Below are 536,485 nucleotides of genomic sequence, written 5' to 3'. Positions count from 1 at the left end.
GAAGGCATCTCCTCTCACCTGAGTGAGGAGGAGGGAATCTCAAGGAAGGTGTGTCCTGGTGCAGGCCCCACCCCTGGGCCCCACCAGAGACCCCCACCGACCCCCAAGCACGTGCACGCGCTGGTGTGTCCCGAGCACCGGGAAGGACACGGCCCTCAGCATTACCACCACGGGGACGCCTGGCCTCGCCAGGCACCTGGCGTCTCCGCTCCCTCAGCCCGGTCACATACACTGAAAAGGCACGGGAGACGCTGTGAGGCCATGCGGTCCCTCCCTCAGGGGCACACCACGTCACACCGCCAGGCAGGCCGAGGTCACAGTGAGGGCCGGGGGGCCGGGCTCCCTTAACACAGCTGATGGCAAGCGTGTCCGCATGCCTAACCCAGGCTGCCTGGGCAGAGCCTCACAGAGATGAACGCATCAGCCAACCTGTCTCAGTGAAGTCCAGAAGGGTCTAACTCGCTAGACCTGAGGAGACGCCGATGGGAAAACTGCTATGCAGCGACCCCTCCGTCCCCACCCTGGGCTCAGGGGCGCCCAGGCTGGAATCCCAGTCCCTGCACCTGCTTGCTGTGGAGCTTTGGGCTAGTGAATGAGCCTCTATGCAGGATGAGGACAACCCCCCTCCTCAGAGGTGGCCGTGAGGGTTACGTGTGCTCACACAACAGCGGCGCACACAACTGAGCACAGGTGGCCCGTCCAGGGGACACCAAGTGCGGTGTGATCTCAATCAGGAGAGATGCATGGCAAAAGGCTGGCCCCACAAGGCAGGAAGCTATAAAGACCGCTGTGGCAAGGGGACTCATGCTGAAGCCCAAGCCTCCAGAGCCTCAGAGGCGAGTGTACTGGAGACAGGGCCTTCAAAGAGGGCGACAGAGTGAAAATGAGGCCCAAGGGTGGTGTCCTTACAAGAGGACATTTGGACACACGGAGGCACCAGGGACACTGGTGTGAAGCCAGGGTAAGGCAGCGTCTATAAGCCAAGAAGAGGCCTCCTCAATCCTGACCACAGCCTCCTGGACTGCGGGGAGACACATTCCTGCCACAGATAGCCTCCCAGCCTGTGGGGCTTGGTCTCAGCTAGGCCAGCAGGCTATGACAGACTAGAGGGAAGAAGGGCGCAAACGGGGTGCCTCCCCACACGGGGGTCCATCCCCCCATCCTCACCACCCAGCTCCCTCCTCAAGGTGCGCCCCATCCCACACATCTAGCCTAGGCTTCTTAAACACGAACACTCCCCGGATGAAAACCCTTCCGCTCCTTTCTGCAGGCTCTGCAAGGGGCAGCTGGGAACCCCGGGCCGTCACAGACCCTCAGGCCACACCCTGCCCAGCACCTGGCCTTCCCATCCAGGCCACGCCACGTCCCTCCTTCCTCTCCTCAGGCCTGTCCTCCGTGCCCCCAGGACACCTCCATCCACCTCGGCAGCACCCCCAGCAGATGGGCAGGCACTCAGCCGGTCACTCAAGGAATGATCCAAGAGGCTGGCACGACAGCAGGGGCCCGAAGCCAGGAGGCAATGGGGCTGCCCAGAGGACTCCAGTGAGCAGCCGGAGTGAGGCCGACAGCACAGGTGGAGGAGCCCCAGGCTGGCCCAAGAGAAAGGCCATGGCAGGAAAACTGCACCAGAAGGAGCAACAGAGCCAGCGGGCGGTCAGGGGGAGCTGGCGGAACGGTCGGACACGGAGGAAGGTTCCTCCTGCAGGGGCGGACCCAGGGCAGAGGAGGGAGGAGGAGCTGGTGAAGAACAGGGGCAGTGAACCCAGCAGGGGAGGCCCTCCCCACAGACCCAGCCCCCACACAGAGCCACACTCACCGATGAGCGTCTTCAGGCACTGGCCTGAGGCGGTGTCCCAGATGCGACTTCGAAGCAAAGAGAACAAAAAAGCGTAAGCAGACAAGTTATGATCTCACGCGGGCTGCTGGGAGTCAGATATAAATTTTAGGACTAGCACGCTTTTCCCTATCTTTTTTTAAAAGTTATGCTTCACCTGTTTAACAGTCATTCTCTTATATTCTAGGGACAAAGACTAAACACTGTCCATACAAACATCAACAGTCCACACATGCTACACACGTGCAGACCATGTGTGGGGTACCTCTGGATCTCTCCTACACAAGCCACAGTTGACCCCCAACACAGAGCGGGAAGCCTGTTGCTCTCTCCACTCTCCCTGGCCAAGGAGAGGGGCAGCAGCAGCCCAGTGCTTCTCGCAGGCTCTGCCCACGCTCATGCAAACACATGCAAGCAATGAGAGGGCTTCTTTCAAAACAAAAATTTAAGAGTATTGTAAGCAGTCTTCTGGACTATTCCCAGAAGGTACAAGCCAGGCATTTACATTGTTCCAATTTCAGGGTTTCTGTGATTTCTGCCAATACAGACGCATTCTGGAAGCAGAGCCCACTGTGTTAGCACCCACAATTCTACTGCACAGATGCCAGCAGCGGGGAACAGGCTCGGGTCACACGTGGACAAATCATTCCCCAAGCACGAGACCCCATGGCCGCCATGCACGGTCCCTCCCATCTCTCACCCATGGAGAAGCCGCCTCTGGGAGGGCCCCGAAGCTCTCTGCTCTGCACACCCACCTCCTGTTCTGCCCACACTTCAATAATCCAGGGACGAGACCACACTGGACCTCAGACACTTCACCCAGGGTTTTCAAACCCAGAAGCAGCAACTCTCCTCCCAACTCTGCATCTTCTCAATTCTCTCAGCAACAGCTCCATCCTGCTGCCCCATGGATCTCAAATTCATGTCCTCTAGCTCCGCAATCACTGCGGGAGGGCCTCTCCGGAGCCGCCTCATCTCCTAACCCTCAAGACCTAACCCCCGTGTGTCCTTTCAGTTCCATTTCTCATTTCCTGCATTGGTCCTGCTCCTTCTCACTAGCCGCATTCCTAAACATCTTAGCATTTTTGTCACTGTTAAAATGGAAACATTTTCCCCATCTTCTAACTGGCAATTCCTAGTATACAGAAAAAAGTCCATTTTCAAGCACTGATGGCACTAAACGCGAGATCACACCACGTAGCTAGCAGGGCAGGGGGTTCCAGGCCCAGACTCCAGAGCTGACACGGGTTCTGGTCCTGCACTGAGCAACTGAGAGACCGTGGTAACTGTCCCTGCCTGAAAAGCAAGGCTGACAGTACCCACGTCACAGGGTTAAATGGGTATTTGAAAAGCAGTGTTGGTGGCTTTTAAATATTTTAAAACATGCAAACATATCTACAAAGATGTGTATCTCTATTCAATTTTCATAGGACTATTTTTTCATTTTCTTACACTAACTAGAAACTCCCAACAATGCTGAGTAACATGGGAACCAAGCACACCTGTCCCACTTCTGATTTTCATAGAAAGAGTTTCAGCATGTCGCCACATGTGAAAATTATTAGTTACCAGTAAGTGGTCAACAATACTGCTCTATCTTGCTGAAGGGTTGGCTGCTGGATATTATCAATCAGGCGCCTTTTTGACCCCTACTAATTAATAACAGACAGAGACATTTAACGCCTTTAATCTGTTGGTAGAATTAGATAATAGGTTTCCTGATGTTTACGTTATAATCCTTTCATTATCCAATAATGAATGAATTCCTTGGCTATGGGAATTCCTTTCTGTGCACGGTAGGCTCAGGAGGCTGCTACTTCCTCTGGAATCCTGGCATCAACATTCACCAGTGAGTTGCCCTCTGTGGTCTTCCTCTGGGACCAGCAATCAAGGCTTAGGTAGCAAGCTCATGCTAAAACCAAAGACATGAACCAGGGAGCTCCCTCCCGCCTGTGGTCTCGAATCGTTGGGATAAGCTTCAAAGTTCACTATTGAACTGGATTCAGATACAAAGTCACAGGGGACATGTTCTTTTCAGGCCTTCAATCCCCTTTTCCAGCCTCTTCAGCGGTGACTGCTCCTTAAGGCACCATACCCAGGGCCCCTTTAGGAGCTGTGGCCGAGCTCGCTGCTGGAGCCGAGGCACTGCTCAGGCTGGACGGAGGCTTCTGACTCCCGCTTCCTCCCGCTGCGGTGCTTCCAACCACCTCCTAGTTCTCATCTTGCTTATTTTGCTTTTTCCATTATGGGACTTAAAAGGCTTTCATTACTAGCCTCATCAAAGAAGACATCTTATATCATCTATGTTCTCATTTGTTTCCCATTTCCCTCCTAATTTCCTTGGTATACTTTTTCTGATTTCTTTAGAAAGTTCTTAGAGCCAGGTCCATGAGTAATTCTGAGACTGTCCCGTGCTCACTTCCCTGTTGGTGACACACACACAGAGGGGCCGGGAGGGTGGCACCAGAGAGGCCCTGGCAGCTCCACGCTCGCCCATAGCTCACCCTGTGCACCCCTCCCCTCTGGCTGTTCCTGAAGTGTATCCTTTATAATAAGCTGGTAAATGGTCAAGTGTAAACGATGGCTTTAACCGTGGAGACTACTGGCCAATGTGGGGCTCCGGATGACCTCATTTTTGCCACAGCACATCCCAGTGACCTCAGCCCCAAACGCCATCACAGTGCTGCAACCGCAGCTTGAACCTTGCGAGGCGATGGCCCGGAAGTGTGTGCTGTGAAGCCCATGGGAGGCCGGTGGTTGGGTGCAACTCGACTACGACCCTCTCCCACCAGACCCGTCTTCTCAAGACCGATGGGGGGTCATGCATGGCGACTACAGACTGTGACCCCCTGGGGATCCCCACGCCAACAGTCACTGGGGAGTCAGACTGGGAAACAGATTTCGAGTGTGCGTGTCCACCTGAGGGTTCCCTGCAGGAAGTCCTAGTAAGATCTTCAATTCTGCCAGTGGCTGCCACCGTCCTCCTCCTCCCCAGTGACCAATCTGAACAGCTTATGATGTGTCCGCCCCACATCCAAAACACAACCCAAACACTCCACTCCCCCAACTCGCTCCCATCAGACATTTCGCTGAGTTAACCTCTACTTCTCCACTTCCCTTGTGTCTCCTGAGGAGTGCTGGACACAGATTACCAAGTCCAAGCACTACAAACACCTGCTGAGACCTAGGTGGGCTTTCTGCAGGAGACCCTGTCACTCTTCCTCCTGCCCTTCTCTATGCTGCCATCTGCTTGGGTTCACCTGCCCGGGATGGTGACGCATCCTCACAGGGCAAGACGGCATCACTCAGCATCCTCCCAGAGCAGCACAGCTTTCACCTCAAGGGGTCCAAACACCCATTTTCCACGAGCGTGTGAACAGCACACGTCAGCGTCTACACGGAGCTGAAGTCTGATGGAGGAGGCCCTCCCTGACCCACCCTAACAACAAGGACATCTTCCCAGGCATGCCGCCCCACCACCTGTGCTGCCAACCCCGAAACTGCACTGCCTATCTGCTAACATGTCTGCAGCGTGGCCAGAAGAGAAGCTTCGGAAATTAAGGACTTGGGTCTTTTGTCACTGCTGTACCCCCAGATGCAGGAACAGTGCAAGAGCTGGCCCTTAGTTAAGCACTCATCGCTTCATGAAGTAAAATGTTTTCACTTACCAGAGACCATCATAGCTACTTGAAACTATCAAGGATCCATCACGATTAAAATGAACCTAGGAATTAAGGAGAGGAAGAAGAGACAAAAACTTACTTTCAAGTCAGGGACACAACTGCTTCTTACCTGATCTCAAAAAAAAAAAAAAAAAAAAAAAAAGACTGAGTTATGTTTTTTTGTTTGTTTGTTTTCAGAAAGAGTCTCGCTCTGTCACCCAGGCTGGGGTGCGATCTCAGCTCACTGCAACCTCCACCTCCCAGGTTCAAGCAATTCTCGTGCCTCAGCCTCCCAAGTAACTGGGATTACAGGCATGCACCACCACGCCCAGCTAATTTTTATATATATATATTTTTAGGAGAGACGGGGTTTCACCATATTGGCCAGCCTGGTCTTGAACTCCTGACCGCAAGTGATCCACCCGCCTTGGCTTCCCAAACTGCGGGATTACAGGTGTGAGGCACCGCGCCCACCCTTTTTTTTTTCTTCATAAGAGAAACAGGGTCTCCCTATCTTGCCCAGGCTGGTCTCGAACTCCTGAGCTCACACGATCCTCCCACCTTGGTCTTCCGAAGTGCTGGGAGTACAGGCATGAGCCACTGCACCCAGCCAAGGATAAGCCTTCTCACAATCAAACAGCACCTTTGGAAACTATCTTGTCTCAGGCTATGGGTGCTGAAACATTTCCTGGGTGAAATCAAGCCACACAAGGAAGCCGTGGTTTAATGATTCGGGGATGGGACTGAGGTTGTCTGCTTCTACTGTCTAGTAGAAGCAGTTTCCCAGCCTTGGCACCACTGACATTTTAGACCAGACTCTTCCGGGGGGGACAGGGTGGTACTGCCCCTGTGCAGTGGCAACCTTGTCCTTTGCTCACTAGATGCCTATAGCTCTGACAACCAAAAATGTCTCCAGACATTGCCATGTGTCCCCAGAGGCAAATCCACATGCATCAAAGGCACCGGTGAGCTACTATGGCAGAGACTGCTAGGCCCCATCCCCAGGGCTTCTGATTTGACCAGTCCAGGAGGGGGAGTCCAAGAACATAAATTTCGAACAGGTCCCCGGGGCATGCTGCCTGCTGCTGCACGCCCAGAGAAGCACTAGGCTAGACTCTGCAAGAGCCTGCCAGCCACACGTGTAATTTTAATTGTTCTAGAAGCTACATTAGAAAAGCTTAAAAGACAAGTGAAATTACTTTGGTAACATGTAACCCAATGTATCTAAAATATTATTTCAACATAATCAACACAAAAAGTTATTACAAGACACTTTACTTTCTTTTTTTGTGCCAGGTCTCTGAAATCTGCAGGTACCTCACACAGCCCTGAGCTCTGGGCCATCATGCGGCTGGCAGCCTCTATGCTGGGCATGCTGGGTACTGCAGCCCTAGATGTTCTCCAGCAGACACAGAGGGGTGAGTACCTGTTTCTGCTCCAACAGGGTGCTCTCACCGTGCCAGCTGCTTCACTGCAACCATCTGGCCGGCAGCCTCTCAAAGTACTTTTCTAACTCACAGTGATCCATCTAACCACATTCATCCCTACCTTTAAATGTGCAAAACAGTCTCTTATTGAGACTATTACGATGGATGTAACAGTAACAAGACAAAACAAGTCCCCAAAACTCACAAGGCCAACTCCATGCTTTGCTTTGTTCAGCTTCTTAACCACATCCAAATACTACCCACTGGCAAACATGGCCTGGCTCTACCATTCCACCCACATTCAGGTGCAAGGGGCAATACAGCCCATCCACTGCACTCCAGCAGAAGGCTGCCAGAAAAGTTAACTTCGAGGAGGTAGATAAGGGAGGCCGGGCGCGGTGGCTTACGCCTGTAATCCCAGCATTTTAGGAAATCAAGGTGGGCGGATCACTTGAGGCCAGGAATTCGAGACCAGCCTGGCCAACATGGTGAAACCTTGTCTCTACAAAAAAATACAAAACTTAACCAGGCGTGGTGGCATGAACCTGTAGTCCCAGCTACTTGGGGGGCTGAGGCAGGAGAATCACTTTAACCCAGGAGGCGGAGGTTGCAGTGAGCCAAGATCGCGTCACTGTATTCCAGCTTGGGCAACAGAGTGAGACCCTGTCTCAAAAAAAAAAAAAGACCCAGCACTTCAGGAGGCCGAGGTGGGCGGATTATGAGGTCAGGAGATCGAGACCATCCCGGCTAACACGGTGAAACCCCATCTCTACTAAAAATATAAAAAAAAATTAGCCGGGCATGGTGGAGGGCGCCTGTAGTCCCAGCTACTCAGGAGGCTGAGGCAGGAGAATGGCGTGAACCCGGGAGGTGGAGCTTGCAGTGAGCTGAGATCACACCACTGCACTCCAGCCTGGGCAACAAAGTGAGACTCTGTCTCAAAATAAATAAATAAATAAATATTAAAAAACAAAAAAAAAAAAAAGAAAGAAAGAAACAGAGAAGGTAATCAGCCAGAACCCAGCAGGGGATGGCAAGGCCCCTAGCCAAGGAGCACTCCAAGTGCTCTGCGGAGTCGACTTGGGCAGACAAGCAGTAGCAGAAGCTCCAGGGCAGGAAAAACACAGGTCCCGGGTGCAAGGAGGGCGCGAGGGCTGTGGATGATGGGGGTCGGCAGCGGCCCTCAGCCGAGGAGCCCTAGCCAGAGAGGGCAAACCCTGGCCAGAGAGGGGACAGGGATGGGAGGCAGTGAGCAGGGGGCCACATGCCTCTAAGTCTCTAAAGCTCCAAAATGTACCTGTCAAAAAGCTAAACACATATCCTGACTACTGCATTTCCCCTCCAAAGCCATCCCGCACAAACGGCCACAGATGCAAACAGGATGCTCACTGCACTCCTTTTTGTCAAAGTGAGAATTACACATAAGCACTCACTGAGAGGCGACTGGCAGAGTCCTTGCTCACACAGCAGGCCCACACCAGCAATCCAAGGGCATAGATGTGCGCAGACATCAAAGGTGCCCCAGGCCAGGCGCAGCGGCTCACGCCTGTAATCCCAGCACTTTGGGAGGACCAGGCGGGCGGATCACTTGAGGTTAGGAGATTGAGACCAGCCTGGCCAACATGGTGAAACCCTGTCTCTACTAAAAATACAAAAATTAGCCAGTCGTGGTAGTGGGCACCTGTAATCCCAGGTACTTGGGAGGCTGAGGCAGGAGAACCCCTTGAACCCAGGAGGCAGAGCTTGCAGTGGGCCAAGATCGCACCACCGCACTCCAGCCTGGGCAACAGAGTGAGATTCTGTTTCAAAAAAAAAAAAAAAAAAAACAAAGCCCCACAAACCTCTCTGCAGTGGAGACAGCTACAGAGCAGCAGCTGTGGAGTGGAGACAGCTACGGAGCAGCAGCTGTGATGTGGTACCAGTTATTTAAAGGACAGGAGTGAGCTACCCTGGAAAATATGCACCTAAAAAAGCAAAGTAGAAGACCACAGAGGGACCGACTCCACCTCCTGGCAGCTGACCCCAGGGGTGGCTCAGGGAATTCATTTTCTACTTCCTACATTTGCTCACCTTTGTGGTTTTTTTAAGACATGGGGTCTCACTCTGTCACCCAGGCTGGAGTGCAGTGGTACCATCTTGCTCACTGCAGCCTCAAACTCCTGGGCCCAAGCAATCCTCCCACCGTCCTCCAAGTAGCTGGGACCACACGTGCGCATCACTACGCCCGGCTAATTTTTGCTTTTTGTATAGAGACAGGATCTCACTATGTTGTCCAGGATGGTCTCAAACTCCTAGTCTCATGGGATCCTCCTGCCTCAGCCACCCAAAGTGCTGGAATTACAGGTGGGAGACATGGCACCCAACCTGTTTTTGTGTTTTTTTATGAGCAAACGTGACTTTCGTAAGAAAAAAAGACTTTTAAAATCCTACCTATCAACCGCGAGTCCCACCTGCGCTATCTTTGGCCTCTAGGATGCTCACAGAATTCTTTCTTCCAACTCAAAGGCCACCAGCGAACCCCTTTCTCAGGTTACTTCACAAGCGTTCATTTGTCAGCCCCAGTCTGAAGGTCAGCTCTGCTGACTATGACCCAAGGTGTCCTGGAGGGCAGCGGACTGGCACCAAGGGGCTGGGCCCGCAAGCACACAGCCACAAGCACAGGGCCACATGGTGCCATCCCCACAGCAAACGGCCTCCCCGCAGCAGTGACACTGGGCCCGCGAGGGTCTTGTGGCCCAGCTATGTGCGGGGCTCAGACCCCGCAGCCCCGCCCAGGCCTGACACACTGTCCGTCCGGGCAGTATCAGGGCTTCGCCTGCCATCTCACTCGGGCAAAGCCTTCCAAGGGTAAAAATGCTTAAACCCATTCACCGCCAAGATGGCACAAAGTGAAAGGCACACGGGCAGGCAGCATGGGACAAATGCTGCATCCACCCTTCCTTCCGCTTCTCAACGAAGGGCAGGATTGGCCAAGAAACTACCTCATGCACTTTGTTAACAAAAGAACTTTCTGGCCACTTTGTGAAATGGAGCGGTTTATGATACTGTGTAGTTTAACTCTTGGCCATTTGTTCTTGATTTTTTTTTTTTTTTTAAAGACAGAGTTTTGGCCGGGCGCAGTGACTCACACTTGTAATCCCAGCATTTTGGGAGGCCAAGGCGGGAGGATCACGAGCTCAGGAGATCGAAACCACGGTGAAACCCCGTCTCTACTAAAAATACAAAAAATTAGCCAGGCATGGTGGTGGGCGCCTGTAGTCTCAACTACTCGGAGAGGCTGAGGCAGGAGAATGGCATGAACCCGGGAGGCGGAGCTTGCAGTGAGCCGAGATCGCAACACTGCACTCCAGCCTGGGCAACAGAGCGAGACTCAGTCTCAAAAAAAAAAAAAGACAGAGTTTCGCTCTCGTCACCCAGGCAGTGGTGCGATCTCGGCTCACTGCAACCTCCGCTTCCCAGGTTCAAGTGATTCTCTGGCCTCAGCCTCCCCAGGAGCTGGGATTCCAGGCACGCGCCACCACGTCCAGCTGATTTTTGTATTTTTAGTAGAGACGGGGTTTCACCATGTTGGCCAGGCTGGTCTCAAACTTCTGACCTCAAGTGATCCACCCGCCTCGGCCTCCCAAAGTGCTGGGATTGCAGGCGTGAGCCGCCACGCCCGGCCTCTCGGCCGTTTGGTTTGCACAGTGGCAACAGCAAAATGGCAGGACGTGTCCCTGTGCAAGGCCCGCTCTCCGGAGAGCTCCAGCCTCCAACACTTCCCACCAGGACTGGGCCATCCCCACCCAGCCCGCCCATCAAAGCTAACTCCACTCAAAACTCACACTTCACCTGTGCTCCCACCACTCCCAGTGCCCTTCCCAGCCTGGCCGCCCTTCCTGTCCCGTGCATCAGTTCAGGGTACACTACCTCCTGAACGCCTGTGGCCACTGCCCCCAAGTCTGCACAAACGGCCCCTTGGTGCTCATCACAGGGCACCCCACTGACACCTCACCACCCCCTCGCCATCCCTCCACTGCACACAGGACTCATTTCTCAAGTCCCAGCCTCCAACCTGATTGCTCTAGACTGTGGCATGACAGCAGGAATCAGCTAGGCACAGGCCATGGCCAGGCTTACGCCCCTCAGGGAGACAGCTGGCCACATCCGATGTCAGAGAAACGTAGTGCTGGACACCACCCCATCCGTGTCAGAGGGACTTACGGCCGAGACTGGATCCGAGTGAGCTGGCAAAGTCTTGAGGCACTTCCCTGTTTTCACATCCCATATCCTCACGCTTTCGTCAAACTGAACACAAAAGAGATGACAGTGATTTTACAGGAAGGAGAGGGGACAAACCTCCCCAGAACCTAAGACCTGCTATCAGCCCATCCTCCCCACAAACAGCACAGAAAGGACTCAGGGCCCACCTGCCTTCTCCACAGTGGCTACAAGCAAATTCAACAGCCTTCCCACATCCGACACCACCTCCCCCAGGGAAGACACCCCAGCCACACTTACGGATCCTGAGACAATAAGGTTGGACTGGGGATTGAAGTTGCAGCAAAAGACATAATTACTGTGTCCCTTCAGGGTTTTCAGACACTTGCCCTATAACAGAGTATTATTAGGATTATTCCAGTGCTTATTTCCCCAAACGTAAGAGTCAGGTCACATTCATCAATGTCTGACATCCCAAAGCATGCCTGATGCCCCGCCAGTGACTTGCTGTTCCCCGAAGTCAACTCGGCCTCCCCCACCCACCCCCGCCCCATGCCCCTGCAGCCAGTCTTCCCTGGAGAGGAGCGCTGAGTGTTGCTTACTGAGCAGTCAACTCAGTCCCCCGCACCTGCCCCGTGCCCTGCAGCCGGTCTCCCCTGGAGAGAAGCACTGAGTGTCACTTACCGAGCTCACGTCCCATATCTTCAAGGTTTTGTCATCTGAGGCAGAAACAAGAAGGTTAGAATCTGACGACCAGGCTACATCGGATATTCCCTTGGGGAGAAAAAACAGGGTCAGTAACTTGACAGGACAAAATAGGACCATCGGCAAAAGGTCAAAATCCCAAACATCCCCATTGCCCTCAGGAAATCTTCTCACTAGTGTTAACCTTACAAAAGACACACGGCCCAGGAGAAAAACAGCAGGCTTTCTGCAGCTCTGCCAGCCTCACAGACACTCCTCCATGGAAGTCAAATGTTATTTGGGTTAAAAGTTCAAGATGCAAATAACTATAAAAAAATTAAAAAACGGGGAAAACTTAAAACCTGAACCCACAGCTCTCGAAGCAGCCCTGACCCCTTGATCACTAGAGCCACCCTGTTCAACAGTCAACTTCACCGCACAGGGCTGAAACCTACCAGCTTGTGACCAGATATGGTTTTCTCAAATTTCCCATCATACGCGCCCCAAATTTTAATAAGTTTATCAGCAGCTGAAAGAAAACAAAAGGATCTGAGGCTAAGAGCAGGACACAATTGTCTAGTCATCCAGAGTCCAAAGTCTGAGCTTTTCCCACATGAGTCCCAGGTGATCAGCATGAACCACATGGCTCAGAACCCATTCAGCACGGCCACATGCCTGAGAGGACCAGTCCCCTTCCCCTCCCTCCCAGGGTCCACGGGCAATTTCTTTTCTTTCTTCTTCTTTTGTTTTTCTGAGACGGTGTCTGGCTCTGTCGCCCAGGCTGGAGTGCAGTGGCATGATCTCAGCTCACTGCAACTTCTGCCTCCCAGGTTCAAGCGATTCTCCTGCCTCAACCTCCTGAGTAGCTGGGACTACAGGCATGTGCCACCATGCCCGGCTAATCTTTTTTTGTATTTTTAATAGAGACAGGGTTTCACCATATTGGCCAGGCTGCTCTCGAACTCCTGACCTCGTGATCCGCCTGCCTCTGCCTCCCAAAGTGCTGAGATTACAGGCATGAGCCACCACGCCTGGCCCCCCACGGGCAATTTCAACCAGCACTGAGCTCACAGTTCCAGGAGGAGACACACCCGCCTGCTACGTGCCCCCCAGCGGCCTGCTACGTCTCCCCAGCGGTAGGTGAGGAAGCAAGCCATCCCCTCGCCAGCTTTTTGTCTGCAGCTCAGACCGCCTCTCCCAGCAGCTAAGGGCCTCAGTGCTACGTACATGAACTTGCCAGCCACTCTCCATTCGGGCTGAATTTCACGGAGGACACTGCTTTGGTGTGGCCAGCAAGGGTGAACTTTAGAGCATAGTTTGGCTTCACAGGTGTAGGCTGCAGGAAAGACCAGTTAGCAAAAAGTCACCACCACTGTACGTTCCACCCGTGACCAGTTTGGATTTTGACTCCCACCATTTAATTTCAGCTCAGATCTTTAGAGCTCCAAATCCACATGCCCAGTGCCTTCCACCAATCTCTATGTGGACAGTACCTTTCAAGTGGAACACATCTGAATCTGAGCCCACTACTTCCCCACAAGACCTCCTCTTCTGTAGTCTCCAAACTCAGCACCAACAGCACCAGCCGAGCCAGAAACGTGAGGCCCCCCTCAATCCACCTCATCCCCCCACCTCAATCCCACCTGTGATCCTGCTACAGCACAGGAGGCCCCCACCAGCTCTGGCCTTGGTCCAGCGCCCCACCCTCCGACCCCGAACACTGAAGCCCTGCTCCCTTTGCTAAAGGTCTACGGGAGGGCTTGCAGAACTGCCTGTGCGTCAGGATCGCAGCCAGGGTGGGGGCAACTATAAAGAGATGTTTTCTGGTTCCTACAGAGACTCTTACAATCAGAACCAAGAATCTGTATTTTTGATAAAAGGCTCTCTCCTCCAGGTGACAGATTTGGGATCCCTGACACAGCAGGCAACAAGCATTCGCCAGATATGCGGTCAGTAAATAAAAATTAGCAGTGACATTTAACTGAGTAGGGAAGACTAGGCTTATGAGCTTGAGATGTTTCCGAGACTCTCTAAGCGTATTTGCCCCCGGAAGGTGTCCAAGGGGCCCCTGGGCACGCACCTTGCTCTGAGTGGCGGATGACGAAGGGGTTGGCTGTGCTCTGGCGGCCTCGGTCTCGGGCTTCTTCTCCTCCGTCGCCATGGCTCTGACGCTGGCCGCACAGGAGACAAGGGTGGAGGGACCCGGTGACAGAGGCAGTCTGTTGAGCGAGATGCAGAACAGGGAGCCAAGAAACAAACTATATTTTAAAAAATTGATTTCCAAGAAAAAGGATGAAAAGAAAAACATTTGACTACCATATTGAGCCCTGTAGCAAACAAACCATTCCAAATTGAGGACCCTATTAATTCCCCTAAGTCCTTGCTAATACTTTCCAGCTGCTCCGCTGACACCCCTGCGCTCTCCCCTTTTGTCATCATAATGAAAGACCCCACCCTCAAGCGTGCTTCTTATTTTGTTATCCAGAAGTCTGTAAGAATGCAGCAGTTTGTGCAAACAAAATGCAGTTTTCTTCAAAGAGCCCTGGACACATTAAAAAAAGAACAGCAAAAGGTTTCCTGACAGAAAGCTAACACGCCAAATGACAGAAGACTGAGCTTCAGGGTGTAGAAATTTGGGATCACATCCAAATCCTAAAATGCACCCCAAGTGACGCAATCACGTTCACAGCCACGTTTGAAAACACAAGCACGGGCACCCAGTGGTCTACGCCTCATGGGGGGGCTCCAGTGCCTCCATGCACAGGCTGCTGGCCCGAGGCTGCCTTCCAGCATGCTAACAGCTCACAGGGCTCGCGCACTCAGTGAGGAGCCACAAAACACAGAGATGAGAGCAAGCCAGAGGCAGCTCTGCCTGCTGGAATTTCCACATCCTGCCTTCTGGAAAAGCAGCCTCAAGTACACCAACGATATTCTACGAGCAGGACTCACACTGCAGGGGAACGAAAAAAGACTGCAGTTCAATCGGTTTCACCTTGACAATGAAAATTATCCCAAATCTGTACAGTAAGCAGCTAGTTTCCTCTACCATGGGAATAGATTCATTACTTCAATACATCTCATAAAAGCACAACAGGTTACTTGGAAAGGAGGGACAGCATTTTTAAAAGGGAAAGCCACTGAGACATGCTTGCAAATACCACTGGCCATCGGAATCCCAGAAGCTAGCACTACCATCAATCTAATGAGTTTACACACTGTAAATTCTAGCTTGGAGCTTGGAACTGAAATCTTGCACAGGCTGATTGTAACACTAACGCGAAATGGAAGGCATTAAAAAGCATGTCTCAAAGTCTTCATCCAAGAGGAAGGCAGAGAAATTACAACACCCACTTTGCAGAGAACAGGTGTGGCCACCGCTCCATTTCACCTGCAGCAAAGATTCCCTGCGCAAAGATGGATCACGCTGCATCTAGGGCCGAGTACAGTACAAGAGAGGGGGAGAGGAGGGGCAGGCCCTGTAGCGCTGCCCAGGGGACAAAGTGCCAGTACAAAACCGGTCCTCGGTAAATGCCAGCTACGTGGTACTTGTCATTAGTGCAACCTAGCCATGCCAATTTAACCCAACTGCTGCATTTTCCTTGGCAGGCTGGACAAATACAGGGAGAGAGAGGAACTAAGGAAATCCAAGCAAAAAGCTGCAAAGTCCACTATAACAGTCCTAGCGTTAGACAGCCAGGCCAGGGCCAGAGCTGAGTGAACTGTGCCCATGCCCTACCCAAGCGAAACACCAGAGGAACAGAAGGCGAAATAGGCAGCTCAGAAGGCCGAGCAGCTCCTGTCAGCATCAACTCACCTGGGTGAGTCTAGACGCCTGGAAACACCCTCAGAGGAGGAACAACAGATAGGCGGTCTTACAAAAAAGGTGTCCAGCCCCTCCCAGCTCAAGCCCAACCTGCCCCAACCTTTGGGCTCAAAAAACATGAACATGTAAAAGAAACAAACAAAACAACCTTAACTTGACTTTTAAGAATATGATGGCTGGGCACAGTGGCTGACGCCTGTAATCTCAGCACTTTGGGAGGCTGAGGTGGGCAGATCACGAGGTCAGGAAGTTCAAGACCAGCCTGACCAGCATGGAGAAACCCCCTCCCTACTAAAAATACAGAAATTAGCCGGGTGTGGTGGTCGGTCCCTGTAATCCCAGCTACTCGGGAGGCTGAGGCAGGAGAATCACTTGAAACCAGAAGGCAGAACCAAGATTGCGCCACTGCACTCCAGCCTGGGCCAAACAGTGAAACTCCGTCGGGGGGTGGCGGGGAATGCAATTTCTTGACCCAACACACCCACCAAGTTTCTACGTCGGTGGGGTCTAGGCTTGGCGTGTTTTTTTTTTGTTTTTGTTTTTTTTTTGAGACACAGTCCAAAGAGTCCAGGTGCACGATCTGGGCTCACTACAACCTCCACCTTCCGGGTTCAAGTAATTCTTGCGCCTCAGCCTCCAGTTTAGCCGGGATTACAGGCGCGTACCACTACGCCCGGCCAATCTTTTGTATTTTTAGTAGAGACGGAGTTTCGCCATGTTGCCCAGGCTAGTCTCGAACTCCTGACCTCAGGCAATCCGCCCGCCTCAGCCTCCCAAAGTGCTAGGATTACAGGCGTGAGCCACCGCGCCGGGCCAAGGCTTGGCATTTTCATGAACACTCAGGTGTCTCTGTGGAACAATCCTTTTGAGAGAACAGGAAGGTTGGAGACTTGATCTTGAGGAAAGCGGGGGCCAAGGTTACGGGAACGGTGATGAATTGGCGGCCCCTAGACCAGATGCTGCCTGGCTCCTCCTAGCAGCCACTGCTTTTCATCCAGGTAAGCCTGACCACCTGAAGCCGAGCAACCAAACCTCAGTGTGCCCTCCTGGACTGCATGCCACAGGCCGATTCCTGAGTCCCTCAGTCCCTGAGGTGGAGCCCAGGAATCTGCCTGTGACATGCAGTCAGAAAAGCATACTGTGTGCAAAGACAGGAATTAATCTGCATCTTAAACACCAGCCGGGTGGCCGGCCCAACAGAGGTGGGGACCTGGCTCTCCCTATCTGAGATCCTGGACAGGCTCCCCGCCTGGGTCCTTCGCTTTCCTGTCTTCCCCACCGGCTAGGACAGCACCTGCCCAGGTCACAGATTAAACTAGCATTTGAGGAGATGGGTAAACGGACCGGGGTGAGTGGAAACTTGCAAGCGAGACAGCAGGGAGTGTCGTTAGCGATGTAACAGGCCGACCTCTGTTTGGTCCGGGAACGTAACCGCTCAAAATGGCTCTCGCAGACCGGCCAGGACAGGTCTGCGGCCCCGCGCGAGGAGGCACGGTGGGCCTACCGTTCAGGACCGAGGACCCGCACCCCAGGACCCCACCTAGCGAGCTGCAGCCTGGCTGCCTCGGGTTGGGGTGAGCGGCGGGAGCGGGCTGGGGGCGTTTCTACGAGGAGGGGAAGCGCACCTCGTCCAGGGACTGAGTGGCTTGGTGGGTCTGGGGTCCTTCCCTGAAGGGGCAGTGGAGGGAGAGGGGCGATGTGAGGCCGGGCACGCTGCCTGCGGGAAAGAGGACCCAGTGCCGGCGCTCTGGCCTTGTCAGCGGTCCGCCGGGGAGGCGGAGGTGGGGGCGCGAGTGGGGGCGGACCGGGTGGAGGGAACTGCGCGCGCGGCCGTCCACCGAGGGGCCGGGGCGGGGGTCCCGGGCGGGGCCGCTGCAGCGGGAGCAGCGCCCGGGGCTGGGCCTGGCCCGAGGCCCGGCGGGGAACACGTGCGGCGGCCGGGTGCGGTTTGGAAGCTTCTGGCGCCGCCCCGCTGCCCGCCTTGTGTTCCCCGGGCCGGGCGGCTGCCCGCTTACCTGCCGGGCCGCGGCGGCGGGGCCGGGCGCTCGGGGCGTCGCGTCGGCCGCCGCCTGGGCGGGAGCGCGGACTCAGCTCGACAAGGCGGCAGCTCGGGCGGGCGCCAGGCGGCGGGGGCGCAGTGCGCGTGCGCGAGGGGAGGGGGCGGTGTCCGGGGGGCGGGGCGAGCTCACAAAGCCGGCCTCTCGGAGGAGCGCTACGGGCAGCGACAGCGGCCAGAATGCCTCGGGCCGGCCCAACGCTTTAAAGGGACAGCACGGGGCGCGCGCTTCCCGCTTAAAAGCTTTAATCCCCGAATTTGACTGGTGCAGGCCCTTCTAATGCACTTCCTAAAAACTGAAGTATAATAATACATACAGGAAAGTGCTAGTGTGCCCTCGCGTTTCCACAGACAGCACGCCCTGTACACAGACACCAGCGGCCCTCCGGGACCTGCGCAGGTGGCGTCGCCCGGCGTTGTCTCCGGAGTCGATTCGGGCCGGGGCACCTCCCCGGGCGACCAGGCCCCTTCTTGATCATCGCTGGTACGGATGAGAGCGGCAGTGGGCATTTGGAAAGCACCTGGGGCCGCGCCCGGGCGCAGTGCCCCCATGTGGCCTCCCACCCCGGGCGGGCAGGACGATTCCTGCCCATCTGGAAGACCAGGAACCTGCGCGTTCACAGGGTTCGGAAGCCCGGGCTGCGCCTTCCCGCGGGGCCGGCTGCCGGGCTGGGGGCTCTTCCCGCCTCTGCATGCACAGAGCCCGCGGTGCACGAACCTGCTCCCCGCCAGCCCCGCGGACTGGCAGGGCCGCTCTGGAGTCACCCGCGCCCGCTCCGCAGTGCGCAAACTCACTTCGCAGCGGGCTCTCCCGGGGCCAGCCCTTCCCTCCTGGGCGGGCATTTTCACCTCCAGGTACAAGGGGGTGGTCCCCAGAGGAGGACTCAGGGGCTTAAGGAGAAGCTGAGGCCCGGTCCTCTGGCCTCAACGACTGCACATTCTCGCCGCCTGCTTCACTTCTTAGAGCCTTGGAGGTAGGCATGGCCTCCCTATCCCCTCAGCTAGGCCTGTGGGTAGAATAACATACAGTCCCTTATTCTCCAATTAAAAATGGGAACACAGAATATGACACAGGAACCCATGCAAACAAAGGGATAGAGCATTTGAAATAAAAATGCCAAGGAGGGTGAGGTGAGCGGTTGTCAGAGAGGTGGAACCGGAAGACTGGCAGTTGGTCTGGAGTCCCCTTCCCAGGAAGGACACAGAGAAGGCAAGGTCCCTGTCTGGTCCTTCAGGGCTCCATATGGATTTGTGTGCCCAAGAGGCCGGATCCCTTGGGCCAGGTGCCCTGGAGCATGGAGTGGTGACAGTCACAGGTTAGCAAACCCAGTTCGGATGAAGAAGCGCATCTTTATCTCCGTCCACCTGGCCGCCTGGGCCGGAATCCCGAGCCCGTGACACGCTGCTCTCCTTCCACCCCACCTCAGCTCTCAGATCGTCCACTTCTCTCCCTCCCCACCCCAGCCCTACCTCCCACCTGGGTCTTTTCTAAACCTCCAAACAGAGAAACTCCTAAAAATCCAGCTCTGATCTGTCACTCCCCAGTTTAAAACTCAGAACCAGCTTCCCACTGCCCTCAATTCCCTAATTCCCACTGCTCAATTCGGCTAAAGTGCTTACCAGACCCCGCCTCCTCTTCCAACCTAGCACCGGCTCCCAAACTGCAGTCCTGGTTCCAGCCCCAAAACAAAAATATTTCCAGCCCTTCAGCCCTCCAGGCAAAGCAAGATAAGGGGCGAGACCCCAGAACCCTCAGAACTCAAACCAAGTTCCCAGCTTCCACTTCCAGGTGAATTGGTCTCACCACCTCACCCCACCCCCAGGAGATAGAACCTTCTAGTAAAAATGAGAAAATCCGGCCGGGCGCGGCGGCTCACGCCTGTAATCCCAGCACTTTGGGAGGCTGAGGCGAGTGGATCACCTGAGGTCGGGATCACCTGAGGCTGAGGCTGAGGCAAGGAGAATCGCTGGAACCCAGGAAAGAGGTTGCAGTGAGCCGAGATCGCACCATTGCACTCCAGCCTGGGCAACAAGAGCAAAACTCCGTCTCAAAAAAATAAAAAAGATGTTCAGAGAAACAGTTCCATTTACTAAGTCACTGCTGGTGGCCAAAGCCTAGTTAATGTTCTGAAAATCTCCATCGTGTTTGTTCCTCTTCTGTGATTCTTATTTTCTCTTCTATTTTCACCTGCCATATTTTTTCCTGAGGCTGACAACTGTTTGGTAGGATATAAGAGGATTTAAAACTTAGTAAAGCAAATTACTTGCCTTTGTTAAATTCTCTTCCTTGCTGGCGTTATATGGTTTCAGAATTTTAGCTATGACTGCAGGCAGGGGTGGATTGCAAAAATTGCTGAATGGGGTTAGAGGATTTTCTCTTTTTTTTTTTTTTTTTTTTTTTTGAGACGGAGTTTGCTCTTGTTGCCCAGGCTGGAGTGCAATGGGGTGATCACCACAACCTTGGCCTCCCGAGTTCAAGCAAGTCTCCTGCCTCAGCCTCCCGAGTAGCTGGGATTACAGGCATGCGCCACCACGCCCAGCTAATTTTGTATTTTCAGTAGAGATGGGGTTTCACCATGTTGGTCAGGCTGGTCTCAAACTCCTAACCTCAGGTGATCCACCCGCCTTGGCCTCCAAAGTGCTGGGATTACAGGCGTGAGCCATCACGCCCAGCCTTCTCTAAACAATTTTTATAAATACAACATTTTGGCCAGGCACAGTGGCTCACGCCTGTAATCCCAGCACTTTGAGAAGCCAAGGTGGGCAGATCACAAGAACAAGAGATCAAAACCATCCTGGTCAACATAGCGAAACCCCATCTCTACTGAAAATACCAATTAGCCAGGCATGGTGATGGGTGCCTGTAGTCCCAGCTACTCGGGAGGCTGAGGCAGGAGAATCACTTGAACCCAGGAGGTGGAGGTTGCAGTGAGCTGAGATTGCACCACTGCACTCCAGCCTGGCAACAGAGCGAGACTCTGTCTCATAAATAAATAAATAAACAAACAAACAAACATTTCTAGAAGGTTTCTCCCCACCTGCACTCAAGGATCTCTGATCAGCCCAACAGTCCAGGCCTGCTGGCCACCCTCCCCGCTGGCCCAGGTCCCTCCACCAGTCTCTCCTCCCCAGGGCACCCCCAACCAGCCAGTGTCCACTTGGGCCTCCCTAAACGTGGCAAGTCTTCCGGCCCCCAGCTCCTCCACAGTGAAAACATCTTCCATTGTAATTCCTGGGTCAGTGTCCCCTGGGTCTGGCTGAGTTGAGTCTGACCCTCATCACAGCACTCTGGGCACTTGGCCCAGGAGGTTGGGGGTGACATGTAGCACTGAGGAGCACTTGTGCACCCAACACTGTATTCAGTTTGTCACATTTAGTACCTCCTTGCACCCTCCCAACAAGCCTGTGACGTGATGCCTTTATTATCTCCTTTTTACAATGAGGAAACCAAGGCTCAGAGAGGTTGAGAAGCTGCCCAAGGACCCACAGCTAGTGGGCATAACCAGGGAAGTGAGCCCTGACTCTAGGCAGGACAGCGCTTCCAGGGGTGGCCTCTTCAGAGACGGCACCTCTGGGATCAGGAGCAGGCAGCACGGCTCTGAGGTTGCAGCAGGGCTGAATGCAGAACACCAGCCTGTTTTAGGAACCGTGTCGTCACCTAGTAACTAGTATTTCCTCGGGGACAGTGGACTGCCGAACCCTGAGAGGGAGGGCCACTGGCAGCGATGGACGAATGGCCCGTGGCAGGAGTGCTGGTGTCCTCGAAGCAGGCAGCCCGGAAGCACTGGCCCCTTCATGGCCAGCCCAGAGCTTTGGGGGGCAGCGGATTCCGATGGCAGTTGATTCGGGAAGGTGGAGGAAGCCGAGGGACGGGGCAATGCCCAGGACCCAGGGTTTCCCGGAGCTGCTGACCAGATTTCCAGGCTTGTGGGCCACCTCAACCTGGCCACTGTGCAGGGAGCTGTTGCTGCTGCCTGGAGATCCTATGGCTCCCTGCCAGCCCAGGTCAGTGGGATTTTATGTTAAATTCCTTTTCCCCTGGTAACTATGCCAGGACAGCCAGTTGGGGGATTCATGTCACCATCCCCCATCCCCAGGATCTCCACAGGGGCCCATCAGGGCCCTGTGGGCCTTCACCTGACAGCTTTATGCTGATTGGCCACGCTCAACCCAGGTATCCAGAAAGCCACTTCCAGTCCTCACTATACCACTGTCCTTCTCTTCTTCCCCCGGCCTTAGCTCCCTGGTACAGAAAGAGCAGGGTAGACAGAGGAGCCCATCTTGTTGACACGGACTGTGTGGTTTCTTCCTTGTGTCAAATTCTCTCCTTCCACTCCGTTCTCCTTCCCACCAGCCTCGTTCTCCATTCATCACGTCCGCTCCCCTGGCCATCCTCTAAGGTGGCCCCTCTAGATTGCCCCTGTCTGCAGTGACAACACTCCACTTTGACTGGCACAGCCCCAGTTCCAGAACCGGAGTCCCTGCCCCTGGCAGCCCCTCAATCCCAAAGAAATCCGGATGGTTGATCGCCTGGGTTGTCCCTTCCTTAAGGCCCCTCCATCCTTGCCAGCATCCTGACCCTCACCAGGGGCCGCTCCCTTGTCCACCTCCCTCGCTACTGTGGGCTCATGAGAGAGGGACACCCTGTCCACCTCGGTGCCTGCCAGGAGGGACACACAGCAGGTGCTCAATAAAGACCCTCACAATGAATGAATGGTGGCATGTTCTCTTCCACTTCCTGTTGGGATTTAAACCTGTTAAACTTGCTTAAAAGTCCCTATGACTGTCTGCCTGCCCCACCTTCCACTCCACTCCAGGCCAGGGTGTCCCCGGGGACGGCCCCCCTCTTCCCCCAGGTGGTGCTGGGAGCTCAGCTGCGCGTGCCCAGAAGCCATGCAGGCACCAGTTTGGGTCAGGCCAAGCTGGGCGGATCTCCCAGCCAGAATTCCAGGAATGCGACCCTTGTTTCCAAAGCCAGGCTGCACCTGGCGCAGTCTGCAAATCCCCTCCCCACCTCGGGTTCTCGGTGGTGCTGGTGGCGGCAGCATAATCCCACTGGTTACAGAGGGTCCCGGCAAAGACCACTGTGAAAGATACAGCTCCTGGGACAGACCAGGTGGAAATCAGAGGCCCAAAGAGCCAAGGCGATTTTTCAAAGGCTTTAGTTTGTTTTGTTTAGTTTTGTTTGACAGGGCCGGGTGGGAGGAGTGTGGCTAGTGCAGTGGTGGTTTGTAGGAGTCATTTTTTAAGGGCTCTATATGCAGCTGCTAGTAGTACTCCACCCGTGCTTCCCCATCATACCAAACTATTTCCATCTGTCCGAGCTATTAAAAACCACCACAGCTGTTATTCCTGAGTGCCTACTGTGTGCCTGTCACCCACCTAAGGACTTCATTTATTTTTATTTATTTACTTATTTATTTATTTATTTATTTATTTATTTTTGAGACGGAGTCTGGCTCTGTCGCCCAGGCTGGAGTGCAGGGGCGCCATCTCGGCTCACTGCAAGCTCCACCTCCCAGGTTCACTCCATTCTCCTGCCTCAGCCTCCGGAGTAGCTGGGACTACAGGCGCGTGCCACCACACCCGGCTAATTTTTTGTAGTTTAGTAGAGACAGGGTTTCACTGTGTTAGCCAGGATGATCTCCATCTCCTGACCTCGTGATCCACCTGCCTCGGCCTCCCAAAGTGCTGGGATTACAGGCGTGAGCCACTGCGCCCAGCCTATTTTTATCTTTATTTTTATTTTTAAGACAGAGTCTCGCTTTGTTGCCCAGGCTGGAGTGCAGTGGTGTGATCTCAGCTCACTGTAACCTCCGCCTCCTGGGTTCACGTGATTCTCCTGCCTCAGCCTCCCGAGTAGCTGGGATTACAGGCCTGCACCACCTCCCCCGGCTAATTTTTGTATTTTTAGTAGAGACGGGGTTTCACCATGTTGTCCAGGCTGGTCTTGAACTCCTGACCTCAGGTGATCTCCCCACCTCGGCCTCCCAAAGTGCTGGGATTACAGGTGTGAGCCACCACGCCCGGCCCACCTAAGAACTTTAGATACCACCTCATTCAGTCCCAAACGTGGGAGCTATTCTGATCTTTACAGATGAGGAAAATGATTTAAAAGACCTCCACGCTCTGGTAGATGAGGAAAATGAGGGGCCCAGAGAGCCTCAGTGACCTGCCCAATGTCACACAGCCAAGTACATACAGGCTGGGGCTTGCCCCTGCTCTGCAGACCTCCGTAGGAGCCACGTGTTCCTGGAAGTCATACCGGCCCTAAGTGTGGACATCATCCCTGAGCGGCTGTCCCCACAGCAGCTCTGTGGTCCGCCCTCCACGCCGACACCCGCTCCCAGTTCCTTCCCTCCTGCGCCCCCAGCTGCACTTTAGCCCCGCTGCCCGTTCCCATTGTTTCTGGGATTTCACAGTGATGAAGTGTTTCTTTGGGATAAAATAGAAGCGCTCCCTGACTTGGTTAAGAGGCAGCACACTCTCCACGGGGATAAGTAACCTAAGGAAAGAGGTGACGTGGGATTAGGCGAGCGCGTACCAGCCTTGAGGGGGGCGGCCCTCGCCAGCCCGAGGCACTGAAGGCCGGGCCCTGGGGCGGTAGCTGAGGAAGAGAGGAAAAAGCCACAGACGCAGGGCCCGCCCCGCTGCATTTTCCACAGCTCGCGGAGAATTCCCTAGGCGGGGAGCAGCTGCCTGAAATAGGAAAGCTGACGCAGAGGAGAGGCTCGGGCTCAGGTGGAGGCCTTGGCCTGGTCTCTGGCTCCCAGCACCTCCCTTCCTTCCTGGCTCCCCCAAGGACCCTCGCGGCCCCTCCATCTGCCCACCCCTGCCCTATACCTCTGCGGTCTTTAACTCCCCACAAAACCAGCTAAGGCCTGAGCATCTCCACGAATGCGGCAGAAGAGGCTTCTCCAAGGCGGTCAGCCTGGGCCCTACTCCCAGCTGTCTTCCAGTGGCCAACAGAGCTTGGGGGACAGCCTTGGAGGCAGGGAGCAGCCACCCCACCACGCCTCCAGCGGCTAGAGGCAGGCAGGCAGGCACATGGGGCCGATCTCAGCACGGTGGGCTATGGGAAGGGTGGGCAGGCTCGAATTCGGGCAGAGGAGGTGCAGTCCATAGGACATGGCTGGTCCTGGATAGTTCTGACCTCAGACATTGAGTTCCTCATCTTGGGGTCTCATGTTAAAGCTGTCGGAAACCAGAGAGGCAGGGACTACCAGAGCGTGGAGGTCATTTGAATCACAACCGTGGTTTCTAAGACAGAAATAAAAGATGGACCCCAAGTGCCTGTGGGTTTGTTTATTGGAGATGAAGTCTCACTCTGTTGCCCAAGCTGGGGTGCAGTGGCACGGTCACACCTCACTGCAGCCTCGATCCCCCGGGGTGCAGGTGATCCTCCTGCCTCAGTCTCTCGACGAGCTGGAACTACAGGTGTGCACCACCATGCCCGGCTAACTTTTTAAATTTTTTGTAGAGATGGGGTTTTACTGTGTTGCCCAGGCTGGTCTCAAACTCCTGGCCTCAAGGTATCCTCCCACGTCAGCCTCCTAAAGTTCTGGGATTACAGCACTGGCCCCAGTGCCCATTTAGAATATACAACCCTTTGTGAGTTCCCTCCCAGGAATCTTTCCTTCAGAGACACCTGCAGAAGGGCCTGAGGCTGCCCCAGGATGTCCGTGGCAGCAGTATTTATAATGATGAACTCATTGGAGACAAATGTCCATCTGTAGAGGAATAGGTAAATACGCCATGGGACATCCGGATTCTGGAACAGTCCACGGCCGCCAAAAGGATAAGGTAGCTTGGGTAGTCCTGCCACAGAGCAACGGCAGCGACATGTTGTTAAGAGGGAGAAACAAGCAATGGGAGAAGGGGCACAGAATGACCAGTTTTGTAAAACAAAGCCAGATGCGGGGAGGAAGGTAGGCTTTGGAGGGTGCAGAAGAAATGGTTCCACAGGAGCCCACAAGGAATGAAAGTAGGAAGGACCAAGGCCAGGAGCGGTGGCTCACGCCTGTAATCCCAGCACTTTGGGAGGCCGAGGCAGGCGGAGCACCTGAGGTCAGGAGTTTGAGACCAGCCTGACCAACATGGTGAAACCCTGTCTCTACTAAAAATACAAAAAATAGCCGTGCGTGGTGGCAGGGGCCTGTACTCCCAACTACTCGGGAGGCTGAGGCATGAGAATTGTTTGAACCTGGGAGGCGGAGGTTGTAGTGAGCCGAGATCGTGCCACTGCATTGCAGCCTGGGCGACAGAGCGAGACTCTGTCTCACACACACACACACACAAAAGAAAGTGGGGGCGGGGGGGGGTCTCTCAGTTCTCCCTGGGGAGCACCGATGCTCTTCAGGCAGGTGTCCTGCCTTTGCGATGAAAGAAATAACAAGCCTCCTTCATTTTCCACAATAGAAGAGTGATACACAGGGCTGCTAGACCACTACAAATCTCTCCCATCAACCCAGTTCCCACCCCTCACCTCGTCACCCGCATCCCTGGAGTGGTGTTTATATAGGTACTGCCAGGTGTCGTGGGTCTGAAGCAGGCCCACCTGGTACCTGCCCTCAGGGAGGGCTCCATCTGGGGGAGCCGGACCCGCAGGCAACAGTTGCAGGATGCAGTGCCAGGTTCTGGAATGGAAGGCCATGCTGACGAGTTGGTGGAAAATCAAGGGACCCTTCCTGGGTGGTGTTCAACCAGAGGCGCCAGAAAAGCCAGGCTGCCCTGCAGGCACCACACAGGCCTCTGGGGTGAGGACGGGCTGTGTCAGCAAAGGCCAGGGCGTGGGGGCAGTGGGGTGAGGCTGGAGGCACAGGGGAGATCCAGCCAGAGAGGTGGGTATGCGTAGGGCTGACCCCCACCCCCACCCAGCATGCTACAGGGAAGGGTGGGCGAACGATGCAGACAAGGTGGGTGGGGGATGCTCACAGCCCTCCTTGACGTGAAGCCAGGAGACAGCTGAGCTGGCACAGAGACCAGCCACCCACACTGGGCCGACTTGGAGGCCTTTGCCTCGTGCCAAGCTGGGGAAGGTCAGGGAGGCCCAAGGATGAAAGAAACCATCCTGGCCAGGTGCAGTGGCTCACGCCTGTAATCCCAGCACTTTGGGAGGCCAAGGCGGGAGGATCACGAGGTCAGGAGATCGAGACCATCCTGGCTAACATGGTGAAACCTCATCTCTACTAAAAATACAAAAAATCAGCCGGGCGTGGTGGCAGGCACCTGAAGTCCCAGGTATTCGGGAGGCTGAGGCAAGAGAATGCGTGAACCCAGGAGGCGGAGCTTGCAGTGAGCCGAGATGGCGCCACTCCACTCCAGCCTGGGCGACAGAGCGAGACTCCGTCTCAAAAAAAATAAAAAAATAAAATAAAATAACATCATTTGGGGGTAGCAGTGTAGAAGGATGGACCCTAACTTGGACCCCAGTGCCCAAAGGCTGACCGGGTCTCGGAGGGGCCTGGACACACTTGTCTCTGCAGGCTCTGCCTTTCACCCCAAACGAGGCGGGTGGTGTGGGCAGGGTCCCGCCCTGCAGGGCTGTTTGTGAGAGGCAGAGACACTGTGAGCTTTAGGCCAGTCGGGTGAGAGCAGGACCTGCGGGAAGCGGTGAAGGGCAGCAGCAGAGGGAACCCTTGCAAAAGTCGCTGCAGACGGGCTGGGCCACGTTTCCGGGCTCCTCACTTAGGCAAAGTGCCTCTCAGACTTCAGGATGCAACAGAATGACCTGGGGAGCTGGTGGAATGCAGGTTCCCCGGCCCCCCGGTAGGTCTGGGGAGGAGCCCAGGAATCTGTAGTTCTTTTTTTTTGAGATGGAGTCTCACTCTGTCACCTCCTCTGGAGTGCAATGGCGTGATCTCGACTCACCGCAACCTCCACCTCCCAGGTTCAAGCAATTCTCCTGCCTCAGCCTCCGGACTAGCTGGGATTAGAGGCATGTGCCACCACGCCCAGCTAATTTTTGTATTTGTAGTAGAGGGGGGTTTCACCATGTTAGCCAAGATGGTCTCCATCTCTTGACCTCGTGATCCACCCACCCAAAGTGCTGGGATTACAAGCGGGAGCCACCACACCAGACCAGAATCTGTAGTTCTAAACAGCCACCTGTAAGCTCCTGGCCACACTTGGAGAAACTGCTCTGGGCCCAGCCCAATGTGACCTGGATGCAAGTCCATCCTCACAGCCTCCCCTCCCCTTCTCTGGCTCTCCCCTCGGCTCAAGTCTCAGCGCCTCCTTCCCAGCCTTTCCTTCCTCTGGCGCTGAGCCAGCCATGGTCCTGGGACTACACTGCCCGCACAGCCTCATCCCCTCCTCCAGCCTCGGCTCATCCCTCAAGGGCCTCAGTCTCTCCAGGGTCCCCAGATTCCCTTCCTGAGGGAGAATCTTGCAGTGTGGGATCCCACACAAGCCTGTGGAGGCCACCTATAGGCAGTGCCCTCCTCGCCAGCTATGTCTGTTGGGAGTGGGGAGTGTCCCGGCTCAGGGCTGCCACTTCAGCAGAGCCCGTGGTGGCCGAGAGGAGCTGAGAGCAGCTGCGATGTGACTGGCCACTTTGGCCTGCCTGGCACAGCATCCAGACAGTTCCAGCCATCGTGGGATGCTCCTCCAGCAACGCACCCAGAGACTACGTGTCTGTCCATCTGGGCGCTGCTAGCCTGGCTCTCTTGTCTCCTCTTTCTGTCCCGCAATCCCGGACCCTTCCCATTGGATGGTCTGTCTAGGGTGAGATCCCAGATCTGCCCCTTCTACAGCATGGGCCTCGTCCCCATCTCCTGTGTCCAGCCCTGCCACCTGCGCTGAGCTCTCAGCAGAGGGATCCTGACGAGAACATGGAGCCAGAGGTTTACGAGACTCTGAACTGCACAGGGGTTAAAAACATGTGTTTAGCTTAGAGTCAGACACACCTAGGCACCTCCCTACACCTCAGTTTCCTCTGCTGTAAAATGGGAAGCCCAACCCGTCTGGGGTTTTAAGGATTCTTATGCAATAAGGGGGCTAGACTCGGCAAGCCCTCAAAGGTACAGTTTTGTTTTTTTTTAGATGGAGTTTCCCTCTTGTTGCCCAGGCTGGAGTGCAGTGGTGCGGTTTTGGCTCACCGCAACCTCCGCCTCCTGGGTTCAAGCAATTCTCCTGCCTCAGCCTCCCGAGTAGCTGGGATTACAGGTGCCTGCCACGACGCCCAGCTAATTTTTTGTATTTTTAGTAGAGATGGGATTTCATCATGTTGGCCAGGCTGGTCTCGAACTCACCCCAGGTGACCCACCCACCTCGGCCTCCCAAAATGCTGGGATTACAGACGTGAGCCACCATTTCCCAGCCAAAGGTACAGTTTTTATTTATTTACTTTTTGAGACAAAGTTTCATTTCGTCATCCTGGCTAGAGTGTGGTGGTGTGATCATAGCTCACTGTAGCCTCAACCCCTCAGGCTCAAGCAATTCTCCTGCCTCAGCCTCCTGAGTAGCTGGAAGCACAGGTGCATGTCACCGCACCCAGCTAATTTTTTATTTTTAGTAGAGACAGGGCTCTCCCTATGTTGCCCGGTCTGGTCTTGAACTCTTGGACTCAAGCAATCCTCCCACCTCAGCATCCCAAGATGTCGCGATTACAGGTGTGAGCCAATGTGACCAGCCAGGTACAGTTCTTTTTTTTTTTTTTCCGAGATGGAGTCTTGCTCTGTCACCCAGACTGGAGTGTAGTGGCACAATCTCGGCTCACTGCAAGCTCCACCTCCTGGGTTCACGCCATTCTCCAGCCTCAGCCTCCCAAGTAGCTGGGACTACAGGCGCCCGCCACCATGCCCGGCTAATTTTTTGTATTTTTAGTAGAGATGGGGTTTCACCATGTTAGCCAGGATGGCCTCAATCTCCTGACCTCGTGATCCGCCTGCCTCAGCCTCCCAAAGTGCTGGGATTACAGGCGTGAGCCACTGCGCCTGGCCCAGGTACAGTTCTTTACAAAACATTTTTTTCTTAAATAAATAAATTGTAAACATTAAATTGGATGGGACTATCCATTTCTATGTCTTACACATGTGTAGATTTGTGGCCCACCACCATGACGAGGACTATAGGAGAGTTCAAACCTCCAACCCCTCCCGGCTGCCCCTTGGAAGTCAGACCACACCCCGTCCCCAACCCCTGGCTATCACTGATCCACGCTACCTCCCTCCAGTGTCGTTTTCTCCAGAATGACATACATGGAGTTACGCAATATGTAACCTTTTGAGACTGGCTTCCTTCGTTCAGCACAATGCCTTTGACATTCATCTTTCACGTTGCATGTTTCAGTTTGTTTGTTTTTTGTTGTTGTTGTTTGTTTGTTTTCTGTAGCCCAGGCTGGAGTGCAATGGTGCGATCTCAGCTCACTGCAACCTCTGCCTTCCGGGTTCAAGCGATTCTACTGCCTCAGCCTCCCGAGTAGCTGGGATTAGAGGCGCCCGCCACCACGCCTGGCTAATTTTCTTTCTTTCTTTCTTTCTTTCTTGAGACGGAGTTACACTCTTGTTGCCCAGGCTGGAGTGCAATGGCGCAATCTCAGCTCACCACAACCTCTGCCTCCCGGGTTCAAGCGATTCTCCTGCCTCAGCCTCCCGAGTAGCTGGGACTACAGGCGTGTGCCACCACGCCTGGCTAATTTTGTATTTTTAGTAGAGACGGGGTTTCTCCATGTTGGTCAGGCTGGTCTTGAACTCCCGACCTCAGGTGATCAGCCTGCCTCAGCCTCCCAAAGTGCTGAGATTACAGGTGTGAGCCACCGTGCCTGGCCTGTTTAACTTTTTAAGAGGCTGCAGAGCTGTTTGCCGAGTGGCGGTGCTGCTGCACGTCCCCAGCAGTGGGGGCGGGTTCTGCTGATCCGCACCCTCCCCAGCACGTGTTAGGTGTCCAGGTGTTCCTCCCACTCTAATAGGTGGGTAGCAGATTCTCATAGTGGGTTTTTCCCAACATTTTGTATTGTGGTAAAATACACATGAAATGTACCACCCTTCTCGCCAGTGTTAAGTGTGTGATTCAGTGACAGGAAGCACATCCACATTATTGTGCAACCGTCACCACTGTCCTTTTCTAGGACACTTTCATCATCCTAAACAGAAACTCTGTATACACTAAACGCTAACTTCCTATTTTCCCTTTCCCCCAGCCCCTGATCATCTCTATTACACTTTCTGTCTCTATGAATTTGCCTATTCTAAGTACTTTACGTAAGTGGAACCACACAATACTTGACTTTTTGTACCTGGCTGATTTCCCTTAGTATCATGTCTCCAAGGTTCATCTCTGTATCAGAATTGTAGCATGATTCATAATTTCATTCCTTTTGATGGCTGAATAATGCTGCAATGTATGTATATACCATTTTATTTTTATTTATTTATTTATTTATTTATTTTGAGACAGAGTCTCGCTCTGTCACCCAGGCTGGAGTGCAGTGGTGCCATCCCAGCTCACTGCAACCTCCACCTCCCAGGTTCAAGTGTTTCTCCAGCCTCACCCTCCCAAGTAGCTGGGACTATAGGCACACGCCACCATGCCCAGCTAATTTTTGTATTTTTAGTAGAGATAGGGTTTCATCATGTTGGCCAGGCTGGTCTCGAACTCCTGACCTCAAGTGATCTACCAGCTTCAGCCTCCCTAAGTGCTGGAAATACAGGTGTGAGCCACCACACCTGACCTATTTTTATTTTATTTATTATTTATTTTTTTTTTTTGAGATGGAGTCTCGCTCTGTTGCCCAGGCTGGAGTGCAGTGGCGCGATCTCTGCTCACTGCAACCTCTGCCTCCCAGGTTCATGCCATTCTCCTGCCTCAGCCTCCCGAGTAGCTGGGACTACAAGTGCCCACCACCACGCCCGGCTAATTTTTTTGCATTTTTTTAGTAGAGACAGACTTTCACCGTGTTAGCCAGGATGGTCTCAATCTCCTGACCTCATGATCTGCCCGCCTCGGCTTCCCAAAGTACTGAGATTATAGGCATGAACCACCGTGCCCAGCCTATTTTTATTTTTTTAATCTTTGTTCTGTTTTGTTTTGTTTTGAGACAGAGTCTCACTCTGTGGCCCAGACTGGAGTGCAGTGGCACCATCTCGGCCCACTGCAACCTCCCTCTCCTGGGTTCAAGCGATTCTCCTGCCTCAGCCTCCTGAGTAGCTGGGATTACAGGCATGTGCCACCACGCCCTGCTAATTTTTGTATTTTTTGCAGAGACGGGGTTTTACCATGTTGGCCAGGCTGGTCTCAAACTCACCCCAGGTGACCCACCCACCTCAGCCTCCCAAAATGCTGGGATTACGGGCATGGCCACGGCACCCAGCCTTCAGCATTTCTTTATTTTTTAATCCATTAATCTGTTGGTGGACAATTGGGTTATTTTCACCTTCCGGCTGTCGTGCATCATGCTGCTAACATAGCTGCTATAGTCCGGATGTTCGTTGTTGAAATTTGATCCCCAGTGTTGGAGGGGGACCTAGTGAGGGGCTTTTGGGTCATGGGGGCAGATTCCTCATGAATAGGCCTGCGCCCTCCCTCGGGGGTGAGTGAGTTCTTACTCTTTTGGTTCCTGTGAGAGCTGGATGTTAAGAGAACCCCTCCACCTTGCTTCTGCTTTCCCATGGGATCTCTGCACAGGCTGGCGCCCCTTCATCTCCGCCATAAGTGGACACCAGCTGAGGCCTTTACTAGGTGCAGATGCCCAATCTTGAACTTTCCAGCCATCAGAAGCATGAGCCAAATCAATCTTTTTTCTTTATAAGTGACCCAGTCTCAGGTACTCTGTTATTGCTACACAGATGGACTAAGACGATAACAGGCATCTGTTTGATCTCCTGCTTCCAGTTTTTTTGGGTATCTCATTGTGATTTTAATTTCCATTTCTCTCTTGACTCATGATATTGTCTTATTTCCACCTCTATATCTTCTTTGGTAAAGTGTCTGTTCAAACTTTTTTTTTTTTTTTTTTTAATTTTTTTGTGACGGACTCTCGCTGTCGCCCAGGCTGGAGTGCAGTGGCGTGATCTCAGCTCACTGCAACCTCCACATCCCTGGTTCTAGTGATTCTCATGCCTCAGCCTCCCTAGTAGCTGGGATTACAGGTGTGAGCCACCATACCTGGCTAATTTTTTTTTTTTTTTTTGAGATGGGAGTCTCGTTCTGTCGCCCAGGCTGCAGTGCACTGGGGCGATCTCGGCTTACTGCAACCTCCGCCTCCCGGTTCAAGCGATTGTCCTGCCTCAGCTTCCCGAGTAGCTGGGACTACAGGCGCCTGCCACCACACCTGGCTAATTTTTGTATTTTTAGTAGAGACTGGGTTTCACCGTGTTAGCCAGGATGGTCTCGATCTCCTGACCTTGTGATCCAACCTTGTGATCCACCCGCCTCGGCCTCCCAAAGTGCTGGGATTACAGGCGTGAGCCACCATGCCCGGCCACACTGGCTAATTTTTGTATTTGTATTTTTTTTTTTTTTTAGTAGAGATGAGGTTTCACCATGTTTGCCAGGCTGGTCTTGAGCTCCTGACCTCAGGTGATCCACCTGCCTCAGCCTTCCAAAGTGCTGGGTGAGCCACTGCACTCAGCCAAACTTTTGCTTAGTTTTTAATTGGCTTGTTTTCTTATTGTTTAGTAGTGAGAGTTATTTATATGTTGCAGATACAAGTTGTTTGTAGGAAATGAAATTTATAAACATTTTCTCCCAGTCCGTCTGTGTCTTGCCTTTTCATCCTATTAACAGTATTTTTTTTTTCTTTTTTGAGACGGAGTCTCCCTCTGTTGCCCAGGCTGGAGTGCAGTGGCCCAATCTTGGCTCACTCCAACCTCTGCCTCCCAGGTTCAAGCAATTCTCCTGCCTCAGCCTCTCAGGTAGCTGGGATTACAGGCGTGCACCACCACATCTGGCTAATTTTTGTATTTTTACTAGAGACAGGGTTTACCACGCTGGCCAGTCTGGTTTTGAACTCCTGACCTCAAGTCACCTGCCCACCTCAGCCTCCCAAAGTGCTAGGATTACAGGTATGAACCACTGCGCCCGGCCAACAGTATCTTTTATAGGGCAAAGCTTTTTACATTTTGATCAAGTCCAATTTATCAATTTTTCTTTCTTTTTTCTTTTTTTTGAGACGGAGTTTTGCTCTTGTTGCCCAGGCTGGAGTGCAATGGCACGGTCTCTGCTCACCGCAACCTCTGCCTCCCGGATTCAAGCGATTCTCCTGCCTCAGCCTCCCAAGTAGCCAGGATTACAGGCACGTGCCACCATGCCCAGCTAATTTTGTATTTTTAGTAGAGAGGGGTTTTTTTCACGTTGGTCAGGCTGGTCTCAAACTCCCGCCCTCAGGTGATCTGCCTGCCTTGGCCTCCCAAAGTGCTGGGATTACAGGCTGAGCCACTGCACGCGGCCAATTTTTTTTTTCTTTCATGGATTGTGTTTTTGGTATCACATCAAAGAACTCTGCCTAATCCATAGTCACAATAATTTTCTTTTGTGTTTTCTTGTAAAAATTCTAAGTTTTACCTCTTACATTTAGATCTATGATCCAATTTGAGTTAATTTTTGTATCAGGTATGAGACCATATTGATCTCTTTACCCTCTTGCCTTTATATTGTAATTGTCCTGTGTATTAGATCTAAATACATTAAAAAAATCCCACTACACAATGTAGTAGTATTTTTCTTTCAACCGTCATACACATTTTAAAGGACTTACACAGAAATAGTCTATTTACCTAGATATTTACAATTTCTTTTGCTCTTCCTTCATCCTTCCTGAAAAATATTTTTGCTGGATTGACCATTTCTGGGTTGAGAGTTCCTTTCTTTTTCAGGACTTTAAAAATATTGTTCTGCCAGGCATGGCAGCTCATGCCTGTAATCCCAGCACTTTGAGAGGCCAAGGCAGGAGGATCACTTGAGCCCAGGAGTTCAAGACAAGCCTGGGCAACATAGTAAAACCTCATCTCTTCAAACAAAATTAAAAATAAAAATTAAGGCAGCCGCCGCCGCCCGACCGCCGGGAGGATGGAGTTCAGCGGGCAGCGGAGCTGTCTCAGTCTTTGCCGCTGCGCCGGCGAGCGCCGCCCGGGAGGCAGCGGCTGGAGGAGCGGACGGGCCCCGCGGGGCCCGAGGGCAAGGAGCAGCCGCCTGCCTTGGCCTCCCAAAGTGCCGAGATTGCAGCCTCTGCCCGGCCGCCACCCCGTCTGGGAAGTGAGGAGTGTCTCTGCCTGGCCGCCCATCGTCTGGGATGTGAGGAGCCCCTCTGCCTGGCTGCCCAGTCTGGAAAGTGAGGAGCGTCTCCGCCCGGCCGCCATCCCATCTAGGCAGTGAGGAGCGCCTCTTCCCAGCCGCCATCACATCTAGGAAGTGAGGAGCGTCTCTGCCCGGCCGCCCATCGTCTGAGATGTGGGGAGCGCCTCTGCCCCGCCGCCCCATCTGGGATGTGAGGAGCGCCTCTGCCCAGCCGCGACCCCGTCTGGAAGATGAGGAGCGCCTCTGCCCGGCCGAGACCCCGTCTGAGAAGTGAGGAGACCCTCTGCCTGGCAACCACCCCGTCTGAGAAGTGAGGAGCCCCTCCGCCCGGCAGCTGCCCCGTCTGAGAAGTGAGGAGCCTCTCCGCCCGGCAGCCACCCCATCTGGGAAGTGAGGAGCGTCTCCGCCCGGCAGCCACCCCGTCCGGGAGGGAGGTGGGGGGGGGTCAGCCCCGGCCAGGCCAGCCGCCCCATCCGGGAGGGAGGTGGGGGGGTCAGCCCCCCGCCTGGCCAGCCGTGCCGTCCGGGAGGGAGGTGGGGGGGTCAGCCCCCCGCCCGGCCAGCCGCCCCTTCCGGGAGGTGAGGGGTGCCTCTGCCCGGCCGCCCCTACTGGGAAGTGAGGAGCCCCTCAGCCCGGCCAGCCACCCCGTCCGGGAGGGAGATGGGGGGGTCAGCCCCCCCACCCGGCCAGCCGCCCCGTCCGGGAGGGAGGTGGGGGGGTCAGCCCTCCGCCTGGCCAGCCGCCCCGTCTGGGAGGTGAGGGGCGCCTCTGCCCGGCCACCCCTACTGGGAAGTGAGGAGCCCCTCTGCCCGGCCAGCCGCCCCGTCCGGGAGGGAGGTGGGGGGGTCAGCCCCCCGCCCGGCCAGCCGCCCCGTCCGGGAGGGAGGTGGGGGGGTCAGCCCTCCGCCCGGCCAGCCGCCCCGTCTGGGAGGTGAGGGGCGCCTCTGCCCGGCCGCCCCTACTGGGAAGTGAGGAGCCCCTCTGCCCGGCCAGCCGCCCCGTCCGGGAGGGAGGTTGGGGGGTCAGCCCCCCGCCCGGCCAGCCGCCCTGTCCGGGAGGGAGGTGGGGGGGTCAGCCCTCCGCCCGGCCAGCCGCCCCGTCTGGGAGGTGAGGGGCGCCTCTGCCCGGCCGCCCCTACTGGGAAGTGAGGAGCCCCTCTGCCCGGCCAGCCGCCCCGTCCGGGAGGGAGGTGTGGGGGTCAGCCCCCCGCCCGGCCAGCCGCCCCGTCTGGGAGGGAGGTGGGGGTGTCGGCCCCCCGCCCGGCCAGCCGCCCCGTCCGGGAGGGAGGTGGGGGTGTCGGCCCCCCGCCCGGCCAGCCGCCCCTTCCGGGAGGTGAGGGGTGCCTCTGCCCGGCCGCCCCTACTGGGAAGTGAGGAGCCCCTCAGCCCGGCCAGCCACCCCGTCCGGGAGGGAGATGGGGGGGTCAGCCCCCCCACCCGGCCAGCCGCCCCGTCCGGGAGGGAGGTGGGGGGGTCAGCCCTCCGCCTGGCCAGCCGCCCCGTCTGGGAGGTGAGGGGCGCCTCTGCCCGGCCACCCCTACTGGGAAGTGAGGAGCCCCTCTGCCCGGCCAGCCGCCCCGTCCGGGAGGGAGGTGGGGGGGTCAGCCCCCCGCCCGGCCAGCCGCCCCGTCCGGGAGGGAGGTGGGGGGGTCAGCCCTCCGCCCGGCCAGCCGCCCCGTCTGGGAGGTGAGGGGCGCCTCTGCCCGGCCGCCCCTACTGGGAAGTGAGGAGCCCCTCTGCCCGGCCAGCCGCCCCGTCCGGGAGGGAGGTTGGGGGGTCAGCCCCCCGCCCGGCCAGCCGCCCTGTCCGGGAGGGAGGTGGGGGGGTCAGCCCTCCGCCCGGCCAGCCGCCCCGTCTGGGAGGTGAGGGGCGCCTCTGCCCGGCCGCCCCTACTGGGAAGTGAGGAGCCCCTCTGCCCGGCCAGCCGCCCCGTCCGGGAGGGAGGTGTGGGGGTCAGCCCCCCGCCCGGCCAGCCGCCCCGTCCGGGAGGGAGGTGGGGGTGTCGGCCCCCCGCCCGGCCAGCCGCCCCTTCCGGGAGGTGAGGGGTGCCTCTGCCCGGCCGCCCCTACTGGGAAGTGAGGAGCCCCTCAGCCCGGCCAGCCACCCCGTCCGGGAGGGAGATGGGGGGGTCAGCCCCCCCACCCGGCCAGCCGCCCCGTCCGGGAGGGAGGTGGGGGGGTCAGCCCTCCGCCTGGCCAGCCGCCCCGTCTGGGAGGTGAGGGGCGCCTCTGCCCGGCCACCCCTACTGGGAAGTGAGGAGCCCCTCTGCCCGGCCAGCCGCCCCGTCCGGGAGGGAGGTGGGGGGGTCAGCCCCCCGCCCGGCCAGCCGCCCCGTCCGGGAGGGAGGTGGGGGGGTCAGCCCTCCGCCCGGCCAGCCGCCCCGTCTGGGAGGTGAGGGGCGCCTCTGCCCGGCCGCCCCTACTGGGAAGTGAGGAGCCCCTCTGCCCGGCCAGCCGCCCCGTCCGGGAGGGAGGTTGGGGGGTCAGCCCCCCGCCCGGCCAGCCGCCCTGTCCGGGAGGGAGGTGGGGGGGTCAGCCCTCCGCCCGGCCAGCCGCCCCGTCTGGGAGGTGAGGGGCGCCTCTGCCCGGCCGCCCCTACTGGGAAGTGAGGAGCCCCTCTGCCCGGCCAGCCGCCCCGTCCGGGAGGGAGGTGTGGGGGTCAGCCCCCCGCCCGGCCAGCCGCCCCGTCTGGGAGGGAGGTGGGGGTGTCGGCCCCCCGCCCGGCCAGCCGCCCCGTCCGGGAGGGAGGTGGGGGTGTCGGCCCCCCGCCCGGCCAGCCGCCCCTTCCGGGAGGTGAGGGGTGCCTCTGCCCGGCCGCCCCTACTGGGAAGTGAGGAGCCCCTCAGCCCGGCCAGCCACCCCGTCCGGGAGGGAGATGGGGGGGTCAGCCCCCCCACCCGGCCAGCCGCCCCGTCCGGGAGGGAGGTGGGGGGGTCAGCCCTCCGCCTGGCCAGCCGCCCCGTCTGGGAGGTGAGGGGCGCCTCTGCCCGGCCACCCCTACTGGGAAGTGAGGAGCCCCTCTGCCCGGCCAGCCGCCCCGTCCGGGAGGGAGGTGGGGGGGTCAGCCCCCCGCCCGGCCAGCCGCCCCGTCCGGGAGGGAGGTGGGGGGGTCAGCCCTCCGCCCGGCCAGCCGCCCCGTCTGGGAGGTGAGGGGCACCTCTGCCCGGCCGCCCCTACTGGGAAGTGAGGAGCCCCTCTGCCCGGCCAGCCGCCCCGTCCGGGAGGGAGGTTGGGGGGTCAGCCCCCCGCCCGGCCAGCCGCCCTGTCCGGGAGGGAGGTGGGGGGGTCAGCCCTCCGCCCGGCCAGCCGCCCCGTCTGGGAGGTGAGGGGCGCCTCTGCCCGGCCGCCCCTACTGGGAAGTGAGGAGCCCCTCTGCCCGGCCAGCCGCCCCGTCCGGGAGGGAGGTGTGGGGGTCAGCCCCCCGCCCGGCCAGCCGCCCCGTCCGGGAGGGAGGTGGGGGTGTCGGCCCCCCGCCCGGCCAGCCGCCCCGTCCGGGAGGGAGGTGGGGGTGTCGGCCCCCCGCCCGGCCAGCCGCCCCGTCCGGGAGGTGAGGGGCGCCTCTGCCCGGCCGCCCCTACTGGGAAGTGAGGAGCCCCTCTGCCCAGCCACCACCCCGTCTGGGAGGTGTGCCCAACAGCTCATTGAGAACGGGCCAGGATGACAATGGCGGCTTTGTGGAATAGAAAGGCGGGAAAGGTGGGGAAAAGATTGAGAAATCGGATGGTTGCCGTGTCTGTGTAGAAAGAAGTAGACATGGGAGACTTTTCATTTTGTTCTGCACTAAGAAAAATTCCTCTGCCTTGGGATCCTGTTGATCTGTGACCTTACCCCCAACCCTGTGCTCTCTGAAACATGTGCTGTGTCCACTCAGGGTTAAATGGATTAAGGGCGGTGCAAGATGTGCTTTGTTAAACAGATGCTTGAAGGCAGCATGCTCGTTAAGAGTCATCACCACTCCCTAATCTCAAGTAATCAGGGACACAAACACTGCGGAAGGCCGCAGGGTCCTCTGCCTAGGAAAACCAGAGACCTTTGTTCACTTGTTTATCTGCTGACCTTCCCTCCACTATTGTCCCATGACCCTGCCAAATCCCCCTCTGTGAGAAACACCCAAGAATTATCAATAAAAAAATAAATTTAAAAATAAAAAATAAAAAAAAAATAAAAGGCAGATTTTACTGAATGTAAATTACATATTAATAAGCAACTGCCACAAAACCAACAAAACCCAGTTGCTTTGGTGTCGTAGCATGTGCAGCTCCATGACCCTTGAGGAGGCTCAGCACGCTTTTCAAAACATCCACGTGTGATTCCGACATTCTAGCATTTGTATTTAGAAAGGAAGTGAAGACTTTTCTGCATGTTGTTTTGTTAAAATGTTGAACTGAGGTTTGAGTATGTAAATATTATTTTTTCCTGTGTAAACACATCAGCCAAAAATATATTGACAAATACATATGTTCAAAAAAAAAATAAATAAAAAATAAAGTAGTTTCCAAAGGAAAAAATAAAAAAAATAAATAAAAATTAATCAGGTATGGCTAAGTAGCTGTTTTCCAAGATACTTGGGAGGCTGAAGTGGGAAGATCACTTGAGCCTGGAAGGTCGAAGTTGCAGTGACCCAGGATCAAGCAGCTGTACTCCAGCCTGGGCAACAGAGCCAGAGACCCTGTCTCAAAAAATTTAATAAGATAAAAATAAAAAGACCACACGCGGTGGCTCACGTCTGTAATCCCAACACTTTGGGAGGCCGACGTGGGCGGATCACGAGGTCAGGAGTTCGAGACCAGCCTGGCCAACGTGGTGAAACTCCATCTCTACTGAAAATACAAACATTAGCTAGGCATGGTGGCACGCGCCTGTAGTCCTGCTACTTGGGAGGCTGAGGCAGGAGAATCACTTGAAACCAGGAGGCAGAGGTTGCAGTGAGCCAAGATCACGCCACTATACTCCAGCCTGGCAACAGAGCGAGACTCCATCTCAAAAAAAAAAAAAAAAGATCAGGCACAGTGGCTCATGCCTGTAATCCCAGCACTTTGGGAGGCCAAGGTGGGCGGATCACCTGAGATCAGGAGTTTGAGACCAGCCTGGTCAACAAGGTAAAACCCCGTCTCCACTAAAAATACAAAAATTGGCCAGATGTGGTGGCGCACGCCTGTAGTCCCAGCTACTCAGGTAGCTGAGGCATGAGAATCACTTGAACTCGGAAGGTGGAGGTGGCAGTGAGCCAAGAATGTGCCACTGCACTCCAGCCTGGGCAACAAAACGAGACTCTGTCTCTAAATAAATAAATTAAATAAAAATAATTTTATTTGAAATGTTAGTTCCACTTTTGGCCGGGCGCGGTGGTTCACGCCTGTAATGCCAGCACTTTGGGAGGCCGAGGCGGGTGGATCACGAGGTCAGGAGATCGAGACCATCCTGGCTAACACAGTGAAACCCCGTCTCTACTAAAAATACAAAAAATTAGCCAGGTGAGGTGGCGGGTGCCTGTAGTCCCAGCTACTCGGGAGGCTGAGGCAGGAGAATGGCGTGAACCCGGGAGGCAGAGCTTGCAGTGAGCCGAGATGGCGCCACTGCACTCCAGCCTGGGCGACAGAGCGGGACCCCATCTCAAAAAAAAAAGAAAAAAGAAAGAAACGTTCCACTTTCTTCTGGCCTCTATGGTTTCTGATGAGATATCTGTTATCATTCAATATTTTTCAATATTTTTTGATAAGGGTTCTTTCTTTTTCACTGTTTTCAATTTTTTTTTTTCTGTAGCTGAGCATAGTGGCTCATGCCTGTAATCCCAGCATTTTGGAAGACTGAGGCAGGAAGATTGCCGGAGGCCAGGAATTTGAGACCAGCCTGGTCAACATAGTGAGACCTTGTCTCTAAAAGAAAAAAAAAAATTTTTTTTTCTTTGTCTTTAGTTTTTGGTAGTTTTTAAAAATTTCCATTTAATTTAATTTTTAGAGATAGGGTCTTACTGTGTCACCCAGGCTGGAGTGCAGTGGCGCGATCATAGCTCACTGCAATCTCAAACTCCTGGGCCCAAGCAATCCTCCCTCCCCAGCCTCCCCAGTAACTGGGACTATAGGCACGCACCACATACCAGGCTAATTTTTAAATTTTTTGTAGAGATTGGGTCTTGCTATGTTGCCCAGGCAGGTCTTGAACTCCTGACCTCAAGCCATCCTCCCACCTCAGCCTCTCAAAGTGCTGAGATTACAGGCATAGGCCACGTGCCCAGCCAGTTGTTTTTTTTTGTTTTGTTTTGTTTGTTTTGTTTTGAGACGGAGTTTCGCTCTTATTGCCCAGGCTGGATTGTGGTAGTGCAATCTAGCTCACTGCAACCTCCACCTCCTGGGTTCAAGCAATTCTCCTGCCTCAGCCTCCGAGTAGCTGAGATTACAGGCATGTGCCACCACACCCGGCTAATTTTTGTATTTTTATTTATTTATTTATTTATTTTTATTTTATTTATTTGTTTATTTTTTTGAGATGGAGTCTCACTCTGTCACCCAGGATCAAGTGCAGTGGAGCGATCTTCGCTCACGGCAACCTCTGCCTCCTGGGTTCAAACGATTCTCCTACCTCAGCCTCCCTGGCAGCTGGGATTACAGGCGCCCGCCACCAACCCTGGCTAATTTTATATTTTTAGTAGAGACAGGGTTTCACCATGTTAGCCAGGATGGTCTCAATCTCCTGACCTCGTGATCCGCCTGCCTCGGCCTCCCAAAGTGCTGGGATTACAGGCATGAACCACCATGCCTGGCTAATTTTTGTATTTTTAGTAGAGATGGGGTTTCTCCATGTTGGTCAGGCTGGTCTCGAACTCCTCACCTCAGGTGATCTGTCCCACCCCGGACTCCCAAAGTGCTAGGATTACAGGCATGAGCCACCGTGCTCAGCCCAGCCAGTTTTGGTAGTTTGACTAAGACATCAGACTAGAGTGCAGTGGCGTGATCTTGGCCCACTGCAACCTCCGCCTCCCAGGTTCAAGTGATTCTCCTGCCTCAGTCTCCTGAGTAGCTGGGATTGCAGGTGCACGCCACCACCCCTGGCTAATTTTGCATTTGTAGTAGAGACAAGGTTTCACCATTTTGGTCAGGCTGGTCTCGAACTCCTGACCTCTTGATCCGCCTGCCTCAGCCTTTCAAAGTGCTAGGATTACAGGCATGAGCCGCCACGCCCAGCTGGTGTGGGTTTTTTTTTGTTGTTTTTTTTAAAGTTTAACCTCATTATTTTAGTTTCCCTCAGTGTATTAGGGTTCTCCAAAGGGACAGAAATAATAGGATAGTTGAATGTATGAAGGGGAGTTGATTAGGAGAACTGACTCACACCATCACAAGTTGAAGTCCCACAATAGGCCATCTGCAAGCTGAGGAGTCAGGAAGCCAGTCCTGGCTGAGGTTTTGAGTCTCAAAACCTCAAAAGTAGGAAAGCCGACGGTGCAGCTTTCAGTCTGTGGCCAAAGGCCCGAGAGTCCCTGGCAAACCACTGGTGTAGATCCGAGAGTCCAAAAGCTGAAGAACTTGGAATCCAATGTTCGAGGGCAGGAAGCATCCAGCACAGGAGAAAGATGGAGGCCGGAAGACTCAGCAAGTCTGCTCTTCCCATGCCTTTTATGCTGACAGCGGATTGTTTGGTGCCCACCCAGATTGAGGGTGGGTCTGCCTCTCCCAGTCCGCTGACTCAAATGTGAATCTCCTCTGGCGGCACCCTCACAGACACTCCCAGGAACGATACTTTGCATCCTTCAATCCAATCAAGTTGAGGTTTAATATTCACCATCACAGTCAGCTTCTTGAATCTCTAGGTCAGTTTATGTCTTTTCCGCAGTTTGGGGAGTTTCCAGCCATGGTTTCTTTGTATGCATCTGAGCCCTGCCGTCTCTCCTCTCCTAGGACTATACCGTCATGAATGTTAGAGCTTTTGTTATTGTTCCACAGGCCCCTGAGGCTGTTATTTATTTATTTATTTTTCCAGTCTATTCTTTCTTTCTTTCTTTCTTTCTTTCTTTCTTTCTTTCTTTCTTTCTTTCTTTCTTTCTTTCTTTCTTTCTTTTTTTAGACAGTGTCTCGCTCTGTTGCCCAGGCTGGATTGCAGTGGCACCATCTTGGCTCACTGCAACCTCCACCTCCTGGGTTCATGCCATTCTTCTGCCTCAGCCTCCTGAGTAGCTGGGACTACAGGTGCCCGCCACCACGCCTGGCTAATTTTTTTTGTATTTTTAGTACAGACGGGGTTTCACCATGTTAGCCAGGATGGTCGTGATCTCCTGACCTCATGATCCACCTGCCTTGGCCTCCCAAAGTGCTGGGATTACAGGCGTGAGCCACCGCGCCCGGCTTTTCCCGTCTATTTTTTCCCTGTTCAAATTGGGTAATTTCTGTCTTTCTTTCTTTTTTTTTTTCCTTTTTGAGACAGAGTTTCACTCTTGTTGCCCAGGGTGGAGTGCGATGGCGTGATCTCAGCTTACCACAACATCCGCCTCCCAGGTTCAAGCAATTCTCCTGCCTCAGCCTCCCGACTAGCTGGGATTAGAGGTGTGTGCCACCACGCCCAGCTAATTTTTGTATTTTTAGTAGAGACGAAGTTTTGCCATGTTGCCCAGGCTGGTCTCGAACTCCTGAACCTCAGGTGATTTGCCCACCATGGTCTCCCAAAGTGCTGGCATTACAGGCGTGAGCCACTGTGCCCAGCCAAATTGGGTAATTTCTATTATTCTATCTTCCAGTTTACTATTCTTTCCTCTGTCCCCTCCATTCTGCTGCTGAGTCACCACCACTGAGCTTCAAATTTAGGTATTGTGTTTTTCTTTCTTTCTTTTTTTTTTTTTTTGAAAGGGAGTCTGTGTCAGCCAGGCTGGAGTGCAGTGGCGCGATCTCGGCTCACTGCAAGCTCCACCTCCCGGGTTCACGCCATTCTCCTGCCTCAGCCTCCCGAGTAGCTGGGACCACAGGCGCCCACCACCGCACCTGGCTAAATTTTTGTATTTTTAGTAGAGACGAGGTTTCACCGTGTTAGCCAGGATGGTCTCGATCTCCTGACCTTGTGATCCGCCCGCCTCAGCCTCCCAAAGTGCTGGGATTACAGGCGTGAGCCATAGCGCCTGGCCTTTTTTTTTTTTTTTTTTTTTTTTGAGATGGAGTCTTGCTCTATCGCCCAGGCTGGAGTGCAGTCATACAATCTTGGCTCACTGCAACCTCCTCCTCCCAGGTTCAAACGATTCTCTTGCCTCAGCCTCCCAAGTAGCTGGGATTACAGGCAAGCACCACCATGCTGGGCTAATTTTTGTACTTTTAGTGGAGACGGGGGTTCACCATGTTAGCCAGGATGGTCTCGATCTCCTGACCTCGTGATCCGCCCACTTTGGCCTCCCAAAGTGCTGGGATTACAGGCGTGAGCCACCACGCCCAGCCTTGGGGGAGCTTTTGTGTCTGTGCCCATTGCTCATGGCTGAGTTTCTGGCTTTTTCATCTGAGGCAGGAGGCAAAAACAAACAAATGAACCGCAGGGAGCTCACTGCCCTCTAGGACTCCTCGGGTAGTTTTCAGATGAAACTTGGACATTTTCGTTATTACTCTGTGAGGCTAGCTGTCTTCTCTCCGCCTGTCAGAGTCTTCTTGTGTTTGTTCTACATACAATGGTCAGTTTTTTAAGTTGTATTTAGCAGAAGAAATAGGGAGAAATGTGTCTCTAGTCCAGCTTCCCAGAAGTCATTTAAATTTGATAAACACCACCAAGTAGCCTTCCAAAAATGTTGCTGGTTCATCTTCCTTAAAATTTATTTTTCTTATTTATTTATTTATTTGAGACTGAGTCTAGCTCTGTCACTCAGGCTGGAGTGCAGTGGTGTGATCTCAGCTCACTGCAACCTCTGCCTCCCGGGTTCAAGCAATTCTCCTGCCTCAGCCTCCTGAGTAGCTGGGACTACAGGCACCCGTCACCATGCCCAGCTAACTTTTTTGTATCTTTAGTAGAGACGGGGTTTCACCATGTTGGCCAGGCTGGTCTCAAACTCTTGACCTCGGTGATCCACCTGTCTCGGCCTCCCAAAGTGCTGAGATTACAGGTATGAGCCGCCACGCCTGGGCTATGTTTCTTAATGCATAATAGATGTCCATATTTTCAGTGTCCGTATGATAATGTAACACATCCACATGTTGATATAAATTTATTATATGAATTTAATGTATTCATATATTGATTCATATCATGATATGACCACATTGATCATATCAGTGCAATTAAAATATCTATCACCTTAAATATTTGTATTTTATGCTAGAAAGATTTGAATTATTCTCTTTTAGCTATTTTGAAATATACAATAGATGATTGTAGACGATAGTCACCCTGCCGAACTCTCAAACACTGGGTCTTATTTCTTCTTATCAAACTGTATATTTGTATCCATTAATTAACCCCTCTCTATATCCCCCTCCTCCCTACCCTTCTTGGCTTCTGGTAACCACCAATCTACTGTCTGTCTTCATGTGACTCACCTTGTAGCTCCCACATAGGAGGGAGAACACGGGATGTTTGTCTTTCTGTGCTTGGCTTACTTCACCTAACATAAGGACTCCAGTTTCATCCATATTGCTGCAAACGATAGGACTGCATTCTTTTTATGGCTGAATAATATTCCATTGTGTAATATATACACATTTTCTTTTTTTTAATTGAGACGAAGTCTCGCTCTGTTGCCCAGGCTGGAGTGCACTGGCACGATCTCGGCTCACAGCAACCTCCACCTCCCGGGTTTAAGCGATTCTCCTGCTTCAGCCTCCCTAGTAGTAGCTGGGATTACAAGTGCACACCATCATGCCCTGATAATTTTTGTATTTTTAGTAGAGACGGGGTTTCACCAAGTTGGCTGGGCTTGTCTCAAACTCCTGACCTCAGGTGATCCGCCTGCCTCGGAAAGTGCTGGAATTACAGGTGTGAGCCACTGCGCCTGGCCTATATACACATTTTCTGTATTTGTTTATCCATTCACGGGCACTTAGGTTGGTTCCATATTTTGGCTCTTGTGACTAGTGCTGCACTAAACATGAGAGTACAGATATCCCTTTGATGAGCTGATTTGCCTTTCTTTTGGATATATACCCAGCAGTGGGATTGTGGGATCATATGGTAGTACATTTTTAGTTTTTTGAGGAACCTTTATACAGTTTTCTGTGGTGGCTGTGCAGGTTTACATACCCACCAAGAGTGTACGAGGAGGGTTCCCCTTTCTCTGCATCCTTGCCAGCATTTGTTCTTCCTTGTCTTTTTGGTAAAATCCATTTTAACTGGGGTGAGATGCTATCTCATTGTGGTTTTTATTTGCATTTCTCCCATGATTAGTGATATTGAGCATTTTTTTTTTATGTGCCTGTTGGCCATTTGTTTGTCTTTTTTAGAGAAATGTCTATTCAGATCCTTGCCCATTTTAAAATTGAATAATTTGTGTTTTTTTTCTATTGAGTTGTTTGAGCTCCTTATATATTCTGGCTAATAATCCCTTGTCTGATTGATAGTTTGCAAATGTTTTCTCCCATTCCGTAGGTTGCCTCTTTACTGTTGTTATTTCCTTTGCTGTGACAAGCTTTCTAGTTTGTCGTAGTCCCATTTGTCTATTTTAGCATTTGTTGCCTATGCTTTTGAGGTCTTACCCAAAAAATCTTTGCCCAGACTGATGTCTGGAAGCATTTTCCCAATGTTTTCTTCAAGTAGTTTCCTAGTTTCCGGTCTTACGTTTAAGTCTTTTTATTTTTATTTTTTTTTATTTTTTGAGGCAGAGTCTCGCTCTGTCTCCCAGGCTGGAGTGCAGTGGCACCATCTCGGCTCACTGCAAGCTCCGCCTCTCGGGTTCACGCCATTCTCCTGCCTCAGCCTCCCCAGTAGCTGGGACTACAGGTGCCCGCCACCACGCCCGGCTAATTTTTTTGTATTTTTAGTAGAGACAGGGTTTCACCATGTTCACCAGGATGGTCTTGATCTCCTGACCTCACAATCCGCCCGCCTCGGCCTCCCAACGTGCTGGGATTACAGGCGTGAGCCACCGCGCCCGGCCACATTTAAGTTTTTAATCTACTAGAGTTGATTTTTGTATATGGTGAGAGATGGGGTCTAGTTTCTTTTTTTTTTCACTGCATCCTCCGCCTCCCAGGTTCAAGTGATTCTCCTGCCTCAGCCTCCTGAGCAGCTGGGATTACAGGAATGTGCCACCACGCCAGGCTAATTTTGAATTTTTAGTAGAGACGGGGTTTCACCGTGTTGCCCAGGCTGATCTTGAACTCCTGACCTCAGGTGATCCGCCCGCCTCTGCCTCCCAAAGTGCTGAGATTACAGGTGTGAGCCACTGTACCCGGCTAGTTTCATTTTTTTGCATATGGTTATCCAGTTTTCTCAGCTCCATTTATTGAAGAGATTGTCCTTTCCCCATTGTATGTTCTTGGAACCTTTATTGAAAATGATTTGGCTGTAAATGTGTGGATTTATTTCTGGGTTGTCTGTTTTGTTCTGTTGGTCTATATGCCTGTTTTTATGCCAATACCCTGTTATTTTGGTTACTATAGCTTTGTAGTATGTTTTATTATTTTTTTCTTGAGACAGGGTCTTGCTCTCTTGCTGAGGTTGGAGTGCAATGGTGCAATCTCGGCTCATGGCAACCTCTACCTCCCGGATTCAAGCAATTCTCCTGCCTCAGCCTCCCCAGTAGTAGCTGGGATTACAAGTGCATACCACCACACCCAGCTAATTTTATGGTATTTTTAGTAGAGACGGGTTTTTGCCATGTTGGCCAAGTTGGTCTCAAACTCCTGACCTCAGGTGATCCACCCACCTCGGCCTCCCAAAGTGCTGGGATTACAGGCGTGAGCCACTGTGCCCGGCCACTTTGTAGTATGTTTTGAAGCCAGGTAGTGTGATGCCTCCAGCTTTGTTCTTTTTTTTTTTTTTTTTTTTTTGAGACGAAGTCTCACTGTGTCGCCCAGGCTGGAGTGCATTAGTGTCATCTTGGCTCACTGCAACCTCCGCCTCCCAGGTTCAAGCAATTCTCACGCCTCAACCTCCTGAGTAGCTGGGATTACAGGTGTGCGTCACCACACCCAGCTAATTTTTGTATTTTTAGTAGAGACAGGGTTTCTACTGTTGGCCAGGCTGGTCTCAAACTCCTGACCTCAGGTATTCTGCCTGCCTCGGCCTCCCAAAGTGCTGGGATTACAGGCGTGAGCCACCACACCCGGCCCAGCTTTGTTCTCTTTGCTCAGCATTGCTTTGGCTATTCAGGATCTTCTATGGTTTCATATGAATTTTAGAATTGTTTTTTCTATTTCTGGGAAGAATGTCATTGGTATTTGAAGGACTTCATTAAATCTGTACATTGCTCTGGGTAGAACTGTCATTTTAACAATATTAATTCTTCCAATCCATGAGCATGTGATATCTTCCCATTTTTGTGTGTGTCTGTCAATTTCTTTCATCCGCATTTTATAGTTTCCTTGTAGAGATCTTTCACTTCTTTGGTTTAATTTACTTCAAGGTATTATATGCTCTTTGTAGCTGGTGTAAATGAGATTGCTTTCTTGATTTCTTTTTCAGATTGTTTGCTGTTGATATATATAAATGCTACTGGGTTTTGTATGTTATTTTTATACCCTGCAACTTTACTAAATTGATTTCTCAACTTTACTAAATTGATTTCTCAGTACTAACAGTTTTTTTGGTGGAGTCTTTAGGTTCTTCTAAGTATAAGATCATGTAATCTGTAAATAAGGCTAATTTGACTTCTTCCTTTCCAATTCGGGTGCCTTTTATTTCGTTCTCTTGCCTCCTTGCTCTGGCCAGGACTTCCAGTTTTATGTTGTATAAAAGTGATGAGAGTGGGCCGGGTGCGGTGGCCCACGCCTGTAATCCACACACTTTGGGAGGCCGAGGTGGGTGGATCACGAAGTCAAGAGATCAAGACCATCCTGGCCAACATGGTGAAATTCCTGTCTCTAATAAAAATACAAAAAAGTTAGCTGGGCGTGGTGATGGGCACCTGTAGTCCCAGCTACTCAGGAGGCTGAGGCAGGAGAATCACTTGAACCTGGGAGGCAGAGGTTACAGTGAGCCAAGATTGCACCATTGCACTCCAGCCTGGGTGACAGAGTGAGACTCCATAAAAAAAAAAAAAAAAAAAAAAAAGACAAAGCTGGAGGCATTAGGTGAGTGGATAGATGGATGGATGGATGGTGGATGGATGGTGGATGGATGGAGGGATGGATGTATGGATGGAGGTGGATGGATGGCTGGATGGATGGTGGTGGATGGATGGATGGATGGTGGTGGATGGATGGATGGATGGTGTGGATGGATGGATGGATGGATGGATGGATGGATGGATGGATGAATGGATGTGGATGGATGGATGGATGGTGGTGAATGGATGCGTGGATGGATGGATAGTGATGGAGGGATGGATGGATGGATGGTGGATGGATGAATGGATGATGATGGATGGATGGATGGTGGATGGATGGTGGATGGATGGATGGATGGATGGATGGATGGAGGTGGATGGATGGCTGGATGGATGGTGGTGGATGGATGGATGGATGGTGGTGGATGGATGGATGGATGGTGTGGATGGATGGATGGATGGATGGATGGATGTGGATGGATGGATGGATGGTGGTGAATGGATGCGTGGATGGATGGATAGTGATGGATGGATGGATGGATGGTGGATAGATGAATGGATGATGATGGATGGATGGATGGATGGATGGTGGTGGATGGATGGATGGATGGTGGTGGATGGATGGATGGATGGATGGTGGATTGATGAATGGATGGTGGTGGATGGATGGATGGATGGATGGTGGATGGATGGATGAATGGATGGTGATGGATGGATGGATGGATGGATTGTGGTGGATGGATGGATGGATGGTGGATGGATGGATGGTGGATGGATGGATGGATAGTGGTGGATGGATGGATGGATAGTGGTGGATGGATGGATGGATGGATGGATGGTGGTGAATGGATGGATGGATGGTGATGGATGGATGGATGGATGCTCGATGGATGCTTGATGGATGGATAGATGGATGCTGGATGGATAGATGAATGGTGGTGGATGGATGGATGGATGTTGGATGGATGGATGGATGGATGGATGGATGGATGGATGGATGCCGAATGGATGGATAGATGGATGCTGGAAGGATGGATGGATGGTGGTGGAAGGATGGATGGATGCTGGATGAATGGACGGATGCTGGAAGGATGGATGCTGGATGGATGGATGCTGGATGGATGGATGGATGGTGGTGGATGGATGCTGGATGGATGGATAGATGGACGGACGGATGGTGAATGGATGGTTGGATGGTGAATGGATGGATGCTGGATGAATGTTGGATGGATGGATGGTAGATGGATGGATGCTGGATGGATGGTGGATGGATGGATGCTGGATGGTGGATGGATGGATGGTGGATGGATGGATGGATGGTGGTGGATGAATGGATGCTGGATGGATGGTGGATGGATGGATGCTGGATGGATGGATGGTGGATGGATGGATCAACAGGACATTAGGTGGCCAATATGCAGTCTGGGTGAGACTGATCCCAGATTCAACGTTGGTTGTAATATACATAGACACCGTGGTGACGTTTTATCCACGTGATCTTGTTTAATCCTCCAACAAGGTATCATCGCCATTTGAAAGAAGAGGAAACTGAGGGACAGAGAGATGTGGTGCTGAACTGGGATCCAAGTCCAGCCCCTCTGGTGTGGACTCAGAATGTCTCCATCAGCCAGGCACAGGGGCTCACACCTGTAATCCCAGCACTTTGGGAGGCCAAGGCAGGCGGATCACGAGGTCAGGAGATTGCGACCATCCTGGCTAACATGGTGAAACCCCGTCTCTACTAAAAAATACAAAAAAGATTAGCCGGGCATGGTGGCGGGCACCTGTAGTCCCAGCTACTTGGGAGGCTGAGGCAGGAGAATGGCCTGAACCCGGGAGGTGGAGCTTTCAGTGAGCCGAGATTGGGCCACTGCACTCCAGCCTGGGCGACAGAGCGAGACTCTGTCTCAAAAAAAAAAAAAAAAAGATGTCTTCATTGCTCTCTTCCCCTCAGCTGCCTAGCAGGGCCAGAGGAAGCTGTCAGAACCAACGTCAGAATATCCTGCTGATGGGTCAGAACCAATGTCAGAATATCCTGCTGATGGTCAGGGGTTTTCCTGTCTCAGAGAATTGTTGGATCTAGCACATTCCAAAATCTTCTCTCCAAGATGCAGACCTAGGCTGTGGTATATTCATGTATCCAACAAGCATTACTCGAGGGCTTGCTTTGTGCTATGCCCTGTGCCAAGTGGCAGGGATAAACTATGAGCAGTGGGACCAACTCGTTCTTTACCCTCATGCACTGAACAGCCCCACAGGTGACAGCGGGTCTAGGATCACCGTCTCCCCACCCCGGGTACACCCTGTCAAAAGTGGAAGGGGCAGAGCCAGTGACTTGTTGCTCACCAGATTCTTGGCCCCACGCTCAGCCCTTTGGTCCTAAAGATTCTGTAAGTAGCAACAAATACCAGAGGCGGGCAACTGGGAGGGAAAGCAACCTAGAGGGAAAGGAGTCCGGGGACCGAGGGATGTGAGCCCTGGCTACAACTCCAGGACAGGAGGGAGAGAATGCAACTCAGCCTGTCCCTCTGTGCATTTGTGGTATGCACTAACGCTGTCTGCACACATGCAGCTACCAACCAAGCCAGACTGGTGGGGTTCCTAAAGGTCCTGAGGCCCGCCCACAGCCCCCTTTGCCTCCATTTCCCCAGTTATCAATGAAGAAGTGCATACATTCCTCTCTTTCCCCTCCTTTCCCCATCTCCTTGGCTCGGTGAAGAGGGAGGCAGTACTCCTAATGTCTGAGGCTCTGCCATCCTCCACTCATTTCCAGGGTGTCAGCACCTTACCCAATGCCAATCCCAGGCTCCCTGTATGCCTTTCCTCCCCGGGCACCGAGGCCTGGCTGCCTGCCCACCTTGCACACATCACCAGCCTTCCTTGCGCATGGCTTTGCTGACCAGTCCCTGCTCCCTGCTCAGGCGCTAGAGATTGGCGATGTCTGCAGGCTGAGAGCTGCCTGGCAGGCAGGGAGACTGGTACATCTATCTGTCAGCTTTGCCATCCTGTACCTGGGCAATTCCCTATGACAGACTGCTGTACAGGGTCCCTCCACCTCAGTGTCCAGAGACGTCACCAGGCCAGAGCACACCCACTGAGCGCCTACTGTGTACCAGAGCCCGGGATGCCCCCACACCGGGTCTACTCCCGCTTCATCTTTAAGTCAAACCGCAAGGCAGGTTGTGCTGACCGCCCCCCTCTAAACACGAGCCAGGGTCAAATTTGGGATGAAGTGTGTAGAAAGTAAAAGTTCCTCTTCAAAGTTTCCCTTCTTGTTAAAAATAAATCATAAGGGTTAGAAATAATAGTTTCTTTTAAAGACTAGCTTTATGCTAGACATGCTCACAGGCATGTAATATATTCTATGTCCTTGTACTTTAACCAAGACATCTGTGCTGGACGTGATCACAGGCATGTCCCAGCTCACAGCCCATGCCCCTTCCTTATTTGGGAATGTTATTACTTTTCTAAGTCCTTTCGTAAGCAACTTCCTCTTTTCCTTTATCCTTCCATTACTTTTACCTATTTAGAAAATTTCTTTTTTTTTTTTTTTTGAGATGGAGTCTTGCTGTCTCCCAGGCTGGAGTGCAGTGGCACGATCTCGGCTCAGTGCAAGCTCCGCTTCCCGAGTTCACGCCATTCTCCTGACTCAGCCTCCTGAGTAGCTGGGACTACAGGCACCCGCCACCACACCCGGCTAATTTTTTGTATTTTTAGTAGAGACAGGGATTCACCATGTTAGCCAGGATGGTCTCGATCTCCTGACCTCGTGATACGCCCGCCTCGGCCTCCCAAAGTGCTGGGATTACAAGCGTGAGCCACCGCGCCTGGCCGAAAAGTTTTAAACTGTTAGCCAATCAGGTTTTAGTTTAGATTGTGCGGTCTGGCTCCTGCCAATGGAGACAGGACGCAGTAGCTGGGACAAACTGCGTGAGGAATAAAAATTGCTTCCCTCCTTTGTTCGGATGTGCTCTCGCCATTATTCCATCTGCGATGAGCACCCTTTCTGCAGAAAGTACAAAAGGCCTTGCTGAGAGGATTAAATTTATGTTCAAGTGCTATTTCTTTGCAGCACCGGGGAACAAGCATTTACATATAACAGTGTGTCTAGGGGCAGGGATGGCCTTTCTGTGAACTCCTGGTCAGTGCTGGTCCCTGTATCTAGGATGTTGTCCTCTCTGATTTCCAGTCTGGAATGCTGGACCCGGCCAGGGGGAGAGGGTCTTAGCCAAGGGCCCCCTGGCTCTGGGGTCCTGAACACGGCCTCTGTTTCTCCATCCACATGATGTGGAAATAGATGGCCTGGTCCCATTCTGGCCCCTGTGAAATGAGAGGAGGTTCTGGAAAGGTGCCTTATCTAGAGCCACGCAGTCACTGGGAGGATTGCAGCAGCAGCTCGCTCCAAAGATTTAGGGTAGAGCCCAGGCTTACCACTTCTGCCTGTCACAAAGGGCTCCAGGCTTTCCCCACTAGCCCCCTTGGTAGCCTCAGCAGGGTTCACCGCACACAGCTGCTGCTGTCATTATGACTTTAGGTCTCTCTGCACCACTCAGGTGCATGTTCTGCAAGGGCAGAGGTCTCATCTGCTATGTTCTGCAGAATCCCCTAAGCCCGGTACAACTCTGGGGACAGAGCACGGGCTTCATGGGCTGTTGTTTGAAGATATGGATGGAGGAAGGCTTTATGCACACTATGTTCCTGGCACTGTTACAGCAGTGGGTATGCAGCAGGTGCTTAACAGAGACTTGCCAGAAGACTAAATGAATCAGCTGGGGAGTCAGGCTGGTATCTTTTTTTTTTCTTTTTTAGACAGAGTGTGACTCTGCCTCCCGGGCTGGAGTGTGGAGTGCAGTGGCACAATCTTGGCTCACTGGAGCCCCTGTCTCCTGGGTTCAAGCGAATCTTGTGCCTCAGCCTTCTGAGTACCTGGGATTACAAGCACGTGCTCCAACACCTGGCTAATTCTTTGTATTTTTAGTACAGACAGGGTTTTGCCATGTTGGCCAGGCTGGTCTCAAACTCCGGGCCTCAAGTGATCCATCCACCTCTGCCTCCCAAAGTGCTGGGATTATAGGTGTAAGCCATTGCGCACGGTCAGAGTGACATCTTTTGTTTCAAGCCTGGAGCATTAAGTAATGACGGAAAGTAGGGAATTGCTCAAGAAACAAAAGGACGGGGCAGGTCACAGGGACACAGGGCCAACCTGGAAAGAGCACCCAGTGGCCAAAGCTGGGATGATTAGAACAACAAAATAAATAATGTAGCATTGGATTATGACCCAAAGTATGACATAAATATACATCAGTTCATAGTGATTGAATAAATGGTGGAGAGACAGATCTTCCTTAGAGAAGAATGGAAGAATCCCAAGTGACATGTAGTACTGTCCCCCTCCAGGAGGTGGAGCTAAAACCTTTGCCCTGTGAGAGTGCAATGTGCTTAGTGCCTCTCTTCTCTCTCCCAAAGAACAGAGTACCGAGTAGGGGAACAGCAACGTCACAGTGCAGGTGCCTGGTGGGCGTGACCCCGGGCGATGAGGTCTCATGGGCTGCATGGGTCCCTGCTGTGACGAACGTGAGCAGAAGGCACTTGGCTTCACGGTCTTCTCTCTAGACTGATCAGGAGCAAACCTCAGACAGCCCCAGATGGGGGTGCATTCTGCAGAATACCCCATCCGTGCTTCTCAAACCTGTCTCGGTCATAAACAGCAAGAAAAGATTGATAAACTGTCAGAGATGGGAGGGAACTCACACCTCAGTGCAAAGCAGTGCCCTAGGTTGGATTCCGAACAGAAAAAGGGCATTGGCAGGCAGACTGGTGAAATCCAAATGTAACCTGAGTTTAATTAATAGCAATGTACCAGCCGAGTGTGGTGCTGCACTCCTGTAATCCCAGTACTTTGGGAGGCTGAGGCAGGAGGATCACTTCAGGCCAGGAGTTCAAGGCTGCAGTGAGCTTTGATTGCACCACTGCATGCCAGCCTGGGTGGTAGAGTGAGACCCTGTCTAGAAAAAAAAATAGCAATATATCCATGTCAGTTTCTTTATTATTATTAAATATATGCTATTTCATATATACCTAATGTACTATTTAAGGAATAGTTTGGGGGTTTTTTTTGAGACAGAGTCTCGCTCTTGTCACCCAGGCTGGAATGCAATGGCATGATTTCAGCTCACTGTAACCTCCGCCTCCCAGGTTCAAGTGATTCTCCTGCCTCAGCCACCCGAGTAGCTGGGATTATAGGCATGTGCCACCATGCCCGACTAATTTTGTATTTTTAGTAGAGATGGGGGTTTCGCCATGTTGACCAAGCTGGTCTCAAACTCTTGACCTCAAGCGATCCACCCACCATGTCCTCCCAAAGTGTTGGGATTACAGGCGTGAGCCACCGCACCCGGCCATAATTAATACTTAAATATAGACTATTTAAAGCGCAGGCTGGGCACAGTGACTTACATCTGTAATCTTAGAGCTTTGGGAAGCTGAGACGGGAGGATTTCTTGAGCCCAGGAGTTTGAGGCTACAGTGAGCTATAATGGCACCGCTGCACTCCAGTCTGGGTAACAAAGTGCGACCCTGTTTGTAATCATAATAATAATGTGCACCATGTAACGTTGTGAAATGCTTACAACAGTCAAACAAATGAGCATGTCCATCGTCTCACATAGTTGCCCCCTCTGTGTGCGTGCTGAGAGCCCCTAAAATCTACTCTCAGTAAGTTTTCGGTATACAATACATTATTATTGATGACTATAGTCCTCACGCTGGACTTTAGATCTTTAGACTCATTCATCCTGTGTAACTTTAACTTTGTACCCTTTGGCCTCCATCTCAATCTCCACCACCTGCAAGCCCCTGTAACCACTGTTCTACTGTTTCTATGTATTTGACACCTTTTTTTTTTTTTTTTGAGATGGAGTCTCGCTCTGTTGCCCAGTCTAGAGTGCAGTGGCTCGATCTCGGCTCACTGCAACCACTGCCTCCCAGGTTCACCCCATCCTCCTGCCTCAGCCTCCCGAGTAGCTGGGACTACAGGCTCCCGCCACCATGCCCAGCTAATTTTTTTTTTTGAATTTTTAGTGGAGATGCCGTTTCACCTGTTAGCCAGGATGGTCTTGATCTCCTGATCTCGTGATCCGCCTGCCTCGGCCTCCCAAAATGCTGGGATTACAGGCGTGAACCACCGTGCCCGGCCGTATTTGACACTTTTAAAAAATATTTTGGCCAGGTGCTGTGGCTCATGCCTGTAATCCCAACACTTCGGAAGGCCGAGGCGGGTGGATCACTTGAGGTCAGGAGTTCAAGACCAGGCTGGCCAACGTGGTGAAACACTGTCTCTAGTAAAATACAAAAATTAGCCAGGCGTGGTGGCACGCACCTGTAATCCCAGCTACTCAAGAGGCTGAGGCAGGAGAGTCACTTGAACCCAGGAAGGGAGGTGGAGGTTGCAGTGAGCAAAGATACCACCACTGCACTGCACTCCAACCTGGGCAACAGAGTGAGGCTCCATCCCCACCCCCACCCGCAAAAAAAAATTTCATATATACATGAGATCATGCAGTACTTTTCCTTCTATGTTTGGCTTATTTCATTTAGCATAATGTCTTCAGGTTCATCTATGTTGTCGCATAGGCAGGATCTCCTTTTTTTTTGAGTCAGAGTTTCACTCTTGTTGCCCAGGCTAGAGTGCAATGGCATGATCTTGGCTCACTGCAGCCTCTGCCTCCTGGATTCAAGCGATTCTCCTGCCTCAGCCTCCTGAGTAGGTGGGATTACAGGCATCCGCAACCACGCCTGGCTAATTTTTTGTATTTTTAGTGGAGACAGGGTTTCTCCATGTTGGCCAGGCTGGTCTTGAACTCCTGGCCTCAGGTGATCTGCCCGCCTTGGCTTCCCAAAGTGCTGGGATTACAGGTGTGAGCCACCGTGCCCAGCCAGAATCTCCTTTTGAAGAGCTGGAAATATTCCATTGCATGTGTAGACCACAGTTTCCTTATCTAGGCCTCTGTCAGTGGACACTTAGGTGGATTCCATGCCTTGGCTATTGCGAATAGTGCCGCATTGAACATGGGAGTGCGGGTATCTCTATGAAGTGCTTATATTTCATCTCCTTTGGCTATATTCCCAGAAGAGAGATTGCTGGATCATATGGTGGTTCTACCTTTAGTTTTTTGAAGGGCCTCCATACTGTTTTCCATAATGATGGTACCGATCTACATACCCATCAACAGTGTACAAATGTACCTTTCACCACAGCCTTGCTCACATTTATCCCTTGTCTTTTGGTTACAGCCATCCTAACGTGTGAAGTGATATCTCATTGTGGTTTTAATTTGCTGCCATGGTCAGTTCGCACTGCTATTACAAAATATCTTAGACTGGGTACTTTATAAACAACAGAAACTGATTGCTCACAGTTCTGGAGGCTGGGTAGTCCAAGATCAAGGCACCAGCTAACTGAGGATCTGCTAAGTGTCCATTCCTCAGATGGCACCTTCTTTGTGCTCTCACATGGTGAAAGGGGTGAACAAGCTCTCTCATGCCTCTCTTACAAGGGCATTAATCCCCTTTAAGAGGGCAGAGTCCTTACGATCTGATCACCCCCAAAGGCCCTACTTTTTTTTTTGTATGGATGGACTCTCTCTCTGTCACCCAGGCTGGATTGCGATGGCACGATCTTGGCTCACTGCAACCTCCACCTCCCAGGCTCACGCAATTCTTCTTCTTCAGCCTCACAGGCAGCTGGGATTACAGGGGCGCACCACCACGCTTGGCTAATTTTTGTATTTTTAGTAGAGATGGGGTTTCAGCATATTGGCCAGGCTGGTCTCGAACTCCTGACTTCGTGACCTGCCCACCTTGGCCTCCCAAAGTGCTGGGAATACAGGCGTGAGCCACTGCACCCAGCCGGCCCCACTTCTTAATGCCATCGTCTTGGGGATTGGGTTTCAACCTATGAATTTTGGGGAAACACAAACATTCAGACCCTGGCGTTTGCATTTCTGCATTTCTGTCATCATTGGTGATGTTGGGCACCTTTTCATAGACCAGTTGGCCATTGTGTGTGTGTGTACACCTTTAGTCTTATTGTAACAAAGCAACTTGTACACATTTTCCTTTTTAATTTAGATATTGGGTCTCGCTTTGTCACCAAGGCTGGAGTGCAGTGGCACAATCATTGCTTACTGCAGCCTTGAGCTCCTGGGCTCAAGTGAACCTCCCAACCTCAGCCTCCTGAGTAGCTGGGACTACAGGCACATACCACCATACCTGGTTAGTTTTTTACATTTATTTTTTGCAGAGATGGGGTCTCACTATGTTGCCCAGGCTGGTCTCAAACTCCTAGACTCAAGCAATCCTCCTGCCTTGGCTTCCCAAAGTGCAGGGATAACAGGTGTGAGCCACCATGCCCAGCCTTTACAATAATTTTTTTAGAGGCAAGGTCTTGCTATATTGCCCAAACCAGTCTTGAATTCCTGGCCCCCTCAGTCTCCCAAGTAACTGGGATTACAGGTGTACACCACTGCACATTTAAAACTGAGCATTGGCCGGGCGCTGTGGCTCACGCCTGTAATCCCAGCACTTTGGGAGGCCAAGGCGGGCGGATCACGAGGTCAGGAGATCGAGACCATCCTGGCTAACGTGGTGAAACCCCGTCTCTACTAAAAATACAAAAAAATTTAGCCAGGCATGGTGGCAGGCGCCTGTAGTCCCAGCTACTCGGGAGGCTGAGGCAGGACAATAGCGTGAACAGTGAGCCGAGGTCGTGCCACTGCACTCCAGCCTGGGCGACAGTGCGAGACTCCGTCTCGAAAAAAAAAAAACCAACTGAGTATCACCTGTCCTTTCCAGTGAAACAGAAGGAAATTTTTAAAATAAACAGGAAGAAAATTACAATAGAAAATGTCAATTCCAAATAAGATCTTACCGGTTCTGCTGATTCTCCCATTGATTGGCAGGGCTCAAGTAATCATTAGGAGATAATTCATTTTTAAAGTATCATCTTAAACTGCAAGGATATCTGTTAAATGTCACAATTAAACATCCATTGGCAATTTTTGTCTTCTTTGAAAACTGTCTATGCAGGTTCTTTGCCCATTTTTAACTGGGATATTTGTGGGATTTTTTGCTATTGAGTTATATAAGTTCCTTATATATTTTGGATATTAATCCCTTATCAGGTGCATGGTTTGCAAATATTTTTTTCCCATTCCATTGGCTGCCTTTTCATTTTGTCCATTGTCACCTTTGCTGTGAGAAGCTTTTTAGTTTTACGTAGTCCTATTTGTTTATTCAATGCTTTTGTTGCCTGAGCTTTTGGTGTGATATCTAAAAAATCATTGCCAAAGCCAATGTCAAGGGGCCTTCCCCCTGTCTTCTTCTAGGGGATTTATGGTTTCAGGTCTTACATTTAGGTCTTTAATTCACTTTGACTTGATTTTTTGTATGGTGTAAGATAAGGGTTTAATTGCATTCTCTTGCGCATGGATATCCAGTCTTCCCAACATCATTTATTGAGGAGACTATACTTCCCCATTGTGTCCCTCATATGGCTTGGCTCTGTGTCCCCACCCAAATCCCATGTTAAATTATAATCCCCGGTGTTGGAGGTGGGGCCTGGTGGGAGGTGATTGGATCACGGGGGTGTTTCTAATGGTTGAGCACCATCCTCCCATTTTGCTGTCTTGTGATAGAGTTCTTACAAGATCTGGTTGTTTGAAAGTGTGTAGTGCGTCGCCCTTCACTCTCTCTTCCTGCTCCTGCCAGGTAAACGTGACTGCTTCTCCTTCACCTTCAGCCACGATTGTAAGTTTCCTGAGGTATTCCCAGAAGCAGAAGCCTGTACAGCCTGCAGAACAGTGAGCCGATTACACCTCTTTAGAAATTACCCAGTCTCAGGTTCTTGCACATGATAGCTGTGTATGAACAGACTAATACAGTCCTCTTGGCACTCTTATTGAAAATTAGTTGACTGTATCTGCTTGGGTTTATTTCTGGGCTGACTTTCCACTGGTCTATATGTCTGTTTTTATGCTAGTACCATCCCACTTTGTTCACTATAGCTTTACTATACAATATATAGTAAATACACTATAGTGTATATAGTATATATGGTATATAGTAAATAATAGTATATAGTATATAGTAAATACACTGCAGTATTTATATATACAGTATAGTATATATATACTATATATATATTCTCTCTATATATATATAACATATGTATATATATTTTTTAGACAGGGCCACTCTGTCACCCAGGCTGGAGTGCTATGGCACAATCATGGCTCGCTGCAGCCTCTGTGTCCCAGGCTAAAGCAGTCTTCCCGCCTCAGCCTCTCGAGTAGCAGAGACTGCTGCGGGGAAAAGCAAGAGAGATCAGATTGTTACTGTGTCTGTATAGAAAGAAGTAGACATAGGAGACTCCATTTTGTTCTGTACTAAGAAAAATTCTTCTGCCTTGGGATGCTGTTAATCTATAACCTTACCCCCAACCCCGTGCTCTCTGAAACATGTGCTGTGTCAAACTCAGGGTTAAATGGATTAAGGGCGGTGCAAGATGTGCTTTGTTAAACAGATGCTTGAAGGCAGCATGCTCCTTAAGAGTCATCACCACTCCCTAATCTCAAGTACCCAGGGACACAAAAACTGCGGAAGGCCGCAGGGACCTCTGCCTAGGAAAGCCAGGTATTGTCCAAGGTTTCTCCCCATGTGATAGTCTGAAATATGGCCTCGTGGGAAGGGAAAGACCTGACCGTCCCCCAGCCCGACACCCGTAAAGGGTCTGTGCTGAGGAGGATTAGTAAAAGAGGAAGGAATGCCTCTTGCAGTTGAGACAAGAGGAAGGCATCTGTCTCCTGCCCGTCCCTGGGCAATGGAATGTCTCGGTATAAAACCCGATTGTACGTTCCATCTACTGAGATAGGGAAAAACCGCCTTAGGGCTGGAGGTGGGACATGCGGGCAGCAATACTGCTTTGTAAAGCATTGAGATGTTTATGTGTATGCATATCTAAAAGCACAGCACTTAATCCTTTACCTTGTCTATGATGCAAAGATCTTTGTTCACGTGTTTGTCTGCTGACCCTCTCCCCACTATTGTCTTGTGACCCTGACACATCCCCCTCTCGGAGAAACACCCACGAATGATCAATAAATACTAAGGGAACTCAGAGGCTGGCGGGATCCTCCATATGCTGAACGCTGGTTCCCCGGGCCCCCTTATTTCTTTCTCTATACTTTGTCTCTGTGTCTTTTTCTTTTCCAAGTCTCTCGTTCCACCTAACGAGAAACACCCACAGGTGTGGAGGGGCAACCCACCCCTTCAACTACAGGCGTGTGTCACCACGCCTGGCTAATTTTTGTATTTTCTGTAGAGATGGGGTTTCACCATGTTGCCCACGCTGGTCTTGAGCTCCTGGGCTCAAGGCATCCACCTGCCTTGGCCTCCGAAAGTGCTGAGATTACAGGCATGAGCCACCACACCAAGCCTCAACATCCTTTCTTGATAAAAACTTTCAACAGTTTAGATATACAAGGAAATTCCCTCAATATAATAAAGGCCATTTATGAAAAGCCAACAGTTAAACCAAAACAGCTAACTTTCAGCTAAACTGAAAGCTTTTCCTTTAAAGTCAGGAACAAGACAGTATGCTCACTCTTGTCTCTTCTATTCAACGTAGCACTGGAAGTAATAGCAAGAGGAATCAGACAAGAAAAAATAAATAAAAGCAATCCCAATTGGAAAGGAAGAAGTAAAATTATCTCTGTTTGCTATGACATGATTCTATTTGTAGAAAACCCTGAAGACTCCACAAAACAATTGTTAGTTGAACTAACAAACAAACTCACAGGATACAAAATCAACATATAAAAATCAGTTCTGGCTGGGCACAGTGGCTCACACCTGTAATCCCAGCACTTTGGGAGGCTGAGGCAGGAGGATTGCTTGAGGCCAAGAGTTTCAGACCAAGTTGGGCTACACAGCAAGACCCTGTCTCTCTCTCTTAAAAAAAAAATCAGTTATATTTCTTTATATCAATAACAGGACAGCTGGAAAGGAAAGCAAGAAAACAATGCCATTTACAAAGGCATCCAAAATAATAAAGTACTTAGGAATCAATTTAACCAAGAAGATGAAAGACCTGTATACTGAAAACTGTAAAACATTGATGAGGCAGGGCACAGTGCCTAACACCTGTAATCCCAGCACTTTGGGAGGCTGAGGTGGGCAGATCACCTGAGGTCAGGAGTTTGAGACCAGCCTGGCCAACATGGTGAAACCCTATCTCTACTGAAAATACAAAAAATTAGCTGGGTGTGGTGGCAGACACCTGTAATCCCAGCTACTGGGGAGACTGAGGCAGGAGAATTGTTTGAACCCAGGAGGCAGAGGTTGCAGTGAGCTGAGATCCTACTACTGCACTCCAGCCTGGGCAACAAGAGTGAAACTGCATCTCAAAAAAAAAAAAAAAAAAAAGGTGATGAAAAAATTGAAGACATGAATGAATGGAAAGATAGCCTATGTTCATGGATTGGAAGAATTAATATTATTAAAATGCCCAATACTACCCAAAATGATCTACAGATTCGACACAATCCCTATCAAAATTCCAATGGCAGTTTTCACAGAAATAGAGAAAAACAATTCTAAAATTCACAGGGAGCCACGATAGTCTCTGAATAGCCAAAGCAACCTTGAGAAATTAAAAATAAAGCTGGAAGCATCACACTTCCTGCTCCAGCATTGGTTTCTTCGTTATGACAAGTGTGCCTTGGTGATGTAAGAAGTTAACAATGGGGGAACTGGGTTGGGGGGGCGGTCTGTAGGAACTTTCTGTACTGTCTTTGTAACTTTTCTACAAATGTAAAATCATTCTAGCTGGGCATGGTGGCTCACGCCTGTAATCCCAGCACTTTAGGAGGCTGAGGTGGGCAGATCATGAGGTCAGGAGATCGAGACCATCCTGGCTAACATGGTGAAACCCCGTCTCTACTAAAAATACAAAAAATTAGCTGGGCTTATTGGCAGGTGCCTGTAGTCCCAGATACTCAGGAGGCTGAGGCAGGAGAATGGCGTGAACCCGGGAGGCTGAGCTTGCAGTGAGCTGAGATCGTGCCACTGCACTCCAGCCTGGGCAACAAAGCGAGACTCCATCTCAAAAAAAGAAAAATCATTCTAAAATAAAACGTTTTTAAAAAGTGAGTAGAAACATGATCTTTGGCCAGGAGGGTGTCTTTTGGGGCCTTGGCTCATCACGGCCTAGTGACACTCTCGGGCAGGCATCCATCCTCCTTTCTTTGTCGGCTACAGCTGGTGTCACTACCCTGAACGGCCTTGGGCACAAGTGGGGCCCAAAAAGTCTGGGCACCTAGGAAGACAAGGAGGGCTGCAACTCCTTCTGCAATGTCACCTCAGCCTGGCAAAGCTCTAGGGGTCATCATGATTGTGTACAGTCTCCACTTTCTGACCCCCTTCTTAACCTGCCACTTCCTGGCCTCTGTGGACACCCTGGTGTATGCACAACCTTGTACATGTGGGCACAAGGCCAGGGAGCCGAGTGGTTATGCCCCCGGGCATTGGCACTAGACTGTGTCCAGTCCAGGCTCTGACACCTACCCATACATGTCTCTTCTAACCTGTGGTTTCCTCACATAAGGTGGGACAGGGACAGCAGCCACAATGTTGAATCCAAGGTAGTCCAGGGCTGGAGCAGAGAAGGGCTGTCTGGTTCTGGATGCGCTGTGCCCCATTTGCAGGTGAGAGCACGCAAAGAGGAATAGGAACAGACGCCCCAGGAACGAGAGGCAGCTGGCAGGACCCCGCCTCCTCTTTCACCTTCTGTCTCCTGACACCTACTTCCTGTTCTGTCCGAAGCCTCTTAGGAAGACAGGATCTTCATGCCTCTCTCTCTCTCTGTCTGCCTCTCTCTCTCTCTCTCTCTCTCTCTCACACACACACACACACACACACACACACACACACACACAGTCTCATTCGCATTCCCCGACTTATTTCAGAAAACCTTCACGTCAGCATGACTCTCCCCATCCCCAAAAATGCAGACACGCCCCACGGGAGTGCAAGGACATGAGCAACAATGTCTTTCCCTTCTTTTATTTCTTAAAATTTATTTATTTATTTATTTATTTTGAGATGGAGTCTCGCTCTTGTCGCCCAGGCTAGAGTGCAGTGACACGATCTTGGCTCACTGCAACCTCTGCCTCCCAGGTTCAAGCGATTCTCCTGCCTCAGCCTCCCGAATAGCTGGAACTACAGGCACCAACCACCACGCCCAGCTAATTTTTTTATTTTTGATAGAGACGGGTGTCACCATGTTGGCCAGGCTAGTCTCGAACTCCTGACCTTGTGATCCGCCTGTCTTGGCCTCCCAAAGTGCTGGGATTACAGGTGTGAGCACGGCGCCCAGCCATCTTTCCCTTCTTCTTCTTATTTTATTTTATTTCATTTTTTAGATGGAGTCTCACTCTGTCGCCCAGCCTAGAGTGCAGTGGCGCCATCTCGGCTCACTGCAAGCTCCACCTCCCGGGTTCACGCCATTTTCCTGCCTCAGCCTCCCAAGTAGCTGGGACTACAGGCGCCCGCCACCGCACCCAGATAATTTTTTGTATTTTTAGTAGAGACGGGGTTTCACCATGTTAGCCAAGATGGTCTCGATCTCCTGACCTTGTGATCTGCCCACCTCAGCCTCGCAAAGTGCTGGGATGACAGGCATGAGCCATTATGCCTGGCCGGGCCATCTTTCCCTTCTTTTTTTTTTTTTGAGACGGAGTCTCACTCTGTCGCCCAGGCTGGAGTACAGTGGCGCAATCTCGGCTCACTGCAAGCTCAGCCTTCCAGGTTCACACCATTCTCCTGCCTCAGCCTCCCGAGTAGCTGGGACTACAGTCACCTGTCACCATGCTTGGCTAATTTTTTGTATTTTTAGTAGAGACGGGGTTTCATCGTGTTAGCCAGGATGGTCTCGATCTCCTGACCTCGTGATCCGCCTGCCTCAGCCTCCCAAAGTGCTGGGATTACAGGTGTGAGCCACCGCACCCGGTCTATCCTTCCCTTCTTAACAGAAGGTATTGATGTACAATTTGGCCTAGATTTAAAGTACCGATTTGAAGAGCTTCAAGAGTCTCCTAAAATGAGCCCGTGTGCCAGTCCAGTGACCTCACCTGCTCCTCACGCTCCCCTTCGCTGCCTGGCAAGGGCCGTGCATGAAGCCTCTTGTGTTGAGCTCATCATCGGTGCCAAGCAGTGGGGACACACAGGGGGCTGAGATAGCTACAGAGCTGCAGCCCCGGGGCCAAGGCAAATGAGATGCGGTCAAAGCCTCGTGCCTGTGACCACACATACACAGTGGGGTGAGTCCTGCCATGGGCAGGGTGTGGCTGCGCATGTAAGAGCTCAAAAGGGTGGGGTGTTGCCAGGGCAGGCTTCCCTGAAGGGAGCCAGGGAGATTGAGCAGCAGAAGCCAGGAGGAGCAGGGCAGAAGAGAAGAGCATGTTCCAAGCAGAGAGAACAGGCTACACCAGAGCCCTGTGGCAGGACGGAGCTTGGCAAGTCTGAGGATCTGGGAGGGGCCAGAGCAGCCCAGACAGGGTGGGCAGGCCAGTGGGCAGACAGGAGCATGCGTGAACTGCAGGCCAGGCTGGGGACATTGTGCAGCTGTGGTACACTGTCAGCAGCAAGGACATGTCCCCTCCAGCTACTCTGTGGAAGCTCAGAGGCCACTGCAGGTACACAGGAAAAGAGGGAGTGGACACATTGGAGGGATATTTAGGAGGTAGAAACCACAGGACAGGGTGGCCAACTGGATGTGGGGAGTGGGGCTGGGGGAAGTCAAGGGTGACACTAGCTCCTAATGGGGCCTTTGAGGTCAGGGGGCTCATACCCAAGGCAGTGAGCCCCAGGGGTCTGTCCTTCACACACTGCCACTGCCGGGACTCCCTGGGCCATCAGGCCTGATGCCCACGGTCCTCCCGTGCCTCTGCTCGCCTCTCAGCACTGTGACCTGGGCGGCCCTGGCTGTGCTGCTCCACCTCGCCACATAGACACTATCTCCTTATCCCCTGGAATTCCTATACTGTGAGTTCCATTATAATCTCCACTTCACACAGGAGGAAACTGAGGCCCACAGAGGTGAAGTAACTTGCTGAAGGTCACACAACAAGGGGCAGAGTTAGAACTCAAGCCCCAATCTGTCGGACACCAACACTCATGCCCTTCACAGCTGCATGGGCAGCTGGCCCTCAGCACCTGCAGAGGACTGGTTCAAGGACCCTGTGGGTACCAAAATATGCAGAGGCTGCAGTCCCTGATGTCAAGTAGCATACTCTTTGCACAGAGCCTGTGCACATCCTTCCATATACTATTTTTTTTTTTTTGAGACGGGGTTTCGCTCTTGTTGCCCAGGCTGGAGTGCAATGGCACGATCTCAACTCACCACAACCTCTGCCTCCCGGGTTCAAGCGATTCTCCTGCCTCAGCCTCCTGAGTAGCTGGGATAACAGGCATGTGCCACCATGCCTGGCTAATTTTGTATTTTCAGTAGAGACGGAGTTTCTCCGTGTTGGTCAGGCTGGTCTCAAACTCCTGACCTCAGGTGAACTGCCCGCCTCGGCTTCCCAACATTCTGGGGTTACAGGTGTGAGCCACCACGCCCGGCCAGATACTTTTTAAAACATTTTGAGATGGGTTCTTGCTGTGTTGCCCAGGCTGGAGTGCAGTGGCGCAAACTTGGCTCACTGCAGCCTCAACCTCCTGGGCTCGAGCAATCCTCCCTTCTCAGCCTTCTGAGTAGCTGGGACCACAGGCATGTGCCACCATGCCCAGCTAATTTTGTTCATTTTTTTGTAGAGACAGGGTCTCTCCATGTTGGCCAGGCTGGCCTCAAACTCCTGGACTCAAGCGATCCTCCTGCCTGGGCCTCCCAAAGTGCTGGGGTTACAGACATGAGCCACTTTGCCCCACCATCTGGTTTAAATATACTTTAAATCATTTCTAGATTACTTAAAATAGCTAGTACAATGCCTATAACATCACTTTACTTGTGTGGATTCAATGTAGTACTCAGTGCACAAATTCAAGGTTTGTTCTTTGGAACTTTGTGGATTTGTTTTTTTTTTTAAGAGATGGGGATTTGTGGCCGGGTGCGGTGGCTCATATCTGTAATCCCAGCACTTTGGGAGGCCGAGGCGGGTGGATCACAAGGTCAGGAGATTGAGACCATCCTGGCTAACACGGTGAAACCCCATTTTTACTAAAAATACAAAAAATTAGCCGGGCGTAGTGGTGGGAGCCTGTAGTCCCAGCTACTTATGAGGCTGATGCAGGAGAATGGCGTGAACCCAGGAGGCGGAGCTTGCAGTGAGCCGAGATCGCACCACTGCACTCCAGCCTGGGCGACAGAGCGAGACTCCGTCTCAAAAAAAAAAACCCAAAAAAAACAAAAAAACAAAAAAAAAACAGATGGGGATTTGCTTTAAAGAGATGGTGTGGTGGCATGTGCCTGTAGTCCCAGCTATTTGGGGGGCTGAAGCAGGAAGATTGCTGGAGCCTGGGAGGGTGAGGCTGCAGTGAGCCATAATCACACCACTGCACTCCAAGCTGGGTGACAGAGAAGGACCCTAAAAAAAAGAAAGAAAGAAAGAGAGAGAGAAAGAAAAGCAAGCAAGCCCATGGGGAAGGAGCCAGGACCAGTTGGGCAGGGGTTTCTCCTCTTCTAAAGACAGAGGAGCAATAGCATCATGTTCAAGATAATGGCCTGCATTAGTCTGTTTTCTGCTGTATAACAGCATATCACAAACTGAATAATTTTAAGGAACAGAAATGTATTTGGCTCATGGTTCCAGAGGCTGCGAAGTCCAACAGCACGGCACAGGCACCTGGTAAGGGCCTTCTTGCTGCATTTATACCATGGTGGAAGGGCAAGTCAAGTACACAAGACAGAGAGAAATTGGGGGCCAAACTTATCCTTTTATCAGGAGCCCACTCTTGTGAAAACAAACCCATTCCAGTGATATTGGCATTAATCCATTCAAGAGGGTGGAAACTAATCACCTCCTAGAGGCCCCACCACTTAATACTGTTACAAGTTTCCAGCATGTGAACTTTTAGGGGACACTTTCAAGCTATAGCATGGCCCTCTGGCCCCATTCCAGCAGTATTAGGGGAGGAGAGAAGGATGGATCATTCCCAGAGATACAAACACCAAATCTACTCTTACCCTATTGGCCACTCCCAGCTGCAAGGGAGGCTGGAAAAGGTAGTCTTTATCTGGGCAGGCCTCACATCCAGTAGAAATCGGGGACTCGATGACTGAGAAAGGGGGTGCATGGGCATTTGGGGTCAACCTGAAGTCTCTACCTACCATATATGGTATCTGCAGTCCAAGCTCATCTGCAATTACCCACACGTCTTCTGATTTCCTCACTCATGATTCCTTCTCAGGGTTCAACATCTGTTTATTGAAGTGTCAATTCAAGTGGGCCTCAGAGTGAGGACAGTTTCTGCCAAGGGCTCTCATGGCAGTTTGAGAAAAAGTCTTTATTTTGCCCTTCCTCATGAACAATAGTGTCACTATTTAGAGGATTCTAGGTAGACAGTTATTTTCTCTCTGGCTTCCTTTTCTGCTATGGACAGCCTTGCTGCTATTCTATTGCCTTTTTTTTTTTTTTTTTTTTTTTTTGAGACGGAGCCTCACTCTGTCGCCCAGGCTGGAGTGCAGTGGCACAATCCTGGCTCACTGCAAGCTCTGCCTCCTGGGTTCACACCATTCACCTGCCTCAGCCTCCTGAGTAGCTGGGACTACGGGCACCCACCATCATGCCCAGCTAATTTTTTGTATTTTTAGTAGAGACGGGGTTTCACCATGTTAGCCAGGATGGTCTCAATCTCCTGAACTCGTGATCCCCCGACCTCGGCCTCCCAAAGTGCTGGGATTACAGGCGTGAGCCACCACGCCCGGCTCTATTGCCATTCTTTTGTAGGTGACACATTCTTTTCCGCTGGTTGTTCTCTCTGTGTTTTAACCTCTTTCCACCTCCCCACTGCTAACCTTTCCAGGGCCCCACTGTTTCTGAAGAGCCTTGGATTGGTGGTGTCTCCCAAGGGTGAAACCATCTCCTTCCCTTCTGCATTCTTCCAGACAACTAGCCATCAGAATGAGGGTGAGCCAGCGGCTTTTAAAAATTATCATTATTGGGCCGGGTGTAGCAGCTCACATCTGTAATCCCAGCACTTTGGGAAGCCAAAGCAGGAGGATCACTTGAGCCCAGGAGTTAGAGACCAGCCTGGGCAACATAGTGAGACCCTGTCTCTCAAAAAAAAAAAAAATTAATCAGGCATAGTGGTGGATGCCTGTGGTCCCAGCTACTCAGGAGGCTGAGGTTGGAAGATTGCTTGAGCCTGGGAAGTCGAGACTGTAGTGAGCCATGGTTGTGCCAGTGCACTTCAGCCTGGGTGACAGAGTGAGACTCTGTCTCTAAAAACAAAATAAATTTTAAAAATCTTACTATGGATGTAACATTCACATAACATAAAATTTGCCATTTTAACCATTTTAAAGTGTATAATTTAATGACTTCCAGCATATTTACAATGCTGAGCAATCATCACCTCTGCCTAATTCCAGCACATTTTCTTTACCCTAAACAGAAACCCAGTACCCATTAACACTCACTCCCATTTGTCTTCTCCCCAGCCCTTGGCAACCTCCCAGGCTCAAGCAATCTTCCCACCTCAGACTCCTGAGTAGCTGGGACCACAGGCATGGACCATCATGCCTGGCTAATTTTTTTTTTTTGATAAACAGCATCTCACTCTGTTGCCCAGGCTGGTCTGTAACTCCTGGGCTCAACTGATCCTCCTGCCTTGACCTCCCAAGATGCTGATATTACAGATGTGAGCCACCATTAATCCACCTTCTGTCTCTGTGGATTTGCCTCTTGTGGACATTTCATATAAATGGGATCATACAAGATGTGGTCTTTTGTTTCTGGCTTCTTTCATGTAGCCCCTAATATCTTCAAGATTCATCCATGTTGTAACATGTATCAGTACTTCATTCCTTTTTATGACTAATACTCTGTTGTATAAGGATATACTACATTTTCTTCATCCATTCATTGGCTGATAGACATTTGTTTTTTCTTGCCTTTTGACTATTATGAATAATGCTGCTATGAACAGTTCTTATTCTTACAAGTTTTTATTTGAGCACCCGTTTTCGGTTCTTTTGGGTGTATACCTAGGAATGGAATTGCTGGGTCATATGGTAATTCCATGTTTAACTTTTTCAGAAACTGCCAAGCTGTTTTCCACAGTGACTGTACCATTTTACATTTCCACTAGCAATACATGAGGGCTCTAATTATTTCGCATCCTTGCCAACATTTATTTTCCTTTTTACAAAAATTACAGCCATCCTGCTGGGTGTTAAGTGGAATCTCACTGTGGCTTTGATTTTGTACATCATTGATGACTCATGGTGTTGAGCATCTTTTCATGTGTTTTTTTGCTGTTGAGTTGTATAAATTCTTTATATATTATGGATACTATGCCATTATCAAATATATGATTTGTTGATGTTTTCTCCTATTCTTTGGGTTGTCTTTTCACTTTCTTGATATGATGCACAAAAGTTTTTAACTTTGATGAAGTTAAATGTATCCATTGTTTCTTTTGTTGCTTGAACTTTTACTTTAGTACCAAATAATCCATTGTCAAATCCAAGGTCTTGTAGATTTACCTCCATGTTTTCTTCCAAGAGTTTTATGGCTTCCACTCTTTTTTTTTATTTTATTTTTTTTGAGATGGAGTCTCGCTCTGTTGCCCAGGCTGGAGTGCAGTGGTGCAATCTGGGCTCACCACAACCTCCACCTCCCAGGTTCAAGCGATTCTCCTACCTCAGCCTCTCAAGTAGCTGAGATTCCAGGCATGTGCCACCACACCTGGCTAATTTTTTTATTTTTAGTAGAGATGGGGTTTCACCATATTGGCCAAGCTGGTCTTGAACTCCTGACCTCATGATCCACCTGCCTCAGCCTCCCAAAGTGCTAGGATTACAGGCGTGAGCCACCACGCCCAGCCTGGCTTTCACTCTTTTATTTTTATTTTTATTTTTTTGAGACAGAGTCTCGCTCTGTCGGCCAGGCTGGAGTGCAGTGGCATGATCTCGGCTCACTGCAAGCTCCGCTTCCCGGGTTCATGCCATTCTCCTGCCTCAGCCTCCCAAGTAACTGGGACTACAGGTGCCCACCACCATGCCAGGCTAATTTTTTTTTTGTTTGTATTTTTAGTAGAGACGGGGTTTCACCGTGTTAGCCAGGATGGTCTCGATCTCCTGACCTCGTGATCCGCCCACCTCGGCCTCCCAAAGTGCTGGGATTACAGGCTTGAGCCACCGCACCCGGCTGGCTTTCACTCTTATATGTAGGTCTTTGATCTATTTTGAGTTAATTTTTATATATGGTGTGAGATAAGGGTCCACATTCATTCTTTTTTAAAAAACTTTTTTTGATAGAGATGGGGAGTCTTACCATGTTGCCAAGGTTGTTCTCAAATTCCTGGACTCAAGCAATCCTTCCATCTCAGCCTCCCAAAGTGCTGAGCTTACAGGCATGAGCCACCTCACCTGGCCCAACTTCATTCTTTTTTTTTGAGACAGGGTCTCACTCTGTCATTCAGACTGGAGTGCAGTGGCACAATCTCGGCTCACCGCAACCTCTGTGTCTCAGGCTCTAAGCAATTCTCCTGTCTCAGCCTCCCCAGTAGCTGGGATTATAGGCATGCACCACCATGCCCAGCTAATTTCTGTATTTTTAGTAGAGACAGGGTTTCACCATGTTGGCCGAGCTGGTCTTGAACTCCAGACCTCAAATGATCCACCTGCCTCAGCCTCCCAAAGTGCTGGGATTACAGGTGTGCGCCACTGCACCCAGCTTCAACTTCATTTTTTGCATGTGAATATACAGTTATCATAGCACCATTTGTTGAAAAGACTATTTTTTCCCCATTAGATAGTCTTGGTGCCCTTGTCAAAAATCAATTGACCACAGATATATGGTTTATTTCTGGACTGTCAATTCTGTTCCATTGATCTATGTGTCTATGCTTGTGCCAGTACCACACTGTATTAGCCTATTCTCATGCAGGTAATAAAGACATACCTGAGACTGGGTAATTTATAAAGGAAAGAGGCTTAATGCACTCACAGTTCCACATGGCTGGGGAGGCCTCACAACCATGGTGGAAGGCAAAGGAAGAGCAACAGCACATCTTACGTGGCAGCAGGCAAGAGAGCATGTGCAGGGACTCCCTCTCTCCCTTCCTTCCTTCCTTCCATCTCTTTCTGTCACTCAGGCTGGAGCACAATGCTGCGATCAAGGCTCACTGCATCCTTGAACTGCTGGGCTCAAGTGATCCTCCCACCTCAGTCTCCCAAGTAGTTGGGACTACGGACGTGTCCTGTGACCAGTTAATTTTTAAACTTTTTTTGTAGAGACAGAGTCTAATTTATAGCCCAGCCTGGTCATGAACTCCTAGCCTTAGCACTTCCCCTGCCTCAACTTCCCAAAGTGCTGGGATTACATGTATGAGCCACTGGGCTCAGCCTAGGATTGGTTTCTTATGAGACCTATCTCCTTGGCTTGTAGACAGCCATCTTCTCCGTATGTCTTCACCTCTGTACTGTCTGTGTCTAGATATTTTTCTTCTTATAAGGACACATGTCATATTAGATTAGGGCCCACCTTAATGATCTTATTTTAACTTAATGACTTCTTTAGAGACACTATCTCCAAATACAGTCACATTCTGAGGTACTGAGGGTTAAGACTTCAACATATAAATTTTGGGGGCTGGCCAGGCACGGTGGCTTATGCCTGTAATCCCAGCACTTTGGGAGGCTGAGGTGGGTGGATCACTTGAGGTCAGGAGTTCAAGATGAGCCTGGCCAATATGGTGAAACCCCGTCTCTACTAAAAATACAAAAAGTAATCAGTTGTGTTGACTCATGCGTATAGTCCCAGATACTCAGGGGGCTGAGGCAGAAGAATTGTTGGGACGCAAGAGGCAGAGGTTGCAGTGAGACGAGATGTGCCACTGTACTCCAGCCTGGGTGACAAAGCAAGCATCTCAAAAAAACAAAAACAAAAACAAAACAAAACAAAACAACAACAACAACAAGAAAGTGGGGTGCTGGCTATGTGCAGTGGCTCATGCTTGTAATCCCAGTACTTTCAGAGGCCAAGGCAGGTGGATTGCTTGATCCTAGGAGTTGGAGACCATTCTGGGTAACATGGCAAAACCCATCTCTACAAAAAATACACACACAAAAATTAGCCAGGCATGGTGGTATGCACCTGTAGTCCCAGCTACTTGGGAGACTGAGGTGGGAGGATCACTTGAGCCTAGAAGAGGTTTCAGTGAGCCAAGATCCATCCAGTCTGGGCAACAAAGACTCTATCTGGAAAAAAAAAAGAAAAGAAAAGAAAAGAAAGGAAAAGAAGAGAAATGGAATGTTAAAGTCTCCAACTATTATTGTTGGACTAATGTTTCTCACTTCAATTCTGTTAGTTTTTGCTCATATGTGTTGCAGCTTTGTTGTTATGTGCATGGATGTTTATAATTGTTATATATTTTTAATTTATTGAGTATTTTAGTATTACATAATGTCTTTCTTTGTTTCTTATAAACATTTTTTCTTAAAGTCTATTTTGTCTGATATGAGTATAGCCAGGCCAGCTCTCTTTTAGTTACTGTTTACATAAAATATCATTTTTCGTACTTTTACTTTTAACCTATTTTATTTTTTGACTGTAAAGTGAATATCTTATATATAGACATCATATAGTTAGATCCTGGTTTTTAAAAAAAAAATCCATTCTGTCAGTCTCTGCCTTTTACTTGGAGAATTTAATTCATTTAGATTTAATATAATTATTTATGCAGAAGTATTTACTTCTGTTATTTTTCTATTTGTTTTCTAAATATCCCTTTTTTTAACACTCAAAATTGATTTATTTAAAGGTTTCACAATAGCTATGTCCAGGCATTTAGGCTTATGGGAAGTAAAATTAAAAGAGGATACTTTTTTCCCAAGGAGGATTTCTTTAAAACCAAGCACATTGCTAAATAGCAACATTATACTTGGTAAACAATAACTGGCAACAAAATAAGTTTAATATTCTACCCAAACCAGTCCCAGATACTGTTTAATAATAACCAAGATACAAACTAATTTTGTTGTAAGAAGCCTAGACCAATTTTATCAAACAAGTCCTTGATTAGACATCCGGTTTCATTTAACGTTTTGAAAGTTCATTTGACAGTCAGTCAAGTCCCTCATACAGACCAGTTCCTTGTGTTGCACAAGTGGCTTGAACATACCATGTTCTGTTATGAAGAAACTGAAGACCTAGTTTATCTGTCATTTCACTGACGGCCATATCATTTGGCAAATCCTGTTTGTTTGCAAAAAGCAGCAGTACTGCATCTCTCAAGTCATCTACCAGAAGCATTTTCTGCAGCTCATCTGCTACTTCCTGAATTCTTCCACGATCATTGCTATCTACCACAAAAATAAGACCCTGGGTATTCTGGAAGTAATGCTTCCAGAGAGGCCTAATTCTGTCTTGACCACCAACATCCCGTACTGTGAAACAAGTGTTCTTATACTCTACTGTTTCCACGTTAAAACCAGTGGTAGGAATGGTGGTGACTATCTCCCCTAACTTCAGTTTATACAGAATGGTCATCTTGCCAGCAGCATCCAATCCAAATAGCAAAATGTGCATTTACTTCTTGCCAAAGAAGCAGGAGAAGAGGGAGGAGATGGTGAGGCCCATGGTGGTAGTGCCACTTGCAATGAGCAGAAGCAGAAGCGGTTTGGGGCAGCCCCCTGCTTTCTCCTTACGTGCTCCAGGCAAACTGAACAAGAGAGAAGAGAAAGAGCGGAGGAAGAAAGAGGGAGGCAGGAACATCTCACTGGCCGCTGTGCTAATGAAGCTCCAGGACACGAATTCTCGGGGAGAGGACCTTCTGGGCCACTGGCAAGGCAGCTCCAGCTCTAGCCTTTAGGCTTCGGCTGCACCACGTCATGCGGCAGCCGCAGCAACTCCCAAATATCTTAACTTTTTTCATGCCCCTGTTCCTCCACTGCTTCTTTTTTTTTTTTTTTTTTTTTTTTGAGACAGGGGGTCTCACTCTGTCGCCCATGCAGGAGTGCAGTGGCATGATCTCCACTCACTGCAACCTCTGCCTCCCTGGTTCAAGTGATTCTCCTGCCTCAGCCTCCCAAGTTAGGAGGGATTACAGGTGCCTGCCACTACGCCTGGCTAATTTTTGTACTTTTAGTAGAGACAGGGTTTCACCATGTTGGCCAGGCTGGTCTCGAACTTCTAACCTCAGGTGATCCTCCCGCCTCAGCCTCCCAAAGTGCTGGGATTACAGGCATGAACCACCACACCTGCCCCCTCCACTGCTTCTTTTGCATTGGATACTTGGAGGTGTACCATTTTGATTTCCTTCTCTTTTAATATATATTTTGTTTTTTTAAAAATTATTTGCCCTAGGGATTACAATTAACATCTTAATTCATAACAGAATTCTGATTAATTTTAACAGTATTCAAAAACTTTGCTCATATATTGGCTCATCCCCCATCTTGTTCTGATTAAAAATTACATATATATATACATTGTGTGTGCATTGACATATATTTACAATTATGTAGTTATTTTTTTAAATCATTTGAAAGGGAAAGAAGAGTTACTAACCAAAAATGTATTATTAATGGTGACTTTTAAATTTGCATATGTAATTACCTTTACTGGTGTTATCTCTTTTTTTTTTTTTTTCTTTTTTGAGACGGAGTCTCACTTTGTCGCCCAGGCCGGAATGCAGTGTTGCGATCTTGGCTCACTACAACCTCCACCTCCTGGCTTCAAGCAATTATCCTGCCTCAGCCTCCTGAGTAGTTGGGATTACAGGTGCACACCACCATGCCCAGCTAATTTTTGTATTTTTAGTAGAGACGGAGTTTCACCGTGTTGGCCAGGCTGATCTCTAACTCTTGACCTTGTGATCTGCCCACCTTGGCCTCCCAAAGTGCTGGGATTACAGGCATGAGCCACTGCACCCAGCCTACTCTTTATCTCTTTACATGGATTCAAGTTACTGTTCAGTGTTCATTTATTCCAGCCTGACTGACTCCCTTTAGCATTTCTTAAATAGCAGGTCTACTAGAAGTAAACATCTTGGTTTTTGTTTATCTGGGAATGTCTTAATTTCTCCTTTTTTCTTGAGAAATAGATTTGCAAGATATACAATTTTGGGCTGACAAGTTTTTTCGTTTCTTTTAGCACTTTGCGTATATCATCCCACTACCTTTTGGCCTTTGTGATTTCTGATGAGAAGTCCACTGTTAACTGTATTGAGGATCCCTTGTACATGAGTTGCTTCTCTCCCTACTTTCAGGATTTTCTTGTCTTTTTTTTTTTTTTTTTTTTTTTTGAGACACAGTCTTATTCTGTTGCCCAGGCTGCTGGAGTGCAGTGGTGCAATCTTGGCTCACTGCAATGTCTGCCTCCTGGGTTCAAGCAATTCTCCTGCCTCAGCCTCCTGAGTAGCTGGGACTACAGGCACCTGCCACCACGCCTGGCTAATTTTTGTATTTTTAGTAGAGACAGGGTTTCACCATGCTGGTCAGGCTGATCTTGAAATCCTGACCTCAGGTGATCCACCCACCTCAGCCTCCCAAAGTCCTGGGATTACAGGTGTGAGCCACCATGCCCAGCCTTCTTCTTGTCTTTCAACTGTTTGATGATAATGTAGCTTGGTATGGATCTATTTGAGTTTATCTCACCTTGAAAAAACTTTTTTGAGTTTCTTGGATATGTAGATTCATATCTTTCACCAAAAATTTGGGAAATTTTTGGCCATTATTCACTGAAATAATCTTTCCTCCTTACTCTCTCTTTTTCCTCTGTGACTCCCATTGTACATATATTGGTATGCTTGATAGTGTCCCACAGTTTTAAGGCTTTGTTAATTTTTTTCTTTATTCTTTTTTCCTTTCTGTTGCTCCAATTGCGTAATTTCAATTGACTTATCTTTAGGTTTGCTGATTATTTTTTCTGTCTTCTCAAATATGCTATGAAATTTCTCTAGTAATTTTTTTTTTTTAATATTTGTTGATCATTCTTGGGTGTTTCTCGGAGCGGGGGATTTGGCAAGGTCATAGGACAATAGTGGAGGGAAGGTCAGCAGATAAACATGTGAACAAAGGTCTCTGGTTTTCCTAGGCAGAGGGCCCTGCCACCTTCCGCAGTGTTTGTGTCCCTGGGTACTTGAGATTAGGGAGTGGTGATGACTCTTAAGGAGCATGCTGCCTTCAAGCATCTGTTTAACAAAGCACACCTTGCACCGCCCTTAATCCATTTAACCCTTAGTGGACACAGCACATGTTTCAGAGAGCACAGGGTTGGGGGTAAGGTTATAAATTAACAGCATCCCAAGGCAGAAGAATTTTTCTTAGTACAGAACAAAATGGAGTCTCCTATGTCTACTTCTTTCTATACAGACACAGTAACAATCTGATCTCTCTTTCTTTTCCCCACATTTCCCTCTTTTCTATTCGACAAAACCGCCATCGTCATCATGGCCCGTTCTCAATGAGCTGTTCGGTACACCTCCCAGACGGGGTGGCGGCCGGGCAGAGGGGCTCCTCACTTCCCAGACGGGGCGGCCGGGCAGAGGCGCCCCCCACCTCCCAGACGGGGCGGCGGCCGGACGGGGGCTGTCCCCCACCTCCCAGACGGGGCGGCTGCCGGGCCGAGACGCTCCTCACTTCCCAGAAGGGGCGGCAGCCAGGCAGAGGGGCTCCTCACTTCTCAGACGGGGCGGCCGGTCTGAGATGCTCCTCACCTCCCAGACGGGGTGGCGGTGGGGCAGAGGCGCTCTTCACATCCCAGACAGGACAGTGGGGCAGAGACGCTCCCCACATCCCAGACGATGGGCGGCCAGGCAGAGACGCTCCTCACTTCCTAGACAGGATGGCGGCCGGGAAGAGGCGCTCCTCACTTCCCAGACTCGGTGGCCGGGCAGAGGGGCTCCTCACATCCCAGACGATGGGCGGCCAGGCAGAGACGCTCCTCACTTCCCAGACGGGGTGGCGGCCGGGCAGAGGCTGCAATCTTGCCACTTTGGGAGGCCAAGGCAGGCGGCTGGGAAGTGGAGGTTGTAGCGAGCCGAGATCAGGCCACTGCACTCCAGCCTGGGCAACATTGAGCACTGAGTGAGCAAGACTCCGTCTGCAATCCCCGCACCTCGGGAGGCCGAGGCAGGCAGATCACTCGCCGTCAGGAGCTGGAGACCAGCCCGGCCAACACAGCGAAACCCTGTCTCCACCAAAAAATGCAAAAACCAGTCAGGTGTGGCGGCACGCGCCTGCAATCCCAGGCACTGGGCAGGCTGAGGCAGGAGAATCAGGCAGGGAGGTTGCAGTGAGCCGAGATGGCAGCAGTACAGTCCAGCCTCGGCTGGGTATCAGAGGGAGACCGTGGAAAGGGAGAGGGAGAGGGAGAGAGGGAGAGAGGGAGAGAGAGGGAGAGAGGGAGAGAGGGAGAGCGAGAGGGAGACTCTAGTGAATTTTTAATTTCAGATGAGATTGGGTTCCTTCAGGGTGGTATGGCTGTAGATGGAATTTTTAATTTTAGTTATTGCTCTTTTCAACTCAATCTTTCTATTTGGTTCCTTTTTACAACTTCTCTTTATTTCTCTTTTCTACTTGGTGAGATATCATACTCATAGTTTCCTTTGGCTCTTTGTACATGGTTTTCTTTAGCTCTTGAGCATATTTAAGAGTTGATTTAAAGTCTTGGTGTAGTAAGTCCAATGCTTGGGCTTCCTAAGGATGAGCTCCTATTAATTCCTTTTTTTGTCCCTGTGTATGGGCCACACTTTCTTTGCTTCTTTGCATGCTTCGTAGCTTTTTTGTTGAAAACTGGACATTTCAAATATTATAATGCGGCAACTCTGGAAATCAGATCCTCCCTGTTGCCCAGGGATTGTTGCTGCCATCTAAGTGTAATTGCTGTTATTCATTTGGTGACTTTTCTGAACTTCTTATAACCATCCCTTTCCTGTTTCTCACCAGAATTTTCCAATTTTTATGCTTTTTGTCTCTGTTTCTCTAAGCTTCATTCTAGCTGATTTCCTCAGATCTATCTTTCAAGGAACTAACTCTTTCCTCAGTTTCGTCTAAGCTTGTTTTCTGAGATGGAGTCTTGCTCTGTCACCCAGGTTGGAGTGCAGTGGAACGATCTCAGCTCACTGCAACCTCCGCCTCCCGGGTTCAAGCAATTCCCCTGACTCAGCCTCCCGAGTAACTGGGATTACAGGTGCGCACCACCATGCTTGGCTAACCCTTTCCCTAAGATTTAAATTTCCATGTAGCCCATATTTTTTATTTTCCAAAGTTCTGGGATTATTTTCAAAACTTCCAGAAAATTTCATTAGTCTTTTTTTAAAAAGTTTATTTTATGTTTTTAATCCTTTTAAACACACTTATTTTATTGTCTTGGGGCTCCTTCTCTGTGGCTGGGGATATGAGGAGGGAACACAGAGAGGGCCATGGTGTCGCAGGACAGCAATGCAGAAAGCCTTCCTGTGGATGGCAAAGCCAAGATGGGCTGGCACATCATCTCGTAAACCATCAGCTTCAGGAATGCCAAGGACACCTACAAATTAAGCAAGGATCCCAAGAGATTTATAGGACCTTCCAGGCCAGCTCTGTCTCCATTACATCATGATGACTGATTTTTAAAACCAAACTCAATTTTGATTACCTAGTAATACCTGTCTGCCACAGAAAAGTGGAAAAAAACCAATGATCAAAAAGAAAAATAAAACTACCCACGATATTTATTACCCATATATAGCTGCCATGACCACATCAGCCCATCTCCCTGGCTCCCTTTCCTGCCTGCCTTTTCTCCCTAGCACTGAACACCATCAGGCACACCGTATGTTTTAGTAATTTATGATTGTCTGTCTGTCCCTAGGAGGGGGTCAGCTCCACAACAGCTAAGGCTTTGTCTTGTTCACTGCAGTGTCAGGAGGGGAGAGCATAAAAACTCCGTCAATACCTCTGGAGTGAATGAACGAATGAATGTTCTAGCTACGAGAGAGTATTCCTACCTCATTTATCCTCACGCCAATCCTATGAGGTAAGTGTTTTGTTTTGTTTTTTTGAGACCAAGTTTTGCTCTTGTTGCCCAGGCTGGAGTGCGATGGTGCAACCTCGGCTCACTGCAACCTCCGCCCCCCAGGTTCGAGCAATTCTCCTGCCTCAGCCTCCCGAGTAGCTGGGATTACATGCATGAGACACCATGCCCGGCTAATTTTCTATTTTTAGTAGAGACAGGGTTTCTCCAGGTTGGTCAGACTGGTCTCAAACTCCCGACCTCAGGTGATCCACCCACCTCGGCCTCCCAAAGTGCTGGGATTACAGACATGACCCACCGTGCCCGGCCTGTTTTTTTGTTTTGTTTTGTTTTTTGTTTTCTGAGACGTAGTCTTGCTCTGTCACCCAGGTTGGAGTGCAGTGGCGTGATCTTAGCTCACTGCAACCTCCACCTCCTGGGTTCAAGCAATTCTCCTGACTCAGCCTCCCGAGTAACTGGGATTATAGGTGTGTACCACCATGTCTGGCTAAATTTTGTATTTTTAGTAGATATGGGGTTTCACCATGTTGGCTAGGCTGGTCTCGAATTCCTGACCTTGTGATCTGTCTGCCTCAGCCTCCCAAAGAGCTGGGATTACAGGCGTGAGCCACTGCGCCCAGCAGAGGTAAGTATTTATTGTACCCATCTTACAGATGTGAAGACTAAGACTCAGTGGGGGTCACCTGTTCTGTCCTTTTTTTTCAGACAGGGGTTTCACTCTGCCGCCCATGCGTTGGAGTGCAGTGGCACAAACACAGTTCCCTGCAGCCTCAACCTCCTTGGGCTCCAGCGACTCTCCTGCCTCAGCCTCCTGTGTAGCTGGGACCACAGGTGTGCACCACCACACCCAGCTACATTTTTGATTTTTCGTAGATACTGGCACTCACTTTGTTGCCCAGATTGGCCTCCAACTACTGGGCTCAAGCGATCCCCCACCTCAGCCTCCCAAACTGTGGGACTGCAGGTGTGAGCCCCTGAGCCCGGCCCACCTGTCTTCTTGTCCTGCCTGCCTCCTTTTGACTGTCTTTCTGCAAGCACATTTATGCAGCTGCAGCACAGCTCTCTCTCCCTGTTCACCGGGGCTCCTAGGTTATACCAGAGACCTTTCCACTCTATGCCTTTAAGGATTTTGCTATGATTTTTGTGCAAACAATTTTCCATGTTGGGGACAGGAAGAACAGGAAAGTGAGAAGACTCAACTCCAAGTTCCCTCCTTTCCATGGGGCTCCTCACCCTTTTCTTTTTATTTTTTTGAGACAGAGTTTCGCTCTTGTTGCCCAGGCTGGAGTGCAATGGCACGATCTTGGCTCACCGCAACCTCTGCCTCCCGGGTTCAAGCAAATCTCCTGCCTCAGCCTCCTGAGTAGCTGGGATTACAGACATGAGCCACCACGCCTGGCTAATTTTGTATTTTTAGTAAAGACAGGGTTTCTCCATGTTGGTCAGGCTGGTCTCGAACTCCCAACCTCAGGTGATCCGCCCACCTTGGCCTCCCAAAGTGCTGGGATTACAGGTATGGACCACGGTGCCCGGCCTCCCACCCTTTTCTAAGAGAAGTTTAATGAACTTAGATCTGGGCATTTGCTTCCTCAAGTTAAATGCCTCACCTTCCCCTACCAAGGTGCAGTCTTCTGGAATATATTTTGTAAATGAAATATGAACCCACATTTGGGTTCATGGCTCAGGCTAGTAATTTAACCTAACTTTGCCTCCATTTTCACCTGTAAAGTAGACATAATCATCCCTACGTCATAGAACTGTTCCAGGATTCAGTAAAATGGTGTACATAAGGCTCTTGACACAGGGCCTGGCACATAGTAGGCACTAAATTATTGTATAATTAAAAACCTCTGCTCCTCCACCCTCCAGAGTTCTCTGTAGCCCAGCCTCTGCTTGGTGGAGACAGAAATTCATTTTCTTAAAAAGTTGTGCTGAGAGCTGGTCAGTCCTGGGGAAAGACACATGATAATGAAACTTTCAAGAAACTGATGTATAAACTTCAGTGCCATGATGTAACTGCTCTGCGCCTTAAGGCAGGATTCCCAACCCCTGGGCCTTGGACTGTTACTGGTCCGTGGCCTGTTAGGAACGGGGCCACACAGCAGGAGGTGAGTACTTGTGAGCCAGCATTCCCGCCTGCGCTCCGGCTCCTGTCAGATCAGCAGCTGCATCAGATTCTCACAGGAGCGCAAACCGTACTCTGAACTGCGCACGTGAGGGATCTAGGTTGTGAGCTCCTTATGAGAATCTAATGCCTGATGATCTGAGGCGGAACAGTTTCATGCCAAAACCATTATCTGCCCCCACTCATCCGTGGAAAAATTGTCTTCCATGAAACTGGTCCCTGTTGCCAAAAAGGCTGGGGACTGCTGCCTTAAGGGGCATTGTGGGTGAAGGAGGAGGAGGCAGCTGAGGCCCTGGCTCCTGTACTGGCTGGAGCCTGGCTCTGGGTCCTCCTTTAGATGTGAGCAGGTGGCTGCTTCACTGGTAGAGCTTGGGCTACACTGAGGTTTGCAGATGGAGGCTGGAGGGCAGGACAGAGGTGCAGAAGAGAACATTTATTCATTCAACAACTATGTATTGAGCACCCACTAGGTGCCAGATACTGTTGAAGGATGTTTAGGGATACCTCATGGACAAAGTGCTCTGCTCTCATGGAGCCGTGAGACAGCCCACAAGGAGGCTCAGGAAGTAAAACGTGAAGGTAGAGAGGTGAGTGATGGCCAAGGAGGCAAAGGCAGCAGCCTGCTCCTGATCACAGCCCCAACCTTTGCACATGCCCCCCTCCCTTACCAGAGCTGCGGGATCAGGTTCTATTTTTATCCTCCTGTGACAGGGGAGGAAACCTGGGTCGGGGAGATTAAGTGGCTTCACTTGGGAAATTCAGCAGTACCAGAGGTTAAAATTCCAAGAGCCTGAGCAGGAAGGGAGAGGATGATGGGCTGCTAGGGGCTGGAGGGGACTGCAGAGCCACCCCAAATCCCTTCTCAATGGCAGCCCTGCTGGCTTTCAGCTGTTTGCCACTGTGGCCCCTAAACTAGTCTTCAGAGATAGTAGCACAGGGGCTGAGATGCTCAAATGAGAGTTTCTGTCCTGTTCCCTTACAGATTCTGCTTCCTAGAGACTTCTCCAGCCTCGGGAAAGTTGGCTCCATGGAGCCATCCGGGCCACTCATGTGTGGGTGAGCAGCGGGAAGGGAAAGAAGGGGACCTTGGTGCTTCCATCAGAGCCAGTGCCCAGGGAGCGCCTGGGTTCCTGCCATACTCCTGGGGGTCACCTTAGGGCAGTGGGAGGCCCATAAGGGTTGGGGGCATTTGGTCAGCAGCCTCAGACACGCTGGCTGGTCAGGGCAGCCTGCTGTGTGCATGTACCTGGGTTCCTTGAGGTCAAGACCAGGCGGAAAGGCTTTTTGTTCTAGCCTTGGGAGGAGTGCAGTGGGGTCTGTGTAAGTGGTGAGGTGGCCATCCTGGTGGTCAGAGTGCTCAAGATACCCAAGGAGATGAGATGCAGACAGCAGGAATGGGTTGCAGCCTCCAAGGTGGCTAACACAGAAGCCTGTAGGTTGAGGAACTGCACCGGGGGTTTGGGGACACAACCAGGATGGTAGTTCTAAGGGAACTGCCTGCAGATCCTCACCTCTCATATTCCCCCTCCCCGACCTTCCTGCGCCTGAGGACTGCACTTTGTCCATTTTGCCAACTAGAAAGGCAAGGCTGGAACCTCGTCCTAGAGCCTTGCCCTGGAGTGTGAGAAGGTCCTGGGCTCCCAGCAGAAACAGAGGGACAGGATTGGGAAAGGTGTTGGCTTCCCCTGCAAACTCTTCCTAAGACCCCGGGGCTTTGGGTCTCAGCCGTCCTGCAAATTGGCTCTGTGACCTTGGGCAGGACCCTTTGCCTCACTGAGCCTGTTTCCTTACCTGTCAGCCTGGAACAGAACACCTGCCTTCTGGGTGAGCATGGGGATGAATTGTCTCTGTGCTGGCACTCACTTTGTGAATATTGCATAGATGTGTGCATTTCAGGCAGTGGAGCTGCTGCTCAACTTGGAACACACCTGGGGACCCCAGGGGCTTGGGGTGGGTGCAGCCCACACAAGGAAACTCGACCTTGCAGTTGGCAGGTTCAGCAGGCACCAAGGAACCTCGTTTTGTTTTTGACGTTTTTATTGGGGTCTAATGTACACAACGTGTAACCACCTTAAGTTACAGCTGGATTAAAATTGATTTATGTGGCCGGGTGCGTTGGCTCACGCTTGTAATCCCAGCACTTTGGGAGTCCGCGGTGGGCGGATCATCTCACGTCAGGAGTTTGAGAACAGCCCAGTCAACACGGTGAAACCCCATCTCTACTAAAAAATACAAAAATTAGCCGGGCGTGGTGGCGGGTGCCTGTAATCTCAGCTACTCGGGAGGCTGAGCCAGGAGAATGGCTTGAACCCGGGAGGCGGACGTTGCAGTGAGCCGAGATCGAGCCACTCACTACACTACAGCACTCCAGCCTGGGTGACAAGAGCGAAACTAACGTCTCAAAAAAAAAAAAAAAAAACAAAAACCAAAAAAACAACAAAACCCCCCCCCCCACAACTTGATTTATGTGTAAACCCGAGTCGTCATCACCCAAAACAAGATGCAAAACGTGTCCACGGGCTGAACCTTTCAAGATACAGAAAAAGGGCCAGGGGTGGCCCTCTCCCGGAATCTCAGGCTGGGAACCTGGTATCTAGTTCCCGCCCCTCACTGGGCAGATGGGGAAACCGGGGCTTGGGGCGAGAAGGTCCCCAGGCAGAGCTGGGAGCACCCCTAACTCTTCGCCAGCTCTGGGGACTTGGCGCCCTCTCCAGCAACAGCGAACTTGGGCGCCCGCGCCCCAGCAAGTCGGGTGGGGGAGATGGTGACACGGAGGGCGCGGCAGAGCGCGGCTCCTCCCCGGGCGGGGCCGACCTGCCCGCGCGCACCGACGCCCCGCCCCCCGCCCCGCGCGCGCGCTCCCGCCAGGCTAATTAGGCGCGCGGTTTGTTTACAAACACGGGCTCCCGGCAGGTGCGCGCCGCCCCGCCCGTGCGCGGCCGGGGTTCGAGGGTGGCTCCCGCGGGCCTCGGGGTGCCCGGACGGGGGCTGCGGTGCTGGCTGCGTGCCCGCTTCTTCCATGCCGTCCTGGGGCACCGGAAAATCCGCCGCCAGGCGCTGTCCCCGACACGGGGTGAGGAGAGCCGTGCGGGCCCGGGCGGGGAACGGCCCACGGGGTCCCAGCGTTGTTGCCCTGCCGGGCGGGCGCCGAGCCCCGCCCCCGCGCGCCCCCCGGGCCAGGCCCGCTCTCGGCCGGGTCGGCGGGGCGGGCGGGGGCCCCCGGGGCGGGGCGCGGCGCCGGCGGGGCCGGGACATGTAGTCCGCGCGCCCGCGGCCTCCCCTGGGCGGCCCCGGCGCGGGCCCGGCCGCGGACTACGACTCCCGCCAGGCGCCGCGGCGCAGCGCATGAGCCCTGCTCGGCTCCGGCGCGTCTATTATGCTGCCGGGGCCGGCGAGCCAAAGAGGAGCCGGCCGCGCGGGCCGGGAGGGGACGGCCGCCGGAGCCGCGAGGCCAAGTACGCCTTTCTCTTGCTTCCTTGCGCGCGCGGGGCGGCGGGCGGCGCGGGCGGCGGCGGGCCGGGCTGGGCCGGGGAGCGCGGCCCCGAGCGCCCCGCGCAGTCCGCCGGCGCGTCCGGGTGAACCGGGCGCCCGGGGCCGCCGCCGCCGCCGCCGCCTTTGTGCGCGGCCACGATGCAACAAAGCGCGGCGGCCGCCCGGGGTCGCGGCGGCGGTGGCGGCGGCGGTGGCGCGGGCTCCGCTCCCCTCCTCCCGCTCCCGCTTGGCCGCCTCCGTCCCGGACTCGGGGCGTCGCTGCGGCCGGGGCGCGCAGCCCGGAGTTGGCGCGGCCCGCGCGCCCCGCGCCAGCCCGGCCTCCGCGCGCCCTCCCTCACGGAAGGGATTTTTTTCCCCCTTTCCTCCGCCCGCCATCTTTCGAAGGGGGAACCCAGGGAGGACGCGGAGGGGGAAGGTGCGCGCGGCGGCCCCGGCCTGCGGCCGTGCGCTCCGCGGGGCCACTTTCCCCGCGCCTGTTCCGCCGGCCTCGCTCCCGAGCCGTTGCTGGGGCCCGCGCCTGGGGACCGTCGCCGCGCGCCGCGGCCGGGGCGGGGGGCAAGGCCGGGCTCGGCCCTGGGCTCTGCGCGGCCTCCTCCCAGAGTTACGGGCCCAGAGCTGACTTTGAGCCCCCCTGAGTTGCCGGATTATTGCACCCAAACCAGGGGGAGACCCAGTTCCCGTTTTGAAATCAGCCTGAAAATCGCTTAATCCGGGCGAGGGCGAGTTGGAGCGGGAGGGACGGGGGTGCTTCCCCTCCTTCCCACTTTTGGGGGGCGCCGGAGTGACAACGTGATACAAGCCCATCCGGGGAGAAATGCGCACCCCGAACCGTGTACACCCACATGGCCCTGGTGGGCTCTCTGTGAATAAAGCTGGGGCGTGCGGGAAGTCTTATTCCACCGGTTGCTCGTTCGGGGGCAGGGCCGGGATGGGGGCTTCGCGCGGCCTCCTTTCCCTGGAGGGCGAGAACTCGGCCCGCCGAGACCCACCGGGGGCAGGGACCCGGCGTCCATCGTGTGGGTTCCTCCGTTCGACCCAATCCTTGAGTGGTTGCGATCTTTAATTTTGGTTGAAAGCTTTCTGCTCAGAAATAGATACTGGGATTTCTCCCCCTTACATTAAACTTGGTCATTGTCTGCAAAAGTTAACCAGGAGGGGAGACTGTAGTGCATTGGTGGGCAGAGTAATTGGGCTGGAACTGCAAGAGGCAGCTTCGTGTGTCCCGTCCTCCCCCGCCCTACCCTGTGAGAAGGAACAGAAGAGGAAAAGAGTTTTCTTTTTACCCTGCTCTTTTGTAGGCTTTTCCCCTTACTCTTTTCTTTAAAATGGAGGGTTTTTTTTTTTTCCTGGGTCCATGTAGTATGCCTGGGGAGATCCTGGAATCTATGCAAAGTTGTATGGCATTTTTCTGGGGAAAGTAGTTTGTTACTGGCTTCCAACGGGGTCTAAGGAAGGTCTGAACCCCTGCAAGGGGCTGGCCTCGGGGGTTAGGGAGCCCTCCCTCCGGGTTCTTCCCTGGCAGCCCTGATGCAGCCTCTCATTTGCAAATAAAGGTCTGTGTTTGCCGTTTTCTCTGTTGAGGCCTTGATGGGTGCTGGTGGTTACTGATCATGAAAGATAAGGCACACGCTGTAACAGGACGGGCTGCAGGCGAGCGAGGGGCATTTCTTTCTGACCTTCCGGGTAGCCTCAGAGGCCCGGTGCCTCAGCAGGGCACCGGGTGCCTGGAAAGACTGTGGGAGCAGCTCCAGCCTGAGCCCTGCCGTTGGGACATCCGGGGAGGAGGGATTTCAAAAGCTTTCTCCGAGTGGGCAGTCACTCCATTTTTATTTTTGTTTTGTTTTTAGAAAGTAGAGTAATTACTTTCCTTTGACAACAGCTCGCGCCTGCTTCGGAAGTGAGTGAGCTTTGAATGAAGGACGGGACTTGCAAACAGTGCCTGCCCTACACTCCGAAGTAGTCATACCCAGAAAGTGAAAGTGGGGGTGTGCAGAGCGAAGCAGCCAGGCCTGCTGCAGCCGGTGCTACCTTCCTCTACCCTCTTCCTCCAGGCTCTGGAGATGCCAGCCGCGGGAGCCCTGTGCACCAGGCGGCAGTGATGGCCTTGTGCGATTCCTGGTGCCACCAGGAAGTGCCACCACTTTCCCTGAGGCATGGTGGCTCAGGGTTTCCCAAGTGGGGTGATTGGCACAAAACCAACAGCTATGCCCAGTTGTCGATGGGAAGAGCCATGTTTTGCTGTGGATACACACGGTACCGGGGCGGGGTATGGGGAACCGGGGCCTACTCTTCCCAGCGTTGCTGCCTGGGAGGTGGGGGCATGCCTGAAGTCGTGCTGCGGGTCTCTTGGTTTTCAAAGCAGTTAACGCAGTTGGTCAGAGGATCCTCCTCTTGCTTCCTTGACCGGTCATCAAAGTATAACTGACCTGACGGGGTTCCTGTCCTAGGCAGGTTCCTTTTTTTTTTTTTTTCTCTTCTCCTCTTGAGATGGAGTCTCGCATTGTTGCCCAGGCTGGAGTGCAGTGGCACGATCTCAGCCCACTGTAACCTCTACCTCCCGGGTTCTAGCAATTCTCCTGCTTCAGCCTCCCAAGTAGCTGGGATTACAGGCGTCCGCCACCACGCCCAGCTAATTTTTTGTATTTTTAGTAGAGACAGGGTTTCACTGTGTTGGACAGGCTGGTCTCGAACTCCTCACCTCGTGATCCACCTGCCTTGGCCTCCCAAAGTGCTGGGATTACAGGCATGAGCCACCGTGCCTAGCCAGCAGGTCCCTTATATCACGAAGCCAGTATCTGGTTGAAGCTAGAAGGTAACTGGATGAATCATGGTAGAATGCAAGGCTTCTTGCCGTAAAAGGTTTTGGAACTTGCGGGTCTGCCTTGGGCCTTCCCGACCCCTGTGGCTCCGCCCCCTTGTTGGAGCAGAAGAGATGCACAGGTAGCAAAGCATGATGGGGTGCCAGGTGCATTTGGGTCAGCGTTTGCCAAGAATGGCCTTGCTCCTGTGTTTTTGTTGGTACTGCCACCTTGTAGAGGTGCCCAGCTGGTGGCGGAGCATAGGGTTTTCTTTGCCTATTCTCCTTCCTGTGAAATCATGGGCACAGACATCATGGGCCCCTGTGCCCGGGCCTCCCTGCTCTGGTTCCTGGGCTCCTGCCATCTGAGAGGCTTGAGGGCTTGCTTATTTGTTTGTTTGTTTGTATTTTTAGTAGAGATGGCGTTTCACCATGTTGGCCAGGCTGGTCTCAAACTCTTGGCCGTGAGTGACCCACCCGTCTCTGCCTCCTGAAGTGCTGGGATTACAAGCGTGAGCCACCATGCTCGGCCAAGATGCTTGAGAGCTCATTTATTTATTTACTTATTTTGAGACAGAGTATCACTCTGTTGCCCAGGCTGGTGTGTAATGGCATGATTTCCCTTCACTGCAACCTCCACCTCCTGGGTTCAAGCAATTCTCCCTGGCTCAGCCTGCCAAGTAGCTGGGATTACAGGTGCCCGCCACCACGCCTGGCTATTTTTTTTAATTTTTTTTAATTTTTTAGTAAAGATGGGGTTTCGCCATGTTGGCCGGGCTGGTCTTGAACTCCTGACCTCAGGTGATCCACCCATCTCAGCCTCCCAAAGTGCTGAGATTACAGGTGTGAGCCACCATGCCTGACCGAGAGCTCTTTTAAAGAGAAAGTGTCACTTTGGGCCATTCACCTGTTGGTGGTTTAAATTGTAAGTCTTCTGGCCACTCCTGATTGAGCTCGCAGTGGAGCCAGGACCTGTGCGTGTGGCTGGAGGCTCGGACCCTGTTGTGTCCGTGCTGTTGGCTGTCTGCGTCTCGCACCAGTCTGTGGCTGTTCCCTGAGAGTCAGTTCGCAGGCTGCCTCCTCACAGGGCCTTCGGAGCCTGGTGTTGGGAAGATGGGGCGTGGAACATGCCCCCGCCCCCCTCCTTGCCGCAGGCCCCCAAGGTACTGAGTTCGTCAGAAGTTAATCCGGTATTGTGGGAGACAACTTTTCCAGCCACTTGGAAAAGTGTCCCGCTGAGGGTGCAGTGATGTTCAGGAGTCGCCGGCTGGATCTTTCTGAGTGTGGCTTGATAACCAGCTGCAGCATTTTGCAAAGCACCCAGTGGACTCGGGTGTGATCTGCAGAGGCGGCTGCTGGCCAGGCCTGGAGTCTGGGGCAGAGGGAGTGCCCTCAGTGCACCTGTGAGGACCTGGGACTAAGAGTCGGTACCTGGGAGCTGTGGGACTCTGGGGCGGGACGGCCTTAGCCTCCGTGTGAGCACTGACCGAGATGAGGCACAGATGCATCTGTGTGAGGTGCCCGGCCCCTGCAGGAGTGCTGAGTATTGTAGCTATAACCTGTCATGTGGCAGAAGGAAGAATCTACTATAAGCGGCTGAGAGGATGCCCTCCCTGTGCCATGCGTCACTGGAGCCTTGGCCTGACAATCCCACAAGGAGCAAAATGTGCAAAGGGGCAGCTGTGTGAGCCTGCGGGTCCAGGGTGCCACCCGCCCCCATCTGCCCACACCACAGGACAGAGCCCTGGGTATGCTGACCAGGCCCTCGCTGGTACCAGGGGCTGGGTAGGAGGCAAGGGTCAAGCACGGTGGCTCCGTGGGCTGTGGACTCACAGACAGATGTGCTGCATGCCCACGCTTTGCTCTTAGCTCTGCCTCCGGTCTGTCCCGGCAACAGGCCTGGGGGCGTCCTGCAGTCCTCGGCATTTGTGGTTGGGGGTGAGCAGAGAACATAGACGAAATAACCAAGGGGATGGTCTGAGAGCTGCGGCCCTGCTGGCCCCTTGTCCTGGCTCGGCATGGCTGAGTGGGACAGCAGTGAGGCCAGGCCTGTCTCCTGGGGCCGGGGTGTTTTGTGAGTTTGGTTCTTGTCAGGCCGGCTGAGAGGAGATGGAGCAGACAGATGGATGCTAGGTGGGCCTGCCGCAGCTTTGTTTTAGGAAGTGCGGAGCACCAGGGCCTGACCCTGAGGCTGTGTCCCTCTAAGAGCACGGTGTCTCCTTCCCTCTAAAGGGCCAGGTGCTGTCCTCACTCACTGCCCCTCTGAAGAGAGTCCCCTGCCTGAGTCGTGGCTCTCCTGCCCTTCCCAGACCCGTGGGAGACCCTGACTACGTGGCGGTGGCCTGGGGTTGGGAGGGCCTGACCAGTGTCTGTGGGGCCAACTTCCTCGTTCCCAGCATGTGTGGAGGGTCGGGCCTCCTCACGCGCCTCATGAGGGTCCCACGGGGGTAGAGCGTCCTTTGAGTCCTCTCTATTCGAGGAGTGGGTAGAGAGGCGGGTAGGGACGGAGCTTGGAAGAGGTGACGGGTTGTGGCCAGAAGGCTGTGGGGGCGTCATGGCAGGAAGGGAAACCTTCAGAGAGGCCGCTCACCCAGGGCCGTGGGGCCATGGAGAAGCACAGGCCCTGGGTTCAGAAAGCAGGAGGCATATGAGGTCTTAGGTCTAGAAGGCACTGGTGGGTGCAGAGTGGGGAGAACTGTGGGGTGCAGGGGACAGTCACGGGAGAGGCAGCGCTGGCAGCTGCACCTGCCCAGCGTGTCTGGGGCCATGCCCCAGGATAGCCCCACCAGTCTGCTGAAGCGCCCCGGGACAGGGCTGGGCCTGTAGAGCCGGGCCCTCCAGGCGGCCAGGCAGCTGCAGGAGAGCAGGTGCGCTGTGCATGGGGGGCTCACAGCACTGGGCAGATTCCCCTGGGGAGTAGGCGCCAGGGCTGGCCGTGCCTGCTTGGGTGGGGCCCACGATGCCCAGCTGCCCTCCCCAGGGCTCCTCCAGGGCTACAGGGGGCCCCCAACCCCCGACTTCTCCCCTGGCTCCATAGAAGGAAGCAGTTGGCTCCGTCTGTCACTGAAGGCAGCCCTGCCCTGACAGATCCAGTTTCCCGAGTCCTGGAGGGTGGCCGCTGGTCACCACGTGGGCTGGGGAGGCCCCTCTGGCCGCCTGGGGACAGGTGCTAGGTTGGCCGGGTTAGATGGGGCTGTGGGGGCAGCAGGCTGGGATCCCTTCTCACAGACTCAGCTCCCTCCTGCCACAGCCGATCACAGCACTGCTCCCAGCATTATCCCGAGAATTCTGGGGCTGTGGGGTGTTGGCGGTGAGTCTGGCATGGATGTCCAGCTTTGTTCAAGCTGGCTCTGGCCTTCTCTGCCTGGGCGACGTTGTGCCCCTTCACCTCTGAGCGTCCCCTCCACTTATGGAAGATGGGGCTCATCTGACCCCCACTGACGCAGGACAGAGTCCAGGAGACGGGCTGGAGTGCCCCAGTGGGGGCCATCCAGTCAGGGACACAGGTACAGAGGCCCAGAGCTATGGAAATTCCAGGGCTGGAGACCCATGGGGAATGGGGAGCCCCTGGGAAAGGCCTCCCCTAGCTTCCTCCAGCACCCCCACCCTTGGTTCCAGTGCTCCTGTCTCCCACCCTTTAGCTGGCAGGTCTGGTTGAGCCCCTGCAGAGCTATGTAGCCCTGCCCCTCCCTGCCACTGCTCCTCCAGACTCATGCTATAGCTGGAATGGCCTTGGTAAGCTGTCCTCCCAACCCTGCCTGTTTGCTGAAAGCTGGGACTCCCCATCCCTGGACCCCAAATAAGGACTTTTTGCTCTGGGCCCAGGCCAGGCTGGAGATGCCCCCATGGTCCAGCCGCTGCCCCTTGGCTGGTTTGCCCCAGGGTGTGGCATTGGAGGCAGCACCCCTCTGTCCTCCCTCTGTGGAGTGCCTGAAGGCTAGGCTGCTGTGCTGCCCAGGCGACATGCCTGCTCCTGCCCCTCTGGGTCTCTGCTCCCCAAGAGGGCCATGGAATGGCAGGAGGGGTCAGGGAGACTGCTACTGGCATTTCTGGGTGTTTTCTTTGGTGGCAACTGGACAGATTCCCATTCCCTCCCTGTTTGTCCACAGCCCTGAAACAGCCCTGGACTCAGCATCTTTTCTGATGAATTCTGGGCTGGGCCAGCCTAAAGGGGGCTGAATTTCTGCTTTTCATTCAGGTCCTCCTGTGCCCTATGGAGAGGAAGGCAGAGTCCAGGGACCTTGGGAAGGGTTCAGGGGGCCACCCACAGCTTCAGGGCCAGAGGTGGGCCTGCCTGGGGCCACACAGCAAGGGTGAGGATAGGTAGGATTCGGGCCACCTCACCAACATTCCTTCCATGTCCAGCACAGAGCCTCTCTTGGATGGGGCATGAGTGGGACCCAGGAAGGGGGCTAGTCAGTGTTAGGGGAGCCTGGCCACTGCCCTCTCCCCGCTGGCTACTTTGGAAATCTCCATGGCATTCCAGATCGTGTGTGTGTGTGTGTGTGTGTGTGTGTGTGTGTCAGGGTCTTGCTCTGACATCCAGGCTGGAGTGCAGCAGTGCGATCACAGCTGACTGTATCCTCAAACTCCCAGGCTCAAGTGATCCTCCCACCTCAGCCTCCTGAATAGCTGGGATTCTAGGTGCACCACCAGGCCTGGCTAATTTTTTTAAATTTTCGTAGAATCAGGGCCTTACTATGTTGCCCAGGCTGGTCTCGAACTCCTGGTTTCAGGGGATTCTCCTGCCCCTCCCAAGGTGCTGGGGTCACAGGCCTGAGTCACTGCGCATGGCCTGGGTCTTTCTTGAGGATTTCACCAGACCCACTCACTGCTGGGTTTTCGCTTGGCGTTCGAGGACTTTTGTGGTTTGTCTGAGTTTCCTCTCTGGGCAGTTTCGGATCCTCTTGTGTCTAAGGCAGGCTGCCTGCTCACTCCGACTTTTACCCGACTGGCAAGGGTGGCCTCTGCCTCTGTCTCTGCTGGGCCCGGCAGGCAGTGCCTGTGGGCTCTCTAGCATGGGCTTTGTGGGCAGCTGAGTGGGAGACCCGGGGAGGTGGACCCCAGGGAGGGTCTCTGAGCCTCCGCCCCCTCCTCTGGGAGACAGAGCTCCATCCCTGTCCTGCAGTGCCCAGGGGAGAGCAGCAGTGGCACATCTGGCTCCCCAGGCCTGTCCCCCAAGGACCCACCGCTTCCCTGCCATGGTCCCAGGGATGGAGTGCGTTTGCTGAGGACAAGGCTGCTGCTGCTGCTGCGACAGGCTGCTGATGGCCAGGCTGCCTTCCTGAGGGGGCCTTGCCCGCACAGCAAAGAGCCCCCTGGAGCGAGGTGGCTGCCAGCAGGCTGTGTGGGAGCCCCTTCACCACTGGAGGGCTGAGTGGTGAAATGAGTTCTTCCTGCACTGTACATGCTCACAGACCCTTCTCGGTTCACATTTTAGCAGACAGGCTTCCAGCCCCTCCAGTGTCCAGGGTCCCTGTGGTGTGGGGCCCCCCTGTTCCCCAAGAAAAGGAGCAAGGGTTTACCCCCAGGAGACCACACCCCCTTCTGCTGCACATTCCCGCAGGGCAGCTGCGAGGGGTGAAGGAGGGATTGCGGCACGAAGGTTTTGTGTGTCTCGTGTCTAGACTTTAAGGCACTGGGGTCTCTGGCACCGCTGCCTTCCTCCAGCCCGAGTCACTCCACCTGAGTCCATCTGCCCCACCCCTGCCCCACTTCCTCACAGGAGTCCCGTCGGCTTATTCCCCATCGCATGAAGGTGGAGAGTGGGTGCAAGGCAGAACCCTGGACCCCACAGTTGCTGTGAGGACGCAGGATGCAGAGTGTGTGTTGAGGAACGGGGTGCTGGGGGCCCGGGGAGAAGGGAGGTGCACCCTCTTCCCTCTGAGCAGCTTCCGCGGGCGGGGGCAGCTCTGGGCTGGCCCGTTTCTTCCAGACCCCACTCATTTTCACCCCCCACATTATCATGAAGCAGATTCCAGACACATTTCATTCATAGAACTTTCAGTCCAAATCTCTGAAAGATGAGGACTTTTGAAAGATTGTAACCACAACGCCACCATACCCCCAATACTAACTCTGGTTCCGGAAATACAGTCAGTGTTGAATCAGTGCCCCTTGGCTCCTCCAGCAGGCGCTGCCAGCACACCGGCCCAAGGCACAGCCTCCAGTGCCCAGCTTTGCTTCAGATCCAGTGCCACTGCCCCACCAGCTGTGGGGCCCAGGCCACCCCTTCCTGGACTATAAAATGGAGCCCTCTTCGGCCAGCCGCCCACCCTCCCTCTTGGTGACACAGTGGGCTGAGCGAGGGGATACTGGGTTTTTTCTTTTGCAGCAAAATCTGGCCCCCCTTTACAGCTGATACAAGGCTGTCTGTAGTTTGAACCTTTGTGTATCTCTGCAGAATACCGGGTTTGATTTGGGATGTCATCTCAGACCCTGGGGTAGGGGTGTGTGTAGGAGAGACACCTCTACCCCCCGGGAAAAGGCTTCCCTTGCTGGTTTGGCTTTCTGAAATCCAAAAAGTTGACAGTCACTACAGGAGTAGAGGCAGGTGACACGGAGTGGTCAGGCTCTGGCCTGGGGGGGACAGGGATGTAACAGGGGCTGGTCCCTGGTGTCCAGACGTGATCCTTCTGTTTACTTTGTTTCTGGGAGCTGGGAGAAGCGAAGGCCATGTTTGTTTTGGGCAGACATGTTCTGAATGTCCAACACTGCCAGCCACACTCCCAATGTTACCTCTGTTCGTCCACGTGGCACCCTGGAGTGATGCAAGGTCCTCCTCCCTTTGCTGCGGCCCCAGGGGACTTGGGATCTAGGGGCACCTCCTTTTCTCCCCAGCCAAGGGGGCCCATGGTCACACCCAGTTCTAGCCACTGGCTAGGACGTCCCGGCCCCCAGAATGTCCTTGCATGAGTGAAGCTGTGGCCTGCGGGAGGCATGACTCTCATGCCTGCGCATGGGCTGTGGTGGGAAGCACTCGGTAGACGACGGCCTTGCTAAGCTCTCAGCACAAACCATCTCTTCACAGCGAGGTCAGCTGGGGGTGGAGAGCCGGGCTGTGAATCCTGGTGTGCCGACACCGCGGGCGCTCCATGCCTCCCTCTCGCAGGGCCTCTGTGTCGGGTGTGCAGACCCCAGGGGGGCCCCTTACCGCCTTTCTGCATGGGCCTCTGTGTCTGGTGTGTGGACCCCGTGGGGGCCCTGCAATCAGCCCTTTCAGAGTCTCCACTGGACCTTGGGTTCTGGAGGGGCCTTGTGGCTGGCGGCTGGCCCTGCCCTGGGCTGCCTTTGTGTCCTTGCTGGCCGTTGAGGGTGGGGGAAGCAGGAGCGCCTCGTTCTTTAACTTCCCAGGGTCTTCTTGCTGTGTGGCCGCCTGCAGGTTGAGGAGCCTGGGACAGGAAGCCCAGGGTCTTGATCCTGGGCTGTGCCTCCACTGCCGACTGCTGAGTGCTTTGTGTCCCAAAGCCTTTGCGCTCAGGTGGCATTCCGGAGGTGAAGGAGGAAGGGGCCTCAGCTTAGTCGTCCGTACACGTGCGCAATTATTCTGACCTTGCAGGTTTGTTGTGGGGATTGTGGGGTCTCGGCATCGGTGAGCTGAAGGGCTCGTGGCCCTGGCCGACCACCTGTGCTGTTTGTGGTGTTTCTCCACTGTCTGCTCCCACCTCACCTCACCTCACCTCACCTGGCAGAGGAGCCACCGACGTCTGGGCCAGAGGGCTGAGGTGGGGTGAACATGGTGTGAAAGCACCACACTCTGCAACAGGGTGGCTGTCCTGCTTGTGCACCCTCTGGGGCACTCGCAGGCTGGGGTAGGGTGACCCCACCACCGTCCTTCTCTTGTTGGAACCTCCACGTTGATTTGGACCGTAGTCCATCACTGATTTTCAGCTGGCCTGGCCAGTGTCTGTTTCATTGTAATTTCTTTGTGGAAGCCTCAGTTGTCTTTCCCATCTCGGGATGTGGCCCCGAGCTCCCTGCACAGACGTGGAAGGTGCATGGGCTCTGGTCGGGAAGCTGTTTGCCTCATCTCATTTCCGTCGCCCTAGGGGAGGTCTTTCGAGTTGGTCTGCAGGTTGCCCTGGTTCTTTCCAGTGTCTGTGTGGGGCTCTCTTGCACAGACGCCTTCTGGTTTCTTCAGCTTCTCTGTCTGGACAGTTGAGACACTGAGGGTGGCAGAGCCAGGCCCTGGCTGTGGCTCTAGCCTGTCCACCCACTGTGCTTGGAGGGAAGGTGTCTGCAGACGGGACCAGCCCTCGGCCCCAGAGGGGATGACATGGTGTGAATGTGCTGTGGACGGGGACCTGAGGCACTGAGCCCGTCTCAGCCCTCCCTCCCCACTGGGACTCTGGGAACTGCACATTCTCCCACAGGGAGGGGTCACCCCGGGCTCTCACCTGACTGTCGCCTCCTGGTCTCCTCCTGCCCGGCGTGGTCCTTGCCAGGTGGTGGGTCCCAGTACCTGGTAGCGGAGGGGGCTTGAGGGGGATGCCACCCCTTTGCCCTCTGGCTGCCCTCCCTCCCTGCCCCTCCCACTGGCTGGTGCCAGGCTGCCTGGGGGCTCCGCTTCTATGCCAAGGGCTTCTGGGGGAGGCAGGGCCACTTATCATGGCATCGTGTTGTCCTCGAGTTTTTGCAAAATCTGAGTGTGTGGGGTGTAGGTGTCTCAGAGGGCAGGGTTTGTGTTCCAGGAGAGGAGAGGTGAGATCACCATGCCTCACCACCGAGGGTGGGGCAGTCGCCTGCCCGTGTGTGCCAGGGGCTTTTTATACTGCACCCCTCAGCCTTCCAGGTCTTGTTGGGGTTGGTGTGTTTCTGCCAGGTAGCGGAGCTGGAGGCAAACTGCACCCTCAGGGCCTGTAGTGACCACTGGCATTCAGTGAGCACATGCTGGCACCAGGTGCAGCCCCAGAGCTTTAACCACATTGGCCGGGATTTCCCTGGCAGCAGCAAGAGGGCTTCTGGGCTGGGCCTTGGACGGCTCTGCCGTGGCTCGTGGGCTGGTGCCAAGCAGAGCCTGGGGCGCCCCTCCTTCTGCCTTGCTCAAGCTCACAGTCCATGGCCGGGCGGGGCTGCCCTCCCCACCCAGGACGAGGCATGCACTCCGGTGTCCATGGCTGGAGCTGGGCTCCTTCTCAGTCTCCGGTTTGAAACAGTGGTCAGGTGGTTGGAAGTGGGTGGCTTAGAGGGCCTGATCTGGCCAGGCGTGGGATCCTGACGGCAGCATAAGCAGGCCCCCATGTTGAGCTGTGACCGTCCATCCTCATGCTTGGAGGAAGCTGGCCTGCAGCCTGGGAGCCTTCCTTTGTGCCCTGACCACCCCCACATCCCCAAAGGTCAGTTTCAGCCCCATTTCCTGGCTCTGGGCCTGTGCAGCAGCAGTGGATACTGGGAATGTCCCCACCTGACCGACACCTGGGAGCTGACATCTGGGCCCTGGGAGGCAGCAGCAGCACAGCCTGGGCCTTCTGTCAGGGTGCTGCCCGGCAGTCTCAGCGGAGCTGCGTGTGGTGCTTGGTGCCCATAACTGGCGTGAGCTCTCTCTGTGCCTGACTCCTCCACCCTCAGGAGCCTCGTGGGGAAGTGGAAGGACCAGGCCGTGTGGCTGGCCCCAGTGTCTGTGCTGCCTGGGGGCCCAGCAGGAAGGGTGTTCTGGGAGCTACCTGGAGGCCTTGGAAGGGCAGGAGCCTGCTGCTGTCCAGGCCTTGAGGGAGGGCCGCAAGTCACAGGAGACAGGACACAGGTCTCAGGACTCGGTCACCCCAGGCCCCACCAACCAGGGTGGGGCAGGACTCGCTTTCACTCTGAGTCACGTGGAGCCCCTGGGAGGTTTTGAGCAGACCGGTGACTTGATCCGACTTGGTTTTAACAGGATCACCCTGCGGTGCGGGCTAGGCGGTCCTTGCGGGGCAGAGCAGGGAGCCCTGCTGGGAGGGCTTCATGGAAATCCTTGCAAGTGGTGGTGGCGAGGGGCAGTGCTGCCACGCTTTGGCCTGGGGCTGCCCTCCGCACCAGGGTTGCAGCCTGGGGCTGTGAGCACCGGGTCGGTGAGGTGGAGAGGCACCCGCTCACCTCAGGAGGGCATAGAAGAGGGTGGGTGTGAGGGGCTTCCCTGGATGAGGCCCTGGCACAGGTGGGCGCCCCAGAGACGGGGCACGTTCTCTCGTGCTGGCATGCTTGGTGGGTGAGCTGTGTTGCGTGTAGTTTGAAGCCCTTTCCTCTCTGGGGTGGGGTGGGAGGAAGTGAGGTTACACGCAGGGTGCTGACGACATTGAGCATCCAGCTTGGGGAGGGGGTCCTGGTTTGCAGCATTTGCCCATGGCTGTGGTGTAACTGCCCACCGAGGCAGATTTCAGGGGACCAACCAGATGTCACCCAGCTCACAAACTTCCCCTAGTCTTGACTGTCTGCCCCGAGCGTCTACAAGTGGCCGGTTCTGGGGCCGGAGCCGGCTCCTCCCATGGCAGAGCTGCTGCCTGTGCTCCGAGGGGAGCCTCCAGCCGTGACCTGTCTAACTGTCAGTTACACGACTGCAGGAAAGGCCCAAGTGGCAGCAAGGTACGAGGCTGAAGTTGAAGTCCCAGGCGCTGGGTTAGAGCTCCTCGGGTCTGCCCCACACCTTTACAGGTAGACACGGGGCCACGCCGCAGGGCCCTGGCCATGGTTGGAGGCCTGCATGCGTTCTCCACTGTGCAGCGTTCCTATGGGCGTTCTCAACTGTCCGTGCCCTCCTGGGACACGCAGGGTGGCGGTGGCCTCCTCCTGCCAGCCCTGCCTGTGGCTAGCCAGTCGGGGCCAGGGAAGCCCCAGCATCTCGTGTGTGCAGAGCTCCCTGTGGTCAGCTGGGGTGTGGAGGTCGGCAGGGTCTGAGCCGCCGCTCCCGCCTCTCTGATTGGCCGAGAGCCAGGCCGGGTCACAACCACGCCGCCATCACAAACCTGGGCCCGTTCTCCTGGTTACGGTAGAACCTCACTGCTTGGCCTCGCTCAAGGGCACCACCTCCCCGCACCGTGTTTGGGTCTGCAAACGTCCGTGTTGTGCCGGCCCCACTTCCCCTGGCTGTGTTGGGCCCGCACCGTGGCTGTCCACGCATGGGTCACTCTTCAGTACATTGTTGTGGCCAAGCTGTCAGAGCCCAGTAGCAACGAGTCGACCCCACGAGTGGGTGGTTGGTGGGCAGAAGGCTGCCAGTGGCTGAGTCCCTTGGCACACCTGCCTCCCAGTGTGTTCCCCAAGCCCCCACCTGGGAGCAAGTGGCATGTGCCTGAGCTCCCTCCACCGCCCAGGCCTTCCCTCCCGTGCCTGAGAGCAGTGGTTGGAGAGTCGTTCTGAGCTGGTCGCGCTTCGCCTGAGCAGCTTTCCCGACAGCCTCTCACCTGGGTGGCTGGGCAATGGGGGTGAGTGAGTGGAGCAGGCCCTGCTGAGGCCCGACAGGTGCCCTCAGGAGCCCGCCGAGGCTGGGAGAGGTGGGGGTCCCCGGGGTGACTGGCCTTCCTCTCTGTTGTGCTTCCTCCTCTGCAGCTGTCGCCTGGTTGGGCCCGGAAATGGGACGTCGCGCTTTCTCAGGGAGCGTAGAAGCAGCCAGGGCCTCTCCAAGCCGCTGCTGTGACAGAAAGTGAGTGAGCTGCCGGAGGATGTCCACCGCCACGACAGTCGCCCCCGCGGGGATCCCGGCGACCCCGGGCCCTGTGAACCCACCCCCCCCGGAGGTCTCCAACCCCAGCAAGCCCGGCCGCAAGACCAACCAGCTGCAGTACATGCAGAATGTGGTGGTGAAGACGCTCTGGAAACACCAGTTCGCCTGGCCCTTCTACCAGCCCGTGGACGCAATCAAATTGAACCTGCCGGTGCGTAGCTGCTGCCTCCCCAAGAGCCACGTTCTGCTGCTGCCGTCCTCTGTCCCCCTCCTGCTGCCCCCATCCTGGAAAGACTGCCTCTGGCCTTGGGAATTTGCTGCTAAGCTGGGGACAGCCTGTGCCTCAGGAAGTCCACAGCACAGAGGCGCACAGGGGCCACATGGGCGTGGGAGAGTGGAGGGCGGCTGCCCCAGGTGCAGGAAATAGGGAGAAGCCACGCGTGTCCGGGAGGAAAGCGAGTGGGTGGTGATGGGGCTTAGGAGTCGAGGCTCACTGGGGCCTTCTTCTGCCTCACTGGCTCCTGCAGGATGGCCCATCTGCCAGCTTGGTGAGCCCACTTGGAGTTAGAGGCCGAGTGTATGTTGAGGCCTGCTTTCCAGGTGATGGTGCCCTCATCTGCATGCTCATTTTTGACCTGGGCCCAAATAGACAAACCCTGAGCATTGCAGAGGAATCCCTGGGCTGGCACTTGGTGGCCTGGGCTCTGGGCTCTGCTGGGCCCTGGTCACCTGCAGGTTTGGTCCCTGGAAGGTTTGGCCCCATCTCCAGTATGTAGACCTGTCCTGGGGTCTGCCCTAACTCCGTGGGCTCCTCTCTGCACATGCTTGGGGTCTGGAGAGAGGTTGGGCAGGAGTTTGGAGCTGGCCAAGTACTCACGTCACCATAGCCCACTGCCTTCAGAGACCAGAAAGTGCCTCTGGGCCAGCCCCAGTCCTCAGTCCACTTGGGAAGGTCGGGCTGTGTCCACTTGGGAATTGTGAAAATAATTATGTAGAATCTTCTGGTAATGCCTCTGAAAATCTCTTTCCTAGGATTATCATAAAATAATTAAAAACCCAATGGATATGGGGACTATTAAGAAGAGACTAGAAAATAATTATTATTGGAGTGCAAGCGAATGTATGCAGGACTTCAACACCATGTTTACAAATTGTTACATTTATAACAAGGTAAGAAGATGCGGGCCTGGCACGCCGCTTGCAGTAAGGATTGGGGCGCTGTGCAACGCAGTGGGCCTGGGCGCTTTGCAGCAGCTCTTGGGCAGGCCCAAAGCGCTTCACCTGGCTGGGTGCCGTGGCTCACACCTGTAATCCCAGCACTTTGGGAGGCCGAGGTCGGCGGATCACTTGAGCTCAGGAGTTCAAGACCAGCCTGTGCAACATGGTGAAACCCCGTCTCTACTAAAAATACAAAAAAATTAGCCAGGTGTGGTGGCAGGCACCTGTAATCCCAGCTACTCGGAAGGCTAAGGCAGGAGAATCACTTAAACCCGGGAGGTGGAGGTTGCAGTGAGCCGAGATCATGCCACTGCACTCCAGCCTGGGTGACAGAGCAAGACTCCATCTCAAAAAAAAAAAAAAAAAAACAAAAAAAACAACACACACACACACACACACACACACACACATATATTCATTTTGTTCTCTCCTGCGCTGCCAAATCTGTTAACAAATTTTAAATATTTTTTTGAGCTACAACTAATAATGTCCTTTGCAAGCACACAGCTCCTTTCCTGACACGTGACCTGGACTCTCTGTGTCTTCAGCCCACAGATGACATAGTGCTAATGGCCCAAGCTTTAGAGAAAATTTTTCTACAAAAAGTGGCCCAGATGCCCCAAGAGGAAGTTGAATTATTACCCCCTGCTCCAAAGGGCAAAGGTCGGAAGCCGGCTGCGGGAGCCCAGAGCGCAGGTAAAGGGAGCTGGGGCAGGCGAGGGGCTGGGCCTCTCTGCAGAGGCCCACGGGTGGATGGGCTGGGACGCGATCCTTTAGCCATCTGAGCTGTTTCCCATCTGTCGTGACGAGCTCGTGGGTGCCGGGTCTTGGATGAGTGTGGCCTGTGGGTGATGTTGGAGGGGCAGCTGGCCCGGGGATACGGAAGACATTAACGCCATAGCTGGCTGCCTTTGAGCCCACGCTGGGGAGGAGCTCATGGTCTAGGAGGATCACCTGTCCCTGCTCTCCACCTCCCAAATCCTGCTCCCCCTTCCAGCTCCAGCCCTGAGGTCACTTCTTCCACGACGCGTGGGGCCTGTTCCCCTCCTGGGGCTTTGTCTCTTTAGCACTCATTTGATTCTCTGTGACCTGAGAGTCACTATCACCTGCCTGGTTCCCTGGTCAAGTAAGACCGCGTCTTGCTGTCAGGGAGCATGGTGGTGATTAGTGTCGTGAGCCCCAGGATCCCACCTGGCCTGGGAACCCGGCATGCAGGTGTTGTCTGGGTGGAGAGGCTGACTGAGCGGGATGGCCAGGGCCACGGGCCGTCGCGTGTTGCAGATGGGAGAAGCTGGGGGCTTAAGTACGGCCACATCGTTGGTCACTCAGCTTGTTACTTAGGGAACCGAGTTCAGTACCAGCTTTCCATGACTCCAGGGTGGCCCTTGACTGCCAGGCCATGGGACTGCCTTGGCTTCCTCGTTCCGCCTCCTATGGTCTGTGGTGGGGGGCCTCCACTTCATGCAGGGAGCCCTCAGCCAAGATGAGCCAGACCAACCCTGCCCCCAAGATGCAGGATGGGGGGCATCTCAGCATGGAGGGTTCTTCTGGCCGGCGGTCTTGGCAGCACAGAGCTGGTACCCGTGTTCTGGCTGGAGGGGTGGCACTGGAAGCTTCTGGAAATACTAGTGGAGCCTGGTGTGTTGAACATCCCTTCCTTGTCTTGAAGGTACACAGCAAGTGGCGGCCGTGTCCTCTGTCTCCCCAGCGACCCCCTTTCAGAGCGTGCCCCCCACCGTCTCCCAGACGCCCGTCATCGCTGCCACCCCTGTACCAACCATCACTGCAAACGTCACGTCGGTCCCAGTCCCCCCAGCTGCCGCCCCACCTCCTCCTGCCACACCCATCGTCCCCGTGGTCCCTCCTACGCCGCCTGTCGTCAAGGTGAGCACCCTGAGTCCGGATGGGTGGGGCACCTGAGCCCGGCCAGGGTTCCTGAGGTCAGGGCAGGAGCAGCAGGCGGGGGGCCCCCACCTTTCCCTGAGTGCTGGCTCTTGGGAGTGTTTCTCTCTGCGCCCTGGGAGCTCAGGCCGTTGTTACTGACACAGATGAGGAGACCTAGGCCTGGGGAGCTGAAGGTCACACAGCTGGTAAGGGAGGGCCTGGCTGAACTTGAACCCCAGCTTCTCTGGCCAGAAGCCCTGGCCAAAGGCTTGGTCAAGGTGGGGAAGTTGTGGGAGAGAAGCCAGGGTGGGAGGGGTCCCGGTCCTCCCCTGCTCACACTCAGGAGAGTGGTGCCAGCTGTACCTACCTGGGTGCGTTGTGAGGTGCCAGCACCCAAGCTGGCCCCGCCTGTGGGCTCCACATGGGAGCATGGGGACCTGCCTGTCCTGCTCCCCACTTGGCTGGGAGCTTTTCTCAGTGGGCCCTGTTGGTCTTGGCAGGGAGTGGGTGCTCCCTGCAAGATTTGGGGCTGGCGAGGCCTGGTGAGTCTCCTGCTTTGGGCAGGGCCCGTGCCAGGCACTTATGTGTATTATCTTCTTCGATTTGATCCTCACAGCAACCCTCTGGGGCAGACAGTATTTCCCCCATCTTACAGATGAGGAAGCGGGCGCTCAGAGGGGTTAAATGGCTCGCCCAAGGTAAAATGCCACCTCCGTTGCTTCCCCTCCCCGTGGCCTTCACTGCCTGCACTTATGGGTGGCCCCTGGTCAAGCCGCCTCCCCCAGTGGGGGCTGTTTCTGGAGCATGTCCCATTTGCCACGGCCAGACGAGTCTGTCCCCGCTCCTATCCGCCCTGTGCGGCACGCGCCTGGCGCTTGGCAGCACGTGGGTGCCTGCCAAGTGTTTGTGGATAGCCGGCTCCGGCCCCTGCCAGTCTGAGGGCGGCGGCTTGGCTGGGCAGTGACTGTGGGTGGCTCTCTAGACGGCAGGTGCCGTGGGCTGGGAGCCGTGGCTCCCGCTGGCTCCTCTCCCGCTGGGCTAAGATTAGAAGCTGGCTGAGCTGGTCTCAGGGTGCACACTGAGCCCTGGCCCTGGAACGCTGAGGTGATGCCCATGGGTGCTGGGTGCTGAGGCCCTTGCAGGCTGCCCAGAGAGACCTGCACACCCCCAGGAGGCCTGGACGTTAAACATGCGCGTCTGCCTGGTGCCTGGCTCCGTCCCCAGGACACACCCACAGAAGGTTCTGTGGGTCATCTCCCTCCTCTCCTTGCTTGAAATGGCCTTCGGTGGCTCCCACTGCTGCTGGGATGGAGTCCAGACTTGCCCACTCAATCCCTGAGGTCCCTTGTTCCCAGAGCTGCTGTGGCTGCTTCATGCCTCCTGGTTGGGCTGCCCCTTGCCCTGTGTCTGGAATGCTCTCCTGCCTCCCTCTTGTCCCGCAAAACTTGTGTTTGTCCGCGGAGCCCCCGCTCTCAGGCCCTTGTCTGGAACTTTCCTGGAAGCAGGGAGTTCCTCCCAGGTCTCTGCAGCACCGAGGTCCCCGGGTCCTGGTCTGGGTGCTTGTTAGGTGTCTGGCGAATTGCATGCAGCACCTCACATGGCTTGGGGTGTGAGGTGCGAGCCCACCCGGGACCCCTGAGCCCTCGGGGCTAAGGGAGAGAGGTATCTCCCCTCGCCCAGGTGAGGGCGGGTTTCAGAGTTGATCCTGAGGGAGAGTCCCAGCCTCACCACTGCCAGCTGTGTGACCTTGGGCCAGTGACATGGCCCCTGAGCCTTGGTGTCCTCTCCTGTGGGGCCGTGCATGTGGCCGCTTAGCCCAGCGCCAGGCAGGCAGACAGTGCCCCAGAAACGCGGCTGCAGCGACATGCGTCTTCGGGGCCCCTGGTTTCCGGGGTTCACTGGTTATTTCACTGTCGCAGAAAAAGGGCGTGAAGCGGAAAGCAGACACAACCACTCCCACGACGTCGGCCATCACTGCCAGCCGGAGTGAGTCGCCCCCGCCGTTGTCAGACCCCAAGCAGGCCAAAGTGGTGGCCCGGCGGGAGAGTGGTGGCCGCCCCATCAAGCCTCCCAAGAAGGACCTGGAGGACGGCGAGGTGCCCCAGCACGCAGGCAAGAAGGGCAAGCTGTCGGAGCACCTACGCTACTGCGACAGCATCCTCAGGGAGATGCTATCCAAGAAGCACGCGGCCTACGCCTGGCCCTTCTACAAGCCAGTGGATGCCGAGGCCCTGGAGCTGCACGACTACCACGACATCATCAAGCACCCGATGGACCTCAGCACCGTGAAAGTACGTGGCCGCGCGGCAGGCCCTGCTCTGCCCATGTCCTGCGGCTCTGCCGTGGGTGCTGATGTCTTGTGCCGGCTGAGTGGGGGCTGTCGGGGAGCAGGGTCTCGCTTGCCGGAGAAGCGCACCCTCCAGGCTGGCCCCCGCAGCGCCGGCTGTGGCTGGCAAGGCTCAGCGAGGAAGGCGTGCTCTGCCTGTGGGTCCCGGAGTCTGTGGCTCTGTTGTTGTTTATTCCCATCGAACCCGTTTAGTGATTTCATTGATTTCATTCCTACCTCCCATTCTGTATCATCAGGTCAGGGGGTCCCTAGAGCTGGGCCACTCTCACAGTTGGCAAAGTTTTAAAGCTGCACTTTGCTTCCCTCAAGCCCCGGATACAGGCGCCTCACAGCAGACAGGAGTGAGGCGGCCAGTGGGGATGGCCTGGCTTCTGTCCCCTAAGTGCCTCCAAGCCCCACCCCCTCACAAGACGGAAGCGGGACCTGGGTGGGTGGCAGAGCTGAGACCGAGAGCCTGGCCTCCCCCATGCCAGTCTTCTCAAGGCGGCAGCCTCTGCCTGGGCTCTTGTGTGCCTCACAGCAGGTCAGAGTGAGTCTGGTCCCTATGGGGGGTGGTGGTGGGTGCGGCATTTGAGCTGCACCGCCCCAAGCCAGGGTGAGCTCCACCGGGTCTTCCCTGAGCACCTTTCCAGACTCCTGGCTGGCACCTGCCCTCCCTCTGGGAGAGCTCCAAGCCAGCTCCCAGGGACGTGCAGGCAGTTGGCAGAGGTGTGACCTGCCTCCTCCGCCAACTGCCGTGCGGCCCTGGGAAGAGCTGCTGGCAGCCCTGTTGGGCAGTTGTTTTCATCCTGGGAAGCCAGTCGCAGTCATTCTGCCTACCTGAGGCAGGATCTGCTGATGAAACCCTTTTCTTCCTTGATTGACTGGATCTCGGGCAGGACAGACCTGGCTGGCCCAGGCCCCAGAGCCCGGTGCACAGTCAGGTGAAAGTGACGAGCGGGGCCGCCTGGCTCCACTGCCGTGGGTGGGGAAGCTGAGGGCCAGAGCCACGCAGCCCAGAAGCTGCCAGGAGCCTCGGCTGCAGCCTCCAGGGCTGGGGTTTGTGTGTCTCTACCATAGCACAGTTAACAGGAATTTCTGGAACATCATGGGGGGTTCCAGTGTTTGGGCTGGACTCAAGCTCAGCTTAATTCCATTTTGGTCAAAGGGTCTGATTTGCCCTTGAAACCATAATAAAGAAGCTCTAGAAAAACAATTCACTTTAAAGTCATGATCTGCTTTGTTCGGAGCTTCCCACCTCTATCTGTCCTGGCATGGCATGGGGAGAAGCCAGGTGCAGTGGCAGCACTTGCTGCCCGCGACTGTGGCCCGGACGCTGCGGAAAAGGGGCAGTGAATCAGGGAGAGAGGCCTCAGGACCTCTAGATTATACAGATGGAGCTTTTGGGGATGGTTTATCCCGGCACATGCTAAAACGGAAAACTAGCTTTTCCCCCAACATCAGAGGCTTCCAGGTCCCACTGTGCCCCCGGGTTCTTTCTGCCAGCCCTTCCTTCTGGATGGGTCTCATGTCTGAGTGCATAGGGTACGGGCCCTGAGTTGGGGGCGCCCTCTGCGGGTTAGGACCCGGCCCCTCCATCTCACTGGCACCTGGACAAATGCAGCCTGGACCCCACAGAGCGGTCGGGGTAGATTTGCCTTGCCCTTGCGTGTGTCGTCCCTCGAGGTCCCCGACAAGGTGCCTCTCCTTGAAGCCATCCCAGGATGGGAAACTCACTCCCTCGGGCACAGCGTGACCTCTCTTTGCCCCAACTAGTGTGTTCCCAGTGGCCACCTTGAAGCGTCCCTCGACGATCCTGCCTCTGGCCACTCCCTGGCAGAGCCACCTGCACCTCCCAGCTCTGGGGACTGACTGTGTGCCCCTCCTTACCCCTGCCGCCTGGCACTGTCTACCCAGGCCTTGGCCTCAGTTCTCTGCTTGCCAGAGCCAGGTGGGACCTGCGGTGGGTTTTGCTGTAGGGTCTCTGTGTGGCCGAGTAAACGTGGGTGGGTGTCAGCCGACACGCCCCCGTTGCCTCCACCCCTGTGGGGTTCAGGAGCTGCCGCTGGACACAGCGTGGAGTCCCTTAGGTCCAGCTAGGCCCCTGGGATACCAGGGTGCTTCTGTAAGACGCAAGCTGGCTAACAGCTACTGGCTTCCTCGAGGGAAAAAATTACATTTCCTTGTGTAGACTGAGCAGGCCCCCTGTTGTTGGTGGAGTCTGACTTTGCTGCAGCCTCACGCCCCCTGGGGCTGCTGATGGCGTGGCGGCGTGTGAAGATTTACCCGCTTTGTGTGAAGGGAAGCTCTGGACAAGGAAGGGGCCAAGGGACGCCTACGGGAACCTGGGATTTCTTGTTGAGTGCATTTTTCTTCCAATCAGGAGATCTGTCTCTGGAGTCCCAGACCCTCCCTGCCAAGCCATCAAGTCACCCTCTCATGTCCTCACTTTGGGTTTCCTCGTACGAGGTCCCAGAGAGCTGGGGTGTCCTGCCGGCCAGGCCAGTAGGCACTGCCCTGGAGCTGGCAGTGGCTCCTGAGGCTCCAGAGTTCATCTCGTGGGGTGTGGCAGAGAGTCCTGATGCCACGGGCCACGCTCACTGGCCCCTGTCACTGTGTGTTGCAGAGGAAGATGGATGGCCGAGAGTACCCAGACGCACAGGGCTTTGCTGCTGATGTCCGGCTGATGTTCTCGAATTGCTACAAATACAATCCCCCAGACCACGAGGTTGTGGCCATGGCCCGGAAGCTCCAGGTAACCCGAGGCTGGGCACGGGTGGGGCTGCTCAGCTCAGTGCTGTGGGCATCCTGGCCTCAGTGTGGGGTAAGCGCCCAGGTGAATGTCCAGCCGAGGAAGGCCTTAGAGAGCCTCATTCCCTCAACACCTTTTTCCCGAGTGCCAACCAGGTCCCTGTCAGGCTCTGAGCTGGGTTCCAGGAGCTGCCACTGGGGCAGGGCAGCCAGCGAGCAGGTGGGACCACTGGGGCTCTGTGGGGGTGTCGCAGTAGTGAGTCTTTCCCTCCAGGGACTGGTGCGTGTACCAGGTGGGACGGCAGATGCTCTTTCTCTTGCGGCTTCCCTGACTGTAGTTTCCAGCAAGTCTTCTGTGGCAAGGAGAGGCTTGGACACTAGCCTGTCAGTGCAGCCGGTGGATGAATTAGGTGACAGTGGCTTGTGTAGCATTTTGCTTTTCTGACAACAGAAGTAAAAGGCGGATTGGAGAAAATGCAGGAAGCAGTGAGATGTCTTCAGGGAAAACAGGAGTGTCTTGGTCTAGCTCTCAGCGCAGGGACTTTGTGAACATGCACAAACCTCACAGAGATATTTGTGTGTGTGTGTGGACGTGTGTGCGTGTGTGTGCTCCTGCCTGCGTGTGCATTTTTCTGCCAAAGTCCAGGTCCCGCACACATATTTTGGTGTGGGTGGATGTGCCAGAATCTATTCTTACCTTCTCTAATTGTGATCGCAGGTGGTTTGCTTTTATAAATAACAGCACCACTGTTATAAATGTTAATCAAAGGACTTGATTTTTGGAGGAAAGGGGAGAATTATGGGTATGTGTTCTCTTCCAGCATGCTTTTCCTTTTCACGGGACCCAGAATGTCATGTTAAGATGTTCTCAGTCCTTGCATAGACTGTTTTGAAATCCCCGAGCAGCCCATGGTATTATTGTGGATGACACAGGACCCATAAAAGGGGCAGAGAGAGAAACTCGTTCCCCCTGTGGGTCCTGCTGCCTTTCCCACCCTCTCGCGCACAGGGCCTACCCAAGGTCCTCTCCCAGGCACTGCTGCCATTGCCACCCTCTCTGTGCACTGGGTCCTGTGGGTGATGATGGCAGGGTGGTCCTGGAGGTCCCACTACATCCAGAGGAAGCCGTCAGAACCCTGGTTTTATACTGAGACCTCGCTTACTGTGTCTTGAACCCAAAAGACCTTGCAAAGGCCAGTCCTCTGGAGCCTGGTAAATACTGGGTTGAGTTTAACGAGGGAGCTGAGCATAGAGGACGGAAACCCAGGCTTGCAGACCGAGCAGGGAAGCTGGCAGCTCTGCCCCTGCTCCTGAAACAGGTGCTGTTGGATAGACATGGTGCTCACGCCTGTAATTCCAGCACTTTGGGAGGCGGAGGTGGGAGGATCACTTGAGGCCAAGAGTTTGAGACGAGCTGTCTCTACAACAGATTTTAAAAACGAGTCAGGTGTGGTGGTGTGTCCCTGTAGTACCAGCTATTCAGGAAAGTGAGATGGGAGGATCACCTGAGCCCGGGCGTTGGAGACTGCAGTGAGCTGTGGTTGCACAGCACTCCAGCCTGGGCAACAGAGGAGACCCTGAGGCTGATGGATTTCCATGACTGAGCACTATTTAGCAATTGTGCAATTTTATCAGTTGAGCTGTGGGGTTAGAGCCCAACAGCAAAACGACCTGACCTGCATGGCCTTCAAGGCTGTCGGCCGAGCGGGGGCCTGGACCGCTGCTCTGTGGGTTGGGTTGCCTCTGGGGACATCTCCTGAGAGGAGAGCCTGGGATATGAGAGCCTGGGGTGGGCTTCTCCAGAGCTGGGTCCAGCCTGAACAGTGAAGGCATGTCACGTGAGCAGACGGTGTGGATTCAGGTTTCTGAGCTTGGCAAAAAGAAATCTCCCCTCATTTCCACATCACTGTGCCTCCCTGTCTTCAGTGAGCCTGGGCTGCCCCAGGGAGGGGGATGTTTGCTGAGAGGGGTGACGGAGGGCCTAGGTCCTGGTCCAAAGGCTTTCCAAAGTCAATTTTGATAGGAAGTCTGGGTGTGGTGGCTTACCCCTGTAATCTCAGCACTTTGGGAGGCCAGGGTGGGAGGATCACTTGAGCTCAGGGGTTCAAGACCAGCCTGGGCAACAGAGCAGGACCCTGTCCCTACAAAAAATAAAGTAGGCCGGGCGTGGTGGCTCACATCTATAATCCCAGCACTTTAGGAGGCCAAGGCAGGCAGATCACGAGGTCAGGAGTTCAAGAACAGCCTGGCCAACATGGTGAAACTTCGGCTCTACTAAAAATACAAAAAGTTAGCCGGGAGTAGTGGCGCATGCCTGTGATCCCAGCTACTCAGGAGGCTGAGGCAGGAGAATCACTTGAAATCAGGATGTGGAGGATGCAGTGAGCTGAGATCATGCCATTGCACTCCAGCCTGGGCAAAAGAGCAAGACTCTGTCTTGAGAGAAAAAGAAAATTAGTAAAAGTAAAACTTAAAAATGTGTGTGTGTGTGTGTGTGTGTGTGTATATTTGTGTATATATATGTGTGTGTGTATATATGTGTATATATGTGTATATATGTGTGTATATATATGTGTATATATGTGTATATATATGTGTGTGTATATGTGTGTGTGTGTATATATATGTGTGTGTGTGTGTGTGTGTGTGTATATATATTTGAGGCAGGGTCTCACTCTGTCACCCAGGCTGGAGTGCAGTGGCATGATTTCGGCTCACTGCAGCCTCGACCTCCTGGGTTCAAGCAATCCACCCATCGCAGCCTCCCGAGCAGCTAGGATCACAGACATGTGCTGCCATGACTGGCTAATTTTTATATTTTTTTGTAAATAAAGTATGGATAGGACTAGACTTTGGCCTTTTAAGCCAACTTTTGGAGTTCACCGTTCATGAGATGTGATGCTGCAGTCAGTTCCGGGGTGAAGAGATGGGAAGAGGTCAACACTCTTGGACTCCTGTGGCTGTGGAGGACCCTGTCCAAGCTCAAGGGAAGACACTGTTTCCCGTTTCACAGCAGAGGCAGCCCCAGGGAGCTTTGGGCCAGGAGGCTACAAGGATGCATGCATCTTCTAGAGAGGGCTCATGGAGTTGCTGAAGGGAGCTGTGGGCCAGCTCCTGTGTCCCCTCTTCCCAGGCCTGTCCGCAGGAATTGCCTGGGGAGGGAGGGTGGGCAAGCTGGAAGCAACCACAGCCCCCCAGGCAGGCGGGACCCTGTCTCCTCCTAGCCCCACCTTCGTAACAGCTGTGGGTGCTGCCTCAGGGGCACCTCAGAAACCCTGAGGGCCCACACCAAGGGGCAGCCCCATGGGCACCCATGTCTTCAGGGCAGCCTCTGTTCTGCCGCAGGACGTGTTTGAGATGAGGTTTGCCAAGATGCCAGATGAGCCCGTGGAGGCACCGGCGCTGCCTGCCCCCGCGGCCCCCATGGTGAGCAAGGGCGCTGAGAGCAGCCGTAGCAGTGAGGAGAGCTCTTCGGACTCAGGCAGCTCGGACTCGGAGGAGGAGCGGGCCACCAGGCTGGCGGAGCTGCAGGAGCAGGTGGGCACTGGCATGCTTGGGTGGGGTTCAGGGGCTGAGGCGGGATTGCTGGCACAGCAGCCCAAGGTCCGTCCCTTTGCATGGTTCCTTCCTCTGCCCCTGTCCCTCAGCAGCCGCGGTAGTGCTTCCCCGTAAAGACACTCGGAGTGCCCTCCCCAGGTCTGGGGTGGTGCGAGCCTAACCCACAGCACACGTGGGTGGCTGCGGGGACACGTGGCTGGGATGTTTCTGGAGACCTGGCGGGCCTCAGGTGGGAGCTCAGGGGTCATGTGTGGTTATGTGTGCCTTGCTCTGCTCCAGAAAGGCCTGTGAGGCACTTGCAGAGGCCACAGTAGTGCCTGGGCTCCAAGCAGTCACTTGCAGTGGGGTGGGGTGCAGGCTCCAGGGTCCTGAGGGCCCTGCCGTGCAGCTGCCCAGCCCCAGTCCCGCTGCCAGGCTGTGCTTCCTCCCCCTTCTCTGCTTTCCTCGTTTGCAGTATGGGACAAATGTCACCCACTCTGAGCTGTCTTGAGGTCAGATTGAGAAAGATGTGAATTGTTTCCCCAGACCTCTGGCAGCCAGCCAGATGCATGATTTCTGGGACCCCAGATTGGGAGAAAATAGAGCAGGGCTGTCGAGTCAGGAGGGGAACAGCATGAATCAGGGCTGCAAGGACAGCGATGGCCCTGCAGTCCCCAGAGTTGGGCTGGACATTTGATTTTGAAGTGGCAAGGACACACAGCAGGGAAGACGGCTGTGAGGTGGCAGCTCCTCCACCCGCCCTCTGTCTTCCTTGCACAGACCACCCAGAGGCAGGGACAGGCCGTGGACTCACATGGGCAGTGCCTCTCAAGGGGCCTCTCCCATGGAGGTGGCTGCAGTGGGGAGGGCGAGGCGCTTGGCACAATGCCAGCTGCAGGGAGGCCCTGGATTAATGCTGGTTGCTGGCAGTGGATTGTTTTAACCCCGGAGTCCTGCGTGTTATCAAATGGCTTCCCAGAAATCACTGATGAAAATCTCCTTTGTGTGGGCATTTAAACTTCTAGAGAGTCCTTCCTTATCTGAACAATGGTAATAATAAAAATGTTAGCTGCCCACCTAATGTAGATGACGGGTTGATGGGTGCAGCAAACTACCGTGGCACATGTATACCTATGTAACAAACCTGCACATTCTGCACATGTATCCCCGAACTTAAAGTATAATACATTTTTTTTAAAAAGTTAGCTGCCCTCACCGAGTCCCTGTTGTGCCACCCGCGCAGTGCTGAGCCTGTGGCCAGGCAGCTCTTCCCCACTGCAGGCGAAGAAGCCGAGGCGGAGAGGGCTCATGACTCACTGGGGGTCACGGGAGTGAGGGGCAGAGCAGGGCCCAGGTGCTCCTGGTTCACCTCCTCACCCAGCTGAGGCAGCTCCGACATCGCCCCAAGCCCCCTCCAATCCCAGGGCGCCACGCAGCCCCAGTGGTGTGGGCCGTGCCCAGCACCTGCTCAGCCGCCCGCTCTTTTCCAGCTGAAGGCCGTGCACGAGCAGCTGGCCGCCCTGTCTCAGGCCCCAGTAAACAAACCAAAGAAGAAGAAGGAGAAGAAGGAGAAGGAGAAGAAGAAGAAGGACAAGGAGAAGGAGAAGGAGAAGCACAAAGTGAAGGCCGAGGAAGAGAAGAAGGCCAAGGTGGCTCCGCCTGCCAAGCAGGCTCAGCAGAAGAAGGCTCCTGCCAAGAAGGCCAACAGCACGACCACGGCCGGCAGGTGGGCTCCAGACCTGCTCGGGCTCCAAGAGCCCAGCGCTCAGCACGCCATGGGGGCTCATGTAGCAGCAGTGCTGGGATTGGGGGCTTTGTGCCTTGGCCACCTGGAAACCAGGGTGATGGGGGCAGGGAGACAGAGGGCCTGATGAGACCTGTGCTGGGAAGTCCGGGGGCCCAGGTGATGCTGCTCAGTTGTCTGCGGGGCTGGCCTGGATTCTGGGCATTGAAGCGCTGGCACGGCCTGGTCTCCACATCATGAAGCTTTTGGGATGTTTCTCTGGTCTGGGCCAAGGATCTTGACTAGGGGGAGTTGAACGCCCCGTTTTGGACTTGCCCATAGGCAGGGGGCAGGGATGGTGGAATCGTGCACAGCTGCATTCAGCCTCCTTCGGGAGCCCCTGCTGTGGCTGGGCACCACCCTGAGGAGCGTCTGCTAGGGACATGCAGGAGCCACAAAGCAGTGTGAGCTAGTAGGGAAGGAGCTCAGGCCCGGGATGGGAGCTCTCCTGGCCAGGTGGAAGGGAGGCTTCCCAAGGGGGAGGCAACAGCTGTGTGGGAGCAAGCTTGGCAGCAGAGGGCCAGGGAGGGAGTTCCAAGAACAGGGAACAACGGGTACAAAGCCACAGAGGCCAGTAGGACGTGTTCCTTTTGGGAATGAGGGCAAAGTTGGCACCACTGAAAAAGAACAAGTTGGGAAAAAAGGTGAGTTGAGGCTGCTGAGATCAGCCGGCTTTGTTTGAGGTGTTCATGCTTCCTTTTCAAGCAAATGAAGGAGAGTTAGGATTTAAGCTCAACATGATCAGATCCTCGCCACTATGGAGAATAGCTTAGTGGAAATCAGGAATGGAAGAAAGGATACCCCTTTGGAGGTTATGGTGGTTGTGCAGGCAAAAGAAATTGGTGTGGCTCTGGAGATAGACTACTTTGGGAGGCGGCATGGCCAGGCCCTGGTGCTTGGAGGGAGGAGGGGAGGAGCATGGGGGTCCTGGGTTTGGGGTTAGACAGCTGGGTCAGCCATTAATGAAGACAGCGAGTGGAATGGTCGGGATAGGTCTTTCCTTCCCTTATTTTCTCCCTCCCTCCCTCTCTCCTTTTTGGAGGCAGATGCAGAAATCCATTTTTCTTATACAGGTTGAGTATCCTTTATCTAAAATAAGGATGTTTCCAAAATAAAAGGTGCTTCTGATTTTGGATTTTTTCAGATTTTGGAATATTTGCATTATACTCCCCATTGAGCATCTCAAATCTGAAGCATCTCAAAACTGAAGCATCTCAAATCTGAAAATCTGAAATGCTCCAGTGAGCATTTCCTTTGAGCGTCACGTTAAGACTCAGACAGTTTCAGATTTTGGAGCATTTTGGATTTTTGGATTTGGGATACCCAGCTTGTACTATCTTTGTCTGTTTTTAGTGTCAGTATAATGCTGGCCTCAAAAATGAGTTGCAGCCTGGTGTGGTGGCTCCCACCTGTAACCCCAGCACTTTGGGAGGGCCAGGCAGGAGGATCACTTGAGCTCAGGAGTTAGAATCCTACTGTGTTGCCCATAGTGGTCTCAATCTCTTTACAAAAAAAAGTGTTGGTTGGGATATAATATTTGAGTGATTAGAGGCAAGTAAAAAGTGATTTGAGGCCAGGTGCAGTGGCTCACACCTGTAATCCCAGAAATTTGGGCCAACATGGTGAAACCCTGTCTCTACTAAGAACAGAAAAAATTGGCCGGGCTTGGTGACGGGCGCCTGTAATCCCAGCTACTCAGGAGGCTGAGACAGGAGAATCTCTTGAACCCGGGAGGTAGAGGTTGCAGTGAGCCGAGATCACACCACTGCACTCCAGCCTGGGCGACAGAGCAAGACTTGGCCTCAGAGAAAAAAAGAAAAAAAAGATTTGAAAGGTGTTGCCCCTCTTCTGTTTTCTGGAGTAAATGTATAGAATTGATATTAATACTTAAATGTTTGGTAGGATTCACTAGCAGAACCATCTGGGCCTGGAGTTTTGATTGTTGGAAGGTTTTTAATCATGAATTCAATTATTTTAATAGGTATAGGCTTATTAGATTATCAGTTTCTTCTTGAGTGAGTTTTAGAGGTTTATGCCTAAGGCGTTAATCCATTCCACTCGGATTGTCAAACTTATGGACATAAGTCTATTGGTTAGTATTTCTCTATTAGCCTTTTATTGTCTGTAGGGCCTGTAGTGATGTGTCTTTTTCATTCCTGATATTGGTAATTTGTGTCTTTTTTTCTTGGTGAATCTGGATAGAGACATACCAATTTTATTGATCTTTCAAAGAAACATAATTAGATTTCATTGATGTTTTTAAAAAAAATTTTTACTTTTATTTATTTCTGATCTTTACTGTTTCCTTTGCTTAGTTTAGACTTGGCTTCTTTTTACTTTTTAAGGTAGAAGATTAGATTACCGACTTGAAACCTTTTTTTAATTTTTTATTTTTTAAATTTTTTTGAGAAGGAGTCTGGCTGTGTTGCCTAGGCTGGAGTGCAGTGGCACGATCTCGGCTCACTGCAACCTCCGCCTCCAGGGTTCAAGTGATTCTCCTGCCTCAGCATCCCTAGTAGCTGGCATTACAGGTGCCCGCCACCGTGCCTGGCTCATTTTTGTATTTTTAGTAGAGACAGGGTTTCACCATTTGGCCAGGCTAGTCTTGAACTCCTGACCTCAGGTGATCCACCTGCCTTGGCCTCCCAAAGTGCTGGGATTATAGGCGTGAGCCACCGCGCCCAGCCCTGCGTTGTCCTTTTTTCCTGAACATACTCCTTTTTCTGAAGTTTACTTTGTCTGAAATTAATATACCCACACCAGCTTTCTTTTGACTAGTGTTTGCATGGTATATTTTTTTCTCACTTTTTTCCTTTTAACCTACTTAGAACATTATATTTAAAGTGGCATTTGTGTAGACACTATGTAAGTGGGGTCTTCTTGTTTTTTTAATCCAACCTGAGCATCTCTTCCTTTTAGTTGGTGTGTTTAGACCATTTATATTTCTTTCTTTTTTTCTTTTTCTTGAGGCAGAGTCTCGATCTGTCGCCCAGGCTGGAGTGCAGGGACAAGATCTTGGCTCACTGCAGCCTCCGCCTCCCTGGTTCAAGCGATTCTCCTGCCTCAGCCTCCCGCATAGCTGGGACTACAGGTGCCCGCCACCACGCCCGGCTAATTTTTTGTATTTTTAGTAGTAGAGACGAGGTTTCACCGTGGTAGCCAGGATGGTCTCGACCTACTGACCTCGTGATCCACCCGCCTCGGCCTCCCAAAGTGCTGGGATTACAGGCGTGAGCCACCGCGCCCGGCCCTAGACCGTTTATATTTCACATAATTATTGATATAATTGGATTTCGGTCTCTCATTTTATTATTTTCTTTTTCCTCTGTGTTTTCTGTTCCTTTGTTCCCCCTTTTTTGCCTTCTTTTGGATTACCTGAATACAGAGATCATTTCTTGACCTGTGGAGTTTGAGACGCCTATGGGGTGTAGAGAGGAACGAACCTCTGTAATTGTTTCCTGGCCAAGGGCTGGAAACCCCGCAGCTGGGAGCGACTTTTCTAACCTTGGATTTTCTGCCTTGGGGCACCACTTTGGGAAGAAAGCTTGGTCCCAGAGAGCAGCCTGCTGTTGGGAGGAAGGGGTGTGTGCAGTGGGCTCCCACGGCAGGTAGACGGAGACTCAACACCACGTTGCTCTGTCTCCTGCCCCAGACAGCTGAAGAAAGGCGGCAAGCAGGCATCTGCCTCCTACGACTCAGAGGAAGAGGAGGAGGGCCTGCCCATGAGCTACGATGAAAAGCGCCAGCTTAGCCTGGACATCAACCGGCTGCCCGGGGAGAAGCTGGGCCGGGTAGTGCACATCATCCAATCTCGGGAGCCCTCGCTCAGGGACTCCAACCCCGACGAGATAGAAATTGACTTTGAGACTCTGAAACCCACCACTTTGCGGGAACTGGAGAGATATGTCAAGTCTTGTTTACAGAAAAAGCAAAGGAAACCGTTCTGTAAGTTGCCTGCGTGGAGCGTGGTGCTTGAAGTTCCTCTCCCCTCCTTGGCCTGCCCCTCCTGTCACTCCTCACGGACCCTGTGCGGCGAGCTTGGGCACAGGGCTGCCACGCTGTCTTGGCTCCTTCGTCCCACCACAGATGCCCTGAGGATATCTGTGCTCACCCAGGGCCAGTGGGCTTGGGGCTGAACCCAGGCCTGAGCCCCACCCAGCCAGAGCCCTCTTTCCCTGTTCTTGGGGACATGGGCAGCACTGCGTGCCTTGGCCTTAACCTTGTCCAAGGAGTGCGCGACTCTGGGGCTGGGCTCCGGCCCCAAACCCCATTCATTCAGGGCCCAGTTGGGGTCCTCACTGCATGCCTTCCTGAGGCTCCCCTCCATTTGGGGCCTTGGCTGCAGGTGACCTCTCATGGTCCCTTGCAGGGCAGACCAGCTTGTCTTATAACAAGGACACCCTCCCTTTGACTGGGGTCACAAGTCCAGAAGCCTCACAGGACGGACCCTGGGGCACCGGCCCAGGCTTCCCTGAAGTCAGTGGCAGGAACGAGTCACTGCTGGGGTCTGCAGGTCTGGCAGAGTAGGAGGGAGGGCAGACCCGAGGCAGCCCTTGTGGCAGCCCCCATAGGCTGTCAAGTGAGTGCAGGGCTCACTTGAACTTGCATGTGGCCTCTCGGGTGTGCATGGGCCTCACTTGCTCCTTTTCCTGGATGGAATGTCTGTGTGGTCATGGTGCGTCTGACCCACGGTAAGTCACCGGGTCAACTTGGAGGGAGCGACTCAGGAGTGTCAGGCAGTGGAGACCGGGCCTCCTGCTCGGGCAGATGGAGAGCAGCGGCCCTGGTGAGGCAGGTCCATGAATCAGAGGCTCTGCCCTGCACATGAGGGACGTTGGCCAAACCGCATCCTGTCCGTGCACCTGTTTGCGCCATAGGAATGGCCTCTGTCACCTTAGGATCCAGGCTTTGCTCACCCTGAGGGCTCAGCAGATGTGGGTGGTGGTGGGTCTGTCTCATCCCAGTCATTTCTGCCACTCGAAGCCCTGGTGACAGCTTTGCATCTGTCAGCTCCCAGACTCATGAAAGCTGGGCAGCTGGCATGGATGCCAGTGTGCAGGGCTGGGGCCTTGGCCACCTGGATGCAGCCCTGGCTCCTGCCCCATCGGTCTGCTCTGCAGTCTGAGTGCCCATTTGTTCCCCGACAGCAGCAAGCGGGAAGAAACAGGCAGCCAAGTCGAAAGAGGAGCTAGCTCAGGAAAAGAAGAAGGAGCTGGAAAAGCGTCTGCAGGATGTCAGCGGGCAGCTGAGCAGCAGCAAGAAGCCCGCCCGGAAAGGTACCGCTGGCGGCCGCTGTGCCACCCCTCTTTAGGGGGGTGGGGGGTGTCAGCAGTAGGGGTTTGAGCATCGAGCAGGCCCACGTCTGAGTGTGGCTTACCTCCTGATGAGCTCCATGTTCTTAGACGAGCTCTTGAGCTCCTGAAACCTCCATTTCCTGGTCTGTCACTGGGGGTCATACCCCAACCCTGCAGGGAGGTGTGCACATGTCAAGTGTGTGTGAACACAGCCCATTCCAGGGCACCACAGACAGAGGACCCCCCAGGAGAGGGCTCTTGTGGGGCTGGACTGGGCAGCCCAGCCAGTGAGCTGGGCTCACCGTGAGCTTTCTGACTGTTCCCTGGCAGTGGCATCAGTTCCATGGCAGGCCGAGGTAGCAGAGGCGGGAGGCCCAGCCCCATGCCCTGCGCTTTGCCAGGTCCTTTGCTCAGGGGAGCCAGCATTTGAGCCCTTGCCTCCTTTTTCTGGACCCTGTTAGAGCACACATCTCTTTTCCTGGCTTCCAGGACACACATATGGGGGGGACAGTAGGGTCCTATCTGGACTGGAGCATGTTCTAGCTGGGGGCCATGGCCTTGCGACATGGTTTGCCCAGTGTCGAGACAGGGCCCATGACCCTGCCCGCTGAAGGGGTCTGTCTCCTGTAGTCACTCTTTGGACGCCCCAGGCAGAGTAAGCGCTCCAGAAACGCCAGCAGCTGGTGTTCCTGTCGCTGCTGGTGGCCATGTGACTGGTGGATGTTTTTGATGGGCAGCCTTTCTCGCATCCATCATTTCCTGTTAGTAGTCTGCATTCATTTTTTTCCTGTCTCAAGTATATTCAGATAGTCTTGTTGACCTGATTAATTTCAATAAATACTTATTAAACGACTGGGTCAGGAAGTGGGTGGGTCGTGGCACCCAGTGTGATGGTGTCACGCTGGCATGGACGACATGCCGCCAAGCGGGTCAAGAAGCGGGTGTGCGAGCGCATCTCCCTGCCCATGTCTCCACAGAGAAGCCCGGCTCAGCACCCTCAGGGGGCCCGTCCAGGCTCAGCAGCAGCAGCTCCTCCGAGTCTGGGAGCAGCAGCTCCAGCGGGTCCAGCTCTGACAGCAGTGACTCAGAATGAACTGGCTTCGGACAGAACAGGACAGATGGATGTCGCACACGCCGAGACTCTGCCGTACCCCTCTGTGGTTCATATTACTACTTCTGTTCCATGGTGTGCAGGTCTGCTTCTTAATTCAGTGTTATGATATCTTCCAGTTTTTGCTTTCATAGGTCAGAGATCTATCTTGTGTGTGCGTTAGACTTGATGAGAAGGTGTGAACTCTGCAGAAAGTCTCTTCTTCATCACTGAATTCAGTCACTTGGAGATGACAACTTCAAATGCTAACCCGATGACCCCAGAAAACCGTGTGAGATTCGTACCGAAGAACCTTGTGGAATCCCTTTGCTTAGGCCCAACCTGGTCGATAGCTCGAGAAAGAATTTTTTCCAAGGAAATGTCTCGGATATGGGTACTGTATTTGAAAGCTGTTAGCTTTGTCAACACGCATTGTCCTTGTCATTTGGGCCCCGAGCTCTGACCCTCGTGTCTGACGCGGCCACCTCTTTCTGGAGGGGCTGAGGACAGATGTGCCTGCTTGTGGAGACCAGGCTGGGCCTAAGCGAAGGGTCATCGCAGCCCCAGCCCGGAGCGTGGAGCCCTTGGGGGGTGGTCGGGTGGGATGTGCGTTCTCCGCTCGTGGTGATGTCAGGAGCTCCTCGGAGGGAACAGAGCGGCTGTGTATGCAGCCTGCAGGTTTCCATACACTGAAGCTTTTACCTCAACTTTAAAAAAAAAAAAAGAAGAAAAGATTTAAAAAAAAAAAAAAAGGAGACTTTTTTTGTAAGGTTCGGCAATTTTCTACGGAAGTCCAGCCCGCTGTGAGTCCCCGCCTGGCTAGCGCTGCCCCTGCTGCTGCTGCCGCGCCACCCTTGGGAACCACTTCCCGAGCTTATGTGTATATAAATAGTTATTTATTAACATCATTGGTCATTTTTAAAAAAAAGAAAATAAGAAAAAACCGCAGAAGAAATGCATTCACACAGTCGCAGAGATGCAGGCCTTGCCAGTGGTGTGCCGGGCGCGGGTCCTGTCTGGCGGCGGCCTGTCGTCTCCAGGTGCTAACTCCTGCCACCGCGCGGTGCTCACCCACGTCTGTTCGCGCGCTCGCCCCTGGGTTTGTTGGGTTTTTTGGTTTTTTTCTTTGTGGTTTTTTTTTTTTTTTTTTTTTGTATGAAACTTGGAGGCTTACAGGTATAGACAGCTTTCAGCTACAGCACATTCTAATTTTTTATTTTGTTTAGTTCTTTTGTATTCACTTCTGGTCTCTTTAAGACTGTTTTAAAAGAAATCAATTTAGGGAACCCCAGTTATATAATATAAACTTTGTAATCTGAGAGAAAAAATGTATAGTAAATCTAAGTCTTGATTTTTAACTTTCTATTGTAAAAAATAATAATATACAGAGTTTAATAGAAGGTGATGTTTTGGTTTTGTTTTCCCAGAGGCTGCCATATGGTCTTTGAGTACGGGGATGTCCCAAACTGGCCCACCAATGAGCATGGCGGCTCCGGCCAGGAATGCCAGAGTTAGCCTCCCAGGCTTGCGGGTGGACATGCCTGCTCCCTGCCAGCCTCCAGTGGCCTGGCCAGGCCCTCCCGAGCCTGTCTGCCCTCCCCAGGGGTGGAGGAGTCTCTGGGCCCCAGGAGGATTCCCTCCCGGAGACTCGCACGGTGCTCCCTGCTCACGCGTTGTCACAGTTAGTCCGGAAATGACTGAAACCAGGCATTCTCCCGGACCTCAGCGTGGGGGAGCCTCCAGGCAGACGCTGGGTATGGAGCTGTGGTGTGGTCTGTCCTGTATGGTGGCCAGTGCTTTCTGCCAGCATTTCTGGATGGATATAGGGACTATCATTAGTATCCTAATACACGGTGATTTTAAAACAACCATAAAATTGATTCAGAGTCCACTGACCCTTACAGATGTAGGTATACCCTTACTGGAGAGGGAACTCTGATGAGGAGATGCTGGTAAATTATCATTTTTTAAATTGCTGGTGAGTCTGACACTTGGTGAGTTTTCAGCCAGTTTGTTAAACTTTTAATTAAGTTTTGTTTATAATAAAAATATAAATGGATTTGAAAGTTTCCATTTTTTAAAGTTACCCTCGTTTTCAAAGGTATTTTCTAAACAGATCTTTAATGGACTATTTAAACCGAATTTAAGGAATTCACACACGACAGTTGACAGGTCTTCACGCAGGCTGGTTGGTAACGTGCTGCCAGCACAGGGCTGGGTGATACGTACACCCTAAGCCGGGGGTGCCTGGGGCTGGGGGGCGCTCCTTGCAATGCCCCTCCAGCCACAGGGCAGTGAGGTGCTGCCTGTGTGAGCCGTCGGGGGAGCGGCCGGCTGTGGGGGCAGCGCAGCAGGAGCATCGTGGGGCCTTTCCTTCTCGGCTGGTTCTCTGTGACGGTGGCGTCGGCTCGCCTCTGCTCCTTTCATCTAGAAAGAAGCCACTGACCCTGACAGCCCACGGCGGGTACACTGAGCAGCTGCATTGGTGCTGTCACTTTTTTAAGGCTTTCTGTCCAGACTTCAACACTGGTTTCTTTTCAGAGTTTCGAAGGATTAATGACTTCCTCAGCGCCCTTGCTGGCGGGCTGAGGGTGACAGTCACGTCCGTTTCTTCTGTATTAGAAGGCTGCGGTGATTCAATTAGATTGTCCCACTGCTGAGACCTGTAGGGCAGCTTCTAACATGCTTTTTTCAAGGGGAGAGGAGTAGTGACAAGTCGTGTGTCGGAATTGGATTTGAGAACACTCTGAATGACCCCTGGAGGCCGAGGGGGCAGGCTTCGGGCGTGAACTGAACTCCAGACCCCTCTTTGTGTTGGGCAGTGTCATCTTGCTTACAAACTGTAAGACACATTTTTTTGTGTGTTTGTTTTTGTTGTTGTTCTTTTGCAGCACTCACGCCTCTGACAGTCTTTTGGGAAAGAGTAACACCCACATACAGAATTTGTCACATCCAGAGTAGCACTGTTCCTTAATACTGGCATAATGCTTCCAGGAAGTTTTTCTTTTTTATATTTAAAATGTTACTTTTCTGTATGATGTGCATGCAAGTTTACCGTAACTTTTCTTAAACTTTTTAGTGCCGTTTCTAGTATATTCCTGTAAATGTCAGTTACTGAAAATGAGTCCAATGTAAGTAGTTTAGCTTGTTTATTGCAATGCTGGCCTCAACACAACAGAATAAAAATGGTAGAAAGTACTCTTTGATGTTTCTGGTAATCATGGACCCTTCTCCTGGGGCATTTGTTTTGTTTTCATAATAAAAAGCAAAAAAAAAAAAAAAAAAAAAGACTGTTTTTTTTTTTTGCATTTTCCTGTGCTTTCTGTGGGGGCTCCCAGCCTCTCTCCTGGAGCCTGGAAATGTCTGGAAGCACCTGGTCTGGAACAGCCTTCACTGGTCCACAGCAAGGGTGCTGAGCTCCCCACACTTGACATCCTGTAACTCTTGGCAAAAACACCCAGAGCATCCAAAAGGGGCCCCAAAAAACCATTTAAAGGCAGGATGCAGTGGCTCGTGCCTGTGATCACAGCACTTTGGGAGGCTGAGGCAGGAGGATGGCCTGAGGCCAGGAGTTTGAGGCTGCAGTAAGCCATGATTGCATCACTGCACTCCAGCCTGGACAACATCTCTTAAAAAATAATAATAATCAAACCATTAAGTAGCTCTTGTCCTGAGCCCTGGCAGGATGAAGGGAGCATCATTTCTTGCCTCACTAGGAAGCCACAATCCCCTTTACTGACAGTTCATTGGTTCCCTGGAACAAGCTGCCCTCTTCGAGACAGCCAGGTTCTGTGCTCTTCTAGTCAACCTGGCCGCTTGTCCCCTCCCTCTGCACCTCAGTCTATCCTGAAGTGGCTTGTGATGCGCTCAGTCTAATGGAAATGCAAATAAAATCCCAAAAGCAGATTTTCATAGTGAGGTTTAACTGCCAGACTGGAGGCTGGCGTGCAGCGCGGCTCGCCGAAGAATGACAGCTCTGGAACTAGGCCTGGAAGAGACATGCCAGGGGAGAAGGTTCTGGCTGGGCCCACGTCTAGGCCTGAGGACCTGTCCAGCCCGACCCCAGATGGGGTCAGGGGGCACGGTGACACTCCTGGCCAGACTGTGACCCTTCTCATCCAGACCAGCCTCCTTGAGGACGGACATGGGGCCTTGTCCGCCCCAGGCAGATGGTGTCTTCCTGCAGCCTAAGCGGCTTAGTGCCAGCTCCTTGTGCGTGGCCCACACGCCCTGACCCCTGCAGAGACTGGCCCTTGAGCACACATCCTGCCAGCGTTGCAACGTGACCTCAGACCCCATTCTGCATGTCTGCGCTGCCTCCCATGCTTGGGGCCAACCCCGCCACAACCCGTCCTCAGGGGAGTCTGTGGTGCGGTGAGAAGGTGGCACACAGGCATTCCAGATTTGCCTCTGGAGTTTGCTTTCTTCCCAGGCAGGACTTAAACTGAAGAACTGAAAAGATGCAGACAAACCCTACCTAGCGGATGTGGAGTGCTTCCTTGGCGGGCCCGCCTTGCTGTGGGAGTGTCAGCCGGCGGGGCAGGTCCTCCAGCCCCATGCTCACTCCCTCTGCAGCTCCATGCGGCAATCCTGGAAGTCTGACTTCAAATCTCCCAGCTGCAGGCTGCAAACAAGCCAGGACTCTCGCAGAAGGGACTCGGGCTGTGCAGGAGGCTGCTGCCGACCAGGCCTCTGGCAGGACATTTGGGGAATGCACTTTGACCCAGCAGTTCCACTTCTAGGACGTTTGCGAATGAACTTGCACAGCTGCAAAGAGAAGCACGAACAGAGTACAGGCACATTCAGAACATGCTGTTTGCACAGATGACAACCTGGATGCTGTCACTGTGCCCGTCTGTGGGCTCACGGGAGAGCTGCGAGTCAGAGGTTAAAAGCATGAAGTGGGCCGGGTGCGGTGGCTCACGCCTGTAATCCCAGTACTTTGGGAGGCCGAGGTGGGCAGATCACCTGAGATTGGCAGTTCGAGACCAGCCTGGCCAACATGGTGAAACCTTGTCTCTATTAAAAATAGAAAAATTAGCCAGGCGTGGTGGCAGGCACCTGTAATTCCAGCTACTCAGGAGGCTGAGGCAGGAGAATCGCCTGAACCCAGGAGGCAGAGGTTGCAGTGAGCTGAGATTGTGCCATTGCACTCCAGCCTGGGCAACAGAGTGAGACTCTCTTAAAAAAAAAGAAAAGCATTAAGTGAATGCCCAGTCTGTACAGTTGAGCAAGAAAGAAAATGGCGGATACAAGAGGCATGGTGCAGGATGAGGCCGTCAGAATCACGTGACCGTGTGTGCATGCTGAGGAGCTGTGGGACGCATCCCCAGCTGCCGGCCGGGTTCTCCCCACGGAGAGCACTTGTGCTTTGCTTTATGCCTTTGTGTATTGCAGTCTTTAGCAATCAATTACATATTACTGCTATAAAAAATGGGAAGCCAAGTAGGATATTACGAACAAGGATAAAAATAAGTGTGAGGAAGGGGAGGAGTGTATTAAAGGATGTTTATTTAGAAAAGAAAAATTAGCTTTGACAAGAGACACCTGCACATTTGTGTAGCCAAGGAGATGTCAGTGAGAGCAGAAGGTGAATCCTTCATGGAGACTGAACACAGGTGGCCAGCTGTGGCAGCGACAGTGAACACATGTCAGTGTCGGCCTGGGGGCAGAGTGGTTGAATGCTTTAAGTCTGGTGGAGAGCCTGCCTTGCTCAGCCCTGTTACTACATGGAAGTCACTGTAGGCCACACATGTGCAACTTACAACTCTCGGGTTTCCTGAATGTGTTTTGGATGCACTGGCCAGTGGGCCGCAAATGCTTGGAAGCTACCATGATGCTTCACAGATGATGATCATTTTGGTAACTCAAAATATAAATGCGGGCTTGGTGCGGTGACCCATGCCTGTAATCCCAGCACTCTGGGAGGCTTGAGCCCAGGACTATAAGACCAGACCAGCCTGGGCAACATAGGGAAACCCTGTCTCTATATACAGTAGTTCGCCTGGAGCCACAGCTACCTGGGAGGCTGAGTTTGGGAGGATCACCTGAGCCCAGGAGATAGAGCCTACAGTGAGCTGTGATTGTGCCACTGTATTCCAGCCTGGGTAACAGAGTGAGACCCCGTCTCAAAAAAGCAAAATACAAAATGTAATGCGACAAAGCTCCTGGTGAGATGCTGCTGCTACTCCGCCATTTATGCTAAAAACAAAAAACTAAAACCTAAAAAACTTGAAAAGGTGGTTTGTAATGGGGATGGGAGGGTTACTCTTGGCCTGGTTTAAACCAAGCATCTAGCAGTGCCCGGGCCTATGCTGTCCCTAGCAGCACCTGGAGAATTCAAATGTCACAACAGCTGACCACGGAGGGGACTCTAGAGGGGAAGTGTCCTGTGCACCAGTCACACCGCGGCTGTGCTGAGGGGTTCGGGGGCCAATTCTGCGCTTCTTGGGTTCTTACACCACAGTTTGATCTTCACGTTCATTATTCAAAATCTTCCAGCAAGGATTGGAAATCAACAAGACAACTGAATGAAACTCAGGTCTGTTTTCCTCAAAGTGTGGTCCTGGGTTCAGGTGCTCACATCGGAATTACATAATTGTGCAAAACTTGGACTGCCCTGTGTCCCTAGAGACCTCGAGCTTGTTTTTGTCTCGGACCAAGATGGCCTCATTTCCATACTGTGAGTACCACATGCTTCGGCTCCTGCTCAGGTACGTCCCAGGTGGCACCGACTCCAACTTCTGCTGTTGCTGCTGCCAGATGAGCAAGGAGGTGTCCCTGTACCGGAGGCGGGCGTAGCCTTCAGACAAGGCCTTCTCTGCCAGGGGGACACGGCCACTCATCCCCTCCCCCGTCCCGCTGGACTCCTGGGAACCCTGCTGTTCTGAGACGGCCCACGCGCACTAAATTAACGGACAGCTTTCCCAGCTTTGGGGCTTAAGGATCCCTCGTTTAACTGAATGGTAGAAATTAGGAATTCCGCCCATTTGCAGGCAACGTCCTCAGGAGGGTTGTGTGGTGAGGAAATGAGGCGGCCTCACCATTCTGAAGACACCTGAGACCCATTCAGGGGACCGCACACAGGTCAGAGCGGCGCCCGGCCACAGCTCTTCCGGGTGCAGCTGTGTGGAATTGACAGGGACGAGGCGTCACACCCTGGGGGGTGATTCTGCCACCATGGCCTGGACCACTGAGCTTGAAGAGATGGATCCAGTGCCCTGAGGAAGGGACATGGTGGCCCCAGACGCAAGCTGGAAGGAGCTCCGGTGGCACGCCCCGCACGCATCTGTCCGGGCCAGCTTTCAGGGCAACGGCTGTTCTGACCCACCCTGGGGATCCAGCCCCAGCGTTTGTTCAGGTCTCGTCTCTCCCCAAAGGTGCTGCTGCAAAGGAACGAACGTGCTGTCAGGAGAGGGGAAGTCAAGCGCCCCGGCAGCGGCGGCAGTCTGCAGCGCAGCATCAAGTCTCTGGGGGTCAGCGGCCTAGATCGAGCTACTTACGTCCCGTGGGGCAGCCTGGGAGCTGGGTGGAGAGTGAGACGGGCGCCCAGTGCCAGCTTTTTCAGTCACTGGGAGGTGCTGGGGAGGCTGCTTGTTGGGGCTTCAGGGTCTCCATCTGTGAAACAGGAGCCAGCGGCGCTTGAAAGGGCGCGGGTTCCCGGAGACGCCGCCAGGCGTCAGCCCCGGGACCGGAAGGGGCCCCCAGGGCCGCCTTGCTGCTCCGAGCATCCAGCTCCCGTGAGGCCCCTGGACCCAAACAAAAACGATGTCAGGAGAAAACAAACAGGGAAGCATCGCAACCCACTCCCGAACGCCTTCCCAGCTGCGCAGCGTCAGGGACCTCCCCTCCTGGGATGCCTGCGCTAGGTCAGCCTCAGCTTCCCGGGCCCCCATCGCGCGTCCCCGCCACCTGCGCGCACCCTGGGGTCCCCGTCGCGTGGCCCGCGGCCCCCATCCCCGCGCCCCAGACCCCGCGCGCTCTGGGTCGCCCCATCCTCCAGCCCCCTATCGTCTGCCCGCATCCCCGGGTCCCCCACGTCGCCCGCCCCAGTCACCGCTCGTCGCGGGCCTCGGAGATGCGGGCAGCGGCGCGACGCACTGCGGGGCTCCCAGGGCGGGGCCGGCGGCCGCTGGGCCGTGTCTCCATGGCAGCGCCGCAGGCCTGGCGAGCCGAGCGCAGAGGCTGGGCAGGCGTGTGCGACGAGCCCAAGCCATCGATCGCTCCGCGAGGAGGGGCTGGGCCCGCCCCGAATAGGAACTGGAAGAGGAGGAGGAGGGGCTGGAGGAGGAGGGGCTGGAGGAGGAGGGGCTGGAGGAGGAGGAGGGAGGAGGAGGAGGAGCTGGGAGAGGAGGGGCTGGGAGAGGAGAAAGGGCTGGATGAGGAGGAGGGGCTGGAGGAGGAGGAGGGGCTGGGAGAGGAGGAGCTGAACGAGAAGGAGGAGCAGAAGGAGGAGTGGAGGAGAAGGAGGAGCAGGAGGAGGAGCTGGGGGAGGAGGAGGAGCTGAGAGAGGAGGAGGAGATGGAGGAGGAGGGGCTGGATGGTGAGGGGCTGGGAAAGGAGGAGGGGCTGGGAGCGGAGGTGGGAGGAGGGGCTGGCAGAGGAGAAGGGGCTGAGGAGGTACTGGAAAAGAAAGAGGAGCAGGAGCTGGAGGAAGACGTGGAGGAGGAGCTGGAGGAGGATGAAGAGAAGGAGTGGGACGCCCACAACCCTGTTAGTAAGACACTGCCGGACTGTATGGTCTTATCATCTTGGTTTTCGTATTTCTGCTTGTGTGGTTACTTTTGCCACTGCTGTTACTGCTTTTATTAGTATTCTTACTCTCAGTAATTGATACAATTATTTTTAATTAATTAAATGTCCGGGCTTACTATCTCAAAAATAGGTCTTGAATTTCTCCATCTCATCCAACCAAGCCAGGCCTCTATACTGCTCATTTGGACTCCTCAACAGCCCCATGAAAGCAAGGTCTATTTCCTTTTCTCACTCCACCTCCAATCATACTCCAATAGCACTCTTTTAGTATCTACCCTTTTCCCCTAATTTTATGGTTTTCTCCAATGCCAATTAAGAAAACTAGCATAATGGAACCTGGTGTGGTGGCTCACCTCTGAGTCCCACCTACTTGGGAGGCTGAGGCAGGAGGATCCCTTGAGCCAGGAGTTCGAGGCTGCAGTGAGCCATAATCATGCCACTGCACTTCAGCTGGGACGAAACAGCAAAACCCCATCTCTAAAAAAAAAGAAAATAAGCATAACAGACATCCAAGGAAGATGCTTAGTGTGAGCACTAAGCCCACAGCTGTGGAACGCACATTCTTTTTTTTTTTTTTTTTGAAAGGGAATCTCACTCTGTCACCCAGGGTGGAGTGTGGTGGCACGATCTCAGCTCACTGCAACCTCCGCCCCCCAGGTTCAAGCGATTCTCCTGCCTCAGCCTCCTGAGTAGCTGGGACTACAGGCGCCGGCAACCACGCCCAGCTAATTTTTGTATTTTTAGTAGAGACAGGGTTTCACCATATTGGCCAGGCTGGTCTCGAACTCCTGACCTTGTGATCCGCCTGCCTCGCACTTTCTTCACAAGTACCTACACAGGACGTTTAGCAAAACTGATCACATGCTGGACCATAAATCAGTTTCAACAAATTTGAAAACGTTTAAATCTTACATGATCTCCCAGTCTTCCGACCTGGGAAAAGACAGCAACCGAAGTTATACTGCTTTCAAGAGACACAAGAACAGGCCTGTATTCAAAGACCCATTTAACACTTTTACCTCTATCTGGCTGGGTGCGGTTTTCACGCCTGTAATCCCAGCACTTTGGGAGGCCTAGGCGGTCACATCACTTGAGGTCAGGAGTTCGAGACCAGCCTAGCCAACATGATGAAACCCTGTCTCTACCAAAAATATAAAAAATTAGCCCAGTGTGGTGGCAGGCGCCTGTAATCCCAGCTACTCAGGAGGCTGAGGCAGGAGAATCTCTTGAACCCAGGAGGCGGAGGTTGCAGTGAGCTGAGATTGCACCATTGCACTCCAGCTTGGGTGACAGAGTGAGACCCCATCTCAAAAAAAAAAAAAAAAAATTGCCTCTAAGCTAATATAATTTGTTCTATGCCTTGAACTAAATAATTTGAATATTTAGTTACCTGTAAGCTTCCTTTTCCTGTCGTTGTCAAAACCAAATAGGACTTATATTTCTGTTCGAAACATTTACTTATGTTTTGTTTTCCAGAGTCAAAAAGCTGTTTTTCCTTTTAAGCTATTTTATAGCTACAACAATTAAGTAAAAAATGAAGATTACCTCTCTTTTTCTACCTGATATCTCCAGAATCTGAAAATGATTTAAAATCCCATTGGCTCCAATCTGATTTGATATCAAACACCCTCCCTCTAGGCCCAGGGACAATTGCAGAAGAGGTAAACGCATGAGATTGTAAGGGCTGGTTTCGAGGGATAAAATTTGTTCAGACCCTCTGAATCAAAGATGGTTCACAAATACCTAAATAGCTGATAGCTCAATACATAAAACTTAGAGATAAGTCAATTTTGTAACCTCACGTTTTGGATTTTGGTTTTTGCCTCTTATGTTGCACAAAAGGTTGTTTTTTGTTGTTGTTGTTGTTTGTTTTATTTTGATTTTTTTGAGATGGAATCTCGCTCTGTCGCCCAGACCGGAGTACAATGGTGCAATCTCAGCTCACTGCAACCTCCGCCTCCCAGGTTCAAGTGATTCTCCTGCCTCAGCCTCCCGAGTAGCTAGGGTTACAGGCATGTGCCACCATGCCTGGCTCATTTTGTATTTTTAGTGGAGACAGGGTTTCACTATGTTGATCAGGCTGGTCTCAAACTCCTGACCTCGTGATCCACCCGCCTCAGACTCCCAAAGTGCTAGGATTACAGGCATAAGCCACCGCACCTGGCTGCACAAAAGGTTTTTAAGGGTGAATGAGTGCCTGCCCATCTCCTTTCCTATCTGTCCTAAAACATTTAATTAGCTGTCTTTCAGTCTTTTGGCTCTAAGTCTCTTGGCCATAGGGATCCCACCAAGGGACAAGATGGACCCAGTGCAGGTAGCACACAGCCCCAGCAACGATATAGGACAAAATAAAAGTTTGGTCATCAATGCCATCTCTGGCAAATCTTGGCCAAAAGAAGGGAATATAAACTAAAAATAAAATCCTAAACTCCTCACTGACTGAACGGATCCCCTCTTGGCCAAGGGGACCTCAGAAAAAACTTAAAACTGAGTTCCCAGCCACGATGGGATAGGAGAGCCCACTCATGTCGTTATAACTCCTCCCTTTGGTGACTTAGAGACAAGGCACTAGCATTTGCGTTAAAATATGTAAGACTGAAAACATAGAAGACTGAAAAACAGACTCTTTATGGCGATAACATACCAAATTATAAATAAGACCTGTGGCTGGGCATGGTGACTCACATCTGTAATCCCAGCACTTTGAGAGTCCAAGGCGGGCAGATCACTTGAGGCTGAGAGTTCGAGACCAGCCTGGCCAACATGGTGAACCCCCATCTCTACAAAAAATACAAAAATTAGCTGGACATAGTGGCGCATGCCTGTAATCCCAGCTACTTGGGAGGCTGAGGCAGGAAAACCACTTGAACCCAGGAGGTGGAGGTTGCAGTGAGCCAAGATGGCACAACTGCACTCCAGTCTGGGTGACAAAGTGAGACTCTGATTCCAAAAATAAATAAATTAATTAATTAATAAGATTTAGGGCCATGCCAGGCACAAGTTAAGTCCTACACCTCTACAATTAAAGAATAAACTCTATTCTCACTGCCACGAGGTTGTTCCTTTTCTCTAGCAGCTAAGTAAGTACTGACCTCAAGATAAACAATGTTAAAACGATTTGCAGCTCATCCAGCTCCAGATGCTAACTGACCCCATTCACCCACCATAACTAGCTTTCTCTTCTTTTGAAACAGCGTCTCACTCTGTCCTCCAGGCTAGAGTGCAGTGGTGCAATCCTGGCTGAGTGCAGCTTCAACCTCCCAGCCTCAAGCAATCCTCCCACCTCAGCCTCCCAAGTAGCTGGGCCTACAGGTGTGCACCACTAGGTGTACCAGTAGGTCCACCCGGGAGGTGGAGTTTGCACCCAGCTACTTTTTGTATTTTTGGTAGAGATGGGGTTTTGCCATGTTGCCTAGGCTGATCTCAAATTCCTGGGCTTAAACAATCCTCCCATCGTGGCCTCCCAAAGTGCTGGGACTACAGGTGTGAGCCACTATGCCCAGCCAACTACAGCTTTCATTGAACAAGAGACTGATTTCAGCAACTTTCTCCAGGTAAGACCACTGACTATGGATTGGTTCCGGCTGGTTCAGAGAGGCTGCATACTTGTGTGCTTTTGTGTCCTGGAAAGACCTTTTTACTATAAGGCCTAATTTTATTTTATGTATGTATATATTTTTATTTATTTGAGACGGAGTCTCCCACTATTGCCCAGGCTGGAGTGCTGTGGTGCCATCTCGGCTCACTGCAACCTCCGCCTCCTGGGTTCAAGTGATTCTCCTGCCTCAGCCTCCCAAGTAGCTAAGACTACAGGTGTGCACCACGGTGCCCAGCTAGTTTTTTTTTTATTTTTAGTAGAGACTGGGTTTCACCGTATTGGCCAGACCTCAGCCTCCCAAAGTGCTGGGATTACAGGCGCGAGCCACTGCACCCAGCCTATAAGGCCTAATTTTAGTACATTTTGATGCTAAGTCTCCACCCCAAGGTGAACATGAGTTGTATGTTACATGCATGTTTGTTCAGTATGCATGTTGTCAGGACCTTCATGAATATTCATAGCTCCTCCTATAACCTGTTGAATGTGTATGTTTAGCCAACCTGTTCAGCATGGAGCTCCTGCCCCAACCCCTCCTCCTTCAGAGGCACATTTTCCAGCCTGTGGGATGGCCACCTTGCTGGCTGTAACCCTTTATGAGAAAGAAAGTCACCCAGGCGCAGTGGCTCACACCTGTAGTCCCAGCAATTTGGGAGGCCAAGGCGGGCAGATCACTTAAACTCAGGAGTTCAAGACCAGCCTGGCCAACATGGCAAAACCCCATTTCTACAAAAAGTACCTGGGCATGGTGAAAGGCACCTATAGTCCCAGCTACCTGGGAGGCTGAGGCAGGAGGGTTGCTTGAGCCCAGGAGGCAGCGGTCGCAGCGAGTCATGATTGCATCACTGTACTCCAGCCTGGGCAACAGAGTATTTATGGATATTGTGGGGTTCTTTTTTCAATTAACAGTACAAATTCAGGAGAATCTCAGACAAATTATTAAAATTAATAAGACAGGGCTGGGCGAGGTGGCTCACACCTGTAATCCTAGCACTTTGGGAGGCTGAGGCGGGTGGATCACGAGGTCAGGAGTTGGAGACCAGCCTGGCCAACATAGTGAAACCCTGTCTCTACTAAAAATACAAAGAATTAACCAGGCGTAGTGGTGGGTGCCTGTAATCCCAGCTACTGGGGAGGCTGAGGCAGGAGAATCGCTTGAGCCCGGGAGGCGGAGGTTGCAGTGAGCTGAGATTGCGCCACTGCACTCCAGCCTGGGCAACAGAGACAGACTGCGTCTCAAAGGAAAAAAAAAAGTCTTTTTGTTCCTGTCTAGCTGCCCCACCCATTGTCTTCATGTTCCTGGAATATGTGTATAAAAAACAATGGATAGCCAATCAATAGCTTGTTATTTTAATGTAAATTTTTGGTAAACAATTCAGGAACTCCCCTTCTTTTCCTTTAAAAATCCTCTAGTAACCGCTACTAACTGGAGTGGATGTTCAGGGCAACTTGCATGCTCCGGGTTGCAGCCCTCAAGCTTGGCCCAAATAAACTCTCTACTTACATTAATTTTTCCTCAGCTTCTTCCTTTTAGGTTGCAAACCAAAAATAAAATCCTGGCCAGCCATGTTGGCTCATGCCTGTAATCCCAACATTTTGGGAGGCCAAGGCGGGTGGATTGCTTGAGCCCAGGAGTTCAAGATCAGCCTGGGCAGCATGGTAAAACCCCTTTTTAAATAAAAATACAAAAAATTAGCCAGGCATGATGGTGTGTACCTGAAGTCCCAGTTACTTGGGAGGCTAAAGTGGGAGCAATGCTTGAGCCCGAGAGGTCAAGGCTGCAGTGAGCTGTGGTTGCACCACTGTACTCCAGCCTTGGCGACAGAGTGAGACCCTATCTCAAAAAAGTTTTAAGGGCCAGGCACGGTGGCTCACGCCTGTAATCTCAGTACTTTGGGAGGCCAAGGTGGGCAGGTCACCTGAGGTCAGGAGTTTGAGACCAGCCTGACCAATATGATGAAACCCTGTCTCTACTAAAAATACAAAAATTAGCTGGGTGTGGTGGCGGGCACCTGTAATCCCAGCTACTTGGGAGGCTGGGACAGGAGAATTGCTTGAACCCGGGAGGTGGAGGTTGCAATGAGCCGAGATCACACCATTGCACTCCAGCCTGGGAGACGAGTGAAACTCCGTCTCAAAAAAAAAAAAAAAAAAAAGCTTTAAAAAAATAAATAAATAAATAAAAATCCTAAGCCCCTGGTGGACTGAACAGACCCCTTCTTGGCTAAGGGGACCCCAGAGAAACCTGAAAAACAGCATTCCTGGCCATGACAAGAAGGGAGGCTGGACATGTCTCGTTCTCCCCTCTCCCTTTTGGAGTTTAGGCACCACTGGCCAGCATCATTAAAATAGAGGTCGTGAGACTGACAAAACAGACTTTTTTTTTTTTTTTGAGACAGAGTCTCTGTTGCCAGGCTGGAGTGCAGTGGCGTGATCTCAGCTCACTGCAACCTCTGCCTCCTGGGTTCAAGCGATTCTTCTGCCTCAGCCTCCCGAGTAGCTGGGACTACAGGCGTGCGCCACCATGCCCAGATAATTTTTGTATTTTTACTAGAGATGGGGTTTCAACATGTTGGCCAGGATGGTCTCGATCTCTTGACCTCGTGATCCACCTGCCTTGGCCTCCCAAAGTACTGGGATTACAGGCGTGAGCCCCCGCGCCCTGCCAAAACAGACTCTTTATGGCAACAAGATACCAAATTCCAACCAGACCCTTGTATAGCACCACATGACAGATAGCAGACCCTGAAGGAAAGGAAAATATTTTACCTCAAAATATATTTCTTTATTTTTTTGAGATGGAGTCTCGCTCTGTCGCCCAGGCTGGAGTGCAGTGCCACGATCTTGGCTCACTGCAATCTCCACCACCAGGTTCAAGCAGTTCCCCTGCCTCAGCCTCCTGAGTAGCTGGGATTACAGGCGCCCGCCACCACGCCCAGCTAATTTTTGTATTTTTAGTACAGACGGGGTTTCACCATATTGGTCAGGCTGATCTCGAACTCCTGACTTCAGGTGATCCACTGGCTTCGGCCTCCCAAAGTGCTGGGGTTACAGACATGAGCCACCGTGCCCAGCCCCCAAATACATTTCTTTGACATATTTTGGAATGGCCCTGCAAAGCCGTCTTCTGTGGGGGAAATTTGCATCTGTAAAGAATCTCTATTAGGAGCCTGGCCTTTCCTTTCTAGGCGTTTCCCGGATTTAGGAGAAATTAAATGAGAGTCTAATACAGGTGGGTCTGATCTTTTTTTTTTTTTTTTTTTTGAGACAGAGTCTCTGTCGCCCAGGCTGGAGTGCAGTGACGTGATCTCTGCTCACTGCAAACTCTGCCTCCTGGGTTCACGCCATTCTCCTGCCTCAGCCTCCCAAGTAGCTGGGACTGCAGGCGCCCACCACCATGCCCGGCTAATTTTTTGTATTTTTAGTAGAGACGGGGTTTCACTGTGTTAGCCAGGATGGTCTCGATCTCCTGACTTTGTGATCTGCCCGCCTCGGCCTCCCAAAGTGCTGGGATTGCAGGCGTGAGCCACCACGCCCGGCCAGGGGGGTCCTATCTTGTGGAATCCCTAGGCCACGTTGGAAGAAGAAGAATTATCTTGGGCCATGCATAAAATACACTAACACTAACAATAGCTGATGAGCTTAAAAAAAATCACAAAAAAATCTCATTATATTTTAAGAAAATTTGTGAATTTGTGTTGGGCCACATTCAAAGCTGTGCTGGGCCTCTTGTGACCCATGGACCACAGGTTGGACAAGCTTGGTCTAACACCTTTAGGGTCTGAGAAGAGACATTCACCCTCTATTATCTCTAAGGCTGCTACTTGGAGGCTTCATCTACATAATAAGAACCTCGGTGTCCATAATCCCCTTATCTTAACTCAAGCATTTTTTTTTTTTTTTTTTTTTTGAGATAGAGTTTCACTCTGTTGCTCAGGCTGGAGTGCAGTAGCGTGATTTCGGCTCACTGCAACCTCTGCCTCCCGGGTTCAAGCTATTGTCCTGCCTCAGCCTCCCAAGTAGCTGGGATCACAGGCGTGTGCCACCATGCCCAGCATATTTTTGTATTTTTAGTAGAGATGGGGTTTCACCATGTTGGCAAGGCTGGTCTCGAACTCCTGACCTCAGGTGATCGCCCACCTCCACCTCACAAAGTGCTGGGATTATAGACTTGAGCCACCACACCCAGCCAACTCAAGCATTTCTTTCTACTGACTTCAAGTCTTTAGACAAAGCTTAACTCTTTCAACCAGTTGTCAATCAGAAATTCTTTGAATCTGCTTATGATCTGTAAGCCCCCCTCAGCTTCAAGACCTCCCACCTCTTTAGGCTGAACCAATGTAAACTTCCATGTATTGATTTATAATTTTACCTATATATCCTGTCTCTCTAAAATGTATAAAACCAAACTGTAACCCAACCACCTCGACTGCACTTTCTCCAGACCTCTTGAGACTGTTTTCTGGACCATGGTCACTCATTGGCTCAGAATAAACTTCTTTAAATATTTCACAGCTTTTTTTTTTTCCATCAACAAGGTTGACACAAGGTTGCTTGATGGAAAATTAATCTACAGAGTCAACTACTGTTCTAAATGACAGCAAAAAGCAGAAAACAAGTGTTTAAAAGATACCATTTACAGGCCAGGCGTGGTGGCTCACGCCTGTAATCCCAGTACTTTGGGAGGCCAAGGCAGGCAGATCACCTGAGGTCGGCAGTTTGAGACCAGCCTGACCAACATGGTGAAACCCTGTTTCTACTAAATATAAAAAGTTAGCTGGGCATGGTGGTGCATGCCTGTAATCGCTGCTGGTTGGGAGGCTGAGGCAGGAGAATCGCTTCAACCCAGGAGGTGGAGGTTGCAGTGAGCCGAGATTGCACCATTGCACTCCAGCCTGGGCAACAAGAGTGAAATTCTGTCTCAAAAAAAAAAAAGATACCATTTACAATAATTTCAAAATATATCAAATACCTGGAAATGGGGATGGATGCCCCATTCTCCACGATGTGGTTATTCCACATTGCCTGCGTCAAAACATCTCATATACCCCATAAGTATATGTATCTACTATGTACCCCCACAAATGAAAAATTAAAAAATACCTAGGAATATTCAGGACTTCACAAATACTTTATTTTATTTTACTATTATTATTTTTTTGAGACAGAGTTTTGCTCTTGTTGCCCAGGCTGGAGTGCAATGGTGCGATCTCGGCTCACTGCAACCTCCGCCTCCCAGGTTCAAGTGATTCTCCTGCGTCAGCCGCCTGAGTAGCTGGGATTACAGGCATGTGCCACCATGCCCGGCTAATTTTGGATTTTTAGTAGAGACGGGGTTTCTCCACGTTGGTCAGGCTGGTCTCAAACTCCCAACCTCAGGTGATCCGCCCACCTCAGCCTCCCAAAGTGCTGGGATTACAGGCATGAGCCACCGTGCCCGGCTGGCACAAAAACTTTAAATGGAGAAATTTTATGAATGGAAACCTCACTATTTAAATTTAAAAAAGATACCAACTATAGACATCTGACTAAAGTATGCACTTGAATTAATAATAATGTATCAATATTGGTTCATTAATTGTCACAGACCACACGAAAGTAAGACATCAACAATAGAGAAAATTGGTATTGGGCTTATATGGACGCCGTACCATGTTTGCAATTTTTCTGTAAAACAAACTCTTCTAAAATTTTTAAAGCTTATTAAAATATACCTTTTAAGAGTGAAAAGGAAAGCCACAGAACGTGAGAAGAAATTTGCAATACATATGATTGATATGGAACTTATATTAGTCAGAGTCTGTTTGGAAGAGAGAAACCACACCAATCATTTGAACTGGGAGAAATAAATACAAGGAATTGTTCGCTAAGTACAAAGTTGTTAAGTTCAGAAGAAAAAAAATAACTCTAAAATATCCTAAAGTAGCACCTGCAGGAAGCAACTACCACCACCCCTAGGGATAAGGAACAAAGGGAAGAGGTTGGAATGATGAAAACCTAGATGCTTAGAGGAGGGACCCATGAAGCTGCCAGAAGTGTCCAAACCAGAGTGACTCCATCTTGAATGAGAGAAAAATATAGTGAGACCTGCTGGGTCACATTCCCAGGAGGTGAAGCACTCTTATGGTTGAGGGAGCAAGTTAATGATGCTTACTAACTAAACAGACCCAGTACTTCTGGAAATGCCCTGATGTCCTGATATCTTAAGGAAAAAAACTTTCTTAATTTAAGAATAGGTTTTGGCTGGGCGCAGTGGCTCAGGCCTGTAATCCCAGCACTTTGGGAGGCCAAGACGTGGGCATCACCTGAATCCAGGAGGTTGAGACCAGCTTGGGCAACATGGTGCCATCTCTACCAAAAACCAAAATTAGCCAGGTGTTGTGGCACACACCTGTGGTCCCAGCTATTTGGGAGGCTGAGGTGGGAGGATCATTGAGCCTGGGAGTTTGAGGCTGCAGTGATCCATGATCGCGCCACTGCACTCCAGCTTGGGGGAGGGGAGTAAGACCGCCATCTTAATTGAAAAAAAAAAAGGAATAGCTAGATACAAACATACACATACTTAATAGGCAAGGGAATCTACGGAGTTGATACAAGCCTTGTTCCTGCAACCAGTCCCGAGGCCGCAGTGTTTCACAGTCCCGAGGCCGCAGTGTATCACAGTCCCGAGGCCACAGTGTATCACAGTCCCGAGGCCGCAGTGTATCACAGTCCCGAGGCCGCAGTGTTTCACAGTCCCGAGGCCGCAGTGTATCACAGTCCCGAGGCCGCAGTGTATCACAGTCCCGAGGCCGCAGTGTTTCACAGTCCCGAGGCCGCAGTGTATCACAGTCCCGAGGCCGCAGTGTTTCACAGTCCCGAGGCCGCAGTGTTTCACAGTCCCGAGGCCGCAGTGTATCGCAGTCCCGAGGCCGCAGTGTTTCGCAGTCCCGAGGCCGCAGTGTATCGCAGTCCCGAGGCCGCAGTGTTTCGCAGTCCCGAGGCCGCAGTGTATCGCAGTCCCGAGGCCGCAGTGTTTCGCAGTCCCGAGGCCGCAGTGTATCGCAGTCCCGAGGCCGCAGTGTATCGCAGTCCCGAGGCCGCAGTGTTTCACAGTCCCGAGGCCGCAGTGTTTCACTGTCCCGAGGCCGCAGTGTATCGCAGTCCCGAGGCCGCAGTGTATCGCAGTCCCGAGGCCGCAGTGTTTCACTGTCCCGAGGCCGCAGTGTATCACAGTCCCGAGGCCGCAGTGTATCACAGTCCCGAGGCCTCGGTGTTTCACAGTCCCGGGGCCGCGGTGTTTCACAGTCCCGGGGCCGCGGTGTATCACAGTCCCGGGGCCGCGGTGTATCACAGTCCCGGGGCCGCGGTGTATCACAGTCCCGGGGCCGCGGTGTTTCACAGTCCCGGGGCCGCGGTGTTTCACAGTCCCGGGGCCGCGGTGTTTCACAGTCCCGGGGCCGCGGTGTTTCACAGTCCCGGGGCCGCGGTGTATCACAGTCCCGGGGCCGCGGTGTATCACAGTCCCGGGGCCGCGGTGTTTCGCAGTCCCGGGGCCGCGGTGTTTCGCAGTCCCGGGGCCGCGGTGTATCGCAGTCCCGAGGCCGCGGTGTTTCGCAGTCCCGAGGCCGCAGTGTATCGCAGTCCCGAGGCCGCAGTGTATCGCAGTCCCGAGGCCGCAGTGTTTCACTGTCCCGAGGCCGCAGTGTATCACAGTCCCGAGGCCGCAGTGTATCACAGTCCCGAGGCCTCGGTGTTTCACAGTCCCGGGGCCGCGGTGTTTCACAGTCCCGGGGCCGCGGTGTATCACAGTCCCGGGGCCGCGGTGTTTCACAGTCCCGGGGCCGCGGTGTATCACAGTCCCGGGGCCGCGGTGTATCACAGTCCCGGGGCCGCGGTGTTTCACAGTCCCGGGGCCGCGGTGTATCACAGTCCCGGGGCCGCGGTGTTTCACAGTCCCGGGGCCGCGGTGTATCACAGTCCCGGGGCCGCGGTGTTTCACAGTCCCGGGGCCGCGGTGTATCGCAGTCCCGGGGCCGCGGTGTTTCGCAGTCCCGGGGCCGCGGTGTATCGCAGTCCCGGGGCCGCGGTGTTTCGCAGTCCCGGGGCCGCGGTGTATCGCAGTCCCGGGGCCGCGGTGTTTCGCAGTCCCGGGGCCGCGGTGTATCGCAGTCCCGGGGCCGCGGTGTATCGCAGTCCCGGGGCCGCGGTGTATCGCAGTCCCGGGGCCGCGGTGTATCGCAGTCCCGGGGCCGCGGTGTATCGCAGTCCCGGGGCCGCGGTGTATCGCAGTCCCGGGGCCGCGGTGTATCGCAGTCCCGGGGCCGCGGTGTTTCGCAGTCCCGGGGCCGCGGTGTATCGCAGTCCCGGGGCCGCGGTGTTTCGCAGTCCCGGGGCCGCGGTGTATCGCAGTCCCGGGGCCGCGGTGTATCGCAGTCCCGGGGCCGCGGTGTATCGCAGTCCCGGGGCCGCGGTGTTTCGCAGTCCCGGGGCCGCGGTGTATCGCAGTCCCGGGGCCGCGGTGTATCGCAGTCCCGGGGCCGCGGTGTATCGCAGTCCCGGGGCCGCGGTGTATCGCAGTCGCGGGGCCGCGGTGTATCGCAGTCGCGGGGCCGCGGTGTATCGCAGTCGCGGGGCCGCGGTGTATCGCAGTCCCGGGGCCGCGGTGTATCGCAGTCGCGAGGCCGCGGTGTTTCGCAGTCCCGAGGCCGCGGTGTATCGCAGTCCCGAGGCCGCGGTGTATCGCAGTCCCGAGGCCGCGGTGTTTCACTGTCCCGAGGCCGCGGTGTATCACAGTCCCGAGGCCGCGGTGTATCACAGTCCCGAGGCCTCGGTGTTTCACAGTCCCGAGGCCGCGGTGTATCACAGTCCCGAGGCCGCGGTGTTTCACAGTCCCGGGGCCGCGGTGTTTCACAGTCCCGGGGCCGCGGTGTTTCACAGTCCCGGGGCCGCGGTGTATCGCAGTCCCGGGGCCGCGGTGTATCGCAGTCCCGGGGCCGCGGTGTATCGCAGTCCCGGGGCCGCGGTGTATCGCAGTCCCGGGGCCGCGGTGTATCGCAGTCCCGGGGCCGCGGTGTATCGCAGTCCCGGGGCCGCGGTGTTTCGCAGTCCCGGGGCCGCGGTGTTTCGCAGTCCCGGGGCCGCGGTGTATCGCAGTCCCGGGGCCGCGGTGTTTCGCAGTCCCGGGGCCGCGGTGTATCGCAGTCCCGGGGCCGCGGTGTTTCGCAGTCCCGGGGCCGCGGTGTATCGCAGTCCCGGGGCCGCGGTGTTTCGCAGTCCCGGGGCCGCGGTGTATCGCAGTCCCGGGGCCGCGGTGTTTCGCAGTCCCGGGGCCGCGGTGTTTCGCTGTCCGGAGGCCGCGGTGTATCACAGTCCCGAGGCCACAGTGTATCCCGCAGTGGGCATTTCCAGGGTTCCTCCACCAGCCAGCAGCATCTCATCTGCTTGGGGTTCTTTAGCCAGCAGGCTGACTTATGCTTTCGCTCCCCAGGGGCATGAACCCGAGATTACCCTGCCCTTTATATGTTTATGTTCATGTTGCTATAGCTTTCTATTAGCCTCTACTGTTGGGTAGAAATACTAAAACGCACCTCAGAAAATCCCCTGGGCTCCCACATACACTGAGCCTCAGTGTAGAGCCATGACTCACTTTCTACTTGGCATTAGGCATCAATCATCCCAGCTGGTAAAGTCACGTGCTTCTTGGTTTTGTTTTGTTTTTGAGACAGGGTCTTGCTTTGATGCCCAGGCTGGAGTACAGTGGTTCAATCATGACTCACTGCAGCTTCCACCTCCTGGGTTCAGACGATCCTCCTGCCTCAGCCTCCCTAGTAGCTGGGACTGCAGGCATGCGCCACCATGCCCAGCTAATTTTGTATTTAATTTTGTTTTTGTAGATACAGGGTTTTTCCATGTTGCCCAGGCTGGTCTCGAACTCCTTGACTCAAGCAATCTTCCTGCCTTGGCCTCCCAAAGTGTTGGGATTATAGGCGTGAGCCACCGTGCCTGGCCCTGCTTCTCGGTGTTTTGATGCAGTGGAATGAGGACACCAAATTGCCAAGTGGTAGTCTCATTTTCCAAATCAGAGGAACCATCATTGAATTCCTTGGTCGAAACATTCCTTGCTTGAGAACCAAGACTTCTGAGCCATCAGAGCCCGCCACTGTGGGTGGGCAGGCTGCCAAGTTAAAGGCTTATCAGAAGTACCAGTCACAGGAGCCACTGCCCTTCTGAGCCCTGGTTCCTGGACACATGTCGTCCAGCTGCTGGGAAGACAGCGTGATCTGTTTGTCTCTGGTTCAAAGCATACACTTTAATCTGCAGATGAGGCCCTCGAACTTCCATGATGGCGTTTTTCCAGAGGTGCCGTCACTGTCCTCACTTGGTAACAGCACGCTAACCACGTGGCCTGTCCATTCCTTTTATCAGGCGGCACTTCGGGAAAGGGGCCTGTAGTCAGTCCGGTAACTTCTTTTGCTCAGGAGTGAGTTTCTTGCTTGGAAGCCATGTTGTGCGGGACACCATGGCAGCTGGCAAAGCATCTTGGCATGGATGACAGGGCTGGCAGAAGGACTGTGTGCAGGAAAAGCAACCGTGTCTATTCCAATGAGGCCGAGCCCCCTTCTCCTCCATGGGGAACGAAGTCCAATGGCATCAACCTGCTGCCACTTGGCTGGCTGCTTCCCCAGGTGATGGTGTCCTACTGGGAGCTCAGGGCCAGGTTCTTTTTTTTTTTTTTTAATCAGCAGGTCAGGTGCCCAGCAGTGGCAGTGCACAGGTCAGCTCTGGAGGGGGAGGTCCATGCTGCCGTCCATGCCCAGCCTCCACCCTTCCCCCACTCCACACTTGGAGCCCATCAAACATGCACGGGAGAGCTGGGAAAAGAGGCTGATGATGCCTGCAGAGGGGGCAGCTGTGGAGATCTGAGCACCGAGAGCCCCTCTGAAGCGAACAGACCTCAGAGACACCCGCCCGGCACAGCTATCCCCACAGCTGTCCATCTGGTACTTGGTCCCAGAACTCCCAGACACCTTGCTCCCAATCCATTCATTTCCAAGTCCTTAACCATCCTAACCATCCAGCCAGACATTCACAACTGCTCAGGAGTCAGTGTGGATGCATGTATGCAATACTATCCAGGGATTAGGAAGAAGTGAAGGGCTGGAACATGGCGGTAAACCTGAGAACAGTGTACACAAAGTACACGGATTATATGACTCCCTTTCTGTGAACTGTCTGGAGCAGGCACATTCGGAGAGACAGCCAGTGGATTTGCGGTTGCCAGAGGCTGGGGTTGGGTGGGGTGGGCTGGAGAGTCATGGCTAATAGGAACGGGGTTTCTTTTAGAGAGATGAAAATTTTCTAAACTTCAGTTGGGTGATGGTTGCACAGGTCTGTGAATATACTAGGAAGCTTTGAATTATACACTTTAAATAAAGGAATCTTATGGTATGTGAATTATATCTCAATAACGCAGTTTTTGGGGTTTTTTTTTTTTGTTTTGAGTTTCGCCTTTGTTGCCCAGGTTGGAGTGCAATGGTGCAATATCAGCTCACTGCAGCCTTCACCTCCCAGGTTCAAGCAATTCCCCTGCCTCAGCCTCCTGAGTAGCTGGGATTACAGGTGTGTGCCAGCACGCCCAGCAAATTTTTGTATTTTTAGTAGAGATTGGGTTTCACCATGTTGGCCAGGCTGGTCTTGAACTCCTGACCTCCCGTGACCCACCCACCTCGGCCTCCCAAAGTGCTGGGATTACAGGCATGAGCCACTGCGCGCCCAGCCAATAAAGCAGTTTTTAAAAAGTTAATCCTGACTTGCTCAAGGATATCAGCAAAAATTGTGGAGCAAGGAACTCCCAATTCTGCCCCTTCATAAAGGCAAATGAAAAAATCTGCAAAAATCATCACAGTAAAATTGTTTTGCAGCTCAGGAAATTCACAGGCAGCTTGCAGCCACCGAAGGAAGAGTGATTCAAAGAGAACGGCTGATGTTCATTAGGAACGGTGAACTTGGTGGCTTTTTCATTTATCCCAGTCACATACCCCACTTCCTACAAAGATTTTAAGAGAATTGGACTAGGATCAACACAGCTAGCTTGGCCCCGATGGGACAGAGAAGGTACAGAATGAAAAGAGACCTTTTGCCCCCAAGCTTCTAAGGCAGGAATGAAGTTAGGCTCAACAACAAACACAACACAGCCCTCCAATACCATTTGACACCCAACACAGACGCCATGTTGTGCGGGACACCATGTCGCAGTTACAGGAAGGAAAAAGAATTTGTGCCAAGAACCATGAGGAATCATTCCTGGGGGCTCCACGAAGGAAGTGGCAAAGTGCCCCACTGGCTTTGAGAAATGATGGACTTGGGGCTGCTATGTGCTCCCCAAAGACTGTGTTGCCGCTCTTCGAACTGGAGGGTCTACAGCAGCTTGTCCTGTGTCCACTGGGTGTGCAGTCATTGGGTGTGGGGCAGACAATCGGCCTCTTAGTCTTCCGTCCACATTGGAGAGGAACTGTAACAGGTAAGCTGCACCTGAGGCCTCTCATTTGCACCTGGACCTAATTATATCACAAGAGCAGGAGGCCAGGACAGACGTGGCTTTGCAGGGAGGGGTGGGTGTATTCTGCATGTGCAAGGAATATAAGTAATTCATGGCTAGAGGATGGACTGCTTTGGATTTAAACATGTCAAATGCCTTGACACTTCTCTCATCAAAATTGCAGCATAAGCCAAGGGCAGTATTGCACACCTGTAGTCCTGGCTACTCAAGAGGCTGAGGCAGGAGGACCACCTGGAGGGCAAGGCCTGGGGGGTCAAGGCTTCAGGGAGCTATGATGACACCACCGTACTCCAGCCTGGGGGACAGAGTGAGACCTTATCTCAAAACAAACAAACAAACAAAAAACAGGCTGGGTGCGGTGGCTTGGGAGGTCAAGGCGGGTGGATCACTGAGGTCAGGAGTTTGAGACCAGCCTGGTCAACACGGTGAAACCCCGCCTCTACTAAAATTACAAAAATTAGCCGGATGTGGTGGCGAACGCCTGTAGTCCCAGCTACTCAGGAGGCTGAGGCAGGAGAATTGCTTGAACCCGGGAGGCAGAGGTTGCAGTGAGCCAAGATTGCGCCACTACACTCCAGCCTGGGCGACAGAGCGAGACACTGTCTAAATAAATAAATAAATAAATAAATAAATAAAATTGCAGCCTAAGCCTTCTCCCCTTGAATGTGTGCTATTCTGAGTGACTCTTTTCTTTTTTTCTTTTCTTTTTTAGGGGACAGGGTCTCGTTCTGTCACCCAGACTGGAGTGCAGTGGTGCGATCACAGCTCACTGCAGCCTCAACCTCCTGGGCTCGAGTGAGCCTCCTGCTTCAGCCTCCCAAAGTGCTTGGGTAACAGGTGTGCACCCCTGCACCTGGCCCCTTAGTGAGTCCTTTCTAAGGAGTAGTATGTGGCAACAGCAACACCGCGTGGCTGGATGGTGGCCTCCATCTGGCTGTCTTGGCCTTGGGACGCTTGCAGGGGCTTCTCCTGGACTAGCTTGTGTTCCTTGTTGCTCTCTGCACTGCACGGCTCCTGCCCATTTCCAAGCCTGGGCTTGTGAGCTTCCTAGAGATACTGTGAGCTACTGATATTCTTTCCTGATCCGTTCGTGGGGTGTTGGATTCTCTGACTTACAGGTGAGAGCTCCGTATTGGCTTCCTGGGGCTACTGTAACAAATTTCACAAACTTGGTGACTTCCAATGACATATTTATTCTCTCGTTCTGGCAGTCAGAAGTCTGGAACTAAGAGGTCGGCAGGGCTCCCCCACTCCAGAGGCTCTGGGGGCATTTTGTTCCGTGCCTCTCTCCTGGCTTTGGGAGGCTGCCAGCAATGTTTGGCCTTCCTTGGCATCACTCCAGTCTCTGCCTCTGTGGTCACTGAGCATCCCCCTCTTCCGTCTGTCTCTCCTCTGTTTATCTCCAACAAGGCCACATCATTGCATTTAGGGACTGCTCAGATAATCTGGGATGATATCCGTAGTTAATTACATCTGCAAGGACCCTTTTTCCAAACAAGGTCACACGAACAGGTGTCAGGGATGTGATGTGGATGTATCTTTTGGGAGCCCACCATTCAACCCAGTGTAAACCCTAATGCAGAAATTGGTGCAGAAAAAAATGGGGAGAATCTGGGATTGGCTATCTGGCCAGGCTGTGGCAAAAAGCAATGAAGATACTGCTTGTCTTAGGGAACGGGACAAAGGGTTGTCCCCTGGGCGTCCCTGGGAGGAGGAGCCCAGTGAAAGTCTCTGGGGTTTCGGGGTGGTGCCCCCAAAAGAATTCAATGGCTATGTCTATGGTGTGGGATACGTTTAAAATAGCTCTTCAAGAATGAGAATAAGGCCAGGTGCCGTGGCTCATGCCTGTAATCCCAGCATTTTGGGAAGCTACGGTGAGCATATGGCTTGAGCCCAGAACTTCAAGACCAGCCTGGGAACATGGCAAAACCCTATCTTTACAAAAACCAAAAACCAAAACTGAAAACAAAACCGAAAAAAATAGCTGTGTGTGCCGGTAGTCCCAGCTACTAGGGAGGCTGAGGTAGGAGGATCACTTGAGCCCAGGAGGTCAAGGCTGCAGTGAGTTGTGATCATGCCACTGCACTCCAGCCTGAGCAACAGAGTGAGTGCCTGTCTTAAAAAAAAAAAAAAAAAAAAAAAAAAGAGGCCGGGCGTGGTGGCTCATGCCTGTAATCCCAGCACTTTGGGAGGCCGAGGTGCACGGATCACAAGGTCGGGAGATCGAGGCCAGCCTGGCCAACATGGTGAAACCCCATCTATACTAAAAATACAAAAATTAGCCAGGTGTGGTGATGGGTGCCTGTAATCCCAGCTACTCGGGAGGCTGAGGCAGGAGAATCGCTTGAACCCGGGAGGCGGAGGTTGCAATGAGCCGAGATCATGCTACTGCACTCCAGCTTGGGCAACAGAGCGAGACTCCGTCTCAAAAAAAAAAAAAAAAAGAAAAGAAAAAGAAAAGCTAAGATTCCTAAATTTTAGTTCAAAGAACAGACCAATAGCCCAAGGTGCCGTCTGACTGAAGCTGACCTGTGGCAGCGCATCCAGGAAGGGGCCCATACCAGCCTCTAACAGGCCCAGAGGTTTCTTTTTTCTTTTCTTTTTTTTGAGACAGAGTCTCACTCTGTTGCCTAAGCTAGAGTGCAGTGGTGCGATCTTGGCTCATGCAGCTTCTGCCTCCAGGTTCCAGTGATTCTCCTGCCTCAGCTTCCCAAGTAGCTGGGATTACAGCCTGACTATTTTTTTGCATTTTTAGTAGAGACGGGGTTTCACCATGTTGGCCAGGCTGGTCTCGAACTCCTGACCTCAGGTGATCCGCCTGTCTTGGCTCTCTAAAGTGCTGGGATTACAGGCATGAGCCACTACACCGGGCCAGGCCCAGAGGTTTCAGAGGGGTCACAAGGAGTATGACTTTCGGGTGTGTTGCCCTAGGTGTCCCCGACCTGAGTCTGTGGCCACACTGGGTCCCAGTCAGGGTCCTGCTGTTGACCAAAAATACTTGCTAAGCTTGTGAATCTGCCCTTCTCTGGAGCTCCTCAGCTTGGGCTGGGCCAGATCTCAGCTTTTTCTCCCCGACAGCCACCAGAGCTGAAAGCCTCTTTAGAGAAGCTGCCAAAGAGGTCCTCTGGCTTTCCTGCCTCACTGGAAAGGGTGATCAATGGCCCTCAGCTGCTCGCTGGCTTTCCTCAGCGCATTCAGGCCTCCCTGCAACAGCCATCCATGGCCACCCATCTAACGATGAGCCCCCAGCCGCTCAAAAGTCTGAGGCATCGCACCCACCAGTATGTTCCCTCCCATGGGCGTCTCATCCCAGCTCACCACTGGGGGAGGTTTTAGCGATTGCTCCCTTGTGCTAGGGACTCTCCGTGCCCACCTGCCCTCAGCAATGGGGTTCCTTAAGGTGAGCCAGCCCATAATAGCATGCAGGGGTTAGCGTCCTTGGGCTCCTCCAGGCACCAAGTGGTGGGAGCGGAGGGGAGGGGAGGGGGCAGGACGCCACTGGCTACTGGGGCATAGCAGGGTCCATTTCACCTGGAGAAGAGGCGGCAGGGCCAGGAAGCCAGCAGGTCCCTCCTGGGGCACGGCTGGCAGCACTGCTTGACCCTTTCGGGCCGTGGTAGCAGGAGGGCTGGGGACACAGCTGGGCATGGGTATGTGGGGATGGCGGCCATTGACAAAGGCCTGTTGCAAACGCAATGAGAACATCAGTGATCAGCACCTGGGCGCAGAGCTGGCCGGGTTCATGACACCCCGGGCTGCCAAGGCAGACAGATCATGAGGACCGTGATCTGCGATTTGGCCCTGGAGGGACAGAGAAGGGAAGCCGTGGGCTGGGGGAGGAGAAATAATAACGCAGTGCCTGGTGCAGCTCAAGTTAAATGTTCCACAGGAGGACACACCTGTGCTGGTGCACGTGCCTGTCACCGTGGGATGGCCCCATGTCCGGGTGGCAGTGGCGAGGGTGTGAGCAGGGGCCTCAGAGTGGCCACCTCCAGGCTCACATCTGAGGCAGCCAGGGCCTGGGAGGAGCCAGGCCAGCTGGGCCACACTCTGGGCCAAAGGTTCCCGGTGACAGACACAGAGGGGAGCTGTCCAGGCTGCACGTGACCTGCGGGGGCTGAGCATCCACTTCCCCACTGCCTGCCCTTTTTGTCGTGGGGCGCTGGGACCCTGGGTGGCCCCACTGGTGTTTGAGAGAAGCGGGTCCACCCTCTGCCGAGTAAGCCCATGGGAGCTTGGACCATTCAGGGAAGTGAAGATGGCTATGGGAGGGACTTCCTAGCGTCACGGCAGGCGAGCATGGAGCTCTGAGCTAGGACCCTGGAGGAGACTGCATGGGCCCTGAGCCAGGGGAGGGTCAGCTGTCCTCAGCGCTGGGCATGCGGCCATCTCAGCGCCCTGGGTACCTGCTGTGCCCATTTCACACAGAGGCCAGAGGCCAGAGTTTTGACTCGCCTGCCCAGGGCCTCAGAGTGACTGGGTGGAGCCCCTACTTGGGGAAGCCCCTGGCTCTCCTACAGACAGCCCCGAGCATGTGTGAGAGGCTGGGGAGGCCAGACCTTGGGGTTCTTCTCAAGGGGTTCCCAGTCTCAGGAGGCCATTCCTACCGGCCTCTCCCATCCTGGATGTGCCACAGTCACCACTGGGGTCTGAGATCAACATCTCCAGCCTGAGCCCACCCGTGGGCCCCACAGAAGCTGCAATCAGACCTTCACATTCTCCCACGGGATGGAGCCAAGAAATTCACCATGGCCCTAGCAGCAAAACCCACTTCTTTGGAGCCAGGATGAGCCTGGTGACCCTGGGAGAACACTTGCCTTGGAGACCTCTGATAGGTTCAGCACAGTTGCCACACAGCATCAACATGAAGCTTGGGGTGTGTGGTGGGATGGGAGGGGGCTCAGGGCATCTGCAGGTGTCTAACTCTGCTCAGAAACAACACAGCACCCTCTAGGACCCCTGGGACCTCCCTAGCAGACAAGAGGCCAGGGCAGCAGCCTCTGTTTCTCAGACACATCTGACACCTCCCTCCTGACACTGTGACAATCCTAGACTGGCTCTGCATCTCCCCAGGCCTTGCACAGGGTGGATGGATGGATGGATTGATGGATGGATGGATAAATGTACAGATGGATGGATGGATGGATGGATGGATGGATGGATAAATGTACGGATGGATGGATGGATGGATGGCTGGATACATGTACAGATGAATGGTGGATGGATGGTTGGGTAGGTGGATAGACACATGGGTGGATGGGTAGATGGGTGGATAAATGGGTGGATGAATGATGGATGGATGGATGAGTGGATGGGTAGAGGGTGGATGGATAGATGGAGGGCTGAGTGGATGGATGGGTGGGAGGATGGAATGGTGGATGGGTGGATGGGTGGATGGGTGGATGGATGGATGGATGGAGGGATGGGTGGATGGGTGGATGGGTGGATGGGTGCGTTGGTGGGTGGATGGGTGGATGGATGGGTGGATGGGTGGGTGGATGGGTGGGTGGATGGATGGGTGGATGGATGGGAGAATGAACTCATGCTGGTGTCTAACTCTCATCAGTTGTGCTCAGAAACAACACAGCACCCTCTGGGACCCCTGAGACCTCCCCAGGAGGCAAGGGGCCACGGTGGCAGCCTCTGTTGCCCAGAGACATGCTAGACCCTGTTCTGGGTGCTGGGAGGACAAAAAGGAGGTAAGCCCACAGGCCAAGCCCCCAGGCCAAGCCCCCAGGCCAAGCCCCCAGGAGCCCACCCCACACCCAGGCAGACATTGCAGGACCTCTAAGCAAGGTACAGAGGGCACTGGGGAGGCCAGGAGATGGTCCCTGAGGGAAGCGATGGCTGAGCTGGGTTTTAGGAGACATACACATTTCCTGGGGGACCAACCTCCCATGGGCCCACTGCTGGACAAAGCCAGACACAGCTTGGTGTGGAGAGAATTTCAAGAGCATGAGTATTGTAGGATTTGGGGTGGGTCTGGAGAGTGGCATAAATTAGACTGAGAGGGCTGTGAGGGGTGCAGAGGGCCTTGAGAATCATGCTTAGGAGGCTGGATGTGCTCAGAGGGTGGGGGACCCAAGACTGTTGTTTTGTTTTGAAATATAACAAACAGCTTTATTGAAATAGAAGTTGCATGCTGTACAATCCACCCACAATTCAGTGCACAATTCAGCGGTTCTTGGTATATTCACAGAGTTGTGCAGCCATCGCCACCATCAATTTTATAACATTTTCATCCCTCCCCAAACCCCTGTACCCATGAGCAGTCACTCCCCCTCCCCACCTCCTGGCACCTCGCAATCTACTTTCTGTTTCTCTGGATTTGCCTGTTCTGGACATTTCATAGAAATGGAATCATACAACGTGTAGCCTGTAGCCTTTGTGTCTGGCTTCTTTCACTGAACATAAAATTTCGAGCTGCATCCATGTTGTAGCATGGATCAGAAAACTTCATTCCTTTTTAAGGCTGAGTAATATTCCACCATATGTTTATCTGTGTTTTTTGTTTTTGTTTTCATTTCGCTCTTGTTGCCCAGGCTGGAGTGCAATGGCACGATCTCGGCTCACTGCAACCTCCGCCTCCCAGGTTCAAGCAATTCTTCTGCCTTAGCCTCCCAAGTAGCTAGGATTACAGGTGCCTGCCACCACACCTGGCTAGTTATCATTGGGTTTTTTTTGTGTGTATTTTTAGTAGAGATGGGGTTTTACCATGCTGGCCAGGCTGGTCTCGAACTCCTGACCTCAGGTGGTCCACCTGCTTCAGCCTCCCAAAGTGTTGGAATTACAGGTGAGAGCCACTGCATCCAGCCCCGTGTTTTGTTTTGTTGGACTTTTGGGTTGTTTCAGCATTTTGGCTGTTTTGAACAATGCCGCTATAAATATAGGTGTGTAGGGTTTTATGTAGACACAAAGGTGGGCTTTGAGCAACAGGGGGCACAATCAGATTTAAAGGGGTCATTCTTCCTGCAGGTGGGGATGGGGGTCAGATGGAGAAAAGAGCCCAGAAAGGCTTGGCCAACCCTTGGGGAAGTATCACCCACACTCTCTCCCCAGTTCCCAGCATATGCACATGCACACGTACACGTATGTGTGTACATCTGAGCAGTCTCCAAGGCCTGCTATTGTTGAGTGTCCCAGGGACAGGCAAAGCTGGCCCAGTTCTGAGCTGATGGAGGAGAAGAGTCTCTTTAGTAGCAATCCTTGCATTCTTGTATTGATATGGGGGGGTCAGCCTCAGCGCGGAACTCTTTACATCCCCGCTCTCCCAGAACCCCTATGGCCACGGGTGGGGCAGATCGCAATATGGCCACTCATGAGAGAGGAGACAGAAGCTCATGCTGGTGGGGCAGAACCAGGCTTCAGGCAGGTGGACCCAAGTCCAAGTTCAAGATATCAGTGGCCACCAGGCATGTGTGGCTTCTGAGCTCTTGAAATGAGGCTTGTCTGACTGAGGAACTGAATCTTTATCTAATTTGTTTTTTGTTTTTTGAGACAGGGCCTTGCTCTGTCTCCCAGGTGAAAGTGCAGTGGTGCAAACATTGCTTGCTGCAGCCTCGACCTCCCGGGCTCAAGCGATCCTCCCACCTCAGCCTCCTGAGTAGCTGGTACCACAGGTGTGTGCCACCATGCTTGGCTAATTAAAAAAAAAAATTGTAGAGATGGGGTCTCACTGTGTTGCCCATGCCGGTCTCAAACTCCTGGCCTCAAGCAATCCTCCTGCCTCGGCCTCCCGAAGTGCTGAGATTACAGGTGCGAGCCACTATGCCCGGCCTCTAATTTTAATTAATTTAAAAATTGATACTCAATTTCATTTTTGGCAAACTTCTAAGTTTACGGGAAACAATTTGGGTATGCAAATCTACTTTTTCAACTGTGAATTCTGTGAAACCTAAACACATATCAAATGCGTCTGATGAAAATTTAGGGTTCAAACTGAAGTCCGCTATCAGTGCAAACCACATGCTGGATTTTGAAACTTGGCGAGAAAAAAGAATGTCAAATGTCTCTCTAATAGATTTGTACATTGATTACATATTGAAATGATAATATTTCAAATATACTGGATCAAGTACAGTGTATTACTAAAGTTGATTCCACTTACTATTAATTATTTGTCAGCCATAAAAAGGAATGAAGCCCTTCCTGGTGCACGTTCATGGTGAATGGAACTTGGCATCATGCTGGAGGGAAGAAGTCAGGCACAAAAGGCCACACGTTGGCTGATTTCATTTAGATGAAGTGTCCGGAACAGGCAAATCCATAGAGACAGGAAGCAGCTTAGTGGTTGCCATGGCTGAGGATGGGCAGGGTTGAGGAGGGCAGCTAAGGGATACGGGGTCTCCTTTGGGGGTGGCAGAAATGTCCCAGAGTTGGAGTACGTGAGCTGTGGTCTGGCAGGGGTGCTGTCTAGCAGGGTAGGGGTGGGTATGTCTCCTTGGCAGTGCCCTTACTGCGCCTCAGGAGGTGCTGTGGCTAGAGGACAGCTGGAGGGGCCCAGGACAGGGTGGCATTGAATGCCATTAAGGGCATGGACAGGCTTAGAGCCCAGTGTCCCTTGGCCGTGTCTTCCTAGCACCAGGGTGTGCTGCCTCCCTTTCAGTAAGAGCCAAAGTTTCCAGAGTTCGGCAGGCTGAGTCTGCCAAGGACCACATTCAGGAGGCTCCCCAGCCTCCCCCTTGTATCGCATAACTCATAACCCATTCCCATAACTCACAGCTGGCCATGTGGGTCTTGGCTCATCCTCCTAGCTGGTCTGGGCCTCGCCTCCCTCTCCTGCTTTGGGTTGGCCTGCTGGGCTGTGATGAGAGGGCTCCTGCAGAGATCCCAAGTCCACCTCCACACGCTGCCCAGCCTCTGGCCTACACTTGCATGAAGTCCGTTCACATTCACGGAGGGAAGACTGTTTCCCCCTTCCTTAAAGCCTTGATTAGGTGACCCTGAACTCATGAGCTCAAAGACTCCAGGCAGTGCTCACAGAAAACTGCCCCGGTCTCCTAAATAGTCACTGGAAGGTGTCCAAACAATGGCCACTTGGCAGTGAGATTTCAGAGATTTCAGTTTAGGGTACGATCCATGGATTATGGCATTTGATTTAATTTTGAAAGTTGAACAAGAAGTAAAAAATCTATATTTTGCCCTTTCAAACAAAATGTAAAAGCCCCCACCCAATAATTCAGTCAGGCATACTCTGACTGCATGGTGGGCCAGATGGTCTTTTTCTACACCTATAATTTCCCAGGAAATTGTGACAGCTGAATTTGCATGATGTAGCTACAAATGGAATTTGCACAATGTGTGTGTTCATGTGGTTTGGACATGAGAATAATTCCTTTATCCCATCATGTTGGGAAGAGTCAAAACATTCACTTGCCCTTCCTCATGAACAAAGCCAGTGCTCAGTCAGTATTTTCTATGTGGAGGATGGAGGATGGGTGGAGGGATGTGAGGGATACACAGAGGGATGAATACAGGGATGAATGGAGGGATGGGTGGGGGAGGGGTGGAGAGATGAATTTAATGGATGGAGAGATGAATAGAGAGATGGATGGGTGGATGGATGGAGGGATGGGTGGATGGATGGAGGGATAGGTGGATGGATGGAGAGATGGGTGGAGGAATGGATGGGCGGAAGAATGGGTGGAGGGATAGATGGAGGGAGGGATGAATGTGGGGGTGGGTTGAGGGATGGATGGGGGAGTAATGGGTGAAGGGATGGGTTGAGGGATGGGAGAAGGAGGGAGGGACATAGGAGGGGTGAGTGGAAGAATGAATGGAAGGATGGGTGGAGGGATGGGTGGACGGAGGGATAGATGGAGGGAACAGTGGAGGAATGGATTGGTGGAAGGATGGAGGGATAGGTGGAAGGATGGGTGGAGGGATGGGTGGACGGAGGGATAGATGGAGGGAACAGTGGAGGAATGGATTGGTGGAAGGATGGAGGGATAGGTGGAAGGATGGGTGGAGGGATGGGTGGACGGAGGGATAGATGGAGGGAACAGTGGAGGAATGGATTGGTGGAAGGATGGAGGGATAGGTGGAAGGATGGGTGGAGGGATGGGTGGACGGAGGGATAGATGGAGGGAACAGTGGAGGAATGGATTGGTGGAAGGATGGAGGGATAGGTGGAAGGATGGGTGGAGGGATGGGTGGACGGAGGGATAGATGGAGGGAACAGTGGAGGAATGGATTGGTGGAAGGATGGAGGGATAGGTGGAAGGATGGGTAGAGGGATGGATGGAGGGAGGGATGGGTGGAAGAATGGATGGAAGGATGGGTTGAGGGATAGATGGGGAAGGATGGAAGGATGTAGGAGGGATGGGTGGAAGAGTGGATTCCAGGATGGGTGGAGGGATGGATAGAGGGAGGGATGGGTGGAGGAATGTGGGAGGGATGGATGGAGGGGTGAATGGAGGGAAGGACGGCGGGATGGGTGGAGCGATGAGTGGAGGGATAGGTGGAGGGATGGGTGGAGGGATGGGTGGAGGGATGTGGGATGGGTGGAGGGATGTGGGATGGGTAGAGGGAGGGATGAGTGGAGGGATGGCTGGAGGGATGTGGGATGGTTGGAAGGAGGGATGGGTGGAGGGATGTGGGATGGATGGAGGGAGAGATGGATGGATGGAGGGATGGATGGAAGGAGGGATGGGTGGAGGGATGGGTGGAGGGATGGGTGGAGGGATGGGTGGAGGGATGTGGGATGGATGGAGGGAGAGATGGATGGAGGGAGGGATGGATGGAGGGATGGAGGGAGGGATGGATGGAGGGAGGGATGGGTGGAGGGATGTGGGATGGATGGAGGGAGGGATGGGTGGAGGGATGTGGGATGGGTGGAGGAATGTGAGAGGGATGGATGGAGGGATGGGTGGAGGAATGTGGGAGGGATGGATGGAAGGAGGGATGGATGGAGGGATGAGTGGAGGAATGTGGCATGGATGGAAGGATGGGTTGAGAGACGGATGGATGGAAGAGTGGGTAGCAAGATATAGGAGGGATGGATGGAGGGGCAGGTGGAGGGATGATGGACAGACTCCAGCCTTGGGCGGAGCTCCTTTGAAGAAGCTTCAGTCTATCCCTGGGATGCTGGCTGTGGAATGAGGGTCCCCTGAGCCTTGGACCTTTTGATGAAAAGTACTGAGACCTTGCAGCAGGTCTTGGTGTTTTTTGGGGGAATACTGGACTGAGACAGTGCCCACTCTGGCTGTATGGAGGTTCTCTGGGAGGGCCTGTATGGAAAGAAACAGTCTTGAGTGAGAGGTAAACTCTCAAGCCCTTCCACTGTGGCATGTAACGCGCTAAGGGACACATGTATTCCTGTTCAGAAACCAGACCCTGGGGCTGCCCAGAGAATGAGGACACCAATTTGATGAGGGCAGCTCTGCAGAAACCCAGGGGAGGGGCGCTGGGCCGGTCGTGGACTCAGATTGTCCTGTGCCACTGCCCTTGAAATCATTATTTATCAGTAGAAAACAAAAGCAAACCTCTCAGCTGGAGGCATAGGAGAAGGTGGACCTGAGTTCGAATCTGAACTCTGCCAGTTGCATAACCTTGGCCAAGTCACTCAAGCTATGTGAGCCGACCTCATCTGTAGCACAGTACGATGACAGTCCTCGCCTCCTAGGGTGTGGGTGGTCCTGGCTCAGGGCCTGGGTGCAGGAAGGACGTGCTGAGTTGTAGGTGGAGCATCACTCGTGGTGTGAGTGACTGGGCAGAGAAGCCAGAGGGGAAGCCCAGCCATGCTGCCCACATAAGGGCAGCCACCTGTCTACCCACTCCTTCCTCCAAAGGTCTCCTCTCTGGGACCCCGAGGATCCAAGAGTCACCAGGTTTCCAGGACCTCCAGGATGCGTGGATATACTTCCAGCTGCCCTTCCCTCCTTTAAGTCAGTGTCGGACCCTTCGGCTCCCGTTTCTTAGCCTTGCTACTCCTGCCTGTACTAAGGGCTCATTTCGGTACCACAGTGGCGGGGCGGGGGGGTGTGCCTGTGGGCTCCAGGCACTGCGCTCTGTTGCTGACTCCGTATCCACGTGTTCTAGACATCAGATCATTTTCCCTCCCTCGTCACCTCCCCACCCACATCAGTGCATTAAGGGAAAGCAGAAAGTTCTAGGCGTGGAAAGCCCTTTCAGCAGCAGCCTCTATTTAGGGGTGCACACAGGTGTCAATAAGGCCTGGCGTTTGGACTTGGCTTTTTCCTGTGTTGCTGGGTGACCTTGGGCAGCTCACCAATGTGCTTGGTGAGCTGGTTTTTATGTTGGACCACTCAGTACAATAACAGTGACTAGAAGTGATGGAGTGGCTTGTGGTTTAAAGGAGGTGACCATCACCTAGGCCGGCCACTCAGACTCAAGACACAGGATTGGTTACTGCAACTATGAATGCTGTTAAAATATAACGGCTTGAAAGTGACAATGTGCGACGTAACTGCAATCTTACGTAGTGTAACGTTAATTCACATAGCGATAGTGTTAAAATATGCCACAAGTCAATAAATAAGATTATATTGCCTTTTATTTTTTATTTTTTTTGAGATGGGGTCTCACTTTGTCACCCAGGCTGGAGTGCAGTGGTACGATCTCGACTCGATGCAACCTCTGCCTCCTGGGCTCAAGTGATCCTCCCACCTCAGCCTCCCAAGTAGCTGGGACTATAGGCGTGCACCACCATGCCAGGCTAATTTTTGTATTTTGGTGGAGACAGCGTTTCACCTTGTTGCCTAGGCTGGTCTTGAACTCCTGGACTCAAGGGATCCACCCGCCTCAGCCTCCCAAAGTGCTGGGATTACAGGCATGAGCCACCACGTCCAGCCTCCGATTACATTGCCTTTTATAAGCTGTCTTTGGATCAGTTTAACGCATCTGTGGCTTCCATGAAAGAATATATTGGATTTAAAAATTACAATTACAGTGATTTGCTAGATTTTACCTCCAGTGAGGCGGGAGCCCCGAGGTGCCCATCCGCGCAGAAGAGAGACAGGGTGTCACTGAGGGCCGACTGGGTCCTTGCTGGCTGCGGAGGACAGGTGGAAGGGTGGAAGCGGGTCCAAGGAGAGGGGGCCTGGGGCTTGGTGGGGGTGGGCCAGGAGGGGGCAGATGCTGGACAGAACAGGAAGGTGGACTGCTGGGACTCGCTGCCCACATGGCTGCCGGGGAGAATGAGACAGGAGCTCAGGAGGACACTGCGGTTTATTGTTCAATGCCTGAGATCATGGCAACACTGAATTCCTTTGTGGTTTAAAAATCAACTCCTGTCCAAGCTCTCCATCCTCCATGTCACCCTCTCCTAGTCACTGCAACCATGATCAATCTCTGGTTGTCAACTCAAACCTCAGTTTCTCCTGGAAGCCTTGCTGCTCCCTCCCCGGGTGTGCCCTGCCTGGTGCCCTCCTCCGCCACCTGTGACCCTCCCCCATACTTGGGGTATGTGGCCCATGCTGGCACTTCTTGCTCCCTGGTTTAATCTGCTCGGCTGGACTGGCAGCTGCTCACTGGCAGTCTGTGTAAGCAGCTCCCCCTGGAGCCCATCTCCAAGGTGTGATGGGACTCTCGCCCCCTGGAGGTGTGCAGCAGGCAGTCCTGGCAGACAGCCCTGAGTCCAAGTGGACATGGATGGTGGTAGGATTTTCCCAAACAGCGTCCTCTCTATTAGTCTTCCTGGCATGTGCCTTGAGTCCACAGTCTCAACCTGTTCATCATTACACTCACACTAAAGGTTACAAAGGGAGCTCCTGCCCCATTTTCTTTACCTTTTATTTTATTTTTGAGACAGGGACCCACTGTGTTGCCCAGGCTGGTCTTGAACTCCTGGACTCAAGCCATCTGCCTGCCTGAGCCTCCCAAAGTGCTGGGACTACAGGCTTGAGCTGCTGTACCTGGCCCCACCAAACTTTTGTTCTTTGATTCACATCCATCCTGCCCTCAGAGCCTCCAAGGATTCTGGGAGGTGCACAGGGCCGGTGAATGTCCTATGCCGATCAGGACCTGGGAACCAGGGAGGCCTGAGTGGCTCAGGGCCACTGTGGTGAAGTCTGTGTCTCCTGAGTTGGGTCTTCTCAACGGTCAACCCCAGATTTTCTGTGCAGCCCCTCCTGGGTGCAGCCAGGTGCCCCGTGGTGACAGCACCACCAGGGGGCAGCAGGTACCCATGGCATTGTTGGCGGGCGGCTGCCTGGGTCCCAGACCTGGCTGGTCCTCTTGGCCAGAGCAGGCAGGCCCAGGACCGTGAGGACAGAGGCCCCCTTCTTGCTGAGGGAGCCACCTGGGGAAAGAGACATTTAGTGCATCAATGCGCCGGCGGTCCAGGCGAGGGGTTGGGAGAGTGGGTAGCTCTTCTTCCTCTCTGAGCCCTTTCTGTCCCAGCACAGTGGGAAGCCTCTGGGTAATTTATCCGTCCATTCTTCACAAGCAAGTCCAGTGGGAGCCGGGTCTCCCCGCTCTAGAGAGGAGGGGATGAGGCTTTGCAGGAGGAGGGATCAGTGTAGGCTCTCAGATGGGGCTGGAGGGCCCCGCTCAGGTTTCACTCCTGGCTTTCTGATTTCTTAGGGAGATGCTGATGGGTCCACCTGCTGCCCCATCTTGCTTCGGTGAGGAAAGCTCTCCCCCTTGCCCTAAAGGTGCCCACTGCTGCTTCCTCGGGGAAGGGCAAGAGACCTGAGCCCCCGCCTCACCAGCCACCTGGCCTGAGTTTACTGCTGCAGGGGCCAGCTCCTTCCTGACCTCTCTCTACGGGCCAGACCCTAAGCTGGGACCCCCTGCTTCCACCTCAGTGGAGAAGGGGTGAGTCTGACTCTGCAGAGACCAATTTCCAGGACAGGACCCCCATCGGAGGCCCTGGGCCCAGGGGACCCTCTCTGCGCTCGCATCCCCGTTCCGGCCCCTGCGCAGGGAAGCCACGGGGTAAGGGGTCCGGGGGCTGCAGTGCAGCCCCAGCTCATACAGGCCCAGGATTCCACCGGAGTCCAGGGTGGGAGCCCTCAGACACCGCACCCCAGCCTCCGGGCTGAGCCAGTCTCAGAGAAGGGCTTGGACTTGCCTGGTGTCCCCCAGTGAATCAGCAGTGAAAACCCGCGGTTCCCGGCAGCTGAGCCAGGATCCATATAATTTCAGTTGCAGAATCTGTTTGTCCTTGAAGCCCCTCCTACCGTCACACGTTGCCAGCTGGACAGACCGCGCCCCCACCACCCAGGGTGTGGCCTAGAAGGGAGATCAGGGCGGATCAGCACCGGGGCCGGCTGCGACCCTGGGCCGGAGAGCACCTTCCTGCCCTCACTCATGTCACGCATTCCGCCCTGGACGCCAGGAACTGCCCGCTGGGCAGCTGCGAGTGGCCAGGACTTTGGCCAAAAGCTGGGGAATCCTGGCCTTTATGCAGGGTCGGGGGTCTTCCTATGGGCCCCCGGCCAGGGCGGAGGACAGGAAGAGGGCTCTGGGAGTCCTGGGCCCGTGTGCCTTCAGCCTCAGCCTCGGGTATCCCGCCGGGGCGGCTTGATGGGCCAAGGGGGCTCAGTAAGCTTCGGCCCAGCCCGGTGCCCTCTCCCGAGTCTGTCGTTACCGAACGGCCATGCGAGGGCGCCCAGCGCGACAGGGACCACCTCCTGACCTCCACGGAGGACCAAAGGCACCCGGGGGGACGCCCGGCCATCACTCCACGGGCGAGGTCGCTCCCCCAGGGAGAAGGGCTCCCCAAAGTCCGAGCGCCCTTGGAGAAAGTCGGCCGGACCTGGGCCTGCGCCGCAACCCCCGCCCACCGCAACTTTCGCGGGCGGTAGCGGGGCAGGAAGTGGGGGGGCGGGGGCGGCGCTTGGGACACGGGGAGGTGCCAGGCGAGTGCTCCGGCCCCGCCCCTGCCCCGCCCGGCCGTGGCCGCGCCCCCTGCGCCCCCAGCGCCCCGGAGCCGTGGAGCCGCCGAGCCGCCGAGTCGTCGAGTCGCAGCGCCGGGCGTGGGGACTGCGGGTGGGGCGAACAAAGCGGCGGCGACGCGGGCGGCCCAGGCCCGGGACGCGCGGAGCGAGCGACCCCGCCGGGCCTTTGTCTCGGGCGGGGCAGGAGCCGCGGCGGCCGCGGGGCGCCCCGAGCGCAGAATGCGGCGCCCGGCGGCGCGGATTGGGGAGCGCTGCGGCGACTGGCTGCGTGGAGCCCGGCCCGGGGCCCGCAGGCACTTGCGTGTGTGAAGCGGGGAGATCCGGCGCGCTGCCCGTTGCCCGCCCCGCGGCCGCACGTGGGCGGGAGCGGCGGCCCGAGAGGAGCCCGAGGAGTAGGAGGAGGAAGAGGAGGGGACGCACGGCGGCGCAGCGGGGGACCTGGGGCAGCCCGCGCGAAGCCCCGCCCCGGCCCTGAGCCCCGCGCGCGCGCGGGCGGGATGCCCCGCGGCCGCTGCACTTTGGCTCGAGCACTGCCCTGAGCCGGTCGGGCCCGCGGGCGCCATGGAGCAGTGGCGGCAGTGCGGCCGCTGGCTCATCGATTGCAAGGTCCTGCCGCCCAACCACCGGGTGGTGTGGCCCTCGGCCGTGGTCTTCGACCTGGCGCAGGCGCTGCGCGACGGGGTCCTTCTGTGCCAGCTGCTGCACAACCTCTCCCCCGGCTCCATCGACCTCAAGGACATCAACTTCCGGCCGCAGATGTCCCAGGTGAGCGCCCGGCGGGCGGGAGGGCCCCGGGGAGGCGGCGTTCGCGCTGCCCGACGCGCGGACTGAACGCGGAGGTCGCAGCGGCGGCGGCCCAGGCGCCCTGGCTGGGGCGGCCGGGCTCCGGGACGCGGGCGGGCGGCTGGAGGGTGCGCCCCGGGCCTCCGAGACGCGACCTCAGGAGGCGCGAAGTTGGCCAAAGTCCCCTCAGCCTGGGTCGCGCCGCCGCCGCCCGCGGGCACTGCTCTGGTGCGCCGGTTCCGCGGTCTGCGCGGCCTGGGATGGGGGAGGCTCCGGCGCTGCGCTCGCTCTGCGGGGCCCTGCGAGTGGCCCCTCATTTCCCAGGGAGCCTGCCGAGCCGGGTGTGCGCGTCGTGGGTCGCATCCTTGGGCCTCGCGCCTCCTGGCCGGACGCCGGTGGAAGAGCGGGCGCGGTCGCTGCGCCGGCCCGGGGCGCGGCTGGAGGGCCCGGGAGGGGCGCGGGGCGGGAGCCCTCGGGGCCGGAGGGAGCTGGGTTGGCCCCGGGCACCGCCCCCTCGCCGGCCTCCGCCTCTTCCCGGACCCGGACCCGGGCCACTTGGCGCCAGTCCTGGCTCCCGGGTCGAGCCGCCTCGAGGATCCCCAGGGCCACTTGGCCCCAGTCCTGGCCCCCATCGCTTTCCCAACACCCCCACCCCTCCTTCGGGCGCTGAGTGTGGCCTTTGTCGCGGCGGAGGCACGCGTGCGGCCGCAGGGCCAGGCAGGAAAATGCCTGCCCAGCCGAACGAAGCTGCTTTTCTTGGCCTCTTAAGAGGGAACTTGGCTAAGACTTGAGAGAATCGAGGCTTCCGTCCTGTTCTCCGGGGGTCGCGGAATCCTTACCGGGAGCAGCTTAGAAGAGGTCGGGGGAGGCAGAGCGGGTGGCAGCCGGGTCCACCCAGCGCCGAGGAGGTGCGGTCTTCCAGCCAGCTCAGCAGCCCCTCACCGCGCGCAGTGGCAACTCCATGTGGAGAGGGACCATTCACCAGTGGGACTTAGGACGTGGTTCCTGGGAAGGAGGGAGAGTGAGTCACCAGCGATTCCAGGCTGGGCAGCGAGGCCTCTGCCCTTTGGCGGTGACTGCGTTTCCTAGGAGACCGGGCCTTTCTCTGCCGGGTTGGGGGGCGCTGACAAAGGCAAGCCCAGAGGGGAAGGGGCCGCCTTCCCACTGGGTAATGATTACCCAGCACTGCCTGGACCGGCTTAGCAGGAGCCCTCAGAGGCCTCCCTGGGAGCCAGCGCCTCTTCCCGCAGGATGTCAGTGGTCAGGTGCAGGTGGCGGGGGTGGCGGTCACTGCTGCAGAGGGCTTCCCCGGATCTGTTCTCAGAGCCCCACGGGGACTGGGAAGTCTGGACTCCATTTTATGGCTGGAGAAACTGAGGAGAAGGGTAGCTGTTGGGGAGCAGGGCTGGGCCTCGAACCAAGGTGGCTGCCTTTGATATGAGTTCCAGGGGCTGCCCAGGCTGACTTGCTCGGGCAGGATTCCCTGCTGCTTGCAGGCTGGGGCTCAGGGCAGAGGCAGGGCAGCTGGGTCCGCACAGAGGAGGCTTGGGAGGAGCCCAGCCTTGCCTGGTGGACTCGCTGGGTCCGGGGGCTGCCCCTCCCCAGCTGTGGTTTGGGAAGATGGGAAGAGGAGGGGGCCGTGGCTGTGGCAGGTGGCTTGGCTCAGCTCCTGCACTGGAAGTTCAAGCCAGAGACTTCCTGGGGTCTCTGGAGCCATTGGCCAGGCAGCAATACGAACCCTGACAGAGGCCCCTTGAGCCCTGCTGCTGGGGGGTGGACGGGTGTCTAGGGGTCCCGCTGCTGGGCCGGTAGAGGGGTGTTTAGGGGCCCTGCTGCCGGACTCGTGGAGGGCGTGTAGGGGCCTGGATGGTAGGAGGACCAGATGGGTGTGTGTCTGTGTGGCTCTCCGCTCTGATTGAATCCTGGCACTGTCCCCTCCCAGGTAGGCAACGACCTCCAGAGCCTCAGTTTCCCCATCTCTGTCATGAGAACAGTCATAGCAGTCCCCTCGTAGCCATGCTGTGAGGATTTGCTAAGGGCAGGCACAGAAGGCACACCCTTCGCACAGTGCCCAGGAAATGACCGTCACCTGGACTGTGGCACGTAGTGCCCTGTGTCGCTGAGGCTGATCTTGCCATCCACTCCTCTGTCCCGTGGAGGGTGGGCCACCTTTGTACGGCTGTTGCCTGCACGGGGACGGCTGCAGATGCTCCCTTAACCCTCACATTGGCTGTGACAGCCCCGCCTGTTCATTCAACGTGGAGAAACCACTTTACTGCATCTGGCTGCACACAGGGGTTGGGAGAAAGACTTCGTTTCTCTGTGTGGCTGGTGTTTGTTTTCTGGGAAACTCACTTTTTTTTTTCTTTTTGGAGATGGAGTCTTGCTCTGTCGCCCAGGCTGGAGTGCGGTGGCGCAATCTCAGCTCACTGCAACCTCCACCTCCTGGGTTCAGGCGATTCTGCTGCCTCAGCCTCCTGAGTAGCTGGGACTACCGGCACGCTCCACCACGCCCAGCTTTTTTTTTTTTTTTTTTTGAGATAGAGTCTCGCTCTATTGCCCAGGCTGGAGTGCGGTGGCACGGTCCCGGCTCACTGCAACCTCCACTTCCTGGGTTCAAGCAATTCTCCTGCCTCATCCTCCCGAGTAGCTGGGATTACAGGCGCCTGCCACCATGCCCGGCTAATTTTTTGTATTTTTTGTTTTTTTTTTTTTTTGAGATGGAGTTTTGCTCTTGTTGCCCAGGCTGGAGTGCAATGGCGCTATCTCAGCTCACCACAACATCCACCTCCCGGGTTCAAGCGATTCTCCTGCGTCAGCCTCCCAAGTCGGCTGGGATGACAGGCATGCGCCACCATGCCCAGCTAATTTTGTATTTTTAGTAGAGACGGGGTTTCTCTATGTTGGTCAGGCTGGTCTTGAACTCCTGACCTCAGGTGATCCACCCACCTCGGCCTCCCAAAGTGTTGGGATTGCAGGCGTGAGCCACTGCACCCAGCCTATATTTTTAGTAGAGACGGGGTTTTACCGTGTTGGCCAGGCTGGGCTCGAACTCCTGTCCTTGTGATCCACCCGCCTAGGCCTCCCTAAGTGTTGGGATTACAGGCTTGAGCCACCGTGCCTGGCCCACGCCCAGCTATTTTTTGTATTTTTAGTAGAGGCGGCGTTTCACTATGTTGGCCAGGCTGATCTCAAACTCCTGACCTTGTGATCTGCCCGCCTCGGCCTCCCAAAGTGGTGGGATTACAGGCGTGAGCCACAGTGCCCCACCCACACCCAGCTCTTTTTTGTATTTTTAGTAGAGACGGGGTTTCACTATGTTGGCCAGGGTGGTCTCGAACTCCTGACCTCATGATCTGCTCGCCTCAGCCTCCCAAAGTGCTGGGATTACAGACGTGAGCCCCCGCGTCCGGCTGAAACTCACGTTTCTTAAGGGGTGGGGATGGGAGAGGGAAGAAGTCATCTCCACCCTTGGTGGTTGGGTCATAGAAAAATCACATCTGCCCTTTCTTACCTGCCCTGCTGTGGCCTAAGCACAAGCCTAGGTGGGGGTTGCTGCCTGTGTTTAATAGGTGAGGCCGTCAAGGTTCCGGAGAGCTTGAGTGACTCCCCATCACCCCACCACTCCTGCCCAGAGGAGTAAGTGGCAAAACCAACATAGGGATTGCAGTCTCCCTCCCAGGACTGTTTAAATAAATGATGACTGCAGGCCTTCCTAAGCTGGCTTACTCTCTTGTGGACTTTCTGAGGGATGTCCCTGGCCTCATTCTTGGGTTTTGGGTTGTCACGGTGTGTGTCTCTTTTCATGGGGTGGCAGGGGTGGGGGGTGGGTGCCTGTGATCCCTGGCTGGTGAGTTGCAGGGCCCCTCGAGCGCACACGGCGGGGAGTTGCCCACCTCCCTGCCAGTCATGGCATATGAGGCCGTCTAGCCCGGAGGCCTCTATGATGTTCCCTCCTTCCAGAATTTCCCCTGGCTTCTCATGGTGACATCCTATTTTCAGAGGACTTGGAGCGCCCCTCCCACTTTGAGTTTAATCTGGGCTGGGTTATTTGCCCTAATGGAGCATCATAGCAACGTGCATTTATGCAGCACCTGCTGTGTGCAGAGCCGGGTGCTAGGAGGTGGTCACAGAGATCCCAGTTGCCCACCTGGTCATTTCTTCTGAAGCTGGCAGGATCTACTTTATTTTATTTTGTTTTTTATCTGAAGTGCCTGGAAGCCCCGTGGGTTTAATTAAACTAATTGGGTATGGCCACAATCTGCTGACCCTAACGAGAAATCGGGTGTGTCTGGAGCAGCTTCGGTTGGGAGGTCCCGAGGTTGCCTGTGCCAGCATCAGCAGTTTGCACCCTTAAGGTACCACCCGCCGCCCAGCCTCTGACTTGCCCACATCGTCCTGGTGGCCTCCTCCTCGTAAAACACATCAGGCAGCCATTGCTGGACACCACGCAAAGGCTTGGCCCTGGGCCTGCCAGAGTCTGTCCCCCACCTCCACCTCAACTCCCTGTGCTCCCTGCCTCTTCCCGGACACGCCAGCCTGGCGATGGTTTTGGCATCCCCCCCTCCGGGCCTTTTTGATGTGTGCCATCGTGAGCTGTGCCATTGCTGGAAGACCTTCTCTCCTTCTAGCCTGGTTCTTCCTGTAGGAGCTGGTATAGGGGCTCCCTCCCCTTGGCAGCCTCCTTGGGTTTCACCCTCTCCCCACCCTGTCCTCCACGCGCTTTGAACCTCGATCTCACTCCTCCACTGTTCCAGGTTTCTCTCTGGCCTCGTGTAATGAAACTCTTTGTTTCATCACACGATACCCTTGCTGCTCCTTCTGCAAAACTCAGCAGCTGGACAGCTGGAGAGTGTGAAGGATGATCCTAATGACAGACCCAGTGTGTCTGGAGCACCTTTGTGTGGCTGCCCCCCTTCCAGGTCTGAGCCCCTCCAAGGCAGGGCCACGGCTGGGCTTCCTCCTCTCTGGGTCCCTCAGAACCTTGTGCCTTCATTCGAGAAATAATAAATAAATAAATATATAATAAATAAATAATAATAAAATAAATAAATATAATAATAATAAAACCCTGCTGTGTGCCACGCAGGCTTTGTGCCTCCAAGGGGAGGGAGGAGAACAGGCCGGGGCTGTCCCTGCTCTCATGAGGCTTCTGGTCACGCAAGGACCCCAGTGGATGTTGATGAGGTGCTTGGTGACTGAAAAGCGACATGGAAGTGCCCGAAGGGCCCCTGGTGCCAGCAGAAGGGGCTGGGCTGGTGTAGCCGAGGTCCACAACACAGGGCTGCCGGGAGCAGAGGAGGGAATGCTGGTTGCAAAGAAGACAAGGGCGTCTTTTCTTTTTTTGGGGGGGATAGATTTTATTGTCTAAAAAAATTTGAAAATATCTCAGTCATTGGAAAAGTTATGAGTACAACACAGGTAACTTTTTCTTGAACCATTTGAGGGTAAGTATGGGGCATCAGTGCGTTTACTGCAAACAAGGGCATTCTCCTCTGTAACCACAGCACTGCTGTCTCCATCCAGCCAACAGCATCAATCCGTCTCCATCCAGCCAACAGCAGCAATCCGTGACCCGTCCACTTCTCCACAATTGTCCCAGCAAATGCCCTTCATAGCATAGAGCAGCCTCAGGACCCTGGGCTGCCTGTGGCTGTGTCCCCCTCTGTCAACCTGGGGCTGCTCCTCAGCCTTTCTTTGATGTTCATGACCTTGACTCTTTGGAAGGTTACAGCCTCCTTTGGTTACAGAATGCTCCCCCATCAGCAGCGTCAGGTCACGCAACTGTAGGGGTCTAGCTCCGCCTCCACGCTGCATCCTTCTTGCCTCCTAGCAGGTGGTCCAGGGCTTGGCTGTGCCCCATTGCTGGTGATGTTCTGTTTAGTTACTTGGTGAAGGTGGAGTTTGCTTGATTTCACTGTAAAGTTACTTGGTTTCCGTTTGCTGTTAACACGTACTTAAAGAAGATACTTTGAGTCAATATAAATATCTTGATATTTGCTTCTCCTTTTCTCCCTCCTTTCCTTCCTCTCTTGTCCTTCTCTGCTCATCTCTCTCAGTCTTTTCTTCCTTTTCTTCTCATCCATCTCTGCTTTTCTTTTCCCTCTCTCCCTCCCTCATTCTGTCCCTTGCTGCCATGTCTCCAGTTTGGATTATGGTTTCCTATTTTATTCCATGCATATAACCTGTTACCATCATTATTTATATTGATGCTCACATAGTCTCAGGTTTGACCAGTGGGAACTGTGTTACACCGGCTTGCTTCCCTGTGTCTTTTGATTCGTCCTCATCATTCTTCGAGCTGCAGAGGACATGTGAATACCGTGCCTGACTTTCTGGCTGGTAACCCAGGCTGGTCAACAAGATGTTCCAGGCTTACCTTGCATTTCCATTGTCCCAGCTTAAGAACCAGCTGTTTGTCCAAGGAGCTCTGGTTCCTTGGTAGTGGAGAGGGGTATTTAGAAGGCAAGATCAGGGCCGGGCGCGATGGCTCATGCCTGCAGTCCCAGCACTTTGGGAGGCCTAGGTGGGCAGATCATTTGAGGTCAGGAGTTTGAGACCAGTCTGGCCAATATGGCGAAACCTCGTCTCTACTAAAAATGCAAAAATTAGCCGGGGGTGGTGGCACACGCCTGTAGTTCCAGCTACTCGGGAGGCTGAGGTAGGAGAATCGCTTGAACCCGGAAGGCGGAGGTTGCAGTGAGCGGAGATTGTGCCACTGCACTCCAGCCTGGGTGACAGAGTGAGACTCCATCTCAGAAAAAACAAAAACAAAAACAAAACACACACACACACACACACACACACACACACACACACACACACACACAATAAGGCAAGATAGGATGAGGTGTGCTCAGTGCTGCTGGGGTGTTCCTGCTTCCAGGCACTCTCAGTGTTCACACCTGGGGAATTGGTGTATGTGTGTGTATGTATTTATTTATGTATGTGTCTCTGTATCCATATGTGTCTATACATGTTGACATGGGTATTTGTTTTCTGTCTATATCAGTGCTGCCAGATAGAAATATAATGTAAGCCACATCTGTATTTTCAGAATTTTGGTGGCTGCAATAAAAAAGCAAAAAGAAATAGGTAGCACTGATTATAATAATATATTTTACTTAACCTATGCTTTTTTTTTTTTTTGAGATAGGGCCTCCCTCTGTCCTTCAGGCTGGAATGCAGTGGCACAATCTTGGCTCACTACAACCTTTGCCTGCCCGGTTCAAGTAATTATCGCATCTCAGCCTCCTGAGTAGCTGGGACTATAGGCTTTTGCCACCACGCTTGGCTAATGTTTGTATTTTTAGGAGAGATAAGGCTTCGACACGTTGGCCATGCTGGTAGCCTATGCATTTTCAACAGGGGCATTACTGCTCTTGAGGGGGCAAAAATCAAATCTTTGGGGATGAAGAAATATTCTTATTATGAATTATTTTTAGAGACAGGGTCTCACTCTGTTGCCCAGACTGAAGAGCAGTGGTGTGATCATGGCTCACTGCAGCCTTAAACTCCTGGGCTCAAGGGATCCTTTCACTACAGCCTCCCAAGTAGCTGGGACTACAGGTGTGTGCCACCGCGCCCAGCTAATGTTTTAATTTCTTGTACAGATGAGAGCTTGCATGTTGCCCAGGCTGGTCTTGAACTCCTGGGCTCACGTGATCCTCATGTCTTGGCTTCCCAAAGTGTTGGGATTACAGGCATGAGCCACTGCAGTCAGAAGAAATCTTATTTTCACAAATAAACTACAGATGTGCATGCCACACAAAACACAGAGACAGACTAGGTACAGTGGCTCACGCCTGTAATCCCAGCACTTTGGGATGCTGAGGCAGGCAGATCACCTGAGGTCAGGATTTTGAGACCAGCTTGGCCAACATGGTGAAACCCCCGTATCTGCTAAAAATACAAAAAATTAGCTGGGTGTGGTGGTGCACACTTGTAATTCCAGCTACTTGGGAGGCTGAGGCAGGAGAATGGCTTGAACCCAGAAGGCAGAGGTTGCAGTGAGCTGAGATCACGCCATTGCACTCCAGCCTGGGTGGCAGAGTGAGACTCCATCTCAAAAGAAAAAACAAAAAACTCACAGAAACAGTGCACCTGCAGTATGAAAATTTCATGCAGGGAGGGAGATTAGGAAAAATATCTGAAAAGCCTCCTTGGAGGGACAGTAACGAAAATGAGGGTGAGAAACACTCATCTTGCGAGCACTGGCGTTCCTGCTGGGCAGGAGCCGGGGAGCGTGGGGTGGGGTGGGGTGGGGTGGGAGCCCTGGCTGTTAGTGACAGGGACTGACCGGGAGTGGGACTTGAGGGCTGTGTTGAGTGGGATTCCAGGCTCAGGCCTGGGGTCAGTAGGAAGGACCCGGGGCTGCAAGGACAGCATAGCCTGGCGTTGGCGAAGAGAGAGAGTTCTCTGCCGAGCGTTGTGATTGCAAAAATCCTGGCGTTGGTGTGGGGCAGGATGAGACCGGGAGGAATGCTGGGTGTGAGGTGTGGGGGCCGCCGTGAGAGTGACCCGTGTCTGCCTGCGGTTTGGGACTTGGAGATGGGTCGGGGCCCTGGCCTCAGGGCGGTGGACTCATGGAGGCAGGACCTTGGTGGGGGCCTGGCGTGGGTGAGCATCCGCCCCACCCCCTGTGCCTCTGTTGAGCCCTTTCTTGCTATGGGGCGCAGGTCATGAGGATGTCTCCTCCTGGAGGAAATCTTCCTTGTCTTCCTGGAAGGACGCTGGGCTCTGGCCTGGGTGGTGGGCAGCGTGATGCCCTCTTTTGAGGAGACTTGTAGGGACACATGTTTGTCCCTGTGTCCAGGCCATGTCTGTGGGCTGTGGCTTCCCAGTTTGAGGGGTGGGACTCCCAGGACAGGGACAGCGTTGGCAACCTGGTGGGGCCAGTGTGGAAGACCCTGGCTTTATGCAGATGCCCAGACCCGAGCCCCTAGCTGAGGCCCCAGCAGGTCTCCCTCCTGACTGCCCCTGAAGTCACTTCCTTCTCTGCCGGTGTCCCAGCCCGGCCACTGCCGTCTCTCTCCTAGAGCAGGTGGCGGCAGATGTTCCAGCGCAGGCCTGGATGGTAAATATTTTAGGTTTCTTGAGCCAGACGGTCTCTGTCACGACTACGCAACTCTCCCCTTGCAGCACGACAGCAGCCCTGGGTGGTCTGTAAACGGAGGAGCGTGGCAATGCTCCCATGAAATTTATTTTTGTAGAATGAAATTTGAAATGTGTTATCATTTTCACATATCATGAAATATTACTCTTACGCTTCCCCCACCACCCTGCTCAACCATTTAAAAACGTAAAAACCTTTCTTAGCTTGCAGGATGTACAAAACCAGGCGGCGGGCCCTATGAAACCAGGCAGTGGGGCCTCCAAAACCAGGCGGCGCGCCCTGCAAAACCAGGTGGTGGGCCCTGCAAAGCACAGCGGCCAGCCCTCCAAAACCAGGCGGCAGCCGGAGTCTGCCGCGCCCTCCTGCCCCGCCAGCCAGAGACTCCTGCGCCCTGTCCTAGGTCCCCTCTTGTGGCCTCCTGCCCCTCCAGCCAGTCTGCCGCGCCCCATCCTAGGCCCCCTCTTGGGGCCTCCTGCCCTGCCAGCCAGAGTCTGCCATGCCCCGTCCTAGGTCCCCTCTTGTGGCCTCCTGCCCTGCCAGCCTGGTTGGCCGTGCCCCGTCCCAGGTGCCCCTCTTGCGGCCTCCTGCCCCACAAGCCTAGTCTGCGGCCACGTGTGCTGCAGCCATGCACAGTTTGGTGCTCCTGCCCTGGAGGCACCCTCCTGCCGGCCGGCCGTCGCCCCTGCCGAGTCTCCCTGGCCTTCGGTGCCCCAGCCTCAGGCACACTGGCCACCTTCCTGTGCCTCCCAGTTCAGGGCCTTTCCCCTGCAGTTCCCTGGAGGGGAACCTTCTTGCCTGGCTCACTGCTGCCATCTGCTTAGAGGCCTGTCCTGGGAAGCCTTTCCTGCCCCCAGGCCTGCTCGAGTCCCCTGACAAGGGCTCTTGGTCCCCCGGGCTTTCCCCTTCCGGGTCGCACAGTTTGTTGCATTTACTGTTCCATTTGTATCTAAAGCCTTTGGCAGGGGCTGGTCCAACAGCAAGTGCTCAGTAAGAGCAAAGCTTTCTCCCAGGCCCTCTTCGTGCCAGGAAGCGGGCTGAGCGCCTCCATGACCCCCACCCCCGCCCTTGGGGCAGTCTAGAGGGGGCTTTGCTCTCAGCCCCATTTTCCTGACAGAGGCCGGGCTCCTCGTGTCTGGAATGACACTGCCAGAAAGAGATCCTTGGAAATGCTTGGAAACACGATGAGTGGCCCGCAGGGGCGGCAGTGGGGACCACACTCGCTTGGCCACACATAGCATCTTCTTGGTGGCCGTGTCCCTCGAGCTCAACCTCCTTGTCTGAAATGGGATGACGGTGGCCACCTTGCAGACTCTTGGAAAGATTTGGTGCAAAAAGTGTGTGTCTGGCGCCCAGCGCAGTTTCTACCCCACAGCAGGGCCCACTGAGCCTCAGGACTCGGCACCCTCACCCCGAGCCCGGCGGCTCACTCCCAGTGAAGGGCACCGGCCCTCACCCGCCGCCTGCCCTCCCTCAGCATCAGAGCAGAGTGCAGCGGGCGGCCTGAGGGAGTGGCTCTCTTCCTGAGACTGCCGCCTCACTACCCACCTCTCTTCCCCTCCCCTCTCGCCGCCAAGTGGAAGGTGAAGCCCTGGGCGCGCTGCTGGGCGCACCTGGACACTGCACGGGTATAGTGGGGGGTGTGGTCGTGGTCACTAGTGCCTGTCTGCAGAAGGAGGCATTCTGGGGCAAGCAGAATCAGGTGAGCCAGATGGTCCTACAACACCTAAGTCTGAGATGGGGAAGGGAGCTGTTAATACTCACATGAGGACCATGAGTGAGGAAAACCTGCTGGCAACACGGGACGCTGAAGAAGGGGCCTCACCCCGTCTCCTGCTTCTCCCCAGGGCCTCCTGGGTTTGACTGGGCGAAGATGGGGCACGTGCAGGCTTTGCTGTTGGCAGGGTCAACAGCAAGCTGTGCTAGTCCTCAGCAAATGAGGTATTTAGATCCCTGGGGGCAGGGTGATGGCGGAGAGCTTCCCGGAGGAGGTGGTACTTGAGATGCCCTGAAAAGTAGATGGCTTTTGGTAGCTAAGGGTTGGAGACAGGTGGTTGTTCTACAGAGAGGGCTCTGTGTGGCCACAGACTGGAGGCGCTGCCACAGTGCTTCATCCTGGATCATTGCTGGAAGGGGTGTTGCAGTTTTTGAAATCTGCGTTCCAGCAGCAGTTGGGGCAGAGGAAGCTGCATGCCACCAGCTCTGATGAGTAGAGACATAAGGCAGCGGCTGCCGCTCACTGCAGAGCTCGACCTGGCTGGCACTGGGCCACCTGCTTGGTGTTCTTCCCTCTGCCTTGCAGGGGATGGTGTTTCCCTGCAGCAGATGATGAGTCTGAGACCCAGGGAGATGCGTGATAGAAGGTTCCAGAGAGGTGGCCATGCCCCATGGCTGGTCGGGCAGCTGGGTGATGATCAGCCTCTGCGGTGTCAGGGTCGGGGGCAGCACCCCAGTGCCCTGGGGAAAGATCTTGTTGCCAGGGCCCCTCTGCCCTGACACATGCCCTTTCTCTATTCTGGGTGGGTTTGTTTCAGGACCGCCCAGCACTGGCACCTCCCCTGGTCCTTGGAAGACTCTGGGCAGCACCAGGTGGGGGCGGCTCTGCCCTGGTTAATGGATGAAGGAGGGACAGGTGACGGGCCAGTCTGAGGTCATGCAGCTGTGTGGGGGTTGAGGCCTCGTGCCAGCCCGTGCAGGTCTCTTGCCTCTGGAGCGCCATTCACTTCCCCCCTCCACCGGCAAAATGGCCCCTTGGGTTGGTGGGAGGTTGGGAGACAGAGAACCAGGTGCCTGAGTCCAGAGATGGCCCCAGGGCTGACCAGCTCTGCCCTCTGGCCACATGGCTTCCGGTCCTGGGCCTCCTGCTCCCGGGTGGCTGGTGGCCCAGCCTGTTCTCCACCCTACTCTGTGTGTCGCGCACTGGCTCGTGGCATTGAGCCGCAGAGGCAGAAACCCTGTGCTTGGTGTTGCTGGCTTTCTGGAGGGGGCACAGAATAAGGATGAATGGAGAGAGGAAGATGGCACTTTCAGATGAGAGAGAGAAGGCAGGCAGAAGGCAGGGCTGCCTTCAGGTGACGCCGGCAGGCTCCCTGATGAGGTGACAGGGCGGTGGGGTGCGCAGCTGGCGCCGCCTTCCCCTCACCACTAGCACCTGTGCTCCCCGAATGCCGTTTCAGCTGAGTGAGTTCAGCTGGGGCCTGTTGGGGAGCTCGGGGCCCTGGCAAAGTCAGCAGGCTGACAGCAGGAGGTCCTCGTGGGCCAGAGGTCAGTGGTGGGGCTCTGGGACATGGCCGGAGGCGGGGCCGGGCCCGGATTAGTGCCTGGCTGCCTGTCCTGCCGGCGGCCGTGGCTCCGGGCTCTGTGTCTCTGCTGCAGGAAGTCTTCATTTGCTTGTCCTCCCTCCCTGTCAACATCCTCTGTCCGAGTTCCGGACGGCTGCGGCGTCCGCTCCTTCCTGCTGCCCTGGGAGCCGAGCCGTCCTCATGCAGCCCCTGCCTGGGGACCCATCTCCTCTGGGCCTGGCTTCGTGTGTGGTTGGGCACTGAGCGGCCGACACATTCCTAGGGTGGAGACCGCACACACAGCGTTGAGCCTCTGACAGCCGCGTTCAGATCCTGGCTCAGCACCTCGTGGCAGACCCGTGGCGCCTCTCTGGACCCTGCATTCTCCGCTGTCAAAGGGGGTATTTTAGGAGCCCCTCCCAAGGGTTGGCCGAGGACCCGGCTGTCAGCCCGGTGCCTGGCAAGTGGGAAGTGCTCGGCGGACATGTCTCCCAGCCCCTGCAGGGTGGAGCCATGAGCTCGCCTCTCCGACACCACCACCCCTGGCACGAAAGCTCTTCCGAAGCCTCAGTGCCCCTCCCCATGTGCCCACTTGACGCGGCTGGGGTGGGCGCTCCGGGACCTGCAGACCTGCTCTCACACTGGGGTCAGGAGCTGGCTGGAGGAGACCCTAAACCCAGCGAACTCCCCTGCCCTGACCCCCTCAGCTCTGATGAGCCCCCTTCTTCACCGGGGCCAGCCCCAGGCTCAGGTGCCCGGTTTTTGGTCCCCTGAAGCTTCGTGTTCTGAAGGACTCTTTGCCTGGAGCTGGGGACGCTGTTTGGCTTCTGAATCCAAAAGATAAACAAGAATGACAAATACAGGACCGTGGAGGGGACAGGACTGGGCAGTGGGAGCTTGAACTTTGGGCCAGACTGAGCGGCTGCGCCCCTGAGTTAGGTCTCCTGCTGCCTGGCAGCTGCAGGTTTTGCAATCCTGATGCTGCTGGAAACAGTGTTTCTGTTTTGTGGGGTTCATCTGTCAGTCTTTACAGAGTTTGTGTAAGGATGAAGACAAATCATTCTCACAGACCTACTCCTTGTCCCCTAGGCCAGCTTGGCCCTGAAGTCATCAGTATTTCTGTTGGTTTGTTTTGTACTTTTGGGTTCAAAGGCAGCGCGAACACGCGGTATCTTTCCGTGACCCGCCAGGTGCTTGCGGGCTGTGGCCTTCCCAGGATTGGGGAGCCCGTCTCCAAGTTTCCTCAAGGCCTCCCAGCCCTGTGTTCTTTGAAATCTGCATAGGGGTGGGGAGGGGGTGCCTGCCTGTCTTCTGTTGTTAAGGACTTTAAAAAATGCTGTGTTGGCTGCCTCCAGGGTCATCCTTCCACAGGGGGATCCTTTCTGCAGTGGCTGGAGTAGGAGAGGGTCCCCCAGCCTGCAATGGAGGAGGTGGCAGTGAGATCCTCCTAGTGGACCCTGGGACCAGCATCCTCTGGCCGGCGGGCCAGGGAGGGCAGTTTCCCCAGCCCTGCCCAGCCCTGCCTGTCCTGGCCTCACCCTCGAACACCGTGTGCCTCCCCGCTCCTGGTCTTGAATGTGTGTCCAGTTTTCAGCCACATTTCTGGGATCATCACATTTGTCTCATACACGTAGGACATCTCCAGAGGCAGGGGGCGTGGGAGCTGCGTGCCCTAGGGCAGGTGGACGCATACACGTAGGACATCTCCAGAGGCAGGGGGCGTGGGAGCTGCGTGCCCCAGGGCAGGTGGACGCCCCATCCCCTTTGCCAGCTGAGGGGCAGAGGCCTGAGGTACTGAGCCACCTGGACTTGGCGTGGCCTTCCTGACTCAGGTGCTGCCCCCTTGACCTCGGCTGCTCCCCCGAGTTTTGAGGCCTATGTTTTGGTTTTTCTGCCTTGTTCTGTTCTCTGGCGTGTCTGTGGTTGGCGTCCGGCAGGGGCTGCAGGCTGCGTGTTGAGGGGCAGGCTCTGGACACTTGCCTGCAGCTCCAATGTCCCACCTCTGACTGTTGTCAGGAACCAGAGGTGCCAGGTGAGTGACAGCTGTCGTGGATGGGGATGGACCGCCTGTCATGTCATTTGCCTGGGTAAGTGACAGCTGTCATGCGTGGAGGGTGACTGGCCCCAGGGCCATTGCCACGTGTCCCCGGTGCACAAGGTGCCTAGACAATCCTTGTCTGGCAACATTCTGTGTCCCAGGCCCCCTGGGGTGGCGGAAGGTTCTAGTCCTTCATGCTCATGAGCGCCGCATCCTGAGACCCTCCTGCCCTCTGTGACTGGGCCATCTGTGCCTCCCTCCCCTAGGCCCCAGCTCATCTTTCTGCTGGGACGGGAGAGAGAAATGATCCCGCAGTCATTTTGGTGAAAGCCAAGACCCCCTTCAGATCTGAGCTGTTCCATCTACAGCTGCTGGGCTGCTCCTCAAATGGACACCAGGCACCCATTGGATGCCGGAGGTCCTCGTGGGATGCTGGGGGGGCCTCACTCTGCCTGAAGTCCCTCTTGGTTTTATTTGTTTTCATTCCAGAGCTGGAAGGAGGCAGGCTTGGGGCAGGGCGGCTGGGCGTGGCCTGGGCCTGGAGCTGGGCTCCGCAACTCCCAGCACCTCAGCCTCGCTGCGTGGTCGCTCCCCTCTGGCCGCAGTCCCTGGCTGTAGGAGAGGCACCCCCTTCAGCCTTGGGGTGTCCAGGCACAGGGCAGTGTGGTTAGGACCTAGGCTGGAGTCCTGGAGCTGCTCACACTGTGTGCTTTTGAGCTTGACCTTCCTGGAGCCTCAGTTTCCTTCTCTGTAGGATGGGGATAAAAGGAGTGGCTTCCTCAGTGGATGAATGGGGGATCCACACAGAGTCCGTCCATGCAGTAGAATATCTGTGGATGAACCTGGAAAATGGAATGCTAAGGCGGGGAAGCCAGGCCTGAAAGACAAGTCCCACGTGATTCTCTTAAAACGTCCAGAATAGCAGCTCCGTCGCAGGACAGAAAGCCAGATGCGTAGCTGCCGGGAGAAGGCGCTGGGGAGAGAGTTCTCAGGGGCTTGGGGGTCTGTTTGCCAGGCATGAAAAAGTTCCACAACTCCATAGTGCGGAAGGTTTGTGGCATTGTGTGTACTTTACCACAATTAAAATAAATAGCCTCTCCCTTGTGGGGAATGAAGGCCTCGTTTCATCAACTGCAACCCCGAGGCAGAGCCCATCTTCTTACTAGGGCTCCAATCTAGGGTCTCACTGTCTCCTCCTCCATCGAGGGTGAGGCCAGGAGAGGCAGGGCTGGGCGGGGCTGGGGGGACTGCCCCCCTGGACTGCTGGCCAGAGGATGCTGGTCCCAGAGTCCACTCAGGATCTCACTGTCGCCTCCTCCATCAGGGGTTGAGGGACCCCATCCTAACCTAGCTGCTGCAGAAAGGATCCCCTTGTGGGAGGATGACCCTAGAGGCGGCCAACATAGCATTTTTTTTTTTTGAAATGGAATCTCGCTCTGTCACCCAGTCTGGAGTGCAGTGGTGCGATCTCCGCTCACTGCAACCTCCGCCTCCTGGGTTCAAGCAATTCTCTGCCTCTGCCTCCCGAGTAGCTGGGATTACAGGTGCCCACCACCACGCCTGGCTAATTTTTGTATTTTCTTTTTTTTTTTAGTAGAGATGGGGTTTTACCATCTTGTCCAGGCTGGTCTTGAACTACTGACCTCGTGATCCACCCGCCTCAGCCTCCCAAAGTGCTGGGATTACAGGTGTGAGCCATGGCGCCTGGCCAACATAGCATTTTTAAAAGTCCCCTGACAAGAGAAGAAGTGTGGGAGGGTTGGAGGAGACCCGTCTGCCTTCCTGGGTCCCTCTCTCCTGACAAATATTGAAAGTTCTATTCTGTGACTGCATAGGTATAAAGGTGAACATACAGGTATGAGATATTTAAATATTCTCTTAGAGCTCAACACTCTCTTGGACCCAGGGCACTGTGCCTCTGTGTTCTTGGGTGAGCAGCCCCGTGTGGGCTTCCCTTGGCCATGCCAGGCAGGCTGGGGGCTCAGAGACTTTGGAGGGAGCTAGACTTTGTGTCCTTTGTCATTTCTCAGTTGTGTGATTTTGGCCACATCACTTCTGAGCCTCAGTTTCCTTATCTGTAAACTGGGGCTGTTGCTGCTGCTAATACTTTCCGCAATACATGTCGTGTTTTGAAAATTGAGGGGTTTGTGTGAGTGACAGTCTCTGCCCAGGGCTGGCAAGTTTTATTTAATCCTGTTTTGTAAGGCTCTGAGGCTGGGCCCCCCAGAAACAGACCCCAAGATGGGAGGTAAGCCAAGTGTGGGAGGCCAGGTAGGGAGGGAGAGAGGCAGATAACATTGACCCAGCAAGTTCCTGCTGTGGGTGACAGGCTTGGCCCACTGAGCACTGAGCGAGGATATGGGTTTGTGTCCAGCCCTCCTAGCTCCTGGTGGGGGAGGCCATGGACATGGCGGGGGTGCCGGGGCAGGCTGGGGTGCCTGCCTTTCCTAGTAAGGGGATGGGTTCTGCCTCGGGGTAGGAGTTGATGAAATGAGGCCTTCATTCCCTTCATTCTGTGAAACGGCCTGTTGGTGCTTTCACCTGCCTTGGTTGGCGTCAGCAGGAAAAGGCCGTAAAAAGGGCCTTGAGATGGACCACACTCGCTCTGGGCCATGACGCACGCTGGGTTCTGCCAGGGGCATGAATCACGTGGAAGGCCCTGCAGGAGGGTGGGTGAGGCCCGCTCCCCACGGTACCACAAGGTACAGACCTTGAGGGAAACTGTTGGCCTGAGAGATTGGAGGTTCTTGGAAGACTTCGGGGGCCAGTCAGAAAAGTGAGTGTCCTGTCTGGAAGTCCTGGAAGCAGAAGCCTTGTGTGCTGACCTGTCTGTCCATGGTGCAGTGCTGGGTGCAGGGCGTGACCTATCTGTCCGCGGCGCACTGCTGGGTGCAGGGCGCAGGGAGTGTGTGGATTTTCTGAGTGGGTGAATGGCACAGTGAGGAAGAGGACCACGTTAAGGGAGCTGTTTCCAAGTCCAGCTTGGAAACTGTAGCTTGCTCATGCCTTTGGGCAACTTGCTCCACCTTTCTGAGCCTCAGTTTACCCATTTCCACAGTAGGAAGGTGGTGCACTCCCCGTCCCCCGGGTGGATGTGGAGTGGTCACACCTGACACAGGGTGCAGGTGTGTGTTTGGCCCAGCGCAAAAGCAGGTAGCAAACGGAGACCACTGCTGATGTGACTGTGCTGCTTTGTGCCCTGGTCACCTCACCTGACGTCCACTCCCACCCGGCGAGTGGCTGCCTCAAGGGGAGGCTGGAGGTTGGAGGGGCACTGTGGGCCGTTCTGGGACCACCTCCCTGTCTAGGCCCTTGTGCAAGGGAGCTGGAGTTGTGGTGGGCCTGGGTATTCACTCACCCAGCAAGCGTTACTGACCGCTACCCCGTGCCTGGCTCCGGGCAGACAGGCAGCCCTGCTTGCGGCCCAGGAGGACACAGGCAGATACCACACAGGCAGTGTGGAGGGAGTGTGAGGAGACGCTGGGCCCTGCCAGGAATGTGGCAGCGGGTGGGTGGGGCAGGGTCTGGGGCTTCCTGGAGGAAGTGACCTTTTAGCTGAGCCCTGCGTGACAGTGCGCCAGGTGAGCGTGAAGGGAGCGTTCTGGAACAGGTTCACAACACCCCAGCCCCCACCTTCCTGGCCTGGTAATCTGGGGTCAGGACTCTGACCTGCTGGATCCTGCTTCCACGTCCTCATTTTCCTCCTGAATTGCCATGTTGTTTTTCTGCCCCGAGGTTCTTTCCCAGCAGTCAGCTGAGTGGGAATTTGATGCTTATCCCAAGGCCTGGGGGGGCCCTGCATTTTGTCTTCCTCTTTAGGGACACGCAGGTGTCCTTTCTCATGATGGGGGTGTTGATGGGTGGGTAGGCGTGGGTAGCCACACACTGGCAATGTCCCAGGGACAAAGGGCGAGGGCGTCACCCTTGTGCGGGGTATCTAGGGTTCCTCACCTGCCACCTTGATCACTGGAATTGGGAGGGAGAGTGTCGTGTTATTTTGAAGTCATCTTCCTTCTCTGTAGGGCGTGCGTGGGTTGGGCACTGTCAGCTCGTCTGCGCCAGCTTCTTTGGGTCTCCTTCCTCTCTGGGAGTGGTTTTCTGCACCGCTGCCCTTTGCAGATGGCCTTCCGGGGAGAGCCCACCTCCAGGGTCAGGACCAGAGGCCAGCGGCATAGGGATGCCGGGGTGACAGGATAACTCTCCAGTCCTGCCCGGGGGTCATGGGAGGGAGGCTGATGTTACCATACACCAGAAGAAGCCTGTTCTTTCCTGGTTGTGGGACTTTGGCACGTTTCTGAACTCCGAGTTTCGCGGTACAGCGCCAGTTTTTCCTGTGCAGAGTGGGTGTGAGGATGCAGGGGGTTGACGCTCTGGGCGGGCTGAGCGCTGGGCCAGGCGGGCCAGATGCCAGACAGATGGTGGCATTGAGGTCTCTTCAACTGTGTGCAGACAGGGGGGCTTGCAGATCCCCTGTGCCCATGGACCTTCCTTGGGCCCTCCGTGGCACTGGGTCTTCACTGCCCGCTGCCTTGGTACCAAGGCAGGGCTCCCTGGGGATTCCTTACCGTTCCCATCTCTCTCCAGGAGGGAGGCTGGTTGGTGTTCCAGGCAACGGCTTCCCCAGTGCCCTCCTCCTCCGCCTCCCACCCTTCCCTTAGCATCTTCAAAGTGGTGATGGGGAGCTTCTCCATGGACTTGTGAGACACCCCTCATCATGGGAGTAGCCAGTGCCTAACTCAGGTTAAGTGATGAAGGAAGATGGGTCCAGTGGGCACGTGAGATCTCGGGCCACCTGCATCATGCCTGGGCCTTGGTTGCCTCATCTGTAAAGTGGGGCCATCATTTCTGCCTGACGCCTCCAGGAGTGGGTGGGAGGAGGGCTTGGGCGGGTGTCTGCAGTCAGGTTCCCCTCGCTGGAGTGAGTGGCAAGAGCCTCCGCTGCCTTCGGATCTGCTTTGTGAGGACTCTTGCGGGAGGCCCTGCCGATGACTCTGACTGTCTGTGCTCCATGCTCTGGGTGACAAGTTCCCTCTTCTGTTTCTTAAGGAGATGTTTCTCAGGGGGGCTCAGGCTTGCAGGAGGCGGGCCGCCCCTCGGCTACATGTGTCTGCGGGAGCCAGCGGCAAAGAGTGTTTGCCTTTAATAATGACATGGGCTCTCCGCTGCTTTCTTTGGGTGAATCTCCATTTTTCTGCATTAGCTAATGACGCAGTGTGTTCCTGGAGCCTCCCCCACCCCTGCCCTGCCCCAGCATCGCAGCGCCTGGGCTGCAAGCCTGGAGATGTTCTTAGAGAAGGGTCGGACGGACGGGTGCCCAGCAATTCCTGACTGTTTAGTTAGCGGGAGCTGAGGGGCGTGCCCGCTGAGGACAGGTGCCTTATCTGGGAGTGAAAAACCACGTCAATAAATCCAGGCCATAAACCTCACCTTTCGAAGCAGTCATGTGTGTGTTTTATGGGTTGGCTGATCTGTGCGGCCCGAATTCTTGGCAGCATGAATTCTTGGGACTTTGGGGTGTGTGTGGGTGTGTGTGGCTATGGATGAATCAGAATGGCCTTTGGGGACAGGAATTGGGGCTTGGTCTGCATCCGCGCTGTGTGACCTGGGGCAGAAGACTTCCCTTCTGTGCCTATCTGCATCTCTGGTGAATCCGGGCCATGCCGTCCACTTCCTTGAGGTTGTTTTCTGCCCTTTGAAGTGACCAAGGGCTCGGGGATCTGCAGCCCCAGGGGCCTTTTTTGCCTGCAGAGGTCTGTGCACTCTACGGGGATGCTGTTGGACCAGGAGTTGCCCTTTCTGTTGGGGGAAGCCCTGGCCGCCTCCCCATTGTGATTCAGGACCCGGGTGGTGCAGGTGGCCCCAGGCTGTGGGTTTTGTTGACAGCTGGGGACCCGTGACTGGCTCAGCCCACACCCTGGACCAGCTCCTGGGGCCCCTGTCCTGCCCTGCTCCTTCCCACGCTGGCCTTGACCCTTCATGTCAGCAGCCTCCACATGCTGGCCATGGTTGTCCTTTGCAGTATGAAATGGGTGGCCTGGGCAGGAGGCCAGTGTCACAGTCACGACTCACCTCCCCAGTGGAGCAGCTCAGGCCCCCCAGCCTTTCTCTGGTGTTGCCGTCTGGTGGCCTGGGAGGGGTGGGCTGGCTCCTGGGCTGCCCCTCTGTGTGTGTGTGGGCCGTGGGCCTGGCCAGGACAGTTTCTAGGCTAGAGAGTCATTGGCGTAGAACATGTGGCCCCCTCCTGGGTTCCTGGGGCACAGTGGAGTCACCGGTCCCACGGTGCCTGCTTGCGGCTGCCCCTGGGCTGCCGTGGCGACCCAGATGGTGACGATCAGGATCAGTTAAACACCGAGGGGCCAAGTGGGTCTGACCCCCAGAGGGCTTTCCCTGCCCCCGACAGGCCTCACAGCAGCAGTTACGACTGTTCCATCTGCAAGCTTTGGAGACTGAGGGTCAGAGGGCACACGGACTCTGCCTGACTTCGTTGGGGGAAGCGATGGTGGGAGTGGAACCCGGGGCTTCCCGGTCCAGACCTTGGTGTCCCCACTCCCCGCAGGAGGCACCGCGGGCTCCTGAGATACTGTGACTTGCACCTGTAATATATATATATTTTTTATTTCAAAAAGGAAAAGATAGAATTTTCACACACCATTCCCTTCTCATGCAAATGAACCTTGGGAGAAATTGGCCTGTCATCTCTTTGGGTGTATTTTGTGGTAATTTAGCTGCTTAAACGAAACATCTGTTAACCAGGGAGAGCCAGGCTGTAGATTAAAGCAAGAGTACAGAAGCCGTTTGCATTTACTGTGATTGAGGAGTGGCCTGCTAGTTCAGGGCTGCCCTGCAGATGGACAGACGAGACCATTTGACACGAGAGGCTGTGGGGCAGGTGACAGGCCCGAGGCTTTCTGCTGCCTGCCCCTGGGGCCTGAGGAGAGGCAGCTTTCTTGTTGGTAGCTAGGCCAGAGGCTGGGGCTGGGCTTCGAAGTTGGAGGTGCTGGGCCAGCAAGGCTGGGCCCAGGGAAGGAGCCACCTCCATCTCTGCAGCCCCACATGTGTCTGTCAAAGGGACCAGGTACACCAACCACAGGGCTGTGGGTGCCGTGGACAGCCTCGTGATCGCCACTGCCACGCCTCTGTGGGCTCCTCTGTAGAACGGGCTGTGGGGGTGGTCAGGTGAGGTCTGGTGAGGTCCCGTGAGCCTCGGTGGCCTCGTGTGGGCCAAGGTCCCTGGCTCCCAGCAAGCACCGAACGTGGTGCCATCCCCCAGCCTCCGCTTGGGAAACTGCCTTTTTACGAGACTTGTATTTTCAAGACATGGCGGGCGGGGGTTTTCCTCACATCGCTTGCTGTGTGGGGTCATCGGGTGGGGCCCTTCCCCAGGCCTTCCTGTGCCCAGGGAGCTGAGGACCTGGCACTTGTGAGTGATTGGCCCTTGGGGCAAGGGAGAGATGGTTGAGACTCGGTCTCTCCTTCAAGGAGTCCTGCAGAGTCTGAGGGGAGCGGGAGGAGTGTGGCCATTGTGGGAGCTGTTGAGTGGGCAGGGAGGGTGGAGGACCAGGATGGCAGGAGCAGCGGGTGCTGAGGCCAGGGGGTGCAGACCACCCTGCACGTCTGGGGGGTGGCAGGAACTCTGAGTCACTGCCTTGAAGGCTGCAGGGAGGCAGGGCCGGCTTCATCCTGGGTGTGCCAGGGAACCCTGGGCAGGGTTGGTGCAGATGTGGCGTGCTCAGATTTGGCTTTGGAAAGCTCCACTGTGTCTGCACTACAGGGACACCTGGAGAGGGAGGCCTGGAGCCCCAGAGGCTGGGGCAGAGGCAGATGGGGGTGTCCAGGCTGGGGGGTGGGGAGAGAAGTGGGAATGGAGAGAGATGGACGGCCCCGCTGGAGCGCAGGAGGAGTGGGTGGGCTTGGGGTGGATTGGACTTGGGTGATGAAGAGGGTGCTCTGGGGTCAGGCTTGAGCAGTGCGATGGACAGTGGGGCTCATCTGGAGTTGGCCCTAGGGGTTCAAGTCCCCCACTGGCCAAGGTTGCAGGGATGTCTGGGTTCTCCCAGCAGCCTTCCTGGAATCCGCTCTGGTCAGGGTTGGGGTGTTTCAGCTCCACCCCTGAGGTTCCCTGGTTGGCCTCAGGCTTCTTGTCTCAGTGGTGCTGATGCTGGTTGGTGTCCAGGTTTGCTGGACTTGAAGGTGGGAGGTCAGTGGTCTTGGTGGGTCTGGCCCCAGCCTGGGAGTGACCAAACTTAGCAGCCTCTGGCACTGTCAGATCCCTGGAGAGAGACGTCTGATTGGCACAGACTGAATTCCAGATCCTCCCTCCTTCCCTGTTCGTTGTATTCTCTACCATGCCAGCAGCGCAGCCGTGAGAAGCCGCAGTTCATCCGGCAGGAGGGAAGCAGGTGCAGAGGCTCGTCCTCGCAGGCCCGGCGGGCACGGTGGAATCCAGCTCTCGTCCTCGCAGGCCCGGCGGGCACGGTGGAATCCAGCTCTCGGGGGAAGTGTGAATCCCGGCATGTGGGATTCATCTCAGGCAACTAGACGGCTTTCACCGACACCCGGCCAAACTGCCTCAAAACCCAAAACAGTTGTCTCTTATTTTTAAGTGGTTTTTGCCTGTGGAAAGAGTGGTTTTTCTTAGAAAAGGGCACTGCCTTAGATTGATTTTTGGGGGACTCACTTATTGCTATTGATCTGTTAAAGCTTTAATCGGGAAATAGCCTCGTGGTGGTTCTCAGTGAGGCACATTTGCTGCAACCGAGGGTGGCTGTGCTGTCGCGAGCCGCTGAGCCAGCCAGCCGGGGGTCTCGAGACACCCTCCAGATCTGAGCTGGGGACAGGGCCCTACCCCGGCAGGTCCCAGGAGTGAGCCCAGGGCTGACAGAGGACAGTGCCATGGTCTGAAGCTGCACGAGAGGCAGAGGCCGATGGTGGCTCTCTCTCCCGGCTACAAGGCTCTGTGATGGGTCAGTGTGTGGCTGGAGGATGTCCCCAGGCAGCCCCAGAGCCCGGGTCGTGTAGGCTCTAGAGGACCGGCAGCTCTGTCCAGGCCCCCGGGGATGGCCCCATGGGTAGGGACCCTGGGGACCATGGGACTGGCCCCGAGCGCGTTTCTCTTCCTCTTCATGTTGCCTGGTGCATGGGTGGTACCAGAGCTTTGACAACTGCATCTCTGAGCCTCTCTTGCCTTTTGGTGGTGTTTTTCCCCCCCACAACCTTTTCAAATGTATTATTTATTTATTTAATTGGTACATAATAATTGTACGTTGTTTATGGGGTATGTGTGACACTTTGATACACATATGCCATTGTTTATGGGGTATGTGTGACACTTTAATACACATATACCGTGTGTAATGATGAAATGAGGGTCATTAGGATGCCCATGATCCCAAACATGTGGCATTTCTTTGTGTTGGGAACATTTCACGTCCTCTCTTCTAGTTATTTTGAAATATGCAAGAAGTTATCGTTAACTGTAATCCTCCTGCCGTGCTTCTGAGCACTAGGACTCGTTCCTGTCTAATTGCATGTTTGCCCCCATTAACCAATCTCTCTTCACTTTCCTGTCGCCCCACCCAGTCTCTGATGTCCATCATTCCACTCTGTCCCTCCATGAGGTCAACTTTTTTAGCTTTAACATATGAGAGAGACATCATATGATATTTAGGTTTTTTTTTTTTTTTTTTTTTTTTGGTTATAGAGTCTTCCTCTGTTGCCCAGGCTGGAGTGCAGTGGTGTGATCTTGGCTCACTGCGACCTCCACCTCGTGGGTTCAAGCCATTCTCCTGCCTCAGCCTCCTGAGTAGCTGGTACTACAGGTGCACACCACCACATCCGGCTAATTTTTGTATTTTTAGTAGGAGATGGGGTTTCACCACGTTGGGCGGGCTGGTCTCAAACTCCTGGCCTCAAGTGATCCACCAGCCTAGGCCTCCTAAAGTGCTGGGATTATAGGTGTGAGCCACTGCACCCGGCCCATATGATATTTAGCTTTCTGTGTCTGGCTTTTTTCACTTAACAATGACCTCTAGTTCCATCCACATTGCTGCAATGACAGGATTTTATTCTTTTTCATGGCTGAATAGTATTCTATTGTGTATATATGTCACATTTTCTTTATCCATTCATTCACTGATATTTAGGTTGATTGTGAATAGTGCTACGGTAAAGGTGGGAGTGCAGATATATCTCAAACACTGATTTCCTTTCTTTTGTTTACATGCCTGGTGGTAGGATTGCTGGATCAGGCAGATCTCTTTTTAGTTTTTTGAGGACCCTCTGTACTGTTTCCTATAGTGGCTGTATTAGTCTACGTTCTGACCAGCAGTGTACTAGTGTTCCCCTTTCTCCACATCCTTGCCAGCATCTGTTGATTTCTTGTTGATAATAGCTATTATAACTGGGGTGAGATGGTATCTCGTTGTGGTTTTGGCTTGCATTCCTGTGATGATTAGTGATGTTGAGCATTTTTTCACATGCCCGTTGGCCATTTGTATGTCTTTTGAGAAATGTCTTAATAACAGATTATTTACCCGTTTAAAAATCAGATTATTATTATTATCATTACTATTTGCTTTTTTTTTTTTTTTTTGAGACAAAGTCTTGCTCAGTCACCTAGGCTGGAGTGCAGTGGTGCAATCTTGGCTTACTGCCACCTCTGCCTCCTGGGTTCAAGCAATTCTCCTGCCTCAGCCTCCCAAGTAGCTGGGATTGCAGGCGCCCGCCACCAAGCCCAACTGATTTTTTGTATTTTTAGTAGAGACAGGGTTTACGGTGTTGGCCAGGCTGGTCTCAAACTCTTGACCTCAAGTGATCTGCCCGCCACGGCCTCCCAGAGTGCTGGGATTACAGGCATGAGCCATCGTGCTCGGCCCTGCTATTAAGTTGACTTTTTTTTTTTAAAGTTTTAAATTTTTTATGTTTTTTGAGTCAGGATCTTGCTCTGTCACCTGGCTGGAGTGCAGTGGTGTGATCACAGCTCACTGCAGCCTCTACCTCCTAGGCTCAAGTGATTCACCTCAGCCCCCAAGTAGCTGGGACAATAGGTGCGTGCCACCACGCCTGGCTAATTTTTGTATGTTTTGTAGAGACGGGGTCTCGCCATATTGCACAGGCCAGTCTCGAACTCCTGGCCTCAAGCCATCTTCCCGCCTCGGCCTCTCAAAGTGTTGGGATTATAGGCATGAGCCACCTCGCTGGACCGAGTTCTTTATGTATTCTGGTTATTAAAAATCCCTTGTCGGATGAATAGTTTGCAGATTTGTTCCCCTATCCTGTAGGTTTTCTCTTCACTCTGTTGATTGTTTGCTTTGCTGTGTGGAGGCGTTTAGCTTGATGTAATCCCATTTGTCTATTTTTCGTTTTGTTCTGTCCGCTTTTGAGGTTTTACCCAAAAAATCTTTGCCCAGACCAATGTCCGGAAGCATTTCCCCAATGTTTTCTTTCAGTAGTTTTATGGTTTTGGGTCTTATGGGTAAGTCTTTAATCCCATTTGATTTGATTCTTGCATATGGGGAGACATGGAAGTCTAGTTTCATTTTTCTGCATATGGATATGCAGTTTACCTATCACCATTTATTAGAGATTGTTCTTTCCCCACTGAATGTTCTTGGTGCCTTTGTTGAAAATGAGTTGACTGTAAATGTGTGGATTCATTTCTGGGTTGTTTTATTCCATTGGTCTAGGTATGTGTTTTGTTTTTATGCCAGTATCATGCTGCTTTTGTTGCTGTAGCTTTGTAGTGTGTTTTGAAGTCAGGTAGTGTGATGCCTCCAGCTTTGTTGTTTTTGTTCAGGATTGCTTTGGCACTTCAGGGTCTTCTGTGTTTTCAATATGTATTTTGGGATTGTTTTTTCTATTTCTTTGAAGAATGTCATTGGTATTTTGATAGGAATTGCATTTAATCTATAGATATTTTGGTAGTGTGGTCATTTTCAAATTATTAATTCTTCGAATGCATGAACATGGGATGTCTTCCATTTTTGGTGACTGCTTGAATTTTTTTAATCAGTGTTTTACAGTTTCTCTTGTAGGGATCTTTCACCTCCTTGGTTAAATTTATTCCTAGAAATTTTAATTATTTTGTAGCTGTTATAAATGGTATTGCTTTCTTGACTTTTTTTTTTTTTTTTGACAGTCTCGCTCTGTCATCCAGGCTGGAGTGCAGTGGCATGATCTTGGCTCATTGCAACCTTCATCTCGTGGGTTCAAATGATTCTCCTGTCTCAGCCTCCCTAGTAGCTGGGACTATAGGTTCCCATCATCATGCCTGCCTAACTTTTGTTATTATTATTTTTTTTTTTTAGAGATGGGGTTTCACCATGTTGGCCAGGCTGGTCTCAAACTTCTGACCTCAGGTGATCTGCCCACCTTGGCCTCCCAATGTGCGGTGATTAGAGGCATGAGCCACTGTGCCTGGCCTTTCTTGATTTTTTTTTTATTCTGCTAGTCCATTGTTGGTGTATGGAAATGCTACTGTTTTCTATATGTTAATTTTGTATCCTGCAATGTTACTGAATTTGTTATCAGTTCTAGGTTTTTTTGGTGGAGCTTTTAGGGTTTTCTATATCTAAGATCATGTCTGCAAACAGGGACAGTTTGACTTCCTGCTTTCCAATTTGGAGGCCCTCTATTTCTTTCCTGTGTTTAATTGGTCTGGCTAGCACTTCTAGTACTACGTTGAATAAGAGTGGTGAAAGTGGGCACCCTTATTTTGTTCCAGTTCTTAGAGAAAAAGCTTTCAGGTTCTCCCCATTCAGTATAATGTTAGCTATGGGTTTCTCATGTATGACCTTTATTGTGTAGAGGAGTGCTCCTTCTGTACCTAGATTTTTGAGGGTTTTTATCCCAAAATGATATTGAATTTTATCAAATGCTTTTTCTGCATCTGTTGAGATGATCATATGGTTTTTGTTCTTCCTTCTGTTGATGTGATATATCATGTTTATTGATTTCTGTATGTTGAGCCATCCTTGCATTCCTGGGATAAATCCCATTTGATCATGGTAAGGGGTCTTTATATTGTGTTGTTGGATTTGGTTTGCTAGGATTTTGTGGATGATTTTTGCATCTATGTTCGTTAGGGTATTGGCCTATAATTTTTATGTTGTGCTAAAATGTATTTTTCATTATACATATATGACATCCATTATAAAAAGCATACGCATGCAAAATTATATATGTTATATACATAAATATGTGTATTATATATATTTATGCAAATGTAAATACATATATTTGTGTGTATATATTTGTACAAATGTAAATACATGTATTTGTGTGTGTGTGTATATACATATGTGTATATATATATATATCAGGGCTCACTGCAGCCTTGAACTCCCAGGCTCAAGCCATTTTCCTGCCTCAGCCTCCTTAGTAGCTGGGACTACAGGCGTGTGCCACTGCGCCTGGCCAATTTTTGTATGTTTTGTAGAGACAGGGTTTTGCCATGTTGCTCAGACTGGTCTTGAACTCCTGGGCTCACATAATCTGCACCTTGGACTCCCAAAGTGCTGGGACTACAGGCATGAGCCAACATACCTGGCCTATTCATTTATATATATGTATATATATGTATATATATATATATATATATATATATGAATGAATAATTTTTTTTAAAGTTTACTAGTCTTCTTATCACCTAGAGGAGAGCTATTTACATTTAATTGTGGTCACTCCTGTTTGATTTACAGAACTGGGCTGTGCTATACTTTCCATTTAGGACTCAGCTTTTCTCATATCCTTGCCTATCCTAAATGGTTTTCCATGTACTTTATTTCATTGATTCCAAGATGACATAGTTTTCCTTGCATGTTCTGACATCTCTGAAGCCAGAGTGGGTCATGGAAGCCTTGTAATCAGAGGCATAATTAGAGTTTCACAGGCATTTTTTCCCCTGGCGATACATAAAATCATGCCATGTTTCACGTGTGACAGTCCTTGGATGTGATACAACGTGGCGTTTTATATTCTTGTTTCAATGGCTTTCTGGTGCTTGGAAGTTCTGGAGTTGACCAGACCAAGCCCTTTTGATTGGATGCCCACAGCCCTGCTGTGTAGAAAGCCTACCTTGGTTACCCCCAACACAGGGATAGCCACCCTGAGAGCTGCCTGTCGGCACGACTGGACCCTGCTGGCCGACTTGGAGTGTGGAGCTCACGTGCAGGCTCTCTGTTGACACACACCCTTAGCGAGCCAGCTTATGAGGACAGGCTGCACCGTCTCTGCCCACCCTGGGTGCCCCCAGCCCTCCCTGCTTGATGGCCTCCGTGCCCTCTCTCCCTTGGTTCTGGTCAGTGGCGTTTCCTGGGTCTTCCTGACCGTGCTAGTAATCCTGGGCTGCTGACTCTGCTGAGGGCTCCGATCCCTGATTGACTGATCATTAATTGATACTTACTAGAGGAATACTGTCTTCACAGAGCCTCCTGGTGCTGGGTCCTGGGGAAGCTCTTGTAGCTTCGACCCCGAGTTCTGCCGGGCACCATCCCAGTTTCCGTGCAAAGGGCCTTTGCTCCAAGACATAATGACCACCTTTAATTAAGTTCTAAGATGCTTATTGGTAGAAATAATCAGTCCAAAATAAAAGTGACTGTTAATAAAGCTGTACCCAATCACATTATTGACTAAAGTGGATGAAAAGTCAAACCTCTTGGCGAAATTGAGATTTGCAAAATTTGCTCTGGAAAAAGAAGACTTTTAGCAGCCATGAAAGAACCTCAGGAGGGAGGAAGGTCAGAGGTCTGGGGAAAACCTAGGAATGGAGCCAAGCGCTCAATGTGGTTTTGAAGCAGAAAAGATACTCTTAATAACATAAAAGGGAAAGTTGAAACCTGCAAAATCAAACAATGATATCTCGAAAACCATTCAAGGAATTAATGCACTCGGTAGAGCTCAAATCAAATGGTGCTTTCAATTTCCTTAATGTTGATGAAATTATCACTAAAATGTTGGTGTTCACAGCCCCCCGAGTCCCAGCACCGGGAGCTTTGTGGGGGGTGGGGCGGGGAGGGGCTTCTGCTAACTGTGCTTGGAGAGCTGGAGCCAGGCCTGGGTGGGCGTCCCAGGGTACCCTGATCTGCAGGACCCCCGCAGCAGCCCAGGTGCCCTGGGCTGGGGGATGAGCAGCCCCTCAAGACCCAGGGGAGTAGGGAGGACCCAGCTCCTCCCACCAGCTCCTCTCTGCAGGGACACCCGCACCCCTCTGCCTCTGGATAGAAAGCCTACCTTGGTTACCCCAGCTGACAGGGGACTGCCACTTTGAGAGCTGCTTGTGGGCATGGCTGGACTCTGCTGGCCAACTTGAGTGTGGAGCTCAAGTCCAGGCCCTCCTAGAAGATGGGGCTTCCCTGCATCTCCCTCCTGCCTTCAGAAGACACTGGTCATTGAATCTGGGGTCCACCCTGATCCTGGGTGGCCTCATCTTGAGATCCTTACCTGTTACCCCTTCATCCCCCTCTGTGCCCAGGAGGGTCCCATAGAGGAGCTGGTGGGCAGGGTGGGGTTGGAACTCCTGTGGGGTTCTGTCTGCTCATTCCCTCCACCCCCAGTGCTGAGCCAGCTGGCTTTGCTATGTCAGTGCTAAGCCTCTGGCTTCCATGAGGCCATCAAGGTGGGGATGGTGGTGGCTGAGGACCATTCAGGAAGAGGGTCCCCAGCACCCGGCATGGGGGATGATGCTGGGTTCTGGCAGGGGCCACCGTGGGGTGAGGAGTCAGGGTGGGGGCACCCTCTGGGTGGATGAGGCTCACGGTGAGGGTCTCCCTGTTCCCAGCCTAGGCCTGCGTGGCCACCAGAACGAGGGGCCACTCTGCTCCTGTGGGCTCCCTGGTGTACATCATGCAAGCCCGGGTCTTCTCCCTGAGCCACTGGGCCGTGGTTGTGTCCTGTGTCTTTTCTGCAGCTGGCTTGGGAGTTCGCAGGCAAACCGGCTAGGGGTTTGCAATGGGAAGTAAAACTGGCTGAGGCTTATGCGTGCTCTGGGGACTGGAGCACCTGGGCTGGGCCTCCCAAACCAGCCCCGTGGGTCTTTGTGAGGTCAGAGGGCATTATAGACCCCAGAGAGGTGAAGCAGCTGTGTTCCTGTTGAGCGGGGGGTGGGAAAGGGCTCCCTCCATGCCTCTGACCTTGGGTCACTGAAACCCGACTGGGTTGGAGAAGGGGATTCCAGGGCCCTCTGGTCTGCAGCCCCAGATGCTGGTGTTCCCAACCTCCGTTCCCATCAGAAGCCTGACCAGTTTCTGGGTGCAAAACTGCACGTTGCTCATTCCACTGCCCATGGTGTCTTGGCCACAGGCCGAAGCTTCAGCCCTCATTGGCCGGCTTGAGTCCTGGCCGGGGGTCCCTGGGAGGTCTGCTCTGAGAGTGAGGAACCCTACTCTTAATGGACACTCCTCTGAGATCAAAAGGTTGACTATTCTGTTGGACTGCAGTGATTGTTTCTTGGGGACCGCTTGGTGAATGAAGCCGAGGTGGCCTTGGTCCGTGTTGGGCTAACTAAAAGCGCTCAGCAGCTCCCACCTGGAGAGCTTGGGGCCGCCCGTGATGTGTGCCGGGTGTGGGCCAGTGGAGGCCCCTGCTCCCTCACCTGCGCTCCCAGGCAGGCGTCGCATTGCAAGGCGGCAGACCTGTGGTCACCATTCCTCTCCAAGCACGCCCTCCTGCCTCTGTGCTCACCATCCTCCTGGGCTTCTCCAAGGCCGGCTCGAGCACCCTTCCCATGACGGCCTCCTGCCCCGTTGGCTCTGTCCCCGGGGAGCCTGGCACCAGCCAGTGTGGAGTAGGTGGTCCCTGAGCTTTACTTATGAGAGTTCTTCTTCCCTCAGGGAGGCTGCAGCTCCTCTCTGGGTTCGGGACTCCTGCGTTCCACAAAGGGTATTACAGAGTCAGGCAGACAAAGCGCCACATGCCGGGGCTGGGGGAGGAAAGAGCCTGGCCTGGATACTGGGCACCTCCCTTTTCTGTGCCAGTCAGCAGGGCGTTCACTGACTCCTAGTGAACAGGAAAAGAATGCACTTTACTTCCCGTTTTCTCCGCAGATAAGTCCTTGATCCCCTGGCTTGGGAAATAATTGGCGGCCGCTATTAAGCGGAGACATGATTTGGGGGAGAGGCTTTGAGGAGCCACTTTCATGACTCCTCCCATGCATGTGGGAGTCAGAGGCTCCCGTGGCCGGCACTCAGGGTCAGCCTGCAGGGAGTGAGGCTCCAGTGGGGTCCCCCAGCTCCCCTGGGCCTCTGTCCAGTGTGGAGACCTTGCCAGAGACCAAGGAGCAGGTGGCCAGTGCAGGCAGGAAGATTGAGAATTTAAACTGAGAGATGATGAAAACCCCCACAGATAAGAACTTTCTGGCCCAGCTTGGTCCCGGAGGGCGCCCTGACCTCACAGTGCACCTGCAGCGATGCCTTTGGGAACGCGTTGTCTTGCTGGGATCCGCTGGACTGTCGGCCCCAGCTTGGTTCATTTGCTGCTTTTTCACAGTTCTTTCTCCTGATAGAGAGTGGAACAATGAGCGGTAGCCCCGGGGCAGGGGCGATGGCAAAGAGGATGCCTCAGAGACGAGGGCCTGGCGGTTGTAAGGTTTGGGGGCACCCGTGTTCCCGGCTCTCACTGTGTGCTTTGTGGCTGCCACAGCAAATGACCACAAACTCAGGAGCTTTGGACAACAAACGTGCATTCTCCTCCAGTTCCGGAGGCCAGAGGTCCGAATTCTCAGGGACATCAGGGCTGCAGCCCCTCCCTCCAGAGGCACTAGGGGAGGGTCCCCCTGCCTCCCCCACCTCCTGCGGCTCTGGGCCCTCCTTGGCTGGCCAGCCTCTGCCTTCATCTTCTCAGGGCCTCATCCCTGTGCCTCTCTCCTCTTCTGTCTCTTAAGAGGATGCTGGTCATTGGATTCGGGGCCCACCCTAACCTGGGATGGCCTCTTCTTGAGGTCCTTACCTCAGTTACATCTGCAAAGACCGTTTTCCTAAATCAGGTCACGTTTGGAGGTTCTGGGAGTCAGGACAAGATAGGGGACGTGGTGCACAGTCCAGCCTCTGCACTGCTTACTCTTTCTTCCGTCCAGACGGTCACGGGGTGCTTGGTGCCTCTGTGCCCTGGGCTCCCTGGTAGGGAGGGGCAGGGGTCAGAGCCTGCCCTGAAAGCTCAGGCCTGCAGCAGAATGGGGTGTGAAAGGGGTGGTGAGAGGAACAGCTTGAGAGGTGGTCACCCTGGGAAGGAGCAGTCTGGCGCAGAGGGTGGGCAGGAGCTTGGGGAGGTCACCGTTGGGGAAGCCCGGAGCGGAGGCCTGAGTGAGGTGGGTCGGGGTGCAGGGCCTGGGTCTGTGCCTCCCAGCTGTGCCTCTCTTGTGGCTTCCGTGCAGCAGCTGCCCCAGGTGACAGCCAGGGGCTTGGCCCAGCAGGTTCTGAGCATCTCTCCTGCAGCCTGGGGTTGAGGACTGTTGGTGGCAGTGGGACCATCTCTAGTGCCTATGGATTTGCCATTTTCAGTAGCTGTCAGCATGGAGGAGAGCTCAGTCAGGAACCCCATCATCTGGGGCTGTCTCTGCTGCAAGCCCTGCCTGGGCCTGGGCCCCTGGGGCTGTGGCCGGTGCAGTGGCCTGTGCTGTTTCTCGGCACCTCTCACTTCCCTGGGAGGCCCCCACCGCCTCCTCCAAAAATAACACCTGGGGCGGGGCAGGGAGCACCTCGCAGGCCTGGCCTGGGAACCTCGGGTTGTGACTGTCTCTTCCTGTGGGCAGGGCCCAGGGCTTTCTTCCTGGTGCCTGGAGCCTGGCACAAAGTAGGACCAGACACAAGATTGAGGAATGAATGAATGAAGGATGAATGGATGAATGCAGGTGGTGATGGAGCTGTGCTCTGCAGCATCCTTGTTGGCTCCACTGAAGGGGTGGGTTGCCCCTCCACACCTGTGGGTGTTTCTCGTAAGGTGGAACGAGAGACTTGGAAAAGAAAAAGACACAGATACAAAGTATAGAGAAAGAAATAAGGGGGCCCGGGGAACCAGCGTTCAGCATATGGAGGATCCCGCCAGCCTCTGAGTTCCCTTTAGTATTTATTGGTCATTCGTGGGTGTTTCTCCGAGAGGGGGATGTGTCAGGGTCACAAGACAATAGTGGGGAGAGGGTCAGCAGACAAACACGTGAACAAAGATCTTTGCATCATAGACAAGGTAAAGGATTAAGTGCTGTGCTTTTAGATATGCATACACATAAACATCTCAATGCTTTACAAAGCAGTATTGCTGCCCGCAGGTCCCACCTCCAGCCCTAAGGCGGTTTTTCCCTATCTCAGTAGATGGAACGTACAATCCGGTTTTATACCGAGACATTCCATTGCCCAGGGACAGGCAGGAGACAGATGCCTTCCTCTTGTCTCAACTGCAAGAGGCATGCCTTCCTCTTTTACTAATCCTCCTCAGCACAGACCCTTTACGGGTGTCGGGCTGGGGGACGGTCAGGTCTTTCCCTTCCCACGAGGCCATATTTCAGACTATCACATGGGGAGAAACCTTGGACAATACCTGGCTTTCCTAGGCAGAGGTCCCTGCGGCCTTCCGCAGTGTTTGTGTCCCTGGGTACTTGAGATTAGGGAGTGGTGATGACTCTTAACGAGCATGCTGCCTTCAAGCATCTGTTTAACAAAGCACATCCTGCACCGCCCTTAATCCATTTAACCCTGAGTTTGACACAGCACATGTTTCAGAGAGCACGGGGTTGGGGGTAAGGTCACAGAATCTCAAGGCAGAAGAATTTTTCTTAGTACATAACAAAATGGAGTCTTCCATGTCTACTTCTTTCTACACAGATACAGTGACACTCTGATCTCTCTTGCTTTTCCCCACACTCCACCATTTTTACTTGGTGGAGCTCATCTTGGCCATAGGCTCTCGGGTTGTGACAGTCACTTGGAGTGGCCCAGGCAGGGTGTCCCGGCTGAGGTGGGGCCAGCTGTGACGGTGACAGCGGGTGCAGGGAACTCAACATTCCTCCATTTCCTGCTCTGCCCACGGGGATGACGTCCCTCTTGCCCTGGAAGGTACCAGGCCCGCATGTCCCTGGCCTCCCCTCCTCGCCCTGCCCTGCAGCCGGGGAGGCAGGGAGCTGGGACACCTGTGCTGTCAGCGAAGGGGCACCAGGACGCAATATGCCATATTATTCCCAGTAGTCAAATATGTAGAAAACACCACACACACATAAAAAACCCCTAAAAACCCAGAGTCAAGAGACGACAGAAAAACGCCCTCAGTGGTTAGTGGTGTTTTAGGATGGGAGTTCTTGTCGGTTTCATGTTATTCTACTTCCCTGCCCTCATCCAGGCAGGGTTATTTCTATACTGGGAGAAAAAAACAAACCCGTTTCATCCCAGGGAGCAGCGTCCTGGGCACACATCCTTCCCTGGTGAAATGAGACCGGACCTGCAGCAGCTGGTACAGGGGAGGCCCGTAACTGCCAGGCCGAGCCTCAGTTTCCCCACCTGGTAAAGCAGGGACGATCATCCTAACCGGGAGAGCACCAGAGGGTAGGCTTGCACAGAGTGAGGAACCAGAGAGACACTGGTGGCGTTGGAGAGAGTCCTGGGTACCCCGGGCAGGTGGGGAGCTGGGTGGGGAGCTGGGCAGGTGGGTGGGTGCTGCAGTCTGCCCTTTTTGTGACTGCAAACAGGTGCGCCCAGGACTGGAGTTCAGCTCCCTGCTGAAGTACCAGCTCTGGCCCAGCTTTCCTGCTTGAGGACGGCCGGGTTTCCTGCCTGGCCTGTCCCCCACAGAGGGCTCTGTCCCAGGCCCTGGCAGGGGCAGCCTCCCTCCCACTGGGCTCCCGCCTGGGTGGGGGCGGAAGGCGAGGCTGCAGCTGCAGCATTCCTGACCTTGGCTGGCCCAGCTGTTGGCCTGGCAGCAGGGAATCCCCCTCCCGCTCCCTCGCCCCCTGGTGCTCTGCCCACCAGCCGAGGGGCCTGGTGCTGGTTCGCCTGGAATTTCCAGAAAGTACAGCTTCTCAGTTGATCTTCGCATTTTCTGACTTCTCAGGAACTAACTGGCTGCGTGCTTTTTATACATTCCCAGGACTCCCTCCTCCCTAACCCAACCCAAAGCTGAGATAACTTTTTAAGAAATTCTAAAAGTAATGTCTACTCGTTGGAAAAAAAACAAAACGAAACAAAACAAAGCAAAAGAAGAAACAACTCAGAAAGGTAGAAAGACAGAGTACCCTAGACACCCTTTCCCCACCAGGCCCCCAGACCCGCTGGGCCCAACCCCACAGCTGAGAACCAGAGACCCTCCCCAGGGGCTTGGGCTGAGGGTCACAGGGTAGGGAGGGGCTGCAGGGCCCAGGGGAGGCTGGGTAGACGAGGGGATCATGGCACCTCTGGAGATCATCGAGTTCCTGACTTGCAGACCTGTTTTTAATTGTCAGAACCCCCTTCCCTCCCTCTCTCCCTGTGAACCAGTGAGGAAGCTCCCTCCTTCTCAGGAATCCAGGGAATTCATTCAGAGCCACTGGGTTGGGGAAACTGAGGCTCCAGGAGGGTCAGCGACTTGTCCAGCGTCACCTGGGAAGCTGTGCTTTGTGCCTCCTGGCCCCGTGGGCTCCAGGTCTTGACTCTGCGAGTAAGCAGGGAAGGAGCAGATGGGCAGTGAGGTGCTGGCTGCCCGTCTGAGAGCTCCCCGGAGCGGGGGCCTCCAGCAGGGGCCGTGCCTTTGTGCTGAGCGGAAGCGGCAGGAACTGAGCTTCACGGAGCAGCCTGAGCTGGAGGGTTTAGAGGGCTCCCCTCGGGCTGGGGGAGGCCAGAGCTGTGGGGAGGAGTGGGGAGGAGTAGGAGTGGGAGTGGAGTGCAAGTGGGGGGGTGGGGAGGAACGTGGGGGGGGCGTTGGGGGGAGTGGGAAGCAGCGTGGGGGGAGTGGGAAGCAGCGTGGGGGGAGTGTGGGGGAGTGGGGAGGAGCTTTGGGGGGAATGGGGAGCAGCATGGGGTGAGTGGGGATAGTTGGAGGAGCGTGGTGGGGAGGGGGGAGGAGTGGGGGTGTGGGGAGGATCATGGGGGGAGTGGGGAGAAAGGAGGTGGGGAGGACCGTGGGGAGTGGGGAGGAGCATGTGGGGAATGGGGAGGAGCTTGGGGGGCATTGGAGGGACTGAGGAGCATGGGGAGAGTTGGGGCAGCATGGCAGGGGGAGTGGGGAGTATGGGGAGAGTGGGGAGAAGCAGGGGGGTGGGGAGGAGTGTGGGGAGTGGGGAGGAGCGTGGGCGGGGAGTAAGGAGGAGTGTGGGGACCGTGCTTCCGACTCAGCTTCCGCAGCCAGGAGCCTCGCCTTGGCATCGGGTATGGGGCCACACTCCCTGGCTGGGCTTGTGGAGGGTGGCATGACTATGTTGCTCCCTGTGGGGTCCCCAGAATCTGGGTGATTGAAGGTTTAGGACCTGAAGGGGCAGGAGCTCCCCACAGGAAGCAGAGTCTGGCTGGAAATGGCCTGGTCAGGTTCTGCCCTTCCTGTACCCTTGGCCGAGCCTGGAGGCGACCTCACCGCTGCCTCCCATCTGCAGGGGTGCCCTAGTTTCTCATGGTGTGGGTGTCTGTGGGGTAGCCGGAGGAAGGAGTGTCTGCCTTCCTTTTTCCTCACCTCAGTGCACTTGCATTCATTGCACGCAAACAGCAGTATAATGAAAACGAAGTACATTTAAACAACAGGAAAAATCTGTTTACATCTTACCCTCCACCTGTTTGGAGTTCAGAATGATTTATCTCGGTCCTTGCCCTCCTGCAGATGTATTTTTGCTTAGCTTTATTTATCGTAATGCAGACACACACTGCACATACATACACTGGTACATACATCATGAGCATGCACACATACATGTGCACACACATGAACACATGCACGCCTGTACACCCCTAAGCACCTGCGCACCCCCACATGTATGTGCATGGGCACCCCACACGCATACACATGAGGACACACACATCACAGACCTTGCCCTGCTCGAGCATCAGCAGCATCCCCCGCCCGCCCCACAGGTGTGTGGCACATGTAAGTGCTTGGCTGCAGTGCCACAGCTCCCGCTCCCCCCAGCCTCCCATGGCTGGACCTGCGATGCCTTCTCCGGAAGCCTTCAGGCGTGCGTGGATTTCACTCAGATTCACTGCGCACTTGCGATGTGCTGCTGCGGCACTGAGTACTTTGGGTCCTTTCCAGCACCAGGCGAGAAAGCTCCTTGAAGTGCAGGCATCTCTCCTGTTGGGCGTCTCACGCGCACTTGCTCCTCCTTGTGCCTTGCCGCCCCATGGTGACAGAACTGATTTGGCAGCCTGGGCCATGCATGCAGGGCCGCAGGCCCTCAGCAGGTGCTGGTGGGCGGATGGACAGATGGGCAGATGGACAGAGGGACACCAGGCACATGCCGCTTCTCAGAAATCCCTGGAAATGACTGGGATGGTAACAGAACATCACAATTGACTCTTTCTTCTCGAAATGATGGGTGCTAACCACGGAGTGATTCCCCAGCAGCAGACAGGCGCAGTGCTTTCGGTGACGGTTTCGGCCGTGTTTGTTGCACGTTGAGAAGGGTGTTTTACATCCCATGGCGTGTATAGTGCTGGGATCTTAAGAATGTCACACATGTGCAGTGGGTTGTCCCACATGTGGAGCCACCTGCCTGTGCAAGGGGTGGTGGGAGGCGCTGCCTGTCAGGTGCTGGCTGTAGCCTCTGGCAAGCAGTGGGTTTTTCTGCAGAGGGAGGACACCTAGGGATGGAGGCCCACAGGTCTTGGTTTTGGGGTACTCGGGCCAGGTGCCTTCTTTGGAGACAGGGAGGCAGCTGTTGGACATGCAGGCCTGGGAGCCGGGGTCATGGGAGCTGGGTTTCCCAGGGTGGGTGTGGGGGACCTTCAGGATTTGAACCTGCATCTCCCTGCCGGAAAGGTGCCCCACCCTGTGCCTGAGCCCCCTGTCCCCACTCAAGGGTGTCTGAAGCTGGGCCCCATGGTGGTCAGAGGGAACTGGGTCTGAGGTTCCACACAAGTGCTTCCTGACTTCCCACCCTGCCAGGGTCCCTCTGGGGACTTTGCTTCCCAAAGAGCCCTGAATTGAGCCTGGGGGTCAAAACCACATTTTCAGAGGGCCCCAGTGTGCCAGGCCCAGGGTCCAGGGTCTCCCAGCTCCGAGCCGGGGTGCAGGGCATTGCAAAACCCATGCTGGCATGAACGGGAACAAAGGGTGGAAGAAACCAGGAGAACTCTTGCCTCAGTTTCTCATCCAAGCCCTATTCATTCCATTGTGTGCCCATTCATCCCAAAGCCATTCCAAGTGCCTGTTGTGGTGGGCTTGGGGGGCACAGCGCCAAGGGCACAGGACTGCCTGCCACCAGCTGGCCACCGGAGTTGCCCAACAAAGAACCACAGGCCAGCGCCTTCCAGCAGCAGCCCTGGAGGCCGCGAGCCTGAAACCAAGGTGTCAGCAGGGCTGTGCTCCCTCTGGAAGCTCTAGGTGTTGGCAGGGCTGTGCTGCCTCTGGAGGTTCTAGATGTTGGCAGGCTGTGCTCCCTCCAGGTTCTAGGTGTCAGTGGGGCCGTGCTCCCTCCAGGTTCTAGGTGTCCCGGGGGCCATGCTCCCTCCAGGTTCTAGGTGTCCCGGGGGCCATGCTCCCTCCAGGTTCTAGGTGTCCCGGGGGCCATGCTCCCTCCAGGTTCTAGGTGTCCCGGGGGCCATGCTCCCTCCAGGTTCTAGGTGTCAGTGGGGCCATGCTCCCTCCAGGTTCTAGGTGTCCCGGGGGCCATGCTCCCTCCAGGTTCTAGGTGTCAGTGGGGCTGTGCAACCTCTGCAGGCTCTAGGAGAGGCTCCATCCTGCCTTTTCAAGATTCTGGTGGCCCCAGGCACTCCTTGGCTTGTGGCTGCATCATGCCAATCTGTGCCTCTGTCGTCACACGGCCTCTTGTCTTCTGTCTTCTCTTCTAGGGACACTTGGATTTAGGGCCTACTGGGTAATCTGGGATTATCTTATCTCGAGAGCCTCAGGTTTGTTTTTTTTTTCCCCGAGACAGAGTCTTGCTCTTTTGCCCAGGCTGGAGTGCAATGGTGCGATCTCGGCTCCCTGCAACCTCCGCCTCCTGGGTTCAAGTAATTCTCCTGCCTCAGCCTCCCGAGTAGCTGGGATTACAGGTGCGTGCCACCATGCCTGGCTAATTTTTTGTATCTTTAGTAGAGATGGGGTTTCACCACGTTGGCCAGGCTGTTCTCGAACTCCTGACCTCATGATCTGCTTGCCTCGGCCTCCCAAAGTGCTGGGACTATAGACGTGAGCCACCGCACCCGGCCTTGAGAGCATCAATTTAATTTTACCTGCAAACACTGTTTTTCCAAGTAAGGTCACAAATAGGCTTCTCAGGGTCTGGATGCAGACCTGTCTCCTTGGGGCCCACCCATTCAACCCATTACACTTGCTGTTATGGACTGAATGTTTGTGTCTCCCCAAAATTCCTATGTTGAAACCCTACCCCAAAATGTGACGTTATTAGGAGCTGGGGCCTTTTGAGGTAATTGGGTTTAGATGAGGTCGTAAGAGCGGACCCTTCATGAATAGGATGGTCCCTTTTAAGAGTACCAAAAGGGACTGCTTCTCTCTACTCTCTGTGGATGTAAGGGTACATCTCTGCTGTGTAATGGTACAAGGAGAAGCCACTGGAACCTGACCACGCTGGCACTGGGCTTCCAGGCTCTGGAGCTACAAGAAAGAAGCCCCTGGGTTTACAAGCTTCCCGGGCTGTGGGATTTTGCTGTAGCATCCTGAGCAGCTGCCTAAGACTCCAAGCAGATAACTACGCTTCCTGAAGCCTCACTCTGCCCATCTGTAAAATGGGGAAACCGCCTCTGCTTTGAGGATCCTATTCCTGCAGCAGAGCCGAGCAGCCTAAAAGCCCTGTCCCCAGCACAAGGTGAGTGACCCACCCGTGGTCTGGTGTCAGCTGCTGTGGGTATGACTGCCACCCCTGCTTGACAGGTGAGGAAACTGAGGCTCTGAGAGGTGAAGGGCAGGTCCCGGGGGTCCAGGCTGAGAGGGGTTCTAGTCTAGCGCTCCCAGCTCCCACATATGGGCCTCACGAAGCACAGGGACTGCTGAGGAGGAGGTGCCACATTGGGTCCAGCTGGGGTTGCCTGGCGGGTGACGGCCACTCACCAGTGGGTGGGGCTTTGTAGGCACCTGCAGGAGAGGCTCCAGCAGGAGCTCCAAATGGGGACATGGCGGGCATGAGGGACACTTTTCAGGCTGAAAGCCCCACAGTCCCTGTTCTACTCCTGCTCTGACCCTGCTGGGTGCCAGCTCTTGTTCTCCAGCCCCCGTAGTTGCCCGTTTGGCAATTGACTAAGAAGAGTTTTTGACACTTTGCTGTCGCATGGCTGGCTTGTGGCCTTCTGCAGGGGAAGAGGCCGCCTCCCACCTTGCTGCCTCCATAGCCAAGGGCTGTGCCTGCCTTTGGTTTCTGATCATAGAAGGAGGCTCAGTTTTACCCCCCTGCTTGGGAAGCTCTCTAGTGCTGCGGTTGCATTTTTCCTTCAATATTTTTAGCCCAGCAGGAAGGGATAATAGCGAGAATCGTTCCTTCAGACTGGAGAGCGATCATCCGGTGTCTGCTGGCTGTGAAGGGATCCATTTGGCTTTCATTTTAGTGGGTGGTGGGGGAACGGGAAGAATCGCGCCCTCTGCTTGGGTCCGTCTGGAGTTGGATTGTCCAATTGCGCTGGAGATAGGGCGCTCCAGAGAGCGTGCGAATGCCCTCATGTTGACCTCGGAGGCCGCTTTCCGGAAGGGGGAAGAAATGGAGAAAATGAGGTGGCAGAGACAAGAGCCCGTTTCACAGATGGCTTGTGGGCTGCAGCAGAGAGGAGGGGCTGAGGTCCTATGAGAGCAACCCGGAGGGCCGAGGCGCAGGCGTGCGTCTGGGCTAATTGCTCAGAGCCAGGTGGCCAGAGAGTAGGATTTGAACCCTCCGGCACTCGGAAGCCGGCTCAGGGAAGATGGTTATAAAGAGAAATACTAGAAAAGCAATTTACTGCTAGCTTTATAGAAAACCTTTGGTTTGACCCTGACCTTGAAGTCCCGATTGTGTGGGCCACTCTTTATACCCCCCGCCTTGGCTTAAACCCACCGTCGGCAGCAGAGGTGGGTCCTTGGAGGGCTTCAGGGGAGCAGGCGTGGAAAGCTGAGACCTCTCTCAGCTGCTGGCTCTGAACACGCACGGCTGGGCGGCGGCCTAGCATGCAGTAGGTGCCTCTTATTCGGTGTCTGACTGTGGACTGGAGGCGGGTGCAGAGTTGAATAGGAGCCTCCCAGCTGCCCACCTGCTCCACTCAGACTTCCAAATGAGGCTTCTCCAGAATTGATTTTTCTTGCTGGGTTTCCTCTCGAGTGCTGCTGAGGAAGGACTTGACCGTCAGGATGGAGAGGGGCAATGCTGCAGCTTGGCCTGGCCCTGCCTGCCTGTGCCAGGGGTTGCTGGGCAGCCAGAGTGTCTCTCTTTTCTTGAGATCTTGACTTTTCAGCCTTTGAGAACCCACTCCTCATGGCTCAGGGGCTGTGGACAGACAGACCCTGGCAGCGGGTGGGAGCCCCAGCACTGGGGTTCCTGGACTTCACGGCTGCTGGTCCTTGCTGGTTCTCACCGGCTGGGCGCTTGAAGTTTGCAGCAGAGCTCGTTTGGAAATCAGGCTGCACAGGAGCAGACTGTGAGAAAAGCTGAGCGTGAAACCCCTAAACAGCAGGAGACGCCCGGGTCGGGGGCAGGTGTTCTGCCTCTCTGGGACCTCCTGGCCTTGAGCCACAAAGCAACCTTGCCCCATCCCTTTTTGGGGAAGATCCTGGGATTCTGGACCCAGGGCTGCCTGCGTGCTGCAGGTTGGAGTTTGGGGTCTGAGCTCTGGTAGCAGACATTTTGAATCCATGCCTCCGGGGCCCTGTTTTGGAGACAGCTGGCTGGGCCCTCTGAGTCTTCTGGCATCTTCTCTGGGAAGCCTGTTTCCCATCTCGCAGCAGCATTGCCTGGAGTGTGGTGAGCAGGTGACCCGCCATTCGAGGGGGCAGGTACAGAGGAGGAGAAAGGCCATTTCTTCCTTTCATGAGCTGGGCTTGGGTTGAAAGAGACAAGGTCAGGAAGTGGGGATAGGGAACAGTGTTCAGGCCACTGGAACAGCACAGTCAAAGGCTCAGAGCCCTAGCGGGTGCCACGTGTCAGCCACGTGTCTCCAGCATCCAGGGCCCCCAGCCCACCTTGAATGAACCAAAGCTGGAAAGCTGGGGGTGGGAGTGGCCAGGAGACCTTGTGGAAAGTGTTGGAAGGCACCGGAATTGGGTCAGGGCGTCCTCGGGGAAGGAGGGGAAGTGTGCAGAGACAGGGGTCCGGAAGCTTGCTAAGGGCAGGGACTTGCCTCTGTGGGTCTGACTTGGAGGGCTTCCTCTACCAGTGCCGAGGTGGTGTAGTGCGTTGTGAGTCGCGTTTTGGTAGTCATCCTGGGAGGTGCCCTGGGAAGCAGGAGGGCCCAGCGTAAGGGAGGAGCATGTTTCTCCCCAGGAGTGCTGGTGTCAGAGGGATGGAGAGGCACCCACCGACAGAGCCTGTGTGCAGCTAGCTCTGCCTTCACGCAAGCCAGCCGGGACCCTCCCTCCTCCCAGGTTGTCCGCAGATTAGGCTGCCTCTTGCCTATGCCGTGGGGCTCCCATGGGGACAGGACCAGACCACCTGGATTAGACCTGGGTCTTCCCCTCACTACCCTGATGAGCAGGGTGGTCCCTGAGCCGTTTCTCCACCTGTAGACCAGGGATACGTGACAGCTCGTTAGCAGGATGAAGCAGAGAGGAACGTCAAGGGCTTCGTGCTGCGCCAGGCACGGACTCAGCGGGCGCTGTTTGTTATGGGAGAAAGTGGAAGAGCCACCGGACGTTGTTTTAGCACATCGAGTGTTAGTGAGACTGAGAATGCTGGAAACCTTTACAGAATAGTGAAACGAGACACGCTGTTGTTGCAGCCCTTTCTGTCATTCCTGTGGACAAATGTAGCAGCCATGGCTCAAGCTGCTTGCTCTTGGTGGGGGGAGCTCCACTCCTGAGGGCACGCGGGCCGCCTGCCCTGCTGATCTGGCCTGCCCCTCTCTCTGCCAGTCGCCTGCCCCTGACCTGGGGGCAAGGCTGGCCCCCGAAGACCTTGATATGCACGAAGAAAACACCACCCCACTCCTCCAGATCACAGCAGGTAGAGCAGCTCCGCACCCCAGCTGGGCGAAGGGGGACACTCATGCGAGGCCATGCGCAAAGGCGGGTCAGGTTCATTACTCAGCCTGCTGGCCTGACGCCTTGGTCCTGGTGCGTGCGGAGCTGAGGAAATGGGCCCGAGCGAAGGAAGTTCAATTGTCCAGACAAAATCAACTCGTGACACTCCTCAATCAATCCCTGGCTGAGCTGTGCTTTCCCTGCCTGGAGCAGTGAATGAGCTGGAGTGGCCTCGGACATCTGCCTTGGGAGCCCCGCACTGCAGCCTCTCTTTAAGGGCTCAGTGCGGTCTGAGCATAGTGGCTCACACCTGTAATCCCAGCACTTTGGGAGGCCGAGGCAGGTGGATCACTTGAGGCCAGGAGTTTGAGACGAGCCTGGCCAACGTGGGGAAAGCCTGTCTCTACTAAAAATACAAAAATTAGCTCGTCATTGGTGGCACAGGCCTGTAGTCCCAGCTGCTCGGGAGGCTGAGGCGGGAGAATCGCTTGAACCTGGGAGGTGAAGGTTGCAGTGAGCCGAGATCACGCCACTGCACTCCAGCCTCGTTGATGCAGTGAGACTCTGTCTCACACACACACTCACAAAGGCCATAGCGCGGGGGCCCTGGTGATGGCCTGGGAAGCCTCTCAGTGTTCATGATGACTGTCAAGTTAGACCAGTTTGTTTTTTTTTTTTTGAGACGGAGTTTTGCTCTTGTTGCCCAGGCTGGAGTGCAATGGCATGATCTCGGCTCACTGCAACCTCCACCTCCCGAGTTCAATCGATTCTTCTGCCTCAGCCTCCTGAGTAGCTGGGATTACAGGCATGCGCCACCACGCCTGGCTAATTTTGTATTTTTAGTAGAGACGAGGTTTCACCATGTTGGTCAGGATAGTCTCAAACTCCTGACCTCAGGTGATCCACCCGCCTTGGCCTCCCAAAGGGCCAGGATTATAGGCGTCAGCCACCGCGCCCAACGACAGACCAGTTTTAAAGCAGATACGGGCCTCCCTGAGTCTCGGTCTCCTCATCTGTAAAATGGGTGATAAGGGACCACCCCCGCCCCCTGCTAGAGTGGTTATTGGATCTGACCAGCTAATGGGTCCCTGGTGGGGTGGTGTGTAGAGTTGTGCAGGTGACATTGATGTGTGCAGGAATAAGGGGTCGAGGCCAGACCCTACCTTTCACCTGCTTGCTTGTTTTCGGAAGAGATGCTTCTGGAAGCGAGGTTGCCACCTAAGCAGCAGTGGCTGTCCTTGGGGGCCCCTGACGTCTTGGAAGGCATCGTGGACTCTCTGCTGCTTGAGGAGAAAGCAGGGCCCTTTGAGAGGTGTCAGCAGTCAGAGGACACCTAAGAGTGCTTCCTAGACATTCATTCATTTGTTCATTCATTAATTCATTGGTTCATTTGTTCGTCTACCAGATACTGAGCCCGTGTGATGGGCTAGGCATTGTCCAGGGCATTTGGGACCCAGAGGGAGCAAACGGCGTCAGCTCCTGTCTCCGTGAGCACCTGGCCAGCCTGTCACCCAGGGTCACCTGTTTATCTACCTGATGGGCCCCAAATTTGATCCATTCCATCAAGCTGCATCTGTTGAATAGTAATCAAGCTATTTTAAGTGGTTTTTGGAATGAGCATGGCATAAATAAAACAGGAAATTAATTTGTTTTCCCATTTTTTTATTGATCAAAGACATCCTCAGCTGCCAGTCAGAGCTTCTGATCAGCACGACGCAGCATTGTGGCCCCAGGGAGTCAGCACCACTCCAGCTGGAAGCAGAGCAGCCAGGCGTGCAATCGGTCTCTGCTAAGCGCAGTGTTAGTGACACTTGTTGAAGTATTTCAAGAAAACGCACTATGTCTATCTATGTCTGTGGGTACTTCCTGGAGCCTTTGCCGCAGGGCGTGGAGGCTGCACATGGAGACCCCCAGCTTGCTCAGAAAGACCCAGAGGCTTGAAAAGAGAGTGCCTGTTCTCCTGAGGCCCAGAAGCTGTGGTGCCCTGTTGCTTTCAGGGCTGTGGTGCCCAGGTTCCCTTTTGCAGCAAGGAGCACATGGGGTGGGGGTCTTCACCTCCCAGTTGCTGGGCTGCTCTGGCCATGAGCAGAGAGCCTGAGGCCAGGCCCCAGAAGTCCCTTGTCGGCCTGTGTCCCTCCCCCAGTCCCTGGCAGCTGCCTTGAGGAGCTCTGCTGCGAACTAAAGGCCAGCGGGGTGGCGGGCTAACAGCTCCAGGGTGGGACCATGGTGATGAAGGGCCCAGGTTCTCGTGCACTGTGGCTGCTCCTCAGCTCCAGCTAACTGTGGCACCCCAACCCCCCTGCCAGCTCTCCCAGTGACCAATGTCTCAGGGGACTTCTGGACTTCCCCAGTGAGATGGCCTCAGTACAGTCTCTTTGAGTGAGAGTCCCAGCATCGTGGGAGTCAGAGGGCAGGGTTCTCCTTGCCCATTTTACAGATTGAGAAACTGAGGTACAGAGAAGCTGTGTGGCTGTTGAGTGGGAGCAGGCCTGGGTTGTCCCCACCTGGAGCACCTGCTGTGGGGTCTGCACTGGAATGTGGTTGTGTGCAAGAGGCCAGGGGGAGGTAGGACTGTGCAGGACAGGAGTCGGTGGTTCAGGGATGCCAGCCAGAGACCTGGGAGGAGCCCTGCCTGTTGGTGACGATCTACATGGATGGGGAAGGTTGGGCCAGGCGATCTGGAGACCCCAGCTTGGGGCTTTCCCTGCAGGACCCCACCCCCAGCTGAGTGCCACTCCTGGGACTGAGGACACCCGGGCCCCTGACCTTCCTGGTGGGGCAGCCAAAGGGACTTTCCCGGGCATGGGCCTGCCAGAGGCTGGGGGCATCCTGAGAGGAACCGGGCCTGGGTTCAGATCGCGGGTCACCTGCCTTCTGGGGCCTCCATTTCCACATCTGACGGAGCAAATGTGGATGTGAAAGTGCTAGTGGGCTGTGAAATGGCGCATGCGTGCTAGTTAGTTATTATGTGCCGATCAATCAGGTCAGCCCCCTCCTCTCTGGCCCCATTCCTAAGCCTTGGTTTCTGTGGGTGGGGCCTGCCCCTCAAGCCCAAAGGCCGGGCTCCTACACTCAGTGCCTCCCCATCTCCTCTGAACAGACTGAGTTTTTGTCAAAGTACTGTTGTCATTTTAAAAAAGAAAAAATAATGGGATTTCCCTGCCCAGAAACCCATAGACAGGATAGCTTAGAGGCCAGCAGTCTGGCCTTGGGGGTCAAACCATCCCAGATCCATTGTTAGCTCAGTTACATCCTTGCTAGTGACCTTGGGCAGGCCAGCTGACCTCCTGAAACCTCAGTTTCCTCATCTGTAAATTAGGAATTGCTGCAGTGACTCAAGGGAGCTCTTAGCCCAGTGCCTGGCCTTCTGGAAAACCTGGCGGCCGTGGAGCGCCTATAATCACTGTGAGTCAGCGCACCGAGACGCGTAGCCAGTCTTGGCCGGAAGGGCCTGGAGCTCTGTGCCAGAGCCTCACTGTGCACATGAGGAGACTTGCCCGAGCTCTCCTGGGAGGAGGGAGCAGCGAGGGTCACCTCCCATAAAGGTCAGCCCGGCCCCACGCTCCTCCTGCATGGTCCAGCTGGGGCCCAGGAGTCAGCCCCTGAGACAGTGTGGCACCTGCCTTGACGACGCAGGCCTTGTGCTGCCGTCCTTGGCGAGACAGGACTTTCTTGCATCCCCTTAGGCGGGGGCCTGCTGCCCTTTTGCATCCCGGCCACTCCATTTGCCCCTGAATCCTGGGCCTACCCATGAGCTCACTGCTTGGAGCTTGGTTGTCTGTCTGTGCAGTGGGCCAGTGCACACCTCACAGGCTCTGCAGGTGGTGAGTGAGTTGGCTGTTGTGCACGTCAGCATCCTCCCTGCCTGTGGTCATTGTCAGGCTCTGCTATTACTCCATCACCATTGCCCAGGGGTCGATGGCCAAGCCACCTGTGTTCAAACTGCAGCTCCCCAGCTGAGGCCTGCTGGCTATGTGACTCAGGCAAGTGGATTTGCCTCCCCCGGCTTAGTTTCCCCTTTTGTACCCCTCTCAGGTCATGCCGGCTAGATGCCAGCTCTGGAGGGCGAGGCAGGCCTGTCCTGTTTCCCACTCCAGCACTGCCGGTGACCCGTTGCCAGTAAGGGGCAGTGGAAGGGCCCACATAGGCTGAAGGGCGCCCCTGCTCTCGGTGGGCTGCCGTGGGTTCTGCAGGGCAGAGAGGCCTGTCCCTGCCATTGTGTCCCCATCACAATAGATTGTTTCAGAGACCCTAAAGAGACGTGACTGTCCTGTGAGCATGTGAGCTTGGCCGGTGAAGCTTGCCATCCAGGATGCCCTCGGGCCTCACCTGTGGCTCAGACCTGGGCTCCTGGCTCTGGGGTCTTGGCTCTCCGGCCCTGCGCCGCCTCTCCTGTCTGTGACACCCCGCCCTGGCGCCTTGCAAGAGCTGAAGGACAGTGCAGCTGAACCTGGGGAGGTGGGCGACTGGGCATGGAGCCTGTGTCACCACACTAATCCGATTTCAGCCTGATTAGATCTGCGGCTGCCGATGAATGGGCCGGAGAGAAAGGGGCTGACGTTTCCAGGGCACACTACACGCTGCCTCTCATTGCAGCGCCAGAGCCTGGACAAGGGATTCTTGGGGCCCAGGGGCGGGAGCCCTCCCTGCAGTCTGGGGCTGTGGGGAGCAGGAGGTGGGGTAGCCCATGCCCCCTCAGAGTGCCCTAAACAAACACAGTGGGGACCCCATAGCCGCCAGCCTGGGGGAGAGGGCACTCAGCCCTGGGACCCTTGTCACAGGGCTTGTTTTCTGGGGACAGACCCTTGCTGTGGCCACTCAGCTGGACTTAAAGTCCAGGATGCTGGGGGAAGCAGTGGCTGCCTTTGTGGGGGGTCCCGAAGGCCAGGTTGGATCAATGAGAGAGAAGAATGCCGCTTGCTCCTGCAGCCACAGGTGACAGCTGAAGCCAGCCTTCATAGCTTGGGCGTGGACAGGGGACTTTTCACCTGGCGCTGACCACCATCTGGGCCTCCCTTTGCCACTGTCCCTCGGCCTGTGTCCTCAGTGGGCCCCTGTGGCCATGATGCACCTGCAGCAACCTCAGCCTTGGGTCCGGTCCCTGCCAACCGTCAGGGTCTCTGTCTAGAACCTGGACCTTGAGGCTCTGATTGGCTCCAGAGCGACCACAGACCTTGCAAACCAGGCCACTGAGGAAAGGGGTACAGGGATGGCAGGAGGGACCTGGTGCCTGCCCACACGCCCGTCCTCTCAGAGGGCCTTTGCCCTGGCCGATGTCGACATGGCTTCATTCTTGGCGCTGCCGCCCTCTGGTCAGGTGCCCACGTCCTTAACTCTCTGTGCCTCAGTTTCCCTTTGTGGAAAATGGGATGAACTGTAGAAAGCACAGGAAATGCTCCCTGAAGGGAGGCCGGGCCGTGTGTGGCCTCCCTCGAGGTGGAGCCTGACGTGGCCCCCAGGCTTTGTCCCGGTCTCTGCCATCCCCGTCCGTGCAGTCCCTGTCCCTGCCATCTGCATCAGCCTGTGTGGCTCAGTTTTGCAGAGACCACCCTGGGTTGGGCCCAGAGCTGCACCAGGAGGACTTCTTAAAGGTTAGGGTGGCCAGAGTGGCCACGGGTGGGGCCGGGCCAGGCACAGCAGTTGCTGGGCCCATGGGAAAGGGGTGCGCTGGGCCCATCCTGTGCCCGAAAGGAAGCCTGGGCCTGGCCGGCTGTGATTATGGTTGGGATCTGTGTAATTAACTCTAAACTTGGGAGGCTGAGGAAGAATGAAAATAAATGCTTAGTGGAAATTACAGACAAGCCATATTCAAAAAATAGTCACGCCAGGCTGGAAGCTGCAGCACATGCAGCCGCGCAGATGAGCGAGAGGGCGTAGCCCCTGCCCCGGCTCAGGCCTGCTCCCAGCTCCAGTGTCTGGGGCTGTCCTAACCAAGCACCATCGACCGTGGTGGCTTTAAGCAGCAGAACCTTATTGTTCCCAGGGCTGCAGGCCAGCAGCCTGAATCAATTGTGTGTGGCAGCAACAGCTCCTTCGTGGGGCCACGGAGGAGAGCCCGTCCCACGCCCTCTCCCGCTTCTGGCAACGGTGGCCACCCTTGGAGTGGCTGGCCCACAGCTGTGTCACTCCCAGTTGCTAAGGAAAGGGGCCCATCTCACATGCACTCCTCGTGGGTCTGTGTCTCCATGTCTCTCTGTGTCTCTTCTAATTAATCTTTGTATTGTGGTAAAATACACATAACGTAAAACTCAGTGTCTTCTCCGGTTTTCCTCTAGAGCACCGTCCAGTAGGGTCAAGCACATTCACTTTGTTGGCAAGCACCATCACCACCATCCACAGAACTCTCTGGTCTTCCCAAGCAAGAGCTCTGTTCCCCACGAAACCACCCCATCGCTCAGCCCTTCGAGGGCGCCCACTATTCTCCTTTCTCTCTGTGGATCTGACGACTCCAGGGGCCTCATGAAAGTGGAATCACGGCCTGGCGTGGTGGCTCACGCCTGTAATCCCAGCACTTTGGGAGGCTGAGGCAGGCAGATCACCTGAGGTCAAGAGTTGGAGACCAGCCTGACCAACGTGGAGAAACCCCGTCTCTACTAAAAATACAAAAATTAGCTGGGCATGGTGGTGCGTGCCTGTAATCCCAGCTACTCGGGAGGCTCAGGCAGGAGAATTCGCTTGAACCTGGGAGGCAGAGGTTGTGGTGAGCCGAGATCACACCATTACACTCCAGCCTGGGAAACAAGGGCGAAATTCCGTCCCCCCCCCCCCCCAAAAAAAAGTGGACTCACACAGGATTTGTCCTTTCATGTCTGTATTCTTCAGAATTAACAGGTCGTGAAAAACAAAGATCATGGAGTGTTTTAGACTCACATTGTCTAAGCTAGCAGTTACTAGCCACATGTAGCTTTAAAATTTAACTTAAAATTAGCAATCTAGGTTTTCAGTAGCCACCTTTTTTTTTTCTTTTTTTTGAGACGGAGTCTCGCTCTGTCACCCAGGCTGGAGTGCAGTGGTGCGATCTCGGCTCACTGCAACCTCCGCTTCCTGAGTTCAAATGATTCTCTTGCCGCAGCCTCCCGAGTAGCTGGGACTACAGGTGTGCGCCACCACGCCCGGCTAATTTTTGTATTTTTAGTAGAGACAGGGTTTTACCATGTTGGCCAGGCTGGTCTTGAACTCCTGACCTCTAGTGATCTACCCGCCTCGGCCTCCTAAAGTGCTGGGATTACAGGCGTGAGCTGCTGCGCCCAGCCGGACTAGCCACATTTGAGTGTTTGGTGGGCACAGGTGTCTAGTGGCTGCCCTATTGGACGGTAGATGGATAGAACGTTCCTGTCATTCCAGAAAGTTCTGTTGGAGGACTGTACCAGATTAATGGAGACTGAAGAGGCATGGCAGCAGAAACTGTGTGTGATCCCATATTGGAACCTGGGCCAGTTTTTTTTTTTTTTTCTTTTAGCTATAAGGACATTTTGGTTGTCCTTTATATATTAGGGAAATGCAAGTAAGGTCTATAGATAAGATAACCGTGTGGTGTCCATGTTAATTTCCTGGTTTTGCTGTAGGTACTGTGATTATGGAAGAGGATGTCCTTGTTCTTAGGAATTACACACTCAGGTATTTAGGGATAAAGGAGTGTCATTACTGTAGTTAATCTCGAGTGTTCAGAAACACACACACACACACACACACACACACACACACACGCACGTGGACAGAGAGGGACTCTAGGATAAAACAGATGAGTCTGTTGTCTATGAACAGCAGCCGACCCCTGCCAGGATGGGAGGAGTGGCCTGAGGCAGAAGGGGCTGGGGTGAGCACTGCCTGCTGTGAGGCAGGGTGAGGGGTCAGCAGGGGCGTATGTCCTGGCTGGGGGACCCTCCGCTCCCAGGGCGTTCTCAGTGCTGCTTGGTTTACGCTCTTAGGCTCTGATTCTGACGTGCACTATGTCTAAGTCTGTCCATTTGTCTAAATTTCCAGTGAGCAGGGACAGGCTCTCTGAACTGCTCTTGGAGCTGGGCAGTTTGTCCATAGGGGACGGTTATTGATGAGGATGACAATCCTGGGCTCTTATTGGGCTGTGTGTGCCACACCCTCCCCTCGCGAATCCCCGTGCTGAGCTGGATTGGGGGGCTGATGGCTCCCACACCCCAGTGCCCACTCTGGTCATCAGGGCACATGATTAATCCCGTGAGGCAGGTGGCGGTAGAAAACCAGGCCTGGCATAACCACTCACCCTGGTCTCCCTGCTGGAGTCAGCAGACAGGATTCCAACCTGGGGCCCGAGTGATTCCAGAGCGTGCCCCCCGGGCCACCTCACCTGCTGCCTTATAAGTTTCCTTACCAAGCTGTTTCTCCACGAGGACTGGGCAGATGGCCGTTCCGCCCCAGCCAAGCCTTCCGCCCCTGTGGCACGTCAGGCGCAGTGAGGGCCGAGAGCTCACTGGTTGGCAGTGGGCAGAGAGGAGATGACCCATGCATTGATTTGGGAATTCTGGCTTTTGTGCTCCCTCCACCCTTCCACTGTAGTTGGCACCTGCCACTCTCTGGGTCCTCCGTGGCTTCTTGGGGGTGGCCCCTGGCTGTTGGCTTTGTCACCCGTGATTAGGAAGGATGTGTTGGTGTTGTCAGAAGCCTCGTGTATGTACGCACGCCTGTGCACGTGCCCACGTGAGCATGCGCCATCCATTCTTGTTGATTTAAGGCTTGCATATTCTGCCCCAGCTGTGACTGTCGGCCTCGACATGTGCTGGGTGCGCCTGGGAGAGCTGGGTTGGATGGTCATGGAGGGCCCAGGGTGCTGCCTTGCCGCCCTGACCTACGGTTACGGGGAGTGGCGTGTCTTCTGAATGCACAGGCCTTGGGGGTTTTGCAGCTATGTGATGAGAAGGCTGGGGGCGGTGGTGGCTACACCCTCGGATGTGGAGCTGGTCTGCCTGCTTCCACTTCCATCCAGGCCTGGCTTCTCACCCCCCAGCCTTGGGACGGGGGGTTTCGTCATCTCTCTGAGCCCATTTCCTCCTTGAGAAAACAGGAATGAGCTTGGATGTGCTGGCGCACGGAAGCCAGAGCTTGCTGCTGTTGCTGTTACGGTTTTTACAGAGCTTACAGTTTTAATAAGTTTTTCCTTGCCCTCCCTTTGTTTTTTCCCTTTAGTTTCTGTGTTTGAAGAACATACGCACCTTCCTGAAAGTCTGCCACGATAAATTTGGATTAAGGAACAGCGAGCTGTTTGACCCCTTTGACCTCTTCGATGTGCGAGACTTTGGAAAGGTGAGCAGTCACTCTCTCCAGCCTCGGTCGCTCAGCTGTGGTGGCCGATTTGCCGGCTCAGCGGCAGGTGGGCCAGATCCATGGAGCAGCCTGATTGGCTCCAACACAGAGCCAGTGGATTTCTGCACCCTCATGTCCGGGAGGTGCAGGCAGGTCCTGTTACAAACAGGAAGGTGTGAAAGCCAGATTTGTGTGTCGGGGCTGGGACAACGGGATGGCCCCTTTCTCTCTCCAGTCATGGTGAGGCCAGGCGTGACGAATTCAGGCGGGTGGGGGAAGAGCAGAGTGCAGACAACCCTGGCCCTGTGGTTCTAGCCAGGGGATGCTGAGCATTTACCTCCTGCCCTGAATCTTGATTCTTCCTCTGAGAATGGGTCGAAGTTAGTACCACCTCCTAAGGGGCTGGGGAGATGAGGAGGGGAAAGCGCCTACTGTGTGCTCTGTAAATGGATTATCTCGGTTACCCCGGGACAAGCAGAACTGTCTCTGACTCTGGGAAGGTATTGGGCAAAGAGGGGGTATTCTCCAGTGGTGACCCCGGGAAGTGTCTCTGTGTTCTCAGGAAGCCTCACATGGCACCAGTCCTGCATGCAGGAGCCGGGCTGGTGCACATGAGGGGACCCTGAGGCTGGCAGGTGCAAAGGCCCTGGGAGGCTGTAGTTCATTGGTGGCCTCCTGGTGAGCCTGGGTACAGAGGGACGCAGGGGCCACCTGCCTTCCAGAGCCCAGCAGCTCCACGGTTACTCTTTTTAAATGGATGGGATCAGGGTCTCAATAGCTTCCTGATGGATTCGGGGCTGGACGCCGGAGGTGCTGACGGTGGCCGAGGAGGCCCCAGGCCCCCGCCTGCTGTTGGGCTGCCTCTAGGAGACACTGCTTCCTGGACCACCGGGAGAATGGATTTCCACCTGCTGATGGGAAGTAACAAGATATTTACTGCCTGGTTTATTTGAGCATCATTATCAGGGACTTGGTATCTAAGGAAATGCTCTGTGAATACATGATTTGTGAGGCGCAGAGGGAATTTGGGTTTGCAGTGGCGCATGCTGAGAAGTCGGTTCTGAGAGGAGCGTGTGGAAGTGCTGCACGGCCTCAGGTCAGGACCTGGAACAAGGGCGATCCCGGAGCCACCAGGCTTGGCGCTTCCCTTCCTCGCTCCTGGAATTCTCCAGACGTGAGATCTGGGGACCTCTTCATGAGCCCATCTCTGTGTAATCATCGAATCCTTAGAAGTTTGTGTCCCTTAAATGACTCACTGAGCCCCCTCCCTGCAGCAGCGCACCTGCCTGGGAGTTTGATGCCCTGTTGAGGCCTGTGGGTCCTGCTGTCCAGGGGCTTGCCTGCTGGGCTGGAGTCAGGGAGGCTTGAATGGCCTGGGCCTGTTTCTTTCCTGTAAGTGGCTTCTCAATTCCTACAGATTTGTTTTGAAATGAGTTGGAACTCTCTCCTGTTCCTTCCCTGCAAGCAGCAGAGATGAATTTGCCTGCAGCACCCTGGGTAATGGAGAGGCTGATGGTTCTGGACTTAGTGAAGGTCCTTCAGAACACACACACACACACACACTCTCACACACACTCTCACACGCGCACACACACTCACACGCACACACTCTTGCACCCACCCCACACATGTTCACACTCACACTCAGACACACACAGCTCACATACACACACACACAGACATACAGTCTCACACACACACATTGACACAGACATCCATGGACACACCACACACAAACACACATACACACACTTGAACCCGTCTTCCATGTTCACACCCACACCCAGACATGCACAACTTAACACACACACATTCACAGACATACAGTCACCCATACACATTCACACAGACATCCATGGACAGCCCCCCAACACGGACATATCACACACATTCACACACACACAGTCTCACATGTACACACATACTTAGACACTCAACTGGTATTTATGATAACTGTAAAGAGAAAAATACAGGAAAACCCTGGCCAAACCTACTTCTTGGCCAACAGTTAAAATGCAGCGTATTCAGTATATAATTTCATTTTGCTTTTAATTTGCTATGGCGGAATGCAGTGATGTAAGACGTACATAAATTTGGATTAAACTCTCATTATTCAACTTACCAGCTGTGTGGCCAAGCAGTTTGCAAATGGGCAGCCCTTGTCATCGTCCATGGTTTCCAGTGAGGCGGCTGCGGCTCTGAGGGGCTGCAGAAGGGGCTTCTTGTCATGCTGGCCTCTGGTCTCCCCATGTCTCACCGTGGCGGTCAGTGGTGGTGCTGGCCAAGCTGTGGCATCTCTCATGGGGAGCTGGGAGTAGACGGCGGGTTTGGACCATGAGTCATGGTGTGGGGTGCTGGGAATGGAGGTGATGTCACCGTGCAGACCCCCGGGCTGAGCTGAGGAGACTGGATGAGGTCCACAGGAGGTGTTTGTGAAGTGCAGGTTGCTGCTCCTGCCGCCCCCCACCGGTCGCTTAAAACAAGTCCAGACTTCCACACACAGATGGCAGTGCCTACTGTTTTTCTCTCCACTATTTTATACATAAAGATGCAATGGCTGGGTCGGGCATGGTGGCTCACGCCTGTAACCTGAGCACTTTGGAAGGCTGAGGTGGGCGGATCATTTGAAGTTAGGAGTTCGAAACCAGTCTGGGCAACACGGTGAAACCCTGTCTCTAATAAAAATACAAAAAGCAGCTGGGTGTGCTGGTGGGCGTATGTAATCCCAGCTACTTGGGAGGCTGAGGCAGGAGAGTTGCTTGAGCCCAGGAGGTGAAGGTTGGAGTGAGCAGAGATCACGCCACTGCACTTTAGCCTGAGTGATAGAGTGAGACTCTGTCTTAAAAAAAAAAAAAAAAAAGACGCAATGGCTGCACCTTTGGGAGACAGAGCAGGTGGCTGAGCACATGGACTTGGACCCCGGCAGGCTGGCTTTGAGTCCCAGCCCTGCCATCCCAGGGTGCGGCCTCGCCCAAGTGACTCAGCTTCTCCAAGTCCCATTTGTAAAATGGCGGTGACACTCCCACCCTCAAAGTTCCCTTGAGCGGGTCAAGCCATGTGTGCAGGGTCTCAGCACCGCACGTGCCCCAGGGCCCCGCCACTCTGGGGCCTTGCTGCTTCTGGTCTCCGCATCTGAGCCATGCCCTTTGCCTCCTGGAGCCCGCGTGAATGTGGCCTGTGGTGTGTCAGGGACAGCTGGCTGGGGACCGGGCCCCCTGGGACCGTGTGCTGGGTGCTGGCACACTTGGGAGCAATGGAGCCGGAACCCGCACTTGCCCTTCAGCGTGGGCCTGGCCTCGGCCCCGCCAGCCCTGTCTCTGTGGCGGTGCTTGCTTCCTTCCCTGGATGTTTTTCCTACCGTGGTCAAGCTGTGGTCAGCACTTCCAAATGGAGTCTGGCCTGGGGCCAGCGGAGGCTGGGGAGCTGGGACGTTCACCACGGTCTGGAGCCTGACGGTTCTGCTCTGCCAGCGCCTCCTGGCTTCTCCGGGACAGGTGTTCTGGAAAAACAAAACACAAGCAAAAGCCCAGCTCCTCCCTGCGGCCTGGTCTGCCCAGGTGCTCAGACTCCTGGGGACCTCTTGCTGGGCCGGGGCGTATTTGTTGCAGTCCCTGCCGTGGACAGAGGGGAGGAAGGGTCAGAGCAGGGAGGGGACTTGCCGAGGCTGCTGGTCTCTGGCCTCCCGGACTCCCAGCTTGTTGACCACAAGGAGCCGGTGTGGAGGGCGGGGCTGATAGGCCTGGTTCCTTACTTGGCCATTCCATGCATCGGTCCCTCTGGCCACAGAGATGAAGAGCGAATGCCCCTTTCATTTTTTCGGGGCATTTACTGAGCGTTTCCTACACGTCCAGATTCATCTTTTGTCATTCATGAGCTCAGCCCAGTTGGGACGCCCTGGCCATTCCAAATGAGCTCGGCGGCCTCCAGCAACCTCAGACCATGAAGATATGGCTGCGTGCCCTCCCCCTGTTCCTCCCACCCTTGGCCTGCCCAGGACGGGGGTGGCAGCTGTTTCTCCCCAGAACACAAAGCTCTGCAGTCAGAACTGACTGTCGTCTGGGGTGGGTGGGGCTGGTCAGGGGTAACCGAGGGGGTGTGGGGCTGGGGACTCCAGGGCTACCAGGGGCAGAGCTGACTCTCTTACTCCTTGTCTGATCGGCTCCTACTTACATTCACAGCATTCAGGGCTGAAAGGAGCCTGACCGACTGGCCGGCGCATTAGTCAGGGCCCTCCAGAGACCAGAGAGACAGAAGCAGCCGGGTAGAGGCAGACAAGAGGGGCCGATTAGGAGCATCGGCTCTCGCGACTGTGGAGGTGGAGGGCCCCCAGCAGGCTTTCTGCGAGGTGGAGACCCAGGAACGGGGGTGACAGGGCTTGGCCCCAGTCCCAAAGCCTCAGAACCAGGGAAGCAATGGTGTGATCTTCAGTCTAAGGCCAAAGGCCTGAGAACCTGTGGGGCAAGTCTTGGAGACCAAAGGCTGGAGAGCCTGGAGTTCTGATGTCTGGGGGCAGGAGACCAAGAGTCCCAGCTCCAGGAGAGGGAGAGGGAATCACATTTTCTCTGGCTTTTTGTTCTGTCTGAGCTCCCAGCTGCTTGGATGGTGCCGCCCACAGGAAGGGCATCTCCTCACCTGCTCACAGGCCAGTCTCCTCTGGAAACACCCGCACAGCCACACCCAGAAACAATGCTTCCCCGGTTCTCCAGGTGTTCCTTCATCCAGTCAAGTTGACACCTAAAATTCACCATCACAGCTGGCTGGTGTCTCTGGCTGGTTTAGGAAATGCCGTTTCCCCTATTATTTAAGGAGGTCTGTGGTGTTTCAGATCTTGTCTGGGCTCTGGGTTTGTTGTCATTCATTTTCTAAACAGCTGCCTCCCGGCTCCCCAAGTCTCTCATGTTGTGGGAGTCATTCCTTGGGAAGACAAAAAGCATTCATTTATTCGTTCATTCACTCATCCATCCATTTATCCATCCATCCATCCATCTATCCATCATCCATCCATCCAGCCATTCATCCACTCACCATCCATCTATCCATCAATCATTCATCTGTCCATCCATCTACCCATCCACCCATCCGTCCATCCATCCATCCATCCATCTACCCACCCATTCACCCATCCTTCCATCCATTCATCCATCCATCCACCATCCATCCATCCATCCATCCATTCACCCATCATCCATCCATCCATCCACCCATCCATCCATCCATCATTCATCCATCCATCCATCCACCCATCCTTCCACCCATCCACCATCCATCCATCCATCCACTCATCCATTCATCCATCATTCATCCATCCACCATCCGTCCATCCATCCACCCATCCACCCATCCATTCATCCATCCACTCATCCATTCATCCACCATCCATCCATCCACCCACTCACCATCCATCCATCCATCCATCATTCATCTATCCATCCGTCCACCCATCCACCCATCCGTCCATTCATCCATCCATCCATCCACCCACTCATTTACTCGTCCTTCCACCCATCCATTTGTCCATCCATCCACCATCCATCCATCCATCCACCATCCATCCATCCATCCACTCATCCATTCGTCCATCATTCATCCATCCATTCACCATCCATCCATCCATCCATCCACTCATCCATTCATCCATCCACCCATCCATTCATCCATCCATCCACCATTCATCCACCCATTCATTAGTTCATTCATCCATCTATCATTCTGTTAAGCATATAATTTACCACGTATTTAGTAAGCACTTAGTATGCTGGAGTTAAAATGAGGAGACTCACGTAGTCTTTGCCCTCACAGGGACCCTCAGATTAGCTGCTGAGCAATTAATGGTAGGAGAGAGGAGTGAGAAAGTAAAAACTCTGGAGCTTTGGCCCCGAGGCCTGCTGGCTCTGGCCCACAATCAGCCTTGGACACTGGAGTCTTTCCTCTGTGATTTTATCATGGAAAGGATCATTCCACGTGTTAAAGGGACACTAACGTGAATGAGACTGTCTCCCTCTCCCAGGGATGGCCCCATGTGGAGGCTGGTTTGACCAGTGTTTTCCCTGCTCATGGCCCTCACTTGCTGCTTAAGGGCGGTCTCCGCCCACTGGCCCTTGGGTTTTTTCTTCTGCCTTCCCTTTGGGACAGGTGTAGAGGGTTTCCTTAACCCAGGAGGAGCATTGGGAGGGGACCCACCATGAGTCAGCCTGGTTCCCTCTGCTCCTGGCCCCTGCCACCTGGGGAGACCTGGGCAGCAGGCAGATGGACCCCTGGAAACCCTCCAGGTTTTGGAGCCCTGGGAAGCCTGCCAGGTGGTCCACTGCACCTGCCTTCTGGTGCCTCCTCTCATCCAGGCTCGGTGGAGCCAGGCGGGCCCTGGAGGAGGCAGGCGGGTGAGAGCAAAGCTTCCGTCAGACCTGGACGCGAGTTGGACTCTGTAGATACTTGGTCTCGTTGAGCCTTTGTTTCTGCAGGGATCAAATGAAGCTTGAGACTGTCCCCTTGGAGGTGTTGCTGTAAAGGACTCGGTGAAAAAATGAACGGCAGGTCCTAGTCATTTTTATTAGCATTTTCTTCCTCTTCACTCACCCCGCAAGTTCCAGTAGGAACTAAAGGATCCAGAAGGTTTATTCCGGAAGTGTTTCTCTTCTGGCTGCTTTCCTGGTATTTTTTTCAAAGGGTTGCATTAAAGAGATTAGGTTTTGGCTCAAATAAGTTGTGTCCGGCTTCCTGTGCTGCCCGGGGTGGGCGTGCTGGGGCCGAGTTATGGCCGAGCGTGAAGGGTGAGTCCGCAGCCCTTGCTGATGGGAGCCGTTGGCCCTGCTCCCCGCCACGGCCTGTAGATCCTTTCCTGTTTTCCTCTGTGCCCTGTGTCTGGGCGGTTTGTCCAGTTGCCCAGCTGGGAAGGAGTGTGGAGAAGCCCATGGGTCGCCAGCTCTGGCGGCTTCTTCCAGGGGCTGGTTTGCCCCAGCTTGGAATCCGGTCGGGCATTTGGAGGGAGGATTCTGGTGAGGCTGCGGGGTTTCTGTGGCTTGCTTCTGAGATTCTGGTCCCTGGACTCTGCAGATCATGATAGTTCCGACCGTAGGGACTCTGATCTCATTGCGAGCTGGGACTGAGCACAGGTCTGCGGGAGGGAAGGAAGGCACCCCGGCAGCGCACTGACTGTTTACCATGTGCCGTGGTGTCGCCTGTGTTATCCCCACCTAAGCAACTGGTGCACGGTAACATGGCTGTGAGTTTCTTGGGTCCTCAAACCCTCGCTGTCCTCCCTCCCCAGGTGCCTGGTCATGGCATTGTCATTGGGATCCGTCCAGCTCCTTCGCGGGGCCCTGGGCAGGTGGCTTTCCCTGAGCCTGATGTCCTCTCCTGTGACGTGAGGACAGTGGTCCCGCTTCCCCTGTTGATCAGAGCCTCCTGGGCACCGGGTCACAGGCAGCTCTTTGTTAGGGCTGGAGCGGGGTGAGCAGAGCGTGATGAGGATGCTGTTGCTCTCTCCCTTTGTGGGGATAGTTGCCATTGACAGTGTGCACTTGCACCCTAGGTCAGGGGACAAAGGGACAGACTCGTTCAGGAGGTGAGGGCTGCACTTCTGGGCAGAGGACAGGGAAGGCAGCTGGGCAGAAGGGAGGGAAGAAAGGAGGGGAGAAGGGAAGAGGGAAGGACGTGTTTCTCCTGAGCAGCACAGGGTGCTCCCTGCCTGCAGGAGGGGGGCCCCCTGGGCGCAGGTGCTTCTGGTTGTCAGAGGGAAAGCTCTGTCCTCCCTGGTCCCTGCCCCTTGCTCCCCCTCGCTGCTGTGGAGCTGCTTCAGCCCCTCCTGCTGCTGGGCTCTCTGGCTGCCCCCTGCCTGGAAGGTTCTCCCCAGAGCTGCTGGTGCCTTCCCGCTCTCCTGCAGGCCCTTACTCAGCTCTGGCCCAGCAGGGCCTGCCCTGATGGCACCTTGCCCTGTGCGGGGACAGGTTTCCGAGTGAAGTCTGATGCTGCTTCTCTGGTGTCCCAGCCCAGGCCACCCTGCCTGGCCCCAGGAACCCGCGGTGCTGGCTGGGCAGTGCACTTCACTCCAGCCTCACTCGGGGCGGAATGAACCTTCCCAGAGGAAATCGCTAGGCCGCTTCTCTTGCTCGAGTTAAAGAGCAGCGCGCACCTTCCAATAAACGGGCTTAATTCTCCTATTTATTATTCATTAAAGCATTTTGGGAGGCTCAGAGACTTCTGAGGCAGTTAAAACTGGCTCTCAGCACTGTCTGGGGGTGGCTCCATGGCTGCTTACAGATTCTGAAGTGCCAGCTGGCGACGCTGGACGCACACCACCGGTCACCTGAGTGCCGGCCTCTCCTGCTGCCCCTCCCTCCTCCACGGGAGTAATCACTTGTGGCTACTGGACCTTTATGTCCACGAGCACCTGCACCCTGCAGGGACCTTAAGAAGTGAGGAAGGAAACAGGCACAGAGAAGATGCATCTCACGTGTGCTCTGCGGTACAGTGGAGCTGGGGGCATCCTCAGGTCCTGCTGATGACAGGGGCCCCGTTTTTATCTGCTCGGCTGTGCCCTCTTCCCTCTGACTAGCAAGGCAGCTGTTGCACGCAGCACAGTTGTCTGTATGGAAGGCGCACGGAAGACGGCCAGGATGCCGGGAGGCAGAGAGGAGGCCGGGTGGCAGTGAAGAGGCCAAGAGGCAATGAGGATGCCGGAGGACAGTGAGGATGCTAGGAGCCAGTGTGGAGGCCAGGAGGCAGCAAGGAGGCAGGGAGGGTAGTGAAGAGGCCAGGAGGCAGCAAGGCTGCTGGGAGGCAGTGTGGATGCCAGGAGGGAGTGAGGAGGCCAGGAGGCAGGGTGGAGGCAGGGAGGGTAGTGAAGAGGCCGGGAGGCAGTGAGGATGCCGGGAGGCAGAGAGGAGGCCAGGAGGCAGAGTGGAGGCCGGTGGGGCTGTCTGGGGAGAGGAAGTAAAAGGCCTGACCCTGGAGGGGAGGGCGCTGACCAGCAGTCTATAGAGGATGCAGTGCAATGACCACCGGTGTCGGTGCTGACGGCGTCAGTGCAGGTACGGATGGTTCCCTTCAGCTGAGAATCTCAGACCACTCTGGGCCTTCTCAAGAGGCTGGGAGGAGGAAGGGAGGGCAGGGCCCTGCTGAATCGGAATAGCTCCACTTTTATCTGTTTTTTATGTGGCATTTTGCTGACATTTTGCTTAAAAAAAGGGTTCTGAAGAGGGTAAAAACATAGTTGGAAACCATTGATCCGTCACAGCTGAGGAAACCTGCCTCCTTTGAGTTGGGCCTGGGGACACTGGCGGTGGGGACAGGCCGCTGGGGGCACTGGCAGTGGGGACAGGCCACTGGGGTCGCTGGTGGTGGGGACAGGCCGCATCACTACGTCCAGGATGAGGGAGTCGGCTGTGCACCTGCTGCAGATGATGGACGGGCAGCTGTGGTCATCCCAGTCCCTCTGGCCCTGGGTTTGTCAGCAGCTGAGAGGCCCCTTGGCTTTTGCGTGCAGGCAGAGGGGCCCTTCCTCCTTGCTGGAGTAAGACCCCTCCCTCACCACTTCTATTCCTCTCCTCTTCTGCCTGGGACCCTTGTCTATCAGCCTTGGGTCCCCCTACCCCCGTGGAACCTCCTGGCATGTGCTGTCACTCTATCCACCTGAGCCAGGGCAGGCACCTCGAATCCATCCTGGCACCTCCCACCTGTCAGCACAGCACCCCAGCACCCTAGCACCTGGCAGTCACCAGGAGCTGGCACAATGGGGGACCCCAGTTTGTCACCCTGGACTTCCCATCTGCTCCCCGGTTGTTGCCACAACCCCTGCCATTGCCCCTTCCCCCACCACAAACCCACCCACCACTGTCCGGACTTGAACTTGAGGGCTCAGGTGGGAGACTGCTGGTGCTTCTGGGGCCAGGTGAGAGTGGACCCACGAAGACACCATTGAGGGCTGGGGACAGGTTGTGATGCCGAGGATCAGGCCGTCATCAGGACCCAGTTTGTCCCACAGGTTGCTTCAGGTCTCGCAGCTGTCATTTCCCCATCTGTAAAATGGGTCTAAAGATTTGCCTCCCCCATGCCGAGGGCTGTGGGCGGGAGATTCCAGATGGTGCCGCTGCCTGTTTTCATGGGCTGGGTCTCGTGAGGAAGCTCCTGGGAGTGGTGCTGTGATTGTACCAGCCGCGTTTGAGCACGTGGGTGATGACCCTGGCAGTGGGCAGGGGTGCATCTGATGGCCATTCCAGTGGCCTGGAGTGCCAGCCTCACCCGGCCAGTGTATCCTGCCCCACACCCACCATCCACCTGCCCTGCGTCTGGGGCTGGACAAGTGTATCCAGATGCCGTCTCAGCCATGTCATTGATTTCTCCATTTTACATCTGCGTTGATGAATGTGTCCCGCAGGCTCTGTCTGGCCAGGGGAGAACACAGCAGTAACCTTGGGGTATTGATCCAGCACCCCTTATCTCCACACCCAGGCCCCGAGGCTGCATGTGTTTGTTCATTTCCTCTTCGTATTTGTTCATTAATTTGCTGAGTGCAGAAGACTCTGTGCTCACCCGAGGCCTTTCTGCCAGTCGGTCTGATGACTCTGAGATGCTAATGCTGCGGTGAGTTCATTTGCACTCCCTGCCTTAATGCTGGCAGTGAGACGTGCTAGTCTTTGTAGCAGCATCCACTCCACACTAATTACTTATTAAAATGCAGTCGCTCCTCGCTGGGGTGGGGAGCTGCCTCAGGCTCCCGGCAGAGCCCGGCGCAGGGGCTGTTGGCAAAGGCCTTCAGAGTTTCTGCTTGAAAACATTTCCTCTTTTATCTGCTAGTTGTTGTCATTTCAGGACGTTATTCACCCACCCACTTTCAGATGAACTTGACAACCAGATATGCTGCACATGGGCACAGACACACACATGCACGCACACACACAGACATACACACATGCACGCACACACACACACACACACGGAGTCGGTAAGCCCATCGGATGCTGACCCGCCGTTTTATAACTGGGGATGGGAGAGGTTTTTCTCTGCTTTCCTTTCCAGGCGGGAGCCATGCCCGTCATTAACTTCACACTGGACAAGGGTGGAGGGTGGTTCAATTTTGGTAGCCGAGTCCCTACAGGTCTGATGAGCTGCGTGCCTGGAGGTCAGGCTCAGCCCACTGTGCTTCATGTGAGGTGGCTGAGCCTGGCGCGCCAGGCCAGGAAGCCTATGGGTCTTTGCCTCAACCCTGCTCACAGGATCCTAGGAGGCTGTGATTTCAAGACCTGAGTTCAAGCTCTGGGAGCGGCCTTGGCCCATGAGTGGATCCCTTGATCTCCATGCCAGTGGTGTGAGGTAGGGATTCTTGCTCCTGTGCCAGGAAATGTGGTGCCAGGTTGGGAACTTGTACCTGCTTGAGGGTCATTACTGTTGGCTTTTTATAGAAGGCTGAGGGGTGAAGGAATAGAAACCAGAGTGATAAACGCAGAGGGGAGGATCTGGGGGCCGCTTGGAGTGGGGCCAACTCCAGACAGAAAGGCAAGGGTGCAGGGGGTGAGTTGGGGTGCTGGGTGTGGGTGTGTGGCCAAGACCTCAAGAGCAGTGTTTCAGTGAATGCCAGGCCCCACGGGCCACCTAGCACATGGATATCCAGTTTTCCCAGCCCTATTTGTTGAAAAGACTGCCCCGTGGAATCGGGACAAGAGCCTCTGGGCTGAGCCTCTGCTGTGTTCTCTGACCGTGGGTGGCCTCCCATCTCTTCCCTGTGCCTACTACATCAGTGGAGGTAGGAGCCTAATTGAAGACTTGGTTAATCCTGATCGATTGGTAGTGGCTGACTGGAGGGCTCAGCTGAGAAGGGTCCCGAGGCTCAGCCATTGATTAGCGTTGTCTGCCGTGGGTGTGGTATGAGAGCATGGGTACATGTGCCAGGGGTTTCCCACTCCTGGGCTAGCTGGTCTCAGGTTTCGTGTCCCCAGAAAGAGGAGAGAGCACAATAGCTGAGGGGTGCTTTCCAGAAGCCTGCCTTGTTCTTGCCACCACTGGTAAGGTAGGTCCTGATAAGAGCATGTGTAGGGGGGGACTCAGCCTGAGTAAAGCAAGGACTGGATGCTGGGTGGGCACCTGCAGAAGTGCTGCGGGTGTCTGTGACAGGCTGCCCGGTGTTTGCAGAATTGCATTGATTTTTCTGAGATGGCTGAGGTTTGGGGAGTTGCTATAGTTGTGGCCAGGGCTGGTGCTGGGCCTCCCCATCCCTCCACAGTGGGGCTGTTGCCAGGAGGGTGGTCCTCTCTGCTTCTGTGTGCTCTGCTTAGCTCAGCTGGTGCCAGGACATGCAGCCTCAGATGATCGGAGCCTGGGAAGACAGGGAGCCAGGGGCCACTGCCTACTGTGCAGAGTGACAGGGACTTTGGTGGGCAGAGGTGTGTTAGACAGTTGAGCTAGTCAAGGAGGGCTTCCTGGAGGAGGTGCTGGGGTTCGAGATGTGAGCTGCAGTTCACCAGGTGAAGGTGGTGGTATGGGAGGTCTCAGGGGCAGCATGTGCAAAGGTCCAGAGGCTGGTGGCGGTGGCCTGGCCTGCTCAGGTTTAGAAGGGAGGTCTGCTTGGAGTAGGAGACTGGGAGGGGCAGGAGCTAGGGCAGTGCCAGAGAGCCCTACCAGAGAGATTTGGGGTGCTATCCTGGGGTTTTCAGAAGGGAGACCCACGATCTAAAGCTGCAAGCCAGGTTGTTGGAATTAGTAATAATAACTTAGCACCTGCTGGGCTGCCGGGGGCTGGCGCCCTGGGGAGTGATGCCCACCTGTTGTCTCCCTTCCCTCTTAGGACTTGGCTCTGGGAAGAGGGGCCTCTGGGTGGCAGTGGTGGCAGCAGCCCACGCTTCAGGACGCACTAGGAGCAGAGGAGGTGTGCTCAGGCCCTGCCATTGTTTCTCATTGTACGTGGACTGGTCACTGCTCTACTCCCTGGGCCTCAGTTTCCCCATCTGGGAATCAATCCATTTGGTTGGACTGGCTGGATGACCTCTTGGGTGGGTCTTTGTCACTTCTCTTTCCTGTGAGTCCCCACCCCGTTGGCTGAGAGCTTGCATTTTCTTAGCTGGTCCTGGTGCAACTGGTGCATGCTTTTTTTTTTTTTTTTTTTTTTTTTTTTGGTCCATGTCCACAGTTAATTAAGTTTTAAATGGTTAATTGTTTCTCCCCAGTGCCCCCAAGACATTAATTGTGTCTGTTGGAGCCTGACAATTTGATGTTTGCAGCAAAAAAGCCAAATGAGACCAAGAAGGAGAAAAGAAAAAAAAATACCAAAGTGTAAGTAATTAATTATAACGAAGTGTCATTTCTTGGCACCCTGGAAGACCTTTCTCCAGGAGTACTGGTTTTTTGAAGGTAGATAGGAGTGGGCGGCCAGCCTGGTACCAGGCATCAGCTGTGGGGTCAGGCCCTTAGGGCTGGGGAAGGCAGCGGCTCTGGAATGACAAAGTGTGTGGCTGTGAACTTGCTGGGCTTCCCAGATCCCCAGCAGCAAGGGCAGTGGCGAAACATGCAGATTCCTTGGCCACTCTGCCCCTGGGGACTTTGGGGCTGGAGCCCTGGGTGATCCTTTTGATTCTCAATCTTTAAAAAACATTACTGTGACCAGGTACAGTGGCTCATGCCTGTAATCCCAGCACTTTGGGAAGCCGAGGCAGGTGGATTGCCTGAGCTCAGGAGTTTAAGACCAGCTTGGACAACGTGGTGAAACCCCGTCTGTACTAAAAATACAAAAAATTAGCAGGATGTAGTGGCACCCACCTGTAATCCCAGCTACTTGGGAAGCTGAGGCAGAAGAATTGCTTGAGCCCGGGAGGCGGAGGTTGCAGTGTCCCAAGATTGTGCCACTGCACTCCAGTCTGGGCAACAGAGCGAGACCCTGTCTCCGGTGGGGGGAAGAAAAAATTATTGTGATAAAATAACATAAGAGTTACCATTTTAAAGTGTGCATTTCAGCAGCATCGAACAGATTCCCAGTGTTGTACAACCATCCCCTCTGTCTTGTTCTGGAATTTTTTCATCACCCTGAAACAAAATCCCATTTCCTCTTGCCCCATCCACCAGTTCCTGGTAACTACTAATGCATTTTCTGTTTCTGTGGATTTGCCTGTTCTGGACATTTCATATAAGTGGAATCCTACAATATGTGGCCTTTAGCGTCGGCTTCTTGCACTGAGCGTGAAGTTTCAGGTTTCACCTGCGCTGTGGAAGCCGCCAGTGGGTCATTCCTTTTTGTGACTGAATCATATTTTACTGTTTGGATCGACCACAGCTTGTCCATCTATGCACCTGTTGGTGGACACTGGGCTGTTTTCACCTTCGGCTCCTGTGAATATTCATGGTCATTTAGTCCTGAGCCCTCTGGCCCATAGGCCCCCTCCCTTCCAGGGCTCAGGAGACCATCACCATGAGGATCCCAGGAGCTGACATTGCCCCTTGGACCCTGAAGGCTGTTCCTCTTGAGGGAAGAGCTGGTGGTGACTGGCCTCCTAGTGGACGTGTTCTTGTCTGAGCTCAGGGGCAGGCCTGCTGCAGTGTAGGTGACTTAGTGTACAGATTGGAGCCGTGGATGAGGTGAGGCTGGGGGCTGTTGTGATTACTGCTATTGTTAACTGTAGCACAAATAATAAGGGCCAGGCGCTGTGGTGGCTCAAGCCTGTAATCCCGGCACTTTGGGAGGCCGAGGCCAGTGGATCACTTGAGGCCAGGAGTTCGAGACCAGCCTGGCCAATATGGCAAAACCCCATCTCTACTAAAAATACAAAAATTAGCTGGGTGTGGTGGTGCATAACTGTAGTCTACCCCAGCTACTCGGGAGGCTAAGGCAGGAGGATGGCTTGAACCCGGGAATTGGAGGTTGCGGTGAGCAGAGATATACCACTGCACTTCCAGCCCGGGCAACAGAGCGAGACTGTCTCAAAAAAATGAAAATAAAAATAAATAATGCCTTCAAGACCCTGCTTTGAATTCTTTTTTTAAAAATTATACTTTAAGTTTTAGGGTACATGTGCACAATCTGCAGGTTTGATACATAGGTATACATGTGCCTGTTGGTTTGCTACACCCATCAACTCATCATTTACATGAGATATTTCTCCTAATGCTCTCCCTCCCCTAGTCCCCCACCCCCCGACAGGCTGCAGTATGTGATGTTCCCTGCCCTGTGTCCAAGTGTTCTCATTGTTCAATTCCCACCTATGAGTGAGAACATGCAGTGTTTGGTTTTCTGTCTTTGTGATAGTTTGCTGAGAATGATGGTTTCCAGCTTCATCCATGTCCTTGCAAAGGACATGAACTCATCCTTTTTTATGGCTGCATAGTATTCCATGGTATATATGTGCCACATTTTCTTAATCCAGTCTATCATTGGTGGACATTTGGGTTGGTTCCAAGTCCTTGCTATTGTGAATAGTGCCGCAATAAATATACATGTGCATGTGTCTTTATAGTAGCATGATTTATAATCCTTTGAGTATATACCCAGTAATGGGATGGCTGGGTCAAATGGTATTTCTAGTTCTAGATCCTTGAGGAATCGCCACAGTCTTCCACAATGGTTGAACCAATTTACACTCCCACCAACAGTGTAAAAGCGTTCCTATTTCTCCACATCCTCTCCAGCATGTATTGTTTCCTGACTTTTTAATGATCACCATTCTAACTGGTGTGAGATGGTATCTCATTGTGGTTTTGATTTGCGTTTCTCTCGTGACCAGTGACGATGAGCATTTTCTCATGTGTCTGTTGGCTGCATTGCTTTGAATTCTTCTGGCTATATACCCAGAAGTGGAATTGGTGGATCATATCGCATAGTAGTTCTATGTCTAATTTTTTGAGGAAACTCCGTACTGTTCTCCCCAGTGGCGTCACCATTTTCCATGACCACCAGCTGTGAGCGGGGCTCCCATTTCTCCACATCTTCACCAACACGTGTCTTTTTGTTTGTTTGGTAATAGCCGTCCTCTGCCTAGGTCTGAAGCTCATTGTGGTTTTGCTTTGTATCCCCGAATGATTAGTGATGTTGAGCATGTTTTCATGTGCTTGTTGACCAGGTTTACATCATCTTTGGAGGAATATCTATTCAAGTCTTTTGCCCACTTTAAAATCAGATTTTGTTGTTGTTGAGTTGTAGGAGTTCTTTACATATTGTGGATATTAACCCCTTATGAGAGACATGGTTTGCAAATATTTGCTTCTATTCAGTAGATTGCCTTTCACCCTGTGGATAAGTTCTTTTGCTGGGCAGAAGTTTTAGAGTCTGATGTAGTCTCATTTGTCTGTTTTCGTTTTTGTTGCCGGTGCTGTGGGGTTATATCAATAAATGATTGCAAATCCAATGTCATGAAACTTTTCCCCTATGTTTTTGTCTAAGAGTTTTATAGTTTTAGCTCTTATGTTTAGGTCTTTGATCCATTTTGCCTTAATTTAATTTTTGTATATGGTGTAAGATAAGGATCCACCTGCATCCTCTTACATATAGCTGTCCAGTTTTCCCAGCACCATGTGTTGGAACGATGATTCTTTCCCACTGAATGGCCTTGGAATCTTTGTGAGAAGTCACTCAGCCACGTACCTGAGGACAAGTGTTTGGTTCATAATATACAGCCTGCGGGTTGGCAGCCAGAAGCCATCACCTGATGGGCAGGAAGGTAAATGCTCACAGATGACCAGGTCAGCTGCTCACTGTGAAGGGGCTGCCCCGCCAAGCCCAGCTCTTTTCTGCCCCGTGCCCCTACATTTAAATTGCCCCACTCTGGCATCATCATCACCAGGCCCCTTGGTCCACTGGGCACATCTGCTTCCCCGTGGGTGTCAAGCCCCTTCCTGGGTATGTGAAGCCCAGGCAGGTAGACGCTCTGGGGTCACGGCTATGACAGAGCCAGAGGGAGGACTTCTGCAGGGCAGGGTTCCTTCTCCTAGCCCAGCCAGGCATAGCAGGTGGGTGCTGCCCCACCACCTCCCAAGACTGGGCTGGAGAAGCTTCCCGCTGCCACCTGGCAAACAAAGCAGAGGGAGCCGGGTCCGGGTCCCCCTAACAGCGTGGGCTTGGGGTCCAGCAGGCGGGGCCCATCCCGTGCCTGCATGCATGGCGTCTGCACCAGCCAAACACACCTGTGCGTGCGCCATTAGCTGGCCCACTCGCCCTGCCGGTGCCGGGAAGCAAGCAGGCTGACTACTGCCCATCAACGGGATTAGAACCACCCTCGCTTCCAGTCCCATCACGATCAGAACCACACTCGCATCCAGCACAATTAGAACCACTGTGACGGTTCGTTTCCATGACGGATGGGGCTCTGCTGAAACTCAAGTTCATCCGCGGTTGATTTCTTATACTTGCTTAGGCTAGGGGTCCTTGTGTGTGGCCGAGCCCCTCCACACTGCAGAGGCTGCTGAGAGCACTTGGTCAGGGGAGCAGGGCCTGGGCCGTATCTGGGCTTATTGTAGGAGTTCTTTACATATTGTGGATATTAACCCCTTATGAGGGACATGGTTTAATCAAAGACTAATTATGAACTATATCCCCAATTAGAGTTTCTTTCCCCAGCCTGCAGGGAGAGGCACAGGGAGAGGCTGCAGGGAGAGGCACTGGGAAGCTGGGTTTCTTCGAGTGAGACACAACTTTCTTTCTTTTTTTATTACTGTTTTTGAAAAATAGAGATAGGGTCTTGCTGTGTTGCCCAGGCTGGTCTCCTGGCCCCAGTCAGTCCTCCCATCTCTGCCTCCTGAAGTGCTGAGATGACAGATGTGAGCCACCATACCTGGCCTGTGGACGTTCAGTGGTCTGAAGAAGAAGCCATTCATTCACTCATGTGTTCATTCATTCATTCAGCAAACATGGCGCTCCTGCCATGGCCAGGTGCAGGGGTGGAGTGGTAAGGGAGCAGAGCCCACACTCCGGCACGCACAGAGCTGTCATCTGGTGGGGACTCTCTGGTGTCTGAGACAGCAGGCGGAGGGAAGTGGGCTGACTCTGTATCCCCCGCCGTCTCCCCTCCAAGGACTCCTCTGAATAGCCTGCCTTCCCCTCTCAGGGCTGCACGGCTTCAGAGATTATGCATATTAAGCCAACGACATTTATTAAGTAATTGGTTTTCTCATTTTTTAATTAATCAAAGACTAATTATGAGCTATATCCCCAATTAGAGTTTCTGATCCCGCACGATAGCAGGGCCCCCCACGGAGGGCACTCAGGGCCAGCCAGGAAGCGGGTGGGCCGAGGGGTATGAGTTAGACTTTTGGGGATGTTCAGGGTGCTTGGAGACTCCTGGGACATGACCTTCAGGGACCTCAGTTGGGGCCCCTTTCACTAGTGGAGGTGCGGCCCCGTGTCGTCAGGCAGCCGCAGCAGCAGGCGGCCAGTATGTTGCCCAGCACTGGCCTGCTGTGGGGAGACAGTGACAGACAGCATCCCCCGCCTTGAGCCGAGCAGCTGAGCCAAGCCTCCTCTGTGTGACGGGGCCTAGGGGTGGGCGGGACCTGGTCCTGGATGGGTCTGTGGGGCGCTCAGAGGGAGGGACACCTGGGGAGGGGGCACCTCCCCTGCTGGTATCAGCGACGCTTTTCCATGTGGCCTCAGGGACCTCAGTGCTCAGGCCTCCCAGGCCAGCTGGGCAGGTGGAGGGGGCACTGGACACCTCTGCCTAATGACCATGGGCTTTCAGTGAGTGATCCAGTGGTGTGGTTCTGGGCCAGCCCAGCACCGCCTCTTCTATGAAGCCACCCTGGATTGCCCCAGCCTGCAGGGAGAGGCACAGGTGCTCACATGGCTGGCGAAAAGCGCCCTCAGCTGTCTTGCACTGCTGTGCAGTGGGGACACTGAGGCCTGGTGAGGGCCAGGGCTGCTTCGTGGCCCTTTGTGGACTGGAGGCAGAGCCCGGACTCTCTCTCCTGGCCCTTGGCCTCCATCTAGGCCTTTCTGGGGCTGACTAGAAGGAGGCTCTCAGCTCTGCCTTTGATGGCAGATCCCTCTACCTGCTGAGCTGTCTGCTGGCTGCATGTGCAGGAGTGAGTGAGGCCTGGTTCTCGGTGTGCGGTAAGAGGGAGTACCTGTCAGTTCCCCGTGCAGCTGGAGGATGGGGTCCACACTGGGGCCCACGCCCAGGCCTGTCTGGCCTCCTGGCACGTGGCTCAGCGCAGAGAACAGGTGCTGACTGATGCCTGGGGCCTGGCAGAGCAGGACTGGGCAACGTGGAAAGCAGCCTTGGGTCCGCCGCTGTATGTCCAGCAGAACTGACTCTGGGCTCCGCGGAGGACATGCGGTTGGGTGGTGGGTGAGGCAGGGGTGGCCGGGGCGGCAGGGACAGTCGGGGCAGCGGGGACCTTCCATCTTCCATGTCTCTGCCTCACGGATGCCAAGAATGCGCTGTTTGTGTTGCTCCCCTGAGACTGGCCACGTCCATCTGGCCCCACTCTCTGCGCTGTTTCCGGCTTACATTCCTCTCTGATCTGAGACTGAAATATTTGAGCTGGTGGCAAAAGTGGCTGAGCATCTTTTCTCTCCCAAGATGGGAGGAATGTTCAGGAAAAACCCGGTGTCCTGGTGGCTTCCCTTGCTGAGTGGGCAGCCCTTGACCCGTGGCTTAGAACAGCCTAGAAATTGCCAGCCGACCTGGCCCCGGGGGACAGTGAGTCCCTGGGCTGGGAGCCGGGACACCTGGGCTCCTGGAACCCCTCACCCAGGGCTGTCCAGTGAGGAGGCCCCACCCAGTGAAGCAGAGATTATGGTCTGCAGCTCCCAGGATCTGGTTTCAAAGCCCGGTGGGGCCCTAAGAGTCTCCAGCCTTTCTGAGCCTCTATTTTCCCACAAGTGCCAGCTTAGCAGGATTGCTGTGAAACTCAGGTGCCAGCCCCAGAGAAGCTTCCAGGACAGCAGGCAGTTGTGATTTTACCTTTCAGTGGTTGGGGAGTGTCAGAGGTGCCAGGGCACAGCAGTGAGGGGGTGCGTGGAGAGGCTGTGGGCAGAGCCAGGCCTGATGGAGAGGGCGGAGCTAGGTCAGTGAAGAAAGTGTGAGGATGGGATGTGGGGAAGTCTTTAAAAACATGGTGGCGGCCGGGGGTGGTAGCTCTCACCTGTAATCCCAGCACTTTGGGAGGCCGAGGTGGGAGGATCACAAGGTCAGGAGTTCGAGACCAGCCTGGACAACATGGTGAAACCCCGTCTCTACTAAAAATACAAAATTAGCCTGGTGTGGTGGTGCACGCCTGTAATCCCAGCTACTTGGGAGGCTGAGGTAGGGGAATCGCTTGAACCCAGGAGGCGGAGGTTGCAGTGAGCCGAGATCGCACCACTGCACTTCAGCCTGGGCGACAGAACAAGACTCTGTCTCAAAACAAACAAACAAACAAACAAACACACACACACACATGGCGGCTGCTTCTTGGGAGGCTTAGGAGCCCAGGGGTTGAGAATGGGACTTTTGGACTCAGATGGGCCTGGATTTGAGGTCTGCCTGTGTGTTTATTAAAGGCGCGACCTCGGGCATGCTACATGACTCTGTGGGCCTCAGCTTTCTTACCCACGAAATGGACATAACAGTATCAGCCACGTGGAGTTGTGAGGCAGGAACGAATGAGCTGCCGTGAAGGACTTGGCACTGTCCTGGCACTAGTTGGGGCTCAGAGATTCCAGGCTGACTCTTACAATGGGTGCCACCGAGAAGGAGTCTGCCGCCTTTCCAGGGCCCCTGGCCTGGGTTTCTGAGTGTTTCCTGGTGGTGGTGGTAGCCCGGGCTAGCAGCTGGGCCTGGGTCCGGACCAGCAGATGAAAGTGCGGGAAATGCAGACACAAGGCTCGGAGCCAGCGCCGCCTTCCTGCTCTCTGGTTCGCTTTTCTGCCGCCGCAGAGAGTGCGCTCCTTTGTTTAAAAATAGTTTCTAGCCGAGCTGGAGGCACCGAGTCCTCTTTAGCATTTCCGACGGTTTCCCTATTAATGTCACTGGAGGAAACCACCCTGAGATGCCTTTCAAGTGGAAAAGGAGAGCTGTCCTAATACTGTGGGCATATCATTAGGAAAAGCAAATTAAATCATGTTTAATGGTGTTAGAGTCTCAATCACTTTGGAAAATGGAGTTGGTGAAGCAGGGAAATGAGAAATTGCTGACCTCCTGTGGAAGGAGGTCAGTGAAGGAGAATCTGGGAGTTGTGCTCGTGGAAGTGGCGATGGGCCGGGGCTTAGGGGGCTGGGGATTCAGCCGGGAGGGTGGGGGGACCAGGGCGGGGGACCAGGGTCTCCAGGAGGCTGCGTCAGTTCTCTCTCCCACTGTCCTGGTCTCCCTCGGGAGGGTGTGGGTCCAGCTAGCCTTTTCTGTCCACAGGGTTCTCTCTCTGGGATCTGTTCGGTCCTGTCCTTGGGGGCCCAGCATAGGTCAGTGTCAGATGGGACCAGCTTAGTCCTTCAACTGGATGCCCGGCCTGGGCCAGTCGCTTTCCTCCCTAAGCCTTGGTTTCCCCGTCAATAAAGGGGAGGATGGCACTCTCTCAGGCAGGCTAGGACAGGGAGTGAGGCCCAGAGGGGGTAGGCAAAGTCCCAACTGCATGGCCTCTGTGGGATGGGCAGGGCCCCTCTGTGCTGTGTTGACATTTTCAGTGGCATAAGTTTTCCCTTTGGAGGTTATGCGTCTTTGTGACTTACTAGAAACGATAAACAAATAAAACCCTTCTAGCCAAAAAAAAAAAAAAAGAAAGAGTTTTCTGTTTTTCTCATGATGGGTTCCCAGCTCTCTGTTAAGTCAAAAAATATTCAGCTTGACATTCCACCATTAGAGAATCATTCCTTTGACTTGAGAGTTTGTCCCTGTCGGCGTAGGTAATCCATTGGGCTCCACCATTGCCTTTTGAGTGCTGAGTTTGTCACCTCCTCTCCTGAAAATGGGTTCACATCAGGAACAGGTAAAGAACTTGGCCCCTGGAAGAGGAGGACGGGGATAGGGCCCCTCAGGGAAGGGAGATGATTTAGTGAGCTCTAGGGCTAGGCTGTCATAGGCCTCTGGGTGGGGAGCAGGTCTGGGGCCTGCTGGGTGGGCTTTTGTGCAAAGAGATTTGCAGTAGAGAAAGAGGAAAACCCAGGGTGGGATGTACAGGGGACAGGACCCCGTGAGAGTGGCAACCTCGTCCTTATTAGTCCTTGCTGAGTGTTCCCAAAGCTCCGGGTTTCTTTGTATGTGTCTCATTTAATCCTCACATTTGATGGACGGGGACGCTGAGGCTTAGAGGGGGTTGGGTGAGTGGCCATGGGTCACACAGACAATGGCAGAGCCGGGACATTCTCTTCAACTCTGCCATGCCAGCATCTTCCTTCACACCCCTTGACCTAAACAGTCCCAACATCTGCATTCAGAAGGTACTTAATTAATGCTTTTTGCATGGCTGGAGGCATCCGGGGTGTCCTTTGCAGGGGAACCGACAAAGTTGTGCTGGTCCTGGAGGCCCAGCCGTGAGCCTCTAGCCAACTCTTTCTTCCAGCTCAGCTTCTGGGATCAATACACAGGCACTCCCGGCTCTTCTCTCTCCCTTTCTCTGTTCACCCCCTCCTTTCCCCTTCTCCATCCATATCACCAGTGAGACCCCCACTCACCCAGCCCCACATCCTCAAACTGCCCAGCTTCCCAGCAAGAGTCCCAGCACTTCCCAGGGTGGCAGAGAGCCAGGCTCTGGGATGGTGACGCCGACGCTTTTGTTAGTCCTGGGCCTGTGCGCCCGGGCCCTCGTTGGCACCCACCACCTTCCCTTTCTACAAAGAGGGCTTTATCCCGTGGAGAGAAACTTTCCAAGTGAATCACTGTCAGTTAGCATTCAGCGCAAGTCACAGGCTCCGCGGGCAATTCATCTTGCGCCTTTCTTCCTTCTTATCGAGTGGGACCAAGCCCAGCTCGGTGTTGCCTGTCCGCCTCCTCCATGGAGCCTTGGATAACCCCGCTGGCTAGGAGCAGAGAGGCGTGTTTGAGCAAAGCCCCTCCTTCCCTCCATTCTCCCTGGGGGAGCAGCCGTGGCCTGTGCCCGTTTCCTGCCAGGCTTCCTTCAGAAGGGAAGGTGCGTGTGTGCACGTGTGTATCTTGTGTGCATGTGCATTGTGTGTGAGTGTGCATGGGTGCCTTGTGTGCATTCCGTGCATGTGTGCACATGTATATCATGTGTGCATCGTGTGAGTGTGTATGTGTACGTGTGTGCATCGTGTGTACATGTACATCGTGTGCATGTGTGCATTGTGTGTGCACGTGTGCATCGTGTGTGAGTGTGCATGTGTGGGTCGCGTGTACATGTACATCGTGTGTGTGTGCGTTGTGTGTGCACGTGTGCGTGTGTGAGTGCATGTGTGCATCGTGTGTACATGTACATCGTGTGCGTGTGTGCATTGTGTGTATGTGTGCATCGTGTGTGTATGTGTGCGTTGTGTGTACATGTACATCGTGTGCGTCTGTGCATTGTGTGTGCACGTGTGCATTGTGTGTGTGTGCATGTGTGCGTCGTGTACATGTACATCGTGTGCGTGTGCACATGTGCATTATGTGTGCATTGTGTGGGAGTGTGTGTGTGTGCGCCTTGTCTTTGAGACTGGCACCAGTTTTTCTAGGGGTCTTCTCCATGGAGACAAGGGGCCCAGTGAGGGCTCCTGTTTTCAGGGTGCTTTGTAAAGTGGGCACAGCCCCTTGTCCGGCATTTTTTTCAGTAGAGACTTCCTCATTGCACCACCTGTGCTCCTTGGGAGAAAGTCAGCTGGCCGTTGGCAGGTGGAGTCTGTAGAACGCCAGATCGTGCTGAATCCCCTTGAAAATATCAGGTTGAGGGGTGTGGATGGTGGCTGCCGGGAATTCAAAAAGTGTAGTCGTGAAACCACGTGATCACAAGGAGGGCGGGACGGTGGTGTGGGGGCTGACTGTGGCTTCCAGCTGTGGATGTCCCCACTCTGCCCCACCATGGAGAATTCCCTGATGTCCCCAGAGCCAATGAGGACTAGAGTCAAGGCGTCAGAAAGTGGGTGTGAACTCCCTGAGCCAGGAAAAGGGGACACTAATGGAGAACAGGCCGGTGCTCTTCCGGCCAAGCGGCCTGTTTCAAAGCACTCCTTGGTGTTTTCAAGATTCCCAGACACAGCACCCGTGCTTCCCTGCTCCCTCCCAGGTCCTTCCCCCCGTGCGAGCTGTCCTGGGTTTGATGCCGCTTGGCCCAGCACTGGTGTGGCGCTGAGTGGACCGGTGACCTTGGTCACATTCACCTGTTCCAAAGTCCCAAACCTCCCTCTCCACTTTGTGGAGCTGTGGGACGGCAACAGAGATAGAGAAGTGAATGCCAACCTCTCCCCTCCCCTCCCCTTCTCCCTTCCCCTCTCCTCCTCCTCTCCCCTCCCGTCCCCTCCTCCCCTCCTCTCCTCTCCCCTCCCCTTCCCTCTCCTCCCCCTCCCGTGATCCCTCCCCTCTCCTTCCCCTCCCGCTTCCCTCCCCCATCCCTTGCTTCCTCCCCTCCCCCCTCCCCTGCTTCCTGCTTCCTCCCCTCCTCTCCCCCTCCTCTCTCTCTCTGGTGGTAGGAATACACACAGCAGAAATCCCATCCCTTGGCAGCCGTCACCCCCACCCCATCCCCACTGCCCTTGGTCACCAGAGTCACACGCTGCGCGCCCTTTGAGTCTGCATCTTCCCCTGAGTGTGGTGTCCTCCAGGCTCACTAAGTCAGCGCTTCGTTCCTTCTTCTGGCTGAAGAATATTCCACGGTCCAGGTAGACCACGTTTTGTTTATCCATCCGTCTGCTGATGAACATTTGGGGTGTCTACATTTCTTGGCCACTGTGAAGATCACTGCTGGGGACATTCGTGTCCCGGTGCATTTCTGAACACCTGTCTTCCCATCCTGTTGGGTACATACCCAGGAGCGGGATTGCTGGGCTTCACGGTAATTCTGTGTCTGGCCCAGTGAGTGCTGCCTTTTCTGATGTGTGCTTAGCCCGCTGTGAGACACATCTGTCTCGAAGCCCCAGGCAGCCCATGCTGGGTTTGGAGGCTGGCCTTTCTGACTGAGCTGGACTGTCCAGGGCACCTCCTGGGGCTTAGGGTCTCAGGGGTTTGCGGTGAGCATCGTCTTTGGTTGCTTGTTGGTTTACGTTTCAGGATAATGTTAAGTCATAGCCAGCGGCTCTTGGAGTGGGGACCAAACAGAAACCCCTTCGAAGAGCTCCAGGGAGGTGGGAGGCAGAGTCTGGGGGAGTGGCTGAGGACAGCCAGGCTGGCATTGCTGGGCCTCTGTCTGCTGCGGGCTCCACCTCCTGCTCCTCCTTTGCTCACCTGCTTCCCGAATATCCCACCATGGCTGCCCCCAATGGCAGTGTCAGCTCCCACGAGCGTACAGCCGGCCCCGAGGCTCACTGACCTGGGCGCGGTGCCCAAGGCCTGGCATCTGAGCATCTCCATGGGGTTGGGAGTTCTCAGTCGTGGCCCTGCTGTTTGCCCTGACTTTGCCCCCTCCCTGTAGGTCTTCAGAAAACTGGCAGGTTCCGTGATGAGTGTCGATTGTGCACCTACTGTGTGCGCGTCCGGTCCCCCGCCTCCTGGGACCATGTGCGCAGGCTCTGCCTTTGGTTTTTTACCAAGGGCAGATGGGGCAAAGGATCGGTCATTTCTGCACTTTTTGGAGAAACCGCCCTTGAAGATTCTGATTGGCATCCCTGGCATAGAAGCCTCCGGAGTGGGGCACCAGGAAGCGCGCACCACCCCTGACAAGGACTTTGGTTTCTTCTTCTCGCTGGTGTAGTGAGGTCCCTTCTGTGCTGACTGCCAGGTGGCTGGTGCCTGCGATCGTTCCCACCTTCCTGTCTTACCTTTCGTGTGTGTCTCCCGTTCTGTGTGGTGGCAACGCGTGTTTTTATCGTCCTTCTCATGGGGGCCGTGGCGCCAGCTATGAGCCGTTGTTTGGGAGCACAGGGGGTGTTCCAGCCCAGAGTCACCAAAACACTGGGCTCTGGGACATTGTCTCACCAGAGGTGGGTGTTGGGGGCGCCCCTCTCAGAGTGCCAGCTCCCTGGAGAGGAAGAGGGGGCAAAGGGCTCCACCCAAAGCTGACGTTTGTCTTGGAAGTGAGGTGAGGTTTGCACGGTCTGCGAACAGCCCTGGGTGTGCAGGGTCAGGCTGGGCCTTCAGAGGACAGTGCCTGCCTCCCAAACCCGGTTCCAAATGGCACTCCACCGCCCGTGGACTGTGCTGGCTGAAGTTGGATTTTCCTCCTTAAAGTCACCAGGATCAGGAGCCCTGATTCTGATGAATAGAAGCTATGTTTGGGACGAGTGGTCACTGGCTCACAGGACGACTCTGATTTTAGAGGGACGGAACGAGGACAGGACGATTGTGATTTTAGAGGGGCTGAACAAGTACTTATTAGCTTAGTGCAGAAATAAAAGAACACAACTATCCCCCCTAATAGTCAACCACCGGTGACTGCAGCCCCTGAGGATGGCTGCCTGACAGCTTGGGAGCGCCTCGGGAGTGCTGTGCACACGTGGAGAAGAGCATCACACGTGTAATTTGTGTTCCGCGATTGAAATGGGCAGAGAAGCAACACGTTAGGGTGCAGGAACCTCTCCCCGTGTGCCCCCACCCCCAGAATTTGGCTGCAGCTCCCATGCTCGGACCCAGCACCAGTGACATATGGGTGTTGATATACCCTGACATGTTGGGGTACAGATGGAAAAGCGCCACTGCGTCCTGGTTCCTTCATCTAGGCACACTGTCCTCCAGAAGCCTCCGGCTCGTTTGTGTGGCAGGACTGTGGGGATTTGGACGGACATAGCCTCGTGTTCAGCCCGGGTCTCATGTTCCCAGACCTGGAAGGCCTTCCCGCCTTCTTGGACCATCCTCCGGTGACGGTGTCCTGATGCCGTAGGTTTCTGGTTTGTCTGTTTTGTACTAAAACACTCCTGGTTGTCAGCCCTTCTCCCACGTGTGTTGGAGGCCGGGACTGTAGCCGCAGCTGATCTAAGTTCACCAGCGGGAGCTGGTGGCTGTCCTGAGCTCAGCTGACACCCCATCTTTGAAAATCAGCCATCTTTGGAGGGCAGGGAGGAGATCAGGAAAGATAGCTAATGGATGCCAGGCCTAATACCTAGGTGATGGGATGCTCTGTGCAGCAATCCAGCATGGCACACGTTTACCTATGGAACACACCTGCACATCCTGCACGTGTACCCCTGAACTTAAAAGTTGGAAATAAAAAAAAAGAAAATCTGACTTACTTTCTTGGCCTGGGCAATCCTGACCTGTGGGGCTCTGGGCCACGTGAGAGTGGGTTTGGAGGACATTCGGTGTGTGGTTGGTAACTGGCATCCCTGAGGCTCTTGCTGAAGGCCTGTGCTGACGAGCAGCCCTCCCCGCCCAGGCGGACCTTGTTTAATGCGCTTACTTTTGGACATGGCGTCTTTAGTGTGTGTGTGATGCAGAGGTCAGGAGGTTGATGGGGGAGCAGGAAAGACGAGTTACCTGATGCACAGCTAAAGTGCCTGCCACCCTGACTTAGGCCTCAGGAGTGACACTGGCCATACAGTGGGGGGTCACCAGTGGGCACTAGAAAACATTTTGGGGCCGGTGAATATGTTCACCGTCTTGACTGTGTTGACAGTGTCACGGGTGTGTACATATGTAAAAATAAGGACATGACACTCTCTGGAGGGTGTGCAGCTTATCGTCTGTGGATCATACCTCCATAGAGGTATGGTAAATTTAATACAGGTCTGGTAAATTCAATGCAGTTGAACGTCAAGGTCTTAGTCTCACCAGCCGCATTTCACGTGTGCAGGCTGTGTGTGGCTGGCGGCCCAGGCATCCGCAGCACAGACACGGCGTTTCTCTCTTCACAGAAAGTTCTCCCGGGCAGCACGCTCCAGGGCGAAGGGCTGGGGAACGGGTGTGTTCCTGGTGGGACTTGCTTAGTGAGTGAGGCAGGCTCTTTCCTTTTTAGTTTTTATTAAAAATGTGCTTCCGGTCCCCAGTGCACGCGTGAATACATTCCTTTCGGTAAATATGAAACTGTAGAGATCAGACCTGTGCTCCCAAGAAGGGGCGTGCCCGGCCCTGCTTCCTGCAGCCCATGTAGCCTGGCCAGGAGCTGGGGTGCTCAGGAGGCCACGGCGCTCCCAGCTGTAGCTTCATCTCTGGCTCTGTCCCATCACTGCCGTGACCCATAGACAAACACGGTGTGCTGGGATGGGCTTGCGGTCTGCGGGACTGTGTTAGACTCCCGTGCCCGCCTCTGTACCAGTGCAGACAACTCTGACTGCATTTCTGTCCCCAGTTTTCTTTTTCTTTTTCTTTTTTTTTTTTTTGAGACCGAGTCTCGCTCTGTCGCCCAGGCTGGGGTGCAGTGGTGCAATCTCGGCTCACTGCAAGCTCCACCTCCCGGGTTCACGCCATTCTCCTGCCTCAGCCTCCCGAGTAGCTGGGACTACAGGCGCCCGCCACCACGCTCGGCTAAGTTTTTGTAATTTTTTTTTTTTTTTTTTAGTAGAGTCGGGGTTTCACCGTGTTAGCCAGGATGGTCTTGATCTCCTGACCTCGTGATCCGCCGGCCTCAGCCTCCCAAAGTGCTGGGATTACAGGTGTGAGCCACCGCGCCCAGCCTTCTGTCCCTGATTTTCTAGCTGTGTGACTCTGGGGAAGTGACTCACTGAACCTTGGCACCTCATCTGTCAAATGGGCTTGGTGCCGGTTACATGAGAGAGCCCACCGCACGGTGCCCCCTTCAGTCCAGTGCCTCCATCTGGAAGGTCTGAACTCGCAGCTTGCGCCAGTTAGAGTAGGCTTGACTGCTTCTAACAAAAACCCCAGTACATCAGGAGCCGAAACTCACCAGGGTTTGTTCGTCTTGGAGGGTTGCAGGTAGGCAGTCTAGAATAGGGGTGACGGTGCCATAGTCTCAGGGACCCAGGTGCACCCAGCTTCTTGTTCTACCTCTTCCATCCTCATGGTCATGGTTCACAATGGCTGCAAGAGCTCCAGCCATCACTTCTTCATTCTAGGCAATAGAGAGGGCTGGGGTGGGGGAAGCTGATTCATTGAAGCCGACTTTTCAGAAGCTCCAGTCACTGTGTTAATTCCTCTTTATTGGCCAGATTCTAGTCACATGGCCTGGCATAGCTCGTGTGGCTCGTGGGGGGCTGTCTGATGGAGTGCTAGCATAGCTGGTAAGGATGCAGGGGAGGATGGAGGATGGGAGGCCCCCAGCCCTGCCCTTGCCCTGTGAGCAGCCAAGCGAAGGACAGAGAGTGAGTGGCAGGCTCATCCTTCTTGGCACACATAAAGAATCTGAAGTTAATGCATGTGTTTTGGGATGTAAGAGGGCATGTTAATCAATGGAAATATTAATACAATCCTCAGGCGCAGTTTCCAAATAGAGGAGAGGAGTCTCAGGGCAGAGTGTTTCTTCCGGCCTCACACACCGTGTGTCTGCCATCTTCTGTAAGGCTGTCTCCCCCTCTTTGCCCAGTCGGACCATCTAGTCTGCAAGCTCTGCGTTCATGTTGTCAGTGACAAGGAGGAAGAGATAGCCGCTGGCTATCTCTTGTGGATGGCACAGCCTTCCATCCTCGCGAACCTGCAGTGGGCACAGATTTGTGCTAGGCGCTGTTCTGAGCACTCTGTGTGGCTCATTGAGGTGGGGCCCATAGCTGGATGGTATTTAGCTCCAGGCTTTGTTTGCTGCAGTAGTTGACCTACCCTGATCCATTTTGCAGATGGAGAAACAGAGGCAGAGAGAGATTGTTAGTTGCTCCCACAGTTAGCAGTGCGAGAACTGAGTTTTGAACCTCCTGCTGAGCTCCAGGACTCAAACTCAGCTCTGTGAGTGGCTTCCAGGCCAGGGACTTGGGGGAGGCCGCTCACATCTTCACCCCCCTTCTGAGGAGGCAATGAGACCAAAACACCCAGCCCAACCTCCCCATGTCCAGATTTGTCTCCACCGGGAGACAGTTCTCGGAATGAGTCAATAACCATCTTCATCAAATGCTTCCTCTGCCAGGCTGGGCCAGCCAAATCCATCCTTCCTCGCGATTGCTAGGGGTGCCTGGAGTTGGGTCCCTACTTTGCAGTTTTGTAATTCAAAGTTAATTTCTTTTTGAGTTCGATGTTCTTACCGGATCAGGTTCATTCCCAATCATTCCTCGTGGGTCCCTGCCCCTTTTAGTGGAAGGTGTGAGTTCTGTGTGGAGATTCTGGGAGCGCAGCTGCCTGCATGCCCACTGGGCCCACAATGGCCTTGCCCTCACCAGATTGTGGGTGCCTGGGTCCCCACACATTTTCAGAACTGCAGGGGCTGCAAAACCAAACCAGGCAAGCGGTTGGAAGTCCGCTCCCGAGGGGGCCTGCTCCTGGCACCTGGTTTGTAGCTGCGTCTGCCTCAGAGGGGTGCAGCGCTGGCAAGGGCGTGGGGACGCCCTCCCAGCGGTTCCCATAGTGGAGGCGCAGACCCACTACAGCCTGCTGCCTTCCACTCCCTGAGTCTTCCTGGGCCGTTAGGTTCAAAGATTCCAGACTTCCAAGGAAGCTCTGGGCTTGGTGCAGGGTGCCTTTGTGTACCAGGTGGTGCTGTGGGGGCCTAGGATGGGCTGGGGGTGGACACCAGGTTGGGGTGGTCACTGCAGTTGGGGGGCGGGTCCTTGTCTGGCTTGGGGGCATCAGGGAAAGGTCTGAGAGGTGAGGGGAGATTTCCAGGGGAAGAGGGTGTGAGGTTGAGTGACCGAGGGCCCCCACTGGGGAAGGACAGGGTGCCCACTGGCCTCGCATGGGGGGTTTCAGCTTTGGGTGTGGCAATGCTGGGGAACGAAGTCTCAGTTTCTAGGGTGGCATTTTCCCTCTGTCTTTTCCTGCTGCGGGTCCAGGCTCACCCCATCTCCGCCCATCTCCTGGCCCCTTGGAGCTCATGCTTTAAGTGGCCGCAAGGACTATGGTGCCACTTCAAAGGGGAGGGCTACCCCTCACTTTAGCCTCCACCCAGTTCCACTCTTTGGGGGGCCAGTGAAGGAAGGGGGGCTTGGTGGGAGGGGTGCCCCCAGACCCTCCCTCCACTCTCTGGGGGAAGGCAGAGAAGGTAGGGGGCGTGGGGTGGGAGGGGCGCCTTCAGACCCTCCCTCCACTCTCTGGGGGAAGGCAGAGAAGGAAGGGGGGTGGGGTGGGAGGGGCGCCTTCAGACCCTCCACTCTCTGGGGGAGGGTGGTGAAGGAAGGGGGGCATGGTGGGAGGGGTGCCCCAGGCCCTCCCTCCACTCTCTGGGGGAGGGCGGTAAAGGAAAGGGGGTGGGGTGGGAGGGGCGCCCCCGGCTCTCCCCACTGTGCCGTCTGTGCCACTGCAGTTGGACTGCCAATGACTGGCATTCTCTTTGTTACTTTCAGCCTGGTTGTTTCAAAACTCATTAGGCTTGGCATTTCTTTACAAAGGCTGGCATGGCCCGAGCCGAGCGGAGAGTGGGAATTGATTTACGAGGATGGCGGTGGATCTAGGAAATGTCAGCGTCCCCTCCAGAGTCCATAAATCAGTTTTGATTCCAGCGAGGCCTTCTCCCATCCCCTAAAACATCTCCCAGGGGGCTTTCCAACGTGGTGGAGCTTAAAGTTAGTCAGCCGAGGAGCTAGTCTCCTGGGTTTGCTGAACCAGCTGGATTAAAGAGCTTTCTCCTGATTCTGTCTCCAGGCCACCAAGGTCAGCTGGGGCGTGGCTGTGAGGTTCCTTCTGTCTTTTGTATGAGGGACAAGTGCCAGCCAGGATCGGCCTGGGCTTGAACCGTGATGGGATGGAGTGACCGGCATCCGGGAGGGGCCTTGGGGAGCAGTGGCCTTCCTCTGGTGTGGCCTGAGGGCTCTGAGCTGGCCTGGTGGGCTTGTTGGCCTGGGCAGGGCAGGGCTTGCTGGGTTCGATGGTCTGTAGGGAGCGAGGATGAATTTGAGGTGCTGGGGCCGCATGTGTCTGTGTGCCCAGCGTGGGCTGGCACCGGCAGCCATCTCCCTGTCGTCACTGCTCTTGGCAACATGTTTGGGGCCTTGGCTGAAGGAGGTATGGACAAGAGAGTGTGGACACCAGAGGGCCACACCAGGTCCTTGTCCCTCCCCCCGCCGCCGGCCAGCCAGGCTGAGGCAGGCCTGAGGGGGCCGAGCAGCATAGCGGCCATCACTCACGGAGGGGCTCGCTGGGCCCAGTGGCAGGCCAGGGTCCCTGCTCCTGCAGGTCTCTATGTCTGTCTGTTGTGAAGGGATGGGACGGGGCGAGGGTCCCCAAAGTGTCTCAGCTGCAGTGACTTGAGTGGCCCCCGGTGTAGAGCCATGGGTCTCCGCACGTCAGAAGGGAGGGCTGAGGACCCAGAGCCTGGCTCCGCAGGGACCCCGCTGCCCCCAGCTCTCCAGGCGCCACTGGGTTTTGTGTCTGTGGTTCTGACTTGTGAGCTGTGCCAGGTTCTGCGGCGTGAGGTCATGGGTGACTTGGGGAGATGTGGATTCCAGTTTTGTGTGCAGAGGTCCAGGGTGTGGGGTCAGTCTCTTGGCCTCAGGGGTGCCTTGAGGCTCCGCCCAACCATGGTCTCATCAGTGTTTTCATGGACCTGGTTTCATTGCCGGCTGATCGGGCCCAGTGGCTCCCACGTCCTTGCAGGATTGAAGCTGGGGGTCCTGGCTGGCTCTCTGCAGCCTTCCTGCTTGGTGCAGTCTGAGCTGTCAGTGGGGCGAGTGGGCAGGGCGGGGGCGGCTCCCCGGAGGACTGTGATGGGCCTAGAACTTGCATTTGGAGCAGGAGGGGCAAATGACATGGCTCACATTGTCAACACCACGATTCCTCCCACACTGGGAGATGTGGCTGCGTTTAATAGAGGTCCCCTCGTGGAAAACAGCCCTGCGTTTCCATCACTGTCTTGGGCATTTTGACCCTGGCAGATAGTGCAGGCACACGGTGATGTGTGCAGGGATGTTTGAAGGTCCCCACAGAGCCCCAGGCCATGGAGGGGCCAGCACCTGTAGCTTTTGGGATCCACGCCACACTGGGGACTGCCGATACCTCCAGACTTACCGTCTGGAAGGTCTAAGGGTCAGGCAGTTTCCTTGTAGGAACCTCTTTCTTTTTTTGTATATTTTGAGACAGGGTCTCACTCTGTTGCCCAGGCTGGATTCAGTGGCGCGATCATGGCTCACTACAGCCTCTACCGCCCAGGCTCAAGAGATCCTCCTACCTCAGCCTCCCAAGTAGCTGGGATTACAGTTGTGTACCACCACGCCCGGCTAATTTCTGTATTTTTTTTTGTAGAGATGGGGTTTCGCCACGTTACCCAGGCTGGTCTTGAACTCTTGGGCTCAAGTGATCCTCCTGTCTCGGCCTCCCAAAGTGCTGGGATTACAGGCGTGTGAGTCACCTCGCCCAGCTATAGGAGCCTCATCTGTGCTGCAGCCCCAGTGATCCACTACAGAGGTGGCTACCCCCCAGGGCTGGTCTTCAGGCCCCATTGTCCATCAGCTCCCCAGATGTCACAGGGCCCTGAGGGTCTTCCAGGTCATTTCTGTGCTGCTTCAGTCTCCAGGCTGGCAGGAAGGAAGGGCAATGGCAGTCGGCAGGGCCTAGGCAGCTGGAGCTGGGGAGAAGGGATGGGCATGTTGGGCTCAGGATGGCATCATGTCCTTGGTAGGCCCCTCCCTGACCCAGAGCTGCTGTTCTTCTTCTTTTGTTTCTTTTTTTTTTTTTTTTTGAGACAGTTTCACTCTGTCACCCAGGCTGGAGTGCAGTGGCACAATCTTGGCTCACTGCAAGCTCTGCCTCCTGGGTTCACACCATTCTCCTGCCTCAGCCTCCCGAGTAGCTGGGACTACAGGTGCCCGCCACCACGCCCGGCTAATTTTTTGTATTTTTTTTTTTAGTAGAGATGGGGTTTCACCGTGTTGGCCAGGCTGGTCTCGAACTCCTGACCTCAGGTGATCCACCCGCCTTGGCCTTCCGAAGTGCTGGGATTACAGGCGTGAGCCACCGCGCCCGGCTGAGCCACTGTTCTGGCTGTGGTGCTGTGAAGTGTGGGCCAGGGCTTGGTGAGTGACTTTGCACAGGGCAGCTGCTCAGAGCCCCCCGCCCTGGGAGAAGCCTCCACGTGTGGTGCTGCCCGTGGCACTGCCCAAGCCACAAGATGCACCCTCTCCCTTCACCAGTGTCCCAAGCGCTCCCTGCATCCCCTCCCTGCCAGGGCCCCAAGTCTGACTGCCCAGTGCAGCAGTGCTGGTGCTGTGGCCCTGTATGGTGGACGAGGGCCAAAAACACCATCATTTACTCAGGCGAAAGAGTATTTTGTGCCTAGAGGCCCAGAGAGGGCTTCTGTTCACACCCCGGTACTCTGGGGCCTTCTTGGGGAGGTGAGCTTCACGGGGCCCTCAGCACTGACTCAGCAGCTTGGACAGTAGTGGTGCATTGAGAAGCTTGCGGGGAGGACGGAGCCCTGGCTGCACACCTGGCACCCGACGGCCCCGTGGCCGGTTGCTGTGTCCTGGGAGCAGCGGGCATGTCGTCCGACTCCACTGGGAGAGGGTGTGCTGCATGCCTGCATGCCTGTGCCCACGTGCCTGGTGCCCACGTTTGGGCTCGGCTGGACACGTGCTTTGTTGCAGGGGCTGCTTTCCTGCAAGTGCATTTGCCGTCCTGAGCCTGCTCACTCATCGAATTCCACGTGGTCGTCTGGGAGTGATTCCGGGTGCTTCCTGGTTTGAATTTCACGGGACCCTGGAGGACATGAACTCAGAAAGTGAGGCGTTGATGGTCGCTTTTATTGGTATATTAGATGCATTGAGGTTTTGAAAGGGAGGACTTGGGATTCTTCTGTGTCTTTTTAATGTCTTAGAGCGTCTAGAAATAGCATTTGCTCTTCAGTTCTCTAGAGGGGTCTCCCAGAAGAACAAAGCTGTGTGTGGCAGAGTGGTTCCCTTTAGAATGCGGAGCTCTGGGGGAGAGCCTGGCGCTTGGGCTGGAGCCGGCCCACCAGGACACGGGCTGGAGCCCCATTCGCTCATCTGTGATTTGGGGCACAGAATTTACCCGGATAGGAAGCAGCTCAAAATACAAGCTGGTTCCACCCCTTTCCCAGTAAGAGGATTTTAAGTTTCTTGGTCAACATGATTTTATAAGCTTTTAGGGATAGATGAAGTAGTTCAACATTTACTTAAATATTTAATTTGCTCAATCGTTTACATCTTTAAAAACATGAAAATAACATGTTCTTGTAAGTTGCCCTTTTTTACTCAGTGTGTGAAATGGGTTTCTTCAAACTCTTCCCCTGGCTTTCAAGCTCAGGGTCTCTGCCTCCCCGAGCCCTCTCCGGGTCTCAGTGTGGACCTGACGAAGTGGATTTTTCTGCCCTCCAGGGACCCCTTTTCCCTCGCCAGCATCCCCCTGTTGAGAATTTTTTCTGACGCTGTTTTTCAGTGACGCCCACGCTTGTGAGATCAGAGCCCTAGGAGCAGGGGTAGACCTTTGCTAAATTTCTTTATGGTTCAAAACCAGGTGAGCCTCTGTGAGCCACCGGACCCGAGGCTGGCTGAGGCCATGTCCGACTTTGTGTCCTGAGAACCCCAGAAAAGGCTTGTGTGCAGCCCCCACCCCCATATTTTCTAAGTGATACAAAACCTCTCCTGACTGGCAGGTGATGTGGCCGTCACATCTCCCGGGATTGTTGTTTCAGCCCCTGTCTTTTGAGCCTGATGTGGGGCTCCAGGGGATGGGGCAGACCTGGCACGCCCTCACAGAGGGAATCCCGGTGCAGGGTGGGCATGGGACCCTGAGCCGGGAGCACCACCCAGCGTGGGGTAGAGGAAGGGGCCCGAGGGACAGTGCAGCGGGGAGGGAAGGAGCCCTGTGAAACCACCGAAATGTACTGGAACCGAAATGAGGCTGGAAGTCTGAGATCAGGGTGGCGGCGGGGCTGGTGCCTTCTGGGGCACAGGGAGACTGTGTCCCGGGGCACTCTCCTGGGCTTGCAGACGGCGTCTTCTCTTTTTGTATTCTTGTCGTCTTTCCTCTGTGCCTATCTCTGTGTCCAAACTACCTCTTTTTTTTTTTTTTTTTTCCTGGGGCAGGGTTTCGCTCTTGTTGCCCAGGCTGGAGTGCAGTGGCCTGATCTTGGCTCACTACAACCTCTACTTCCCGGGTTCAAGTGATTCTCTTGCCTTAGCCTCCCTAGTAGCTGGGATTACAGGTGTGCATCACCACACCCAGCTAATTTTGTATTTTTAGTAGAGATGGGGTTTTACCACGTTGGCCAGGCTGGTCTTGAACTCCTGACCTCAAGTGATCCATCCACCTGTCTTGGCCTCCCAAAGTGCTGGGGTTACAGGCGTGAGCCATTGCGCCTGGCAAACTTCCTCTTTTTATAAGGACACGGGTCATATTGGATTAGGTCCCACCCCAGTGACAACATTTTAACTTGATTTCTCTTTGAAGTCTCTGTACAAGTAAGGTTAAATTCTGAGGTCCTGGGGATTAGCACCCCTATGTATCTTTTTTGAGGGGACACAGTTCAACCCGAAACACTCCCTCATTTTTCTTTTGAGCAGATGTGTGTCTTCCCCTGCACCAAATGTGGGAACCTGTCTGCAGCCTGCACCCCAGCACCCCTGGCCTCTGGATACCCTGGGGGGTTTGTGGGTGAACATTTTCTCTACTGGAGCTCTGGGAGAACAGAAACATCTCAATGTGGGAGTCTCCCCGCTTCCAGTGCTGGCCGCATTTCAGGCTCCGCAAATCTGGGGATGTGGTAGCCCCAAGGCCGCAGCCGTGTCTGCATGGAGGAGGTTTGGTCAAATTCAGAGGGCTCTGCCTTCGTGGGGCCAGGTGTCCTGTGTCCTGCAGCAGAGGCTTCTGACATGTCCCAGGCCCTGTGCATGTTGTGTGGATTGTCCTGCGTGGTCCTCACACGTCCGACGCAGATGCCCGTTCCTATCCCAGTGTATAGACAATGAAGTTGGGTCTCAGGGAGGCCAATTGCAGGGGGAGCTGATGGGCCTGGCCTTAAATTGGGTCTTCCTGGGTCCAAGTCTGTGATCTCCATGGTCCTGACGAAACTGTGTCACTTTTGGCCCAGAGAGGTGGGGGTGGGAGGTTCTGGTCTGACCTGTAGGACATGGAGGCTCGGAGCATCCACAGAGTCTCCTGACGTGCAGACCACTAAGGCAGGCAGAGATGTGTGGTAGGAGGAGGTGCATGGTAGGGACGTCGGCCCATCTCCTTTGGCCTCTGGAGCGCAGCTGTCCTCCCCACCCCCAGCCCCCTCCGATGGTGGTGGCACATTGCCACTGACCCCATCGGCCCGTCTCCTGGGAAAAGGTAGAATGTGGCAGTGGGCGCTGGGGTTCCAGAGTCAGGGACAGCAGGGCTGTCTGTGCTTACGGGAGGGCCTGGTGTCAGAACAGTGGGGGAAATAAATACCCCAGGAGGGATGGGCCCAGCCCAGTGCCTACAGACCTAGGTAGAGTCACCAGGCCGGGCCGGCAGGAGCCCCTCAGGGCAGCTCCGGGCCCTTGCTGGAGGGCAGGAGAGGCCCCTGCGGCTCAGGGCCAGCCTCCCCATGTGGGCTCTCTGGCAAGGTAGTTGGACTTTTTTATGTGGCACCCACGGAAGCTTCTAGGCCTCATGAGACCAGGCTCGAGGTGGTGCCATGGCTCTCCCGACAGGCTCCCCTGGTCAGAGCCACCACAGGCCATGCTGGATCCGGGGAGGACACAGACCCTGCCTCTTGATGGGAGGAGTCTCAGAGAGTGTGCAGCCATCTTTACTCTGCCTCAGGGTCCCTGTCACAAACGGGGAATAACCATGCCTCTTCTGAGGCTCGGGAGGAGACGATCTGAGGAGACCCGTGGGGAGTGGGTAGCCGGCCTGTTGAATGGCAAGCGCCCAATAAATGGTCGCCATTGTGACCACTGGGCCCCCGGAGTGGTGCTTTTACATGAAATGTTCCTAAAACTGGGCCATGGTTTTCAATATCAGTTGAGAGTGTTGGGGCTAAGGCCCTTGGCCCCCTTAAGGTTCACTGGAAAATCAGACAGGAGAGGCTGGGCACGGTGGCTCATGCCTATGATATCAGCACTTTGGGAGGCTGAGGCGGGCAGATCACCTGAGGTCAGGAGTTGGAGACCAGCCTGGCCAAAACGGTGAAACCCCGTCTCTACTAAAAATACAAAAATTAGCCGGGCGTGATGACACGCACCTGTAATCCCAGCTTCTCGGGGGAGCTGAGACAGGAGAATTGCACGAACCCGGGAGGCGGAGGTTGCAGTGAGTTGAGATCCTGCCACTGCACTCTAGCCTGGGCGACAGAGCAAGACCCTGTCTCAAAAATACATAAATAAATAAATAAATAAATAAATAAATAAATAAATAAATCAAGACAGGAGGTAGATTGATTAATTGGAGAAAAGGCAAGGCGATTGAACATTTATACAGGGGAACATTCTAAATAAAGTCCCAAAGATAGGGGAAATTGCTCATTTTTATGTGCAAGTTCCACAAAGCATGGGCAGGCAGATGAGCCTGGATTCTTACTGGCCTCTCTGAGCCGCGCCCCTTCCTTCTGGGTGTGGGGCAGGACCCTCTCTGGAATGGTGGGTCTTATGACCTACAGTCAAACAAGGTAGGTCAGGGAATTTCTTTATGGCCAGTTTTTATACAGATAGGGTGGAGGGACAGTTAGAGTATTATTTTTAGGTTTGATGACTGGCTTTAGGGGAAAGGGGTTCTGGTTTCTAAGACCTGCTTGGGGGAAGAGGCATTCTAGTTTCTATGGCCAGCTCCAGGGGAGAATGGAACTAGTGACAGGAGGGCCTTCATGTTGGAGTGTTTTCTGAGCCCCAGTATTACCAGGGGGCCTCAGGAGTGGCTTTTTTCATGAAATGTTCCTAAAATGGGTCCATGGTTTTACTTTTCTTTTCTTTCTTTCTTCTTTGGTTTTTTTGAGACAGGGTCTTACTCTGTCACCCAGGCTGGAGTGCAGTGGTGTAATCGTGGCTCATTGCAGCCTTGATCTGTGGGTTCCAGTGATCCTTCCTGCCTTCGCCTCCCGAGTAGCTGGGACCACAGGCATGTGCCACTATGCCCAGCTATTTTTATTTATTTATTTATTTATTTTTTTTGAGATGGAGTCTTGCTCTGTCGCCCAGGCTGGAGTGCAGTGGTGCAATCTCGGCTCACTGCAAGCTCCGCCTCCCGGGTTCACGCCATTCTCCTGCCTCAGCCTCCCAAGTAGCTGGGACTACGGGTGCCCGCCACCACGCCCAGTTAATTTTTTGTACTTTTAGTAGAGATGGGGTTTCACTGTGTTAGTCAGGATGGTCTCGACCTCCTGACCTCGTGATCCACCCGCCTCGGCCTCCCAAAGTGCTGGGATTACAGGCATGAGCCACCACGCCCGGCACACCCAGCTAATTTTTAAATTTTTGGTAGAGGCCAGGCATGGTGGCTCATGCATGTAATCCCAGCACTTTGGGAGGCCGAGGTGGGTGGATCGCCTGAGGTCAGGAGTTCGAGACCAGCCTAGTCAACGTGGTGAAACGCGGTCTCTACTACAAAAATTAGCTGGGTATGGTGGCAGGTGCCTGTAATCCCAGCTTCTTGCTACTTGGGAGGCTAAGGCATGAGAATCGCTTGAACCCAGGAGGCAGAGATTGCGGTGAGCTCAGATCGTGCTATAGGACTCCAGCCTGGGTGACAGAGCGAGACCCCATCTCATAAATAAATAAATAAAATATATTAAATTTTTGGTAGAGTTGGGGTCTCACTATGTTGCCAAGACTGGTCTCAAACTCCTGGGCTCGAGTGATCCACTCACCTCGGCCTCCCAAAGTGCTGGGGTTACAGGTATGAACCACTGCACCCGGCCTGAGGAGTCCCAGCTCCCCATGGGTCTCCTCAGGTCGTCTCCTCCTGGGCCTTGGAAGAGACATTGTTATTCCGCGTTTGTGATGGGGACCCTGAGGCAGACTAAAGATACCCACAAACTCTCTGTGATTCCTCTCATCAAGAGGAAGGGTCTGGGCCTGGCGCGGTGGCTCACGCCTGTAATCCCAGCACTTTGGGAGGCCGAGGCGGGCGGATCACGAGGTCAGGAGATCGAGACCATCCTGGCTAACGTGGTGAAACCCCATCGCCACTAAAAATACAAAAAATTAGCCGGGCGTGGTGGCGGGTGCCTGTAGTCCCAGCTATTGGGGAGGCTGAGGCAGGAGAATGGTGAGAACCCTGGAGGCGGAGCTTGCAGTGAGCCGAGATTGCGCCACTGAACTCCAGCCTGGGAGACAGCGAGACTCCGTCTCAAAAAAAAAAAAAAAAAAAAAAAAAGGCAGGGTCTGCATCCTCCCTGGATCCGACACGGCCTGTGGTGGCTCTGACCAGGGGAACCTGCCAGGAGAGCCACAGCACCAGCTCAGGCCTGGCCTCATGAGGCCTGGAAGCTTCCCCGGGCACCACATAAAAAGTCCAGCTACCTCGCCATTCAACTGATGATTTTAAATACCAGTTGAGGGGATTAAAAATGATCTTTTTATTTATTTTTTATTTTTTTGAGGCAGAGTCTCGCTGTGTCGCCCAGGCTGGAGTACAGTGGCACGATCTCGGCTCACTGCAATCTCTGCCTTCTGGGTTCAAGTGATTCTCCTGCCTCAGCCTCCTGAGTAGGTGGGATTACAGGCACCTGCCACCACGCCTGGCTGATTTTTGTATTTTTTTTTTAGTAGAGACAAGGTTTTGCCATGTTGGCCAGGCTGGTCTTGAACTCCTGATGTCAGGTGATCCGCCCACCTCAGCCTCCCAAAGTGCTGGGATTACAGGTGTGAACCACCACATCCGCCCTAAAAAGTCTCTTTCTGTTGAGGGTCTGGCGTTGTGGAGAAAGCGCTGGACTCAGCCTTGGAGCCCCTCTGGCCACCCTGTCGGCTGCCGGTGACACTAGATCAACCTGTGCCCGCCCGGCCTCAGTTTCCTTCTCTGTGCTTTGCAGCCCGGGGCAGGCCCATCTCCGAGGTCCCTCCCAGCCTCAGGGTACCCGGATGCAGTATGTTGGAAGAGCTTGGGATTTTCAAAGGGGGAAGTGATCGTGGCCTTCCCTGGTAGGAGGCTTTGCGTGGTCTGTCTGGGCAGAGTGTCCCTAAGCCCTGCTGGGCCCCTTCCAACCACCAGCAAGCCAGCTGCCTGTCTCTGCCTTCACAGGTTTTCTGAAGTTGGTGGGTGCTGGACGCTTCTGAAGAGGAGTTTTAATTGGCAGAGGCTGCTGTCTCCCTGGCAGGGAGACATTCTGGAGGCCTGGGGGCGGGTTGTTTTTTCTTCACTCCATTAATACCAGTGACCTTTTTGCCTCCAGCGTTAATTAAATACAGACATTTCAGGCATCTGCATGGTCATGGTCTGGCATTATCTTGACCTTAGGCGACTTGGAAATTCCATATTTGGCCTTCACTAAACGAGGCATAGAAGAGCAATCATGGACGATCTGGAAATGGAGGGCTTAGAGCCACACCTTTTGGCCACCCAGAGGGGGGCCTGTGTTGCTGCGGAGGTGGGGAGACAGCAGAGCTCTCTGGCTTGACCACCATGGATGAAGCTGGGCTCAGCTCTGGGCTGGGGGAGACAGGAAGGAGCTCACCCTCCTGGGACCCAGTTTCGTTCAAGGAGACACAGCCCAGCCATCTGGGTAACAGGTGATGAATGGGAGGTAGGGGTGGAAGATGTCTTGAGGGATGGGCCAGATGGTGGGTTACAGGGGGGCAGAGCAGGGCTGTGGGTGTGAGCCCAGATGTGAGGCTCCCTACCTGGGTGTGCCCTGTGCTGGGCTCCTGACCCAGTGAGAGGCTGAGGCTGGCACCCGCCTGGACGCCTCTGCCACTTGGGCGGAAGGAGGGGGACTTAGTCTCTTGCTGCTGCTCAAAGGAGCGGCTTTCTTCCCGAGTGTCAGCTCATTTTCCCGCGTCCTTCAGCAATAACCAGCATGTGCCGATAGGCTCCCGAGTCGCTTCCTAGTGCTGCGTTCTCACAAGCCCAACATCTGTTTCGGTTGGGATTTTTTTTTGAGATGGAGTCTCGCTCTGTCGCCCAGGCTGGAGTGCAGTGGCACGATGTCGGCTCACTGCAAGCTCCGCCTCCCGGGTTCACACCATTCTCCTGCCTCAGCCTCCCGAGTAGCTGGGACTACAGGCGCCCGCCACCACGCCGGGCTAATTTTTTGTATTTTTAGTAGAGACGGGGTTTCACCATGTTAGCCAGGATGGTCTTGATCTCCTGATCTCGTGATCCGCCCGCCTCGGCCTCCCAAAGTGCTAGGATTACAGGCGTGAGCCACTGTACCCGCCTGGTTGGATTTTTTTTTGAAGTTTCTTAAGCAAAAGACAAGAAAAGAAAATGTCATTTATATTAATATCAACTTTTCTTCGTAAACACAATTCTAGACACAGCTGGTAGAATTTCTGAAATCAAACCAGAATGGAATTACAGTGTTGCTTATGTGAATGAAGTGGCGCTCGGATCCAATGAAATGAGCAACTGCCCTCTGAGAGTGACCTGAACAACAGTTTGAAAGTTTCGCATAGTGGAGCCAATGACGAAAGTTGCCTAGATCTGACGCTGCGAGAGTGGCTGTCGTCCCCACGTTTCGACCTGCTCTAACGTTTATAAAGATTTTATTCTTTTTTATTTTATTTATTTATTTTTTTGAGACTGAGTCTCACTCTGTTGCCCAGGCTGGAGTGCAATGGCGCGATCTTGGCTCATTGCAACCTCTGCCTCCCGGGTTCAAGAGATTCTCCTGTCTCAGCCTCCTGAGTAGCTGGGATTACAGGCACCTGCCACCATGCCCATCTAATTTTTGTACTTTTAGTAGAGGCGGGGTTTCATTGTGTTGGCCAGGCTGGCGTGAACTCCTGACCTCAAGTGATCCGCATGCCTCGCGCTCCCAAAGTGCTGGGATTATAGGCGTAAGCCACTGCGCCCGACCTACTAACGTTAATAAAGATTTTAGTGTTATGCTCGTTAAGAGTCATCACCACTCCCTAATCTTAAGTACCCAGGGACACAAACACTGCGGAAGGCCGCAGGGTCCTCTGCCTAGGAAAACCAGAGACCTTTGTTCACTTGTTTATCTGCTGACCTTCCCTCCACTATTGTCCTATGACCCTGCCAAATCCCCCTCTGCGAGAAACACCCAAGAATGATCAATTAAAAAAAAAAAAAAAAAAAAAGATTTTAGTGTGGCTGCCAATTAAGAAGGCCGAGAACCAGACAACTCTGGCCTTACAAGACAGTTTTTTGCCAGTGTGTAGAAAGCTGATGTTCTTGCTCTTTTTAAAGTAGCAGCATTGTTGAGATGCAGTTGACACACCATGGGGTTCGCCCGTTTGAAGTGTGCAGTGCAGGGGTTTTCAGTGTATTCACAAGGCCATGTATCCACCACTAATTTTAAAACGCTTTCATTACCCCCAAAAAGAAACCCCAACCCATTAGCAGTAACTCCTCATCCCCCCCAAATTTCCCCAGCCCCTGGCAGCCACTAATTCAAATTGCTGTGGATTTGCCTGGTCTGGAAACTTCCTATAAATGGAATGTCACAATAGATTGTCCCTGTGCCTGGCTGGCACCCGCTGGCACGTTGCGGTGAGAATCAGAGCTTCTCTCCTTTTCACGTCGGCGTGATAGTCCATAGTGGCTCCACCGCAATTTGTTTGCCCATTCATCTGTTGACGGACATTTGAGTTGCTCATTTACATTTTTATTTTTTATTTTTGCAGGGTAATTATAGATGCGCACGGCAGAAAGAGTCATGTTACAGACAGGCTTGAAATGAATGGTGGCCTCCTGCCTCCCCGACCCCAGCCCCGCCAGGCCTCCCCCAGGAGCTGCACCTATAACTGTGTCTTTAATTCTCCTGCGGTCACCTTTGGAGCCCTCAGAGATCTCCATAGAGCCCAGCCCTTGATTCCCTGCTTTCAACACCTGTTGACTCTTTGCTGTAGGAGTTGAGCCCCTGTCCCCCTCCCCTGCCCCTTGTGCTGGTGTCATTCTCCTGCGGGCGGCCCTCGGTGCCTCGGCTTGGAGCTTGACTCCCTCTTTCTTGCCGCCCTCTCCCACACCATCTCCGGACGCCCCCCACGCGATCTTCAGAACATCAACCCCTGCCCTTCCTCCTGCCTCCCACGTCAACAGCGGTGACACCGATGGCCAGGGCTCTGTGTTCCGCCTGTGCTGTCTCCTGTCCTTTACCCCAGGGTCTAGGGCCGGTGAGGGCTAGCAGAGTGCTCAGCTCTGGACCCTGCCTAGGGTCATAGCGTCATGGCAGGCCCTGCTGGGGGACAGGCTGCTGTTTCACCTCAGGGGCCCCAAGTCTGGACTTCTTTCTCTGGGGGTCCAGGGTGGGCGCCAGGATCTGGAGCCTCTTGGGGTGCCCTGTGTTCTGGGGAGAGGCCCACAGCCTTCCTTAGATTCCTGGAGGGGTTTGTGGTCCCCTTGGGGTTAAGGATCTGCCTGAGACGGTGGGGAAAGGGCTGGCCCCTCCTCCTCCTGGGAGCCTGTGAACCCTGCTGGGCCCTCATGCCTCCCTGGACAGAGGGCAACTGTGGCAAAATTTCCCAACAGCCGCCTTGTGCAGGGTCACCCGGGGAGCTCTGGGGTTTCTGGGGGCCTCTCCTTTGGGCTCAGAGGGCGTAAAGGCGGTTTCCACCTTTATTGGGCCCTGTGATCCTTGTGGCTCCTGTGGCCACAGTGTTCCTGTTGGTTTTGTGGATGGATGCACCCAGCCGCCTCTCCTGTCACCAGCCTTTGTTGAAGGAGCTTAGGTCTCCTTCTTGGGTCAGTTGCACCAGGTCTGGGTCTGGCTGCAGCCGGTGCTGATGGCCGGCACCATCCCTGGCCAGGCCGGGCCCCGGCTCCCCCATCCTTGGGAAAGGGTGGAACCCTGTGTGTCCACGGTCCCTGGATCCCTCACAGTGCACTTTAGAGCGGACATGGTGGTGGCAGTGGGTACTGTGGCGGATCCAGCGAGGTGACCTCTAGGGTCTCACCCGTGCAGCTTCCCTGAATTCTGACGGGCAGTGGAGGCGGGGAGTGGGGGATGGATTCTCAGCCATGGGCTGTGGGGTGGATGTCATGCTGCTTGGCGGGGTGGCCTTGGGCCCGTTACTGTCTTCCTTCTCCCCGAGCCTCAGTTTCTGCAGATGTAAGGTGGAGATTACGACAGAACTTTCCAGAGGTCTGTGAGGATCCGTGAGGTCCAGTAAAGCATTCAACTGTGTGTGTGGTACACGTGGGCGCCCGACTCTCGCCGCTGCTGTGTGGGTCAGGTGCGGTGGGTTTCAGGGGCGGTAGTTGGACTCTGGCTTCTCTGCCACTTGCTGCGATGCTGGGCCTCGGTCATCGCGGCTGTGGGTGGAATCACCGTCCCGCCACCCTCCGAGGTTCAGGCAATGAAAGCTGCCGTGTGGCGACGGAGGAAGGCTTGGGCTCCTCCTGGCCTTGGCTGGGCTGGGTGCTCGCCCCTGTTCTGCAGGCACCGTTGACTTCCTGCAAACTCCGTTTCTTGAAGGTGACCTTTGGAGCTGGCCGGAGTGGGTGTCGGCCATCTTGGCTCCTTTGTCTAGATTTTGCTTTTATGAAGGCCGGGGAGGGAGGGCTCGCCCCTGGTAGGCGGCCGTGCGGGGCAGGTCCCTTGCCACCTGAGGACCCCAGAGTTGTCGCTAGGGCCTCCTCCTCCACGCTGCCCCACCGTGGCGCTGCCCGACTGTGGGACCGAGGACCAGCTGAGGCCCAGCTGCTGTTGCCGCCGCCTTCGCCACCCGAGCCTCCTTCCTTCTTTCCTCCCTCCCTTTCTCCTTCTTCCCTTCCTCTTCAGCCCTCTCCACCCTCCACCCTGCAGCTGTGGGGCCTTTGTGTGACCCCTCCACAGCCTGAAGGCACCTGGCTGTCAGACTCCCACCTTTAGAGGCCTGTGGATTTGGGAGGGTGGCAAGAGGAGTCTTCGCGGGAGGTGGGACTCAGGCTGTCTGGTAAGTGCCCAGATCGGACTCAGAGCCATAGATCTTGGACCGTGCTGTCCTCTGAGAGAAAGGGCAGCTGAGTCCGCCTTACTGCGTGTCTAAGGGCCAGGGCCCCTCACCGCCCAGCAAAACCTGCTCCTCACGACCAGGAAGATGGTGTTCCTGGTCTCACTTTGAAGTCTTTTTGTGAGACATCATCCTGATGATAATTCTGGGGGTGGGCTCGGGCAAGTTCCCCGTGGATGGAGACCGCTTGGCTCTTTCTTTCCCCCTTACAAGAACCTGGAATGCTTTTTATTGCCAAGGCTGGGCCAGGTCCGCTTTTCTCGTCTGCAATGGCCTCTGAGCTGAAGCCTGGCCCGGATTCGCCCCTCCTCTTGCATCTCTGGCCTGTGAGTCCTCTCCTCCCTCTAGCCCTGCAGCTCAGCCTGCCCTGCCCTCCTGAGCTCCTTGTGCCCCTGTGTCCCTGTTGGAGCCGAAGGACAGTTGTCTCTGCTGGACTCTGACGCCCGATTCAGGCACGGAGACCCAGGAGGGACGGCCAGGCGGGTTAGGTGCTCGGCTGCCCTTTGGCCGAGCCCTGCATGGGGCCCAGGGATTGATGCAGATTGATTTTTGCTGACCCCTGGGATGATCTTGGCCAAGTGACTTAATTCTGTCTCCTCCCCAGTGTGCTTATAGACAGAGGTGTGTGCACTGGTAAGGGTGCTCTAATGAGTGTCAGCTTTCACTCCCCACCTCCTCAGCCCCCACATTTCCAAAATAAACAGAGGCTTGTTTGTGTTCAAAGGACACTCCTGGCTCACAAAGCCCTGCAGCCCTGCGGAAGCACCAGGAGGCCTCACTTCCTAGCAGCACAGCCCCATGCAGCCAACCCGGGACACCTGTTCCCACTGGCACCTGAGCAGGCCCCTTGCTGATCCCCACCCCTCCCCTCATCTCCCCTTTATCCCCCTCTACCCCTCCCCTGCACCACTGGCCTCTGTTCCATCATCCCCCACCCCGCCCTTGGGTCCCTTCCACCCCGTACCCAATGCCCCCATCCCTCTCCTTCCCCCTCCTCCCCACACCCCACCTCTTTCATCCCTTTCGTCTCCCCACACCCCTGGCACCCCGTCCTTTGTCCCTCTCCTCCATCCCCTTTTCCTCTCTCCCTCTCTCTCCACCTCTCCCCCGAATGCCTTGGTCCACTCATCCACTACTTTTACCCCTCTCCTCCATTCTCACTCCACGCCCTCTATCCCCACCTCTCCCAACTCCATCCCCATGCCTCCCCTCCATCCCTCCTCTCCATCCCCTTCCATCCCTCTCCCTCCATCCCCCTCCATCCCTCTCCCTCCCTCCCCTCCATACCTCTCCTTCCATCCCTCTCCATCGCTCCCCCTCCCTGCCTCTCCTCCATGCCTCCTCTCCATCCCTCCCCTCCATCCCTCCCCCTTCATCCCTCCCCTTCCATTCCTCCTCTTCATCCCTCCCGCTTCCCCCTCCATCCCTCCCCCATCCCCCGCCCTCCCTCCCCTCCATCCCTCTCCTTCTTTCCCCTCCCTCCCTTCCCTCCTTCCCCTCCATCCCTTCCCTCCATACCTCGCCTTCCATCCCTCTCCATCCTTCCCCCTCCATGCCTCCCCTCCATCCTTCTCCTCTATCTGTCCCCCTTCATCCCTCCCCCTCCATCCCTCCTCTTCATCCCTCCTCTTCATCCCTCCCCTTCCGTCCCCCCTCCATCCCCCCTCCATCTCCCCTCCATCTCCCTTCCCTCCCCCTCCATCCCTCCCCTTTATCCCTCCCCCTTCATCCCTTCCCTTCTATTCCTCCCCTCTGTCTCCCCCTCCATCCCCCATCCCTTCCCTCCATCCCTCCCCACCACCCTCCCCCCCATCCCTCCTGCTGAGAGTGGGAGGGAGGGAGGGAGAAGAAGCTGGAGCTGGAGACTGTGTTCCTGAGGGTGGCGTGAGTGCCGGGCCCTGGCAGCCCCCTGCACCCTTGTCCCCCGGGCCTCTGCTTGCTGAGCACCTTGAGCAGGGCTCTGGTGCTCCCTTGCAAGAGCCTTGGAGAGAAAATCTTCTTTGCCTTTTTTACATTTTTCACTCCTCTACCTTATTTCATTTAACTTCCCCACTTCAGACCAGAAAATGCCCAAATAGATATTAGAAGACCTTAAAGTATTTTTGTTTATCAGGTGTGAAAGGTGGCAGGTCCTTGCCAGTTTGCAGGGATGGGTGGCTGGCAGTGAGGTAGCAAGAGAGATGCCCCTCCGTAGTGCCCACATCCCAGGCAGTGCCATAGTCCCCACAAGCAGCTCAGGCGTGCTGAATATCTCACTCTGCCGTCACCAGCGTGCGGCTTCCACCTAAGTGCTTCAAGGTAGCTGCTGAGCTCCTGCCATCTCGTCCGTGTTCCATGCAGCAGGAAAGAAGCAGGGGAGGCAGCTGTTTCCTTTTAAGTGCATGACCCTTCCTCACCTCCCCTTCCTTTCTTACACAGTGTCCAGAGCGTGGTTCTGGGGCCATTCCTTTCTGCAAGGGAGGGTGGGGAGTGCTGTCTTTAGCAGGCAGTCCTGAGCCATCAAGCATCTGCCTCTCATGGACAAAGGGGAGAGGGACTCTAGGGGGTGGTGGGGGGCGGTCGTCTTTGCTCCAGCTAGGGAGAGCCGTGGCCCCTTGACCCTCGGCACTTTTCCCATTTCTGCTCTCCCAAGTGGTTTCTTCCTGCACCTCTTGGAAGGAAGAAATGTAGTCCGGGGCTGGGAAGCTGCAGTCCGTGCTCACTCCTGGACTCACAGCCACGATTCCTCCTGGTTGCCCCACGGCCTGCGTGAGACGCGCCGTCAGTCCCTCTGTGACAGGCAGCAAGGCTCCGTGTGGTCGCGGTGGAGCCGAGTTCTGGCTCCTCGGAAGAAACCACTGCCCAGACTCCCGGCCTGGGCTCCCTGGTTCCACCCCCTGGAGTCTCGGCTGTGTGGAGGGCTCTGTGCCCTGTGGATGTGCCAGGCTGGCACGATCCGTGCTGCCCATGCCCTGGCTGCCACTCCTGCCTGGGGACCTGCCTCAGCCCCTGCGAGTCACCATCCCACACCCTGGCACCATAGCCTCCCGGAGTGTGCCCATATCCTGTTAGTTACTAGCTAATTTTCCCAGCCAGGATGACAGGTCCTTCCACTGCAGAGACAGTAATTCGTGGAGTCATCCCAGGAGTGGCCCTGCGGGGTCATGTATTATTCATGGGAAACACTAATATTCCAGCCTGGAGTTCTTTTTTCATGGAAGCTGTGGGGTCTTCAGCCTTGTATCGACATTAACAGTTGAGACATGAGTAAAACACCATCACATCGGGGAAGCCTGATTAGGTTTAACGGGGGACAGAGAAGAAAAAAATTTTTTGTGTGTGTGTGTAAATGAAATGTCTTCTGAACAAACAGCCGAGCCTCGTTGGGTGCCCTGGGGAGTTTCCTGGGATTTCATGACGCACTCGGTCGCTGAGGAAGCAGGTGCTGACGGGCCGGCTGGCTTAATGTATTTGTGCAGTTGCAGTGTGGGACTGGGGTGGTCCTTGCTGCGGAGCTGTGGGCTGCCCACACCTGCCCCAAGGCAAGCTATGTGCTCCCCCAGGCCCTGGACCCAGTGCCTTTCCCTCCCAAGCATCCCTTAGTCTTTCCAGGGGTCTCAGGGTGGCCTTGGGGAGAGAAGGGAACCGAGGACCGCAGATCACTGTGCCAGTGGCCGCCTTCCCCCACCCCTTTGACTCCTAGGCTCTTAGGAGGGGTCAGGCCAGTCTAGAAAGCCAGCAGCTAGCACCCAGAGTGGGCATGCTGTCTCCCACACAGGCGTGGGCATGTTCTAGGCTCGTGCCCGTGAGCCCCCACCCTTCGGCACCCGCTGTAAGAGGAGCACTGTGATGACTCTAGTTTCCTGGACGAGGAACCCAGGCCAAGACCTGGGGGTCAGCTTGTCTGGGGTCATCTGGTATCCGACCCCAAGCCTGTGGTTTGCTGGGCCTCGGTTTCCCACCCCGAGGGCGGAAGAGCAGGCAGCACTGAGACCCCTTTCAGCTCAGCTCCAGATCCCTGCCGGACCTGCCTCAGGCCATCTTGATCTCAGCAAAGAGCTCCTCAGAAGTGAGGCTTCCCCAGGGACGGGGACGCGGTGTCCCTGCCCCCCTGGCAGGGGCGCTTCATTTCCATGCTGTTCGTGTCGTCTCCTTGCGAATGCGAATGACGGGCTGTCCGCCAGGGCCCAGCGTCCTGTAATTGGGGTAAGTGTCACTTTTGTTTCTGAGGTGGGGGAAATTAAATTGTGTGTGCACACAATTAATCTTGCTAATGGCAGCCTCCCTGGACCTAGAAATTAAATGTTAAGTATCTTGCAGCCAGCCGCTGGGATGACGCCCTTTGGAACAGATCAGTCGGCTCAGGCTCATGATACTAATTGGGGTGGAGTCTGGTGTTTGTCTAGCTCTGACCCTGTTTGGGGGACGTTGGTCTTATCGTGTCCACGATGAGGCTGAGACTTGGAGATGTGGAAGCTGGAAAAGCCCTTCCCAGAGCTGCATCCGTCTGTCTGTCCATCTGTGAGAGTGACGTGGCTCCTGGACACAGCGGTTTCTATGGAAACTGCCCCATGACCCAGGGCCGGTGGTGTAGGGACAGACATGTCTGGGCCTGCCTGTCCGTGTTTGGCCTTGGGTTCAAAAGAGCTGGAGGCCTGGAAGATCCAGGTGTGCGTGGCCCCCACATGCAGCTGCTGCTTTGTTTTGTTTTATTGACTGTGGTAAAATACACAGAACATAGCATTTAGCTTCTTAACCATTTTCCAGGGCACAGGTCGGTGGCTCTGAACACACTCACGTTGCTGTGCAGCCGTCACCACCGTCCGTCTCCCGAACTGCTTCATCCGCCCAGGCGGACACTCTGCCCCCATTCAGCGCTCACCCCAGCCTCCCCTGGCCCCTGGCTCCCCACTTCTGCTTGCTGTCTGCGTGAGTCTGCCGGCTCCAGGGGCCTCATGTAAGAGAGTCCTGCGGGGACCTCCTGTAGGGAGTCCCGTGGTATTTGTCCTTTGTGACTGGCTTATTTCCCTTAGCACAAGGCCCTCAAGGCTCATCCAAGGGGTGCTCCTGGGCAGGGTCTACCCTTCAGCCTAAGCTCGGGCTTGGGAACTGGGGGTTCCTGGTGGGGAGCATAGAGGAGTGGCTGCCTTCTGTGGACGCTGCGTTGCTCTACGTGGAAGAGGGTCGCTGTGAATGCGCCTCGTCTTTCCTTCAGGGCTGGTGGTGAGGAGGCTGGCCACGCAGGAGCCTTACCTTCCCTCCCCTGAAGATGCAAAAGCAGCCCCTGGGTGGGGGGCGGGGGATGGGAGGCAGAGGCAGGGGCAGGGGCGGTTCCTGGCCTCGCTGATCGCCGTGTCAGGCTGGCCGTCATCCCTCTGGTCTGTGTCCTGGCTGCTGTGATCTCATCCCTCAGCCTCTGATGTCCCTGGGGTGCTGGGGTTGGGGAGGGTCTCTGCTGGGGGTAAGTGGAGTCCGTGGTGTCCCCAGGGAGGCGCGTGGGGAATGTGTGTGTGACGGTGGTGATGGCTGCACAGTGTGAGTGAGTTCAGTGCTGCTGACTTGTGCATTTGAAAATGGTTAAGAAGTTACATTTTGTGGGGTGGGGTAGGGTGGGATCCGACCATGGCCCTGGGGCTGCCATTGCTGTTTTTAGAGTTAGGGCAGGATCTTAGGCCCTGTGAATTCCCTGGGGCCAGATGTCCACACCTCTGAAAATCCAGCTTCTGCTGGGGCATGCGCTCCCTGGAGTAGCAGGTGGGTGGGCTTGGAGCAGCTGCGTTCAGCTTTGTTTCCCATCCAAGGGGGTCTGGGGCCCTCACTGCCCCTTCCCCCACCCCCATCCTGGGGTGGTTTTATGCTTTGAGGCAATTAGTTTCCATGGGGAGTCCCTGAGGGCTGTGGAGGTGAAGAGGTCCCTTCCTGCTGAATGGGCCCAGCAGATGGCCCCTACCTCACCCTGCCCCAAAGGAGGTGCGATTTCTGCGTGGGGCCTGCTGTCTGGGCCCTCCTCTGAGTTGGGCTGAGCCCCAGGGAACCCCTCTGGGAACCACCACTGCTGAGGGAGAGCAGGAGGGCCCGGGGTGGGGAGGGGGGGCTTGGCACCTGCCTTGTCTGGCTTCCCTCCCCCATGGGACTGGGAAAGTCCTGCCTGAAGGGCCGCCTCTGCCCCTGGGCCTCCTGTGCATCTTGGAAGAGTGGAACACACCTTTTCCTGTCCACCTGCCCCAAGCCAGGGGACCTGTAAGCCCAGCAGACCCCTGGAGTATGGATTATGAACACAGGCTTTTGTGCTTGCAGAATTCACCTGCTCTCCTGGTAACAGAGCTCTGACCCTGTGTGCAGCCACTGGGGTTGTTCTGGACGTGGGTGTTGCCAGCGGAAGAGGAAGGTCTTGGCGGGGTGTGTAATGTGTGCAGGTGCCCCGCGGAGCAGGGCTGAGTGGGCTCTGTGCTGTCTCTGGGCCCATCTTGTTTTCTTGTCTCCAGTAGGAGATTGGGGATTTGCACCCCCCAGACACAGGCGCAAACACGTGGGCCTCACTGACTCCGACACGGGGCCCAGGCTCAGGTGTGTGGTGCTGTCAAGTCTGGGGCTTCCTCTTGTCTGGGACGAGGTTAGAGCTGGACCCTGGCCAGAGCTCAGACTGTGGCGTCAGATGGACATGGGTTTGAGTCCTTCAAGCTGGGTGACCTTCAGCAGGTTACTTAGCCTCTGAATTATAAAGGACCTCCCTGTGGCAGGGTTAGGCACGCGGTAGGCTCTGAGACTCCTCCTCCAGGATGGAGGCTTTGTGGCCACTGCTCAGATGCCTCTGGGCCGAGGCAAGCATCAGACGAGGCCCAGCCCCTCATGTGCTATTCTTGCGGAGTTTCTTGCATGTGGCGGAGCTTTCCCACCTGCAGGAAGCTTTGGGGTTGTCTGGGACCCTGGGTCCCACATGGGTGCTCCTTCCTGTCTTTCCCTCCCCGCCTGCTCCAGCCCCTTCACCCCTGGTTTCTGAGCTGCATCTCAGCCTCCCAGGGTGGCTCTGGGCCCGGCTGGGCCTTCCCGCCCCCCAGCTGTCAGTACGGAGATGGGACCAGACCAGTCTCCTGCACACGCTTCTCTCTCTGGGATTTGTAACAAGTTTAAAGTTGGTTGTCTAGCATAGTCCCCTTAATGGTGAGTTTGTAGGTAGCTGAGAACTCTGGTTCTCAGGAACACTCAGGAACACCTGAGTTTGGTTGTCACCAATGGGCCGTCCCAGTGGCGCCTGTGGTTCCTTCCAGCCCAAGGGTAAGTGGGTGAGTGCTTTGTGAAGGGTTTGTGCCGGCACCGTGGTGGGTTTGCGAGGTCAGGGAGATGGCATGGAGCGTGTGCCCACCTCCATCTTGGGGCAGCTGAGCATCACCTGGTGAGGCCAGATGCAGAGTCCAGTCATTTCAGAGCTGTTAGATGGAAATTGGAGGTGGGGGCCCAGCAGAACACCACACCAAGCTTGGGAGGGGTCCGCCCTGGGGTCACGTCTCCCCTGCGGCCTGAGCACCTTGCTTGTGTAAAATCTGAATGGCATTGCACGCTCCTGGCGGTGCACCATTATTAGTAAATACGACACTTGCAGAGTCCACAGTGGCAGGCCCTCAGGAAGTACCGGCCACCGCTGTGCCCTTGGATCAAGACTTGTTTTGGAATGAGAGGGCTCTGAGAAACACAAATCGCTGGGCCATGTTTGCTCATCGATGTGACAGGGATGCCTGAGTACACCGACCTTGAACTTGTGGGGAAGAAGCAGAGGCAGACAGTGCAGCTGGGCAGGGCAGGCGCTTCCACTGCGGCTGGACATGGACCAAGTAGACAGCCGCGGGGGCTGCATACATGCCCTTCCCTGGGCCGCCCTTGGTTGAGTGGGCTCAGAAGTTCAGAAGAATCAATCGCAGGACACTGGAGCAAATGAAGTCACTGGTTCAGAGAAGATTCATGCATTTTGATGAATATTGGCTGTGCTTGCCAGTCCTCTGGAGAGAACCCTCCAGAAGGGCCCAACTTATCTAGGCTCTGCCTGTCACTGTGGCTGGCTCAGATGGTGTCATCGGCCTGGAAGTGGAGCCTTTGGCATTATCTTTGGAGTCTTTGGAATGATCTAGGCTCCACCTGTCACTGTGGCTGGCTCAGGTGGGTTCATCAGGCTGGAAGTGGGGCTGAGGGTGTGAGTTGTGGACAGCGCTGCGCCCCTCTGGCTGAGTGGGAGGGGATGCTTGTGTGCACCTGTGGTCTCTGATAGAGCTGCCTGCCCAGTGGTGCTTCCTTCCCTGGGTGTTTGGTTCTGCTCCCTACCAGCATTCTCACGGAGCCGTCAAGCTTATCCGTGTGTTTTGAGTGAATAAAGCTAATTAAAAATCTTTGGAGTTAAAACATTTTTAAAGCCAGAGGTGTTTTTTTTTGTTTTTCTTTTTAGCAAGCTTCTTATTGAAGCATCTTATGCATATAGAAAAAGGCAGCTGTGCCAAGCGGTCAGCTTGCTGATGTTCCATAAAGTAACAGCCTGGGAACCAGCCTGGGTGGAGAGGCTGGCCTGGGTGGAGAGGCTGGCCTGGGTGGGCCAGCATCTGTTGAGTGCTTGCGGAGTCCCCACCACGCCCCCCAGGCTGGCACCCCCCTCCCTAATTAATTGACAAAGTGTGGCGGGCGTTGAGAAGGGCAGCCAGCCCACTGCAGTGAGCACCCAAGCGCCTAAGGAAGCACTGCTTTGATGAGCGTCCTTTGAGTTGTACTTTGGAGGAGCCTGGGGTCCAGCTGGGAGGCAGGACGCGTGGTGGTGGTGGGTAATGATCACATGTTCATTCAGTGTGCTCCCGTGCTGCTCATCTAGGTGGCTTCATTGCACGTGTGCACGTGGGGGTTGGTTACCATTTATTTTGGATTCCCTCTCTTTGCTCATGAGTTGCTAGAATCATTTTTTTTTTTTGGTTGAGACTGAGTCTGGCTGTTGCCAGGCTGGAATGCAGTGGCGCAATCTCAGCTCACTGCAACCTCCGCCTCGCTGCAACCTCCGCCTCCCGGGTTCAAGTGATTCCCCTGCCTCAGCCTCCCAAGTAGCTGGGACTACAGGTGTGCGCCACCGTGCCCAGCTAATTTTTTTGTATTTTAGTAGAGACGGGGTTTCACCATATTGATCAAGATGGTCTTGATCTCCTGACCTTGTGATCTGCCTGCCTCAGCCTCCCAAAGTGCTGGGATTACAGGTATAAGCCACCACACCGGGCCTACTAGAATCAATTTAAGCAAAGTTGCTAGTCACCTGTGGACCTCAAGTGTGAGTTTTGGGGTGTACTTGAGCCTCACAGTGGCACTGGATCCCGGGAGGGCTTCTCGTCCGCCACCTTGGGTAGTGAGCTCCCTGTCATGGGAAGCATGCAAGAAGCTGCTGGTGGCATTGCACAGGTGACCGGAAGCCTCCCCAGGTCCAGTGCCTGAGGGCCTGCTCCGGCCGAGCTGAAACCTGCCTGCTGCTGGGCCGCCTGCCTGCCGTGGCTGGGGATGACTTGGGAGTCTCTGCTGGGCTGTCTGCCTGCCGTGGCTGGGGATGACTTGGGAGTCTGCAGGGTGAGTGGTTGTTCTATCCCCTCATTGTTTCAACATGTTCCGACGAATTTTTAAGTGGCTGAGCTGCTGCAGCAGGTCAGCAGCTGACTCGGCTCTGTTCCTCTCCCTGGCCCTGACTGCCCACTGTGGCTCACACCCGTCAGCCCCACACTCACTTGGCACACCCCGGCAGGGAGGCTGTCTCAACGGATGGGTCTCTGCGCCTTCGCTCCTCTGTGGGTCCGCCATTTGTGCAGAGAATCGTTGTCAATTACCAGGGCTCTTCGCATGATTAGGGGAACGTGAAATGAGCAAATGATGAAGGGCCCATCTGCTCCAGGAGTGGTGTGTGGGGACAGCCGAGTCTTTTGCAGGCTCAGGGACTTGACTTTCCATGCCAATTAGGAGGGAAGGATCCAGAGAGAGCAGCAGGGGGTGGGGACATAGGGATGGAGCCTGGGGAGGTTGTTCCCTGGGAAAGAGGGCCATTAGGGGGCCAAGCCTGGCATGGGGTGGGTGTGGGGCCCACATCCCGAACCCAGGGTGCCAGAGGCCTCTGGGGAAGGTGGAACCCCTGTCCCTGCAGTCACAGCACACCGTCCCTGACTTCTTGGCATGGCAGAGTCCCTCTTGTCCTCCTGGGCCTCTCAGCTGTCGCCCCCTGCTCCCTGGGGGTCCTGTCTCAGTGGCTGGCTGCCTCTGCTGCAGGGGTTCAGGGGCCCCAGGGGTCACCTTATGACATTTGTATCCCTGAGTCTGTCTGCTCTGAAGGGCTGAGCGCTGTGTTTGTGACATTTATCCTTTTTCTGGCGTCCACTCTCTGCCATAGCCAAGTATCACGGACCTGGTGCCGCAAAACAAGGGGGATTTATTCTGCCCTCTCCTGGAGGCCAGAATTCCAAACTCAAGGTGTTGTCGGCAGGGCCACGCTCCTTCCAGAGGTCGCGGGGGTGGGGATCTGACTTCACATGGCCTCCCCTTTCTCCCTATGTCTTTTCTCTTCTTTTGAGGGCCCTGGTCACAGTGGATTAAGGGCCCACCTTACTCCAGGGTGACCTCATCGTCACTCATGACATCCGCTGTGATCCTATTTCCAAAGAAGGTGGCATTCTGAGGTTCCAGGAAGGACATGAACCGTAGGGGATGCTCTCCAGCCCCGTACAGATGTCGGCTGGCTGTGACGGCAGCATGTTCGGGCCAGGCACAGCAGGGCCGCCCCTTTGGGGCTGTGAAGGCTGAGCGGACAGGGTCTGTGCCCTTGGCGGCCTGCGTGCTTCACCTGCTTCACTGCAGGGTTCAGTCTGGACCCAGCATGTTCTTTGCCTTGCTTTCTGTTTATTGACAGTCTGCTTCCTGCCCTGGAATCTCCGAGAGCTCTGCAGGGCATGGCTGGGCCTGTCTGTCCACTGTGTCCCGTACAGCCTGGGGCCTGCCACACAGCTATCTGGGGATGGCTGCCTCTTGCCTCTTTTGTTTTCGGCACTGTATCTCTTGGGAGAGGAACCTTCTGGAGAGTCAGTGGAGACTAGGTTGAAACCTTGACGCCCTCCTTTGTAGCCCCGCACACTCGCTGGGCACCTGGCAAGCAGGAGGCGTCATGCTGGGATCCTGTGCCAGGCGCCCTGGCAGGTTCTCAGCACGTACTTGCTGCGTGTCTGATCTGCGCCCTCCCCAGTGTTGCCGTGATGCCAGCCGGGGCCACTGAACTCTTCCGCCCCCACACGCTGCCTGGAGTAGTATGAAGGATGGAGTTGGTTTTGATAGGACATTAAATAATTAATTCCTGTCTGGGCTGAAAATATAGAATATTAAATTATACATTTGGTATCAGACACATGAGAGGGCCTCTCAAAGTTCCCGGCCACTTGTAGGCCACCCTCAAGGACGTCTGGGACCTCGGCGGTTTCCAGTGGCTGGCTGCCAGGCCCACCATGGATCTCAGGCCTTTCTCTGCACCTTCCCCCTTCCTTGTGTTCCCAGCTGTGGACTGTGTTCCTCGTCAGTTCCTCGTCTCCACCTGCTGCCTCTGCTGGAGGCTCGAGCTGCCTGGGAATCCGTCAGAGCTTGCCTTGGAGACTCCTTTGCAGCCTTCATGCAGGGCCTCCCCTCCTGTCACCCAGGCCCCTGATGGGATGCAGGAGAGCTGGGCGCTCCTCCTTCTCAGTCCTGTTCACAAGCCCCGTCTCACTGGGAGGAACCTTGTGGGGCAAGTCCAGACACATTCCAGAGGGCCTTGTCCCACGTCTGCGCTCCGCTATCTGCAGATAGCATCATGCCTGCGGGAAGGCCGCATCTCTCTGTGTCTGGAGCCCATGGCTCCAAGGCAGCTTTTCTGGGGACAAGTTCTCCGGGTCGTATGGTGGGAAGCCCAGCAGCCTGAAGGCCAGTCCTAGCTCCACCACCTCGGGCCCTGTGCCAGCAGGGCCTCTCTCCCTGCCCAGCCTCTCTGGGACGTGGGTGGGCCATGGCCCCCAGCTCTGGGCTGCTGGCCCCTTGCTGAACCTGCCCCTGTATGGAGGGGGGTGTTGCTGCCCCCGGGAGCACCTGACAGTGGGGGGACTGTGCTGTAGCCACCGAAGGCAGCACCTAGGCTCATGCCCAGGGATCCTTGCAGTTCACCTGCCTCCATCCTGAGCCACGGCCAGTGTCCTGGAGGGCCGACCGCAGAAGCTGACCTGCTGCCCACCTGACCTGCCAAAGGGGCAGCCCCTGCTTTACCTAGATATTTTAGAGCAGTTTTAGACTTAGCAAAATTGAGAAGCTAGTGCAAAAGAAGATTGTATTCCACACCCGGGTCCCCCATCCATACCTCACAGTAGTTGGTGCTTTGGTTACAATGAATGAACCAGTGTGGACACATTGTCACTAACTGAAGTGACTCTGGCTTCCTCAGTTTCCCCTTTATGTCCTCTGTCCCAAGACCCATCAGGGACTGCACATCACATTCACTTGGCCATCTCTTGGTCCCCTGGGCGGTGGCATTGGCAGTGCCCCCCGCACCCACCCCTTCTTCATATACAAGATTCCTACTGGAGAAGCTGTCCCTGGTGCTTCGTGTAAAAGGCATCTTTTATAAAACCATCGGTCAGATCCAGCCTTTTCTGACCTGGGAGTTCCCCATGGCTGCCCCTAAGGCCATTGTCCTTCCCTGCCCGCCTTTATCATCTCATGAGTCCCTGAGCCTGGCTGACAGGTCCCTCACCACCTGCCTGGTTCAGAGGCTCCCTCTCAGCTCAGCTGCTTCCTGCCCACTCTCCCTCCCCGTGCTGCCTGCCGGCTCTTTCCTCCGGTGGGGCACACAGAGCTTCTTGGGGACACACCTTGTACCCTGGTGTCCAGGGCTGCTCGTGAGTGCCAAGTGGGCAAGGGGCTGGTGGAGGGATGCCTAGCCCCTCTTCCTGCAGACGGCGCAGGTGGGTCCAGGTGGGTCCTTCCTTGGCCTGTCTTCCCCATGCAGCGTCTCTTCTTTCTCCTCTACTTCCAGATGGCCTTGTCCTTATCCGTGTCCTCACTCTCATGGTTTAGAAAATCTTTTCTGGGAAAAGTGCATTTTTGAATCCTACCCTTAGACAGGAAAAGAAAAATCCATAAAGTGGCCATTTTGGGAAGTCCCTTGATGGGCCAGGATTAAGCAGTCATCAAGGTAAAACCGCTTGGAAGCAAATCTGGATGCCAGAGCTTCGTCTGCGGCCGGTTTCCATCTGTTTCCATAAACACAAAGCACCGGGGAGGAAAAATCACTTTAGACTTTTTTCCTGCAGGGGCTCACATTGCACAGATCGGACTTGCAGCTCGCAAGGCGGTAGGGATTCTCGGATAGGTTCTGCTTTGGAAGGGAGAGCAGGTTCTTGGTGGTTCATCTGAGCCAGCAGTGCTGTTCGTCCTGGTGTGTGCGGCTTGTTGCTTAGATTTGCATTTGGCAGAGGACTCAGATGTGCACTTGGTTGCCCTGTGGGTCTGTAATGTCAGGTGCTCAAGGCTGTGGCAGTGCCCCGGGGCCACCTACTGATCGATGCCTTCTTATAGGAGGCTTGCCCACATTTATGGTGAGCCTCTGACACACACTTGTCCATCCTGCAGGCCTCAAGGTGACAGCAGCCCCTCCAGAGGGCCTTCTCTGATTCCTGGACATCTCCTGCCCCTTGCTTTGCTTGATTAGGGACTCTGCTGGACTCCCCTGCTTCCCAGCTGCTCTGTTCTTTACCCTGCGGCATTGATCACACCCTGCTGGTTCCTTGGAGCTCCAGAGGTCACCCTAGCACAGTGCTTGGTACGCAGCAGCTGCTCAAAGTGTATTGCACACCTGAGTGAGGAAGCAAGAGCCCCCAGAGGGCCTCGTTACAGAGGAGGGCCTGGGGCGCAGAGAGCTCCGGCACTGCTGCGAGTCTGCAGCTGAGACGGGGTCCAGAGCCAGGTTCAGCAGCACAAGCCCGGCCCGGTCCCCTCTGGAAGACTATGTCACAGGATGCCTGGGATGGGGGCGGATGATGCCTGGGGAACGGGGGGATCCTGAGGAGACACCTCCCTGCCCCTGCCCCACCATGCTCCTGCTCCATGGAGTCAAAGGCTGGATTTGTTGATCTCTCGAATGGGGCGACCCGACCCTGGGGAAAAGGTTTCTGCCCCTGCGGAGGAGCCTGGCATATGTGCAAAGGAGGCCAGGCTGCCCGGGCCGAGGGCGCTTCCACTCCGAGTGCTCAGCTGCTGTCCCTGGCCCCTGCCCCCACTGCCCACAGCTTTGCACACCCATTGGAAACCCACTGGCTGGATCGGGACCCCCTGGTGTGGGTGGCGGGGACGTGGCCACTGCTTGGGGGATCCCCCTGCGGTTGTGACTTCCTGGGAATCCTCCTCCTGAGACGGGCGGCAGGTGGGGTCAGCAGGGATGGCCTCTCAAAGGTTAAGCTCTGTCCTGTGACAGACATGCACAGAGGACTTGGCGGTGGTGGAGGTGGGGGCTTGCATCTGCAGGAGGGGCAGCAACGATGATGGTGACTGCAGCGGGGCAGCCGTGGGCAGTGTGTTGTCTCCCTTACTCTTGCGGGTGCCGCTGCCCCCATCTCACAGCTGAGGAAACCAAGACTCTGCCTCACTCACCATGGGCCACCTGGCTGGGGATGGATGGGGAGCTGCGTTGGCCAGATTCTGAACAATCTTAGTGCTCAGTTCGGTCAGATCCTTTCAGAAACACACAGCCTCGATCGTGCTTGGGTCGCAGTTGGCTCTGTAGTGCGTGTGGTTCGTGTGAGGCCTTCCTTGTGTGGCTCCTACGGCCGCAGAGGTGCCAGCAACCTGTCCCTGGCCTCTGAGCCTCCCCTGGCTGCCACATGTCAGCAGAGGTGCCTGCCCCGTGGTACACCCGGAGCATCTGTGAGACGCAGGCCGGCGGAGAGTGCTGAGCTCAGCCCTACGCTGAGACTGGCAAAGAGACTTCGCCTGCTGAGCCTAAGGGCCTGGGTGGGCCCCACACCCTCCTTCACCGTCAGACAGCCTAGGGGAGAAATAGTGGGGGGTGTCGGGGGGCCAAGTGCTTTCCCAGGCCCTTCCAGGCACTCCTGCGGGAGTTCAGAGCAGGAGCAGGTGTGGAGTTGACGTCGCAGAGGAGATTCACGCACCTTCCTGTCCTGTGTTAACGCTTGCACTTAATAACCGAGTTACTAAGTCATCGCTTCAGAGATAAGGGTAGACACTGGAAAGTTATTGCCGTAGTGTTAGAGATACAGTTATTAGTCCCCTTCCCATTAAAATGGCCATTAATTAGGGAGGCCAGTGAAGCCACTGGAAACCCATCAGCCCCTCCAGGTGATGGCTACTGTCACCTGTCCCCATTAGCAGACTGGGAACGTGCAGTGGATGACCAGGCCATGAGAGGGGGGTTCTGGGGTGAGGCTCAGTCGGGAGGCTGAGGCCTTTCCTTCTGGGTGCTTTCCCTTTAAGAGCTTGCATCAGACCATCTAGCTGATGTGTGCAGGTGACCACTCTGACCCTCAGTTTCATCATTTGACAAGGGGCATAGTAACATTGACCTCATTGGGTGGTTGAGGATTCATGGAGGCAGTGGGGTAACTTTTGAGCCCAGAGCCGAACGTGTCACCCAGAACACAAGCACTGGCTCTTCCAAGAAGGTTCCTGGCAGTGTGATGGTCCCACCCTGCTTGTGGGCAGTGGCTGATTTTGGGCTTGTCCGCCTGGCCAGTGGATTGCTGTGTGTCTGGGGTGTGGGTCCCAGCTTTGTGGGCTGCATCTTGGCATCGTTGTGCAGAGTGTGGAGTGTGCCAGTTACCTGCTGGGGAAGAAAGGCGCTGGCAACTGTTTGAGGGCGGAGGGAGCCTCTCCTCGTACAGCCAGGGCATCCCGAGGCCAGAGGAAGGTGGCAGAAGGGGGTCTAGCAGGCCGGGCGGGGGTTCTGTGGGAAACAGAAATGGGGTGGTGGTGGCTCAGATAACCACGTGCCTCTCAGCCTCCCCTTTCCCCAGGTGGGTGGGGAGGGAGACTCGGGGCAGGCAGCGACTTGCTGAAGGCCACACCAAGGGTTTAAGCTCAGCCTTGCCCAGACGCCAGCCCTGGCATCCCCTGCCTTCCCCTCTGTAGCTGGCCACTGTGCGTCCAGACCCCGGTGGCCAGCCTCCCCCATTGTCCCCGTTCTTCAGGCCAGCCCTTTCTGTGTCTCCTGGCAGAAAGGACAGAGATGGTTTCTCTCTTCCCTGCCTCACCCCTGCACCCAGGCAGCCTTGATCAGCCTTTTAAACAGTTCTGGCTGTGTCCTCTCTGGCTGTGTCCATCCCTGTGGCCTCCTGCCCAGGCCTTCCTGCCATCGTGCACCTGGCCTGGTTAGAAGACTCCTTGGGGCCGCCCCCCTCCCGCGGTCCTGCCTTCCCTCCACCCAGTATCCTCTTTGCAGCCTGAAGCATCTCTCAAACACCAGCCTGACCCTGCACTCCCACTGCCCCAGGCGAGGCCAGCTCCTTGGCCCTGTGTCCGACAGGCCTCCGCTCTTTGGTCCCCTGTGTGGCCATGGCCGCTCTCCGGGCCTGTGCGTGGGCTCTGCCCCTGCACGTTCTCCTGGCCTTGGCTGACTGGCTGCTCTCCCTCAGTCCCAGGGGGCCTGCCTTCCTTAGGGGAATAGTCTTTGCTCCACACCCACCCCGTCCCTTGCCCCCTACCACTCTTGTCTCCACAGCGCCTCTGCTGGCAGCGGTCAGTGGTGCTGGGCGTGGGAGCAGGGCGTGCCTGAATGGGGCCATCCCAGGGGAGATGCATGCTCCTTTCCAATATTGTATTAGTCAGGGTTCTCCAGAACAGCAGCGCTGATAGCATATGGATAGATAGGAAGATTTAATACCAGGGACTGGCTCACACGATCCTGGGGGCTGAGAAGTCCTGAAACCAGCTGCTGTGAAGCTGGAGGTCAGGAAGGCTGGTAGTGCAGCTCCAGTCCTGATCCGAAGGCCCAAGACCCAAGGGGCCTGATGGCGTGAGTCCCAGTCTGAGCCCAAAGGCCTGAGAACGACGAGCGTCGATGTCCGAGGGCAGGAGATGATGGCTGTGCCCGCTGGGCAGTGAGTGAATAAGGCCTTCGTCTGCCATCATGACCTGTTTGGGCCCCCGCAGTTGGGTGAGGCCCGAGGGCACGGGAGGCGTCTGCTATACTCGGCTGCCGACTCAGATGCTGGTCTCCTCTGGAAATGCTGCCCAGCCACTCCGGAGGTAATGTCCTACCTGCCCTCTGGGTACCCCTTAGCCCAGGCAGGATGGTGCCGTAGCATTAGCCACATTAGCCATCACAAACGTCAATTCATTCTATAGCCTCTTGTGCTAGAGGGGACTGGAGCGGGGGCCTCGCGTGTGTTCCTGCGGTGTTTCTCAGCAGGTCCTGGCGCAGGGCAGTTGGTAGCTGAGCTTTTGAAGGGACTGGCAGGGTCAGTCCTGCCGTGCGCTGCAGTGCCGGGCAGTCTGTGCCTCCAAGGGGATCGCCTGTTTCTTTGCTACTTTATCATAGGCCTGCGCCTCCTCCAGGCAGCCCTCACTTCGAGCTGCTCAGACTCTCTGACTACAATTCTGGGTTGCCCAGAGCCTGCCTTTTGTCTGTGGGGCCCCCTCTGCCTGCTCAGGGCCTGCCCTCTGCCTGATGAGCTCCTTAGCCGGCAGAAGGGTGGCCTGTTCCCATCAGCTGTGGATAGCTCCCCGGGGCTGTGGCGCTGGGCTGTGTGGTGGGGGCAGTTGGCTCTGTGAAGCCAGGCCAGGCAGTGGCTGGGGACTGGGTCTGGCCTTGGCACGGAGGGTTCGGCACTCGGCTCTGGCCCTGTGAACCCGGGTTCCCAGCCCACCCTGAGTGACCTCCTGAGCCCCGGCTTGCACACACGTGACCTGAGCGTGGTGAGAGTTCAGAGCTTGGGGGCAGTGAAAGAAACGCAGGTGATCCCGTGAAGCGCTCAGTCTGGGGTCTGCAGCGGGAGAGCCTGTGATTCTGTTTTTATGGTGACCGTCCTCATTCCCACCCTTGTTCTTTCTGGGGCTGCTCTGCCCCGACTGGCTATGGGGCCTTGGATGAGACGCACCCATTTCTAGACCCGTCTTCTCTGTGTGTAAGGTGAGGGTTCTGGACGCATGTTTCCCCCAAGGCCTCTTGCAGCTCGGACCATGCACAGCGCCTGGCTCCATGAGGCCTCCACGCCCCACTTCCTGCCTGGACAGTCTGCAGTTGTGGGCTGGGGAGGGAGATGGATCCTAGGGTCCCACATGGGAATCTGCCTGTGTAGACGCCTGTGTTCCAGCCCCTTGGTTCACTGTCTCCACCTCTGGGAAGAGGGAAGGGTCCAAGGAAGAAGCAGCGCAGGAGGTTCTTGGAGGGGGCAAGACATCTGTGTAGAGAGTGGGGTGGTGTGGGGGAGGCCAGAACCCCTCCCTCCTGCCCTTGAGGTGCTGTTCCCATAACCCCACCTTGGCCTCAAGGTCTGGGCGGGTACCTTGAGCTTCCTGTGGGATTCTTGTACCTTGGAGGCAGTGACTCACGCGCTAGGCAGCAGATCTGTGTCATGGTCTCCGGCCTTGCCTCTGATTAAAGAGGGACTGATGCGGCTCGTCTGCAGCCTGGGTCTGGGATGCCTCCCACACTGGAACCCACCTTTATCCCCGCTTTTTCCTGGTGGACAGGGGAGGGAGGCGCCATCTGTGCCTGGCTCCTGCAGCCACAGCAGCGCTGAGTGATGCCCAGGAGGGGCTGGGGAGTGTCTCTGGGAATGAGAGAGCAGCATTCGCAGACAGTGAGTGGCCCAGCCTGCCCAGCCAGTCTTGCTGGGACAGGTTTACTGGCCTTGCAGGCTGCAGGCCCCCACTCAGAAACCTTGCTTTCATGCCTGGAGGCTGTGGTTTGTCCCTCAGCTTCAAATCCAGGATGGATAGCCGGCCCTCCAGGGCAGGGCGGCGTGGAGAGCCGGGCTCTGCTGCCAGAGGCACCAGCTGTCTGCCCCAGCCCCGGTGACTCCTCCTCAGAAAGGGGAGAGCCACAGAACCATCTCGTGGGGGGTTTTGAGGGAATAAAATGAAATAAACCTGGGAAAGATCTGGCAGGCAGGAGGCCTAGACGGTGGTTAGCTGTCCTGGAGGACGCCGTGTCTGGGAGAGACGAGCCTCAGGCTCCAAACAGGAACCCCTCGTTCTAGGCTGGGCCCTGCCTGGAAGTTGCTGGGTGGGCTTGTGAAGCTCTTGCATCTTCCCAGCTGGGTTTTAGGTTTCCCATCTCAAAATTGGAGAATTTGGACCAGATGGCTGCTAAGCTGCTTCCATGAAGGACGGGAAATTCCCCCCAACAGCCCCTGACCCCCGACTGATTCCTGTAGAGTTTCCTGGTGGGGAGCAGCTGCCGCCTGATGCAGCTGCCTCATGCAGCTTGCCCAGCCCTGGGACACAGGGCTTCCGTGCTGGCATTAGGAACAGTGGGCAGTCAGTGTTCAGGGGACCTGAGGCTATTGGTCCAGGCGTTTCCCAGGGCAGTGCCGCTCCTGTCTTGGGTGCTGATTGCTTTCACAGGCAGCGTCTGCCCGGAGCACTGTGCAGAGACAGCTGCAGAGGCCAGTGTCTTCAGCAGGGGCATGGTGACCAGCTAGTGACTCCACCGTGAGCACAGTGGGACTGGGAGTGTGGCAGGACGCCCTTTGCCATCTGTATGTCTTGCGGTTTCCTTATTCCACACACAGGGAAACCGAGGCCCAGAGAGGAGTGGCTGAGATCGTCCGTGGCAGGCTTAGGACTTGATCCCAGCTCTGGCGTAATGTCCTGGTCTGAGCCTCTGTACTGTTTTGCTCAGGATCTCAGATTAAATTGCAGCTTCCCTCACATGCCCAGCACAGAGCAGGCACTCAGCTAACATGTGAGCCCAGTTGCTGTTGTGTGTTTTCCTGTCTTCCTTCCTCCCTCCCCCACCCCCCCGCCCCCTCCCTCTGTCGCCCAGGCTGGAGTGCAGTGGCTCAAGCTTGGCTCACTGCAACCTCCGCCTCCTGGGTTCAAGCAATTCTTCTGCCCCAGCCTCCCAAGTAGCTGAGATTACAGGTGCACACCACCACACCTGGCTAATTTTTGTATTTTTAGTAGAGATGGGGTTTCACCACGTTGCCCAGGCTGGTCTAGAACTTCTAGCTTCAAGTGATCTGCCTGCCTCTGCCTCCCAGAGTGCTAGGATTACAGGCGTGAGCCACCCCCTTGTGTGCTTTTCTGTCCACCCATCTGCCCCGCTTCTTGAGCGGTAGACTCTGTCTTAGTCAAGAAGCTCCCAGAGCCCCATGGTTGGAGTGGCCGCCTGGAGAGGACGTGCTGCCCCGGATACTCCACCAGCTTACGCCTCCTCCTGTGCTCCAGGAGGCCACCTGGGCCCACTTCTCCCTTCCAGCCTCTTCTCTCCCCGGGTCCCAAGGTGCACAAAGCGACTCTGACCCCCGGGGCTTCCCTGCCAGCCTTCCTGCCTCTGCTCCAGGCTTTGGGTTTCCTCTGGAGGTGTCGGGAACTGGGCCTAGGACCCCGACCCTTCAAGCCGAGGAGAGGCTGTGCCCCCACATGCTGGTTGGGGCAGCTGGGCCAGTGTAGCTGACTGCAGTGGGGAAAAGACGGTGCGCGGAGTGAGGACGCCATCAGCCCTTTTCCTCTAGCCTGGCCACACCATGGCAGAGAAGAGGGGGAAGTTAGACTCGCAGTCACCCACCCAGCACAGCCATGGAAACATGGAGGACGTGGGTGCTGGGAGCCGAGCATGCAGGGAGGAAGCCAGGGCTTGCAGTTTTCTTTGGGGCTGGCCCCTGCCCCTGCCCCTTTCTTCTCTTCCCTCTTGGGGTCGGCCAGGTCACTGACGCCCTGGTTCACATACGATCAGTCTCCCCACATCCCTGGCCCTGGCCAGTGTCCCGTTCACAGCTATGCCATCTCTGGGGGCTTCTCAGCCACCCCCTTGAGGAGCTCACAAGGATTTTCAGGTCTGCCCTCTGTGCCAGTGCCTGAGAGTCCTGGATGTGATTCCAGCTGGGAGAACCTTCCAGACTAGAATCCCAACATTTCATTCCCAGTGGGGCAGACACTCAGAGGAAGGGTGGAGCGATGACCCCATGGAGCCAGGGTCTAGCTGGAGGCTGTGTCCCTGAACCACCTGCTGGGGGCTCAGAAGGGGCAGGGCTGGCCCCCACCCCTGGGCAGGTGGTGGCTCTCAGGTACCTTACTGTTAGGAGCTGGGCTCTGAGTCAGACCCAGGCTTCAGCCTCCCACAGCAATGAGACCTTGGTCGAGTCATGTTACCTCTCTGAACTTGGGTTTTCTCAGTGGCAAAATAGGGTCAGTGGTGCCTCCATGGTGGGTGGTTGGGACCCCCCACCATTAGGGAGGACATTTGTACAGAAATTGTCAAGGGTGTATTAGGGACTCAGGGAGATAGGTATGAGGCTGCCGTCAGGGGCTCATCTTCTCTCTCTTCTCTCCTTACTTCATCAGAAGGGACTGGGGCAAAGGGATCTCTCTGAGTCGGCATCCATCTACCCACCATCCATCCATCCATCCATCCATCCATCCATCCATCCATCCATCCATCCGCTTCTCCATCCATCCATCCATCCATCAATCAATCCATCCATCTGTCCATCCATCCATCCATCCGTCCGTCCATCTATTCATCCATCCATCCATCCACCCACCCATTTACCATCTGTCCATCCGCCCCTCCATTCATCCATCCACCCCCAATTCATCCATCCACCCACCCACTTATCCATCCACCCACCCACTCACTTATCTATCCATCTGTCCATCCATCCATCCATCTGCCCACCCACCTACGTACCCACTTATCCATCCAGCCAGCCATCCATTCATCCACCCACTCATCTATCCATCCATCTGCCCACCCATCCATCTGCCCATCCATCCATCCATCTGTTCACCCACCCACTTATCCATCCATCCATCCACCCACCCACGCATTTATCCACCCATTCACCCACCCACTCATCTATCCACCTGTCTGCCCATCCATCCATCCATCTGTTCACCCACCCACCCACTTATCCATCCATCCATCCATCCATCTACCCACCCACCCACCCGTCTACCCATCTGCCCATCCATCCACTCATCCATCCATCCATCCACCCACCCACCCACGCACTCACCCATATCCATCCACCCACCCACCTACCCACTTATCCATCCATCTGCCCATCCCATCCACTCATCAATCTATCCATCCATCCACCCACCCACCCACTTATCCACCCACATACCCACTTATCCATCCATCTGTCCATCCACCCACCTGTCCACTCATCTGCTGATCCATCCGTCTGTTCACCCACCCACCCACTTATCCATCCACCCACCCACCGACTTATCCATCTATGTCATAGACAAGGAGCACCCACAGAGTGTAAGACACAAAGATTCGGGCTGCTGGTCCCCAAGGCTCAGGTGGTCTCTCAGACTCCTGCATTTGAAGGTGTTGATCCAGACCCACTGAGATGAGGAAGTATATATTTGGGTATCATTTTTACATCCTGTTGAAAGCTCCAGGAAGAGTGGGCCAATTCTGAGCTGTTCATTTACAGAGAAGTTGCTCTCACCTTTTTCTTTCCTTCTAAATGACTTTCGAGCCCTGATCTTCTTTGTAAGGACAACCAGACCCTCCTTTCATGCATTCCCCTTCAGAGTCGCTGCTAGTTGCCTGGCTCGAGTGAGTGGCATTTTTCATTTTGCCGCTCAGCTGTCTTGGGGCCTGGGGGCGGCTCCCACCTCTCTTCCTGCACTCTGCCGGCCCCCTAGAAGAAACTTCTGATATTGATGTTGGGCCCCACAGCCCTGCCATTGCCCAATGCACTGGCTGAGAAGTGCCTTTCCTGCTCGCTTTTGTTTTTCCAGCCTCCTCCTGGTGGCAAAACCTGAATGTGAAGCTGTGATTGCACATGTTTTGTAATTATCACTACTCGATGGTCGCTTGTCATTCTGAAGGCAAGTACCCCAAATTTTTCTGTCCGTGCTTTCCACAAGAAAAAAGAAAAAAAAATGAAGGATAACACAGGCTGAGTTAGAGAAAGTAATTTATAATGATTTGCTTCTGAATATGCAGCAATAGTAGCTGTAGATTTCCAAGGCAGATAGGTGAGTTTCCGGGGCAACATATTCAAATGAGTTTGATAATCTTGCCATTTGGCTCCGTTGGGCTGCGTGTGCGTGTGTGTTTCCAGATGTGTGGTAATGGCTGATAAGGAAGGTCTGCGGCTGGGGCCAGGTCTGTGCAGTTCCTGCTTACTGATTGCTAATGACAGTCGGAGGGTCGGGGCCAGAAAGCTCTTCTGATCGGCAGAGCCTCTGAGAGCAGGCTGGGTCGGCGGATGGCTCATCACATGGTCGCCAGTGTGGCTCAGGGCTCCAATTTCTTTTTAATTTTTACTTATTTTTGAGATAGGGTTTCACTGTGTCGCCCAGGCTGGAGTGCAGTGGCATGATTCTAGCTCACTGCAGCTTCGACCTCCTGGGCTTAAGTGATCCTCCCACCTCAGCCTCCCGAGTAGCCAGGACCACAGGTGCATGCCACCACATCTGGTTATTTTTTTTTTTTATTTTTTGTAGAGATAGAGTTTTGTTGTATTGCTCAGGCTGGCCTCAGACTCCTGGCTTCCAGCAATCCTCCCGTCTCAGCCTCCCAGAGTGCTGAGATTGCATGTGTGAGCCACTGCACCTGGCCTTAAAGACTTTGTTGTTGTCGTTGTTTAAGAGATGGGACTGGGTGTGGTGGCTCCTGCCTGTAATCCCGGCACTTTGGGAGGCCGAGGTGGGCGGATCACCTGAGGTTAGACTAGCCTGGCCAACATGCTGAAACCCCATCTCTACTAAAAATACAAGATTAGCCAGGTGTGGTAACACTTGCCTGTAATCCCCAGCTACTCAGGCGGCTGAGGCGGGAGAATCGCTTGAGCCCGGGAGGCAGAGGTTGCAGCGGGCGGAGATGGTGCCACTGCACTCCAGCCTGGGTGACAAGAATGAAACTCTGTCTCAAAAAAAAAAAAAAAGAATAAATAGATGGGGACTCACCATATTGCCGAGGCTGGTCTCGAACTCCTCATCTCAAGTGAGGCTGTAGCTGGGATTACAGGCATGAGCCACTGCACCCAGCTTGATTTCCCTTTGTAAGGCACACCTGCATCCACCTGGGTCATTGTTCTGGGTCACTATTGCCTGGCTTGAGTGTCTTGACTGAGGTTTGGCTGGAGGAACCACGTGCTCAGGTTCACATCCCAAGTAGCAGGGGAAGCTGTGGGGCTGCAGGGATAGGACGGGCCAGAGCGGCATTCCCAGGAGATGGCGGGACCCTTCAGGGGTTCTGAGTGTCTTCTAAAGTCATAACAAACATGCACGCTTCTGGCCCTGAGCCTAGTACTTTGCTCTGTTTTTGTTTCTTCATTCGAGCAAGTGGAGGATGGAGTGCAGCCATGAGTCCCTCCGTGGACCTTCTGATCGGGCACAGTCCCCTTTCCGCAAGCTGTGCGCGAGTCCCTGCTTTGGGCCAGGCTCCGTCTCATTCACCTACAGCCACACGGGTAGACACTGTTATCCCCATCTCACAGATGAGCCAACCGAGCCTCAGGGAGCCTCAGCACGGTGCCCGGGAAGGGCGGATTTGAACCCAGGGCAGTCTGGGCTCTTCCCCATTCGCAGAGCATCTCCTGGCCAGAACCAGAAGACTCATTTCTCTTCCTTCTCCCCACCGCGCCCCACCTCATGGGGATGCGGTGCCTGCTGTGCTGTGGGCAGGTTGCCCCTCGTGTTGCCACACAGACCCGAGCCCCGGGTAGCTCACAGCAGTTGGGTTGAGTCAGGACCCAACCGTTACTTCAGATCGAGAAGCATGGAGGGCAGCGAGGATTCCTGTGGCCACCTTGGGAAGTTTCCTCAAGATGAAGGGGACTTTTAAACATGGAACAAGACAGTTAACAATCATTGGAGAAGCCAGTGGCTCTCTCACTCCAAGTCTCCTGGTCTGTCTGTCCGAGGTGCACTTGGGGCCTTGGGTGGAGAACAGCCGGGACTCTTCCCGAGACCTCAGATCCCTGTCTGAGCAATTCCTGTAGGCGGTGTGGGAGGAGTGGCTCATTTCCATTGGTTCAGGAAACGATGCTGGAGGCTGCTGTGAGCCCAGCACTCAGCTGAGCCGGCGCCAGGTGGACCGCCCCACACTGGACCATTTCTCCTGGCAGTTGTTAGCATCCTCAGTCGTCCAGCTAGAGGACCATGGATGGGTCGCTGGATGCGACAGAGCCTTGCTCCTCCTGGGAGAAGGTGCATGTCCTTTCCAGCTCCAGGTGGCGAGAGCTGGGTGGGACATCTCAGGTCTAGCACTGCACAGGGCTTGCGGGGCACTGAAAGCCATTGGCTGCTGCTACTCTTGTCTTCACCTGGTGCATTGGGGTCTGTAGGTGGTGGCCAGGAGGGTGTGGCTGGCCCTGCCAGGGGGTCCTGGAAAGGGAGATTCCCTCCAGAGGCTCTAAGCAAAGCCAGTACTCCTGGAGGCTTGACGAGGGTCAGAGAGGGGCCTGCAGGGTGCCGGGGACTTGTGAGCCTTTTCAGAGCACGTGGCACCCTTCCCTAGGGCCCCAGGCGGCCCCACCATGGGGGCACTCAGTGGCTTCACTGGCTCAAGTGCAGGGTGATTGGGTCACTTTTTTGGCTTCCATCTCTCCAAGGCGCCAGAAAGAGAAAGCTAGAGTTGCGCACGCACCACCTGGCGAGATGGGCTTCCTGGAGGGAGGCCTGGTGGGCACTGGGTGTTGAGCCTTGATGCTGGCCTTGGCCTGCCCAGCTGCAGACCTGCTCTGAGGACCCTATGTGGACAGACGCCTGCCCCGGCTCTGCAGGGAGCGCCGGGACCCTCAGCAGACCCATGGCCGTGTCCTCACTCGGCACTCACGGGCGGTGTTGTGTCCCCTGCAGGGGCGTGTCCTCCTGCAGGCCCCAGCAGCCTTGTGACGAGACCTCTGTTAGGACCGTGTTTTACTGTTGAGGAAACAGGCTCAGGGAGGCTGAGAGTTTGCCCCAGCTCCGAGGGGGAGGCTGACATTCGAACCTGAACTTGTGCGGCCCGGAGTTCCCGCTTCCATGTCACTGCCCCACGCTGCCACCCTGTGACATGTGCTAAACAGACACCACCCCATCATCTGTCATCATAATGGCAAAATTGGCAGGCTCCTCTTTTTTTTTTTTTTTTTGAGACGGAGTCTTGCTCTGTTGCCCAGGTTGGAGTGCAGTGGTGCAATCTCGGCCCACTGGAACCTCCACGTCCTGGGTTCAAGCCATTCTCCTGCCTCAGCCTCCCAGGTAGCTGGAACTACAGGCATGTGCCACCACGCCCGGCTAATTTTTTTGTATTCCTAATAGAGATGGGGTTTCACCATGTTGGCCAGGCTGGTCTCAAACTCCTGACCTCGAGTGATCTGCCCACCTTGGTCTCCCAAAGTGCTGGGATTACAGGCGTGAGCCACCGCGCCTGGCCAGGCTCCTCTTTAAAATCATCGCAGCGCAGTTGCCCCCACACTGACTGATGTTGAGTAGGCGTGTCCTCACTCCCACCGATGGGCTGCAGGCTCATGGTGATTTGACGGCTGTTTTGCTTGGAGGTTCTTGTGAGTTCCTGCTCTGCAGAAGGCGTAGGGATTTCTACAAAACACAGTGGTCCAGTGAGCGTGGGCTCCTCCCCTCCCCCCAACACGTAGAATCCCTCTTTAAATGAAATAATGCAAACTAAAACATGATTACTAGGCTTAGAACTAGAAAGGGAAATCCTCAATTGTCAGAAACCAAGAGGGATGTCAAAGACAGAAAGAGGAGCCAGGCCAGCTTGGCTCCCCACCCACCCCCTGGGGGGCCTGGAACCAGGCCCACCCTAGGGCTTGGGCCCTAACAGCGGGGGTTGCATCATGGTGGAGGTGAGGGAGATGGAATGGAGGCAGTGCAGAGAGCTGAGCCAGGAAGGCTGAGAGAGCCATGGAATGGGGACCAGAGAGCTGTACCCTGGCACACAGAAGCAGCTGACCATCCCAGGCTGGGCAGGGAAACAGTCTCTGGCAGGATACACCCTGCTTTGGCACCAGGCATGGAGTGGGGCCTGAAAGCCAGGGGAAACCAGGAGAGCCCTCATAGTTATGTCTCTCAGAGCCTGGGGGCTCCCTCCACCCATGGAAAACAATTCCCACTGAGGATGCACTTACAGCATAGAACAATATATACGTGTGTTTATACACAATACATATAATCTGTGAATATATGTATGTTTACCAGACTAGCCAGCTGGTGCTCAAAAAGAAACAAATCAGCATGTGGGAGGGGGCTAGCAGATGCAGTCGATGAGAGAGAATTTCTATTCTCGGAAAAAAGGAACAGAATGCAAAAGAAAAGAAGAGAAAATGATGAGCAAACAAGCAAGACAAAAAGAACAGATGGAATTTGAGAAAAGAACTAAATAGAAATTCTCAAAATGAAAATTGAGATTGTTGAAATGAAAAACTCAGTATGTGTCTTAAACAGTAGTCTAGGTGGAGCCGAAGGGAGAATTAATGAATCAGAAGACAGAACCGAGGAAGTCACTAAGAATACAGCACAGAGGAATGAAGTTACAGGAGGTGTGAAAAAGAAGTGAGGCAGAAGATGCAGAGGGAAAGTGCAGAAGGGGCAGTGGAGACTGGGATGAGGTCACATGTGAATAGCTAGACATCTGGGTTCTTTCCAGAAGGCCATGCAAGATTGGGTGATTGTCCTACAGTGAATCCGCAGTCTACGTTTCCTTTTTCTTCCTGGCCCTGTCTTGAGTTTTGATTGTGGATGTTTAAGTTGCAAATACTGTGAGCACAGCACCTCTGTCCTCAGTTTGGAAACTTGGTGCAGTAAAGTAAAAATGCCGAAGTGTTTTTGCGGAAGGACCCATCACGTGGAGTTTTCGGTGCCTGGGCTCTGGGAGCACTGAGGCTTCCTATCCTCTGCTGAACCTGCAGCATAGAGCTTTGCATTTACAGTCACTGTGATCTAAAGGTTTCTCAGGTGGAGTTACAGCTGATGGGCCTACAACCTGAAGACATTGGAGATAAATCATTCAGCAAAGCCAACTTTGTTCCTACCCCGGAGGAGCTCACAGACCGCATGCCCTTTCCTGTGTCCTTCCTGAACCCTCTGCTTCCCTGTCCATTGTGGAGGGGCTTCAGGGACCCTGGCTCTGCGAGGAGTCCACAAGTGGACAATTGGGACGTGCTCCTGGCTTCCCGCAGGCTTTGACCCAGTCTGTGGCGTTACCCGTCTGGCCAGTCCTTAGGGGACAGAGGGCCCCAGCGGGCTGCATATCCAGCCACATGGGCCCTGAACTATAAATGCAGATTCCCAGGCCCCAGAGCCTGTGGGGTGGCGGGGGTAGGACCTAGGGTCTGTCTTTTAAAGTGCCGCCTTTAAAAGGTTGTGCTGTGGCTGTGTGGAGGCTGACGGGCTGCCGGTGTCTTGGAACCTGAGGTCAGAGCAGGCCATGGTTGGGTGGGGATGGAGCCAGGGCTGCCATCCAGGATCCAGACTCAACCACCACAGCCTGTCCTCTGAGCTCTCCAGTCCCCACCTCGTTCCTCAGTGAGTCTCACCAAGCGTGGCCTGGTGAGGCCTGGACGTTGGTGAATGGCACAGAGGCCTGAAGCTTTGGGAGCTGGCGGTGCAGGTGGGCTCCCCAGCATGCCTGGTCGTTTTGAGTGGCACATCATTCCTCTTGTCTTTCCTCCCTGTTCCTCGTCCCCAGCACACACACATTCCTTTCCTCCTGCCCCGCGGCTGTCTGCGGGAGAGGGAGGGAGGCAGGAAGGGAAATGCAGCTGTGCGTCTTCATTCGTTTGTTAACTGGGACTCGGAACAGACGAGGTAATAAAAGTAGGGAAAATGTCATCCTTTGACATTTGCGATATCGGAAGAGTCGGCTGGGGCTGTGGGCTAAGAGGTGTTTGATCATTGCCTGAGAGCCGGGCCCCTGGGGACACCCAGCTCTCTGTCTGTCCTGGGAGTGGGGTGGGCACAGCCAGAGGTGCCCTGGGGAGCTACTGTAGGGCATCCCTCCTCCTGCAGGGAGGTACTTCTGCTCCTAACCTTTCAGGCCAGTGGGTTTCACATGGGGCCGGCTTTGCCCCATCTGACCCCATGGCTATCTCAGGGGTCCGGTGTCTGCTCCAGCAGCCCCTGCCCTGGGTTTTGGGTCACTGGAGTGTGGTTCCCCGTGGTGGACTTCTGAGCTTCCCCCCATCCCCAGTGCCAGCTAGGAAGCCTGAAATTCAGGCCGATGGAGGGCCAGGGCTCCTCCAGCATAGCTGGCCATGCTGAACCCATGGAAGGGGCTGCCCCATCGATGCTGCAGGCCCTCCAGAGCCCTTCATCAGCTGCTCGTGACACGTTCATCCTGGGGCAAAGCGCCCCAAGCTTGGGGCTGAGGCTGCTGTGGTCATAGCAGCTGTAGAAATTGTCCACAGGGGCCACAGATGCATGGACGCAGGAGAACCATGTTCTGGCCTTGGCTGGCTCGCCCGCCACGCCTCCTCTCTGTCTCCGGTTCCATCTGTACGACCCGGTTCCATCTGTACGACCCGACCTGGGGCCTTTGCGCTGACTCCAGGTTGACAAACAGGTTCTTGTGTGTCAGCGCTGACCGAATGCTGGTGCCTCCTTAGACTCCACGGAGGAGGGCTCTGGGCCTGCGCCCGGCTCCTCGGAGGGATTGATCAGCCACGTCTGCCGCAGGAGGTGTGTGAGAGGGGGCTTGGGTGCCCTGTAGTTGCCAAACCCTTTGGGATCTAACATTCTTCCAAATAACTGTAAGGACGTACAGCAATATTGCTTTCATTTTTGTTTTCCCTAAATGCTTAGAGCTCTTAAAAGCCAAAAACACTCCAGAGCCAAGTTCCTCATTACTTGTGAAAGGCCCCTTGTAGCATCAGCATGGGAGTGCGGCTGGGCTGGCCGCATAATGGGCCCATCGAGTCTTGTGTGAGGAAGCACAGAAGGACCCTGTCCTTCCATGACCCCAGCTTCCCTGAGCGCCGGTCCCGAATCACGAGCACGTACAGGAAGGCAGCACTCAGCCGCCGCCTCCTTGGTCGAACCCGCCGTCTCTATGGTTCATTTTCTTTCCTCTTCCCCTTTTGAAAATTGCTGCTGGAAGCGGAACAGGCTGAAGGGAAGCCTGGGGAGTGCATCTGGCTGGGGAGCTTTGGGCAAGTGACCGATCCTCGGTTTTCCTGTCTAGCAAATGTGCAGCGCAGGATGGCCTCGTGGGGTTCCCTGGTGTGGTGTCCGGCACACAGAGCGCCCTCTGGGCTCCGTTCCTATGACGCCAGCACCCAGTGGAGGGTGTCTATGAATTCGGCACGTGGCCGTCGTGGGCCTTTTCTTGTTGCCCACCCCCAGACACACACGTACACACATGCACATACAGCTGCGCAGCCGTGCAGTGCACACAGACTTGTAGCACGCACAAGCAACATGCACACACGACCACACACGCGAGCTGTCACACACATGGACTCACAGATGTACTTGGTGCGATTTCAATGTCGAGGCCGCACCTGCCTCCTCAGGGACTGAGTCTGTCGCTCAGGAGCTCCATTCACCCCGTGAGTTGTGACAGCTTCCCGCCCATCTCATGTGTGTGACAACCTGTGCCCCTGGGCCAGCCAGCTCCCTGTCCCCCACCGCGGGTTCCCCGTATTCATCTGCAGAGCCTCTTGCTCTGTCTCCGGCCTGCTAGCCACCTGTCCCTTTGGAGATCTGTGGAGTGGCTGTGTTGGGCTTTCAATGCCAGGAGACAGGTGGGTCCTGCCTATCCAGAGGAGGCCCACATCACGGGGCAGGCCGGTTAGGGGGAGCAGAGGGAGGAGGAGCGGCTACTGCTTCTCACCAAACCTTCCTCTTGACCAGTCTGCCGGCCAGGGGAGACAAGGAGAGATCCCGTCATGCCACTGTGCACCTGGAGCTCTTGACCTTCTGCATCCCGAGCCCTCCATGGAGCCAGGCATCTGTTTAAATGTCATGCAAGGGAGGGCTTGAAGGGAAGCAAGCAGCACCCTGGGATATTTGCATGTGGGTGGTGCCCTGGCTGCTGGGTGACTTTGGGCAGGTCACTTGACCTCTCTGGGCTCCCATTTCCTCATCTCTGAAATGTGTTGGCACCTACTGTGAACACGAGCTGTACTTAGTAATATGGTACCTTGCAGAACAGCAGCATGGGATGAGTGAGCCCTTTAAAGGTGGCCTCGGTGAAGCCCTCTGGCAGCCCCTGACAAAACAGACCCTTTCTGGGTGAGAAGCAGCTTGGGAGTTGTTAGCAGCATGGCCACAGGAGCCGGGAGTGCAGCAGTGCCCCGCAAATACCAGCACATCCAAATGACAAGTTTTGCTCAGCAAATACAAAACAAGTGTCTAGCCTACAAAACGCTATGCCGTGTTTCTTACCCAGATGCGATGTGCTCAGTTAACAGTTCTCGACGTCCTGCAAAGCAGCGTCCCCAGTTCTGTGATGCCTTTCTGGTTTCTTGTGAAATTACAGGAGCGTCTCTTCTTGTCTCCCCCAGGTCATCTCCGCGGTGTCGAGGCTCTCCCTGCACAGCATCGCGCAGAACAAAGGGATCAGGTGAGCTCTCCGGAGTGCGCTGCCAAGGCCGGGTCCTTTCATCTCCATCGACACCAGCGTGCCTTGTCACAGATACTGGGGTTGGAAGCAGATGCCCTCTGCCTGTGTCTTTATCATGCATTTGCAGCGTGTTGTCGCGTAACCCGTTGGCGGCTGCAGGAAGGGGTGTGGGGGGCGGGAGGCTTCAGCTCACACCGGGGAAATCTTGCAAGCATGTTACTGACGGCTGCAAAATCTCTTTCGATTTAGGTAATAAGATCAGCAAATTAATCCTTTCACAGATCATTGCCTACCTAAATGCACTCTCCACACATCAGAACCGGGGGCTGTGCCGAGAATGAGGTAGCTGGGGTCTGTTTGCAGGGATGGCGCCGGAGCATGGTGGACTTGCCTGGCTTAGGGGCTGCAGGTCCCTGTGCAGGGCACTGGACAAGCCAAGCCAAGGAATTTCTCCACTCTCCGTTTATTCTGCTTGGACTGCAAAATTCAGCCTCAGAGGGTCCCATGACCCCTGTGATCTGGCCTCCTGCTTCTGACACTTGGATGGGGCACTTGGGCGTCTGTGAGAGGAGAGAACAGCCCCAGATGAGAACTGGTCACTGTGGATTCTGACCCACAGATTGAGGTCAGGGAGACCAGGTTCCTGATTGGGTGGGGACGTGTGTCTGGGAGACCCTTGGGAGGACAGGGGCCAGCAGGGTGAGAAGGAGAGGCTGGAATGGCAGAGAGAGCCTGGCCTGAGAGCAGCGAGGATGGGGTCACATCTGGGCACAGGTGACATCATGAGGGTGCCCTGACTTTGGGAAGGGGCCTTACCCTGATGTGATCCGTGGGGGATGCTGTGTATGACTACAGGCTGAGGGGTCCCAGGACGATGGTACTGGAGCTTTTGGGTGGCGCAGTTGCCCCTTGGTGGGGGCCATTTGCTCAGGTTCACAGAGGCACTGGGCAGGGGTAAATGTTCCTAAACCCACGGGGACTTCCGTTGTTGGATTCTCAGAGGACACAGAAATTCCTTTGAATTGAGGTTTTTAAAAAATGTGAAATATAGGATAGACTTTTTTTTTTTTTTGAGCTGGAGTCTCACTCTGTCACTCAGGCTGGAGTGCAGTGGCGCGATCTCGGCTCACTGCAACCTCCGTCTCCCGGGTTCACACCATTCTCCTGCCTCAGCCTCCTGAGTAGCTGGGATTACAGGCACGCACCACCACGCCCGGCTAATTTTTTGTATTTTCAGTAGAGAAAGGGTTTCACCATGTTAGCCAGGATGGTCTCGATCTCCTGAGCTGGTGATCTGCCCACCTCAGCCTCCCAAAGTGCTGGGATTACAGGTGTGAGCCACCTCGCCCGGCCATGGATAGACTCTTAAAATTAAATATTAAGCACATACAAAAGAATATTTAGAACACATTTGGGGCATAAAGAATAGCAGTCAAAACCCCGGTGCCCAGCACCCTGAGTACTTTCTAGAGGATAACTAATGCCTCTGAGGCCCCACCAGTCCCTCCGCCAGGTGCATAGGCTATTTTCCAGCTGGTGCAAAGTCTGTAATAGGCACCGTTTAAAACATGTTTAATTGTTTTTAAAAGTATCATTTCTGGATACAAAGACTATGTGTTTTTTGTTTGTTTTTGTTTCCAGAAATGATGGTTCCTTCTCCTTTCCACCAGCCCATGACAATACAGTACTGTCAGTGGCGTGGTTATACTCCCCAGCCTGTTTTTTTTTTGTTTTGTTTTGTTTTGTTTTTTTTACATATTAGGCAGGAAAGAGATTCATGCAACAAAAAATCAGTCATTTTAATTGCTCCTGCACAAAATACTAGACTTTTGATCTCTTCTCCAAATCCATTAGACATTCTTCCAAACTGGAGGCCTGGTGCCGCAGACCCCACGTCAGACGAGTGACCTGATTCTGTTCCTGGGGAGGCAATTGGCCCGGCTTGGCATTGGCGTGGTCCTGCCACAGGTGCCCACAGCCCTATCCCCTCTCCTGCCGCAGACAGTCCTTGATCACAGTCCTGGGTCCCAGCTGTGCCCGTGTCAGGCTCTCGATGCCGCTGCCCTCCTGAGGCTGAGGTGCCCCATCTGCAGCTCTGAGGGCCTGTTTCCCTTGGGGTTTACAGGTGGCAACGGGAGCCCATTGGTGGCTTCGGGGGTGGTGAGGACCATGGAAAGGGCTGGCCCTGCATCTGTCCTGCATGTGTGTCCTGCTGATTGATGAATGGGGAGGCCCTTTGAGGCCCGGGGTGGGCACCCTCCCTCCGGGCCACCCCCTCCGTCCCCCACGTCTCTGGCCCCTCCACCCAGCCAACCCAAGAGGATGCTGCTGGTGCTTCACGCTGCCGCTCCTCCCAGGATGGGCAGAGCAGTCGGTTGGCCCTGCTTGCTGGCCCTGGTCCTGGGGCTGGCAGATGTACAGGGAAACCTGCCCTCTTCCCTCTCAGGTCGGGGAACTGCCCAGGCAGCATGTGGGCACAGTGGCCCCCTGGACTGGGACTGTAGACCCCAGCCCTGAAGGCTGCCACCCCACAGGAGACCCGAGTGGAGGTGTGACGAGCCAGGGCTGCATGTCGGTGGACCCAGCTCTGAAGTCTGTGTCCTGCTTAGCTGTGGACCTCATGCCGGAGATGTCTCCCCGAGCCTCCCTTTTTACATCTGCAAGATGAGGATAAACACTGGGGGCGTCTCGGATTTATTGAGATGAGACCTGTAAATCCCAGGGCTCAGGGCTCGGCCCAGAGAAGGGCTCAGTAAACACACTCAGTGACAGTAGCAGGGTGTGTGTGGGGTCCCCAAGACCATCCTCAGGTTCTCAGATTCACCAGGAGAAGCCATTATGGTTGCAGAGAAAGATCTAGAGTCAAATCAACAAATGGAAAAGGCCCCGGGGTGGAGCCAGGATACATCGGGCGTGGGTTTCCATTTATCCCCTCCCCATAGAGCCTTCTGCATAGTGCTCAGTTCTCCCAGCAATGGTGTGTGACAGTCGGCATGTGTGGCAACAGCCACAGAACATTGCCACCCAAGCCCTGGAGTGCGGGTCCTCACTGGTGGCCGGTGGGGTTGGGCATGCCTGTGAGGCTGACCTTAGTTACTCCATCCCCAGCGCCTGCAGAGGCCACACTGATCCTGCATGCCCACAGCCCCACCATAAACCACATTGTGAGCATACGCTGCGTGGCCCAACGCCTCAGGTATACAAAGACGCTCTTATCCGGAGGGCCTATCTGGCAGACACTACGGGGCTTAGAGGTTAGAGGTCATCTCCTAGGAGCTGAGCAAGAGCCAGTCTTGTCTTCGGCATGTGGAGGGGTTGAGCACCCCAAGCCTGCTCAGTTACCCCTTTCTGCACACAGGATAGGCAGACATGAGAGACGAAGGGGAGGTGTTTGCAGGCCAAAGGGAAGGGCCTCCTGGGCGCAGAGCGAGGCTTTGCAGGAAGACCTCTGCAGGCCCTCCTCCCCGGGGCCTGGCTTTCCTGCCCTTCTCCTCCACCCTCCCTCCTCTGAGCCCCACTCTGGGACTTTTCCTGGGTCCTTTCCCTCTGCAGCCCTTGGGGTTGAGCGCAGACCTCCACTGGTTCACACGCTCACCCGGGAGCTCAGGAGACAGGTGACAGGCAACCCTCCCAGGCAGCCCCACTTGGTGGCTGCGTCTGAGCAATGTCCCACCTTGCTCCGGATGGGCTGGGATTTCCATGGGGAATTGAACCTTCTGGGGGCAGCCACCAGCACTTCACAAGACACTATTTCATTTCGAGCGTTTTGTAGTGTTAGTGATTAGCAAAAGGTTCTAGTTTAACACAACCCTTTCCTTCTTGAAAACCCACAAGCCAAGCCCACAGCCCTGAAGAATCTCTCCCTCATTTCATGGCTGGGTAGGAGCCCAACGTGCTCCTTCAAAAAATCATTTTCACAACCCTTGCACTTTGCATAATGAGCTGATTTTCCATAAAAGCCCCAATTATACTTCTCAGAGGCTGATGAATTGGAGACTTAATCTAAGAATCCCGCCCTGGTGCCGGCTGGGGGATCAAACGTGTTGGGGAAGCGGGGCAAGGGGGAGGATTGTGGTTGTAGAGTGGGAGAGGGGTTTGTGGAAGGCACCCAGCGAGGCGTGTGGGGATGTGGGTCTTGCTGTGGCCAGAGCTAGCCCTCCAGATTGGGGGTGCCCTAATTTGGGGTCATCACAGCTCTGAACGGCTGGGAGGGAGGAGATGGTGAAGGGTAGGACTTCCTGAGAAGGAAACCGAAAGGTGTCCTCAGGCTGGGAGGTCAGGTCCCATGAAGGAAGCTTCTGTCAGCCAAATGACCTTGGGCAGGGATGCTCTTGGAACCTTTGTCTCTTCTGTAGGCTGGGAGCATGACTCTGCCTCGCGGGGTTGCTCTGTGTCTGTGCATCGTGCAGCGCAGCACCTGGTCCTTGTGGAAGGCCCGCGGCTGCTAGGTGGATGTCCTAACCCCCAAACCCTGAGAGTGTGACGAGGAAAAGGGTTTTCGCAGATGTAAATACACATAATTTTAAGAGGGACGCAGGAAGGTCAGAGTCAGAAAAAGGAGATGTGACGGCAGAGTTAGAGCGATGGGGCTGTGGGCCCAGGAATGCAGGCAGCTTCGGAAGCTGGAAAAGGTAAGGGACAAATTCTCCCCGGCACCTCCTGAAAGGGACCAGCCCCTCGATACCTTGACGCCAGCCCCTAAGACCCGCTTCAGACTTCTGACCCCCTGAACTGTAAGAGTCTGTGTTGCTTGAAGCCACCAACTCTCCAACTCTCTGGTGACCTGTTAGAGCAGGAGCAGAGCCCCCTGGATTGGCTGGGAGGCTGTCTGAAGGCCCAGCTATGTGGCGTGTCTGGGCACATATCAGCATGGGGTCCCAGTGGGGGGCACATACCAGCATGGGGTCCCGGTGGGGGGCACATACCAGCATGGGGTCCCGGTGGGGGGCACATACCAGCATGGGGACCCGGTTGGGGCTCAACCCTGGCTCCTCACTGGGCTGGGCTCCTGGCTTTGATTGTCTCATCCTGGCCCAGCCCTGCCACCCTCTCTTCTGCTTTCTGACTTGTAAAAATTGAAATACATTCATATCACATAAATGTAACCCTTGTAAAGTACGCAATTCAGTGGCATTTAGTACTTTCACCATGTTGTGCAACCACCACCTCTATCTGCTTTCACAACATCTTCACACCCCAGGAAGAAACCGGTCGCCATGAGCAGTCACCGCCCTCCCCAGCCTCAGGCAGCCCCCAGCCTGCTTTCTGTTTGCCTGTTCTGGATGTTTCATGTCCATGGAATCATACGGTGCGTGCCTTTCGCACGTGGCTTCTCCCACCCCGCATCTTGTTTTCAAGGTTCACCCAGCCGTAGCCGGTCATTGCGTCATTCCTCTTTATGGCCGTGGAACATTCCAGTGTGTGGCTAGGCCATATTTTGCGTATCCGTTTATCACGTGATGAACTCTGGCCTGTTTCCACCTTTTGGCTCCTGTGACTAGCATTGCTGTGACGGCTGCAAGGCAGGGGACAGGGGTCAGGCTGAGGTTGGAGTGAGAGAAATGGAAGTAAGCTGGAACTTCCTGCTTCAATTTGAAGTGAATTCTCAGAATATCAGACATACCCGTATTGAATCTAAGCACGACAAAGCATTAGGAACTGGAAGCAGTGACCTCGCATTTCCTTATGGCTTCAAGGACCCACCTTTTGGTCTTCCCATGTGCGGGGGGAGCTGGTGGCGGGTGGCAGGCTTTATCCCGGAGCACTGGGCAACGAGACCTAAGATGCGGCTCGTGCAGGGAGAGGCCGGGTGCCCTCCCGGGATACGGAGGCAGCTTGCAGAGACAGCCTCTTGCTGAGTTCTTTCCTTTTAGCCTCTGCTCCTGCAGTGGCCGGGAGAGCACTGGAACCCCGTGCCTTGCTGGCTGGCCCTGATAATGAGAAAGTCTGTTTGTGCAGTGGTGAGGGCTGCGTCCTTGACTTCCACTCCCAAACCTGGTTTTGCCTTCCCAAATCACCTACAAGGTACCAAATACCTCTCATGTGAGACATCTCAGCCGGAGGCTCCGTGAATGGGCCTTGGCAGACTCTGCAGTTCCCACACCTCCGTGAACGAATGTGCTATCCTCTCTGCACACTGTGAGCCAAGGTGAAGGGTCCGCACGCCAACACCTTGTCCTGCCCCACGAGTCCCGGCCTCTTCTCCCCTGAGTCTTTGCTGTGTTTGAAGACATTGCTGTGGCTCCTGTAGCCTTCTCTCTTGGGCACAGCATCCCCTGCTCTCTCCACTCTCTTCCATCCGGGCTGGTGTCCCTTTTTCTTCCATCTGGGCTGGTGTCCCTTTTCCCATCTGGTGTTGCCTGCTTAATTCCAGGTAATTGGGCTGAGAGGAGATGGGGACGGAAGGTGGCAGTCATTATATGCTTAGCAGCTCATCCCGCCAGCAAGATGGGTTTAATTGTCCCACCTGGTGACATCAAACATCCTGGCCACCTGTCCTCAGTGGGTCTGCTGTGAGGGGACAGGATGACATGTGAGTCCCTGGGCCAGCCTAATTGGAGAGTCTTTTTTTTCCTTTTCTTTCCTTTCGTTACAATAATGGATTCAACCTCCTCTGCATAGGGAGTGGGAGGGGAGTAATTGGAAGACATTAAACTCCTTCCTGGGGAGGGGAGGTCAGAAGAGGCCACCTTTGGATTGCTGGGCTTTGAGGCTGGGGTCTGGCCCCCTCCAGCCTGCTTCTGGTCACAGCGGCCAGCTCTCTGAAGGGTAGGCTCGAGTCACCAGCTGGCTTGCTCCATCAGTCTGGCACCTCTTCCACACCCCAGGCCTCTGTTGCCCTGGTCAGTAGCACAAGCCAAGGGCAACTCAGTGAGGAGTAGCAGTGGGCAGCCCCAGTTCTCTGGCCTGGCATGGTCACTGCCTCATTCGCACCACTGCTCCTCTTTTGCATTCGTCCAGCCATGGCTGGGGCCTCCAAGTTTAGGCAGAACAAACTGTGTTAGATGGTGCGTGTGTATGGGTGTGCGCGTGTGTGTATGTACATGTGCACATGGGGGTGTGTGTGCAGGTGCACATGGGTGTGTGTGTGTGCATATGGGTATGTGCGTGTGTGTGTGCAGATGAGTGCATGTATGTGTGCAGGTGCACATGGGTGTGTGTGTGCATTGCAGATTTGTGTGTGTGCAGGTACATGGGGTGTGTGTGCATATGCAGATGTGTGTGTGCAGGTGCAAGGGGTGTGTGTGTGCAGGTGCAAGGGGTATGTGTGTGCATGTGCAGATGGGGGTGTATGTGCAGGTGTGCAGGTTCATGGAGTGTGTGTGTATGTGCAGATGGGTGTGTGTGTGTGCACACGTGTGTGTATATATGCTCATGTGCCCACACCCATCTCTGCACTGGGAGCTCCCGGCAGGCCTGGATCTTGCTCATTCTGTATCCCAGTATCTCCCACAGTTGAGTCTGAATGTAGGGATCATGCCAGCGGGAGCAGCAGGCACCCAGAGTGTTTTGGATCCTCCCTGGGGCTTGGTTGCAGGTTCTCAAGGGCTGGTGCTCCTCATGGTGAGGACAGGTGAAGGGAGGGTGCTCGGCTGTCCTGTCTGGGCAGTGTTGGCATGGGGAGGGAGAGCCCAGGGCACTCAGGCCTGGCTTGGTTTCTTTTGGTTTAGGGATGCCAATGCTGATGTGGCAGCCAAGGCTAGTGACAGAGCTGGCCCTGGGTGGGGAAGCGCTTTGGTGCAGCAAAGGGGGGCGGCATGTGTGGGTTGGCTGTAGTGCAGGGTGATGCAGACTCCGCTTGGCCGTTCCCTGCCCCGCTCTAGCCTTTTGGGTGCTTGTCAGATGGAACCTGCCACACCTGTGGGAGTTGCCACTGGTGGGTGGGACTCATGGTGCAGAGAGGGGACAAGCAAGCGTCAGCAGAGGCCGCTGGGGCAGGGCCTCCCCAGTGCCTGAGGGATTCCTTTTCCATGCACTAGACCTGGCCTAGTGTCCAGTGCTGCTGCTCAGCCTGGGGGCAGCTCTGTACCAAGCCTTCCACCCTCTCTTGGCCGAGGACCCTCTCCCCATGCTTGCTGACTGGAGACCCACACTTGGGAAGGAATGAGTGGCCCTGGGGTAGAGGGAGGCCACATCTGCAGGGGCAGCAGAACACTGACCTTTGCTGTGCTAAAGCCACAACCTGGCCCACTGGCCACCAGGAGTGTGCACCTGGCCCCACGGAGAAGGCTTTGAACCTCTTCCTGCTGTCCTGGGCCTGCCACGGCTTTTACCTGACAGCCGAGTGGCTGGCGGCTGGAATCCAGTCTTGCCACCTCCTAGACCTGGGATGTCGTCTGTGAATAGGGTGACTATGGCATCTTGTGTGTGGGGTTTTCATAAGGACTGAGTGAGAGAATCGGGTGACTCTCTGGGCCTGGCACACGGGAAGTGCATGGTGCACATTGGCCAGTGCAACCTGGGGTGAGTCTATGTGTAGCACAGAAATGGCAGGGGGGGCCCAATGGGTCAGCAGGGGCTGTGCCCCCACCCTGCACCCCTAGCCGAGTGGCAGGGCTAGGGAACACTGGTGTGTCCTCTTTGCGGCTGCCACCATGAGGATGATGGTGTAAAGGAGACACATTTGTTCAGAAATACAGTAACTGGCTGTTTACTGCGTGGCTGGTGTAGATGAGCTCCCTCTTGCTGGAGACGGTCAGGAGAAGCAGGGCTGGCAGCCTGGCAGGGGGGCGTGAACAGCCAGCCTGAGCTTCTGCAGTGGGGCAGGGATCTGCCTGTGTCTGTCTTTAAAAGACAAAATGCAGCTGAGTTTCTCTCTTTGCTCCACTCCCGGATCATCACAGCCATTGTCAGATGAACTTGCTGAGCTGCCAATTTGCCCACTGAGAATACTTCTCTGGCTCATCTAATGGATTTTATTATTGCTTTTCTCCTCTCACTCCCTCCTTCCCATCCCCGCACTCCCCCCACCCTTCTGCTCTGCCTTCTTTCCTTCCTTCTTTTTATTCTTCTGTCTACTCACTTATCTACCCATCTACCATTCATTCATCATCTATCCACGTATATATCTACCCATCTGCCTGTCCATTCTTTCATCCTTCCACCCATCCAGGTACCCTACAACCCATCCACGCACCCACCAAGCCACCCATCTCCCTGTCTATTCATCAGTCTGTCCATCCGTCCCCTCATCGCTACATCTACCCACCCACCCATCATTCAAGCACCCTACAACCCATCAAGCCACCCATCCACCCATCCATTCTTCAGTTTGTCCATCTGTCCACTCATCAGCCCGTCTGTCACTCATTTATCCATCCATCCATACATCCATCCATCCATACATCCTTCCACCACACATCCATCCATCCATGTATCCATCTGTCCATCCATTCATCCATCCTTCCATCCATACATCCATGTATCCATCCATCCATCCATCCATCCATCCATCCATCCATCCACCCATCCATCCATCCATCCATGCATCCATCCATTTATTCACCCACCTATCCATCCATCCATCCACCCATTTGTGCATCCATCCATCCATCCATCCATCCATCCATCCATTTATTCACCCATCCATTTATTTACCCACCCATCCATGCATCCACCCAATATACCCATCCACCCATTCATTCACCCATCTATTCATCCATTCATTTATCCACTCATCCATCCATCCATCCATCCATCCATCCATCCACCCTTCTGTCCATTTCGCTCTGCCCTATTTCACATGAATATAACGCGATTGGTCTCAGTGTGGTACTCTAGAATCATTAAGGCTGCAACCTCTGTTGTGAGGTTAGGACCCATCTGCTCCCAGGCACATAGTAGGCACAGAACAATATGATGTGGGTGGATGAATGAGCTGACTTGGTTCACTCGGGTGCTGATGAGATGCTGGATCAATTTCTTACACCCTGAACCTCAGTGTCCTCACCGGCCCTTTGGAGTTACTGGATTGTTATGAGGATTCAAAAGATGATGTCTGTAAAGTTCTCAGTATAGTGCCTGGCACACAGTGGGTCCAAAAGCTGAGAGTCAGGAGGAGGAGGAGGAGCTGCCACTCTGTGCCTCAGGTTCCTCCTCTGCAAATGGGGATCTCCCGGCACCCACCTGGAAGGCTGCAAGGGTTAAAGGAGGTCGTGTGACCAGACTTTCCATGCGACACATGGCTGCAAAGTTGTCTCCTGAGTGCGTGGTGGAGGCCATGTGGCACCATCTGCAGCGGAACTCAGGAATCCCCTAAAGCCCGCAGAGCCCCAGGGGCATGACTGTCCATGAAAGTGGTTTTAGAAGATGCTGGAGAAAAATGTGCCTCAGCAGTTGTGTGTCTGCTCCAGTTTTCAGCTCCAGAGCATCACACCTGCCCTAGGCCTACTCGGGCAGCTCAGATGCCTGGAATTTGGGCTTGTTCTTCATGGCACCATGATGGGGGAGGACATCCTAGGTGTGCCAGTCGACAGCAGGGTGGTACCCTGCCCACCATTGGCTGATCCTCGTGGACAAATGTCACTTGTGTCAAGATGAGAGAACCCTCTGTTTGAGGAAGAGCCTGAGGGTGTGAGCTTCCTCCTGGGCTGAGGCACATCAGGGCAGTGAGATGGGAAGACAAAGGGATTCAGGGCAAGTCCTGGGACCTGGCAGGTGTCTCCAGGTGACCCCAGTGGGCTCACGGGGCCCTGCTGGCTCACATTTCAGAGGCTGTGTTCAGCTCCTAGAGCCTGGCACATTCATACCAGAAGGATCTTTCATTCCCTCCCGTTACAGATGGGGAAACTGAGGCCCAGAAAGCATCACTTTCCTGAGGTCTCATGATGTTGATACTCAGCCCAAGGAGTCCATAGCCGTCCATTTGTTTCTTTATTTGTTTGTTCCCTCATTCCCTCATTCGTTCCTCATTCTATTGGTGCCTTGTTCTGCTGGGCCCGGGGCCAGGTGCTGGGACATAGCAGGAGCTGGCCAGCCTTGGGATGTGCCTGGTCATGTGGGGAGTGGACACCGGGCCACTGGTCACGTGCAGGTGAACACACTGCAGCTGTACCTGGGTCAGGGCAGAGCAGGGTAGGGCGTGGTGGGTCCCAGACCCGGAGGCTCAGGGTTAAGGGCCTGGCCTGAGGTTGAGAGACTTGGGTTCGAGGCCCGGCTGGGATCCTTGCTCCTGGTGTGACCCTCACCAGGTTCCTTAGCCCTGAGCTTGTTCCCTCATCTACAAATGGAGGCCCATGTGGGCCTGATGGGCAGAGCTGGTGGTGAGGGACCCAACCAGTGAGGCACAGCCGCAAGAGGTGGTTCTCAAAGTAAGGCCTGAGGACCATGCATCCGGGTCCCCTGGCTTTCCATCTAGATCCCAGACAAGCCTGAGAGAAGGGGGTGTATGGGGTGAATGGTGTTCCCCAAAAGCTGTATCCCTCCGAACTTGTGAATGGGACTGTATTGGATAAAGGAGTCTTTGCAAATGTAATTAAAGTAGGGTCCTCTAGATGAGATCATCCTGAATTACCTGGTTGGGCCCTAAATCCAATGACAAGTGTCCTTATAAGAACCACGCAGAGGAGAGACACAGGGAGAAGAGGAGAGGATCGTGTGAAGAGGGAGGCAGAGGTTAGAATGATGTAGCCATAAGCCAGGAAACACATGGAGCCCACCTGAGCTGGAAGAGGCAGGAAGGACCCTCCCCCAGTGCCTCCAGAGGGAGCACAGCTCTGCAGCACCTGGATCTCAGGCTTCTGGCCTCCAGAACTGGGAGAACTGGAGAGAAGAAATTTCTGTTGTTTTAAGCCCCCATTCGATGGTGCTTGGTTACGCAGCCCCAGGACACAAACACAGCAGGGACATGGGTTTCACTTCACAGCCAGCTCTGGGACGCAGGGTCCAGGAGGGGGTCCCTCAGCCACGCCTCCTCAGCCTAGCCTGCCTGTGGGGTGGAGGCCTGCACTCCCTGGAGGCCGGACCAGCATCCTCACGAGCCCTAACCAGTGCTTCTTAACGTAGCCCTGGCATCCACGAGAACTCCCGGCCCAGGAGGAGGCCCGCAGCTGGTGGGGGAGGTTTGGGGTTCAAGGACACCCCTCCAGGTAGCAGGGATGAGGGGTGAGCCTTCGGGGTCAGTGGCCTCCTCCTTCCCAGTGCCCTGTCCCAAGTATAATAGCATGGTGCGTTCGGGGCGGGAGGAATGTCCCGTGCCTGCTCATTGGCATGAGGTGAAGCCCTTTCCAACTCCTGTCCTTCCCTTTAGGGAGCGAAGATGGTTTTACTCTGTAACAAGCAAAACAAACCAAGGCCGCCTCTTCAGCAACTGTCAGCATTAAAAATGTATCTGCGCAGCTGGGTAACATTATCGGCTCATTTTCAGAGACTGAGAAGAAAAGACACATCATGTTTTGTGGTGGGATTTATACATAAGCAGATGAGACGTGAGATCATTAAGAATGTCCCGGAACAGAAGATGACGTCTTGGCATGGTGGTGTCTTGGGGGACTGTGGTCATACATTCAGGTTGTGGTGGAAACAAACCCAAACACGGGCCTGGGTGACTGCACAGCCGGTGCCAGGCTGCCATGGGATGGGCTGCCAGGAGTTCAGGGGAGCCTGAACGACGCAGGAGCCTGCCTGGGCCCAGAGCTGTCTGCCTCACCCCCAGCCCATGGCTTTCTTTCCCCAAAGATGCCCGGCTCCACGTGAGGCATGTTCCCAGGGGCCCGTGCCTGCCAGCACATGGCCTGGTTTTGAAGGCAGCGCTTAGCGGCGTTTCGACAAGAGAGGAAGGAACCCTGGGATCGGCCATCTGGTGCCCTTGCTGGTTGCTTTCTCCAGCCTTTTGTTCCGCTCTTTCCCTATTATCTTTATTGATGCATTAATTTAACTTGTAATTACTTTGAACACTCACAAGCTGGCCAGTCAACCCAAGAACAAGAAACTTGGAAGTTTCTAACTCTTAGGACACAAAGGAGCTGCGTCTACTCCAGCGCCTGCCAGGAAGTAACCACCATCCTAAATTTGGGGTTTACCCTTTTATCAAAATTCAAATACTGTTTCGTTTCATCTTCATTGCTTTGGATTTTTTTTTTTTTTTTTTTTTTTTTGAGACGGAGTCTCACTCAGTCGCCCAGGCTGGAGTGCAATGGCGCGATCTCGGCTCACTGCAAGCTCCGCCTCCTGGGTTCACGCCATTCTCCTGCCTCAGCCTCCCGAGTAGCTGGAACTACAGGCGCCCGCCACTACACCCAGCTGATTTTTTTTTGTATTTTTAGTAGAGACGGGGTTTCACCGTGGTAGCCAGGATGGTCTCGATCTCCTGACCTCGTGATCCGCCCGTCTCGGCCTCCCAAAGTGCTGGGATTACAGGCGTGAGCTACCGCGTCTGGCCCATTGTTTTGGATCTTTACATGAGGAGACCCATTGCTGTTGAAGTGGACTCTTGGACTTGCTTCTTTCCCTCCCTGTTAGTGATCAGCACGGTTTTTGGCAAGCCACTCTGTGTCCCATCTGTCACTGTGGCCCTTCTGGAGCTGCCCCGTCCACCCACCATCATAGCAGCCACGACCAGGCGTGCACAGGGCTGAGCACCTCCCAGGCGTCAGCTCATTAAATGTTCCCCTTGATCCTGGGAGTCAGAGATTTTCGCCCCCATTTTGCAGAGGAGGAAGTTGAGGCTCAGAGAGGTCACCTGTAGCCCAGGGCCAACCCGTTGGGCAGCGTGGGGCTGGAACTTTATCTGACGTCCTCAAGTGGGGTCTGCCTGGGAGTCAGGGGGCCAGGGTTCCGGGCCCAGTATTCATCTAGGCATGGAGCCCCTGGCCCAGGGTGTCCGGGCTCTTCCCGTTCGGTTCTTGGTAGGACTGGCCTCTGACAGCTGAGAAAACCAGCCTCATGCGTCATCTGCTGACCCTGGGGACAGGAGAGGCTCCACTGCCCCTTTAGGGTTGCTGGTGGGGAGACTGAGGCAGGCCTCAACCCCTGTCCAGCACCGAGGTTTCAGCCCTCCCGGAGGTGGGGCTGCTCACGCTGAGGCGCGGTGCAAGGTCCCGGCTAGGGTTGGTGGCTGCGGGGTCCTGGGTTTTCTGCTATTTGGAGAATTTTGTTCTTGGATCCTCCCTTCCCTGAGCACCCACTTGGTGGGAGGGGGCAGCTGCAGGATGGGAACCCTGCACGTCGCTCCAGGTTGGGGATCTGGCATTTTGGGAGCAGGGAGGGTTTGGATGGAACAGGTATCCCAGGAAGGCAGAGGTGAGGCATGGCCAGTTCTGATTGGAACTTAAGGCTGTAGGCCTGAGGCTCCAAGGTGGGTAGTTGGGGGCCTGGACAGCTGGCCCTCGCCCAGCCCCATCCCACCCAGGGCCGCCTTCAGGCCCACGGCTGGCACCACCCACAGGGTCAAAGCCCAGTTCTCTGCTGCAAAGGAGCCCAGCCAAGCCCATCCCCTCGGGGTTACTGTGGGAGAGTGGGGCTCCATCCTCATCTTCACGCTTGCTGGGAGCCCCTGCCCAGTGGCCTGGTGACCCGATCACTGGGGCGGACAAGTCGCTCCCTCTCATCCCTGCCGCCCGTCGGCCAGTCATGTTCACCTACTGTGTGCAGCCCCTCCAAGGCCCAGAGTTCCCGGGACACGGTCTCAGGGTGGCAGCAGAGGGATGGGGTGAGGTGGGAACCCTCAGATGCAGTGGTCTGTGCGCCTCACTGAGGAGGCCATGCCCTGGCTGGGCCCTGATGGCCATGGGGAGGTCTGGGACAGGGAGGCCCAGGCAGAAGCCCTGGGGAACTGCTTGGCGGCCCTGGATAGAGAGCGGCCGGGGCCAGGGCAGCCAGGGACAGGGCTGGACAGGGGAGGGAGCAACGTGTGAGGGGAGCCCTGGGGGTTCCAGCAGGGCAGTGGCCTCTGAGATTTTGTCCAGACCCTTCCTCTGGCCCTGCCTGGCCTCAAGGGGCTCCAGAGTGGAGGCCAGGGCCACCGAGGGGCTGCTGTGGACGCCCAGGTGGGAGTGGCGGAGGGTTGTGGGTCGGGATAGCAGGAAGAGGGTGAGCGGGGCTGGTAGCCAACAGGAGGTGCCGACAGGAGGTGCCAGGGGTGACACCCAGGCCCTTTGGTGTGGTCAGTCCCTTGCGATGACCCAGGGCTGCTCTCCGAGGCATGGCCAGGTGGTGTGAGGTCCTGGCTCCCAGCCCACCTCTGCCACTTTCTGGCTGGCCTCCTTGGGCAGCTTTCTTCACCTCTCTGGGCCTCAGTGTCTTCTTTGGGATGGAGACGGAACCCCATCTTGTGGGGCTATCGGGAGCTTCAGCACAGCTTCCGTCCTGTGAGGCCTTCCCTTTCCCCTGCTCTGTGAATGTAGAGGAAAGATTGGGGCCCCACTGTGCCCTTTCAGCTGGGTGGGTGTGCCCCCAACCCTGCTCCAAGACTCCACCAATGGACAGAGGCTGGTGTCTGTGGAGCAGCTTGACCAGGCTGTCCTGGGACTCCTGAGACTGGCCCCACCTCGGTCAATTGATGCCACAATGGAGGGTTGACCAGGGCTCTCCTGGAAACCTGCTCTCTGCTGGGACTGGCATCCCTGTCTCACCAGGGCTGATAAATCCATCAGCCACCTGGAGTGTGTCCATCCCAGTGGACTCAGAGAGAATACTGTGATTGACTAGTGATGCCTGCCATGGGCAGGGGATGGAAGGGTAGTGGCTGCTCCTAGACAGGCCCTGGGGTTGCTGTCCCTGTCACAGCCGATCCTCCAACGTGAGGCCCCGTCACACTAGGGAGACTGCCAAGGCCTCGGCCACCCAGCTGACCCTTCATTTCCCAGCAGACAAGTCGGCAGGAAGTGCAGGGAGGGGGAAGAGGGCCTTCAGCTGCTGCGTCACCCAGTCCCCCTTGGCAGCCTAGAGAGGAGAGAGATCTCGCCTGAGGTGACACAGCAGATTGGTGGTTGCAGAGAACCCCCAGTGCGGCCCCCCATTCTGGCCCTCCCACCCCAGCTCTCCGAGTAGGGATCCTGCCTGCAGCTCCCAGCTTCCGAGTGTTTGCTGGAGGAAGGTCTGCATTTTAAACTTGTTGCCTTGGGCGTGCCATGCGGGCTGTTCCTCCTGGGTCTCAGACCAGAGCCCCTGCCATCCAGCCCGTGGATTCAGTCCCCGGCCTGGCCCAGCGCGTCCACGCTTCTGCCTCTGGCCAGGGTGGGACACACGTGCAGACAAGCCGCTGTGGCCCATGTCCGCCCACCCAAAACTGCCCAGCCTGGCTTGTGTGATCCGGCGACTGTGCCAGACGCGAGAGCGGGGGAAGCTCAGGAAGCCGTTTGTGTGCTGCCCTCCTGCAACAGACCTCCACTGGCCCAGGGAAGGAAACTGCTGTGTTCAGGGAGAGGTAAAAAAAAGGAACGGTGTTTCCAGTAGCTGACAGAGCGTTCCATGTTCACAGGAGGATCTCAGAGCTGTCCTGGTTGGGGCTGCTGAGGAACCCGGGAGCTGTCTGGGGCCCTCATGGGCACCGTCGGGCACAGAGAGTGCTGACCTGCAGGCCTGGAGTCTGGAAGCTTGGGCAGACCCAAGCCTTGCCTCAGTTTCCTCCTCGTGAATCAGACCTGTCGTGTCTGCGTTCCTGTGCCATAGTCCTCATTAGTCACTCTGTCCACCTTTCTCTGCCCAGCATGACTGAGCTCGGCCGAGGGTCCCCAGGCCAAGGCCAGAGGACAGCTGGGGGCTCTGGCCCATCAGTGCCCAGTTTGGAAGCATCCTGATCCCTGTCCTGTGTCTGCAGGGAGTGTGTGTAGCTTTGGGTTTGCAGAAGTGAGATGCACAGAGGCCTGACCTGGCAGCTGGGTGGAGCAGCCGTGCCAGGGACTGGGGGTGCAGGCCTCAGCCCTGGAAAGCCCCTGCTGGCCTGTGGGCCGCAACGCCCCTGTCCTAGAGCCTCCTCCCTCAGCCCCGTTCTCTGATGGACAAATCCTAAGTGTTTGTCCAGGGGGTTTCCTGCCAAGCCTGGGCAGGTGTTCCCTGGGAAGAGGGCTGGCATGGAGTGAAAGGCAGAGTAGCTTCGGGGGCTCTGCATGCTCACCGGGGAAGGACACCCTGTGGACCACTGGCCATTTCCTTCCAAACCGGTGCCAGCCGAGGTTCCCTTACGAGAAGCGTGTTGGAAAATAAAAATATATATTATGCCTTACAGCTGCTGAGAAGTCACATTCCTCTGTAATCAGCAGCCACGCCAGGCCCCTTCCTCTCCCAGACAAAGTAGAGGGGGCAGGGGACCGAGCATTTCTTTCCGCCTGTGAGATCCGTGTCTTCCTCTGCCTTGCCGAGGTTCTGGAAACAGGGGCAGAAACAGCCTCGCTGGATTGGGGGTCACGTGGGGTCTCTCCTCTGGGGCTCTGGTGTATTCACCATCTCCCCTGGTGGCCTTGGAGCTGGCCACACCCCCACCTCGCTGGACCTGCCATGGCAGATGTCAAGGTCACTGCCGGGGCTATGGCAGTGGTTGTGCCTCAGTGCCCCCACCTTCCAACCCGCCACTCCATGGGACAGAGACCCTCCTACTTCCATCCTGACTTTGGTTTCAGACCCTGGTGGCCACACCGGGCCAGCCCATTGGTCACTCTCGACTCCACCCCCGTGAGACTCCTGCCCCACTTGGCACTTGAGTCTTCATCTACCCCCTGCCCGGGCTGCCTGCTCCAGCCCCTAAACCATGCCCATGTCCATCATCACCTTCCCCCTCCTTCCTTCACATACCACATCTGAGGCAGGTGGCTTGTCCAAATATTACAGTGAGTGAGCTGAGGCCAGGGGGTGTAGGGCCCTTAGCAAGCCTGTAGCTAGGAGTTTGTGGCCAGGGTTCCTACTCTAGCCTGTCTTATACAAAGCTGGAACTCTGGGCCAGGTACAGTGCCTCCCACCTGTAATCCCAACACTGGGAGGCCAAGGTGGGAGGATCGCGTGAGGCCAAGAGTTTGAGACCAGCCTGGACAGTATAGCAAGACCCCATCTCTACAAAAAAATACCAAAAAAACCCAAACAAAGTCAGAGCTCTGAACTCAAAATTAGACTTTACTCTTCACACCAGCTCCCTTGCCGCCACCTGCGAGAAGCCCTTCCTGGTTTCCCCAGGTTCAGACTCCCTGCCACCCCGAGCTGTCTCTGCGTGCTCCCTGCACCCCTCGGCCCTGTGCTGCCTTCGTGCTGGGTGTGTCAGGCTCATCTCCGACACTGCCATCCCCGAGCCGGGTGTGGCCATGGGTGGAAAGCCGGGTTCGACCTGGCCTCCTCCCATTGTGATAGCCCTGCTGGGCTGGGTGGGATGGCGCGCTGAGGAAAGAAACGTGATCCCTGGGCTTGTTTTGACAGTTGGAGCTGTTTAGCAGGAGAACCGTTTCTAATAAGCGAAGCCCTGGTGCTTCAAGGCCTCCCTGCCAATTAGAAGGCGGCACCCAGGTGACTCCCTCAATAATTAAACGGGTCTGGCGGGCCCTCCACGCTGCGCTTCCTGATGGTGCCTTTCAAGTTTGCCTGGCTGCTGTTTCCCCGGCACACAGTGCCAAAAGGGCTAGGGCCCGGCTCCCATGCCCTGGGCGTGGGGTCCCATGGCCCCTCCACCCCTCTGCCCGCGCTGTTCTCTTTCTCCTCACTATGGCCTCCGCCTGGGTGAGATGCCACTGCACCTGGTGGTGTTCCAGTACCAGGCCAGCACCTGGCCCTCCCAAAGCCTGATTTTGAAGCTGGTTTCAGAATTGGAAACTGAGGCTTAGCCAGGCCCCCACCACCCCCCGATAGTGTCAGCACCATAAATGGAAACACTGTTGTCTGCCATCTGCAAGACTAGGGTGGCCAACTTGTCCCAGTTACAGCATCAAAAGTCCCGCATCCCAAGAAATCCCTGTCCTGGGCAAACCCGGACAGTAGATGTCAGGGCTGGCCGCACCTGGCCTCAGAGGCCGAGGGCGCTCCCTTAGGGCCGTGAGCCAGTCCCGCCCTCCAGGATGTAACTCGAGGCTCTGCCTGTTCTCTCGGAGTGCTCCGGCTGGGCGAGGAGCACCAGGGTCACGTGGAGCAGCCTCCCTGATACACTGCTGGTGAACACGGTCCTTGGCAGTCACCGTGCGGGGCCTTCTCTTCTGTGAGTCGGGTTCCACTTTCTTTCTGTACCGGCCAAGTGGAGGCATTAGGGACTGTCTCAAGCCCTGGATCCTTCACCTGAGATGCCAGCAGAGTGTGGGAAACAAAAACTGTCCTAGACTCTGTGCATGATGGCTGGATGAGCCAAGCACTGATTTCTGTACCTTCTGCAATCGTCAGTACCTTCCAGAATCCAAATGTTCATTGAGGGCTGCGTTCTTGTTCAGATGTACTGTGGGAGGAAGTGCTCAGTGGGGTGCCCTGCCTGAGCCATGGCAGGGCCGGGTGGACCATCTGTGGGGAGGGGCGCTTTTCCAATTGTGATCCAGGAATTGGTCCCACTGCGGCTGGCTCTGGAGGCAGAGTGGGCTCAGGCTGAGCTGGTGGAAAGCGGAAGGGGAGAGACCCACGCTGGCACATGCAGGATGCTCACTAGGAGGCTTATGCACCATCTCCCTTGGTCTTAGCAATTGCTACTACCGGCCCCCATTCTGCAGTTGGGGAAACTGAGGCTCAGAGACAGGCAGAGCCAGGGCTTGAACCCAGACCCATTACCTGCAGAAGCCTTGCTCTTAGCTCTCCCCACAAGGTCTCCCCTCCAGTGAGCACAGTTGAGGTGCTGGGGTCTGTTCTGTGGCTTCTCCCTGATGTTATCTCTGGGTGTTTGGGGACGGAGCCTGGGAGCTGCATGTTGGCCCTGGGCAGGGCTGTTTGTGGACACTCACTCCAGGACGAGCTGCATACCTGCTGGGTGGATTCACTCTTTAAGAGGCAAGAGGGGCTTCCCTGCTCTGAGGTGGTGGTTGTCCCCAGGGAAACAGGGCCAGGACTCCAGGGCTGCAGGAGTGGCCACGAGCTCTGCATGATGGAGCCCTGGAGTCCACTCAATATGCAGAGGAGTTCGCTGCCACATGGGGTCACCAGGCCCAGTGCTGCATCCGAGATGGTTTTGAAGCACTTGGCCAGATCCTGGGGCGGTGGTGGTGTGGGGGCCCAGCCTTCTCTCCCTGTAGCTGCTGCTGTTGTGAAATCTTAGATCAGCACCAACAAGCGGTCGTGCTCCCCATTGAACCCCACGTTTGAGGCCCCACAGTCCTCATGGAAGCACAGTAAGGCGTGAGCTGTCCGGGCTCGTCCCCTAGAACCCAGGCACCTGCTACCTGCCTGGGAAGGAGGGCAGCTGTGTTTAGGGTCCTCTCTTTGCTACTCTGGTCTTTGTCTTAAAAACCAAATCTGGCTGCCGGCTCCTCAGGGCCCTCCAAGAAAGCAAACCCAAGCTGTCGTCCCTCTAGCTGAGATCCTGAGGGTCTGCACTGACAGACCTGTGCTTGCTACCCTCAGCTTGGAGACCCCTGCGCGTCCAATGTGCCCCTCCCTCTGGACTGTGGGGCCACCATGCAGCTGTAGGCACAGTGAGTGGCACAGGTGGTGCCCTGCAGACGCCATCGTTTCTAGCAGATTTTCACAGAAGTCCTGAGGGCAAGGATAGGAGCCTGATTTATTATCCCAAAGCGAGATTCAAGCTGTTCCTTCTCCCTGAATCAGTGACAAATGGCCGCCCATGCCAGCCCCACGCAGGTGCCCCGTAATTCCCCGGGGAAGGACGGGAGGAGAGTGAAGGAGCTCTTTGGAAGCAGGAGCTGTGTTTCCTCTGCTCTTCCTTCGGGGTTTGGGTTTGGGCACCCCTGTAGGGTGTTCTGTTTTCTGGTCTGTGTCCTCTGGCTGGTGACTTATTTGGCTGTAGCACTGGGACTGTGATTGTCCTGCCCAGAATTGAGCTCATGGGGAAGGCCTGTTGGGGGCTGGGGGAGCTCCTTGAGCAAGCAGTGGCTCAGGGGCAGGAGTGGGGAGTGGGTGCTGAGGAAGCTTGGGGAGTGGGATTGGATGGGTCGTTTGGGAGGAGGGGCTGCTGCCCAACGCGGGCTCTGCTGGGGATTTCTCTGCACTCAGCACTTGGGGCTTCTCTGCTTCCTGTGCGGACATCTGCTTCGTCCCCTCGGCGGTGCAGTGGGAAACTCTGCTTCCCGAAGCCGGGCACGAGGAAATGCATGCTCAGGAAGGCTCTGGTGGGAGGAGAGGGATGCAGCCGCCCCTGGGGAGCCAGGATGACTGCTCTCAGGACAACTTCTGGATAGGCTGTGGTTGGCCTTCTCTGCTTCTCATTCCCTGCTCTTAACGAGCAAGGCAACGCCACAGGGCAAGGTGTGGGTAGGGGACGCTAGGGGTAAGTGCGGGAAGGAAAATCAGCTGGTGCCTGAAGATGGCCTCGGGGGCGGGGAGTGGGGGGTGGAGCTAGGCCTTGTTGCAAAATGACCAGAGTCTCCACCCAACCCACCCCCACTGGGCTTTAAGTTACAGCTGGGATGTGGCCCCAGGAACTCTGCTCAGACATTCTCTGTGCAAATGTGTGTCACACTGTTTAATCGAGGTCAGTGTTTACAAAGTCCCTACTGAGGGGTGACTTAAATACCTCTGTGTGATCTCTTACAAGCTCTCCTTGAAAATGCCTCCTCGTGTAGGCTGGGCATGGTGGCTCACGCCTGTAATCCCAGCACTTTGGGAGGCTGAGGCGGGCGGATCACGAGGTCAGGAGTTTGAGACCAGCATGGCCACCATAGTGAAACCCTGTCTCTACTAAAAATACAAAAAATTAGCTGGACGTCGGGGTGGGCGCCTGTAATCCCAGCTACTTGGAGGCTGAGACAGGGGAATCACTTGAACCCGGGAGGCAGAGGTTGCAGTGAGCCGAGATCATGCCATTGCACTCCAGCCCGGGTGACAGTGTGAGACTCCGTCTCAAAAAAAAAAAAAAAAACTTCCTCGTATCTAATTTGAGGCTGCCATTTCAGGGGATTAAGAGCAGCCTGAGAATATCTGACACCCACCTTTCTGTCCACTTATCCATGCACCCACTAATCCCACCCACCAACCCACTCATTTGTTCATCCATCCACTCATCCATCTGTCTGTCAGCCCACAAAGTCCAACTACTCTCTCATCCATCTGTCCTTCCAGACATGCATCCATGCACCCATGAATCCAGCCACCCGACAACCCATTTATCTATCCTTCCACTTACCTACTTACCCACCCACCCATCTACCACTCATCCACCCATCCCACCAACCCAGCCATTTACCCATCTAGCTACCCATCCATCCATCCATCCATGCACCCACCTAGCCATTCATCCAACCACTCGCCCATCCATCCATTCATGCATCTTTTCATCCATCCACCCACCTACCCACCCATCCATCCATCTACCCACCCATCCATCCATTCATCCATCCATCCACCCACCCACCTACCCACCCACCCCATCCATCCATTCATCCACCCACCCATCCATACATCCATTCATTCATCCATCCACCCACCCACCCATCTATCCATCCACCCACCCACCCACCCATTCATCCATCCACCAACCCACTCACCAACCTATCCATTCATCCATCTACCCACCCACTCATGCACTCAGCCATCCATTTATCCCTCCATCCACCCATCCATTCATCCACCCACCCATTCATCCACCCACCCATCCATCAATCCACCCACCCACCCAGCTAGCCACTCAGCCATCCATTCGTCCTTCCATCCACCCATCCATCCATCTATACATTCACCTACCCACTTACCCATACACCCATACATCCATCCATCCACCCACCCATTCATCCATCTAGCCACCCACCCACCCGCCCACCCATGCATGCATGCATGCATCCATCCATCTACCCACCCACCCACCCACTTACCCACCCATCCATCCATCCACCCATCCACCCACCCACCCACCCACCTACTTACCCACCCATCCATTCATCCATCCACACATCCATGCACCCACTCAGCCAGCCAGCCAACCATCCACCCCCCGCCATCTATCCTCCACCTACTCATCCATCCATGTACTCATCCATGCCTTTCTAGCGCCAGGCACTGTGCTAGGCAGAGGCAGACCCAAGCTGAGAGACTGATCAAGTCTTCCCACATGCAGTAGGGCTTGGATTCAGCCCTGAAGGATGCTAGCACTTGGGTGAATGGTGGGAGGGTGGGGGACTAAAGGCAGAGAGCAGAGCAGGTACAAAGGCCAGAGGTAGCATGGGCATGGAGGGCTGTGGGGGGAGCGGAGTGAAAGGGGACTGGGGCCTGGTGAAGCCTCCTCTATTCTCCTGCATATTCCTGCGCCAGCGGCCAGGCGCTGAGGCCGTGCACGGTCCCTGACAGGCTGCCTCCCTCTCCTGCTCTTCCCCTTCTGGCAGAGCTTTTGTTGGGCTGTGGCAGAAATTAATTGGATTTGCAGCTCCATTCTCAAGGGGATTTGTGGCCTCAAATAGGGATCTTAGAATAAAAGTAGTAAAGATTTTACGGGCAGCAGTATAATTCTTTGGACTTTAACATTCCTGCTTTATCTCCTCTGGGTTGGGCAGGTAAAGGAAATGACAGTAGGGGTTGAACAAGACACCAAATGAGATGCAGGAAAGGGAAAATTACGACAATCATAGCTCAAGGTCAGGTTTTTAAAAAGGTTTTTTTTTTTTTTTTAATTTATTTTTTTTGAGATGGAGTCTCACTCTGTGACCCAGGCTGGAGTGAAATGGCACGATCTTGGCTCACAGCAACCTCCGCCTCCCGGGTTCAAGCAATTCTCCTGCCTCAGCTTCCCGAGTAGCTGGGATTACAGGCGCCCACCACCGCGCCCGGCTAATTTTTTTGTATTTTTAGTAGAGACGGGGTTTCACCGTATTGGTCAGGTTGGTCTCGAACTTCTGACCTCAGGTGATCCGCCCGCCTCGGGCCTCCCAAAGTCCTGGGATTACAGGTGTGAGCCACCGCGCCTGGCCGACAAAAGGTTTTGAAATGACTGTTGTGCCTTATTTTAGTGGGCACTCACTTTCTGTGTTAGGAAACAAGATTCCAAAATCATCATGGCGAGTGGGGCTCTTAGGCCCTAACGAGGCATCAGAAGGCAGTTTTCTTGGGCAGTGGAAAGTGCCCTGAGTGAGAATGATACTAGAAATACTAAATCGCAGCTGCCACTGTTGGGCCCCCCTAAGTACAGAGCATTCTGCTATCCTACAGCTGCTCTTCCCAGCAGACCTCTGAGAAGGCACTATTACTTCCATTTTCCAGGAGGAGAAGGCTGACACTCAGAGAGGTTAAGTAGGTTGTCCAAAGTCACAGGGAGCAGGCTGTGGGCCTAGGGTTCACACCTGGGTTTGCCCAACTCCAAAGCCTTTCCTCTCCTTCGCTGCCCCGGGCTCAGCTCTCCTGGCAGGGCAGGTGGGTTCTGTCTGAGTCCCAGGACTGATGGAGGAGTAGAGCCCTGTGTTAAGAACCCTGCGCTGGGCTTCAGGGATAGGAGAGCTTTGATTGGTGAGTGATGTCTGCCTGGGCACAGGAAGAGTGAGAGGCACGCGTGTGTGCTCACTCACCATTAGGGTGGGTTTCCTTACAAAGTGTGAATGCATCTCTTGATCGGCTTAGCAGGGCGGGTTCTAGAAGTACAGTCCCCGAATGGCCGTCCTGTTGATAATCCAGGGTTCGATGGGATGCCCTGTTTCCCTAAACTGTCGCCCACACTCTGTGATCAGATTTGAACAAGATCACAACCTCAGGAGTTTGGTATTTTCTCTTCCCTCTCTACATTCTACGTGAGAAAGCACATTAATACTTTGCCATGATGTCATTTTATATGTAACATACTTTTATAGGAGATGAGTGGGGTTTAAAATTTTTTTACTTTTGATGAGGACACATTTTCATAATGAGAATTTTGATTCTATTTTTCTTTATTATGGAAGTCATACCAATCATCACTGAAAATTTAGAAAAAGCAGAAATGACTGACGAGGTTGGAGACAGGGATGGCTGCATGTAAGCGAGGGGCTGGTGCGGGAGCGGGGACAGCCCAGGGCTGGTCCTGGCAGCGGGGTTTCAAGCCTCCATCTCTGGGTCCTGAAGTCACATCTCAGCCTGGCAGAGCCTCCCTGGCTCCTGGCCCCCCACGTGCTCCTGTGCTTTCTGGGGTCACCTGCGTGTGGGCCAGTCCCCTCCAGGTTGTGGCTCCTCAGCCCCACCCCCATCACCTGGGCGGGATCTGTGTCGGCATGGGGCTCTGCATATCATGGGAGGAGATGGATTCCTTGAGGGGCTTCTTGGCCGTAAATGGCACTGTCTCAGCAACGGAGCCCTGATGGTGAGGATGTCGTGGCAGCCTCAGCTCTGCCTGTGACCCAGGGACACACACCTCAACTGGGGGATGCTGCTGTATGGTGATGGGTGGAAGGAGGGAGAGTGGCTGGGAGGAGAGAGCTGAGCTCACCCATGCAGAGGTCAGGCCTGGCCGTGCTGCGCCCTTGGACACGGGCTTTTACCAGGAAGCCACAGGGGCACGCTGACCAATGGCCCAGTCCCTGCAGGTCTGTGACAGAGCCAGGTAGGACCCAGGTTTCCAGCTCACAGATCAGCGGACTCCCCCCTGCCCTCCCGCAGGAGCACAGGTCCCCGGCCTCCGGTTGGGGCGGGGCTGCCGGGACGGACCGCGCGTCCCTGCTGGATCTCGGGCTGAGCAAATGTCAGCCTGACCCCAGGCAAGGAAGCAATCCCAGCTGGCATCTGGGCCCGGGCAGCCCCTCCAGCTGGGATCTCCCGTCCCATCCTTAGTGACAGGTTTCCTACCAGAACACGCACCCTGGGGCTACAGGGGGCTGTTTGGTTTAATTAAGGGGCCTTTCGTGTCTCCTCTAGAGATGAGTGGATTTGGCCCATAGCGTTGAGCCAGCTGCAGCCCCCTCTTCTGGGTGTTTGATCTGCCTCTCCTGCCTCTCCTCCCTCCCCACCCCTCCCTCCCTTCCGCCTCTCCCCGCTTCCTGAGGCTGACCTGACATTTCAGCTCTGAGTGGTTGGCCTGTGCTGGCCTGGGCTCGCCTTATGCAGGGAGGCCTGTAGACTCGGGGCCACACCCATCTGTCTGTCTGCAGAGGATGGAGCAGAGTGATGTTTTGGGTCCTGGGGGAGGAAAAAGCGCTTCCTTCCACCCCTCCAGGTTCTTGAGCTGGTTTATGAATTAAATTGACATAAGACAGATGAGCAGGAGAAAAACAATTATAATTATGTACATATGCATGACAGTTCCACAAAAATGAGACTCAAGAAGAGCCCAGATGATTAAAGTTTATGTGTTATATATATATATATATTTCTATACCATCGTGAACTGCAGAAAGGCACCAGGGTTGGGGCATCTGGAGGGCGGAGTGTGGGGGAGCACCGCCGCGTTCCTTCTGGGGAGACCCCATGGGGCTTCTGCTCCCTTTGTAGGAGGGGAGGCTGTGGATCCAGGCGGAAGGTCCGAGGGCTTTTCATTTTCGGGACTCTCTTCCTGACCTCAAGCCAGTGGCTGGTGGGTGGCGTGGGTGAGCCCCTACCCTCAGTGCCTCAGAAGTCACCCCTCCCTTCCGGAGTCCCCTCCTGCTTCCTCTCCTGCGTGGACTGAGCTGGCAGCCCTCCCACCTGCCCACCAGGAGGTGTGCGAGGAGCCTCATCTCCACTGTGAACCCCCTGGAAGTGGGAGGGTGGGTAAAGGGGAAGGCAGGTCGCCCAGCAGATGAACGCTTTCTGCAGCCCTGACCTGGGCCTCTCGTCTTCCCACTGGACACCCGGAGCCCGGAGTGGGCGTGACACATTCCTTGCCCCCTGGCAAGTAGGCATGGGTCTCCTCTTGCCCTATGGCCCAGTTGGCTCGTCCTGTGACTCCGATCAGTGTCCGCGCACCCTGTGTCCTTCCAGAGAGTGGACAAGAGCCCCTTTGCTCCTGGCTGGGCCACACTGGGCTCTGCTGTGGGGTCCAGCTGGGGTCCCACTGGCCGGCAGTGCCGGGACCTGCTCACCTCCCTCTCGCCTTCTCTTCCGCAGGCCTTTTCCCTCAGAGGAGACCACAGAGAATGACGATGACGTCTACCGCAGCCTGGAGGAGCTGGCCGAGTAAGGCGGGGGGATGGGAGGAGGGATGGAGAGGAGGGAGGGGCAGGGAGGTTCCTGGTGGTGTCCAGGGAGTCAGGAGGAAACATGGCGGCCACAGTGCAGGCAGAGCTGGCCCTGGCCCTTCCCACCGGGGCATCTCCTCATGATGGGTCATGGTGTGGGCTTCCGTGCTGAGTGGGAAGGCATGCATCTGAGAGACCTCAGACATGAGCAGATCTTCATATCCCTTGTACATTCTAGAAGGCTGCCCAGCCAGTCTAATGGCTGGCCCGGGTGTTGGCCCATTGCCCTAGCAGGGTCCTCCATGAGGGCTTGTCTCTGCGAAGCTGTGGGGCAGAGAGGGGGCTGGCCATGCTCCCCAAGCCGGGTCCTGGGATGCCGTGTTGTGAGGAGGGAGCGGTGCTGCCTGGAGCGCAGGTTCAGGGCACAGGAGTGTGTGGGCTCGGGGTTAACACGTGGCCCGGCAGGCACTGCCCTGCCTCGGTGGACCCGCCTCTGCTCTTCTCCGTGTCCACCTCATTCCTCTCTCTGAGAGGCCTCTGCTCCACCCAGGCGCTGCCCAAGCCTGGCCACAGCACCAGGGCCCCATCGGGACCGTGGGAATCTGTGACCAGGGTGGGATCACGTGGCCCGCTCCAGGAGGAGGGAGGTAGGAGGGTAGGAGGAAGGGGCCTCACCTGCAGGTGAGGGACCTGGGCTGAGACCGAGCATCCTTGCTGGGGCCTCACGGCCTGGCTCATCCACCACCCTCCCAGGCCACCGGGAGATGGTGCCTTCGGGCATCCTTGCTGCCTGGGGGCCTCTGGAGCTGTTTGACAGCAGCTTGTGTGTTCTTAGCTCAACTACGGTTTCTTCTGGAAGACTCTTAGTGTTTCTCTCTCCCTTCGTTTTAGAGCACAGACTGAGAATGACAACCGGGAGAGGAGTAAGAGGGGGAGCTGCGTGTATGGGAGTGCCTGCTGTGTATGCTGGGGCTGTCCCTGTCTTACTGCTCAGCCCACATCCAGGGCTGCCTTTAGCTTGCAGGGCCCAGGAAAATACTTTCCGCAGGATCCCTGTGTATATACACAATTCAAGTCATCCCCATATCAGCATGTGGCACCACGCTGGCGGCCCAGTCTCATGCACTTCTGTGAAAGAAATTCCTCACCCACCAGCTGGAGTAGCTGCCACCAGCCCATCCCTTTGATGCTGGGCTGGCCACGGGGTCCTTGGCAAATCCCACTGGCCAGACTCCCAGAGCTCCTCTGGACATCCGGTCGGCCCCACGTGGGTCTGAGGGTTGTAGAGCATCTTAAAGGGGAGAGATGGGCACAGGGGCCATGCAGGTCACAGCCAGGCCTGGGGCGCCCACCTGGAGGCCACTGTCCACCCTGACCAGCCTCAGGAATCTGAGGGAGACTTCAAAAATTCAAAAAAAAACTGCTCACTCCTGGAATCCCAGCATTTTTTGGGGAGGCTGAGGCGGGCGGATCACCTGAGGTCAGGAGTCGGAGACCAGTCTGGCCAACATGGTGAAACCCTGTCTCTACTAAAAATACAAAAATTAGCCAGATGTAATGGTGGGCACCTGTAATCCCAGCTACTTGGGAGGCTGAGGCAGGAGAATCACTTGAACTCAGGAGGCGGAGGTTACAGTGAGCCAAGATTGCGCCACTGCACTCCAGCCTGGGCGACAAGAGTGAAACTCCGTCTGGGGTAAAAAAAAAAAAGAAAATTCCAAAAACAGCTCACTCCAGCATGCAGGCTTCTGAGACTGACTGAGGGACTGTCCATCTCAACCCTGTAAGGGGGGAGGAAACTGAGGCTCAGAGAGGGCAGGGCTTCTGGCTGGTGGCATGGCCAGAGGGAAGTCCCTTAGGGATAAGGCCCCAACCCCCAGCAGAGTCTGCAGCCACCCTACTTGCTATGCTCAGAGTTGGAACATACCCCCCTGTACCCTTCCTGGCATTCCTTGCCTTGGAAATCCTTCTCTGCCACATCCAGGCCAAGGTGTCTCCCACTGTGTGAAGCTGCTCCATCCTGGCCAGCGCCCCCTCAGCACCCATGCCTCTGTTGGGTCTCTGGGCTGCCCAAGGGGTGCACGGTGATTAGGGGGTTAAATGCCTGTCCCCTGCCTATCAGAGGGTCAGACCCTGCACCTTCTTCCTGTCCTCTCCTGGTCCAGCCCTAGCAGGGCAAGCCTTCTGCACATGGTAGGATGCCTGTACCCACAGGACAATGACAGCAACAGTGGGCGGTGCTTACGAGCTTTTTTGGGGCTGGGCACTGCTGGGCTTCATTCCCTCAAATCCCCCACCCTCAATTGCTCTGTGAGGTCTGTTCTGTGGTTGTCCTCATTTTACAGATAAGGAAACTGAGGTCCAGAGAGGGGACACCACTGGCCCATGTCACCCAGCTAGTAAGTGGCAGAGCCATGATTTAACCCTAGCCCCCCACCACACAGAGCCTGTGCCCCCCAGAGCCTGGGGAGCTCCTGGCCGGTGTGAGGGCAAGTTTCTGACCTGCTATTTCTCCTAAGTTACCAGCCTGAGGTTGGGATTCTGTGCTCTCCAGAAACATGCCTCAGCGTTTCTGGACAGTCAGCACAGGAGGGCTCCGGGACGATGGGGCCCACATCGGCCTTATGTGGCCAGGGACTGACATGAAATGCCCACTCCGTAGGAGCCTCCTGGGTGTTCAGCCCAGGACACTTCCTGAACTACAGCCCCCACATGGCCAGGCCTGCCCCTGCTGGTTTATAGTGCACATTCAGTTTAGAGGATTTCTGCCTGGAGAGTCAGGCTAGATCCCAGGTTGCCCATTTTCTTTTTCATTTTTTTTTTTTCTTTTTTTGAGATGGAGTTTTGCTCTTGTCACCCAGGCTGGAGTGCAGTGGCGCGATCTCAGCTCACTGCAACCTCCACCTCCAGGGTTCAAGTGATTTTCCTGCCTCAGCCTCCCCAGTAGCTGGGATTACAGGCATGCACCACCACGCCCGGCTAATTTTTGTATTTTTAGTAGAGACAAGGTTTCACCGTGTTGGCCAGGCTGGTCTTGGGCTCCTGACCTCAGGTGATCCACCTGCCTCGGCCTCCCATAGTGCTGAGATTACAGGCGTGAGCCACCGTGCCCGGCCAGTTGCCCATTTTCCATCTTTCTCTGCCCGTCCTGATTGTGACTGATCTCTTGAACCAAAATGCAAGGTGGAATTCCTCTCACCCAGAAAAGCAGCTCTGGGGAACCTGTGGCTTTGCACTGTCCAATAATGTTATTCCCTGACATTAAGACTGAGCCTCCTTAATCCAACGAGCTCTTTATGACTGCAGTTATTGCAAACGTAAATCATCAGTTCTAAGGAAGGGGAATGCATTTGAATCTTTAACTTGCAATTTGGTCCCAGTGGCTCAAGTTTAATAAATTTTTTATGTTGTTTTTCCCCCTCCTCCTTTCACTGAAAGGCAAGATTTCCTATCCTTTCTCTGTGGACTTGGTGTGGATATTTAGCCATTATGGCAATTTACAAGACACAAGCGCATGCCATTTCTTACCTGGATCCTACTTGGGGAGGTAATGTAGTTGTGAATTTTCAAAGCTGGAGCTGGGGAAATGGTCTAATCAGAAGCCAGGTCTATTAGTATTACAGTTTAAAGATTGCTTGAATTGTAAAGGAAAGAGGTTTAGTTGACTCAGTTCCACCGGACTGGGGAGGCCCCAGGAAACTTATAGTCATGGTGGAAGGGGAAGCAAACACGCTTTTCTTCACATGGCAGCAGCAAGAAGGGCAGAGCAAAAGGAGGAAAGCCCCTTATAAAACCATCAGATCTCGTGAGAACTCACTCACTATCATGAGAATGGTATGAGCGATACGAGGGTCACCGCCTCCATGATTCAATGACCTCCTTCCAGGTCCCTCCCACAGCACATGGGGATTATGGGAACTACAGTTCAAGATGAGATTTGGGTGGGGACACAGCCAGACCATATCACCAGGCACAGGAGTGAGGAGAAGGAAGGGACATTTGGAGCAGAACGCACCTGTTCTTTGCTTTGGGCCCATAGCCAGATGCCCAACATGAAGGTCACCTTGAATGTCTAAAGGACTCCGCTGACTGCCCAGACCCCAGACACTCTGCAGCTGTTTGGGGAAAGTCAAAGACTGGCTCACAGATGCAGCTTGTCTCCCAGGGAACCTGCAAATGTGGTTTTAGGACACCAGCGAGGGGCACCGTGTGAGTGCCTGTGTGCTTTCATTCATTCACACGATCATCGTTCATTCCATCGTCAGCTGGTTCCTAAACACTCTCTGTGTGTCAGGCTTGGAACCAGGAGCTGGAAACATATTAAGATGAAGACACATTTCCTGCCTCCCAAGACCCAGGCCCCATGGGGAGTGTGGAAGCCGAAGGACAGTTTCAGGGCAGTGTGGTGGGATTACAGCGGAGCCACGTCAAAAAATAAGAAGGGACAAACGAAATTAATCATAAGAATGTATTTTATAGGCTGGGCATAGTGGCTTACACCTGTAATCCCAGCACTTCACTTTGGGATTGCTTGAGGCCAGAAGTTCGAGACCAGCCTGGGCAACATAGATCCTGTCACTGCACTCCAGCCTGAGCGACAGAGCAAGACCTCATCTCTTAAAAAAAAAAATGTATGTTATAGTTAACCCAGCATATTCAAAATATTATCTGGGTCACCTTGTGATCAGTGTCACAGATCATCCTTGGGCAGCCTACGTTTTGTGGTGCTTGCGCTGAGTCCTCTGATCTGGCTTATGGAGCTCGCACTTGGGCGCAGGTCACTGCAGCTTGTCATGTTGTGAGCCGGACAGCCACACGTGGCCAGTGGCTCTGTGCCGGGTAGCACAGGTCTTAGATCCAGAACATCTTTCTGGGAGCTGGAGCCAGTCCCCTGTGTGGGCACGTATAACACTGAAGTTATTTTCTCAAGTGCTCTAAGCTCGCTTTTGAGAGCTTTGAATAATGCATAATCAAATAATAAGAGCAGCTGGTTGAAAAAATTAACACAAAATATTGCCACTTAAAAATGCTTTATCAAGCAAAATAAGCCCAAATGGAGGGCCTGTTTTTAAATTGCTCTAATAATCAGTACCTTGCATTTGCATAATGGCTTTTCCTTGGCAGGCACTGCGCTTCCCTTTTCGTTCCTGCCCAACTCTTGGGGGCCCAGGGCTAGATGCCTGCACTGGGGGGCTCCCAGCCTGGGGTCCAGAGGCAGGTTTGTACACAGAAGAGTGACATGCACAAGATGGTTGGCTGTGGGAGCAGAGTGGGGCTGGCGGAGTGCTGGGTCAGAAAGCAAGGAAAGCTTCTCAGAAGAGGTGACAGCCGGGCCTCCTCAGAAGAGGTGACAGCTGGGCCTCAGCACCCAAGGAGGAGTTTGCTGAAGACCGGGGCACTATCCCAGCAGGAGGAGTTGTGCAGGGTGTGGAAGGCGAGGCTGGAGGGCAAGGTGGGGCTCCCCATCTGGAGGTGTGGCTGAGGGTTGTTCCAGCGCAAGTCCAGCGTATTGTGCTATTGTGGGACAAGGCTTGGTGTTTGTAACGAATCAGAATTGTGGAAGTTCCCCGGGGACTCACAGGGAGGATCACCTCTCCCTCAGGAAGGCACAGGGCCCACGTCGAAATGCCTGCTGTGACCCCAACTTGGTGGCACTGCAGTGACAGTGTTTCTCCGCACGGTAGAAGGACACCTTGGGTCAGCCTGTGCTGGCTGCAGGGGGCAGCACTGCTGGGTGTCCAGGAAGGTGGCCGCATGCCGGCGATGCCCGTGCTCAGTGGTCAGCCCCAGTGGGCGCAGCGGTAGCTGGCGATGCCCGTGGTCAGTGGTCAGCCCCAGTGGGCGCAGCGGTAGGTGGTGATGCCCCCACTCAGTGGTCAGCCCCAGTGGGCGCAGCGGTAGGTGGTGATGCCCGTGCTCAGTGGTCAGCCCCAGTGGGCGCAGCGGTAGGTGGTGATGCCCCCACTCAGTGGTCAGCCCCAGTGGGCGCAGCGGTAGCTGGCGATGCCCGTGCTCAGTGGTCAGCCCCAGTGGGCGCAGCGGTAGGTGGTGATGCCCCCACTCAGTGGTCAGCCTCAGTGGGCACAGCAGTAGCTGGCGATGCCCGTGCTCAGTGGTCAGCCTCAGTGGGCGCAGCGGTAGGTGGTGATGCCCCCGCTCAGTGGTCAGCCCCAGTGGGCACAGCAGTAGCTGGCGATGCCCCCACTCAGTGGTCAGCCTCAGTGGGCGCAGCGGTAGGTGGTGATGCCCCCACTCAGTGGTCAGCCCCAGTGGGCGCAGCGGTAGGTGGTGATGCCCGTGCTCAGTGGTCAGCCCCAGTGGGCGCAGCGGTAGGTGGTGATGCCCCCGCTCAGTGGTCAGCCCCAGTGGGCACAGCAGTAGCTGGCGATGCCCCCACTCAGTGGTCAGCCTCAGTGGGCGCAGCGGTAGGTGGTGATGCCCCCACTCAGTGGTCAGCCCCAGTGGGCGCAGCGGTAGGTGGTGATGCCCGTGCTCAGTGGTCAGCCCCAGTGGGCGCAGCGGTAGGTGGTGATGCCCGTGCTCAGTGGTCAGCCCCAGTGGGCGCAGCGGTAGCTGGCGATGCCCGTGCTCAGTGGTCAGCCCCAGTGGGCGCAGCGGTAGGTGGTGATGCCCCCACTCAGTGGTCAGCCTCAGTGGGCACAGCAGTAGCTGGCGATGCCCGTGCTCAGTGGTCAGCCCCAGTGGGCGCAGCGGTAGCTGGCGATGCCCGTGCTCAGTGGTCAGCCCCAGTGGGCACAGCAGTAGCTGGCGATGCCCCCACTCAGTGGTCAGCCTCAGTGGGCGCAGCGGTAGGTGGTGATGCCCCCACTCAGTGGTCAGCCTCAGTGGGCACAGCAGTAGCTGGCGATGCCCGTGCTCAGTGGTCAGCCCCAGTGGGCGCAGCGGTAGGTGGTGATGCCCCCGCTCAGTGGTCAGCCCCAGTGGGCACAGCAGTAGCTGGCGATGCCCCCACTCAGTGGTCAGCCTCAGTGGGCGCAGCGGTAGGTGGTGATGCCCCCGCTCAGTGGTCAGCCCCAGTGGGCACAGCAGTAGCTGGCGATGCCCATGCTCAGTGGTCAGCCCCAGTGGGCGCAGCGGTAGGTGGCACATTGGCTTCTTCCTTCCAGCTTCAAGAAGCATCTCTCTGATTGCTCTGGCCTGGAGTCCTGGGGCCCTCTGTCCCCCTCCTGGCACTGCAGCCAGCGTTCCTAGTTCCCATTTTCTGTTCACTGAGGCTGGGCGTGGTCCGCTGCAGTCTGTGGGGGGCCCTGGGAATGCTTCCAGGCCTTGATGGAGGAGGATTTGGAAAGGGCACCCGGATTGGGTGCCACAGAGCGCCGTGATGAGTGCGTCTTGCGAGGACACTGGTGCCGCTGTGGCAGGGTTGCCCTTGCCTGTCTGTGAAGTAGGCTGCACACCCCAGTCCCCAGCAGGGCCAGGCCGCCTGCCTCTGCCCTCCCTCCCGTGGTGCCGGCAGGTCAGAGGTCCCCGAGAATTCTTAGGGGAATTGAAGGGACACGGGAGAAATTTGAAAGCTCCCACTCAGGGCAGAAGAGAGGCCAAAGGAAGGACATGGACATGAGACCAAGCTTTATTTAGCCACCGCTTCATCCTAGGTGGCTGGGGGAGGGGTGGTTGGACCTGGAGCCTCTTCCCAGAGTGTGCTGCTAGATGTCTGACAGCCAGCTGGTAAACATGCCCCACCAGGAGCATCCTTGTCTGCAGAGCAGGGTCCTGCAACCTCACAGGCTGCTGTGGGAAGGCACCCCGCCACTCCGGTGGCTGCATGAGGAGGGAGTGATCCTAGACACAGCCAGGCTCTGTCAGGAACCGCGTGTCCTCCTGGCTTCTCCCCAGAGAGCATCTGAGCAGGAGCATCCTTGAAGGGAGAGCTGCCCCTGAGTGCGAGCGGGGAGGGAGATTCTGGGGCCAGGGCTCTGGGCGAGGGCTTGGATGTGAGGCTGCAGCTGCTGGCTGCTTTAGTGTGGCGGGTCACCAGGGCCCAAGGTCTAGCTGGCCTTTCCTTTCCTTTCAAGGGGCTGCTTCTCTGGGCAAGTTAAATGCCACACAGGGCCTCAGTTTCCCAGTCTCTGAAACGAAAGCATCTGCCCAGATGGTCTGTGAATCCCACTGAGCTTGAGGAATCCACAATTTTATGATTTAGGAGCCTGCTTTGCATAACACTGGTTTCACTTTCCTGGGAGTTGAAGTGATTTTCAGGCTTAAACAAATGTGATCGTGACACGGCAGGGAATGTAATGTATCCGCGAATGTAGAGCTGCATGCTTTATTGCATCATAAAATGACTGTGCAGCTTTAAATGTGTCATGTTAGCATCATTGGGATAATTTTTTAGGGTGCATAAAATGTAGAAGGAGTTTCTGGTGTCGAGGAGGTTTGGACGTCTTCTTTCTACATGGGGAGTGAGTGGGAGCTGCCTGCTGGCGGCGACCTGGGAGGGGAGAGGCCGTGCTTCTCCCATTGGATCCTGCCCTGGGGCCTTGGCCACTCTGTGCTGTGCCCTTTGTCTGCAGGGGTACAAGGAGTGAGGAACAAACCGCTGTCCTCTATGGCCCACCCTCCCCGCCGTTGTCCTCACCCTGCCCACCTCTCCCAGAGGAAGTTTGTTTAGATACCATCTCCTGAGCTCATGTATGTTCATCTTCACTCTGGGAGGTCCGCGTTGTGGAGGACGCCTGAGTGTGGAGCCCGAGTTGAGCTGGGAGAGGCTGGGTTTGGGACACCTTATGTTCACCCCAGAGGATTGTTTTTCCAAAGGGGACAAGTTTGAAAGCAGACTCCACGAAAACGGCCCCACGAGAAACAAGCAAATGAATCCAGCCCTGTTAGACAGCCCCCGGCCCCAGGCACATGCAAAGCCTGCCCTGGTCTGAAGGAGGCCGGAATGAAGCCCCCTTCCCCAGAGGAGGTGTTGACAGGCATCCCCCCGTCCCTCCCTGGTGGCCCGAGGCTCGTGTGGGGATGGAGGGGAGACTGGAGAGACGGAAGACGGGGCGTTTCTTAAGGCGGGTGATGGCCGGGACAGAAAGGCCTTTGTCCCCCGCCCCCCCACCCCAGGTCCTTCATCGACAAGGACACCTGGCTGGACCGTGGCATTGTCTCCTTGGAGCTGCCTCCCCACTGGCCGTGGTGCCTCATTTGCACAACAGACCCTTTAAGACTGCGTGCTCGGCCCCACCTGGGCTTCTCCTTGGCCGCATGTGGCTCCCTCAAATGCTGCCAAGGGTCTCTTGCTCCTCGGTGTGACTCTGTGAGGCCAGGCCTCTGTGGGGACTGGCAGAATGGAGTGAATGAAGCCAGCGTCCCCGGAGGGTCCCTCTGTCAAGACGCTTCCAGTTGCATCTCCCTGAGCGCTGCAGGCCGGGCCCTGAGCCCTCTCGCTGGACAGGAAGGAGACGGGGCTCTGAGAGAGGAAGGCACCTGGTCAGAGTCGTACAGAACTAGGGGGCAGAGCTGCAATTTGAGCCCAGCTCTGTCTCTCCAAGGGTCATTGTCAGACCACCCCTCCCTAACCCCAGGGGTGGCTAAAGGAGCCCTCCCTGCCCCACAGACCTGGGACCTGGGACCCCGTTGTGGGCCCCTGCACTTCTCACTCGAGGTTCCTCTACCTCCCACATGTGCTGTCCAGGCAGCAGCCTCTGGGGGCAGACCCTGACAAGCCAGGAGGGCAGGAAGCCTTCCTGGAGGAGGTGTTCATTTTGAAGAGTGCGTAGGATTTGCCAAAGTGTGATTTAGGAAACCTGCTCTTACCCCCTGTGCCAGGCCAGTCACTACCTTGTTTTGGGCTGGGGTTTTAAGAGTGTCCTGGCTGGGTCTCTTCTATGTCTGTTCTCGGGAACTGAGGGCCGTTTTGGGCTGGGGTTTTAGGAGGGTCCTGGTCTCTGCTGTGTCTGTTCTCGGGAACTGAGGGCTGGTGGACCTGGCTCGGTGGGGATCCTCTGTAGGCAGTCCAGCCTTTCTCGCTCCTGTGGTCTAGACAAGCCCAGTCCCCGTCGGGAGGTGGCTGTGGGACTGCTGGGCGGGAGCTCCCTGTCCGCACCTTCCCTGTTAACAGAGCCATCAGCACTTCCCTGTGGGGCTGGCTGTGGAGACCGCAGCTCGTTGGGATGAGAGCCCCACACTTTCAGGGACCCTCCCTGCCCCCCTCGGACATCTTGTGGGCCCCTTGGTACTCTGGCACCACAGTGGGCCCCAGCTGTCTCCAGAGGCCCTGCTGCCACGTGGCTGGGGGCTTCAGTGACCTCGAAACCCTGCTCCCCCACCCCCACCACTGAGGGAGAGGCCGTTTGTTCCTTCTCAGTGGGAGATCGCAGGGGAACCCTCTGACGCACGCAGAGCAGGTGCGCGTGACCACCCTGCCCGCTCCGCATTCCCGTGTGTGTGTGAGCAGGTATGGCCTGGGACTTCCAGGGGTTTTCATTTTTAATACCTCGTTAAACTCGAGTGCTTTCAGGACTGATTCGGTCACAGCAACTCTCTGGTCTCATTTAATGCAGTCTCTGCAGAGGGAGGGGACCGGCGCAGAAGGGCAGCTTTAAAGACATACGCATTCATCTTGCCATTTTCCAGGAAGGAGTAGGCAGCTGGGCTTCGGCCCGAATGAGAGGGCTGTGCTGTGTCTGATGAAGGTCCCTCCCCCTCTAAATCGCCCTCCTCGTGCTGTTCTGGAACTCCAGGAAGAGGAAGACTTCTCCCTTTTGACGTTATTTCCCTTGTATTCAGCGTAGATCTGACTGACACACAGTGGCACTTAAGAAATATTGCTCTAAAATGAACAAGCGTCACATGCTGGGTTTTATTGTAGAAGTCCCATCACGTACGTAGTATCTCCTATATCGATTGCCCAACTCCTATTCATTCTACAAAACCCAACCCACAGGTCACCTTCTCTAAGAGGCAGCCCCCAACCCTACCAGGCTGAATTGAAGTTCACCTTCACCAGATGCTTAGAAAGGACAGCAGGACAGTCTCTGCCACCAACTTTCCCTTGTCTTCCTGCTTCTGTTTCTCACTGCTGAGATAAACGCTCCATAAGGGTCATTCATAAAGGAGCAGAGCACAGAGAGGACACCTAACTAGGCCTGGGCCTGGTTCACTGTGGTAGGAGGAAGGGCTGGGGATAATGAGGTCCCGAGAGCATTCACGATTCCCATACTGGAGGATCTGAGCCATAGGTCCATACGCTGTTCGACAATCCCTGCTCCTGTCCCCTGAGAGCCAGGCCCTGGGCTTTGCCGCTTCATCTCAGCCCTCACAACTCTGCAAGGTGGGTGCTCCAGCCCCCATTTTGCAGTTGCACAAATTAAGGCTCAGAGAGGGTAGGTGACTTGCCGGAGGTCACACAGCATGCCTCACATAGCAGAGGGGGAAATGAAACCCTGTGCTGTGGCCCGGGACATTCCCCTGGGCCTAGTCCTTGTGACCTGGCCCAGGGGCTGTTCTTTTTTGGTTCCTGAATATTTTTAGATGGTGGGAGGCTCTTTTACTGCTTAGAAAGAAGCCCCCAAAAAGAGGGAGTTACGGCCAGGAGGGACAGTCCGGTGGACGGGTCTCCTTCCGGGAATCTGGTAGCTGGGGCCTGTGCAGGTACCCGCCTATGTGGCTTGGCGAGCTGGGTGACTCTCATGCCCTCTCTGAGCCCTGGTTTCCCCACCTGTAGAAAAAGCAAGGCCTCCCTCCCTCATGGGTCGTGGTGAGGGTCTGCCAGGGCGTGTGAGAACAAGCTCCCTGATGTGTAAAGCGGTTCTTGTCTGTCTGTCTGTCTATCTCTCCGTCCGTCCTTCCCCACATGCACACCATCCAGTTCCCAGCCGGCTTCTTCAGAGGCTCGATGCGCCTTCTCTCTGCTGCCCCCACCCCAGTCCCCTGGGGATGAAGCACCCTGAGGTGTGGACGGAGGTCAGGAAACATCCGACTCGGTTTCCTAGTAACACACTAATGGCAGCTTGGTACCCTGCTTGGCAGCATCAGACAGCCCGGGGCCAGTGCGGCGCATCCCAGCCTGTCAGCAACACTATTTTATGTCCGCCGTAAACACACAGGCTCACCAGGGGCAGAAAGCAGAGTTTGTTGGTTTTCTTTTGATTTTCTGTGGGCGGCGGGGGCAATGGCCTCTGAGCAGCTGCCTTTCTGTAACAGAATCGGGGCAGGTGGGCGAGGTTGTTGGGCTGGGGCCTCAGGGTCTCGGGCAGAAGGTGAAGGTGGCAGGTTTTGCCGTCCCTGGAGAGCTACAGCCGTGCTCGGGGCCCCTCCTGGAAGATTTCAAGCTATTGTGAGGACAAAAATAATGGTCGGGATTTAGCATCTGTCAGCGCAGCTGACTCCCAGAAAACAGCAGGAGTGAAAGGATGAGACGGGGCAGGAAGGAAGGAGGGGTGGTCACTGGCCTGGGGTGGAGGGAGCTGGGCTGGGGCCCAGGTCTGGCCGTGGAGGCCCATTCACGTCTGGGCTTCCACATTCCTGCCTGGCCATCTCGGGCCTCCTCATGGACCACTGGACAGAGAAGAATGATCCCTGAAACCCACAAAAGCAACACAGCTGAGCAGGAACTAACGCAGCACCAACCCCCATCCAACTTTTTAGTCTCCTAGGTTTTAAAAAATCTGTCATTTTTAATGCTGACCACACTATGTGTTGAGACCGGCCCCTGTGCTAAATGCCGTCTCATTGAATGAGCCCCTCCTTTCGCCCTCTGGGGTGATAGGCCATGCTCCCACTTATTGAGCACCTACTGTATGCTCAGCCTCTACTGGTCTTGTACATGATGGCTGATCCTTGGAACTGTCACTCTCCTGTTGCAGATGGGAAACCGAAGCTTAGGTTATCCTGGTTGCAGTTACAGAGCTAGAAACAGGAAGGGCTACAAAGACAACCCTAGTTTCCCTCGCTGCCTCCCCTCCAGGGGCTCAGGAGCGACAGTCAAGTTCCTGCCAACAAGAGACCCACTGCGGCCCGCCTGTTCCGAAGTGATGAGGACTGGCCTGCTCTGTGGACCAGACACTGGTGTGGCATGGGTGTGGAGTTTTTCCACGAAGTATAGCCTCTGATGACACGGAGCCTCCACACGCTTCTTTCTAGCCGAGACACTGATGTGAAAAGGATCAGTGTGTGACACAGCAGCCTGCCACAGAGCCACAGGAGAGTGATGTAATTGTGCCACGGAGATTCCAGAGCCACTTGCAGACGTGGCAGGGCCTTGAGGTGCTTTTCAAGGACTGGGGGAGAGTGGGCTGGGTCCAGAGGGAAGGCACGACAGCCCGGCCCCTCCCCTGTGGGATTGCGTGGAGGGCCATGTGGGGCTGGCGCTCTGGTTCCGTGTGCCGCGTCTTCGCTGAGTTCTCGTCAAGCTCATGTCTAGTGAGAACGCTGAGGTGAGGGTCCTTGCACAATGGGACCCTCCTGCCCTGTCACTGCCCTGTACTCCCAGGAGACTTCAGACCCCTCAGTGGGTCTCATAGTATACCCCTCCTCCAGCCCAGCCCCTGAGGGTTCCCTCTTCCTCCCAGTGGACAGCTGTGGCCCTCAGGTACACTGGGCCTGCTGGTCATGACGTAAGTGAACCTGCCTTCCAGGTGACTGAGACTGGCCGTGTGTCACCTCCCTGTGCAAGAAACTTGTTTATGGAGGCCGGGCGCGGTGGCTCACGCCTGTAATCCCAGCACTTTGGGAGGCCGAGGCGGGCGGATCACGAGGTCAGGAGATTGAGACCATCCTGGCTAACACAGTGAAACCCTGTCTCTACTAAAAATACAAAAAAAATTAGCCGGGCGTGGTGCTGGGCACCTGTAGTCCCAGCTACTTGGGAGGCTGAGGCAGGAGAAAGGCGTGAACCCCGGAGGCAGAGCCTGCAGTGAGCCGAGATAGTGCCACTGCACTTCAGCCTGGGCGACAGCGAGACTCCGTCTCAAAAAAAAAAAAAAGAAAAAGAAAAAGAAACTTGTTTATGGAGATGGCATCTTTGCCAAGAAGCCAGGTAGCAGTGGCATTTCCACGTCGGTGATGGCCAAAGGAAAGGAGCTATTAGGGAGCAGAGCTTGTTTCCCCAAGTGACACCACAGTAGTGTCTGCCTCTAGGATCTGTTCCGTACCTGGGAGATTTCCTGGTGCCAGGATTCAGATGCAGCTGCTGCCTAGTCAGTCTCCCCACTTGGACTGTGAGGTCATTGGGACAGATGGCCATTGTCCCCTGTGTCCCAAGGACCCAACATATTTCTGATGCAGAATCGGTCATAGGAGAAATACTGGTTAAACCCATTACATCTGGTAGGTTTTTATCTTAATTACTAAGTTTATATTATTAACATTGTTTTATCAAATACGTTTGATTTTATTTTCCTAATTTAATTTTATTTTTTGAAAAACCACTTCTTTACCGTTCCCTTTATTTCTCCCTCTCTCATCATTTAGAATATGTGTGTCATGAAATTTCAGTTCCACTGTTTTAGAATTTCAAATGACACAGAGGAACCCATCTCTCCCAGTGTTCATTGACCAGAATCCAGATGGTTGGGAGAGCGCTTTGGACGAATGAAAAGTGCCATCCGTGTGGCCAGGCTGATGGTCAGTGCTCTGGGCTCCACAAGGAGGGCCCGGTAGGAAGGGAGCCTAAGGGTGTGGCAGGCAGAACCGGGTGACCCCAGATTCCGCCCCCCCAGTATCAACAGGCTCGGATAACTGACATTGGATGGAAGGGAGAGAAGGGATGTTGTCTGCGTGTTTAAGATGATTCTGTCCCAGAGACAGATTCCCAAACACAGCTTCTCCTCTAGTGTTTTTGGTTGCTCACTCTTTTTTTTTTTTTGAGACGGAGCCTCGCTCTGTCGCCCAGGCTGGAGTGCAGTGACGCGATCTCGGCTCTCTGCAAACTCCACCTCCTGGGTTCACGCCATTCTCCTGCCTCAGCCTCCCAAGTAGCTGGGACTACAGGCACCCGCCACCACGCCCGGCTAATTTTTTTTTTGTATTTTTTAGTAGAGACGGGGTTTCACTGTGTTAGCCAGGATGGTCTCGATCTCCTGACCTCGTGATCCGCCCACCTCGGCCTCCCAAAGTGCTGGGATTACAGGTGTGAGGTTGCTCACTTTTAACCTCGGTGCCCCGGGCGAATGACAAGAGGTTAATGGGAAGTGGTGCATGAAGAATGAGCCCGTGTGAAGGAATGTTCCTCGTAGTCATGGATTAAAGAAAGAAAAACAACACAGGCGTGGCTGGGCACAGTGGCTCATGCCTGTAATCCCAGCACTTTGGGAGGCCAAGGCAGGCACATTGCTTGAGGCCAGGAGTTCGAGACCAGCCTGGCCAATATGGTGAAACCCCGTCTCCAGGAAAAATAAAACAATTAGCTGGGCATCATGGTGAGTGCCTGTAATCCCAGCTACTCGGGAGGCTGAGTATCGTTCATAGCATCTCGGGTCCAAGAAAGAAATCACCAAACGCAAGAAACAGGAGAAAGTGAGTCATGCTCAGAAAAGAAGAGTCAATAGAAGCCAACCCTCAGATGACCCAGATGTTGCAATTAGTGGCTTCCAAGAAGCATAACCAGTGGGATCTCTGTAGATGGCTGGGGGGATTTATTATGGGAATTGGCTTATGCAATTATGGAGGCCAGAAAGTCCCGCCATATGCTGCCTGCAAGCTGGAGACCCAGGAAAGCCAGTGATTTAACTTAAGTCTGAGTCCAAAGGTCAGAGAACCAGGGAGCCAGTGATGTGTCAGCCCAAGGCCAAAGGCCTGAGTCCTGGTGTGGGATGGGCAGGTGCTGGTGTGTGTTCTGGAGTCTGAAGATCTGACACCCAGGAGGAGTTCCGATGTCTGAGGGCAGGAGACGGTGGATGTCTCAACTTCAGAAGAGAGCAAGTCCACCCATTTTTTTTTTTTTTTTTTTGAGATGGAGTCTTGCTTTGTCACCCAGGCTGGAGTGCAGTGGCGCGATCTCACCTCACTGCAAGCTCTGCCTCCCAGGTTCACGCCATTCTCCTGCCTCAGCCTCTTGAGTAGCTGGGACTTCAGGTGCCCGCCACCATGCCTGGCTAATTTTTTGTATTTTTTTAGTAGAGACGGGTTTTCATCATGTTAGACAGGATGGTCTCGATCTCCTGACCTCGTGATCTGCCCACCTCGGCCCCCCAAAGTGCTGAGATTACAGGCGTGAGCCGCCGCGCCCGGCCGCCCTCTGCCTTTTTTGTTCTACGTGGGCCCTCAATGGATTGGATGACACCTGTCCGCACTGGTGAGGGTAAATCTTTACTTGGTCTTCTGATTCAAATGTCAATCTCTTCTGGAAACCCCCTCACAGACACACCTAGAAATAACGCTTCACCAGCTCTCTGGGTAGTCCTTAGCCCAGTCAAATTCACATACAAAATCAGCCATCACAGCAGCTATTATAAATACGGTCACGGACTTAGAGGAAAACGTACGACAAATGAATGAGCGGATGAAGAGCCTCAGCAGGGAAATAGAAACTACTGAAAAGTGGCAAATGGAAATGCTAAAACTGAAAAGCACGATATCTGAAATGAACACTCTACTCGCTGGATCAGCTTGATTAAAAAGTTGCACACGGCAGAGGGAAAAGTCGTTGAACTTGAAGATAGTACGGTGGAAGTTACGCACTTTATTATTTTATTTTTTATTTTTTCGAGACAGAGTTTCACTCTTGTCTCCCAGGCTGGAGTGCAGTGGTGCAATCTCAGCTCACTGCAAGCTCCACCTCCCAGGCTCAAACAATTCTCCTGTCTCAGTCTCCCGAGTATTTTTAGTAGAGATGGGGTTTCACCATATTGGCCAGGCTGGCCTCGAACTCCTGACCTCAGGTGATCCACCCACCTCGGCCTCCCAAAGTGCTGGGATTACAGGCGTGCGCCACCACGCCAGGCTGGAAGTTACACACTTCAAATAACAGGGAGGAAAGAAGCCTGGAAAGAAGGGACAGAGCCTGAGACGTGTGGGATGATGTCAGGACGTCTAACACGGGTATTATTGCAGTCTCTCAGAAGAGGAAGAATGAAGGAAGCAGAATAAACATTGAAAAAGAAAAGGCCCAATTCTTCCTAAATTCCAAAGCCTCTGTCGTAATACTACAAAATGTTTCTGAGAGAAATTAAGGAAGACTTAAATAAAGTATATACTATGTTTATGGATTGGAAGATGTTATCGTTAAGATGGCAGTTCTCCCCAAATTACACTGTAGACTCAATGCAGTGTCTACCATGATCCCAGCAGACATTTTTAAAAAAATTGACAAGACGGTTGTAAAGTTTACATGGAGATGCAGAGGACCTTGGAATGGCTTAATCAGTCTTGTAGAAGAACAAAGCTAGATTTACATTACGTGATTTCAAGAGTTTCTATGAAATGTATCAAGACACAGAAGTGTTAGTGTAAAGATAGACAAATAGATGGATGGAATAGAGTAGTTATTCCAAAATAGACTCACCCTTATTTGGTCAATTGGTTTCTGACAGAGATCCAAGCAATCCAATGGTAAGGTTTTTGTTTGTTTGTTTGTTTTCTAAGAGTCAGGGTCTCACTCTGTCGCCCAGGTTGGAGTGCAGTGGCACGATCATAACTTATTGCAGCCTCAAACTCCTGGACTCCAGCAATCCTCCTTCCTCAGCCTCCTTAGTAGCTGGGACGACAGGCATGAGCCACCATGCCCTGCTCGAAAAAGAGGCGTTTTGAGAAATTGTTCTGGAACATGTGGATATTCCTATGGGAAAAAAGTGAACCCTGCTACTTCATACCACGCACATAAATTAACTTGAGATGAAATCAGAGACCTAAACAGAGTGGCTAAAACTATGAAGTTCCGATAAGAAAATATATTGTGATTGAAAGACAGCAAAGATTTCTTAGACAAGGCACAAGGATTTCTTAGGACACAGGACAGAGCCAGGATGCGACTAAGGAAAGGTGATAAATTAGGCTTTATTAAATTAAAGGTGAATGCTTGAATATCATTAAGAAAGTGAATAGCCAAGCTAGAGACTGGGGGAAGAATCACAAAACATATCTGACTAGTATCCAGAATATGTGAAGAACTCACCGAATTCAATAAGAAGACAGACAACCAATTTTTAGAAATGGACAAAAGTCTTGAACAGACTCTTCACAAAGGAAGGTATACAGTAAGGACGCAGGAGACCCCTCAGCAGCGTTAGCCATCAGGAAAGTGCCAAATAGAACCACAGTTCTGTTTCACTCCACACGCACTCTGGGGGCTGAATGGAAAAAGACCGGCAACAGCAGAAGCTGATGAGGATGTGGCGCAGCTGGGGCTGGTGAGCGCTGCTGGCTGGGGGTGTAGAATGCACCCACTTTAGAAAAGCATTTGTCAGCTGCTTATGAGGTTGAGTCTAGACCTCCCCTTTGACCAGGAGTTCCAGTCCTAGTGGAATTTTGTTTCCAAAGGAAAAGAAAGCCTGTGTAACCCCCCACCCACCACACAGGCGTGCGTGCATACACACGCACACACACAACTTGAATGCTCATATAGCAGCTTTTATTCACAATAAGCAACAACTTGGAGGCAACCCAAATGTCCATAAAGAAGGAAGATGGGTAGCACGTTGTTGTTCATGCCGTGGATTAGTACTCAGCAGTAAACAGGAATGAGCTGCAAATGTGGGCAAGTCAGAATGGATGTGTCTCAAACAAGATCCAATGTTGAGGGGAAGAAGCCAGGCACAAAAACAAATCTAACGCACAACACCGTTGACATTCTACAGACAAGGCTCGTCTGTGGTGAAGAACAGTCAGAAGGGTGGTTGCTCGGGGCGGGAAGGAGACTGATGGGGAAGGGCAGGAGCTCCGGTGAGATGAAAATACTCTATGGTGTGGGAGGGCATGAGTGACACAGGTGTAGCCACTTGTCAGAAAGGTACCACTAAGGGCGTATTTTGATCCTTAAAAAGCTTAGCAAAAATATTATGAGAACCCTATGCTTGGCATTTCTCACCAAGCTTCAGACGCAGCGGGTGCTACACAGACGTGGACTTGTACCTAGATCCGGGCGTGACAGTTCTGTCTTCAAGATGGGGCCAGGGAAGAGGGAGGCGGGCGGGGGACTCTGCCTTCCACACCCCTTTTCTAGGTCCACCCGGGCTTCAAAGCATCCTTCGAGTCTCATCTGTTCAGGAAGACTCTGACCATCCCAGCCTTCCCTATTCTCTCCCTCCTTAATATGTTTGGGCTCCAGATGGAGCTCGTGCCTCTTCCATCCCGGGATCAGTGGATCGTATCCTGTATTTCCCGGAATACGTTCAGGCCTTGTCAGAGCCGGGCACGTCGTAGAGTCCTCAGTAAATGGCAGTGCAAGGCCACTGCGGTGGGAGGCACGAGTGAAGGATGTGTGTCCATGGCATCTGAGAGACCTGCAGCAGCCCGGGCTGGGCTTTCCCATCTGCACTGTGACAAGCCTGGGGCTCCTGGGGGAGAGGAAAGACGTTGCATGTCGTCAGCAACCGGTTCTGGTCGACCTGTGATGGGGGCGGCATGGGGGCCTTTATGAACAGGCTCCTGAGTGGTGGGGGAGAGCCCTGGGCTCTGTTGGGACACCCCACAGTGTGGCCGTTTGCCATCCCTGCACGGGACGATCTCCAGGCCCCTGTCCAGGTCCGGCTTGCAGCCGTTTTTGATCCATGTCATCAGCTCTTGCAGCATTTAACGGCCAACCCCCCTCCTTCCACCTGGCCTGTTGGAGAAAAGCTGACGTCTGTCTCTAGACAGTCTGAGTGGCCTCATCTGCCCTCGAGTTGTCTCGTTCAGCAGCCTGGAAGCTTCCCTGTCTCGCCTCGCCTCCAGCTGTCAAGAGTTTTCGACAGAGGCTTTGCCGCCAGCCTCGCTCTGCCACGTGACGGAAACGTGGGGTGGCTGGCAGCCGCTGAGAACAACCCCTGCAGTCACTTGCCTGCATCCCTGGTAGCCTGGCGGGCAGAGAGGTGGGGGCTGTGTCCTTGGGGACAGCATCTGGAGAGGCAGGGGAGGTGATTTGTGTCATCGCTGGTGGCAGTTTCTAAGGCAGTCGCCGGACCTGGCTGGGGATGGACCTTTGAGATGGGTTAGTAAGAAAACCTGTGAGCTCACAAACACCCTTCCTGCCTTCATGTCTGTTCCCAGGGGAGCCTCTGTCACCAGAATGTGGGCCCAACCCGTCTGACGGCTGCCTTTACCCCGGCTTCAGTTCTCCCGCACGGCTGAGCGACACCCAGATGGACCTCTCATGGTGGAGGGCGGGTGGGGAGAGAGGAGAGGATAGTGAGCGAGGGCCACAGCCCTGCCCCTTGCTGGCTGTTTAACCTCAGTTTGTTTGTTTTAATCTGCACAATGGCCACAGTGCTGTTACCGCCAAGGATTCTGTGAGGCCCAAGAGAATAACTGTTTTTCTACAGGCGCTGGCACACAGAGGGGCTTGCCCATGGGTCGGTGGCTCTTTGAATGCTGGTTGGAGGGTTCGATCAGTCTGGTCTGTCCCAGGGCCATCTGCCCTCTGCCAACTTTGCTCCTCTGACCGGCTTTCATCCACCTCACTCACGACTGTAGTGGTGCAGAAAATGAAGTACCCGGAGCAACAGCTTCCTCCGCCTCCTTTGCCCGCCTGCCTGCGGGAGGCTCCACAAGGCAGGAGCTGGGCTCACCCCCGGCTTCCCCTCTAGAGAGGCACAGATGCTTTGCCCACAGACGGACGCCGTGTGGCTTGTGCATTGCAGCGTGTCCTCCAGGGAAGGTGCTGAGGGCCTTCCTCGAATGCACACGGGCCCTCCCTCTCTCAAGTAGACCTTGAATGGTCCTCCCCAACCCAAGCCTTAAAAGGCGACAGCTGATATTCAAAGGCGAGGTTTGGGATGAGGCCGTGGCACACAGCGTGGCTGGGGAACCCGTTCCTGAGTACCGCAGGGATTGCTCCTGCCCCGGCTTCTGTCCCTGCCTCGCCTCCCTGCGTGCTGGCCATGGAAGGGGGTGCTCTGCATTTATTTCCGTCCTTCTAGCAGTGAACTTTGCCACCCACTTTGAGCCCGGGATGTGAGATGTGTCCTTGTGCAGGGGTGAGGGCTTGCAGGACTGAATACACAACCTGTCTGGGCCTGGGGTAGCTCCTGCCCCTCCACCCCCAGGTGCAGTGAGCCCCCAACGGGGCCTGTGGGAACAGGGGGTGGTTGGATTGGCTCAGTTGCTGATTCAGTGAAAGACTTGCTGAGCCCCAGCAGGTCAGGTGTGGAGCATCAGGAGGGCTGAGGAAGCCCAGTGTGGGGAGGGGCCAGGCTCATCCGCTGCCACTCACAGAGTCACTGGAAATGTAGCCAAGGAGCTGCATCGAGTACACGAGCGTCTGCAAGAGTCCAGATCACAGACCAAGTGGGGATCCTGGTGGGTGTCTTGGAGGAGGTGGCCCGTGAGCTGAGTCCTGCAGGCAGAGGGGTGGCTTGTTGGAGTAGGACCATGAGCTAAAACAAAGCTTTATTGTATTAGATTTTGGTAGGAATTTCTTTGGCTCTGGTTTCAGAAGGCAAATGACAAACTCCGGGTCACCCTCCATGTACCCGGAAACTTTGCACCTTGGATCCAAGGACTGCAAGAGCCAGGGCTGAGCCGGAAGCACTCAGGTCTCCAGGTCACAGCCTTGGGCCAGGGGAGAGAGGCTTCTGTTCTGGAGGCAGGAGCTGGGGGCTCCTGTCAGGTAGGGGTGGGAAGATTCTGGTGAAGGCAGGGGTCCCGCCCCTGGACCTCTGGCCTACGTCCCCAGCATTTACCAAAGGGCTGGAGAAGTGGGTTCTTTGTCCTGGCAGATCCCTCTGAAATGCACCTAGTGGAGGCAGCAGGCAGAGCACTGGAGGATGCGCCTTACGCTGCCCAGTTCGCACCCACAGACGCCCTGCAGGCGGGGCCCACCCCACTTTGTAGACTGAGGCCCGGGCAGGTGACCTCGCTGTGGCCCCAGCCGCCTGCGTCCCTCGTGGACCCTCGTGCTCTGCGGCTCCCCGGTCAGGGTGGCGGGAGCCTCCCCTCCCCTCTAACCCGCCTCCTCCTGTGCAGCGAGCATGACCTGGGGGAGGACATCTACGACTGCGTCCCGTGTGAGGATGGAGGGGACGACATCTACGAGGACATCATCAAGGTGGAGGTGCAGCAGCCCATGGTGAGCCCTGCCCCGCTCCTCCCTCCCTTCCCCTCCCTTCCCTCGCAGAGCAGCCTGGCCCTTGCTTAACACAATACCGAGCTGTCCCCATGTCTGAGCCACCGAAGGGGAGCTGCTCTGGGTGCAGGGGGACGTCCAGAGGTGCACCCCTTGGTCCTTCCCAGTCCCCACGGAGCTCCTCTGAGGAGCATCCTTGGAAACCCTGGCTGACTCCTGGTCCACTCTGTGCCCTTCCTCTCTATGGAGATGTTCTCAGGTGCCCAGAGATGACACCACCACGGTCATGACCCCCGCCCGTGTTGCCATGGGATTCTCCTTCCAAGGGCTTGCAGGCCCCTCAGTTGTTCCTGCCCAGGGAGCCTTAAGATAGTAACTTGGCGCATGGTCTAACAGCACGCGTCATTTTCCCCCTTTGTGTGGAGAATGATGAGACCAATATTGGCCCAATTAGCCAGCTGTGCGTCTTTTATGTTTGGAGGATGTTTATTTCCAAGCAGGCACTGGCGAATAATCTCTCGGACGCCAGTTTGCTCCGCGTGGGTTTATTGCCAGCAGCTGCTATGTGGAAGGTGGGGATCCAGCGGAGCTGGAATGAGGAGACAGGGACCTGGTAGGGCAGGTCACAGGCCCTCAGACCCCCAGGCTCCCAAGAGTGGGTGAGATGCCACTTGCCAACCGTGGAGGCTTTTGATGCCATTGGCTTCCCCCAAAGAAATAGGAAATTTCTCAGAAAGCTGATTTCAGTGTTTTCCTTTAGTGTGGGAGTAACCAGCTGGTGGTGGAGAAGCAGAAAGCTGGGGAAACAAATCCCTAAAGAGGCCTTGCCCACTCTGCTGGCATCCTGCTGGGAGAGACAGGCAGGTGCAGGGCTGGGGGTCTCACAGCCCCCAAACTGACTGTTAAGAGCAGGTTTCTCTGCTTGTCCTCGAAGGGTCTCGACTGAGTTTTGTTCCCCGCCATAACCGGGGGGTCTCCCCCGAGGGATGGTGGCCCTTTGTGGAGGCAGCAGGGCCTCCAGTTTGCCTTCCCGGGGAGCCTGGCTGGGTAGCTGTTAGGGCTGGAAGACTGAGCCATGGCCCTGCTGCTGGGGGCTCCCCTCGCCTCCCCGGAGCTGGCCTGAGAGGTCCCGAGGCGGCCGGCGAGCCGTCTGGACTTGGGAATGAGCTCTGACTGGTCAAGGCCAGTTCACTCCCCAAGTTGTTTGAAAGCTGGGCGTCCTGCAGGTAAACTTCAGCAGGTGGCTGCGTTGCCTGTGAGGTTGTGTGGGGGATCCTGGCCCTGGATCCTGCAGGCTCTCTTTCTCGAGACCCCCATCCATGCCTGGTGAGAGTGGGTGCTCCCTGGAGCCCGCTGCTGTCCCTGGTTCTGAAGGTCTCAGACCTCTTTGAGAAAACGCATGTGAAAGGACATGGAGTGTCCACAGAACCTGCCAGGCTGGGGAACAGCGCTGCCTATGTCCCGCTCTGCACAGTGTCCTCATGCCCAGCGCTGGTCCCGCTGGTCTCGAGCTGTCCAGTCCATCCAGGCAGGGGCTGGGGGCAAGGGGCAGTTCCTGCTTCCTGCCAGGGTCCTCTGAGATAAAACAGCTGCTCCATGTCCTTCCCTGTCATGTCTGGAGCTCTCTGAACAGCCCCAGTGGAAGGTAATAGAGATGGTGACTTCCCCAAAGGAAGAAGAAGCCAGAGGATGGCAGATGCCATTTCCTGAGCCTGGGTAGGGGGCTGCTATGGGAGCTCTGGCCCATGAGCCATCGCCCTGCCCAGCTGGGCAGCACGAGGGGCCGTGATGTGGCTTTGGGTCTGTTGGCTGGTTGTGGGGTGGCGTTCCTGATGTCCCAGGCCCAGCTTGCCAGGACAGTGTGGGCCCTGCTAACCGGCGCTGTTTCTGGTTCTTTCTCCACGCTTGCAGATTAGATACATGCAGGTGAGTGGCCCGGAAGGGGAGGCTGGGGACGTCCTGCCTGCGCCGTCTTCTTGACCTTTCAGGGAGGTCTCAGACCTCTCTGAGAAAACTCGGGACCCTGCCCCCAGGAAGACATGGTCAGGCACACATGACTTCAGGCATCAGAGACCCTCGGCACCCCCGTGGTCCTGTACCCACAGCCCCATCTTGCACGTTGCCTTAGAGACCTGCAGCCTGGCAGACCCAAGCGGACCCTTGGGGATTTCTTGGAGGATGATGATGGTCTTAGGGCCGACACGAGCGCTGTGGGTCACAGCACCATTTCTCCAGAGCCTTCTGACAGGTGGGGTTTACCCAGCCTAACAGAACCTTAAAGACAGTGTTGGGAAAATCCATCACTGCCCCACAGTGACCCCACCTGTCACCTCACCCTGGACCATGGGCCAGGCAATCTCTAATCCTGTCCCGGCCACATTCCACCAGAGGTGGGGGCAGGCCCTGCTCTGGAGGAGGCTCCAGGGACCCTGCTGGCGGTGGGGGGTCATCTCAGGCCCCCTGGCTAGAAACCAGTGGACACTCAGGGGAAGAGTCCAGCCTGCAGGTGGCTGTACTGACATGTGCAATGGTGGATGTGGTCTGCATGGAGCCGAGCACACAGTCTGCCACGTAGAGAGGACTTATGCACACAGTAGGTGTTTTAGCAAGTCACTCCTGCTCCTGTGCTGGAGGGGGTAGCTTCTGAGGCCCTCACCCCAGTCTGGTGAAGAATCGAGATTCAGAATCAGAGGAGTAGGAGCCTGGGATTCTAGAAGGCTCTGCCTCCAAGCCTTCCTTGGCACTGTCCCCACGTCACATCCCCTCCCCGTGCGTCAGTTTCTTCATCTGCAAAATGAATGGGAAGGGGTTGGCCCTCTCTGTCACCCATCTGGCTGCAGCACTGCACACTCAGTGACCTCGTGGCCAAACCCAAGGAGTCCTCTTTTGTGGAGGTGTCCGGGTGTCGCGGTGCAGATGTGCAGGTGGCAGGTGGCCGGGCCCATGGGGTCCTGCTGACTCCCCCTTCCCTCCTCTAGAAAATGGGCATGACTGAAGATGACAAGAGGAACTGCTGCCTGCTGGAGATCCAGGAGACCGAGGCCAAGTACTACCGCACCCTGGAGGACATTGAGAAGGTGAGGGCAGATGGCGGCCACTGGAAAATGGCAGCGGCCACTGTGGTCACTGCAGGGCCACCTATCTCCTGGGAGTGCATTCCGGAGGCAGGGCCATAGGGCCTCTCTGACAGGCGAAGGAGACTTGGTGGCCCTCCCAGCTCTGCCTCCAGGTACCCCCTACCCAAAAGGAGGGTGCCCTCTCCTTTCCTCTGAAGCCCCTGAAGTCCCGGCCTGCGCCTGTCCCTGCTCCTCCTCTGAGCTTAATCGGGGTGGGATTACGGCTTCAGCTCCTGAACATTGCTCTAAGGCAGGCACTGAGCTAGCTCCTCGCGTATTCCCCCCACCCCACCTAGAGCTGCTCCCCAGCCTCTCCACACTCAGCCTCCCCATCTGTAAAATGGAACAAAGCTTCCATGGGGGGCTGGGAGTGTCCTGCACAAGGCATGGCCCGGCCTAGTGACCAGAGCTGCAGACTCCAAGCTCCTTGCCCAGCTCTTCCACTCTTGTGCATCTGAGTCCTCTCTCCTGCTGGCCTGCTGAGCTCCTAGAGTGCTGAGGATCAGCCTTCACCTCCCCTACCCCACCTGGGCCTCCTGTAGGCACCTGGTCAACCTGGCCCTGGGACATTTCCCTAGCACTTCTGAGTCTTCATTGCCAACTGCCAGTGTTTACTGGGGAGAAAAACCAACCAGGGTGGCCGTGATGCCTCCAGCCGGGAGACCTGGGCTGCCCCCTTGGGCCCAGGCTGGCCTTGCTCCGGCCGGGCCCCCTCCTGCTGCCCCACCCTCTGGTCCTTGGCCAGCGGCCTTTCTGCACGCACATCTGTACACCCTGGCCCAGGTCCTTCCAGTTCCCTCGAAGCCCTGCCCATGCCCTGGCTTCTGAGAATCCTGGCTCTGAGGTCAGCCTCTGCCAGGGCCCTGCTGGCCTCTGTATCCCTCCATGGCTAAATGCTGCTGCAGAAAGCAGGAGGGCTCCTGAGGTCTGTCTCCACCCAGCCTGGGGCCGCCACCCGGGCGTGTTTGCTTGGGCGATGCTCTCTGTGCCACGTGGTGACCAAGGAGCGGTGCAGCAGCTGGGCCCAGAGGATGCCTGCAGAGCGGCTGGCTGCCCTGACCAGGAGCCACTCGGGGAGCAGGAGAGGAGAGGGTGGCCGGGCCTCCAGAGCAGGGTCAGCAGCCTCACACGTCCTCATGTTCACTTCACATCCCGCCTGAGGCTGGAGCTGGAGGACTCTCGTCCACAGCCTGCCCCACCACCGGCACTCCTCGGGGTGGAGAGCATCCCTTTTGATGACAGTTTTGGGGTCATGCTCAGGAGCACAAGCTCAGTGTTTGAGTGCTGGGTGGGGACCATGGCCCTGTCCATCCAGAGAGTCCCCACGGGTGATGGCCCTGCCTCCTGGGTCTCAGCCCCTCACCGCAAGCCACAACCCCAACGCCCACCTCAGGGCAGCCATAGTGCCCAAGTCCACCCTGTGTGTGAGTGGCCACCACAGGACTCTGCCCCCGTCACGCTGGGAGCGTTAGAATCTTTACCCCCGCACCTTCCTGCCCTGCACTCACCTCCAAAGAATGGAGCCCGATGTGGCCAGAACACAGGCTACCCCAGTAAGCATGGAGCACCCCAGTGCCTGCCTCGGAGCTGCCCTGGGACCCTCCCCTGGCAGCTGTGACCTTGAGAGGGTGGGCAACAGCAGCAGGGTGGCAGAGGTGGACTTCTCTCTTCCAGAACTACATGAGCCCCCTGCGGCTGGTGCTGAGCCCGGCGGACATGGCAGCTGTCTTCATTAACCTGGAGGTAAGGGTCCCGGCCCCCATCGCTCATGCCAGGCTCGGGGCCCTAACTCGGCACTGGCCACACATGTCCTGCTGTCCTCAGGGCCTTGGAGAGCTGCACCCCTGTGGCTCCGTGGTGGCTCGTGCTGGCCGGAAGGAGGAGCCCCCACCGCTCTCTCCAGGGTCTTTGGATTTAGGAGCCAGGGTAGCAGGTTTCTGGGCTCCGCTTGTCTGCGGGTGAGGGCAGCACTGACGTGCGTGGCTGGAGGCACGGATGACGCTGAGAATGTAAATGAAGTTTTTGTCAGCGGCCAGAGAGAAACGTGTCCCTCCACCCCTTTGAGCGGACCCCCTCGCCTGCCCTGCGGGTGTCTGAACTCAGTCATAGAAAGGCAGTTCCCCATGCAAAGAGTCACCTAGACGTGGTTAGCAGAGCAGGGCGCTGGCACCAGGCTCCGGCAGCCGTGCATGGGTGGGCTTCCTCCGGGGACATGCTGCTCCTGGCCCTTCCTCCTGGCCTGGCGGCCACAGGTGCCAGCAGCCCGTGCGGTGGCTGTGTCCTGCCTCCCTGGCCGTCTCATTAGCTGCAAGGGTGAGCTCTGGTCACGCTGCCCTGGATGAGGCTGGCTTGGACCCCAGAGCTTCCTATAGTCTGTGCCTCTGACCTAGAGTTCATCTGTCCTTGAGCTGTGGCCAGGATGGAGGAGCACAGACAGAAAGAGGCCTGGGGCGGGGATGGGGGTCCCGGGGTGGGGATGGGGGTCCCGGGGTGTGGCCTGAGCACAGGAGTACTGCGCTGTGCCGCCCCACGCTGTCTGCAGAGCCCGCCCCGAGTCGGCCGCTGCGTGTCTGATGGGCTGGTGCGGGCTGTGGGCGGCTTCCCTCCCACACGTACTGGCTCTTCTGTTGCACCATCGCCATAGAACCTTCTACCTGAATCACACCCTGGCATGCACAGAGATGTGGGGTGCAGGCCCAGCACCCGGGCCCCTCCCCTCCTTGAGGGAACTACAGAACAACAAGGGCACTTTAAGGGCGGCGCTCCCGTCTAGCCTTGGGTGGGCCTGGCCAGGCACTCACGGCTGGTTTTCAACCCAGGACCTGATCAAGGTGCATCACAGCTTCCTGAGGGCCATCGACGTGTCCGTGATGGTGGGGGGCAGCACGCTGGCCAAGGTCTTCCTCGATTTCAAGGAAAGGTGAGTGGCTGCCGGCTCCTGGGGCTCCTTGGCCCCTCCCTGTCTGCGGGAGAGTTTACACAAGTGGAACTCTTGTGTAAGTGGGACTCTTGGGGTGTCCCGAGGCAGGGGCCGCCCCCTCTGGACCCCGTCCTCCCTTGTTGAGGATGCCACCCACCCCGAGCCGCAGCCTGGTTGATGGAGAGGGTGTGGAGCCTCCTGTCCTGTGGGAGCTCGGCAGGGGCAGGATTGGGGTTCTGGATGTTTCTAACTGGCTGTGAGAGGTGTGGCCATCCAAGTGGCTCGGCTGTCCCAGCGGAGATCTCGGGCCCCCACTTCTCCCTTCTGCACCCTTGTGGCCGGTTCTTTAAAGTTAGGATGTGGACAAGGATGAAAAGAGGTGGCACGTGGAGCTTAAATGATGCCCAGGCTGTCGGAGGCTGGGGAGGTGGCGTTTCTGGGGCTTAGATGACGCCCAGGCTGCCGGAGGCTGGGGAGGTGGCATTTCTGGAGCTTAGACGATGCCCAGGCTGTTGGAGGTTGGGGAGGCGGCGTTTCTGGGGGTTAGACAATGCCCAGGCTGTCGGAGGCTGGGGAGATGGCGTTTCTGGGGGTTAGACAATGCCCAGGCTGTCAGAGGCTGGGGAGATGGCGTTTCCAGCCACGGAAGTCTCGAGAGAGCCCCATCAGGGGACGGTGCCAAGCTCTCTGTCCCTCGGGGATCCTTTGGAGGAGCCCGAAGGGGTCTATGCTAATGCTTCCTGAACTTGGCTGCTCACTAGAGCCACTGGGGAGCTTGTTACAAATACCATGTCCGGGGTCCACTCTTGGAAGGGTCTGGGTCTGCTCTGGGGCCTGGGGAGTTGTAGAAGACCCCACAGGTGCATCTTACCACGCGGCCCTGAGCCTAGGCATTGGGCGCCCGGGTCCATCTCTCCCTCATCTCTAGGAGGGTCCCCTGCATCACCCGCCAGGTGGCCGTCAGCACAGCTCACACCCCTCCCTGTCCAGGCAGCCGGGGACAGGCCCAGGGCTGGATTCTCAGGCACGTTGCCTGGGAAGCCCTGCAGGTGCTTCCCTGTGTGCTCTGTAGCTTCAGGAAAGGCGCTCCCCCCTTCCCTGTGAGGAGGGTCCTGGAGCCTGCTCTCCAGGGGCCATGGCTTGGAGGGTTCCCGGAGACACGAGGGAGCAGGCAGTGCTTGTGGTCCAGTGGCAGAGGGGACCAGGAGAGCTGACGAGGCCCAGCAGGTGTGAGCACACTGGCCAGCCCCAGAGGGTTAAGAGTGGGCAGGGATCGGGGGAGGACAGCTCCCTAACCTGCCCTCAGCAAGGTGTTCCCTTCATCTGTGGGTGAGCTGATAGTGCCCGGCTGGCAGGTCACACTGGCTGTCGCCCCAGTCCTCAGCAGGTGTGGGGTACAGTGGTCCTTTTCAGCGCCTTGTTCATGCTGTCCCTCGGCCAGGAAGGGAGGGAGCCACGGATGAGGCGTGGTTTGCTTCGAGGTCCGTCAAAGGCTGAAGCCCTGGAGGAGGAATGGCTGGCTGTGTGGTAGAGTGACAGGGTGGATAACCTGTCCTCTCCCAGGAGCCTCCCTCCACAGTCAGGCTGCCCGGCGACACCCCTGGCCCTGTCCCACCAGCAGGACCTTGCATGGGTGGTTCCCGCTGAGGAACAGCGGGCATCTCTGCCTTGGAGCGCCACTGCAGTGCGGGCAGCACGTCCAGTCACAGGCCCAGCCCAAGAGCTCTGTGGACGGGCAGCTCCGTCCCTGGCAGCGAGGCGTGTGGCGAGATCCGTCAGTCGGGGTCTGTTTGGGGAAGGGGCTGTCAGCGTTTCATCAGAGCTCATCACCAAATCATCGTGGTTCTGTCCCAGCATCCAGCTTTTTTGCCCCTTTCCTCTCATTTCGGATTCGGCCCCAAGGTCCTGGTTCTTGCTTGCTGGCTGAGTCCTGAAGCTTTTATAGGGTGCCTGCTCTGTATGGCTCCTGAGCTCTGGACTGAGGACACGCAGTGAACAGAGCTACTGGCCTCTCGCTGGGTGGGATGGATGAGAACCAAGACAAGATAGAGAAGCTCCGGGGGGAGCTGCGGCGTTGCTGGAGAGCCCAGGAGACCCGTGAGGGCTGCACAGCGGAGGACGTGTCCCCCTGAGCACAGTCCTGCAGGGGTGGGGCGAGGCGGGTTGGGGAGCAGAAGCTTAGGGGAAGGTGAGAGGCATGAGCCCAGTAGAAAAGGGGCGGTTCTCCAGGGAAGGGCTGGAGGGTCCTGCAGGGGCTTCCAGGCCAAAGGAAGGATTTAGAATTTTTCTTTTATTAAGCGAGGGCACGAGGAAGCTGCTGAAGGGCTTTGTGACAGGGTCCTGGCAGCTCGTCGGGGGTGAAGGGTGGAGTAGCATTCCGGTGTGGCATGATCGGCACTGAGTGGCAGGAGACAGTCACCTCCCTCTTTTTGAGGTTATACTTTCATGAATGCAGCCTTCGTCCTCAGACAAGGCAGGAGCTCCTCTTAGCCTTGCCCTGTGGGCCTAAAAGGGGGCATCTCCCACCCAGAGGGACACTGGGCCTTGGGAAGGAGCTTGCATTCTGCAGCTGTGGACATAAGACAAAGCCGTGTGGTTTTTCTCTGTGGCTGGGTCTGGCCAGGCTGGGCCTGGAGTCCAGCTCCTGGTGGCTTCCTTGAGTGGGGCAGTGAGTCATGCTGCGGGGAGTGGGGGCATACGGGGACGTGGGGGCAGGAGAGCTAGAAAGGGAACGACCTCGGGGAGCTGGCAGCCCTGCAGGAAGGCCACGAACTGGCTTTCAAGAGGAGCTCTCTGTGGAGCTTTGCACGAGCGCTTTTGGGAGGAATGCAGAACAGAACGAGACGAAGGCCACGCCCTCCTCCCCCAGGGCTGGGTGGGATCTCCCTGCGTATGTGGAGATGAAGGATCCGAGACAGGTGAGCGCTTTGGTGCACCGAGACTTCCACTCGGAATCCTGGAACGAGTGAGGCTGCCCTGTGGATGGTTCCTACCCGAAGCCCAAGGCTGGGTGGTTCCAGGGTACGGCCTGCAGGGAGAGTCCCCGGTCATGGTCCACCTCAAAAACCCCAGTAGGGGTTGGCTTGGCCACCTGCTCTGGCAGGGCTGCCTTTGGGAACCTCTGAAGTCAAGAAGCCTCAGCTCCCGCTCTGTCTAACCCCCATTTCCCAGATGGGGAAACGGAGGCCAGAGCTGGCAGCTCAGCCGTGCACCTTGCTTGTTCCTGCATCCTTGGTCCATACCTGAGCCCATGGCCTGTGGTCCTCAATCCACGCTGGCCTGTCCCTGGGCATCTTGAGAGGTTGGGGCTGTGTGGACTGGAGGCAGAGGTGATACCATGAGGAAAATGGGCAGAGGAGAGGCATCTCTGGAGGAGGCATTTGTGCACCGTGTGGTGGGTTCAGAATTTGACGTACTCAGAAAGTTAAAAAACATGATCCTCACACAAATACCCACGGAGCTCGGGCCACGGGTCTGTCAACTCACGAGCAAGGGAACCACATACCTTGTCAGCAGAGAGGGGAGGTCGGGCAGGATGCTGGACACGGCGGGCCGTGCCTTGCAAGGTGACCACACTGAGACCTTTGGGGCCATGTCCTCTATCAGGACAGAAATCATTTGCGCCTGAACAACTTTCTCCAGGGGAGGAGTCAGCCGGAGTGGGGCGGGGGAGGGGGAGGCTGCCCCTGGGAGGTGCTCCAACCAGACCAGGAATGCATGAAGTCGTGTGTGTGTGTGTGTGTGTGTGTGTGTGTGTACACGCGTGCTTGTGTGTTTGTGTGCACATGCATGTGTGTGTGTGTGCATACATGTGTGCCCGTGTGTGTTATTCCAAGTTTTGGCTCCTTTTTCTTAACAGTAGTAAATGTGGTTAGAATTAAGGCCTGTAAACTTTTGCCTCCTTAACTGACTTCCTCCAATAGGCTTGGAGTCACTGTCATTTTCTCTCCATTTTTCGGGGAAAAGTCAAACTGTGCCCCCTGGGGACTCTGTGGCCCATGCTGCCTGGTATGTGGCAGGTGCTCAGAGTCCTGTGGTGTGGACGGAGGGTGAAGGCGTCTGTGTGAGTGACCTGGCTTGGCTGTAACAATGACCGCAAACATGGTGGCTTGAAACAACAGAGATGTCTCTGTTCTGGAGGCCAGACTCCTAGTCTCACTGAGCCAAAGTCCAGGTGTGCCCGGGTCATGCTTCCTGCAGAGGCTTCAGGGGGATCCTTCCTACGTCCTGCAGCTGCTGGAGGCCCCGGGTGTTCCTGGCTGGGGCTGCTTCGTTCTCTGTCCCCATCTCCACATGGCCTCCCCGCGTCTCTGTGTCCTTTTCTGAGGCCACTCTCATTGGAGTCAGGGCCACCTTCCTTCAGCATGGCCTCATCTCAGTCCTTACCTTCATTACATCTGCATCATGACCAAATAAGGTCACAGTGTGAGGCTCTAGTGGACCCACTGCAGCCGAGTTCTGGTCCGAGGCCCTCTCCATCACCAGCTGCCCTTGCTCAGTGGGGCTAGGGGTGTGCAGGTGCTGGCATCTGCTCTGCCCCTGGGTCAGGTGAGAGAGGGCGCGGGCCCCTCGAGTGTCCTTCTGGACTCCACGGAGAGAGAGTGTCCCTCTGCAGAGGCGTCACCCTGGGGCCCTGAGGGCCAGGGTTGAGAGCCATGTGCATTCGCTTTGGAATCTGGCCCTGTTCCCCTTCTTGGGCGACCTCAGAAGTCACGTCACGTCTCTGAGCCTCAGGGCCCCTGTGGTGACAGTGGTGTTTCTGTGAGGATGCAGTGAGCCCGGGTGTGAAGCCCGTCCCACGGCCAGGGCCCTTTCAGGCTCTTCATGGAGGTCTGTCTTTCCCCAGAGTTCTCCTGTTTGCTTCAAGTGCCTGCCATTCCCCCCACCCCCAACCTCCTGCATCCTCTTATCAAATGGATAGAAGGACCTGTGTCCAGGCTTGTGGCTGTGGCCACTCACAGCCGTGTGTGAGTGCCTGGTGCAGGCAGGCTCCGGGCTGGGTGCTGGGGTATGGGGATGAGTGAGACCCATTGCAGGAGCTCAGAGCTGGTGGGTGGGGGTCACCCGGGGCAGTCTCCTCTTTGGGCTCCCACTGACCTTGGACAGGCCTCTACCTGCTGCCCTTTGACCTATCTCCTTGCTTTTCCCTCTGGCCCTGCTGGTGCAGGGGTTGAAGTGAAGAAGGGGCAATGATAGGGAAGAGTTTTGACAGACGAGTAGAAGTTTGCCAGGTGGAGAAGGCTGCCAGCTCAGCTGTGCTGTGGCTGATGTGGGTGTTCCCGGTAGAGCATGGTGTGAGGAGAGTAAGGCTGGGATCTGCACTCCAGCCCCTCGTCCACCTAAACCTCGGGCCAAGGTGACTTGGTGTGAAATTGAAAGGCGGAGCTCACAAAGCTGGTTTGGCCACACTAGAGCTGCTGGCACCAGGCATGTTATCCGCTGGGCTTCAGTTGGGAGCTTTTTCCACCTACATGAAGACTTGCCTCGACAGGGAGGGACTGGGGCCATCACTGGGCCCAGCTCACCTGAAATGCTTGAAGCCGAGTCCGCAGTGGTGCGGGGCCTGGTGGGAAGTCAGGCAGTGTGGTGTCCCTCGGGCCCGAGCGTGGCCCCAGCCCCAGCAGCAGCAGACATGGCTCCATGCGGGCAGGACCCCTCGCTGGGGACTCTGTCTTTCCTTCTCCCCAGCCCAGACTCGTCCTCCCGCCTCCAGGCGGTCTTGGGAAGCTCTGAAAGCCTTGAGGTTCACCACCTGCCCTGGCTTCCCCACCTAGAGTCCTCAGGCCAGGTCAGGGGCACTTTTCAAAGGGGCCACAGGGGTGGGCTGGGGGCCTTAGGGTTTGGGGTGCCCCTGGACCTCCTGCCTTGCTTCTGGTCTGGTGTCATCATCAGATAGGAGGCACAGCCAGGAGGCAGAGCAGTGCAGCCCTAGGACAGCCCCAGGAACTGGGCTTTGGGGTCGGTGACTGTTGGTGTGATTCCCTTCTCAGCTACGGGGCTCTCTGAGCCTCAGTGTCCCCATGGGTAGAACGGCGACAGTCACGGTCCCAGAGCTTCCAGCCCAGGTCCTGGCACCAAGTGATGCCCAGTGTGTGTGGCGTGTCTTCTGCGCATGGCTCTGACCATTCTCTCAGGGTGGAGAAAACACCGATCCGGAGCGGGGCAGGTGCAGGCGGCCGCCGGGAGTCAGTGTCTTGTCCGCTCACTTTCGGGCTGTCCGGTGGTCTCTTAAATGTCCCTCTGTTCCTTCTCTCCTCTCCTACTCTACCGGGGGCTTCTGAAGCTTTTGTTCATTTTTTTTTAAAAGGGGAAAACCCTTTTTCTCGATTGCTTCCAGAGATGATAGGTTTTCACCAACTTTTATATGAAAATGATCAGTGTAATAACAGACTCATTTAGGTGGTAACCAGGGGGCAGGTTCCCATTTAAAGTGGCTCCCAGTCAACACACAGCCCAAGCACCAGGCAGGAGGCAGGCCCTTTGCAATGATGGTGATGCCTCCATGCAGACCTCCCAGGTCTGTGGACACGGGATCCCCCCATGGGGACACACCCCTGCAGGCCATGTGGGACCGGCCATGGGTGCTTTGCTTGACTGTGGCTGGGTCAGGTGAGCTTCGAGCAGATTCAGGTCCTTTATCAGAGTCGTGGACTGTCAGCCTCGCATGCCAGAGGTGTCCCTGCAGGCTTGTGAGGGAGGATTCTCGGGCGGCCTGAGGAAGTACCAGTCACTGGACCCCACGCGCAGCGCTGGGAGGGTGTCAGGGCCTCTGGCGGCCCTGGCCGTGGTGAGGACAGCCTCATGAGCATTTGTTGGGAGTAGGAAGTGTGTCAAGATGCCCGTCCCTGTGCCTGAGCCAGCTCCAAAGGGACATGCTCCCTAGGCAGAAAATGTGTTCCCAGCCACTGTTCTGTTCTCCCATGTGGCAGAGCCACTTGGATGGAAACCTGTCCCTGCATCAAGACCCCACCATCAGGACGCTTCTCCCCGAGGGCCACCCTCCGCAGAAGCCAGGCTACAGGCCCAGCTGCCCGCCCCGAGCCCCAGGCCGGGTGCCCTACGGCAAAGCAGCTCTCATGATGGAAAGAGAAATGGCCCAGAGGCCATGGTGACCTGGTCCCAAGAGCCTGCCCTGGGCTTCCCGGGCCAGGGGAGCCTCCAGACACCAACACACAGCCCTGCCAGAGAGCATATCACCAGGACGCTGGGTCCGGCCCAGCCTTGCAGGCCAGACTGTCAGCTCCTAGCAAGTTCACGGAGGCCTCAGTCTCCCTGCCTGAAGAGTGGGGCTAATCACCCCCATCTTTACAAATGGGCAAAAAAGTCATAAGGCTTGTCGGCAGAGCACCTGGCAGCAGCTGCCTCAGCGAGTGGTGGCTCTTGTCATCCTTGTTGTCACCAACATTGTCACCTGGTGTGGTTCTTCTTTGGGACTGCCCTGTCGGTGGGGTTATGGGGTTTTAAAGATGAAGTTTCAGGCTGGTAACCTAAGACCCTGAGGCTCCAGAGGCCGGGAACCCTGGGTTCCAGTTTGTAGAGATGTGGGCCCAGTGCAGGGAGAGGGAGAAGGTGTCGTGGCTAAAGAGACCAGCACAAGGCACTGAAGGGGGAATCAGAGTGGCCGGGAGAGAGCGATGCTGGGGCCAGGAGGAGGCGGTGGGCAGGACACGAGGGCTGGCTTCCTGGGCGTCCTCCCAGGTCCGGGGGCCACCTGGCTGCCTGCATCCCTGAAGACGGGGCTGTCACTGCTGTTGTCCCCTGCTTGTGGAATCCAGACACCATGTGGAAGCAACAAGGGTGACCCTTAGGGGTTCCCCACCTGGCACAGCATGAGGGTGAGCCCTGAGCCAGTGCAGGCCTCGGTGCTCAGGGCCTGGGGGCAAGATTCTGAGCCCTCCTGGGGTCTTCTTTCCTGGGGGGATGTCAGGGGCTTCTCTTTCCTCCAGTGTTGGCCCTTTTTGGGGGTGGGATGGGAGGTTGAGAGCTCCAGCCTGCATCCCAGCCGGGACCTGACCTAGAACCACCTGGGACTCAGGAAGAGCAGGGGCACCCCCTCTCCCAGCACGCCGGCAGCCCTCCTGCGGCCCGGTAGCTTCGGGAAGGGGAGAGCAGCCTCCTGGCCGTTGAATGTGTCCACGTGCAGGGAGCTGTCAGGGGAGGGGCCTGTTGGTTGCGCACCTACAGCCTGCTGGGAAAAATGGACGGGCTCACTGCAGCCCCGAGCTGCTCATTAAATCTGTGTGCGTGTGTGCGTGTGTGTGCACCGTCCAGGCTTCTGATCTACGGGGAGTACTGCAGCCACATGGAGCACGCCCAGAACACACTGAACCAGCTCCTGGCCAGCCGGGAGGACTTCAGGCAGAAAGTCGAGGTAAGTCCTGCCAGGCGTTGGCCCTGGCCCTGGCTCCAAGGTTGCAGCTTGCAGGCCAGAGCTCGTTAGGTACCAGCCTCTCTCTTGCCCATTTGTTGGGAAGGTGGTGATGGGGGTGATGACGTAATGGTTTTTTGTAGATTTTTCTTTTTTGCATTGTGTTGGGTTGGGGAGTGGGTTGGGTGGAGGTCACCATCCCAGGCCAGGACACAGTGAGACTCCCCATGGAGAAACGTCCTTGGGACTGAATCTGACTCAGCTGGGGGCTCTGGCTGACCCCTGATCCTGGCCTCTGCTGACTCCAGGGAGCCCCAGGTGCCATTTGCTGGGAACTGTGGGACCACCCACCCCTCATCCATCCTCACCCCAGGCCCAGGGCGAGTCTCTATCAACTGGGGGCTCTGACTGACCCCTGATCCTGGCCTCCGCTGACCCCAGGGAGTCCCGGGTAACATTTGCTGGGAACTGTGGGGCCACCCACCCCTCATCCATCCTCACCCCAGGCCCAGGGCAAGTCTCTGTCAACATCTAGTGTTTCTCACGTGAGCCCCTCCCAGCCCCTCCTGTTCCCAGCTGGAGTTTCCAGGCTCCATCTGGTTAGTACACCCTGGTTTCTGCGTGGAGCCTGGTGAAGAGCCCCCTGGCTCTAGCAGTGGTGGAGGCAGCGTGGCCCCCCAGTAGAGATGCACGATGCCCCCCAAGTCCAGTCAATGAATGGGGGAATGCCCTGGTTCCTGGGAGTGGCCCCACAGCTCAGTGCAAGTTGGTGCCCCACCTTGCTTCTCCCAGAGGCCAGACCAGAGAGGGGTTGGTGAATGGGGGATGGCCTGCTGCCCCTTCTCCAAAGGACCTTCTCCAAAGGACCTGGCCTGGCGGAAGAGTCAAGGCCACATCCAGACAGGCCCAGCAGGCGCCCCGAGAGGGTTTCCGTAGCATCGCACGTGTCTCACTGCGTCCCAGTGTGGCCAGTGCAGACACGGCAGGGTGGGAGCCATGTGTTGTGAAGCCCCCCCCTCTGCACACACCTGGTGCATGGACTGGTTCCGGGAGCCTGGCTAGAGAAGGGCCAAACGTCTGGGCCTGAGTTCTGGGCTTAGGTCTCCCCTCTCTGTGGGCGGGGGTACAGGTGGGTGGGTTCAGGCTTTCCTCGGGGAGGGCTCTCCCATCGCCCTGTCGCCCTCCCAGGAGTGCACACTGAAGGTCCAGGATGGAAAATTTAAGCTGCAAGACCTGCTGGTGGTCCCCATGCAGAGGGTGCTCAAATACCACCTGCTCTTGAAGGTGAGGCTCTGGGCCCCGGGTGCCTGCGGGGTCATCACTGCTGGAGTCAGATGAGGGCTGGCAGCTTCCAGGGGGTATAGGTTGCAGCCCACAGACAGATTAAGTTGAATATAGACAAGTCAGTTCATGCTTAGCTCATAATCACCGCTCAATGCATGTGATGGCCGATTATCACAGTAAATACACAGAGGAAAATGATGAGTCCAATCACTAAAGAGGTCAGAAAACTGAAAGAGACAGAAAAGCGTCCTCACACCAGGAATAAGAAAGCTACTGTGGTTGGTCTCTGAGCTTCCTGGTGGCCATGGCAGAAATGGACATGGAAGGGCTTCAGGAAAGCCAGACCTGGGAGGGAAGGCGGTGGTTTCTGCCCGGCACCTTGCGAGGCCCTTTTCCCGTGGAATGCTGGCACAGCGCCTTGCTTTTTGCTGCCTTCATGGCCCTTCTCACGGTCACTCCCTTCCCTTATCCACAAGGTTTGGGAGCGCCCCTGCCAAGAAGTGGGGTATCCCCTGTGGAGGAGTCACTCTCTGTCCTTTGGTGTCGGGCAGCCAAACCCAGCCTGGCTGGCGGGTGGGGGTGGCTTTCTTCTGAGGACTTGGTTCTGTGCACACCTCCTGCCCCAGGTAGGGGCCAGGGCAGAGGCCAGAACCCCCGAGTGGTAACACATGACACTCTTCTCACCCTTCCAGGAGCTTCTGAGCCATTCTGCGGAACGGCCTGAGAGGCAGCAGCTCAAAGAAGCACTGGAAGCCATGCAGGTGTGTGGGTAAACTGAGGCAGGGGAGAAGCCACCGTCTGGCTTAGCCCGTGTTCTTGGACTGGAATTGGGCTCATTAACGAGCCTCAGTTTTGACTGTGGACAGTTTCCTGGGACAGCAGGAGTTGGGGCAGGGCAGGGCAGGGCAGTGGGTGAGACCCACAGGAGGTAGAGGTGACGGGTGGAGGGCACTGCAGGTCAGGTGCCCCCTCAGGTGTCCCGAGTCCTAACCTCACCTGTCCAACAAGACCTCCCTTGAGCCTCCCCTCCCCCTGCTTTTCCCCCAGGCATTGGCCTCCATTCTGGGCTTTCTGGCCCAGTGCTTCTCACTCCCAGCACTGAGGCTTCTGCTTCTAAAATGCCACCTCCGGTGCCATCTCTCAGCTACCTGCCTGGGGAGCTCCTTCGCTCCTGGCTGTTTCGAGGGCCCCCAGCCAGCCATGCCTCCCTCTCTCCCCTTGTCCGGGTGAGCTCAGCTCATGCCACTCCCTTGCTCAGAAACCTTCCGTGGCTCCCTCTGCCCATGAAGCAGGCATGGGCTCCTCACTCTGGCACTCCCGGCCTTCTGCAGGATACTTGCCCCTGATGTCGCAGCTGTGTTCAGCACAGTTCCAGGCAGGTTTGATCCCTCCCAGGCTCCTGCACGTGCCCTGCACTTCCCCGGCTCCGGGTGTTGGCTCAGGTGCACCCTCCTCCTCGTCACCTGGCCACGTCCTGCTCATCCTGCCTTCACTGTGGACAGAACGTTTTCCAGGGAGGATCGCCCCCCACTGGGTTCTGTCCTCAGGGAACTGGCTTCCTCGTGGGTGGCACTCTTCCTCCTGGACACACTTGTTCGTGCCATCTCCTTCCCAGCCAGGCATGTGTCAGCCATAGTCACCTGTGTCCCCAGGCCAGGCACAGCACCTGGCATGTGGTAGGTCCCCTCCAGCTGCATCTGGGTGGAGGGATGACGACCCCCCCCACATCTCCCTCGTCGGGAGCACAGGACACCTCTGCCAGCCCCCCTCAGGGCTGCAGTCCTGCCCTCTGACACCTGGCCCCTGCCCTCTGGGCAGCCCCCCTGGGCTTTGGGCCCCCTTTTCCTTTCCCAGGTACCTCATTTAAGGAGCTCCCTCTGGGTGGGGGAGGGGCTGTAATCTGTCTCTGTCTATAGCTGCTGTTGGGCTGGGACGGGAGTGGGGCCAGTGCTTGGCCGCCGGTGCTAAGAGGTTCTCTGAGCAGGGCTTGTGCTCGGGGAGAAATTTACTCCAAATCCTGTGGGCACTCGTGTGTGGGCACGGGAGGTGGTCCCAGAGACCTTCAGATTCCCGCTCGGCTGCACTGGGCAGCGAGCACCCTGAGGAATGCTCCAGGAAAGCCTCCTGCCATGACGGGCTGACAGAACTTTCTCGGTGTCAGCTCTGCAGCCCCCAAGCCGCCCCTCTCCAACACCTGCTCTGGCCTGTCTGCTGTGAGCCACGGTGTGTGAGCCAGCGTGGATGCGTCCTCGGGGGCTCTGAGACAGTGACAGCAGGTGCAGTGGGCCGTGCACCCGGGCCCTGAGTGTGGTCTTGCGTTTCATACTCTCAGCACTCGGTGTCTGGCTGGCGAGTGGCTCTGAGCCCCTCGACGGGATGGTTTCCCAGGAGTGTAGCTCACGGTGCTGCACAAAGTACTCGGTGACTTGCGGGTGTGCGTCTGCCTTTCTGAGAGCCACCGAACCTCATCATGAAACTTCAGGGCTGGGGGGATTTTAGAAGTCTTTTGATCCATTCCCAATTTATATAGGAAGTCATTCATGCAGCCACTATGGGAGTCGTCGCTGTACCTGGGCTTGATTTCCCCTAGGGACTGAGGGCTCACTCCTTGTACGGCAGCGTCTTTGAGAATCAGCCCCCGTGCCGCTGTGGGCCTGAGGTTTGTCTCCAAGGGAATTGCGGTTTTAGGTCCAAGCTCCATGAGCTGACTGCAGTCCTGCCTCTGTATCAAAGTACAGACATTTCCCTCACCTGCTCATTCATTCGGGCAACTTCCATCTGTTCCTATTTCATGCCAGGCATTGGGCCAGGTGCACGCAGGGGCCGCGGTGGTCACAGTTGTAATGTTTCTGCCTTTGGGAGGGGGGTGGTCCTGAGCTCCAGACTTGCTACTGGGGTCCTTGTCTCTGGGAATTTATTCCTTATTTTAAAGGCAAGTGGACAACGACAAGAAAACGGAACACCCCTTTCAGACAGCGTGCTGCAGCCTCCCCAGGAAGTTCCCTCCTGCGGGGTGGGTGGGGAGCCAATGGTGAGGTCTTCTAGGAACGAGGAAGGGCGGGAGGGATGGGAACCTGCTGAAGACCTGGCTCTGGCTCTGGCTCTGGCCCTGGCTGGTCACTTGCATTTTGGGGAATTCCACCCGCTGCTCTCGGGGGGCAGGGCCAGGACCGCCCACGTGGCCGGCTCCCTTGGGTTCCGCTGTGGGCCAGGTCTGGACACTGCGTTTTCTGGACTGAAGTGGGCACTGCTCTCTGGTGGCCAGCACGAGGATTGCAGCACGGCAGGCAGGCGCCGGAGTGGGGGTGGCCAGACCCGTGGAGAGAGGGACTTCCTGACCCCTCATTCTGTCCAGGCTCCAAGGGGAGGCTGTGGCTTAGAGAGGCTGGGGAGGGGGAAGCTTCCCAAGAACAGGGACATAGGTCAGCCCAAGTCTAGGTGGCTCTTATGTGGCCTGATGTGGCTCCCACACACAGGGCTGCTTCCCTCTATTAGGATGTTTAAGAGGGACCACGTGATGGGGTAGAAAGAAGTGGCACCAGCCAGGAGTTTGGGGCTCTTGGCATCATCACTGACGAGGTGTGGCTCTCGGTCAGTGTGTTCCCTTTCCTGCCTCAGTTTCCTCATCTGTCATGCAGAGGTGATGTTTTTCAGCCCTCCTGTCTCGAGGGCGGCCTCCCCGGCAGGATGGAGGAAGAAGGTCCAGAAACGCCCGGTGCCTGGATGCTGGGTGGGGGGTGGGGGGGGGGGTCCCTTGGGGGCTGAGCTCCTGCATGTATGTGCGTGCATGCACACACACGCTCACACACACACACCCTGCACAGCACAGCTTGCTCACACACACAACCACACAGTCAGACACACCCCACCCGGCACAACCTGCTCACATACACACACACAATAACACACACCCAATCACACGCACCCCACTCAGCATAACCTGCTCACACAATCACACACACAATCACACACACCCTACCCAGTACAGCCCACTCAGACACACATGTTCTCACACAATCACTCATACACATACACACCACAGCACAGCCCGCTCACACACACACACACATGCACCCCACCCAGCACAGCTCACTCACACATACACACAATCACACACACATACCCCACCCAGCACAGCTCGCTCACATACCACACACCCCACCCAGTACAGCCCGCTTATACACACAGTCACACACACCCCAACCAGCACAACCAGCTCACACACACAGTCACACACACCCCACCCAGTACAGCCCGCTTACACACACACAGTCACACACACCCCACCCAGCACAACCCGCTCACACACACCCCACACAGTACAGCCCGCTCACACACACATGCTGTCTCACACACACACACCACAGCACAGTCCGCTCACACATGCTCACACACACACACCCCACCCAGCACAGCTCATTCACACACAGTCACACACCCCCCACCCAGCACAGCCCGCTCACATGCACACACACCCCACCCAGTACAGCCTGCTTACACACACAGTCACACACACCCCACCCAGCACAGCCCGCTCACCTCTGCCTCTTGTTTTCAAGGACTTGGCGATGTACATCAATGAAGTTAAACGGGACAAGGAGACCTTGAGGAAAATCAGCGAATTTCAGAGTTCTATAGAAAATTTGGTGAGTGAGACTGACTCTTCAGGCTAGGGAAGGTCGATGAGGACGTACCTATAAAGTCACGTTCACAGCCCCAGTATTGAGTGAGCTCCATGGGCAGCCACACCATGGCTGCCTGTTGAGAGGCTGGTGCCCGGCAACTTCTGAGTTTGATCTCAGACCCCCAGCATCCACGCTTCCTTGCCCACGACAGCCAACCCAAGTGCCCTGTGCACTGAAGACTGCCTGTGCTCGGGGGGAGGGGGACGGGGAGGGGAGGGGACAGGGGAGGGACTGTATTCATTGCCCAGCCCCCCTTCTCCCCCAAGCCTAGACAGAAGACCCCTTCAAGTCCAAGAGGAGAACTGTGTCTCCCAGGGGCAGGAGACGCCCCCTGGTTCGTGGACCCCTGGCCCACCCTCACCTTGACTCTCCCCTCCAGGGGCAATGGACAGGGTTTGGGCCCAGGCTCGGTGGGGCCGGCAGTCGCCTCTGCTCCTCGGACCCCATCAGGCAGGGCTGCCACCTCCTGGGGCTCCCCAGAGTCTGGCCCTGCAGAGGCCAGGCTTGGGCTACCGAGTCAGTCACCTCGTCCTGCCTGGGGAGAGGGGATGCGCCACCCCAGGAAGCAAACTCCCTGGTCTGTGCTGACCGGAGCCGACTTCCCGAGGATCTGCTGGTTCTAACCTGGGCTTCTCCACCTCAGCACTGCTGACGTCTGGGGCTGGATCATTCTTGGTTGTGGGACCTGCCCCTGTGCGTTACAGGATGTGGAGCAGTGTACCTGCCTGCCACCCACCAGACACCAGTAGCACCCCCACCCCCTCAAGTAATGCCAACCAGATATGCCTCTGGACATTACCAGAGGGTCCTTTGGGTGGCAAAATTACCCCTGGTGGTGAATCACAAACATTTTCACCCTGGTGATTTCACTGACATGAAGCTGGCAGGGGAAGGTCCCCGATGGCCAGGCCACACCCACCCGGTGCCAGCAGCACAAAGAGAATGCCCTCCGCGAACGTGGGGCACGGAAAAGCACCTGCGATACGTCGGCGATGAAAGAAAAAAAAAATAAGCTTCTGAAGGGCATTATGATACTGCCCCCTTCATCTTTCATTTTAGAAAGAAATTAAAATGTGTGGGTGCAGAGGAGGCCAAGGACGGCCGCACCCTGCACCATCAGCACCTGGCGGGTCCGTGCTGCCGTGAGCTCCTGCGCGAGGCGGTCACAAATGCGTACAGTGAGCAGGACGTGAGGAGAAAAGTTCGTTTTGTTTTGTTTTTTAAGTTTTTACATAGAAGTAATACTTGTTCATTAAACAGCAAGAACAGGCTGGGCGCGGTGGTCATGCCTGTAATCCCAGCACTCTGGGAGGCTGAGGTGGAAGGATCACTTGAGGTCAGGAGTTCGAGACCAACCTGGCAAATGTGGTAAAACCCTGTCTCTACTAAAAATACAAAAATTAGCCAGGCGTGCTGGCGGGTGCCTATAATCGCAGCTACTTGGGAGGCTGAGGCAGGAGAATCTCTTGAACCCGGGAGGCAGAGGTTGCAGTGAGCCACGATTGCGCCACTGCACTCCAGCCTGGGTGACGTAGTGAGACTATCTCAAAAACGACAACAACAAGAATAAAACAGCATGGCCAGCAGGCGTCGAGCATCCCCATGAGCCAGGCCCTGTACCCAGTCCTGGCTCTGAATCCCATTGCCACAGGGAAGGTGGTGAGAGCTGAGATCAGAGGCCTGGAGCAAGTTGACTGGGACTATGTGACACCAAAGCTGTCCTTGCAGCCTCTGGGGCTGAGACCTTGGAAGGAGACACTGAGCCTGTGCCTCGAGCACCTCCCAGGCAGGGCCCTGTTCGTGTCTTGAAGCATTTTCCTCCACCTTTTCCTGTCTGTGTGGACACTTTGAAAGCCACGCAGGGAACATGTCAAGAGAAGCTCTCTCTGAATCAGAAGAGTCACAGAGACAAAACCAGACAGACAACGAAAATGAACCTCAGCGAACCACACAGGGGTCTGAGTCGAAGCCTCACCCTTGGCAGGACCCCGGCCCCACCCGCCCTGCAGCAGATAGGCGCTGTTTGTTCTCTCCTGAACGTGGGGCTTGGGCTTCTGGCTTTTCCGACCGGGTCCCGCTTGGGGCTCCACACAGCGGCGGCCTCTGTGAACACAACCGGCACCGTCAATCGCCCTTTGTCCCCAGAGCTGAAGGGAGCCCCTTGGCAGGGCTGGCCAGGAAAGGGAGAGAAGCTGCCAGGCCCAGTCCCTTCCCGGTCTTCTGCACCCTCCCTCGTCCATCCTGAGCACCAGCTGGGAGCCACAGGGGCTGTTTCCCTTCGTCCCGCCTCTGCTGCCTGTGGGGAGTTCCCTTGGGTGCACGACAGTCTGCCCTGCCCGTGCGGTCAGGAGAACTGGGGCTGCTCCAGCCCCGGCTGACGGCCCCTCTCCTTCTTCCCAGCAAGTGAAACTGGAGGAATTTGGAAGACCAAAGATTGACGGGGAACTGAAAGTCCGGTCCATAGTCAACCACACCAAGCAGGACAGGTGAGCAGGGCGCGTGTTGTGGGCTGGGTGGCGTCCCGCCAGGGTCTGGCTCTCCCTCCCAGGGAGCCACTCCTAAGTGGCTCTGGAAGCCAGGCCTTCCTGTGGAAAGAGCTGCCTGGCGGTGGCTTTGTGTTGTTCAGTTTTAATTGCTTCCTTCCTTCTCGTCAGCGAGCGGGCGCCACAGCAGTGGGGCTTTTGTGCCTGTGGCGGGCACCAGGCTGGGCTGGGGCAGCCAAAGATGAGGGCCAGGCCCCTCACTGCCAATGCTCAGCCTCCAGGAACCCAAGACAGGCCCAGAGTGGTCGGATGGGCTCTTTGCCAAATGACTGCCGGAGAGTGTCCAGGCGCACGGTGGCCCAGGCTTGTCCAGGGCCCTCCTTGTGCACCTACTGTGTGCTGGGGCAGGGGTCACAGCAGATCTGGGTCCCACCCTCTTGAGGCTCCCAGTCCAGCGCGGGATCAACTGGGAGTAGCCGTCGGGGGTCAGTGCTGCATGGGAGGCCAGCGTGGGGGATGCAGGAGCCCCTTGAAGGGCTCCTGGCACAGCCTCAGTCACGGGGGTAGGGAGCCAAGGAAGGCTTCCTGGAGAAGCAGTGTGGGAACAGCCGAGACCTGACCGAGGCTCAGCATTAGCCTGGTGAGCCAGGTGAGGGCAGGGCTCGCCCGGAGAGGGAGCCGCGTGCCAGAGCCTCAGGCTCAGCTCCTGCCGCCTCCTCGGAGCAGAGCACACAGTGCTGGGGTGCTGATCCCCCGCTGCGCTGCCTGGCCCAGGTACTTGTTCCTGTTTGACAAGGTGGTCATCGTCTGCAAGCGGAAGGGCTACAGCTACGAGCTCAAGGAGATCATCGAGCTGCTGTTCCACAAGATGACCGACGACCCCATGAACAACAAGGACGTCAAGAAGGTGGGGCCTTCCGGGTCCCCCCTGCTACCCAGGAACGTGGGGGTGGCCTGGAGAGAGGCACTGGGTTCCAGACCCCAGGGGAAGGGGACTCGAAGTCAGCCGCTGATGCTGGCCGGGTGGGTTGGGGTGGGCGTCTCCGCTCTGCAGGAAGGCTCCTCTCTGAGTCACTGCCTCGCCGTCGTGACCACTGCTCATAGCAGGCCTGCTCCTCGCCGGGCCCAGCGCCCCCCAGAAAGGTGGGCAAGACCAGAATCCCACTCCCCAGTGAGGCGACTGAGGCAGAGGGGAGAGGCCACCCCAAGGCCTCTAGTGAGGGTGGGACTTTCAACCTTGGCTTTCCATCTGGCCAGCCTGACTCTAGCCCATGTTGTCCCTTGTAGCAAGCAGGCTTTCCTCTCCCGTCCCACCCTGCGGTGCTTGGAGGAGGGCTGTGGGTAGGTCTGGCTGTGGCTTGTCCGAGACTCTACATGTAGCTGGCTGGGGCCTGTGGCTGCTGGGGTGGGGCCAGGGCTGCAGGGGTGGGGCCTGTGGCTGCTGGGGCGGGGCCAGGACTGCAGAGGTGGGCCTGTGGCTGCCAGCGGGTGGGGCCAGGGCTACAGGGACGGGGCCGAAGCTGCTGTGGGGCAGGACCATGGCTATAGGGCTATTGCTGGCTGGCTGTCTGGTTCAGTCCTGCTTCAGCTGAGGCTTCTGCCCATGGCACTTGAGCAGCTACCGTGTGCAGCCCTGGTGGGGTGGGGGGCGGGGGTCAGGAGCCCTTGTTCTGAAAGTCCAGTCCCTGGCCTCCAGGGCTGGCAGTGTAGCCCTCGTCCAGACCCAGCAAGTGCAGACTGGATGAGCTGTTGAGGGTGACCCTCCCTGCCCTCATGCCCAAAACAAGTAACTGGGGCCCATGAGGCAGTCCTGCCACCAGCACCCAACACTCTGGGAAGAAATTCCTTTCCCCACTGATCACCCCACCCCCAGCCTGGGCACTGGGGGGTGTTCCACCTGCCAGGGCTCCTGGCGCCTCCACACTGCGGCACCCACCACAGGGCCGGGCTTAGCCTCTCACTGACCGTCTTCCCCTTCCTCTCCTCTCCATGCTTCCTAGTCTCACGGGAAAATGGTAAGCACCTAGCGCCCAGGTCCTCCCACCTGCCTCAATCATCCCAGCCTGGTGCTGGCACTTCTGCCCGGAGCCAGGGGACCCAGGGGCCTGAGGGGCTGGGCTCAGGGTTTTCTTGGTCCTTCGTCCTCCACTCCCTTTCCCGATGATGAAATGATTTGTATTCATGATGAAAGGCTTGCCCGCTAAGACAGTGTGAAAGGAAAACTCCGTGATCCTCAGTCCCTGGAGCTCGGGGTCAGAGGCTGGGGTTTCTTGGTCTCTCTTCAGCTCTCCATCATCCTTTTTGTTTTTCTGTGTTCTCTCCCTCCTCCCTCCCTCTTTCTCCCCTTTTCCTCTCTCTTTCCTTGTTTCTTTCCTCCTCCCATCCCCGCTCCACGCTTCCCCTCTCCATCCCTCCCTTCGTTCCTCTTTCCCGCCATCTTTTCTAACCCAGTAGGCTCCTATTTGCCAAACTCTTTTTTCTGGACCACTTTGAAAGCCCTTTGTCCGAGAGCTCGGAGAGATGGCGAGGCCTGTGGGGTGGCCGAAGGGGAGGCAGGGAAGGGGGCAGTTGTGGGTTGCTCAGTCGGGGATGGCTTCACGGGGGGTGCCCCAGGCCCATGGCTGTTCCCTGCCTTTTTGTTGTTACTGTTCTACTTCAGAGAAGTGAGGTTTTTTTAGCATCACATTTAGGAAGTGAAAGTGGGTGGTCAGGCCTCGTGGAGGGGCCCTGGGTGGGGCCCTGCGCTCATCCTTCCTGGGATCCTGCCCCCGCTTAACATGCATCTACATATGCACTCGGTGGAGCATCCTCGCACATGGGCGCAGGCAGGAGTGCAGACCTGCCCAGGCATGTGTGTGTGCACCCACAGGAGAGCACCCACAGGAGAGCACACACAGGAGAGCACCCACAGGAGAGCTCACACAGCATGGGTGCATGTGCATCATACGTGTTAGTACATGTGTGTACCTGCAGGGACAGATACAAGTGTGTGTGTGCACATGCTCACAGGAGCACTGGGCACACTCATGCACAGGTGCACACGCATAGACACGCGTGCAGGCACAGATGCACACCCATGCACGCAGGAGCACACTAGTATGCATGCAGAGGTGAAGGCACAAGCGCATATGTATTCTCACGTGAGGGTATGGGCACACAGCTATACATGCATGCATACAGAGGCACGTGTGCACGTACAGCATGGGCAAGAGAGCAGGTACACACGTGAGAACATGTGTTCACACAGGCACAGGCACCTGTGCACATATGCATATACACACGTGCACATGCTGCACAGGCGAGAGTACACGTGGACATGTGCCAGGATGTCTGAAGCCGTGTCTATTGCAAGCATGGCCCCTCTCCCCCCTGCAGTGGTCCTACGGCTTCTACCTAATTCACCTTCAAGGAAAGCAGGGCTTCCAGTTTTTCTGCAAAACAGAAGATATGAAGAGGAAGTGGATGGAGCAGTTTGAGATGGCCATGTGAGTTCCAGGGCGGCAGCCCCCAGGTCCCTGGCAGATGAGTTGTATGGGGGGTGGAAGCCCAGGTGGATTGTGTCTGTGGTTCCTCTCAGACCAGGGGCGGTGGGAGGCAAAGTTGGAACGTCAGGGACACAGACAACCTCCATCACCCCTGGGACGCCAGCCTCAAGCAGTGACATCCTCTTTAACAATCAGTCCAGAGTGAGAGGGCTCTCCCTCTGCCACAGCCTGTCCCAGGCAGGCTCCGCTGTCCTGCTGGAATGAGCCATCCCACCCTTGAGGCTGAGCCTGGCACGCCCGGCCCACAGAGCAGTGACCGGCTGGGAGTGGCCATGATGCCAGAGGATTCCTGGTGACCCCAGTCTTCAGGGTCTTACGGGCTGGCGGCTTGTCACCTGTTTTTGAAGCCACAGAACTATTTTTCCATGAGATCCAAGAGGACTCATATCCTAGATATGTGAAACAGAGAAAGATGATGAACGGGTTCCCGGAACACGGACCCTGGAGGGCCAGCAGGGTTGTCTGTGCTTGAGCTCTGCGGGCAGGTGAGCTGGGGCCTGCAGGCAGGTGCACTCGCCTCTCTGACCGTTTCTTCTGGTGAAATGGAGAGGGGAAGGCCTGTGTTCTGGCCTTTTTGGGAGGATCGAAAGGGAACCATTGGACACAGCAGGGCCAGGGCCTGGCTCGTGAGAATAGATGCAGCCAGCTGGTTTGCACCCAGGCTCTGTGGGGGAGGCCTGGGGCATCTTCTCTTCGGCCACTCGCTTTCCATGGCCTGTAATTTTCTCCCCAACATCCTATTGTGCAAAAGTTCAAGCGTTCATGGAAGCTGAAGCGACGTGATGGTGAATAGCCGTCTTCTCACCACGCTGCCGCCATCCGCGTCACCCCACCCCACCCCAGCCATCCAACAGCGGGTCTGTGTCAAAGTGAATTGCACACCAGTGCAGCCCCCCTGAGTACCTCAGGGGGCCCAATATTTGTTTAGCTTCTGAAATTTCAAGCTTATATCCAATGAGGCAAACAAATCTTAAGTATATGTTTTCTGAGTTTTAACAAATACCCACACCTGCCCACATCCAAGCCCAGTCAGGACCTTAGACCACCGTCCCCACCTGGAAGGTTCTCTCAGGCCAGTGCAGCAGTGTTAAAGCTTCTTCTCTGACCTGCCTTCTACGAGCAGGGAGTCTGGGCCCTGAGTCTGCCCCATGTTGCGGGCAGAGCCAGGCTTGGAGTCCAGGCCCTCTCGGATTCTGCACAGCCTGGGTCCGGAGCCCAGCTGGTTCCCAGGATGGCCACATGGTGGGGCTCGGGGAATCCAGTGGGTGTAGCATCTGCTCTCTTTCCCTCCTGCCAGGTCAAACATCAAGCCAGACAAAGCCAATGCCAACCACCACAGTTTCCAGATGTACACGTTTGACAAGACCACCAACTGCAAAGCCTGCAAAATGTTCCTCAGGTGTGGGAAACCCCCTGCTACAGCCCTCACCTCGCTCCACGCCCAGCCCAGGCCCCTGAGAGAGCTTAGTGTTCTATCTGTCCCATGTTCCCTGTGGGAGGCCCTGAGGGGTTAAGGGAGTATACCCCACAAGAGTCAGGCCCGTGCCAGGCATGGTGGCTCAAGTCTCAGCACTTTGGGAGGCTGAGGCAGGCGAATCGCTTGAGCCCAGTAGTTCAGGACCAGCCTGGCAACGTGGCAAAACTCTGTCTGTACAAAAAATACCAAAGTCAGCCAGGCGTGTTGGCCTGCTCCTGTGGCCCCAGCTACTCGGGAGGCTGATGTGGGAGAATTGAATAAGTCCTGGAGATTGAGCCTCCAGTGAGCTGTGATGTCGCCACTGCACTCCAGCCTGGGTGACAGAGTGAGACCCTGTCTCCAAAAAAAAAAAAAAAAAAAACGGCCCAGCCAAGCCCTTAGAGTTTCAGATCTAGCCGGGAGGTGATTGTTCCTGGGTGCCCGGGATGCTGTGTGGGGCAGGGAGGCAGGCTGGTGGAGGTAGGGGAAAGCAGGTGTCAGGCTGCCTGGTAAGGGAGGGTCCTGGATACTCAGGGCTATGAGGGATGTGTGTGCTGGGAGACAGCCAGCCAGGTGAGCCTGGGTGGGGACAAGGGCCTTGACCTTGGCAGAGAGGCATGAGGAGCCGACCCCAGCCTCGACCTCACCTCCTGCCCTCCCCTGTGCAGGGGCACCTTCTACCAGGGATACATGTGTACCAAGTGTGGCGTCGGGGCACACAAGGAGTGCCTGGAAGTGATACCTCCCTGCAAGTTCAGTGAGTACCCCCCTCACCCCCCCACCCCAGTCCCTGGCCACGCCTGCTCACTTCTGCCCCCTACCACCTGGGTACGGGCCTCGGGCACCATCTCCCACGGGGCAGCGACCAGATGAGGGCACCAGTGCTCACGTGCCCCAGAGCAGACACCAGACGCCTGCCGCACGTCACACACTTAACAGGAGACACAGCCGGGATGAATTCCATTCCAAGCCCTCTCTCCTAATGGGTACTTGAGGACCCCTCCCCATCTCCTGCATCCCCTGCCCCACTCCAGGAGGAAGCTTCTAGAATCTCCACCCCCAAACACGGCACAGAACATTCTCAACAGGTGCATGGAGGTTTCTCATCACAGAAACACCGGTCACCCTGGGTTCTCCCGGCGGGTGAGGCCTGGCCATCAGTAGCTATAGCCATGTTAGTAAATGGTTCAGACACACACACACATGCACGCATACACACATGGCACTTACAGTGGTTCCCTTCTGTTCATGCCCATTTAGGGAAGCTTGAGGCTCAGGGAGGGGAGAGGATTGAGCCAGGCTGGCAGTGGGCAGAGGCAGGGATGCGCCCTGGAGGCTCCTCTGAAGCACCTTGGGTCGGGGGCATACCTTTGGGGTTGTGCCCTGCTCAGGGCAGCTGGACAGCAGTGCAAAGCCTGAGACAGTTCTCTCCTGAGAGGTTTCAGACATCAGGATGTCACCTCCATCATCAGCCCCAGAAACTGAGGCTTGAAACTTTCAGCAATTTGTCTACACTTATTAGCAGAGCTTCTATTCAACAAAGAGCCCCCGGTGGCCCCAGGCCGAGTCTCTGGGTCTTGTCTCCTTGAGCCTCCTGAAGGTGTCTTAAGGCAGAAAAACAAGTCAGGCCAGCTTGTCACCCAGAGATTGTCACCCAGAGACGCCATTGCCCAGAATACATTTTGAGCTGTGATTTTAGATCAATGGTTAATTCACCATTTACTGTGAGTGCCAGCCCAGTACCCTAACCTGGGGAGAGGGCCAGAAGGTCAGCCCAGACCCCCTTGTCCCCATCACAGGCCCAATGCAGCCCCCTAGCTGTGCACAGGATCCCGCAGCCCCTGGAGTTAGTGCTGGAGGATTCCGCAGGCAGCCTGTGGCCTGAACGCAGCTTTTCAGCTGTGCCCATCAATACTGCCCTCTCGTGGTCGCATGTCCCCAGACGATGGCTGCAGCTACTTAGAATCTTTTTTTGCTTTCTCTGATTCTAAAGGTAATGTTTACTTATCAAAAATTTGGAGGAAAAAAAAAGAAATGAAATTTTAAAGAAAGTATCACCCGTGAACTTACCTAGAAATGATGAAAGGCAATGTTTCGGTATATTTCCTTCCAAGTTTTCTTTTTTTGTAATCTTTCTGTTCCTCCCCCGCCCCGCCCCCGCCGGATTATTAATTACTGATTTTCCGTAGAAAATTTGGAAAATGTAGAGAAGTGTAAAGGAGGAGAGAAAAACTACTCCTCCTATCCCCAGGCAAAGCCAGCTGCCACGAGGCCCCAAGCACTGTCCTGCTTTCTGCAGACGCGCACACCCGCCCACCCCATCTCTGTATGGTTTTGAATTTTTCTTAGTATGTGTAGTTGGAACTGCAGGTCTTTTGGAAGCCAGCATTGCTGTCTGCATTCTCCCATGTCCTGGCAGCGCCCTGGCTGGCACCAGCTCCATTCTCCCCAGGGGCCTGTGTCCTTGCCCCCCTCCTCATCCCTCTGCTGGGGGACGCCGTCCTTGCCACTTGTAGCCATTTTTCCCTTAACAGTGTCCAAGCTGCCTTCCCTCTGATCCAGGCTTCTACCTTTGCTCTGGGGTTTGGCTCTGGAAAGTGCTCCTTTGACCATTGTAGCCTTCACCCCTGGGCTCTGCCGAGGCTGGTTTAGCTGTTTGCTGCCCATGGGGGCCGAGATGTCCCGGAGAGATGCTGGCCTCTCCTGAGAGCCTTTCCTGTGGGAAGCCCCCATCAGGCACAGTCATTGCTGCCGTCCAGCTGCCCCCCACCCCTGACCCCTGCCCACTGAGCTGGAACCTGTTCTGTGGTGTCTGTGGATACCTCTGTCTGCCCAGAGCTGTCTGCACTGTGAGTGCTGGGTGGTGTGGAGGTCACGTCAGCGATGTGTGTGAGCTGTTGGGCTCCTTTTCCTCCTTGCCTCCTCTGGTGGTAGGTGGCAGCCACCTTGGCAGATGGCTGGGCCCTAAAGGGCCTTGGGAACATTGGCTCTCCTGGCACCTAAGGTCTTGTGTCCTTGAGCGTGTTGGCACCTGGGTGTCTGAGCTGAGGATGGCAAGCAGGTAGCATGCGTACCAATGCCTCCTCATCACTTGCCCCAGCAGGCATCACTAAGCGGTTGTGGCAGGTAGCATGCATACCAATGCTTCCTCATCACGTGCCCCAGCAGGCATCACTAAGCGATTGTGGAAATCTCCCCTTTGAGTGCCAGGTACCACCCCATGATCCAGGCAGCTGCCGCCATTCAAAAGAGGTGGCCCAGGCGGGATAACCTTTTTGCCAGCTCAGGTCTATTACCCAGTCCAAGTTCTCCCATGGGCCCCCTAAAGCCAGAGCTCAGAATTTGCTGCCAGAAGTAACTGAGAGGCTTTCACAGCCATGAGCTCGGACCTGTGTGTCCATGATCCATGTCCAAAACAGACCACTTTGTAGCTTGGCTCACTTACCATCTTAAGCTCGGCCCAGAGGCTCGGGGCGGTGTGAGTGAGAGCTGCACGGGGCCTTGGCGTCGGTGGCCTCCCCTCTAACACCTGACCTGCTTCCTTTCCAGCTTCTCCTGCAGATCTGGTAAGTCCCCAGAGTGTTTCCCCTCCCTCTGCCCCACCCCCGCCACATCCCTGTGTGCGCAGAGCCAGAAAGACCCAATTGTCTGCCTTTCACCACTCATGGGGCCACACCGGCTTGGATGAGCCACTTTTGGTCACAAGATGCCTCTGCTTTCCTTGGTGGGTGTCATTAGAGTCCTCCTAGGGGCCCCAGCGGTGTCTTCCGATCCCAGCTGCCCGCCTCATTCCCTTGCCCAGTGGCTGCTCGCGGCTATGGGTACAGCTCTGGGACCTGCACCAGCCCTCCTGCCCCCGAGTCCCCCAGTTGGCTCAGAGCCCTCTGTTTAGCTGATGTGGGGATGGAGTCACTTCCAGGGGCTTCGTGTGCCCCTCGAGCTATGGGGTCCACATGAACCAGCCTCCATGGAGGATGGAAACTTAGTCGTATTTGGCACTGTGTGTCCCAGATGGACACCACAAAGCCCAGGCTCAGAGCAGGTGGTCAGGGCAGGCTTCCTGGAGGAGGTGGGGGCCCGTGGTAAGGAGTGGGAGAGAGAAGGGCACAGACCTTCCAGGAGTGGAGGTGCACAGAGGTGAAATATATTGCCAGGGTGGGGGCGTCCCATAGGGAACAGTGTCCCTCTCCTCCCCTGCTCCTGCCTTGACCCCTCTATCTAGGAACTAGTGGGGACAGGGAGGGCGGGGTGCGTTGATGCATGGGCCACAGTCAAAGAGCAGCCTTCCCTCATCTCTGTGTTCTGTCCTTGTCCTCACAGGACGCCTCCGGAGCGGGACCAGGTGAGTCTTCTGGACCTGGGCCCTCTGCTATCACCCATGTCAGCCATCACCTGGGAGCTGAGCCAGGGCCTAGGTGTGGTGATGGCCAGGTCTGCCCAGCCACCAGACGCTCCAGGCTCCTGGATGCTGCCATCTGGGCCCCCTCCCTCTTGCCTCTCTGGCCTCTATGGCACCTCCTTGGGAGGTGGCTCTGTTTCTGATAAGGCAGCACCAGGCTGTAGGGACAGGACCCAGCCTGCAGAGGAGCAAGGGCCTTCTAGCCAGGGAGGGCCACCGAACTGCAGCCAGAGACCTGAGATCAAAAGGCGCTGCTGTTCTCCCACCACGTTCTCCATCCCCTTCCTGCCTTGCTGCGGGTTGCTTAATGGAAACGTGCTTCTAGACACAGCGTAAAAAGCATCGTGTTCTCTGCAAACTTGAGTGCAGTCCAGGCAGTGCTCAGTACAGCCTCACCCTCATCGGCAGAGGACAAAAGATGAAAAATGCTGCTGCTGCTGCTGGGCCAGGCGGGAGCTGGGCTGGGAGAGCCATGGGCTCCTTGAGAGCTACAGGCAGGGCTGGGTCAGAGCAAGGCTTGTCTAAGAGCAGCCTCCACATTCCCTGGAGGCACAGCCAGGACCCCCATTTCAGGCCCAGAGCACCTCTGTGAGCTCTGTGGCCTTGGGCAAGCTGCTGGGCCTGCTGACCCGTCGCCCGTCTCTGACACGAGGGATCCCCCGTCTTCTGCCCCGCACAGCTGCCTGTGGGCCACAGATCTGAAGGGTGTTTGGAAGAAAACACAAAGTGCCATCTGAAAATAAGTTGCTGTTCCATGATGACCCCTGAATCTGTCTATTGCATAAATAATTATGATATTTATCAAAAAGACATGAGGCTTATGGGAAGGATTTAGGGAAGGGAGATGCAGGCGCAAGGCTGTGTGTGCTGGGGGAGGCCGAGCTTGGTGATGGGGTGGGCTGCGGGCCGGGGCCAAGTCAGTCACCGAGTGAGCTGCTGAGTCACTGAGTGAGCTGTCCTATCCTTTGCAGGTCCCAAGATGGTGGCCATGCAGAATTACCATGGCAACCCAGCCCCTCCCGGGAAGCCTGTGCTGACCTTCCAGACGGGCGACGTGCTTGAGCTGCTGAGGGGCGACCCTGAGTCTCCGTGGTGGGAGGTGGGTCCTGGGGCCCGGGAGGGTCGAGGGTCCCCGGCTCCAGCTCCTCCCTGCTCCCTGGGGCAGAAGCATAAAGTCCTGCACATCCCCAGGCAGAGGCAGAGAGGTGAGAGACCACCAGGGAGGAGGAGGCACAGGGGGCCTAGCAAGGCCTCTCCTGCCTCAGTGCCCCGTTCTGCGCCATGGCATGTGTTCTTGGGAACCTTAGCTTGGGCTCCCCGGGTGTTTGCTTTGACATGGTAGGCGATGCAGCGTCCCTTCCCAGGAGAGGCCCTCCTGCCCTGGCACCCAAGGCCTTTCTCCATTGTCCTCTGTCCTTCCTGCCTCTGTTGTGTCTCATAGGCCCTCAGGCTTCTGCCCTGGCCATGCCATGCCCACCCTCCTCCCCACCCCTACCTCAGTTCAGGCCAGCAACCTTCGCATGATCGTGGGGTGAGCGGGCAGGTTCGCTCCTTCCCCAGGTGGGCACAGATGTTGTCATCGTGATGTCGTTTATGGTTCTGAGCCAGGAATGTGCTGCTCTGTTTCCAAGGCCCACAGAGTGGGGACCTTTGTGGGCGTTCATCCCGGGGACCTTTGTGGGCGTTCATCCCCACCTTCAGCAGATGGCTGGGCTGTAAAGGGTTCTGGGCACATTTGCCCTTCTCTTGACACGCTGAGACCCCATGTCGTTGAGCATGCTGGCACCCGGGCGTCTGAGCCAAGGACTCAGACCCCCAGTCCTCGGCCCCTCTACCAAGCCCCAGTGCTCAAGGGAGCCCCAAGACCCACAGGTCAGCAGAGCGCCACGGGGCCTCGAGGGCACTTAGCCCAGCAAGGTAGCTTCCCGCGGGAGCTGACATTAGAGCCGAATGTTTGTTAATGTTCAGGTTACAATGATGCTGTGGTCATTTTGTCATGGTCATTATCAGTCCATACTCGGTGATGGATTTCTTGTACCAGACCCTACATTCATGTAACAGGAGGTTCAGAGGGTGCAAAAGGCCATCTGAGCTGTGCAGAGTATCAGTCCTGCTCTGTCCCTCCCCGGGTATGACCAGGGCTGCCAGCTTCTTGGGGGGGCCTTGTGGAGGTGCTTTGGTGCTGTGCCAGGCCTTAGTGCTCTCATGTCTAGGGTGGGAGGCCCTGCACCTCCCTGCCCTAACTGGCTGCCGGGTCAGCTGAGGTTGGGAAAGAAGACATTGGCTCTCCCACCCTCCAGGAGCGGGATTGGCATACGCTGAGTCCGTCTAAATGGCCCCACACTCCCATAGGCCAGGCTCGGCCCCCTTGTCCTAACCATCTCTTTCCTCTGCCAGGGTCGTCTGGTACAAACCAGGAAGTCAGGGTATTTCCCCAGCTCATCTGTGAAGCCCTGCCCTGTGGATGGAAGGGTGAGTCCTTTCCCACAGAAGCTTCTGGAGCACGGTGGCCTGGGTGCTGAGGGTTCTGGGAGCTGCCTCCTCACGTGGACATTTTTGGCTTGTTCAGGACATCCTTGCTAAATTTAGGCTGCTGTGAGCTGCTTCCTGGAGCTGGAGCCCAGAGAGAAGATGGGTGGGGGGCTGTGGGGCAGCACGCTCTCCTCTGTTTAAAGGGCTCAGCCGATCGGGTGTCGTTTCGTTGTGGTTTTAGAAACACCAAAACAGGCATTTCTGCAGCAGCTGTAATGGGGTGAAGACCAGCCAGCTGCCTTTCACCAGATTTCGGGGACTCTATAAGATCTCTTGGACTATTGCGCAGCCTTAGAGAGAAAAAAAGGCTCCCCTCAAACATAAGGATTCAAAGCTAGACTTTATGCTATTTAAAACAGAGGCAATATGGTATTTCTTTCATCTGAGGGATATGGAGCGAATTCTCGGCTCTGTGATGAAAGGCAGCAGGCAGCCTTGAGTAAATGAGTTACCCCACCTCCACCCCGAAAGGACAGCTCAGAGTGAGAGCGTGGAACCTCTGAAGGTGCAGGGGTGGGTTCCCAACCCCACTGCGGCAGCCCCGGTGCTCCCCGACCCCAGCCCCAGTCCCGTCCGCCTGTGTGCTACCTCTGCTGAAAGGGCAGGTGCTCAGCACTTAGGGCACTTTGCGTGACCAAGGGGACCAGGCGGCAGGGGAGGACAAGGGTCACAAACTCACTAGGTGGCCTGGGGCAGGTTCCTTCCCTTCCCCAGGCCTCAGTTTCCCCATCTGCATGGTGAATAGGGTGCGAGGGAAGAGGTAGTCTCTGAGGCTGTGCCCAGCCTGTGGCCCAGTGAGGCCAGGGTGGGGGGCTGTAGCCAGGGAGGGAGCCCTACCTGCTCACTGGAGCGGCAGCACCTGCCTGAGTGTGGCCACCACCAGACCCCCACCCCGGGGTTTCCAGACCTCTGGAGCAGGGAGCTTGGCTGTGGGTGTCTCACATCCACTGGCTGAAAACTTCCCGCACCTTCGGTCCTTGCTGTCCCAGGGGATCAAGTCAGTGTTAGCTGGTGGCTATGCCGACATCTGTTCCATCAGACCCACGGGGCATCTACTCAGAGATGAGGTTGTCCTGGCCACGACCCTTGGGCACCTCCCAGGCCAGGGGCGCTGGGGCTAAGTCCACAGACAGTCCCCTCCAGGGCAGCCAATGTGGGGACAGGGCAGTCACTGACAATGACCCCCTCTGAGCCCTGCTCTGTGAGTGGCCCTGGGGGGCCGTTAACACTCTTGTGCTCTGCCACCAGCCGCCCATCAGCCGGCCGCCATCCCGGGAGATCGACTACACTGCATACCCCTGGTGAGTGGATCGTGGGCTGCAGACATGGGCATCTGGTGGCCTCTTTGTTATGGGGGCATGCCCGCCGGGTCTGGGTGGTGCCTGTGAGCGGCCCAGCAGGGTGGAGGCCCCAGGCTGCCTGTTGCCATCTCCAGGGCACTGAGCCCAGTGGCTCCCAAATGCCTTCTCCCTCCTGGCCTATAACTCTCCAGGAGCCTGGGGGAGTCCTTCTCCTGTAGGCAGCTGTTAACCCTCTCTAAAACAGCTCAACTGGCTCAGATATTTCAGGGAATTAAACCCTTTTTGAATTTTATCTGCACTATATAAAAGTGGTATATTTGAGGTCACAGGTGTAATCCACTTACTGACAATACAGTTGCTTGGTGGGAACAGTGAGGCTGTTTGAAATCACAGAAGTCCCAACTGTCCTGACAGTGTGGCAGCAGATTTTGGGAGAGAGCTTGCCTTGCCCTCTCAGGGTGGGCTTCATTGCAGTACAGGTGGCAGGAAGAGCTTCGTTTCAAAATCTGTTCAAAATTCAACTGACATGGATGTTGGCAATCTCCAATGTGTTACCAAAAAAATCCACATAAGCAGTTATGCCTTTACTGCTTTTGAAATAGTGAAAATATATTTTAGGAAAGAAATTGGATCTACTGAATACGCTGAACTCCTCTGGCAGGCCCTTGGGGTCTGTAGAGCAGAAGACAGCATGTGGGACTGGCTGGTGGCCACAGTCACCCCTCTATTTAACCCCTCTCAAGATCTGTCCTGAGCCTCACTGTATCCCACTGTAGGAAGGGTCAGATGCCAGACCCCATCCACAGTGGTGCCCCGCTCATAGGGACCCAGCCTGTTCTCTTGGGTTCATTAGGAGATGAGCTCTCAGATGAGGACTGCAGAGTACTTCATGTGGCCTGCCACGCACGGAGGGCTGGGCACCCCTCAGACACTGTCCTCACTGCGGCTCTCGTTTCCTCCCGGCCCCCTCCTGTAGGTTTGCAGGTAACATGGAGAGGCAGCAGACGGACAACCTGCTCAAGTCCCACGCCAGCGGGACCTACCTGATCAGGGAGCGGCCTGCCGAGGCTGAGCGCTTTGCAATAAGCATCAAGTAAGTGGCGGCTCTGGGCTCGAGGAGACCCATCCCCCAATGCCGTTCTGAAGTGGAGAGCACCATCCTCTCCACGTCCTGAGCTCGTGGGGTTGGGGTGGACATGTCATCTGTTGCCAAGTGAGGACATTATTGAGATGAAAGCGGTGCTGAGGGGTCAGGGGGTCTCTACAGGTGTGCTGGGCAGGGCCTGAACCCCTGGCATGCACAGATGGTCCATGCTTACATCACTCCTGGCTGCCCTGTGGGCTGGGTTGGACATTTCTGGGTCATGGGAACCAGATAAGCTCAGGTACAAGTGGGTGGGTGAGATCCTGTGTGAGCTCAGGGATTTCCCAGCAGCCCCACAGGTTGAGAGAGTGGACCTGTCGTGCTGCTCTGAGGCAGCCAGGGGCCTAGGAGGGTGTCTCCTGTGACTACTGCTGCCTTGCGGCTTTGGCACAGTCTGGGCATCCTCCTGCCCTATGCCCTCTCCCTGGGAGCCGCCTCCTTGTGGGGCTGCAGTTAACTCTCCAGGAGACCGACCCTGATGGGCTGGAGCCCACCAAGCACTGAGCTGGTGGGACATTGCCCACCTGAAAGAAATTCTCAGAAAGCCTTCTGTGTGCCTGGCCTGCAGGAGGCTAAGATGGGCCTTGCCGACCAGGAGCTGGGGGTAGGGCGCACACACTCATGGTGCACATTAAATCCAGGGAGAAACAAGATGGGTGCTGTATGAAGGCCTCACAGAGGACCAGGCAGCCAGGCCACCATTTGTTTAATGACTGTTTATTACATTAGCTGATTTCCAGATGTTAAACCAACCTTGCATTCCTGGAATGTCCCACTGGGTTGTGGTGTGGAGTCCTTGCTATGTGTCTGGTTTATGTAGATAAATACAGTCATCGGCCACATAATGACATTCCAGTCTGTGAGGGACCCCATATGTGGTGGTGGTCCCGTAAGATTATAATGGAGCTGAAATGTTCCCATGGCCTGGTGACATCATAGCGCAGCCCATTACTCATGTGAGTGTGGTTATGCTGGTGTAAACAAACCTACAGTGCTGCCAGTCATATAGAAGCATAGGACAAACAATTCTGCACATACATAGTATGTGATCATCGTAATACATGAATGTGTTACTGGTTTATGGATTCACTATACAGTGCTTTTTATTTTAGAGCATACTCCTTCTACTCAGCAAAAAAATACTTAATTGTAAAACAGCCTCAGGCACGTCCTTCAGGAGACATTCTAGAAGAAGGCATTGTTGTCTTAGGAGTAAAAACAACAACAACAAAGAAAAAAAACAGGAAAGCTTATAGAATAAGGATACAAAGAATAAAATATCTTTGTACAGCTGTGTAATATGTTTGTGTTTTAAGCTAAGTATTATTACCCAAGCTTCAAAAAGTTAACAAAAATTAAGAAGTTTATAAAGTTAATTTACGATTGAAGAAAGAATGTTTTAAAAATAAATGTAGTGTAGCCTCAGTGTCCAGCGTTGATAAAGTCTACAGTGGTGCACAGCAATGTCCTAGGCCTTCACATTTACTCACCACTCTCCAGCTCACCCAGAGCAACTTCCAGTCCTGCAAGCTCCAGTCATGATAAGCACCCCATACAGCTGTCCTGTTTTTTATCTTTTCTACTGTGTTTTTACCATACCTTTTCTAGGCTGACCTCATGTTACAACTGCCTACAGTATTCAGTAGGTCTGTAGCCCGGGAGCAATAGGCTTTGCCGTCCAGCCTAGGTGTGGGGTGTGCAGTAGGCTCTGCCGTCCAGCCTAGGTGTGGGGTGTGCAGTAGGCTCTGCTGTCCAGCCTAGGTGTGGGGTGTGCAGTAGGCTCTGCCGTCCAGCCTAGCTGTGGGGTGTGCAGTAGGCTCTGCCGTCCAGCCTAGGTGTGGGGTGTGCAGTAGGCTCTGCCGTCCAGCCTAGGTGTGGGGTGTGCAGTAGGCTCTGCCGTCCAGCCTAGTTGTGGGGCGTGCAGTAGGCTCCATCATTCAGCTTAGGTATAGGGTGTGTGGTAGGCTCTGCCGTCCAGCCTACATGTGGGGTGTGCAGTAGGCTCTGCTGTCCAGCCTAGGTGTGGGGTGTGCAGTAGGCAATGCCATCCAGACTTATATAAATGCACTCCGTGGCGTTCGTACAGTGATGGAAGCACCTGCCTGCATCTCTCAGGACAGGTCTCCCTGGTTAAACGCCGCCTGACTGTATGGGAGAGAGATTTGGTCTGCCAGCTGCTTGCTAAGGATTTCTGCATCCATAGTCATTAGGGACATTGGGCTGTAGTTTTCTTGTGATGTCTGTGTCTGGCAAGGGGGTGGGTGGCATTCAGGGGAGGGATATGGGGGCTCCTCTGTAAGGTCACATTTGAATTGAGACGTGAGGACATAAGGGGGCCTTGAGGACAGAAGGAGGTTAGTGTCTGGCAGGGGCAGCAGCCGGTGCCGAGGCCCAGACAGGCTTGCGCTCGGCACCTCTGAGGAGCAGGCCCGAGGCCTGGCCGGCCAAGTGGACATGCAGGGAAGGATGTCAGGAGATGTCAGGGCTGGGCCCGGCTGCTCCACAGGGAGGAGGAGAGGCTCCTGGTACTGAAAAGCAAATGAGCAGAAGCCCAGGACAGGAGGCCTCAGCAGGGCTAGAGGCCAGGAGAGGCGGGGAGCTGAGCAGCCAGGGGTTCCGGGCCCCAAACGAGCAAGGAGGGCAGGCAGGCAGGTGGCAGGAGCTGTCTGGGGCTGGTGGCCCGAAGGGCTGGGGTAGGACAGGGCTGACAGGGAGTGGCCCTGGGGGCCAGGGACGAGGGGCTTTGCTGCAGCAAACACAGAATGAGCCTGGCTGCCAAGGGGGCCGGGGCCGTGTGGCCCTCACGCGGTGACCGCCGGGGCCGTGTGTTTGCTCAGGTTCAATGATGAGGTGAAGCACATCAAGGTGGTGGAGAAGGACAACTGGATCCACATCACAGAGGCCAAGAAATTCGACAGCCTCCTGGTAGGTGACTTCTGGCTCCGGCCGGCTCCCACCCCAGCCACAGGGGACAGGTGCTTCCTCCCGGCCCTGAGCGAGTGGCCATGTTTTCTGTGAGGATTGATTCTTCCCAGTGTGGCCAAGATTTAGGGAATTGGTTTTTAAGGCACTAGGACAGCTAGAGCTATGTCCCAGCCTCCTGAATTGGGACTTCTGACCCCCAAAGCCTGAGCAAGGTGGTTGACCCTGGTAAACAGTGCAGGGGTGGGGTAGGGGCAGCCCAGGCCACCAGCAGCCCCAGATTCCTCTCATGCCCATCCTCCTGCGAGAGCAGAAACTGACGCCCAGTGGGGCTTCCAGCTGGGGCCTGGCCGGGTAGCCCCATTACACATGTATGGCTTCAAACAGCTTCTTCTCCGACTCACCCCCACCCTCTGTCCCAGCCAGAATGCAGTTAGAGGCATAGTCCTTGAAATGATTTTAAAGTTATGCCTACATTTTCTTTTCTTAATTACAAAAGTTGTATATATTGAGAACTCCTGATTAGAGCCCCCAGGCTCTTAGCTTCCCCGCTATGGCCACAGAAAAGCACAAGGTCAAGCAGAAATCCATAATCTCGGGCTGAGCGTAGTGGCTCATGCCTGTAATCCCAGCACTCTGGGAGGCCGAGGTGGGTGAATCACTTGAGGTCAGGAGTTCGAGACCAGCCTGGCCAACATGGCAAAACCCCATGTCTACAAAAAATACAAAAATTAGCCGGGCATGGTGGCACACGCCTGTAGTCCCCCCTACTTGGGAGGCTGAGGCACGAGAATTGTTTGTACCCAGGAGGCGGAGATTGCAGTGAGCCGAGATTGCGCCCTTGCACTCCAGCCTGGGTGACAGAGTAAGACTCTGTCTCAAAAAAAAAAAAAAAAAAAGAAAATCCATAATCCCATCCCCACCTCCAAAAAAACAAAAGCGGAAACCAGCGTTGGCATCTCAGTGAGTCCTCAGGACCTCTCTACACACAGCTTGGGTCTGGTTTCTATTATATAAATAATAATGCTGGCAATGCCCCAGCTGATTTTTAGGCGACTTTTCAAGGCCACAAACATTCACCATTAATGAATCTTCCCCTGGCTGATGGCCGCATGGCTCTCTGTCACTTGGAGATCCTGTTATTTCTAGAAGCTTACCCCAAGTGCTGGGTACAGAGTGTTTCCATTCTTTCCTTTATAAAGGCTGTTGCAGTCAGTGTCCGTGCTGGTCAGTCTTGGCATCTTTTGCAGATTATTTTTTCTAGAAACATTTGGGGGAGTTGCTGGTACCTTCGAGGTACTGACCACCCACCATGGGCTGGCGGGATGTGGGGAGTTCTGAGGAGTCCAGGAAGCTAGTCTCCCCCACATGAACCAAGAGGTGGGAGAGGGAGGCCAGGTCACTGGGGGAGGACTTCCTGGAGGTGGCAGCAGCTGTCAGTGAGTGTGTACGCCCTGCAGGAGTTGGTGGAGTACTACCAGTGCCACTCACTGAAGGAGAGCTTCAAGCAGCTGGACACCACACTCAAGTACCCCTACAAGTCCCGGGAACGTTCGGCCTCCAGGGCCTCCAGCCGGTCCCCAGGTAACGCCCCGGCCCAGCCGGCACACCAGCACTCCTCGGAGGGGTCTGCCCTGGCCCACTTCCCAGGGCTCAGATCCTGCCCTCACAGACCCAGACCAGGAGTCCCACCCTGGGGAACACAGCCCCCGCCCCTCCCCCAGCCATCGCAGATGCTGTCATGTGGCATCTCCTGGGCCATGTGACAGGCGGGGACTCTGCACCTGCTCAGAATTGCTACTCTGTGTCTTGGCTTCTTCACCCAGAGACCAGTGGGGGTTGGAGGGGCCAGGTCCAGGCAGAGACCCCTGCGCATGGAGCTGTCACAGGTGGGAGAGAAAAGGGCAGGCCCACCTGTTCCCAGATCCCTCCCTGTGCCCAGCCCCTGGGCCTCCTCTGTGAGAGGCAGCCTGTTTGCAGGTTGGACTCCACAGCTCAGAACAGGGAAGGCCACACGGAATCAGGGGCAGGGGCAGGCCCCGAGCATGCGGCTTCCCGCTCAGGACTCTCTCCAGAGTCACCCCACGTCCTCCAGCCTGCAGGGTCCTGCAGGGCCATGGGTCTCACACAGGCCGAGCTGGACAGGAGAGGAACAGCTGGCCTTAGTGAGCACCTGCTATGTGCCAGGCGAGGGCATGAGAGGAGGTGGTCCCAATTTGCTCTCGAGTACACGGGTGCATAGAGTGGTTCCAGGGTAGCTCAGGTGTGGCCGAGTGGCACCTGTGCCTGGGTGGGGCTTGACAACCCGTGCTGCCCCCTGCCTCCTTTGCCCCCCTGTAGGGCCTCTCCTGCCAAAGGGCCTGCCCCACCCCATGCCCCCCGGCCTGTAGCTGTGCCCACCGTGACTGTGCGTGGATGCCCTGCTGCCCGCCTCACGTTCTCTCTCGCCTCTTTGCAGCTTCCTGTGCTTCCTACAACTTTTCTTTTCTCAGTCCTCAGGGCCTCAGCTTTGCTTCTCAGGGCCCCTCCGCTCCCTTCTGGTCAGGTACCGCTGCTCCCCAGGGCGTGGGGGGACCGGGCCTGTGGCAGCTGCCTTGGGAGACCCAGCACGGAGCTGCCCACTGGCCCCACAGCCCTGCCTGACGTGGCCACAGTTGTCCGCAGTCTGGCACTGGGTGGAGGGGAGAAAGGGGCTGGGGAGGCCGGGCAGAGGCTGCTGCGAGCACCTGAGGACACGTCAGGCTTGGCCCTGCCATTGTCACCACCCACCCCCTGTGGACACGCCCACCCTGATGGCCACTTTCCCAGCCCCGTCCACTGTCATTCCTCCTTGTTCATCAAGAGCTTTGCCTCTGGTAGCAGAAAGCAGGTGGCCACGAGGAGGAGCTGTGGGACTTGGGTGCAGGGAGGAGGGGTTTTCAGTCAGCCTTGACCTCATGGCTTTCGGCTGCCAGAGTCAAAGTCCCTTCCCAGCAGCTGTGTGTGTTTCGCCCTCAGCCATGGTCATTGTCACCTGTCTATCAGGATTCTGCATCTGGGCCAAGCTGGTTCCACTGGGTTTCTGGTTGGATTTGGGGGACCACTGGAATGATGATGGTCAAAGCCTGGGCACCTGCTCTTGTCCCTAAGAACATCCTCATTGCAGGGACTTGGATGTGCTGTGTCCCCAGACCCAGAGGGCAAGGGGCCCTGGGATTGGAGGCCAGTGTGTCCCTCCAGAGCCTTTCTGCTTGACATCCTTCCTCTCTGGGTACAGAGCAGGGTTCTGGGCACCAGGGGAGAGACCCAGCTTGGCCCAAGGGCCTCCTGGATCACTGGTTGGGCTCCTCCTGCAGCTGTGTGATGCTGCCCATCTCCCTCAACAGTGTTCACGCCCCGCGTCATCGGCACAGCTGTGGCCAGGTATAACTTTGCCGCCCGAGATATGAGGGAGCTTTCGCTGCGGGAGGGTGACGTGGTGAGGATCTACAGCCGCATCGGCGGAGACCAGGGCTGGTGGAAGGGCGAGACCAACGGACGGGTGAGTGGCCCCACCCTGAGGGTGTGGGGCTGGCCTCGCTGCAGCCCCTACCTGGTCGGGCTCAGGCAGACTAGCACCACACCTATGTCCACACCCCAGGCCCTGTTCCAGACACCCTCTGCAATCTCCCTCATCCTCACAGCAGCCCAGAAGGTTGGCATTCACAGGGGGAAACCGAGGCTCCAGATGTTTACCACGAACCCAAGGTCACACAGCCAGAAATCGGCTACAGAGGTCTGATGCGGATCCAGGCTCCTAGGAACCCCCCGACCCTGTTCCATTTTTATTCTGGGCTGCCCTCATAGCTGCACTCGCCAAATTACTTGCAAGTCCCCAAGCTCTGTTTGCGGGAAGGGAGGTCACAGGACTGAGGAGGACACGGTGTCCTTGCTGGGCTCCTCCTGCCATTTTCTAAGGCCCTATCTATGCCCTGGTGAGGCAGTAGGGACACAGTGTGTCCCCAATCCCTTCACACTTTCCCAAGTGCCAGGTGGGCCTAAGAGTGCCCTGGCCACCCTAAGATTCTGCATATGTCTGTGGCCTCTTCATCCCAACACCCCATCTGGACCTCTAGCTTTGACCCATGTCTCTCAGTACCTATCCATCCAAGCACCAGAGCTCCCTGTGCCACCAATTAGAAAATGCCCAGCTTTCTCTGTGAGCTGCAAGCTGCACAGGGCAGGTGGATGGGGCTTCAGAGGGCCAGTTAACCTTGGCTCCCAGTGCTGACCCTTCCATTGTCCAGTGGCCGGAGCAGCTCTGCCTTCACCTATCAGTCTGCCCCTTGGAGGCCCTCAAGTCTGACCCATTTTTTACCCAACTGCCCTATAGAAGTGTCAAGGCTACTGAGGCTTAGGTAGCCCACCTAGGGGGCTGGGACCACTGGTTCTCAAAGTGGTCCTTGTGTGATTGGCATTAAAAGTGCCTGAAGCTGTAATTTAATAAGCACATACCTGGGCTCTTTCCCAGATCCAGGTATTTTCTATACAGCATTAAGTTTTAGAACAACTAGTTTGAGTATTACTGGATAATTCCTGTCAATTTGACCCTGTTACCATTATGAAACGTCTTTTCTTTTCTCTGGCATTTATTCTTGCTGTAGTCTCCTTGATCTGCTTTTGTGACACCAGCTTTCTTGGGATTACTGCTTTGTGTGGCATATTATTTTCTCTCATACTACTTAAACTTTTCTATTTCCTTATATTTAAAATGGATTTCTTATAAATAGTTGGGGAAGCCAGTCTGGTCTGACAGTCTTTGGCTTTTAATAGGCATATATAGCCCATTTACATTTAATGTAATTACTGAGCTGTTTGGGTTTAAATTATCTAACTTTATTTTCTAGTTGTCACATCTACTCCTTTTTTCTTCTTTCCTGCCTACTTTTGAATTAATCAATATATTTTTAATTCTACTTCCCCTGCCCTACATTGGTTTGTTAGTTACACACTTTTTTTCTTAAGTGGTAACCTTAGACTAGAGGTTACCTTAAATGAGTACTTTTTTACTATTTCCCAGACAATGCAAGGAAGGACCTTGCGACTTTTGATTGCATCCATTTTCCTCCCAACTTTTGTGCAAGCGTTCTCATGTATCTTAATTCTATATATATTCAAACCTTAGAAGACATTGTTTTTGTTTTTTTGTTTTTGGGATATATATATATATATATATATATATATTTATTTATACTTTAAGTTCTAGGGTACATGTGCACAATGTGCAGGTTTGTTACATATGTATACATGTGCCATGTTGGTGTGCTGCACCCATTAACTAACCTAATTTACATTAGGTATGTCTCCTAATGCTATCCCTCCCCCTCCCCCTCCAGTGTGATGTTCCCCTTCCTGTGTCCAAGTGTTCTCATTGTTCAGTTCCCACCTATGAGAGAGAACATGCGGTGTTTGGTTTTTTGTCCTTGTGATAGTTTGCTGAGAATGATGGTTTCCAGCTTCATCCATGTCCCTACAAAGGACATGAACTCATCATTTTTTATGGCTGCATAGTATTCCGTGGTGTATATGTGCCACATTTTCTTAATCCATTCTATCATTGTTGGACATTTGGGTTCGTTCCAAGTCTTTGCTGTTGTGAGTAGTGCTGCAATAAACATACATTGGAGAGGATGTGGAGAAAGAGGAACACTTTTACACTGTTGATGGGACTGTAAACTAGTTCAACCATTGTGGAAGACAGTGTGGGAATTCCTCAGGGATCTAGAACTAGAAATACCATTTGACATTGTTTTTGTTTTAGGCTGTTGTGCTTATTTAGATTTACCCCGTGTTTACCTTTCCCAGGGCTCCCCATTTCCTCCTGCATTATTGTATTTCCACCCAACACCATTTCCTGCTGCCTGACATCCCTTCTCTTTCATATTTTTTAAAGCATATCTGCTATTAATGAATTCTCAGTTTCTTTTGAATCTAAAACCATCCTTATTTCACTTTCTTTTTAAATATTCACATTGTAAAATGTTTGTAACATAATTTTGAAACAAAATTTCAAACGTACAATTTCAAAATTTCAACTTAAAAGTGTCAGTAACCTGCCCAGATTTACCAATTGTGAATGTTTTGCCCCATTTGCTTTATCATTTGCACTGTGTGTGTGTGTGTTTGTCTATTTCTCTCTAACTCACTTGAGAGTAAATTGCAGAAATCATATTTCTTTACCCCTAAGTATTTCCTAAGACCAAGGACATTCCCCTTTGATATAATACAATTATCTAATCCACTGTCCATATTCAAATCTTACCAGTCATCCCAATCATGTCTTCTCTAGCTCTTCTCTCCTGGTCCTGGATCCAGTCCAGGATCATGAATTGCATTGACTTGCTGTGATCCTTAACTCTCTTTAATCTGGAATATTCCTCAGTCTTTCTCTGCCTTACATGACTTTTACACTTTTGAAGAGTTTGAGCCAGCTATTTTTATAGGATATCTCTCAATTTAGGTTTGTCTGATGTTTCTTCATGATTAGATTGAGGTTCCATTGGGAACACCACAATGGGGACGTTGGCACTTTCTCAGTGCCGTAGTGTCCTGTTAGGACATGAATTATGCCAGTTTGTCTCATTATTTGTGACATTAACTTTGATCATGTGTTTAAGATTATATTTGCTATGTTCTACTGTGAAGTTACTGTTGACTGTAATTAGCAAGTAATTTGCAGGGTAATACTTTGAGGTTAGGTAAATATCCTGTTTCTCTTCAAACTTTCATGTACTAGTTTTATCTTCCCTTGATGAATTTTATCTATTCTATTATTTCTATTATGGCTGAAAAATAGTGATTTTTTGACTATCTATAGATATTAGTTGGCATTCTACTGTAAGGAAAACTTTCTTTTCTCCTGTACTTATTCATCGTCCCCCAGGAATCAGTCATTTTTCCAAGGAGACCTAGTTCCTTTTTGTGAGGAGTTGTTTTGAGTTCATTTTGAAGTTCATTTGAAGTTTTGAGTTCATTTTACTATAATCTGCCTAGGTGTGATTTTCTTTTTATTTATTCTGCTTAGGATTTGCAGAGATTTTTTTGAACCTGTGGCTTGATGTCCATCACTTTTGGAAATTTCTCAGCCAGCATAGTATCTGCAGACTGTGTGTCTGTTCCATTTTCTCTCTTTTCTCCTTGTAGGACTTCATTCACAAGGATGTTAGAACTTTTTACCATGGCCTCATATTATTTCCACAATTTTATGTGTTTTTCATCCTTTTTTCTCTCTGGTTTTCTATCTAGTCACTTTCTGGTGACCTGTCTTACAGTTTGTCTTCTCTTCTGCTTTGTCTAAATCCCTCTATTGGATTCTTCATTTCATTCATCGTATGTTTCAGTTCTAGGATTTCTATTTGATTTCCGATTTAGGTTCTCTGGTAAAATTGTCTGCCTTTTCATCCGTTTTCTTAAACGTATGAATTAGAGTTATTAATCTCCCCTGACAGATGACCTCAATACCTGTGGGTTGATTTCTACTGTCTGCTTTTTCTATTGGTTTTTGTCATTTGGTCCTGACTGAATGCCAAGCTTGTGTATTAAGAAAAAGCTGTAGTTGTTCTGGGTGATGTTCTTTTCCTCAGGAGGGTTTATTTTTTTTCTGACTGGCAGCTGGAGGGTGGGCAGATCATCTTAAACTGGCCAAGGGTGGTGTTTTTCTGGGTTGCTCTTACTCCCAGGCAATGGTTCCACCAGGTCCTTCTGAGAACTCTGGACTTCCGAAGGGCCCCCCATCTTCATGAGCCTCTACTTGCCCTCACCCCAACATAGACATGCACACACCTGCTTACACACACACACACACACACAGACACGATCTTACCATCTTTTTCAGATTGGCTGGTTTCCTTCAACGTACGTAGAAGAGGAGGGCATCCAGTGACGGCAGGAACGTGGACAAGACTCGCAGATTTTCTTGGGAGAGTCACTCCAGCCCTGAAGTCTGTCTCTAGCTCCTCTGTGACTCAGAGGGGAAATACCAACCTCCCAGTCTTCCACTGCCCACAGGGATAGGGAGGGTGTTGAGAATCCTAAACTCGAACCGTTTCACTGTCAGCCTGCCCTCGGCGACCCATCACTGGGTATGCTATTGTACATAGAGGAAACCTGGGCTAGCCCCACCCAGAGCGCAGAGGAGGGGGCACCGACAGCGCTGCGAGCCAGGCTCTGGGTAGTGGCTGAGGCCAGAGGCCCATCGCCTGCCCCTGTCCAACTGAGATGGCCTTCAGGAGCCTAGGTTTGAACAGCAGATGCTGTCCCAGGAAGGGCTAGGGACATCGGAGGGGACCTGCCCCCACACCCTCTGCTCAGCCCCTGGACTCAGCCTTGCCTGTCTTTTCCTGCTGCTCCCAGGGGGAGGTGTCAGACCTCGGGAGGCAGACGGGACCAGAGCCAGGCTGTTCACTGTGGGCCCACTTGCCCCACTGTGCTAGGGCGCGGGAGGAGAGAGCACTGTGGTCGCCCTCTGCAGCCACTCTGGCTCCCAAGACTTCCCTGACTCCCCCACTCCCCTCCTTGCCAGGGGCACACCCGGACCCCACACGGCAGGCCCCTCTCTTGGGAGGGGCCTTTGGAATGATGAAATTCCAACCCTGCTGCCCGGTCAGCGGTACCGTTTCCTGCCCTCTCTCTGAGAGGCCCTTTCTGGAGTCCTGGGAAGGTGTCTGCCTGGCCGCGCTGCCAGATCAGTACATCTTTTGTAAAAACCCTGAAATGGGCAGGGAAGAAAACAGGGATTTCCCCTCTCTAGATCCCTGCCAGGTCCCTCTCCAGGAGGCCCCTCTGCTCTCCTGAAGGGTGGTCCCTGAGGGTCTGCCCAGCCTTGGCACGAGAGGTTGGTTCCAGCCCCTGGCAGGGCTTCCTTCCAAGGGCCCCTGCAGCCTACAAACTGGGCCTCGGGCGACTCAAAATAAGTGCTCTTGGGGGTGGCTCTACCCCATTACCTCCCCCAGCCACAACTCCTGGCCTTCGACTTCTGGCTGGGTTAGCCAGACCCTGGTTTCTCTACCCTGATGTTGCATGAGACCTGGTAACAGTGTCTCCCTCCCAGCTCCTTGCCAAAGCCTCTGTTGAGACCTGGGCTTCTTGTAGCCCCTTCTCCCTCTGGCCAGCTGCACAGCCTGTGGGAGGTGCCCGGCCCAGGCTGGGTGTGGGGGAAGCTGGTCCCTGCTGTGGGTGGCGCTGGGGACCTAGGGGCTCCTTCTGAGGTTGGCCTTGTGGCCTCTGGGCTGTATGCCTCTGGGGTGTAGGGAAGAGGCGGGAGGAGTCATGGGGATGGGGAGCGGCAGGGGGAGAGAGGGGCCCTCGACAAAGGCTTGGGAAATGAGGGGAGGTGGAGGCAGGGCAGGGGAAGCGAAGAGTCAGCCTTGGAGAGAGCACCCTGGGGCCTCCGTGTCGGGGTACACCCAGCACTTTGCGACCTGCGGCCCAGCAGGCGCGGAGGATGGCGGGGAGGAAGCCAGCAGCCCCTGTGTTTACTGTCGTCAGAAAGGTCTTGTGTTTTGGTTTTGGGGTTTTTGTTTTGTTTGTGTTTTGTTTGGCTTGTTTGTTTTTTAAGGGGAAAAAAGTTTGTAATTATTTCATCCAAATCTCCCGTTATATATCTGTGAATAATAAGAGATTTTATAATAGCAAGAAAATGATGTATATTTTAGTTTGTTGACAAATAAGTCATCATGATCACGAAGGACACTGAGAAAAAATAATTTAGAACCCTGGTTTTTGTGAATTTTTTTGTTTTGTGTTTCTTTGTTTTGAGATTTGTGTTTGGTTTGGTTTTTGCACTGCACTAAGGCAGGAGGGTTGGAGGGCTGGGTGCAGCCTGGGAGTCCGATGGTTTTCAGCAGGAGACGGGGTGTCCCCTGCAGGGGGCTAAACTGCAGGGGCCTGAGATTAGCTGTGAACATGTGGGAGCCCGATGCATGTGGGTCAGGGATCTGGGGGCCCCCCCAGCTGGCGGGAACCCCAAATGGACACAAACTGTACATTTGCCAATGGGTTTTTTTCAGACCATGGTTTTTACTTGCAAATAAACCTGAGTTCTTTTCTGCAGGAGTGGTCAGCCTTTCGTACCAGGGGAGGAGGGAATGGCTGGATTCTTCCGCCTAAGTCCAGCAGGGTCTGTCTGACTGGGGTGCTTGGATCTCAGGGTGGCCCAACCGCAGCAGGGTCTGAGAGATACGGAGGTAATGGTGCCATGGCCACCTCCCGGCTGGCACAGCACCCTGGGTTTCCCATGCGGTGCCCTGGAATTCTCCAGGTGGCATCGGGCATACAAATGGGATTCTAATTCCTGCCCCATCACTTGGGTACCTCTTGAGCCCCTGTTTCTTTACATGTATATTGAAGATAAAAATAGCCTCAGTGCAGTGGCACACACCTGTCATTTTAGCACTTTGGGAGGCTGAGGTAGGAGGCTGAGGTGGGAGGATGGCTTGAGCCCAGGAAGTTGAGACCCGCCTGGGCAACATGGCGAGACCCTGTCTCTACAACATTTTTTTTTTAATAGTTGGGCATATGGTGGTGCACATCTGTGGTCCCAGCTTCTCGGGAGGGTGAGGTGGGAGGGTCGCTTGAGTCCAGGAGGTCGAGGCTGCAGTGAGCTGTGATTGCACCACTGTACTCCAGACTGGACAACAGAGCAAGACCATGAATCTAAAAAAAACAAAACAAAACAGAACAAAAAAAAAAAAAACCTCTCCATTTTGGTGGGTTCTGTGGTGTATGATAGAGAAAACCAAAATAGAAAATGAGAGATTTATTTCTCCTTCCCCTCATGGAGGACCATCCAGAGGCAGCAGCTCCTTTGCCTTGCCCTGGTCCCAGAGCCATCAGGAACCCTGGCTCCCCCCTCCCTGATCCCCTGGTCTCAGGGGGGCTCCTCTTTCCTGATTCCCCATCCTCAGAGGCTCCTCCTTCCCAATCTCCCATCTTCAGAGGCTCCTCCTTTCCCGATCCGCCGTCCTCAGAGGCTCCTCCTTCCCGATCCTTCGTCCTCAGAGGCTCCTCCTTCCTGATCCGCCGTCCTCAGAGGCTCCTCCTTCCTGATCCCTCGTCCTCAGAGGCTCCTGCTTCCTGATCCCCCATCCTCAGAGACTCCTCTTTCCCGATCTCCCGTCCTCAGAGGCTCCTCCTTCCTGATCCTCCGTCCTCAGAGGCTCCTCCCTCTCTGATCCTGCATCCTCAATGGCTGCTCCTTCCTGATCCCCCATTCTCAGGGGCTCCTTCTCCCTGATCCCCCATTCTCAGAAGCTCCTCCTTCCTGATCCCTCATCCTCAGAGGCTCCTCCTCCCTGATCTCCCGTCCTTAGCATGCCCTTCCCTCCTTGTGGCTGCCTCGTGGTCCACGGTGGCTGCTGGAGCTCCTGCCACAGGGCCATGAGAGAGAACAGAGATCCCCTTACAGCTCTGGCCAGGAAACAGCCCATTTTCTAGAAGTGGAAACTGAGGCTGAGATATGTGAAGTGACTCATCCAAGGTCACACGTGGCCCTTGCACAGCTCGGTCTGATGCCAGAGTCCACGTTTCTGTTTGGGCAGCACCCAGTTCCTAAGCGATGACTTTTCTGCCTCTCAGGCCAGCCCCTGGGTCTCCCACCCTTCCTGCAGACTGGACCCTGGCCAGCCTTCGCCCCACTGAGGCTGCTGGGAGGCGAACCCGATGGGCAGAGTGAAAATGCCCCCTTCTCCAGGAGCTTCCAACCCCAGGAACCTCTCCCTTGGGCCAAGCCTTCTCCCAGATGTGCAGGCTGGACCATGCCCATCTGACCTGCCCTCGCCCCCATTCACTGGTACGTCAGCCGAGTCTCCAGGAGGGACCCCTTCCCAGGGCCGGCCCCACCCTCCTCACGCAGCCCTCCCTGCTGCTCCTGGCCCCCTGGGGGTGGCAGGCAGGTGTGGGTGCAGGGCGACCCCTGGACAGCTGACCGTGGAGTGGGTGTCCCAGGCTGGTGATCAGAAGGGTGAATCAAGGAGAAGTGATGGGGCCTTGCGTTCTGAGAGAAAATAAAATAGCTCCCATTTACTGAGTGTTTTCTTCTACCAGGCATGGGGGCTCTGGGCGAGCACATCCCTCCCCTTCCTCCGTCCTTGCCCTCCCTCTGTCCCTGCCCTCCCTCCATCCCTCCCCTCGCTCCACCCTCCCCTAGCTCAGTCCCTCCCCTAGCTCCATTCCTCCCGGTGTTCCGTCCCTGCCCCGCTCCGTCCCTCCCCCTCGCTCCGCCCCTCCCCTCGCTCCGCCCCTCCCCCTCGCTCCGCCCCTCCCCCTCGCTCCGCCCCTGCCCTCGCCCTGTCCTGGTTGGCTCAGGCTGCCGTGACCGCTGTGGCTCAGGCCCCAGACCCGGCTGCCTCAACTCTGAAATCTCCTTTCTTACGGTTCTGAGGCTGGAAGTTGGAGATGCAGTAAGGGAGGGCGTTGGTTCCTCCTGAGGCCTCTGCATGCTCATCTCAGAGGTCTCTCCCTCCTCTCATGGGGACCCCGTCCTCTTGGATTAGGGCCTACCCTCAGGACCTCGTGTCACCTCTTCCGAGTCCTTCTCAGAGTCACATTTGCGGCAAGTTCTCCACGATGGCTTTGCAGCAAGAATCACTTCCACTCACTCCACAGTCCTAGCGAGGGCCCACTCTGTGCCTTTTCGATGCCCGGGAAGAAACCAAATGGAAAAGCCGCCGCCGGGGAAGCTGATATGCAGGGAGTGGGGAGGGGTGGGGGGAGAATTGAGGAAGCTCTGGATTGTTTTTCTTTCTGCTCCTTTTCTCTCTCCCCCTGCTTGTCCCTCTCCCCCTCTTTCCCTGAATGTGTTGCAGTTTTCTACGGGACTCATACAATCCCTACTTGACCCACTTTGGGTGTTTTCTTTTCTTTCTTTTTTTTAAGAGATAAGGTCTCACTCTGTCACCCAGGCTGGAGTGCAGTGGCCCAGTCCTAGCTCACTGCAGCCTCACGGTCCTGGACTCAAGCAATCCTCCTGCCTTAGCCTCCCAAGTAGCTGAGACTACAGGCACGTGCCACCCTGCCCAGCTAATTTTTTTTTTTAATTTTTTGTAGAGATGGGGTCTTGCTACTTCACCCAGGCTGGTCTTGAACTCCTGGCCTCAAATGATTTTCCCACCTTGGCCTCCCAAAAAACCAAGATTATAGGTGTGAGCCGTCGCACCCAGCCTAGGTGTTTTCTTTTATCTATTAAGTGTTGCAAAAAATACGAATTTTGTGCTTGTGCTTGATTTTTCTCATTTATCCAATCAATTTGTATTGATTCCTTACCTGAGATCCAATGTTGAACAAGACCAACAAGGTCTCAGCCAGTTTCTAGTGGCATATCAGGCTGAGCTAACATGGAGGCCTCTCTTCCTCCACTGCCAACACAGAAATCCTTGAAAAAAAACATGCAGAAGGCATAGCTGAGCTGGAAAGAAGGGCCCATTCCAGAAAAAGAGAAATCGAAGCCCGAGGAGATATTGGGAGCTAACCCCGGGGCAGTCTCCAGGGTCTTGGCCTCTCTGGGCCTGGGACCGGTTCCAACACTCTCCTGGCATTGGGAGCCACAGTTGCAGATCCCCCGAGGCCAGAAGCCAGCACTGGGCCCCCTGCATAAAGTTAAGCATCTCAGAGAATCCCCATTGTGCAGAGGAGACTGACACGCATGGATAGTTGAGAGTGTCTGGAAAACAAAGCCAAAATCACGGAGAAGGATAAATGTTTTAAAATATTTTTTAAAGGTTACAGAAATAGAATAAAAAGGCACACCATACCCCACGCCAAATGAACCAAGAATGGTTAACCTTGGAGTTCAAAGATAAAAAGTAATCCACTGGGCATCCAAGCAGAAAGAACAAGTCTCTTAAGAGAAAAAAAACCAATCAGGTTTGCTTTAGACATTACTCCAGTAACACTCGACATTACCCCAGTAACGCTCAATGCTAGAAGGCAATGAACAATTCACACAAGGTCTTCATGGCAAGAGAGACCCAAGAGTTTGATGCTCAAATAGTTGCTCATTTGTCAGGCAGCAACTAACGCATTGCCACATGTAAAGACTCAGGGGCGGCCCGGCGGGGTAGCTCACGCCTGTAATCCCAGCACTTTGGGAGGCCGAGGCAGGTGAATCACTTGAGGTCAGGAGTTCGAGGCCAGCGTGGCCAACATGGCAAAACCCCTTCTCTACTAAAAATACAAAAATTAGCCAGGCATGGTGGTGGGCGCCTGTAATCCCAGCTACTCTGAGGCCAAGGCAGGAGAATCGATTGAACCCGGGAGGTGGAGGTTGCAGTGAGCTGAGATTGCACCACTGCACTCCAGCCTGGGCGACAGAGTGAGACTCCATCTGAAAAAAAAAAAAAAAAAAAAGACTCAGGGGCTGTTACTCAGGGAGCACTTGTTAGAACAATGACCAGGGGCAAACTCCGGCTGGATGACTGGAAAGCTGCCCCAAGGATTGGGGCAGAGTGTGGAACCGGAATCTCTGGAAACAAGTCTTTTTTTTATTTGTTTTAATCAAACAAAAGAGATTTCTAAGTTTTTTGCGTTCCTTAAAAGTGAAGGCTTTGTCAAACATTTTTGTCTACTCTGGGAAATGTACAATGATTAGAAAAGTGCATGTCATAATAGTTTCCTTTTTTTTCTTTGAGACAGAGTCTCGCTCTGTTGCCCAGGCTGGAGTGCAGTGGCACAACCTCAGTTCACTGCAGCCTCCGCCTCCCGGGTTCAAGTGATTCTCTTCCCTCAGCCTCCTGAGTAGCTGGGATTACAGGCACCCGCCACCACGCCTGGCTAATTTTTGTATTTTTAGTAGAGACGGGGTTTCACCATCTTGGCCAGGCTGGTCTTGAACTCCTAACCTCATGATCCGACCGCCTCGGCCTCCAAAAGTGCTGGGATTACAGGCGTGAGCCACCACCCCCGGCCATCATAGTAGTTTTCCAAACTTCTAGTAGTGCTCCAAAACCTCGAAAGTACTCCAAAACATCATAGCAGTACTCCAAAACCTCGAAAACAGACAGCTCGGAATAGCTTAAGAAGTATAACCTGAAGATTTTAAAATTTCAGAAATTAGCCTTTTATAAATTGTGCAGAATATTTATTTTTATAAAAAAAAAGATTATGTTTTCCGGACACATAGGTATTTAGATTACTTCTACCCTGCAAGACTCTCGTGAAAATAAAAGACTTCAAATAGAAAAGGAGAAAAAAGTCAAAGGGAAGAAAGGAAAAGCCGGTTTACAGCATGTGAATTGCTTCTGGACGCTCTGGTTCTTGAATGGGCCTGTGCAGCCTCGTCTGTGTATCTGAGCATTCCATGTCTTCAATACCAGATTTGAAAGAAAGAAATTGGAGAAAGCACAGAAACAAGTCTTCAACGCGGTGGGAGAGGTGCTGCTGCTAGGCAGCTGTGGTAAGCCCTGCAGAAGGCAATCACGAATGTAAAGAAGTATAGTGAGTTCTTATACCTGTTGCTTTGATGTCCATTTTGAATATAAGTTTAACTCTCTCACACCAGAAGCAGGGCTCGTCACCCTCGACACAGTTTACAGTTTTTTTATTGTTGTTTTCGTTTCCGTTTTTGAGACGGAGTCTTGCTCTGTTGCCAGGCTGGAGTGCAGCGGCACGATCTCGGCTCAATGCAACCTCCGCCTCCTGGGTTCAAGCGATTCTCCTGTCTCAGCCTCCCAAGTGGCTGGGATTACAGGCGTCCGCCACCACGCCCAGCTAATTTTTGTATTTTTAGTAGAGATGGGGTTTCACCATGTTGGCCAGGCTGGTCTCGAACTCCTGACATCTGGTGATCCACCTGCCTCAGCCTCCCAAAGTGTCAGGGTTACAGGTGTGAGCCGCCGCGCCCGGCCACAGTTTATAGTTCTGTGCCTGCAGCACTCCCCCAGTTCCTCAGTGTGGTCGATCCAGACATCTGTCTTGTGCCACCGCCTCCTGGTGACCACCTCGCTGTGGAACAGCTGGAACAGCCTGCTGGACCGACCCACCCACTGTGTGGCCATGCAGGCAGGCCACAGTGATGGCCTCTCAGTCAGTCGGCAACCAGAGACCTTGAGGCTGCCTGTCCTAACCCCACCAATCAGAACCCTTGTGGGAAAGCTGCTTGGGTAACACCCTGGACCCCAATAAAGACTTTGGCCCACAGGTGTCTCTCTCTCCCTTTCTCCCTCTCCATCTTTCTCACTCACCCTCTCTCTCTCTCCCTGTCTCCCTCTCTCTCCCCCTCTCCCCCTCTCCCCCTCTCTCCCTCTCTCTCCCTGTCTCCCTCTCTCCCTTTCCCTCTCTCCCCCACCCTCCCTCTTTCTCCCTCTCCCTCTCCCCACTGGTGGTTTAGCATGTGTGTTCTGGACTATCCCCTCTTATCAGCCCCAAGAGGCACAGCCCTCTCTCTCTGGATCTGGAAGGAGTGCGCTGCTCTGATTCCATGTGTCCTGTGCCGCTGCCTCCTCTGTGTCCACCTGAGCCACACGCCCCAGCCTCACTCTCCTCTGGGTCCAGCCTCTCCTGGAAGGTGGATGACATGGATATGACCTCTCCAGAGAGAGGCCTCAAGACTAAATTAGAGGAAAACAAGACAAAAAGAGATAAAGACAGTGGGGAAGGGAAAGAGGAGCGGGTTGGGGAGGACAGAGGCACTGGTTTCCTCCGTTTGTCGGGCTTCAATGATATTTCTTGACTTTTACCTGGAAAATCGAGTGATGGAGGCATAAGTAGACTTCACGGCACAAATACAAACACCAAGAAAGATAATGAATTAAAGTTGGATGAAGATGAGAGAAAGGAAGGGTGAGGAAGATAAAAAAATAGTAATACAGTTTCCGGCCAGGGAAGGAGCAATGCGTGTTGTCTCCAGAGGCTTGCCTTCTGCCTCCAGCAGTGTGTGCATTCATTTTTCTATCGCTGTGTCACAAATTACACACGTGGGGGCTTAACACAACACATTTATTATCTCATGGTTCTGTAGGTCATAGAAGCCCAGCCTAGGTCTCGCTGGGCTGAAATGGAGGTGTCAGCAGAGTTACGTTCCTTCCTGGAGGCCCCAGGGGGAAACCATTGCCTTCCCTTTTCCGGCTTCTAGAAGCTGCTGCATCTGTTGAATCATGGCGCCATGCTCCATCTTCAAAGCCAGCATAGTGGCATCTCTCTGGCCCCTCTTCCAAAGTCACAGCTGTCTCCCTCGGGTTACAGCTGGGAAGGGGTCTCCACTTTTCAGGACTCATATGATTAGATTCACTCAGATGATCCAGGACAATCTCCCTGGATCACATCTTCAAAGTCTCTTTTGCAGTGAAAGGTAACACATTGACAGGTTCCAGACTGTGACGTAGTCTGGAACATGGATATCTTTCGGGGGGGCCATTATTCTGTCTTTTGCAGTAGGTTACATATCCTGATCAACCCTTCTGATAAGACAACAAAAACACTGGGAACATATTTGTAATTCCATCAATGAGCTGGTGATAAAGAAAAACACATGCCGAAGTAAAGGCAGGAATCCAGACGGGGGGGCTGGCTTCCTCCTTATGGGTGTTTGCCCAACTGGGTGAGCTTAAGGGCCAATCTTTATCACCTGGCTGGGCGTGCGAGCGAGACAAAACCCAGGGCCCACCCAAGGCAAGCCCCTCTTTAAAGCCGGGACCCCAACAGGCCTCACCCCCAACATCAGGAAGAGTAGAAATACCCACCTCCATACACACACTGCTGCCACCACCACCACCAAGGGATTGCAAAGGAAATTCTCTTTCTTGTACCTTGATGTAGCACAGGAAATTCTCTTTCTTGTACCTTGATGTAGCAGGATGAGCCGCAGACAAAACTCCTCAGACACCGAATTAAAGAAGGAAGAGGTTTATTCAGCCGGGAGCATCAGCAGACTTGCGTCTTAAGAGCCGAGCTCCCTGAAAAAGAAATTCTTGGCCTTTTTAAAGGCTTATAGCTAGCTCTAAGGGGTCCACGTGAAAAGGTCGTGATAAATCGAACAAGCATGGGAAACGTGACTGGGGCCTGCATGCATCAGCGAACAGAACAAAGTTTTGCAATGCTTTTTCATACAATGTCTGGAATTTACAGATAACACAAGTAGTTTAGGTTAGGGGTTGATATTATTATTATTACTTTTTTTTAACTCCTAGGGCCGGGTGGTGGTGCCAAGGTTGTCTGGCTATTTATCTTACTTCTGTTTATTTCTAATTTTTTGCTTTCTCTCTTTCCTCCTGTCTTGTGAACTAGGCAAAGTTGGGGGAGGAGGGCAGCAGAAGTAGTAGTGGTCTCCTTCCTTATTGACAGTGGGTGGAAAGAGAACTAACCTGAGAGCACGTGTTACAGATTGCATTGTGCCCCACCCCCCATCTTGAAACTCTTAGCTCTCAATACCTGTAAATGTGATCGTATTTGGAAATAGGGTCTTTACAGATGTAATCAATTTAAGATGAGGTCATTAGGGCAGACCCTAATCCAGTCTTACCGGGGTCCTTGTAGAAAGGGGGAACTTGGACACAGAGAGAGACCTGCACACAGAGAGAACACTGTGTGAAGATGGAGACAGAGATTGGGATGACATATCTACAAGCTAAGGAACATCAAAGATTGCCAGCAACCACCAGGCACTAAGGGAGAGGCATGGAACAGATTCTCCCCTAGAGCCTCCAGAAGGAACCAACCCTGCCGACACTCATATCTTGGACTTTGGGCCTCCAGAACTATGAGACAACAAATTGTTGTTCCAGCCATGGAGTGTGTGGTACTTTGTACTGCACCAGTAATACGATGTGCAACTCTGATTTGACACCTAAGAAGGTTCCAGCCTGAAATTACACTTCCTTTGGTTCGAAAAACCTGGAGCTAAGAGTTTAAAGTAGAATACGGGGATTTTTGGCTCTCCTGGGTGCCTGGAAAAAGGAAATGCAAATCCACTTTCAGCCTCAAATAATCCCCAGAGGTAATGTTCTAAGAAATACACATTAACTGTCAAAAAGCATAGATCATCCAAGGAAACAAGATGCACCGCACAGTGGCAGCAAAAACCACGGGGTGCAGAATCAGATCCACAGAAGTAGAATACAAAATAGTTGTGTGTGATGCAGAATAGAAAGGATTGGAAATACGTGTAAAGAGCAAGAAACTCTGAAAATAACCAAGTCGGTTGGGAAAAGATCAAGCAGAACTTCTAGTGCTGCAAAATCTCGGTTGGAACTGGCAGGAAATTGGATTTGGAATGGATGCCACATCGCATGGTGTGGCCCAAGGAAGAGGTGCAGTTGGGGGGACATTTACTAGGCGTGCAGGAAGGCCAATGCCACTGTTAGACACACAGTGGGTTTGCATTCCAGAGAAAGACACTGTCGCCTCCACCCCATGACTACCTTCTTATAGCGCAAACATGAGAAAATGGCTTGTCAGGTGGAGGAAACAGGAAACGACTTGGGTTCCAGTGGCTTCTGGGAGCTTTCAGAGAATGCCTGCTGCCCAGCCCCCTAGGACCTTGGAGTGCAGGGGAACTTGTAGCTCCCTTTGCTAACAGAAGGAAGTTCTTGGTCCTGGGGGAAGCTGGATTTTGGAGCAGCCTCTCTGAGAGAAGGAAAATGGCCCTTGGTGTCTCGCTGTTTATCACAGTGAGCTCTCAGGGTCAAGCAGCCCTTTTGTACCACAGATATTTACATCATAATGTATGGGTTTAACCTTGGATTGGACAAGAAAGAATCGGTGAACTGGAAAATAGTTCTAATGACATCCTTGACGATGCAGAGATGAAACTAATGAAGACGGAGATGGAAGGAGAAGTTCCAATGTACATATAATTTAGACAAATTCCAGAAGAAGAAAGTAAAATGGATGAGGAAGTAGAATGGATAAGAAGCAATATTTGAAGAGACACTGGGTTTGTGTCTGCAAGTAAACTTGAGAGGTAATCTAGGTCTTCAACATAAGGACTGCAACTCTTAGGTGAGTCCCAGTGCTGAACTAGGCCCAGAGACAGTGGACTCGTGGGGCAGGGGGCAGGGGAGCATGCAACATACTGAGACACCAGCTGGGGCAGCCAAGAGGGTTCTGGCGTCAGCCCTCCCTTAATCCTAGGCTGCACAGCTTGTGGGTCTAAAAGAGACCCCTTTCTTCCGCTTGAGGAGAGGACAAGGAAGAGTGGGGAGGACTTTGTTTTGCATCTTGGATACCAGCTCAGCCACAACAGGATAGGGCACTGGTCAGAGTCGTGAGGTCCCTGTTCCAGGCCAAGCTCCCAGATGACATTTCTGGACACACCCTGGGTCAGAAGGGAACCTGCTACTTTGAAGGGAAGGACCCAGTCCTGGAAGCATTCTCAATCGCCTGTTAACTGAAGAGCCCTTGGGCCCTCAATAACCAGCAGTGATACCCAGGTACTATAAGTTGAGGGCCTTGGGTGAGCCTCTGAGACTTGCTGGCTTCAAGTACCAGCACGGCCACAGTGGGGTAGAGCGCCAGATGGGCCCTTGAGGTCCTCGATTCCAGGACTTGACTCTTGGACAGCGTTTCTGGATGTGTCCTGGGCCAGAGGAGAGCCCATTGCCCTGAACAGTGAGTCCCAGGCCAGGCAGCATTCACCACGACCTGACTTAAGAGACCTTGGGTCTTAAGGGAACATTGGCTGGTAGTCTGGCAGTACTCCTCACGGCCTGGGGTGGTGGTGGATGGGGTGAGGCTCCTCTGCCTTTGGAAAGGAGAGGGAAGAGTGGGAAGGACTGCTGCTTGTGGTTTGAGTGCCAGCTCAGCCACAATACAGTAGAACACCAGGTAGACTTCTAAACTTTTTGACGCTAGTCCCTGACTCCCAGATGGCACCTCTGGACCCACCTGAGGCCTAGGGGACCTTGCTGCCCTGAAGGGAAAGACACAGGCCTAGCTGGCTTTGCCACCTTCCGATTGTAGAGCCCCAGGGCCTTGAGTGAACATAGGCAATAGCCATGGAGTTTAGAGCAGCAGGCCTTGGGCAAGACCCAGTGCTGTACTGGCTTCAGGTCTGACCCAGTGCAGTCATAGTGGTGGTGGTCACAGGGGTGCTTTTGTCACTCCATCCCCAGCTTTAGGTGACTCAGAACAGAGAGAGAGAGACTCTGTTTGTTTGGGAGAAAGAAAGGGAAGAGAACAAGAGTCTCTGCCTGATAATCCAGAGAATTCTCCTGGATCTTTTCCAAGACCATCAAGGCAGTACCTCTACGAGTCTGCAAGAACCACAGAATTACTAAGCTTGGGGTGCCCCCTAAAGCAGATACAGCTTAGATCACGACATCCAAGTATTTTCAAAATCTGGAAAGCCTTCCCAAGAAGGATGGCTACAAATAAGCCCAGACAGAGAAGACTATAATAAATACCTAACTCTTCAATGCCCAGACGCCAAAAAACATCTACTAGCATCAACCGCATCCAGGAAAACATGACCTCACCAAATGAACTAAGTATAAGGCACCAGGAACCAATTCTGGAAAAACAGAGATATGTGACCTTTCAGACAGAGAATTCAAAATAGCTGTGTTGAGGAGACTTAAAGAAATTCAAGATAAACACAGAGAAGGAGTTCAGAATTATATCAGATAAATTTAACAAAGATACTGAAATAATTTAAAAGAATCAAGCAGAAATTCTGAAGCTGAAAAATGCAATTGGTATACTGAAGATTGCACCAGGATCCTTTACCATCAGAATTGATCAAGCGGAAGAAAGCATTAGTGAGCTCGAATACAGGCTATTTGAAAATACACAGTCAGAGGAGACAAAAAAGAATAAAAGCAATGAAGCACCCCTACAGGATCTAGAAAATAGCTTCAAAGGGGGCAAATCTAAGAGTTATTAGCCTTGAAGAGGAGGTAGAGAAACATATAGGGGTAGAAAGTTATTCAAAGGGATAATAGAGAACTTCCCAAACCTAAAGAAAGAGATTGATATCCAAGTACAAGAAGGTTATAGAACACCAAGCAGATTTAACCCAAAGAAAACTACCTCAAGGCATTTAATAATCAAAATCCCAAAGGTCAAGGACAAAGAAAAGATCCTAAAAGCCACAAGAGAAAGGAAACAAATAACATACAATGGAGCTCCAATACGTCTGGCAGCAGACTTTTCAGTAGAAACCTTACAGGCCAGGAGACAGAGGCATGACATACTTAAAGTGGTGAAGGAAAAAAAAACACAAAAACCTTTTACCCTAGTATATCCAGTGAAAATATCCTTCAAACATGAAGGAGAAATAGACTTTCCCAGACAAACAAAAGCTTAGGGATTTCACCAACACCAGACCTGTCCTACAAGAAATGCTAAAGGGAGTAATTTGATCAGAAGGAAAAGAACATTAATGAGCAATAAATGATCACCTGAAGGTATAAAACTCACTGGTAATAGTAAATACACAGAAGAACACAGAATGTTATAACACTGTAACTGTGGTGTGTAAACTACTCTTATCCTAAGTAGAAAGATGAAACAATGAACCAATCAGAAAGAATAACTACAATAACTTTCCAGGACATATTCAGTATAATAAAATATAAATAGAAACAACAAAAAGTTAAAAAACAGGGATGAAGTGAAGGCATAGAGTCTTTATTAGTTTTCTTTTTGCTTATTCGTTTATGCAGATAGTGTTAAGTTGTTATCAGGTTAAAATCATGGGTTATAAGATAGTATTTGCAAGTCTTATGGTAACCTCAAACCAAAAAACATACAATGGGTACACAAAATATAAAAAGCAAGAAACTAAATCATATCACCAGAGAAAATCACCTTCACTAGAGGAAGACAGGGAGGAAAGATAGAAGAAGGAGAAGACCACAAAACAATCAGAAAACAAAATGGCAGGAATAAGCCCTTACTTATCAATAATAACACTGAATGTAAATGGACTAAACGCTCCAATTGAAAGACATAGACTGGCTGAATGGATGAACAAACAGGACCATTGACCTGTTGCCTACAAGAAACATACTTCACCTATAAAAATACACAGAGATTTAAAATAAATGGATGGAAAAAGATATTCCATGGAAACCAAAGAGCAGGAGTTGCTATACTTATATCAGACAAAATAGATTTCAAGACAAAAACTATAGTATGAGACAAGGTCACTATATAATGATGAGGGGGTCAATTCAGTAAGAGCATACTTTCAAAGTAATTCTATGAGGCCAGTATTACCTTGATACTGAAACCAGACAAAGACACATCATAAAAAGAAAACTACAGGCCAATATCTCTGATGAATATTGATATAACAGTCCTCAGTAAAATACTAACGAACCAAATTCAACAATACATTAGAAAGATCATTCATCACGACCAAGTGGGATACATCATATGCAAATGGTTCAACATATGCAAATCAATTAACGTGATACATATCAACAGAATGAAGAATATAAACCATATGACCATTTCAATTGCTACTGCTGAAAAAGCATTTAATACAATTCGATGTCCCTTCATAATTTTAAAAAAAAATTAAAAACTAGGGATAGAAGGGCTGGGCGCAGTGGCTTACGCCTGTAATCCCAGCACTTTGGGAGGCCGAGGTGGGTGGATCACGAGGTCAGGAGATCAAGACCATCCCGGCTAACATGGTGAAACCCTGTCTCTACTAAAAATACAAAAAATTAGCCAGGTGTGGTGGTGGGCACCTGTAGTCCCAGCTACTCAGGAGGCTGAGGCAGGAGAATGGCATGAACCTGGGAGGCGGAGTTTGCAGTGAGCGGAGATCGTGCCACTGCACTCCAGCCTGGGCAACAGAGCGAGACTCCATCTCAAAGAAAAAAAAACAACAAAAAACCAAAAAACAAACAAAAAAATAACTGGGGATAGAAGGAACATACCTCAACATAATAAAAGCCATATACAAAAGACCCACAGCTAGGATTATACTGAATGGGGAAAAACTGAAACCCTTTCCTCTAAAATCTGGAACATGACAAGGATGCCACTGTCATCACTGTTGTTCAACATAGTACTAGAAGTCATAGCTAGAACAATCAGACAAGAGAAAGATATAAAGGGCAACCACAATGGAAAGGTAGAAGTCAAATTAACTTAATTGTACACTTTAAAATAACTTAGTGTAATTGGATTTTTGGTAACTCAAAGGATAAATACTTGAGGGGATTTATACCCCATTCTCCATGATGTGCCTATTTCATATTGCATAACTGTATCAAAGCATCTCATGTACCCCATAAATGTATACACTTACTGTGTACCCACAAAAATTAAAAATAAAAATCTTCAAAAAAGAGAAATTCTCAAAAGCCAAAGACAGAGATAAATTTGAAAGCAGTGAGAGAAATGCAATTCATCACATACAAGGAAACCCCTAGGAGATTATCAGTGAATTTCTCAGAAGAAATCTCATAGGCCAGGAGAGAGTGGGATCATATATTCACAGGGCTAGAAGGATAAAACTGTCAACCTTGGGAAAGATGTCCAGAAATGAAGGAGAGATAAAGGCTTTCCCAAACAAACAAAAGCTGTGGGAGTTCATTATCACTGCCTTACAAGAAATGCTAAAGGGAGTTTCTCAAGTTGAAATGAAAGGACAGTAACAACATGAAGACACAAAAGTATAAAAACTCTGTAAAGATAAAAATATAGTCAAATTGGGAGTACTCTGCCACTGTGTCTTAGTCCATTTTGCACTGCTGTAACAGGATGACACGGACCGGGTAATTTATAAAGAACAAAAATGTATTTCTCACAGTTTTGGAAGCTGGGGAGTCCAAGATCAAGGCATCAGCATCTGGTGTCTGGTGAGGGTCTTCTTGCTACATTCTCACACGGCAGAGGCAGAGGGTAGAAGAGCAAAAGGGGACAAACTTCTTCCATCAATCCCTTTTATAATGGCAGAGCCATCATGAAGTAAACACCCCAAAGGACACACTTCCCAATACTGTTGCACTGGGGACTAAATTTTAATATGAATTTTGTAGAAGACAAAAACATCCAAAGCATAGCATATTGTAATGGTGATACATAAATTATTTTAACTCTAGTATAAAATTTAAAGAATAATTATAGCAATAATTTGTTAATGGATACACAATATATAAAAGATGTAAAGTATGACCCCAATAACATAAAATGTGGGAGAGGAGAAATTAAAGTGTAGAGTTTTTGTATGTGGCTAAAGTTTAGTTGTTATCAGCTTAAACTGTTATAACTATAAAATGTTGTATATAAACCTCCTGGTAACCACAAAGAAAAATAACTGTAGTAGACCCACAAAAGATAAAAGGGAGTCAAAGCATACCACTACAAAAAAAAAAAAATCTCATAAAGACAGTGAGAGAGGAAGATAGGAACAATGAGACTACAAAACAATCAGAAAACAATTAACAAAATGGCAGTAATAAGTCCTTACCTATTAATAATTACTTTAAATTTAAATTGATTAAATTATCTACTCAGAAGCCACTAAGCAGCTGAATGGATTAAAAAACAAAACAAAACAAAATCCAACTATATGCTGCTTACAGGAGACTTGGTTTAGCTTTAAGGACACAGATAAGCTGAAAAATGTTATTCTATCCAAATGAGAAGCAAAAGAGAACATAAGTGGCTACACTTATATCAGACAAAATAGACTTTAAATCAAAACTATCCCAAGAGACAAAGACAGTTGTTATATAATGATAAATGGATCAATTCATCAAGAGGATATAACAATTCAAAAAATACATGCACTAGGCTGGGCACGGTGGCTCACGCCTGTAATCCCAGCACTTTGGGAGGTCAAGGCGGGCAGATCACAAGGTCAGGAGTTCGAGACCAGACTGACCAATATGGTGAAACCCTGTCTCTACTAAAAGAATACAAAAATTAGCCAGGTGTGGTGGTGCGTGCCTGTAGTCCCAGCTACTCAGGAGGCTGAGACAGAAGAATCGCTTGAACCTGGGAGGCGGAGGTTGCAGTGAGCCGAGATCATGCCACGGCACTCCAGCCTGGGCAACAGAGCAAGACTCTGTCTCTCTGTCTCTCTGTCTCTCTCTCTCTCTCTCTCTCTCTCTCTATATATATATATACACCCAACATGGGAGCACCTAACTCTGTAAAGCAAATATTAACATAACTGAAGGGAAAATAGATTACAATAATAGTAGAGGACTTCAGCACTTTAAACAGTGGACAGATTATCCAGCTGGAAAATCAATAAGAAAACAGGAGACTTGAGCAACACTACAGACCAAATGGCCCTAACAGATAGATTCAGAACATTCCATCCAATGGCAGCAGAACACACATTCTTGTCGAGTGCACATGGAACATTCTCCAGGAAAGATCATATGTTAGCTCACAAAACAAGTCTTAACACATTTAAGAAGATTGAAATCATATCAAGTATCGTTTCCAACCACAATGGTATAAAACTAGAAATCAATAACAGGAGGAAAAGTGGAAATTTTACACATGTGTGGAAATTTTTTTTTTTTTTTTTTTTTATTGATCATTCTTGGGTGTTTCTCGCACAGGGGGATTTGGCAGGGTCATAGGACAATAGTGGAGGGAAGGTCAGCAGATAAACAAGTGAACAAAGGTCTCTGGTTTTCCTAGGCAGAGGACCCTGCGGCCTTCCGCAGTGTTTGTGTCCCTGGGTACTTGAGATTAGGGAGTGGTGATGACTCTTAAGGAGCATGCTGCCTTCAAGCATCTGTTTAACAAAGCACATCTTGCACCGCCCTTAATCCATTCAACCCTGAGTGGACACAGCACATGTTTCAGAGAGCACAGGGTTGGGGGTAAGGTCACAGATCAACAGGATCCCAAGGCAGAAGAATTTTTCTTAGTACAGAACAAAATGAAAAGTCTCCCATGTCTACTTCTTTCTACACAGACACGGCAACCATCCGATTTCTCAACCTTTTCCCCACCTTTCCCCCGCTTCTATTCCACAAAACCGCCATTGTCATCATGGCCCGTTCTCAATGAGCTGCTGGGCACACCTCCCAGACGGGGTGGTGGCCGGGCAGAGGGGCTCCTCACTTCCCTGTAGGGGCGGCCGGGCAGAGGCGCCCCTCACCTCCCGGACGGGGCGGCTGGTCGGGCGGGGGGCTGACCCCCCACCTCCCTCCCGGACAGGGCGGCTGGCCGGGCAGGGGGCTGAACCCCCCACCTCCCTCCCGGAAGGGGCGGCTGCCGGGCGGAGACGCTCCTCACTTCCCAGACGGGGTGGCTGCCGGGTGGAGGGTCTCCTCACTTCTCAGACGGGGCGGCCGGGCAGAGACGCTCCTCACCTCCCAGACGGGGTTGCAGCCGGGCAGAGGCGCTCCTCACATCCCAGACGGGGCGGCGGGGCAGAGGTGCTCCCCACATCTCAGACGATGGGCGGCCGGGCAGAGACGCTCCTCACTTCCTAGATGGGATGGCGGCCGGACATGTGTGGAAATTTAACAACACAGTCCTGAACAACCAATGAGTGGAATAAGAAATCAAAAGGGAAATAAAATAATATCTTGAGGCAAATGAAAATGGAAATGCAACATACCAAACCTCATAGGATGCAGCAAAAGTGATTCTAGGTGGGAGGTTTATAGCAATAAATGCCTACGTTAAGAATGATCTCAAATAAACAACCTAACTTCACACCTCAAGGAACTATAAAATGAGGAACAAATTAAGGCCAAAGTTAGCAGAAGGAAAGAAAGAAAGATCAGAGCAGAAATAAATGAAATACAGACTTAAGAAACAATAGACAGGATCAACAAAACTAAGAGTTGAGTTTTTTTGAAAAGGTTAACAAAACCCACAAACCTTAGGCTAGACTAAAATAAAAAAAGACTCAGATAAATAAGAAAATTATAAATGAAAGAGGAAAGATTACAATTGATACCAAAGAAATAATAGACAACTATGCCAACAAATTGGATAACCTAGAAATGAATAAATTGCTAGAAGCAGACAGCCGACCAAGACTGAATCCCAAAAAAAACTAGAAAATCGGCCAGGGCGTGGTGGCTCACGTCTGTAATCCTAGCACTTTGGGAGGCCAAGGCGGGTGGATCACCTGAGGTCAGGAGACCAGCCTGGCCAGCATGGTGAAACCCCGTCTCTACTAAAAATACAAAAATTAGCCGGGCATGGTAGTGCAGGCTGTAATCCCAGCTACTCAGGAGGCTGAGGAAGGAGAATCAATTGAACTCGGGAGGTGGAGGTTGCAGTGAGCTGAGATCGTGCCACTGCACTCCAGCCTGCGTGACGGGAGCAAGACTCCACTTCAAAAAAACAAACACACAAGAACAAAACAAACAAACAAAAAACTAGAAAATCTGAACAGACCAATAATGAGTAAGGAGATTGAATCAGTGATCAAACACCTCCTAACAAAAAATAGCCCAGGATATCTGATGCCTTCGCTGGTGAATTCTGCCAAACATTTAAGAAAGAATTAATGCTGATTCTTCTCAAACTCTTCCAAAAAATTCAAGAGGAAGGAACACTTCCAAACTCATTTTATGAGGCCAGAATTACCCTGATACCAAAGCCAGACAAGGACATTACAAGAAAAGAAAATTATGGGCCAATATCCTTGATGAACAGAGATGCAAAAATCCTCACCAAAATATTAGCAAACCAAATTCAACAGCACGTTACAAAGATCATGCATCCTGATCAAGTGGATTTTATCCTTGGCGGAGGTGACTTCTTTGAGGTGACAGCCCCTCTGCTGGTGTGGTCTGGAAGAGAAGATAGGAGCCAGGCTGAGCCTAGGCTGTCAGTCCCAACCAGTGTAAGATCACCCCCTATCTGCCTGCTAGTCCCCTTCTGAGACTGGGTCCAGCTCCGCCAGGTTGTAATACTCACGTGTGGCCACCAGGGGCGGTGTTTCCTGCCAAGGCTACTCTTCCAGGGCAGACAGCCTGGAGGTGACCAGTGACTTTCATCCGTGGTGGGCTGCTGCCCTCACCTGAGTATCTGGAAGGGCATTCAGATTCTGGGGCCCAAAGAGAGCACTGCACAGTCCTCCCACCCTCCGTTCTGTGCAAGACGCACAGTTCCCTGGCTGCCCAGCCAGCACCAGCATCTCCTTTGAAGGTTACTCTTGCTCCTGCAGCTGGATGGAGAGTCCTGGTCAGTGCTGGGAGTCCTGGTCAGTGCTGGAAGGGCAAAGCTCCCAGATGCCAGCGGGAAATGCAAAAGGGCAAAATGCAGGGTAAGAACTGTGGCCAGCTGGAGTAGGAGTGACCCACCTAAGTGTGTCCAGTGGGTTTTGGGCCCCATGTGGCCAGCTTTTCAAGATTGAAGCTTGGAAATCTGGATTTTTACAGGGAGTTTCCAGGGCAACACATACAAAGACACAAAGCACAGCATGGGTCATGCCAGGGATCCCCTGCCCTTGGGCAGGCACATGAGAGCCCTGGAAGGTTTGGCTGACTAGCTGAGGGGTCTAGGCGGTGCTTGTGGGTCTCAGACCCTGGTGAGCCCAGGCTTCCAGCTTCTGCCCTCCCTCTTGCTTCTCCATCCTTCTCTCCAAATCCCCAGTGCAGACTGGGGCCCTACGCCAGGGCTGAGGTCAGCTCCCCACTGTGGGCAGGAAGTCCTTCTGAAGCCCCATGTCCTGTGTCCCCATCAGACGGTGGCAGTGCCTGCGGCCATGGACACAGTGCCCCGAGATGATTTCTTTTCTTTTTTCTTCTTTTTGAGACAGAGTCTAGCTCTAGTCTCAGGCTAGAGTGCAGTGGCGCAATTTCGGCTCACTGCAACCTCCGCCTCCCGGGTTCGCACCATTCTCCTGCCTCAGCCTCCCAAGTAGCTGGGACTACAGGCGCGCACCACCACGCCTGGCTAATATTTTTTTAAAATTTTAGTAGAGACGGGGTTTCACCGTGTTAGCCAGGATGGTCTTAATCTCCTGACCTCATGATCTACCTGCCTCGGCCTCCCATAGTGCTGGGATTATAGGCGTGAGCCACCGTGCCCGGCCCCGAGATGATTTTGAAGCACTCCTGGCACCTGCCTGGCATAGGCTCAGCCGCCGGGATCCACCATGTTTCCATGGATTCCACCGCGGATTCCATCCACCATGTTTCTTTCACTCACAAACAGTGTTAGGCCATGGAGTGGAGAGGGTGCTCCGGGGAATGAGGATCTGCATTCCGGCCCTCAGGAGCCCGAGCCCACAACGGCCCCAGGCCACAACTGCCAGGTGGGGGTCACTTCAGCAGCTCATTCCTGGGAATGCCTGTGCCCAGATGGCTTCAGGCCTGGAGCAATTTCCACCTGCCTCTGTGCATCGGTGTCAGGCAGATGGGGGCAGCCACCTGCTTCTCAGGAAGGACCACCCTTACCCTGGGAGGGCATCTCTTCTACTTTGACAGAGGATAGAAAACATTCTGTCTTCATGAAATCACGGGGATATTCAGTGGTAGTTTTCTTTTTCAGGTTCTTATTGAAAAAATAAAATCTTGGCAGTGTAAATTCAGCCCTTGAAAATTGTTCTGGAAATTTCCCTGGCCCATGAATCACCTGGGTCTGGCACCTGTTGGCTGTGTTCTCCCTCAGTTTTCCCATCTCCACGATGGGTAGCAGTTGTTGCTGTCTCATTTGAGATGACACGTGTGAAGCCTTTAGCACGCTGCCTGACTCCCAGGAGGCCCTCAGAGGTGACTGGGGCACTGCCTTCCTCCTGGTCAGTGGTGATGTTGGCTCTTATAGTTTGGGTTGGGATGCTGTTGCTCATGTCCTCTTTCACAGGGCTGCACGCAGAGCTCGGTGGAGGAGCCTCCTCCCCCAACGCCTCCGCTTCTTCCTCCCTGGACTTCTGCCCCGTCAGAGGGCAGCCTGCAGGCACCTCTCTCTGTCCTGGAAGCCTGGCCAGCAAGTCGGGGCCAAGGGCTGGTGGGGGCCTGCAGAGAGGGCCAGCCTGAGCCAGAGGAAGAGTCTTGGGGTTGGCTCAGGTATGTCCAGGCCATGAGGGCAGAGGAACAAGTCTACCACAGTCCCCACTGGAGCGGTGGCGGGGAGGCTGGGGAGGGCAGTGAACCTGGAGGCAGCCCCTCACTCCTGAATGTAGAGTCAACTGTGACTTTGATTTGCACCACAGTTTTCTTCAGAGTGCACTAAACATAGAGTCATACTCATTTTACGAGACCAGCATTACCCTGATACCAAAGCCAGATAACATTACAAGAAAGAAAATTATAGACCGATATCCTTGATGAACATAGATGCAACAATCCTCTCAAAATATTAGCAAACCAGCTGGGCGCGGTGGCTCACACCTGTAATCCTAACGCTTTGGGAGGACGAGGTGGGGGGATCACTTAAGGTCAGGAGTTCGAAACCAGCTTGGCCATTCATGGTCAAACCCCGTCTCTACTAAAAATACAAAAAATTAGCTGGGCACGGTGGTGCGTGCCTGTAATCCCAGCTACTTGGGAGGCTGAGGGAGGAGAATCGCTTGAACCGGGAAGGCGGAGGTTGCAGTGAGCCGAGATCGTGCCACCGCACTCCAGCATGGGCGACAGAGCAAGACTCCGTCTAAAAAAAAAAAAAATTAGCAAACCAAATTCAACAGCACATTAAAAAGATCATGCACCGTGATCAAGTAGATTTTATCCCTGGTGGGGTGACTTCTTTGAGGTGGCAGCCCCTCTGTTGGTGTGATCTAGAGCAGGACTGAAGGAAATTTACTCAGGGAAATTTACAAGGCTTCTGTGAAACTGACATGGCAGGGCTTCCAGCCTCCTGTTCCAAGATGGGAAAACTAAGTCTCAGCAAAGGGAGAGGTGATAAGACCAGCCCGAGATCGTACAGGACCCTGTCTTGGCCTCCTTGTCCGGAGCCTGGCCTCTCCAGAGCTGTGACTACTAGTCCCTGGGGGGAGACAGCCTTTCCACCTCTCCCAGACCGGAGCTGGGTGCTAACAGGCCCTGCCGGATGAAAATCCTACGATACTAACAGACAGCTAACAGGCCGGGACCGGCCCCCAGCCACCACCCCTTGTCCAAAGTGCAGGTTCATTGTGCTGCCCTCTTGGCTTGTAACAGTTTTGCAACAGTTGCAACTTGTCTTTGAGTGCAGGGACAGGAGAAGTGTGGGCTACCCGGCCACTGCCCTGGAGCTGTGGTGACTGCTGCGTTTTTCTCCCATGCACTTGCACGTCCAGGACTCCTGGGAGAACTTGGGCCACACTCCTTCCTTGCCCTCTTGAGCTCATTCGTCACCCTGTTGGGTGAGCACAGCCCTAGCTCAGGCCACTGGGCAAGCCACACCATCCAAAGAGGAGGTCCTCTGCCCCAGGACCCCCACACCACCCCAGGTAAGCCTCAAACTGGCGGGGCCAGCTTTCCACTGGGCAGCCAGGGGCCTAAGCCAGTGGGCCCTTTGCCTTTGAGGCAGGGACTGAGAATGGTGTCAGCACGTGGTCAGGCCCAGAGCCCAGGCCCCCTCCTCTAAGAGGTCCTCCTGGATTCCCTGCTGGAAGGAAGCCAGCCTTGTGGTGTCGTGTCTCTCCCTGGATCTGTCTGCTTCGTGGACCCTGAGCCCCTCGAGGGCAGGGGCTGGGTCTTAGATGTCACTATAGGTTTCCCAGCAGTGCTTTGTACACATTGGGCATTCAGTAAATGTAGAGGATAGACAAGCTGGCAACAAGACAGTCGGACATCCTCGGTGTGAATAAGAACACAATGATTTGATTGGTATTAATTACAGCAGTTTACTATACGATCGCTTCCGGTATTGGCAGCTGGCATCATTACAATATTAACAGACTGCCATTGAAATGCCCCGTCTTTGATCCAGCGCGAGGAGGAGATGTGACTTTCCATCAGCACCTGTTCTGATTCTTTGGGCATCCAGAGGTGTATTCTTTCTGGGTTTCCTCCACACCCCTCCTCTGGGTGTCTACTTCTGTCTGGGAAGGGGTAACTTGCCCCAGCCCAGAGTCAGGCTGCAGCATCCGGTCTGCCTCCTCCACCAGCTTGCTGTGTGGCCCCCTCCCTGGGCACTGCTGTCCCCAACAGTCAATGGAGGCTGGAATCCCTGCCCTGGGGGCTACGTGCTGTGCAGTAGCCAGTGGCTTGGGGGCATCTCCCCAAACACCAGAGGGGTCTGGGAGCTCGGGAAAGCAGGACGCAGACAGACCAGGAGACCCTGTCCCTGGGAAGCTGACCCAGGCCTTCTCACTCGCCTCTGAAGGCAGTGAGCATCCTGTCCCTGGGGGTGAGCAAACTGGGGCATGTGCTGAGATGACCTCACCAAAGGAGCCTCCCTGCAGTGGACGGGCCCCTGGCCCAAGCTGCTGCTGACCCCACCTTTCCTGCCCACCCTGCCTGTGCATAGCTCCTTCTGGGCGCGGGGAGCTCGGGCGGCTCCAGCAGGCAGGTGGTGCCTGGGTCTACTGCAGCAACCCTGAGGCGCCTGTTTCAGAGACGAGGAAATGAGGGTTGGAGCGGAAGGGTGACTGCCAGGTCGCCTACGGGTAATGGGGCATGGGGTTCACAACCCTGCTCTGCCGCCCTCAGAGGGAGCTGCCCACAGGGCTGGCCTAGAAGCCCCAACTAAGCTGGCCTAGAAGCCGCAGTGGTGGGCGGTACGCTCCGCCCAGATCCTGGGCGGAGACATGGGGCTGGCAGCGAGGGTGGGGGGCGGGGGAGGCCTGGAGTTCCGGCCAGGCCACTGCTTGGGAAGCAAGAAGGTGAAGGCACCTCTGCTGGGCCAAGCACTCTTAGGGCCGAGGGGCACTGCAGCTGACAAGAGGTACTTGGAGGTACACCCCCAGGGAGGGACGAGGCTGGGGCCTCCCCTATGTGGGCGGGGCTGGGCCTGGTCAGATCTGGCTGGGATCTCCCTCTGCCTCTGGCTGCAGGGACCATCCAGCTGCATGAGCAGGACCAGGGTTCACCATATGGGCAGCTGCCTCCCCGCCCCCTGCCGCTCCTCCCCACAAGTCTGCCTACCCTCACCAGGCGAAGGTGCCAGGCGCTCTCCTCGCTTGACCCCCACCACCCCCTGAGCCTGGGAGGAGGAGGGCGTTCCTGGGTCCTCTGCTTTGCAGTGAGGTTAAGTTGTTGCTCGAGGCCCCAGTCCTGTGACAAAACCCCCACCCATCTGTCTGATCCCAAGCCCAGGGCTGTCCTCAGCCCTCACTCCTGGGAAGCTGACTCAGGTACGAGACAGAGTTGGAGGGGGCAAGAGAGTGGGTTAATGTGGAGGCAGCTGTTTCCAGGGAGGTGGCAGGCAGGAGGGGCTCTGGGCTGTCCCCGCTGGGGCCGCTGCCAGCCCCCAGTCTGACAGTCAGAAGAGCCCTGACTGACCAGGCAGGTGGTGAAGGGGCACGTGGCAGCCTCCGGCGCCAGCAGCTGTCGCTTTTTGGGCACAGTCGGAAGGAGGAGGGAGGCTTTTGCCCACAGCTGACCAGGTGTGCTGTGCCATGCGGCACCGTGGTGGGTGGTGGGTGGTGGGGTGGGGGTGTTCAGCCTTGGAGGGCCTTCCTCGGTGCCACTCAAGCTGGCTTTCCCCTGGTGGGGCACCACTTTTGGGGGCTCCTGGAAGACTGTGGACCTTCAAGGACTGAAGGTATGTACAGACACATGCAGGAGGCATGCCTCCTTGTCCGGGGCCACCTCTGCAGGCAGGAGCCAGGCGGGCTGACACACTGAGGGCTGAGAGGCTGAGGACAAGCTCCAACACCTCCTCACTCCCCTACGCCGCTGCAATCAGACTCCCTGCTCCCTCCCTTGGGATGGGGCACTGGGGCAGGAGATGGGGGGCAGCCCTGACCAGCCTGAGAGCTGGGATCCCCCTCACATCCCCCACTGTGCCTAGGACAGGGTTCTGGGCTTCGTCAGGGCTTGGGCAGTGCCCACAGTTCAGGTGGGACAGAGTGTGGCAGTGGGTCCTGAGTCCCCCTGGGATGGTCAGAAGAGGGGGCAGGAGAGAGTCCCTGGCACTGCCACATGGAGGCCCTATGACCCTGGTCACCTCAGGGAGCCTCTCCGTGTGTCAGACTCCCCCGCTGTGAAGTAGAGACATTATCATGTGTCTATAGGTGTTCAATGAGAGTGAACGAACGTGCATAGCTATGGTCCACTCTTGAAAAAGGATGCTGACTTTCTTAGATAATTATATCAGTCATTCATACTGACGTAGGTGGCACAGCACTTCACATCTTGGATCACAGCCACATCCCTTTCACTTTTCCTGCAGATCCCAGAAAAGGGCAGTGGAGGTCCACACTGGGCAGGACACCACCCCACCCTTCCATTGAGGGCTGTTGTGAGACCTCCGTTCTTAACTTCTTAGTTTAAAGAATTTAGGCTGGGCACAGTGGCTCATGCCTGTAATCCCAGCACTTTGGGAGGCCGAGGCAGGCGGATCACCTGAGGTCAGGAGTTCGAGACCAGCCTGGCCAACATGGTGAAACCCTGTCTCTACTAAAGATACAAAAATTAGCCAGGCATGGTGGCATGCACCTATAATCCCAGCTACTCGAGAGGCTGAGGTGGGAGAATCGCTTGAACCCAGGAGGCAGAGGTTGCAGTGAGCCAAGATCATGCCACTGCACTCCAGCCTGGAAGACAGAGTGGGACTCTTTCTCAAAACAAACAAACAAACAAACAACAACAACAACAACAAAACAGAATTTAAACATGAGACACACAGCAAAAGAGCTGCAACATAGAGCAATTTATTGCAAAAGAAAAAGAACATTTTGAAAGTTAGGTGCGGATGCACCCTGGGAGAGAGAGGATTCCAGGCGGGGGGCTGCTCCTGAGTGTGAGGCAGCATTGATGATTGTTGGAGAAACCCCCTTTCAGGGAGTCTTCCACAATTATTCATAAGTGGGTGGAAAGAGAGGAAGAGGTTACTAGGCAGCATGTGATGGCTGGTCCTCTGGGTGCACATGCGGTAGCTGTACATGTTTGTTCATACGTCACATGTCTCTTTCGCATCTTTTTTTTTTTTTTTTTGAGACGGAGTTTCACTCTTGTTGCCCAGGCTGGAGTGCAATGGCACAATCTCGGCTTACTGCAGCCTCCACCTCCCGGGTTTAAGCAAGTCTCCTGTCTCAGCCTCCAGAGTAGCTGGGATTACAGGCATGCACCACCACCCCCGGCTAATGTATTTTTAGTAGAGATGGGGTTTCTCCATGTTGGTCAGGCTGGTCTCAAACTCCTGACCTCAGGTGATCCGCCTGCCTCGGCCTCCCCAAGTGCTGGGATTACAGGCATGAGCCACAGAGCCCGGCCTCATTAGCATCTTAAAATCTCCACCGAGGGGTGTGTTTTTTTACTATTAGAATGAGCAAAGGGTCAGTTTGAGGACAGGTAAAATCAATGTGCACATGCCCTCTCCAGGGGAAAGGCCCTACTGCAGACAGCTTTGCTTGAACGAGCTCAGTTAACACGAGCTCAGTTACAGTGCAAACGTGGAGGCTGATTGTGTGGATTGCAGTCACCACGGTTGCTGCGTCCCCAGGACATGGTGACTCCTTTGACTGCCTGTCCTGCCTCGCCTGCACCCAAGGAGACATCCGTCTTCATCAGCGCCTTCTCTCCTGAGAAGGAGGGCTCCCTCTTGCATTCTCATTGTTATTGGATTTTTCTGGCTGGGCAGATCTGGGAGGGTTTCCTGAAGGAGGAGGGAGTCGGGGTGGGTCAGCTGGGAAGGAGCAGAGGGGAGGAAGGCCTGTTAACCCGGCTTCTGAGCCCCTACTCTGCAATCCCAGGTGGCCCCAAGGGAGCAGAGCCGGGACACCACATCCTTCATCAGCTTCCGCCTTAGTCCCACCGAGCTTTGGGGCTGATGAGGGGGCAACCCCTCTTGTCTGGGTTTGGGAGGGGCCTGCCCAGGAGGAGGTGCTGGCTCCAGGCTTGGGGGTTGGGTGCCCCGTCTCGAGGCTGCCTGCCGATACCCTGCGGCCACTGCTGTAGCATCCACGATGCCTCTCCCTCCTCCTGGCTCTCTGTCTGGGAGCGCAAGTGTCTCCATCACTCAACACAACCCCCTCCCTGCCCTGCTGTGCCACTACCACCGCCTTCTCTGGGCACTCCTGCCTCCCAGGTCCCATCCCCACCCCGCAGGACCTGGGGTCTGCCCCAGCACAGACCTGTGGGGCAGCAGGGCTGCTTGGCCCCTCAGGAGCATCTTGAGCTCCGAAAGGGCTCTCAAGGCTGGCGGGACGGCCCCCGCCCAGCCCCAGCCTCTCGCTGTCTGTGATCTGGGGGTGAGTGTCCCTGAGACCGGAGCCCCTCCTTTCCAGCTATTGGTCCTCTGTCCTCAGTCCCCTCCCCATCCTCCCTGCCCGGCCTCACGGGGCAGCCCACTTTCCTCAGGTCTCACTTTGGATCTCTGCCAGCCACGCCACCCACTCTTCTCTACCTCCCCTTGTGGCCCCGACCCCCACTTCTACCCAGAGCTTGGCGCTCCCTGTCTTTTCTGTGGGCTGGCAGAGACCTATCCTCACCAAGGTTGCTCCCGGGCACTGACAGAGCCTGCTGCATACCAGGCCCTTAATACATACACACAGAATGAATGAATGAATGAATGAGTGAATGAATGAATGAATGAGTGAATGAATGAGTGAATGAATGAATGAATGAGTGAATGAATGAGTGAATGAATGAATGAGTGAATGAATGAATGAGTGAATGAATGAATGAATGAGTGAATGAATGAATGCCATGGGGAAGTGGCAAGAGGAAGGCCCTGGGAGGTAACACCATAGGGCCCTTATTTCCCTGGGTACTCAGCACAGCCCCCAGCGTGTCCCCTCTGCACCCCACCCAGCTCTGATTCTCTCCCCAGCTCCCTGTTTCGCTGAGGCCTGGAGCCCCCATGGCCTCACTGAGCCGAGCCCTACGTGTGGCTGCTGCCCACCCTCGCCAGAGCCCTACCCGGGGCATGGGGCCATGCAACCTGTCCAGCGCAGCTGGCCCCACAGCCGAGAAGAGTGTGCCATATCAGCGGACCCTGAAGGAGGGACAGGGCACCTCGGTGGTGGCCCAAGGCCCAAGCCGGCCCCTGCCCAGCACGGCCAACGTGGTGGTCATTGGTGGAGGCAGCTTGGGCTGCCAGACCCTGTACCACCTGGCCAAGCTGGGCATGAGTGGGGCGGTGCTGCTGGAGCGGGAGCGGCTGACCTCCGGGACCACCTGGCACACGGCAGGTAGGGACCGGGGGCCAGGTAGGGGCAGGGAAGGATAGGACATAGCGAGGGGCCACAGCCCATTGCTAGCTGGGACAGTTCTTGGTTCACAACAACCAGCCTGGGGAAGAGACCCTGGGGAAGGGTGCATGGCCAGTTTGCAGGTGGGCGGAGCTGGGGGCACTGCTTGCCCTCCCAGTCGCTGAAGAGCTGTGGTGGGAGGAGGGAGCAGATGCTGCTTGTGTGGCCTGGAGAGTGAAGCTGGGGCCAGAGCTGGAAACTCCAGGCAGCTGTCCAGAGGGCAGAAGCCCCTTTCCTGGACAGAGCCACCAGGACTGAGGGCATTCCAGGGAGTGGAGAAGGACGGACGGGGACCATTGAGGGTGAAGCAGACCTGTGTCCTCCATGAGCACCAGAGGCTTCTACAGTTCTCATTCTCCTAACTAACCAGGGGGCATATATTAAGCACCTATGGTGTGCATGTCCCAGGACAGCCAACCTTCTGCCTTCACCATTTCAGCCATGGGTGTCCTGGCAAACTGGATCTCCTGACCTGCAGTGTTGGCCAGTTCCTGTGGTGTGAACACTCCCACCCTGGCCAATAGCAAAAGCCACCAGTGTGAGGTCACTGACTGTGGAGTTGGGAAGAGGTTTATCCCTGGGCTCCTGAGAGCTGATGCGAGCCGGCTCCCACAAGCCACTGCTCCAACTCTTGCTCTTGCCTTCTCACTGGCCCCCTAGCTGGGCTGTCATAGCCTCTTCCCTGACGTTTCGCCAGCCACACCCCTGGCCTGCCACCTCTCACATTCAGCTGCTGGAGGGCATCCTTTGTTGGGGAGAGTGCAGATTTAAGCTTCATTCAGTAGTGGGTTGGTGTCTCGGCGCCCCCTCCACTCACCTGCTCTGTGATCTTGGCCACAGAACTGTTGGTGCCACTTGAACTTGATCTATAAGAGAATCACGCCCTCCTCATAGGGCATGACAGGCTTAGCACGGGGCTTGGCACACAGTAGGTGCTCCAAAAATGGGGGCCTTTGCTATGTCACTCTCTGAGCTGCCCAAGGGCGGGACCTCCCTCACATTCATCTTGGTCCAGTTATTTTCTGCTCAACAACCTCTCCAGGCCCCCCAGGTCCTGCAGAGAAAGACCTTGCAGAGAAAGACACCCATGGTTGAATATCAGGGTATCCCCTGATATTCGTCTGGGGGAAGGAGGTGCAGTCCACTCCCTGGGGAGTGATGGCACCCACCCTCCCGGGCAGGCCTGCTGTGGCAGCTGCGGCCCAGTGACGTGGAGGTGGAGCTTCTGGCCCACACTCGGCGGGTGGTGAGCCGGGAGCTGGAGGAGGAGACGGGACTACACACGGGCTGGATCCAGAATGGGGGCCTCTTCATCGCGTCCAACCGGCAGCGCCTGGACGAGTACAAGAGGCTCATGTCGGTGTGTGCTCCCCTGCGGGGGGCAAGGAGGGGGGCTTGGGTGGGTGGGTGCACTCCCTGGGGGGTCATATTGGTGGGTGCACCCCCTGTGGGGGGGTAGGGTGGGCTCCCTGTGAGGGTGGAGGTACGCTGGGGGTTCATGTCCGTGTGCGCATCCCCTGCGGGGGGCTGGGGTGGGGGGCTCGTGTGGATGAGTCTGCTTCCTGTGGGGTCGGGAGTGGGGCTCATGTCGGTGGGCACCCTTCTGCCGCGAGAGAAGGGGACACGCCACAGGGAAGGAGCCCCGGCAGGTGACAGATCTGGGTTCCAGCCCTTGCGCTGCCCCTTGCTGGCTGTGCCACCTGGAGAAAGCGACTTTGCCAGGCTTCATTCAGAATTCCCAGACAGAGAATCTGATTGGCCCAGCTTCTCCCTGTCCCAGTGGTCCACGCCTGAGGACACTGATTGGCTGTTCTTGGGCCAATCAAATGTGGGGGCGTGGTCTATCTGACAGTCTGAAACAGGATCTTGGCCTCTCTTGACAGCTGGTCTGACTGGGAAACCTCTCAGGCCCAAAGTATTAGACCTGTGGGGTTATTTATCTTATATAATAGACACTTTGTGCCAGGCACTGGTCTAAGTTCTTTGTCAATGACATACACTATTCTCACCCCCACTTCACCTGAGTGAGCCTGAAGCGACTTTGCCCCAGGTTGGTCACACAGCTGGCGAGGGTCGGATTGGCACAGGCGGCCTGGCCCCGGAGCCTGCCTCAGTGCCCTGCTCCTTAACTCTTATGCTGAAGCGGATTCAAGGGACAGGCTCCGGGGGCGTGGGGACCGGCTAAGGCTTCTGGGAGAAAGTGAGGCTGGGGTTTGCGGTGGATGCCCAGTTGGGGAGGGGAGTGGCCCAGGGGTCTGCTCCCCACGGACTCAGTTAACCTCCCCTGGGTCCCCCTAGCTGGGCAAGGCGTATGGTGTGGAATCCCATGTGCTGAGCCCGGCAGAGACCAAGACTCTGTACCCGCTGATGAATGTGGACGACCTCTACGGGACCCTGTATGTGCCGCACGACGGTACCATGGACCCCGCTGGCACCTGTACCACCCTCGCCAGGGCAGCTTCTGCCCGAGGAGCACAGGTACTGATGGCCGCCTGGCTCTGGGTCCCCTGTTCCCAGCCCACTCCTCCTGCCTTAGAACCCTGAGAGCAGAAGGGAAGAGAACAAGAGCCATTCTCTGACTGCTGTGTGACTTTGGGCCAGTGAGGACCTCTCTGAGCCTTCTGGTCCACTCCTGCCAAGGGGAGGCTATGCCTTCGTTCTGTTCACAGACATCAGGTCGTGCCGTGGGTGCACCCATTCCTCTGCTGCACAAGCAAATCGTATCAAAAGCCCTTCTTATAATTTGTATCTGTGTTTGTCTCAACTCCGCACATCATTGTAGAACAATTTTTTTGTTTGTTTGTTTGAGACAGTATCTCGCTCTGTCGCCCAGGCTGTAGTGCAGTGGCATGATCACTGCTCACTGCAAGCTCTGCCTCCCGGGTTCATGCCATTCTCCTGCCTCAGCCTCCTGAGTAGCTGGGACTACAGGCACCCGCCACCACTCCCGTCTAATTTTTTGTATTTTTAGTAGAGACAGGGTTTCACTGTGTTAGCCAGGATGGTCTTGATCTCCTGACCTCGTGATCCACCGGCCTCGGCCTCCCAAAGTCCTGGGATTACAGGCGTAAACCACCACCCCCGGCCTGTAGAACAATTTTAAGAAGACAAATAAGCAAAAAAGAAGTCAAGATCACCCAGCAGTAACTAGTATTGACATTTTAGTATGTTTTACTCCAAATATTTTTCTATGAAAATATATATGTATGCAAAATAGAACCAAGCTGTTGTTATTTTGTGATTTTTTTTTTTTTACCAAGCAGTAGACTGCAAACATCTTTCTGTTAATCAAATATCTTGCTTTTTTTTTTTAAAAAAAAGTCAGCTACTTTTTCACGTTATGAAAAGAGGGTTCCCCCCACAAGTCAAGTGAAAGAACTTGCCCAACTTTCAAGTTCTCCAAGTCAAGGCATGGGTGGGTCTAGTTTTCTGGCGCTGTGGTCATCCGGTTTCCCTGACAGTGTCGCAGGGGACCTGCTGCTGGCAGAAATAGTGTCCCCAGCTCCCCTCTGGGAGGAGGGGTTGGTTGGAGTGGGGTGGGAAGCACCCCCGGGGAGTCCCGTGGGATTTTAGAAGCAGTTCCTCTCAATTCCAGGTCATTGAGAACTGCCCAGTGACCGGCATTCGTGTGTGGACGGATGATTTTGGGGTGCGGCGGGTCGCGGGTGTGGAGACTCAGCATGGTTCCATCCAGACACCCTGCGTGGTCAACTGTGCAGGTGCGAGTGGCATTTCTCCTGACTCCTGTGTGGCCATGCTGGCTGCTCCCTAAACCTGCTCCCACCTCTGCAGGGCTTCTTTCTGGGGTGGGGAGCCCCTGCTAGGGCAGACAGGTCTGCAGAGGCAGCCTGTGCACACCTGAGAGGCAGCTCCCACCAGGTGTCAGCAGAGCTGAGCTGTCTGTGCTCTGCCCGCAGGAGTGTGGGCAAGTGCTGTGGGCCGGATGGCTGGAGTCAAGGTCCCGCTGGTGGCCATGCACCATGCCTATGTCGTCACCGAGCGCATCGAGGGGATTCAGGTAGGTGGACAGCCCCGGGTTCTGTGTCAGTCTGTGGGGGGCACAGAGACCTGGCTCTGAATCCCAGCTTGAACCCAGGTGGTGTGACCCTTGTGGGTCCCCTCACTGCCCCAAGCCTCAGTCACCTCATCTGTGAAATGGGGATTGTAACATGGGGTATTTCCGGGTGGTATGAGGATTAAACTAGGTAGCACAGGCGTATCCCTGTTGGGGCTGACCCCCTTGTTCCTCAGGACCTGGCCTCTCTTTGATGCCCAGAACACAGTCCAGCCTGTCCTGCGTGGTGCAGGCAGCCTAGCTTTTTGCCATGTTCTGTGCCCAGGAGTTTCGGGGAAGACCCGAATGTTTGCATGCTCTCAGTGTGCCTGGGGTGCCTGTCTCAGAGGGTGCTGGTTCCTGGCATGAATAACCTCCCTGAGAGCCTTCTGCCAAGGGAGGTTGGGGGCCTGGGTTCACCTCCTGGCACCTGGGGCTGGGTGCCTCCTGCCCTCTCTTCTCTCCTGTCCTCAACTCCTCCCTCCAGGGATGGTGGCTGGGAGCTTCCTGCCACTTTGTTACTGACCCCCCTCTTTCCATCCGTTCATCATGCAACCCTCCCTTACTCATTCCTCTCTCTGTCCAGCCCTCCATCTCTCCATCCGTCTCTCCATCCATCTACTCCCGTATCTATCCATGCCTTCTCCCATTTATTCCTTCATCCCTCCACCCATCCCCCTTCCCTTCATCCATTCCTCCCTCCACTCTTTCCCTCCCTCTATTCATCTTGCCATCTCGCCATCCATTCTTCCGTCCTCCATCTCTCCATCTATCTATTCATCTATTTATCCACATGTTCATCTGTCCATCCCTTCTTTCATATATCCTTCCATCCACCCACCCACCTAAACTTCTACCCATCAATCCCTCCCTCCCTCCCTCTAGCCACTCATCTCTCCCTCTGCCCTTCCTTCAGCATCCACCCACATATTAATCCAACCATTCACATTCCATTGAACCCTCTCTGCATCAGACATTGATGGGTGAGCTTGGTGTTTCAGGCCCTATTCTAGAAGCTGTGGCCATAACACAGACAGACACCTAGTTCTTGCTGGGTAGAGCTGGGGGGAGGTACAGACAAGTACATGTGCAATTCCAGAACATGCTGATAAGGGCTCTGATGGGGTCTCAGGGGCTATAGGAATTCCCAGCCCTAGTGGACCAGGGGAGGCTCCCTGGAGGAGGCAGCTGCATCTAGGTGAGGCTCTTGAGGGTGGCATGGTGGACAAGGAGCGTGCACAGAGCATGGCCGTTCAGAGAGCCAGGGCCAGAGGCTGTGGGGCAGGGTCAGTGTGAGAACAGACTGCCCTTGTTTAGGGTCAGGGCCAGTGAGAGGGAAGCCTGGGCCCCTGAGCTGGGAGCCTCGTCCCTGGGGGCTGCCCATTGCCACCCTGTGCCAGCCTGGCTTCCCTATGGTCACCGGGGAGGTACCAGGCTTGGCTGCTTCGTAGACCAGGGTAGTGAAGCGGGTGGCGAAATGGGGCCGGAACCTGGGTCCCAGTGCGCTGCTGCCTCTGACTCCTGTGCGCTGGGCAAGCCACGCCCCACTGGACACAAGACCTCTTGTTCATAGAATGAGCCTCTCACTGCAGGTGGCTGGTGCCATGTGCCGGGTTAGGGACTAAGAGTAGTCACACGGTGGGTGTCGGAGCTGAGTGCTGAGGCCTCCTCCCTGGCTCCGGGTCCCTGGGGAGAGCCTCCTCCCCTAGGTGGCCGCCAGGGGTCACGCTCAGGTCTCAGTGGGTTCTGGGAGGGCGGGCAGAGCTGTGTCCTGGGGCGTCAGGGAGGGTGGCCACAGAATGTCCACCGAGCCCAGGACTGTGGCTCCATCCTCCATCCCTAATTCCTCCCAAGGCCTGCCTTTGAGGTGCCTTTCCAGGGAAGAAGCAAGGCAGAGTTGGCCTAGGTCCCTGCAGCTGCCCCCTCCTGTGTATGTCAAGATTCAAGCGAAGCTAGGGGGTGTTACTTACAAAGCCAGTCCAGATCCCAGCGTGCCTCTGGTACCGGAGCACAGGAAAAGGGCCATCAGCCCCAGCAGCTCTGAGACCTGGTAGGAGAAAAGTGGAGATCTGGGGCTTCGCACAAAGCCCCTCATGTTCCTCTGACACCTGGCCATGTGCAGGTGTCTGGAAGTTGTCCCTTCCAGAGGCTGCAGCTAGGCAGTTGGTGTGAATCTGAGGAAGGAGCCAGGCCGCTGGCCCTGACCTGCCCACCTGCTGTGGTCTGACCCTTGGATGGGCCACAGAACAAGCCAGGGGGCCCTCTCCTGGGCGCATGGCACCTGTGCAGCCCATTTCTGTCTGCTCAGGAAGCTCCCTGGGCGTGGCAGCCTCGTGCAGCAGGACGCTGTCTACCCTGATCAGACACAGCCACACACATTGGGGCCTGGGGGCTCCAGCTGGCAGGTGAGGGCTCAGGTCTCACGTGTGGTTCATCTTTCTTCTTGGGTGGCTGGAGGGCTGTGTGGCCCCAAGGACCTCCCTTTTCTGAGGATCTGTCCCAGGCCTGGGTCCTAGAGAGCTCTGCCCACAGCTTCCTTTGTGGCTAGGGCTCATCTCTTCCCTCTCTGAGCTATCATTAAAGCAGGTGGCTCGGGCGCTGTTAGGGGGTTTCACAGTCGTGCTCTGGCGTACTTTTGCAGTGGCAAGGAGCGGCTGCTCCATCCGTGGGCAGAGCTGTGGGTAAGAGCCTGGGTGCTGGGTTTAAACACTGACTCCTCCATTACCCAGGCTGGCCAAGTCTGTCACCGCTCTGGTTCCCTTTCCTGCAAAATGGGTCATAACCATCCCTACTGCCTCAGGCTGTGCTGCAGGAAGGACAGAGTGATGCAGCTGGGAGTGGTGCCCGGCATACAGCAGGTGCTCATGAGGTGGTAGCTGTGTGATGACAAGGACAAGGACAGAGGGTTGTGAAGTCGTCACCAGCTGGCGCTTCGGAGGAAGAGAACACGGAGGGCAGGAGCAATCAGGCAGGGATCAGATGGAAGAAAGAGGCAGATGGAAGGCATGGGCTGAGGTCAGGAGGCAGGGAGTCAGTGGCACCAGGGCCAGACTGGGGACAGCCAGAGCAGGAGGCTGCTGCCTGGAGAGAAAGGCCAGGGCTCCACTGGACGCTGATGCTGAACTGGGCACTCCGCTGGGTGCTCAGAGGCAGCAGGATCTGTGCAAGGGGCAGGTAAGTCCAGACATGGATCCTGCTGGGACAAACATCAGGGGCTTCCCTGGCCACCAGGTGTCCCCACTGTCCTGCTCTATGGAACTCTGGGGCTGGCTTTGTTTTTAGAGTAGTAGTGCTAGCAGAGGTAAGGATATAACTACTACTACTACTACTACTATTATTATTATTATTATTATTATTATTTGAGACAGGGTCTCACTCTGTTTCCCAGGCTGGAGTGCAGTGGCATGATCATAGCTCACTGCAGCCTTGACCTCCTGGGCTCAAGCGATCCTCCCACCTCCACCTCCCGAGTAGCTGGGACTACAGGCATGTGCCACCACTCCTGGCTAATTTTTGTATTTTTATAGAGATGGGGTTTTGCTATGCTGCCCAGGCTGGTCTCAAACTGCTCAAGCGATCCTCCTGCCTCAGACTCCTAAAGTCCTGGGATTACAGGTGTGAGCCACCTTGCCCGGCTGTGATTATTTTTAAACAGTGCTCAGTTACTAGGAACTTCTATGTGCCACCTGACAACGATCCCCTGGTGCAGATATTCTCATTCCAATGAACAGGACTCCTGGGATCCTGGCGGAGAGGGAGGAAGCATCTGCCAGAATGTCCCTTCTGGTCTCTGCACATCCCCTTTCCTGCTCCCAGAGACAGGACAGGGGTCGTATCTCCCTGTGCTCATCTCCAGTTCTGGGGCAGGTGACAGAGGGATTGAGAGAAGGCTGTTCCTCGGGTACAGAGGAGTCCACACGCCATGCCTGCTTGCTTTCTAAACGGTCTTGTTTGGTTTGGCTTGTTTATTGGTTAAATCAGTGGTTCCTCTCTGCAATATTATGATGATGTAAACACTGCTTTTTTGTTTGTTTGTTTTGTTTTGTTTTTTTTGAGACAGAGTTTCACTTTGTTGCCCACACTGGAGTACAGTGGCACAGTGTCAGCTCACTGCAACCTCCGCCTCCCGGGTTCAAGCAATTCTCGTGCCTCAGCCTCCCATGTAGCTGGGATTAAATGTGCCCGTCACCACACCCGGCTGATTTTTTTTTGTATTTTAGTAGAGACGGAGTTTCACCATGTTGCCAAGGCTGGTCTCGAACTCCTGAGCTCAGGCAATCCACCCATCTCGGACTTCCAAAGTGCTAGGATTACAGGCGTGAGCCACCATGCTTAGCTGATTATGTAAACATTGTTAATACCTGAGCAAGTAGTGTCCAACTTTTTGTGTTTCTTGGAGTTATTAACAGTTTTTGTCCCAGCTGCTCAGTTTCTTTTGTAACTGTTATGTGTGTGTGTGTAACATTATCTTCATGCCCCAAAACCCATACCCGTTATCAATCACTCCCCATTTCCCACCCTGTCCCCAGACTTAGGCAATCCCAAATCTGATTTCTGCCTCGATGGAGTTTCCTATTCTGGACGTTTAGTATAAATGGAATCACATGATGTCTGGCTTCTTTTTACGGTTTTGTCCGTGTAGTACATGTATCAGTATTTCATTCTTTTTTGCAGCTGAATAATACTCCATTGTATGGATACAATGCACTTTATCCGTTCACCCACTGGTGGACATTTGGTGTTTCTCATTTCTGGTTATTTTGAATAGTGCTGCTGTGAACATCCATATGCATGTTTTTGTGGGGACCTATGTTGTTATTTCTCTTGAGTTTAAACAAGTTGAGCACCCCAAATCCGAAAATCCAAAATGCTCCAAAATCCAACACTTTTTGAGCACTAACATGATGCTCAAATGAAATGCTCACTGGAGTATTCTGGATTTTGATTTTTGGTTTGGGGATGCTCAACAGGTAAGTATAATGCAAACATCCAAAATCAAAAAAAAAATTAAAAATGTGAAACACTGCTGGTCCCAAGCATTTCAGATAAGGAATACTCAGTCTATACACTGGAGTGGAATTACTGAGTCATATGGTAACTCTATTTAACATTTCAACGAACTGTCGGACTATTTTCCAAAGAAGCTGCACCATTTTACATTCCCACCAGTGAGGTATACGGAGGGGTTCCAGCTCCCCTCCATCCTCACCAAGTCTTGTTATTTTTTGTCTTTTTTTATGCCGGTCATCCTAGAAGGTGTGAGGTGGTGTCTCACCGTGGGTTTGATTTGCATCTCCCTGATGACATGATGTGGGGCATCTCTTCATGTGCTTACTGACTATTTGTGTATCTTCTTTGGAGAAATGGTTACTCAGACACTTTGCCCATTTAAAAATAGGGTTGCTTATCTTTTTATTGAGTTGTAGGAGTTCCTTAAATATTCTGGATACAGGTCCTTTGTTACATATATGATTTATGAACATTTTCTTCCATTCAGTGATTGAAACTTCTATTCAGTGGTTGTCTTTTCCCTTTCTTTTTTTCCCCCAGAATCCAGAAGTCTTTACATAGCCTTTTCGCTTTTTTATGGTATGGTTTGTAGCACAAGTTTTAAATTTTAATAACGTCCAATTCATCTCTTTTTTTCCTCTTTTGTCATTTGTGCTCTTGGTGTCATATTTAAGAAGACATTTCCCAACCCAAGACTATAAAGATTTACTTCTAATATTTTCTTCTGAGGCTTTTATAGTTTTAGCTCTTATACTTATGCCTGTAATCCATCTCAAGTTAAATTTTGTGCATGGTGTGAGGTAGGGGTCCAACTGCATTCTTTTGCATGTGGCTATCCAGTTGGCCCAGCAACATTTTTTACAAAGTCTGCTTCCCCCAAGGAATTGTCTTAGCACCCTTGCTGAAAATCAATTGACTCTGAAGAAGAAGGTTTATTTATTTTATTTTATTTTTTTGAGACAGCGTCTCGCTCTTTTGCCCAGGCTGGAGTGCAGTGGTGTGATCTCTGCTCACTGCAAGCTCTGCCTCCTGGGTTCATGCCATTCTCCTGCCTCAGCCTCCCGAGTAGCTGGGACTACAGGTGCCTGCTACCACGCCTGGCTAATTTTTTGTATTTTTTAGTAGAGACAGGGTTTCACCACGTTAGCAAGGATGGTCTCGATCTCCTGACCTTGTGATCCACCCGCCTTGGCCTCCCAAAGTGCTGGGATTACAGGCGTGAGCCACCATGCCTGGCAGAAGAAGGTTTATTTCTCGACTCTCAATTCTAATCCATTGATCTGTAGGTCTATCCTTACTTAGTACCTCACTGTCTTGATTATGTAGCTTTGCAGTAAGTTTGGTATCAAGAAGTGTGAATCCTCCAACTTTGTTTTTCCTTTTCAAAATTGTTTTGGGTATTCTTGGTCCCTTGCATCTCTGTATGAACTTTAGGGTCAGCTATTTAATTTCTTCAAAGAAACTAGCTGAGATTCTGACAGGCATTGTGTTGAAGCTATGGATCAATTTGGGGTGTGTTGTCAGCTTAACAAAAATAAGTCTTTCATTTCATGAACGTGAGATGTCCTTCTATTTATTTAGGTCTTCTTTAATTTCTTTCGAAAGTATTTTCTAGTTTTTAGAGTACAAGTTTTGCAATTCTTTTGTCAAATTTGTTCCTAAGCATATTTATTATTTTTGATGATATTGTAAATGAAATTATTTCTTAACTTCCTTTTCAGATTATTCAATGCTAGAGTATAGAAATATATTAGTTTTTTGGCTGAGCCCAGTGGCTCATGCCTATAATCCCAGCACTTTGGGAAGCTGAGGTGGGTGGATTGCTTGAGGTCAGGAGTTCAAGACCAGCCTGGCCAACATGGTGAAACCCTGTCTCTACTAAAAACACAAAAATTAGTCAGGCATGGTCCCAGCTACTCGGTAGGCTGAGGCAGGAGAATCACTTGAACCCAGGAGGTGCAGGTTGCAGTGAGTTGAGATGGCACCACTGCACTCTAGCCTGGGCGATAGAGCAGGACTCTGTCAGAAAGAAAGAGAGAAAGAGAGAGAGAGAGAGAGAGAGAGAGAGAGAGAGAGCGCTAGTAGTTTTTTAGTGGTTTCCTTAGGATTTTGTATATACAAGACCTTGTTATCTGCAAATAGGAATATTTTTACTTCTTCTTTTTCAATCTGGGTGCCTTTTATTACTTTTGCTGCCTAATTGCTGCCCTGGCTAAAACCTCCAATGTAATGTTGGGTAGAAGGGGTAAGAATGGATATCTTTCTCTAATTCCTGATCTTGGGGGGAAATCAGCCATCCTTCTTCCTTGAAGTATCACATTCCATGTGGGTTTTTGTAGATACCCTTCAGCACTTTGAGGAAGTTCCCTTCTTCCAAGTTTGTTAAGTGTTTGTTGAGGCTTTAAAAAAAAAAATCATTAAAGATGTTGGATTCTGTCAAATGCTTCTCATGCATCTACTGGGATGATTACGTGGTTTTTGTCCTGTACTTTGTTGATGTGGGGTATTCTATTGATTGGTTTTCATACATTATACCAAACTTGCCTTCCTAGGATAAATTCCAGTTGGCCATGGTGTTTTGTTTTGTTTTGTTTTGTGTTTTTGAGACAGAGTGAGACTCTGTTGCCCAGGCTGGAGTGCAGTGGTGTGATCTTGGCTTACTGCAACCTTCGCTTCCTGGGTTCAAGCAAATTCTCCTGCCTCCACTCCTGAGTAGCTGGGATTACAGGCATGTGCCACGACACCCAGCTGATTTTTGTATTTTTAGTAGAGTTGGGGTTTCACCATGTTGCCAAGGCTGGTCTCGAACTCCTGACCTCAAATGACCCTCCCGCCTTGGCCTCCCAAAGTGCTGGGATTACAGGCATGAGCCACCACGTCCAGTCTGGCCATGGTGTATCATCTCTCTTATATATTGCTGGATTCAGTTTGCTATTGTTTTGTTGGGGGTATTTGCATGTGTATATATAACTGTCACTATTTTTCCCCAGTTGTGTCAAGGGATCTGTCAAACATATTGATACTATTGATACTATTTTCTGAATACGCACACACATCAGATAAACCACCTAACGCCCCCAAGTCCCATTTCCCTCCCCTGGAGGACTTCCTGCTGCCTTCAGATCTTCCGCTCCCTTTTGGACTGACCGCTGCATGGTCTAAGCTGTCACTCCAGGGCCTTCTTCACGCCTCCCCGCTGGAGCCATGGCTTTCACTCTTTCTGGGTTTATTTTCTTCCTTTTGTCACAGCGTGTTCTCTGGCTGTTTACTGCAAAGGAGTACGAGAGAAGTATATGTTTTGTGTCCATGAATGTCTGAAAAAGCTTTTATTCTTTGCTTACACTCGATTGATGGCTTGACAGGATCTAGAATTCTGTGTTGAAAATCATCCATTAGACGTTTGAAGAGTTTGCTCCATGTCTTCCAGCCTCCAGCGATGCAGTCCCCTGTTGATGGCCCTCCTGGCCATCCGGTGTTGTGATGTTTCCCACGGCGTGGCCTTGGTGCAGGCCTCTGTCCAGACTCAGGGCTTGGTGGGCACTCTTGGGCCCTTCCATATGAATGCGTGATTTTCAATCGGAGGACTCTTCTTGGGCTGTTGCTTGGACATTTTTCTCGACTCCATTTTTCTCTGTCTTCTCTTTCTGGAACCGCTGTAAAATGGATGTTGAACTTTCAAGACGGACCTTCTGATATTCTTATTTTTTTTCCACTCCTGATTTCTGTTTTGTTGTCTTTTTCTTTTAGCCTAATCGCTGGATGATGGCCCCAGCCTTATCTGGCCCTTCCATTGAATTTTAAATTTTGACTATCATATCTCATTTAAAGACCTCTTTCTTCATCTTAGATTCCTTTCTCATAGCACTGTCTGTCACTCTGATACAGTTTGGCTGTGTCCCCACCCAAAGCTCACCTTGAATCGTAATAATCCCCATGTGTCAAGGGTGGGGCCAGGTGGAGATAATTGAATCATGGGGTGGTTTCCCCCATACTGTTCTCATGGTAGGGAATAAGTCTCAGGAGATCTGATGGTTTTATAAAGGGAGTTCCCCTGCACATGCTCTCTCTCTCTTTCCTGCTGCCATGTAAGACATGCCTTTGCTCCTCATTTGCCTTCCACCATGATTGTGAGGCCTCCCCAGCCATGTGGAACTGTGAGTCCATTAAACCTCTTTCCTGTATAAATTACCCAGTCTTGGGTATGTCTTTATTAGCAGCGTGAGAACACACTAATACACCATCTTCTTGTATTCCTGATGTTCTTGTTGTGGTTTGTGGTTATTTATTTATGAGACAGAGTTTCACTCTTGTTGCCCAGGCTGGAGTGCAATGGTGCAATCTTGGCTCACTGCAACCTTCGCCTCCCAGGTTCAAGCCATTCTCCTGTCTCAGACTCCTGAGTAGCTGGGATTACAGCTGCCCACCACCACGCCCGGTTAATTTTTTGTATTTTTAGTAGAGATGGGGTTTCACCATGTTGGCCAGGCTGATTTTGAACTCCTGACCTCAGGTGATTCACCCATGTCGGCCTCCCAAAGTGCTGGGATTACAGGTGTGAGCCACAGTGCCTGGCCTGTGGTTTTGTTTTATTTATTTATTTATTTATTTTGAGACGGAGTCTTGCTCTGTCACCCAGGCTGGAGTGCAGTGGCACGATCTCGGCTCACTGCAAGCACCACGTTCTGGGTTCACGCATTCTCCTGCCTCAGCCTCCCGAATAGCTGGGACTACAGGCGCCCGCCACCACGCCCAGCTAATTTTTTGTATTTTTAGTAGAGACGAGGTTTCACCATATTAGTCAGGATGGTCTTGATTTCCTGACCTCGTGATCTGCCTGCCTTGGCCTCCCAAAGCACTGGGATTACAGGTGTGAGCCACCGTGCCTGGCCTGTGGTTTTGTTTTTAGGAGAGAGTGAGCAGCAGTGTGATTGGAGGCTTGGAGGGGAGGACTGGAGAGCCTCTCAGGAAGGGTGGGCGGCAAGCCTTTCGCTTTTAGAGAGACCCTGGTGTCAACATCTCAAGCCTTCCCTGGGCCTCTCAGTGTCTCACAGAAGAGTCTCCAATCTGCTCCTGGGGTGGGGGGGTGGGGGGATGGCAGTCCACTCTCCCCACTTCTGGAGCCTCTCAGGACCCACCTCTCCAGAGGAAGATCCTTCCATACATGAGCAAGCGCATCACCCCCTGAAGAGGGACCTGGGGTGGCTCTGAAGATTCAAGAGGAGGCAGGAGGGGCACACTGGCTTGCCTTGCTCAGTCTCCCTCTCCTCCAGCCCCAGCTAAGTCTCACCCCTCCTCCATCCACTCTGCGTCCTCCAGGGTTGGTTGGAATCTCCCATCCTCTACTGCTGCCTCTGCCTGTTCTCTCATCTTTGTCGGTTATATGTTTTGCTTCCCTCCCTTCCTCCCTTGCTCTCTTCCTCGATCCATTCCTTCTTCCTTCTTCCCCTTTTGCTGTTATTTTATGGGATTTGGGGAAGGAGAGGCTTGAATGGCAGTGACCCATTCACTGTGTGTAACTTGAGGCCCCGTGTCCACTCTGTCCTCGGGGTCCTACAACGAGAAGGACCATCTCGAGCCCGTGACCCTGGGTGGAGGTGCTGGCCCACCACGGGGCATGGGGAACCAAGTCCCCACCCAGTTCTGGATGATGCCAAGGCCTCTCTCTCTGCCTTCCAGAACATGCCCAATGTCCGTGATCATGATGCCTCTGTCTACCTCCGCCTCCAAGGGGATGCCTTGTCTGTGGGTGGCTATGAGGCCAACCCCATCTTTTGGGAGGAGGTAAGATGCCAGGGCCCTGGGATAATGGGAGGGAGTTGGGGCTGCATCTCAGCATGGAGAGGGCCTCTTTCAGGAAGTCCATCCTCCTGAAGCTCCTCAGAGGCACACCTGAGAAGTGGCCGGTCCCCTGACCCCACCAAGCTCAAAGCCATCTTGCTCTTACCCTGACGGTCCTGGCAGGCAGTCAAATACAGACCCAGGGCAGCTGGAGGGCTTTGCCTCAAAACATCCACAGAGAAGGTCTGCGCAGTGTGGAGTGATGACCTCAGAAGGGCATGAGAGCACACAAGTCCTACGTCCTTCAGCAAATGACACTGCCCTCCCAACCAGCTGCTGCAGCGGCATTTCCCCTGGCCTGGGCTGTTTCCCGGGCAGCTTCTGGGGTTAGGGCAGCCCTGCAGCCCTGTTCTATGTGTATATGCATTTAGTCCACACATGGAACGACTGAGTGGCTACTTTGGGCTAAAAACTGCTTTAATTTCTGGAGAAAGAGGGAAACTAAGATAAAAGTCCCTGACTCTGGGTGCCTATATTTTGGTGGAGAGACATACAATAAACAAACAAATGGCTGGGCACGGTGGCTCACACCTGTAATCCCAGCACTTTGGGAGGCTGAGGTGGGCGGACCACCTGAGGTCAGGAATTTGAGGCCAGCCTGGCCAACATGGTGAAATCCCAACTCTACTAAAAATACAAAAATTAGCCAGGTGTGGTGGCGGGCACCTGTAATCCCAGCTACTTGGGAGGCTGAGGCAGGAGAATCACTTGAACCCGGGAGATGGAGGTGGCAGTGAGCCGAGATCGCACCACTTTACTCCAGCCTGGGTGACAGAGTGAGACTGTTACAAACAAACAAACAAACAAATGAACAAGGAATGAAATTCTGGAAGATGATCGCGCACTGAATAAAATTAGCAGGTTAAGGATCAGCCTAGAGAGACTGGAGCAGAAGGATATCCTTTAGATGGGTGGTCAGGGCAGGGTTTTTCAGGGAGGGGACATCCAAGCAGAGCCCTGCACCGCGACAACAAACCAGCGTGCCAGGTCTGGGTGAAGAACTGCCCCATTGAGGGGTGAAGGCCTTGAGCTCACACAAGCTTGCTCTTCCCAAAGAGCTGCAGGAAGGTCAGGGTGGCGGGCCCAGTGGTAGAGGTAGGCAGGCTGGCACATGCCATACAGGGCTTTGGGGCCATCGTGAGCTGCAGGGGGCCAGAGGAGGCTTGTGAGTAGGGAAGGGGCATGGTGGGATCTAGGGGAGTGGGTGGAGGCCTGGGCTGGGGTGGGGAGGGGGAGCAGACAGACCTTGCTGATGGGTTGGTGGGTGGGGGAGACAAACGGCTGGGACGTGTGGGTGACCACCAGCCCTCTAATGCATCTGATTCAGCAGAGGCTGGCCTGGCAGCCATCACAAGGCAGGTTTGGCATGGGGATGCATGGCCTTCTTGGGGACAACGGAGATGTTCCCCTGCCCTGCCTTGGCAGGTGTCAGACAAGTTTGCCTTCGGCCTCTTTGACCTGGACTGGGAGGTGTTCACCCAGCACATTGAAGGCGCCATCAACAGGGTCCCCGTGCTGGAGAAGACAGGAATCAAGTCCACGGTCTGCGGCCCTGGTGAGTGACAGCCTCGGAGCTGGGGTGGGCGTCCATGGGTCCTTTGGTCTGATGACTGTTAGTAGTGATGCCCCGTGAGACCAGCCTGTGTCACACAGGGGACCCAGGGCTGTCCCCGGTCCCTCTCGCTGCTTGGCTCCAGCAGCCCTGGGTACTAGGTGTGGCCTTTATTCCCCTCTACGGGCGAGAGGCCTGGGCTTCACAAGGGCCATCATCTGCCCCAAGCACGAGGCCAGGGCCTCCTCCTGCCTCAAGGGTGGCTGGTCCTGGCTTCCCCACCTGGGCTTCTTCATCCCTAGACTTGACTTGTCCCTGGAATTCTGTGTTTTCATCTGTAAAATGGGAATAGCGGGCCACATCCCAGCACCCTGTGAGGCTGAGCCAGGAATGGAAGGGCTGAGACCTTCCCTGATGAGAGGCTTATACAGCTGTGAGTCCCAGTTCTGCCTCCAGCCCCAGCCCCCACCGCTCCCAGAGAGCACTGCCCTGGCCAGGACCCCATGCTGCTGGCCTCCCTCCTGTTCTTGGCGGCTTGCACCTGGAGGCCAGCTCAGCGGGGGAAGGTTCTTGTGTCAAGATTCCCCTAACTCTGGCCCTCCTTGCTAGCCCCAGGAGAACTTAGCTGGAAGAGGCTGGAGCAAAAAGGTGGGCTCAGCTCCCAGATGCCCCACGTGGGTCATCCACAGCGCAGCTCAGCCCCACCCCACCCTACTGGCCTGGGGAGCCTGGAAGGCTCTGCCCCAGGGGGCGGGTGTGGGGCTGAGGCTGCTGGCCTGGGGAGCCCGGAAGGCTCTGCCCCAGGGGGCGGGTGTGGGGCTGAGGCTGCTGGCCTGGGCCCTGGCAAAGGTGCACTCTCTGGGAAGCAGGAGGGGCTGCAGCTGACCTTGGCACCCCAGTGTTTATAACCACGGGACTTTGAGCCAGACGTCCCTGAGTTGAGTGTGGGGCAGCCCAGGAGCTACCGGTGACCCCAGAGCACCAGCATTCCTTCATGAGGGCATTCATTCTACATTAAGTGGCACTTCGTCGGTGGTGGAGGCAGGCACGCTCAGGGCCAGCGCCCTCCTTCTGGCAGGGGAGACCCAATGCAAGTCACTGATCACAGCCCGTGGGTGGGTGCTCTGACACGAGGCATGGGGTGACTGGGTGGCCACAGCCTGAGGACACAGACGGGCGGCCAGGAGGAGGGGCAGCCTAGCCCGGCCCTGGAGGGCGAGTCAGCGCTGGGCCTGCCGCGGATACGTGATCTGAGCAGGGGAGCACCAGGTGGGCACAGACAATCCCCCACATTGGGGTTCCAGCAGAATCACATGGTGTTCCCCACTGCTTCCTGGTAGGGGGAGCTCTGGCCCCGCTTCAGGGCTGGGAGAGAGGTTCAGGAAGACACAGTGTTGCCCCCAGGGAAACTTCGTGTCAGAAGCCTGGTGAGTCCCTCTGTGCCTTTAGTGAAGGGCACTGGAATGGGTGCCCTCTGGAGTAGGTGCATCTGTGAGATGGTGACGGAGCACTGACTCGGCAGGGTGGCCTAGGGACCAGAAGCCACAGGGGCGGTGCAGGGCATAGGCCAGGCCCAGCAGCTGTAGAGAGCATTTGAGTAGAGGTGGGCGGCACAAAGCGGGGAGCCCAGGGACTTCCACGGGCCATGCAGGGAGCGGATGAGGGCCCTAAAGACAGGGAAGAGTCCCGACACAGAAGGGCTGTGGCCACCGAGGAGTCCAGCCCCCTCTGTCCTGGCACGCTCAGCATCTGCTCAGCCGTCAGCAGGGGCTACTTGAATGAATTCGACTCCTATGGGAGCCTTTGGAGTGAAGTGCAGCCCCGGGGAGAAGCAGATAGAGCCCCAGGGGCCGGGGCAGCGTGCAGGGTAGGAGCACACAGCCGTGACTCACTGCCCCCACCCCGCAGCTTGCGTGGGTCTGGCAGCGAGAAACACAGGCCCGGAAGAATCCCAGGGGCACAGATAACCCCAGGCGTCTCTCTGTCTCTCTCTATCTTTCTCTTCCTCTCGTTTTAATTAGCCTGGGGAGCCGGTACTCCCCACGAAGCCCTATTTTGGGGAAGATGTGCAGGCAAGGACATCTTGGATCTGGTCTGTCGGCTGGATGGGAGACTGGTGGGGAATCAGCATTTCTCCTTGCCAGGCACGGCCAATGGCCTTTGGCCTCCAGGAAAGAGCAGGGAAGTCCCAGGCCCCCGTGACTTAGGGAGCGCCTGGGAGGGCAGGCAGAGCTCTCATTCCAGGATGGTGGAGCTCACCAAGGTCAGGGTGGGAGCCGCAGGCCTGGCCCCTGGCCATGTTGCCTGGAGGTCCCATGTGTCCTCGGGTTACTCAACCCGCATGAGTCATTTGTGAAACATCCAAGAGACCCTTGTTCCCTGCAGCTGCCCCTCCGCTAGCTCTTGATAGCGCTCCCCGCAGATTCCCTGTGAGGTTGTTCAGAGCTTCTTTCCTGCCCTCCCTGGGCCTAGAAATAGTTCCAGCCCTCCCAAGGTGCTCCCTGGGCCATCCCCAAACCCAGCCCAGGTTACCTCCCCAATCCCCCCTTTTTTAAAGGTCTTGCTGTGTTGCCCAGGCTGCAGAGCAGTGGTGCGATTTTGGCTCCCTGCAGCCTCTACCTCCTGGGCTCAAGCCATCCTCCCTTCTCCGCCTCCTGAGTAGCTGGAACTACAGGCTCGCTCCACCACATCCGGCTAATTTTTTGATTTTTTTGTAGAGATGCCGTCTCGCTATGTTGCTCAGGCTGGTCCTGAGCTCCTGGGCTCCAGACATCCGCCTGCCTTGGCCTCCCAAAGTACTGGGATTACAGGCGTGAGCCACTGCACCCGGCCTCAGCTCACTCTTTCTGCCCCATCGTCACCTTCTCTGGAGCCTTCCTTGTCTCTCACCCAGATGGCTGCTCCGGCCTCTGCCCTCTGCCCTGATAACCCAGGCCCTCCACGTAGGGCCCTGCCCCTCTAGCCTGCCTCCTCCACCCTCCCCTGCAGTGGCCCTGCCACCTTCTGCCCCTCAAGGAGCCCTGCCTCTCCTGGCCAGGCTCTTAGCCCAGGCTCCCCGTGGCTCTCTGCCCCCTCAGCTCCTAGCGTGGGGGCCCTGATTGCTCTCCAGGGAGCGGGACGGCACTTGCTCCTGATCTGCATGCAGAGGATGACCCCCCAGACTTGGAGCCATCCCCGTATCATCGTTCACGAACGAAGTGCCCTGGGGTCCCTCAGACCAGGGCCGGCCGCTTCCTCATCTAGAGTCTAACATGGTGTGGTGCTGGGGTGCCAACAGTAGCAGCTGGCACCTCAGTGACGCGTGGCCCTCAGTTCATCGTATTTTCTTTACGAGACCGTCTGTTTTTTGCTTATTTAAGTATTTGCTCCCTCCCTCCGTCAGCTCCTCGAGGGCTGGGACATGTCCTGCTCAGCGCTGCCTCCCAGGGCCAAGCCCAGGACATGAACGTCTGTAGGCTGGCGAGCGCACAGCTCTGTGGAGGTTCTGCTATCCCAGTTTTATAGACTAGGACGCTAAGCCTTGCTCAGAGAGGCGAAGTGACTCGCCCAATGCCACACAGCTAGGAAGGGGTGAAGCAGGTTTTGAATCCAGGACTGTGGCCACAGAGAGCCAGGGTTCCCCTCCCACCGTGTCCTGGCCTCTGTCTGAGGCTCAGCTGTGGCCGCCGGAGTGGGACATTGGTCTCCTCCCCCGCAGAAGTTGGGAGCCTTTGTTGGCTCAACAGACATTTATCAAGCACCTGCACTTGCTGGGCTCTGACCCTGTGCTGGGCGGGGGGAAGTGGAGTGAGAAAACTGGTCTCTGCCCTCTCAAGGTCCAGTGGGCAGGAGTGACAAGTCTCTGGCAGGGACACAGCAGGACGCTGGTGCACTGGGGGAGCCGCAGCATGGTCTCCAGGGTCAGAGAAGGGCTCCTTGTCGGCAGGACAACGGCCACAAGACAGCGGGACCCCACCAGGCAGAACCCAGCCAGGTCGCCGTCAGCTGGTTCTGGCAGCACACGTGGAGGGGCTCAGAGAGCACGGGCAGGAGCCAGCGGGGAGGCCCCCATGAGGAAGTGGCGCTGAGCAGGGCCTAGAGGAGGGAGGGGGTTGGGTGGAGGGGCCCCTGCAGACCCTGCCTGATCACTGCTCTCTTGGAAGACCTCACCCCAAGAGTATGTGCACTGCAAAAGGGACTCCAGGCCTCTCTCTCCTTCTTTCAGAATCCTTCACGCCCGACCACAAGCCCCTGATGGGGGAGGCACCTGAGCTCCGAGGGTTCTTCCTGGGCTGTGGCTTCAACAGCGCAGGTGAGTCCGGGCAGCAGCCCTCCTGGCCCCCAAGAGGGAGGTCCTGTCATTCCCAGAGCTCTGGGGGAGGCGGGCGCAGGAGCACCGTGGCCCCCGACAGTGGTGGGGACAGGAGAGGCTGGGGAGTCCAGCCCCTTCTGCTTCCCAGAGAGTGCACCTGTGCCAGGGTCCAGTCCAGCAGCAGTCCAATCAGGAGGCGTGCAGCACCCCAGGTGTGAGAGCAGAGCTTGGAGTGTCTGTGCTGTCCGTGGAGATGGGGGCACATGTTTGGACATGGGTGGGGGACCCTGGGGGGCAGACCGCAGCCCTGCGCTTCTCTTCCTGCCAGGAATGATGCTGGGTGGTGGCTGTGGGCAGGAGCTGGCCCACTGGATCATCCATGGGCGCCCGGAGAAGGACATGCATGGCTATGACATCAGGTAAGTGCCCATTGGGACCTAAGGGCAGGGCCCGCCACTCAGGACAGGTGGCGTGGGGTAAACAGCGAGGGCTACTGAGAAAGGAGCCTTGCCTGAAATCCAGGTGGCTTCCTGGAAGGGGCAGCAGTGAGGGAGGAAGGCCACCAGCAGAAGGTGGGCAGTGCTGAGGGGGTGGCTGGGGGGCAGGTCCACGCCCCTTTACAGCTTTGAAGATCTCTTGTCCCAGGGTCCTGCCTGAGCCCCTGGACAGCTCTGGAGTCATCAGTGGGATGGCATCACCCCACCTCACAGATGGGGAGACTGAGGCCTGGGGGCAGGAGGGAGCGGGGCTGAGCTGGGAAAACTGTGCTGAGTGTGTATGCCGCGGCTTGCAGCCAGGCAGCCCCGGCTGTCCCGTTCAATCGTACACTGACAAAGCGGCCAGGAATGAGACCCAGTGCAAGCCACTTCCTCGTCTCTAATGCAGGGTGATGGGGAGGGGCTGTGGAGGTTCTGGGAGCAGGGAGGGCATTTGTACTGGTGAGGCACCCAGCATGGGGTCTGCACATGGAAACGCTAAGTCATCCCCAGCCGAGGCATGGACTGGGGTGCTGGTGGCCAGAGCCGGTGACGGCAGCCTATCCCGATGGCCTTCTGCCAGTCAGGGCCATCTCTTGCAGAGCACAGGACAGTGGTGCAGGCGCTCCCCGGCAAGGGGGGAGGCTCCTCCTGTGTCTCGTCCTCATGGCGGTGGCCTCTCCGACCCACACAGCAGGGCCTGTGGCCCGGGCCACTCCCCGTGCGTTGTGGGGTGGCTGTCGAGGCAGGACGGCTTGGAGGGAGCCCGGCCTCCGGGTCTCTCCAGCCCACTCTGCTCCCGGCTGCTGCTGCTGGTGGACAGCCTCCCTGGGGAGGCAGTAGGTGGGTGGGCTCCGGAGGGAGAAGGCCTGGCTCAGCTCGGTGCGCCCCTCGCCTCTGCTGACCTAGTCCTTTCCTGGCCTGATGAGGACATTACGCCCACTGTGGAGAAGAATGTCTGACCCCACGGAGACAGTGACACTGAGGCCCCCCAGCTGCCACCCCTCCATGGCACCCGACACAGTGAAGCCTCCTCTGGCTGACTCAGAGCCCGTCTGGGCCTGCGCCCCTGCACTCTCCCAAGCGAGGAATGTCCCGGAAATGATAAAACTGTAAAGGACTTCAAGGAAGGGCCAATTCAGGCCCCTCCTGCTGCAAACAGCAAAATGGAGGTGACTTGCCTGAAGTCACCCGGCTTTTGAACCAGAGCCAGGTAGGGACCCAGCTCCCTCCCCAGGAGGGACAGTCTTCATGCCCTGGCCTCCCTTGGGGATTCCAGCTCTGGAACCCACCAACCAGGGTTCTGTGTGGCCTCTCTGTGCCTCTGTATCCTCGGCTGCAAAATGGAGCTGCCCAGCCTGCCCAGCTCCTGACCTGGGGCCTAGTCCCGCACTCAGCAGACAGGATGTTTGCTCATGGGCTGGCAGAGGCCCTGAGGCGACCCCTGGCAAGTTGGGGGCAGGCCTGGGCCTCCCTCGGTCAGCTGTCTTCCTTCCATCACTGGGACTTTGGCGGGAGTGTGCCATGGGCTGCTCTGGGGCTGGGAGCCAAGGGCACAGGTGGGGAGCCCCTGAGAGCTGGAGTACAGCAGGAGGAGGAGCACCCACCCTGGAGTACAGCAGCAGGAGGAGCACCCACCCTGTTGGTCCCAGACCCCTGCCAAGCAGCCTGGCTGGTGGCACCCAGGGCACACAGGCTAATGCCGTCCTCAGCCCAGCCGTCACTGACGTGGGGCTTCCAAACCCCTTCAGTGTGCCAGAGTGGACGGCCGCCACCAGCAGGACCAGCCACCGGCCCCCAAGGGCTGTAGCACTAATGCAATGTTCTGCCACCTCGGGCCTGCGCCCGGGGACTGAGACAAGACACAGACCCTGAAGGAGAGAGACAGAGCGAGGAGAGGAAGGAGGTGCCTGAGAAAGTCGTTGAAAGACCCAGAAAAGAAAGTGAACAGAGAGCGTCGGCGCCAGAACGGAGCTCTCCCCTGCTCAGAGACTCCTGGTTGCTCCCCTCAGGCCAGAGCCAGAACACGCGTGGGTCGTCCTTCATCATACACATGGGAGACACGCACAGCGAGGGGGCGTCCCGGGAGACCAGGCAGCCTGAGCCGTCCCTGGGTGCGGGGCCTGTCTGGGCTCCGGGCTGCGCGTGAGGGTCCCAGGGCTGACCGGGCACCAGGGGGCTTCCAGGCCATGGCAGCCGCCCTGCGCGTGAGTTCCTTTTGAAATCAGATAAGAGGCTGTCTCTCCAGCCCCATATCTGTCAGCTGCATGGCCCTTGGTCAGTCGCTCCTGTTCTCTGAGCCTCAGTTTCGCCACCTGGAAAATGGGAACAATGTACCACCCTCTTGGAGCGCACTCGAGGCTCATGCGTGTGGACGCTTGGCCCAGTACCCAACAGAGGCAGAGCCAGAGTGTGGGCTGGGCTGTTTTTTCAGGGAAATTCCTTGGGGACCAGGTGAGCCAGGGAAGAGTTGCTCTTTATTTAAGTGAAAAGGGTGGTCTGGGCCGGCCTGGTCCCTCTGCCCACTTGCTCACAGGCCGAATTGGCAGCTGGGACTCTGTAGGTCACTCGCTGCTCCTGCCACCCGACGTGCACCTCACTGCTGCCCCCAAGAATCCTCCCAGACCTTCACTGGCTCCATCACCCCCTCCTTCAGCTCCTGGTCAGCATAGCCTGGCGCAGGTGTGGGCTGCCTTTGCCGTGGCCTTGCCGTGTGACTGTGAACACTTGTGAGACCCTTCCGAGCCTCAGTTTCCCCCTGCGTGAAAGAGTTAATCTTGGGTCCCATGCAGAAGGCAGCTCTGGGGACAAAGAGAGAGGGATTTCCTCCCACAGCAGCACTCAGCTCTGAGCCTGCACTGGAGCTGGGTGCCATAAGCGACAGCAGCTGTTAATGATAATATCATTAATAATAATCCTCACGTCTGCACCTCTACTCCCCACCCATCCAGATCAGAAAATTCTGCTTGCTAGAATTACGTGCAGACTAAGAATCAGCCCTGACAGGTGTCACTGAGGATAGAAACGCCTCTGATGTGGCTGCTGAGGCAGCCTTGAGTGATGAGTGAGGTTCTAGCAGGTGGAGCGTGAGGGGGAGGCGGGGTGCTGGGAAAGCCGGGGGCTGACAGGGAGGTTTGTGCGTGGGAGGCGGCTGCAGGGCCCTGATGCAGCTGGGCCCGGGTCTCACTCCAGCCAGCAGTTCCGCACTGTCGGATTCGGGACGGGTGGCTGGTCTGAGGAGACCAGGGAACAAGCCGCGGGGCACTGATTGCTCTGCCCACTCAGGGGCAGCAGAGGCCTAGGCCGCAGGTGCAGCCACAGAGCTCCGTAGCTCCATGAGAAATAGCATGGGGCCCGCCGGGTTCGTGCTGGACACCACCGGGGGCTGCCGTGGCCGCACACTGTGTCCCCAGCCTCGAAGGAACAAACCCAAAACTATTGCAGCCACATCATCTCCGGTCCCAGGCGCTGGATTGGGCAGCCGCTCCCCAGACACAGCTGGGATTTTCCCCCAGAGACTCTGTACCTCTTGGGTCCCTGGTCTGACCCACAGACGAGGCCCAGCTTTGGGATCACAGACTTGGGGAGGCCTGATGGGACAGGCGGCCACCCTTGCCCCCACTCCCCTGCTGGCGGGTGGAAAGGGGGGTTCCTTGATGAGGAGGGGGACACTGGTGTTCTGACGCATCACCAGGCTAAACTTCAAAGACCCTTCACATGGACCCTCCCCAGAGCATTCTGGGGATCTGAGCCCATCCCTCCCAGGGGCCGCTCCCTCCCCAGTCATGTAGGGGCACCCCAGGACTCCCCAGCACTGGAACCTAGGCAGCAGACAGCAATGTGTGGAGAGCGAGGCTGGAGTCCCATGTCCCTGTGGGGGATGAGAGCCTCAGCTGGGCCCTCTGTCCACAACGCCCACTCACTGAGGGCCACTGGGGTGGGGTGGCTCTGGGGGAGAAAGCTGAGTTCACCCAAGGGTGGGGCGAATGGAGAGTCAGGGGCCCGCTCAATGCTGAGCCACAAAGGGGACTCTGGTGCAGGGGACCGGGGTCCAGGCTTACCCTGGGTCCTAGGCTAGCCCTTCCCTGACGGGCCATCCCCAAAGCAGTGACCCGTCCCCCTGTCTGCGGCAGGCGCTTCCATCACTCGCTCACGGACCACCCCCGCTGGATCCGAGAGCGAAGCCATGAGTCCTACGCCAAGAACTACTCCGTCGTCTTCCCCCACGATGAGCCGCTGGCCGGGCGCAACATGAGGAGAGACCCGCTGCACGAGGTAACGCCCCTACAGCTCCTGCTGGGGACTGGCAGCGAGGGTCTGGGACGTCCTCAGGGCAGCGGAGTGACAGAAATGCAAGGTGTACCCCAACCGCAGGTCAGGTGCGGTGACAAGGTGTCTGTCATTCCCCAGGTAGTAACCCGGCACCCCCATGTGTTGGGCACAGTGCTCAGGGCCAAGAACATTAGGGAATAAAGTGGAAATGGCTCCCTCCCACCCGGGGGCTTCTGTTGTAGTGGAGGAGCAGGAACGCACACCCAGGAACCGCCCCCTGCCAACTGCTGGCAGCAGCGCCAACAGGGCAGGGGTCCTGGGGGCGGGGTCTTGGTGGGTGTATGCAGCCACGTATTGGGAGAGCAGCCAGAACACGGCGTACATTGGAGAGGGGCTCCTGCCTGTAGAGCCTGCTGCGGAGGCTCTTCTGCCCTGGTGAGCTTCGACTCACCCATTCAGTGAAACCCACTGTCAGGTGCCCCTTTCTCAGGTCTGCCCCTGTGCCCTCCCCTGGTCCCCCAAAGACAAAGGAGCTCCTTCTCTGCGCTCCCAGCCCCGTCTCCATTCCTTCCCCCTCTCCCTGGCCATCTCGTGCTGGACGCTTTGCTTTCTGGGGAACAGGGGCTATGTCCTAGGCACTCTGGTTCCTGAGCATTGAGGTGCTCGGGGGATGTTTGTTGAACAGATGGATGGGCGGGGAGGCAAGAGGGAGGCTCAGGGAGCAGGTGGCGTTTAAACTGAAGAAGGGGCCTCCCTCACCTGAGATTCCAGTGTCTGGCCCCAAGAGAGATCCTGGTATTAGCTGTACCTCCTGGGGAGAGGCCCAGAGTGGTCACAGGGCTGGCTCCCAGACTGCCCTGGCCCTTTGGCCTGGCTTGGTGGACCAGCTATGATCTCAGGCCACACATGGCCCTGGGGTCTCCCTAGCATGCCCCCGGGCCTGTAATCAGTAATCACGCCCTTGCCAGTCCTGACAGTTCAGAAGCCTCCCTGGGTGAATGCAGGGTTTGCTCCTCTCGCAGTCAGCTCAGACGCATTCCTCAGAACTGAGCAGCTCTACCGAAGAAACTTGGCAAGGGCTGAAGCACGCCCCTGCCCCCCAGGGAAATCTTGGTTCACCCACGCCTCGACTTCCCTTCCTAGTTAGCAGCCTTCTTGCGACACTTGACAGCCGCTTAAGTTTGTTCTCTTTCTTTCTTTTATAAAGAGGGGAGCCTGCCCTCTTTTAATGGGCTCTTGAGATGAACAGTTTGCCTCCTTAGAAAGGTGGCCCATGGGATGTCCCCATGGTTCACTGAGAGGTGGGTGGATTTTGTGCCCTCGATTGCCATCCCCTCAGAATCCCAGGCAGGCAGGGAGGACATGTCCATGTCATTGATGAATGCTGTGGCCTTGGGCGTGCCTCCTCCTTCTTGGGGCCTCGGGGGTGGAGGGGAGGGCAAGTGCTGTTGGGACAGACCCTCAGCGGGCCATCTGGAACCAGATGCTGCCCCCGAGGCCCTCTCAGCCCTGCGCTCGGGGCCTCGTTCCAGTCAGAGGGGGTGGCCCCTGGGTAGGGCCCTTCCAAACCCGAGAGTGGGTTTTCTTTTTTTTCCCAAACCAAATTTATTTTTAAAGAAACCTCCCACTCTGTTTCTCTAGTGTGTTCATTACATTCGTTGTTGTGATTAAGTAGGCAGATCTTAAAATGAGCTATTTTAACTGCTCTAAAGTGTACAATTCAGTGGCATTAAGTGCCTTTGCAGTGCTGTGCAACCGTTCCCATTACCCAGTTCCAGAACATTCTCATCACCCCACAGGGAAACACCATCCCCAGTAAACAGCCCTTCCTCATCTCCTCCCACCAGCCTTGGCAACCACTAAGCTGTTTCGGTCTCTATGGATTTGCCTGTTCAGGTCACTTCATATGCTGGAATCATCCAATACATGACCTTTTGTGTCTGGCTTCATTCCTGTAGCATGTTTTCAAGGTTCATCCTGTGATAAAATGTGTCCAAATTTCGTTGCTTTTTATGGCTGAATAATATTCCATGGTGTATGCAGACCATGCTTTGTTGATCCACTCATCAGCTGAGGGCCACGGGGGTTCTCTCCCCTGGTTAGTGGTTGCGCATAGAGCTCAGTGAACATGCGTGAACGGAATTTGTTTACAACCCCGCTCTCAGTTCTCTTGTGCATACTTGGGAGTGGAATTGCTGGGTCGTATGGTGCATCTTTCTGCTAGGGCAGCCACAGCAAAAGGCCACAAGTGGAGAGGTTTCAGCAGAACTTTTTTTTCCCCACATTTCTGGAGACTGGGAGGTCCAAGATCAAGGTGTCAGACGATGGGTTCCTGGAGAGGGCTCTCCTGGCTTGTAGTCGGCCACCTTCTCACTGTCCTCATGCAGCGGGGAGAGGGCCCTGGCGTCGCTTCCTCCTCCTATAAGGGCTCCAGCCGTATGGGATTAGGACCCACCCTGATGACCTCATTTAACCTAAAGATCCCATCTCCAAATAGAGTCACGTCAGGGTCAGGGCTTTGACATACGAATTTATGTGGGGATGTGATTCCGTCCATAGCAGATGGTAATTCTACAGATGGGGGTTCTCAGGGCCAAGGCAGATCAGGGCAGGTGGTAATTCTACAGATGATGGTTATCGGGGCCAGGGCAGATGGGGCAGGTGCTATTCTGTAGCTGGGGGTTCTCAGGATGAGGGCAGATAGGGGAAGGTGATAATTCTACAGATGGGGTTCTCAGGGTGAGGGCAGATGGGGCAGGCGGTAAGTCTATAGATGGGATTCCTGGGGCAAGAGCAGATCAGGGCAGGTGGTAATTCTATAGATGGGGGTTCTCAGGGTGAGGGCAGATGGGGCAGGTGGTAATTAATTCTATAGATGGGGGTTCTCAGGGTGAGGGCAGATGGGGCAGGTGGTAATTAATTCTATAGATGGGGGTTCTCAGGGTGAGGGCAGATGGGGCAGGTGGTAATTCTATAGATGGGGGTTCTCAGGGTGAGGGCAGATGGGGCAGGTGGTAATTCTATAGATGGGGGTTCTCAGGGTGAGGGCAGATGGGGCAGGTGGTAATTCTACACATAGGGGTTCTCAGGGTGAGGCAGTGAGGGTAGCTGCAAACACTGGGCTGGAGGCCTGGTTCCAAGAGTCAGGGCCTCCTTGCTCTCCGCACCCTTGGGTGTAAAGTGGCGGATGTGGCTCTCTGCCCTGCGCAGGGGTATCAGGCCATGCGTGACAGATGCCTGTTCCCCACTCCTGCTCAGGAACTCCTTGGACAAGGCTGCGTGTTCCAGGAGCGGCATGGCTGGGAGCGACCGGGATGGTTTCATCCCCGAGGCCCAGCTCCGGTGAGTAGTGCCTGCTGGGCTGTGCTGCTGGGAGGCCCTGCCCTGACAACCCCCTTGCCCCTCCACGTGCCCCGTCCTTGCCCCTCCGTGTGCCCCGCCTCCCCAGGTGGTTCCACTGTCGTGATCAGTTATTCTGCACACGGGAAGCCGAGCCCTGCCGACCTGCCCCCAAGGCTCAGTGCATTCTTTGTGCCGTTCACGCAATTCCCACTCCTCGTCCTCCCCACTACCCGTCCGCTGTGGCCAGGCCTTCCATGGCCTAAGTGGGAAGGGCTGTAGGCAGAGCAGAAGGGGTGTCCTGCGGTGGGGAGACAGCAAGAAGACTCCCCCAGGTTGCAGGAGGAATGGAGCGTCTCCTAATTCTGTGCATCTATTTTTGGCCACTCCGACTGTTGGTTTATGTCCGTAGGAGGGCAGGCACTGGGCAGGTTGATGCACCCAGGGTGCTCAGTTTCCCAGTGGAGGTTTCACAGTGGCCTGGACTCTGGGCGTCCTCTGGGGACTCCCAGGGACCTGGGTCCTCAGTGAGAGGAACAAAGGCAGTCCTGCTGTGAAACCTGGGACCCAGACCCTCGGGAGCAGGGGACGCGAGGCCTTAAGGCCAGCTGAGGGGTAGCATTTGATCCAGATTTACAGAAATCGAAATCCCCTTCCCGGGGCTGCGTCTCACCAGTCCCCTCTGGTGCACCCACCTTCCATCCCCATGGCAACCCACAGCCCAGGCCAGGCTCCAGAGCTCCAGGGCATCGGGAGGGGAGATGAGAGCCAGAGCTGGCTAACGGGGCCACGGCTCTGGGGTCAGAGCCTTGCAGGTCATCGTCTCTTCTCCTGCTGGCCCCTAGGGACATGCCGTCCTCATGAACCCTGCGGGGAGGAGGGGTCTGGGCAGACCCTGTCTTGAAGTGCAACCCACTGTGTTCCAGTCAGATCTGGCCCTGGAAGCCCCTCTCCCCTGTCCCTGGGCGAGGAGAGGAGAGTCAGGAACACACCCCAGGTCCCAAGATGGGCGGATTTTGCACCCCCACCCGGGAGCCAGCCTGGGTGTCCAGGACACCTTGGCAGGGCTGCAGTGGGTGGGATGTCCCTGCTGGGGAGGGGGGTACTCCATGCAGAGATGCCAGCAAAGCCTGACTCCCTTACAACCTCACACTGGCTCCCACTTGTGTGTGAAGAGGAGGTGAGGCTTGGGCGGACGGGGCTGGCAGCCCTGGGAGGTTAAGAATTGCCCACACCTGCATTCACAGCTGTGCCGTGTCGGCAGTTAGGAGGGCAGGTGGCGGGGTGGGGGGTTGTCTGCAGGAGCAGCGGCCAGGGAGGGGCATGGGGCTGTGGGGCTGTGGGGTGTCTGATGGGGGCAGATCCCAGGGAGGCCAAGGCAGTGGCAGAAAAGCTGGACTCTGGAGCCCACGCACCTGCCTGGCTTCGTGCCACTGCCAGGTCCAGGACTTGTCTGTGCCCTTGGGCGAGATATAACTTCTCTGCGCCTCACTTTCCTCATCTGTAGAAAGGGGCACACCTGGTAGGAGTGTAAGACGCTTCCCGCAGGGGCTGGCCCAGAGCAGGAGCTGGGCCTGGGATTGCCGTGGCTCCAGGGAGCAGCCCTGGCTGAGGTCCTGGGTAACCACCTCTCCCTGTCGTTCCCCACCTTGGGTGCATCCAGCTCCTCCTCCAGCCTCCTGGGCCCTGGCTGGGCTCTCAGACCCACCAGGCAACCCTGCGGCCTCCTTTGTGCCTCTGTTTTGCCTGGACCTCATGGGGGCCCCCTGCCCGCGTCCACAACACACGGGCACTCAGTGCAGGGCTCTCCGAGGGCAGGGCCAGGCCTGACCCCATCACAGCCTCAGCGGGACCCCGCTCTGGGGAGGGAAGCGGGGAGGGGCCAAAGAGGCAGGCTGAGGACCACGTCTTTTCTTCCCAGGTCCTCGAGTACGACTACTACGGGGCTTACGGGAGCCGCGCGCACGAGGACTACGCCTACCGCAGGCTGCTGGCAGACGAGTACACCTTCGCCTTCCCGCCCCACCACGACACGGTGCGTAGCTGGGGTCCACCGTGGGGGTCCGTCCTTCTGCCTGTCCCTCAGATAAGCCATTGCGCCGGCCCTCGGCTGGCCCTGCAGGGGCTCCCCTCCCCCAGGAGTCTCTTCGGGCTCTGCATTCACGCTTTTTTCGGCTGACTCCATTTTGAGGAGGAATCATGCGTTTTCCTCTCCCCCTCCTCCCTCTGTGCCGAGATTTTGCCAGCAGCCAGGCCTGAGCGGAAGTGGTGCTGCTGGGGATGGGGTGAGGTGGGGGCGGAGGCAACGGGCTGGGGCCCGGTGGGGCTGCACCGCTCTGAGCCTCCGCCTCCCGCTCTCCGGAGCTGCGCCGAGGCTGGCATGAGACGTGGTGGGGGAAGGGGGTCCTCCCTCCTGGAAGCCAGCGCAGAGTAGATCCAGGACAAGGGGGCCGCAGGCTCCTGGGCATCAGGCCCCGTATGGGCCCCTCCAAGGGACAAGCAGAGGGAACCAGAGCCGGGAGGGCCGTGGCCTGGAGCCTGCTTGCTGTTCCTCTGGCTCCAAAGTGGGCAGGCGAGGCTGCTCACACGGGGCAGCTGGCAGCCCGTCGCCCCTGCCTGGGGACCTGGCTCCCACGTGCAGGGGGTGGAGGTGAGGAGTCTTGGGGGTCTTCTCCCCCGCAGCAGCCTGCACCACACAGGGGCGTTCTCCCCCGCAGCTGTCCGGGAAGGAGCGAGGCCAGCGTCTGCCCTGGCCTGCCCAGTCGTGTTGTAAAGTGCTCACAGGTGGAGCACAGCTGTTGTCCCCGTGCCACCCCAGGGAGACGCGTGACACCTCACTGCGAATCTGACATAGGAGCAGAGCCAAGGCCTGAGCCCAGAGTCTCAGAGCCCAGGGACAGCTTAGGAGGCATCCACGAGGGGGTTCCTTCCTGGGGCCTCTAGGCCAGTCGCAAGTCCGGCTTGGGTAGGGTCTGACCCTGCGGTCGTCCGTTGCCTTGAAGGGCCCCGCTTGGGTTCATGCTGTGCTGTCAGTGCCTTGAGACTCTTCATGGTCTTTGAGCAAGGTCCCCACTGGGTCCCGCACTGGGTTCTGTAGCCAGTTCTGAAGGGAATAAACCGTTCATTTCCACCATCTCCCCGAAAGCTTGCTCTAGTGGTGGAACATCTGTTCAAGGCGTCGGAAGAGGGGGCTCCTGCAGGAAGGAGGAGGCGTGTGTGTCATGAAGCGCCGCAGCAGCAGGGCCGGCTCAGTGCCCGAGTCCCTTGTCGCTGCCTCCCAGGGAGTGCTCGGGGCTCCGTCTGGCACCTCCGCACCCACAGCTTCTAAAGCCTGTGGGACTCTGGCCCTCGAGGATGTGGGAGCTCGGGGGAGATGCCAACTTGGCTTTGTGGCTTCATCCGGCCTCCGCAAACGCGCCTGAAGCCGTCCTAAAGCACGAAACACGTGCTTGTTCTTGGCGCTGGCAGCTTCCCCGGCCTGCTAGAGGAGCCCAGCGCGGGAGGCTGCTGAGGGTTTTGGTTGGCAGCCCCGGTGGCATCAGCAAAGGTACAGCAGAAACCGACAAAGGGGAGCCCTGTCCTGAAGGACAGTGATGCCTGGTGGGGCTGGAGAAGCCATGGAGAGCTCAGGAGGCAGATGGTCCCTGTGGTGTGCTGGTAACAGCTTAACAACCAGCTCTCTGGGGCAGAGGGGAGGAAGCTGGCTCTGTAGCACCGGCCAATTTCCCTGATGTAAATGCTTTCTCCATGGCTGATTTCAATCCAGTCCGCCAATGAGGCATCACTGAATGTGGAGCTGGGCAGGGATCTGCCTGACCAGCTGTCAGGGTCAGTGCACCCCTGCACAGCCTGGCTGGACCATAACTCTGCCACTGCCTGGCTGTGCCACCATCCCTGGCCTCCCTGAGTATGTGAGGGGTAATATGAGTTCCCTTGTGGAAACTCAAAGGGAGTTTGGGAGGAGATGAAACAGCTTCCCGACACACGGCAGCTGTTCAGGAAGCTGTGGTTGTTGCTGTCATGATTATTTTTTTCCTGTAACAACAATGAGGTGGGCACCTCTGCTCAGCAGTGGGGGGCATGTTGAGCCCTGAAGGGGAAGACCAAGTAGAACATACAGTGAAGAATAGAAGATTCTCAAAACCTCACCCAGGCATTTGTAAACCTGGGGAAGGAAATAGGGAGTGATGTTGTTTATGTGTGTGTGTGTGTGCGCGTGCGTGTGTGTGTGTGTGCTTTGAAAACAGCTTTATTGAGATCTAATTCGCATACTATATGATTTATTCATTTAAAAGGTACAACTCAGTGTTTTTTAGTGAGTTCACGGGATTGTACAACCATCACCATGATCTAGTTTTAGAATGTTTTCATCTCCCAGCAAAAGATACCCCACACCTCACCCTATCCCCAGCCCAGGGCAACCCTACTCTACTTTCTCTCTCTGTAGATATATCTAGTTTGGACGTTTCACGTAAGTAGAATCATAAAAGATGTGTGCTTTTGTGATCAGCTTCTTCCACTTAGCGTGATATTCTCAAGGCACATTCATGTCGTAGTGTGTGTGTCAGCACTTCATTCCTTTTTTTTTTAATTTTTCAAATTTTTATTTATTTATTTATTTTTTGAGATGGGGTCTTGCTCTGTTGCCCCAGGCTGGAGTGCAGGGGTGCAATTCGGCTCACTGCAACTTCTGCCTCTCAGGTTCAAGCGATTCTTCTGCCTCAGCCTCCCAAGTAGCTGGGATTACAGGCACAGGCCAACATGACCAACTAATTTTTGTATTTTTAATAGAGACGGGATTTCACCATGTTGACCAGGCTGGTCTTGAACTCCTGACCTCAGGTGATCCACCTGCCTTGGCCTCCCAAAGTGCTGGGATTACAGGCATGAGCCACCATGCCAGGCCACTTCATTCCTTTTTATCCCAATCATATTCCATTGTATGGACCCATCATATTTTACTCATCCATTGATCCGTTGGTGGACATTGGAATTGTTTTCACTTTTGAGTTCTTATGAGCAGTGCTGCTGTGAACATCCACGTACCAGGTGTCGTATGCATGTATGTTATAATTTCTTATGGGTATATAACGAGGCCTGGGTCAAGTGGTATCTCTGTTTAACATTTTGGGGGAACGCCAACTGTTCTCCAAAGTAACTGTACCACATTACATTCCCCACCACAGTGCGAGAGGGTTCCAGTGTCTCCACATCCTCGCCAACACTTATTATTATCTGACTTTTTGATTCTAGACATCCTGGTGGTTGTGAAATGGCATTTCAGTGTGGTTTTGATTTGCATTCCTGGAACAACTAATGATGTTGAGCACATTTTCATGGGCCTGTTGTCCACTTGCATATATTCTGTGGAGAGATGTCTGTTCAGATCCTTTGTCCCTTTTAAAATTGGGTTATTTGTCTTATTATTATTATTATTATTATTTGAGACAGGGTTTCGCTCTTGTTGCCCAGGCTGGAGTGCAATGGTGTGATCTCGGCTCACTGCAACCTCCGCCTCCTGGGTTCAAGCAATGCTCCTGCCTCAGCCTCCTCAGTAGCTGGGATTACAGGTGCACACCACCACGCCCAGCTAATTTTGTATTTGTAGTAGAGATGGGGTTTCTCCATGTTGGCTAGGCTGGTCTCAAACTCCAGACCTCAGGTGATCTGCCTGCCTCAGCCTCCCAAGTAATTATCCTGCCTCAGCCTCCTGAGTAGCTGGGATTACAGGCATGCACCACCACGCCCAGCTAATTTTGTATTTTTAGTAGAGATGGGGTTTCTCCATGTTGGTCAGGCTGGTCTCGAACTCCTGACCTCAGGTGATCCACCCGCCTCAGCCTCCCAAAGTGCTGGGATTACAGGCATGAGCCACCGCAGCCGACTGTCTTTTTATTATTGAGTTGCAAATTTTTTTATAGTTTAGTTACAAGTCTCTTATCAGATCTGTAATGTGCACACACTCTCCCCATCCTGTGGTTGTCATCTCTCTTCCTTGATGGCATTGTTTGCAGCTTTTAAAATGTTGATGCTGTCCAATTCATCTCTATGTTTTTGTTTTGTTGCTTGTGTTTTTGGTGTCATGTCTAAGAACCTAACCGAAGGTAAAAAACATTTATGTTTTCTTCTAAGAGTTTTATATCTTCGCTTTTACACTTAGGTCTAGGATCCATGAAAATTAATTTTTTTTGCATGGCGTGAGGTCGGGTCCAGCCACGTTCTTTTGCATGTGGCTACCCAGTTGGCCCAGCACCAGTTGTTGAAAAGATTGCTCTACCCTTGGAATTGTCTTGGCACCCTTGTTGAAAATCAATTGACTGTAAAGATGAGGGCTTATTTCTGGACTCTCAATTCTATTCCGTTGATCTATAGGTCTATTCTTATTTAGTACCTCACTGTCTTGATTATGTGGCTTTGTATTTTAATAGCAAGTTTGGAATCAAGAAATGTGAATTCTGCAATTTTGTTTTTCCTTTTCAATATTGTTTTGAGTATTATTGGCCCCTTTGAATCTCCATATGAATTTTAGGATTGGCTAGTCAATTTCTGCAAAGAAACCAGCTGAGAATTTTGATAGGGACTGTGTTAGGTCTGTAGATCAATTTGGGGTATCTTGTCATTTCAACAATAGTAAGTCTTTTGTTTCATGAACATGGGCTGTCTTTCCACTTATTTAGGTCTTCTCTCATTTCTTTCAAAAAATCTAGATTTTAGGATATAAGTTTGGGACTTTTTAATTAAATTTATTCCTAAGCATTTTATTATCTTGATGATATTACAAATATAATTTTTTAAAACTTCCTTTTGAGACTGTTCATTGCTAATATAGAAATACAATAGTTTTTTGTGTGTTTTTATATATTGACCTTGTATCCTGCAACCTCGTTGAACTATTTTATTAGTTCTAACAGTTTTTTTTCTTTTTTTTCTTTTTTTTTTTTAGTGGATTCCTTAGGATTTCCTATATACAAGATACTGTTTTGGCAAATAGGGATGTTTTTATTTCTTCTTTTCTGATCTGGATGCCTTTTATTTTTCTTTTCCTGCCTAATTGCCCTGGCTAGAGCCTCCAGTGCAATGTTGAATAGAGTGGCAAGAATGGACCCCCCTGTCTTGTTCCTGATCTTTCATCATGAAGTATAATGTTTGCAATGTGATTTTTATAGGTGTCTTTCATCAGCTGAGGGAAGCTCCCTTATAGTCCTAGTTTGTTGTGCGTTTTTATCATGAACGGGTGAATTTTGTCAAATACTTTTCTGTATCTGTTGGAGGATCAGATGGTTTTTGTCCTTTGTTCTCTTAATATGTTGCATTACATCAATTGATTTTTGAATGTTAAACCAACCTCATATTCCTGGGATAAATCCCATTGATCATGGTGTGTAATCTCTTTCCTATGTTGTTGGATTTGATTTACTAGTATTTTGTTGAGGATTTTTTTGTATCTATATTTGTAAGAAATATTGGTCTGTAGTTTTCTTATAATATCTTTTTCTGCTTTTGGCATCAGGGTAATGCTGGCCTCCTAGAGTGAATTGGCAAGTATTTCCTATTCATATTTTTTGGAAGAGTTTGGGAAAAATGGGTATTAGTTCTTTGACTGTTTGGTAAAATTCATCAGGGAAGCCATCTGGACCTGGGATTGTGGACAATTTTTCAATTACGAATTCCATCTCTTTTTTGTTTTAGTTCTATTAAGATTTGTCATGTCTTCATTCTGTTTCAGTAATTTGTGTGTTTCTAGGAATTTGTCCATTTCGTGTCTAGTCTGTTGGCATACACGTGTTCGGAGTTCCCTCAGAATCCCTTTTATTTCTGTGGGGTAGGCATGATCTCCTGTCTTTCATTCCTGATTTTAGCACTTTGAGTCCTCTCATTTTCTCTGTCACTCTAGCTAGAAGTTTGTCCATTTTGTTGATCTTTTCAAAACATCAACTTTTTGTTTTGCTGTTTTTTCCTATTTTTCGATTCTTATTTCTGTTCTAACATTTCATTCCTTCTGCTTGCTTTGGGTTTAATTATGCTCTTTTTCTGGTGTCTCAAAGTGGAAGATTGGGCTATTGATTTGAGATCTTCTTTCGTAATGCAAGCACATACAAGCAGAAATTTCCCTGTGAGCATCGCTTTAGCTGCATCTCATAAGTGGTTGTGTGTTGTGCTTTCATTTTCATTTAATTCAGTAGCTTCTAATTCCCTTTGTGATTCTTTTCTTTGATCCATTGGTTCTTTAGCAGTGTGTTGTGTAATTTCCACATATTTGTGAATTTTCCAATTGTTCTTCTGCTATTGATTTCTAATTTAATTACATCGCGGTCAGAGGACATCCTTTGTATGATTTCAACCTTTTTGAATTTATTGAGCCTTATTTTGTGGCTTAGCATATTATCTATCCTGGGGAGCATGTCCTGTGCTTGGGAAGCATGTGTCACAGTGTGCACCTGAGCTGAGAAGGGCTTGGTGCGGGCTGGAAGAGAGGGAGGGGAGGCTCAGTACAGGTGTGTTGGACACAGCCCCCGTTCTCCACGTTCTTGAGGAAGAAGCACACCCCAAAGGCCCCCGTGGCATTCCCACCTGTCTGGAACTTTTCAGATCAAGAAGGAGTGCCTGGCCTGCAGAGGGGCCGCCGCTGTGTTTGACATGTCCTACTTCGGGAAGTTCTACCTGGTGGGGCTGGATGCAAGGAAGGCTGCCGACTGGCTCTTCTCCGCAGATGTCAGCCGACCCCCAGGTATGGAGCCTGAGGTTGGGGGGCATGTTCCTGTCACTCCATGGGCACAGCCTCAGGCACTGAGATGAGCTGGCAAGCCACCCTGTCCCCTCGGGCACCCTGAGCACACTGCTCCTTGCCCTCACCTGGCTTTGAGCTCCCCCCCGTCCGGCCCCCTTTGCCCCATCCCAGGCCCCAGGCCCTCATTACTTTCCTCCACCTCTCCCTCCTGCCTTCCTTCTCCTCCCTACCTCTGCCTTCCTCTCTACTCTTCCAGAAAGGATGTGTGGCAGCTGGCCCTCAGCCACGTCTCTCCTGGGACTGTGGGGCCCAGTCCCCCCCATGCTCTCACAGGTGGGATTGCCAGAATTAAATAGAAACACAGGATGCTAAGCTACATTTGAATTTTGGATACATAATGACTCATTTTTAATGTAAGTATGTCCCAAGCCATATTTGGGACATACTTGGGATCTTCATCTGCCTTTTCGTCACCCACCCACCCACCCACCCAACAGCTCATGCGTCCCCATCTTCATGAGTGTTCTGGGCTGCCAGAACAGAGGATCACAAACCTGGTGGCTTAAAACAACACCAATTTATTGTCACGGTTCTGGAAGCTGGAGGTCAAAATGAGGGTGTCTGTACCTGACACTCTGCAGAGGACCCTTCCTTGCTCTTCCAGCTGCTGGTGGTGGCCGGGAGTCTTGGCCTTCCTCGGCATGCAGCTGCGTCACTGCAGTCTCTGCCTGTGTCACAAGGCCTTCTCCAGGTGTTCTCTTTTTTGTTTTGTTTTGTTTTGAGACGGAGTCTCGCTCTGTCGCTCAGGCTGGAGTGCAATGGCGCGATCTCAGCTCACTGCAACCTCCGCCTCCTGGGTCCAAGTGATTCTCATGCCTCAGCCTCCTGAGTAGCTGGGATTACAGGCGCACACCACCATGCCCAACTATTTTTTCTATTTTTAGTAGAGACGGGGTTTCGCCATATTGGCCAGGCTGGTCTGAAACTCCTGACCTCAGGTGATCCTCCCACCTCAGCCTCCCAAAGTGCTGGGATTACAGGTGTGAGCCACCGTGTTAGAAGGACAGCAGTCAGATTAGATGAGGGCCCACACTCATGACCTCACTTTAACCTGATCATATCTGCAAAGACCTCATTTCCAAATAAGATCACACTCCCAGTCCTGGTGAGGACTTTCACATATCTTTTGTGGGGGACACAATTCAACCCCTAACATCATCTCTTCAGCCAGCCAACCAACAAACCCACTCCCCAGACTCCCAGGCACCTGCTGCTCACCTCCCATTAATCCAGCCACCCACTCAGTCTTGCATCCACCCATCCACCAGCCCACACATCCCTGTTTCTCCATACATCTGTTCCCCCTTCTGCTCACCCACTCCCATCCTCCCATCCATCTGCCCACCTTCCCATCTGTCCATCCATCCTCCATCCACAAAGTAATTTATGCCACAGACATTTATGGAGTCTTCTCCGGTACCAGGCACGGAGCTAGGAGCCCCAGAATGAACGGGGGGCATGAATCCTGTCCCTAGAAACTTCTCAGCATGGTGGTGGATGGGTGGGAGGGGCCAGTGCCAAGGCATTTCAAGAAGAAAGAAGCTTCCTTCCCGCAAGGGTGACGGTGATGGGATGTCCTGCCCATGGCCAGTCCTCTCTGGGTCATTAAGCTGAAATGGCATCCCTGGGCTGAGGAGCTCTCCAGGTCACCTCCCAGTAGGGCATCCTGTCTGGGGGTTATCCAGCCTCCGTGACAAGGAGCTGCCCCTGTGAGCGGCCCTGGGGAAACTGAGGCAGCACAGACCCGGCTGGGGCCTCAGCACAGACCCGGCTTCCTTCTCCCTCTCGCAGGCTCCACCGTGTACACGTGCATGCTCAACCACCGTGGGGGCACCGAGAGTGACCTGACTGTCAGCCGCCTGGCACCCAGCCACCAGGCCTCCCCGCTGGCCCCCGCCTTTGAAGGTATGGGATGCCTCTGTGCACACGGCGCTGTGACTGCGGCCTGCTCTGTGGACTGGTGGTTGTGGACAGGGCAGGATGGACGGGATGGGCTGCTGACGGCAGCTCTGTCATTAGCTGTTGTGCCCGCTGTGGTCAGAGCTGGGAGATTAGAGGTCTCGTTTCAGGCTAAATGGGGGCTTTGTTCAGGCGGCATTGCTGGAGCTCCCAGTACTCAGTGATTGCATCTCTGAACCTGTCCACGCTGTTGCGGTTCGGAGTGGCTGCAGTGTGGGCGTGCTCGGCTCGGTTTCCCGGAACAAAGCGTACCAATGCTAGGCCGTGCCTCCCACTCAAAGCAGTCAGCTCCTTTCTGCCACTGACATCCTTGCTGGGTTGACTTCTCAGGCCCGTGTGACCCTCTAGTCTGGAGCTTGGATAGGCCCTTAGAAGACGTCCAGTTCAGGGCCCACGCTGATGCCTGATTGCCTGCTGCAGTCCCACCATGTCTGCTTGCATACCCTCAGGGACAGGTAGCTCAGTACCTTCATCCCTTGTTTGCTCAGCCCCAACTGTTACGCAGAGCCAGGACCTGCCTCTTGTCCCTTCAGCTCCCTGATCCTGTCCCTGGGTTCACACAGGAGCCATCTGATCTCTCGTCCTGTAACCCATCCCCACCAGGGATGAAGAAGCAGAGAGGGAAACATTCTCTTTCTCCAGGAAGAGGCATTGCCACCTCTGGGATGGGACCTGCACAGGGGAAGGTGCTGACCGTGCAGCTCTCTGTGCTGTCCCCGGGGCAGGGGCACAGTCAGCGGGGAGGGCTCAGCCCATTCAGAAAACCTGGCATCTCCTGGTTCTTGACCTGACTCCGTGCTGCTGGCAAATGTAGTTGTTTCCTCACTGGGACTCGGTCAGTGTCGAGCCCCAGCTTGGGCACTGGGGGAGAGAGGCAAGGGGAGAAAGGGGCTCATTCATGATCAGCTCATAACCCGCACCTTCGGCAGCAGTCATTGAGCACCGACTGTGTGTCAGGCTCAGTTTGAGGCACGGAGGACCCAACAGTGAGCCAAACACAGGAGGTTCTGGCCCATGTGGAGTTTGTATCTCTGGTGGGAGGAAATAGGATTAAAAAAATAAAATAAGTGGAAGGTGTAGGATGTTAGATGGGTCAAGAGGAAAAATGAAGACCGGAGGGGGTGGGATATTGGGGGCCAGGGTGGGAAGACAGCGCTCCTCACTGCCCAGCGGGTCTTCGGGGCTGGGGGCTGGCAGGGGCTCCTGGGCCTCTGCGGTTCTGCCAAAAGCAGGGAGTAGTGAGGTGAGCCCTGCGGTCTGGAGGCTGGTGGCGGAGATGAGGCTGAGAGCGTGAGTGAGGGGTCCTATGGGGTGCGCAGAGCTCGCCCACCCCTTCCCTCCTGCCGTTGGCGACGTGGAGGCTGAGGGAGCCATGGGCTGAGCCACAGCGCTCGTGCCTCATGGATCCATGAGCTCGTTCCTTCGCTCGTTCCCTCAACAGTCATCACGTGAGCCTGCACTGTGTGGAAGCACCAGGTAGCCAGGGTCGGGAGGAGGTGAAGGAGGCCGGTGGGGCTTCAGGGACCCCACAGTGGGCTGTATGTCCAGACGGGGGCAGGAAGGGCCCCGTAACACCTGGAGGGGGACATGCAAGGGGATGGGAAAGAGCGAGGTGTTAGGGAAGGCCATGTGAAGCCGCCGAGCCGGGATGAGCAAGGCTTCCTGGAGGAGAGGGCCGGCCTGAGCTTGGAAGGATGGGGAGGAGCCACTGGCTACAAGGGTGTAGAGGTGAGAACCAGTGTGACCTGCCCATCGCTGGTCGTCTCTGGGTCATTCAGCTGAAATGGCATCTCTGAGCTGAGAGGAGTGTTGCCTGTAAGGAGCTAGGCATCAGCCCCCAGTAGAGGGGCGGCCCAGGCACAGCCCATAGCCGCAGACTTAGTGAGTCTAGCTAGGGAGACAGTAGAGGGGCCAAAATGAGGACACAGGTCACCAAAAATCCTGGCCAGGTCCTGCCACTACCTGGCTCAGCGACCTGCCCCCCCGAGCCTCAGTTTCCCCCATTGGTGGAATGGAGTGAGGAAGACGCGCCTCCCGGGGCTGCGATGGAGAATTGAGTCAGAGTCTGGGGGTGCTGGGAGGGCTGGGGAGCAGCCTCCCTGAGCCTCAGTTTCCCTGGCTGGGGAATGAGGACCTTGCTCGTCCCCCCTCATAAGGGGAAGCTGTCAGGAAAGTGCTTTCAACGCTGAGCCATCTCCCAGTGGTGCACAATTAGCTTTCCAGAGGATTCTGGTGGATTCCTAGAGCTGAGGGCTGGGGATCGGCGGTGCTGGTTGCTGGGAAGGTTTGCACTTGGTGGGTGTGGAGTTAGCACAGTGAGTCACATCCCCCAGGGCTCTGCGGGTCCTGGGGACACCACTCAACAGGAGAAAACCACCATGTGGGCTTTGCTTTACTTTCAGGCTTCAAAACTGCACTGTTTGAGTTATGAATATGCATGGGCATTAAATATGCGCGTGTTGAATACGTGCGCTACCTACCCATGCTGCATCAGATCACCACGGAGCCGAGAGAATGTGATGATTTACACAATGTGATCAAGGTGGCATACAAAGCAGCTGTCAATCTCAAAAGTAATTTTAAATGGTCTTTATTGATCTTTTTGTAAGATTACAAAAGGATACATGCTCCTGGGAACCATTCCAATGATACTGAAAAGCACAAAATCAGCTGCACAGCCCACAGCTCCCCCCACACCCACTGCCGATGGTGCAAGTCCCCGGCCACCCTGCCTTCTCACTGCTCTCTGCCATGTCAGCTTTGCAGGCCAGGCCTGGACCTGGGCTGACTGACCTCTGGCCTCAGGACTGGCGTCTTGTTTTCAGGGAAGTTGATCATGGATGGTCAGGGCCACAGGAGGCCAGGCCCATCAGCTGCCATCTCCCTGGGCACCAGTTGGCCTCAGTAGCTCCCATGCCCTCCTGGGAGAGGCCTGGGATGGCTGCAGACTGGGGGGGCCACTCAGGAGCCAGGGGCCTGAGAGTGGCCGTGTGTGTGTGTGTGTGTGTGTGTGTGTGTGTGTGTGTGTGTGTGTTGGGGGAGGTGAGGTAGGGTGTCTGTCTGAATAGAGCTGAGGATTCCATCCAGAAACGGCCCCAGTTCAGGTGTCGGGGAACCCCTTGAGGACTGGCTTGTCTCTTTGCCTTCATTCTCTGTTGTGCTTATGGTGTCAAGAGGAAGAAGAGAGGGAGCAGCCTGGCTGGGGCCTGCCTGGGGCCCTGAGAGGTCTCTCGTCCAAGGGTGCTTCCAATAGCCCTGTGGGGCCAGATGTTGTGGGTCTGCCCCTTTTACAGATGAGAAAATGGGGGCTCAGAGAGGTGAGAAGCAAGGCCGGTGAGCCGCAGAACTGCATCTGGGCCAGGCTGGCCTAGGCCTGTGTGTTCCCAAGACACCGTCCTCCCAGGGTAGGGGCATCCCTTTGAGGTGTCTGCAGAGGGGTGGGTGGTAGGGGTTGAGAAGCAGGTCCTTCTCCTAACCCCCATGGCTCAGAGGATACTCTGCAAGGCGTGGCCCTGGGGGACCCAGGGAGGGACAGATACGGTTCCTGGGCACTGTGAAGGCACAGGCCCCTGAGAGGGCATTTGTTTTCTCAGCCGGGAGACCCTTGGGCCACCCTCTCTGTCCCCACCTCCCAGGCCCTGAAATCCTGCTCTAAGTCCAGGTGCCTCTCTTCCAGGGGACGGTTACTACCTGGCCATGGGCGGGGCCGTGGCCCAGCACAACTGGTCCCACATCACCACCGTGCTGCAGGACCAGAAGTCCCAGTGCCAGCTCATCGACAGCTCCGAGGACCTGGGTATGATCAGTATCCAGGGCCCAGCCAGGTGAGAGAGGACTGGGAGCCCGCCCCTGGGTGCACCTGCTGCCTGGACCCAGGTCCTCCAACAGGCCCTTGGGCAGAACAGCTTGTCCAGAATGGGCCATTCTGAATAGTTAAGCGCTCTGGTAAACCAGAGATGCCATTCTGAATAAATATCTTCAAAGCACTGGAATGCAGATAAGCCGGTAACACGAGTCAGACTGAAATTTACAGCTGTTCAGTCACTGAGGACCCCAGGATCCCAGAGGGGAGGGCAGTCTCTGAGTCACCAGTGCAGTCTAGGAATTACCGTCCACCATCCCAAAGTGGGCAGAACCAGGCCAGATTTCGCCCTGCTACCTGGTAATTTCTGTACGCCACCTTGATCACATGGGCAGAATAATATCCTATACCGAGGGGTCCCTGGCTCCTCCGGAAACACCCTCCATGACAAGGTTAAGGCTTATCCATGCGTGCATTCCTTCTATAAACACCTGCCGGGCTGTGTTCCCCACCCATGAGAAACCAGGACCGGGGAAGACCCTCGGCTGCTGGCTCATGCACACAGCCACAGAAGAGTCTTGGGCAAAAGGACGGCTGAGCAGGTGTGCACCTTGGAAAGACCCCTCTGACTGTGCTTCGGAGGCTGGGAGAAGGGACTGGGGGTGGGGGACAGGGAGGAAGGACATCATGTTAGCAGCCACCAGTGGAGCACCTGTGACTTGCCAAGCCTGAGCCAACATCTCCCATCCCCACGGTAGCCCTTTGAGGTGGTCATAATTGTTCTTATTTTTACTGATGCAGAAACTGAGAAACAGAGAGGTTGAGACATTTGCCCAAGGTCACACAGCTGGTCAGTGCCAGGGCTGATGGGGATGCGTCCCCCTTGTGCTCAGAAGCCTGCACACGCTCACCGCCACCCTTTTTCAAGAGTTAAAAATCCTCTGTGAGAAAACGGCCTAGTCTAGGCCTTCCATTGGTGACCCTCCCCCACCAGGCTAAGGGGCCAGGACACTCATCTCGGTGTGCTTCCTGCCGCCACATCTGCCTTGGGGCTGGACAGGGTGGCTCTGCTGGACTGGGCAGGAGGAAGAGGCACGAGATGAGGGCACTGCTTCTGGGGACATGGAGGATATCAAAGGGGTGATCTGTCTCTGGAAAATGATGGTGGCAGCTTCGGGGAGAGGATGGGAAAGGAGAGGAGGAGAGGCAGGGAGGGGTGGGGGGGAGATGAGTCTCCAGCCTGAAGGTCGCCGAGGTGAGCACTTGACGTAGCAGGGCTGTGTCCTGGTGATATCCTGTCAGCCTGGGATTCTGCCGAGACCTCTGGCTGGAGTGCCCAGACTCTGCCATGGGGTCCGCTTTCCCTGGCACCCCACGCTGAGTCCTAGGCCAGTTGCTCCCCTCTCAGGCTGCAAGGGACCGAGCTGTTGCTGTCCGTCCAAGCATATGCACTGTGGTGCTCAGGGGCACACGGTAGACGCGTGCTTGCTGAGGAAGGGATAGAATCGGAGAGGGTCGAGTGCTTTAACACTAACTGGCTTCTGCCAAGTGTTTGACTTGAGGCTGCTCATAGAAACCAACATGCATTAAGGAGACATTTGGGCAGAACCCTGCAGGAAACGAGTGACCCAGCCTTGGTGTTCTGGGGGAACTGCTCCCAGCAGTGGTAACAGCAGGTGCAAAGGCCCCGTGGCAGGCCAGTGCGTATGTCTGAGGCACGCATTGAGGCTGGGATGGAGCAGGCCAGGAGCCGGGCTCAGAGGGCAGCAGGGTGAGATACTGGAGGCCCAGCAGCTGCTCCTCTGAGGGAGGGGTGCTGAGCAGAGGAGGAACATGGTCGGGCTTGGGCTTTGGTGGGGGGGTCTCTGCTGTTGGGTCAGCGGGCAGGGGGCCAGCAGGCCTGTGAGGAGCCTCAGGCCAGGCGAGGCAGGGATGCCAGGAGGGAGTGATGAGCTGAGTCCATGCGGCTCACGGGCGAGGGTTTGGCGTTGTGGTGGTTCCCATGGACTGGGCGAGGCTCATAGCACCCGACAGTGGATGGGGTGTGCTGAGAGGGTCGGGGGAGGGTAGGGGACAGAGACAGCTTCCGCGTGCATGATGAAGAGTGGAGGGTGCTGGCCGCAGCTGCCGGGAAAGGGACTGGGATGCGGTGGAATCATGCAGTCCCCAGCCTGGCCCACAGGCAGCCGCGATGCTGTGTGCTTTTCATTTCTCACCTGGGTGACCCCAACCTCCGCATCTCTGGGGTAGAGGGAGGGGTGTCAAGGCCTGGTCCTTGGAATCCTCTGGCTTCATTGCCACGCCAGCCTTGGACAGGGAGTGGGGATATTTTTAGTGTGGGGGAGGCAGGTGGGCCGTGGAGGGAGGAGGTGGCAGATGGACCGATCAAGGTGCGGCCCGGGGGCGGCCGGTGCGCCCAGCCTCATTATAAGCTGCTCCAGGCGGTGGCGGGGGAGGCAGCCAGGGCGGGAAGAGGAGCTCGCTGCCTCCTGGTAATTTCTTAACTTTCTCCTCCAAAATGTCCTCTATCTTTCAAAAATAACCCAAAGTTTCTTAGATGAATAATAATACTGGTGCTGCTGATAAAGGCTGCACTTTCGGAATTGTTATTCAGGACGTGCTCAGCACACCTACTGGACAATGGAGTAGGGGCTGTGTGAGCTGCTGCCCCATGGAACTTTCTGGAAATGCTCCATAACTGAGTGGTCCAACACGCAGCCACTAAACCCTGTGTGGCTACTGAGCCTTTGAAATGTGGCTAGTGGGACTGCATTTTTAATACTAGTGGATGTAAACTCAAATAGCCCCCTGTGCTGGTAGAGGCTGGGCTCGGTGGCTCATGCCTGCAACCCTAGCACTTTGGGAGGCCGAGGTGATAAGATCGCTTGAGTCCGGGAGTTTGAGACCAGCCTGAGCAACATAGCGAGATCCTATCTCTAAAAAAACAACAAAAAAATTTTTCAATTAGCTCAGCACGGTGGTGCACACCTGTAGTCGCAGCTACTTGGGAGCCCAAGGCTGGAGGATCGCTTGAGCCCAGGAGGTCAAGGCTGCAGCGAGCTGTGATTGTGCCACTGCAAGCCGCCCTGGGAGACAGGGTGACCTTGTCTCAAGCCAAAATGAAACAAAACAAACCAAAACCAATATCCTTGCGTGGCTGGGAGAGACGGTGTCGTGCAGCCCAGAACTGGCCATCGCTGTGGTCATGGTTAGCACCAGGGGCTTTGTGTGCTTTCTTGCTGGTTCCTCACAGTGGCCCGTGGCATCACAGATGAGGGACTGGGGCTTGGTAGGGTTCAGGGGTAAGTACAGGGCCTGGGACTAGAACCGGGGCCTCTGACTGGGAAGCTCGTGGACCCCTGGAACTGGGCTTCCCCTGAGGTTGCTGAGCCCATAGCCTGGGTCAGAGCCCTTCAAAGCCTTGGACCAGGTGGCAGCTCCAGGCTTCTGCCCCAGGGTCCCTTCCGTGCGGCTGCCACTCAAGGCTGCAGAGAGCATGTGCTTGTCAGGTCTGAGGCACTGGTATCACTCTCCAGGGCTTGGCACCACGTGGGTGCTGAGTGGTTACATAAGGGTCTTGGCCAACTGTACCACAGCTGAGCACCTCAGGCTGACGTGGGTGGCGGCTCCCAGCACTGTGACGATTGGGATTAGGGTCAGCAGTACTTCTGGACAGCCCACCCTGCAGCCTCAACACCTGCTGGGATCCCAGAGGGACAGAAGTGGGGGGGCGTCTCCTAGCAATGGGGGCCTCACCCTGCTGTGCCAAGCCAGGGTGTTCACAGTCAGTTCTATTTACTGAGAGCCTGCTCTGTGCCAGGCACATTGGGATAGGGGGATGCTGTTGGCACGGAGCTCCTGGGGGTGGATGCATTGGGGGTGGGTACAACCAATGTGAGAGACACCCTGGCAGGAGACTGTGGGATCTTGGACAACGAGTACCTGCCCAAGACCTAGGGAGTCAGGGAGGGCTTCCTGGGGGAGGTGACAGCTGAGCCAAGAGCTGAAGGATGACAAAGGGTTAAGTGGTGACAGGGGAAGGGGTGAGAATGCGAAGGGGCACAAGAGGGCTAGGCCTGGAGGTGGGCACGGTGCCCAGGAGGTGAGGGCTTCCTGGGAGACCATGGGTGTTGGCTCCAGTGAGGTCTCCGGTACTTGCGCAAGTGTGAGAGTAGATGTGGTGCTGGGTACCACGGAGCAGGGAAAGTGGGGAGCGAATCCCCACCCTCGCAGAGCTTAAAAGCAGGGGTGGACCCAGCAAGTCTGTGCAAACTGTCCAGTATGGACTGAGTGTCCAGTGCTCAGGAACATTCCCGGGCCCTCATAGCACTGTGGCACTCAGGTGCAGCCCTGCCCTCGGTAGGTGACAGTCCCCTAGGAGGTTGAAATGGCTCTTAGCACCTGCTGGGTGCTAAGCCCAGCTCTCTACCTCCTCCAAGTCTGCAGCCTGAGCGTCTCACACCCATGTCAGGCAGAGGACTTTGGGGCCGAGGTGCCCAGTTGGAGGGTTAGGTCAGGGAACAGAGCGGGGTGGTGTCTGGGAAGAGCACTTTCTGCAGTGGGCTGGGAGGAGGCCGGAATCTGCTCCAATCCGGCTCTGCCTTGGGCAAGTTACTCTACTCTTCTGTACAGCACTGAGGCCACCATAGCCAGCTCCTCTCTCGGGCCGTGGCTACCAAAGCAGCAGCTGAGGCCCCTCTGGCCTCTGAAGAGTTGGAAACCTGGAGAGGCCTGGGGATGTGGATTGTGGATTGTGGACCTGGTCCAGATGCTCTGTTCCTCCTGGCCTGTGGGCTTCAAGGGCATTCTATGGTTAGATAACCACTCTGGCCTCACTTCCCCATCTAAGAATCGCGAGTCCCGTTAGAGCTATCTCCAAGTCTGGCCTCCCCCAGGGGTCCTGCTAGCCCTAGCGTTACCCCGTTGGAAGGTGGCTGTCTTATGTATATTTGGAACGTACATCTGTCTTGGTGTATTTTTATTAATCCATGTTTATTGTCATCTGTCTCATGAGGACAGGGACTTATCCCACTCATGGCAGGTCCCCGGGGCCTTTCCTGCCCAGGCCCCACCCGTGAGCACTTGCTGACTGAGCGACTTTGCTCTTGCCTGCAGCCGAGCCATTTTGCAGGAGGTGCTGGACGCAGACCTGAGCAACGAGGCCTTCCCGTTCTCCACCCACAAGCTACTGAGAGCCGCAGGGCACCTGGTAGGTTCCAGCTGGCCACGTCCTCTGGGTCGTGGGTGGCAGCATGGTGTGAGGGGTGCGCCGGGGGATCTGGGGGCTGGGGGCTCTCGGGCAGGTTCCTTTGCCTCCCTGGGCCTCGGTCCCCAACTGTGAAGGGGGGACAGTGGGACCAGGCGGCCCTCCTACAGGCTGTTGGGAGCTTGGAGAGGTCATGTGGATCAAAGTCACAGCGTCTTCCATCCCTCCTCGGTGCCTGGTGCATGCCAGGGACTCAGTCCCAGGGAAGGTGGCCTTGGCCTCACTGCCTGCATCGCCACCTATTGTATCCCCTCCTGAAAGGCGCGGGGCAGCCCTCCCGAGGCCAAGTGACCTCCTGGAAACGGGAGGGCCGAGCTCTGCTGAGCAGTAGCTGGCTCCGGAGAGCTCCGTGTGGCAGCCTCCCAGCTGCCATTGTGGGCGTGGGAGGAGGGGCTGCTGGGGTGGGAGCACAGCCAGTCCCCAAACAGCACCCCACATGTCCCCCACCAACTCTAGAAAGCCTGTATCCTGGGGGCCAGAGCCCGTCCCTTCTGAGATGGTGGTAGTGTCCGGAGCCAGCACTCCATGGGACCTGGCCCCAGGCAGGAGGCTCCCTCAGAGACCAGGATCGGGGCCCAGATTCTAGTTCTGGGCCAGCACGACCCTCTTCTGGGCTTTGTTTCCTTGTTGGAAAACAGGCATCTTGGCATCTGCTTTGACTTCTCGAGGCTGAGATGAGGATGGTAAACACAGCAGCCCCTGTTTGCCGAGGGCTTCCTGTGTGCCAGACACTGTTCCGAGAACATCACAGCACACTTTCCCATGTAATCCTCGCCATAGTGCGGGCGGCTCTGTTACAGGGTCTCCCAACCTCAGCACTACTGACGTTTGGAGGAGATCCTCTCTGCTGTGAGGGCCCTCCTGTGTGACACAGGTGTGTGGCCGCCTCCCTGGCTGCCGCCCACTAGGTGCCAGTGGCACCCACCGTCGTGACAGCCACAAGTGTGTTCAGACATGGCCAAGGGTCCGCTGGGGGCAGGATCGCCCATTGAGAACCTCAGTGCATGACCACCCTGCTTGTTTGCAGGGCTGTAAGCCATGTAGTGGCAGCGGGGGCCGGGCCTCCAGAGCCCTCCAGCGCTCATGCTGGAGGAGATGTCGCCCTGCATGACGGATGTTACCCAGATGGAGCTCAGAGAGGCTGGATGGGCCAGGCTGCTCAGGGCCGCCCGGCTAAAGAAACCCAGAAAGCCCCCGATATGTGTCAGTGACACGGATGTGGCCTTCAGGAGGGGGTGGGCGGGTGCACGGCCGCGTTTGGAGGCAGCTCCCTGTCTCTCCTTCCTGTATGTTCGTCTGGGGTTTGGGTGGGGAAATGCTAAGGAAGGTTGGGGAGGAGCGAGGTCCTGGCCTGCAGAGGGACTGGAGGTCCTGGGGGACAAATCTGGGTTCTGTTAGCAGATAAACAATCTGGCGATGACTGTCAGGGAGGAGGCGGCCAGAAACTAGGGAGATCCCAGCGGCTCTGCTCTCACCTCCCCTCTCCAGAGGCTGCACAGGGGCAGGAAGCAGGGCCGGCTGTGTCTAGCTTGCTTCCTGCCTCTGTGGTGCAAAGCTGCCTGCTGGGACCAGAGAGGGTGGGCACTCAGAGAGAGCAGCACAGCTGGATCCAGGCCACACGGCCTTCAGATGGCCCGACTCCAGCTCCAGCAGGCCGGGGTCCACGCAGCATCCAGCTTTGTCTGCAGCTGGGTTCTGGTTTGCAGAAGGGGAGGGGGGCTGCGGGTTCTCCCACCTTGCTGAGGCTTGGCATAGGTGCTGCTTCTGTCTGGTTTGGCTACAGGACGGGGAGACGACCAGGTGGGAACACGTCCCCTCCCATTTGAGGCCCAGCAGCCTTGCCCCCACCCGCACGGCCACTCCAGCAAGCTGCTGGGACTTGTTCTCAGACAGGCGGCTCCAGCTGCCTCCCCTCTCCTGGGGCTGGCCCTTTCCTGGCCCTGGCAGCCTCCCCAAGCCTAGGCAGTGGCTGCCTGGGTCAGCCTCTACCTGTGTGGCCTAGGAGCCAGGCCAGGCCAGGTGCTTGCTGAGCTGACCCAAAGGCTCTGCTTCCGGGATGACATCCCCCAGAGGAACAGGCCAGGCCAAACACAGCGTGGGGGGTGCAGGGGGTGCAGGGGCCGCCTCTCCCCACAGTCTCCTGCTCATTGGTGTAAAATCACTGGTGTTGTAAAAAGCACATCACGGCTGCATAAAATACTGCTCATTGCTCGGTTTCCAACCATCACTGCGCATGGGTTTCAGCACAGGGGCTGAGTGCAGACCTCGCTTCTAGCAGTTTCCAACCATCACTGCGCGTGGGTTTCAGCACAGGGGCTGAGTGCAGACCTCGCTTCTAGCAGTTTCCAACCATCACTGCGCGTGGGTTTCAGCACAGGGGCTGAGTGCAGACCTCGCTTCTAGCAGTTTCCAACCATCACTGCGCATGGGTTTCAGCACAGGGGCTGAGTGCAGACCTCGCTTCTAGCAGTTTCCAACCATCACTGCGCGTGGGTTTCAGCACAGGGGCTGAGTGCAGACCTCACTTCTACCAAGCCCACTTTGGGCACGACCCTTGCCCCCTCAGAACAAGGATGCTGGGTCTGTGGGCAGGTCTCGTGAGCTGCGGCACGAAGCTCATCTGGCTGGGACATGGTGGTCAGCGGCATCTCAGAGGACCGTTGGGGACATTCATAGCCTGCCAATGAGTTAGCGAAAACCCCTCTAATCCCATCCCAGAGAAACCAGGGTTGACAGTTGAGTGTGTTGCCCGCCATCTTCTTTCCGTCATCTGTGACTATCTGTGGATTTTAAAATGTAATCAGGGCATCCCATGCAGTCTGTACACACTGCTTTATTCTCCGAATGTCGTGACTGTTCCCCTGTTCCTTTGAACGTTCCCCGAGAACCACTTGGAACGCCCTCAGCTGCGTCTCCAGTGCCCTGCTCATGTGTTTCACACCGGGTCCACCTCTCTGCTTTGGAAGTGGCCCCGGGAGGAACTTCCCTTGAACACCGTCCTCCCAGTAGATGCTGACTGTTGGTCTGAGAGAGGGTAGAGCTGGGCCCACCAGGTCGGAGGTATGTGCGGTTCATGGTCCCGGGTCACTCTGTGGTGTGTTCTTCTCTGTCCTTCCGTATTTCTGCGCCCCTCGCTTGCCCAGTGCTACCCTAGGTCTCAGGCGGAGTGGGAGAGAAGCACAATGCTTTCTAGGCTGGGGTCCCTGCGTGTGGGATGGGGGGGAGGGGAAACACAGGGGAGGTGGGACATGAGCGTCAACTGGCGTGCGCGATCGTGGGGACACAGGAAATAGGCGGCGGGGAGGTGCTACACGCATAAGGAGGCCCAGCTGCTGGGAAACACGCCGCGCACCGGCCGTGGCAGTTATCCATGGTGTACCTCCCAGCACCGTCAGCTCACGTAGGGCCACTGGGACTCTCAGTCAAGCACTAGTGTTTTACTAAACTTAACGATCCGTTCCCAGTGCTGTGCTTCTCGTCCTCTCCCTCACTAGCGCTCGAGAGACTCTGGAGTGAACTCTGGACATGCTGCCTGGGAGCCTGCTGGGTGCTGGATTGGGGTCCCAGGATGGAAGATGTGGCTCCTTCCCTCGATGGGCTCAGACCCCGAGTGAGGTTGGGGCCCAGGAAGGGACCTGCAGCCACAGCCCAGCCTGTACTGGAAAGAGGTCCTAGGCAGGGTGAGGGGTGACCCCAGGCCAACGGGTTCTCATGGAACCGAGAGTCCCGCAAAGATGGCCACAGAGAACTGAGTGTTGGCAAGAACCAGACAGGGTGGGGCAAGGCCCCGAGTGTCTCGACCTCTTGGCTAGAAAAAAAGTGTGGCCCGTGTTGGGGGGCTCTGCCCTGGGACTGACCCCAGGGGCCTGTGGACGAGCCGGGAGCCCACATCAGCTGCCCCTGCTCTACCCACTACCCACCAGCATTCTCCCCATCCCTGTGGGCCCCATCCTGACACCTCCCAGCCCCCGTGGCAGGACCAGGGCGGCAGATGTCCCCGGTGCTGAGGGCAGGCTTCCATCCCCACACAGCCCCAGCCAGGAGCTCGTCTCTGCCGACAGCCAGTGGCCCAGGGCCCCACTCCTTAGGAAGACAGACGACCTTAGCGCACAGATTTACTGTCACCTGGGCTGAGTGGCCGGCTCTGTGGGGTCATTCCCATGCTCATGTTCTTGGAGTCCGTGGGGTCCATCGGGGACAGACTGGGGGTGAGCTGGGGCTAACCATCTTCACCTAGAGACCCTGATGCCCAGCACTGAGCGCAGCCCCACTGGCTTCTCGTCCCTCTCCCTCCTTGTCCTCCCGGCAGCTCTCTGGAGTGGCCAGTGTGGGCCTGGCGGCCAGGTCTGCGTGTGTCTGGAGTGGCCAGTGTGGGCCTGGCGGCCAGGTCTGCGTGTGTCTGGAGGACGACTGTGGCCCTCAGGAGCTTGAAGTTGCTGGGTGGCCGGTGGGTCCAGATCCCATGAGATGAGGCCGGGGACTCGAGGAGCGTGTGGAGGACGGAGCGGCCAGGAATCCTGTCCTCAGTGACCTCTGCCTCCTCTTGAGGGCCCTGGGGAGGTGTGGGCCAGGAGAGCAGAGGTTCTGGGCCCTTAGTGTCAATGTTACAGTTTTTGCTGACCTGGGAGGCTGTCCCTCAAAGTGGCCAGGGCCACGCGCTCCCAGGTGGCCCCAGCCTGGGACACAGTGCCCTCCCCATTTCCTGGCCAGCAAGACGGGTGGGGATACAGCCACTGGCCACGGCCAGCTCCCCCTGTAGGGGGCCTCACAGGCAGGTGGGAGATGGGAGTTGAGTCAGCCACAGACACTGGGGGGTTTGGGACCAAAGCATCCATGTTACCCAAGGCTCGGTGGAGCTCAGGCCAGAAGCCTGGCTTCCCATCCTGCCCGGTCCTTCTGCGGGTCGCCTCTCTGGGCCTCAGTGTCCCCACCTGTAGCACGGAGTCTAGCACAATGTCTAAAATTCTTTCCGGGCCTTTCCATAAGTCTGTCCAGACACTCTGGATTCTCTGAATCCAGGGAGAATTTCATATTCTCCTAAATAATATCTTGTGCTGGCTTAAAAATGTGTTGATGACATATCCCTCAACGTGAAGAAACGCTGGGCTGGAGCGTGGGCCTGAGCCAGGTATTTATAGGCGATCAGTTGGGTTCCAGCCAACCAGATGCAGGCGAGGAATGCGTGTGCCTGCGCAGTCAGCGGAACCTCTGGGTTGAAAGCAGTTGTGAGGGCCGATGAGGACAAGGGCCAGAGCTGCAGACCCGGGCCCCGGGTGCGAGAGCGGGCGCCTGCCGCTGCCCAAAGACCCTCCTCACCACCAGACGAATTGGGCGCGATTCCCAGCTGAGCACTGCTGCTGTTGTGCAGTGATTGTTCTCCGAGAGGCTGGGATCTGACCCAGGCTGCCACGATCCCTGGACTGCTAGAGGAGGAAGCAGGGTGGGGAGAAGTTATTGTCCGCTCAGCAGCCAGCAGACCAGCTGTCCTTGCTCCCCAAATATCTTGCCTCGAGGCCAGCAAGATTCCCCGTGGGTCAGTGCTCTCCCGGCGTGTCTCCCAGAGCTCCGCTCGGCCAGACACGGTGTTCCCAGGGCCCCTGCCGAGGACGGGCCCCGCCGCGAAGCAGCATGCTGGGCTGGGAGCACTCCGTGGGGCACGGTGATCAAGTGATTTTCTCTGAAAATTAATTTCAGCTCAAAAGGAAATTGAATCTCTTTTCCTGACAGCGAGAAGTCCTAGTCGCGGCGCTGTTAGGATTTGATTAGCTCAGGATGGAGCAGTCCTGCACCCACACACGTTAGATAACTATGACATGCCAGTCAGAGACCAGCTGAGTTCCAGCCACTGCCTAAACACTCGCTTTACAGAACCCGTGCAGATTTGCTGAGGCCTGAGACAGATACCCGATATCATGGGCAGGTTCCCTGATGCAGCACAGAGAGACTGGTGGCCGCAGGCTGGGGCACCGTGTTCCCTGTCACGGGTCGAGCTGTTGCCACGATAGTGTGAAGGGCCTGGGCCCCAAGGGGAAGTTGGAGCGAGGGTGTTTGTGGAGTGGGTGGTGGGAAGCTTCGACCCCCACCCGGGTTTGCTGCTTCTGTCTGGGGCAAGTGACCTCAGGCAGAACTGGGTGCAGAGGGCTCTGAGCTGGGGGCCTTGGAGACTTCAGGGGCAATCGGTTCCAGGTTCTCATCTTGCCCTTGTAAGGAAAGAAAAGGTGTGAGCCCTCCCCTCACCCATTATCAGGGGCATGGGAGACAGCCCTGTAACAAAAGACTGGTTCACAAGAGAAAAGCACACCAGATAGATTTAATCAGAGCTTTATGTGACATGGGAGCCATCAGAAAGGGGGACCCAGAGACCCAGGGAAGACGGTTCCTATGCTTAAGGTCGGTGAAGAATGGGGAGCCGTGTGGACAGGTGTTGGACGGCAGGGGATGCCTGTGGGGATGGACTGTGGGGAGGCTGGCGAGGCCAGCTGTGCAGCTCCCCCTTGGCCTCTCCGTGCAGTGCTTCTCACTCCCAGGCATGGGACAGGACCCCTGGAGCAAAGGTCTTATGACCCACAGTCAGACAAGGTAGGCGGAGAACATCTTTATGGCCAGCTCCTCCCCAGAAAAGTGGGGAAGGCTTGAGTTGTATTTCTAGGTCTCATGGCTGGCTTTGGGGGAGAGGGCCTCTACTGTCCATGACCCATCTGGGGAAAGAGGAATTCTGGCTTCTGTGACTTGCTGCAGGGGAGAAAGAGGGCGGGAGACAAGAGGGGATGAGGAGGTCAGAGAGATTTGGGCTGCACCAGAGGCCTTCTGGTCCCCTTTAGTCCCGAGTCCTCATGCCAGGTGCCCTGCTTGGGGGATCATGGTCTGAATCCTAGAACCCTTGCCGCAGATGAGCCTCGAGCCTGCTGGCCACTGTGGTGGAGGCTGGTGGGAATGGGTACCAGTGCTGTGTGGCCCAGGGAGGGAGGCCTCCTGCACCTGCCCACTGACCGACACTTGCCACCTAAGTGGCCTGAATGGAATGGGACAGGCAAGGTGGGGGGTCCTCTCATCCTTGGGGACCAATGGCATCCCACAGAACTCCCTCCAGGGCCTGGAAGGGTCTGACCTCCAGAACCTTCCAAAAAGAGAGGGTCCTCAGGCCAATTTGGAGGGAGATAGCCATGGTCATAGTAGTGGCGCTTGCCTAAGTGTGGGGGACTCAGCGGGCCTCAGCCCCGCCCCACATGATCTCATTCCACAGAGGGATCCTCTCTCATCACAACCTATAGTCCAGGAGTCTGAGCCCCAGCGAAGGCCACCAGTGGCAGGCGGCTCTGCTGGCTTCAGGAATCATTCCCCTCTTGTCCAGGCCAACTGGCTGGGAACAGCGCCTGGCCACTGGGAAGACGGGCAACAGGCAGCCCTGTGGGTCCTGAGCCCTTGCCCCCAGCCAGGGCCAAGCAGGAAGGGGACTCTGTTCCCAGCAGGGTCCACGCTATCACAAAGGACCCCTGCCCCAACCCTTTATTTGCAGAGCTACATCTGATAATAACAGACATGTCACTCCAGGGGACTGATTAGTTCCATGGGTGGAGAGGTCCCCTGTAGCCCCACCCTTCATGGGTTTGATTCCAAAGCACCTATTCCTAAACAGGAGGCAGAGTTCCCCTCACCTTGGTCTTCCTCCCTCTCAGCTTGACCCCCACCTGGCCAGGTATCTGCTCTGGTCCGACCCTCAAGCTGCACCCAGGTGAGGTCAGGGGCCCAGGATTGAAGGTGCATCCCCTACGGATTCTTTCAACAAGAATCGTGCGTAATAAGCTCTGTCTGGGTCTGAGAACATTGTCGATTCACCTCACTCCTCTCACCCCTGGAGGATGTGGGTTTCCAGGCTGACAGTTATGTTCGAAGCTCTGTGCTTCGAAGATACTGTTCTACAGTAGATTAGCATCTACTAGAGCCACGCCAAGGGGTGGTTTCAGGGTTTCAGGCCTCTCTCTCTGTCTTATGTATTTGCGATGGAGTCTCACTCTGTTGCCCAGGCTGGAGTGCAGTGGGGCGACCTTGGCTCGCTACAGCCTCCGCCTCTCAGGTTCAACCAATTCTCCTGCCTCAGCCTCCCAAGTAGCTGGGACTAAAGGTGCCCATCACCACAGCCAGCTAATTTTTGTATTTTTAGTAGAGATGGGGTTTCGCTGTGTTGGCCAGGCTGGTCTCAAACTCCTGGCCTCAAGTGATCCGCCCAACTCGGCCTCCCAAAGTGCTGGGATTGCAGGCGTGAGCCACTGCGCCCGGACTCTTTCTGTGATTTCCATGCAGGGATTCACTGGTATTTATCCTGTTTGGTACCCACTGTGCTTTCTGCAGTCTGACTGCTCATGACCGACCATCTTCACTTCTGGAACATTCTCTGCTGTTATCTGTTTAAGTACCGCCTTTCCCCCCGGTCTCTCTGGTATCTCCTTGACCTTCTGTTGGACGCAGACTGCAGCTTCCTGTCCGGCCCAGGGCCATTCCCTCACATTCCCCGAATTCCCATCTCTGTGTCTACACCCCCCGGCCTCCCCTGGCACCTCTGTTCCTGTGGTCCAGGATGTCGAGAAAGTGCCGGTCACTTAGTTCCTAGCCTCAGTTTCCCATGAAGAAAAGGAGTTGGTTTGCTGGCTGGTTTGTTAATTTAATTGTACAGTTCGGTAGTGTTAAGTATGTTCACATTGTTGGGAAACAAACCTCCAGAATGTCTTCATTTTGTGAAACTGAAGCTCTGTCCCCATTGAGGCAATTCCCTTTCCCTCTCCCCAGCCCCTGTGCCCTCCATTCTGCTCTTGATGTCTATGAATTTGGTGACTCCAGGGACCTCATATGAGTGGAATCAGACAGGATTTGTCCTTCTGTGACTGGCTCCCTTCACTTAGCGTGATGTGTTTATAATGTTTTTGTCCGCGTTGTGTTATGCATCCGAAGTTCCTTCCTTTTTAAGGCTGAATAACATTCCTTCATGTGGATAGAACACTTTTTGTCTGTTCATCATCTGTTTTTGGTGTGTGTTTTTTTTTTTAATTTCAGACAGGGTCTTAGTCTGTCACCCAGGCTGGAGTGCAGCGGTGCGATCTCAGCTCACTGCCTCAACCTCCTGGTCTCAAGTGATCCTCCCCCCTTCAGCCTTCCAAGTAGCTGGGACTACAGGCACATGCCACCAAACCCAGCTAATTCTAAAATTTTTTTTGTAGAGACAGGGCCTCCCTATGTTGCCCAGGCTGGTCTCAGACTCCTGGGCTCAAGCAGTCCTCCTGCCTTGGCCTCCCCAAGTACTGGGATTACAGGTGTGAGCCACTATGCCCTGCTTGTTCATCCTCTGCTGATGGACACTTGGGTTGCATCTACCTCTTGGCTATTGTGAATAACCCTGTGAATATGAGTGTGCAAATACCTCTTCGAATCCCTCCTTTCAATTCCTTTGGGTGTATACCCAGAAGTGGGGTTGCTGGATCACATGGAAGTTGTATTTTTAAAGTTTTAAAGAACTGCCACCCTGTTTTCCACAGTGCTTGCACCATTTTCCATTTCCACTAACAATACACAAGGGTTCCAGTTTCTCCACATCCTCACCAACACTCGTTACTTTCTTTTTCTTGTTTTTATAATTGTCATCCTCATGGGCACAAAGTGATAACTCACTGTGACTTGGGTTTGCGTGCCTCTGATGGGTAGTGACGTGGAGCATCTTTTCCTGGGCCTGTTGGCCATTTGCATTTGCTTTTGAGAATTGTCGATTCAAGTCCCTTGCCTATTTTTTTTTTTTTTAAATGGAGTCTCACTCTGTTGCCCAGGCTGGAGTGCAGTGGCACAATCTCGGCTCACTGCAGCCTCCACCTCCTTGATTCAAGTGATTCTCCCACCTCAGCCTCCTGAGTAGCTGGGACTACAGGCATGCACCACCATGCCCAACTAATTTTTTTTTTAAATATTTTTAATGGAAACAGGGTTTCACTATGTTGGCCAGGGTGGTCTCGAGCTCCTGACCTCAGATGGTCCTCCCACCTTGGTCTCCCAAAGTGCTGGGATTACAGGCATGAGCCACCACACCCGGCCCCTTTGCCCATTTTTAATGGTGGTATTTGACTTTTTATTGTTAAGTTGTAGGAGTTCTTTGTTCTGTCTGGGTAGAAGGCCCTTATCATATGTAAGACTTGCAAATGTTCTCTCCCATCCCGTGGGTTGCCTTTTCACTCTTTGTTAGCGTCCTTCGATGCACAAATGTGCTTGTGATCAATGTCCTTCCATCTGACTTTTGCTTTTGTGACCTGTGCTTTTGGTGTCCTCTCCAGGAAACCCTTGCCATTTCCAACTCCCCATGCCTTCTTCCAGAGGTTGTACAGCTACAGATCTTACCCTTGTGTCTTTGTTCCATGTCTAGTTAATTTTTGGACAAGATGTAAGGTACGCGACCAGCTTCTCGCTTCTGCATGTGGCTATCGGATCCTCCCAGCACCACTTGTTGGAGACTCTTTCCCCATGAGTGGCCTCAGCGCCCTTGTAGAGATCATGTGAACACATACGTGACGGTTCATTTGACTTCACTTTCTCCAACTTTGCTGATTTCGTTTAATAGTTTCAGCAGGCTTTTTTGGCATGGAATTTTCAGGATGTGGAAAGGGTTTAAACAAAACCTGACATAAGACCCTTCCTGCTGATCTTCCATAATTCTGTGACTCCATCCACGGCCAGGAGTTCCATCTTGCAATTTGGGGCTTTCAGAGCCCACCTGAGTCAGAGTGGCCAAGGACGACGTGCCGGGACCATGTGCTTGGTGCACACGCACCCAACCCTGGCCGATGGGTCAGAGCAGGGCACTGAGGCCAAGTGGGCCGACCCCCATGGGCGCTGGGAGACGCTGTTCCCACCCAAGCCCGGCTGACTGGGAGCCCGTGTTTGTTCTGGATGTCCTCGCTTGGCCTGTCCCTTTCCTTGTGGGTCCCCACTTGGAAGAACTGGGGACTGATCCCACTCCACTGCTTTGGTGGAGAAAAATGTAAGACGCCTCAACAACTAGTGATTCCGTGAACTTAGAGAGGCCCCTGGATTTCCCCAGCCTCCCTCTCTTTGGCAGGAAGCAGGTGTGGCCCCCGTTTTGCTCCTTCGTTCAGGGACTGTTTCTTGGGCCAGGCTGTGCACGGCGTACAATGGAGACCCAGACCCAGCTGACCCCATCCTCGCTGAGCTGCTGGAGCCAGGAAGGATGGGACTGCTCCCTCCCTTCCACCCGTGAACTCCAACCCTCTCCCTGAGCTGGGTGACGGGTCTTTGTCTGAACAGGGATCCGCAATTGGAGGGCCGTGCATAGGTGCACTTTAAAAATTATTTTTCCTGTTTCAAAATGAGATTGGTTTTGAGCCCCGAGCTCCTCCATAGGCTATCTAAAATTAGAACCCCGTTGACAAGGCAATCTTTGTCAGGGGCCTACGGCTTGCACCAGGGAAGCAGGGAAATGTCAACAGTATATTTTCTGTGTCAATTTTGAGTTTTTTAGGAGGCCTGGGCAAATGGCAACTTAGAGCAAATTTGCGCTATTTCCAAAGCTTTTAGAATCCAGCCCCTCGGCGGCCATGTGATTAAAGTGTCAGGTTTATAAGGAGCTGCCCCTGTGGTTGGGAGAGCGGCCTCTGCCCTCCTTCCCACAGGCGTATCCCAGCGGGAGCTGTACAGGGAGGGCCTTTCCACTCAGAGCAGTGGTGGAATCAGCTCCTCCGCTGTCTGGGATCCTGCAGTCAGCCTAGCTCTCCCCATTCCTTTTGTGAGCTCTCTGGTCCCAGGGCTGAGCACTCAGGCCTTCCCATGGGAGTCAGTGGGTTCAACGGTTTGCCTGAAGGTGAGGACGCAGACTCCAGTTACTGGGTGTGGACGTGCCACGCACCTGAACCAAGTGTGTGAGGAAAATCACGCCTCCTGTGCAAGAAGCCCCCCATGCTGTCTGTGGCCTCCACGCAGCCGAGTGCTAGCCTGTTGTGCAGGCGTGCGGGACACACCCTCCCAAAGACACCAGCTGTCCTCAGCGGAGCAGGGTGTGCCTAGGCCCTGCTCAGTGCCTCTGGGAGCCTCTGTGTCCGCCTCAGCCCACAGACATTACTGACCGTGTTCCCACCGTTGCAAGGGCCGTGGAGGGACGAGATGAAGCTTAGCCCAGAGCACCCGATAATCGGCACTGTCACTTCTGCAGGGCTTGAGCCATCGTGTCTTTCACAGTCAGGTATCCACAGCCCCACAGGCCTTTCTCTCCTGCCTCCCACCATGTCCGCTGCCCAACGCTGGGCCTTTGCACCTCACCTGGAAGGCCCGTCTGCGACGGCAATCTCCTGGTCTGCCTGCTAGCCTGGTCTGGCGTCCCAGGCAGGGGTCTTGCTTTCCGGCCCCTTCCTCACCCAGAACATGGTTGTGCTCACGGCCGAGCTGAGTCCTGAAGGGCAGAGGCTATGGCTGTCTTCAGAGCCCGGTGCTGGGCCGGGGCTGACCAGAATTGGTGGGTGACGGGCTCCTCGGACAACGGGCTTGGCACCTGGCTGTCCCCTTCCCTGATGCCTCTATCCCCACCTGGTGCAGCCAGGGTGGTGTCCCCTGAGCTGGGCTGCTGCCTTCCCCCTGCTCCTCGCAGACGTGTCTCAGAGCTTCTGAAACAGATAAAGCTGGGCTCCCAACCCCATCTTACAGACAAGGAAGGGTGAGAAGCTTGCCCCAGGTCACTGCTGTGGACTGAATGGTGACCCCCAAAACATATATCTACATCCTAACTCGTCAGAACCTGTGAATGGGGCCTTGTTTGGAAATAGGATCTTTGCAGGTGTAATTAAGGTCAGGATCTCCAGATGATATTATCTAGGGCTAGGGAAGGTCCTAAGTCCAGTGACAAGTGTCCTTAGAAGACAGAGACACAAAGGGGAGGCTGTGAGGGCTGAGGCAGAAATCGCAGTGGTGCAGCCACAAGCCAAGGGGTGCCGGGAGGTGCTCGGGAGGTGCTCGGGAGGAGGCTCCCTCGAGAGTGGAAGGGTCGTCTCCGGAGCCTGCAGAGGAAGCGTGGCTTGCCCACATGGTGATTTTGGATTTTGAGCCTGCAGAACCGAGAGAGAGTTTACTGTTATTGTTTTAAGCCACCAGTTGTGGTCGTTTGTTATGACAGGTAGGAAACTAACCCAGTCCTGGAGAAGACCTGAGGTCTGCAGATAGCAAACCTGCCATCTCCCCTTCCCAAAGGTGACCCCCTACTTCTCCTCAAAGATTTCCAGAGCAGCTGGAGGGAGCAGCTCTCCTTGGAAGACCCCATTTCTTGATGGCAATCTGGCTGGGACCCAGGGCCAGCTGATAATCCTGGTGACAGTAGGAGCTGCCACCAGGAAGTGGTGGCCTGGGCCTGGACCTCAGCCATCTTACATGGCCACATCTAAGCCATGACCTTGTCCCCCAGGTCCGAGCCATGCGGCTGTCCTTTGTGGGGGAGCTGGGCTGGGAGCTGCACATTCCAAAGGCGTCCTGCGTGCCTGTGTACCGGGCTGTGATGGCCGCGGGTGCCAAGCACGGCCTCATCAACGCAGGGTACCGCGCCATCGACTCCCTGAGCATTGAGAAAGGTGAGTGCAGGGTCTGGACAGCACGGGGCGGGGGCGGGCGCAGTGGGGGGCAGTGACGCTCGAGACACCTGGAGGCCGAGAAGCTGTTTACCTTCCCTGTGTTGTCACCCGGCTTCCTTCTTTCCACACCATGATTTCCTCCCCTACACCCCAGCGCCTGACATCCTCCATTTCCCCAAAACCTCTTGCTGCCCAGGGTCTTCGTGCAGGGCCCCAGGGACAGTGTTGGGATCTGCGACACCTACACACACCTGAACTCAGAGAGCTGAGGTGCTGCCTGACACCTGGGGGTCAGGCCCAGGCTGGGTTGGAATTGAGGGCCTTGGTTTCTCTGAGAGCTGTGAAGAATGGAGCCAGGGAGCAGGTGCTGTGGCCTCTGGAAGAAGCCCAGACCCTGTCCAGAGCAAGGATGAAGGCTCAGAGCGGGCTTTGGGCGGTTCCCCAGCGTGTTGGGCACCCAGCTTGGGCGTCAGGCAGCTCCCCTGGGTGTTGGGCACCCAGCTTGGGCATTGGGAAGCTCCCCCTTCACAAGCCCCTCCCTGACGCCCCCACCTGAGGGTGCAGAGGGCTGCAGTGCTGATGGGCAGTCTGCTCGGGGGAGCGGTCGCCCCAGGGAACCTTCTGGAGTTGGGGATGCCCCTGCCTCCTGCCCAGGTGACTAAGCAGCTCTGAGAGTGTGGCTAGGGGCTGGAGGGGGTGGGTTTAGGCAGCATCCTCATGCATCTCCTGAAGGGCTTATCCCCCTCAGGGTGGCACCGACCCCATGGATTCCCTTCCCACAGGCTACCGGCACTGGCACGCGGACCTGCGGCCAGACGACAGCCCCCTGGAGGCAGGCCTGGCCTTCACCTGCAAGCTCAAGTCGCCGGTGCCCTTCCTGGGGAGGGAGGCCCTGGAGCAGCAGCGGGCCGCAGGCCTCCGCCGGCGCCTGGTGTGCTTCACCATGGAGGAGTGAGTATCCCGCTGTTCCACGCCCACCCGGAAGCAACTGCCTACAGCCAGGGCAGGCAGGCGCTTCTTGGTCCCCCACTCAAAGCCCCTGGTACCAACACTTCCCATGTGCCAGCCATGCTCTTCCAGAACGCACCCAACAGCCCACTGCAGATAAGGAAATCGAGGCCAAAGAGAGAGGCCATCTGGCCAGGTCACATGTTGTTAAAGGCAGAAAGGCAGAGAGAGTTTGCTCTTTTTTTTTTTTTTTTTTTTGAGACGGAGTCTCACTCTATTGCCCAGGCCGGAGTGCAGTGGCGCAATCTCGGCTCACTGCAACCTCCGCCTCCCAGGTTCAAGTGATTCTCCTGCCTCAGCCTCCCAAGTAGCTGGGATTACAGGCGTGCACTACCACACCCAGCTAATTTTTGTACTTTTAGTAGAGATGGGGTTTCACCATGTTGGCCAGGCTGGTCTTGAACTCTCCTGACCTCGTGATCTGCCTGCCTCGGCCTCCCAAAGTGCTGGGATTACAAGCGTGAGGATCCCAACATGCTGGGATTCAAACCAGGCCAGTGTAAGGTTGCGCACCTGGGGCCCCTCCCAGGCCAGCAGGGCCCGTGGGGAGGTAGAGAAGGCTCCACACTCTTCCCATGCAGGTCTCAAAAGAGAAAGGTGCAGCCAAGCCCAGGCCACCCCTCTGTGGCAGGTCTAGGCCGAGGGCCTTGGGAGGGTGAACCCAGGGAGCCTGACCTCCCAGTCACTGCAACACGACCTCCCATCCCGTTCTGGTTCAGTCTCCCCACAGCCCTGTGATAGGGGGAGAGGGGCTCGGCTGGGGCCGTCATCCCCACTCACGAATGGAGACCACATGGTGCCAAGGAGCAGGGGACTCACGCCCAGTCACACGGCAGAGGTGGAAGGAGAGACTCTGCCTGGGGGCGACCTGACCTCCTGCTCTCCCCACTGAGAGTGGCTTTGAGCATGCTGCTGGAGCCCGGCGCACGTGATCCCTGGGCTACTGGGAGAGTTTGGATTCCAGGAACCCGAGTCCCACTTGGGTTGCAGGGCAGTCTGAGAAGATCAGGCCCTGATCAGAGGCCCTCCCGTGGTGCCCACGGGGGTCTGAAGCACAGGTATCCGGGGAAGTGGGCGGCTTTGGGCTCTGTGGACATGGAGCTGACAGCCAGCTGCAAACACTGCCACTTCTCCCAGATTTCTGGAGCCTTCAAAAGGAGTGTCAGAGTGACGAGGGGAGGGAGAGGGAGGACGAGGGAGAGGGAGGGTGAGGGAGGATGAGGGGAGAGGGAGGGTGAGGGAGAGGGAGGGTGAGGGGAGAGGGAGGGTGAGGGGAGAGGGAGGGTGAGGGAGAGGGAGGGTAAGGGAGAGGGAGGGTGAGGGAGATGGAGGGTGAGGGAGAGGGAAGGTGAGGGAGAGGGAAGGTGAGGGAGAGGGAGGGTAAGGGAGAGGGAAGGAGAGAGAGAGGGAGGGTGAGGGAGAGGGAGGGTGAGGGAGAGGGAGGGTGAGGGGAGATGGAGGGTGAGGGAGAGGGAGGGTAAGGGAGAGGGAAGGTGAGGGAGAGGGAGGGTAAGGGGAGAGGGAGGGTGAGGGAGATGGAGGGTGAGGGAGAGGGAAGGTGAGGGAGAGGGAAGGTGAGGGAGAGGGAGGGTAAGGGAGAGGGAAGGAGAGAGAGAGGGAGGGTGAGGGAGAGGGAGGGTGAGGGAGAGGGAGGGTGAGGGGAGATGGAGGGTGAGGGAGAGGGAGGGTGAGGGGAGAGGGAGGGTGAGGGGAGATGGAGGGTGAGGGAGAGGGAGGGTGAGGGAGAGGGAGGGTAGGGGAGAGGGAAGGTGAGGGAGAGGGAGGGGGAGGGTAAGGGGAGAGGGAGGGTGAGGGAGAGGGAGGGTGAGGGAGAGGGAGGGTGAGGGGAGAGGGAGGGTGAGGGAGAGGGAGGGTAGGGGAGAGGGAAGGTGAGGGAGAGGGAGGGGGAGGGTAAGGGGAGAGGGAGGGTGAGGGAGAGGGAGGGTGAGGGAGAGGGAGGGTGAGGGGAGAGGGAGGGTGAGGGAGAGGGAGGGTGAGGGAGAGGGAGGGTGAGGGAGAGGGAGGGTGAGGGTGAGGGGAGAGGGAGGGCGAGGGGAGAGGGAGGGCGAGGGAGAGGGAGGGTAAGGGAGAGGGAGGGTGAAGGGAGAGGGAGAGGGAGGGTGAAGGGAGAGGGAGAGGGAGGCTGAGGGAGAATGAGGGTGAGGGAGAGGGAGGGTGAGGGAGAATGAGGGAGAGGGAGAGGGAGGGTGGGGGAGAGGGAGGGAGAGGGAGGGAGAGGGAGGGAGAGGGACGGTGAGTGGAGCCGTGTCGTCGTCATCCTGTGGCTTCTCCCTGGGTGCCTGTCAGGCTCTGTCTCTTGTGTGACAGCCTGTCCAGCTCCCTGAATCAGCTCAGCTCCTGGAGAGGGGGCCCCTTGCAGACAGGTCAGCATCCATGGGTCCTTTCTGCTTGCCTGACCCCGACCTTCTGGCCCTCCATGAAGTACCTGCAGCCTGATGTCTGGGTTTAGGAGGGCCTCGGACGGCCCCTGTGACCCAGTGCGCTCTGCTCAGGGGTTTCCTGTCAGGCTGCATAATAGCTGCCCTGCGCCGCGGCTCTGGACTGTTGCAGTTCCAGGACAGGCGCAGAGAAGATGCTGGCAGTGGAGTCACAGAGAACAGCCCTGCCACACTGCTCTGGGACTCCGGGCAGTTGGGGCCTCAGCGTCCTCACGTGGAGAACAGAAACTAGGGTGACACCAAAGATGTTTACGAAACCTCCTTCCAGCCTCGTCCTAATCTGATGGACAGGTGGGACCCAAACAGTGACTCCAGGCTGAGGATGCAGGAGGTGCCCTCAACATCACCCCAGCCCTTCCATTCAGGGACCCCTTTGCATAGCTGCCGCCGTGATAACCCATTGCACAGGGAGAAGTCTGCAGACTGGCAACAAAATGTTACCAGTTAGCCCTGGGTGCTGGCCTTTCTTTGATTTTAGCTTACTTTTTTTTTTTTGTCTTCCTGCTTTTAATCTTTAAAACTTTTACAGTGAGCATTCATGTATTACATGTAGTAAAGTCCTTTGAATAAAGTATGTATTGTACTATAAAAAAAATGAACCTGGCCGGGCGCAGTGGCTCAAGTCTGTAATCCCAGCACTTTGGGAGGCTGAGGTGGGCAGATCACTTGAGGTCAGGAGTTCGAGACCAGCCTGGCCAACATGATGAAACCCCATCTCTATTAAAAATACAAAATTAGCCGGGCATGGTGGTGGGTGCCTGTAATCCCAGCTACTCCGGAGGCTGAGGCAGGAGAATCGTTTGAACCTGGGAGGCGGAGGTTGTAGTGAGTCTAGATTGTGCCACTGCACCAAAAAAAAAAAAAAAAAAAAAACCAGAGTTGAACAACAATGGAAGGAAATCGGAAGCAGGGGCCCTCCCAAATATACGGGGCTCGCTTCTGGAAACAGCAAAGTCCACTCCTGGTTTTGATGTTTTCTATTCATCCCTTTTACTCACTCGAAGCCCGAGCCCTGCTGTCCAGGCCAGGTGCTGGGCTGGCTCTGGGGACCAGCGTAGTCCTAGTAGGCCAGCCCTATCTGCCTGGAGCCACGGTTGGGTGTGCATCATGCAGCCCCCCATTCTCCTCCAGGCCGCTGTGGACGCGTCCCCACCCTGCGGTTTCTGGGGCCCCAGCTTTCTCTACTGCTTCTTCCAGCAAAGTACCCATGTTTGGCCTGGAGGCCATCTGGAGGAACGGCCAAGTGGTGGGCCATGTCCGGAGGGCTGACTTTGGGTTCGCCATCGACAAGACCATCGCCTACGGTTACATCCATGACCCCAGCGGTGGGCCGGTGAGTCCCCTTCTCTGGCCCTGCTAAGGCAGATGCCGATCCCTCACCAGCTCCAAACCAGCTCCCTGCACTGCACCCTGAGTGTGCCGGGCATAGGGAGGAGGCACGGGTGTGGTCCAGAAGAGGAGGAGGGAAGAGAAAGGAGGGAGGAGGGAAGAGGGGGAGGAAGGAAGGAGGAGAAGGAGGGGGAAGGAAAAAGGGGAGAGAGGAAGGAGGAGGAGGAGGGAGAGGGAGGAGGGAGGGAGAAGGAGAAGGGGGAGGAAGAGGCCTCAGCAGGTGGAGGACTCCCCAGCTGTGCCTGGGCAGAGCCAAAGCTGCTCTCTGTTTTCTTTCTGGAAGAATCCGACTTTGGTGATTCCAGGCTTTTTTTGGTTAGAAGGAGGTGCCAGCCAGCCAGGCTGATACCTTCCAGCTCCTCACACCAGAGACCCAAACCTCAGGCCACCCACAGCCCACCCTTTGCCTGGGGTGCAGGGGTGGCCCCCAGGGTGACCGACTAGAGACTCAGAGACCCATGTTCCTATCCTCTCTTTCCTCACCCCCGACACCCCTGACCCCAGGCAACCCCACCCCCTCCAGGTGACCCTGACCCCTGGCTGCAGGAGGCAGGAACAGGCTGGAAAGAGCAGGCACTGCCCCCAGGAGCAAGTCCCAGGACAGCTCTGGGTGGCCAGGGGTGGTGGGGCAGGGGGTGGGCAGCCTCCCCAGAAGGGGAAGGGGTGGTCTCTACCTCCACCTCCTTTTCCCATCTTTCTGGCACTGCAAGTAGAGGTGCCGGTGAGGAGGGTCGTGTCTCTCCATGGGAGCCGATCTGACGTTTGGCCTAAGCCCTAAGTGAGGCCGGGAGGTGCTGGCCTGGCTCCAGAGCCTTCCAGCCTGAGCCCCTGATGGACACGTAGAGGGAATTGGGGAGGGAGCGAGCACTTGGGAGAAGCCATGAGGAGGGGTAGGCTGGAGACGGAGCAGCCTTAGCAAGAGCTGCAGAACATGCGCAGGCCCAGCTCGCAGGCCCAATGGGGAGGGGACACCGCCAGGCCTCGGGCAAGACCATGGTCCTGTGGAGCTGTGGGGAAGTGGCAGCCCATGGGGCTGAGTCCGGCGGTGGAGCTGGGAGGCTGGGGACACACTTGATGCCACTAGCCTTTGGATCTGCCTTTTACTTGCTTTGTGACCTTGGATAAGGATCCTCTCTTGGAGCCTCAGTTTCCTCATTTATAAAATGTGGACACTCACCTACCATGCAGGGCTGTCATACAGGCCACTGCACAGAGTGAGTCTTAATATGTGGGGATTGTGATGGCATGGCTCCCACGGTGGGCAGGGCCTCCTGACACAGCCCTGGGGCCATGGTCCTGGGGGCCACAGCCCTGGGGCCCAGCCAAACCGGAGTTTATGGGCTCCATGCCAGGGTGGGCTGGGGAGTGGAGGCTCCTTTGCCATTTCTTCAAAGAACAGTAATGCTCGCCTTTCTCCGGAGTCAGGGATGGGTCCATAACCAACGTGACCAGGGAAGCCGAGGTTCCGAGGTTAAACGGCATCCAGACAGGCAGCCGGGGAACCAGTCGATGCACCCAGAGCGGCCGGTGCACGTCTCCTGCCCCCTCCATCAGGGCTGTCCAGAGCATTTGCACCATGGAAATGGGCAAATGCTACAGTCACACCCACCTCACCCCAGAGCTGGTTGTTAAACATTTTCTAGCACCCAAGTGGGGTAACGGAGGTTTCTGCCTAAGATAGGGAAACCTGCTCATTGATGGGAAAGGCTCCGAGATGGGGAAGGCGTTTCTGCCTCGTAGGTATCTGTTAGCAAGGCCAGATGCCCGCTTTGAGTTGTGCATGCCCGTGGACATCTGAAGGCCACCAGCTCTCCATGCTGCCTGCCTGCGGGGGGCAGCTCAGAGCTCTCAGCCCTGCAGGTGCACACATGGCTCAGAAGCACCACTCCTAAAGCTCCTGTCGCAGAAAAAGCTTGGTTTGTTTTTTATTTTTTTCATCCAGTCCTGAGCTGCTAGGAACAAGAAGGAGCCCTCTGACTCCCAGAGCGGAGCCCGAGACTCCCTCCTGTGGCCCTGACCTTGGGTTTAATTGCTGTAAAGGAAGAACAGCTTCCCTGAGTGGCCTAGCCTGCCCTCCTCATAGCAGCTGCAGCAAAAGTGCCAGGCGTCACCAGCTGTGCCAGGCTGGAGGTGACACCCTCCTCCTGCCTAAGAGCACCTGCACCTGGGGCTGACTGGCTCCCGAGCGCTTGCTGGGGAGCCCGAGCCAGGGTGTGGGATGGGGAGCATGCAGAGGCCAAGCTGTCTAGAAGGCTGTTCCAGCCGCCCCTGCCCCGAGGGATTCGAGCCGGATTGGCCCCCAGCCTCGGCGCTGCTCTGGCCGCTGTGCTTGCCCGGGTCCGGGGAAGCCACCGTGTTGCTGCTGTTTCCCAGGCATCTGGAATTGCTGGGGTGGGAGGTGTGTTGTCCGGTGGAAGTCATATTGGCTGCCAGACCTTGGCTTTGCCGGACCCCAGATGCCCATGTCCAACTCAAGATCACATGGACACGAACTGCACCTGCTCTGGGGCAATGCCTGGGTTCAGAAAGGAGTCCCTGGCACAGGGATGAGTTTGCCCACAGGGCAGGTAGCAAGACCAAGACCCCCTCCTCCAGAGAAGCAGGCAGACGTGAGCCCTGTACCTACCAACAGAGAGTGATCCTCATCCCCACCTCTGCTCCTAGGTCTCGCTGGACTTTGTGAAGAGCGGGGACTATGCCCTGGAGAGAATGGGGGTGACCTATGGTGCCCAGGCTCACCTGAAGTCGCCCTTCGACCCCAACAACAAGAGGGTGAAGGGAATCTACTGAGGGCTCAGACCACATGCCCCATCCCATGCTGTCCATCCATTCTCACAGGTCCCAAATGGCCCTGGGTCCCAGGACCCTGGACCCAGCCAGAACTTGTGCCCTCCCTGTCCTTAGCCTAGGCCTAGTCCTGCGAAAACCCCCAAACCAGATACGGACAGAGACCAAGATGGCCCATCCTGTGGTCACTGACTGGAAGGCAGTCTCTAATCCACCCCAATCCTCCCAGAAAGCAAACCTGTAAGTGTCTTGGGCTCAGGGACCATGGCTTGTAGCCCTTTCCAAGCTTCTAGAAGGTGCTTAGTAAATACTTGATAAGCCCCACGTGAAAACAGCGAAGCAAATAGGCTTCATCTTTTACTCCAGGCTTGACTGATCGGTGGCGGGCTTCCCTGGGGCACTTGGCTGAAGAGCATGAGGCTGTGTCTGGGTCAGGAAAGAGAGGTGATCGACTGGCATTGTCTGCCACAGCGCACATGGAGGCCTGGGACCAAGGCCATTCTTCAGGATGGTGCCTCTCGGCTCTCAGGTCGGAACAGGAGCTGGAAAGCTCTTCTTACCTTGCTCGACCTCCCTGTTCTTCAGGTGGCAAAGCCTCCTGAGAGTCGGCAGCCCGGGAACACAGAGGAGCCGAAGCAGGGAGCGGGCGGGGCCTCAGATTGGTGCCCTCCTCACCCACACAGAAGTGCCAGCTCCTGCCTCAGTTTCCCCTTGAGCCCCTCGCTCACCAGGCCCAGGCAGGAGGGACGTGCTGCTGGGTAAGAGTCTGGTGGAGTCCCCCTTTCTAGGTGACCTTTGTCTTTGCTGTTGATTTGGACGCGGTTCCTGCCCATGCCCTCCTCCTTGTCTGGCCCTTGCAGGAGGACCCTCTCTTAGGCTCTGCCCTGCACGCTGCCTTGAGATGGGGTGGCTCCTCTGCCCACCTTCTCTTCCCCCTGATAACTGCCTGTGTGTCAGAAGCAGCTCTGCCTCTCCTGCCTGGGAGGGGTGTGCATCTCTGTCCATCCCACGTGCTCAGTCCCCTCCCTTGTCCCCCCGAGCCCAGGTTCAGATCAGGCCCGTCAGAGCGGCACTGCGCAGTCTTGCCAGGCATGCCCTGCAATCTGGGAAGAGCGGGAGGCAGATGCTTGAGGGTATCGTGGAGCCGGGGCCCCACAGAGCCACACACACAGCAAACAGCGATCTGGGGGCAGCAGTCCTGGCAGGCCCCAGCTGCCACTGGACGCTCCCAGGCCACGCGGCCCACTGTGGACTGAGCTCGAACAAAGCTGTGGGCAGACGTTTGGGTTACAGATGGCTGTGAAAAGTGGGTTTGGCCCCCTGAGTCTGGGGAGGGGGCTGCGGCTGGAGACCAGGGTGGGGGCTGTTGGCTTTCACACGCTTCAGGCTGAAGGAACACCTGCAGCCTCCCCTTGCTCACAGGCGGGCCTGGCTTCTGGATGAGACAGCTTTGTGGGAGCCAGGGGAGGAGAGGAGGGGAGCCGGCTCCCCAGATGGCCTGGCCTGCTTCCTCCGGGTCTGCGGTTTGGCCATAGACCCCTGGATTGGGCCGGTGACCACATTCATCTCACGGCCCATCCCTGGGGGAAGGCTGAGGATGAGGGGAGGTCAGAGCCCGGGTTCCGCTCCAAATTGTTTCTCGTGGCTGCAGCTGGGGAATGCACGCAACGGCACCACCCTGTCCCGAGGAGAGAGAACCTGGCTGCGCTCCCTGTCCCGAGGAGAGAGAACCCAGCACCCCTCCCTGTCCCCTGTGTGCTTCCCCCGCCCCTGTGGAGAGAGAACCTGGCCCCTCGGGGAGGGCACTGGGCATTGATGTGAGCGCAGCCTCCACAACTCACCTCCCAAGCTCATCACCTGCGGGCTCCATCCCTGCGCTGCCAGAGGTCCTGGCCCCGCCATGGCTCCCAAGTGCACCGCCCGGGGACCACATCACAAAAGACCCACCTTCCCAGACCCCGAGCCAGGTCTTCCAGACCTCAACTTTAAAAACACCGTTTCGTAGCTATTTTTAAATTTTTTTTCTGGAAATATTGATACCATGACGCTCACTGTGGCTGAGTACTGCCTCTCAGGAATTCTGAGCAAACTGTTTTGAAAGTGCCTACACTGGCCGGGCGCAGTGACTGACGCCTGTAATCCCAGCACTTTGGGAGGCCGAGGGGGGCGGATCACCTGAGGTTGGGAGTTTGAGACCAGCCTGACCAATATGGTGAAGTCTCATCTCTACTAAAAACACAAAATTAGCTGGGCGTGGTGGCACACGCCTGTAATCCCAGATACTTGGGAGGCTGAGGTGGGAGAATTGCTTGAACCCAGGAAGCGGAGGTTGTGGTGAGCCGAGATTATGCCATTGCACTCCAGCCTGGGCAACAAGAGGGAAACTCTGTCTCAAAAACAACAAAAAAAAGAAAGTGCCTACATCGTCACCGGCAGAGCGCTATACCACAGTGTGCAGTGAGACAGCCTTGGGCCATGTGAAAAGTTGGGGGTATGAATGGGACGCAGAAAGGTTCCATTTTGTTTTTTTTTGTTGTTGTTGTTTTTTTTTTGAGACAGGGTTTTACTCTGTTGCCCAAGCTGGAGTACAGTGGTGTGATCTCAGCTCACTACAACCTCCACCTCCCAGGTCAAGCAATTCTCCCACCTCAGCCTCCCAAATAGCTAGGATTACAAACGCGCACCACCACAGCCTGGCTAATTTTTGTATTTTTAGTAGAGACGGGGTTTCACCATATTGGCCAGGCTGGTCTCGAACTACCGACCTCAGGTGATCCGCCCGCCTCAGTCTCCCAAAATGCTGGGATTACAGGCGTGAGCCACCGCGCCCAGCCCTAATTATTGTATTTTTTGTAGAGACAGGATTTCACTATGTTGCCCAGGCTGGTCTTGAACTCCTGGGCTCAAGTGATCCTCGCATCTCAGCCTCCCAAAGTGCTGGGATTACAGGCATGAGCCACAGCACCCGACCTTGTATCATTTTAATTAATTTAAAATTAATCGTAAGTAGCCACATGAGGCTAGCAGCCACCAGAAAGCACAGCCCTGGTGTGCTCTGGGACCCAGTCGGGCAGGCACCCCTATGCTGGCTGGAGCCTGGGGTCGCCCCACTTCTCTCAACACTGATGGGCATGAGCATTCCTCACCCCAGGGCTCTGAGCACCTCACAGATGGGGGGTTGTGCCACCCTAGCAGTCCCTGCCCCCTGGGAGGCTGGGGAACCCTCTCCTCGGTGGGCAGATAGGGAGACCCAAGCCTAGGGAAGGAAAGTAACTAACTCAGGGTCACACAGCAGGGGCAGGAATAGCAACCTGGGCTGCTGGACTCACACCCCAATCATTCGGAAGGTGGGCGAGCCCAGAGTCCCTTTGGCTTGGGGCATGTAGGTCATTTTCAGGTAACAAAGCACTTCCCCTAAGCCTCTAAATAAGGAACTTATTTTAGATAAAATCCCCCACAAGGGTCCTGGGGAAATTCCTGTTTCCTAAGTAAGCAGAGGTTGAGCATTCAGACACTGGAGTCAGACCTGGGGACACTTCGAGCTCCCCGGCTTACTCTGGGTGACCTTGGCACCTAACTTTAGGTCTCTGAGCCTCAGTTTCCTCCTCCATCAATGGAAACAGAAACTACATGGCTTCACGAGATTGCCACGGCTGTGCATAGCCTCAGTGTGGGGCAAGTGGCAACTCTCAGCAACCACGGGGTTACGCTTATCTGGGTGTAGGAGGTGCGGGTACTGCTGGAGCGGGGTAGGGGGGACACGGCTGCTGTCTCTGCAAGAGGAAGAGGATAACCAGCCTGAGAGCAAGAGTGTGAGTGGGGGGTGAGGTGGGGGTGGGGTTGTCGCTGTGGCAGGTTCCAGAGCTGGCTAGGATTCCCAATCACTGCCGCTCTTGGGCCCCAGGTGAGGTACTTATCTGGGAGTCTCAGTTTCCCTGCCCGAGATCGGCAGGCTACAAGTGCCCCCCAGGTGTTTGGGCAGGACCCTGGGACCCTTCTCTGGGCTGGCAATTGGGTGTGATCGCGGGAAGAGGCTTCTTGGGCCTGCTCCGTGTCTACTGTCACCTAGGCTGTAAAGATGACAGAGGGCCGGAGTGGCTCTCCAGGCTGGGGCCTGGCATTTCACAGCGCTAGCGCCGTGACTTATGGACCACAAGAAGCTGTGATTTATACAACGTGAGGCAGAGCTCCTGGGCTCGTGACTTCCCTTCTGTGATGAAGTGAAGTGCCTTGCAGAAGCAGCAGCCGCTTAGCTGATGCGAGGGGACTCCGAGGCCCATCCATCTCCCTCTCTCCCCATGAGGCTGGGCAGCGTTTTGCTGAAGTGGCTGAACACAAGTGCATCTGTTACTGTCTCCAGAAACCATCAAAGAGCTGAACTTGTCCCTGAGAGGCAGCTCAGAGGGCAGGAAGGGGAGACCCACCCAGGCCAGCTGAGGCAGCTTCAGGACGCTCAGGGGGAAGCACTTGGTACCACGCCTGGCACAGGGAGGAGGCTCAGGAGCAAGCTTCTCTCTCCTGGAGCGACGGCCCGGAGTGCAAACATACCCACCTCCAGTGGGTGCCAGCCCAAGTGTGAGCTTTATTGGCTCATTAGCCCGCACGGCATCAGCCTGGTTTTACAGATGAGAAAAGTGAGGGTCAGGAATGTGAAATGGCCCGCCCAAGGCACACTCCCTAAGTGGCAGAACCACGCGGAAAGCACAGCCCTGACTCCACCCCGGTCTGTTCAGCGCTGGCCCCACCGGCAGAGAAGCAAGCTGGTGCTAATAATTCCACCCCACGTGGAACCGGCGCCCAGAAGCCCCGCTGGATCTTTGCCGCCTCGTCTTTTGGTGATAGTTGTTGTCAGGGCTTCCCTTTAGGTGGGCGAAAATATCTGTTTACTCAGGAATGGAGCAATTTCCCAGGCGAGTCTCTAACTAGCTAAATGCCTGGTCCTGCCTCCGTCGCAGGGAAGCCGCCCACTGTGAAACACGAGCCACTCAGCAGGGAAATGTTTAAGCGGCACCCGCACCCGCTGCACACCGGGAGCAGCGGGGCGGGGGCGGGGGCGTTCCCGGTGATTCCACACCCCGGCCCAGCATGGTGCCTGTCCCAGAAGCCAGGCCACACCCAGTGAGGCGGAACAGGGCTGGCGGAGGGCTGGACCCTGGACCACTGTGCAGGCTGTCCCTGCACTGAGTCAGCCGGGTTTAAATGGACGAGGTCGTGGTCCACTCGGTCCAGGGTAGGTCAACAGGGCACCCACACCCTCTCAGCCATGCAGGGGACCCTGGGGGAAGAAGGCTGGATTGGACCGTGGTCTCAGGCAGGGGCGTGGTCTGGCCCCTTCATCCTGGGCGTGCAGGGCTGTTCCATGGGGATCGTCGCAGAGTAGAGTGCACAGTGCCGGTGTGAGCCCACAGGGACAGCATGGAGGAGGGGGAGGAGTAGGTCCCCCCTCAGCCTTTGCCCCCACCAATGCTGACAACGGTGGGGCCAGCAGGGCTTCGGCCCTGGCTGGTGGGGCACTGTGGGGTGGGCTCTTCCAGTGTGGAGATGACCTTGGGCAGGGGCTGCAGGTTCCATTCACCCTGCAAGGAAGGGGGCAGGAGGTAAACTGAGGCTGGAGGGGCAAGATGGGTGGCTGCTTCCCCAGCCACTTCCCAGCCACCTCTTGGATTCTTGCCCTCAAACTCAGCTTGTCTCAAACTGAACTCACTCTGCTCCCCCAAGTTGCTTTTTGGGGGTCCTCACCTCAGTAAATGCCCCCTCCCCTGGCTTCCCATTCACCTAGTCAGGAACCTGGGAGTCATCCAGGCCTCTCCCCGCCTCTGTCCCCACCCAATTTAATCATTCACCCTAGTGTAGCAACCAGAGCCCCTGGCTGCAGGCTCTGATATTTTTTAGCTATCTCTTCCCCTCAAGGCTACACCAAATGCCAAGTTTTCAACCCCATCAGACGTCCACCCCACACTATTCTCAGCAAGCCAGTATTAGCCCTTCCTTCCCTTGGTGCTGAGGATGTTTGACTTAGCAGTTAATCTGGCTCCCAAATGCTTCTGGGAAGGATCTTCCTGGATCTCCAGGCTGCGGCACCTTACGCGACTAACTCTGCATAGGCCCTGGCCTCCTGACCACAGCCCAGTGGGCCCAGGATAAATTAGATGCCTTCGAATACCAGTGGGTCTCAGATAAGGAGGAAAAAACCAGCTCGCAGCTTCAGACTGGTTCGTTTCTTACCTTCCCCTCCCCTGGTGCTTTATTTTTAGGCAGGTTAGTGCGCCCTGCTCACACCACCTGCATTTGGCATTCGGTACAGTGTGGAGGTGTCACCAGAGAGGGTGCCTGCCCTCCCTTCCTTGCCTCGTTATTGGTTCTCTCTCTCTCCCTCTCTCTCTCTCTCTCTCTCCTCTCTCTCTCCTCTCTCCCTCTCCCTCTCTCCCTCTCCCTCTCTCCTCTCTCTCCTCTCTCTCCTCTCTCTCCTCTCTCTCCTCTCTCCTCTCTCTCTGCTGGCTGGCTGGCTGTCTAGGCCTATGTGTCACCACCTGGCACTTGCTCTCATTGTCTTGTGCGAGTGCTTTTGCCAGCAGTTTGGAGTGCAGACCCATCACCCCTCACTGGGGCCCCCCATGAGGCCTGCCTGACTGCATGCCCCACCCGGGCCCATGGCAGCGCACCTGGAAGCGGACGGCTGAGGACTTGTTGCAGTGCATGGAGATGGGCGCGAAGCTGTACAGGGCCTTCAGTACGTCGCGGTTGAAGGAGTTCCAGGGAACAGAGGTGAACTGCTGAGACACGGACGCCTGAGGGCAGGTGCAGACATCCTCGTTGTTGAACCTGGTGGGGACAAGGAACAGCCAGGCTGGGGAGCAGCTGACGGGCAGGGAGCCCAGTGGGCACCAGCAACACCTCCCTGCAACTCGAGTCCTGTCCCTGGGGCAACCGTCCTGCCACCTCCTCCCCAGCCCCGCTGCCTCCGCCAGGCCACCCCAGATGCTGCCTTCACCGGCAACGGCCTCACCTCTCCTGTCACCTTGGCGGGTGGGTAATGGCTGCTGCAGGCTGGGTTGAGGAGGCTCTGAAGCCAAATCCAGACTCAGCAGGAAACGAGTGAGGGGAGGGGTGAGTGATGCCGCCACAGGTCTCTGCTCCTAGAACTTAGCCTGGACTCCTCCAATCTGCCCAGCCGCCTAACAGGCCCGAGGTTCTGTGTCGGGGTTCCCTGGGGGCAGGGAGCTTGTGCAGGGAGCCCTCACCTGTTGATGAGGTGGAAGTACTTCTGCAGGAAGCCGGCGTCCACAGCGCTCTTGCAGAGCTCCAGCTGCGTCTGGGGGTAGTAGTGCACGTAGTTGACACACATCTCCTCCAGGATCCCGAAGCCCCCCTGCAAGTTGGAGGAGACCCGTCAGCCCCGGGCCATGCCACGCAGACGCTGCCATCCAGCAGCTTTCGCCGCACCCACGTGTACACTGCGTCCACTCGTCTGTTCACTGCACCGTGCCAGGCATGCTCTGGGGAACCGAGTCCCTGCCCTCAAGGAATTGCCACCATTGGCAGGAGAGACAGGCAGTGAGTGAGTGAGTCAACCAGGAAATTCGTATCAGGTACTGATGATGCTGTGAGGAAAAATGAAACGGGACAAGCGGATGGGGTGTTATTGTGCCCATTTTATGGGTACAGAAACTGAGTCTCAGAGCAGGCAAGGGGATGCCCCGTGGTGGCCACAGCATCGGTGGCACAGCCTGAGTGCACCCAGCGTCCCGGCCATTGTCTGGAAGCTGTCCCCATGACCTCCAGCGAGAGCCTGGAGCCAAGGACTGCAAGGGAGGCCCTTTCCACTGCAGCCCCGCACCGTCCACCAGTCATTTCTCCAACGTGGCTCTGAGGGGAGCAGGGACTCTATAAGACAGGACCGTGACTAGAGGCCGCGACAACCTCCAGCCTCTCACGGCAACCCTACGGCCTGCCATCGCATGGGAGGGGCAGGGCAGGCACCCTCTGAGTCCCCACTGCCAGCTTTAAGCCCCTCGCTGGGTTGCTGCTCTTGGAGCTGGTGACCGTGGAGCCTCAGCCATAGGAGGAAGAACAGCAGCAGCTTGGAGGAGCTGGGGCTGGAGAGAGCAAAGCTCCCCCGGCAGCAGCTCAGATCCCAGCAGGTCAGGGGCCGGGACATGACGCCCTGGCCACCCTTGCCCCTCCAGGCTCCCCGCTGTTTGTGAAGCTGCTGTGGGCCTGGGGATTTCATCTGGCTGGTGGGGAAGAAAGGCAATCTTTACTCTATGGCAGAACAAAGGGACTGGGCAAAGCTTGGCGTGGCACTTACACCAGCTGCCGCCCCCTCCTCCCGTGCAGACAAAGAGCATGGGACAGTTCTGCCCAGAGACGAAACCTGGCACCTGTTGGCCAGGACGCGTTTTTGCCAGCATTGTTCTCTGGGCCGGATTCCTCCTTTCCCAGCTTTTCTCATCCATCCCGCCCCCGTCAGATCGGGACGATTGCCCTCCTGTGTGAGTTCCTGTCCCTCCCCACCCTCTGCCACCACAGACATCAAAAGGGAACTGAGTCCGACCCTGTGTAGAATCTGTTCTCCTCTTTCACCTGGGGAAGGAAATCGAATTTCAAAGGCCACTGTGTCTTGGATCAGCAGGCGAGGGCTTGTCAGAGTGTGAGAAGCTCAGGTCCACCTGGGGAGCTGCCCTCCCCTTTGATCCCACCTGGTGCTGTGATGTGGCCACTGCCAAGAGGACGACATGGGCCAGGGAAGCCACAGAACTGCCCACGGGGACGCTGGCACCGAGGGCCTCAACCTGCAGAACGGCCATCTGAGATGTCCGCGGTGCTCACCAGGCCTGGCAGCCCCGAACGCCCTGGGACGTGGCGTCAGTTCCGCCGCCGTGAAGCCAGATTGGGCAGGGAATATGCAGTCTCCTCGCTGGATGCCCGGCAAGACCCTCCCATCCCTGGCCCCGGGGCCGCGCCTGCAGAATGGGGCTGATGGTGGGGACTTGCCTGGGGTGCTCCACCTGCAGAGCCCTCTGTTTGCGAGCCCACTCAGTCACTGCACAGGTGCTTAGCCGAGAGGCGGCACAGTCGGGGTTGGCACCTGCACCCATACCAGCCCTGCCTCCTGTTCGCTGTGTGGCCTGAGTGGCTGGACCTCACTGTATCTCCTGGTGGGATTGCTCAGAGGTCTCAGCAAGGCTTGGTGTGGTTAGGATGAGTTATTAGAGCAGTGCTGAGCTGTGGCAAGCACCCGACATCAGCCACTGCTGTGATATACTGAGCACCTCCTCTAGAGAGAATAAAGGACTGACAAAGCTGTCCTGTCTCCACCCTGAGTTTGTGATCAGGAACCTAGGACACTTGTCACCTGAAATCCAAGGGAGACAGGAAGGGTGGGGTAACAGCTGTGAGGCACAAGACCCTGGGTCAAATCCCAGCTCAGCCATCTATCAGCTGTGTGACTTTGGTCAAGTGCCTGCCCTCTCTGAGCCTTTATGTCTCACCTGTGAAAATACAAACACTGGCTGGGTGCTATGGCTCATGCCTGTAATCCCAGCATGAGGGATTACATGAGGAGTTTGAGACCAGCCTGGCCAACATGGTGAAAATCCATCTCTACTAAAAATACAAAAATTAGCCAGGCGTGGTGGTGGGTGCCTGTAGTCCCAGCTATTCAGGAGGCTGAGGCAGGAGAATCGGTTGAACTCGGGAGGTGGAGGTTGCAGCAAGCTGAGAACACACAGCCTGGGTGACAGAGCGAGACTCCGTCTCAAAAAAAAATAAAATATAAAATAAAATAAAATAAACCACTGGCAGTCTGGGCTCAGTAAACATCAGGTGAATCCACATTGGATTAAAACACAAAGAATAGGGCTGTGACATGGACCTGAGTTCCTGGCGCTGAGGGATGTCAGGGTAGCTGTAACCCAGGTCTGCTCCACTTGAGCCACACAATTCACAGGATAATTATTGGAGACCACCATGGTTACCGAAGCAGCTGGCACGGATCCACTGGCAAGGTGGCCCATTTGCCAGGACAGCCCTGGCTTGTGCCTGGGACCCAGGTAATTGTGAACAGCATCCCCTTTGGCTCCCGGAAGCAGCCCCGCTGCGTGATGCATCACGTGGCTGCCCGTGTCCTGGTGCTGCCTGCATACCCAGCCTTGAAAATAGATCTCTCCAGTGCAGATTCTCCTTGAACTGTCTGCAGTCCAGCCAAAATGCATCCTCAGCTGACGCTCATCCTGCCTGACCCCCACCCATGTCTCCACCCTCTCCTCCTCTCCTTTCCATCCTGAGAATGTTCTTGGTCCTCTGGGCCTTCCCGCACGCAGCCCCTGCACAGAGCCTTCCTTCACCTCCTCCCCTCTCCCCTGGGCTCCATGTGACAGCCACATTTCTGACAAGGCCCTCCCAGGTCCCCGCACCTCTGCCTCCTCAACCTGGTTTTTAAAGTTTTGTTTTGTAATTTTGCTTGTTGTTAGCAGCAGGTGCTCCAGGCCTGTCTCCCTGGTGCACCTTGAGCTCCACGGGGCAAAGGTCAACCTCTTGTCCTACAGCTTCTCCCCACACCAGCCCCGGGTGCTGAGAAGCTTCTTGGTGTGAGTGCTTCTCAACCTTGAGCAGGGGTCAACATCCGCTGGGAGCTTGTTAAAACATGGATTGCCCGATGCCACCGCCTGTGTCTCTGACTCAGTGGGCCTGGGGTGGCACCCAGGAGGTTGCATTCATCCCAAGCTCCCTGGTGATGCTGCCACTGTGGTTCAGGGAGCTGAGAACGACTGGCTTATTGAGGGGACGAGCCCATGCCCTAAGTGAGGAGTCAAGACCTGTCATCCTTCCTCAGATGGCTCAGGCTGAACACTCGCCCTGGGCAGGTGCAGGGGGAAGCGGGGGTGACTTACCACTGTGGCCAGCTCCCGGTCTTCTGTGTTGTACGTGCAGGAGGTGATGAGCACATCTCCCTGAGGAAAAGCCAATGTGACCATCAGCACCTGCCACCTGGCGTTGGCAGGTGCTGGAGGCCTCGCCCCCATAGGACCACGCCACTGTGCATGCCACGGCACCTCTGGGGTACAGTCCCTGTCGTCCACTACAAGGAGCCCAGCAGATTCATGTGCGAAGGTCACAGGCTGAGTGTTCCCGAGCAAGTTATAAACCATCAGCTCCTGTGACCCAGTGGGTCACAACAGGGCCAGGGCCCAGGCCAGTGGGGGTGCAGCTGGTGGGCCATGACACATCTCAAAGGACTTGGGCAAGTCCCCACCGAGGCCTGGGCTTGGCCCTCTGTGGGATCAGGGCTCCACTGCCTGCCTTAGTGCCCTCATCTCCCCCAAACACTCTCGGGTTTGTGGTCGGCCCATCAGACTGAGGACACGCGTCCCCTGGGAGTGTCCTGTCTGCTCCACTCTTTCCAACGTCTCTCCATGAACTCCTGAGTGAGTCTCCCCATGAGGTAGCCCAGCCCAGAGCCACCCACAGGCACCCTCCCCCTGCCCTGGATGGCTCTCCCTCCCCCTATCACTTTCTGTGTCCCTCTCCTTCTGGTGGCACCCCCAGCCCTCTCAGCCACCCCAGCTGGTGGCAGTGAGTGGGACAGCCTTCCCGCTGGGCACTCACCGGATGGACCGACACGACCTTCTTCAACATGCGGATCTCCTGGGGCAGGCAGAGCCGAGGGGTGGGGGAGAGGAGACCTCAGAGAGCTGCAGACCAGACCCCCGGCCACTGTGTCCTCCCTCAGGCCTCCCTGACCTCTGGGGGTGTCCATTTTGCCCCAGCCTCTACAGTGGAAGCCAGAGCCCGCTAAGTGTGGCTTCTGGCCAGGGAGGGCATTAGATTCAAACCAGAAGGTGGTTATCCAAGACCAAGATTGATGTTCCCAGAGGGCCGCCTGGGTCTCCCGAATCCCACCACCATCTGCCATGTGCCAGAGGCCTCCCTACGATCAGACACCAGACACCCAAGTGGGGAGCACAGGCCACATGGGTGGGGGGCGGGTGGGGCTGGCCCAGGAAAAAGAAGCCAGCCTGGAGCCATCCCTATGGTGTCAGGAAACAGTAGACCCAGGAGGTCGTGTGGTGGCAGGGTGTGGGGGCGGGGCAGGGGTGGGGTGCAGGTTCCTACCTGGAAGTGAGGGCTGTAGTGATTGTCCTGGTTCACGATCTCCCACTCCCGGCCGTCCCGGACCAGCACTGTGACCACCTTTCTCCCAGTCAGGTGTGTGTGGAGCTGAGAGGCGAAGATGTGGATCCCGGAGGGAGGCAGTGCCTGTGGGGTCGGGGGGCTGCAGTGTCAGGGCCTGACCCCCGAGGGGACCCTCCCGTCCATGGCCAGGACCCGGTAGGGAGCAGCCACCCTGGGCAGTTTGCTTCCCTGGAACACTTGCATTTTCTAGGTCTTTCTCCCCGGCCAGGTTAGAGCCACCATCAGAAACCTCACGGGGAAGAGCGAGGGGGCCGCAACAGCCCCCAGCTCCCAAAGAAGCAGCCCCTAGTCCCACTCAGGAGCGACTTTCTTTCCGAGTCCTTCATCCTCTCCTGAGCCCCTGAAGCCTGACAGGTTCATCTTCACTCAGTCAACAGGCCTTTAAGGCGAGCCTCCCGTGGACAGGGTGTGGCAAAGCCACCAAGCTGAGCAGCGCGTGGCCTCTGTGCTGAAGAGCTTGCTGTCCAGGGAAAAGCAAGTGGCAGAAGGTGGTACTTGGCAGGTCCCCTACGTGGTGGGCCGAGCAGGACCTTCAGCTGCCCTGCGTTGTGGCTTCCTTTCAGCTTCAAAGCAGCCAAGGCTGCATTCTCCCTGTGCTCAGCATCACCCCGTGCTACAGCTGGGAGCTGTAGCTACAACTGGAAGGTGGTCATCCAGGACCAAGATGGATGTGACCATGGGGTGCTGCAGCTGGACACTCTGAGGCTGCAGGCCGGCCTCACAGAAAAGATGGCAGCCCTCATCTCAAGAGGTCTTATGCCATCACTGGGGCATGAGAGAATCTTCCAGAGAACGAAAGTTTTCTCTAACCTAATGCTAACTTTTTTTAGATAGAAAATGCATTTCCATGGCTGGGCATGGTGGCTCATGCTTGTAATCCCAGCACTTTGGGAGGCTGAGGCACATGGATCATTTGAGGTAAGGAGTTTGAGAATAGTCTGGCCAACATGGTAAAACCCCGCCTCTACTAAAAATACAAAAATTGGCCGGGCATGGTGGCACGTGCCTGTAATCCCAGCTACTCAGGAGGCTGAGACAGGAGAATCACTTGAACCCGGGAGGCAGAGGTTGCAGTGAGCCAAGATTGTGCCATTGCACTGCAGCCTGGGCAACAGGAGCGAAACTCCATCAAAAAAAAAAAAAAAGAAAGGAAGGAAGAAAGAAAAGAGAAGGAAGGAAGGAAGGAAAGAAAGAAAGGAAAGAAAAGAAAGAAAAAGAAAAAGAAAGAAAAAGAAAAGAAAGGAAAGAAAAGAAGGAAAGAAGGAAAGAAAAGAACACGTCTTTCCTGAAATCGAGCATTTTCTTTGTGAGTCAGTTGTCCTTTTGCCCACCCGCTGCCAGGCTCTGCCCAGTTTGTTCATGCAGTCAGCAGGTCCCAGAGCTCAAGGTCCCGACAGCCCCATCCCTGAAGGTCCCAGATGGCCGAGCTTTTTAGGACTCACTTTTGCTCCTTCCCTCTCGCTCCCAAGCAGCGGCCGCCCTGACCTTGCCGTCGCCTATAGCTTTGTGTCCCTTGCAATGGCTTGAGAGGCCACTGTGTGCCAGGCCTGGGAGCCCAAAGGGTCCCAATGCCCCTTTGGCCCCCAGAGGCCGACCCTGGCCCAGAGATGCCAGGTGTCGGCCAGGTGGAGGGAGGACTATGCTCTTCTGGGCACTCTGGTCCAAAGCAGCACTCTTGTCTTGGCCTATTTCACTGGGATAGCTAGACTAGGCCAGATTTTGGCTGCAGAATTTGTGCCCCTCTTTTATCTGCCAAAGGAGAGACAAGACTGAACATTCTCATTCTGTTACTTAAGGTAGTGGAGGACTCTGGCAAGGGGAGGCGGGTCTGTATTCCTGAGGCTGGAGAGAGGCGTTCTCACAGTCAGCGGTCAGCGGGGTCGAAGGCCCCAAGGCCCTGCAAGGGGCAGTGAGTGCTGCCTGGCCGGAAGCCGCTCTTCCCCATGAGCCCTGGCCAAGGTGCCTTTTACATGGGCCCACGCTTCACCAGTGGGCGCTTTAGGGAAGTGGGAGAGAGTGTCCACCCCCGTCTGGGACAAAAGGAGCTGATTTCCTGCCGGAGACAATGGGTGCCATGCCGGCTGAGAGCTCCGTCTCCCTTCAGCCTTGAGGAACCTTTGCTTGGAAGACTGGGATGCTCTGGGGGCTCACCCACATGAAGAACAAATCCCAATCGACCCATTTACTAGGAAGGAAAATCCACTCTAAACCTCATTACAACGAAATCTGCTGTCACGGCCACAGCTTTCAAAGTCAGACAGACTGGTATTTGAATCTTCACTCTGCGTGACTGCTGGCAGTGTGATCCCAGCAAGCCTCAGTCTCCCCATCTGTGAAATGGGTACGTCAACACTTACTTTGCAGGTCACTGTGAGAAGTAAAGCTACCGCACAGGAGGAAATGTTTGTAACATATACACAAACTATGAAATAACATCCATCATATAAGAAGAACTCCTAGAAACCAACAGTAAGAAAAACAAACCACCTACTGGAAAAACCGAGCATAGGAATGAACAGAAAACAGGAACAAATGGCCAAGAGGCAGAGGAAAAGATCCTCAAGTCCACAAATAGAAAATTCAAGTTAAACAACACTGACATGTCTTCCTCCCAAATGACAGAAAATATTTACAATATTAATAATCCAGTGGGTCAGTAAAACCGGGCACCCTCTCGTCCTATGTGTGGGAGGGAGCAGAAGATGGGCTTTCTGAGGGGCATTTTGCAAGATTTACTCAAGGGAACACTCACATCTCTGAGCAGCAATTTCATGCCTAGAAATCTACATGAGAAAATGGTTTCCTACATGGACAAGGATTTCCCAGAAGCTTCTTTCTATTGGTGAAAAGTTGAGAACAGCCTAGACACTGATTGATAGGGAGACAGTTCAGCACAGGCTTGGACCAAGATAGGGCAAGCAAAGGAGGAGATTTTAGTAGTCACTCTCTGAACTCACCAGAAGCCAAGGACAGGACCTGCTGTTGGCGCCAGTCTAAGCGCCAACCTGTGCCTCCACCCAGCGTGCATAGCCCTGAGGACGGGTGCTCCCTGAGATCCTGTACCCGGCACTTCACTGCCTCACCTAGTCCTGCCCTGCTCAGGTGCGTGGTGAAAACCCCATCCTGTGGAATACTATGCAGCAATAAAAAGGCAAATCACCAGAAAAATGCCTCCCATTTGTTGAAAAATTTGTTAACTATTCAATACAACTTTTTAAAAACACAAAAGGTTTCTAACACCTGCAAGAGCTTCCTGAAATATACAGGAAAAAGGTCTGGAAGGACACAAAGAGCCAAGAAGTGGCTATCTCAGGGGGAGGCGGCAGCGGATGAGGGGAGCGTTCTCTTTAGCTGCAGTGCCTGCGCTTGTGAGTGGCAAGTGCATGTGTGTGTTGCTTACATAATGAAGGCATATTTTAAAATGCAGCTCGTGGAAGCCTGGCACGTGGGTGTGGACTAGTGGGAGCCATGGTTATTGCTGGAGAGGGAGGTGCATACACACACAAATGGCCTCTCAGCAGCAGGGTTCCCTTGCATACAGAAAAGAGGGAGGACCGCAGGGGGATTCAGGGTCAGGGGAAACCAAAGCTGTGCCTGCCACCCTTCGTGGGCCACGACCTGCCAGGCCTCCACTGAGGGACGCGGGAGGAGGGAGGGTGCAGTGCCGGGCCCAGCCCCACTCACCAGCTGGGTGCACTTGTCCGTGCAGTAGCCAGTGAGGATGAAGGCGGTCTCCCGTGGTGGAATGGCCATCACTGGCGTGTACACCAGTCCCAGCTCCATGATCCCCGCGTTGAAGCGCCGCAGCTTGGCTGTGTAGTACAAGCGGATGCCTGAGGAGTCGTTTCGTCCTGGGAGAAGGTGGGATGGATGGAGGTGAGCGGTAAGTGGAGGCCCTCTCACTTCCCCCTGCGGACAGATTATCCCTATGACCCCAGCCACCCTCAGCCAGGAGGCAGGGCCGGTCACCCCCCATCTGCTCCCACCTGCTAGGCAGACCAAGAGCTGGCTGTCTTTGTTTCCACACCTGTGGATGCCAGGCAGCTCGCAAGATCAATTAACGCAAACAGGCTACACTCACTGGGAAGAAAGAGCTGCTGTTTCTATGAAAACTAGTTGAATGCTATGGAAAGATGTGATCAACGTGAGCCACTTAAAGCCTCCATGGAATCAGGTGCGGGTGAGATGCTGCTGATAGACGGAAACTCGTAAACAACTTGAGTTCTGTGCTCAGATTGTTTCATAAGTGCTTTGATGTTCTTCTTCCACGTTCAAAGGAACCTAAGCTGGAAATCAGCCTGCAAGACGGTGACAACCTGCAGGGTGTGGTCTGGGCAAAGAAGAGGGCATGGAACTCCCATCTGCCGATGGCACAGAAGAGCCCTGGCCCTGCGTCAAAGCTGGGCAAGTGTGAGTGTATCTCTGTGTTGAGGTTAACAAGAAGCATTCAAGGAGCACATCCTCCCAGCAGCCCCCACTTTTACTACTTTGATTTATGTCCTGCAGACCCAAGGAACCCACCTACCAAGCTGACATCTCAGGAACAATTTGAGTGAGAATGTGGCCCCCCAGGAGGAGGGCCAGCGTTGCAGGTCTAGCCCCCGTTCATGCACAGGCCAGGTCCTGCTTGGTCAACAGCGTGCTGTGTGCTCTCAGATGACTTGCTGTCCCTTTATGAGCCTCAGCCCACACTCAAGGGCCTCTTCCAAAGGAATAACATGGTGCTTCTTCGAGTCACGGAGACTGTGTCTCCTGATTATGGTGTGGCCACACCTGTTAGTTCTCCTTGCCGTTTGCTAATTGGAGAGTCCCTGAAGCTCCCTGGGCCAGCCTCCCAGTGGTCACATGAAACTGATGGTCAGAGGTCCAGGGGGCCGGGCACGGTGGCTCACGCCTTGTAATCCCAGCACTTTGGGAGGCCGAGGTGTGTGGATCACCTGAGGTTGGGAGTTCGAGACCAGCCTGACCAACATGGCGAAACCCTGTCTCTACTAAAAATACAAAAATTAGCCAGGTGTGGTGGCACGCACCTATAATCCCAGCTACTCAGGAGGCTGAGGCAGGAGAATCGCTTGAACCTGGGAGGCGGAGGTTGCATTAAGCTGAGATCGTGCATTGCACTCCAGCCTGGGTGACAGAGTGAGATTTCGTCTCAAAACAAAAAAACAGAGGTTCAGGGATGCTGGCACCCACTCGAACATCCTCACAACCAGGTGTCATCCAGGTAGCCCCACCGTTCCTGAAACTCCATGCCTAGTGAATCAGCAGCCAGGCTCTGAGTACCGGCTGGGCTCATGGTTGGCGGAGGATCTAAAGGCCTGGCCCCATGCCCCCGGATGCATGGTGGACATGGTGGACATGGCGGACATGGCGGGGTGGTCTGGAGGGGCTGTGCAGCAGGAGGCTCTGCCCCCTGGGTTATGTACAGGAAAGGGATGTCAGGCGGCAAGGAGTGTGAAATTGACAAGGGGTTTTAATTCACAGGGAAGAGGCTTCTGATGAAGTTTAAGTAAAAAAACAAACAACAATGAAAAAAAAAGATATAAAATTCTAGTCACAAGAAAAAAATTAATGGGCCAGAAAAGCAGTCAGGACAGACACATAGCTGGGTGACCAGTGCTCACTTCAAAACTTGGAGCCGGGAGCTGGGGGGTGGTTTCATCTTCTTCATGCTTTTCTGCTGTCCATCTTCTCACCAGTGTACATGCATTGCCCTTTCTGATCAAACCAAGAGGGTGGTACAGATACTAACATCTTCCCTGGGTGCCAAAAATGCTCTAAGCATAACCTACCCCTTTCATGGAAGTTTTGCACAGTGAGAATCATCAGCCCTATTTCACAGATTAAGAAACTGAGGATGGAGCCTGAACTGAAGACTCCACACAAGACCACAGGGCTGGGAAGTGGCCAAGCTGAGGTTCAAACCCAGGGCTGTGGACTGGGGTGCAGGGCACTTCCAGGGGGCCCAACCATCTCCCTACTTGTTTCCTTTAAGATGAGGCCAAAACAACTCCTCTTGCCTCTGCCTTCTTCCCTCGACACCCCTACACCATCCAAACTCAAACGGCTCCTGTATCTCCAGGCTGATTACATCAGAGGATAATAATAAAAAGGGTGTTGCAATTGGTTAAAATTCAGATGGGGATTAAATCATGAAATAATTGTGGGATTTTGATATTTATAGAAAAGCAGCCCATCTCAAGATGGGTGAAGTGACAGGAGCGTCCTTATATTTGGCAAAGGATCCATAAATACAACCAGATAATCATGAAGAGACAGACTTCCCTGATGCTTCAGGAGTTTTCAAAAATCCATTTGCTTTCAGGGTTTAAATGAGCAATAAATCCCGTGTCATGCTAAGGCCCAAGCTGACTTATACCCTTCTCTGTGCATGTGGAGATAACTCCAACAGTGGCGGAAGGTATTACTTATGCAGCCAGGAAAAAAAAAAAAAACCACAGGCGACTGTTAGCTGAGCACAGCCCCGTGCCCACAGCAAGTTCTGTGCGTGAGCCTTTCCCAGCTTCACAATAGCTGTGGGAGGTGGGAGAACAGGCAGCGGGTGAGGTCATCCACCCAGCGTCCCCAAGGTGGTGAGGCACAGCCTAGCACCTATCTCTTAGGCCACTTCTGCACCTTGCACAAATGAAAAGAAGAAGCACCATTCAGAGAGAGAGAAAAAGTGTGTGCATGTGTGTGCTTCTGCGTGCATATGTGTACATGTGTGCATGTGTGTGTGCGTGTGTGTGTGCATTGTGTGCGTGTGTGTCTATATATGGTGAAAGATGCTGGTGCAACAGAGAGAGGGAAGTATTTTTTTCAGTTTCTGAGACAGCATCACCTGGCCTTGCCATGCTAAAAGCTGACCCTGCTCACTCCACCCTCAGGTATGGGTGATCCAACAGCAGCTGCCCCAGCTCCCCTTCCCGTCCCTGCACTCTGGCCAGGCCGGAGCGCCTGTGTCCTGGAATATGCCCTGCTTTACTACCACCTCCCTGTTTATGCACACACCTCTCCCTGTATTTGGAACTTGGCATCTGGCAGCTTCCCTTATGAAAATTCTCCTTGTCCTTTCCCCTGGGATGCACAGTGCTGCGCCGATGGCAGCCCGTATTATAGGGACGAGGAGGGAGGTGTGGGGCCACTGCTGGGCCCTGGCGAAGCTGTGAGGAGTGAGCCCCTCGAGGTCCTGTCCCTGGGAGCCCACCACAGCCATGGAAGATGGACAGCGGATGAGGCAGACGCAAGGGCCTCGTGCCAAGAGGAGCTGTACAGCGGGGGCACCATGCTGGGCAGACGAAGGGCGGGATTTGCTCACTGGCTCAACACAGCTGAGTCCTAGGGCTTCTGAGGAGGATGGCAGCAGAGCCGCCTACCTTCTATCACCAGTGGGTTGTGGTAGTGAACTTCCAGGCGGAGATATCTGGAGGACCCTGGACCCCCGAAGGCAAGGCCGGCTTCCTCTGGGTAGTAAAATGCCTGTGTGGGGCAAGGTGTCAGACAGACGGGTGTGTCCTGAGAGGGCCCCAGGTCTGGGCAGGGGCAAACCCAGTCAACTGTTGGGGCCTGAGCCTCAGGGGTGGTGGAGGGGGCGCAGCAGGATTAGAGCGATGCTTCCTCCTGACAGGCAGCTCATTACACGCCCCAGGAACATCCTGTGAGACTCGGGTCAGGGAGTTGGGGAGAGGAGCTGGTGCCTAGGGCTGAGCCTTCCCCCAAAACCCCTTCTCTAGACGGGTGTAAGAGCTGGGGAGACCCCCATCGTCTCAGCCTGTGGAGGCCTCAACACTGGCCCCACCGCCAGCCAGCCCTGGGACCACCTGTACACAAAACCCTGACTCCAGTTGGGAAACAGAATCAGGACCCACTGAGGGCATAAGGTCCTGCGGCACTTGCGTTTCTGTGGAAAATAAAAAAAAGGCTTGAAGCATTTCAGACATCACAGAGGCGAGGGGGCCACCTCAGGCCTGGCCCTTCTGGTGGCCTCGTGAGCCCCCTTGGGAGCCCCTTCTTGAAGCCTCTGAGACGGTGAAGCTGGGGAAACAGAGGTGTGGGGATGCCAGGGGCCCAGGCAGGAGACACCATGCTGGGGTCGCAGGGCACGCACCTTGGCACCCAGGGCCCAGGCGGCCAGCACGTGGCGGCAGTAGTTGAGGCGGTCGGGTTTCATCTTGGAGTCGCAGGGCCCGCTGAAGTGGGGGACGCTGTCCATCTCGGGGGCGCACTGGAAGACTTCCATGTGGTGGACAAGGGCCTCATTGCCCTTGGTGACGATGGGCTCGTACTGTGAGGAGGCAGCCCTCTGAGCCCGGGAACCGGCCGCCCACCCTCCCCTCCCCAGCAGCCCTCCTCCATGGGCTTCCGAATGCCCATCTGTAAAATGGGAGGGATGATCCAGACAATTTCAGGGGCACTTCTGGGGTTCACAGCCTTGAGGGTGGAGCCATCAGCCCAGAAAGAAATCCCGTAGGCAGCTCCAGAGTGAAGGAAATGAGGTTCGTACAGGCCAAGGCAGGGACAGGACGCAGCCGTCCTCATGCATATGGGGCTGTGGCCGGGCCAGCTCCTGCAGCCCCAGTGGGAGGCAGGGCAGCCCTGAGGTTAGAGCCCGGGCCCAAAGCGCACCTTCAAGGCCATGCCTCTTCCTGCTGTGTGACTCTGGACACTCACATAACCTCTCTGAGTGCACCTTCAAGGACATGCCCCTTCTTGCTATGTGACCCTGGACACTCAACCTCCCTGGGCCACACTTCCTCTGCTGGAAACTAGGGGCTCTTATGATGAAGGAGGGATCACCTCGCCCCTCCCCCGGGACTAGTGGCATAGTGGACACTCGACAGCTATCGCCTTTGCTATTCTGTCTTCCCCGGACGGGTGTTCGAGAGCAAGTGAGTTCTGACTCGAGCTGCTTTTTCATGAAGGGGGAGGTGGCCTGGCAGACAGACAGCAGTTCCAGTCCCAAGGAAAGATGCAGAAGTCAAGATGTTGGTCACTTTGGTCCAGGCAGGGAAGTGGGAGCTCCAAGGCCCTTTGAGGGTAGGGGAGTGAGCAGAGTGATGGGGAAGCCAAGACCACTTGCTGCTCCCCTGCTCAGGCAGGTGCCTGAGGTTCCAGTGATAAGAGGACACCTGGTCCAACCAGGACTGTGGACAGCTCTCCAGGGTCAGGGACAACCCAGGCCCGGGAGGAAGGCAGGGCTGGGCGAGGACCTCGGCCCTGGACCCGCACGTACCTTGATAATGTGGTGCCGAGAGAAGCCCTTTGGAAGCTCCTTAATGTAGCACCAGTACGTGGTCTCCTGGCTGGGGATCTGGATATTGGGAGCTTGGACCTCCATGGTGCACGCGTCTGAGGGCAACTCCGGTTCGGGGATATTGGGCTTCAGGAGCTGCACCCTCTGCAGCCCCATCTGCAGGCCCGAGCCGTTGATGGCCTCCAGTGACCGGAACGGCTCCTCCAGGATCCCGTAGACCAAGTGGACAGTGCCGTCCTGCAGCCGAGACAGGGTTCAGCTGGTCGCCCTCTCAGAGCCCCCAGAGTTGGGCTCCTGAGAGGATGCCACATCCCTGCCCACCCACACCTACCAGGTGACACACCTCACTCTCATCTCTGTGAATAAGGGACCCTTGAGGCTTGCATGGCCCTGGCTGGGGCCAAATCCCGGGCTGACGACCCCCAGGATCCCCTATTTGCACCGGCCATCAAATACTTTTCTCTTCTAAACACATTCCACCTACATTCACTTAACATCCATTCAACCAGTGACTACTGGGCCCGCCGTGAGCCAGTGTGGCCGGAACATTTGTTCCCTCCACCAACCCCAAGGTCACTGGGGACTGGGTGTGGGGGATCATTGGTCAGTTCAGCAGCCCAGCCTGAGGATTCAGTGCCCTCTATGAAGGGAAGGAAACACCCTGGGGCTTGCTGATGGTCACGCTGAGCTGCGGAGCCACGCTATATTATGTAGTCACCACCAGCTTGGCAGGAGGGGACCAAGCAGCCACAGAAAGCTCCATGGATCTACGCGGTGCTGGAGGCCACAGGCAGACTCAGGAGGCAAGCTGTGGGGCTGGCTTCCTCACATGCTGTCATGAATGGAAACGGGGATCGGGTGTGGAAAGTGCCTTTCATAGCTTTCTGGGCACTCCACAGTGCAGACCCGTGTGGGTGGCTAATTTGCTCTTTGAGTTTGCGGAAAGCCGATGGGCCGCCCTGTGCAGGGGACGCCCAGAACTCCAGGCAAAGGCCCCTATACCTGGCCTGGGGCCACTGGGCTGAGCACACACAGGCATTGGCCTCCCCCTGTGAGGTGCTTCCAGAGGGTTCTCTGCTCACCCTTGCCTCGTCCACTGGGAAGCAGGGTAAGGGCTCAACAACCTCCTGGAAGAACACCTCTTCTGGCACCAGGTCTGCCCCAGCACACCCCGAACCCCTGGGTACATCCACTCCCCGTCTCCGGGCCTTAGTTTCCTCATCTGGCAAACAGCCAGCTGTTCTGTTTTCTTAGATTCCGTATTTGTCTATTTGGCATCTATTAATGGATTGCAGGCTCAAACAGATGGCCAGAGTTGTTTACACCTGCCCTTCCCTCCAACATTCACGCTTGTGTGAGAATCATATTCCCAACCCTCCAACCCGTCCCAAGCCCATATCCTTAGCCACCTCCTCCACCTGACTGTCACACACCAGGCCAATATTGCCTCAGCCCTAAATCACCCTAGGGCCAGGAACCAGGCAACTAGAGACCACCCCGGCCACCCAGAGCCCACCAGAATTGTCCAAATGAAGCAACTTCCCTGCCCTGCCTGGCCTTTCCCATGGAAACCCCAAGAAAGCCTCAGGCCTGGGCTCTCCCCTAGCTCCTGCATCTGCCTCCTGACCAAACCCAGGGCTCTGCAGGTGGCCCTGCACGGCACAGGTGCCCCTTCTCTCCGGAAATGCAATCAATCTTTCGATGGCACTGGCCTCCCGTGTGGTCACTCAGCTACACCCATGATTAAGACCTGGCACTAACGGCCAGCCCAGGCCACTGCCACACCAAAGGATTACTTACACAAGACAAAAGCTGTCAGGTGTGCTAGAGTTAAAAGAGTTTTGTCTTCAAGGGCAAGGTGGGTTGCTTTCCCTAAGAGGTTGGGGGGCTCTTAGAGCAGCATAAGAAGCCTATGGCTTTTACAATGTTTTATGGCTCCCATGAACTCCCAGAGTTGGTCAGGCCATACAGATCATCTAGTTCCCATCTCCATTTTACAGATGGGCAAAGTGAGGTCCAGAGGAGGGGGGCAGTTGTCCCGAGCCTCACAGCGAGCTGGCAACAGGGCCGGGATGGAAAGCCAGGTCGCCTGGGCTCCAGAATCCCACCTGATGGTTAACAGGACCAGGAGGAGAGAGACATCCAGAAGCAAGGTCTAGTCCAATGGGAGAGGCTTCAGCACAAGCCCCGCATCTAGAAACCATGTCAGCTACGTGTTGGCAAAGAGCTGCGTCTTTGAGGGCTCAGGGGCAATAGCAGAGCTGGACCATCCTAAGTGCTTTGGCCCCACCACTGCCTCTGGCCATCCTCCTTGGCTTTCTCTCTGTCATAGCTGGCCAGGCCCAGGCCCCAGACTTATCAGGGACAGGAAAGGTACTATGACATTGGCACAGGATGGCAGCATGATACACGCAGCCCACGCCCTCCTGGGTACTCGCGGCCACCCCTTACTTCAATGAGGTAATCCTTGGGGTCGCAGGTGCCAAAGGGCCTCTTGAAAAGCAGGGTCAGGCCTTCTGGGGTCCTCTGCACCTGCAGCAGCTGGTAGTCCTGCTGGGGATCCAGGTGGATCTGCCCCTTCTGGTCACTCCAGGCGTCCTGCAGAGACAAGCACTGGGCTCCAGGCATGAAGGAGCCAAGCCGGGCCAATCCACAGGGGAAGAGGGCATTCCCCGGCAGAGCTCCGCATTCATTGCCAGCTGATCTGGGGATGCTGGGCCTCAGTCCCTGTGGATCTGAGGGTTCTGCCTGGGGCTGTGGCTTCACTCACACCTTCTATCTCCATTTCTGCCTGGAGACAGTGGAGATGAGCCCCGACAGTGGAGTTGGTTCCTCCTCTGCAGCCAGGAACCAGGGCTGTCACTTGCCAGCAGGTCACAGGTTCTGTTAGCCATGGGCATTCCCGGGCCTGGCGGGCGGGACACTGAGCTTCTTAAGAAGATGCCTGAGGCTCCCAAGGCCTCCTCAAGACTGGGAACAATGCCTCAGACCAATGCTGCCCACATTCATGCAGGCAGGAGAGTTGCGGAGCCTCAGAAAGGGGAGAGTTGGGAACAGGGTGGGACATGAACAGGAAAGGAGAGAGAAACCAGGGTGCCACATCTAAGATGGTGATTGATAGCAGGTGCCCACCCTGCACTGGCACAACCCTGAGAACAAGCACTGCTTTATTACTTTATAAATACATGTAATTTTGGATTTTTTTTTTTTTTTTTTTGAGATAGGGTCTCGCTATGTTGCCTAGGCTGGTCCTGAACTCCTGGCCTCAAGCGGTCCTCCTGCCTTGCCCTCCCAAAGTGCTGGAATTACAGGCATGAGCCACCACACCCAGCCTGAAGCACCACTTTAAACCCTGCAGCCTAGGCATTGTTCCCCTCACCTTAGTCCCAGCCCTGCTTGGAGAAGGTAAACTGAGGCCCAGGGAGGCATTGGACCTGCTGCATTCTCCGAGGATGCTTCCTGGGATCTGGATCAGTGACCTCTGCCCTCCCCGTCTCCGGCCGCTCCCCTTGCACTGGGCCCTAAGGGGCAGGGACACGGTGGCCCGAGGCCAGGTCACATGGAAGACCACCAGGGAGACCCACTGAGAGACAGCGAGGAGCCTTCCCCAACAAGCAGGCTGCCCTTCGTACTCAAGAAGGGCCCTTCTTAGATTCCATATTTGTCTATTTGGCATCTATTAATTGATTGAAGGCTCAAACAGATGGTCAGAGTTGTTTACACCTGTCCTGCCCTCCAACATTCACACGTGTGTGAGAATCATATTCCTAACATTCCGACCCACACCAAGCCCATATCCCTAGCTACCTCCTCCACCTGACTCTCACACCCCAGGCCAATATTGCCCCAACCCTAAAACACCCTAGGGCCAGGAACCAGGCAACTAGAGACCACCCCAGCCACCCAGAGCCCACCAGAATTGTCCAAACGAAGCTGCTTCCCTGCCCTGCCTGGCCTTTCCCATGGAAACCCCAAGAAAGCCTCGGGCCCTTGGCCTTAAGGACTTTGGGTTGTGTTTCTTTTTAATCTTACATTCAGGGTAAAACATCTTTTCTTCATTTCCTTGAGAAAAAAGAAATCTGCAAAAGATACTGCAAAACTTTCCCTAGAGAAAAAAGCCACACAATGCAACCCCGCTGGGGACACCGCTGGTTTGCCGAGAGACTCATTTTAAACAGAGGCAGAAAGTTCGCCTGTGATATTTCAGCTGGAAATCAAGAAGATATTAGTTGAACATATTGCTTAGGGAGGAATAATAAGGCTGACATTTGCTTTCGTAGGAATTTGTTGTGCAAATTAACCTTGCCAGTGCACGGAAAGGCAAAGTCACCTGGCTTCCTCTGGCTTCCCTAGCAGCCGGGAAATGCAGGCAGGGGGGACGCTGCCCCAGAGAGGAGCAAATGCTCCTGCACTCAGGGTGCCTCATGGCAGAGGCTTGCGAAGAACCCCAAACTGTCAGCGATGGGGTTCAGCTGCTCCTCCAGACGGCTGACGGCTCAGAATCAGGGCTGTCCCAGGTCTTTCTTGGCTGGAACCTGAGCCACAGAGTGTCTTTGTGCACAGGAATCTGTGCAGCCCTATGGGTCAGAGCAGGGCCCTTCCCAGGCAGCTCCACTCACCCTACCTGGGTGGCCCTAAGCCTCACTAGCGACACAGGCAAGTGCCTCCTGGCCGAGTCTTGGGAATTGGAGGGGGCAAGCTCAGCTCCAGAAACAGCAGCCACCATCTGCCCTCATGAATTCACAACACCCAAAAAGGCAGAGAGGGACTCTCCGCCCCACCAGCCCATGGTGAGACCAAGATGCAGAGCTGGAGCCGGCCGCTCCGCACAGACACAGCTCCCCCGCTCCAGCTCGGCACTCCCAGATAAAGCAGGCACCTCCTGACTTCAGAAATAAAACTTTTTTGTCACTCCTTTGTGTGTTTCTGTGGAGAGAGTTGGGTTTCATCCACAAAGAAGCCCTGGTGGCCAGTCCCATGTGGAAAGGAAGGCTGGAGCAGGACCCATTGTAGGCGGTGGGCTCGCCCACTTCGGGGACCCCCTGCAGCTTGTGGAAGGGCCTAAAGTCCCCTCCAGTTTGAAGGGAAACTTTTCCCCTTTCTCCACCCTGTGAAACAAGAGTGGAGGTAAATTTGGACGGAAAGGAGTCAAGAGCCCATCCTAACAGTTTTGGCTGAGCCCTGTGGGGCTTGTTCAACACCTATGGGTAGGGGCAGGGTGTCTGCACCTGCTCAGTTGGTCCACGGGTACAAGCACAGTAGGTCAGGCTGGATCCCATGGGTGTGCAGGCCTCATGCTGTGCCCAGCCACGCGCCACCACCTGGCCCACATCAGTGGGCATGTGTGCTCTGGGGACGTGGTACTAGGCATTGTTTACAGGGCCGAGGGTCGTGGGGTCTGTGCTCATGCGCGTGTGGGGTGTGGAGCGGCACGAGTGTGTGTGGTGTGTGCGTCCTCTGTGTATAGTTCCATTCCTTGGGATTACTGGGTCCCATGATTTGGGGCGGGCAGTCAAGGACCATGGAAAGCATGTCTTTCCTATTTTGTCCTCAAACTGAGATCCCCATGATGCCCAAGCTCGGGGTGCAGACTTGGCTCAGAGCAGAGTCAACTCAAACACTGACAGGTGACAGAAGAACTTTCTGGGTTAAGGAGGGTGAGTGCAGAAAGACGGCCAGATGGGGTGCCGGGTCAGGAAGGGTTTGGAGAGCTGGCAGGGAGGAGAGACTCACCGCAAAATAGGCAGTGTCCCCATCGGTCCAGAGCACCACGAGATCTGCGTTCTCAAGCTCGCCACGGTCGGACATCCCAAACAGGACGCCAGCCTTGAGCCTCCGCACCAGGAGCTGGAAATGGATGGCCTCCTGGGTGTAGCTGACATTCCATGAGAGCTCCAGGGACCCCTCCGGGTCCAGGGGGATGTGATAGGGGAGGGGGCTCTCACGGGGAGCCGAGCCCTGCAGTGCGGCCACCAGGATGACCAGGAAGATGGCCACTGCTGTGCTGTACATGAAGGCTGCCTCCCGCATGCTGGGGCCGGGCAGGCTGGCCCAGCGACTGAGGGCGGGCATGGCTGGGGTGAGCTCTCTGGTCCCACCTGGCCATTTATGCCCTGGTCCTGAATGGGGTGGGTCCAGGCAGCACGGGTAATCACATTTGTCTAGCGGGGAATCCAATTTTCCCTCCCACAAGCTTGCGCCCCAGGCCAAGCACTCAGCCTGCTGCCCTCCTCTAATTGGCACTAATGACACATGGACGTCATCAGTGGGAGTTGAAGTAGACAGGCGGATGCTGTCCCTTCTGAGATGGCTCTGAAGAGCTGTCCCAAAAGCAGATGCACCCTGCAGCCAAGAGGCCTTTCAGACACCCTCTGGCCAGGCACCAGCTGACTGCCTCACAGGCTGTCTGGCCCAGTCCCCAGTGGGATGGGGTCTGCGTCGCCTCTACCCACGGATGAGCAGACTGAGGTCCGAGGAGCTGCTCCAGGCTGACCAGTGAAGGATAGGCCCGTAGCCACTGCAGGCCTGGCCTAGCGAGCAGAGCCGTTTGTACAATACTAGCAGGTGGGCCCATTTCAAACCAAAAATAAGACAATCTCCAAATAGTCCCTGTGTTTAGACACTCTCTCCACGGCCTGCTCTTCCCACTTTTGTCTCCTCTCAATTTTTCCACAGCCTCCAGCTGGTACCACTGCTGCTCCAGAAGGCGCGAGAGCATCATAGGGAGTGGGGGACATGGGCGTGGGGTGCATTGCTGGGGACAGACGGAGCTGGAGCTGCACAGGGGATAGGCAGGCTGCAGGGTGCACTGCTGGGGGTGACAGCCTTTAAGGAAAAGAGGGTGAGTGACAGGCCTGCTCCCCTGTCTCTGAAGCTCCCAAACCCACAGCTTCCTCTTGCCCAGAGCAGATCTGGCCTGAATTTGAAGCCTCTCAGGGCAGCTGGCCGCAGCCCTGCTTCTCCCACACCTGCCACAGGACCTTTGCCATCATCCACCCGTGGGCCCGAGGGTCAGTCTCACCACGGCACCTCTCCCTCCTGTCCTCTCCCACAAGTAGACTGAGGGCAGCTGCCTTCAGGACATTCTGCTTGATCCCTCCAGCTCCACCCCCCAGGCTGGGTTGACAGATCTCTCCAGCTGGACTAGAAGCTGTCCCTCCTCCCCAGCCTCCTCCCTCCCTTCCTTCCTTTTCCCTCCTGTTTCTCGTCTCTCTGGAGAAACCCAGAATCTAGCCTTAGGGGCACATTCATGTCATAGGCTGACAGCAACATTTAGGTCCTTAAATACCCATGACAGCAGGTCTGGAGGCTGCTTCAGCTCTGAGCTCTACGCTGTAGAAAGGAATGACTGTGTCTTTGCACGAACGTGAAATTTGGAGAAAGTGCCAGCCTTCCCCTGGCCCTCGCAGGCAGTGCTCTCTGCCCCACAGTGGCCAGGCCATCCTGCAAAGCCAAGCTCAGGCCATGAGCCCCTCCCCACTGATTGCACCCAGAGGGGCACCGTTCGCCCCCACCCACAGCCCAGGCAGGTGAGGTCCAAGTGCATAATCACCTGTGCAATAGAGTGTGGCATTGGTGTGAAATTGTCTCCCAGGCCAGGGGAAAGACACTCTTGGGAGTTCTCTGGTGAGCCTTGGGAAGGGTCTCAGCCTCCGAAGGCCTGGCTTTCCCATCAGGACATGCCACCTCCGTCGCCTGAGAGCACCTCACCTTCATGCCTCAGATTAGTTCCAAAACCTCCTCACCTGTGCCTTGTAAGCAGGTGTCTGCTGCATCCCGGACATTCACTCTCGGGACTGGGGAGCGGCCACAGCGAGCCGGTGATACGAAGAGCCTCCGGGGTGGGCAGGCACTGGTGTTCCCAGCACGGGATAACAAAAGCCAGCAGAGGCAGAGGTGAGGGTCACGGGCTCCACAGCACACCCAGCTCAGGGGTGAGCCCTCCCAGCAGCCTGGTGGCCACCCAGGTGGCTCCAGCTAGACAACAGGCTAAACGAGCACCAGCTGGGGCCCGCGTTGTGGGAAGGGGGGCACCTCTCTCCCCTCTGGGGTATTGAGGCCCCAGGCACCCCTCCTGCTCCTCCGGGGTCAGAGCTCTGGGGTCATATCCTGCTCCGCCCTCCTGAATGCGCAGCTGGCGTCCTCAGAGAAGCGCTTTCCAACCCAGCGCCTCCTCCCCATCTACAGACACAGGAAGTTGGATGACAAGGACAATTGATCCCTCCAGCTTCCTTCAACCCAGCGGTTCTGTGGAGCGAGAGGCAGTGAAGAGCCCCTGATGCTACCAGCCCTTGGACGGCTCAACACACCTCCAGGCCTCGCTCCTCTCCCGGATACGCCAAAGACCAACAGCTGCTGGGAGCTCTAAGGAGGGACGGCAGGTGCGGTCTCGTGCTCAGCAGTGTTATGCACACATGTTTATTTTTAACAGGAATCAAAGACATTTTCTTTATCCAACTCAAAACTGGCTTTCCTCTAGCATTTGACAGAAATGATTCAGCTGATTCCAAAATACTGATAACTAAGTCCTAGGGAGGGACAGGAGACACAAGTCAGGCCGCACCAGGGCTTCCCCTGCCCTGCCTCCATCCTGGCCAGCCTTGGGTGGCTGGGTGTGCGATCATCCCTGTCTCAGACACAGGAGAGTCAGCCTCGGAGAGGCGAGACAATGCGCCTGAGCTCACAGGGTGGGCCAGTGCCTGGGGCAAGCACCCCAAAGAGGGTGCCCTGAGCTGGAGGGGGCTGCACACCTTGTCAGCCAAGGTCAGAAAAATTCCACTGGAGTCAAGAGGAAGGGACGCTCAAATGAAAAATGCAACCGCAGAGAAAATCTGCGGAGACTGGGGCCGGGCGGGAGGGAGCGAATCCAATCGGATGGCCCCGTGGCTGCGCCCTTCCTTGCATTAATGGATTTTAAAAGGGAGCAATCCGACCCCAGGGTAAGGAAGCAACAGTCAGCTCTCCTCCTGCCCTCACCCTCCTCAGAGGTGACACCTGCTTGCCAGGTGCTCTCTTGGCCACATGCCTCCCTGTGGTGCCCCGCGGGGGGCTTTCCTCCCTGCTCCCACCCCTGCTGCCTCTGCTCCAGTGTCTGGGTGCACGTTGCCCTCCAGAGGTGGCGGTGGGGGTGGGGATGGGAATGGGGGTGGGAGTGGGGTTGGGGGTGGGGTAGGCCGGGGAGGTGCAGGGTGTCACGGCCACGGTGTCAGGAAATAAGCCCCATTCCTGCTGCTCAGCGCCTGGCTTCCCTCCAAGGCGCATCGACGGCTGACCTTGTTTAGAACCAATTTCAGCTTTTTAATAAGCCCTTTGCTTTCCTGAATCTCTCTGATGCCATCAGCCTTTGCAGGCTGTAATTCCCCATCGCCTCTGCCACATGAGGCTGGCTTCTGCTGACGTCCTAACCTCAGGCAGTGACAACCCCAAGTGGAGCGACGGTGGTGCAGACTGGAGCTGGGTGAGTGAACAGGCCAGGCCACTCCCCAGTGACAACGGGGCCTGGCCACAGGACAGCACTGTCCCTCGCCTGTGGCTCAGGCTCTTAGGGACCTCCTCTTGGCAGGAAAAATTCAACTATCAGTCTGATGGCAGTGCCTAGACCTGACTTGTGATGGGATGGATTGGGAGCTGCTGGGAGACGGTGACTCTGTCCATCACAGAGCCCACTCCAGGGTGGCACAGTCCCCTTGGGGAACTTGGGGCAGCTGGCCTATGTCCCTCCTCGTCCTGAGCATAGGGGCTGCGGTATGAAAGTTAAGAGGCACATTCTGGGCTGGGCACAGTGACTCATACCTCTATAATCCCAGGACTTTAGGAGGCAAAGACGGGAGGATTGCTTGAACCCAGGAGTTCGAGACCAGCCTGGGGAACATAGCATGACCCAGTCTCTACCAAAATAAAAATAAAAACAAATTAGCCAGGCATAGTGGCACAAGACTGTAGTCCCAGCTACTCGGGAGGCTGAGGCGGGAGGATCGCTTGAGCCCAGGAGTTTGAGGCTGCAATGAGCCCTGACTACACCACTGCACTCCAGCCTGAATGACAGCGAACAACCCTGTCTCAAAACAAACAAACAAAAAGCATATCCTGCCTGAGGAGGCAGCGGTGGCACCATGCCTCTGCCTCTGCTCATAAGCGTAGGTGGCCGTGAGAGTTTGAATGCTTGGGATATCCCATGGCCTGAGGTGTCCAGGGCCTGGGGCACTGAGTAGGGTGGCTACAGTGGGATCAGCATGAGGACTGGGCCCAGGGCAGGTCACAGAGGTGCCCAGAGCACCACTGAAAGCTTTCCTCAGCTACTGGATTAGAGGCACCCTCTGGCCCTGAAGCTCTGTGCCAAAAGCAAGGGGCCACTGATCCCAGAAGGGGTCGGTATCGTGAGCCCCAGTGACACTCCCCTGGAAGCTCCCAGGGAAGCAGAACCCAGGAGTCTGTGGCTGGCTCCAGGGCTGGGGCTGCCAGGCCTGCCAGGCCACTCCTGTGTGACCCCAAGCAGCCCCACTGTGAGCAAGTCCTCCACTGTCACTGGCAGGCGGCTGGCCTGGGCAGGACACAGCCTCCCCCGCCTCCATCTCTCCTCCATACACAGGGGTCAGCGAGATGGGGAGGTGGACTCTCACACCTGCGTGGCCTGCACCCCCAGCTCTGGGCTCATGCTCACATACTCAGTTTTACACACACACACACACACACACACCCCTCCAATAATTTGGCCTCAATCTTGGGGCTGAGGCCTGCTGGGCCCTGAGGAATCTTACAGGGAAACCCTTTCTGGGTCCTGCTTCTCCTTTTCTCCATAAGGATGCGTGACTGCTCCTCTCTCTTGAGCAGCTCATGGGGGGAGGTGCATGTGCCTGATTTTTGCATTTTCAGCTTTTCTGAAGGGACCACACTGCCAGGATGGTGGTGGGTCCTGAGGCAGTAGCTCCAGACCACACCCAAGCCACAGCGTAACTGTGGGCACCAGATGGAAAGAGAGGCCCTGAAACCTGCCGGCCATGTGACCCACCCGGACAGTCCCCACAGCCCTGAGCCTTCTTTCCTCATCTGTGAAATGGCCATCTTGCTCAGGACCGGCACTGGCGCTGACTTCTGGCTACAGAGGCTGGGCCCTGCGTGGCCTGCACCAGCACTCAGGGCTGCTGGTCTTGCCCCCCGCTGGCTCCTGCCAGCCATGACCCTCTTCCTGAGGCTGTAGTTCATCTGTCAGTAAGCTTGGTCACCTCAGAGATCCACCAGGTTGACCTACCATTGACCCAGAATGGGGCCGATGCAGTGAGGGCTAGCGAGACAGCCCCGGGCTGCCCTCACCCGCATCCATCTCGGGGGCTGCTGCACCCACTGACATCACAGGGTCCAACAGGCAGGGCTCTGGCCCAGGAGGGTCTCGGAGAACATGAGAATCCGCCTCCCTCCCTGGAATCTCTCTGAGCTTCTGGCGTGTGGTGTGACAGACAGAGGGATGTCCCCCAATGGCCACGTCCAGATCCCTGCAAGTCGGGTAGGCTACCTGGGGAAGGGACATTCAGTGTGATTAGATTAAGGACCCGGAGGTGGGAGGTGGTCTTGGATTGGCTGGGTGGACCCCATGTCATCACAAAGGTCCTACGAGAGAGAGAAGGAGATGCATTGATGGGGTCCAAGGAGAGGAGGCTGCTTCCAAGACGGAGCAGGGGCCATGAGCCAAGGGATGTGGAGGCCTCTGGTAGCTGGAAAAGGTGGGAACAGATTCCCCTCCCAGAGCCCCCAAAAGGAGCCAGCTCTGCAGACACCTTGATTTTAGAGCTTCTGACCTCCAGAACTGTAAAAAAAAAAAATCGTGTTGTTTTAAGCCTCAGAGTTTTTGGTCATTTGTTACAGTGGCCACAGGAAATACAAGCGCCCTCCTCTCCTAGTGTCTGCTGGCACCGTCACACTCTGGTGGGACCCCCAAGTGCAGTCGGAGACTGTGTTCCCTTCTTTTTGTCCTGTTATGGTTTTGGTTCTCCCAAAAGCAGACGCTGAGGCAAGGGTCTGGATGTGAGCAGGCTGTGTGGAAGGAGAGCTCAGAGTGTGCGGAGACGGGTGGGCAGGGGAGTGGGAACACTCACGAACCGTACTTTCATAATCAGTTTCCTCCATGGGCAGTAGGGACTCAGTTCCAAGGGGACCCTGGAGAGACTGTGGAATGCACCCCAAAACTGTCACATCAAGGGTGAAGAAGCCGGGGCCCTCACCTTCCCACACCCATCCCTCACTGGCAGAAGGACGCTCCTGGGGTATCAGAGCCCAGCATGGGGGCTGCCGGCTGGTGGGCCAAGTCCACTCACACAGCCAAGCCCACCCCAGGGTGGGAGGGGGGGGCAGAGATGCAGGAAGTTGTGGGGTACCAGTTGCCTTGGGCAGGCCCAGGAGATGGGGGTTGTGGTGAGAATTGAGGGTCAATGCCCTTTGCACCATGCCATGTGCAGTGGGAGCCCTGTGTGGGACAGCTGTCACCAGGTTGTGGTCTGGGCTCCCGAGTCCTGAGATGCCCTCTGAGTCCACAGGCTCGTAGGAGCCGTGTCTGCAGCCCACCTGCCTCTTCCCTAGGCGAGCATGCAGGCACTGGGCGTTCTCGTGAGTGAGGGCACCCAACCCTTCCAAGTCACATGGAGGCCCTGACTGTCACCATTTCACAACTTAGGATGCCGAGGCCTAGAGACAAGTGGCACTGGCCAGGGCTCCGTGGTCATGGGTGGTGGCTGCAGAGTGGTAGGCCTGGAAGAGCGTGGCGTCTGGCGTCCATGGAGTCTGGAGAGGAAGGCTGGCCTGGGCCTCCCGGGCGGTTCCATGCAGGCTCTGCTGACTCTCAAGATGGGGGCTATGGCAGCCTCAGAGTGGGCGGGCAGGGTTCGAGTGAGCTGCCTGGCAAAGGCTACAATGCCAGCGACCAGCCCTCAGACCCCCGCTCAGGGCTTATGGGCCACTTCACCACCAACCCCTGGAGCTCGCGGCTGCCACACCCCACTGGACACAGACCTATGTGGCTGAGACCGGCGCCACCCAGCCCAGGACCCCCGGACCTGCCCTGACTCCCTGGGCCTTGGCTGAGAACAGGGGACTTGGGCCCCAAGGTCTGAGTGGTCAGTCAGCCCTCATCCCACCCCCCATGCCCATTTCAGGGCCAGGTGTTCTTGGAAACCTGATCCCAGAGATGCTGAAGGGCAGAGCCTCGCAGGCTCAGCAGGGCTTCCACTGGCCTCAGCGCCCAGGGCCGAGGGGGCATCTGTGGTCCTACCCGGGGGCAAGCAATGTGGAGGCTGAGGCTCAGGAGTGCTGTCCCTTGACATTTAGGTGAGTTTCACTGGGAGGGACATGGTCCTTATCCCAGAGAAGTAATCAAGACAAAGGCAGAAAGAGGCAGGTGCATGTTCCTCAACCTCTGTACCTTGTTTCCTCAGCTTATGGGGACAGTGACAGAATTACACTCGCATTTCCTCAGGCTGGGGGCTCCCCGAGTCAGTGCAGGCAGAGGCTGGACCATCTGTGCTTAGTGAGGGCTCCCTCCACGGTGGCGAGCTCTATCATTATAAACATCCAGACAAGCCTGAAAAACACGGCGCAGAATCACTCCCTCAAATACGACTACCATTAACAGCTCAATATGTCGTCTGTCAGAACAGCTTTTCATTCTCTGAAATTTTTAAAATTGTTTATTATTGATTTGTCACATCATGTAAAATGTCCCGCCTTAACCACTGTAAGCGTGCAGTTCAATGGCTTTCAGTGCATATTCCTATTACCGTGCAACCATCACCACCATCTGTCTTCAGAACGCTTCATCTTGCAAAACTGAAGTTCTGTGCCCATGAAACAACAGCTCCCTATTCCCCCTCCCCCAGCCCTGGGCACCTACCATTCTACTTTCTGTCTCCATGATTTTGATGACTCTAAGACCACATAGACATAGAGCCATACAGGATTTATCCTTTGTGTCTGGTCTATTTCACTGAGCATACTATCCTCAAGGTGAATCCAGGTTGTAACATGTGTCAGAGCTTCCTTGCCTTTTAAGGCTGGAGAAGAGTCTATTGTATGAATGATCACACTAGATGTATCCATCATCAGTAGATGGACAGTTGGGTTGCTTCATCTTTTAGCTGTTGTGAATCATGCTGCTGGGTGTGCAAATACCTCTTTGAATCCTTGTTGTGAATTCCTTTGAGTGTGTACCCAGAAATGGCATTGATGCATCCTGTGATAATTCTACTTTTAATTTTTGAGGAGCCATCACTGTTTGTTAAATGGCCTGCTGTACACACTGTCCTGCCACTGGTGTTTTCCACGTGCATGTTGGATATATGTTGAGTATACACGCTCAGTGCTGCCTCCGCCTTTGACAGCTCTCAAGTATCCCACTGCAGGCATGGTCTCTGATTGATTTAGCCAACTCCCTGTTGATAAATATGTGGGTCGTTTGTTTCTTAAACTATGAGTGACAGCGGTGCAACTCTTGCCTTTGTCTGCCGGCCCTCATACACTTGTACCCACGGCTCTATAGCATCAGTCCTCAGAGCCCGGGCTGTGGAGCCAAGGACTTTGGGCTCCCTAATTGAAATCAACCCACAGGTTCAAAAGGCTTTGGTCAAGGGGGATGCTCAGACGCTGGCTGTTATGCCACCAGCCAAAGGCACAACTGCCTCCATGGAACAAATAGTTTCTAACAGGTAAGTAGGTTTAAACCCTGTTGATGGGCCAAATTAGCTATTGGACCAGGCAGCCTCCCTCCAGCTACAATCAAATGCATCACATACATAAACACAAATTCAATCAAGCCTAAGCCTTGCCATCTGCTTTTCAAAGATGAGACTTTGGAAACAAGCAGGTCTCTGTGCCTGGGGGCTTCTGACATTCACAAAGTAAGAAGCAGGCAACGATCTGCACACCCTGATCCAATTTCCCCTCTGCTGATCAAGTTATGGAGAGACTTGGCCCCATAAGGCCCTGGGGAAAGGGCGAATTAAAATGACCAGGACAGAGATGGTCTGTGTCACGTAGGAGGTGAGGAGGTAGCATGAGCTACAGTGCTGATGAGGATATCTTTCTGGGTGGCACTGGTCAATACCTGGAGCAACAGGATGTCTTGGAAGTGCTGGGATTGCCAAAGGCCTGTTTGGTCCCAGGAGAACAGGTCTGGGTTTGAAGTGTCTCAGCATGGTGGGTTGGCCAAGGCCACTGAAATGGTTTGGATCTGTGTTCCTGCCCAAATCTCATGTTGAATTGTAATTCTCACTGTTGGAGGAGGGACTGGTGGAAGGTAATTGAATCACGGGGGCAGGTCTTTCCTACGCTGTTCTCATGATGATGAATAGGTCTCACGAGATCTGACGGTTTTATAAAAGGGAGTTCCCCTGCACATGCTCTCTTGCCTGCCGCCATGTAAGATGTGACTTTGCTTCTCCTTTGCCTTCCGCCATGATTGTGAGGCCTCCCAGCCACGTGGAACTGTGAATCCATCAAACCTCTTTTTTTTTAAATAAACTACCCAGTCTCAGGTATGTCTTTATTAGCAGCGTGAGAACAGACTAACACACTGTCCTCGTGATAGTGAGTGAGTTCTCATAACATCTGGTTGTTTAAAAGCATGTAGCACTTCCCTCCTCTCTCTCTCCTGCCACCCTGTGAAGATATGCTTGCCTCCCCTTTACCTTCCACCAAGATTGTAATCTTCCTGAGGCCTTCTCAACCATGCTTTCTTTACAGCCTATGGAACTGTGAGTCAATTAAACCTCTTTTCTTTATACATTACCCAGTATCAGGTAGTTCTTTATAGCGGTGTTAGAATGAACTAATACAAAAAATTGGTACCAAAGAAGTGGGGCATTGCCATAAAGATATCTAAAAATGTGGAAGTTACTTTGGAACTGGGTAATGGGCAAGAGGTTGGAACAGCTTGGAGGGCTCAGAAGAAGGCAGGAAAATGAGGGAAGGTTTGGAACTTCCTAGAGAATTGTTGAATGGTTTTGACCAAAATACTGATAGTGATGTGGACAGAGATGGCCGGGCTGATGAGGTCTCAGATGGAGATGAGGAACTTATTGGGAACTAGAGTAAAGGTCACTCTCACTATGCTTTAGCAAAGAGACTGGTGGCATTGTGCCCCTGCTCTAGAGATCTGTTGAACTTTAAACTTGAGAGAGATGATTTAGTGTATCTAGTGGAAGAAATCTCTAAGCAGCAAAGCATCCAAGACATAACCTGGCTGCTTCTAACAGCATATACTCATATGTGTTCACAAAGAGATGGTCTGAAATTGGAACTTATATTTAAAAGGGAAGCACAGCATAAAAGTTTGGGAAATTTGCAGCCTAACCATGTGGTAGAAAAGAAAAACCCATTTTCTGGGGAAGAATTCAAAGTTGCAGAAATTTGCATAGGTAAAGAGGAGGCAAATGTTAATAGCCAAGACTATGGGGAAGATGCCTCCAGGGCATTACAGAAACCTTTGAGGCAGCCCCTCCCATCACAGGCCTGGAAGCCTAGGAGGGAAACATAATTTAGTGGGCCAGGCCCAGGGCCCTGCTGCTCTGTGCAGCCTCTGGACGTGGTGCCCTGCATCCTCGCTGCTCCAGTTCCAGCTGTGGCTAAAAGGGACTGAGGTACAACTTGGCCATTGCTTCAGAGGGTGCAAGCCCCAAGCCTTGGTGGCTTCCATGTGGTGTTGAGACTATGGGTGCAAAGAAGGCAGGAGTTGAGGCTTAGGAACCTTTGCCTAGATTTCAGAGGATGTATGGAAATATCTGGATGTCCAGGAAGAAGTCTGCTGCAAAAGCAGAGCCCTCATGGAGACCCTCTCCTAGGGCAGTGCAGAGGGGAATTGTGGGTTTGGAGCCCCCACACAGACTCCCCACAGGGGCACTGCCTACTGGAGCTGTGAGAAGGGGGCCATCATCCTCCAGACCCCAGAATGGTAGATCCACTGACAGCCTGCACCATGCACCTGGAAAAGCTGCAGGCACTCAATGCCATCCTGTGAAAGCAGCTGTGGGGGCTTTGCCCTGCAGAATCACAGGGATGGAGGTCCATTCCAGGTTCTTATAAATGGTCACCTCTTGTGGAATTCCTAGTGCCAATCTCTTTGTCTAGTCTGGTTGATGTTGTCACCCCTGTGGCAGAAATCATCTGTTGCCATTAACAGTACATCAATATGGTATAGGAGGGAGTCTATTGACTGATTGATTGATTGAAATATTCCAAAGCCTTGGGAGTGCACCCCTTGCATCAGTGTTGTTTGGATGTGAGACATGGAGTCAAAGGAGATTATTTTGGAGCTTTAAGATTTAATGACTGCCACGCTGGGTTTTGGACTTGTATGGGGCCTATAGCCCCTTTGTTTTGGTCAATTTCTCCCTTTTGGAATGGGAGCATTTGCCCAATGCCTGTACCCCCATTGTATCATGGAAGTAGCTAGCTTGTTTTTTATTTTACAGGCTCATAGGCAGAGGGACTTGACGTGTCTCAGATGAGACTTTGGACTTGAAATTTAAGTTAATGCTGGAATGAGTTAAGACTTTGGGGGACTGTTAGGAAGGCATGATTGGTTTTGAAATGTGAGAAAGACATGAGACTTTGGAGGGGCCAGGGGTGGAATTATATGGTTTGGCTCTGTGCCCCCACCCAAATCTCATGTTGAATTATAATCCTCAGTGTTAGGGGAGGGACCTGGTGGGAGGTGATTGGATCATGGGGGTGGATTTCCCCCTTGCTGTTCTCATGATAGTGAGTGAGTTCTCATGAGATCTGGTTGTTTAAAAGTGTGTAGCACTAACCTCCTTCACTCTCTCTCTCCTGTTGCCACATGAAGATGTTCCTGCTTCCCCTTCTTCACCTTCCACCATGATTGTAAGTTTCCTGAGGCCTCCTCAGCCATTGCTCCTGTACAACCTGTGGAACTGTGAGTCAATTAAACCTCTATTCTTTATAAACTACCCAGTTCCAGGTAATTCTTTATATCAGTGGGAGAACAGACTAATACAGTCACTGTGTGGTCATTGCTAAGAGTTCTTGGTCCATTCCAGGTTCTTGTAAATGGTCACCTCTTGTGGAATTCCTAGGGCCAATCTCTTTGTCTAGTCTGGTTGATGTTGTCACCCCTTTGGCAGAAATCATCTGTTGCCATTAACAGTACGTCAATATGGAATAGGAGGGAGTCTATTGACTGATTGATGGATTAAAACAAAGTCTTTCTCCATTGTCTGGGCTGGAGTACAATGGTGTGATCAAAGCTCACTGCAGCCTCGACCTCCTGGGCTCAAGCAATCCTCCTGCCTGAGCCTCCCAAGTAGCTGGGATGACAGGTGTGAGCCACTGTGGCTGGCTAATTTTCCAAAAATTTTTTTTTTATAGAGATAGGGTCTCACTATGTTGCTCAGGCTGACTCAAACTCCAGGCTTCAAGTAATCCTCCCACCTCAGCCTCCCAAAGCACTGGGATGACAGGTGTGAGCCACCACGCCCAGCCTAACCAAAATATCAACCAGCCTTTCCCACATTTGTACAGACCGGAGCTACAAGGCCAGCATCTTGAGGGGCAAAGGGGAGCTCCAGGTGAACTGGAGGCTCCAGTCAGAGAGAGGATGTCATATCCCCAGCTCAGAGAAAGGCCTGGGAGTTTTCCACTATGTTTGTGGCTTAAGCATTGTATTAGTCTGTTCTCATACTGCTATAAAGACACACCTGAGACTGGGTAATTTATAAAGGAAAGAGATTTAATTGATTCACAGTTCCACGTGGCTGGAGAGGGCTCAGGAAACTTACAATCATGGTGGATGGCGAGACTAAAGCAAAGGCATGTCTTACATGTCGGCAGGTGAGAGAGAGTGAACAAGTGAAGGGGGAAGAGCCCTTTATAAAACCATAAGATCTTGGGAGAACTCGCTCACTATTACAAGAACAGTATGGGGTAACTGCCCCCATGATCCAGTCACCTCCCACCAAGTCCCACCCTGGACACACGGGGATTATGGGGATTACAATTTGAGATGAGATTTGGGTGGGGCCACAGAGCCAAACCATATCAAGCATCCTGATTATCTTCTGTTGTGTGGTCTCAGAATGTCAAGCAGATCCAAGTTTTAGTCTCAACCCAAAAGCATCATTCAAATGAAAGAATGCTACCTCTTGGTGGTGGGTGCTCCACCCAGAGGACCTGCCAGTGCCTCACCTGTCCTGAAGAAGGTTCCCTTGGGCATCCAGGTGAACACGCCCTTCGGAGTGTGTTCAATGATATTCTTGGCCTTCAGTCAAACGGCAAACTAAGTATATCCCCAACCCCCATCAAAATCCCACAGTTGCAGAAAAATATTTTAAAAGAAAAAAATTACAAAAAGATTGATTGTAAAAAAAGAAGATCAACTAAAAGTCTTTTTAGTGGATCAGACTTACGTACAAATCACAGAAAGACGCAAAGAAACAACATTGGAGGAAACCACACCCCAGAAGGTGTTCTAAGATGGCAGCAGAGATAGCCTGCAGCTCCACCGTCATGGCCAGGGTGGGTGGACGACAGTCAGGGTGATGAGTTGAGTTGTTGCATTGGGACCAGCAACTTGAATATCTGCTCCTCCCCGCAATGGTGGGCAACAGGGAGCCTCTGAGCCCTTAGGCTGAGCAGAGTAGTCACTGTAGCAGGGCAGTGGCCAGAGAGCTACTGACCTCAATGAAAGATAGGAACTCCCAACCCAAGGGAGTGACTCCCTGCCGCTCAGTTGGTTGCATATTCCTCCCCATCTTCCATCAGAGGCACAGGAGCAGACACAGCAGTGGCAGATGAGCAGGGACTCTTAAGTGCAGACAGACATAGGCACACTGCCTGCAGGACCAAGCGTGTAGGAAAAACAATCCCACAAAAGAGAGACATCATCTCAGAAACAGAAACTCTGATGCCCAGAGAAGCAGCATAGATTGAGTCAACAGAAGAAGCCTTTTAAAAATAAGTATAATTACTATCCTTAGAGAGATAAGAGAGGTTATCTATTCATGAAGCAAGAATGGGCTTTTATATAAAAGAACTAATTAGAGATCATGGAAATTTAAAATAGACAGGCTGAAAAGCAGAAAGAGACAGCTGAGGAGCAAATTAGTAAGCAGGAAGATCAGGCGGGCGCTGCTCGAGGAACTCAGCTTAAAGGGCAAAGTGGAGGAAATGAGAGGGGAAAGGTAGGAGATCTGGGGGAGCTTCGGGTCCCCAGCCCGGGGAGTGGACATCTCCAAGGTATGGAGCCACCAAGAGGGAAGAAAGAAAGTGGTTAGACATCCCAGAGCCACAGAAGGATGTCAGTCTTCAGAGTCAATGAACCTGCCAGGTGCTGCACAGACCAAATGCAAACAGGCCCACAATAGACACAGTGCGGCTGTTTCCCATTAACCAAAAACAGAGCGAGGGCTCTGATGCTTCCAGAGAGAGCAGGAGAGCAAGAGCCTGAGGGCCAAACCGGGAATGAGAATGAGGGCGAGCAGAGAGGGTCTCCATGGAGGAAGAGGAACGAGACCCTGTCACCCTTCATAGCAGCAGCATCGGGTGACAGGAGACCACGGATCTCTCCTGCAAACTTGTGAGAGGAAACGTTGTGGAATCTGCCATTCCAAACCCAGCATTCTAGTTTGAGAGCGAAAGAAAACATTCAAACATGCAATAGTTCTGAAATTTTATTGCTATCTTCCTTTCTGAAAGAATTACTCAAGGGTATATTCTAAAAAAACAGAAATCTTGGCCGGGCGCGGTGGCTCATGCCTGTAATCCCAGCACTTTGGGGGGCCGAGGTGGGCGGATCACAAAGTCAGGAGATCGAGACCATCCTGGCCAACATGGTGAAACCCCGTCTCAACTAAAAAAAAAAAAAATACAAAAAATTAGCTGGGTGTGGTGGTGGGCACCTGTAGTCCCAGCTACTTGGGAGGCTGAGGCAGGAGAATAGTGTGAACCCAGGAGGCAGAGCTTGCAGTGAGCCGAGATCACGCCACTGCACTCCAGCCTGGGCGACAGAGAGAGACTCTGTCTCAAAAAAAGAACAAAAACAAAAACCAAAATCTTAACCCAAGGAAGAGGAAGCCTAGGGACAGAGGACATAAGGGAGAGGTTAACACAAACCTTTAAAACATAGAGTTAAGTCTAAAGAATTGTGTCACTATCATAGTAGACTCCCTTACCCACAGTTTCACTTTCTGAGGTTTCAGTTACCCGAGGTCAACAGGGATCTAAAGATATTACATGGAAAATTCTAGAAATGAACAATTCATAAGTTTTAGACTGTGTGCCATTCTGAGTGGCGTGATGAAACCTTGCAATGTCCCTCTCTATCACATCCTGGACATGCCCAGCATCTCCACACTGTCTGCGCTGCTGGCTTGTTAGTTGCTTAGTAGCTGTCTTGGTGACAAGAACAACTGCCCATAGTGCAGTGCTCATGTTCATATACCCCTTATTTTACTCAGTAATGGTCCCAATCGACAAGAGCAGTGAGGCTGGCAATGTGGATGCCAAAAAGAAGCCATAAAGTGCTGTCTTTACATGAAAAGGTGAAAGTTCTTAATAAGGAAAGAAAAGAATCATATGGTGAGGCTACTAAGATGTACAGTAAGAACATATCTGTTAGCTATGAAATAGTGAAGGAGGGCCGGGTGCAGTGGCTCATGCCTATAATCCCAGCACTTTGGGAGGCTGAGGCGGGTGGATCGCTTGAGGCCAGGAGTTTGAGACCAGCCTGGCCAACATGGTGAAACCCCATCTCTACTAAAAATACAAAAAATTAGCTGGGCGTGGTGGCGTGTGCCTGTAGCCCCAGCTACTTAGAAGGCTGAGGCAGGAGAATCACTTGAACCAGGGAGGCAGAGGTTGCAGCGAGCTGAGATCACACCACTGCACTCCAGCCTGGGTGACAGAGCGAGACTCCATCAAAAAAAAAAAAAAAAAAAAAAAAAAAAGTGAAGGAGGAAGAAGAAATTCTTCTCCAAGCTTAGTATCTATAGGGCTTAGCCCTATCCTAGGTTCCAGGCATCCAATGGGGTGGGAGGAATTACCCTACTGCCTTCTTTGTTTTATGAAATATTTCAAACATAAGAAAAATATAGAGAATGATGATGAGCAATATTCATCTGCTCACCTCCCCGATCTTCCATGTGTTTATTTGCTGTATTTGCCTAATATTTTTAAATCACAGATTCCATTAAGCCCCTTCTGTGCTTCTCTAACGGAACCATATTTTCATCAACTGTCTAATTGGGTTATGGTAATGGGAGCAAAAACTTTGACTTAAAAAAAATGTTTATTGTGTATCTGGCCAACTTGCTAAACTCGTAATTGTGCTAATAAATCTTCACTGGGTTTGCTTGAGTTTACCGAGTGGAATTTTCCAAGTGTTAGTGAGCAGTCACAGAACTGCCTCCTCTGGTTCAATATTCTTGTCTTTCATTTCCGCTTCTGTCTCGTGGGTTCACCAGCCCTCCCTTGCTGTGGCTGATGTGGTGGCTGGGAGGCAGGGCTCAACTGCTTCCTGTAAATGCTCCTTGAGTTTCCCACCTGCGGGATGCCTGCGGTAGGTGCTGTTCAATCCCCGTCAGTGGGCTACTGAGTTTCTCCCCGTGTCTTTAAATCATCAGTGGTGCTGACTTTGATTAGCTGCTTTCCCAGCATCTGTCAAGATGATCAGGAGTTTCCCAACCCTCTGTTAATACAGACCTGTGGTTCTCAAATTTTGTGGCTTTAGGACTCTTTTGCCTTCCTAAAAATTATTAAAGACACTAAAAACTTTATATGAAGAACTCTACAAAGTTTTGCTGAGGGTTAAAAAAATAGAAATTCTAAATAAATAAAGATAAAAATCCCAATCCTTAATGGGAAGACCCTGTAACGTGGTAAAAGTAAGATCCCGCTGTGTGGATTCTAAGGTATACACCTTCTGCACTGAAACATCCCTGAAACAGATACATTTTACAATCAAGGGCATATCTCAGCTTAACTGGCAGCATTGTTTTCCTTCCAAGTAGTAAATACAATAATGATTTATCTTAAAAGAAATGATGTCTGATTTAATATGCACTCTATATATCTTAGCTTATTCACTCTGTCAACCCTGCAAGTAGCATCGGTGTTATTATTACTCTATATTACAGGTAATGAAGCTGAGAGACAGTGAAGTCAAGCAACTTGTCCAACATCACACAGCTAGGGAGTGGCAGAGCTGGGATTCAAACCCAGGTAGTCTGGTCCCAGAGCCTCTGCCACTCTGCTCCACTTCCGAAAGGGTTGAATTTTTTAAAAGTCATCTAGCGTTCAATCCAGTCTTAATTAAAGCCCCCAAAGGTAAAAGAACATGGACTGGGATCTCGACCTTCTAGATAACAAGTGCTCCATAGAACTGTGGTAGCCGCATCGGTCATGCATCAGTGAATGGACAGATGAATCGAAGGGTAGGGTGGCCAGGGCCAGACACGGAGTCCGCGGGGAGGAATGCGATGTGTGGTTGAATGCAGGTTGCACCTCAATAGGGAGGGGAGTGACAATGGGTTATTCATGTGTCAAAAAAAAAAAAGACAAAAACAGTTAAACCTCTAGCTCACATCATACCCACAAAAATTCTAGATGGGTTGAAAACCAAACATACAAATCAGAGCATTGGCCAGGCACAGTGGCTCACGCCTGTAAATCCTAGCACTTTGGGAGGCTGAGGTGGGTGGATCACCTGAGGTCAGGAGTTCGAGACCAGCCTGGCCAACATGGTGAAACCCCATCTCTACCAAAAAAAGATACAAAAAATTAGCTGGGCATGGTAGCAGATGCCTGTAATACCAGCTACTCAGGAGGCCGAGGCAGAAGAATCTCTTGAACCTGGGAGGCAGAGGTTGTAGTGACCAGAGACTGCACCATTGCACTCCATCCTGGGCAACAAGAGCAAAACTCCATCTCAAAAAAAGAATTAGAGCATCTATGAAGACTGTGAAGACACAGAGACACAGGAATGGGGGAAAATGGGCAAACTGAGGTATGTGAAAGCACTCTTACCTGCCGGCAGCAAACGCCAAGTCAACCCTTAAGAGGTCATTTTCTACCCAGTGGGTTGGAAGGAATTGTACAGATTGGTAACATCTGGGATGGTGAGGATTTGGGGAGAAGGTCCCTGCCCCACGTGGGTGGGAGGAGGGTCCCAGGAGGAAACTGATGGGTCATTCAAACAAAGACACCCAAGAGGGTTTAATAAGTGAGGTTGTTTACAAGGAGGGGCCAGGGAAGGAAAGGCATCGGTGAAGGTGGATAACCGGTGTTGTTAGCACACTCCTGTGTCTGAAGGGATGAGGAAGGAGAAGTTTCTGACCCCAGAAGGAGAGACCTGGGTCAAGAGATCCAACCCTACTACACACGGCCCCACAGAGAGGGAGCCAGGGGTGCAGACAGCCCCACACCTTCCTCCCTCCCTCCCATTGGCCATGCCCAGGAGGAGGCTGGAAGTCCCAGGAGATGGTTGGTGACATCCGTACCAGACAGATTCCTGGGCAAAAACCAACCACCATTCATTTATTGCCTACGTGGCTCACGGACACATTCCCACAGCTTTCCACCCACTCTTGTGAGCTGCAAGCCATCACACAGAAAGGAGGCAGGGCGTGTTTCTGGGGTGGGGAGGCTATTCAACCCCAGAAAAGTCCACTCTGGCCCGAGCCCCTGAAACCCAGCCCTGCCCACCACACACAGACATGAGGCTTTCCAGACAGAGGGCCTCCAATGGAGGGGCATGGGGCAGCAGGGAGCCCTCCCCAGCTACTCCAAGGGGAAAACTACAGTTCCCAAATGTGACAGGGTTCCAGAGGACACAGGACATGTGCTATTTGTTTGGTGGTGGTATTCCTACCCCAACTTTTCATCAAAACAAAACAAAGCAAACGCAAGCTGAGAGAGGCCAAGCCGGCATCAGGAAGGGCAGGGTTCCTCGTGTGTGACTGTGACTTTCCTAACGAGGACGGTGTCCGAGCACCATTTCCCCCTGCAGAGGCGGGCGGCACCCCAGGGCTTTCAGAACGGGGCCCTTGAGGGGTACCAGAAGCTCTAATAGAGAGAGCGCTCACTCCCCTC

General features: G+C 54.9%; 6 protein-coding genes, 3 long non-coding RNA genes and 1 pseudogene across 52 annotated transcripts in view, besides 125 other annotated features; 5 read left to right on the top strand and 5 right to left on the bottom strand.

Moving 5' to 3' along the window:
• WDR5 (WD repeat domain 5) overlaps positions 1 to 18,647 on the bottom strand; it is a 24,770-nt gene extending 6,123 nt beyond the window's left edge. Inside the window, exons 1-10 of one of the 14 annotated variants that reach the window (NM_001384413.1) lie at positions 18,004 to 18,469; positions 17,256 to 17,298; positions 13,888 to 14,026; positions 13,035 to 13,143; positions 12,263 to 12,336; positions 11,808 to 11,897; positions 11,424 to 11,513; positions 11,127 to 11,210; positions 5,503 to 5,558; positions 1,817 to 1,863 (exon numbers count right to left, since the gene is read on the bottom strand). In NM_001384413.1, coding sequence (NP_001371342.1) covers positions 1,817 to 1,863; positions 5,503 to 5,558; positions 11,127 to 11,210; positions 11,424 to 11,513; positions 11,808 to 11,897; positions 12,263 to 12,336; positions 13,035 to 13,143; positions 13,888 to 13,968 — 631 coding nt within the window. In that variant the 5' untranslated portion in view covers positions 13,969 to 14,026; positions 17,256 to 17,298; positions 18,004 to 18,469. The other 13 variants (NM_001384415.1, NM_001384414.1, NM_001384410.1 and 10 more) reach the window with 13 other exon arrangements.
• Positions 940 to 1,459: an enhancer, noted in NCBI's record as "H3K4me1 hESC enhancer chr9:137017509-137018028 (GRCh37/hg19 assembly coordinates)". NCBI's record gives its function as "activates a minimal SCP1, AML or CMV promoter by ChIP-STARR-seq in naive H9 embryonic stem cells {active_cell/tissue: H9 hESC(naive)}" and the evidence as "EXISTENCE:reporter gene assay evidence [ECO:0000049][PMID:30033119]".
• Positions 1,460 to 1,980: an enhancer, noted in NCBI's record as "H3K4me1 hESC enhancer chr9:137016988-137017508 (GRCh37/hg19 assembly coordinates)". NCBI's record gives its function as "activates a minimal SCP1, AML or CMV promoter by ChIP-STARR-seq in naive H9 embryonic stem cells {active_cell/tissue: H9 hESC(naive)}" and the evidence as "EXISTENCE:reporter gene assay evidence [ECO:0000049][PMID:30033119]".
• Positions 16,783 to 17,707: an enhancer, noted in NCBI's record as "NANOG-H3K27ac-H3K4me1 hESC enhancer chr9:137001261-137002185 (GRCh37/hg19 assembly coordinates)". NCBI's record gives its function as "activates a minimal SCP1, AML or CMV promoter by ChIP-STARR-seq in primed H9 embryonic stem cells {active_cell/tissue: H9 hESC(primed)}" and the evidence as "EXISTENCE:reporter gene assay evidence [ECO:0000049][PMID:30033119]".
• Positions 16,783 to 17,813: a biological region, named in NCBI's record as "NANOG-H3K27ac-H3K4me1 hESC enhancer GRCh37_chr9:137001261-137002185".
• Positions 17,634 to 17,813: a silencer, noted in NCBI's record as "silent region_20477". NCBI's record gives its function as "represses an Ori minimal core promoter by ATAC-STARR-seq in GM12878 lymphoblastoid cells {active_cell/tissue: GM12878}" and the evidence as "EXISTENCE:reporter gene assay evidence [ECO:0000049][PMID:35858748]".
• On the top strand, positions 17,864 to 22,396 carry WDR5-DT (WDR5 divergent transcript). Of its 4 annotated transcripts, none has more exons than NR_186420.1 (2): positions 17,864 to 18,660; positions 21,373 to 22,396. It is a non-coding gene; the product is annotated as a WDR5 divergent transcript (long non-coding RNA). The 4 variants fall into 4 exon arrangements; NR_186422.1 differs by lacking the exon at positions 21,373 to 22,396 and adding an exon at positions 19,510 to 19,964; NR_186421.1 differs by lacking the exon at positions 21,373 to 22,396 and adding an exon at positions 19,476 to 19,964.
• Positions 18,254 to 18,423: a silencer, noted in NCBI's record as "silent region_20476". NCBI's record gives its function as "represses an Ori minimal core promoter by ATAC-STARR-seq in GM12878 lymphoblastoid cells {active_cell/tissue: GM12878}" and the evidence as "EXISTENCE:reporter gene assay evidence [ECO:0000049][PMID:35858748]".
• Positions 18,614 to 18,723: an enhancer, noted in NCBI's record as "active region_29270". NCBI's record gives its function as "activates an Ori minimal core promoter by ATAC-STARR-seq in GM12878 lymphoblastoid cells {active_cell/tissue: GM12878}" and the evidence as "EXISTENCE:reporter gene assay evidence [ECO:0000049][PMID:35858748]".
• Positions 20,964 to 21,533: an enhancer, noted in NCBI's record as "H3K27ac-H3K4me1 hESC enhancer chr9:136997435-136998004 (GRCh37/hg19 assembly coordinates)". NCBI's record gives its function as "activates a minimal SCP1, AML or CMV promoter by ChIP-STARR-seq in naive H9 embryonic stem cells {active_cell/tissue: H9 hESC(naive)}" and the evidence as "EXISTENCE:reporter gene assay evidence [ECO:0000049][PMID:30033119]".
• Positions 23,252 to 24,095: an enhancer, noted in NCBI's record as "H3K27ac-H3K4me1 hESC enhancer chr9:136994873-136995716 (GRCh37/hg19 assembly coordinates)". NCBI's record gives its function as "activates a minimal SCP1, AML or CMV promoter by ChIP-STARR-seq in naive H9 embryonic stem cells {active_cell/tissue: H9 hESC(naive)}" and the evidence as "EXISTENCE:reporter gene assay evidence [ECO:0000049][PMID:30033119]".
• Positions 24,096 to 24,941: an enhancer, noted in NCBI's record as "H3K27ac-H3K4me1 hESC enhancer chr9:136994027-136994872 (GRCh37/hg19 assembly coordinates)". NCBI's record gives its function as "activates a minimal SCP1, AML or CMV promoter by ChIP-STARR-seq in naive and primed H9 embryonic stem cells {active_cell/tissue: H9 hESC(naive and primed)}" and the evidence as "EXISTENCE:reporter gene assay evidence [ECO:0000049][PMID:30033119]".
• Positions 25,982 to 26,863: an enhancer, noted in NCBI's record as "H3K27ac-H3K4me1 hESC enhancer chr9:136992105-136992986 (GRCh37/hg19 assembly coordinates)". NCBI's record gives its function as "activates a minimal SCP1, AML or CMV promoter by ChIP-STARR-seq in primed H9 embryonic stem cells {active_cell/tissue: H9 hESC(primed)}" and the evidence as "EXISTENCE:reporter gene assay evidence [ECO:0000049][PMID:30033119]".
• Positions 26,864 to 27,745: an enhancer, noted in NCBI's record as "H3K4me1 hESC enhancer chr9:136991223-136992104 (GRCh37/hg19 assembly coordinates)". NCBI's record gives its function as "activates a minimal SCP1, AML or CMV promoter by ChIP-STARR-seq in primed H9 embryonic stem cells {active_cell/tissue: H9 hESC(primed)}" and the evidence as "EXISTENCE:reporter gene assay evidence [ECO:0000049][PMID:30033119]".
• Positions 52,333 to 52,533: a silencer, noted in NCBI's record as "peak7340 fragment used in MPRA reporter construct". NCBI's record gives its function as "represses an SCP1 promoter by STARR-seq MPRAs in K562 erythroleukemia cells {active_cell/tissue: K562}" and the evidence as "EXISTENCE:reporter gene assay evidence [ECO:0000049][PMID:32103011]".
• Positions 60,412 to 61,191: an enhancer, noted in NCBI's record as "NANOG-H3K27ac hESC enhancer chr9:136957777-136958556 (GRCh37/hg19 assembly coordinates)". NCBI's record gives its function as "activates a minimal SCP1, AML or CMV promoter by ChIP-STARR-seq in naive H9 embryonic stem cells {active_cell/tissue: H9 hESC(naive)}" and the evidence as "EXISTENCE:reporter gene assay evidence [ECO:0000049][PMID:30033119]".
• Positions 61,192 to 61,971: an enhancer, noted in NCBI's record as "NANOG-H3K27ac hESC enhancer chr9:136956997-136957776 (GRCh37/hg19 assembly coordinates)". NCBI's record gives its function as "activates a minimal SCP1, AML or CMV promoter by ChIP-STARR-seq in naive H9 embryonic stem cells {active_cell/tissue: H9 hESC(naive)}" and the evidence as "EXISTENCE:reporter gene assay evidence [ECO:0000049][PMID:30033119]".
• On the bottom strand, positions 74,099 to 75,145 carry ARF4P1 (ARF GTPase 4 pseudogene 1; annotated as a pseudogene).
• Positions 85,215 to 85,944: a silencer, noted in NCBI's record as "silent region_20475". NCBI's record gives its function as "represses an Ori minimal core promoter by ATAC-STARR-seq in GM12878 lymphoblastoid cells {active_cell/tissue: GM12878}" and the evidence as "EXISTENCE:reporter gene assay evidence [ECO:0000049][PMID:35858748]".
• BRD3 (bromodomain containing 3) lies at positions 85,298 to 123,541 on the top strand. 8 transcript variants are annotated; one of them, XM_047423906.1, is made up of 12 exons: positions 85,298 to 85,359; positions 100,256 to 100,581; positions 101,403 to 101,540; positions 102,137 to 102,284; positions 103,258 to 103,472; positions 105,392 to 105,763; positions 108,425 to 108,553; positions 111,895 to 112,086; positions 113,577 to 113,812; positions 117,522 to 117,814; positions 119,020 to 119,145; positions 120,141 to 123,541. In XM_047423906.1, exons 2-12 carry the CDS (start codon positions 100,369 to 100,371, stop codon positions 120,254 to 120,256), a joined length of 2,178 nt encoding a protein of 725 aa, XP_047279862.1. In that variant the 5' UTR covers positions 85,298 to 85,359; positions 100,256 to 100,368; the 3' UTR covers positions 120,257 to 123,541. The 8 variants fall into 8 exon arrangements, with proteins under 8 accessions (XP_047279862.1, XP_047279859.1, XP_047279861.1 ...); XM_047423903.1 differs by having other exon boundaries at positions 119,017 to 119,145; XM_047423905.1 differs by having other exon boundaries at positions 85,298 to 85,519.
• Positions 86,125 to 86,374: a silencer, noted in NCBI's record as "silent region_20474". NCBI's record gives its function as "represses an Ori minimal core promoter by ATAC-STARR-seq in GM12878 lymphoblastoid cells {active_cell/tissue: GM12878}" and the evidence as "EXISTENCE:reporter gene assay evidence [ECO:0000049][PMID:35858748]".
• Positions 90,346 to 91,257: an enhancer, noted in NCBI's record as "H3K27ac-H3K4me1 hESC enhancer chr9:136927711-136928622 (GRCh37/hg19 assembly coordinates)". NCBI's record gives its function as "activates a minimal SCP1, AML or CMV promoter by ChIP-STARR-seq in naive H9 embryonic stem cells {active_cell/tissue: H9 hESC(naive)}" and the evidence as "EXISTENCE:reporter gene assay evidence [ECO:0000049][PMID:30033119]".
• Positions 93,438 to 93,617: an enhancer, noted in NCBI's record as "active region_29269". NCBI's record gives its function as "activates an Ori minimal core promoter by ATAC-STARR-seq in GM12878 lymphoblastoid cells {active_cell/tissue: GM12878}" and the evidence as "EXISTENCE:reporter gene assay evidence [ECO:0000049][PMID:35858748]".
• Positions 93,438 to 94,233: a biological region, named in NCBI's record as "H3K4me1 hESC enhancer GRCh37_chr9:136924735-136925476".
• Positions 93,492 to 94,233: an enhancer, noted in NCBI's record as "H3K4me1 hESC enhancer chr9:136924735-136925476 (GRCh37/hg19 assembly coordinates)". NCBI's record gives its function as "activates a minimal SCP1, AML or CMV promoter by ChIP-STARR-seq in primed H9 embryonic stem cells {active_cell/tissue: H9 hESC(primed)}" and the evidence as "EXISTENCE:reporter gene assay evidence [ECO:0000049][PMID:30033119]".
• Positions 93,638 to 93,687: an enhancer, noted in NCBI's record as "active region_29268". NCBI's record gives its function as "activates an Ori minimal core promoter by ATAC-STARR-seq in GM12878 lymphoblastoid cells {active_cell/tissue: GM12878}" and the evidence as "EXISTENCE:reporter gene assay evidence [ECO:0000049][PMID:35858748]".
• On the bottom strand, positions 95,041 to 99,556 carry LOC100130548 (uncharacterized). Its single transcript, NR_135126.1, has 3 exons — positions 99,354 to 99,556; positions 97,132 to 97,196; positions 95,041 to 96,884 (listed from the first exon to the last, which is right to left on the bottom strand). It is a non-coding gene; the product is annotated as an uncharacterized LOC100130548 (long non-coding RNA).
• On the bottom strand, positions 122,259 to 128,365 carry BRD3OS (BRD3 opposite strand). 2 transcript variants are annotated; one of them, NR_149319.2, is made up of 4 exons: positions 128,310 to 128,365; positions 127,756 to 128,001; positions 126,584 to 127,638; positions 123,386 to 125,020 (listed from the first exon to the last, which is right to left on the bottom strand). NR_149319.2 is itself a non-coding variant. In NM_001355256.2 (3 exons), exon 3 carries the CDS (start codon positions 127,096 to 127,098, stop codon positions 126,844 to 126,846), a length of 255 nt encoding a protein of 84 aa, NP_001342185.1. In that variant the 5' UTR covers positions 127,099 to 127,638; positions 127,756 to 128,001; positions 128,310 to 128,365; the 3' UTR covers positions 122,259 to 126,843. The 2 variants fall into 2 exon arrangements, 1 of the variants encoding a protein (NP_001342185.1); NM_001355256.2 differs by having other exon boundaries at positions 122,259 to 127,638.
• Positions 128,072 to 128,491: a silencer, noted in NCBI's record as "silent region_20473". NCBI's record gives its function as "represses an Ori minimal core promoter by ATAC-STARR-seq in GM12878 lymphoblastoid cells {active_cell/tissue: GM12878}" and the evidence as "EXISTENCE:reporter gene assay evidence [ECO:0000049][PMID:35858748]".
• Positions 128,802 to 128,931: a silencer, noted in NCBI's record as "silent region_20472". NCBI's record gives its function as "represses an Ori minimal core promoter by ATAC-STARR-seq in GM12878 lymphoblastoid cells {active_cell/tissue: GM12878}" and the evidence as "EXISTENCE:reporter gene assay evidence [ECO:0000049][PMID:35858748]".
• Positions 159,263 to 159,362: a silencer, noted in NCBI's record as "silent region_20471". NCBI's record gives its function as "represses an Ori minimal core promoter by ATAC-STARR-seq in GM12878 lymphoblastoid cells {active_cell/tissue: GM12878}" and the evidence as "EXISTENCE:reporter gene assay evidence [ECO:0000049][PMID:35858748]".
• Positions 160,210 to 160,399: an enhancer, noted in NCBI's record as "active region_29267". NCBI's record gives its function as "activates an Ori minimal core promoter by ATAC-STARR-seq in GM12878 lymphoblastoid cells {active_cell/tissue: GM12878}" and the evidence as "EXISTENCE:reporter gene assay evidence [ECO:0000049][PMID:35858748]".
• Positions 160,210 to 161,119: a biological region, named in NCBI's record as "H3K27ac-H3K4me1 hESC enhancer GRCh37_chr9:136857945-136858672".
• Positions 160,296 to 161,023: an enhancer, noted in NCBI's record as "H3K27ac-H3K4me1 hESC enhancer chr9:136857945-136858672 (GRCh37/hg19 assembly coordinates)". NCBI's record gives its function as "activates a minimal SCP1, AML or CMV promoter by ChIP-STARR-seq in naive H9 embryonic stem cells {active_cell/tissue: H9 hESC(naive)}" and the evidence as "EXISTENCE:reporter gene assay evidence [ECO:0000049][PMID:30033119]".
• Positions 160,810 to 161,119: a silencer, noted in NCBI's record as "silent region_20470". NCBI's record gives its function as "represses an Ori minimal core promoter by ATAC-STARR-seq in GM12878 lymphoblastoid cells {active_cell/tissue: GM12878}" and the evidence as "EXISTENCE:reporter gene assay evidence [ECO:0000049][PMID:35858748]".
• Positions 161,220 to 161,319: a silencer, noted in NCBI's record as "silent region_20469". NCBI's record gives its function as "represses an Ori minimal core promoter by ATAC-STARR-seq in GM12878 lymphoblastoid cells {active_cell/tissue: GM12878}" and the evidence as "EXISTENCE:reporter gene assay evidence [ECO:0000049][PMID:35858748]".
• Positions 161,380 to 161,529: a silencer, noted in NCBI's record as "silent region_20468". NCBI's record gives its function as "represses an Ori minimal core promoter by ATAC-STARR-seq in GM12878 lymphoblastoid cells {active_cell/tissue: GM12878}" and the evidence as "EXISTENCE:reporter gene assay evidence [ECO:0000049][PMID:35858748]".
• Positions 161,522 to 391,952, top strand: VAV2 (vav guanine nucleotide exchange factor 2). 9 transcript variants are annotated; one of them, XM_017015108.2, is made up of 31 exons: positions 161,522 to 161,771; positions 214,627 to 214,743; positions 292,414 to 292,472; positions 319,506 to 319,574; positions 341,630 to 341,732; positions 343,641 to 343,655; positions 344,708 to 344,806; positions 346,520 to 346,588; positions 347,665 to 347,765; positions 356,037 to 356,136; positions 357,322 to 357,417; positions 358,110 to 358,178; positions 361,977 to 362,063; positions 364,503 to 364,588; positions 365,360 to 365,492; positions 365,873 to 365,926; positions 366,586 to 366,600; positions 367,961 to 368,070; positions 369,428 to 369,529; positions 370,255 to 370,343; positions 373,136 to 373,152; positions 373,907 to 373,928; positions 374,957 to 375,084; positions 376,383 to 376,457; positions 377,766 to 377,818; positions 378,795 to 378,911; positions 381,800 to 381,887; positions 383,345 to 383,468; positions 384,343 to 384,429; positions 385,250 to 385,404; positions 389,737 to 391,952. In XM_017015108.2, exons 1-31 carry the CDS (start codon positions 161,568 to 161,570, stop codon positions 389,782 to 389,784), a joined length of 2,691 nt encoding a protein of 896 aa, XP_016870597.1. In that variant the 5' UTR covers positions 161,522 to 161,567; the 3' UTR covers positions 389,785 to 391,952. The 9 variants fall into 9 exon arrangements, with proteins under 9 accessions (XP_016870597.1, XP_016870598.1, NP_001127870.1 ...); XM_017015109.2 differs by lacking the exon at positions 343,641 to 343,655; NM_001134398.2 differs by lacking the exon at positions 365,873 to 365,926.
• Positions 161,752 to 162,479: an enhancer, noted in NCBI's record as "H3K27ac-H3K4me1 hESC enhancer chr9:136856489-136857216 (GRCh37/hg19 assembly coordinates)". NCBI's record gives its function as "activates a minimal SCP1, AML or CMV promoter by ChIP-STARR-seq in naive H9 embryonic stem cells {active_cell/tissue: H9 hESC(naive)}" and the evidence as "EXISTENCE:reporter gene assay evidence [ECO:0000049][PMID:30033119]".
• Positions 161,800 to 161,889: a silencer, noted in NCBI's record as "silent region_20467". NCBI's record gives its function as "represses an Ori minimal core promoter by ATAC-STARR-seq in GM12878 lymphoblastoid cells {active_cell/tissue: GM12878}" and the evidence as "EXISTENCE:reporter gene assay evidence [ECO:0000049][PMID:35858748]".
• Positions 161,930 to 162,369: a silencer, noted in NCBI's record as "silent region_20466". NCBI's record gives its function as "represses an Ori minimal core promoter by ATAC-STARR-seq in GM12878 lymphoblastoid cells {active_cell/tissue: GM12878}" and the evidence as "EXISTENCE:reporter gene assay evidence [ECO:0000049][PMID:35858748]".
• Positions 162,480 to 163,207: an enhancer, noted in NCBI's record as "H3K27ac-H3K4me1 hESC enhancer chr9:136855761-136856488 (GRCh37/hg19 assembly coordinates)". NCBI's record gives its function as "activates a minimal SCP1, AML or CMV promoter by ChIP-STARR-seq in naive H9 embryonic stem cells {active_cell/tissue: H9 hESC(naive)}" and the evidence as "EXISTENCE:reporter gene assay evidence [ECO:0000049][PMID:30033119]".
• Positions 163,208 to 163,935: an enhancer, noted in NCBI's record as "H3K4me1 hESC enhancer chr9:136855033-136855760 (GRCh37/hg19 assembly coordinates)". NCBI's record gives its function as "activates a minimal SCP1, AML or CMV promoter by ChIP-STARR-seq in naive H9 embryonic stem cells {active_cell/tissue: H9 hESC(naive)}" and the evidence as "EXISTENCE:reporter gene assay evidence [ECO:0000049][PMID:30033119]".
• Positions 163,936 to 164,663: an enhancer, noted in NCBI's record as "H3K4me1 hESC enhancer chr9:136854305-136855032 (GRCh37/hg19 assembly coordinates)". NCBI's record gives its function as "activates a minimal SCP1, AML or CMV promoter by ChIP-STARR-seq in naive H9 embryonic stem cells {active_cell/tissue: H9 hESC(naive)}" and the evidence as "EXISTENCE:reporter gene assay evidence [ECO:0000049][PMID:30033119]".
• Positions 164,664 to 165,391: an enhancer, noted in NCBI's record as "H3K4me1 hESC enhancer chr9:136853577-136854304 (GRCh37/hg19 assembly coordinates)". NCBI's record gives its function as "activates a minimal SCP1, AML or CMV promoter by ChIP-STARR-seq in naive H9 embryonic stem cells {active_cell/tissue: H9 hESC(naive)}" and the evidence as "EXISTENCE:reporter gene assay evidence [ECO:0000049][PMID:30033119]".
• Positions 169,911 to 170,655: an enhancer, noted in NCBI's record as "H3K4me1 hESC enhancer chr9:136848313-136849057 (GRCh37/hg19 assembly coordinates)". NCBI's record gives its function as "activates a minimal SCP1, AML or CMV promoter by ChIP-STARR-seq in primed H9 embryonic stem cells {active_cell/tissue: H9 hESC(primed)}" and the evidence as "EXISTENCE:reporter gene assay evidence [ECO:0000049][PMID:30033119]".
• Positions 173,618 to 174,133: an enhancer, noted in NCBI's record as "H3K27ac-H3K4me1 hESC enhancer chr9:136844835-136845350 (GRCh37/hg19 assembly coordinates)". NCBI's record gives its function as "activates a minimal SCP1, AML or CMV promoter by ChIP-STARR-seq in naive H9 embryonic stem cells {active_cell/tissue: H9 hESC(naive)}" and the evidence as "EXISTENCE:reporter gene assay evidence [ECO:0000049][PMID:30033119]".
• Positions 173,618 to 174,136: a biological region, named in NCBI's record as "H3K27ac-H3K4me1 hESC enhancer GRCh37_chr9:136844835-136845350".
• Positions 174,087 to 174,136: an enhancer, noted in NCBI's record as "active region_29266". NCBI's record gives its function as "activates an Ori minimal core promoter by ATAC-STARR-seq in GM12878 lymphoblastoid cells {active_cell/tissue: GM12878}" and the evidence as "EXISTENCE:reporter gene assay evidence [ECO:0000049][PMID:35858748]".
• Positions 174,650 to 175,167: an enhancer, noted in NCBI's record as "H3K27ac-H3K4me1 hESC enhancer chr9:136843801-136844318 (GRCh37/hg19 assembly coordinates)". NCBI's record gives its function as "activates a minimal SCP1, AML or CMV promoter by ChIP-STARR-seq in naive H9 embryonic stem cells {active_cell/tissue: H9 hESC(naive)}" and the evidence as "EXISTENCE:reporter gene assay evidence [ECO:0000049][PMID:30033119]".
• Positions 180,081 to 180,170: an enhancer, noted in NCBI's record as "active region_29265". NCBI's record gives its function as "activates an Ori minimal core promoter by ATAC-STARR-seq in GM12878 lymphoblastoid cells {active_cell/tissue: GM12878}" and the evidence as "EXISTENCE:reporter gene assay evidence [ECO:0000049][PMID:35858748]".
• Positions 181,933 to 181,992: an enhancer, noted in NCBI's record as "active region_29264". NCBI's record gives its function as "activates an Ori minimal core promoter by ATAC-STARR-seq in GM12878 lymphoblastoid cells {active_cell/tissue: GM12878}" and the evidence as "EXISTENCE:reporter gene assay evidence [ECO:0000049][PMID:35858748]".
• Positions 182,033 to 182,916: an enhancer, noted in NCBI's record as "H3K27ac-H3K4me1 hESC enhancer chr9:136836052-136836935 (GRCh37/hg19 assembly coordinates)". NCBI's record gives its function as "activates a minimal SCP1, AML or CMV promoter by ChIP-STARR-seq in naive H9 embryonic stem cells {active_cell/tissue: H9 hESC(naive)}" and the evidence as "EXISTENCE:reporter gene assay evidence [ECO:0000049][PMID:30033119]".
• Positions 182,917 to 183,801: an enhancer, noted in NCBI's record as "H3K4me1 hESC enhancer chr9:136835167-136836051 (GRCh37/hg19 assembly coordinates)". NCBI's record gives its function as "activates a minimal SCP1, AML or CMV promoter by ChIP-STARR-seq in naive H9 embryonic stem cells {active_cell/tissue: H9 hESC(naive)}" and the evidence as "EXISTENCE:reporter gene assay evidence [ECO:0000049][PMID:30033119]".
• Positions 192,246 to 192,315: an enhancer, noted in NCBI's record as "active region_29263". NCBI's record gives its function as "activates an Ori minimal core promoter by ATAC-STARR-seq in GM12878 lymphoblastoid cells {active_cell/tissue: GM12878}" and the evidence as "EXISTENCE:reporter gene assay evidence [ECO:0000049][PMID:35858748]".
• Positions 192,346 to 192,395: an enhancer, noted in NCBI's record as "active region_29262". NCBI's record gives its function as "activates an Ori minimal core promoter by ATAC-STARR-seq in GM12878 lymphoblastoid cells {active_cell/tissue: GM12878}" and the evidence as "EXISTENCE:reporter gene assay evidence [ECO:0000049][PMID:35858748]".
• Positions 192,608 to 193,185: an enhancer, noted in NCBI's record as "H3K27ac-H3K4me1 hESC enhancer chr9:136825783-136826360 (GRCh37/hg19 assembly coordinates)". NCBI's record gives its function as "activates a minimal SCP1, AML or CMV promoter by ChIP-STARR-seq in naive H9 embryonic stem cells {active_cell/tissue: H9 hESC(naive)}" and the evidence as "EXISTENCE:reporter gene assay evidence [ECO:0000049][PMID:30033119]".
• Positions 193,186 to 193,761: an enhancer, noted in NCBI's record as "H3K27ac-H3K4me1 hESC enhancer chr9:136825207-136825782 (GRCh37/hg19 assembly coordinates)". NCBI's record gives its function as "activates a minimal SCP1, AML or CMV promoter by ChIP-STARR-seq in naive H9 embryonic stem cells {active_cell/tissue: H9 hESC(naive)}" and the evidence as "EXISTENCE:reporter gene assay evidence [ECO:0000049][PMID:30033119]".
• Positions 194,340 to 194,916: an enhancer, noted in NCBI's record as "H3K27ac-H3K4me1 hESC enhancer chr9:136824052-136824628 (GRCh37/hg19 assembly coordinates)". NCBI's record gives its function as "activates a minimal SCP1, AML or CMV promoter by ChIP-STARR-seq in naive and primed H9 embryonic stem cells {active_cell/tissue: H9 hESC(naive and primed)}" and the evidence as "EXISTENCE:reporter gene assay evidence [ECO:0000049][PMID:30033119]".
• Positions 194,917 to 195,494: an enhancer, noted in NCBI's record as "NANOG-H3K27ac-H3K4me1 hESC enhancer chr9:136823474-136824051 (GRCh37/hg19 assembly coordinates)". NCBI's record gives its function as "activates a minimal SCP1, AML or CMV promoter by ChIP-STARR-seq in primed H9 embryonic stem cells {active_cell/tissue: H9 hESC(primed)}" and the evidence as "EXISTENCE:reporter gene assay evidence [ECO:0000049][PMID:30033119]".
• Positions 195,495 to 196,071: an enhancer, noted in NCBI's record as "OCT4-NANOG-H3K27ac-H3K4me1 hESC enhancer chr9:136822897-136823473 (GRCh37/hg19 assembly coordinates)". NCBI's record gives its function as "activates a minimal SCP1, AML or CMV promoter by ChIP-STARR-seq in naive and primed H9 embryonic stem cells {active_cell/tissue: H9 hESC(naive and primed)}" and the evidence as "EXISTENCE:reporter gene assay evidence [ECO:0000049][PMID:30033119]".
• Positions 196,072 to 196,648: an enhancer, noted in NCBI's record as "H3K27ac-H3K4me1 hESC enhancer chr9:136822320-136822896 (GRCh37/hg19 assembly coordinates)". NCBI's record gives its function as "activates a minimal SCP1, AML or CMV promoter by ChIP-STARR-seq in naive H9 embryonic stem cells {active_cell/tissue: H9 hESC(naive)}" and the evidence as "EXISTENCE:reporter gene assay evidence [ECO:0000049][PMID:30033119]".
• Positions 196,258 to 196,307: an enhancer, noted in NCBI's record as "active region_29261". NCBI's record gives its function as "activates an Ori minimal core promoter by ATAC-STARR-seq in GM12878 lymphoblastoid cells {active_cell/tissue: GM12878}" and the evidence as "EXISTENCE:reporter gene assay evidence [ECO:0000049][PMID:35858748]".
• Positions 196,358 to 196,467: an enhancer, noted in NCBI's record as "active region_29260". NCBI's record gives its function as "activates an Ori minimal core promoter by ATAC-STARR-seq in GM12878 lymphoblastoid cells {active_cell/tissue: GM12878}" and the evidence as "EXISTENCE:reporter gene assay evidence [ECO:0000049][PMID:35858748]".
• Positions 199,355 to 199,644: an enhancer, noted in NCBI's record as "active region_29259". NCBI's record gives its function as "activates an Ori minimal core promoter by ATAC-STARR-seq in GM12878 lymphoblastoid cells {active_cell/tissue: GM12878}" and the evidence as "EXISTENCE:reporter gene assay evidence [ECO:0000049][PMID:35858748]".
• Positions 203,415 to 203,925: an enhancer, noted in NCBI's record as "H3K4me1 hESC enhancer chr9:136815043-136815553 (GRCh37/hg19 assembly coordinates)". NCBI's record gives its function as "activates a minimal SCP1, AML or CMV promoter by ChIP-STARR-seq in primed H9 embryonic stem cells {active_cell/tissue: H9 hESC(primed)}" and the evidence as "EXISTENCE:reporter gene assay evidence [ECO:0000049][PMID:30033119]".
• Positions 204,436 to 204,945: an enhancer, noted in NCBI's record as "H3K4me1 hESC enhancer chr9:136814023-136814532 (GRCh37/hg19 assembly coordinates)". NCBI's record gives its function as "activates a minimal SCP1, AML or CMV promoter by ChIP-STARR-seq in naive H9 embryonic stem cells {active_cell/tissue: H9 hESC(naive)}" and the evidence as "EXISTENCE:reporter gene assay evidence [ECO:0000049][PMID:30033119]".
• Positions 204,946 to 205,455: an enhancer, noted in NCBI's record as "H3K4me1 hESC enhancer chr9:136813513-136814022 (GRCh37/hg19 assembly coordinates)". NCBI's record gives its function as "activates a minimal SCP1, AML or CMV promoter by ChIP-STARR-seq in naive H9 embryonic stem cells {active_cell/tissue: H9 hESC(naive)}" and the evidence as "EXISTENCE:reporter gene assay evidence [ECO:0000049][PMID:30033119]".
• Positions 207,797 to 207,906: an enhancer, noted in NCBI's record as "active region_29258". NCBI's record gives its function as "activates an Ori minimal core promoter by ATAC-STARR-seq in GM12878 lymphoblastoid cells {active_cell/tissue: GM12878}" and the evidence as "EXISTENCE:reporter gene assay evidence [ECO:0000049][PMID:35858748]".
• Positions 208,567 to 208,616: an enhancer, noted in NCBI's record as "active region_29257". NCBI's record gives its function as "activates an Ori minimal core promoter by ATAC-STARR-seq in GM12878 lymphoblastoid cells {active_cell/tissue: GM12878}" and the evidence as "EXISTENCE:reporter gene assay evidence [ECO:0000049][PMID:35858748]".
• Positions 208,656 to 209,509: an enhancer, noted in NCBI's record as "H3K27ac-H3K4me1 hESC enhancer chr9:136809459-136810312 (GRCh37/hg19 assembly coordinates)". NCBI's record gives its function as "activates a minimal SCP1, AML or CMV promoter by ChIP-STARR-seq in primed H9 embryonic stem cells {active_cell/tissue: H9 hESC(primed)}" and the evidence as "EXISTENCE:reporter gene assay evidence [ECO:0000049][PMID:30033119]".
• Positions 222,488 to 223,136: an enhancer, noted in NCBI's record as "H3K27ac-H3K4me1 hESC enhancer chr9:136795832-136796480 (GRCh37/hg19 assembly coordinates)". NCBI's record gives its function as "activates a minimal SCP1, AML or CMV promoter by ChIP-STARR-seq in naive H9 embryonic stem cells {active_cell/tissue: H9 hESC(naive)}" and the evidence as "EXISTENCE:reporter gene assay evidence [ECO:0000049][PMID:30033119]".
• Positions 226,610 to 226,789: an enhancer, noted in NCBI's record as "active region_29256". NCBI's record gives its function as "activates an Ori minimal core promoter by ATAC-STARR-seq in GM12878 lymphoblastoid cells {active_cell/tissue: GM12878}" and the evidence as "EXISTENCE:reporter gene assay evidence [ECO:0000049][PMID:35858748]".
• Positions 233,608 to 234,387: an enhancer, noted in NCBI's record as "H3K4me1 hESC enhancer chr9:136784581-136785360 (GRCh37/hg19 assembly coordinates)". NCBI's record gives its function as "activates a minimal SCP1, AML or CMV promoter by ChIP-STARR-seq in naive H9 embryonic stem cells {active_cell/tissue: H9 hESC(naive)}" and the evidence as "EXISTENCE:reporter gene assay evidence [ECO:0000049][PMID:30033119]".
• Positions 237,107 to 238,055: an enhancer, noted in NCBI's record as "H3K4me1 hESC enhancer chr9:136780913-136781861 (GRCh37/hg19 assembly coordinates)". NCBI's record gives its function as "activates a minimal SCP1, AML or CMV promoter by ChIP-STARR-seq in naive H9 embryonic stem cells {active_cell/tissue: H9 hESC(naive)}" and the evidence as "EXISTENCE:reporter gene assay evidence [ECO:0000049][PMID:30033119]".
• Positions 238,056 to 239,005: an enhancer, noted in NCBI's record as "H3K27ac-H3K4me1 hESC enhancer chr9:136779963-136780912 (GRCh37/hg19 assembly coordinates)". NCBI's record gives its function as "activates a minimal SCP1, AML or CMV promoter by ChIP-STARR-seq in naive H9 embryonic stem cells {active_cell/tissue: H9 hESC(naive)}" and the evidence as "EXISTENCE:reporter gene assay evidence [ECO:0000049][PMID:30033119]".
• Positions 250,904 to 250,973: an enhancer, noted in NCBI's record as "active region_29255". NCBI's record gives its function as "activates an Ori minimal core promoter by ATAC-STARR-seq in GM12878 lymphoblastoid cells {active_cell/tissue: GM12878}" and the evidence as "EXISTENCE:reporter gene assay evidence [ECO:0000049][PMID:35858748]".
• Positions 264,511 to 265,205: an enhancer, noted in NCBI's record as "H3K27ac-H3K4me1 hESC enhancer chr9:136753763-136754457 (GRCh37/hg19 assembly coordinates)". NCBI's record gives its function as "activates a minimal SCP1, AML or CMV promoter by ChIP-STARR-seq in naive H9 embryonic stem cells {active_cell/tissue: H9 hESC(naive)}" and the evidence as "EXISTENCE:reporter gene assay evidence [ECO:0000049][PMID:30033119]".
• Positions 264,511 to 265,901: a biological region, named in NCBI's record as "MED14-independent group 3 enhancer GRCh37_chr9:136753100-136754299".
• Positions 264,669 to 265,868: an enhancer, noted in NCBI's record as "MED14-independent group 3 enhancer chr9:136753100-136754299 (GRCh37/hg19 assembly coordinates)". NCBI's record gives its function as "activates an origin of replication core promoter dependent on BRD2, BRD4, P300/CBP and CDK7 cofactors, and independent of MED14, by STARR-seq in HCT116 cells {active_cell/tissue: HCT116}" and the evidence as "EXISTENCE:reporter gene assay evidence [ECO:0000049][PMID:35650434]".
• Positions 265,206 to 265,901: an enhancer, noted in NCBI's record as "H3K27ac-H3K4me1 hESC enhancer chr9:136753067-136753762 (GRCh37/hg19 assembly coordinates)". NCBI's record gives its function as "activates a minimal SCP1, AML or CMV promoter by ChIP-STARR-seq in naive H9 embryonic stem cells {active_cell/tissue: H9 hESC(naive)}" and the evidence as "EXISTENCE:reporter gene assay evidence [ECO:0000049][PMID:30033119]".
• Positions 269,102 to 269,835: an enhancer, noted in NCBI's record as "H3K4me1 hESC enhancer chr9:136749133-136749866 (GRCh37/hg19 assembly coordinates)". NCBI's record gives its function as "activates a minimal SCP1, AML or CMV promoter by ChIP-STARR-seq in primed H9 embryonic stem cells {active_cell/tissue: H9 hESC(primed)}" and the evidence as "EXISTENCE:reporter gene assay evidence [ECO:0000049][PMID:30033119]".
• Positions 270,570 to 271,303: an enhancer, noted in NCBI's record as "H3K27ac-H3K4me1 hESC enhancer chr9:136747665-136748398 (GRCh37/hg19 assembly coordinates)". NCBI's record gives its function as "activates a minimal SCP1, AML or CMV promoter by ChIP-STARR-seq in naive H9 embryonic stem cells {active_cell/tissue: H9 hESC(naive)}" and the evidence as "EXISTENCE:reporter gene assay evidence [ECO:0000049][PMID:30033119]".
• Positions 276,444 to 277,177: an enhancer, noted in NCBI's record as "H3K27ac-H3K4me1 hESC enhancer chr9:136741791-136742524 (GRCh37/hg19 assembly coordinates)". NCBI's record gives its function as "activates a minimal SCP1, AML or CMV promoter by ChIP-STARR-seq in naive H9 embryonic stem cells {active_cell/tissue: H9 hESC(naive)}" and the evidence as "EXISTENCE:reporter gene assay evidence [ECO:0000049][PMID:30033119]".
• Positions 277,178 to 277,913: an enhancer, noted in NCBI's record as "H3K27ac-H3K4me1 hESC enhancer chr9:136741055-136741790 (GRCh37/hg19 assembly coordinates)". NCBI's record gives its function as "activates a minimal SCP1, AML or CMV promoter by ChIP-STARR-seq in naive H9 embryonic stem cells {active_cell/tissue: H9 hESC(naive)}" and the evidence as "EXISTENCE:reporter gene assay evidence [ECO:0000049][PMID:30033119]".
• Positions 278,699 to 279,898: an enhancer, noted in NCBI's record as "CDK7 strongly-dependent group 2 enhancer chr9:136739070-136740269 (GRCh37/hg19 assembly coordinates)". NCBI's record gives its function as "activates an origin of replication core promoter dependent on BRD2, BRD4, P300/CBP, MED14 and CDK7 cofactors, with strong dependence on CDK7, by STARR-seq in HCT116 cells {active_cell/tissue: HCT116}" and the evidence as "EXISTENCE:reporter gene assay evidence [ECO:0000049][PMID:35650434]".
• Positions 280,895 to 281,395: an enhancer, noted in NCBI's record as "H3K4me1 hESC enhancer chr9:136737573-136738073 (GRCh37/hg19 assembly coordinates)". NCBI's record gives its function as "activates a minimal SCP1, AML or CMV promoter by ChIP-STARR-seq in primed H9 embryonic stem cells {active_cell/tissue: H9 hESC(primed)}" and the evidence as "EXISTENCE:reporter gene assay evidence [ECO:0000049][PMID:30033119]".
• Positions 281,396 to 281,896: an enhancer, noted in NCBI's record as "H3K4me1 hESC enhancer chr9:136737072-136737572 (GRCh37/hg19 assembly coordinates)". NCBI's record gives its function as "activates a minimal SCP1, AML or CMV promoter by ChIP-STARR-seq in primed H9 embryonic stem cells {active_cell/tissue: H9 hESC(primed)}" and the evidence as "EXISTENCE:reporter gene assay evidence [ECO:0000049][PMID:30033119]".
• Positions 285,602 to 286,425: an enhancer, noted in NCBI's record as "H3K4me1 hESC enhancer chr9:136732543-136733366 (GRCh37/hg19 assembly coordinates)". NCBI's record gives its function as "activates a minimal SCP1, AML or CMV promoter by ChIP-STARR-seq in primed H9 embryonic stem cells {active_cell/tissue: H9 hESC(primed)}" and the evidence as "EXISTENCE:reporter gene assay evidence [ECO:0000049][PMID:30033119]".
• Positions 290,420 to 291,242: an enhancer, noted in NCBI's record as "H3K4me1 hESC enhancer chr9:136727726-136728548 (GRCh37/hg19 assembly coordinates)". NCBI's record gives its function as "activates a minimal SCP1, AML or CMV promoter by ChIP-STARR-seq in naive H9 embryonic stem cells {active_cell/tissue: H9 hESC(naive)}" and the evidence as "EXISTENCE:reporter gene assay evidence [ECO:0000049][PMID:30033119]".
• Positions 291,243 to 292,066: an enhancer, noted in NCBI's record as "H3K4me1 hESC enhancer chr9:136726902-136727725 (GRCh37/hg19 assembly coordinates)". NCBI's record gives its function as "activates a minimal SCP1, AML or CMV promoter by ChIP-STARR-seq in naive H9 embryonic stem cells {active_cell/tissue: H9 hESC(naive)}" and the evidence as "EXISTENCE:reporter gene assay evidence [ECO:0000049][PMID:30033119]".
• Positions 295,497 to 296,348: an enhancer, noted in NCBI's record as "H3K27ac-H3K4me1 hESC enhancer chr9:136722620-136723471 (GRCh37/hg19 assembly coordinates)". NCBI's record gives its function as "activates a minimal SCP1, AML or CMV promoter by ChIP-STARR-seq in primed H9 embryonic stem cells {active_cell/tissue: H9 hESC(primed)}" and the evidence as "EXISTENCE:reporter gene assay evidence [ECO:0000049][PMID:30033119]".
• Positions 298,929 to 299,429: an enhancer, noted in NCBI's record as "H3K4me1 hESC enhancer chr9:136719539-136720039 (GRCh37/hg19 assembly coordinates)". NCBI's record gives its function as "activates a minimal SCP1, AML or CMV promoter by ChIP-STARR-seq in primed H9 embryonic stem cells {active_cell/tissue: H9 hESC(primed)}" and the evidence as "EXISTENCE:reporter gene assay evidence [ECO:0000049][PMID:30033119]".
• Positions 299,430 to 299,930: an enhancer, noted in NCBI's record as "H3K4me1 hESC enhancer chr9:136719038-136719538 (GRCh37/hg19 assembly coordinates)". NCBI's record gives its function as "activates a minimal SCP1, AML or CMV promoter by ChIP-STARR-seq in primed H9 embryonic stem cells {active_cell/tissue: H9 hESC(primed)}" and the evidence as "EXISTENCE:reporter gene assay evidence [ECO:0000049][PMID:30033119]".
• Positions 300,660 to 301,189: an enhancer, noted in NCBI's record as "H3K4me1 hESC enhancer chr9:136717779-136718308 (GRCh37/hg19 assembly coordinates)". NCBI's record gives its function as "activates a minimal SCP1, AML or CMV promoter by ChIP-STARR-seq in naive H9 embryonic stem cells {active_cell/tissue: H9 hESC(naive)}" and the evidence as "EXISTENCE:reporter gene assay evidence [ECO:0000049][PMID:30033119]".
• Positions 302,969 to 303,950: an enhancer, noted in NCBI's record as "H3K4me1 hESC enhancer chr9:136715018-136715999 (GRCh37/hg19 assembly coordinates)". NCBI's record gives its function as "activates a minimal SCP1, AML or CMV promoter by ChIP-STARR-seq in primed H9 embryonic stem cells {active_cell/tissue: H9 hESC(primed)}" and the evidence as "EXISTENCE:reporter gene assay evidence [ECO:0000049][PMID:30033119]".
• Positions 303,951 to 304,933: an enhancer, noted in NCBI's record as "H3K4me1 hESC enhancer chr9:136714035-136715017 (GRCh37/hg19 assembly coordinates)". NCBI's record gives its function as "activates a minimal SCP1, AML or CMV promoter by ChIP-STARR-seq in naive H9 embryonic stem cells {active_cell/tissue: H9 hESC(naive)}" and the evidence as "EXISTENCE:reporter gene assay evidence [ECO:0000049][PMID:30033119]".
• Positions 308,329 to 308,408: an enhancer, noted in NCBI's record as "active region_29254". NCBI's record gives its function as "activates an Ori minimal core promoter by ATAC-STARR-seq in GM12878 lymphoblastoid cells {active_cell/tissue: GM12878}" and the evidence as "EXISTENCE:reporter gene assay evidence [ECO:0000049][PMID:35858748]".
• Positions 309,505 to 309,799: a silencer, noted in NCBI's record as "tiled region #14277; K562 Repressive non-DNase unmatched - State 20:ReprD". NCBI's record gives its function as "represses a minimal TATA promoter and a strong SV40 promoter by Sharpr-MPRA in K562 cells {active_cell/tissue: K562}" and the evidence as "EXISTENCE:reporter gene assay evidence [ECO:0000049][PMID:27701403]".
• Positions 313,372 to 314,322: an enhancer, noted in NCBI's record as "H3K27ac-H3K4me1 hESC enhancer chr9:136704646-136705596 (GRCh37/hg19 assembly coordinates)". NCBI's record gives its function as "activates a minimal SCP1, AML or CMV promoter by ChIP-STARR-seq in primed H9 embryonic stem cells {active_cell/tissue: H9 hESC(primed)}" and the evidence as "EXISTENCE:reporter gene assay evidence [ECO:0000049][PMID:30033119]".
• Positions 318,970 to 319,792: an enhancer, noted in NCBI's record as "H3K27ac-H3K4me1 hESC enhancer chr9:136699176-136699998 (GRCh37/hg19 assembly coordinates)". NCBI's record gives its function as "activates a minimal SCP1, AML or CMV promoter by ChIP-STARR-seq in primed H9 embryonic stem cells {active_cell/tissue: H9 hESC(primed)}" and the evidence as "EXISTENCE:reporter gene assay evidence [ECO:0000049][PMID:30033119]".
• Positions 327,356 to 328,353: an enhancer, noted in NCBI's record as "H3K27ac-H3K4me1 hESC enhancer chr9:136690615-136691612 (GRCh37/hg19 assembly coordinates)". NCBI's record gives its function as "activates a minimal SCP1, AML or CMV promoter by ChIP-STARR-seq in naive H9 embryonic stem cells {active_cell/tissue: H9 hESC(naive)}" and the evidence as "EXISTENCE:reporter gene assay evidence [ECO:0000049][PMID:30033119]".
• Positions 328,354 to 329,350: an enhancer, noted in NCBI's record as "H3K27ac-H3K4me1 hESC enhancer chr9:136689618-136690614 (GRCh37/hg19 assembly coordinates)". NCBI's record gives its function as "activates a minimal SCP1, AML or CMV promoter by ChIP-STARR-seq in naive H9 embryonic stem cells {active_cell/tissue: H9 hESC(naive)}" and the evidence as "EXISTENCE:reporter gene assay evidence [ECO:0000049][PMID:30033119]".
• Positions 329,483 to 329,592: an enhancer, noted in NCBI's record as "active region_29253". NCBI's record gives its function as "activates an Ori minimal core promoter by ATAC-STARR-seq in GM12878 lymphoblastoid cells {active_cell/tissue: GM12878}" and the evidence as "EXISTENCE:reporter gene assay evidence [ECO:0000049][PMID:35858748]".
• Positions 330,643 to 330,732: an enhancer, noted in NCBI's record as "active region_29252". NCBI's record gives its function as "activates an Ori minimal core promoter by ATAC-STARR-seq in GM12878 lymphoblastoid cells {active_cell/tissue: GM12878}" and the evidence as "EXISTENCE:reporter gene assay evidence [ECO:0000049][PMID:35858748]".
• Positions 331,073 to 331,122: an enhancer, noted in NCBI's record as "active region_29251". NCBI's record gives its function as "activates an Ori minimal core promoter by ATAC-STARR-seq in GM12878 lymphoblastoid cells {active_cell/tissue: GM12878}" and the evidence as "EXISTENCE:reporter gene assay evidence [ECO:0000049][PMID:35858748]".
• Positions 339,044 to 339,797: an enhancer, noted in NCBI's record as "H3K27ac-H3K4me1 hESC enhancer chr9:136679171-136679924 (GRCh37/hg19 assembly coordinates)". NCBI's record gives its function as "activates a minimal SCP1, AML or CMV promoter by ChIP-STARR-seq in naive H9 embryonic stem cells {active_cell/tissue: H9 hESC(naive)}" and the evidence as "EXISTENCE:reporter gene assay evidence [ECO:0000049][PMID:30033119]".
• Positions 340,554 to 341,308: an enhancer, noted in NCBI's record as "H3K27ac-H3K4me1 hESC enhancer chr9:136677660-136678414 (GRCh37/hg19 assembly coordinates)". NCBI's record gives its function as "activates a minimal SCP1, AML or CMV promoter by ChIP-STARR-seq in naive H9 embryonic stem cells {active_cell/tissue: H9 hESC(naive)}" and the evidence as "EXISTENCE:reporter gene assay evidence [ECO:0000049][PMID:30033119]".
• Positions 341,309 to 342,064: an enhancer, noted in NCBI's record as "H3K4me1 hESC enhancer chr9:136676904-136677659 (GRCh37/hg19 assembly coordinates)". NCBI's record gives its function as "activates a minimal SCP1, AML or CMV promoter by ChIP-STARR-seq in naive H9 embryonic stem cells {active_cell/tissue: H9 hESC(naive)}" and the evidence as "EXISTENCE:reporter gene assay evidence [ECO:0000049][PMID:30033119]".
• Positions 349,940 to 350,462: an enhancer, noted in NCBI's record as "H3K4me1 hESC enhancer chr9:136668506-136669028 (GRCh37/hg19 assembly coordinates)". NCBI's record gives its function as "activates a minimal SCP1, AML or CMV promoter by ChIP-STARR-seq in naive H9 embryonic stem cells {active_cell/tissue: H9 hESC(naive)}" and the evidence as "EXISTENCE:reporter gene assay evidence [ECO:0000049][PMID:30033119]".
• Positions 350,463 to 350,985: an enhancer, noted in NCBI's record as "H3K4me1 hESC enhancer chr9:136667983-136668505 (GRCh37/hg19 assembly coordinates)". NCBI's record gives its function as "activates a minimal SCP1, AML or CMV promoter by ChIP-STARR-seq in naive H9 embryonic stem cells {active_cell/tissue: H9 hESC(naive)}" and the evidence as "EXISTENCE:reporter gene assay evidence [ECO:0000049][PMID:30033119]".
• Positions 352,107 to 352,627: an enhancer, noted in NCBI's record as "H3K27ac-H3K4me1 hESC enhancer chr9:136666341-136666861 (GRCh37/hg19 assembly coordinates)". NCBI's record gives its function as "activates a minimal SCP1, AML or CMV promoter by ChIP-STARR-seq in naive H9 embryonic stem cells {active_cell/tissue: H9 hESC(naive)}" and the evidence as "EXISTENCE:reporter gene assay evidence [ECO:0000049][PMID:30033119]".
• Positions 355,057 to 355,226: an enhancer, noted in NCBI's record as "experimental_106974 CRE fragment used in MPRA reporter constructs". NCBI's record gives its function as "activates a minimal promoter by MPRAs in K562 erythroleukemia cells, with activity observed for both the introgressed and non-introgressed 9:136663827 or rs2318820 variant alleles {active_cell/tissue: K562}" and the evidence as "EXISTENCE:reporter gene assay evidence [ECO:0000049][PMID:34662402]".
• Position 355,141: a transcriptional cis regulatory region, noted in NCBI's record as "Neanderthal adaptively introgressed variant 9:136663827 (GRCh37/hg19 assembly coordinates) or rs2318820 in the experimental_106974 CRE". NCBI's record gives its function as "modulates activity of the experimental_106974 enhancer by MPRAs in K562 erythroleukemia cells {active_cell/tissue: K562}" and the evidence as "EXISTENCE:reporter gene assay evidence [ECO:0000049][PMID:34662402]".
• Positions 360,778 to 360,827: an enhancer, noted in NCBI's record as "active region_29250". NCBI's record gives its function as "activates an Ori minimal core promoter by ATAC-STARR-seq in GM12878 lymphoblastoid cells {active_cell/tissue: GM12878}" and the evidence as "EXISTENCE:reporter gene assay evidence [ECO:0000049][PMID:35858748]".
• Positions 365,898 to 366,057: a silencer, noted in NCBI's record as "silent region_20465". NCBI's record gives its function as "represses an Ori minimal core promoter by ATAC-STARR-seq in GM12878 lymphoblastoid cells {active_cell/tissue: GM12878}" and the evidence as "EXISTENCE:reporter gene assay evidence [ECO:0000049][PMID:35858748]".
• Positions 366,344 to 366,896: an enhancer, noted in NCBI's record as "H3K4me1 hESC enhancer chr9:136652072-136652624 (GRCh37/hg19 assembly coordinates)". NCBI's record gives its function as "activates a minimal SCP1, AML or CMV promoter by ChIP-STARR-seq in primed H9 embryonic stem cells {active_cell/tissue: H9 hESC(primed)}" and the evidence as "EXISTENCE:reporter gene assay evidence [ECO:0000049][PMID:30033119]".
• Positions 367,168 to 367,577: an enhancer, noted in NCBI's record as "active region_29249". NCBI's record gives its function as "activates an Ori minimal core promoter by ATAC-STARR-seq in GM12878 lymphoblastoid cells {active_cell/tissue: GM12878}" and the evidence as "EXISTENCE:reporter gene assay evidence [ECO:0000049][PMID:35858748]".
• Positions 373,048 to 374,015: an enhancer, noted in NCBI's record as "H3K4me1 hESC enhancer chr9:136644953-136645920 (GRCh37/hg19 assembly coordinates)". NCBI's record gives its function as "activates a minimal SCP1, AML or CMV promoter by ChIP-STARR-seq in naive H9 embryonic stem cells {active_cell/tissue: H9 hESC(naive)}" and the evidence as "EXISTENCE:reporter gene assay evidence [ECO:0000049][PMID:30033119]".
• Positions 378,714 to 378,940: a silencer, noted in NCBI's record as "fragment chr9:136640028-136640254 (GRCh37/hg19 assembly coordinates)". NCBI's record gives its function as "represses an EF-1alpha promoter that drives an FKBP-Casp9 reporter gene in an ReSE screen in phorbol 12-myristate 13-acetate-treated (for megakaryocytic differentiation) K562 erythroleukemia cells {active_cell/tissue: K562(+PMA)}" and the evidence as "EXISTENCE:reporter gene assay evidence [ECO:0000049][PMID:32094911]".
• Positions 407,885 to 408,179: an enhancer, noted in NCBI's record as "tiled region #10163; HepG2 Activating DNase matched - State 5:Enh". NCBI's record gives its function as "activates a minimal TATA promoter and a strong SV40 promoter by Sharpr-MPRA in HepG2 cells {active_cell/tissue: HepG2}" and the evidence as "EXISTENCE:reporter gene assay evidence [ECO:0000049][PMID:27701403]".
• Positions 410,550 to 410,609: an enhancer, noted in NCBI's record as "active region_29248". NCBI's record gives its function as "activates an Ori minimal core promoter by ATAC-STARR-seq in GM12878 lymphoblastoid cells {active_cell/tissue: GM12878}" and the evidence as "EXISTENCE:reporter gene assay evidence [ECO:0000049][PMID:35858748]".
• Positions 410,621 to 410,771: a silencer, noted in NCBI's record as "fragment chr9:136608197-136608347 (GRCh37/hg19 assembly coordinates)". NCBI's record gives its function as "represses an EF-1alpha promoter that drives an FKBP-Casp9 reporter gene in an ReSE screen in HepG2 liver carcinoma cells {active_cell/tissue: HepG2}" and the evidence as "EXISTENCE:reporter gene assay evidence [ECO:0000049][PMID:32094911]".
• Positions 413,891 to 494,428, top strand: SARDH (sarcosine dehydrogenase). Of its 12 annotated transcripts, XR_001746216.2 has the most exons (23): positions 413,891 to 414,153; positions 419,643 to 420,003; positions 421,245 to 421,423; positions 422,362 to 422,541; positions 423,659 to 423,782; positions 423,981 to 424,081; positions 434,804 to 434,908; positions 436,391 to 436,520; positions 440,722 to 440,808; positions 441,137 to 441,227; positions 445,418 to 445,559; positions 448,815 to 448,898; positions 450,817 to 450,930; positions 457,485 to 457,623; positions 459,475 to 459,588; positions 463,319 to 463,466; positions 468,560 to 468,653; positions 482,149 to 482,311; positions 483,094 to 483,262; positions 486,976 to 487,111; positions 489,832 to 490,194; positions 490,321 to 490,398; positions 490,540 to 494,428. XR_001746216.2 is itself a non-coding variant. In XM_017014367.2 (21 exons), exons 2-21 carry the CDS (start codon positions 419,673 to 419,675, stop codon positions 490,324 to 490,326), a joined length of 2,637 nt encoding a protein of 878 aa, XP_016869856.1. In that variant the 5' UTR covers positions 413,891 to 414,153; positions 419,643 to 419,672; the 3' UTR covers positions 490,327 to 494,428. The 12 variants fall into 12 exon arrangements, 8 of the variants coding, with proteins under 8 accessions (XP_016869856.1, NP_009032.2, XP_047278851.1 ...); XR_001746217.2 differs by lacking the exon at positions 489,832 to 490,194; XR_001746213.2 differs by having other exon boundaries at positions 490,321 to 494,428.
• Positions 425,895 to 426,405: an enhancer, noted in NCBI's record as "H3K4me1 hESC enhancer chr9:136592563-136593073 (GRCh37/hg19 assembly coordinates)". NCBI's record gives its function as "activates a minimal SCP1, AML or CMV promoter by ChIP-STARR-seq in naive H9 embryonic stem cells {active_cell/tissue: H9 hESC(naive)}" and the evidence as "EXISTENCE:reporter gene assay evidence [ECO:0000049][PMID:30033119]".
• Positions 436,838 to 437,539: an enhancer, noted in NCBI's record as "H3K4me1 hESC enhancer chr9:136581429-136582130 (GRCh37/hg19 assembly coordinates)". NCBI's record gives its function as "activates a minimal SCP1, AML or CMV promoter by ChIP-STARR-seq in primed H9 embryonic stem cells {active_cell/tissue: H9 hESC(primed)}" and the evidence as "EXISTENCE:reporter gene assay evidence [ECO:0000049][PMID:30033119]".
• Positions 437,540 to 438,243: an enhancer, noted in NCBI's record as "H3K4me1 hESC enhancer chr9:136580725-136581428 (GRCh37/hg19 assembly coordinates)". NCBI's record gives its function as "activates a minimal SCP1, AML or CMV promoter by ChIP-STARR-seq in naive H9 embryonic stem cells {active_cell/tissue: H9 hESC(naive)}" and the evidence as "EXISTENCE:reporter gene assay evidence [ECO:0000049][PMID:30033119]".
• Positions 441,760 to 442,463: an enhancer, noted in NCBI's record as "H3K4me1 hESC enhancer chr9:136576505-136577208 (GRCh37/hg19 assembly coordinates)". NCBI's record gives its function as "activates a minimal SCP1, AML or CMV promoter by ChIP-STARR-seq in primed H9 embryonic stem cells {active_cell/tissue: H9 hESC(primed)}" and the evidence as "EXISTENCE:reporter gene assay evidence [ECO:0000049][PMID:30033119]".
• Positions 467,938 to 468,438: an enhancer, noted in NCBI's record as "H3K4me1 hESC enhancer chr9:136550530-136551030 (GRCh37/hg19 assembly coordinates)". NCBI's record gives its function as "activates a minimal SCP1, AML or CMV promoter by ChIP-STARR-seq in naive and primed H9 embryonic stem cells {active_cell/tissue: H9 hESC(naive and primed)}" and the evidence as "EXISTENCE:reporter gene assay evidence [ECO:0000049][PMID:30033119]".
• Positions 476,182 to 477,325: an enhancer, noted in NCBI's record as "amplified fragment containing the chr9:136541641-136542786 (GRCh37) CAGE-defined region". NCBI's record gives its function as "transcribed enhancer in T cells {active_cell/tissue: T cell}" and the evidence as "EXISTENCE:reporter gene assay evidence [ECO:0000049][PMID:24670763]".
• Positions 476,375 to 476,875: an enhancer, noted in NCBI's record as "H3K4me1 hESC enhancer chr9:136542093-136542593 (GRCh37/hg19 assembly coordinates)". NCBI's record gives its function as "activates a minimal SCP1, AML or CMV promoter by ChIP-STARR-seq in naive H9 embryonic stem cells {active_cell/tissue: H9 hESC(naive)}" and the evidence as "EXISTENCE:reporter gene assay evidence [ECO:0000049][PMID:30033119]".
• DBH (dopamine beta-hydroxylase) lies at positions 494,517 to 517,483 on the bottom strand. The gene is made up of 12 exons (NM_000787.4): positions 517,136 to 517,483; positions 513,854 to 514,000; positions 511,382 to 511,639; positions 510,257 to 510,433; positions 509,526 to 509,628; positions 505,834 to 506,000; positions 502,069 to 502,212; positions 501,562 to 501,600; positions 500,847 to 500,906; positions 497,196 to 497,323; positions 496,617 to 496,776; positions 494,517 to 495,530 (listed from the first exon to the last, which is right to left on the bottom strand). Exons 1-12 carry the CDS (start codon positions 517,472 to 517,474, stop codon positions 495,399 to 495,401), a joined length of 1,854 nt encoding a protein of 617 aa, NP_000778.3. The 5' UTR covers positions 517,475 to 517,483; the 3' UTR covers positions 494,517 to 495,398.
• On the top strand, positions 496,438 to 499,259 carry DBH-AS1 (DBH antisense RNA 1). Its single transcript, NR_102735.1, has 2 exons — positions 496,438 to 496,719; positions 497,309 to 499,259. It is a non-coding gene; the product is annotated as a DBH antisense RNA 1 (long non-coding RNA).
• Positions 498,564 to 499,363: an enhancer, noted in NCBI's record as "H3K27ac-H3K4me1 hESC enhancer chr9:136519605-136520404 (GRCh37/hg19 assembly coordinates)". NCBI's record gives its function as "activates a minimal SCP1, AML or CMV promoter by ChIP-STARR-seq in naive H9 embryonic stem cells {active_cell/tissue: H9 hESC(naive)}" and the evidence as "EXISTENCE:reporter gene assay evidence [ECO:0000049][PMID:30033119]".
• Positions 515,483 to 516,218: an enhancer, noted in NCBI's record as "H3K4me1 hESC enhancer chr9:136502750-136503485 (GRCh37/hg19 assembly coordinates)". NCBI's record gives its function as "activates a minimal SCP1, AML or CMV promoter by ChIP-STARR-seq in naive H9 embryonic stem cells {active_cell/tissue: H9 hESC(naive)}" and the evidence as "EXISTENCE:reporter gene assay evidence [ECO:0000049][PMID:30033119]".

This window comes from Homo sapiens, chromosome 9 (assembly GCF_000001405.40).
Source record: "Homo sapiens chromosome 9, GRCh38.p14 Primary Assembly".
NCBI classification, from domain to species: domain Eukaryota; kingdom Metazoa; phylum Chordata; class Mammalia; order Primates; family Hominidae; genus Homo; species Homo sapiens.
This window is presented reverse-complemented; position numbering and strand designations above follow the sequence as displayed.

Coding starts and splice junctions, on each gene's coding strand:
- BRD3 (XM_047423903.1), top strand. CDS start 100,369: ATGTCCACCGCCACGACAGTCGCCCCCGCGGGGATCCCGGCGACCCCG. Junction 100,582..101,402: donor CAATCAAATTGAACCTGCCG/GTGCGTAGCTGC, acceptor TCTCTTTCCTAG/GATTATCATAAAATAATTAA. Junction 112,087..113,576: donor TGGCGGAGCTGCAGGAGCAG/GTGGGCACTGGC, acceptor GCTCTTTTCCAG/CTGAAGGCCGTGCACGAGCA.
- BRD3OS (NM_001355256.2), bottom strand. CDS start 127,098: ATGAGTGGCCGTGTCCCCCTGGCAGAGAAGGCCTTGTCTGAAGGCTAC.
- VAV2 (XM_047423845.1), top strand. CDS start 161,568: ATGGAGCAGTGGCGGCAGTGCGGCCGCTGGCTCATCGATTGCAAGGTC. Junction 365,493..367,960: donor ACAACAAGGACGTCAAGAAG/GTGGGGCCTTCC, acceptor TCCCCCCTGCAG/TGGTCCTACGGCTTCTACCT. Junction 369,530..370,254: donor GCCTGCAAAATGTTCCTCAG/GTGTGGGAAACC, acceptor TCCCCTGTGCAG/GGGCACCTTCTACCAGGGAT.
- SARDH (NM_007101.4), top strand. CDS start 419,673: ATGGCCTCACTGAGCCGAGCCCTACGTGTGGCTGCTGCCCACCCTCGC. Junction 434,909..436,390: donor ACCCCATCTTTTGGGAGGAG/GTAAGATGCCAG, acceptor CTGCCTTGGCAG/GTGTCAGACAAGTTTGCCTT. Junction 487,112..489,831: donor ATGACCCCAGCGGTGGGCCG/GTGAGTCCCCTT, acceptor CTCTGCTCCTAG/GTCTCGCTGGACTTTGTGAA.
- DBH (NM_000787.4), bottom strand. CDS start 517,474: ATGCCCGCCCTCAGTCGCTGGGCCAGCCTGCCCGGCCCCAGCATGCGG. Junction 509,629..510,256: donor CCTGGGCCCTGGGTGCCAAG/GTGCGTGCCCTG, acceptor TGCCCCACACAG/GCATTTTACTACCCAGAGGA. Junction 506,001..509,525: donor CAACCCACTGGTGATAGAAG/GTAGGCGGCTCT, acceptor ACCTTCTCCCAG/GACGAAACGACTCCTCAGGC.